At 41.1% G+C, this 548,012-nt stretch overlaps 5 protein-coding genes across 14 annotated transcripts; 3 read left to right on the top strand and 2 right to left on the bottom strand.

Annotated features, from left to right (window-relative positions):
• The first annotated feature begins 39,103 nt into the window (after positions 1–39,103).
• Positions 39,104–48,255, top strand: NRN1 (neuritin 1). 2 transcript variants are annotated; one of them, XM_065831508.2, is made up of 3 exons: positions 39,104–39,459; positions 43,536–43,680; positions 46,924–48,255. In XM_065831508.2, exons 1-3 carry the CDS (start codon positions 39,405–39,407, stop codon positions 47,153–47,155), a joined length of 432 nt encoding a protein of 143 aa, XP_065687580.1. In that variant the 5' UTR covers positions 39,104–39,404; the 3' UTR covers positions 47,156–48,255. The 2 variants fall into 2 exon arrangements, with proteins under 2 accessions (XP_065687580.1, XP_071660648.1); XM_071804547.1 differs by lacking the exon at positions 39,104–39,459 and adding an exon at positions 39,481–43,432.
• Positions 48,256–137,647: 89,392 nt separating this feature from the next.
• FARS2 (phenylalanyl-tRNA synthetase 2, mitochondrial) lies at positions 137,648–400,304 on the bottom strand. 6 transcript variants are annotated; one of them, XM_071804545.1, is made up of 12 exons: positions 400,205–400,304; positions 390,489–390,553; positions 389,848–389,933; positions 381,661–381,718; positions 373,790–373,900; positions 367,584–367,619; positions 334,753–335,388; positions 325,488–325,647; positions 317,253–317,384; positions 243,222–243,382; positions 222,277–222,428; positions 220,105–221,282 (listed from the first exon to the last, which is right to left on the bottom strand). In XM_071804545.1, the coding sequence occupies exons 6-12, from the start codon at positions 367,593–367,595 to the stop codon at positions 221,267–221,269; spliced, it is 1,269 nt and encodes a 422-aa protein (XP_071660646.1). In that variant the 5' UTR covers positions 367,596–367,619; positions 373,790–373,900; positions 381,661–381,718; positions 389,848–389,933; positions 390,489–390,553; positions 400,205–400,304; the 3' UTR covers positions 220,105–221,266. The 6 variants fall into 6 exon arrangements, with proteins under 6 accessions (XP_071660647.1, XP_065686139.1, XP_065686138.1 ...); XM_071804546.1 differs by lacking the exons at positions 220,105–221,282; positions 317,253–317,384 and adding an exon at positions 137,648–137,988 and having other exon boundaries at positions 400,205–400,302; XM_065830067.2 differs by lacking the exons at positions 220,105–221,282; positions 367,584–367,619 and adding an exon at positions 137,648–137,988 and having other exon boundaries at positions 400,205–400,301.
• Positions 400,305–400,320: 16 nt separating this feature from the next.
• Positions 400,321–493,245, top strand: LYRM4 (LYR motif containing 4). 2 transcript variants are annotated; one of them, XR_010650845.2, is made up of 4 exons: positions 400,321–400,445; positions 423,247–423,367; positions 446,711–446,823; positions 491,680–493,245. XR_010650845.2 is itself a non-coding variant. In XM_065830068.2 (3 exons), the coding sequence occupies exons 1-3, from the start codon at positions 400,360–400,362 to the stop codon at positions 491,740–491,742; spliced, it is 270 nt and encodes an 89-aa protein (XP_065686140.1). In that variant the 5' UTR covers positions 400,321–400,359; the 3' UTR covers positions 491,743–493,245. The 2 variants fall into 2 exon arrangements, 1 of the variants encoding a protein (XP_065686140.1); XM_065830068.2 differs by lacking the exon at positions 446,711–446,823.
• Positions 493,246–498,985: 5,740 nt separating this feature from the next.
• Positions 498,986–501,858, bottom strand: PPP1R3G (protein phosphatase 1 regulatory subunit 3G). The gene has a single exon (XM_065830070.2). It carries the CDS (start codon positions 501,162–501,164, stop codon positions 500,280–500,282), a length of 885 nt encoding a protein of 294 aa, XP_065686142.1. The 5' UTR covers positions 501,165–501,858; the 3' UTR covers positions 498,986–500,279.
• Positions 501,859–520,991: 19,133 nt separating this feature from the next.
• RPP40 (ribonuclease P/MRP subunit p40) lies at positions 520,992–545,263 on the top strand. Of its 3 annotated transcripts, none has more exons than XM_065829891.2 (8): positions 520,992–521,251; positions 523,679–523,823; positions 525,091–525,159; positions 526,519–526,614; positions 527,759–527,884; positions 532,911–533,109; positions 534,474–534,608; positions 535,883–545,263. In XM_065829891.2, exons 1-8 carry the CDS (start codon positions 521,123–521,125, stop codon positions 536,079–536,081), a joined length of 1,098 nt encoding a protein of 365 aa, XP_065685963.1. In that variant the 5' UTR covers positions 520,992–521,122; the 3' UTR covers positions 536,082–545,263. The 3 variants fall into 3 exon arrangements, with proteins under 3 accessions (XP_065685963.1, XP_071660644.1, XP_065685964.1); XM_065829892.2 differs by lacking the exon at positions 520,992–521,251 and adding an exon at positions 521,375–521,942 and having other exon boundaries at positions 535,883–540,703; XM_071804543.1 differs by lacking the exon at positions 525,091–525,159 and having other exon boundaries at positions 535,883–540,703.
• The last annotated feature ends 2,749 nt before the right edge of the window (positions 545,264–548,012 follow it).

The following is a 548,012-nucleotide window of genomic DNA, read 5'->3' as shown; positions in this document are numbered from 1 at the left end:
TGTATGCAATGCATTTTATATGTGTTGGGTACTTCTTGTTTGTTCTCCCTTGTTACATGTAAAATTTGTCTCATCCATCTGCTAAGGTTGCACTCTTTGATGACAAGGAGTTAACCCCTGGTGGACTATTTGCAGCCTTGGGCCTCCCATGTCATCCTACACCTGTACTGTCAGGGCCCCTGTTATCATCCCATACTGGTGAACCTTTATGCTGAATTTTGAGGTCATAAATAGTTCATTCTACACAGAATAACTACATGCAATTACTGTCTACCAGTTACAGAAAGTACATGTAACAGTAAACATTTCAACATGCAGTTGGATGAAGCAAAGCAACAGCTAAAACAAAGTCAGTAATAAACATCAGGTCATTAGATAATTGCTCTTATAGCTGCACAAAGCACAAAAAGTCCTGACAAGTCCTGATGCCTGTGCTGCCAGCTTGTCACCAAACTGTGACCTTCCACAAGCAATGGCAGCATCTTATTTGTAAAGCAGAATCAGAGAATGTGTCTGAGCATTGGCTTTTCTAATGACTGGTGCTGCCAGTGATAATTGGTTTGAACTGAAACTAATCAATAAATGCTCTGCCAAATGGGTGACACCCTAGTGCCCACCTTTTTCTCTGGCTGTAGACTTATATACTGACCTTTCTTCAGCATATTGCTTTCATATTTCCAAGCTGGAAGGTATAAATACATCAGCTTACCCAACAATCTTTTGAAGCAGGTCCAACAACAGACAGACTGCTGAGGATTTTGTGTTTCCAGGTGTGATACAGGGGACACCCACAGGTGATGGAGGAGGAAGAATGAGCACTCTCACTGTTGACTAGGTAACCATTTTGCTCATAGCTGCATGAGTTGTGCATCATGAATTAGAGAACTTGTGAATTAGAAACATCATGGATTAAGTGAGGAATCAGTGAAGTCACATGCTAGACTAGTCTGTACAATGGGGATTTAGCCCTTGCTTGTCTTGTTTTGTTTTTTTCTTTCCTAGTGTGTTCATAAAATAGAGTTTAATTTACAGAGTAATTTGTCCTGTAAATTTGGGACATCCAAACAGATCATGACACCCTGATCATGAGAAGCAGGAGATGCCTGGTCTAGTGAAAACTGTAGTAGCAGTGAGTGGCATTGCAAATGCAGGTATTTTATTCATGCTATAGTAGCCTCCTTGTTAGGCACAAACGCAGCCTGGCCGCTCTGGTAGTTTTGTTCGCTTTTAGCATCTACCACATGCTTGGGAAAGGCATTCCCCAGGTGTACTACCAACAGATGTAAAGAATCATCTCATATTTGCTTTGAACCTCATTATCCTATTGACCTCCTTTGACACCATGTATATCCGGCATGGGAAGAATCAGGGAAAATTTCTTCCCTCTTCAACATGCTGTCTATATATAATTTCTTAGGCCTCTGTACTCTATTTCCCCAAAATCACTTCTTTTTCAGACTTTGGTGTCCTACCTTCATCACTTTGGACATAGAAACTGTTCCTTACCTATGATCATTCTTGTGTCCCTCCTCTAGACCTTTCAAATATTATGTCATTTTAAGTAACATTTAAAAACAACACAGCTGTTTTAAGTATCTGCATTTTGGAAGGACGGTGATAATGAGTGAATGGCCTTCCTGTGCAAGGAGAATGTGGGTCTGTTGGGATCCATGTTTACCAGGTTAACCTGGACCCAACTGTGACTGGAATAAATAAATTCAAAACCTGTCCTAGTTACAAGCTCTGTATGGTCAAGGTTGAACACATTTTATTCTTTTGCATGCAGTGTTTCATGAAATCCTCCACTGTCTCATAGAACCACCAGTGTGACTGCCCTTGAAAAGACCATGGATCAGCTTTCTACAACAATTAATTGATAAGGAATAGGGCATTAGCGTTTGAAAACCGGTTGATTTTTCATCACTATGTGGATTCATAGGGTTCTGAGATACTCTTAAATGTTATCTGCGTTGTATTCTTCTTCAAAGTACATATATCTCCGTATCACAGTGGTTATGTGGTGCCATTTAGGTTGTTTTATCAGATTACAAAATTCTCTGTTTGGAAATAGCCTACAGAATAATAGTGAAATGCTGCTGTGAATTTCAGACAACTGAACAGAGAAGACCTCATGGAGTAAGGGGTAAATCCAGTGAGCTGTAACTCAGTGTTAATATTCTGAAGCTATATTTGCATTAGTATCTTTAACAGGAGTAGATTTGTAGAGTGAAATGGCTAACATTGAGTACCCAGTAGTTACAATGTATTTTGGAGGGTTCATATTGGACTTGCCCCTCTGGTCTGAATGGATATGAGCACTTGGAGAACATTTGGTGCACTTTTCGGTCCCTTCATTCAGACAGAACTGAGCTGAAAAACTATGTGCCTCAAGGCCACTCTGATGAAAGCAAAAACACTGTGAATTGTTGTTTCAAAAATATGTTCCTGGTAAGAAGTGAGGGATGGTCAAGAGCTCAGCACCAAGAAGTGAGGGATGGTCAAGAGCTCAGTATCTAGAACAGCTGCATGGCAAAGTCCTGCCTGGGCAGTGCAATCCAAGAACATTGAAGCATTTGATGTTTCGCTGTGTAGATGTACTGGTACAAAAGTTCTCACACTGATAGTGCACACTACTCCAGGAGGCACAAATAGTCTCTACACTGTAAGCACCTTCAGAAGTAATAGTATGAACTCTTACTAGCCATACTTTAAGGGAAAATATCTCTAGTCTCCCAGAAGTCTAGTTTCTTATCAGCACACTCTTATCCCATTTGATTATTGGGAGTATCTTTACACTGATCTAACTCTTTCTGTGCTTGTGATTGGACCAAGATGGATGTTTTGGGAACTTGTCTCATTTCAACCAAGTGCGATGTACATCATCAGTGATGTACAGTGGCTCAAAAACCTATTTGCAGCTCTAAGTTTACCCTGTTGTTTGCTTAAAACTTTGTTGGGTTTGTTGTCATTTATAAAGCAAACAACTTGAGCTAATTTAGGGACTGTTACAAAGATCATGTGCCAAAGCCTCTGCTGTTCACTGCTGTTAGTTTAGTTTATAGGAAAACATTTTCATATACTAAGATAGGCTTTGCACAGGGTCATTATAAACCCCACTGCAACATACTACTGAATGATTTTCTGCCTTTCAACTGTTTAAGTAAGGTAGCCACAGTTTTTGCATTTTATAATACTTTGTGCTCCAATCAGCTATCTCTGGAAGAGCTTTTAACTAATAAAACCTATTCCCAAAGCTCTATTGGCCTCATCAGTGCTACTAGTGCCCAAGAAAAAAAATGTGTTTGCGTTTAGAGACATTCAGCACTGGGGAAGTGTCATCATCAACTGCAAATTAACTTGCATCCAACTGCGGTTACAACTGAAGGTGTGAGGTCAGGCAAATGGGAAAAGCCATCCTTTTGAGGAAAAGGGAAAAAAAAAAGAAACAACAACAAAAAAAGCAGACTTCAGACTGTGGGGGGTCAGGAATGTAAGAAAGTAAAATGAATATTGTCTTATTGTTGTCTTTCTAGTGAAGCTGTGTAACATCAGGATGTCCTTGTAAGAAATCAGTTTTTCTGAAAAATGGCATTTAGTTTGTTCAGGCTTTTGTTAGCTGGACTTCTAAAACTCCACTGAGCTAATGGACCAGGTGAAGACATTGCATTCATCTTTGCAGTACTTGTAACTCCTTACTAGTGCAGACAAAGGCACCAGCTGCTTCTCTCTCCGTGATCACATTTTCAAGAGCTCCCTGCATCCCTCATCTGCCTCTTTGGTGTGGCCCCAAGGCTGCTCCACTATTATGCACCCCTTAGCACGATGGGTTCTGTGTCCTGGGTGGCAGTGCACCTCCCCACACTGCCTCACACCAGTTGGAATTTCTAAAGCATAATCTCAGTGCTTTGTAGAAGGAGGAGATCTCTCTCATTGCATTTTTGTCACTAATAAATTTCTGGCTGTCATCATATGCTAGCCTATAGTGCCAACCACATCTCTCCATGGCTGGTCAGATTTTTAAAACCCAAGAACATAGCTTGCATTGCAGAGTAGTTGTTGATGTGAAGTTCCTTACACTCAGCAATTCGTCTGTTATATCCTATAGGGCACAGAATGCTGAAAATCCACATCTGATTTTTAAGTATTAGATGTTGATTGGAAGAGAAAAAGTGCAACAACTGTGGCCAACAATGAAGAAAAGAGACAGATGGGGCTGTATCTAGAACAACATAGATATGGTAGCAGGCAAACTGATCATGCCGTTTTCTTTCTGACATCTGTAATTTCTGTCACCAAGTGAATCTTGGTTCCTTTATGTCACTGGTCAAACAAACAGTGGTCAAATACCTCTCTCCCTGGAGCAGGATAGCAACTTCATGGCTTACACTGCTTCTTGTGTAACAAGAACATCTCTATTGCCTTCTGCCAATTCAGTCCATCCTTTCTTCAAAATGCTGTAATAAGTGCTTTTTACAGATTACATTATAGGTTTGGACTGGGTATTATGAGAAACTCTCTCTTTCCCTCCAGTCTTCTGGAAATATTTGGGAAGCTATACATTCTGGCACTATTGTTCTCCTCCTTTGTCAGAACTGGAGTTACCCTCTAAGGAAGAGGCACTAGGCAGGTGCCAGGATAAAAGCTTTGCTATTGGGAATTTATTGGATTCGTGTTTCTGGAGATCGGTGTGGGGATTAGCTTCAATGGCTCTGCAGTCATTGGAGCTGCCAGGCTTCTCTACAGAGATATTTTCCTCTTCTGGGAAGGGCTAGTTTAAGTTCATTGCAGCCAGAAGTGAGCTATGCTTTAGGAAGTCCCAAATTTGGCATCCAAGTTACCAGCTGTGCAGTATTTGGGACAGATGCAGAAATCTGCAGAGTAGCAGAGTAGCAAAACCCATGGAATGGGCTTGCTTTGCTTTCAAGATCAGCTGCATGCTCTTGGCCAGATACCATTACCAATAGCTTGAGTGTTTTAGAGCATTAGAGCAGTGTGAAATTGTTCTATCACATCTTCTGTATTGAACATGGAATGGATATTACGCAGCCTCTAAGCAAGCACTGCCAAGATAGGCCACTCTGGCTTTTAGAGCAAGTGCAGCACTATATGATTAATGAGAAACACACGCAGCAGTACCCATGGTATCAGATCCCAGGAGGCTGATCTGGATTGAAAAGAAACTGTGGTTTATTTTTCTTCTTTTGTCTATACGAATGTCTTTCCTTTACAACAATAATTTTACATAGCCTTTCTTCAGCTACTTTGTATGATTCCAAACAGGCCTGTGTTTGGGAACTTCTAAAACAGATTGTAGAATTTCTGCTTCTGATTTCTTTCTGGGTTTTCTGGTTCTGATGTGATTATGCCACTGTGTCAAAGAAACTGATGAGAACCCAACTTGTATCTGCCAATCGGGACGTGACTGTCCAATTTTTTCAGTGGGAAGATTTGTTAAATAGGGTGATGCTTGATCAGATCTTGAAAAATCATGAAATTATGGAGAGTGGCATCTAATGGTATTTGAAGAAAGAGCTAAGGATGAGCTTAGGCCTTATAGAAAAAAAAAAAAGTGTGGGGAGGAAAAGTGTTGCACTTCACTTATCTGGTTGGATGACACTGCTGTCTGCAATGTTGCCCACATCTGTGTCTCCTGCTGTTTCAAAGAGTCTGATGCTACGGACATTCGACAGAAACACAGTTAACAGTATTTTTCAAAGGTGGACTGCAAACCTTAGGAAAATTGTTCTCCCTGAACATGTTCATAGCACCTTAAAGCAGTGGTGGCCAAGCTGGGAAGGTGACAGGTCTCCCTGCAGTGCCAGAGGAGAGCTGGTACCAGTTGGCCCCTCTCCTTCTCACATCACCTTCCAGCTTTCTGTCCTCCCCACTGCCTCAGAAGTACATCACATGAGCTCAGTAACAGAACTGAAAGGCCTTGAAAAGGTGATATTTAAGGAGGCTTTCAGCCACTACAATTTGTTCAGCCTGTAGGTCTCTTGCACAAGACTTGTCCCTAGAAAAGGACACTTAGGGACAAACCATGGGCTAAAATAATGGGCTGCATGCATGCATGCTGGCCATTCAGCTGCAGCCTAAAGCTGCAATCTTTCCAAGATTTTAAGATTTTAGAAGCTGTGTTCCCCCTGATTCTGTCTGTTTCGTGCATGCTTGGCAGCTCTGACCTAACATGTCTAAGCATGTAAAGAGAGTCCAGGGAATGTCCTAGGTACTCACCTTCTGCTGCTCTTCCTGGGTCTGTGTAGAAGACATTAACCGATCACAAAGTTACATGCTCAGTTACATGCTCATGGCTTATCCCTAAGTGAGCCCATTTGCAGGGCAGTCATCACCACTGTATACACCAATTACACACTTAATTTTTCTGCAGGGGTAGTCCCTCCTTTGGCCAGGATGGGTGGGCAATGTGGCAGGCAGGAGGACTGTGAAGTGAGTGCAGCCTCTGCCTACTGGACGGCAGCCTCGTCTCGTGCAGGAGTGGGGGAAAATGTAGTGGACAAGGGAAGGGATTAGCAGAACAAGGTGAGGGTCATGGCTGTTTAGGCACTGCACTCACTGGTGGTGAGCGGGTAGGTCCATCTGGGGTGAGTGATTTAGGTGTTTGCAGCTCTGGATGACTGATTGCAGGCACAAGGCTTCTGTGTGCAGAGACAGCGTACTCGTTGCTACAGGAGAAGGTAATGACGGTCACACGCTGAATCCGTAAAATGTGGCAGGAAGTCTAACTCCTGTTAGGATTCAGCTGTTAATTGAGCATACCAACTTCCCAGGTAGCTTTTGGCTTCTTGTCTCTCTGTTCATTATGGGGCTTACTGGGAAAATACAGTCATGGTATGCAACAGAAAGTTTGTGAAGAAAGAGTAACTCTGCTTTCTGAGCAGCACTTGAATAGCCGGTGGGGAGGAAAAGTGGGGCAAGCTGGGGCTTGTGGTATTCCTTGACCCCTTCCCCCAGCCCTTGCTGAGGTTCCTTCTCTTCTTCCTTGGCCTTACTGATTTTAGGGCAGAAACTTCAGACATGATGCAGTGCCAATAAAAACCAAAAGGAAGGGGGTGTCATAGAGCTGAGAGGATGAAGGCAAAATTCTCGACCAAGGTGTGGGTTGCCTGTGGACATCATACCAGTGGTGGGATCACCACTTTCACCCCTGAGCCTCTGCAGTGACACACACTTGGGGTAAGATGTCTGCAATAGCAGCTTGAATGTGGGAGTATCCTACCTTGTATTCAGTGGGACAATACAGTGTCTGAAACAATTGGCCATTGCAATAACTAACTTCACAAAGACTTCACTGTTCAGTTCTTGTAATTATTTTAATGATTTATTATGTTAATTGATGTATGTATCTGGACAGTTGAACATTTTTGTCTTCCAATAAGATCAGGGCTTTCAGGCAAATGCCATCCTGGTGAGCTTTCCTAGGGAAAGTCACTGTCAGCAAGGCTGCTGTACTTGCACAATCTGGATGCGCATGTGTGACACAGGCAGGAGGCTGTTAGTTCTTCAGCCCCATAAGGAGCCTACCAGTTTGGAGCTGTGGTGCAACACAAACACAGGGTGATGGAGCTAAAGCCTGATTAGAAGGTTGACATAGCTGAGATTAGTTTGGCAAGTGCCTGTAGCAACAGAGATCAGAAAATCCTTTCTCTTCCACTTGGCCATGAAGACTCATCACAATAATCAGTGAGAGGAGAGAGAGATTTGACTGTGCACTTCCCTCTCTGTCTCTTGAAAATAAAAAATCAAATAAGTAAAAGACAGCAGTCCTTTTCCTCTTCCTTGTTTATTTCTTCTGTTTCGTGAATTTTGAGGCATACTGTTGATGTCTGACTGGGTTACAGTAGATCCATTCACTCTTGCAAGCTGCCATACTAGGCTACTAGTAAAGGATACGAGGCAATGAAGTCAGCTCCAGGAGCAGCGCTAGTCTTCCTAGTGCACACCAGAGAACATGAATAATAACACAAAGAAGAGCTGGTAAATCTTCTTTAAAATTCTGGCTCTTGCTTCTCTTGTCACATATACTGACTTTTGGGGACTTCCAGAATTTACAAGAAAATCAAGGGAACTAATGGGAATAAAATCAGAGAAACTGAACAGGGGCCACAGATCTGTAGTCTAGGAAAAAACTGAACCCACTGCTGAAACCAGAGGAAGGGGGAAACATTTCTTCTGATAAGTCATTTACCAAGGTAGGCAAGGAAATCAACCAGACAGAACCAGGAGGTGATCCTGCAGCTGATTTTTGGGCATCCTTGTGCAAGCCAGTTCTCCATTTTGTGTCCTGGTTTTACAGCTGGGAAGGGATGACACTGCTCACAAACACTGCCTGGAGCCAAGGACTAATGCTGAGCCACAGACTCCAGAAAGTGATCCCTAGAACAACCACTACTGTTTTGGTTTGGTTGTGGTTTGTTTGTTGGTTTGTTTGTTTGTTTGTTTTGTTGTTGTTTTTTGTTTGTGTTTTTGTGTTTTTGTTGTGGTTTTTTTTTTTTTTTTTTACAAAAACTTCACACTTGCAGGGAAACCAAAAACCAGGAGAAATAACAAGAATAAAAAAACCTTTAAAGCATGGGCTAATTCTTACTTGGCTTTAAATGAAAAACTGTGTGATGGTCAGAGAGTTGGGGTTTGTTGGTTTGGGTTTTTTTGGTGGTGTTTTTTGGGGTGGGGGTGTTTTTTTGTTGTTGTTGTTGGTTGTTTTTTCCAAAGACTTGCATGAGTTGTGGATTTTAAAAGGTTTCAGAAACATGGTTATATTACACTAGATTATTATAAATTCTTCATGTAATGTAGAATAAAGCAGAGGAGTTAAAGTTATCATGCGTGTAACATCTCCAGCAACAAATGCCCCAGATGGTTGCTTTTGGTTTGGTCTGATTTGCAGCAAGGTACATGGTACAGGGCTGTTTTTTAAAGGTACTGAGTGAGAAGTACTTGGCTCCCACTGACTTCAGTGAAAGCACATGGCCCCTCTCAGGAAGAGATGTGTCCTATCAGAACACGTACAAGAGCATTGATAATGTGCCAGCTTTTAAAATAATCAATATTAACTATGTTTTGTTGCATTCTAAAGACAAGTAAAAGTAATTCCAAAAGTAGCTTTTGTGTCAGAGTTGGACTAGCTTACATGAGGTCTTGCTTTGGCTTTGACTAAGAGTTAGCGTTGGACTGCAACAGGGAGATCTGCTTTTAATTGGCCTAGTTTGGATGTGTGTATCCTATGTCTTTGATAAATTTAATTTGGTACTAGTGCAAACACTGAACTTGACATTGTGTCATCTTTGAGTCAGAAAATTGTCTTGAGAAGTACATCAGTTGAGCATTGCTGTATGACAAGCACAGTGAAACAACATCTCCATACTCCAACCAGGTTTTCATTTTTCATCAAATTTTTCACCTGTTTCCTCTCTCAATACATTTCTAAGTTGTCTTAAGTGTCTCACTACACTGAAAGCTGGTCCAGAGTGGCTCAGTGTGATATAGAGCAACACAGTAATACAATTTTTTTGGCACCCTAGAAGAACATCCAGTCATATTTTGATGCATTTCATTCAAGATTAGCCACAGATATATCTCCGTAAGAGCTTGTTTCATTCTATTGCCACAGCCCTGATGGTTTTCTGCTGTGTTCGAGTCAGTCACTTCAGTCAATATTGATTCTAAAGCATCACCAATAGTTTTGCCTTTAAACTGACCTCCTGATTTTTGAAATATTAACACATATACAGACTGTTGATGTGAAAATGAATCAACTTTGTGGTAAAGTACATTATATGTCCTGTAGCTTGAATGTTAGCCTGGTCTCCTGATGGTTTGACAAGAAGATTTATAATACCTTTGAACTTTGAGTCTGGCTCTGTTTGACTCAGTAGCCTTGAGTATGTTATTGAGTTCCCAAACAACTCAGAAATCAGGCACTGAGGTGTGAGGACAAGAGCACAAGAAGCCCAACAGTCGGTGTTTCTTGCTTGTTGTCTGTCCACTGCCAAAACTGCATTCGTTTTATCTTGGGCATTTCAAGTCTTTCTGTTTAAATATTTGGACACCACCTATCAAAATGCCCTCAAGGTCTCCACACAAATGCATTACACGCACATACATGAACGGGCATCTCCGAAGGACTCAGATGTCTGACGGTGTTGAGCCCTGGCCCTTTAGGATGTCCCAGGTTGGTAAGAAAGCAGCTTGCATTTTTTTAATGTCTCTTCATGAACGTGTAAAGGGCTATTCAAGATCTACTGCAAAGATTTGCTGATCATTCCTCGTCTTTCTCTGCAGAGCAATTGTTGTAAAGGTACCTGCCCAAACTCTCCATGTGACCCCAGGGGTACACTTATATGAGAATCATCATCTGGGATGGAGCCCTTTGGGTTTGGTGTTTATTTGCTGAATTCCCTGTGCTACTGAATGTAAGATGCAGAATGCTTGCCTGTTTTTTAAAGACTGTGCTTACATCCTAAAAATAACATTTTAGAAAACAATTCTCCTTTACCTTCTCCCCTAAGCCAGACAATTCACCCATGTCCTGAGTTATATATATCACTTTTCCACATGCTTTCCTGATAATGGCAATGGTATTTTTCTGGGAAAAGCTCCTTGCTTATTAACCATTACTCTTCTCCTGCAGCTTATTTCCTCTTCGGGATCATAATTCTCTGCAATATCTTCATTGATTTCTTATGGAAATGTTAATAACACTTAGTTCTTTATACATAGTTATCTGTAAATGTAAGCTGCCAGTACTTTTGAAAATGACTAGTGATTTTTGCAAGTTCAAACTGAGATACTGCAAGAAAGCTTTTTTTCCCCAGACAATATTCCTCAATCTTTTGAAAATTAGTTTTGCCCCTCTAAAATAGTTTAGGTTGAATGCTCAAAATGAAGTGACCAAGAAAATGGATGCCCGCTGACAAGCAACTACCACGCACTGGCCTATGGCCTGAGCATGGAGTCTGATGTCCAACTCAGCACGTTGGAAATACCTGCAACAGCCTGTACCAAGGCTGTACACCCAGTCCCCTCTGCTGCTGGTGCGATCACTGCATGAGTCCTTGCAAAGCTACCAACCCAACCTGCCTACTACAACACACACAAACACCTTCTCATCCTCCCATACAAAGCCTGTAACACTTAACTTTCAGCCAGTAAACCTGCCAGCAAGGTTCCCAAACAGATGGCAAGTCTCACGCATGAGAAAAACTTCTATTTCTAGCCTCATTTTGCAGAACACAAGAACTCTGGAAGAGGCTTGCTTATGGCCTCACAATGAAATCAGAGCTGCGATGAGCAGCCGGATGCTCAGACCTCCTAAGCTGGCCACTCCAGAAGCACAGGGTTTCAGGCAAACCAGTGGTTCTGGCTTAAAAAGTGTAGTGGCCACAGGCCATGAGAGATGATTTTTCAGGCTGACCTTTAGCCCTGGGTTTCATACTCCTGCATTAGACCACAAACATGTAGCATAAAGTAATAAAGAGTGACCAGACCGTACAACTGAGTACACGTTGTCTGAAGAGCTGGGTTCTCCTCAGATTTTAAGGCTTCTGTTTTAATTTGGCTCTCTGACACATTGAGAGGGTCTTGCTCTTAGGAGCAGTGGTCTCCTTCCCTCTCAGAAAGGGAAAGGTTGTGTCCACTGCACAGCAGAGCTACAGCTTCATGCTGTCTTCATCGTTCATAAAGCTGTTTTGTGTGTGGAGCTGGGCAGATGATGGTCAACTTTGACAGCCAGACTGGAAACCAGTGAGAAGACGTCTGCAGTCCAAGGTAGCATTGAGACCCTCAAGAGAAAGCTAGATGCCCTTAGCCTCTCTGTACAGCCTGAGTGGGGTGAGAGAAGGGGCAATGCCACACCAGAGCTGGGAGAAACTATCTTACATACCACTTGACACATACCCGATTTCTTCAAGCAGAGAGCACAGCAATGCAGATCTGGAAAGAAGAGTGGATTTAGATTTACAGGTGCAAGAAGCAGCTGCAAGCTGCTGGGAGAGACTAGAACTGACCTGTTAAAGAACTCCTGAATAGGCAAGACATACACACGGATTGCTTTGGTGACCACAGGTGAGTGGGTCTACTGGTTGGACAGTCTTAGTGTAGGAACTGTTCCCATGCATTCAAAGCAACATACCTGTACCACTGTGGTTTTGAAGCAGGTGTCTTGTGGGAGTGGATCCTTCACAAATGAGTTTTTCCTAGGCTGTTTTAATAAATCAAGAAATAAAGCATATTCTGACCAGCAATTCCTTGTTATTATTTCAGCTGAGAACTCTGCTACTATTTTGGCTGAGCCACCTGCTCACTAAAGCTTAGTTTGTTGCTAAGTGTCAAAATACCCTAAATCAGAACGGGTGTCTCAGCTAGCAACCAAGCAGCAGTAACACTAATGAGTCTGCAACATGATTTACATACAGGATCTCAGTGCCTGATACTATAAGAAGAGCAACTATAGAGACTAGTAGGTCTACATAAAAATCTGTCACGATTCTGGTCACCTTTTTTTTTTCTTTAATATATATTCAGGGGATATAGAACCTTTTAGCATCACATATCCCTTCCTGAATTACTGCAACTTTATATTCTTGCTGTGTAGCAAGTCCTAACTCAGGACAGTATTTTTCAGACGTATTACAGAGGTAATTCTTGGACTTTATATGGCCTTCTGATTTTCTGTTTTTGACTATAAAGTAGTGTTTTGATGCAGGATAAAGCAAAAGTATGGGTAATTTTTGAGGTATTTGACTCTAGAAGTCTTATGGTCAGCAGGTCAGAATTTGGCAGTCAGGATGTTTGGATTATGACAGGGTCCTACTTTGCTCCTGCATGGTTTGTGCTGCTTGGCTCTGCATTGCTCTTTGCAACAATTGATTGTGTAGCTCACTAACATTGCTGGAAAATGTTCATGTGTGCAAGGGAATGAGGCTCCAAACATCAGAATACTCACCAGCAATGACTCAGAGACCAGAAGACATAACAACCAGAAGACTCATAACAACACAAACTGTGAGTCTGATGTTCCCAAATGCAATTTGAAACCTGAAGCGGTTGGAGGTATTCATTGCATAAACCAGCCGTGGTGGGCCAGCACCACTGGGTGTTGAGCAGTGGGATCAGCAGGGTGCCTGGGACATGTGCAGACTCTCACCTGGGGTCTGTTTCCCTGGTGACACATGATGGCATTCACAGGATACCCTGGCATTCAGTTTTGACCTCTGCTATTTGAAAGTGCAGAGGGAGAGCTCATAAGGGATTATTATCCTTTTTTTTTTTTTTTTTTTCCTAATCCTTTTCTCTTTCTTTTCCTCTTCAAACCAACAGGCTTGACTCAGCAGGCTGCCAAACAGTACAGGCCTGCTTTTCCTCTTTTTCTCTGCCCCAGTGGGAGCCATCAATGCCTCAAACTGAGCCGTGGTGGGAGCCCTGTCTGGCAAGTCATCTGCTCAGCAGCAGGGAGCTTTTGGACATTTGCAACCAATGGGTCTGATTCAGAGGCTGGCAGAGCTGACAGCAACTGGCATGATCAGGGCAGAAGGGGTGGAGGGTCTCAGTCTAGGAAGGAGGGATGACAGATCAGAGCAGGGGAGAGTTATTTGCAGCACCCAGAATGGGCTTGCTGGTACTCTAGCAGAGGAAAAACTACATCTCATAGGAACACTTGAGATTTCAGTTGTAAAACTACATCTGGTTCTGTTTCAGCATGTGATGATGTCTACCTATGAAGTAACCATATGCCTGTAAGCAGGGTGAAGCATGTTCATTATACCAGGTGGGTATTGAAGAAACAAGGCATCCTAGGAGGAAAACTTGACATCTCCAATAATGACTCTGCTGTTTGCCTGATGAATGGGGAAAGGAACAAAGGCAAAAAAAGGAGTGTAGAGACAGAAAGAAAAGAGAGAGAGGGAAAGGGGAAAGGAAAAGGGAAAGGAAAGGGGAAAGGAAATTTAGAAGTACTCTCCTAGGAAAGTTGCTCACCTGCATAGGAAGCCCAGAAGGTTTCACTCCTCTAAGCAGTACTGATCAACATAAGCAGACATTCAAAGAGAAATCCTGTTCCTGCTGAAGTCAACTCCACTGCTGCTTTGGACTTCAGTGATGCCACAATTTCAAGTATTCTGTTGCAAATGAAGTGCATGGAAAAAATCAGTATATAAATCCTACCACGAAAGAATGGGTCAAGAGTATGGAGGGCCTATTCCTCATCCTTTTTTAAAATTTGACACTCTGCACAGCAAGAGCACAGATAAGTATCTTATTGGCATGGTGCTCAGAAAGATAGCTTCAGATATAGCCATCAGTGAAATGAAGAATATTAATAATGCCAGCTCATCCATAAAAAGCCTTACTGTAAGAAGAGGAAGCTAAATAAAATACATCTATTACCTCCTTTCTCCAGCACCACACAGTGTACAGTACAAAGGTATTTAAAACAGCTATAATTGGATATAGTGTAACTTGAAAAAGTCCTGAAAGGGCATAATTGCAATAATCAGCGTAATAATGTGAGATGAGGCCTTGCATTATAACTAGACCCGCACTTTGATTAGAAGGATTTTCTCTCTAAATCAAAGCCCTGAAATCCAGGTTGTTTTGCTTTCTGAGGCTATGGCTGATAAACATGTGAACCAGCAGTTCCTCCCTTACTGCTCCATTTCAGAATTTGAGGTTTGGCCCCTTGTCAGACCCACACACAGCCTCACATGTTCTGATGAGGAGCTGGTGAAAGTGTGTGGACTTCCTCAACAGAGCATTGTTCATTCATAACGAAGTCACCTGTACTACCCACATCCATTAGACAGAGTTTGTAACACCAGGCAAAAAAGCAACTGCCTGAATTTTTCATGAACTGAGATACTGGTCCTTGCAACATGAATGGAAAAAGAATCAGAAATGCACTTGTGCTGATGAGTAATGGGTTTAAAGGGATCCTGCCTGGTAAATATTTATTTTCAGCCTTCCTCATTCTATTATCAGCACAACAGCTTGTCTTGCTACACCTATGAAAATCTACAGGGCTAGATCCTTGCCTGGCAAATGCCAGCTGGGCACCACAAGCCACCATTTCCTATTCCACCATTTTAAACAGTCAGGAAAGCCTCCCTGTGTCTCTTGCCCAGGTCCCAGTCTGGCCATGTTGGTCAGCCATAGCAAGTGACCAGTCACCTACACAGGACAGTGTTCTGGGTGAGTGGGGGAGGTGAGGTATTTGCTGGCACAAAGCCTAAATGGTCACACCAGGATCAAGACCACAGCATTGCCTTTAATGAAAAGAATACTCCACTACCAGTCAAGCGTTGCACAGCTATTCTGGCTGAGCAGACCATGCACCTTGCTCCAGTGGTGGCAGAAGGGCACCCATCCACCAGCTACCCAAAGATGGGAGAACATGTAGGTGTCATTGCCCGTGCAGGGTCCAATTTATGCAGGGACTTCTGCACCAAAGCATGGGTTGGCCCTGCAAGCATTTCTCTTATGGCATGAGCTTGTAGCAAAGCAAAGAATACTTCAACAAAGGTCCAAGAGAGGAAATTATATGTAAAGTTACCTCACTTTCCGAACATATCTGTGTAAGACATATACAGAAATTCATGCAATTGCCTGATCAGCTGCTCACCAGTGAGGAGGGCTATATTAAGGAACCAAACTGCCCAGTTTCCTGCTCATCTTTATGCTGAAGTATCTACGTGAAGAGGACCAAGTCTACATTTGGCAGTGCTGGCTGGAGAAAGACATGTTTGGATGTCCCACTCAGACAACAGTAAGGACTTTCTAAGGGTGAGGTCATATGTGATCCCCTAACCTCGGTGCAATCAGAGTATCAACAAGAAAGCTGCAGCTAGCATTTCCTTTGTGACCTGCACCTGCTAGACAGACCTTCCTCCCACAACAAGCGCAGAGATCTTTAGAAAGGTCTCACCCCAGCCTTCACTGTGGCATCCATGCAGGCCTTGATAACAAATAAGTTTCATCATTTTGGACTTCTCTGGTAATTCAAAGGAAAATATTTTGTAATACCCTTTGCATGAGTCCCAGTACCACTGTGTTCTCCAAAACATTGTGCATAGCTGTGTGAATGTCCAGCTAGACCCAGTTCAACAAATGATCCATTGAACAACAATGTTGTGTAGCATAAAGTCCTATTCTCTGAATGTCCCTGAACTATGGCACGATCAAGGGACCCTGAGGGCGCTATGCAGCATTCAAGCTGTGACTCACAGGGGCACACAAGATTTACAAGGCTGCTGCATGAATTCAGCTGTGAAGACTCTGATACAATTCACATCTGTGTCCAGATGATGCACAGAAGACAGTAGAAAGTAGAGAAGCACATCAAGTAGGGCTGATGAGCAGGTCTTTGAATCTGGGAGGTATGTGAGGCAAGAATTTATATTCTGTTGTACTGGTGCTGGGCTAATCCCTCCCCTCAACACATTCAACTTTGAGTCAAAAGCTCAGTAGTGACCTGATTATATTAGCTTGAGGTAGAAAGTCAGATCACAGCATAGGATAGTGTGCCCCACTGGTCATCCCAGCACAATGAAGTATATTGTACCTGCTACTGGCATCTCCCCAGGATTCAACTGTTTTTTGCTCATGGCCTTTTGATCTGAAGGTTTCTATGTACGCTTAGTAACTTCCACCAGTTATTAAATGGTTAGCTCAATCGTCCACGAACTCGTGCAAATCATTAGAAGCTTCAGCCTCCTTTGGCAAGGAATCACAGAGTCATAGAATGTTAGGGATTGGAAGGGACCTCAAAAGATCATCCAGTCCAACCCCCTGCTGGAGCAGGAACACCTAGATGAGTCTACACAGGAACATGTCCAGGTGGTTTTTGAATGTCTCCAGAGTAGGAGACTCCACAAACTCCCTTGGCAGCCTCTTACCGAGAAGAAGTTTCTTCTCAAATTTAAGTGGAACCTCTTGTGTTCCAGTTTGAACCCATTACCCCTTGTCCTATCATTGGCTGTCACCAAGAAGAGCCTGGCTCCATCCTCGTGACACTCACCCTCTATATATTTGTAAACATTAATAAGGTCACCCCTCAGTGTCCTCCGAACTAAAGACCCCCAGCTCCCTCAGCCTTTCCTCATAAGGGAGATGTTCCACTCCCTTAATCATCTTTGTTGCCCTGCACTGGACTCTCTCCAACAGTTCCCTGTCCTAATCCCCTAATCCCCCAGGTCTAGTTGCTGCTGAATGAAGAATTGTCCCTGCTCCTTTGTTTGACTCTGATTCTCACCTCTTTCATTTATGCCCCCTCACATCTCTCAGGTGGAGACTGCATGGCATGCGCACAAACCTCTCAAGGTGTGGTGGGTGTCAGTCACCTAATGCCAAGCAGTCTCCATCCAGATGCCACATGCTAGTGCAGTTGTTGCAGTGAGGGGAGGCCCAGGCCGAGTACTACAGGGAGCTTTTGAGAGGTGTAGCACAGGGCAGGGGCAGCCTCAGCAGGTGTATCTGGTGTTGTGCAGTGTGGCTGTGCTTGGGGCAGGTGGCTCATGAGGGGAGAGGACACAGGCAGGGTGATGTCATTGGGCAGCCCTGTGTAGAGCTGTGCCAGGATGGTTACATTGACCCCTGCAGTTATTTAGTTCACTGTTCCCTGCCTGCCAACAGCCATGCATTACCTCTCATGCTCTACTGAGACAGCAGGTTCCTGGGGTTGGGACCCCCTTCGTGAACTGTGTTTTGTTCAGTATCCAGAACTGCCATGTTGTGGTCCTTGACTTTTTTGCTGAGGGACGAGTGGACTTGCAAGACTCCATCACTCCATCAGCATAGATTAAGGGACAAGGAGGAGGGAGAAGTATTTGAAAACACTGATGTCACAGCCCTCCCCTCTTCCTCAGGTGCTGTTTTCACTCTGGCTCCCTAAATAAAAACATTAAACTAAAAATAATATAATAAAGAAGACTTCCACATTGGCATGCAAAACAGTCTTTGCTCAAAAGCTGCAAGATGTCATCAGCTTGTGGAGCCTGTCAGCAGGTCAGCACTGTGACTGAAGTTTATTAGCAGGGCTGACAAGGTTGTGCCAGTCTGTCTGTGCCAGCAGCAAATCACAAGGTTTCAAATTCAGAGCCTCTTATTAACAACAGTCCTTGTTCCTTGTTTTTATTTGTAAGACTGATTGAGGGCACTGTAAATCTGTGAGTGAGCAGTCCAAGGACTTGAGTTAGAGTCCGAAGGTCAGTTTCAGAGGAGAAAAGCTTTATAAGAATGTGCACTGCCCATGATTCCCCTGGTTTACTGAGATAGAAGCTCTGCTAAAAAGAGTGTGGGAGCTAATACACAAGAGAAGTAGGTTGCCCCTGAGTTACCAGTATTCTTATGCTCTCTTGCCTCTAGAGAGTGACACTCTTGGAAATACACAGCTGTCATGGAGACCTTATCAGATAAAAGCAGTTTGCCTGAAAAAAAAAAAAAATTGCTTTATTTATTGAATTCTGGTGCTTTGTACCAGATGACTCATTGTCACACTTCTTTTCCCTCTTCTCACCGAACTAGAATTGTGTAGCATGCTACTTTCATCAATTGTGGCTTGTTGATAAGGTGAAAGGACAAATTTTAAACTTTAAGATTTTTCTTATGCCATCACAGGTCTTTGCATTGGTTCTAGGACCCTTAAGGTAGAGGATGAAGGCTGTTTGAAGTCACCAGCTGTGCTTGCTGGATTTTAGCCAAGCACATTTGCATATATATCTTCCTTGGGTATGATATTAAAAAAATCACAGAAATTAGTTTTGCCTTTATTTCCCAGAGTCTGATCTAACTCTCTAGGAAAGTCACAAGAGTATTCTCTGATTTTAATGAGAATTCGATAAAGAGTCAGAGTACAATGGACCAACTATTCATTTAGTGTGAAGCCAACAGAGCACAACTGGCTTCAATAAAGGTGTGTCAATTTATAGTATGCGAGGAACTAGCAACGTGTTACATCTCAACAGCTAAAAAAGACACTAACTCCACAGTTGCAGGTTGATATCAGGATTTTGGTGTCAAAACATTTGGATTTGAGCTCTTTGAAGCAGCAGGTGGGGTGAATATCAAAAAACAAGTGAATATTGTTCCTTAATAAGAAGTTCCACCTCTGTTATTCTTTCATGTTAAGTGTCAAAATCCCAAATATTTGCATATGAGACATTTCAGTGTGTGCTAATCTAAAAGGAACACAATCTAGCACAGACCTTCTGCTAGAGCATATCCCCCAGCTTTTAGACTAGAAGCAGTAATATAAGTGTATTTGGCAAATTATGAAAGCTAGGCGGACAAATAGACCAAGCCCTTAATTACCTGTCCTGGAGAATTTCTAGATCCTGTTAAATTATTTTATTCTATTTTTACTAAATGAGAAAAAGGTCTATGTGCCGGAGGTTGGATTTGTACAGAAATAAGATGGAAGATTAAGACATGATCACTGCTTTATTATGTATAGCTGTTTTCCTTATTAAAAAAAAGTAATTAGTTAAATTAATTACTCTAATTACATAGACCCATTATAATAGCTTTTGATCATATTAAATAATGACACAACGCTTGGGAGGTAAAGTTCTCCTAAGAAAAGTCAACACGGGTAGCCATTTGGGCTCAAGGGAGTGGCTGCAGTTAGCACACAGCAGGATTTTATGTAGATAGAATTAGGATAAAGAAAATTGATTTTTAAGCATCCATGAGGACCACAGAAAGAAATTACCATACTCCTTGAGGGAACAGAAGTGCAGTCACCCCCATGGGAAGAGAACTAGACTTCATTTCTCAATGAAGCTGAATTTCACCAAGATTCAATAATTAAACTGCCTTCTTTAACAGTCAAGATATTTGCAGCCAAATGAATGTTTCTTCCTGCTTAATTGATAGGAAGTCACATTTGCATTCAATGCTCACCAGGGCTAAATTACAGCCGCATTATGCCGCTGTCTACTTAGAGGCCAAAGACTGTGGAGATGAATCCGAGCACTCGATAGAAACTGCAGGTCAAATCCCACTGCTTCCACTCGTGTTGAACGCTAGTGCCTGTTCCTCAAACAATGCTGTTTATTGCAGCGGGCCCTGCCTGACACTGCCTCTTCTCATCAACCAAAGAGAAATTTTGAGTTAAAAATACCAGTTCCTCCAAGGTTACGCGTTTCACAGTCAGCTTGTCTGTATTAAGTTGCACCCATGTTATGTTAAACAAACCATTTGCCTTCGTCTCTGAGCCACTTTGATTTCAGTTATTAGGACCTGGACAAGCTGTCACAGGGAATAGACCACTATCACACGATAGCTGTGTGTCACAGGGTATTGCAAAGGGCTACAAGGAGTGAGGGGTCAGAGACATTCGAGATTTCTTGGAATTCACCAAAAATCTAAAGCACTCACTAGAAGATCAAAAGGCAACCTCTGCGATGCTCCTTTCCTCCCGGTTTTAGGAACTAAAAATAGAGCAGGTGACTTGCACTGAGCTCTGCTCTGCCATCACCACCACTAAGCCTCTGAGCTGTTGCCACTTGGCTTCTTCTGTGGCACTAAGAAGTTGGTCACCAAGGGGACATCAGCTGTGAGGCTGGTCAGTGCCTGGGGTTGGCTGGCATCTCAGGCTGTGGCACCCCAAGCTCCAGGTGCAGAACAAAGCCCCAGTTCAAGCCCTGCTTGTACCACACAACAGGGCTGATCATCCCACCACTGACCACAAAGCAGGTAAGACAAGCCTTAAGGAGAGGAGAAACATAAAAGGCTGGGAAAAGGAGTGAATCTAAGGAGAGAAAAAGAGAAGGGGAAGGAAAGGAATAAGGAAACACATGAGCCAATTATTATGGCATTTCAGTGAATCGATAAGGAGGAGAATAACCGTGTCTAGGAAGAATTACATTTTCTCTCTCCTTTCTAAATTAAGACTTGCAAACTAAAGTGAAGAAAATAACTGGGGGAAACAAGGTGCAGGTGCAAAGCAGGAGGCAAAGTGTGGCTGGTAATGAGAAAGAGGATTCTCCTTTGTCACACAGAGGAAACGACAGGGGAACCAGGGAAGCAGATGCTGTTTTCTGGCAGCTTGAGTGAAAGGTAATGTCAGGAAAGTCAGGAGGGGACAAGACTTGCCACTTTTTATGTTTTTTCAGTCTCCATAATGGCCTTTTTCATCAAATTACAAGATCATTTGGATTGGATAAGAGAGTGAAAATGTATGTCTTGCTGCTTGTGTGCAGAGGACGGTGGGGTAGCAGCCAAGCAAAGGGACTCCGATGGGTCCCAGCTGGAGACAGAAGCACACTGGTGTGAAGAGAAATGTCAAATATTCTCCCACAGCTTGTGTACAAGCAAAGTTGCTCCTCACCTTCTCAAGACCCCTTGAAAATTTGAAACACTGGAAAATTATTTTCTGTAGGATAAACAAGGAGGCTAATTCCCAAATGGGAATCTTTGTGGAAACAGACTTTAAACAGCTACTTAAGAGAATGTTTTCTTCAAAACTTTAATTTGTTATATAAATATATGAAGGAATTATAAGTGTTGTTATTCCTTTCGAAAAGCCCTGGGCTGTGTAAGGGGACTTTAGGACTCCCCTATGTCTTTCTGCCCTGTGTTCACACCTGATAAAACAGTGATCAAAAGATGTTAAGTAGGCTGTTTTGTAGCCCCCAAGGGAACTGAGGACTAGATATTAGCCAAGCTGCAGTTGCAAAGCACCACCATGATACCTACTGGACCCATGGTTGGAATAGCCACCAATTGCTCTTGTCATCGAGAGGTGAAGCAGCTCACTTGTAGCTGCAAATTCAGACTCTGATGATGTCCTGTTGATCCAGCTGCATGACCTTCCACATAGACTCAAGGCAGCAACACATACAAAGGTGGAAATTATTTTTACATGGAAGATGTCCAAAGGTTTTTTCATGGCAAAGCTCATATTGAAAAACTTGTCATGGAGCTACCTATGATCTCTCTCTGGGTTACTCATCATATTGCTGTGTTCAAGGGCAAATTCACTAACTCTCCCTATCTCTACAAACCACAATGGAGATAGCTGAGACCCCAGTTTGGGGAAGGAGCAACACTGACAGGTTGGACACAAATTCAATGATTCCTCAGATCATGAAGGACTGACATTACCTGCAGACATCAACGTTACCTGCAAAAAAGAACTGTACAGAATGGAGACTGTGAAGGTATAACTCAACCTAAAATGCTGTGTCTTTGGTTTTAGTCTGTACTTTAACACTGTCCTCAGTGGAGCTCTCTGTGCCTGGGTACATGCTTATGAAGATGCCAGTTCTAAAAGAACTGAAAGTTAAATTGAGTCTGATACATGACAGTGTTTAAAAAAAATCAGTGGAAACAAAACGCACCAGTGTAAAGTGGACTTTCAAGGACATCACAGATCAGACAGGACCCTCCTGGGCTTACCAGCATCAGTGGTTGACATGAGTCAGAGACTCTGAATGTATGGATTTGTTACATTAATGAGATGAAGTTGCAACTCTTCTTGGAGGAGAATTATTTATTTCAAGGTCACTGAAAGATACAGTATGGTCTTCTCCAAGAAGCAAACATCACCACCCTGGCTGCATCTTTCAGCAGTCATCAAGACATGACTACATCAAGGTTGGCAGCATCACCTGTAGCAGCAGCTAGGATATGGCTCAATGGCTCCTGCAACCACTCTCTCTCTCCTACGTCATTTTCATTCATTACCTTATTCCTCTTCTTTTATATATTGCTCTTTGTGCTTGTTAGCTAATAACCAGCTGTGACAAAGTCATATTTTATCACGTGTGAGACAAAAAACATTCTAAAAGAAATACCCAGAGCAGTGAAACATAGTTAGCAGCTTGCCAGATCCTGAAACAGCTGTTATGAATCTGTGTTTCTCCAGACAGGTTGTTAGAAAAAAATCAGTGCTGAAGACAGTATCCTCAGTGATAGGATTTACTCTGTGGGTTTGTTTTTTGCTGTTTTTTTTTTTTTCCTTTCCACTTTGTATGTAGTTTGCATCTCATCTCTTTGAAGGAGTAATCAGAATGAGCCACTTCCATAGGACAGGAAAGATTCCCAACTTGTCCTCTCCTGCAAAGCAAGACAGCACAAGATTACCCCCAAAATCATCAACAGTATAATAAAACTATTTTTTTCCTCTAATTGATAAGGGAGTAGGGAAAAAGATGATACAATAAATTTTACTGCCTTTATTTCAAGTGTTTTAATCACTTGTCCCTCCCTTTTAGTGTCTTTGATAAGAAGCTGAAAAGTTATTTAATGGTGGCTGTTACTACAAAAGCAAGCCAACACTCACCATAAAACCCTGAATTGAAGTAGATTTTTTAATCTTGTAGCAGTAAACCCAAGCCTTTACATAAGACATAAAACTGATTCCTTCTTTAGCCCAAGACACTCCTTTATCATCAATGCATATGCATCAAAAGGTAAAATTTAGCCTGGAGTAGCTCTTCTTTTATGATCTTCCCAGCAAATATGACTTTTCTGTCCCCTAAGGCCATCCAGATATCCTGAAGAAATTAGAGACAAAGTTAGAGCAATCCTCAGCTCAAGGTAATAAACCAACTTGTTGGAAACCTAGGATCAAGGAACAGCATTTCCTTCCTAACTCTCCAAGCTCTTGGTGGGATCAGCTCTGAGGCAGGAATGAGCCACTACCCAAGTCCTTAATCACAACTCCTGAGAGCTGGTGTATGTGTTGTCTGCTGCATCACATCATGGTACAGCTCCCAGTTACAAAAGGACTAGTTTCCTCCAAGATTTATCAATCTAATTACAATAATTTAGACCTCAAAAAAAAAAAAAAAAAAAGCACCCCCTGTGTGCCATGTCTTTACACAACTTTCTTCCCTTCAAGAAGAAACAGTATGTTCACAATTTAGCTGGTATAAATTTTACTTAGTGTCTGAAATATCCAGAACATCTTTAAAAATAAATTCTTTACTTCTACCTAATTTTGCCCAGACCTGAAGAATAATGAGCAGTTTCATGTCCCACACCAGCTCTGTGGCTCCTCAGTGAAATTCTTATCTCCAGCTTTCCAAGTTCAGTCACTTTGTTCGCACACAATTTCAAGCTAACAATACCAATGGTTCTATGCCTAGCAGTCCTCTGCAGCCAAAGACCTGGAATAGGATACATGGGAGACGTGTTCATTTGGGGTTTCTTAGGCATTTTTTTTGCTTCTTGTGGCTAGTGTCATCACAGTCTCAGAACTTTATCAAGTTTGTGAAACTGTCTGTGGAGTATATTACACTGTTGCCTTCTAAATCTGTGCATCTATGGAGTCTTTACCCCTATACACTTTGCAGAGTTCATTATGTTAATTGACCTTTCCTATAATGAATGTTCTGCTGCTCACAATACTGACCTTTCTGTGTGATGCTTCTACATCTGTGGTGGGAAAACAGATCCTCTTGGAAGATCTGTCAGGAGAGCGTTTAATCAAATGAAGTCCAGGATAGAAAGAGATCGACATGGATTCCTGTGAATGGCAGCAGATGCCGCATTCTGCTCCAGTCAACCTACATGTGAAAGGACTTGAAGGACCCCTGATAGGCAGCGGTTGCTGTTGGAAGGTAGCGTGATACAAAGAGTGAAGCTGAAGATGTTTCTTCAAAAGCCTGTAAGTGTAAAAACCAATTAATAAATCATAAACACGGACACAATTTTTAACCCCACTAATTTAAAAGTTATTGCTATGATTGATATGAGATTGGAGTCTCTTGGCCTGCAAGTCACATTGGGTTTAGCAGAGCAGAGTTTAAGGTCCATCTTGGAGATGAATGAAACAACATGAACTGTCACCAAAAATACAGACTGCACACTGTGACCAGTGAAAAACTACATGGTATGGCTGGCAATGCTTTATAAAGTGCATTTTGATGAAGTGCATGGCTGTGAACAGAAGCAGAACGAAAACAGGAAGAGGAAAGGAAGAAAATATCCTAAGCGTTGGGACAGAAGCGCAGTAAAGAAAGGGGCATAGGTAAGCAATACCCACTATTTTGAATTAAATTTGGGGGCATGGAGGGAGAGGAAACACGGAAGAAAACCAGAAACATTATTTACTGTTGGTGGGTTCTTACTGTTCAAAGAAAACAAAGTTGTATTTCCACAGTGGATATCTGTTAGATCACATGAGAAACAACCAGCTCCATCAACCATTCCTCCAACGGGCTGAAATCAGGGATAAAGCAGATAACAGAAAGAACCAGAGAGATATCCAGGGAGATCTGTTTTTTAAAGCCCAGGAGCTGAAAGGGCAAGAAATATAAGGTTAAATGTAGGCCAGCTGCAGAGCCAGAGGAGTCCCCAGTAAGCAGAGTATGGGCTAGGATTTGAAAAAAACTTCAGATTTATCTTCCACTTCACTGTGCTGTGTTTCAGTTCCATCAATGTGAAATAGAGTTCTTTCCAATCTACCAGCATAAAAAATGAGAAATAAAGTAATTTAGCACTCTGGTGATACTGGTGTGGTTTGCTGTATATCAGTTGGGTGATGAGTTAGCACATAAGCGACAAACCTAAAAAACCCTCTCTTTTTCCAAGATAAAAAAAAAAAATCCAACCCCAAAAAATAGTCTGAAATAATCTGTTTAGTAGCCTTTGGAAGCTGCCAGTTAGACAATTGCTGAATACCAGGAAAGAAAGGCCAGCTAAGTTTTCATTTTATCTGGGACTTCTCCTACCACTTACAGCTCTTGAGCATGAACATATTTGTGATGCCAAACCTGAATCACACCAGAGCTGTTAGGAGTGTGGTCACCTGGGAAGGCACTGGAGATGAAACAAGCCATAAGGTGATGTGTTAATAATGCCAAGCCAACTCCAGCCTCTCACAGTGCCTGCATCAAAGGCTTCTAGTGACAGGTATGGCAACCAATTAACTTAATAACTGAAGTAGTTAGATAATATGTCATGGATAAATTTTTGTTATATCAAGTATATAAAGTATATATTTGTTATATAAAGTATATAATTAAATCTTATTTGTGATCAAGGAATTCCAGCATGCACATGAATTTGACTGTCCAAAAGAACAGGGAAGATCAACTCCCCTTCTCAGTCATGTCCCAGAAGCACCAACACACATAGAATCATAGAATCATAGAATCATAGAATCATAGAATCATAGAATCATAGAATCATAGAATCATAGAATCATAGAATCATAGAATTGTTTTGGTTGGAAGAAACCCTCAGGATCATCGAGTGGATGAGGGGACTGAGTGCACCCTTAGTGAGTTTGCAGATGACACCAAATCATGTGGGAGTGTTGATCTGTTGGAGGGTAGGAAGGCCATACGGAGGGATCTGGACCAGCTGGATCATTGGTTTGAGGCCAATTTATCTGAGGTTCAACAAAGCCAAGTGCCAGGTCCTGCAGTTGGGTCACAACAACCCCAGGCAGTGCTACAGGCTTGGGGAACAGTGGCTGGAAAGCTGCCTGCTGGAAAAGGACCCAAGGCTGTTGGTTGACAGCCGGCTGAATATGAGCCAGCAGTGTGCCCAGTTGGCCAAAAAGGCCAACAGCATCCTGGCTTGTATCAAAAACAGTGTGGCCAGCAGGACTAGAGAAGTGATCATGCCACTGTACTCAGCAAATGGTGAGGCCACACCTTGAATTCTGTGTTCAGTTTTGGGTCCCTCATCATAAGAAAGACATTGAGGTGCTAGAGAGAGTGCAGAGGAGGGCAACAAAGCTGGTGAGGGGTCTGAACCACAGGTCTTATGAGGAGCAGTTAAGGGAACTCATGTTCCTCAGGTGTTTGAGGGGAGGGAGAGTTTCCTCAGTCGTCCACAGAGAGGAGACAGTGACATTTCCCCTGTGGTCTCTTCCTGTGAGGGCTGGCTGCATCTGACACAGGACCTCATGACAATCTGATGATAACAGCCCTAGCAGCCCTTGCTGGCTGGCATAATTCCATCATCAGCAACACTGAAAACACCAACATCTGCTCCGCTCATCCGACACAATCCTGGCATGGTGGTCAATGGTGCAGAGTCTAGTTGGAGGCCAGTATCTAGTGGCGTGCCTCAGGGGTCAGTACTGGGGTCAATATTATTCAATATATTCATTAATGATTTAGATGAGGGAATTGAGTGTACTATCAGCAAGTTTGCTGATGACACCAAGCTGGGAGGAGTGGCTGACACGCCAGAAGGCTGTGCTGCCATCCAGCGGGACCTGGACAGGCTGGAGAGTTGGGCCGGGAATAACCTGATGAAATTTAACAAGGGAAAGTGTAGAGTCCTGCATCTGGGCAGGAACAACCCCAGGTTCCAGTATAGGTTGGAAAATTACATATTAGAGAGCAGTGTAGGGGAAAGGGACCTGGGGGTCCTGGTGGACAACAGGATGACCATGAGCCAGCACTGTGCCCTTGTGGCCAGGAAGACCAATGGCATCCTGGGGTGTATTACAAGGGGGGTGGTCAGTAGATCGAGAGAGGTCCTCCTTCCCCTCTACTCCGCCTTGGTGAGACCCCATCTGGAATATTGTGTCCAGTTCTGGGCCCCTCAGTTCCAGAAAGACAGGGAACTGCTGGAGAGAGTTCAGCGCAGGGCAACAAAGATGATTAAGGGAGTGGAGCATCTCCCTTATGAAGAAGGGTTGAGGGAGCTGGGTCTCTTTAGTTTGGAGAAGAGGAGACTGAGGGGTGACCTTATTAATGTTTAGAAATATATAAAGGGTGAGTGCCACGAGGATGGAGCCAGGCTCTTCTCAGTGGCAAACAATGATAGGACAAGGAGTAATGGGACCAAGCTGGAACACAAGAGGTTCCACTTAAATTTGAGAAAAAACTTCTTCTCAGTGAGGGTGACAGAGCACTGGAACAGGCTGCCCAGGGAGGTTGTGGAGTCTCCTTCCCTGGAGACATTCAAAGCCCGCCTGGACATGTTCCTGTGCGACCTCACCTAGGCGTTCCTGCTCCAGCAGGGGGATTGGACTAGATGATCTTTTGAGGTCCCTTCCAATCCCAAACATACTGTGATACTGTGACACCCCCTAACTGGGCACATACTACCAAGGCTCCCAGTCATTGGTGGCTCCCTGTACCACCACATCTAGCAACAGCAGCCGTACAAGTACATCTAGCAATCTGTTTGACTAACAGTAAACTACAGAAAGTAGTAAGAAAAAGAAAAAAATATGGACCATCTAGGAGGTTTAAAGGTGCTTGCCCATCTTTCCCTAATTTGTCTAAGGTTTTCTTTTCACTCATAAAATTCTAGTATAGACAGAAGAGGGTTTCCCAGCCTGCTGCGCTTGTAAAGTCACAGCACTTTAGCAGTTAGGTAGACTTTTTGTGTAAATGAGAGCATAGCTTGTTGCTGACATGCAGTGGATTAAAAGCAGAAGGATGTGTTAAAACGATTATACTGCAGAATTCTTTGAATTAAACAATGCCCTTGTTAAAATATTTATAGGACAATAATTTTTCAGGGAAGAAAGCTAAATAATCACATTAAAGGCTTCCTTCCATACCTTGAGTTTTGAGATAGGCTGCTTTAAAACAAAAATTTTTTAAAAGTAAATAAACTAAAAATCCTCTACCAACGGGAAACCCTAGTTTTCATTTTCAGGTTTGTAACTCCAAGATTCCTTGCCAGTTTAACCTCAGGCTTTACACACACCAAAATCCTCCTCTTGGTAGAGAAAATAATTGAAAAATGGCAAGGAGAAAGCAGCTTTTCTGCAGCCAGTCAGAAAATGAGGCCTAGCATGTAAATCTAGGCATAATCGGCACAATTGTCTCACTGGAGGCTTCTTGATATATGGAATATTTTTTGTTTCAGACCTATACCTCATAGTTTCACTGTATTGTATTTATAGACTATCAGGCTGCTAGGCTTCTTATTGTTCTCTCTGACAATTTTTGGTTTTTTTCCTGTTTTGAGACCTTATTTTGATAAAGGGCAGAATCCAAAGCCATTAGGTGAACTGTTGTCTCACTTTTGAGATGCACAGGGCGGCTCTATCCTATAACACACTTAGTGCTGTCTGATGCAAGGTGTTCTTCAGGTGTTCACATCCAGCCTCCAGGCTCTCAGTGGCTTCGTCATTAGGGGACAAATGTATTAGTTGTAGGACTGTGCTGGAGAGCCTGTAGATAACCTTCACCTACTGGCCTGAAGGTCTTGCTGGCAGCAGATACACTGAGACACAACCACTGCTATGCACTGTGGCAAATGGCTCTGCTTTTGTTTCTACAGAGAGAAGCACCATCCCACCCTGTTCTTCCCAGCAGTTAGTGAGCATTGCCCTGGTGCTTCTGGTCTTGGCTGGCTTCTTCAACCTACTTGGCTGCTTAGAGGTTTCCCTTTATCAGAAGTGCAGAAATATTATGTGTTCCCTTCCAATCTCAAAATTAGCTTCTTGTTATTCGAGTGCAGTGTTAGCAGATGTGACACCCACAGCCTTCCCTGCAAAACTCAAAGGTGAGTTTGCAAAGTGTGGACAATTAGCAGGAGGGGTGAGTCAAAGGTTTACACAAGCAGATCACAGGCACACTAACCCAACATATTGCCATTTGCTTGAGTTTTGTTTCTTAGGCAATCCAGCTCAGCCCCTGCTTTCGGTAACAGCAATTCTTGGACGCATTTTTCCCCATTTCACGGAGTGCCTGGATGCCAGTAACTTCGTTATATGTATTGTATTGCAACCCAACACACTGCTTTAGCTTTTGTACAACGTTCAGCGCTTTCATGAATTATATTGATTCTAGAAGAGTCTGATCCTGCTCTTATTGAAGTCAATGACAGGACTTCCATGAAACGTGATACATGCTCACTATCCATTTAATTGCTCCTCAGAAAGCAATGAAAATATCAAGTGGCAGGAGGCAGGTGAGAGAAATGTGCTCCATTGACTCTGCAGCTGGCCAGTTCTTAAGATCAGCCCCAGCATTAAAGCTGATCACAGACCCACAATGCTGTTTTGGGAGCCAGGATCACCAGCATGGTGGGGGCATGGTGGTTGTGCTCCTTTGGCCTGGGGACCCCTGGCACCTCCCTGCGAGGGGTCACTCCACACCACCCAGGATTTCAGCTGGGAGGTCAGCTTTGCCGTCCCCTCACCCCAATGCACAGCTCACAACACACATGCTCAGCTGACATAACATGTACAGGGTGTTTTAAAAAGATGGACCCAATTTCAAATTGGATTGGATTTCAAATTGGGTCTATCTTTTTGAAACACCTTGTAGTAGGAAGTCACTGCCAGTTAGCTGAGCTACACAAGCTAGCTCCATTTGTCCTCCCCTCCTGTTTCCAAAATAAGATCAAATTGACCAGGTGTCCACTACTGCAGATAGATGTTTGGTAAGGATAGAAGCTGATATCACCATGATATATGGCACACACTGCTCTACCATGCACCTAAATTTCCCTTAACCATCCTTTCCTCCCCTGTTCACCTGGCATTCTCAGCTGAAGAATTTCCCTCAAGAACAAAATAAACTGTGCATTGCAGAGAACCAAATTATGATACCGAAGCTGGGATCTGGGCACTGACTAAGACTGCTAGCATGAATTTGCTAGAGAATGTCCCAGATACCTTCATAGTTCATTCTTTCGACATTTTGGGTGAAGAAGGGGGAGAGACACTGGAAAATACACACACCTCTCATCATTTCAGAGTAAACACCCAGGTGTATTCACTAATATATTTAACAGGTTGTATAGGAAATCGCTAGCTGTTCAAACACATAATTATGTGTTAACATGCTTGCCTAACAGGGCACAAACCAGCAATGATTCAATAACTGGAGTATGGAATGCTTTTCTTCCTTGTTTCCCTACAGACTGGAGGCAGCTTGTACAACTTTATCTGTCCAAGTTAAAAAAAATAGAATAAAATAAAATGACCTTTTAGGAGCCCTTGAGCAGCCTGGCAATTGTGTCATACTGGTTCTTTCAACAGATAAACTCAAGAATAATGCTATTTCCTGGCCAGGGGAGTATAATATAAGCTATGGTTTCTCACATAATCTGCTTCCTTGTATTCCTGAAACTCCTACTGCACAGACAATGCTTTTCTCTGATGACAATTCAAAGCCCAGAGAGCTTTGTTTTTTACCCTATTTGAAAATAAATGCAAGGACAAAACTAAATAAATCTCTATTCTCCTGTGCAGTGCAGTTCTGCTACTTGGCATGGGCAGAGAGTTCAGTGCACTGCTGCTGTGAGAAATGGGGAGGGCTGAAAAGGAAAAATCAATGCCATTTCTTGTTCAATTAAGTTCATTGTGATTCAGAACCACCTCCTCACACTGCAGAGCCTGCAAGAGATCAGTGCTGCAATCACTACCTTTTAGCAGCTTGCTTTCTTCGTCTAGACCTGCACAAGCCATTCACTGGCAGGGCATCACACTTTGCTCTGAGAAAAAGAGAGAATGGGGGGGAAAATGTCCTTATGGGACCTTCTGAAATACATTGTCATAAATCATGGTTATTTGGGTGTGCATGTCACCAAGGGGGAGAGAGGACAGTTTCCTCAATGACTCATTTTATTTAGATGGCTGAACTACCACTATCTTTTCACCCTTCATTAAAAAGCTTGCTCTCCTTGCTGCCTTGATGAGAAATACTTGCAATACATACCTTGCTTCTTGGTCTCACTCAGGCTAAACAGTGTGATGGTCTGACACAAAGACTTTTGGAAATCAGTAGAAAGATGCTGACAGACTTCACTGGACCAGATGAGACATATTATGTCCAGGCACGAGGAGTCAGTAGTCACAGCTGTCAAGAGGTCATGACATGAATTTTTAGAGTCTCTCCCACGCACTTGTCCACTTTAGCTATTCTATGACAACTGCAAAACAAACAAACAGACAAAAGTGTTTGCAGCAGAATATGGTAACCTGGAGAATTTCTGATAGTGAATCTCAGCCTGCTGAGGATGCCAAGCTCTACCACGGTGCACAGCCCCCTCTCAGTGCCAGCATCAACACCAGCACCCCACAGACCTGCTCAGCACCTCCCAAAAGAGGAGACCAGGATGCTTGTGAGCATGTCTCACTCTAGTGACAGGACAAATAAACTACAACAGCCTGCCACTTTCCAGTCTGCCTTTAATGGCAACTGCCTGCTCACCAGGTGAAGGGGGCTTGTCCAAGGCCCTTGGGGTTCAGTCCCAAATTGCTAGTGCCTAGCAGAGCAAACAGTTCATTACAAAACCCAGAAGCAAGAACGATGAGGGTTGGTGCAGGCAAAGAGCAATATGAGAAAGAGACTTAACTCCTTAATGTTACTAGGCAAAGACTGTTTGATGATTACAAAGGTGGGTTTAGATCCTGGATGTGTGCTAGCTAAAGGGAATGGATAAGTGATGCATGAAACATCTTAGTCCAAGGCTATTCATATCACTTTCCAGCTTCTTTATTGCATTGCTAGATCATGCTGAGGAGGCTGGCAACTGCCTGGCTGCTCCAGGCACCTGTGAACAGGGGCCATGGAACTGCTCTTGGCTTCTTCAACTGCAATCACCTGCATGACAGCTGACATGTGACAATGATATTTGCATTAATTGTGTCAATTATGGCACACATGAGACATACATGGTCCAAATGCAGTTTCTGAAGAAAGATGTTTTTTAATGAAGTTATACTTCTGCTCAAATCATACCTTTGTGAAACTAATTCCCGCTTCACATCAAGAAGTAGCTTTCTACCCAGATTCATGGGACTTTCTCTGACCTTTCCCAGTTTCCCGGGATATATCATAAATTTCATTAAAAACATATCATATGTCATAAACATGTCATAAATATGTTCCTAAAGCTAATAGTAGAGGAGGAGGGGGATGAAGAAGTTTCATGTCCTCAGCATCTCCGCAAATCAGACTGCTGACGCATCTGCAGATCCATTCCGCTTTCCCTTGTCACAAAGCCCTTTTCACCTTTTTATACATTCTTCTTCCCAGATTTCATCCTTCCTAGCAAAGTGAGATCTCACTTGAAGTTCTTGTAATGCACGTGTGACTGGCAGAACATCTGTCCTGGCAATGTTCTCATCGGCCCACAATTAATTAACACATCTTTTTCCTGCTCCCTGACTCCCCAAGTTCCCCTTAAACTTCGGTTTTCATGACTAAGTATTGATGAAGAAAAATCTGAAATGTAGAAGTAGTATCTTTCCATGATAGCTGAAAATCTGATATAGCTGGCTCTTTAAATACATATCTATGGGTTGGGTTTTTTCCTAGAATGAACCATATTGACCATTCAAAAGTAAACTCAGAGTGGTATTTCAGTTATTGAAGTCCTACTGTAATTGAAGGTTAATAGCTGCTGTGTCAATAGATACTCTATAAATCAATGGAAAAAAACATGTGAATCAGATTATCACCCCACTGAGGAATGCTCTATCTCACTGTGGTCAATAGAATTTGTGGTGCTGACATCCATGAAAGGAGGAAACACATGTCAGCAACTTTTAGGACTTTTAGGACTAGTTATTGATAAATATTGAGGATAAAGGGTTTGTGCAGCCAGTTTGTCTTCTGGCAATGGCATTGTCATTCCAAACTTGGAGCTTGGTTCTCAAACAGGATCCAAAACTTGGCTACTGGCATTTGCAACCAGAGAAACTGAAATCATCTTAATACTGTGGCAGTGCATTCAAGGTTATTCTTAAACACTCAGGATGCCTGGTATCTGGACAAAGGTGTCTATTAAGGATGTCAGAGATTGATCAACAGCCCTGGCATGATACATGCAGATCATCACAAACCTTCCAATCCCTTACATGGTGTGGATTTCACCATAATGAAGTAATCACTGGAACAACCTCCCTGGGATGTGGTGGAGTCCCCATCACTGGAAGTTTTCAAGACATGACTGGACAGTGTGCTAGATTGTCTCATCTAGGCTCCCTTTTCCATGAAAGAGTGAACCAGATGATCTCTGGAAGTCCCTTCCAATCTGGGTTGTTCTATGTTGCATGTCCTGTGTTCCATGTTCTATGTTCATGTTCTATGTTCTATCATAATAGTAAGACTGGATGCCAGAAAATCCACAGATATCAGGCTTTTCACAGTCGTTTTCCATCTGTATATACTTCCCTGCAGCCTATGATGAACAGTTCACAGACTGGCCTTAGGATTATGTTTCCTGAAGGAAAATTTCGACAGTAAAGATGTTAAAGATTGATACTGCTTCCTTCTGAGACTACTTTACTGAAAGCATCCTACTCTCTGAAACACCCACAGGCACCTTAAGCAAATCACGTGTTGCAAACATAATTGTAGTGGGTGTGAACTCCATCTGGCAAGAGCAGTGCAGGCTCACATCCCTCCCCTTCGCATGCCTGGGCGCAGCAGCAATGCCAGGGCCACAATCCCATATAAAGGGGTCATGTTAATAAGATGCAGAATTTTGAGTGCACACACAGACACCTCCCTAAAAATATATCTCTGAGGAGTGCAGTTAAATGCAAACACTACCATTTGTGTAATAGGTAGTGCTTTCCTTACTGGATTGGCTGACAGGAGCTGATCATGGTCAAGTGACATCTTGGGGTTTTTTTAAGACTGCATTTTAAAAGGGAAAAATACTGAAGAACAACAGAGGCTGAGTTTTTCAGACGAACCTAGTGAAGTCTGGCATTCTGGTTTTTCCCTTGGAAAATCCCAGAAGCTGAGACTGAAGACTGCAGTATTCTAATCACTTTCTAAGTTTATAACAGATAACTATTTTCTGTGTCAGATAGTTTGCAAATACCTTACCCAGCATTTTCTGTTTTTAAAGATGCGGTATTGAACAGTCACATCCCTTTTACATCCACTCAGTCATTTTTTTTCTTTCCCAGTTTTATATTTTGAACCATAGCAACAGTTTATATTTTCAAAAATATATTTTCACAGGCATTGAATGACAGTTATTTTTACAGTGAACAACAAACACTATTTAAGTATTAATTTTGGGGCAGATGTGGGACAAATTCAGGTCTCAGGTCTATAAATTCAATTTTTTTCTGCTTAGTTGAAGTCAGACACATCCAGCTAGTAATGAAGCCAGATATCTAATGAACAAGACCACCCAAAAAAAAGCTTCGGAAGTCCAGCTGCTATCAGAAGGTATTTCTTTAATCCTACTTGACACATTTTCAGTGTGTTCTCATCATTTTTCTACTTAATATCTTGGAGTAGCATAATGTGAACCCTATTCATTTATCAGCTGGGTTTGATATTTGCATGTATTTTTCTGGCTGGCCACCGTCCCCTAGGGAAAGTATCAGGTGAGGGCTTGGAGACACAGCACAGACAAGGACAACCACCTTTGCAGGATCATAAAGCTGTCGGTCTGTCCCGTTTTCTCAGAGGAGCTGTTTGAGACAGGAGGGTACAGGGACACAAGTCCTGCTCCATCTGAGTTTTGCAAGGACTGGATCTCAGGCTGATCATGAGGGACAGTAAAAGCAGTCATCTGGTAGAGGCGATGTTACTGCAGGATGAGCTAAGAGCGAATATGTTTCTCACACACCCATAGGAGGGACTTTTAAATATCATCGTGATCACTGGACCCACCCCTCCAACCTAAACTAATGCTTAGAATAAATCAGTCTCTGATTGACAGTAGCAAAGATTCAGTTTTTATCCCTATTACTAGCCTGCAACTGTGAACTGAGGAGCCCACAGTGTGAGCTGTTTGAAGAGATATTTTGCGGTTTGTTTTTCTAAAAAAAAAAAAAAGGGAAAAAAGAAATGCAGAGATGCAGCCAGCTTTGCTCTCCCTGCTGCTTCTTTGGAGGTTCAGCCATGACAGTCAGCCGTAAGCTAAAACGAGAAACGCATCTGCTAAACGCAATGTGTCCCCTTGTGGTGTGTGGTTTAGATGGAGCTGGTGTCGCTTTGAATCAGCTGCCCAGCACCCTGCTCTCCACTTGGCAGAGACAGTGCAGGGCTGCCCACCCAAATGCTTACCCAGGTACCCCGGCATCCGGTGCAGCCCACGCTGTCCTCACTGCCGCCACTATCTCTGTCAGGGCTATATCTGGCCAGCAGCCGTGGGCTCTGTCCGTCTGCCTCTGCCACGGCAGCAGCGAGCGCAGGCGGCTGTGGGATGACTCTGCTGCCAACCCTAACAAGCAGAGCGTGAGGCTGCCGCCAGGACAGAGCCTTTTTTCTTAAAAACAAGGGCAAAATCGTGTTGATGAGCAAATTGTCCTAACAAGGACTGAACAAGACACTGTCAGAAGCGCCTCTTCTAAAATATACACGGTTGTCTCTTAGAGATGAGCTGATATTCAAGCACCTTCTAATATCATGTTGGGGAAAAAAAAAAAAAGATAGTTTGACAATCAACTGTCCCCACTTCATCCTGCTCCCCGTCTCCCAGCAGAGCTGAGTGTTGCTATTTGAGATGGGCTGAAACCGCTGGCTTTTGTTCAGAATCTATAGCAAGACAGGCCCCTTCCTGGGGCAGGGAAGGTGGTACAGATGGAGCCAGGCTTGAATTTCAGACAGAGCTGGACTGCCCCAACTGTCAAGAACATTTAGAGGAATTTGTCCAGGCCCTTTTTGCTTCTGTAATTGATGCCTTTGGCTGTTAGATATTTTTTGTTGTTAGTGGCTGGCCAGAAATCCTCCAGAAATGCCTGTTCTTGTGAGATTCGTGGCCAGCTTGCTAGAGGCTCCAGTCACTTCAGCAGTGATGGATGTACCAAAAGCCATATATTAAACTCTTCCTGATTGTGCATTGGCAACTGCCCTTAAGTTCATTCCAGAGCAGATTTACATAGTGTAATGTCAAAATCATGTTCAACACAAGCCTCTTGGAGTCAGCCCAACCTTTAACCTGAAGCTACAGCTTGTCTGCCTTCAGGAAAAAAAAAAAAAAGGAGCAGATAAAACCATAGCAGATTTTAATGTATAAGTAACCCAATACAGTGACCAATAGAGCAGAGAAGTGAAATGAGAAATTCCTCTTGCTGCAGCCTCTACAACTTGGTGTTCCTGCAAGGGTGCCTTGTCCAGCAAACACAGCCATAAGTGACCAATGGCCAAGAGGTGGTAGGTTCAATGTTTATATCCATGTACCTCAATCCACGCTCCTTCCATCCTCTTTCCTTTTCACGTTGATAATGCACTGACTGTGAAACACAAAAGATCTTTCGGGCTATCTAACCTGCCTCTCCTGGGAAAAGGACAGGGCTCCACATTTTGATATCCACTTCAGTCTCTCTGTTGCATTACAAAAGCATCCATTACCACAGCAGCAAAGAGCTGGGTAAAAGTATTTCACCTTAGCTCCAGCTTAAACTCAAACCTTTCATTCCTTTGAAAAAGAACATGATGTAGAGTCCAAAGTTTTTCCTCAGCCCCCTTGCTGACACCAGTCTCTTCAGGAGTGTGTAAAAGACAACTTCAGTCTGGGCTGCAGCTTCATGGCTGGGTGAATGGAAGAGCAGGCTACCAGGGGACACAGCACTCACTGCCCGTGCTTTGCACTTGCATGCACTACCATGTGTCCACATGCTGAGCTAGCACTGGGAGCTGGCTGAAAATGAATACTTTTTTTCTTTTTAATTCCCCAGGCTAGTTTTCAGCTAGCTCTGTCCTCTAATCTGGCTCATGATTCATAGTGGAAATCTATAAATAGGAAGAGAAGGTGGACCAAAAAGAAATAGTGGGAAAGTGCAGAGGAGACAAGCCAGCATTTTTCATCTTCAGGCCCCAGCTGACTAGTAGTGTTGTTATCCAACATTATTCCTGCTTTCCGGTTGAAAAAGCAGAGGTTGGGATTTCATGATGGCTTTAGGAGGACACACATGTAGGCTGCCCCTGCACACATTAAGTAGAGCTAAAGAGACAATAGCATTTACCAACACTGTTTTGTGAATAGTAGTAAGGAAGCTTTTCGTCTTAGCCTCCAGTTTCCTTACTTCCAGTTGCACTGATTCATTTAATCCTGTGCAATCGTTGTTCTTGTCTGGTGGCCTTTTTGGCATTTGCAACTCACAGGCATCATAGTGACACAGCTGACAGGTGTCATCTCTCTGTCATTGAGGTCTGAAGACTGTCACAGGTGGTTTGTAAAAGAGAGGGACCAACCAGGACCCCAGTTAGTCCAGGGCAACACAGCCCTGCCAACACGGTGGGATTGCGAAGAGTATGGGACCTGAGTCCAGGAGGAGCAAAGGTCAACAGTAGTTCTTCCTCCAACCAGCCCCCCTTTGGCTCCTGGAGATGCTACAGATGGCTGGTAGAAGTCAGGGTTGAGTTGGGGAGGAATAACTTTGCAGTGAAAGAGCCCAGGGGGAAGGGTGTCGGATGGGGTTTTTGGCTGGTTACTTTGCACCAGAAGGAGCCCATGCTGCCACCTTTAGATTCCTCTCACAGTGCTCTCCATGCAGGGATGGCCTCGAGGAGAGTCCTGGAAGAGTGTCAGGCTGCAGAACCACCTCAGATCCAGCCCCGACCCAAGCAGGGCTACGTGTAGCCTCGACTGGTGCCATCTCCACCACCTGGCCCTGTCACACCTGTGGCCCACGCCCAGAGGACGGGTGAGGTGGCCCCCAGCCTCAGGCCGGCCCCACGGCAGCTCCCCAAGCCCATCCGTGACCCCTTTCCCCACACTCCCCTATGCAATCCCACAGCGGGATTGAGCACAAGCAGCAGAGCTGGGAGAGATCAGCTTCCCCCCCTGCTTCCCCCGACCTCAGCTTTGGGGTGACGTCATGGTGGGGGAGGGACGGGCAGGGGGGAGGGGACCCCCTCGTCTCCCTTTCCTCCTCCCCGCTCCGCAGCGCGGGGGCCGGGCTGGACAACCCCGACGGGGCGGCCCGGGGACGGTTCTACCGTGCTATCCCCACCCCCGGGGGGCGGCTCTTCCGTCTGCGTGTGTGTGTATATGTGTGTGTATATGTGCGTGTGTGTGTGTGTTTGTGTCGCCGCCCCCGCCCCCGCATCCCTCCCTCCCTGGGAGGACGGTCCCGGCTGCCCCCCCCGCCCCGCCGCCACACCGAGCAGGAGGAGCACGGGGTGGGGGGAGTTTCTCGGTGATTAATGGGGCGGGGGGACACGGGGAGAGCGGGTAAATCCACCCTGTGATGCCTATAAACGGCGTTTCTCTTCCAAGGTGCACATTAAAAAAAAAAAAAGGGGGGGGGGGGAAAAATCCCGGTCCGTGTCATCCCCCCGCGTCAGGGCCGGTGGTGGGCGTGAGGCTGTACTTCCTCCGCCCCCTCCTAATGGAGCGAACCATTCCCAGCTAGTCCTCCTCGCCCTCTCCCTCTGCCTCCCTCTTTCTCTCCTTCTCCTCTTGTCTCCCCCCGCTTGTCTGCAAAGTCCTCCGCTGCTCGGAACTTGTTGGCAATGCCTATTTTTCAGCTTTCCCCCACGTTCTCCAAAGTAACTATTTAAAGATCTGCAGCCGCAAATGGTTTTACTAAATGTAGGATGGGACTTAAGTTGAACGGCAGATACATTTCTCTGATCCTTGCTGTACAGATAGGTAAGTGGACTGCCAAATTCTCTATCAAGTTGATGTGCACCAAAGCCCGGCTGATGCATGCAGAAGCGGGATGTTGGAATAACCGGCCGCGGTTTGGGTCGGCGGCGGGGAACCCCGCTCCCTCTGCCTCCCTCCCGGTGGCACCTTCGCGGTTCTTCACGCCGACAAGGCAGGGAGGTCCGCAGGAAAGGGAGTCGATTTCTTACTCCTCTTAAATCACTTTTGTTGTTCGTTTTTCCTAAATCAGTGCATGCTCATTCATAGTTCGCTTTCCCCCTCTCTTATTCGTCCTCCTTTCCCTCTCTGTTCTCTCTGTCCCCACGAACGACTGCATTTGTATTTGCTTTTTGAATATCCCGTGCATTCCTTTCCACCGGTAATTTGGGGACTCCAGTGAAATTCACCCCCTTCCCGAGGGACAGAGAAATAAGAACCGGCACAAAATGGCTTGCGAGAGATCTAGCTGGAAAGTTGTGGGGTTTTTTTAACGGATAATCAGGGAGACAAGCAAAGGGCTCTTTTTAGGATCTTTGAGGCTTTCCCATTTGCAGAGCAACCTAAAATCAAAACACAAGACTAACTTAAAAAAAAAAAAAAAAGTCTACTCGAATGCGGGTATTAAACAAGTACAAATTATTTTAAAATCGTGAAGTCCTACTGCCCGGACGTTATTTTTGTGCTCGGAGAACAGCTGTCATAAAACGAGCGGCTCCAAAAAAAATTCTATATATGTTAAGTTACTTAAAATAGAACAGGTTTCCCTCCACTCCAGTATGTGGTTTTGTGTGCTCATTTCTAGTTTTGTTTAATATCTTGGGGTTTTTTCGCTGATTCTTTTTGTTGGTTTGCTCTCAGGTTCATTTTATTGAACATTTTTTTGCTGAAAAAAATTTTAGTTATAGACGTTAAACAGTCTCCAAGTTAATAACCACTTGGGTCTGTACGAGCAAATTTTGAAAATTATATATTGAATACGTATATTCTTGACCATAATCCAAAACTAGACTTCAAGGAAAGGGCGATTAAAGCGCGTATTTTATTGTCCAGATTGACAGGTGTGAAGAGACCTTTGAAAATAATTGCCTGCAAAGGAATTCTACTACAATACAAAAAAATGCTCGGCGTTGCTGTTTAGAGATCCTTTTTCTCGGTCACCCTCCCCTCCAGACGATCTCTGCAGCATCTTGTGGGTACCAAAAGAAAGACGAGGGAAAGAAAAGGGAAAGGAAAAAAAAAAAAAAAGGGGGGGCGGGGGGAAGCACAAGAAAAGGAAGAAAGAAAGAAAAGAAGGAGGAAGAATGCCTTGAACATTTTCTCATCGAGAAAAGAAAAAATAAGAAATACTGCGATGAAATGTTGACCTCTGGAGAATATGGATATACGATGCAAATCCCTCCATTCGTATTACTATTCCATTTTAAATGAGGCTGAACTCTTCAGAAGGCCATTTTCTGTATTGTCAGAGAAAGAAGGGGGAAGGCATTATTTGAATGTTACCCTTAATTTCAGTCTTTGCATTTTTTGTTTGTTTGTTCGTTTGGAGGAGGATTATTTTCTCTCATTTGCGTTTATTTGATTCAACCGAGGGAGGATTTTATTCACGGTGAAATTTCAAAAGGTAGCTCGAGTCGCTGGGAACTGCCGTCCCCGGGCTGGCGTGAGCATGAGCAGTCATTTGGAAAGTTACCTCCAAATATTGCTGCACACGGCGGGGATGGTGGCGGTGCGGTCTCTTTGCTGCTTTGGGAAAAGACGGTTTTGAAGCTCGTGGAGGGCTTTTCTTCCCTCTGCTCCTCCTTCGGTATTTCGGGTAACCTTGCCCCCTCCCTCCCCCCCCGCTTCCCCGAAATCAGTTTCTGGTTGTCGGTGCGGGGGCTGCAAAGGGGCGTTTGGCCTTTACCCCGTCCCCGTTAGCGGCTCGTGTGAAACGGCTATTCGGATCGATCCCAAAATGTCTATGCTTCCCGCAGCAGCACCAGGGCTTAAAATATATATATATATATTTATTTATTTTTTGTTTATTTGAGTAGCCGAGATTGGGAGCTATCCGAAATCCCTGTCATTTTGGGAGGTGACGAGGGGCAGGCGAGGGGACTGAGTCTCCGCGGGAAGACGCCCAGGGACAGGAGAGGCGGACCAGGCTCAGCTAAAGGGCAGGCGGACGGAGAGGACGGGGAGCAGGTTTCGGGAGGGGGCACGGTCCGTTACGGGTGGCTCCTGCTGCATTGCAAATTGCTGCGCACCCTTGTCTTTGAAGGACGGGGAGCGGTGGAAAGGTCGGGACCACGGCAAAGCACAAGCGACCCAGTTCAAGAGAAATCCCGCCGTCGGTTAACCAGGCAGGACGCTCGTCTATCTGTTTTTGCTTTTTTTTTTTTTAATTATTTTTATTTTTGGGATTTGGGAAAGCTTTGGACCGGGGGTACCCTGTGCGAAGGGAGAACACAGAACAGGCCGCCCCTCTGAGGGCAGAGATATTCTGAACCCCGCTAGTCCCAAACCTGACCCTCTACTACTCTCCCTCCCAGGGCCCGTGTCAGGGCTCTGCTTTGGACCCCCATTTTTTCACAGCAGTCCGTTGCGTTTTTGGAGAAATTAATGGCAACTCCCCTCTTCCCCTGTAGCTGTCTGAGTGGGATGGCGCGAGTTTTATAGGACATGGTTTTACCCTCGGGATGGTCCTCAGTTCTTCTCCGTGTGTTTGCCTGGCTTTTTTTTTTTTTTTTTTTTCCCCACCGTAACCAATGTCTGTAGCCTGCTGGGGTTTTGATGCGAAGGCTGGTGCTGGTGTGTGTGTAGAGGGGAGTGGCCACCAAGTCATGTTAGCGATAAATCAAATGGCAAGAGGAGGATTTGGGTTGAAACAGTTTCTTTTGGAGTCAGCCATTTAGCTTCTAACCGATGCCTGGCAAGGAAACACACACACACCGCCGCAGCCATATCCTGGGGAGACGAATTGGGAGGCGATCCACGTTTCAGCAACCCCCGTGGCGGTGTGGGCGGACGGGGGCTCTTCCGAAAAGGAGGAGGGGGGGAACCCCTCCCGCCCCCGCTGGCCACAGCGATATCTCAGCTACGCTGCCCGGGATCAAGCCCGGGCCCAGGGACACCACGGCATCCCCAGTCCCCGTCACTGGCAGGAGAGCACTTAGGGATGAGCATGCCCTCGCCTGGTGCCCGGGTATCCCCTCCCGTCCCCGCGGTGGGGGCTGCTACGGGTGTGTGCGCGGTGCTGCGCGGCAGCAGGCCGCGCCGTGCAGCTGCAATGTCCCTGCGTTCCGTCCCCAAACGCGGCCTGGCCTGGCAGCCACGAACACCCGGGAGAAGCCATCTCACCAACGCCGTATTTTCGTTTTCTTTCGCCCTTCGCAGGCGGTTGTTCTTGGGTTTGTTACCGTTGTATTCAACCGGGTGCCGTTTCCTAGCGCAATCTCGGAAGATGCCCGAGGCTGCAGGTTTGAGGGAATCGAATTCATCCCTGCCCCTTCCCGCCCCGCTGTCCGGAGCCCAAGCACCCGCGGGGCCGGGGCCCTCCCAGTTGCGCGAGTGGGTTTGGGGTCGCTTTTTTTCATGTCTGTATCTCGGCTCTCTCTGGTGCTTTTTGTTATTATTTTCCCGGACGATATTTGCCGAGCAATCTGGGCAATAAGGAGCCGTGCGTGTGCGTGTGTGTGCTCCACCGTTTGTACGGAGAAACACGCTTGCTGCTTCGAGGCGGAATTTTCTAACAAAGGAGTAAGTCCGGGGAGAAGCAGGCAGCGCATCTTCACCTGGCCTCCCCTCCTCCTCGGTCCTCAAAGGAAAAAGAAAAAAAAGACTAAAATCAACATCGTTAATTCACTGGCACTAAAAACGCCGATGCCAAAAAAGCAAAGGGGAAAAGCCCCTGACTCATGTCCCCGAGTGCCCGATGGCGACCGTGCCTCGGTCCCACAGCCCTCCTCCTGCCCCCAAATCACCGCTCCTCAGCGGGGTGAGCCTTTAGCAATGGGGGGTGCGAGGGGAGGGAGGGAAGGGGCGGCGGGCCGGGGCGGGGGGAGCAGGCAGAGCTGACCTGTGCCCCTGCCCCCCCCCAGCGTACCTGGTGCAGGCGGTGAGAGCAGCGGGGAGGTGCGATGCGGTCTTTAGGGGCTTCTCGGACTGTTTGCTGCGGTTGGGCGATAACATGGCCAAGTACCCGCAGGACCTGGACGACAAGAGAAATCTCCAAACGATTTGCACGTAGGTCTTTCCTCTCTCCTTTGGGGCTACCGGGGGGGTGGGACTGGGGGTAACGCGGGGTTGGGGAAGGGGGGAGAGGTTGGATAGCGGCGGTGGGAAGAGAAGAAACAGAAGTAATGCGGGGTTTGGTGTTTTGGGGTTCATTCCTTTACTGCAGGGTCCCTTCAAGCACAGTGCCATGGGGATAGGCGGGACTTGGGGAACACTGAAGTCTGGAGGGAGTTTTTGCAATATATTTCTTAGTTTTTTTCCTCCGTGAATATGGATATTGTTTTGTTTGGGGGGTTTTGGTTTGGTTTGGTTTTTTCTCCCCTTCCTCCACCCTTAGCTCCTCGCTTGCATTCTTTCCCTTCTGCTTTGCACTGAGATGTTAACATTAGCTGCACGGGGGTCGTCATCCCTTTCCTTATTGCTGTCTCTGGGACCCATGTTCACTAGCAAGCTCCGGGGGTCCCCCCAGGCACTCAAGGCAGAGGCAGGTCTGAGGGAGACAGCTCACCCCAGCCGGGGCTGGGGAGGCGATTCCTCGGAAAAGAAAATTTAGTTAAAAATGAAAATACCCACAACATGAATTTCCCAGCGGCAGCTCTCCTTTACCTCCCTGTGCAACTTGCCCCCTCCCGGCCCCTCGAGAAAGCCCATTTCCCCCCAGTTTCGGCGGACTCCTGGCACAGAAGGGAGGAGGAAGAGGCAACAACAAAGAGGAAAAAAAATACTAATAAAAAGGAAAACAAAACAACAAAACAAAAAAAAAAAGAGAGAGAGAGAAAAAAAAAAAAAAGAGAGAAAAAGAGCTCTCCTTGCAAAATTGTCCCTTGCTCCTCTCCTCCCCAATTCCTTTGCGAAGCTGCAGGAACCTGGACAGCTGGAGGAGCCTTAAATTTGGGGTAGTTTTTCCCGGAGCTCAGGGCAGCGGATCTTACTGGGGGAGATAAACCTGGGGTGGCTGCTGGGGCCGGGGAGCCGCCAGCTCTGTCCTTTCCCACCCCACTTCGGGGCCTCGCAGAAACGGGCATTTTCGTTTAGTCGGGGAAAAAGAAAAAAAAATAAATAAATAAAACGGCTGCAACAAGGTATTCTCCTGTCCCCTGGTTGCTGTTTTTCGGCACAAACTCTGTCCACCAAAAAAAAAAAAAAAAAAAAAAAAGGTAATATTTAGAAACGAGGTAAGATCCTAAGATCCTTAGACATAAAATTGTTTGGAATAGGGTTTTTCTTACTTTGCTCCCCGAAAAACAGAAAATGAAGGACGTGAAATGGGAAAGAGGAAAAGAAAAGAAAGAAGGGAAGGAAAGGGAAAGGAGAAGGAGGAGGAGGAGGAGGAGAAGGAGAAGGAGAAGGAAAAGGAGAAGGAAAAGGAGAAGGAGAAGGAGAAGGAGAAGGAGAAGGAGAAGGAGAAGGAGAAGGAGAAGGAGAAGGAGAAGGAGAAGGAAAAGGAGAAGGAGAAGGAGAAGGAAAAGGAAAAGGGGAGAGGAGAGGAGAGAAGAGGAGAGGAGAGGAGAGGAGAGGAGAGGAGAGGAGAGGAGAGGAGAGGAGAGGAGAGGAGAGGAGAGGAGAGGAGAGGAGAGGAGAGGAGAGGAGAGGAGAGGAGAGGAGAGGAGAGGAAGAGGAGAGAAGAAGAGAAGAGAAGAGAAGAGAAGAGAAGAGAAGAGAAGAGAAGAGAAGAGAAGAGAAGAGAAGAGAAGAAGAAAAAAATCAAAAAGAAAGAAAACAAGAGACTGTGCAACCCTCCTCTGTTCTCTTTCTACCTAGACGTTTCTGAGTCAAGCATGACTTTGCTACACCTACTACGGCTGACACCTTGCTCTAAATGCTGGGTTGCAGTTATCTTGTGTCCTGCATGAGAAATTAATACCCAGAGGCGGCAGCGTCTTAGTATAATGTCCTTTGGCCCTGGAGTGCTGGACCAGAGGTGGTCCTGACCTATAAAAAGCATCCTTTGTTGTTTGGGTTTTTTTTCTTCCCAGCAAAGCCATTTCTCGACCACCTCCCACCACCCGTTTGCCTTTGTCCTGTGCCGGGATGTGTGTTGAAAGAAGACGGGGAAAGATTTAATTTTCCTTTGGGAGATGCAATTACAGCACAAATACTGCAGGAGAGGCACACTCTCAGACTCAGGCTTCTCAGTATCTCATTATTTATTACAAATGTAGCAAACATTGGGAGTCTACAACCAGCTTAGAGTGCTCATAAATTAGAGGCTGTAGGACTACTTAAAAAAAAAAAAAAAAATCCAAGATCCAAATATTCAGGCGCCTGCCTTGAGAGGCGGGAGAAAATAGGAGAGAGAAAGGCAGATTCGGGGTGATTTTCGATAACCCAGATGCGGAGAGGAAAGGTCCGTCCGTCTCCCCTATGTGGGGCGCTGGGACGAGTCCTGGCCCGATGGCAAACCCCAGTGTAGACCCCTTGAAAAAGGGAATTAGAAAAAGAAAAAGGAAAAAACTGTGGGAACAGTTGACAATTATTCCATGCAAGGAGAAACCCTGCGCTGCGCATAGACCCCACGGGGCGGTGCGGGGTGCCCAGGAAGGGCCGGGAAGAGAAGATGCTCCTTCCTCCTCCCCATTTCTTCTCTCTTCCTCCTCCTTGTCCTTCTCCTCTGTTCCTTCCCCCTAAGTCAGGGCCCACTCCCGTCCCGGGGAATCCCCCCAGAGGGTTTTTTTAACGCCGCACCAGGACCCTCTAGGATACTGCCTGCGCCCCATTTGCCATCTGCCACCGGTGACAAAAAACACTCGGGGCGAGCCCATGGACTCCAAGGCTAGCGTTTGTCAGCCGAGGGTCCCATGTCCTCTCCTTCCCGTCGGACAAAGACCCACCAAAATTATTTTTGTCCCATCCCGCCAAGCTCAGGCTGGTGCCGGAGGTGCGGCTGGGGACAGGGGACCCTCGAAACCACAGCCTGTGGCAGCCCCTCCGGGAGCTCACAGGGGAACCACTGCCCAACAGTAAGCGTGCTCACGGGGCGCACTGTGGGGCAGCCCGGGGAAGTCGAGGGATAGAGGATCCCTACCAGAAACAGCTGTCTCGGGTGGGATGGGAGGTGGGGGACAGGCGCCGGGTTTTAAGGCGGGGGAGGCGGCGGCTCCTCCCCACCGGGAGCCAGCCCCCTTTAAGGCATGTCCCCGCACAGCTCCGCCGTCGAGGGGTCGGGGGGTCCTAGGGGGCGGTTCCTCCCCGACCCCCCAGGGAAAGTGGGTGCGTGCCTGTTTTGACGCCGGCTGCTCTCCCCTCCTGCAGGTACTGGGATGATTTCCACGCCTGCACCCTCACAGCGCTCACCGATTGCCAGGAAGGAGCGAGAGACCTCTGGGAGAAATTGAGACGGGAATCCAAAAACCTCGATTTCCAAGGCAGCTTATTTGAACTGTGCGGAGGAGGCAGCGGCGCGGCACCGTCCCTCCTCCCGCCGGCTTTGCCCCTGCTCCTGGCGGCTCTGTGGGCCGCGCTAGTGACCTGGCTGCCTTTCTAGGGGGGCGAGCACACTCACACCCACACCCTCTCCATATGCTGGATCTATAGAGGAAGTGTCCATCCGTTGCTTTGGGGACGTTGTGCTTTTCTGTGGTTGATGATGATGATGGTGGTGGTGGTGGCTGATGATGGTGAAACACCCATGTAGGACTGTGGAAGCGTTCTCCCTTTTTTTTTTTTTTTTTTTTTGTGTTTTATTTGCCAAATGTTACCAAACAGGCAGCGGCGCGCAGCCCAAATCGGACCTCAGCTTTACTATCGCTTCGAATCAAAAATAGAAAAGATAAAAATACAAACTCGAGCCCTCATTGTGCAACAGCAATCTCAGGAACGGCTCTGGGCCACCTAATGCTAAAGTTGTAATCGGCCGGGATACCTCCCGGCGGGCCACGGGCTCCTCTGAAAATGTGGCAGTGTGCGAGGCGAGAACAAAAACGCAGACAAAAAAAAAAAGGCACAAACGACGAATCCAAGGTAGATGGCCACTTGTGAAGCATATGGTGAATAATTCACAATCTCTCATCTTTCCTCCACAGTCGCTTGTTTTTTGGTCATTCCACTGCAAAAAAAAAAAAAAATTAATAAAATAAAATAAAAAAGAGCATCTTTCCTCGAGGGGAAAAGAGAGAGAGTGAGAGAGAGAGAGAGAGAGAGAGAGAGAGAGAAACGAACAGTTAAGGAAGGAAAGAAGAAAGGGAAAAGCGAAAGAAAGAGATGTGTCTACCTGCCCGCAGGAGTGAAGGAACGCTGCTAACAGCTCTCTGAGAGTTTACCTTTACTTGCTGTTCGAAGGCATCTTTCCGAATTCACTGCCTTTAATTTATTCCTCCTCTTTGTTTTAGATGTTACACATACCAGTAAAATACCTGAATATCCAATCGTAGAGATCACAAAAAGGGGGCTTAAATGTAAACCTAAAGAAAAAAAAAATCACACAACAACAGCGAAATGATTTTGAAAAAAAGAGCCTTGATTTTAAGAGAAGAAAAATGTAATTTAAACAAAAGTTTATTATAAAGTCAATTCAGCAAAAAATAACAAAAAAAGATTTGCTACAAAGTATAGACAGAAGTATAAAATAAAAATTATTGTTTGAAATGAGGGTGTTGTCCTTTTTATAAAATATACCTACAGTATCTTGAAAAGGACAGGGCTTTTAAAGGAAGGAAGGCTAAATCCCGAACCGATCCCCCGGTGAACATGACAAATTCAGTTCAAACAAGGACAAGGCGGCTGAATCGGTTAGTCTTAGCCTCCCTTTTTCTTTCTTTTTTTTTTTTTTTTCCAATTTCTTTCTTAAAAAAAAAAATATATATATATATAGAAATCCTCCTACCCTCCTCCTCGTCCACCTCCCGAAACCCGAAACAGCATCAGCCCCCATTTCCCAGCTGCCCGGAGCCGGCGAAGCAGCCTCGGCGGAGCGGCGGGGGCGGGCGGCGCGGCGGTCCCGCGAGTGCGGGCATGGGGCGGCGCGGAGCCCCGGCGGAGGGAGGACAGCAACCACCATTAAGGAGGAGGCTGCGGAGCTGCAGCCCGGGCGCAGAGCAGCCCTTTCATAATTAATAAGGTGCTCAGCTGAAGGAGCAAAGGAAGGGGGGGACGGGGTATTGATTTCGCAGCTCTAACCTCGGCTATTTATAGGCGTCTGATGCCTTTATAAAGAAATACACATCAAAGAGTAAACACGTCCTTTTTTACATGTAAGGCCAGAGCCCAGTTGGCGACCAGGAGTGGGTGGGTGAGTGGGTGATGGGGAGGTAGGGGCCGCGAACTGGTTTGGGGTGATTTATTCCTGTGAGGAGCCTTTGCCTGTGCAATAGCTCTCATTTGCCAATGTGCAGGGTGGCAGGGTCTTTCCTTTGCCTACCCCCTTCCTTCTCAAGGTCTGCAATGTAATGTGTAAGCAATAGCAAATGTAACAGTTCATAAATCAAACAGTGGGTCGCAAGCCAATCTGCATTTCCCAAACGGATTGAATCCCAGCAACGAATGCTCTCAGGAACTGGAGCCAGGCGCCTTTACCACTGGAAGCAATGTTGATTTTTTAATGATAAAATACATTATGTGTGTGTTGTGGGGGGAAGTGATTTGCAGGGCTCAGCCTGTCTTCGGCAGACACGGGTCTGCTTGCATTTCCTTTGCCCTCCCTTTAGACTCAATCCCCATCACCACCAAGGAGAAAGGAAAATCCTGGAGAGCAGATCTTTGTTTAAACGGTTTGGGTTATTTTCCATCCCCACAGAGGATATAGACCTAAATTGATTTTTTTTTTTTTTTTTCCTGCACACGTCTCTGTATTCATGAGGTCAGGCACTGCTGTTATGACTTCCTGTAGCACGAAATGTCAGCTGCCGAGGAGAGAGAGCCCTTGCGGGGGTGCGAGGGGCACCGCAGCCTGCTGTCTCCGCCGGCTGGGCCCCGGAGACCTTTCACAGGCGGCAGGCAACTCCCTCCGCTCCGGGTGTCCGGCCGTCGGTCCCGCCCGCTGCCTTCATCCCCCGACTCAGGGCCGGGAGGCAACCGGGCGTGCTCCAGCCGCGGGCCCCGTCTCCCCGGCAGCTGGACGGTGCCGGTCCGTCGGAGGACGGTGGGAGAGCAGCCTCCCAGCTAGTCCTCAGCCCTCGGAAGAACGCTGCAACTCCGTAATAAGGGGGCTATTTCCAGCTCATTAGCGGACTCATGTTATATTGGCGTGAGGATGAATTACTGAGAGATAATCTCTCCGTAATTAGCGCATCCCCCAATTAGCCCTTCGTTTAGGTGAATGATAAAATGGTGGCAAACGGGGAAAAAACAGTCGAGCGGGTCTGAAGGGGGCCGACGGCAGCGAGAGGGAGCCCGGTGGTGCCGGTGGCCGTACAAGGCACCTTCTCTTCCTTTTCCTCCTGCTGCCCCCCGTAAACGTCCTTGTTCGGTCTGGCTCCCATCCCCGGGGCGCCGCCCGGCCAACGGGAGAGCCGGGGTGCAAGGAGGTGTTTGCTGCTCAAAAACCTGCATTGCACCCTCGAGATTTTCCGCACAGGCGGCAGGGACGGCAGCAAACCCCAATCCCGCCGGCTCAGCTGCCCCCGGGCAACCGGGTGAGTCTCTCCCCGCCGACAGCTCGCGATTTTTTTTTTTCGGGGAACACAACCAACGAACGAACACCCTCTGCCTTCCCTCTGTTGATTTTGTAAGAGCTCCTCAGTGCGCAAGGCATTGGTTGTTTCCCTTTGAGGTGTTATTTCTGAAGCCTGGGTGCAACGGTCGATTTTTTATTTTTTTTTTTAACCGAGGGATGGTTGTCCTGTCTTGCCTTGTTTTGCGGCCAAGGAAACATGCGCTCTCCCCCAAGTCCCAGACAGGGACTGAGCGTACTCGGTTTGCCTTCTGTCGCCTTCCACCTGGAGGGTTTTGTAAGGGCTGGCAGGAGAGGACTGCGGGAGGAGGCTGGGCTGTCGCTTGCCGGGCTGGTCCCACTGCCCCAGGCAGCGGCTGCTCTAGCAAAAGCTGGAGAGGTTCCAGGCTCTGAGCACTCCTTAACTGGGCAAATGTGGGGTGGTGAGCCGAGGAGAGAAAAAAAATTCAACAGAAAAACATTTAAACGCTGACACTAACCACAGTAAAATTATCACTTACATAAACGAAAAATACACACACACGGCGAAGAAAAAAAAAATAATAATCAACAGGGATAAAATCCCACAGCTGAAACAAAAGGCAAGCCAGTGCCTTTCTAGCTGGCTGGTTAATCGTGAAGGGTTACAGCCACTGTGACTCTGCCCTAATTCCTGTCCTCAGCTCTGACTGAGCAATCTCAGCCCCGCAGTCCCGGAGGGCCGCAGAAAGCTGGCTCCTTCCTTCCCCGTCAGTGCTGGATGAACCTGTGCTTGGCTGTTGACTGCTCCCTGCCAGCCTCCGCCTTTCAGCAGCCTGGCTCAGCTCTGGATGGAGGGCTGCACCTTGCTCCCTGCTCGGGCTGCCCTCTGACAAGTTGAGACTGCATCAGCGCTGGGCTGAGTTGGTGGCGGTCAATTTTTTTTGCTTTAAAGGAGAAAAAAAAAACAAAAAACAAAAAAAACAAAAAAACAAACCAAAAAACAAAGGTCCCTTTTGCATCTGCTCCTGTTCAAAGGCTGTAACAGGGAAATGGAGAGGGCCTGTGCTGGAAGCAAAAGCTTGAACCAGAACACACAAAACTGAGGAAAAGCCATCTGAATAGTAGCAAGGGCAAACAAGTTGGTTCTTACGGAGGGAACAGGGAGGAATGGTATAAAAGTAATGTGCAGTACCTATTTCTTGCAGGACTTCCAGTGGCTACATCTATGCCTCAGAAGCAGCAAGATGCTGGTGGTCCCTGGCTGGTTTTCACAGTCTAGGGACAAATGTACTGGTGACTCTCCCAGTCTTCTTCCTTACCAGGGACCTGTTTAAATCTGTGCAGTTGCTTTCCTGCCCAGTGAAATCCAGCAGGCTCTGTGAAGGCCTGGCAACCCAAGGAGACAGAAGACAGTTCAGCTTTCCTGTTCAACAGGGCTGATCCATTAATAATTAGTGCCATTAGGTGCACTACAGCAGTTCCTGAGAGCCCCAATTAAAGGAAAGTGAGCTTGTTAAATCCAGAGAGCCAGACTCCCCCTCTCTTTCTCCTGCCTGATGCAAAGGTGGTGCCTCCAGGGTGGGCATCAGGAGTAGCCCAGAATTTCTAGGTATACGATCTCTCTGCCTTCCCCCTACTTCCTCCTCTCCTCTGCCTTAGATGGAGATCACGCTTATGGGCTGCTGCAGATGGAGTTTGGTGCAGGAGGTTGCTAGCAGGGCTCATGGAAGGAGATGGGAAATCAGATTGTTTTTCAGAGTCATTTCACTCTTCATCAAAAGGCAAGTGAGTGGTTTTGTTTTGGTTTTTCATTTTTGTTTGTTTGTTCTGGGGGCAGGAGGGGAGTGATGGAGACTGCAGAGGAGTCTTTGTTACAAAACCACATATGATTTTAGCTGTCCAAAAGAGTTGCTTTAGGATACAGACAGCTGATGAACTGTGGTGCTGTTGGCAAATATGCTTCCAGCTGGCTGCCACCTCTCCTGAGAGAGTTTCAACCCAAGGCCTCTTGCAGGGGTGGTACAGCAAGGGGCTTTTGCTTGCTTAGGGCTAAGGAACTTGTGCTGCCCAGTTCCACCAGTGAGACGAAAAGCTGGAAGAGACATGAGAGAGAGAGATGGCACTGTCATTGGTTAGTTATTTGCTGTTCTTTTATCCTCAAATCCCCATGGTGGGTCTGTGTTAGATCTTAACTCAAAGCCTCACACTCCTGAGCTAAGGGTTTGCTAATGGATGGGCAGGCTGTGCTGGTACAGGCTTTGCCTTTCAGGAGATACTGCAGAAATAGGTTTAAATTATTCAAATTGTCATAAACCCAGCCTGAGGCCTCTGCCCTAGCTTTTTGGTTTTTATTCTTTGTTTTATTTTGTTTGTCTGTTTATCTCCTAAGCTGAAATGAAGGAAAGATGGAAATAGCCTGCTGAAAGTCAAGGTGAGACTGACCATCAGTTTGCCTGAGTGCCGGTTTTACCAGCAGAAATCCATATCCACAGGTGCTGAAAGTCTCCTCAGCAAGAGAAGCAGCATTGCTGCAGGGCACAAAACCTAATCCTGAACTTCTTTACCCAGACCTTTTCTGGGAAAAAGTATCCCCTGAAGTCAATATACATTCTGCCTAGGTAAGGATTTTGAATGCTCAGTTTTGGCTCTGGCAGGGGTGCTATCCACATATAAACTTGAGTTTCATGCCACCAAAATATGAAGTACTTGTGTATGCATCATACTTTGTTCCTCCAGGTTTCTTGCCTATGATATCAATTTATTAAGGACTGTGAAAGACTTACTAAATCTCTCAGACATCAAAGATCAAATCTGCAGGGCACATTTTTTGCTGTGAAGCAGCAGACTCAAGAGTGGATGGACAGTGCATCCTTTAATACAACTTTATAACAACAACTTTCATAACACTTTGGATACAACTGGATATTCAAACTGTTTCTCCCTAAGGCAAGGAATAAGAAAACCAAACCCCAGCCAAACAAAATGAAAAAAAAAAAATAGGAGGAGGAAGAAAGGAAGAAAACATAAGAAAATAAATAATCACTGACATTGATATGAATAATTTAATCAGATTTACCCATCCTTGAACCACATATTTTTGCTGCAGAAACTAACAGTAAGTTTACTTCAGGCCCGGCTAGCTACATTGTCTAATTCTGCCAAACGCATCTCTTCAAGAGTTAAATCATGTGTCCAGTATAGTATCTCTCTTTGTCAGAACTTCTAATAGTAGTATCTTAAGAATGGCAAGTTCTGCAGTAACTTGATAGTTTGGTATTTATGCTCCTTTTAAAGCATTTTATTTTGTCTGAGTGTTCCTTTGAGGCACTTTCAATTTCCCTGTCCTCTGGCACAAGTTGTCTCTGCAAAGGAACAATTCCTCTAAAGCCACTGCCCCATTTCATTTCCTATATTCCAATAAATACCTAAATTATGTTGTCAAATGAAAAATACAGAACAGATTTTGTTAGCATGGAGCATTATTCACATTAGTTTTGCAATGCCTCATTTAAGGGTCCAATCGGTCAGAAAATTGTCCTAAGCTTTGCTTTTTATTGAGGCTTAATAGGCACCCTTGTCCCTTTTACTAGACCTGTGATGCAAGACTTGATTTTGTTCTGTTCCAAGACATTTCATTTGATCTTCCTCACCCTTACTTCTACTATCTGTTAAAAGGGAGTAGCACTTTGAGATCTTTGGTAGGTGAAAAATGCTACATGAGGAGGCAGGCATTATTAATTAGAGCAATCTTATTTTATGCTTTAGCTTTCATCAGAAGAAAAACGTCCAGATTGAAATGACAACAACTAATAATAGCTAAAGTGGCTTCATAGGTTTGCTGTGTAATAGAAAACATTGAGCCCTGGGCACACGAAAATTGTGGTTCACATCTGCCTCCAAAGAAGCCTCATTTTAAAGAATGTTGTAGCCTATCTACCTAGTGCAGATGCTGTGTTGCAGGTATTTTAGTCTCTGAATTTCAGCTTTCACCCTTGGCTAGGTTGTTGAGGACAAGTTCCAACATTTGTTCTCTTGCAGAGACCCTAGTCCATCTTCAGCCACGTCACTCACATCTGACGAACTCTCTTTTTTGCTGTGCATCAGAGGTTCATTTCATCCCTTTCTCTCCCTTTTCTCTGGGTGTTAGTGATTTGCGTTCTCTCCACCTAAATCAGAGATCTGGCACATCAATACTTAGAAAGCTTAGGAGAAGAAGAAAACATCAATATTTCACTGAACACACAAAGTTGCACAACTGCCCAGCCTCGGTTTTAACGCCAGCTGTAGTGAGTTTGGTTTTTTTTGTTGTTTTTTGTTTTTTGTTTTTTGTTTTTTGTTTTTTGTTTTTTGTTTTTTGTTTTTTGTTTTTTGTTTTTTGTTTTTTGTTTTTTTTTTTTTCCGTAAGCTGAGTGGTTTCAGCTTCTCTTTGAATCCCACCTGTGTGAATAACTTGGTTTTCTCCATTGCTGGTGCTAACAAGGCACTGTGAGAGGTTTGTTCGGGCTCACTAGTCAGGCAGTTCTGAGAGGTGGCTGACTTTCTAGGAAAAGCCACAGCAGGAATAAGGGAGAGACAGCCTACGCAACAGGCACAGCTTTTGCTGGTCTTTAGCTTATGCTCCGACTCATGCTTGTGTTAAACAAATTGCCATTAGACAAATGCAGAGAAAAATGAGCGGGACGCTTAGTCATGAAGCTGTGCTTAGAAATAATGGCCCATTATAAAGCAGCATCACCAACTACAGCAGAGCTGTGCCAGCTCATGGCAATTTAGGACTTGCTCCACTCCCATTAGTCCATGGTTTGAAGTTCCAATCTTATCCTTCGTGTGAACTAGATAGTGCAAACAGGGATTGGGGACGTTGAGCAGGTTTCTGCATGGGTACTGGCATGAGAAGGAGCAGCCATTAGCTCTGAATTCACCCTGCCCGCCTGTCATTTCTGAGCTGCCCCCCTGCTGCTCTGTAACTGGAAGCCTTGTGCTCTAGAAGAAAGGGGAAAGAACATTTTGCTCATGCTCACATTAATCAAATAATCTTGTGAGCTGCTGAATCTGTGGAATTGTATCTCCCATGGTGTTCAATGGTAATGACCATCTCCTGTGTGGACTCTCTGGTGTCTAGCAGTACAGTTGTGTTTCTGCAATGCATGCGCTCCTAGGGTTTTTCTCCTCTGCCTATCTACTTCCACAACACTTGTAGGCAGTTCAAAACTTTAAGACTTCCATCCCCTCTCAAGTTTGATCAAACTCAGCTCACAGGCTCAAAAATTATTTAGGAGGGACTGACTGGAACTTGCACAGACAGTGTGATCTCATAAGCTTCCTTTCCTTGGGAAACTAGGCTACCAACATAGCAACGGGGGAAAAAAGGTGCCATCCTGCTAATGAAAAGGACCTAAACACTGTGAGGAAAGGGAGAAGATGGGAGAGGAAAGTGAAGCTGCTTTGAAAGGAAAAAAAAATACTGTTTTATGGCTGCAGAGCTCATGCATGCTTAAAGGACCAACCTCAGAGAGGCACGCTGCAGAAAATAATCTTCAGGACATGGCAAGATCTCTTGTGAAAATTAGTATGGGAGAGAAATCACCTGGATTCATCTTACCACCAGGCATCCTAAATGGATATTTACATGACGAAGATTGTCTCCGGTTTACCCATTTGTCTCTACTGACTAAAGGAAGACAGAGATACAACTAGGGTGCAACCCGTGCACCTGCAAAGTGAGATGGACCCTATTTCAGAGGGAATGATTCTTTTACTGCTCTCTTCTTCAGACCAAAGTTTACCATGGTGCTGTTCCAGGGTTTGTTATTCAGTGTACCACATCTGTGTTTTAGAAAAACTGCTGTGTGTCTTAATAGCCGCAGATGTATGCATGGTTTTACTGGGCATTTATAAGCACTTATCCTCTGTGCACTAAAAACTTTCCTGTCTTCGTATCTTATGAAGTAAAATCCTTTAAGTAAGATTTAATAATTCTAGCATTAACTAGTTCTTTACAAAATAGAGAACTGTCATCATGTTTTTATTTGACATCACATGATGTTTGAGTCTGCCAAAAGTATTATAGTGCACACTCACACAAACTAATGTTTAATCTCAGTAATTATAATGTCACCGCTTGTATTTTTGCACCTGATGCAATTACTGGCGTTCAGCTCTCAAGCTCTGCTTTTTTCTTTCTAGATTTAAGTGTTCCTTACTCTTTAGTCTTCCCCACCTACAGCGGATCATATACACAATTAAACTAGGAAATAAAAGCTCAGACCTTCGCATTAACCGTTGTGTGTTGAATGCATGGGCTAGTTTGAAACTCTGGGTGTACCTAGAATGCATGATATGCTCAAACCCCAACTTCCTATTACTATGTCATTTTTAATGAGATTTAGGGGGTGTTGTGTTATCCAAATATTTTGCAGTGCCTAAGTGCTTGTATGTGCCTGTTGCTAAAGGCCTTCCATTTGCAGTGTTTAGAGGGCTTTTCTTGCTTGTAGCCTTTCACTTACATCCCCTGGGGCTGCAGTTACAGCCCCTCGGCCTGGTGTATCAGTGCTCTTCTCCTTAAGACCTTGCACGGATTCATTCACTAGGTCATATTCCCTGAGAAAGGGCTTGCTTTCCTATGCCTCTGTCCTCCTCTCCTCTACCTTCTCATCATGTTGCTCTCTAGTCATAGTTTGTAGTCTGCACTGAGGTTTCCCCACCACATCCATTTGGTGTCTTCTAGACTGATGACTTCATGTTAGAACAAATACGACAGATAATGGCTAAATAATAGTAATTTCAATGTATGACGAGTAAAAGCTAATTATGGACGTATGCAAGGTTTAGCAGACAATTAGCATGCAACATTTGTACCTAATTAAGCATAATCCAGTCAGTGCCAGTGTTGGCACGAGGCAAAGATCACTGAAAGGCAACTTGAGCAGACTCTAATGAAAGACATAATTTTATTGGGGGAAAATTATAGGAGGTGAGTGTTGATATGACTGTGATCCCTTGCTGCTGAGAGTATGTTCACCTGAGGACACCTGACTGCATCTCTTCTTGGTTGGCCATTGAGTCCAATTTTCATTTTAACCTTGAACTTGATGTATGCCATCAGCTATAAAACCAGTGAATAAAGCATGTGCTTTGTGCCTGACAACCTGCCTAAACTTTCTTTCTGTTAAAGGACAAATTAAAAAAAACCTCTGGGCCATGGAATTCCTGCTCTGTTCCAGCAGAACTTGAGGTCAGTGATGCTTCTTCTCAAATGTACCTAAGATGCATTGGCCTCTGGGTTAAAGTCCACATAGATTCTTGTTTTAATTCAATTCCATTAATAGAAACCTTTCCTGGACAGTACCTCTTCATAATTATTGCCATATGTCAATATTATTGCCTATTATTTCAGTATTTAACATCTATTATTTCACTTGAGGAGTGGCATTTATTATTTTAGCTTGAAAACTGTTGCCAGCTTTCTTAAATTAAACCAACATAAATTTAATTTAATTTGAAGGGAATGATTACCTCCCAGACAATCACTGTGCTTCTCTCTGCTGCTAGCAGTTCCTGATGCAGCAAGGTTTTGTGTCCTGTGACAGAACCATGGCTGCATCCAGGCTGGAGCCTCCACATGGCAACAAGCACTGAGTTCACTCAATCTTGCTGGTTTAGCTTATCTGCAAAAACAAGCCCTTTGACTGAGCGACTGAAGTCACTGCTTGGTACACGTGTACATACTCTATAGACCAGATCATAACAGCAGTGCCTGAGCTGGGTGCCCAGTGAGGCATGAGATACCATGACAGTGGGCAGCTACTATGCAAACTGTTGCTTGTACAGTTTTGCATAAACCCTTATGTTCCAGTTTCTTTGGGGAAAAGACCAAGAGGTTTGCAGAGATGCTGTCTTGGAAGAAAAAATACCTCAGAAAGCCATAAAAGATAATTTGTACTGAAGTGTCTGGAGAGCTCAACCTTAACAACAAGGTGAGTAACCTAGAAGAGAACCTTCCACCCTTAAAACAAACACACCTGAACAAGAAAACTTGACTTCCCTACATCAAGACACCCACTACCCCAACATACCAAGCAGTCTTTCTGCAGCAGGCATCCAGGCAGCCATCAGAAACATGTCTCATGTCTAATGACTTAAAAATCCACAGTGAGGATGATTTCATACCTCCTCGGCCTCTGTCAGTGCTGCACTTTCTTCACTTGCAGAGATATCTTTCTCCTAAGCCTAACCTGAATTTTCTGGTTTTAGAGGCAACTATGAATAGGTTGGCCAAGCACATATCAGGAGTGACATGAACTAGACATAGACCTCAAGAGCTCTTCAGGGCGTCTCCAACCCTCTTTCATGGCTTTCTAGAATTCCAGTGTGATAAATGAACAGCTACAGGAAATACTTTGCTCTCCGCAGAACATGTGCTTTTAATTAAGTAAATAATATTAGTTGATCATCAGACATCACCACCACTGAATTTATGCAAATGTTTGCTGACCAACATAAAACCAGGAGCAGTCAGCTTTTCTGAAGTCTTACTGTGGGCAAAGAGTTCCAAACAAATACATGAGGTTGCTCTTACACTGGAAAGCGGGCACATGTTACTTTGGGATTAGAGAGATGGAAGAAGTCCCAAGACATGAAGTTGTACTGGGCACCTGCACACAGCCTGCTATGTATGTAAAACAATCAGCACTGAAACAGCAGTATTGTTATTTAAAGTTACCATCATTATGCTTCAGAGTTATCCCAACCTTAGATACAGCTATGCAGAGAGAAGGGGCTTACAAGGAAGCCAATGACTGATCTTGCTGACATTCAAGCTAAAACCTGACTAAACTTGTTCCTTGGGACACCTTATGCTAGTTAGGGACAACAAGGAAAAACTATTTTCCACTCTTGGGGCTGACATCCCCAGGCTGATGTCCAGCCAGCAGAAGCAGGGAGCTGGCATGCTCAGATATGTGCAACACGGGTGCCTCCTCCAGAGACGTTCCAGCTGCTGGCTGCTGCTGGTTATGGTAGTAGAGACAGTGGCAGAGATACTCACCCCGCTGGGCAGTGTGACCTGTGCCAGGACTGACTGTGAAACATTTCGCTGCTGATCAGTGCTGAGAACTTCCCCATGTTCATGCAATGTTAGCAAACACTCCAATCTCCATATGCCAAGCAGGGCAGTGGAATAAAGCTGTTATGGTATCACTTCATGCACCAGCCACACAAGAACAGCCTCCCACAGGCTCCAGCTTCCTTCTTGTCTGCTGACATCAAAATACCACCTACAGGGTCAGAGAAACCTTTTTAATCCATGTGGACAGGTGGGTGGTCTTTCTGAGCTCCTGGCTTGAGCAAAAGAAAAGTCCTCTCAGTCACATCCACCATGTCCTCAACTGGTCACCCTCATCTTCCATGGCTCCTCTTCCTTTACAGCACACATTTTCCCAGCAGCTTTACGAACTATATTGCCCTCGCCAACCAAGACCTCCAAATGTCAAACTCTATACTAGGGATAGTGTCTCCTGGTAGCATGTCCTGGAGAGCTGACAGACTCCCAGCAAAGGGAGTAGATTATAAGTAGATTATAAAGTGGAGTTTTTGTATTTTTACACTGTGGCAGGAAAACTTTGTGTCTCAGGTTACTTACAGAAGCTGCTTCAGAAGAGCAAGATGTAGGAAGCCACACAGTCAAGAGGGAAAGGCTTACCCTGAATATTTCACATTCAGTGAAGAGGAAAGCTGCTTGGCTATATGTAGAGGTTTGCTGCAATTTTGTCTGTATACAACACTTGGCCTTAGCATGTGGACTCAGCACCTTGCTCAGAGGAGCCAGGATCAAAATCAACATGCATGCACTCTGCATTTGGCACTGAGAAAAGAAAGTCCTTGGGCCTGTGGAGCCCTGTGAGGGAGCTTTAAGTACGTATTTAAAGGTCAGACAGTAGCTTTGGCAACTGATTTTAGCTCTGTTCCTCTGACACGTTCTTAAAATGGGCTTAGTGTCTGGATGCGCCTGTTAAAGAGTATAGGGTGAACCAAAACTTTTATGATCGTAAAAGCAGAGTTCCAAGTCGCATTACATCTTTGAAGAAATATAGCTCTGGAAGACAAATTTAGAGAAAAAACCACACAGACTGCAGCTGGAAGTATTGCATTTGGTAATGGAGATAACCATGTGGAAGCTGTCTGAGGAATAATTGGAATATATATTCCATGTATTATTTTCCAGGTCAGTGAAACTCCAAATGCAAAATGGAACTATCATGAAGTTTCCTTGGGTTTGTTGCACTCACGGAAGTCCACTGAGTTCCACTGGGCTTGACTTTCAAAGGTACCAGATCCTCTCAGTTACCAGTGTTATCAACTGGAGCTGTGGTTGCTGATCTTCAAGCTTAAGCAAAGGTTGAATTATGGACTTCAAGACGCTAATGAAGTATTTTGTTCTTAACTGGTTGTGCATATATGGGTCAGCTGTAGCTTTTAGTCCCATGTCTTATCTGCTTCAGGGCTGGATTGATGGAAAGTTTATTTTTGAAAGAAAAAGTAATAATGATCATGTAGTAAAGAAAACTGTACAGATAGTCCATTTGAGTTTTTGTTTGTTTTTGTTTGTTTTTGTTTGTTTGTTTTTGGTTTGTCTTTGGTTTTTTGTGCTGTATCCCAACACATTTACGTATCCTGCCTGAAGTGTAGGCTTTGGGGTTTTTTTTGTCCACAGACTTAGCCAGACTCCATTAGGTAATGTTTTTTCACTTCCATCAAGAGGCAAATTCTGACGCAACTCTTCAGCAGGCAGAGAGCTGTTGACACTCTTGAGGGTAGAGAGGCCCTGCAGAGGGATCTGGACATATTGGAGAACTGGGCAATCACCAACTGCATGAAGGTCAACAAGGGCAAGTGCCGGATTTTGCACCTGGGATACAACAACCCTGGATGCACATACAGTGGGGGGAATGAGATGCTGGAAAGCAGCTCTGCAGAGAGGGATCTGAGGGTTCTGATTGACAGCAAGTTGAACACGAGCCAACAGTGTGCCCCGGCGGCCAAGAGGGCCACCCGTGTCCTGGGTGCTTCGGGCAAGGGAGGTGATTGTCCCACTCTGCTCTGCACTGGTGTGGCCTCAACTGGAGCAATGTGTGCAGTTCGGGGCAACACAGGATAAAAAGACATAAAGGTAATGGAGAGTGTCCAGAAGAGGGCTACTAAGTTGGTGAAGGGTTTGGAGGGGAAGCCGTATGAGGAGCAGCTAAAGTCACTTGGTTTGTTCAGCTTGGAGAAGACGAGACTGAGGGGAGACCTCATGGGGCTACAGCTTCCTCACCAGGGGAGGAGGAAGGGCAGGCACTGGTCTCTTCTCTCTGGTGACCAACGACAGAACCCGAGGGAATGGCAGGAAGATGTGCCAGGGGAGATTTAGGTTGGACATGACGAAAAGGTTATTTCCATAGAGGGTGGTGGAGCACTGGAACAGGCTCCCCAGGGAGGTGTCACGGCCCCAAGCCTGACAGTGTTCAAGAAGAGACTGGACAACACCCTCAGACACATGGTGTGAACTGTGGGGTTGTCCTATGCAGGGACAGGAGTTGGACTCAATGATCATTTTGTGTCCCTTCCAACTTAGAACATTCTACGATTCTATGATTCCATGACTCTATGATTCTATGAGAGGCTGGTTCTCAATCTGTCATGAAATCACCCAACAGGGCAGTGCTAGATAATGCAGTTCACCAAGCAGGTTTCAGACACAGGACTGCAAATTATTCCCCAAGAAGTTTCTCTTCCTGTTTGCCCTTCACTTGTCCCCTTGCATCCCAAAACTGTTCCACCAGCCTCTGAAGCCCCCTTTCTGTGTCCTTTCCTGGATACTCAGTCCCCAGGACAAGTTGAGCCCAGGTGACAGATGCAGTGGAGCATTGTGTGAGCCACAGGGCAGGAGCGACCCTCACACAGTTATCTCTGGTCAGCTGTCCCCAGTAGCAGTCCACATCCATGTTGGTTTCCACCCTGCAGCACTCGGGAAAGGGTGACTTGCCATCCTTCACCTCTCAGGTGCTGAAGGTGGGAGCCAACACATGGGCAGCCAGAGACCCATGTCCAGCTGATGCAGCTCTGTGTGGGGCAGGTCTGAGAAGGACAAGCCCATGTGTCCCCCACAAGCACAGAGCCCAGCCTGGCATTGCCTTCCAGAAGCACCTGCTTTTCTTTGAACATTGACCAGGAAGGCTCTATAGTCATCTCTGTTAATACCTGTGGTGGTCTAAAAGGAATGAAGCGGCCAGAGATGGCCTGAAAGCATGAATAGTTCCCACAGGCACTTTAATCATGTCAAGGGTATGGTGTTTTTCCACTCTTGCATGTAAGTCAGAGACCAGAGACCTAATTCCCTCATGTTTTTCCTTAACAGGCTAGTAATTATTATTTTTTTTTAAGTGTTTTAGGTTAGGCTAAGAGCATGAAAGATATAGAGAAAAGCCAAATTCTGAGCTTTTTGTTTTTCCTTTTTCTCAAGGGGTATTTTGCTGAAGGATGCCTGAGGGATGCCTGGTGTCCTTGCCTGCATGAAGCGGGCAGGTGCAAGTCAAAAGCTGTGAACTTCTTTGCCAGTCAAGTATGAGGTTATGCAATGATAGATCCTCCCAGACGGCTTGTCAAGTACCTCTACTGAGCAGGGACAATTACAGAATAAGGACAGCATCACTCAATAAAATTTGCAAAGGTGAAAGACAAGAAGAGAGCATTTGCAACCCACTAAATGTTGCTCTATAGCTTTGTTGCCTAACAACAACTTGGTCGAGCAGCAATACTGTCACTGGTCACAGGCTCTTGGGGACAAGTCTCATCTAGCTCTGGGCTTTCATTTGCAGCTGGAACACTGTCAAATGGCTTTTAATTTACTTGACTGCTCAACAGGCAAACACATCAGCCTTTATTTTTAGCCATCTTTTAGCAAAGCAGATAGCTCAACTAATATTAATGGTTTAAGGTAACTACTACCTAGCTATTGCAAAGCAGGGTACAGATTTCAACATGTACAGTATTAAATGAAATCACCCATAAGAGCTTCAGCAGCGTTTGCCTGAAACACTCTCCTCCTGCTGGCAGGGGCAGCTGGAGCTCTCTGGGAGAGGTTTAAGCAAGTGCGGCTGATTCGCCTACTCCACGTCTCTGTGTTGAGCTGTTTCCAATCATCAGTTAAGCAGAAACAATGCACTCTGAATTTGCATTAACAGCACCCAGTGTGGATGCTGTTAATGCAAATTCAGAGTGCATTGTTTCTGCTTAACTCAACCCTTCAGCTGCTCTTAGGAAACAGCAATGGCACTTTATATTTGTGCCTTACCTTAATCAGTGCTAACTTTCAAGTGCAGGCAAGTCCTGGGATACATGATTCATTATCTTAGAGGAGTGAAAACAATGTAATGAATATGTTGAGCACTCCTAAGGGAGGATCTTCTCTCTAGCCAGCTCATGGAAGGGTTCTGAAATGAATTTTACCTTGGAGGTTTTGGGAAAGAGAAACATGGTTGTTCTTTTGCTTTATCAGTAAAAACAAAGGAAAGAAACCAAAGGAAACCAAACCAGCATTTTGAAGGCATGCACTGTTTGCATTGTCCTTGCAGAACAAGTTGGGAAAAACACCTTTTCAGTCTCATATAAATTGTCCCCTGTGGATGTTGCTCACTGCAGAGTGCTGCTTGTTTTGATGGCATCCATGTCTATGGCAGCAATACTCATGGAGAGCAGCCATGCATCAGACCTACAAATGAAGAAGGAAGATTGTCAAGTTACACAGGCTCTCATCAGTCAGACTGAAGATGGGCAGCTAGACAGTCACTCACATATGAGAAATAAATAGTTCTGAACCAAGTCTCTCATATGTCCAGTGAGGGACAAGCCCCCAAAGGAAACTTTGTCACTCCTGGGAAAAGAAACCTGATGCCCCTTACCGAGCGTGTAGATGTGTGACTTGGCTCCTTGAGGAGGGCTCCAAGCACCAGGCTTCCACAGCCCTCTCCACCCTAAATAAGCCACATTGCTAACATCCTTATAGATATCAGACAGCAATATCATGTGTTTCTCTCCCACTTTCTTCTCCACAGTGACAGCACATAGAAGCCAGTGCTATTCCTGTGAGGGCTGCAGACTGTTTGAGAGGTGAGATATTTTGTGCAGATGGACAAAAGGCATGGGTTTTGTGGGACAGCGAAGGTCTGCTGCTCTTCAGTGCACCAGAGTGCAGTGAACAGTACAAAATCACTGGCATTTTGCAGGGGTTATTCCCTCTCTTGTTTTGTTCATAAAACGAGCCAGGGGACCTCGTGGCAGCCCAGTTGAATTGTTTGTCTCTCTTGCTTTTTTGAACTTAGTGTCCATTTTTAGGTCTTGACTGGTTTCTGAGAGCTGACTCACATCTGGACTATTTTCTGATCCATGTGGGTCTCTCCATGGCAAACTCCACACTCCTAAGCAGTTAATGTCCTTATGCCCTTCCACTGGTGTTACTGAGGGCTTCTGCCTACTACCTCAAAGTGGTCTTGAGCTGCAGCAGATGTTTCTTCTCTGAATATCACTGTACTGCTGATGTAGCCTGAAAACTTGAATGGAGAGCTCTAGTCCTCATGCTCAGAATGAGACTCAGTGCCCTAACTCATTCATCAGTCCACTAAAAATCAACCAGCCAGTCTGCAAGGTGCACCTGGAAGGTCCTGTGATGGAAAGGCTCTTGACCTGTGCTCAATCAGCAAAACCCAAGCACTAGTGTATGAAAGGGCTCTTGCCACAAGAGCTCAGGAGAAAAGTGTAGGTTCAGTAAGATAGGTCAAACTGTAATAAATGAGTTGATCATTGACCTTGCTGTTTGCAAAGGGTAGGTCAACCAGCTGTAAATAAAATCTGTGCCTCTTAGCTTTGCGGGTTTTAATGCCTAGAAAGAAAAAACAGGGAAGTGGAAATAATAAAGCAGCATGGTCATAGACACCATATAAAGCTTTAGTGAGGAATCATGGCAAAAGACACAACAAAGGTCGAAGGCGCTTTTTTAATCTAAACCAGGATTTTTTTGTGTGTTTTTTAAACTACCTTTGTTTTTGCAGTGATCTCTTCCAAAAAAAAAATACTGAGTGCACATGAGCCCAAAAGCTCTGCTACTGTTCACTCTTGTATGCCAGAAAGTCAGTGGAAGTGGCCTCTGCAAAATAGGACATGGTGGGCTGTGGGTTGGTGGTGGGCAGACAAGGCTGAAAACACCAATGTCATGCATTACTAGATCCTGCCATCCATTCCCATTCCCCTTCATTTGTGCTGAGGTAAGAGTGCAGGACTTTTGGTCTGATGATGTCCAACTTCTGAGGCGCAATGTCACTACTTTGATTTACATCACAGCACTGTCAAATAGTATTTCGGTACAATCAAGGAGGTGGACATGGGTAGCAAAGGATAGAAATGCGTTCGGTACTGTCACTTGGGACAACCTCTCTTCACGTATAGCTTTAGGTACAGGGACTTTGCTCACAAACAAACCCACATCCCCATTTCTTAGATACTCTTTGACAGGACATGCAATCTTGTTCCTTTTCCAGTATGCCATCTCACACAGGCATACACACCATGGAAATGTAGGCAGGACTTCTAGGTCATCTATGACCACCAGCTTTAGGCTGCACTGGTAGGGTCAACAGTTCAGAGAGGACAACACAAACTCAAAATGTTTCCCTAGCAGAACAACAAGGTAATTTGTGATGTCAGAAACAACTCACTAATCTTTTTCATAAAATATCCTGGATCCACAAATGGTACCTTTAATCTACCAGATGTCAGCTCTCCACCACAGGTCAAAATTTAGTTTGGGTATGTTTAGCTAGTTGGTATAAAGTAAGTTAATTCTTGCTATTTAGTAGTATGATGATGAAATACGGGTTATTCCATACTTGACTCTGTGTCCTAGATAGTAACACATGAATTTTTTAATAGGATCCACTTTCCTTCTATTCAAAATGAGTCATGAGAGAGATAAATGAGGCTAATAACAAACAAACCTTGCAAAGGCCCTTGGGATCTCACAGAAATGAGGTTCAGGTGGCTGCACAGTGATGAAGATTCCCCACAGTTCACATAGAGAAACGACTGCCAAGCATTAGCAGTCACACAGCAGCAGCTCCCAGAGGGCGTTCCTCCACAACAACAAAACAACCTCAACTGAGGGAAAGGTATGCATCATCCAGGTTAGGAAGTCCCAGAGCTTCTCATTGTTTGATATTAAGATTTCTTTCATATGAAAAATTACTCTACACATGCCTGATTTTCATGTTGTCTCTCCCTGTGACACTGCAATTGGCCATAGTTGAAGACAGACTATGGGGATTATTAGCCAGATCAGCTACTGCTGCTGCAACTATCAGATGAAATGAAGGAGGCAGAACAGCAGTTTCCTTGTTTTTAAGGTAATTAGTGATGGAGAAGATTTATGGCCACTGCATTTATCAACTGTTTAATTTATTGGGCAAATAGCCTTGTCACAGAAAAAAAAGGAATCTGGGTAGGAGGATTCCAGTGAAAGATCAGGCTCAAATTTTTTTTTCAAACAGTGACGGGGAAGTCTTACATGGAGATGAAAGACTTTATCTTGGAAACACCTTTTTCACCATTTACTTCTGTAGTAGCTAATGCCATACTGTATGTCATATAACCCTGAATCTGACCAGGCAGCCATGGATTACAGGGGACTCTGGATCAGGTTTTAAGGTTTTAGTATATACAAAAGGCTACATTTCCTCCTCGGAAGTGATCATGCAGCTCAGAGGGCAAAACTATAGATCCCCAGTCATTACAGATGTAGAGAAGATATGGTTCTAGAATTATTAGGGACCATTAATAATTATTATCAAAACCCCTTAAAAATATAGGTGCAAAGAGTTCTCCTTCCCAATCTACAGTGTGCAATGCAGCATCTCTCCATCTCAGGCCTAGGGAAGGCTGAGGGAAGGACAAGCCACTGGCTCTGGCCACTTCAGGAGGAGGCCTGGCATGGTGTGATGAATGGAAACAGAGAGTAGGTATCTTCTAGCCTGGCATTTTACAAGTTCCTTTCCACCAGCTCCTATGGCTAAGATGGAGGGAGTATCACAGGAAGTGTGCTCAGCAGCCGGTGCATACTTGTGAAGAAGAAATGACATTTTGGAGCCAGGTGTTTGGCAGCCTGGGATTTAAAAACATGAAGGGGTTATTGCAGTAAGTTCACAGGCACATGTCATATACAATGTGGAAAAGATGTCACAAGATCATTGATGAGGCTAGGTCATTAGCCAAAGGTGACACGTACTTTGGTGGATGATTGCCAGCTGAAATGACCATATGTGTCAAATCAAATGAAACCAGCCATCAGTAGACTTGTTGACTAAAAAATAAATCAAGGAAGAAACACCATATTTTCTGAACTGTCAGTTCAGTTCTACAACCCTGAAGACCTGAGCTCGCCTCCAAGTAGCTGGTGAGCACACATTTAACTTGCAGCATTCAGACCACCTCTACAAGAGACCTATTGGTGTGCTACAAGTCAGAACAAAGCTAAAATACCTTTGTTGGCAGTATGCTTGACAGCTGGAAGGATCAAAATCTCTCTGATTATTTTTAATACCTACTTCACATCTACAGATGGACCTAGTTTAAAACTGGTTTTGCAAGCAAGATAATTTTTTTCTTCCAAATTTTCTCACAAAAAAAACCCACCAAACATGAGTCTCAATGCAAGATATCCCACCCCATTTAAAAAAATCAATGAAAACAAACAAACAAACATACATGACAACCTAGATGTTATTTTAACAAAAGAAAAATCTGTTTAGTGGAGGTTTCTAATTTTCTTTGACGAAGACAGAGGACATAGTTCTATGATTGTTCTTAATGGAAAAAAAACACCTTCAAACTGTTCCTTTTTTGACTGAAGTTATTTCAGCCACCTCTACCTGAAAATGCCTTTTTCTTTGAGGGATGAAACTGGAGGAGAAGGTGTGCCAGCCTAGTCCCTGTGCCCTGTGCCAGCCTAGTCCCTCAAGTGTCATGCTGTTATTCATTGCTTTAGCTAAGCAGAGGTGGTATGGAAAAGGAAAGATTGCATACTTCATTTTTTCACCTGAAAGACAAGAATTCCCTATTGTTTCTTGGCCTGAGGAGCTGAACATTGTGCTGTCTCTTTCATCTCATACAGAGAGGACTTCCCATGCTATTTCAGCCTGCTGAAATCATCACCTTTTCCTAGAGTGCTGGGATTAAAGTAGCTTAATGAGTTTGCATATGTCAGCCAAACTTTCTTCAGTGGCATTTGAACTAGTGTAATTTATCTCACAGTTGCTGTGGACGAATGCATAGGATCAACTCCCATTGCTCATCTTATGCCTGGTAATTGGCCTTAAGTTGCTGCCGTTGGATGCTGTGTCTGTGCCTTCAAACCCTGGGGAAGCAGCCCCAGATGCTGCACTGAAGCCAGTGTGTGCCCATCTTGCCCAATATTAGTTTTGCCAAGAGTGGTGAGGTTGAATACCAGCTTAGGCATGACACAGACTTCCTCTCCTATTGATCTCATCCTGTTCTACTGACAATTATATCCTGAAACTTACGATTGTCAGTTTTTCAATCTTTTTTTGTTTTTCAGCATTAAATTTTCTCAGTCTAGATATCCTTTTCCATCCTGGAAATAGATTCTGCACCAATATCTCCAACCAAAGGAGAATATTTATGTGCTATGTCTGAGAAATGTGGGCTACCAGTTAAGCTACTGTCTGGGCATTGCTGGCTTTCCAGGGGTTTACTGATGTCTCAAAGCTTAGCCTCAAATTGTTTGAAAGTGAACACCAACAGGTATGAATGGAAACTCTGCCAACCTAGGTCACTCTGAAATCCTGATGTTCTCCTGTCTATCTTGGGTGAGTACTTTTACTGACTCCTTTGATTCTCTTGACTTTGGAGGTCTGTCATTTTGGTGGCCTGTGTGGGAAACTAATGTCCTGGTAACACAGATCACATCCATTGAAATTTCACTGGGGTTGCAATCTCCATATCGGGTTGAATCCTAAATAACAACCAGCTTTCCACATCTGTAAGTATTTGCTTTGGGTCTAAACTATTTCACACTTGGTGTAAAGCCACATACAGTTAGAAAAGTGTAGGCAGCATTCCAACAAATACCCAATGACAGCATTCATTTTGTCCCAGTTCTGAGGACAAAACACACTTCTGCAGAGGAGTAGCGCAAGAGTAGCATGCCTCTTAACCCAGGATGATTTAGGGAGTGCGAGAATTACAAGATTAATTCTCTGAAAATACTAAGAAGTATACTTCTGGGGGAATACAGTGAAATATGTGCCCACATAATGTCCACAAATGTTGGCTGAATTAGGATTTTGAGTTAACTATGACAGAGTCAGACAAGACAGCTAGCCCTCGTTGCCAATTCCATCCAGTCAGACAACATGAATGTAGCATTCAATTAGTGTTGGTCCATGCAGTTTGAAGTACAAATATACTTAAATGCTTGCAATGCTATTGAAATAAAAATACTTCTGGGCTAGATGGGAGAAATTAATTTTCAATAAACTACTTGTATGATAAATGATTCACTAAAAATTAGTCTACACCATCCAATCATAAAGTTTTTTTTTTTAGGGAGTCAAGAAAAGAAGAAGGGGAACAATTTTCATTGTAATTATGGCAAGAGGACTTCACATGATAGTGTGCTGAAAAACTTTACATGTTTCTGTACAGTAAAAATTAGTCTCACCTTTTCCCCTGCTCTTTCATAATATAAAACTCACTTGCTTTTAAAAGTTCAAGCCTGTCATGTAGTTAATCCTCCCTGAGAGCTAGTGTAGATGACGTGTTTGAAAATAATTGGGTTTAGGAATAAGAACGTTATCAGTGTCGAAATTCCATCTTCTTTTAGTGTTATCCAACTCTTGCAAGTGGATTTAGTAAAACACAGCTCAAAACACTCCAGATATAATTTGACTAGAAAATAAACTCCTTTTTCTTTATTGTTAGATTTTATTACCTACCACTATACAAACTTCCTATTATCTTTGTGGCACAGCACCACTGATGAAAATCTGTTTCAATTGACCATTCTTGCAGCCACCTCAGCATTACTACATTCAAACATGCCTCTATGTTAAAAGAATGACAAGACTGAACACTCAAGCACTCAGAAGTTAGAAAAGTTGTAAAAAAGTTAGAAACGATATTATATGTTAACTACAGGCTTCAATTATGTGGTGACACACTGTATTTTCAAAATAAAGTGTTGTCCAAATACCCTATTATTCATTATTTCTTAGAAGGAAAATAAAATATGCAGCACACATGGCAGAACACCAAACAGAAGATTGTTTTATTTTGTCCTGAGTATTTCTAACACACTGTCATCTTAATACTTGAGCAGGGCTAAAGCAGTGACACATTTTTTTCCACAGCACTGATAGGGAAAAGTGGTAGAGGCAGTACAGCCTTGCTTGTGAATTAAGTGATTTTGAACACCCAAGATGAGATATCTACAACTTTGGTATTAACATATTGCATCTAAACTGTAGTTTTCATCTTAGAAATACAGCCATGGAAGGGACCTCATAGATCATGCAATCCGGGGTCCTGTACTTGCAGGCAATGGCTTTGTAGGCTTCCTTTCATCAATTGCTCAAGCTTCACCTTTAATCTAATTGGGTTATTTTGACTTTGCGGCACCTGGTGAAAGCCCGTGTGAGGACCTCGTCACTGTGATAGTAGAAAAAGCTTCTCATTTCTAGTCTAGACTAACTCCCAGACATTTTAAAACCATGTGCTGTCATGCTAAACTGACTTTTTAAAGAAGCTCTTTCCCTCTCTGAGGTATTTGCAGACAAATTCTAGCTGTTGTCAGCTTTTTCTTCACTAGGATGAACAAGAAAAAATTCGTCTTCTCTCAGAAGACAGCAAGTCTGCTCCATCTGTTTCCACTGGTGTCCCTGCCCTGCTTCTGTTCCACTTGAAGTCCATTGTTCTTAAAATGGAGAAAACAGGTCTGAACCTGTGAGCCCATCCTATGTTCAGTAGCTCAAGGAGCCAAGCTCTGATCCCAGCTGAGGGGAAGGGATGAAATCTCCACTTTTTTTTTAATGCTCTTGATTCTTCTAAGTAAAGCCAATGGGTCTGTGTATCTAGGATGGGGGAGCTGCTGCAGTTTGGGGCCTTCTTCTGTTTCCATCATAGGTTTCCTGACAGAGGACATGTACAGGGTGATATATTGTATGGCACAGGACATGAAAAATATCAGCTGGAGAGAAAAAAGCATTTCTAGATGTTGCAGTCCTCTGGCCAGTCTTTTTGACTCTGTCTTTTTGGCATCATCCATACTTTGAGTCAGTTCTACAAGTAAGTAAATGCTGTGCTGTCTCTAACTGTGTTTCTTTCCCTTTCTACATTGCTTTTGTAATGTTGTCAAAAAAAGCAGTCAAGCTTTGGGGATGTTGGGAAAGCAGGGTAACACAGGCACAGATGCATCTGCTGCCACTATCTCTGTGAGGCCTCAGCAGCTTTTACAGCTCAGACAATTATCACAAGTTTGGCTCTTGCCAAAGCTTCTCTACTCATAATTTCCAGTATTTTGAATGAGAAACGCACGCAAGCAAACATAATATTTTCCAGGATACAGGTACACAACAATCAAAGATCAGTGACACATAGATAACCAGAAAAGCAAACCTTTCTGGAGATTCTGCTATGCAGAATGACACATAAACTCAGTTGAAATGTGTGAGACATGTATAAGTTTCCCGGGAAGAGTCCCAGGCACTGATATAATTGCTATAGCCAAATCCCTTCTCTGAACATCTATTCATAAAAGTAGGTCCCCAGCTGCATGAATCATTGCCCCAGGAACTGAAAGCAGCATTGCAGAGGTTTTGATTTGGATAGACTGTTGCTCACTCCCTCAGCATCATTCAGCACTGTTAAAAGCGTCCTGCTTCAACCTGGAGACGGCGGATGAAAGAAAACCCATGTCTATCATTTCCACATTAGCTGTTTATGAGTCTGAAACATATATAGAGGCTCTCCTGAGTGTACATATATAGGTATAAATATATATAGAGAGATCTTTTTATGTATTTGTGTATGTATACACACATAAACATACATAGAATGCATGATAGACATAGGTCAAGTTTGTTATAAAAATTAGATGCAACAATTAAGGGGGGCACTACAAAGAACTACAGGACTCCATATTAAACTGAGAAATGTCAAATAAATGCCGGTAATGCCAGTGGCTGACAGGTTGATGAAAATAAAGTTTTCTCGGCCGCTGAACTGGACTTTAAAGTCTGGCTCTCTGTCTAGCTGTCTATCTAGATATGTAGCAACTAAATAGGTCAGCAAGCCACTTGTGAACCCTAAGGGCTCCAACATGGCAAGCATGTACTTGACAAATGCCTAATCAGGATACTTGCTGCCATTTGGGTATATAGAAAGCATACATTTTGTAGTCAGTCAGAAATGCAAAGGGAAGCCTGTTGACGTGATCTTTTTGGATTTCAGTAATGCCTTTGATACTGTCTCTCACAGTATTCTCCTGGACAAGATGTCCAGCATACAGCTGGGTAAACACACAGTGCAGTGGGTGAGGAACTGGCTGATGGGCTGAGCTCAAAGGGTTCTAGTAAATGGGGCTATGTTGGGCTGGCAACTGGTCACTAGTGGGGTTCCACAGGGATCAATATTAGGGCCAGCGCTCTTCAATGTCTTTATAAATGACTTAGACTCAGGACTTTGATTGCTTAGCAAGTTTGCTGATGACACAAAACTGGGGGGAGCTGTTGACACTCTCAAGGGCAGACAGGCCTTGCAGAGGGATCTAGACAAATTGAAAAACTGGGCAATCACCAACTGCATGAAGTTCAACACGGGGAAGTGCTGGATTTTGCACCTGGGACATGGCAACCCTGCCTTGTACATACAGAATGGGGGACGAGATGCTGGAAAACAGCTCTGCAGAGAGTGATCTGTGAGTTCTGGTGGATGGCAAGTTGAACATGAGCCAACAGTGTGCCCTGGTAGCCAAGAGGGCAACCGTATCCTGGGTGCATCAAGCACAGCATTGCCAACCAGGCAAGAGAGGTGATTGTCCTGCTCTGCTCTGCACTGGTGCAGCCTCACCTGGAGCACTGTGTGCCGTTCTCGGCAATACAGGATAAAAGAGATATTAAGTTTCTGGAGAGTGTCCAGAAGAGGCATACACAGTTGGTGAAGGGTTTGGAGGGGAAGCCATATGAGGAGCAGCTGAAGTCACTTGGTTTGTTCAGCCTGAAGATGAGGAGACTGAGGGGAAATCTCATGGGGCTACAGCTTCCTCACCAGGGGAGGAGGAGGGGCAGGCACTGATCTCTTCTCTCTGGTGACCAACGATAGAATCCGAGGGAATGGCAGGAAGATGTGCCAGGGGAGGTTTGGGTTGGACATGAGGAAAAGGTTCTTCCCCTAGAGGGTGGTGGAGCACTGGAACAGGCTCCCCAGGGAGGTGTCACGGCCCCAAGCCTGACAGTGTTCAAGAAGAGACTGGACAACGCTCTCAGACACATGGTGTGAACTGTGGGGTTGTCCTGTGCAGGGATAGGAGTTGGACTCCATGATCCTTGTGGGTCTTTTCCAACTCAGGACATTCTATGATTATATGGATATATTAGAAATGTACTACATACATTCTGTACATATGTATTATATGTACATATTCTACAAGGCACATCTCAGTGTTTGGGTTCTAGCTGCTGGACAGTTAGAACTCACTTTTGACATGGTTCAACAGTTTTTATGCTTGCTACACTGTCTCTGTAAAAGAGATTTTACTAGCATCTCTGATGGTGATATGAGTCTCTAGCCAGACAGATCAGAAGGAGAGGTAGATCTTGGAGGAAGAGCCAGACATAACCCTGAATACATTTCTCTTTTGTTGTCCGGCAGACACGAGCCAGACTCCTGGGCAATATCAGCACCCTTGAAAATGTTCTGGAGTTTCGTGGCACTAGCTCCCCTTCAATGTATGGGGTAGATGCAGAACAGTACTGTGTTTGGGGAGACAAGATACCCACAGCAAGTGCAGGTGAAAATTAGGACAGGTGAAGGAGTGGGAACTATGATCATCTTCCCCAGAGGACTGTAGTTCTATCTTTCCAATCCGTGATTCTGCTTAATTTTGATAGGGAGTCTTGTAGCAAAGTGTATCATGGATAATAGTTGGATAACCAGCACAAATTTAGTTGCTTATCAGTTTTGCAGTGCTATCACTCTGGTGTGCATTTTGAACAAATGTAGCTGCCCTAAGAGTGACTTGCTGCCTGGTAACTGTTGCATACAACTCATAGCCCTGGTATGAATACTGCCTACTCTTGTCTGTACTGACAGACATGAGCAGATCCAAGCATCTTGTGGAGCAGGCTTTTCACAGCGAAAATGCACAACTTCTTGCCTTTGCACAACTCTTAAGCTCCTGATCAGAATATTTAGGCATATGCTTAAGTGTTATCACAAACAGAAGATGTTCCCCAGACTGGGGCCTAACTCTGCCCTCAAAAGTAGAAGAAATTCAAACCACATTTTTAAACCTGAAGCTACCTAGGAAATGGATCTACTGAAAGATGAACTCTGACATGTAGCCTTTCCCTTCCCTTCCCTTCCCTTCCCTTCCCTTCCCTTCCCTTCCCTTCCCTTCCCTTCCCTTCCCTTCCCTTCCCTTCCCTTCCCTTCCCTTCCCTTCCCTTCCCTTCCCTTCCCTTCCCTTCCCTTCCCTTCCCTTCCCTTCCCTTCCCTTCCTCATTAGGTCACTCGTCTCATGTGTGTCAGTGTGTGTGCACCGCAAGTCCAACACGCACCTGCAGCCACACACTCTCCATCCAGCAGTTCAGAGCTGCACCTAGCACCCAGCTTACCCTAAATTCAAGTGGAAAAGCAGCTGTTCATCTGGTACACCATGGGACAGGCCTGGAAAGCTGCATGGATGGGAAGGGATGCCTCCAACTTTCACCAAATGCAAGCCATCCCATGGAGGCAGCAGAGCCTGTAGATGACCTTTGTAGTATCATGCCCAGAGCTTTGCAGGCTGCTAGGTCATTGATTCAGGACGATCATGTTTCAGTGACTCCCTTCTGATGAATCATCAAAGTTTCAGGGTCTGGTGAGACAAATGTTGGCACTTTTGGGTACCTGGCAAGGCAGTAGCTGTGGAGCAGTCAGTGCCAGAAGTCACCTGCAGGAATATGCTACCAAAGAGGATAGTGATGGATACAGGTCAGCCAAAACAGCTATGCTTAGGCAGCTAGAACAGCCCTGCTCCCTGTGGGTAGGTGTTTGTAGGTCACTGCACTAGCCTGTATACTGAAGTTATTCTGCTGCTTCTTACCCCAAAGATGCAGGTTATGGAGATGAGGGAGAGGGGCAGAAGGATTTTACTTCCTGTTCTTCTTTGTGGATTTGTTATCCTTGTTACTCACTGGGTTCCCATACAGGATAGCAAAAGGAACAGGTACTGGTGATCTTCTACAAATAATGTAAGATGAGTGTTGTGCTTCAAAATCCATCAGGATAGACTTTGTGCCTCAGATGATGGATCTCCTACTATAGCACTGCAGGGCAGTCTCTCAGACCATTTCCACCTCCTCAAGACATTTTTCCTTTCTGCCAGAGCAGCCACAATATTTGTAGTTGGTGAAAGACAGGTTAAAGGACTGCCAATACATTCAGATGGCTACATAAGTTATGGCACAGAGCAAAGTAACCAGAGAGATATGCACAGCAGATTTTATTTTTCCATTTGAGAGACGCACATTGAGATCCACATTCCTGTAAAAGAAAACATTAAAACCATTCGCTATCTCTGAAAAACTGCTGAATGACAGCATGGGGAAAGGGAGGTTTCTTTTTGACAGGGCTGCCTACCAAAAAAGAACCGCTCCAGTCAATGTTACCTATGCTAAACAAGAGCAGATGAGTTGACCATGTATGTCTTTGCATCTCCATGGTGAGGTGTAGCTCCTGGGTGCAAGGAAGGAAACAGGATTCCCTTACCCAGCTGTTCATACCTCCCACCTTCAGCCCAGCACCTGAGCTTCCCGTGTCCCTAGTCCACTGTGCAGCTGAATATCTCACACATGAGACACACACCACTGCTGTTGACACACTACAGTAATCTGGTAAAATCAAGCACTTCAGAAAATAACTGTGGGGCTTGGGCTTTTTGCCATTCAACCATTTTGCAAGAACGACTGTGATGTGCTAAAGCTGTTCTTCAAAGGCCTAATTTTTCAGAAAATGCAGAGCAGAGAGTGCAAAGGTCTTGTTGTCCCAAAGTAGATAAATTCACCTTCCACAAATTAGTCCTCCAAAAAAAATTCAAACCAAACCAAACCAAACCAAACCAAACCAAACCAAACATGTTACCTCAGATCCTAAGATAAAATTACCATTTTGTGAAAGCCCTGATAACTTTAGTCATTTCATAAGAAGCACCTACGTGTACGAGCACGCACGTGCACACCAGCTACTCTGCGTAGGCATATGTGTACATGTGCCTAGTGTGTACATATATATATTCATATGCTATAGATAGGTACAACATCTACATGTAGTCCTGTAGTTAAATGAGCGATTTTTAATACACAGACGTAGATGTGGATAGTGTGTGTGTCTCCCTCCCACGGGCATTTGTAAATGTGTGTCTCTTTTTGCATGCCTGCACAGCCTGTATCTGCATAAAAAGGCGAGACAACAGCATCAGCAGCCTTCTGCTCTTCCTGAAGGAAGAGCTGATGTGTGTAATATCTCCAACCAGAGCAGGAGCAGGCAGCTCGTCCCAGCAGTACACTGTGGTTTCCTAGGTAACTGAACTTGAAATAAGGTGATGTCTGGAACCGGATTTTATCAAATCAATTTGATGAAGGTGCATACATGGGAAAAAAATAAACCATGGAGGATCCTACTTACTGTAAGAGCCAACAATATACCCCTTATTTATTTTGGTAATTGAAGACTTTGTTGTCTTTTAATGATCAGCAATGACATTTTCCCATTGAAGCCATCTGTGCAGGCAGGGATTTGTAGAAAATATAACTGTGCATGTTATGCATTATTTACACAAGGCCAAGGCTATGTGCTTTGCAGACAAATTAAGAAAAAACAGACCACTGCCCTGAGGAGACTGCACTATGAGTGTAGGTCCCACCTTGCTGGTTTCTGGTACCTCACTTTACTCATATGAGCAGCATGAGTACAGCAGCCAGGCTGACACAGGCTAAGCTGCTTCTTTTCTCACAGAGTTCCCATTCAATGGTGGGCCACATGGTTGGGGCAAGGTCTACAAAAATATTTGTGTACTTACCTAGTGTGTCTGGATGAATCTGAGATCAGTGGGAGAGAGCAATATCTGCAGGAAAATGAGACATAACTTTTCTTGGTATACCTCTACCCAAGGAACCTAAATGAGGTGAGGGCATGTGCCTAGGATCTGGAACACATTTTCCTCTACGGTTGAATTACATCCATCATGCTCTTGGTTTGTGCCAGGTAGCACTCAATCAAGCAATTCCTGAGCACTGTCTGACTGTCTCATGGTCCAGGTAATGTAGGAAGTGATACAGAGTGTGACACTTTGATATGCCCTCCTGCACTGCCCTCCAGCAGAATTTCTCCTTATGCAACACTCTTGCTCTCACACTAGTCCTTGAATCACTCTGAACTCAGCATCATTCTGTTAAAAAAAACCTCACTCGTAGGAGCTGCTTTTTGCCATTTTTTTTTAATTAGATGGGACAACTGTACTTGATCATCACAGGATCATGGGAGCAATCAACATGGCTATTCTTATTACAACCTAAGAGCGACTGAGTTGAGCAAGAGTGGTGGAGTCTGTCACCACCTGCTTTTTAGATTGAGGGAAACGGAGGTGAGGCTTCTGCTACGGCACAGTGTAAGGACAAAATAACCCAGCTAAACATGTTGTCGAGGGTTAAGATTGTGGGGTGACAATCAAACCCTGGCAGATGTATTGTTAACCTCCTCCCCCCCCACTTCTCCCTTTTGCCCCTCCCTCTCCCCCCTTCCCACTCAGGACCGGCGATCAGGAGGGAAAGAAGGACAGAGAGAAGAGAGCTGGAAAAGTTAAAGATGTTTTACTAATGCTACTAATAAGAATAGAGAAAATAATACAAAATATACAAAACCAATCTTGTAAGTCTCAGCAACTGCAGAGCCAGCACCCAAAGTCCTGGATTAGACTCTGTAGCCAACCGGAGCTGGATTCAGTCTCTCACTAGGCCTCAGTTCGCAGGAACGACCAGCAAGGTCCTCTCCTAATGTTGGCCATAAGCAGAAGGGAAGGAAAAAGGGAAAAAAAAGGGACGAGATCCTCGTGATCTCCCACTTTTATATGAAGTATTCACGTGAATGGAATGTTATACACCGTTGGTCAGTCTCTCGATCACCAGTTTCTCGTTGCCCCTCTCGCGAGATGTCCAACCGTGCTTATCAATAAGTTTGCATTCCATTGCTAGGTTTAACCAAACATGTGTCGAGTTCTCCAAGAAAATGCAGCTAATATGAAGGCTTTAGCTGACAGGCAAATTCACTAAAAGAGAAACTTGTTTTTAACAAAACCAGGACACATGTCTTTCATGTAAATGTCCAACTAGACCCACCTATTCACTAGGAATCTGATGCTAAACTGTTCTGGTTCTGCAAGAGAGGGCCTGCCACCATGCCCCCTGGCAAACCTGGACCAAGACCAGAGATCCTGCCCATCCAGGTTCAAGTACCCCTTGTAAGGAATGAGAATCCTCTATATCATGGGTGTGGATGCAGAGGACACTGGACAAAGCCCACCATTTCCTCAACTGATGGTCTTCCACACCAATGCATTAAACAAAACAGCAGTAGCCTAGGACCACATCTGCCCAACAAATCAGTGTCATCAGTTTGGGAACAACCTCCCATCCGTGCTGAGCATGTACATTAAGTAAATGGGATCTCTTTTCCTGACTAGACATCAGAGAGAGTTTACCATTCCCCTTTCCCTTTCCCTTTCCCTTTCCCTTTCCCTTTCCCTTTCCCTTTCCCTTTCCCTTTCCCTTTCCCTCTCCCTCTCCCTCTCCCTCTCCCTCTCCCTCTCCCTCTCCCTCTCCCTTTCCCTCTCCCTCTCCCTCTCCCTCTCCCTCTCCCTCTCCCTCTCCCTTTCCCTTTCCCTTTCCCTTTCCCTTTCCCTTTCCCTTTCCCTTTCCCTTTCCCTTTCCCCTCTCTTTATTTTCCCCAAAAAGTAACTTTCACAATGAGAACTGATGTATCCCATTGGCTGTGGACCCTGCTAGTACATGTTTCTGCATGTGAATGTGTCAGGTTTCTTTGTTGCAACACCTGGGACATCAGGCTTCTACTAATGCATGATGTTTAAAGCCATCCAAAGAAGATATACTTTATGCTTTGAGCGATAACCTACCGACATGCGTAGCCAGTAAAGAGAAGAGCAGCTCAGTACTCTTCAGTGTGGTCAGGCAGGAGCCTTTCACAGAGCAACATGTGCTCCTCTGAAAGTGTCCTCTGCTTGCTGGGTGGGTGCTGATAGCAGCAGCAAGCACTATGTAACCTGTCTGTACAGTACGGGCTGCAAAAAAGCAAGAGCACAGCGACCTGCTCCAGGAAAGACAGCCTGACTCCATTCCAACCTCATCCTGAGACTAGTTAAGTGGTGCTGGGGAAAAAGGTAGAAAACCCAGGGCCTTGTAGAAGGTGTGCTGTGTGAGGATGCACCACAGTTGTGAGAGGGCAGTTTGTCCAACAGCCTACAACTGCCCCACCTCACTCAACCCAACCTACCTGCTGATCCCACACTACTTGTACCTGACCAGAATGAGTAAGAGAATGCTAGTCTACAGAGGTGACATCTTTCTTCTCTGCTGGGAGGGGATGGATCTATGTGGCCAGCTGTGCCTCTGCTGGGTCCAACCCAAAGGAGGTGGCTGCCCGCTTTGCCCTGGGCCTGGAGAGATAGCAAAGGCAGATGGAGAATCTACTTAACCAGAAACTGCTAATCTGGGAGTGAAGCCTGCAGAACCTAGTTTCAGAGCCCGATCACGTCATGGTGCCTCACGGATGGGACAGGGGAGAGGGGATTGGGGCTATGCAAGAGGCAAGTGGCCTGCCCCATGGAACACGGTTCATGCCCAGTCTGTGCCTGCTAACTTGTGGTCCCATTCAGGGTTGACCTTCTTAGTCATCACAGCTCACTTGGTGCTTCTGGCCTTGGGGGCACCAGACAGCTTTGAAAATGTTTGTTGCTATTATTAATACAAACATGCTGTCTGTGCCCATCTGCAGCATTTCCCTTACCTCAACCAGGGTGTTGTGAGGACAAATACCTTAAAAGACGGAGTCAAATGGGGCATCAGAGTAATGGAGATCATAAGAGTACTGGTTATAACAGCAGAAGATGATGACACATCAGTGCCTATCTTTCCATCATGTTTTATTTAGTCTGATATTTCTAATAACCGTGACAGACCCGTGTCTAGGACAAAGGCCCCCAAGGAGGCTGGTACAGAAGCACCAAGAATGCTTTGTACTGTTACCACTGCATTCAAAGGGACACATGCAGGCTTTCAGTAATCTGAATATCCTGCTTTGGTCTGAACATGCTCTGCATTTAGTCTCTCCCTTTTCTAAGTGTGCCTGACAGTGGTTTGGGGTTCAGAGCAGTGCTGTGGTTTTGGCAGCTGCCAGGCAGAGGATCCTCCAGAGCTCACCAAAGCACAGCCTGCTCTGCACCTCACACACCATGTGCCCCATAACTGCCTGATGAAGCAGTTCCCATGTGCTGGCAGGCAAATTACTGACATGTTCTGATGTGGGATTCGTGGGTGCTCTGGGGGCCTTGCCCATCGTGACAGCAGGTTCAGTGTCTCTACAGCCCTTGAGTCTGGTATTAAGAACACATGGTCTCAGGGTTTTCCTTAGCTTGCAGCATCCTCCAAAGCTACTCAACACTCCAGGGTGTAAGAAGCCTTTAAAAGACAGGACACTATCCGAATTTATCCTGTAGCAGAACAGGCTGGTGCAGCTCAGCAATCTGCAGTGCCCATTAACGGAGATGCTATGTGATTTCTAAGGATGTATCCATGTTCCAACATCTTCTTCGAAGCTAAATTAGCTTCGGGATATATGATTGCAAAACCGCAGCAATTAGCAGATGGCTCAGGATCAAGTCTGGGACCTGATGTGACCACAGTCAAATGTGGAGGACAACTTCACCATCCAGTTTGGTACTGTGTCATCTTAATGCAAGAAGAGTTTTGGTTTTGCTTTTAACTGATGTCTAAACCAAAAAAGGAGGGTTCTATTTTTATTTAGCAAGATATGCAGAAACATTATCAGCAAAAATATTGCCTGCAGTGTAGAGATGTTACATTTCATTTCAGGCAAATGCTGCTAGGGCTGCCTGGGATGTGACAAAACATCTGACTGATTGTTCTCCAAGTGCTGCTCTGTAGTCCTTGGAAAATCAACACATTAAGTTTTCACTATAGGCAAGCAATTAGGCACAAAACCATTCAAATGAAATAAAAATCAAATCTGGAGAGAAAGCTGCAGAACATTTGCCTGTCATTTTACCTCAGGAAGTTTCATTACCACTATTCAGCACCAGCAGGACCAGCCCTAGAACTGTGCATCTGGAGATGGAGGCTGGAATCCTAGAGAGGGCTCAGTGATGAGCCTGAAAAAAACATTCACATGTTAATGACTGTGGGTCAGGGTGAAATATTCTGTGCATCCACCTAGCACACTTCAGGCATACACCCTGCAGTATATCATAGGGTCCTCAGTCCCTTCCCACCCCCTTGGGGAGACAGATGAAAGGGCTTTCTGTCCAGTCAGTTCACCTGCGATTTTCTGGTACAGGAGCAGAGAACGGTGGCAGGGGAAAGATGTGTGCATCTCTATGTGAAATCAGGTCACAGCCCAGGCATTCACCCAGAATCGAGAGTTAGAGAATGCTCCTGGGTCTCCTGGTTCGCCCATGGCTTTAGGGCTCAGTGGAGTTAGCTTAATAAATGAAAAATCTATGCAGTGCCTTTAGTGATGCTCAAAGTCCCATGCCCACAGAATAGAGTTAAGATAACAGAGTGTCTCTCTAGCTAGCATACTAGCATGAAATAAGTCAGATGTCAGAAGCCAAACCAAAAGAAATAAGAACAAGAAATGTATATTTAATAGAGAAGGAAGAACTTACCAAGGGCAGTGGCAGTTTCTCCCATTACATTCTCCAAGATCAAGTTGGGCAGTTTCTCTTGAAACATGTGCTCTCGTTTGATTAGATTTCTTGCTGTGAAGCAGGAACTAGTTTAGTGAAGTCCTGAGGTCTGTGCTATGGAAGAAGTGTGACTGAATTGCCATAATGGTCTCTTTTGGCCTTAAAAATGGGTGGATCACTACATTGTCCTTTCCCTTTCATCCAGACTCATATTTCACTTTTATTTCTTTTCAAGTCATTTTATGGCACTCATGAAGTATCTGAGTACCTCACAAGCTATGAATCACTTCTGATTCAGACTCCGTTAATGGAGACTGCCATCCTTTTCTCTCACATGCATAACCAAAGCCCTGAACATGCAAGTCCCAGCTTGCACCAAAACTCTGAGTTGCAGCTAAGGAGAAAATCTCAGCCTGTGCCATTTGCTCCTGCACCACCACCTTACCACTGTGCCTCCAAACCAGCACACCTAACTCTGTGTTTTCACTTCTAAGAAGAAATTGCAGGATAAACTGAATGCTGTTTCTGTCTATGTTGTTTGGTTTGTTTTTTTTTTTTTTTTTGTAATTGGGCAGTGTTTCTTCCTGCCTCTTTTCACAACCTATTTGCCTGATCAGAGACTACCTAGATACCCATTTACCTCAGAGAGGAATCAGAGACAGAAGGCAGTTCTGCACTTCCTTTGCTTATCTCATTCCTGAACCTGAACAAAGGCTTAAAGGAAGAAGAGGGTGAGCTCAGGTGAGTTGTGCAAAACATGCATCATTTCTCCTACAAGCTCAAGGGAATCTATTGCAAAATAAGCAACTGTGTGAAGCCATCTTCCAGTAGGCTGGTGCAGAAACCACACCGTATTCACAGTCTGGGAAGTGCATTAAGAAGGGACCCCTGTCTTGAAAGCATGCGAAGAAAGTACATAACGGGCATAAAGGTGTAGACTGAAGCCAGCTGGACTTCCACTTGAGTAAAGACGTTTGTCTTCCTCACTGCACCCCTGTGGTCTGGGTTTGTTTATATCCACCTTATCAACTGCAGCAGTGGTCCTAGAGAGAGAGATTTTCTCTTTATAGGCACCAGCAGTACATCCCTCACCTGCAGGACTGCACGGCAATCTGCACCCTCCAGCTTCTCCTGGTGCTGACAGCTCCATCTGGGTCAGAAACACAAGCACTTCCACTTCCATGTGAGGAAAAAAGAAAGGGGTTTTGCTCCCAAGACCCAGCCTCTATCCCTCTCTGCAGGAGGACAAGACATAATGGCTATTTCTGTCTTCATCTTTCTTAAATTCATGTTGATTATACTTAATCTAGCAAATAAACAACTATGGTTGATATGCTGAAATGCACTTCTAGCTAATCAACATGCTTAAAGCATACGGGAATATTTCATGTCCGCATAAAAAAAAATTCTCCTGTAGAGCAAGTGATCTCAGCCTGAGCTCCAGACACTTGAGTGATGTTAGGGTGGGCTGAGGTAGTTCCCAGCTCAGGGTGTGCATCAGCACTAAACAGGAAATGTCTTTCCACTTTTACTCCTCACCCCTTTCCTGAGCAGTCACTGGGAGCATTCACTTAATCAAGTCCCACTTTAGCTCATTCTGAGGGATAAATACACAAAATTGATGTTTCTGAAAATATCATTAAGGATCAAAGTCTGAAGATGACCTTAATGGATCATCTATTCCATCTACTGCCTCGTCACAGAACATGTCCCAGTACTTCACCATCATTGACATTGGAAAGTTTTTTTTCTTTTGTCTGATATTAATCTCCCCTGTTGCAATTTATGGCTATGACTTTTCATTCCATCCACTACAGAGCTGACGAATAGATTACATGATGAAGAAGTGATAAAGTACAGGCTAGAGAAGTGGACAGTGAACAGAAAACTGGCTGAACTGCAAGGCTCAAAGAATTGCAATAAGCAGCATGAAGTACAACTGGAGGCCAGTCACCAGTGGTGAGCCCCAGACTGCTTAACATCTTCATTAATCACCTCAGTACTGGGATGGAGTGTGCCCTCAGCAAGCCTGCAGATGACACAAAACTCCAAGAAGTGGCTGGTACACCAGAAAGTCTTGCTGTCATCCAGAGTGATTTCAACAGGCTGGAGAAATTGGTTGACAGGAATCACATGAAGTTCAACAAAAGGAGGAGTAAAATCCTGCCCCTAGGAAGTAATAACCCCATGCCCCAGTTGAGGCTGGGGGCCAACTGGATGGAAAACAACTCTGTAGAAAAAGACATAGGGGTCCTGGTGGGCACCAAGTTGACTTTCAGCCAGAAATGTGGTAGAAAAGAAAGTCAAAAGCTATGTGTTCTGCATTAGGAAAAGCATTGCCAGTAGGTTGCGGGAGGCAATCCTTTACCTCTCCTCAGCCCTGGTGAGATATATTTGCAGTCCTCCATCCAGGGATGGGCTTTTCAGTAAAAGAGAAATGTGAGCATCCAGGAGCAAGTCCAGTGATGGGCCACAGAGATGATTAAGGAATGGGAGCATCTGACAAATGAGGACAGGCTGAGAGAGATGGGTCCATTCAACCCGGAGAAGGGAAAGCTCAGAGGAATCTTCTCCATGTGTATAAATACCTGATGGGAAGGTGTGAAGAAGACAGAGCCAGACTCTTCTCAGTCACACCCAGTGACAGGACAAAAAGAAATGAGAACAAACTGAAATACAGACAATTCCATTTAAACATAAGAACAAAAACTTTCTAAGGGAGATTGAACACTGGCATAGGTTTCCCAGAGAGGTTGTGGTGTCTCCATCCTTTGAGATATTCAAAACCCAACAGGACATGGCCCTGAGCAACCTGTTTTAGCTGACTGTACTCATTACAAGGGTTTGGATCAGGTGATCTCCATAGTTCCCCATGCATCTCAACAATTTTGTGGTTCTGTGATTGTATTTCCTTCCCCTCATAGCACCCTTTTACATTCCTGAAGGTATTTATCGTATGTCCCCTCCATTGCAGTTAGTTCAACGTTTTTTCAGAACACATATCTCATTGCAGGCTCCTGGACCTTCTTCAGTCAGTCTTTGCTCTTCTCAAAGTGCAGGGTCCCACACAGGACACAGCATCTAGTTGGATCTGAAATGACAACAGTAAGTTTCAGAGTTAACAGGCCACAGAGAGAATCAGGTGAGCAGACAGATCTGAAAGAGAGAGAAGAAAAGGCCAACAAGCTGGAAACAGCCACTATTTGCACAATGAGCTCCAGCAGACAATTAAAAATATCTAGGTATTATAGCTGAGATATCTTCAGAAAATGTCCAGAACTTTATATTATATTTGTTTGGGAAATAATGTGTTTGGACCCTCCCCTCCCCTCCCCTCCCCTCCCCTCCCCTCCCCTCCCCTCCCCTCCCCTCCCCTCCCCTCCCCTCCCCTCCCCTCCCCTCCCCTCCCCTCCCCTCCCCTCCCCTCCCCTCCCCTCCCCTCCCCTCCCCTCCCCTCCCCTCCCCTCCCCTCCCCTCCCCTCCCCTCCCCTCCTCTCCTCTCCTCTCCTCTCCTCTCCTCTCCTCTCCTCTCCTCTCCTCTCCTCTCCTCTCCTCTCCTCTCCTCTCCTCTCCTCTCCTCTCCTCTCCTCTCCTCTCCTCTCCTCTCCTCTCCTCTCCTCTCCTCTCCTCTCCTCTCCTCTCCTCTCCTCTCCTTTCCCTTTTATATTAAAGTTCTTTAATTGTGGTTTGGGGTTGTTTTGTTTGTTCATTTGTTTGTTGTTTTGGTTTGGTTTGTTTGTTTTGTTTTGTTCAAATAAGAGATTAAGCATCAGCTTTGTCTTTCCATATCCATTTTGTGCCCTTGAAACCCCCAGCAGGAGCTGCCAGGCCTGCCGCCTCACCTGAGACCCAATTCCCTCCCAGTGCCTGGCAGAGGAGTAGCTTTTTGGAGGGCAGATGATGCTGGTGAGCTTCCCTGCACTGTGCCTCTGAGACTGGCAGGGGGTGGACTCTTCCCTTGTGCTCCGGAAGCCAGGACAGGAGCCAAGAACCAGGAGCAGGAACAGCCAAAACAATCAACTTCAATGTGTTGTACTCTAAAAAATATGAGCGTGTGTCGAAGTAGGAAAGCTCACAACAAGGGGCTGTCTTGGACTGGCTTGTTTATGGTTTCATTCCTCACCCCTGCCTCCTCCTTCCTCATCTGTCTTGCCAAAGGCAGGTACATAGCCGATTTCAGAATACAGTAGAAACTAAAGGAAGAAAAAATTCTTGAAGTCATACAAATGTGAATTCCTCCCTCATAACAAAGGCCACCTTCTCAGTACCTTGTCAACCTATTATGAACTGACAGTTTTCACCCCTGCAGAGCAGGCACCAGATGGGTAAGAGAGGGAAGAACTTGTGGTTTTCCTTGGTTAATAGCTTTATTCTGAAAACCTGAGGAAGTTGTTTTGAGCTGCTTGATGGTTTCTGCCTGCTGTAGTACTAAAGGAAAGGTGGTGAACAGCACAAAAAGTATCAGACCTCAAAATGGAGTCATAAACTGGGAGGAAGTAAGAGAGGATGCTACCAGTGGGAGATGGCAGTAACCAGTGACTCCCAAGCACCCCGAGGTATTTACCTGTGAATAAACCTGTGCTGTTTTGATATAGTCCAAAGTCCTGCCATTTTATTTAACCCAGAGAAGGTTTTCAAACCTTCTAGCCTGCATGGACAATATTCCCCTTAAACCAAAGAGGCCATTCCCACAGCAGAGGCAAAATCAGGTATTTCATTGCTTGGAAACATTTAGCAATATATTTGCAAAATTAGGAAGAGGGAAAACCTTAAGCAAAGTCTGATATGCATACTCTGATATTGCATGTATCTTTGTTTCATGGTTGCAGCCTTTCTCTGTGTATTTATTCTGAATTATTCTAAATGTAAAGATCTGAGTGTAGTACCAATGTGTACTTGTATAATATGAAAACATAAGATCTAAACACAATGTGGATATTGGAATCAAGAAAAATCTGTCATCATCTTGAGTGAAGCACAATAACAAAATTGGAATTTAAAGCCTGTCTTCTTGTCTCAAGTATGAAATGAAGGATTCAATTTTAAAAGCTCTTTTTCCCCTCCTTGTTTTGGCAGGCCTGTTAGTTATCAAGAAGACATGTGCTGATCTTTCATTAGAAGAGCTTTTAGCTCTTTACCTGCTTGGCTGGTGGCACTGACAGCACTCCAAGGGGGTGCAAGGTTGGCAGCAGTCACTGCTGGGGATCTGAGGTACTGGTAGAGACCTCTTGAGGTTTGTTCTGCAGAGCAGACCATCAGTGATATCAACTCTGTTCTTTGATATAGTAACAGGCCGACGGACGTTTACTTCTGGTTCAAGCTTTAGTGGAAATTTTTGGACATTTACTTTCTGGTTCAAGCTTCCATCATACTCCAAAAAGCAAAAGATCACAAGGACCAACTCTGGTGTCCTGGATGGATCCAGGGCCCCACTTTACGAGGATTATCACTCTGCTCTGCCTGCAGCAGAGAACAGGACCACCTCCTTGGCTTCTTCTCTAGGTGAGGTGATCTCTGTAGAGGTATAGGTGAAGCCCTGAGTCTTCAGCTTTCCTAAGAGCACTGATGATTCTACAGCTATTTTTCTTCCTACTAAACTTTCCCAGCTCTATTGAGATCTGAACTCAGAGGCAGTGATAAATGCAATTCCGTCTTCTTCACTTTTCTTCCATTTTTACAGATTGCAGGTTGGGTACTCCTGAATTAGGATAGCTATTTCCAGAATAGGAACAATGGATTTCAATCTCTGATGTATTTAATGAGAAATTATAAATTAATAGTCCTTCTTCACAGAAGATCTATGCTAAATCCATGTGGGATCCTTAAGAACTGCATAGTGAAAATAATTGACTGACTGTACAACTGTAATAAACACAATTTAATCCAGGAATATCAGGACAGTTTAAAATTTTTAAAAAGCATTAAAATCACATGGCAAAGGGGTTTAATGTGTCCTCAGTGGACCTGGCTATGCCAAATTTAATTAAGAAGTTCTATTTGTGTCAATAAATTATCATCCGAGGTAAAATAAAAGTCATTCAATTTGTTAAAATTCAATTTTATTTAGGCACACAATTAGTGGGTTTATCCTATTGCAAAATAACTCAGCCAAGAAATCAATTTTAGCATCAACAAAGTACAACTGAGTCTATAAACAGTCTTCCAATACTAACTGGATACAGCCATGGACAGGATGTTTTATATAAAAGGCATGTTTCTTTTTCACATACACAGGCAAATAGATATCTCTGTAGCCATTTCATAAAAATCATTAGCTGAATGCTACTGTAATACTACTAAAATAAATAACAGTGTTTTCTTACAGAAAATACTGAAGAGAGCTTCAAGAATAAGACACAATAAAAAAAACCCATACAGCATTCATAATCTTGTCTGTACGAATCTCTGTTGGTTTTGGGTTTTTCTGGTGTTTTGTTTTGTTTTTCCAAAGGCTATGCCTTAGTCCTCTGTTGTTCGGTCCCAAGAACAAGTCTAAAGGACTCTTGCAAGTGAGTTCTCCACCATCGCATTGCTGCAGCAAGGATGAAAAACATTTCCAATGCTGCCAATTACACCAGGATGTCTACTGACCTGTTGATAGGAGAAGCTTGGTTGTGGAAGATAGACAAGATGTGCCGGTGCATATTTTATCTAGGAGGCCTTGATAAACCCACTAAAAGTGAATTGCAATCCTGAGAGATAATTGCTATCACTGGGAAACTGTCACATCGCCTAAACTGAGCAACCCAGTGGGTAATTAGGGCAGTGGCTGCCTAATGTGTCGACTTTGGCAAATCTGGTCACTCCTTGTTTTGCCTGGCTCCACTGATTACATATCCTGTATGCATGTTGGCTCCCTTTGGGAGTGAGCATCCAAGAGGAAACTCAGGCACCATGAGAGAACAGTGTCTTTCCCGGTCTGCAAAGAGAGGGTACTTGGAAGGCCAGAAACCTGGCTGCCTCCAAAGGCGACACAGCTTCAACTCCATCTCAGAAGACCTTGCTCTCTAAACATTTCTTCTTAAGAACAGGGAATGACATACCCTTCCTGTTACAAAAAGTCCTTCTCTGAAGGCTGGAAGAAAAGCCATGTCAATAGTGTATGTATTTTGAACAGAGAAAATACCATGCATATGCATGTGAATGTAAACATGTGTGAGCAGGTGTGTTTTTAATGTTTCATCCGCTATGCAGGGAGGTTGTGGTCAGTTCAGAGCTCACCAGGCTTGAGTGGTCAGGAATTAGCCACTCCAAACCTCTTTGCCTCAGGTTCTCTGCCTGATGCCATCCACAAAGACAATATATCTAGCAACAGCTTTAAGAGGTTAGTTCACTGCGGAGCGTATCAGGACCCACAACTTTAGCAAGGATGATGGTTGTAGGTGTCACATTCTCTTTACTGTGGTTATTAGCTCCTAGGGTCTAAGAAGGGCTGGTGGGAGGATTTGGGTTTATTGTACAGATATGTCCTAATGCTCAGTTTCCTTCTGGATTCTACAGAGCCCCCAGAATCAGCCAGAAAGTTGGTATCAGGGACAAATTCCTTCTTTTATTTTTTTATTGTGGTCCTTTAGATGCAGCTAGGGATACAGTTGCAATTGGACTTGGAGTAAGGGCAGCAACACTTTCTAGAGGGCAGTCTATTCTTGAGGGTGTAAAACACTAGGAAAAGGACTGATGATGCTGTGACCAGGTTCTCTTTTCCAGTAGGGAATGAACCCTTGACTATCAGCAGGTGCAGAGGATGGGGTGTACTTGGCTTTTGTAGTTCACTTTAATGAGACATACATCACTGTAGGGTGGAGGTGTCAAACTCAGTTTTGCCAGGAGCACATCAGCCTCATGGTTGCCTTTAAAGGGCCAAATGTAATTTTAAGCCTATATAAATGTAACTACTCCTACATTCATACAGCCCTAAAATTACATTTGGCCCTTTGAAGGCAACCACAAGGCTGATGTGGCCTCTGGTGAAAATGAGTTCAACACCCCTGCCATAGGGTCTTCAACGATATGAAGACAGATGGTGTTAGCATAGGTAAAATTACATGCTTCTTCAGGGAGGAGGGTCAACTTGTGCCTGTGAATAACATTAGGGTTTGTGTTGGGATTATAGTTATAGCTTGCAGAATATAAAATGTCAGAAGCAGAACTGCTTCTTGTAATATGCAAGGCCTGCAGACATAGTGAGAGGATTTGTGTTGAGAAGGGGAAATTCTCTTCAAGCCCTTTTACAACACAGATTGGTTCCCTGACTTATAACTGTGTTTAGGGCTTGAAGAGTTTGGAACCTGCATGAGCACAGCATATTGCTGAATGCTACAGCATTTATACAGCTACAAAGAAGATAAAGATTGGTAAAGCTTCTTTCTGTTGTACATGCTCTTTTACAGCAGGGATCGGTCCCTTGACATCAGAGTTAGGGGTGGGGATAGGATCTGCAAATGTCAGCCACAACTGCACCATATTATCACACTATCCATTGCCCAGAGGCAGAAAGTAGCTGGTTTCAGCAATGATCCCTTTCTGCGTAGGAAAAAGTGTAAAGCCCAAAGCATCAATGAACAAGTCCGTTCCTACTTGTGGCAAGATGAGCTGAGGGAAAGGTACACTTTGGCATTGTCATGACTGGGCAATGGTAGGGACCATCAGACCTCTCTTCTGCAGGGATCGGTCACTTGAAGTAGCAATCATGTGAGACAATTTATATTTTTAAGAGCCATTTTTGTGCTGTGTGGCCCACAGTCACAGTAAGAGTAGAGACCAATGCTCTTTTATGGTGGGAATTGCTGCCCAGGGTACAATTAAGGTAAAGATTTGAGCTGGGACTATCTTTTCTCCCTCTCCAGCTCATTTCCGCTACCTTCTGCAGTGCCTGTGTGGCAGTTCATTCCTTCTGGAGTAAATCAATCATCTCTGTCCCAGAGGAAATTTGAGCACAAGTGATGGAGGAAGAGTGCAGACAGACGTGGTCACTCATGCCATTGTGCTCTTGCCTCTCAGGACAAGCCCCAGCAGTGTCCTAGTAAGCCTTGCAGCTTTCGCCCTTGTCCCAGTGGACAGATCACATGCCCGTCACTCAGGAACCAGCCAAGGAGTCTGTGACACAGCCATCCCTGGCACTTAAAGCACTTCAGATTAAAACACCACATGAATATGTAATAGTGATCTCCATGTCTCAGAGTCACAAGGGTTGCACAGTGGATCAGAGAAGACTTTGTTCAAAGAGCATCCTGGCCTCTCCATGCCAGGGCTTGCAGCCCTGAGCACCATGGACAGGAGTCATGTCACACCAAGCAGCAAAACTTGCCCCATCACTTCATGTAGAGATAGCACCTGAGAAGGGAACTTGAACTGCTCGGGGAAAAGAAGTTCCAGAGGACTTCCTTCCTCCATCGACCACTGAGCCTACATTAGATGCTCGGTTAGGTGTTAGAGATGTCTGTCTTCCCACAACATTTCATTCCTTCACACAGTTCCCAATTTTATTTTTTTGGTCCACAGTTAGTTTTGCTGTAAGATGACACAAAACCACAGGACACTCCATGTAATGGCAGTTTAACTTGACCCAATAGAAAAGGGGGAAACAGTATTACTACCTCCCAACAAAAAAAAAAAAAAAAAAAAAAAAAGAAGAAAAATAAAGTGATTAAAATTGTGGCCTTATATTTACAATAATTTTCAAGTTAAGACAACTCAAAACATTCCTGTGCACTGAAAAAAAGAAATCTTCATTTTTACTGTAATTTCTATCTCAAGTCTTCTGCATACTTATTGCACATGAAACTAATCTCAACCTTTCACATCACCTCTTTTGTAACACTGCAGGACCCAGAACTACCAATATCAAGCATTTGTATAATTTTCCTCAGGTGAGCAGTACCTTTTAACTTATTAGGAACATACACCCATGAACAAAATGATAAAGATGACTTGGGGTGAAGTTCCAGCTGTAGGTCAGAATCTCCTACTAACTGCAGTGGCTTCAAAATTTCACCCCATATCACAGACAAAAAACCAAGATGCAATAAACAATCCTGAGTCCAACAGACACAAAAGAGTTTAAGATCTGGTAAGACCAAGATATGGGGTTATTTACCAAAGTTCATGAAGGAAGCTTCTGGCACGACCTGAACACTGGTGATATATCTCTGGAATTTACATTTTGTGCTTCATGCTCCCATGGCATCCTTCTAATTGCTCTTTGACAGCTGTCTTCATCCACATGGCAAAGAATGGAAGAGTTAAGTTTATTCTGGTTATAAACCAGTTCAGTCTTCTGTGGTGTTGGTGACACTGATGAAGAGAAGCTGTCTTTGAACACTAAGGTAGCTTTGTGTATGCAAATAGTCTTGATTGTGAGCATTGGGGATGGAAGTGGGGACAAAATTAAAACCTTAACAGTTAATTCTTATTTAAACCAGCTATCTTGCCACACTACAACATAAATTAACATAATCAGCAAAAGATACAACATTTATTAAGCTTTACATCCAATCAACCTTAATGTAATAGGTAGCTCCAGTCCTTCAGACCTCACACAGCTTTTTTGGATGCTGCTGAGCAGGAGAGGTCATTGCATCAATCCAGCAATTGGTGCAGCCAAAGTAAAAATCTTTTGTCATCTCCATGGGCAAATGTTGCTTGCTGTGCAGAGAAGTTACGTGCCTCACACAGTCAGTTGCATTCAAAATCCTTTAAAAAGGACATTGGCATCTACAACCAGAGCCAGTCTGGAGGAAGCTTTCTAGTCACAAATGCAAAGAGCATAGATGTATTTTTATTTCTCTTTTAAACACTAATTACCAGGAAGTGGAAGTGTTTCTAAATACCTTGGTTCCAGTGTCTTGAGGTTTTTAACGGAAAGTGAAAATGTTGAAGGTCATGAATTAATTTGGCTGGCGAATGTTTTATGCCTTCTCACCTGCACAGAATTGCCATTGCCCTCCATTACGGACCTGATTCCCCTTAGCTTCTTCCGATTGACGGGGGGTAGGGGAACATATTTTGTGTGCAATCCTGGAATAGAGAACAAGATTTTTGCAACCTTTCATTTATAAAAGAAACCCTTGGGGGTCCATGAATGACAGGTTGTACTGGTGATCTCTCCGAGTCGCTCAGACCTAATGGCACAGTGACACCAAAGCTAACCTTTCTTCACTAACCTCCTCTGTATCAAGGATTGACATTGCTGATTTCAGAAAGCATTGATTGCTTCTCCCTTGGATTCCTCTGTTGAGGAAAAGGCTGGTTGGAAATCACTGTTTACTATTTTGATTGAAGGCATCAGGACTCTGGATATTTCTTCTGTCTTTAAAGGTATACATTAGGATGTTGCCTATCTGGAGCTCACTATTGAAAATATTCTAGTTGGGGTGGACTGCCTGCCAGGAAAGACTGATGGTTTGCTTCAGTGAAGGAAATTAAACTAAAATAAGATCTGAATCTGAAGCTCTGGCCACAGTTTGAGGTGAGATGTGTTTGTGTTTCTAAAGGACTCCTGAAGAAACTTAATTTAATCCTAAACCCAAAAGAAAACATTTTGTATTTGTGCTTATTTTTTTCTGATTCTGATTGAGATCAGAAAAAGTGACATTCACAAAATGACAGTGGGAGATTCTTGCCTCAAAGGAAAGCTGGAAAAAATACCAGTTCTCTCCAAAACAATTGTGCTTATGAGGCTGTTGGGCTAATTTCACAGGCGTAAGAGCTGCAACTAGTCACAGTAAAATCAGACTGCCTGATGTGAATCCATTGCTACATCAGACACATGTTGAAGCCTTGAAACCACAAGGGCAGGCACTTATCCAACCAGCAATGTTTTCAAGAATAGTCAGGCGTCTATGTAAAAATCACACATCTTTCTGGGCCAAAGTCTATGTTCTTGCAACCCTTTGGTAAATCTCTAGCCCTTTCCAGGAGTTCATCAGTTTGCTTTCTTCCCTCTTCCCAGCTTGCTCATGTGCACCACCAGACAGCTTTTCCTCCTACAAATATCCCTGGTGAGAAATCAACACGGAAAAAATCTGCTTTCTGCAACATTACCTTCTAGGGTTCATCCATACCATAAAGGGATGTATGATGGCAAGGGGCAGATAGGAAGCTACCTTTTTGTGGCTCCAGATAAAACTGCGCCACAGAGAAAAGATTCATTACAAAGGGCTAGATTTTCATAAGGAGGCCCCCAAAATTACCATGCTTTGTGTTATGAATCTTCACAAGTAGGTAGTCCCTACCACTTCCACAGATTAAACAGTGCTTGAAATGAGCAGTGCAGGCAGAGGATATTTTGCCTTAACATTGTCCCATAGGTTTTTGACAAAATACATATAAGCAATAACACTTGCACAACATTGCACAGGAGTATTAGCACAAGGTTTTGGACAAGAAATGGAAAATGTCTCTCACTTGAAACTCAAAATGTCTCTCTCAATTCAAACTCAAAAGAGTATGCAGATCAGAAACAGAAGTCAGAAAAGTATATTTATTTGCCCTGGTAAGCATTAACATCAGAACTGATTTTATTATTATTATTAAAAGTAGATTAATAATTGGGCAGAAGAAAGAAAAACGGAACAGCTTCTCAAACGTCTTTAATGCTAGAAAATGAGGGAGATAGCAAGGAATTAGTCCATCTAACTGCTAGGGAAACAGAAATGATGAAAAAAAACCTATAAAAGCTCTGTTTTTATTGTTTTCTAGCCTCATTTCCAGTAGTCTTTCTATTACCTGCTCTGTTCAGAGAATCATTCTGCTGTTTCTTAAGGTGTTTTTCTCCACATTAGTTTGTATCATATATTTTTATTAAATCAATTATAATGTAATTTATATTATACTGCTTAATTAAGGGGAAATTGTTTTGTTGAGGAGCTTGTTGGAGAATGAATGGACTCAATCAACTTTAATATAAGACTAGCCTCTTCATAAAGCTATTCATTTCCAAGTTTAGTTCTTGGGAAACAATAAATGGAATGCTGTTATGCTGCCTAGAAAATATGACACTATGGTACATCTTAAATGTTTATGACAAGTCCACTGTACTAGGCTGGAATGATTTTTTTTTTATAACTCAGGTAAAAGAAAAATAAAAAGGTCTACTTTAACAAGGGCTGGGATGCTAATAGGTGGCAATTCATTGTCTGCAGATGATTAAGGGAAAAATGAGGCAGAAGAAAAAGTTTCCAGGCCATCTCTTCTGCTGGGAGCATCAGAATTTCAGACACTAGTAGGAGTTAGGAGAGTGTATTGGCAAAATAATAATAATAATAATAATAATAATAATAATAATAATAATAATAGTACTCATTTTCCTTCACTAATATGTCAGCTTTGCCATACTTAACTTCAGTACAGCACTTGGACTGGAAAATTGGTAATTATACTCCTACCAGTCCTCAGCATTTTTGAAGTACCAGGCATAATGGACTCAATATTAAAGGTCTTTTCCAACCTAAATGATTCTATGATTCTAAGATTCTGCGATTCTATAATTTGTTTCTGTGGTATCATACAATGCTAGGCACTTGTAGATATATGCGTAGAGTGCTGCAGTCCTAACGTGCTTATTATCTGCACTCTGGGGTACCCCAGTGATAATTGCTTCCAGAAAAGGCATCATGCCTTATATTGGTAATTTACAAAGAGATGGAATAGCAGTTCTAAACCTGTTTTGAACAGAGAGTTCCTAAAATCTTTGCATATTCATCCCTTGCCTCCTCCAAAAGTTCTGTCTCCTCCTCCCTTCCCTTCTCTACCATATACTCTATAATAAAAAAACTTGACAAGACCATTCTTTCTTACATTTAGAATAATGGGGGAAAATGGGTGTTCCTCTGTCATCTGATTCCACCTCCACTCTGAAAGCTTAAAACCAATCAGTTTGGGTGACTGGTTTGTCTCCACACTCTTGTGTGTGAACTTTTTTGGTGCTGCTGGAAATGAAACTCATGATAAATAGCACAGTGCTGTGACCCTCTATTGTTCTCCAGGCAAAGGAGAGTGAAACCACACACAGGTGAAAGTAGCCATGGTGCAAATGGTGTGGGCAGGTGTTCAGGCCCATGCAAGCCATAGCAGCAGCACTGGTGTTAAACTTGGGGCTGGGACACTGCCTTGGGGGCAGCCTTTCTCAGCATCCTTCACATCACAGTTTTGTCTGAGTGGTTTCACCTACCTTGTGAAACTTTTTCCATTGGTTGCTTTTCTTTTTCTTTTCCACCCACTCTCACCTTCAAGGCATTTATTTGCTGGGTTAGTGACAGTGTTTGCTTAATGTCATAGAAAACAAGGTTTGGTTTTTTTGGCCTAATGACAAATAGCAATTGGACTTCATTTTGAAGGCGATAAAAAGAGAAAAGGGAAAGTTGAGTGAAGCCTCAATACCTGCTAATGCCTTGTAACCGTTTTTTTACTTTGATAAATTAGCCTCAACGGGCACTTGACTAAAACAGCCTGCAATTTGATTTTGTAGCTTCTGCCTGGTACCTTAACTAAGCATGAACAGCAGAACAAAGTACAGGCTATACTGAAAATGGACACTGCTGAATTACACTCAGCTCCTTATTAATAGAAACAGCACATCGTAAGTAATCTGGGGTTTGGTTTTACTTTGATTGGTTTCCTTTTACTTGGTTTCTTTGATGGAGTTAACTCTCTCAGGCTTTATTGCTGAAAAGGAGATATTCCTGATTTTGTATCATTTGTATTTCAGCACACCGGGTTTTGATTTTGCAAATTAAAAATGGGAGTACTCAAGAATTTTCCCTACCATAACTAAACATCTCGATTCCTGTATCTTGATCAGTTCTGGACACATTTTTCTATGTTTATTAATAATAAAGGAGAAGTTACATTTATCACAGTTCCCTATAGCGAGCATATGAAACCCATGCTAATTGTATTTGCCTGCATCCCTTAAGCAGGAAAATAAACAAGTAAATTAGCTTCCTGGAGTATCTGCCTCTCTCCTTGCCTGGGACTCCACTCACCGGTACACAACGGACAAAGTAAAACTTCAGGACAGACTATAGTGGTAGCTTGTCTATTGCTTTTTTGAGGCAGCCTGTGAGTGCTGCCACACACGCTTTGTGCTCTGACGGGGATGAAAATAAAAATGATGGCACATCTAATACCCAGCAAGGGGTTGCCTTTTAAAAGCCTGCAGTTTCCCTACCAGCTAGCTGGGGGATGCTGGAGCAAACAATAATTTGACATGACTATGTCATGACCCAAAGTGGGAGAAATGGTATTTCTCACCACCAGGGAATTTAGGCACAGTCAGTGAAAAGGCCAGACTGTGTGTTTTAGAAAACTAAGATAAGAAAATAACCTTTCACATGGGCTAAGATTCATCTATGTATCCCATTGCCACAGACGCCATCAGGGTAAGTGGGGCTCAGACAGGGACTAGGCATACTCACATGAAAATGGGTCTGTAAGTGGCTCCAGGCACAAGAAGCAGGGCAGAAGACCATTGTCTTCTAGTCAATGGAGTCAGCCTTGGGCATTCCTGGATGAGGCATTGCCTATGCAGTGTTTCATGACTGCAATTGCTCACCTTTCTGTCATGAGAGAGACACATACACAGAATGCAGAAAGTCAGGTAGATGCTGCAAAAATTACGTTGGCTCTGAGTTGCTGGGCTTCCCAGCTTGAGGGCAACTAGTTTGACCTGCCCTGTGCCTGTAGAAGATGTTCCTCAAGCCAGTGCTTCAGCTGGGAAGGGTATTCATTTCCCTGGCTGACCTGCCAGGTATTGGCTGACAAGATATATAAGGTGGTGAAATGTTCTCTTTTAAATCCCCATAATGATGCTGCAGTGAAGCCAGATTCCGCATTTTTGATGAGTGTGCTCTGCCAGGTGATGGATGACTTCAGAGGGAAAGCAAAGGCTTTCCCCTCTGGGGAAATATTCAAGTGAGCTGAGTATATCATGGATCATGCCACGATATAGTGAACCCAGGACCAGTCTGCCCTATCCTCATGCTGCATTAAGTCAGGGGCAGCGGTTCCACCTTTTCCCACAGCAGGTACATATGTTTTTAATGCCTTCTTTTCTTTTCAACAGGTGTTTAGGCAGGGAAGCGCAGTAAAGGAGAGGAAAAAGCCCAACTCAGTGCTGGGAGCCTCTGGAATCACTTGTGTGAAATGGAAAAATGTTGGGATGTCAGATCACTGGCAGGCAGCAGAACAGCGTGAGGAAGCATCTATGCAATGCCTTTAGTCAAAACAGGCAATGTTGAGGAGGTTTCAGGTTTTTTACGGGTGAGAGAAGAGGAGATGAAGACAAGAAGGGATCTTGCATCACTCAAGGAAAGTGGCAGCAGCAACTGAGTTATTTGAGACTCTGCCAGCTTCCACCTCCAGGTATTCCTTCCCCTTGCCATTACCATGCCAGTGATTTTCTGAAGGGTTTGAGTCATCCTCCCCATTTCCTTAAAACTGCACAAGATAGACAAGGTATGAAGTTGGACACCCGTACTAAGTTTGAAAAACTGTATGAGGAAAAATTTGAAGGGTTAGATTTTGGGTCAGCTACAATAATTTCCTATTGTCAAGAGGTGGTGGAAAGCTGTGTATTAGTGGGCCAGCATTTGTTTAGGTATTGTTCCTCTGATACTGTTGCTCAAAATGGAGCAGGTTTTGCAAAGGCTACATGTGCTACTAAAGACACAACTTATTCTCATCTAGGTAATATGACTAGGCTCCAAATATACAAAGGCTGAAGTACATAATAGCATATTCATACAGTAACTGAGGCAGAAAGGGATCTCCAGTTGTTATCCAACTATATGTCCCTGCTCACAGCACAGCCAGCTATAAAGTCAGGTCAGGCTACCCTGGGCTTCAGAAAGCTGAGATTTGAATATCTCTGAGGGTGGAAATCCTGCAGTGTCTGTGGGTACTTGTTCCAGTGTTTGACCAGCCTTGTTGTGAAGTTTTTTTCTTTAAGCTCTATCTGGAATTTCTCAAGTCCCAGCTTGTGTCTTGTGGTCTCTTTTCCTGTCACTGTGTACCTCTGGGAAGAGGCTGGCTCCATCTTCTCTACACCTTTGCACCAAGTAACTGCAAACAATAAAGTTCCTTTTCTGCCTTTTATTCTTAAGGCTGAAGAAATCCCATCCCCCCACCAGGTACAGCTGGAATAGGGCTGGAAAGGGTCTGTCGAAGGAAAGACAGGACCTTCAGCTAACAGTATGCTGGGCTGCATCAGGAGGAGTGTTGCCAGCACATTGAGGGAGGTGATCCTTCCCCTCTGCTCAGCACTGGTGAGGCCACACCTGGAGTGCTGTGTCCAATTCTGTACTGCCCAATACAGGAGAGACATGGAGCTACTAGAGAGAATCCATGAAAAGGCCACAAAGAGGACTGGAGCATCTTTTATATGAGGAGAGACTGGGAGAGGTGGGACTCTAGCTTAGGGGAGTCTCATTGGTGTGTACAAATACCCAAACAAAGGTCACTGGGCACTACTGGCTCTTTCCAGTGGTGTCCAGTGACAGGCCCAGAGGCAATGGGCACAAACTGAAACACAGGAGCATCAGAAAACACTTCTTCACTGTGAGGGTGACCAAGCACTGGCACAGTTTGCCTGGAGGGGTTGATGGAGTCTCCCTCCTCGAAGATACTAAAAAGCTGTCTGGACATGGTCCTAGGCAACCTGCTCTAGTTTGTCCTGCATGAGCAGGAGGTTGCACCAGATGGCCTGCAGGCATCCCTTTCCACCTCAAGAATCTTGTGATTTTATGAACTCTCCTCTGAGGTAAACTGAGGCTCTCGGTGGAGCAGAGTTTGCAGCCCATGTCAGGGAGCAGCAAGAGCAGGGCTGCTCCCTAAAGGACAGAGGAAGTGAAAGGCCAGAGTTATGGTTACTTGGGGGCTGGCAGGAGGTCATAAGAGGAGAATGAAAGCCATACAAAGCACCCTTTGCAGAGGAATGCTTAGTCTGTGGGAGGACTGGGGTGTTTTTAGGGTTCAAACTATGATGAAGGTCAACATAAAAGAAAAGTGAACGCCTCCAGCCCATACTGGACATGTGCCAGTGAGGCTGAAAGAAGCTGTCAAAGGAAATTGAGGGCTGATACCAAAATCCATCTCTGAGGAATACTGACAGTGGGGACCCTGTCTTATGGATAACTCAGTGGTTAGGATTGAGAAAGAAGAGAAAGCTCAGAGATACATTTGGTGTGGGGCTGGGCAGAGGCTGCCACAGGAACATGGGGGTAGCAAAAACAATCACCCCTGAGGAGATTGTATTTATTAAGAGGATGGGGTGCCTATTTGGAGGTCCAGAATAAGGTTAGCATTAGTGTTAAGATTGAGAGAAGAGAAAGATTTACTTTGCATGGGACTGGAAAATTATGCCCCAGATGACACAGGTAGCTGATGTTAGATGCCTATTCTCATTTAATTTGCTTTGTGATACACCACTGATGTTTTTGCTGTATGCACGAGGCTCTAGTCAATGCAATCTTGCTTGAGATTTCTGGCTGAAAATCTAGAAAACTCCTGCTTCTACTCTCTGGGCAAAATGTACCTTCTCAGCCACCAGCTGCTGCAGGAAGAGTTGAGTCCTGGTGATGCTGGGACCTTCCCCTCTTCCTGGTCTCTACATTAGGCTCCCAGCTGTGCTGTTTGACATACAGAATAAAAAGAAAACATAACAGAATCAAAACACTTTAAAACATCCCCTTAGGGTAGCAGTAGAGCATCTATGCAATAATGTCTCAAGTCAGAACAAAACATTAAAGTAAATATTAGGGGTGGGAACTGGAGGCTCAAATAATATTTTTCTCCTGGTATGTACAGTAGCTGCTGCTGTCACCAGCCCTGTGCCTGCGGGAACAGAGGTCCTGGATGGGCTGAAACAGAGAGGCCTCAGCAACAACGGACTGAAGCATCAGTGCCCTGGAGGTGAAAGATAATTTTAAGAGGTTTTATAAACTCATAAGCCATCATTTTACAGCGTGAAAACCTCTATTGAGCACCTGAATTCAAATGGGGTGCTGGATCCTGCAAGCACTAGCACACAGGCGTAGTTTTGTGCAGATGAGCAGGCTCACCAAACAGCGGGAATGCCCTCAGGGGGCCTGGGACCAGATGACTGGTGCAGCAGGGTTGTAGTGACACCAGATGTTAGTGGCCTTCAGCTGTTTGTTAGCACTCCAAGGGCTGTCACTGCACAGCAGTGGCTGCAGTGTGGGAGGCTGGAGGTTTGGGTGTATTCTTGTAAACTGGGTCGTTTCAGTGACCAGGTTTCAAGCCTGGCCAGAGAGAAGTGCCGGGGCACTGGCAACTGCAGCACAGGCACCAGCAGGCAGGAAATATGAACTGCTTTTCCCTCCAAGGGAAAACTATCATGCAACCACAACTTGAGACCCCATCCCTTCTTGTGGGGGGCTTTTTTTCCTTATCTCACCCTCTTCTGCCTCCTGTTCAAGCTGTTTGGATGCCATCCAGTGACCAAGAACATTATGGTGACTTACTCTGGCATTTAATCCTAACGACTCCTAAGGCACCAGGATGGGGCAAATCCACATGTAATATTAATAATCAGTATAGATTAGCTCAATAGCTGTCACACTGACCGTGAGCTATAACATATTTTCAGGTAGGTGTACCTCACTAACTAGCCTGTTGCCCTCAGGAAGGAAACAGGAGTGATGGCTAAGCAGAGAACTACATTCCTATGTGACATTCTATAGCTTTCAGTGCTCCTGTACTGCAGAGAGGCTTCATTTCACTGTCCCTTCTCCCAGCCACCACAGTGGTGTGCACCTCCTAGCTCAGCTAACAAAACTCAGCCAGGAAGCTCCTTCCTATCTGAGAAGGCTTTGGGGAAAAATGTCTCTGGATCAGGATTTTTGTAAGTGTGTAAATCTCAGGAGAACAAATGTCCAACTGATGTTCAATAGGACTGACAGGACTTTATGGTCTGTTTCAGAGTCCCACCCTCTTCCCCCACATTTCTTCCAGATCTTTTGCATTGGATTCAGAGACTTTGCAATTGCATGGGGATGACACAACTGGAAAATTAATCTTGGCAGGGGTGTGGGTTTTCAATCACTTCATCTTGTTAGCAGTTGCATCATGGTTTGATTAATGCAAGAGAGCTGGCAGAAAAGCAGCAGTGGACGAAGCGGGAAGGACAACAACATGGTTGTCATTTTCACAGCAGTTAGCAACTTGGTCAGATTACGTATGCCAGCAAACAGGAGATCCTAATTCACTTAAAAGTTTCTGAGAATTCTAACCACTATTTTCAAAATTTGTTTGACTGATCACTCATATTTTTTAGGTCAAACTCCTATTCACAACAGTTAAAAGCCGATTCAGAGAAGGGTAAGTAAAAAGTTTCCTTAAAAACCCACAGCAGGTTTTTATAGATCTGGACTAGAAGCCCAGCAGTCACTAACATAATTTAATCTTTTCAAGGTCACCATTTACATCACTTTAAATAACTTCTAGGGAGTGCTGATGTTCATCTGCCAAACAGAAACATGGTCCTTAGCACACATATTAAATACCTCTGCTACACTGTCCCTGGGGGCTGTTAAACAGGGAGGACCCTGAGCCCGAGCTCTGCGTGGGGCTGGCAGAGAGGCTGGCAGCTGGGTGCCTACTTGACCTCTCCAAACCTTTGCCCAGGCTAATGGCACAGGAATGCATCTCCAAGGAGAAATGTTTTCAAGTGGAGTTATGAAACCTGCAGAGAAGGAGAACTTATTTTTTAAAAAAAAGTGTGCAGTTTTGTTGTTGTTTTTTTTTTCTTAACAGTGGGTTCATACTGCGCTAGGCAGAATGTGATTTAAAATTAAGCTTTGTTATTAGAACAGCACCAATTGTTAAAACAAATAGTATGAACTTACTTGGTCTCTTACCACAATGAGCTGTCACTGAACAGGGTGGAAGGGTCAGACTGGTGGGAAGAAGCTGATTTCAGTGCAGCACCTCCCTAGGCTTGCGTCTTCCAACCCTCTCCATGACCCGTGTGACAGTGGACCACGACAATGCAGCCTCTCACTGAGAAGTCTCAGAGATGTCAAAGGAATATTCAGTTTGGGAGGTGACATAAAGATGCGGAAGTTGCCCATGACCATATCAGCCCCAGGCTGGCAAGCTGCGTTCTCACAGGCATTTAAAATCATCCATCTCCTAAATTTCAGAGAAGTGGTGGGCACTTTTTGCTGCAGAGGTCACAGAAAACAGTTTGGGCATGAGCACCAGGCAAAAGGATGTTCATGGAACTTCTCTCCAAAGCTCTCTGCAGGGTGGTCCAGGTACTTGGGTTAGATTTCAACATTCAGGGTGCCTGCTAGTGCCATCCACTACTAATTGCTCTCTCAGATTCCTCCACAGCTACTGAAATTTCATGCACCTGGTCATCAAAGGAGAAAGGACAGCTGGCCTGGGGCAGCAGGAGAACCAGGGCTGTGAAGACCTCCTGGGCACTCAGATGTTAAGGAAGGACATGGCTGAGATTTCCTCCAGTAGGTTGCAGGTTGAATGTGCTGGGCTGGGACTAGGGGCTCCAGCAGCCTGGAGCTGCTGTTTGAGCTGCACTTGTGAAGGGTGATAGGAAGTTCAGGGACACAGCGGGCTTCTCCAGACTTGCACTAGGGATACGGCATAGCCCTGGGCCACCGCTCTTCTTGAGGGTGCCTGGTACAATTTAGCTGGGACCAAGCACCGGCACGAGAATACAGATAAGTTGGATCACCTGAAATGGTAAAGTCATGCCACGCAGAAGATGCTGTCAAAAGTGGCTTCAGGAGAATATAAGGCAATTTCATTTTCCATTGCACTACTAGAGAGTATTAACATCTAAGTTTGCCATGTACGTCTGAGGTGACAAAATAGGAAGTTTCTTGAGAGACAGAAGTTCCTCAGAGCCCAAAGACTGAACCAAAATGACTGACATTTTCTCATAGTCTCTCTCATGCATTTGACAAAAGCAGCATAATGCAATCACCTTTACTGGCTATCAGGAGAGAAGGAATAGCCTGTATAATAAGAAGATAATAAGAAAAATTGAAGGATTTACAAAGGACATTGGTGAATCCTGAAAGCTAGACAGTGTTCATTATCAGTGCATGAAGATGCTCTTGAGACACATCTCCTCGAAGGGGGCACATTAAGAACACTGTTGAGAATGACAAAATTCAGAGCCCTAACTCACCCTAATTTAAAAATACCTTGCAAGAATTTGGAGAGGTTGTATCACAGAATCACAGGATGTTAGGGATTGGAAGGGACCTCAAAAGATCATCTAATCCAATCCCCCTGCCGGAGCAGGAACACCCAGACTAGGCTACACAGGAATGTGTCCAGACGGGCTTTGAATGTCTCCAGAGAAGGAGACTCCACAACCTCCCTGGGCAGCCTGCTCCAGTGCTCTGTCACCCTCACTGTGAAGAAGTTTCTTTTCGTTTTGATTTGCAGGAAGAGACTGATGAAGTTATGAATCAAGAGTTGTAGGGCTTACCTTGATCAAATAATACTGAGTTGTTGTGTGACCTGATATTCTTAGGTGATGTTTTCAGTTCTCTCAGCAATGACAGCTCCAAAGTTCCAGAAAATTCACATCTCCTCTGCTTGTCTGTGTGAATTCATCTCAAGGAACATTGAAATGACTGACAAAGTCCCATTCAGGCGTGAATAAAAAAAGATGCTGAACTCTCTGTGCCTTTGTGTATTGAATGTGGATCACATTACCTAAAGATACTTCTTGCAAACTAATTTTGCCATCCAGGCCCTACTTTTGTCCATTGTATGATAATGCCTGAACGAAACTGAGAATCCCACGTTCCAACATGAATTAGCCACCTGCTTGCGTTCCAAGGAAAACTACAGCATACCTTATTACTAACTGATTCATACTATCCTTAATTGAATGAAAATTATTCTTCCAGGTTGCACACTTGTAAAGAATAACCAGAAAGATCAGATTTGGAAATTTTACCTAAATGAACAAAGTTATTTTTATTTTATGTCTGAGAAAATCCTACTGCTCTCAATTTTGAAACCTGCCCTGACTGAAGTCTGTGGGAGTTTTTCTGTATCTTTTCAAGAGCCTTTAATTACTCTTCCATTCCATAGGACTTTCCTGTAAGCATAAGGAGTTTAATTACTTCCTGAGTACTATCTGCTTCAAATTATTATTAATTATTTAGCAATTAATTATGAGGCATTGCCTCTCAGGGATGTGTGTGAGCTATAATTTGCATCAATAAAGACAGCCTCTGCCCCAAGGAATTTCCAATCCTTTCTTTTTATTTGTATGACCAACAATGTGTAGCTTCATTTACACAGTATCTTGACCAAAACAAATGGAAAAAATAGAAATTTGTCTAAGACTTAAGGACCAGAAGTTTACAGGATGGGTAACGTATGAGCTTTTTACATCTAGGTGACATGTCTGCATCCCAGATCAGGGGAGCAACCACAAATGCTCAACCTCAGATGACTCTTCTCTGAGAAATACACACCTAGCATTTGTTCAGTAAATCTGCCTCCCCAGGTGGCTGCCCTAAAGTGAATGCCCAACAGGCACAACTGGAATTGAACATAGGGACCAAAACCAAGACTTCTCCAGAATGAGACTGAAAGATGCTAGCAGGGAAAATTGCTGTCCATCCTACATCCCCGCTACAGCGCTGGATGTGAGCTCTGACTGCTGAAAGACTGTTAAAAATATATCTCATTCTGAGGAGATATAACAGAAATAGCTTCCAACTATTCTTCAGCTCCTGCCAGTCTGTGCTGCAGTCACAGGTGGAGCTTCCGAGCAGGGGGGCTCAACTCCACCACATACTAACTTTGCACCCTGATAAATAACAGTGGGCAAGTTCCTACTATCAGGTTGCACCCTAAATTAAAAGAAGCGGCATCCCAAGGACCGTTCTTCTGCCTCTGAAACTGGTAGTGAGGAGAGGGGAGCTCAGATGTATCAGAGCAAGACAGCATGCAGCAGATTGTCAGACTTGACACAAGCTAGGGCTTTCACTATTTAAACCCTAACTTCAGATTCAATCTGTGCAGCAATAGGATGAAAATGAAGCAGCAGGCAGCTTTTTTCCAATGCTTCCAAAGTCCAGGTACCCAGCTGTTACACCCACTTGCTGGTCTTCCCTATTTTTTCTTCTGTGCAGCAGACAAGCAACTGAAAACAGCATCACAGCTTAAAAGCTTCTGTGTAAAAACAAATCTGCTCTTCTGCATAATTAGGAATTCACTAAATCAAAGTCACAGCATCATAAGTCTGGTGTCCTTTCAGAGGGTCTAGCGATGCTACTCCCAGGTTCAGCGTCCCTGTGAAGCGGAGGCTTTTCCTTGGCATCACGGCGTATGCAAAGCAGCGAGCAGCCTCCTGTGCAAATGCGAGGCTGCCCTACTTTCTGCAAACGACTGCCCCTCAACCATCCTCACCAGACAGTCTGATTATATTTCTGATATTGCAACACACCTGTTCATAACTTGTCATCTGCATCAAGAACACTGGCCAAGTACTCCAGCTGTATAATAGCTTTTTTATTGTTGATTGAAGGGCCTTGATACAAATTGCTTTCCCTCCTACCCCTGGAAAACACACAAACATTGCATAAGGCAGAGTGTGACACATTTAGAACCACCTCTGCAAAGTGCCAGAGCAATGTTTTAACAAGGGTTGTCTTCCTCCAGATTTGCCAGAGCTCATTTTACTGAGAAGATACATGAGAAATGCTATCGACACATCATTTCTGGGCACACTTTTGGATCTGGAGGATCCTGCTCTTCTGGTTGTGAATCCATAGCAAAAGGGAAGTTATTTTCTGATTATTGGTGGGAACACAACTGAACCTGGAAAAACAGCAATATCTTTGTAAGGGCTAGGGATTGGTTAGTCATTGTCCCTTCCAGGATAAGAAGCAGGGGACATTAAACAAAGATGACAGGTTCAAAACAAACATGAGCAAATAGTTTTCATCCAGTGCCTAAGGAGACCATAGAATTCCTTGACATGGGATGCTGTGGATGTTAATTTTTACATGGTTCAAAAAGGACTGGGTGGCTTCTTGGAAGAAAAATCTAGTGAGGACTGTTAAATATAAAGACAACACATCTGACTTAGGAAACATCAGACCTGCAATTTGTTGGATCCTGGGGTTGCATCCCTGTGTGTTTTCTTTGTCCACTGTTTCCACAGTATCCTCTGTTGACCACTGTCAGGAATGGGACACCAGAATAGATGCACCTTTCTTTTAAACTTGCGTGGCAATAGTTTTTGTTCTTTATGTGGATAAAAGCTGGCAATATTAAAAAAAAAAAAAAAAAAAAAAGAAAGAAAGAAGTAAAATTAGCGTAACTCCTAGCTAAATCTATGGTGCTTACAATGGTGATAGAAATCAATGTGCATTTCTTCTTACAATGTATGACCACCAAGAAATAAAACACAGTTGCTGGGGCTGGTTCTGATGTCATTTGCTGAAATCCTGGTAGATCACACTGGCAGCAATGTGATATGTCCATCACCAGGGACTGATTTCCTCAGCTCCAAGAAGAGATTGCTTTGCAATTCTGCTCTGTGAAAGCAATACCTGTGGAAATAGAGGAGCTCTCCCAGAAACATCTACAATGCATCTGGCCTGAACCTTTCCCAGAAATCCCCCTGGAATTGAAACACTGCCTAGCAACATGCCAGAGAGCTGCTTTGGCACAGTGATTTCAGCCAGCAAATATACTTTGATAGTGATGTTTTATATAGTTCACAAGGATTCTGCAAAATGTGTTGCTGCACAATTTTTGTTGGCAGGGCAAGCTGGGATGGAGGAAACCAAGATCTGTTCCACTTCATTTTCGTGAGTAGCTTTACCATCCCTGAAAGCTGAAGGCTTCTTTCTCTAGCCAGGATGAAACAAGAGTATATATTGTTTTCCAGTGCACTAATAATTAAGACATTGTGTATCCTACCACCTACCCTGTTTGAGCAAGCCAACAGGCATGTTCTTACTGCAAATTTTTAAACTTATTTCCTAATGAAACAAGGTCTCCTACTAAGCTCACTGATCACACCTGTGTTTCTATTACAGACAGTCCATTCCACAAACACTTCTGGAGCTCTTGTCCAGTTGACAAAGTGTAGAAGATTTCAAAAAGCTGAGTTTCCTATATAGTAGACAAATAAAAGTCATTGAGTAGTGAAACAAACATTATTAAGCACCTCACTGATGGGAAAACAGCAGTGTCAATACAGCCCTTATTAGATAGCCGAGTTCAATCTCTAGTCAGGTCCTTGGGAAACTAAATCTCACTGTTTCTGCTGCTTATGGACATACTTTTTATGACTTAAAAATAATGTATTTCACTGCTGCAATCCAAATGAAAAAGATGCCACCAGACCCTGATTAATATTCCCCACTGACTGTATGATGAAATGAGAAAGTATCAGCAAGGCTAGAATATGGGAATATAGGAATATAAGAATATGCAGGGAGAGGGGTTCTCACTGCTGTACAGAAGGTAGAAAATTATTTTTCCCTGAAAAGCATAATAATGTCTGAAGCAAAACAGAGGAGAACACCTAATAAGGGAGAAATCTGACAGAGCAGGAGTGATTGGAAAAGTTAATTTAATCAGGGCAGAGTAGCATTATTTGGGTAAGATAATTAACGATAACTCTACCAATTGAATTGAAAGCCTAGAGTAACCTGTGCTAAACAGAGTGTTGCTGAGACACGTACATGTTGTATATGACCCGGTCTGCTTTTTGACAGTTTATCTGGGGCACAACATGCACCAGAGACTCTGATGCTTTGGCTCTGATATGGATCATGACATAAGACCTCCTCTCTAGCTCTCCGTCACCACTTACCTCTGCAAGTCCTGCACATTTGCCTCTCCAACGCTGTTCAGATGCAACCTGGCACATGTAGGTGCTTGGCCACTGGCGGATGACAGAAGAAATGGGGCTTTCACCATGAACAGTGGTATTTCTTACCCCTCACTCTGTGGAGCAGATGTCTAGCAGAATAAAGAGGCCATCAGTCATGCGAAGCGTGTCAAAAGAAAATGGCTTGAAAATGCTGACATTTTGCTCCTGGGGTTGCATCTTCTTAGGCAGGAGGACTCACTGTAACCACACCGCTGGGGCAAGAACAGGCTTGGGTAGGACTTCTCCCTTGTAGCACACATTGTCCCAGCAACACTGTCCTCCCCCAGCTGCAAATAAGACGTATCTCCCTTCTGTTCCTACCACATGCCTGGTACAAGTATGATGGTAAGGTCTTTATCCCTCACTTCTGTGGCTTTGGTGTCAATTTTTCAGATTTTCCAAAGCCTGTGCCTTAAAATGTGCTCTGTCTTATCTGCACTTTTCAAAAAAAGGTAATTCAACCAATGGATTTTAGGTTTTATTCCACGCCCCTCCTGTGAGACTCAGATTATTTTTTTTTTTCCAACAAAATTTCTTCTTCTGCAGGCCAGTAGTGCTGAGATAAGGACTCAACAAACCTGACCAGTGACCACTCACTGAATGTAACATCCTTGCCACTTAAAGGGAAGAGTCTTCCCCTTGTTTTAACTCCTCCATGGATATAAAAGATAAACTTCCCCACAATGAAGGTAGACAAATGTTCACAGCACTGTGGCTAGTTTTACACTGGATTAACCTCTTGAACAGGGATGATAGAATTCTGATTACACTGATGGAAGGCCTGAACCCAAGTCTTTTACTCTGTATACTTCAATGCAGCAAATTTGAGCACCTTCCCCTCCTCACTGATAAGAGTATGGTACAGTCCAGAGACTTCTCCACTAGTGTCCTTTGGAGTCAGTCACAGCCCCAAGCCTTGATGCAGATTTGTCTCTCAGATGAGCTAGTTCAGTCTTGGCTGCCACAAGAACACCATTTTAAGTTCCTGAGGTAGCTTAAGGGGCTTTTCCACTCATGCTGCTGTCTCAAAGGGGTTTTGTTAGCTGTGCAAGGCATCCATGGCAATTCTAGGGATGCCATGTATTTATGGCTGGATGTTTCAGTGACTAAGTCATCCAGGTGTGAGAGAGGAAAATGAAGCTGAAACTTGAAAGAATTCCTGAACAGATACAACAGAAGAGAAAAGGGTACAACCAGGGCCATTTACCCCAGGGAACAGAATTGAGAATCAGGGCTGAAATAATGGAAAAAAACATTTTGCAAGCCAGCCAGTGGGTCTTTCAAAAAGGTGGTGCTGTCAGAAGAAAATAGAAGACTTCAGGTGCAGGTGAACGTATTTGCAAAGAATACATGAGTCCTAAAGCTCGGTCAAGCTTAGAAGGAGTGTCATGAAGCCATCAGGGAGTCTTCTCAAACCAAAATGCATCTCTCTGTTTTCCCCAGTTTCTGTGTTTCTAGACACACATTTATTACCTCTCACTGACAAACATTTTCTCCTAACCTCCTGTCACATATGTATTTGCAGTCCTCTCCCAACATCAGTGTTGAGTCCATATCCCCTATTTGCTTCATGAAAAACTTCATTTCCATGGTCCCTGGAAGCACCTCATTTATGATGAAAACAGACCCTTTGCACAGAAGATGGTGTGCAGCTACCTCTTTGTAGCTGTACTTGTAGTCTCAAGCTTTGACTGGTTGGCATAAAGTCATTTGTAAAAGGACAATAACAAGCATGATGAATTCTAATGCTCTGCATGTCATGGTGCTTAGCTAGCTCATAGATAACTACATCACCTATATTTCACAAAGCTGCAGCAACTCAACTCTATTTAAAAAAAAAAAATACCCTCACAAAAACAACACTCTATCATAATATTTGTGGACAGGTACCAAAATAATCAATGGTTGAGGATCTACATCTATCACAACTTGCAGAAAACCCCCTGCTAATATCAGGTCAAGGGAAGCTGCTCTAATTGTCTGGCTTCCTATGTCAGCTCATATTCACCTGACACCACTCACTGGCATTAAAATAGATTTTCAGCCCGCTGCTTCATGCATCATATGCAGCACAGAAAATAAATCAGCCCTTTTGGAGAGAGTGTTCATGACTATGAAGCTGATGCCACAGAGAGGTTCCCTCATTAGTTGTCTCTCTTTCATCAACTGCATTTCAAGGCCTTCAGGGAAGTTGATGGTGCCAGAAGGACCAAGGCATTCTGGGAGGCTGGGCAGGCCCAATATCAAAAATACCCTGATATTAATTGCTTCTCTTTCAGTCCAGGAAGGTACTATTTCCCATAAGGTTTTGAAGTGTTGAACTGGACTTAAGAGACTGCCAATGGACGAAAGTCAGCCTCAGCACAAGGAAGTCATCAAGCTTCACAGAAAATGAAGGATTGTATAAGAACTTATATGTGAAATATAAACATTATTATAACTAAAGCTTAGTAGCAATTACATAATAATAATCAAGTAATCATGATAAATACATATAACAAACAATGACAATAGTATAATAGAGGCTACTCAGTGGTCCTCTGTCTGCAGTGAGCAGTGCCTGCTGAGTACAACCTCCAGTGAAAAGGGAAGGCCTCCCGTACTCCAGAATGGGCACATAAAGCACCCAATATTTAGTAGATGCTGCAAATAATTTCTGTCAGTAAAATGCAGACCATACCTCCAAATGGAAACGGACAGACCTTGGTAGAGGAGCAGATTTGTAGCTAGCAACAGCAGCTTTACTCTTGCTGTGATGATATATTCACTAGCATAGTTCCTGCTGAAGGTCATTAGATACCCTGGTCTCAGTGTTTTCACACTAAAGAGGACTACACTGTGGTAATGACAGGGTGAACACAAGAGGAGCCACCTTGTTAGGTCAGACATCCATCTACCCAAGTCTCCCCCAGTGACTGAAACCAAACGTCTGGGAAGGAGCACAAAAATGAGTCAAGCATAGGGTGATACTACCTCAAATATTTTTGAAGCCTTCAATCACCTGCAGCACAGCCTTGGTATGTAATGACTCTCAATGGATTTCTCTTCTGTGACCATCTTTCACAATCTCCTGAGTGCACGTAAACTTCTAGCACCTGCACCCTCCTATGGCAAAGAGTAAGCACAGCCTAAGTCTGTGGTGTGAAGAACTACCTCCTTTTGTGGGCTTTGAGCCTGGCACATGTTAACTTATGTGTATGGCTTGTAGGATGAAGTGAAAGAGTGAGGAATTGTCTGAAACAGTTGCAACTCTTTCCTCCACACCATTCAGGCTCCAGCAAGCCTCCGCTCTACCTTCTTTCAGTCTCGGAGGCTGAAGACCCCCGATCTATTTATTTGCTCCTGTGGAGGAAGCTGGTCCATATCTCTGATCATCCTTGTCCCTGCTGTGGTGGCCAGTCCTCTGTGTTTAGAGTCAGGACACATCCTCTGGGACGGAAAATGGAGAGGGAAATGAGCTAGAACACACTCTGGCAAAGGGCTGGTGCACAGACAGTCAAGGATCAGCTCATGTCAAAGGCAAAAGGCAGAACAAAGACCGTAGCAAACGCAGCTTTCATCCTCTGGGATAGACATGGTGGAAAAATCTGCATCTGAATTTGAAAGAAAGTGCAGGAGACTGATGGAGAAGAATTAAAAAGTGCATTAGGACTCTCAAACATGTCACCACAAGTGGTCCATTGAGAAGTGCTGTCATGCTCAGCTCAAACAATGCTTCAGGGAAGCCAGGGCACACTTCTGAGGAAGTGCATGAGAGCCCTGTGAGATCTTTCCCTTTAATACATTACAATGAATAGTTAATGACAAGGCACTTAGAATAAATGGCAATACCCACTTCACTGCAAAGCATCCTGTGGCACAGAGGGAATCCATTGTCTCCCCAGCAATCTCACCTGGCTCCCAGCTTTGTTCTGCCCGTGGAGAGACACCTCATGCTGCAAAAGGTGCTGCTGGAAGACGACACTCATTCAGTTGTCACGTAAAGGTAATTCCTCATGAAATATCTCATTTGCCTATTAAAAAACAGCAAGGCTCTAACCTCAGGTGGTTTCACCCCTGCAATCTGAAAGCTAATTTTAACCTACAAAGACTTTTATTTTTCCTCCCAGAAAACCTAGACACTTGTATCTCGAGGCACACTCTGCTTAATAAATAGCTCTTTACAGAAAATGCTTAACATCTCAGCACATACTCTGGGTAAAGACTGTTTTAGCAGTGGAATGAAGTGATAATGTTCTTGAAGCACCAAAATCTGCTGCCCCCCAAATACAGTTCATCTGGCTAATCTTTCCCTGATATACATGCCATTAAGCAGGAGGGACTTTTACTAAGGCATAGAAAATGGAGAAAGGATTGAAATTCCAAAACTTTCTCATCCGATACATGCCCACAAATCAAGGTGTGCAGAGATAAATGTATCTAAACCCACTGAAGTCCCTACCGTTTTTAAATCTTCCTGGTGGTGCAGCTCACTGCACCTGCAGCCCAGCTGTCTGTGAATCACCAGATCATTTCTTGCCCAATTTAATGCCAAGTCTTTTCAGTTATTTAAGTCACCATCAGACATGTCTTACCTGTCTTTGTGCTGGTGTTTTAAGAGTGCTCACACAGTCTGCTAATGGACTGTGGCTGTTGGGAGCGGTGCGGTCTAGCTGGCTGCAAGCAGCTGCTGGTATGGGCGGCTACAGCCCCCAGTCACCATCGCTGGTACACCCATGCCTGCAACACAACAGCCAGAAGGTCTGGGCTTTTCCAGTTGATTTGCCAGTAACTGCAGGTGTCTCATCTGATACTCCTCTAGCCACAGGACACTGAATAGGCCAGCCTCACTGATTTTCCCTTTTGCATCTGAGTGTCAAGAGCACCAGGCAGGTAAGAGTTTTGCTCTCTCTGCAGACCCATAGGCAGAGGAAAAAACAGCTGCAGCAGTAGAAAGCTATAAGCAGCTTTAGGGGCAATGCCATCAACCACAGTGATCTGCTTTTTCTTCTCTCTCTCTGTTGTTCAGCTTTGATTACACTCTGTCACCATGAATTTTCCCAGGAAAACTCCTCTGTGGCTTCTGTCTTGTAGCAGTAAGTGCGTTAACTAATTATAAGCATGAAGAACTGAGCTGAGCTCCTGTTCAGCCGGGCACAGACTTATAGAGTTGCCTGGAGTCAATCCTGAAGTTGCTGTAGCGAAATTTTGAAGGATGGCACCACAGGGCTTTGTAAGTGTCCCTGAGTTATGTGATGCTCCTTGCCCATGAATCAGAGGATCATAAAGGACATTGCTCCTAAGTACCCAGATGATGACTTGTAGCCTCTCTCACTTAGCAGGCTACACTCCAGGTATCGGGGGCTCCCATCACTCACCCAGGCAGCCTTCTCCCAGCACACACAAATTGCCTCAGCCTGGCTGCTGAGTCTTAAATTAAGCTCATACTCTTTAAGAAAAGTCTGATATTCCTCATCTAAATGTTTGCTTAGCAACGAAGAGTTCTCCCGCCTTACTGAGTACTCTCTATAACACACTTTCAAACACACTTGCACACACTCCGCCTGGCAGCTGTGGGGAGCAGCAGAAGTGCAAGAGGAACAAGGATGAGCTGAGGCAAGAACAAACTGGCTTTCCTTCCCTGATGGTCACAGTGACCTCACAAGTAGCAGCTTTCCAGTATTTTTCAGTGGAGGGGTACTGCATGCTCTGATATCTCATCTCTGGTTGTCACTTGCAGAGCCAAACTAAATCCCGTGCCTTGGCTCCAATCTCACTCTGCATTCAAAGGTCAGGGCTTACCTGCTTCTGGAAGAAGGAAAAAAGTGAGCTTTCAGAGGCAGAACTGCAGTCTTAGCTTTATATCTCCTCCCACAGGAGCTGATATAAAATTATTCCAGGTTTGCCAAAAGCAGGGCACAGAGTGGCTGGTTGAGTCAGGGCCGTGGAGGGAACGTGTCACAGCTGCACTGCTTGTTTGGAAGCAGGGGAGACACTGGCATCACCAGCACCTCTGCCTTCCTCCCCTGCATATTGATCAGAAAGGATTTGCAGTGAAGTGGATGAAACCTGCTGGTGTAAATCCCCCTACAGCCTGGTGAGAATAAATCCCTCCCTCCTCCCTTCCACTTTCACAGCCAGGAATGATATTAAGACTGTGGGACCAAGGATTTCCAGATTTCAAACATTAAAATATTCTAATTGCACTTCAGGGTAATTCAGCATGGAGCATACGAAACATTGCAGGCAGAGAAAATAGCTACTCTGGAAAACGGCTGTAATTTTCAGGGATTCCTTTTATTGTTGACTGCATCCAAATATTTCCGCCTTGACTAAGTGCTCCCCATTCCCCTGCATCACTCCCCTGCAGTGGTCAAACAGAATAGCACCAGAAAGAACGAACAGGCAGAGCACGAACATAAAATCCCTCAATTAATGAAGGGGACTTCTCTGCTCCCTGATTTAGTACAAACAGGGCTCCTGCCGCCCATTCAGGCAGGGCTGGCCGCCTGCATGTGCTGAATTGCAAAAAGGACAGGGAGTTTGGGGGAGAAATGCTGCTAATGCAACGTATGGCATCCCGCTCCAGATTTCCTCCCTTATGACTTTCATGCCTCTGAGGGAAGCCCCTGCTCAGTCTGACTGTTGTTATTCATTATTTATGGAGTGATGCAAACATGCCTAATGCAAGGATACTTTTTTTTCCCCTAGCACCTTAAGGGCTGTCAGAAGCATAAGCAATCAGAAACTAACACCCCTTCTGATTTCCCTCCCTCCTCCTGCAAGCTGGGCAGGCGCAGATGCAGCCCTTCACTGGCCAAAGCTCACATACTGCTTTTCCTACTGCCATTCAGAGGTTGCCTTCTCGAGCTTAGTGATGGGGGTCTCACTTCAACAGGTTAAAATGTCCGTAAATACTGGTCTGGGCTCTTTCTAAATGTTTGTGTTATAGACACTTGACATTTATTTTAGACTGACCCCAAGGTTTGGCGCAAATCCTTGTAGCATGGTAGCTTTCAGCTCTGTCCTCCTTGAGACAACAAGGGTGACTTTTGACACGGGTTGACTCATGGGTTAATCCTTGTGTCGATGGGGTAATTTATAATGTAGCTGGCAGCGGCTGGATAAAGCAAACCCAGAGGGTCAGGCAAGGCTTACCTCAGCTGGCTGATGCACCTTAGGGACAAGGTTTATCTTTTCCACACAAAGAGGTACAAATCTGTTAACAACTCCTTCCACTCCACAGAAGACAACATTTATGTGGCTGTCAGATTACTCTTGCAATCACCCTGATGACCCTCAGTATATGACAATTAATGAACTAAAGTTTACACACACGTGCACAGACACAGACATGCATGTGCACCCTCCCAAGATTTATCCTGAGGCCACTGCCAACCAGAAAGCATTTAGAAGAGGAAAACGGGACATCCTCAGCTCAGTCACTTTCCGGTAGGGGCCTGCAGACCACCAAATACACAGAACTGTGTGCAGTGCCCTCTAGGTAGCAAAGGGAACTATTTGTGGCATGATTTCTTTTACCCTAAAATTAGCTCTGGGATTAATGACTTTTCTGCAGCACACAAGGCTCTCTCCATCCTCTGTCCCAGATGACATGGCTCTGAATGCTGGAGCTGGGTTTCTCTGATGCCCAACCATGCCCCTTACTGACAGATCCTCCTGCAACCAGATACAGAACACTCTCCCAACACAGGGAGAGCTCCGAGGAATGTCCTGCCATCCCTGCATGCCAGGGCAGAATTAATATATCTGACCTGTCTCTGGCAGACCTTCATACACTGCTTTTGAGGAATATTATTACATTTATCCTGTCTACAGTGACTTCTTACCTTTTCCACACTAAACAAACCTTTGCCAGAAAATTTTCTTCTCTGTCAAGTTTCTGAAACTGTTAAACCAATATAACCTGCTCTTCTTTCCCATACCTACCAGGTTTGTTCTTCCCCCCGTTGTTTGTAAGTAAGTGAATTGTGAGCTATTTATTGGATGCCTTGAGCCTTGGAGCCAAGGAGAGGAAAGCTCACATCCATATTGGTCCTTTGAGGCAGCTCTCATCACAGTGAAGACTGAGCCCTTGCTTTCCCCACTGGCTTCCTGTAGCCAGCCATTCATCAGGTGAGAGGAGGCTGGATTGCATTACTCAGTTGTTTATTGCTCACAGGGTTCACATCATTCTCACAGTTCTCTGTTTTGGTTTGTAGCCTTTTTTTTTTTTTTAAAAAAAAAAAAGGAAGTACAGACTACTAAAGGGTGTGGAAGGCTCCTAGCTCTGGTCTTGACCCATGTCAAGGCAGGTGATTTCTTCATAATGGCAATAAAGCATCTGACCAGAGGAGCTGAGGGCTTTGATGGGGAAGGTTACAGTAATAAAAAAATAATAAATGGATTTATCCTCCATATCCATTCAGTAAGCTTGCCATGAACAAAATCAAGCAAAATCTTTCTTCTCTAAGCAAATATATATCATGGTGTGCAGTCCATGGTATGCTATGCATATAAAACATATGTATATATATGTATATGTGCATGTATATGCATGTTCATTCACCCATGCATAAGAAATTATGTCCTCCATGGCATTTCCTATTAAGTGGCGATACAGAAATCTTATTGCTATCACCATGTTTGACTTGCTCTTCATCCAGTCAGGTTTGTACCCTGTCAGATGCACAGGGCTAAGATGCCTACTTGTGTCTTGTTTCATCATGTAAGATTAGGAAACATTTAGGAGAAATTATTGCACCTAGCTACTTGGAAAAGAGCACTCATATTGCAAGTTCCCAAACATTTTCCCTTCTTACCTTTGCGAGGCTTTTCCTCCAAGAAGACCTGAGTACCAGGAGTTGCATGCCATGGAAGGAGGTCCTGAAGCTGGAAATGGGAGATATGGTTTGTGTTCTTCCCTCTATTACTGATTTCCTATATCACCTCAGGTGAGCCATTTAATGGACCTGTAGCACACTTGGTCCATTTGGAAAGGAGCTACAGTAAGAACATCTGCACAGCCCTTTGATAAAGATTGATGAAATGCACTATTAAGCCTAAAAATAAGAAGATAAAAAGATAGGAAATGTCTCACTGGCAAGGAGAATGCAGAGGAGTGCTCTGCCTCCTACAGTAGCGATAGAAAATGCTACCTGGTCAGCCTGGTCACCATCTGTGGTCCATTATCCCCATCCATCTCCAGCATCTACAGTCATTGGACCAGTGGGTTGAAGGGCCCATCTCTGCCTATTTAATTTAGTAACTATTTATAGATACATTGTCCACAAATGTGTGTCATGCAGAGAGCTGGCAGAGCCGCTTTAATGGAACAAATGCCACAGACCTGACACCTGTTTCAGCTGACATCCTCCTTCCTCACCGTGGCCTATACCTTGCTTTCTTCACATGCACTGCGCCAGGTAGAGTTGTGGGCAGGAAAAACCCTTGGCTGTGCTGAGGATAAATGGAAATCTCAAAGAGGGTCATGGGTTTAAGAAACCAAATAAGTAGCAATTAAAAATAAGTGGGCAGGAGTTGTACACTCCCTTGCCCCATCTGGAAATGTAGTGGTGGATTTAGTATGCCAATATTGACATTTTAATTAATCGCTGATTCTGAAATGCTTTGTGAGTGAAAGTCTAACACAGTCATAATTATTATTAATAATAATACATCTAGTAGCATTTCACTTTTATTATTACATTATCATGCATTAATATTATATAAGATTATTAATTATGACAATAGTCTGTCCCTTAATATAGGAAAAGGCATCTTTAGCTCTTTCCAGAATAACACCAGTACTACTTATTAAAGGCTTTCCCTATATTTTAGCCAACAGTCACTTTATAATTTTGTCACTGAAATTCACCACATAGTCACAGACTGGGACAATCATAATAAACAATAACAACAGAAAAAAAAAAATACAATGCTCTACAGTAAATAGAAGCAGCCCTCTCCACCCCCCCAAGTGGTGCAAAATACATAGGGGACCCTGTTGTCATAGTAACTGGCATTACAGCTTGCTTTCGATAATTAATGGAGGGCTTTGCTATTACAGTATTCTTGAAATTTCACTTTCCCCTGTGCTGCACTGCAGAATGCAGTATCATTTCCCCATTCATAAATATTTCATTACCACAGTCTGCTGTGTTTCGTCATCACTGATAACACTCAGCCTAATTCACCCACTGCTGAATTCATGTAGCCCTGTCGGTTGAAAGCAACTTTTGCTTCCTCCTTCCACTTCTGCAGTCTTCATTTTTCTTGTTCATTGTTCTTCTGCAAAACTCTCATCGTGGGCTAAGTACAGAGACCTTAATTTTTGCTACTCTGAAAAATAAACATGAGTGGTGAAAGCTCTGCCCAAGTAAATAGCATACAGATGCACGTGAAATGTTTGTAGCACAAATATAATTTGTATGTATCACTAAATGGAGATATTTAGATCAGTGATGGAGAGGAGAATTGCAACATGTTCCTGTAGAAGGAAACTCAGAATGTGACTCAGCAAAATGTAGAGGTACCTTTAGACACATGCATTGTCCCCCTGATGACAGCTGTAAGCAACAGAAGCGATACTTTCATCCAGAGAACTGGTTGGAACATAATACGTTTTATAAATATTAGCAGAGAATACCCTAAGCCAGTGGGACAAACTTCTGTGGTAATACAGATGGCAAGGAGAGAAGAAATAGAGAAATAGTTAAATTTTTGTCCTCAGTATCAAAACTCTCAATGAAATTAACTCCGACGCACTTACATACATAGTTTCTACTGATATTCATGCACAGAGCACTTCAGTTTCCTTGCTGAGCCTCACTTGACTTGTTTTTCTTCTTTTTTTTTAAAAAAAACCTACTTATATCTTTTATGCTGCTATCCCTTTGAAACAAGCAGATAGCTAAAGACCGAGTGATCTTAAAGAGGTCTAATGCCATCTGCAAGGTCTTTCTCCTGTAACTCTGACAGACTTGCCTTAGTCTGCCTTCACAGAGAGAGCGACCAGGGAGGCCAAAGGGAAGGAAAATGCCTTGTGTAACCTGCTAGACAGATCGTTGCACAAACTCTGGCCTGTTTTGCAATAGGTATCACCAATGTGATGTAGTTTTACTCTGTGAGGGGTTAAATCCTGGATAAGGAATCATGGTGCACATGAGCATCAGTGGAGACCACTGCATGCATCACTTGACGGGCACTATATACATTTACAAGGAAAATTTGTTTCATCTATTCTGCATGTAGCAGAAATAGCTAGGTAAAAAAAACTGCAGAGCCCATGCAATAAATAGCAGTTATTTGCCTATGCCATGTAATCTGCAAGACCTGCTAGGGTGTCATTTATGTTGACACATTTAAGGAGAGAAGCTCTGCAAATCCATTTTCTTCCAAGCGTCATAAAAAAAAAAAAATCCTTCATATTTTTTTCACAGATTTTCAATTCAGACTCAGTAGTTCTATTTTGCAAGAAGGGAACACTGAAAGTGGACTGAGGGAATCTTTGGTGTTATTTAGCCTCTTGTAAAATAAAATGAAATAAAACAAATCTGCTAATACAAATTACATTCCTTGCCAGGAACTGTAACAATCTTATCTTGCATACTGTAAGTTCCTGACCATCAGCCAGGCCTGAGTATACAGAACGGAGGAATCCACAACAGTCCAGGGATTTATTTTTTTTCCACTCTGAATGGGACATGAATCTGATGAACAAATTTCATGCTTAAATGAGCTGGTGGAGTGCCTCACCCAGTTGTGTTGAGATGGAGAGTCTCATGGAGCCAAACATCAGCCAAAGCCAAGAGGGCCCATGCCAATATCCAGCAGGGAAGTTTACAGTATCAGTTAAATACAGGACAAAGACCCAAATTGCCTGTAGTGCACTGTGTGAATCTTCAAGCATATATGAAGAGATCATCCCTGGAAAGGCAGAGTCCAAGCATGCTTAGCATGGACTCAAGCCTTTGCTCATGTCCAGGCAGACTACACCGACCTTACCTAAGCATCCAATGGCCCCGTTTCCCCAGACAGCCAAAGTTTGGCCCCTCTGAGCAGAGTATCAGTGCTATTGTCAACAGCATGGAGGGACTGCACAACTTTAAACCCAGATGGCAGCCACTTGTCTTCGTCCTGCTGCCTAAAACCGCTGTGCAACCCATACAACCAAAAGGCATCCATCTTATGGGATGTCCTACCCCCAAAAAGGAGCAGCCAGCAGGTTATTTTCAACAATGCTCCTTGCAGGCCGAACATGCGGGTGGGAAACACCCTAGGTTGCAAAGCATTTTGGGAGTGAAACACACAGCAGAGCTGCAGCCAGGTTCCCTGACATCCCCAAATGCAAAGGAGCATGGACTAGAAGCCAGTCCTGTGAAGAAAAGTGAACCCTGGTTCCCCACATAATCACCCTGCTGCCTCCCATTGCATTACTGGCATACAAATAGTTGTGTTCAGCCTTCATCCATCCAAGAGCTGCCAGCATGTAGCTCTTCAACTCCACCATTCACTAGGGGCTTTTTTTCTTTGTTTCGTTCAGGTTTGCAAAAGGAAAAAAGCAAGTGGATGAGTTTTGTGCAATATATCCACCTGCTCTGATAATTGGTTGGTAGTGACACGTGAAGAGAAATTACTCTTGACAATAAAGACTATGATGTCTTTTCCTTGCTATTTCAGATAGAAAGATGTGCATGAGTGCGTGGGTGTAAGAGAGAAAGCAAGAGAGTGAGCGCATGTGTGGCCTTATTTGCAATTGCCATTTTATCTTGTTTTTCTTTTAAGTTTCCCTATCCTTTCTGTAGTTTTTAAGGAGATTTCCTAGACTAGTCTTGTTCCTCCTATCTTCAGAAGCACAGTCATACTTTCACCAGCAAGTGTGGCCGACCAGGCATTTTTCGTCATTTCCTTTATAAAATCTATGTCCCCAACTCTGCAACTATGTCCATTTGTATGATGCTTTATCAGCAGGAAAGTTCTTGCCAGTTTCTCCTCCAAACTATACAATAAAATCAGTGAAGATCAAGGAAGTTTCTATCTCTTAACATGGCACCCTCCAACCCATCAACCAGTTGGCCCTCTCACCATCTCCAAAGTGACCTTTCTTGCACCTTCCAGCTTCCCTCTCACCGGCTCTGTCACTGCCAGCAGACCATTCAGTGCATTCTTCAAGCAAGATCCCAATCGCACAGCCTGCGGCCACCAAGGAAAAAGCTTCATGTGCCCATCAGGATGTGGCACTGAATGACCGCTGCATCCCTCCGAGCACTGCTGCTGCTTGGAAAACCCACTCCCAGAGACCGATTGCAGAAATCACCCTAGAATGGGGCCCACATGTAAGGTGTTAACACAGCATTGTGGGCCAGGGAAGTCACATCTGATGGCACGGCAGAGACACACAGCTGTGGTGAGCTGCTGGGATGTGGAGGCCTCTCAGAGCCCCTCCTGCAGTGAGCATGTGTTGTGCTGGGCACATGGCCTTCAGGCAATGGGTTTCCCATTTCACCACAATGGTAATGTTCATGCTAGGAATGATCAGCACAAAAGGGCAGTGACATAAAGTTAACCATGCAGCACCCACCCCAAGAGGAGCAGCTGAATTATCTGGACCCTTTAGCAGCCAGTTATTAGGCAGCAATTCATCATGTTGAGCTGGTTCTAGCATGAAGTTTCCTTGGTTACTGCTCATGTTTCAATGGGCCTTCGGCAGCCAAGGCACCGCTGCTCCCAGCCCTTCCTTGGTGCGGAGGCACGGGATTTCTGCTCTGAGGAGCCAGGAGCTCCATCCCTGCTTGTTTCTAAGGCCCTGGCTAAAGATGATGAAACCTTTAATGCACACCATGCTACAGATGTCAGGGTTCTGCACCGCTTCCCTTGCCAAGCTCACTCAGAGAAACACGGACAATGTGAATGGGCCCCTCTGGGGTGGCATCAGTTCTTGCTAGTCCTCTTCCAAAGGAATTCCTCCCATTGCACCAGGTGCTTCCTGCAAAACTTACCATGGGGGTTTGGGAACAAGTCCCCACAGAGCATGGCAATGCCAGATCCCACTGAAAGGTGGAGAGCAAAAGACTTTCTCCATACAAGGAGCTTGAGCATCGAAGGCATCTCTCCCTGCTCTCTGCTCAGGGCTCTTAGGGTGACTGGTGTGCATGGGGCTGGCTGGAGGAGAAGTCCTTGCACCAGAAATGTAGCTGACCCAGGGGCTAAAGAAGCACCTGGCAGCTGCATGCACGAAATTATGGGTAGGCCATCAGATGGTATTCGTCAGCTCTTGACACCAAGACCTTGCAGAAGGGCTTCAGAGATGCAGATTCCCGTCCCATGCACCCCATCAACAAAAAAGCCAAGTGAAAGCTACCCTGCAGTTCTCTCACCATCACAATTTTTCCGTTTTTTGGGCCCATATTTGTTCACTGTAGGTGAGTTGGAGAAGTGGATTCAGGGATAGGAAATCCCAGAGCTTAGCAATGTGTCCTGCAAGCCCAGATCCAGAAAACCAGAGATATTTCGAAGTGCAGCCTTGATGCTGTAAGTTATCCTTAACAGAATATATCGCTTTCCTCTTTCCTCGCTGTGCTAAGCTGTTTTGTCGCCATGGCAACCAGCTGAAGTTCAGGGACTGTTCCCGAGTAGCCCTTCTCACTGTACCACACCAGATACTGTAGATGGTCCCTGTGCGACTGGGATGCGCCAAGATGTAAATGCAAACATTGTCTCGTTAAATACATATGCTAATAAAGCAGGCTTATGCCATGTGTTACCTCTGGAGGCCTCAAAACATGTGGCAAAGGGAAACCGGCATCATCATTCCCATTTTACAGACTGGCAAACTGAGGGGATGGCATTTCTTCATGGTCTGACTGGTCAGTGCCACTGCAGGAACTGTAAAGCAGAGCCCCCTCCACTCCCTTTTCAGTCAATTGCACCATTTATTATGGTACTTAGACCTCCTTGGCCACTCAGGACCTGCCCTGTTCCTGAAATTTGGAATCATATTCCTCCTTTTACCTAATATGAATCTAGTGCTCAAGTAGGAAACACACAGAATCCCAACGATCTGTGACTCACTCGTGCTGTGGTTTTGCTTTTAGATCCCAGATGAGGTCCCTTCCCATCCTTTTCCAACTTCCTCACAACAGCAGCCACCCAGCAAACAGATGGAAAGGATCTACAGCCTCTTGCAGAGGCCATCCTTCTCCCAAAACAAGGCAGGATACCCAGACTGAACATTATACCAGGTAACAGCATCTGATGAACACCTCCCAGTTTGAAAGATTTTCTATCATGTTTTTAAGAAAGGTAGGTTTGCCAAAATGAAAAAGAAATATAAATCCCATTCACAGAAAAAAGAAGTCCAGAAACATGTGTTCTACTGAAAGTCAAATGCTAATCTACAATCTAAGCCCTGGGCCTATTTGAAAGCTTTTAGACAGAAAAATTTTCTATAAGATGGTCTAGAAAAAAAAAATTGAACCATTTTAGAGGAATCTTGCCATTTTGGCAGATCACATGGTGGAAGCTGTTGGTGCAACCATTTTGTCAGCTGACATAACACTAAGACCCTGCAAGCCTTGAGAATCCCAGATCATGAAGGTTTACAGTGGCTTTCAGGCTGACTTTTCATCAGTACATAAGGAAGCAGTGATTCCTCTAATATCTTGGAAAGCCTCATCAATCTGATCAATCTGGGAAAAAAAGAAATCAAACCAAACCAAGCAGGAGTATCGCATCAGTTGTTTTTAAATAAATATTTTTTGGACTCTAATATTTTGGAAGCATGAAAGTGGTAGGAATTTGTTTCAGGCTTGAATAGTTATTTTGTTCTGTTGGAATGCTAAAATTTCTGGTGGGTAGAGTGAGAACTCTAACTCCAACAAACCCCTATGAATAATTAAAAAAATCAAAGGAAAAATCTGTTTGATTTATGCATGGCTAGATAACAGCCAAAAGAACTAAATCTGTAGTGACTATTGAACAAAAACTTGAATATTGCATAAATTCATCTAGTGATGTGTAAAATAAAGGTAGTCAAACTATACAGTACCTCAGCTATCTAGTAGTCAACGGCACTTTAAACACAAATGTTTACCACCTTCATTAACAAATGGAGAGTGTTTGATTTATTGTGAAGCTAATAAATATTCCATTAAACATAGCATTGCAGATAGCGTAAATGAGAACAAATAATTTTTAATGTCATGTGAGTCAGTTCCGTGGCAAGCATGTGGCTCCAGGATGACATGTTCAACACGTAAGTTCTCACCTAGATCACTTCCTTCCTCTTTCAATTGAAATGACTCCTCATGGCTGTCATCTAAGAAAGTCTAATTTTATGTGGGATAAACAATGCAGAACATCTGTACTCTACCCACTTTCCAACTATTTTTCTTTGATTTGTGACTACTTGTTTAAAAAAAAAGAAAGGAAAAAAAAAAGAGTTGTTCTCCACATGAATGAAAACCAACACAGCTCACTTTAAAATGACAGTATTAAAACCAGTTAATAATATATTTCAGCTTTTCCAAATTGCCTTTTCTGGTTCCACACACAGACCTTACTATTTCAGATTTTCAGACTTTTCTCTTCCAATAGGGTTTGCCTGTTGTCTTTGCTAAACTATATGAGAGACCCCGCCTTGTCCTCCAGGCATTCAGAACCTGGATGTCAGGAGTCACAAGAAGAAGATAAAAACTACACAAAGAGGCAGCCTTTGCCTGCAGCAGCCACGTTCAAGCATCAGGGCCAGAGCAAGATATTATGACAGGAACCAAACATCTAGGGCCAACAGCTTGGAAAATACAGGATCTGCTAGAAACCCTTCTTGAAAAGCCTCCAAGACATAAGAGCGTGAGGGTGACAAGAGCCAAAAGAACCAGTGATGTCATGACCAGCAGTGGTGACCTCATGTCCACCCTTGATGCCAGTCCAATGTGGCTCAGCTCAGGGTCATGCTAGTTCAGTAGTTTTCTCCCTGCCCACCCAAAATCCACCAAGGAAACCACATCAATATTGTCAGACCCTCCTACCTTAAAAGCAAAGACATGGGGAAAAGCAGTTGCAAAGGAAACTCATGCCTAGAGAATTCATCAACTAATGAAATTCTGCCAAACCAAAATAATTATTTTTTAGTTTCAATTACAGAAGTTATCCTTTATATCCCATCTCAAACTGCTTCCCTGAGTTGCTGTTTGCCATTCAAACAGGTTGTTTCAGTCTACTGGTTGCTACATTTCAATGTCAGCTGCAGCAATTTTCCCATTACATGGATGTACATGTGCACACCCCCAATCTGAAACGTGCTCTTGGATCCTTCTGGACTACTGGGCTCTATGAAAATAAGTCATTACCGTAATTATTACCGATGTAACAATTTTCACTTTCCCATTTGTGATGCTGTTTTCAAATAGCACCATTGGCCTAAGGAACTCTCAATCTGGCACTTTCTCTGACTATTAAATAAACCTACAGTTTTCTCTTAGTTCTTATTGTTAATCTTTTTGTTCAGCATTATCTTCCTGCTACCCTCTGTGTTTAAAACCAGTCAAAACTCGTTACAGAGAATATCACATCATAGGATCTAGAAATGGAAATGACTTATTAGATCACCAGTTCGTCCTTCTGCCAATTAACGCCTGCTCTCTGGAGTACCTTTCCTAATGCTTTGTCCAATCTGGCTTTAGAAAGGACCAAGCAGTTGGGCTCCTGCTCTTTCCCTTAGGAGTCTGTTCCACAGCAAAATATATCTCACTGTCAGGAAATTTTACCTTACATTCAGCCTGACTGTCACACTATTAGCCCTTGTTATATCCCTGTGTGTCATGCTAAAAATTCCTCTCTTGCATTCAGGAGAGTGGGAGGGTGTTCATACTCATCAGAGCGCTACATGTCTCACAAACCACACATTTGTTAGTCATTCCTGAGCTAAGCTCTGCACAGTTTTTAATTTGAACTCATCTACCTGCACTTCTACATCTCTTGATCGGTTTTGTCACTCTACTCCAAAAAACTTTCCAGATTTGTCAGTACCTCTCCAGTTATCGAGGGCCTGGTGTTGACTGTACCAGTTATTTTGGGATTTGGGACACCAGGCAAAGCTGGATGACAGGTCCGAACCAACCCAAAGCACGGTTTCTTTTTAACATAGTTAAACAGAGCTACTTGCCACAGGGCATGTGTGACAGAAGTTTGCATGGGTACAAAGGAAAATAGAATAAGTTAATGGAAGAAAAAGAATGCACTGAGAGCTCCTTCATATATGATCTTGTATTTAAGTGCCTGGACTGCCAGGCTATGGTCATCATATTGAGACACAAAGAACAAAATGCTATTCGATAACTTGATGAAATGGTTTCAAGTTTGCTTACTGGCCTTTCACAAGAGGAGATGTGTTTCAGTCATCCCCATGTTAGTCTTAGCTCTCATGGCACCCCATAAAGATACATCTGAATTAAGTTGCCCTGATGCAAGCATTGGTGGTGCGTGCTGGCCTCAGTGCAGGGAAGGACAGAAGGGAGGAGAAGCCCTGTGGTTCTCTGCACCATCATGTCTAGAGTGATGGCCCTGCAGGGCTAAGTCTTACCACTAAGAATTTTATCTCCCTCCTTACAGCAGATCCAAGGTACCCAAGAATTCCTCCTGACTGGGAATGTGAAGTCTTCTGGCAGACCAGGTACACTAAAGCCCCAGGCAGCAACTGTGTAGCTCCTGACATAGTTTCAGTACACACACCAGAGGTCCTTGCAGAAGACACATCCACAATGGACGAAGGTCCTGTGAATGTGCTGTCAGTTGCCCCCTTATCCTCACCCAACACGCACTTTGAAAATCAGAGAGGGGTAGGGAGGAGTGGGGAAAATGAAATACCTGATGGCCCTCCAAGCTCCCTTTCTTCACTCTTTGCCTCTCAGTCACTGTTGCAGTTCTGGTTTGATTTTGCAGATTCAAGTGGAGAAAGCATGCAGTGTAATTTATTAAATGGCGCTGCAATGCAGAGAAGCAGAGTAGTGAAGTGGGATCTGATCCTTCCCAGTGCTGCAAGGATCAGGTAAAGCACTAAGGTCTCTTCCTTCACAGCTGAAGGCAGACACCACCTACAGAATGGGACTCTGGTACTGGATCAGAGGGGACACTGGGACACCTGGATTCAGGACCTAATCTGTGGCATCAGACAAAACCCTAAGCCTGTCCAGCCTTCAGTTTGCGTATCTGATAAATGTGCATCATTTAATCTTCATTTGAAAAATATTTCAAGATCCTTAAGATCTTGTGGGAAAGCTTACGGTTATTGTCACTATTAAGAAAAAATTCTCACATTCATGGTCACATTTGCCCCTCCTTTTTAGGTCTCTCACTAAGTGAAGCAGTTTCATAATAAGCCTACCCTACCCAATTCACAAGGTGTGCTTTTCCAGAGGCCTTTCTCGATGGTACCCCACACACAGTGCCCTCGTGTTCCTTACAAAATAATACGATGGCCATATAGGAAAGGCCACTGGGATCACTATGGCCTTCTGTGGACCTCATGATCCACGAAGATTGCACAGAACCCTTTAACTCGAGGTTTTCCAAATCAGGAAGACTACAAGGAGGTTTGTGGTTTGGCTCAACATCAGCCTGGACTGTATAGGTGGTTTCCAGGTGGAGAAGGCCATGTATGATGCCATCTGCATCTACATTAGACATATCGTCCCTTCCCTAGCGGTATGTAATAATTGCTATTTGAATGCAGGGCCAACTGTCTCATGTGGATCATCTCATTTCTCACCACTGGGAAATTTCAGTATTTTTCTTTCTTTTCATCAAGTCTCCATTGAAACACCAATGCTAGGAGAGGCACCACTGTGCCTGGACAACCTCTCCTCCCGCTGATCTCCTTCATAGCCTAGAGAATATAGCCCTAGAGACATCATCCCTGGAGGTGTTTAAAAGATGCGTAGGTGAGGTCCTTAGGGACATGGTTTAGAGGTGGACTTGGCAGCATTAGGTTAAAGGTTGGACCCAGTGATCTCAAGGTCTTTTCCAATCAAAATGATTCTATGAAAATGGTAGCAATCAACAGGCCCTATGAGTTAAGAGACACTTCCCCATCTGTTGCCCTGTCCTCTGCAGAACCTTTTCCTCTTGGCAGGTAACAAGGTTCCTTTCAAGGATGTAACTGATACATCTTGCAGTAGTTCTCCTGAAACACACTGAGTTTCTACTCCGTGTCCCAACCACAGATCTCCTTCCAGGTGTCACCGGCAGCCTACCCAACTGTCTGGGCAGAAATGTGCTCACAGATGCATTGGTTCCTGCTCAGCTTGGCAAACCCATGATCATGCACAAGAGCCCTCCAGAAGTCTGTGTTGCTCCTGCAAAAGCTCTGAGCTGCAGGCTGGGCTGTCTGGGCAACGTGGCTGTGCTGGCGGCTGTCACAGCTGCACAGGAGCAAGCAAGTGATGTGGAGGGCACCCCAGGAGCTGGGTGCCTTTGAAGTCCTGACACCCCCTAGTGATATATTTCACAGTATCCCTAGCGATGCTTAACAAATCCAGCATTGTGCACAGTCAAGGAATTCGATCTTTGAAGCACCACAGAAGGTACTAGGGAATAGGCAGAGAATGTGCAGCCAACAACTCCAGAGGTGAGACCAAATAGAAAGGAAGCCAGAAAATTACCAAGCAATTTTCCAAACATGAACGAAACAGCCTTCAGTGGCAAAGCTGTCCTCTGTTGGAGCTTCGTGGGCTGCACTGATGTGGAAATGTTACCACTGCACAAGCCTGCCCTCTAGTAAATATCAAAATGGACCTTTATTAATACCTTTTAAGAGGGTAGGATATTTTTTTTAATTAGGGCAGGACATTTAAGTAGTTCAAACTTCTTTTATAAAGCTGGCCTTTCTATTAAGTCACCTTTCTTCCCACAAGGTGGAAAAAGGCCCGCATTGTTACCAGCAGCAGGTGTTACACAGGAGCCTAAAACAGATGCTAGAAAGTCTTTCAGGCTGAAAGGAAAATGTCTCAAGTGGGAAAGGGAGTTCTCTGCCCAAAATTCGATTGCTCTTTGAAGGGAGAGTGCTTAGAAGCCCGTTGGCTCTCTGACAGCAGGAGACATCAGAAAGTATTGAATTTTTCTTGGAAAAAGGTGATTTTCTGTGTATCGGAGCAAAGCAGCAGGAGAGAAAAGTCTCCAATCACACGAAGTATGGGGAACAACAACTCTGCTTTTGTATCCAGAGCACAGAAATAAGGCTCGCATCACCCGCTCTGATTTTGCATGTATGTGTGTGTGCAGCACATGAATAACACAATTTGGAAAGGTGCTGAAGATCTCCTGGGCTACCCAACTTGTTCAAAAATAAGAGGTAATGCTGCAATACCAGGAACAACAGGAAATAATTTCATTCTTAACCAAATTCAAATTTCTCAGTTTCTATCAAGTGGAAAGGAATGAAAAGTGATTCAGACTATATAGCACAATAACACAGCAGCTTGTAAACACACACAGAAGGCTGCTGTTATTATTTACCAAAAATACATTTGTAATCATTTTCTGGAAGTATGTACAAGCAACCATGCTGGGCATCAGGTTCTTACTAATACGCTGTCTCCCCTGTCTGAACTTTCAGTCAGGATACATTTATTTTTGCTGACAACCTTCATTAGAATTCTGCTATTTCTCTGCCTCATCTTCCTAAAGAAGCAAGGGTGTGTGCAATAGCAATGAGTATCCATCCTTCCACTGTCAGCGACCTTTGCTGACTTCTGAACCCCCTGGAATAAACCCATCCACGTTGGACTCAAAGGTGAGGGTCTCTGAGGCATGATGTTCTGACAAAATTTGTGAAAAACAGCAGCTGTGTTTAGAGGGGAGACATGAACATTAATGCATGTGCACAGGGGTCGTCAATTTGGCTTCCTTAGCCCCTTGGCCAGCCAGCGTGAAAGCCATCCAAGGCAGCTTCTGGCAAGGCACCAGGCACTGAGCAGGGCACTGTGGTAGAAAGGGCTAAAGAGCTGAGGTTTGGGATCATGGGCGGGAGTTTAAATAACATTTAAGAGGCTGTAGAAGCAAAGAAGTGTTTCAGGGGAGGGCCCAAGGAGTTAGACTGCCATGTACGGTGGGCATAGGACAGAAATATGAAGGCAATCAAGCTCCACTGGTGTTGCTGTGCAAGGCACAGTGTGTGCTCAGAGCCACCAGTGCCCAGGCAAGAGCTTCCTGATGGACATCAGGCAGACATCTGGAGAGATGTTTGGTGATCTCACATGACTCCATTTCTCCCAAAAGCACTCACCAAGCTTCTGAACACCCAACAAAAATGGCCATGGAGTGGGTACATGAGGTTAGACCTTTGGCTGAGCTAAACCTCTGTCAACCCCCTCATGACTGGGAAGACACAAACCAACCTGCAGACCTACACTTCCATTCCCACACCGATTGATTGAATTCCTATACTGAGACCTGTCAATAAAGACCCTGTGAATGACTATTAGTTTCTCTGTCACCAGTGAGTAAAGATTTGGCATGGGAATCAATAACCCCTTAAACTAATCATCAGTTACAACAATAACTGATGACCAAAAAGCCAGGCTGTGCATGCTAATTATTTACTATGGGCCCATGCAAAGGCAGGCAGCCAAACTTACATCCGTGCTTCCCAGTCATGACGTGGGAGGGTAATTCAGCATTTTGAGCCCAGGACATCAGAAGACAACTACTCCTGCCTCGCTGCTCAGTTACCCTGTGATCTCTCACTAAACCTGCTCCCCTCTCCCAAAATGACATCAGTGGCACCACAGCCACCAAATGCCAGGTTTCAAAACGTCTCAGTGACTAAACATTTGGACAGACGCCCAGTGGGAGTTTCAAACCTGCACAGACATCGCCAAAATCCCACAAGCAGTTATCTGTATTTGTCAGGGTCTAATAATTTTTTAATCCTGTCCCTTAGTCTCAATGTGCCTCACATCTGTGGACTGAGATGGTTACAGCCACTCACGAGGACACAGCGATTCCGCTGAAAAATGGCTGCACAGGCACCATATCACGAGATGCATCTAATTGATGCTTAGTTGCAGCAGATACCAACACAGCGCTTCTGGCTGTATCATACTGTGATAGAAGTGAAGCTGCAGACACTAAAATAAAAAGAGAACAATCTACTGCCCATTTAAGTGGCAGCTGCTCTGCATGACTGCAGTGCTGCCCAGCAAATTACCGAGCAGGCAGAGGCACAATTCCCTGGACTGTGTGTTAATCACCTGCATCCAGAGGGTGAGCACAGAGAGACCCTGCAGTAATGCGGCGTGGGAGCACAGGCTTTAGGCTGTGGTATAATAAATCTCCCTGCCTACAGTCTGACACCATTTCTTCACCAAAGTTATACTCAACTTGAATAGCAAGAACTGTAAGAGGAGGTAAGTAAAAGTGAAATGAGAAAGCTAGGTCATGGCAGAAGCGATTTTAGGCGCGGTTTTCCAATTATAAAAGGCAGACTGAAACAGACTCTACTTAGTTAACGGTGGGCATAAATAGAATAACAGAGACCATCTGACAAAAGCATGAAAACTGCCAAACATGCGAGTGCATCAGATGTTAATGATGATCAAACCTTATACAACAGATTCTGGAGAAGTGAGTGCCTTCACCCAGCATATGCCTGTGCTCTGTGCAATCTCTGCAATCATCTCCTGTGAGATACTCAGCTTAAAATTCAGATGGAGTTGCAATAGCGTTTAAAAGCAGGCAGTAAATGCCAATGGCTGGTCGCTTGTGTCCCCTACAAATTAGTTCAAGGTCCTCACAAGATTGCTTCAGTTCTGGTGGCCCTTCAGACACAACTTTCACGTATCTTAAAATTTGATCAGGATGTGTGTAATTCATCAATATGGCCTGTCCTACACAGAAAGCAAACCTATTTTACAGAAACAGTCTTCTCTTAGCAAAGACACACAGCGGACCATATCTGAAGAGAACTCTGAGCTTGAAAAATATGGGTACTTATTTCAGAGCTGAAGTAGAAACCCATTTTCTCTCCCAGATGGTAACAATTCTGATGGAGATAGTTCAGCAATATCAACTAGCAGGCCTCAAATACCCAGCACAACCATTTTATATGCTCACACCGAATTTGAAAGAACTTCTTTCTGCATAAAACTACTGCGTGCATTTGGGGTGGTGGTGGCAAGACACAGAGAGCTTCCTGACCTTGGCTTAACTAAAGTGCACCAGCCAACCTTCAGTCAAGCCACAGTGAAGACAAGGTTCTTTAGTTTTACTCAAATATGAACTCAATGAGACAGACATAATTCTGCTTTTTGGGGCAAGACTCCCTGTGTTTACTTCAACAGAACACCAATGATCCTGTCTTGGCCACGAGTTTTACCTGGGACAGTGGTAACAGAGCACTGGAACAGGCTGCCCAGGGAGGTTGTGGAGTCTCCTTCCCTGGAAACATTCAAAGCCCGCCTGGACACATTCCTGTGCGACCTCACCTAGGCGTTCCTGCTCCAGCAGGGGGATTGGACTAGATGGTCTTTTGAGGTCCCTTCCAATCCCAAACATACTGTGATACTGTGATACTGTGAAATGCATTAGTCACTGCAGATAAAAACTCCCAAAGAAACAAAAAGCCCACAACTTCCCTTTTTCCATAAAAAAAAAAAAAAACAAACTAACCCTTACATGAAATTATTCAAGGGCTGAGACTAATCTATCAATACTTGAGAAACTCAGAAACTCAGTACAGCTCCACAGACTAAGAAGATGGTAAACTCAGCACTGAAGTATGGCCACCAACCTGCAGAAGGGACAGGAGTTACAATCTCAATGGAAGGCAAACAACCACCACCAGTGGTTTACTAATCTGGTTTGGATTCTCAGTGCAAAAACTGCTTTCAGATCTGTGCAAGTGTTTGATCATACCTGGCAATACTACTGCAGAGCTCACTGAATTCTCAAGGGTAAAAACACAGAGCAATTTATTGCTTCTCTAGCTCACAACTCTTTTCCACTACAGCACCTTTAACGAGAACATCAAAACCAGGTAAGTCTTAGTGCACTGTAAATTTGCTGCCAGTTTACTGGGAAGATCCCAAACTGTGTGTTAAAGCTAAATCTTTAGTCTTGCAGGAATCACAGCTAGCTTGAAAACCAATGGCAACTAGGCACAAAACCAGCACCGAGAACATTAAAACATACTGTTCAGGCATAGAAATCTCCAGCCAGTTCCCCTGGGGATGTGTAGCTTCTTTTGCTACAATTGATTTTTTTCTCTTTTATTGAAGGACACTGATATAAAGCCCAGCAGCAAACAAATAAGCACAGGCAGTTGATAAAAACAAAAAGCAAGGCCTTGTGCCTGTCACTACACTAGTCAGCATGCACATTAATTACTCAAACGCTGTTCTCCTTAATATTTCCACATAGCATGGTATCACTTCGATATTAGGAACTCATTCACCTTTACTAGATTTGTAGCCCATCCAAGATTGAGGGATGTTTATGAAACAGACTGTAGGGTAGCAGAGACAAGCAAGTGAACCAGCCTTGGCAGCTACATTGCTCTTGGTAGTTCACCTACCTTTGTACTAAATATGCCTGAAGAAAAGCCAAATGACAGCTGAGGGTGGCCTTTCTTTGACAGTTGGTCAGTGGCTGTATCAAGGGTCCTCCTCAGCCAAGTTTTCTATGCTCTCACCAAGGATCAGCCCTGCCCCTAGGATACTTTCAGCATCATGTGTCTCTGATCAGTGGTAAAACGAATCATGGCTATTACACCCTTAGATTTTCATGGGCTCTCTGTTGGTATTCACAAGAGACCATACAGTTTGAGAGTCTACCAGTGGTCATAGCAAATTTCCCCAGGAAAATTAAGCTCAGACTTTGAAGGGAAAGGCATATTTTCCAAAGGATAGCAGCATAAAAATGCAACTCTGATGTCTTTTGACCGTCTTTGCTAGTAGTGGCAAATTTTTGTCAGAACTTTGCCAGGTCTTTAGAGTACATTAATCCTAGAATTTATATGACAAAGGCTTACCTAATGTAAACATGCCAAAGTATTCATATTATGCTCACAGCCAGCCCATCAGATTTTACGGGCCTTAAATTCCTTCATTTATTTAAATCATGCTTGCTCCTGAATAAGCTATTTGTTTTTTTAATCTTAATAGTTCACATTTTTGTCTGAAAGTTGCTGCCATGAACACCTGCTCCAGAAGATGATCCCATGGTGTCAATGGGTCAACTTCAGGGACAGCTTAGCATTGCCTCCTTATCCTAGTAGCCCATGAGGTTAATCTTTTAGGTTTCAAAAAATAATGTTACTCTCTCAAGACCTGGTGGTTGCAGGGAGCCCCTCCTCACCAGAGTGCAGTTCACAGCCAGACACATCAAACACAACTGATGTTAGTGGCTGGAGACCGTCCGGTTAAACAACACCCAAGTTTCCTTGCAAAGCCAGACATGACAGTCTGTGGCTGCACTGACGAAGACTCATTGTGCAATTTTCTCCTCCTTGTTTTCCCCAGATTTCTAGGCACCCAAAACTGGCTTCTCAGAATGAGAGAAGAACTGAAGGATATAGGGAGAAGAATAGGGAAACTTCGATAATCAGTAGTTTAAATGGGGAATCTTGCAATCTACTCCACTGCAGATAGTCTCCTGCTTTACCAAGAGAATTAGTTCTTTCATACAGCAGGTAGGTTTTATTAGCCTCTCCATAGGCAATCCCATCAATTAACATCCACATAATTTGCTGCTCCATGTGGCAGCATCGATCAGGCCCTGTCTTGGAACAATTACTGCTCAGTGCAGTTCAGGTGAGTGCTCCTCCTCTTCAGTGGTCCTCACTGAGAATCCTGAAAAGGCAAAGGATGAAGGAGACAGAGAAACAGCAAATGGGCTGGGCTGTATTTATGGATCTTAGTAATCATGGTTTAAAAATAACCAAGTAGGTTCTTCTAGTGCCTAAATGGCACCCATCCTTTTTGCCTTGTAGAAAGCGTAGCATATTGTTTTCATAATCAAGTTATTTAGATAACACAACAGTGATTTAGATTAGGATTTGTTTACACAGCTAAATATGTTGAGTAATGAAATTAAAATGAGCTCTCTGCTTCTCTCACATCTGCAATAGTAACTGGCTTCTTATGGTTGAGCACAAGCCTGCTGTACAGATGTTTCTTGATAAGGTATAAATCAGTGTTAGATATTGTTTATTGCAATGCTTTTACTGCCTTCTTCCCCAAAGGAGGGAATGTTGCCTGCACAGCAACCAGATGCGACCTGCAAGACTATGAAACACCATTACAAGCAAAAACAGGTCCCATATTCCATATCAGCATCTGCAATGGTTCATCAAGTATTTATCAGACCCTTTGAACACTTCCATAGGTCCTAGCATCATACCACTTCCAGAATTTACTTGTTATAACCTGCAATGAAAAAGCCAAGCATCCTGTTAAGCGACAGATGCCTGAAATAGTAGGAGATCCCATTTTAGTTTGGTTTCCTGCCTTAAAGGTCAAATCCCTGAGCAGACACTGCTGCTAGTAAGATACTGTGAGAGATCAAGGCAGCTGCCTTTCAGGGCATGGTAGGGAAGCTTTTCTCTTCTGCCAATCTGCCTCATGTGATATCAATCTTTTGGTGGTGACAGGGGAACAGACTTATCTTGCACTAGTGCCTGCGCGAGGAGAACTGAGACAAGGGAGCTCCTCACCTGGGGAAGGTGGCACAGCTCAGGGCACCTTGCTAAGCAGCTCTGCTCAGCTCTGTGTGAGCAGGGGGATCCAACAGGAAAGACTCACCAACCACCCAGCATTTGAAGACAGCCAAGCCTGGCCCCAGAACCACGCAGGTTCCTTCTCTGTAGCAGATGAAAGCAATACCCATGGGCGTTGAAGGTAAGACAGACAGACTTCGTAAGATGTACCATTTGGAAGGTTTCTTGCAGCAAAACATGCCATTTCTTATTTTAAAAAGAGGGGGGGAAAGGAAGGATAAAATAGTTTTTCTTCCCTAAGTTAATCTGTGTCTCTGATTTGCTTCATTCGTTACGTGGACAGAAGATCCTGTCAACACAGAAATAATGCCAAGTATTTACAGTTTAATGGAACCTAGGGACCAATTAACAACACAGAAAACCACCACGCATTGTATTTCTTATTGTAACAAGAGGAAAATCTTATATTACTGCTGTTCCCGCATTTCTTAAAATAAAGCGCCAGCGCTTTGTCAATGATTTCTCAGTAGTAATGTTTATTATCTGGTAGTTTCACCATTGCATATTTATCAATTGTTTTCTACGTGCTAGGTTCAGTAACAAACCTCTCTCTTTACTTGTACGTCCCATCTCAAAAAGGCAAAAATTTTAAAAAAGAGGAAAAAGAAAAAAAAAAAAAAGAAAAAGCAACTGTCATTAGAGCTTTGGACCAGTACTGTTAGAATCTGCCCTCAACCCCAAGTTCTCGAACTGCTGATTCTTCAATAGCTTGATGGATGCGATGCACCTCGTCCTGTGTTAAAGTCCTCTCCGGGTGGCGGTAAATGATACGGTAGCAATGGCTGACCTTCTTTGTCCTATAAAATATAAACCAAAAGAGGACTCATAAATACACGTGCCTACATATGCAAATACATGAGGCCAAACACTTACCCTCTGGACCATTTTTTATTTGCAGTCTAATTTTTTTTCCTGTTGCTTGAAAATCACCTTAATGCTAAAATACACAGTCTGGAGAGGTGGGACTGAGTAGAATTTTAATTCTGGCAGAGGACTTTGCTGAAGTCCACCGAAGACCTCAGCTTGTATTGCAGTGTGGTAGCTTCTCACCAGAGCAAACAAGTCAAGGAAGAAGATGATGCTAACACCACTGAGCTGCTGACACCACAGCTCTCTCATTTTGGTGTTAATGGGGCTGCCTTGAGGGAGCACTGCATACACATAGCCCCCTGAGACCAGCAGGGCTGGTGGTGACAGGCAGAAGGAAAACACCGTACAACCTCTGGAGAGCAATGCTGCTTGCTAATACAGCGCATCTTAGAAAACTCACCATCCAGGCTCCAGCCTGGGTGAGGAGACCAAACACACAGCTGCAAACACAGAGTAAAACATTTCTTTCCCAATTCAGGTAACTATTTTGCCTTTGCTGAAAGTGAGAAACAAGGACAAAACACATCTGAAGCCTTCGTTTGTGGGAGAAGGTCGTAGAATGAGGGTGGCCATCACTCCTGTCTGGCATGGGGAAGAAATCATAGAGCATCATAGAATCATTTTAGTTGGAAGAGACGCTCAGGATCATTGATCAAGTCCAACCACAACCTAACTCTAGCACTAAACTATGCCTCTAAATGGTTTGAGGCTTTAACCAGGGCAGTAAGTTTTTTATGCTTTTAACCTTGGCTCCAGTGAGGCAGCACTTCTCTCAGGGTGAGTCACACCAGTGTATCAAGCCTTCTGTTCCCTTTAGAAAGGCGTCTCTTGTGATCGCAACCCCCCTTTTTTGCAGGAGCTGTTTTTGATGGAGGATGCAGGGTGACCCGGTCACTACTTACCACCTGCCTCAAAGTTGTAGTTTGGTTCTGCTTGCAAGACTTTGTACCTATTCAGTAGGTTCTGTGTGGCTGGAATGGACTCTCCTCCTTCTAGGCTGGGCAGACACGTGCTGCCCTTGGCAGCCCCTGTTCCTCAAGTCACTGCATTCCCCATCCAGGGCCTTGTGCTTGTTGAACAGAAGCACCTGCTGGGAGGGTGGTGAGTCACCACAGCTGGGACTCAAACCCTGGTTTAGGAGGCCTTACCATTAGGCCACCAGCAGACACACTGAGTAAAATTCCTGACTCCCTGCTACTCTGGAAAGGAAAAGCCAAAAGAGAACATGGAAGAAGGAACGATGGGCAAAATACAATGTATTTAAGAGCTGCTGAGTTTGGCAAAGACAAGTTAATGTAAAACCAGGAGCAAAACAGTAAGTTGAATAAGAGAGCAAAAAAATCATCTTGCTCTCCATTAAAAACAGGCTGGAGTACATAGCTCTTGCAAGGGTTATCTCTACAGTTGCAGAGCTTGAATTACTGAATTTAAATGGCAGTTGTTGCATTCTTTTTATTTTTAGTCTCAAATGGAGCCCATACAACATCTTCTTTCAAAGGCAAGCACGCACTTCAGTGAAAGAAAGAAAATCTGAAGGGAAAAATAATGGGAAACTAGAGATCAAGTACTAGACAGAAGGATCTCCCAAGCCAGCACTTAACCGCACACAAAGGCATTCAGAAAGCTTCGGGTCATCTCTCTCCTGAAAATTGTTTCATGTTAGAAACCATGTTTATTATGACTATTTGATTAAAACTAAGGTTGTATGTGCTCATACACAAAGACCACTCTCTCAACATACTAATTTCAACCTTAAATCTTATTAGAAACTGGCACAGGTAGTTTTTATCTCAGAATAGCTATCCGATACCAGCTTTGACCCATCATACGTGGGTGGGAAGCTTGCCCTGCTCCCACTGGCAGTTTACAACAAAAAGGTTATTTCAAATTAAAGCATTCAGCCTTTTTTGTGTGCTCTGAAGATAAAGCAAGTTAAATCTGCCTAGCATAGGCAAGGGCAAACTGCATTTCATAAAGTGTTAAGCTGACTGCGGTTAACTGCTAAAAAGCAGTCAAGAGCTTTCCCTGGGTACAGGTTAAATGCTGTAGAAAAGTGATCTTCCAGAAAAGAGGGGGAGGTGTAACTGTGGAGAAGGTGTTGCTCTGCTCTGCTTCCACCTCTGCAAGGCAGGAGAGAGGACAGGCCTGGGAGAAGGAAGAAAATAGAATAAGAAGGGTTTGGCTACATGCTGCGTTGTCAGAGAGAAATTTGAATAAGGGAGAGGGATAATGAATTTGGGCTCAACAGAAACCAGGCTGGCAAATACATGAAACGCTTTTAATGGTGCCAAAGCAACCCCACCCGAACAAAAAACATCTGCAAATCGCATTGGCTGAAAATCTATTTAGAAGATGTACAATCGTAGCCCTGATCCTGAAGTCTTGTATATACTGGGAATATATCACATGATGGAAAACTCATTGACACCATTCAATGTGATGTAAACACAAGTTTATTTAATGTATTTAAGCTGTGGTAGGGATAGATACAGCACTGTTTCTTCACTGGTCATGGTTAACTGAAGGTAACGTTTCCTCTTGACCGACATGTTTGGTTATCTCCCTTCATCCTAGTGAGCAGCTCATTCATGAGGCAAATTAAATAGATCAGAACAGGATGCAATAGTTTCTTGTGAGTGTTGTGGCAAACCAGCATCTTTAGGAGGCATTTGAATTAGGAAAGAGTAGAGGTCTTACAGAGCAACACTGCAATAGAGTTCTCTAAACTGCAGCTGAAGTTAAGCATTGGTGCATGAGAAATAAAACGGGGGTTGCATTAAATGTAATTATGTTAATTTTAATTATAGTAAAAAAACCTATGTAACTACTAATACACATGGTTGGCTACAAATCACTCATGTGACATTTTTCTCCCACCTTTTAGCTAGGTTTATTTGCATCTTGGTTACTAATTAGAAAGACAGAGTATAACGGTTCAGTGCTATTTCAAGAAAAGACACACTGCAAGTTTCAAAACCTTAAGCACTGTTTTCAAAGTAGTATTAGTAATTTTTCAAGGGAGACAGGGAAGAGTACTTCCTGGCTCTTCCCACCCATAATACGTACCCCCTCCCTCAAACAAAATACTAAGACAATGTGATCAATCACTGCTGTCAGCTGCAACTGGAAACAATTATTGTCAGCAAATAATACATGTTTGCTGATTGCCTCTCTTGCTTTCCTTTTGTTCTGCAGAGTCATAGAGTGTTTGCCTACCTTAAGGATGGCTCTGCTAATGCATAATGAACTCTCCCCTGCATGTCATGCTGCAGCCTGATGATATAGAAGCAGTAGCTCTTTATCCTGAGCAACAGAAAATTTGAGGCCAAAACCTAGAACAACAGCTTCTCTGGGTTTAAAAAAAAAGAAAAAAAAGAAGCTTAACAGTGAGCACATTGGGCTTTATTTACCTAAACTGCACCGCCAGTCACACAGACTCCTCTCCCGTTAGGCTTCAGCTGATCTTAGTGTCACAAGTCTCCTCTGCACCACCCTGCGGCTTTCAGGTAATGAAACACAGTGACTAGAGTGAAGCATTGCTCAAAGGGAAAGGGAAGACAGGGATTTATTCTGATGCTGTAGGAGAAAACAAGAACACTGTTTGTGAGCAAACACTGGAGTGAAACAATGCTTAATGCTCTTTCACGTGCTTTTTTGGAGGAAACAGCTTTGCCTCGTGATTTTCAGGAACTGGCATGCAGCCGGCTCCACGTGCATGGGAGCTGCTCACTGCCAAGTCAGATTTGCTGCACGGGGCACACCTGAAGGTCAGTGTATACATTTCGATATTTCAGCCTGATATCTGAGCACATCAAGAAATCAAGGGGCCCTAGTCAGCCACTAGTTGAATAAAACAAACACGAAAGCAACCTGACACTTGGGACCATGGCTAGAATGAAAGGGTATGTTACACAATAAAAACTAATACCTGTGTGTTAATAGCTTTCCCTGCTTGGAAGTCCACTGAAGGATGTTTTAAACACAACTTGGCTAGAAAGCTGATCCTAGAAGCTACCAATAGCAAACCACCTAAACATACTGGGGAAACTGTGTCAGTGGTTAGATCAGACTAAGGACACAGGGTCATTTGGTAACCAAAAGGCTGCCTAAAGTATAAAGGCCTGGTATTGGCATTTGTCTCATCCACATGCAATACCTTAATAAGAATGAAAATTTCTCCATCCTGCACTTGAAGAACAAGACAAAAGGGACAGCAGTGAGTGGGGAAACCCCCACCTTTTAGCTGTGTTCTACTTTCCATCTGTCTTAAATGAAGCACGGAAGATTCTATAGGGAGGTTACCCTTACTCTTATGTGGTGAGGGCAACACAGAACCAGACTTTTTCTACTAAGCTGGATTTACTTTGAGGAACAGAAAAGTAGAGATCACATATCTCCTGCAGCATCAAGGAGCGGATAAGAGAACTATCTCTTTTGTACTCTGAGCAGTGCACTAAGCAACACTGCTCACCACCATATCTATATCGCACCTTTTCCTACAGAATATTATTTAAAATGAAAGATCTACACATATAGTAACTATGAGATTATTTCCTCTCTGTTAAGTGAGTCGTGTTAATGAAGTTCTTTAAGGGTCTCCCAATTCCTGCCATAGCAGTTTGTATGCTATATCCCCCCAAAAGATTCATCATGTAATTACCTTACATAAACCTTCACAGAGTACTCAATGACCACCACATGCTTCACAGAGATCATGTCATGCTCTCAGTATACTTGGAATGACCTCAGGGAAGAGAAACGCAATGATGTCCTAAAAGGGACAATGACAGGAAGAAAGGAAAATACAGTCTGATGTCACTAGCATCATAGTTGCCAAAGCCATGCAAAGAGCACAGCTTTGATTCTGCTTTGTGGCTCCAGCAGTTCCAGAATGGTTCATGTTCTAAGTGGAAATGGCGAGGAATATTAAACTGCGTGAAGAAGAAGATATAAATACCTTTTCCTTTTGTTTCATGCTTTCAAACCACATCCACCACTGTGATAGCAGGCACAATTGCTAAATGTCATACTATAAATTCTAAATTGACAAATAGCACTCTTTGCTAGGAACCACATCATGGAAAATGGCAAAAGGCTTGTGCTATATACCTTACTGTCAATGGCAAATAATTCAATTACCATGGTGATATGCTCATAGAATATAGCAGTAATTCTCTGAACAAAGGCCTTTCCCAAAGATGCATTCTCATCAGTCCTTTCAAATGCTAATACTCAATTTCTCTGGAAGAGCGTGTTGTATACAACAGCATATTTTTTAAAAATGGACATGTTTTTGTTTAAGGTGATTCTGATGCTAGTGAAAGGCACTAGCTCACCTCCAGAAAAAAGAATTGTTTTAAACCCGCAGAAAGCAGGGAATGGTCATTTCTGTTGAACACCTTTTCCAGCTGACACCTAGCAGAAGGATGGTTCAGCTTCAAAGACAGTTCTGGTCAACGCGACCATGCTGAGACGGTCAGCTTTATATGACCACTGTGGATTTTTCTGGTGGTCACTTTAAAACAGATGCAGTTCAGTGATAGACAATAGGACTGAAATATTGTTCTTCTGTTTCACAAAACTGAGACACTAATGGACTTTTTGCTCTTTTCTAATTGGACTCGTAGAAATCTTTATCTGAATACCAAACCCTGAACCTGCTTGGCCTTTTCATTCTTTCTTTTTTTAATATTAATTCCATTTTAAGCTTTTGTCTTAGTGTAGGAAAAAAAAAGTGAAAATTCTGTTAATAGCCAACTTATTGAGACAGATAAAGAGCATGGTATGGGATGCAGTAGCAAAGGACATAAATAACACTTGCAAGTTAAGATAATGAAAGGCAGATGAAAAATGAAAGCACTCGGAAACTTTTCAGCTTCTCAGTCACTGAAACACTGTTGAAGAGCCATAAATAGGATCTAAGCCACTGTCAAGTATCTGAAAACACTGGACCTGTTAGACAGTTTTGATCATGATTTTCCTTTTCTACCTGAATCAATCACCTCATTTCTTACATGCAGGAAGAGATAAAAACAGATATACACTGAAAAAAACACAAAAATCGTAAGCATCACCTGAAAGAGAAAGTCTCCTGGCTGTTAGATGTACCCACTAAATGTTTAGTGAAACAATTCAAGCAATTACTTGTGCTTTGGCCCAGCACTGTGGCCCTAAGTGACTTTTTCTCATGTCACCAGACCACCTCGGTTTGTTGATCTATGCCAGCAAAAGAAGAACTAATGTGAATGGTGCAGGGCCCTTTTCCACCAGTTCCCAATCCCAAGCAGGGGAAATTCCTGTAAACCAACTGAGTTACACAAGAAACGGAGAGAGTATTTCCCTTGTGCACAGTTACAGTTGTCTCAGTAACCGGTCAACAACTCAGTCAACCCATCTCAGATCCAAGCACTTCCTATTAAAAAGCTCTTAAGCCTCACAGCATCAAAAGTAATGGAATCCATTACAGGCAGACAACGACGAAATATCACTAGGGTGAAGAATAAGGAGAAAAATATCATTCTCTGTTATACCCAAAGAAAATCCAAAGTCCCCACAGGATCATAAGCTAACTGTGACACAGACTTTTGCTGCCATAGAAAGCCAGAAAAAAACCTGCAAAGCCTTGGAGTTTGGGATTGTGTCTTTTGTTGTTTTTGGTTTTAATACTCATTGATTCCTTGAAGAAAGCAATGATCAAGGGTCATAAAGCAGGTATAAACCCCATTCTCAGGGGGATGGATTCAAGCATCAGTGATGACTGCTTGTTCTCCAGTCTCCCTCTCTTTGGGAAAATCATCTATCAAGCACAGGAAACAGAATTCCCATAATATCTGACTTACACCAGTACTGAGGAATCCATTCCACATGGATTTAAACTTGAATGTAACTGGGAGTTGTCCCTCTTGTAAGATGAACTTTGTGTTCTCAGTTCACACGGGGCCTTCTCAATTTTTAGGGGCTCACCACTCCATCTAGTGAGCCAGTTCAAAATCCTGCTCTAAATCCAGGAAGATTCAAGAGTAAGCTAGAGGCTGAATATCTTCAAGACTTTGCTTGCTGTCAGCATAGTAAGCCCGGAGCATTCATCATATGCCAGATAGATGCAACGTTATGCACTTTTAATGGAATGAGTCTCTCAACTTATGGAGGCTAAGGCTTTCAGGAATAAAAGAAAGCCGTGGAGCAGCCACGCACACAAAGATCAGAAGGTGTGCAAGCCTGTGAGGCTCAGAATAGGGTAAAAAAACGTATTTTTTCTTCAGGGTTATCACTATGACAGATACAAGGACTGCACAGGTGGAATAAAGATAGGAAAAAGTAAACTTTCCAATACAAACACAGAAATACAAAATCTAGTGAAATAACTTCTACTGATTGCAGCAACAAACAAGAGATGGTTGTTTCGTAAAATACTTGAGACACCTAATTTTACGATAGAAAAATAATTGCATGCTGAAAGTAAGTGGGAAAAAGCGACAGTCTCAGCATCAGACAGGACAGAATAGCTGTTCTGTGTACAGCACAGGGTTTTATTTTGCTTCACTTTCCCTAGGTTTGACTCAAAAGGTTTCACGTCAAATGCTTTCAAAGTTTAATCAAGTTTTCACCAAAACAAAATGCAAGGGCTAATACTTTGTGTTACTTGTTGTTTAAAAATTAACCACTAGAGACTTACACATTTGTCAGTCCAGCAAACAAAGAACAAAATAATTCTATTTGATATTGTGTCTCATGGGGACTGTCATATAAGATCCTTGACTTTCTCCTTCCCTATGTAGTTCAGAACCCAAGGCAGGACTACATTTCCCATGAGAGGCCAAGGCCAGAAATTCCTATGATGGATCACCTCCCCTCTCTGGACAAGAAACTTGGGTGACACAGCTGATGAGGAATCAGAGCATATTGAGAAGAACAGAAGTATGTGATACCTGGAAGTCCTGGCAGCTGAAGCATTTTGGCTGCTAGCCAGAAATTCTGACAGAAAAATGTTCATTTTCAGCAAGTAAAACAACAACAAATCCACATATTTTCTATCATTGCTGGCTCTCCCACTTCTTCCAGATTTCTCTTGACCTCCTAAATCCCTAGGAATTTAATGGTCAAAAGAAGTACCTCCAGCAGCAACAGGCTCTGGGGGTCTGGTAGAACTTCATGACTTAGATATCTCATTCACAATGCCCTGTGCCCTTCCAGGGCAACTGGCTGGTACTGGAGCAGGTCAGGGACACAACCTGCTTGCAAAGAGTAACTCTGGAAGCCACACTGTGTTTGCTAAGTTGCTGTGCTTCTTGTTTGAAGACATTGTATTTGCCTCCTCTGACTGACAGCCTACGAGGAAGAGGATGGCAGAGGCGTTGGTCCTTCTTCTGTCGAACAGCAATACCGATGATTCCATCATGGGTCATTAGCCAGAACAGTATCACTTAAAAGTTTCCAATCATTGGCAACTGAAATGCCATCTTGAAGCACTTAAGAGCAACAACCTATCTCAATACTACGAACAAATCCAACATGAGAGGTGAATTTGGACTCTTTCAAATGCTATCTAAAATATTTATAGTAAAAATGTTAAGTGTGATACCTTTTCAGTTCCTCTGAGTGAAAGATCAAAGAAAAGAAGCATAAATATTTAGCAGTTTTTTCCCCCAACTAGATGTTAATACTAAAGGCTACAAAAAGTATTACTAAAAATAACATCGCTGTCAAATTAAAACATATTTCATAATCGAGTAAAAAGAGAATTTATATGAGAATTTAAAACAATTCGTTCTAAGAAATGAAGATAGATGGGAGTGACAGACAGTTCAAAAGTACCTCCATTGAGCACTGGCAGAAATCAGGATCTACAAAGTCAGGTGGCAGACAAGTGGCATGGGAAAGACTGGATGCTGTTTCAGGTACTTGCATAGATTTCATCCTCGAGATTCGTGGGTTTTGTCAAGGAGATAGGTGTTTAAGTTCCCTTTATGTTTGCTGAGAGTTGAGGTAAAGAGGGACATGGCTGCAGACTCAGGTCAAGAACCTAAGGGATTATTCCAAGGTCACATGGTGAATGGATGACAGAGGGGTGACTTGGCTAAGTGTAGACTCTTTGAGTTATTCTTCTTTCGAGTTACTCTTCTCCCCTGACACACACTTCTAGATCCCCTTCTTTTCTTCAAATTGTACAGCAGCCCTGAAAACAAAACAGGCTGCAGCATGAAAAAGCAACTCATCCCATATGCAATGGACAGGACATGGAAAAGTGCAGAGCCAACATCAGGATAAGCAAATGTACTGTTTGTTAAATGACAAACTAATCCCAAATCAGGAGAAAATAGGAGGCAGGGAAGAAGGGAGCAAGAAGAGATGAGTTAACCAGAAACCAGCTGACAGGAGGGCTCTAAAAACTGAAAGCAGAGGTTAAACAAATCACTTGTCTTTTTTGTGTAAAAGCAACAAATTGAAAGCACCTGCCCCCCTGAGCAGCCTGCAGCACTAGAATGCAACTTGAAAACATTTGTTCTTCTGTGTATGCAAATATAGGGGGGTTCTCAATGGGACTGCTTCCAGTATCTGTTAAACCTTGTGGAAATTCTGCAGCTGCTTGCACAATTAAGTGGTGTTTACTGTCTCCTTCCAGGCCATACCTTACTTTTCCTCTCAGAATTGTCAGGTTTTATAAGTGTTAATCTGGCTAACTGGATTTGTTTTGGAGATGCAGAAATTCCCCACTTTCCCTCCCCTAGGGTAGTGTGGTTCCACACAGACAGTCACAAGAAGCCTGTTCTCATCACTCCTCTGACAGTTGCTGCCTTGGTAAGACAACTCAGAAAAAGTCCTCAAAGTAAGGATAACTACTGGCCAGCAGATTTAACTACTATTAACACTCAGGAAAACTGTCTGGCTGTTAAATGTTTCTCTTGTTGGTTCCTATTTGTTCAAGTAATGCATTTAGACCACGATGACAGACAAACAGCTCATATCTTGTAGGTGAGACTAGCCTAGTTATTTTGAATATAATGATGGGGGAAATGTCCCAGCACCATTGAAACTAGCCAGATGATGACAACATATACCTATCAGGTACACTGGCCAGAACTTTTACAGCTGTCAAAATGAGCATTAATTTGGAAAATTCTAGCTGCCATGTTTGGCATGTTGCCCCATTAGTATTATAAGTACTTATGAAAAAAACAAATGAAAAGACAAATGTGAATGTGATAGGACGTATGCATAGTGAACGCCTCCTATGGTAAGAGGATATGAGTATCACACAATAAAACAACATTCGGGCATGAAGACTAAAAGGTCAGGGCACAAAATGAGAAGCATTATTCTGTAAGTACAATGAAATTATTGGTCTGCTGCTCAAGAAAGGAAAGAAAGCCATTGAGATATTATACTAGGAAGATCAAAATACCATTTTTACTAAGACTTTACTAAAAAAGGTCAAATGTTCCTCTCACTAGCAGGAATTAATACCAGCAAAGAAGGGTAAGATTTCAGCCCAGAATGGGGAATAACAGGGAACACCAGAATAAATCAAATGTTCTCAAATTGTCTGAGAGATGAACTTTGTCCTAAAACACTTTAGGAATGACCAGAGGAAATCTCAGAGCTGTCTTTGAGAGTTCATGGAAGACAAGGTACCAAATGTTTGCAAAGGGTCAAACAGAGTGCCTAATTTTGAAAACAAATGAACAAACAAAAATAACAAAACAAAAACCACAAATGAACACACATCCCCAACAACCAAATAAACGAAAAAGAAAATTAAAAATAACCACCACTCCTCAGAAAAACACCCCAACAACAAAAAAAAAAGTGTGTGTCCCTCCCAAGACTAGGAAGCCATAGAAGCTATATATCATTTGCTTTTACTTTAAATTCCAAGAAAGACTCAGGTGCAGACAATCAAACCACTTTTAAGCACACAATGGAAATTAAAAAAGACAAAAAATAGAGAACATGGAGCAAATCTAGTCAAAACAATCTATTTCCCACTATAAGGGGGTAACAGGCTAATAAATCAATAATCAATAAATGAAACAATAAATTGCAGGAAGTAGCAAATACTATAGGGGGCAGGTGCCTGTGCAGGGGTGTGTATGTGCATATGGCACATACATTCATAGCCAGCTAAACCAGAGAAGAAAAAACGGACTAAGATCAATATGCCACAAAACCTGGATCTATTGGCAGTTGCAAGCAGTTTCAGGCAAAGTTGAAAAAGCTTAGGAAAAAAAATTCAAAGTTAGAACAAAATGCGGAAAAAAAAAGAAGAAAAAAAAAGAAATCCAGTTTGTAAAATTAGGTAGTAAAGAATCTGCCTCCCTAAACGTTTTGCCTTTGAGGCAGCTGCATGAAGATAGATGAGAAAACTGGTGATCAATATCATTATTACTAGAAAGTGATACTCCAAATGTCTGCTAATAATTCATAATTTTTGGAAGCAGTTATCCACAGCTCATAGCCAAATCCAAAGGATCTTTCTTGTAGGGTTCATCATCCTGGTTCCCATGTGATGAAATATTTTCATCTAATAATGGGTTAGATGATGCAGCAGAAAGGTTTGTTAGCCGGGAAATGACATTAGGCTGGGTAAAATAGTAAATATAACTGAGGACAAGACTAAAATAATCTTGACTGAAAAATCTGAAGGATACATTTCAACCAGGACCAGTGTAAGCTTCTGTATTTTGCCAAAACCAACTAGCTGCATGCACAGAGGATGAAGAACAACTGGGCGTAAAGCAGTGCTGCACAAAGCATCAGAGGACTGCACGGATTCACGAGCCAAAGGTGAATCCACGATGTTGCTGTGCTGCTTTAAGCTTAGCAAGCCCCAGCCTGGGACAAACAGCTGGAATGCAGCTGAAGTGACATACCCCTGCCCCCCTCAACACTGCTACTGCTTCAGCTGAAGTACCCTTTCCACACCTTGAGAAGGATGTGACGCAACGGGAGGCAGATGACTAAGGCAGCAATGACAACATGCAGATGTCTGGATAACACAAATGCTAAGGAGCGACTGAGAGAACACAGGTTGCTCAGCCTAAAGAAGAGAGAGCAGGAAAACATCCTTCAAACACATGAAATGCTGCAGCACAGAGTTAGGTAATAATCTGTTCATCAACATTCACAAGCGGCAGGAGACCAAAGTAATGAGCTCATATTGCAGAAATGTTCAGCTTGAAAATTCACTTGGAAAAGTGGTGAGGTCCCCAATGCTGGAAATCTTTAAGGACTGGTTATACAAGTGTCTGTCAGGAATGCTATAAGTAGAACTGATCCTGTTTTGGAGTAGGAGGATGAACTAGGTGGCAGTACTCTTCAACTCTTTAGCATAAAATAATGTAACAGCAGAAAGTTACTTGAGTAGCAAAGATAGCTCCTTGTAGCTCCACCTGAATACACGTGTATTTGTTTATCCCATTGCATTAAAAGAAGATGGGGAAAAAAGCCCAGTTCAGGATGCCAAGGAGGTAGGAAATACGAATAATTGCTGCTACACCTGGCAAAAGAGCTCTGTGTTACCACACTAGATTCCCAGGAAATAAAGCAAACAGTGAAAAACTTTTGAAAGGTAACAGCAGAGAGCAACAGATTGAGAGGGGAAAGAAATCCCCTGAAAATGACATCATCTCTTTAGGCTATCAACCCTGCATTATAGACTGATGTTGAAATACAGCAGACAGGAAAGCAAAATGCTGCTGAGATACCTTTCACTGCCTAAAGCCAATAAAAAAACAACCAAAAACTCCAGAAAAAGTTCACTCTAAGACAGCATCCCACAGGGAGAATGTCACTCAGCTGCTTGTCCCCTTTGCTTCAGTGTTGAGAGATGCCTTAGGAAAGCTCTAAGGAACAGCCACAGAAGATGCTGCAAATCCTTGACAGGCCGAACTGTATCTTTCTCTTTTAGGCCTTTCTGAGTTTATATCAAGAGATTAACTCTTTGCTTTCAGCTTTCCAAGTTCACGTTCAAACCCCAGGCAATCTTAAAAAAAAAAACGGATTAAGTCTTTCTTCTACCTTAACAATGTTGCAAACAAGCCTGTTGGAAATCTGCACCCCAAGGCAATTTGGGGAAGTCCAGCGACCAGCAGACACCTGAGACACCAGTCCTTGAATGAAGGCTGGTTGGGTCTGAGAAGGACAATAGCTCTGGCGGCTATGGCCTTTTGACATAAGTTTATTAACTTTATGCCCCGTTGCAGGTAGAGAGAGTGAAAGATCGAGAGGAAATGACGTGTCAAAGGACATACTGCAGATCAGCTAATCTCCTAACAGAAATACACAGAAACGTAATAGAATTCTTATCTTATGGGGCTCCAATATAACGCTCTGAATAACCAGACATGTTTCCCCTGTATTTGTATATGTTATCCTGGCCTCCTCAGTCTCACTTGGTGTTCTGTATTCACTTATTGTACCTCTTCCTTACGTATAGAATAGCTGTGAGGAAGGACCTGCCTTTCATTTTATCTATGTACACTGCCTTTTGCAGCAGAGAATGAGAGGCCACAACTCCGCTACAAGGAAAAATAACCTGTATAAGAATAAGTGTATGTAAGCGTATATATACACTCATAGCTATTGCTGCAAAGGCTACATTTTTATTAACGTTTGCAAGTTTGTTTGGATGGATAAGATCACCAGTTTTGGGCAAATCTTGATGTTTACTAAATCTTTTTCAGAGATTAAATGTTGATCTCATAAAAGTTCCATTGCATACGTGTTCTTTCATTCTTACATGAAATATGAACTTGCCAAGGAACAAATAAACTATTTATGACTTATGCCTGTACAGTAACGAAAAATGGCTTAATGGGGGCATGTACTACTTTGAAAGTACTGCAGTCTGTTTTTCTCTAAACTGGAGACTCCCTTAAACAGGTTTAAGACATATATTCTCCTTTCTCCTCAAATAAAAGATCAAATTCTTGACACGATTGTCCAAGTCATAGCAGAAAGACTCACTTATCGCAGGCTCCTGCACCACACTCCCACATATCTGCCTTACTTGTAGGTAAATTGGCATAGGTTGCACACAGCTGCACCCAGACAGCAACTATAAATCTAGATAGCTGACTGAAATGAACTCAAGTTATTCTTACATTACTGACTTTAGAAGAGGAGACTGATATTTATTATACATAAGATGCAGCAATTTGGTGGCATGACCTTAAACACCACCATCTCTGCTAGCAGATCTTCTCCATCTGGACTACAGTAGCAAACAAGGCAGGAGATGTTTCTTCTGAGACTACAGGTGGCTACAGCTAAATAGTCACCTCACCAGGTATCACCTGGAGGTCTCACCGTTATGATCACCAGAGTTTGTTCACTACTTTGCCTAATTCTTGTCACACCTCGCCAGGATGGCTGGTGTTCTAACATTGGTGTTTTGAAACAGACACAGTACCAAAGAACATGAAAAATTATTAGGCACCACTGCTGAGAGGGTTGCAATGCTACTCATCCTCCTTTCTGAATCATCTGTACCCACTGTGTCGCTCCACTTCACTCACATGCACAAACTCTTCTCCTCAGACAGTGACGCTATCTCTTTGTAGAGATGGCTGAGCAGACACCGATGCTGGGTGTGTGGATTCAGTGAGGCAATGTAACTCCTTAAAATGAAAGAGATGTCAGAGGAAAATCCCTTAAAGAGGAAGAGGAGGAAGACTGCAATATCCCTGCGACATTTTGCACTGTAGTCTCTACTAAAATGTGAAGACACAGAGACACAGTTTGGACAACCCAGTAAGACTGGATTGCTGAGCAGCATGAAGTAGACAAAGGGTGACAGACACTTGTAGATCTCACTTCTGAAACCCATATGCTTTTCATCCACAGGATTCAATCAGTATCATACCTGATGCTATTGTGATTTTACTACAGCTTCCATAAGAGGAAAGGTTAAAACAATCTGATCCTTCACTAGGATTAACCCACCACTGAACCTGAAGCATCAGACTGAAGCATAGGTTGCATGGGACTTGGACAGTTATAGGAAAGTCAAAACATTAATAAGCACTTCCAAGCTGGATGAGAACTTTCTTATATTTCTAGCACATCTTAACTGGCAAGGGCAAGCTTAGTCTCTTGTGTCCCAACAAATCACAGTTCTGATTCTCTATATCCCACAAAAACATCACAGAAACTCCACAGGAAAGCAATGAAAGAATGTGGATCAGGCTCAGCATTTACCTGCAAAGCTCATGCTTAAATCCATACCGTGTTGGATCAATCTTTGAGTCTATTTTTTTTTTTTTTAAAGTTTGAGCCTGTATCTACTTTCTTTTCCTCAAATACTGTGTGAGTATTTCAGGTGCACATGGGTGAGTCAATAAAACTGAGCAGCCATGCTGCATGCACAAATCCTTCTCCAATCCTGTCTCCAGGTGCTTCTCCCTGCTTCTCAGATTTATTTTGCTGTACTAAACCAGAGAAACTGCCTGAGTGGCTTCATGTGTGATGAACAATACTATCGAGCTGATGTGGTTGAAAGATGATCAGGTAGAAAAAGATCCCAAGAGTCCCAATCTGATTCACTGAATGGCCACACCAGTCACTGTGCCAGCACAGTATGGGGACGAGAAAAGCACAAACCAAGACTTGACACTACCAGGAGAAATGCACGTGGAAACAAGGGCTAAAATCACAAGCTGGTATTTCACTGAATCCACGTAAGCACTAAAGCATATGCTCCTTTTTTTTCCCCCTAAGTTCATGTAAAAACATGTTATGTATTATGTTCAAAATGAGACTCAGATATAAGGGAAAGGAAAAAAAAAACTGTCTGGCTGTACCCAAATGCTGCTGAGTCCAATCTCCTGACCTATTCGCACTGAAGGCAATGGGATGACATCTTCTTCTGCCAAATGAGGATTCAGCTGACGTTTTACAAAACAAGAGGGACAGGTCCCTGGGTAGCAATGTTTTTAAAACTGATCAGCAGAAGCAGCCAGTCAGATCCTCTTCTTAAAAACAATGATACACCAGGTTAGTTAGAAAATGAATGAATGTGTTCAGGCCAGCATGAGAAGGGGTAAGCAACAAATGGCTATTACAGCCGAACTTTGCAACACTGTAAACTCTGTTGTCACCAGTTAAGCCTGAGGTCAGCGGTCTGAGCAGACCTTATGTGTGTAGGGTCCTTCGTAGGTCCTCTGGTCTAGGATAGATTTCATTCTATGCAAGCGAAGTTCCCCCTTCTGGTAAATGTAATACAGATCCTGGAAAGAGAGACGTGAGCTTGTAAGCTCACTCTTTCAGTATTTCGTCAAACATGGCAGCAATGCTTAAGAGGTTACGACCATTAAAGATTAATCTGTTCAATAACATTGCCTTTAACTACTCCTTTCTATTACAGGACATCAGCCCAAGGTGACTGTTTGGTTTTCGGATATTAAGAAGAAAGGTTGGCCAGAAGTAGGGTGTCGGGATCAAGAGAGATAAATACTAACGATGAATCACTCCTTTGCTGATAGAAGGCATGGCTGCTTTAATGAATAGTTACATGGAGGATGTGAGATAATCTAAGTGGGACTGTTATGAAACTTAACTATGAGATACTTTGAGTAACGACCTATAAAGCTGCTAACTGGATTCAGTGAGTTGTTGAGTCATTACCATATAAGACTGGGTTGCTCTGAATGGCATATGAAATCCATATGGCTAGAGACGTTGACTGGTTTGCTTTTGGTGAGAGAAGAACATGGAAATGAGTATACACATACATGGATTTTCAAGAATAAAAAAATAATAATAAAATTAATTGGCTGCAATTACATACCATCCACACCAACATTATTTTGTCATTCATCTTTTAATTAAAGATGCCCTGTGACTGAGAATTAGCAGGCATGAAATAAGCATGGATTTTTAATGTTTTGGGAAAAAATACAGTACGTTCTCTGCACTGATTTATCTGTTATGACACAAACTCCAAGTAAAATGAGCACTGGGCAGAAGGATGCTGGGTACTACATATAAATCACTGATCTTTCACCTTTCAGAATATTTTCACATTCAAACTGAGACGCTAAATGCAAGCTGAGTGTTTAACACAAAAAAAGAAAAGAACTTATGAAACAACCACTATGGATATAATTCATTCTGGAGTAACTATTCAGGCAAAGACCCAGGGCTGAGCTAGTCAGACAACTGTGTACCTTCCACCTGAAGAAAGTGTGATTAGTGGAGGAAATGTCACGTTTACACTTAAAAACTGTTTTAAAGACAACTTGTATCTTTAGCACAACTCAGCCATTTAAAAAATATTGTAAGAGAGAGATGCAGATACAGCAAAGAGCACTCCTTTTTATGATTTCTCACCCTTGTATTAAGCTGCTGTGCCTAGCTTGAATATTCAGCATCTCAGCAGTTGGCACGTCCCAGGCAGCAGCGCTGAATTGCTCTCTGCTGATGCTCAGGGATGCAGGGCCGGGGCTCTTACAGACGAAGGCTCCCACACAGCTCCTACCAGCCCATGCAGCCTGAACCTGCAGCTGTGCAGCATGGAGCAGCTGGACGAGGAGCAAGGGGGAACACCATCTTCTTCACCCCATCTGCTGTGAACGGGGAGAGGTGGTCTCTGCAGCTACTCAATATCATGTGGGAAGGGGACAAGAGCAGTCAAGCTGGATGGGAGAGGAACATTTACTGAACAAATTAGCTTTTCCAGTGATTTTCCTCATTGACAGCATTGCATGTAAAATGAGTGTCTCTTCTGAAGAAGTCCCATGTCCTTGCACACTCACCACAAGAAGAATCAGAGCATACTGCTGTCTTGAGCAGTGCAGCAATGATGACCATTACACATAGAAACATAAAATGGTTTGAATTGGAAGGGTCCTTAAAGATCATCTAGTTCAACTCTCGTTATGGGCAGGGACACCTTCCACTAGATCAAGTTGCTCAGAGTCCCATTCAATGTGGCCTTGAACACTTCCAGGGATGGGAATCCACAGCTTCTCTGGGCAACCTGTTCCAGTGCCTCTCTCACTCCACTTACTCTACTGCCTTTACAGGTTTTGTGGTAGAGTTGGGTTTTGTTTGTTCATTTGTTTTTAATGGCAACTACTCTAATTTTCAGTCTTCTTTTTTCTGGCCTTTCATTCTTTTTGTTCCTTCTACTTTCTTTTTGGCTTGGCATTTGCTGGCATTGAGCTGTGAATCCTGTGCATGGAACCAACTGAATTTACTTGGGAAAATAAAAGGAAAAAAGCTGTATAAACTGTTCAAAAACTACTTTGAGCACAGAGGCACCAACTTCATGGTTGTCCTCCCTTGTAGCCCCCTGGAAACACCATGAAAACCATAGAAGCACAGGACAGACTTGGTCAGGATTTGCGGTTCCATCTCTCTGCTGTGTTTGCACTTGGCACCTCTCTTTCAGTTTCATATCAATAGCACCTTTGATGCGGATTTTTAATGTTTTTTTTTTTTTTCTAACCCTTTTAAGGACCCTTGAAAAAGGGCACATTTTTCATTATATATCTCAAACAGAATACCACAAAAGATCAACCTGATGATCAACAAAAAATGAACTTGATCCATCTATACTGAAATTTTGATGGGAAATGATCACAACAGCTAAATTTGGTTTATGGCATAAACCCTCCCTGCATCACTGGGCTACAGACATCCCAGATGAAGTGTTGTGTGGCTTGCAAAGATTATCAATGAAAGAATGAGTGGACCAGGCTGAAATCATAGAGTTTTGTTTTAATTGAGAAATGAACCTGTTGTGGTTTCACCTGGCAGGCAGCTAAACAGCACATGGCCATTTGCTCACTCTCCCCAGTCAGATGGATGGGGCAGAGAATAGGACAAAAAAGGTAAACCTTGTAGGTTAAGAGAAAGATAGTTTAACAGGATAGAAATGGAAAAGAATTATTACTGTTAGTAGTAGTATAATATAAAACAAGTGACACACAATCCAATTGCTCACCACCCACTGACTGATATCCAACCAGTTCCCAAGTAGAGCAGCACTGAAAACAGACTCAAGGAAGCAAAGAACCAACAGAAAGAGCTAGTTGGCCTTTTGCTAGAAAGCAAGAAGAGTATGTCAATAACTACAGCCAATGCCAAAATGTAATTTAACTGTACTCACCTACTGCGGTGCTTGAGCTACAGAGAATTACTGAGTTACCATTCATCAGCTAAACTGCTGAAGGCAGCCATGTCCATGTTTCTATCCATATCAGCAATACAATAAAATACATTAGCCTAAATTGCTCCAGTAAAAAATATTTAAGAATGTGAAAACTTCGAGCCTATGCAGATGAGCAGAGAGGTGGCAATTCTTCCAGCTACAAAAATAGGATCAATTCCAATTACAAGTTCATGCCTTATTTATAGCAGCCTGGCCTGCCTAAACTAACATGTTCATCTCTGACAAACATCAGACATCTCTGACCATGGCAGGATTTCAGAAGCGGAAGCAGGCTTGAGAAGGACAGTGAGTGACAAGGACTTACTGAATGTCATTCCATGAATCATTTAACTTCTTTGCGTGTGAAGAGAAATGCAGGGACCTCACACAGCCTTCCTAAGAAGCTCAATGCAGTAGAAGCTCCTGTCCAAACAAAGGGCCCTGAAATCCTTTGAGAATGCAATCTATGCATTTAACATACTTGAATTTCATATGTGGGACCACTCCATGCTTACATGAGACAACATGGCTTCTTAGAGGTAATCTGGCAATGTGGAGTGGTGGTGTGGTTTAACCCAAGCTAGCAATACAACCATGATAGTTGCTTGCTCACCCCCTCAACAGGGGAAAGGATCAAAAGGGAAGGGAGAAACTTGGACTGAGATAAACATAGTTTAATAAAATAACAAAATACTAATACACTACTAGTAAATAGATATATATATATATATATCAAATAGGAATAAAAGATACTCAAGGTCATTCCTCATGAACTGTGTCCACAACTGTGCTGCCAGTCCCAGCAAGCCATATCTGGTCATAAAGCCGATCCCAGAGAGACAGAAGAGAGGGAAAAAACAAAAAAAACAAAAACAAAAACAAAAACAAAACAAAACAAACAAAAACAAACAAACAAAAAAAACCCCCAACAACAAACAGAAAGGCTCAGAGGTCTCTGCAAAATGACAAAAGCTGGACTAAACATCCTGCACCAAAAATTCCCCCGAATGTGCCCAAGAGAAAGAGCAGAAGAGAAGAAAGAGCAGAAGAGGAGAGTGAGAAACCGGAAGGCCCCACTCTTAAATCTGGAGCATGACGCTATGGGATGGAATACTCTCATTGATCTGTCTGGATGTCAGTCAAGCTCTGCCGCATCCATGCCCCTCTTCCTCACTACCTCACACCTGTGGGCAGAGCGCTCAGAGTGTCCTTGGCTTTCAGACCAGAGCAAATAAAAACTTCAACTCTGTGCTGAGGTGTTATCTGCTTGTTCTCAAACTATCCAAACTTCTCCAAATAATGAGCGAGTTAGCTATGAAAAAGAAAGGTTTCTAACTGCACAAAGAAAATTAACCCATTTTCGGTCAAGTCAGCACAAGTGGCAACACATGCTAAGGCCAAACTCCTACTATGAACCTTGGAAACTAAGAAGGCTAAAACTTTGTGCATAAATGCTTTACGATATATTTATTGAAGTAGTATCTTATTCGTTTAAATCTCCTCTTCATCAGATATTTCAATACGGAATAAACCAGTCTATTATGAAATATCTGAGCAGACTAAATAGGCAGTTTATTAGACTTGAGAGCAATGACGAGCAGTTCATCTATCACCCTCAAGCTTAAAAGGTAAATAAAGTCTGTTTCCCCTCATCCATCATAGTTAGGAGAGCAGTAGGTCCAAACACAAACAGGATTAGTCTAAACTGTAATCTTCTACGTGGCAATGGCTGCAAAGGTTACCTGCAGAATTGAAACGCAGCAGCCAACTATATTTGCATGAAAACGACAGTCTCCAAGAGAAGGTAAAGGGCATCCGCGTGACTTCTCTGCTAGACAACCTCCAAAGCCACGGATTATTCTGCTCCCACAGCAAATACCACAGTTTCTTCCTCTGGAAAGAGCAGGCAGCCAGGTCTTCAACAGCAACAGCAGCTGACACTGCCCTTGCCCTGCTCACTCCTGTGGCAGCACCAGCCCTGCCCTGTGGCCACACAGCCGTTTGTGCAGAAAAATGATACCCACAAAGCTGAAGCACAACCACCCTCCCTGCTTTAATTTTGGAGGATAGGTATTCAGCTAGATCAGTCCCCTGATTTAGCTCACTGATTTGGATGCTTTAACGCAGAGGATGGCACGAGGGCAGGAGTGAAAACTGGGAATGGTTAATCAAAACAAAAGGTTTTTCCACAGCCTAAGATCCACGTTCCAGGATCCTTGGTTCCAGGACCAAACCCAGAGAACCTAACAGCTCAGCTCCTACCTGCTTCAGTCTCTCATACGTAATTGCTAGTGCAAGATGTGGTATCTTCACTGAGTACTGCCTAGGACCAACGCTTGGAAGTCTCAACCTGGCCTTTCTTAAGTTTGACTGAAAACATCCTTCATATCTCTCTCAGTAACTTCAGCATGACTTATTGCAATGTAAATGATACTGTTTGTGTAATCCGTACCAGAATCCAGAGAACATTGAAGTGGGTTCACCTTGCAATACATTCATTTCATAAGCAAATTCTTTTCTGCTTCTCATAATTGCAGAGATTCATAGGAGAGCGAGTAGAGGCTTGTAGGACTTGAGATGCTTGTCTGGCTGGAGGCATAAGAGAAATCTGATTCGTTGATGTTTCTTTTCAGAAATGTGACAGACATCAAACAATCACAAAATCGAGCCATGATTAAACAACTGATGGCAGGCGAGCATGGGGATGGCCCCACACACTGAACCTGCCCATGCTGCTGTGTTAGGCTGCTCCCTGTCCTCACACTCGCTCCTGCACAGGCTTTCTAAAAGCAAGGAAAGCCTTTTATTTATATCTTCCATTTGCATTTTTAAAGAGATAACTGTGATTTTGCAAATAATTAATTAAAAGACCACAAAGAACGCATATCAACACTGGAACTGAATTTGGGGGAAACGGCGATGCATCTTTGATTAAATTTCATACTGGTAGACCTTCATACTGTAAAGCAAAGTAAGTGTAATTGGGAAGATGGAAATATGGTCCTGACATGTGCTTTTTAGTACATATATTCAATAATACAACTATGTATCATTATATTTAACAGAACAGTGCTTAAGCAGAGTTCAGAAAGAAAAAAAAAATGAGTACTTCCAATACTTTTGTGTTAGCTGAAATTTGCCAATAATTTTTGTTGCAAAAACATTTTCCTTGCACTTTCAACATTCCTCTGAGACAAGAGCAAAAATACTTTAGCTGTGAAAATGATCCATTTTACAGGCGTCAAACTATTTTTAAAACCCACTCTTCAGTCTGCTCATCTATGCCTATATCATCAGTAATTTATTTGTGAAATTCCCCGAGCAAAGGAATTTGGAAAGGAAAGGTAGGTGGGAGGCAAAAAAAGCCCTACATATATACACACATATATATACATATATATATATATTTAAATTATTATTTTTTTCCCTAGAGGGAAAGTTACTAGGTGACAAATTCTGACACCTGACACAAATATCCCCTTACTATTAACAGGGTTCTGTTGAAGTCAATGAGATGTCTAGTACTACTGCGACAAACAGAACCAAAATCTGATGCTGAACATTGAGAATATGAAGGGAGCAGCAGACCTAGCAAAGTGTCACATCCATCTTTCCCATGATGTGAATCACTGTAAGATCACAGAGGAAAATCAGAGAAGGTGCAAGTAGAAGGGCATGTTCACTGACCTCACTTGAAAGGAAAAGGAGTAACCCCAGAAAATTTGAAGGTGGAGGTAGGTAAAGTGATCAGGGAGATGTGAGATGGCATGAAAGGGATAGCTTGAAGCACTCCCTAAAGCTGGTAACCAATATGGGCGTAAGTCTGATTTTGGAAGCCAATCCAAGCCAATCCAATGCTCGGAGTCCTGGGCTGGGTGCCTCCTGTATCCAACAGTGCAGCAGGAGGTGACACTGCAAGCCTTCCCTTGCTGTCAGTGGAGGGATGACTGACAGATTTCAAAAGCTGCAACCCCACCAGACTTCACGCTTTCCATGAATCTATCTTCCTTTTTGATGTACTGAGAGAGTGGGCAGCCTTACAGCTTTCCTCCTGCTCCTTTACAGTGGGACAGTGCTGCAGGCAGTATCCTTCGTGATGAGGAATTAAACATGTACTCCTTCAAAAGGGAAAAACTGCTATAGCATCAATAGCTTAAAGACAGCTAATAGATCTCCTTTCCATCATCCTAAATAACTTTTTTTTTTTTAACGGGTGACTTCGGAAGCTGTGAGACTATATCCAGATGCAAACTGCACTTCTGAACACCTATACCTCTTACACACACACCAAATGTGGGTGTGACAGGACTTAAGAATTCCTGCCTGCGTAAAGTGTTTCCTGAAACCCAGAACGAAAATGTTCTTTTAGTGCAATACAAGTCCAAGCTCATGTTTAAAGCAGGAATTGTTGATCCCAGTTCAATGAAGCAGCAGATTTTCATTACATGGAGCACAGAAAAAGGAACTGCTTGTCAGATACGTCTCTGGAAAATTTGCTTACAGGAACATGTCTTTGTGCATATAGAAGAAGAGCCTATATTTGGCAAAAGGGTGTCCCCTGAAGGTTTCATACATCTGTTTTGATGAACTGCCCTGGAGATCTTCTGTATTTGTTTTCCAGAAGAGGCAGTTATACAAAGCACTGCAAAGCTTGCCTTTCTGCAAAGGTTGCTACCTCTACTGGAAAAAGACTAGCACTGAAGGCACATTTTAACATTACGCAAGACACAGTTTAGATTACGGCAGCAAGGAAAGCAGAGAGACAAACATTTCAGAGCCCATACTCTCCTTTACAAAGGCAAAAAATACCCCAAACAAACAAACAAAACCCAAACAAAAATGAAGAGCCACCCCTGCTGAGTTCTCCTGCTGGTGCTTAAAAGGACAAGGCATGAAAACATACAAGACATGGACCTGTTGGAAAGGGTCCAGAGGAGGCCACAAAAATGATAAGAGGGCTGGAACATCTCTCCTGTGAGGACAGGCTGAGAGAGTTGGGGTTGTTCAGCCTGGAGAAGAGAAGGCTCTAGGGAGACCTTATTGTGGCCTTTCAGTACTCAAAAGTAGCCTATAAGAAAGATCGGGACACTTTGGCAGGGCCTGTTGTGATAGGACAAGGGGTAATGGTTTTAAACTGAAGGATGGGAGATTCAGGTTAGATGTGAGGAAGAAATTTTTTACAATGAGGGTGGTGAAACACTGGCCCAGGTTGCCCAAAGAGGTGGTAGATGCTCTATTCTGGGAAACATTCAAGGCCAGGCTGGACAGGGCTCTGAGCAACCTGATCTAGTTGAAGATGTCCCTGCTCATGGCAGGGGTGTTGGGGTAGATGAGCTTTGAAGGTCCCTTTCAACTCAAACTATTCTATGATTCCATGATAAAATCAAAGCAAACAGACCTGTTGAGAAAAGTGCTTGCCTGGTGACTTGGCCAGCTCTTCACTTTCAGAGACTTAATAAGTCTTCCTTGCACTCATGAAACTGTCAAATCTCAATCCAGGGTTTAAGCTCTGACCCTTGGGGAATGTGAAGCCCAGAGCCTGGTACCCACATGGTGCTGCGGGGATATCTAGAAGAGCCTGGTCTCAAAATGTAAGAGCAACTTCCAGTCATGCCCCATTCACATGAAATTCAATCAGGCAAATAGTCACCAGCCTCCCATCCACCACAGGCAGTGGGTTACAATGCTGGTGCCATTTCACTTTTTTCTGCTTCCCTCCATGCCACTATAGCTCTCTAACAGGCTGCTGGTTTACAGTGATCGCTTCATGGAGACCATATCTTTTTCTTTTAGAAGATCACAAGGAAGACTTTTCCACAGTTTGTTGCGGACACAGAGGACAGTGGGAAAATGGATAGTTCATGCTGTTTGGATGGGCTTGGTGCACATCAGGATATAAAGTTTGGGCACAAACTTGTGGCGGTTGGTTCCCACACTTCAGCTCATCCACTCAAGAACATATCTGCATGGATGCACAACACTTGTACACTTTTCTCTCTGCCTGCCATCCATCTCAAAGCTGTTTTATTGGCTCTAATGACATAGCCTTCCTACTTAGCCATGCAAGGAAGCACACGGGCTATGAAACTGACTTTCATCGCTGGTTAGGGTTCTTCTGCTAATTCATATGGTTTTTAATTCCATGCCCTTAAGGTCTATAATAAATATCACCCTTGATATGTTGGAGCAAGAATTAAGCTAATATTGAAAGAATCTGTCAGACTACTGACAGATTTTATGACTGTCTCGATCCAAAGCCTATCAGACATCGGCTAGGTCTAAACAGAAATCACTAAATCACCCAATGTACTAATTCAATGGAAAAGCAGAAAAAATAGTACATTGAGTATGTTACAAATGAAGTTGTTAAATCATTCATTACTCACTGGTTTTGAAATGCTTTTTGTTGAGTAACTAATAAACCAAAAACTCTATCCAATGATGTAATATATATTTTTCAGGACATTTACTATGCCCTAAGTTGGACTTACCTTCCACACAATGGAAATATTCATTTACCAGCACTTGGATCAAGCTTATCTAACATTTTCCTCGCTGCAATGTCTTTGCTAAACTCTTAGCTGAAGAAATAGAATTGTATTTGCATTCAGGAAGAACTTGTTTTGTTTGAATGTATAATTTACTTTCATTGTGGACACTCTGCATAAGAATCTGATGGACAGCTTCCAATCATCTTTATCTCCCTCTAGGCTCACCAAGAGCTGAACGCATGTATCAGTTCACAGGATCAGGTCCAGAGCTTGATTTGCAAAATTGTTACAAATTTTCATTTCTTTATGATTTAATGCAGTAACCCTTTTGCTGTAAAGCAAAATACCACTCACCTAGGGGAAAAATTTCTTTGCAAAGATGCAGTTGTGCCAATTCAGGTGGATTTATTGAATTCAATTACAGATGATATTTCCTATTAGTCAGTTCACCATCTTATGAACCCAACAAGGAGCAAAGGGATAAGAAAGGAAAATAAATAAAGCTGCAGGTTGTATTTTAAGTGCCTGGCTGTTATAGCTATTGGTATTGAGAATGTCCTGTTGATGAGGTCAGCAATTATGAAAACTCTTTAGTCACATTTATATGCTAGCCAAAGCTGAACTGCATTAGTACCATTTAATCTCTAGGGGAAAAGTCTTTGGTCTTGAACACTTTCATGATACTGAAAAAACACCATGTTAATACACAAGAAAGAAAGAAAAGAAAGAAAAGAATGAAAAGAAGAAATAGTAGGAAGAGGAGGAAAAGATGTAGAGAAGGAAAGAAGGAAAGAAGGGAGGAAGAGAGAAAGGAAGAGAAAGGGAGAAAGGTTGAGAAAGAAGGAAAGGAAGAAAGGAAGAAAGAAAGAGAGAAAAGAAACCCTTTCAAAATGCCAGAACTTTCTTCCATAAATCTTTTTGTCATCTAACACAGAAAGAGTGGACAATTCCTGTTTCCGCTGGACCAAGGGGAACACCCGAACAGGAGACTCAATTTTCATCTCCAAATTAAAAAAAAAAGAATAAAAAAAAAAGGGGAAAAAGGCACCTAGAAACTTTATCTTTGTAATCAAATGAGGAAAACTATTTTCTGATCTATTAATACCTCTGTTCTCCTGGAGAGAGGATAAAAGAGTTATTGAAGATGTTTCAAAACTTCTCTTTTACTGTTGTACTGGGTATCATGTGCTCCAACTTCACTGGGACTCCCTTCAGGGAAAAAAGGAAAGCTCATCCTATCATGTCCTTGATGGCGTGCTGTTATCAAAAGGAAGGGACAGCACACGATGCCAGTCTAAAAATACAGACCCAGATTTTCTCCTTTCCAGATAATACCAGGCCACACGTTTTCAAAAACGGACTTAATTGCGGGAGAATCCTTTCACTGGGAAGCCCCCGGTAGTGAAGATACTTTTTAGGGTTCTGAGACAGAACACGATGGAGTTAAAAGGCACAGGTAATATCTGCTGTATTAATGGCCTTGACAGAGGCCAGTGGTGGAATAAGTGACAGCATCACTTAGGGCAGTCACCCCTATCGGCCTCACTAACCCCACGGCAACATCAGAGGAGAGAAGGTAACGCTGAAGACGAGACAGCTGCAGCAGTGAGGCAGGGAACTCCCAACTTAAAACACCCTTGAGGTCGCTCTAGTTTACGCTAGTTCCTTTCCTCAGTCTGAACAACTCCTGCTGCTCACATGTTCAAGACCCCTGATCATCTTGGTGGCCCTTTCTGGGATTCGGTTTGTCAATGTCTTTCTTCTTTGTCAATGTCTTTCTTCTTCAAAGTATTTGATTTAGCCTGCTTTCCTGGGAAGAGGTATTTAAGTTTGGAAAAAACACACAAACAAAAAACAACAAACAAGTTCTGCTTTTCATTTCCATACAGCAGGTGCTTCTGTATTTGAAAACCCTATTTGGCCTTTATGAGGGATTCCATTCTTTTCTGCTGCAGTGGGGTGCCTTTAGGCTCTGACTAGTATAGGAGCTGTGGCTGTGTTTCCTTCAATTTGAATCCTTGCATTGTCCACTATTTTGACATCACATTAATGTTTGGTTCCATGTCACCTTAACTATGCAACAGAATGCCAGCACTGTAATTTGCTACATCTGCAACTGTTATTCATCCAAACAGCTTTTAATTCAGTATAAAAATAGCTTCTTCCTGAACAACCTCAATTGAACTAGTGTTTCTGGTAATTTTACTGACTACTGCAAAGTTACCCAAAGATAAATCCATTTCTCTGAGTTAAATTTTGAACAAGAATTGTGTGCTTCTTTGATCTGGAGGTAGTCATCTGCAAGTGAGTTAAAAATTGGTGTTTTATTGTACCACAGAAAAAAAACCCCAAACGGCAAGAGATGAAATATGGGGACTGAGCCTTAAATAATTTGCAGTAACAGAGGGATTAATGCTGGATCAAGAGTCCTCTGGTCCTTTCAAGCATCCAGTACCAGCTGATGGAGAAAACAGTCCCATACCTAATAAAGAGCAGTTCTTTTATAACAAGCCAATGGAGGAATTTTTTTCTCATCCATTAATGACTGGGCTTACGTACCAAAGAAGAAAAATTTCATTCATATGTTATTCTAATCTTACAAACCCACTGGAGCTCTTCTGCTCACGAGATTCTTGTGTCAGTGATTATTTATGCACTTTTGTCTTAAAAGATTTCCCTTTAACTGTTTTGAATGTAGTGCCTTCTAATTGTTTTGGATGTCTAGTTACATCTGCAAATCAGCAAGTATGAGCATGGCAGCCAGCCTTCTCTGCACTATTCATTATTTTTAGATTCCTCTATCATGTCATCTGTCACCTATTTCCTCCCCAACCTAAGCAGTTCTAATACATTTAATTCATCCTCACATCTTGTGCATTTTCACATCTCAGACAACTTTTGCTGCCTGGATAATTTTTTTCCTGATGTCTGTCAAGATGCAAGGACCAGTTATGAACACACTTTCTCATAAGGCAGACAGTCCCACAATTTATATAATAGCATTGTAATATTTACAGCTGCATGCAAACATACTTTACTTCATTTACTTGAATGGGAAGAAGGAACAATCAAATGGATAGGAAATTATTCAAGGTGCAGGATATATGACTTCCTCTTTAGCTGAGAAATAGTTCTGCTTAAGGTCTGTCAGCAAGTAGGAAAGACTACTCCCTCCTGCATCAGCAGAACTACCTACATATATAAGTACTAACAGTATTATGTAGCACACTTCTTTATGTTAAAGACATAAACGACAGAAATCCTAATTCCTAGACCATCAACAACAATTCGTTCCAAAAGTTACTTTGTATATTTTAAAATCGTCAACATCTGCAAGAACTACAAAATATTCCTTTCTGATAGGCACATAGCCCCCTTTAGCCATGTTCCCCAATAGATTTTATTATTGTCATTGCTCTTTTGCCCTGCAATGAGTTTAGCTCATTCTAAACTAAGGCTTAAGGGCTTGTAGGTTGCACAGGAGCTGAATTTCACAAGGGATTATATATTTTCGTTATCAGCACAGTCACTTTATTCATTCTGAGATTCCTTCAAAAACCCTGGCAACTTGCTGCAGTTTATAGGTTCATATTGCTCCAGCTTCCTTCCTTCTCAAACACGTTCAAGCTTTATTACCCCTCCCAGAGCTACTGTTTGCACTATCTTTCTGATAGATGACACATCCACACTACAGACAGTAGAGCAGTGCAGAGGTGTCTGAGCTGGTGTTATTAGACCAAGGTCTGGAGCAGAAGCAATACAGCTGCAACAGCACACTGCCTGGCACAGGACAATGTACCCTACTTCTTCACAGGTAGATCAACCTACGTATCACAGAATCACATACTCTTCGGTGGCTAGGCTATTTGCAGAACAAGGCGACTCATTTAAACCTGGCTGAGGTGCCCAAGGGACTCAGAAAATGATTGAATTGGATCTCCCATGAGAAAATCAGTTAGTTGTTTAGAAATATCCAAGGCATCCTCATTGCCTCCCCACTTTGATGGCTTAAAAAATTTCAGCGGCTTTTTGCATTTTCATCCCTTACTGCATGCATGTATTCAGACACTCATTCTTCAAAGTCCCTGCCACACCCTCCCTGCTGTCAGCAGACATCACAGGTGAAACGTGAATCTTGTTGAAGTCAATAGCAAACTGCTGCTGACTTTTTCGGGACCCACATTTCATCCCATAATGTCAGAGCTCTCCCCCCAGAGACTAATGGGGAATAAGATGAAGGCACGTGTAGGAAGCAGGTTGGAAGATAGAGCACCCGAGACACCTCCAAACCCTTGCGACTGCCTGATCCTGGAGGTGAAACTGGAAACAAGCAGTGATGCTCCTGCAGCCCAGTGCCCTCAGCAGCAGGGCTACCTGGAGTTGGGGTGCCTTGGAGGAACAAACCAGCTCTGCAGACTCTTGCCCAGCATCCTCAGAGCCCGTAACCAGCAAGACAAAGTCACGGGGAGGGCTGACACTCATTAATGCAGAGGCTATGATTTGCATTGGTCCCATGGAAATTTTACCTAGGAAATTTTGATTACTATTTGTAGTAGCCAACATATCTCAGCTTCTTCTGTAAGAGCAAGACAGACGGTGCTTTTGAAGACAGCACATGCTGCCTCTTCTTAAGCGCCCTTTTCAGGCATATTTTAAAAATGGACCAAGCTGGCACCCGCAGGTCAAACTCTGCAGTTCCTTTGAAATCAGGAAAACTAAAGCATGCCACACACACAGCCACTATAATACCCCAGGCTAGCACTTAGTCATCAGTCAAAGCTACTCTCACAGCACAGGAGTAGATTTTTCCTTGTCTAAGTACTAAACTTTGGCTTCTTTTAGGAGATGTGTCTTCTATAAAAATACACTACATCTGTGCTGCAGCTTTCTTCATAATTCGAGCAAAAGTTAGCAGCTGTTACAGCCTGGTACACACACACTGACTTACTTCATGCCATCTACCAGAATGAAAGGTTCATTCACACCCTGTATTTGCTTTATCAAACATCTTCAAGTTCTTTTGCCAACAGCAACAATCATTTTGAACAAGTAATTCTCTCTAGCACAGTCGTACACTTTAGTTTTAAGAAAGGACCCATGTTTCAAAACTTCTACCATGCAGGGGACACCACAGGGGACACAAGCAGTTGCAAAGCTCAAGAACCTCTCTGATCCTTCTAGCATTACCTGTTCTGCAAGGTATTCAAGTTTCATTATGTGCAACACAGAACATGACAGTTTTGCTGTGAAATATATATATAATGAGGCATGATTCTGGAGTTGCTGAAAATGGGTGCAGGTTTCAGAAGGCCATTTGAGAGCTTAGGAACACCAGGTTTGCTTTCAGGGAGCCTGAGCCCAGATACACAGGAACATGCAAATGCCTACATCCAGCTGAATTCAGACGCACAAATACGATTGCTGACTTAAGCTGATGGTAAAGTCACTTCAAAAAATTTTACTCAATATCTCAAATTTAATTATTCCTTCATGACATCATTTGCTTCCAAGCCAGTAAAGTACACAATTCAGTTACTTATGTTGAAGTTGCTTAAAACCAGTACATCAAATAGAAAAATCACTTAGCTTAGATGCTATTACTGATGCAAGTTTGACAAACTCTGCAATGGAAAAAAAAAAAAGCTTTGGCAATGTATTCATAAGTTTAAATAACTTTTGGAGAAAGTGTGGTGTTTCTGATCACATCGGAATCACATAAAAGTAAATAAATAAATAAATCTTTGGCTTATAAATAACTTAATTTTAAATCAACAAATAATATTTAGGGATCATCAATAAATAAATAAAACACCAATACTTAGGTTTCAGTTGAAATTTGCTCTAAGCTGTTTTGGGTTTCCTTCTTTGCACACGACCCAGGAGATGTGGACCCATGTGAATGGGAACAAGCTTTACACGACTCCCCCTGATCCAAAATCACCATGTTTTATTCAGCGTAATAAATACTGGCAATATTAATGTTTTGCCTGGTAGACACATTTACAATACTACAAGGACTTCATGAAATCATCTCACTTTTGTCTAACTGGTGATGCTTAACATTCTGTCTCAAAACCGCATTATTTTATATTCCTTGAATTTCCCTCATAACCGATGATTTTTCCTCTTCGCTGTTGCCAGTTCAATCTGTGAATTTAATTTGTACTAGCTACTATACTGACACACTTAATTTTAATTTTACAGGTACATGTAAAGAGTTATTGGTTGGAGGAAGTCTGTTGTACAAGCATATGAAAGCATTCAGGGAAATGACAGAGGCATTCAGGAGAGAAACACAGCCAGATACAGTGGTTTTTCCTCTGTATGAGCCAAGGGATCACAATTCGACCAGCATATACTAGAAGGACATTCTGAAAGATCATGTTGAAAACTGACACACTGACGTTCTGACACAGCACCTCCCATGGTAAGATAAAGCAGCACCTGTCTATGTTGTAGAAAACCAAATCACTCTTGCCTTTTACGTGGTTCATTTTGTTTATTAATTTTAACATCTGCTGCCCATCCGTTCTCCTTTTTCTCAGGGATACATCATCCTTGTCTTGCTTGGTTTTCGTGAAGCCCAAATCATGACCTCCTCTTAATTAGGTTCTTGACTCTCATACTGTAGATCTCTTTATACCTCAGTTTCTATCTGAACTGGCTGCTTACAGCTGCACATGTGATGTCTATATCAGGAGGCTGCCATGGCTGACACTTGTACAGGTGGCAATACTCTGGCTTGCCAAATAAAATATCACCCTAAGTTGCTTCAAGTGCACCTCTTCGGCTCAACTTTTTGCTCATTTGCTCATCGACATGAGCATTTTAATTAAGAAGTGATAAAAAAAGAGCAAGGCCAAAGCTGTGTGCATTGAAAACATCAACTGCAGTTTCCAGGCTGGGAAATCTGGCAGTTCCAAGGCTCCTGATACCATATGTTGTACATACTAAAGAAACAAAGATCATTAATTATGTTGAGCCCCGGTATCCAGGCCCTTAATATTCCACTGCAGTGTTCCAGTTTCATATTTTTCCATCACCAATAGGACTGTATAAAGTCCAGTCTGTTTCCCTTGTCGTTTTATTATTTAAAGCTAGAGTCTCCCCATCTTTCCTCCTCTCTAACACCCCTTTATGCCCATGTGCCATCCGTCCATTTTGACATTTTTGCCATTTATAGCACAATGAAGACTTGCTCTTGAACACTATTTTTGGATGTTATCACAAACCTGTTTATCCCCACAGCCTGGACAAGAGAACCAAACTCTGCCTCTGTGGAGTTCTTGGTGGAGGGGGGAATCCCCATTCAACTGAACTGCCATCCTAAGGCCCACCAAAGACTTCCCCACATGCAAGCAGACATTCAGTGAAAGCTGTGCAGAATTAATACGTGATGGCGGATGGCATGATATCAAGTCTTCGTCCATGTGGGGTTGGTACACAGAGCCTGAGCCTGGTGTGTTCCCACAGGAACACAGGGAGAACACTCAACTCCCTGAGAATGAATAGCTCAACAGATGAATTATTAGGAATTTAACTATGCAAGTCCCAAGAGAAAACTATTGAAGCCTATTAAAAATAAATTTGAAATTGCTCCTTTACATGGAAAAGATACTAAGTGTCAGTGCTGTGGGATCTCCCTGGATTAGAAGAACATGTTTATGGGCCACTGGGAAGCTTCTATTCCAGGAAGCGTGAGACAGCACTACTGAAAGAAGAATCCACTCTGCCTTCAGGGGAAAGTGCCAGACTCGGAGCAACACTCTGTGAAGTAATTTCAGCCATATCACTAATATCTGCCAAGCTCTTTTCGGTTTAAGCTGATCTAACATCAAGACCTGATCCATAATAAGCCACAGTTTAAGCAGCTCAGGAATCAGATCAACTTCTCTGATTCCAGTGGTAATGCTTGCTGGCCAGGTCAGTCCACTTGGGGATACTGCTGAGTGTCAGCCTTGGGAGATGCCAGACATTTCGGGGCTGAAAAGTCGGGGATGCTAAGTGCATGGTGTCCCATCTGGTGCCTGGTACACTGCTGGGTATGTAGGCATCTTCAGAGGTACACAAAAACCTAGCCCACGCCTTCAAAGACAGTTTTTCTGTAGAAATAGAATGAAAACCCCTACACGATACACGGTGCTTCTCTCCAGCTAGCGTTTTCTGTGAGAATGCATCATTCACATACAGGTACTGTACTTACTCTCCCAACCTCTACTTTTTCTTTCACCTCAAAACAGTTCTGCTTGAAAATGGTCTGATTACAGGAACGCCTAATTACATTCTACAACTCTGCTGAAGACCAAGACAGGCACTCTCTGTGTAGTGGACTTCATGCCTTCTTTGTCTTTGTTAATGCCTTTCTCTCTTGAACAACCCACTTCTGGGATTCAAGCATCATCTGGGGGTTTGCTTTGCTTTTGGAGTGGCTCAGGCTGTGACGGACATTGTATCTTACAATAGCTTCCCGAAAAAGACACCTACATCCCCTGACAAAGTTCTTTGTCAATTTTAAAGAATGCAAATTGACGAGTGCAGCGTCCCGTAGTGCATTTTTCAGGAACAATGTGCAGACATTTCCAGCAAGTGATCTTAATGGAAGATTCTTTGCCAAGTATCGCCTCGTTCCCCAGCTGTGGTTTTGAGAAAGCACATTTGTTTGCAACAGGGAACAGCAGAGTAGAACTTTCAGTTCTGTGCACTTGATCGTTATATCCCCTGATAAATGAACTAGAAGGCCTTTTTTCCTCACAGGTTCTACACATGTAAACATTTAGGACTGAGCTTATACCTTGCAGTCAGGATGGTAACATACAGTGAAATGCAAATCAAAATCATCGAAAGCTATAGCACTAGATGCAGCAGGTTAAAATGAAGGGCCAAAGAGATTTCAGTGCTGCAGAATCGCTTAAAAAACACAGGAAGAACACAGATGGAGCAACAGACAGAGGGGTTAAAATTATGAGATAAGCAGTATACAGGAAGCAGAAAAAAGTGACTGTTCCAGTCAGATTCTAGAGCAGACTTTAAAATGGTCTGTGCTGCTAAACAAAAGATCATTTATTTATTTATCCAACTCATATTGATTTGGAAAACTAGCAAGAGTATTGCAAAATAAGAACAGCATTAGAAAAGCCTACATTTTGATTAGCTTGTGCTGCCATAATTTGCAGAAGCGCATTGACATTATGCGTGATGGGACTCCATAAACAAAATTAATTTAACATGGCTACCACTCAACATTTCCATAACGTTTTATGCCTTCACACCACTTTGCAATATAAACTTAATAAATTAATCTCCATAAAGTAGGCAAATCTGATTAGCGTTATTTTACAGATGAGTTAACTGAGCCTTGACAGAAGTGACGTCACCCAAAGTAGCACAGAGAGTTGAGGAGAAAGAGTCGCAATTAGCAGAGCAGTTTTGGGCTACAGAGACATCCCCACTCCTTTTGGCCAATTATTGTGCAGGATTCCCTCATTCCTATCACAGTGTGAAATTTAGAGATCTGCCCATCCGTCTGTTAGCATTTCCATGTTCCCTGAAAGCATTATTAATAAAAAACCACACACACACACAATCTGACCGGGGGACGTGGTTTCTGCTGCACAAACCCACATCAGACCCTTCAACCCTCTGGCTTAGTCTGCCAAATTAACCTGGACAGAGGAAGAGGTCTCCTGACCTGTTCTGGCCACTAGAAACCTAGGCAGTCCCAAAGACACATAAAAAGGAATAATCCCCAGAGAAGTCAAATGGTATCGGCAGAAAACCATCTCCTGCAGGTCTTCCTCTCATCAGACATCACGGTGGGCCATGCCCTCCTTCACTGGAGGTACTGACACGTCTTCCCCTCTCACTGCCTCACTCTCCCACTGAAGTGCACGTTTGAAATTATGACAGCTGCTTTGCCAATCCATGTGGAGCCACCGCTTTCTGGATTCATGAAGGTGTCTCAGTTTTCCCTGAAAGATTTATCTTGCCATTGGCATTTATTTTGACTGAATATCATGTCACATCAGTTCAGCGGAAAGGAGAGGATTCCTCTTAGCAATGGCATTTTCTATTATGCTAGAACACCTCTTGAGGGGAAGCTACATCCAAAGGGAAAAAGGGGGTCTTTCTATCAGGCATTCAAAACACCTAAATCAGTAGTGATGTAGAATGACTTACCCTCATCCACATATACATTTTCAGAGTTGCACCTTTTTCTACAGATACTAAAAATCCCTACGAGCCTTGAGGATACAAAAATGTCAACCACTACTACATTAGTCCAAAAATGTGACAGAAGTGTCACTCAGGAAGTAGAAGTAAGAAATCTGTAAAGAGCAGGGTTTGTGAAAAAGCACAGTACAGGCAAATAAAATCTGAGCGAACCTCGCAAAACTGGCTTGTCTGCTGGCTGTACGACAGAAACCACAGCAGGTGGGTAGTCAAGCAAGTACATAACTATCTGCAGTATCGTCATTCGGAAAAGTAAACAAGAAATAATAACGTAGTCCTGAATTTTGTTTTTCTGCCCCTTTCCCCCCTCCTAAAATTTACTGCATTCTGTTATAGCAACACCTCTTTCAACTGCTGCATTGGACGCAGGGAAAATGGTGTTGCACACTAGTGCAGTAAAGGTGACTTCTTAGAGCACAAGAACACTAAAACATTTGTTTTTTCCTGGATGTTCCTCTACTCGTGTAGGAAGTCATCTGGTTTTGTGACGTTTTAACAGTAGTCACATAAGACTGGGGCTTTACCTACGAGAAAGTGGAAAGATATAGATCAAAAATCTTCCTTCATTTGTAAGACTCCTGCTTTATGTAGAGCAGGTGATTTACTGGAGAGCTGACAGAACTTGTGAACCGAGGAATGGAGTATTTGCACATGCAGCAGCGATAAAATACCACCATAAAACCTAAGCTTACTTCCACCTGATCTCCTCTCTCCTCAGATTTGACTGCTGACATTGGTACAAAACAGTAACTCTGACAAAGACCATGTATTTGACCATGAAGTCTCACTGGAATGACCCTAAATGGAGAAAAATGTTACTGGAGAAATGCCAGTGGAATGTTACAATTGCTGATAACACTTCATACATACACTCAGACAAATGTATGTTAAGTTAGAGTAGACAATCACCACTGTCGCTTTTGAACATGTTAAAGTAGGAGCTTAGAGGTAGTCTGAAATCATGGTATACAATATGTATTATGAAATTCTCTTCTAGTATCTTCAACAGAAAAAAAGTCAGAACTGAAAAGTTGTCTCACAGGTAGAGTGGAATACAGACAGACTGGGCCATTTACTACACACTTGAAGCAAAGGTCACTCCAAAAGAGAATTTACTTCATCATACCCCAAAGTGAACAAGTATAAACGTCTGGGGCTAGCAAAGTGATGGAAAAAAGAACAGATCGGATCAACTACCCCCATGGGAAAGCGCTTACCTTGAAATATCTCATTTGCTGGAAGCACTCTGATCGGGAAAGAAACTGCTCCACTCAGACCTAGGAGACCAGAATACTGCTCATACGACAGACTGCTGAAACGAACTTATCCACTGACCTTAGGTCAATCATCTCAATAAAGAAGCAAAGGCAGTCTCTAAGTCTAGAGCTGGTATTCTGCTACATGAGTTATTGTCAAAGAGTTTTAGGGAGACATTTTGCTTGTCCACTACGTTTTATTTTTAATTTCACAAAGAGATTGGTCCAATTCAGAGGACCAGGAACTTCTCATTAGCTGTCAGGTCAGTCTACTTATTATTTTATCTTTCCACAAACTTTGGAATCTGCACTCCTTTTTTTTTTTTTTTTTTTTTCCAGAATATGGTAGAGTTTGATTCAAGCTAATCTTTAGAATATCCCTTTTGCTCCCCTATAGTCCTCTATAACATTCAGGGGGCATGTTTATTTATTTACTTTGATTTTCCTCTGTCCCTGGAAACCAATAGCAGTTCCAGTTGATTGGGTGAGAGACATTACTGCCCTTCAGAACGTTGGGAGAAGGACTGTTTTGGTTTTTTCTACATGATGAAACACACACACACAAAAAAAAAAGGTTTGAAACTTGCCTTTTAGGATAATCTTTCTTAAAGAGCTTATTAAGGACACACTCAAACAGCATTTCAAATTCTTGAATCTTTTGATGCAGACCTTACCTGACAGGAGATGTGCTTTATGTCTTCAAAGCGACAGTGCAAACTAAGTAATTAATCCTCACAACGTGGGACAGGTCAGTAGTATCATACTGAGATAGAGGTTAACATTAAAACTGAGAACTACTTCAGTGCTTCACGTCGCACCCTGGGCATTTCTGTCCATGTCTTAAAGGTTTCAAAATCAAATAGTTTTGCTTTGCATGTAATAAAATAATTTTATTTTGTCTTTTAAAAGCATCTCTAAAAATCTCTGAGTGAGCTTTGAAAGAGAGGACTGTTTTCTTTTTGTTTGTACATCCATCCTGCTAATCAAAGGTATGGAAGTCATAACATTTGTATTGCTACTTTACTTTCAGATTATGTTCTCAGCATAGCTTTTGGTACTTAGCAGACTTGAACACCAGGCCATTCATTTCTGAAGGCCGAAAATTGCAACTGACAAACTATTGTAAACAAGAAATTTGCACCAGGTAATTATGGGATGAACATTTCTCCTTTTAACTCATGACAGGTTTTTTTTTTTTCTCGCTCCCTTCAGGCAAAGTGTTAAAGTGCTGCTCTGCTCCTACCACCAACTCTGAAGTGACACTGCAGGATTCCAGTTTTGATTCCATCACTTATTAATTTGTCATTTTGCAAAGAAAGACATTTCGCTAAATGCCAGGCTCTTCCTGGAGCCTCTTCAACATTTGTGTTATCGTTTTATATATCTTTACCAACAATCCTGCCACTAGAGGATGGTACTGCTGACAGTGCACAACAAACAGGCTCCAGCTCATCTTCCCACAGCTGTGCCACATCTGCAGCACTTGCCACATTCAAACTAAATTCACTGCAACATCAAGCCTGGGGCAATCCACTGGGGAGGAAAGTGCTGTTTTCAGACAGCTCAATAACAAGCCAGGTCAGGGGAAAGAGCTGCAGAAGTGGCTGAGTGCGTACTGCACTGGAAGAGAAAGCATAAAATTCTAAAGCACTGAATTCTGCAGAAAACTAAGACTAACATGGTACCTCTAGACTGACTGCAGGGAAGGGAGAACAAAGTCAAGGACTTGATCCAAGAGAAATTTCTGCAGAAGCTGCTAGAACAGGGCCTTCGGAGAAATGAGAAAATTTCGTCCAGTTCTGCCTGCACCATCTTTCCCTGGACTCGTTGTCTCCTGGCTCTTCACTCAGTGCTCTCTGCACCTCAGCTTCACTCTGCCTCAGAGTGTTTTCAGTCATGTTAGTGTTTGCCTTCTTCTCGTGTGTTTGGTTTTTAGAAAGTTTTTCCAAGCATACTTTCTTTTGGCAACAAATATTATCATAATGGGTCCCTGCTCCTGGCTGCTCTTCAGGCATTTTTGTGTTATGTGTACTCACTCATCAACATGGATACTGATATCATAATTTTTATAAATGGATTTGTAAGTGTTAAAAAAATGAAGAACAGCATACATTAAAAGATAGTGCCAAATGCTATGATGGTCTCATGTCAGTCAGGGTGTTGGCTAAGATGTTCCTGGACTATATCTCTTTGGGTATTGCTTGCACAATCATGAATATGCTGCAACAAAAGGGAGCGTCCTGGGATGAGACTCCTTGGAAAGGCAGTGGTGTGGTCACCATCTGTCTGTCTGCTGGGGAGAACTGCACATCCAGTCGGTAGGCCCGTTCAGTATGGGGGACAGCATCATTCAAAAGAGACTTTTTCGTTCCTTCTGTTTCTTGTTTTAGGTTAAAGACTGTTAGCTGGTGTACCAGATACCTGCCCAGATTCCCTCAGCCTACTGCAGAGTGAGAGAAAGGGTCATGCCAAATACCACAAATTCACTTTTTCAAGCATTGACCATACTCTAGAAATTTGAAAGAATGGCTTGGTCAGGACACTGACAACGGGACTATGATCTTCTTGGTTCATTTACTTACTGACATAGTATGCCCTTGGTTACTCATGGTCACAGAATCACAGAATGGTTGGGGCTGGAAGGGACCTCTGGAGATCACCTAGTCCAACCCACCTGCTAAAGCAGCTTCACACAGGATCACACAGGAAAGTGTCCAGGCGGGTTTTGAATGTGTCCAGAGAAGGAGACTCCACAACCTCTCTGGCATCCTCAAAGTAAAGAAGATTTTCCTCATGTTTAGGCAGAACCTTCTATGCTTCAGTCTGTGCTCGTTGCCCCTCATCCTGTTGTTGGGCACCACTGAAAGGAGTCTGGTCCCATCCTCTTGACATCCACCCTTGAGATATTTATGAACATTGATGAGTTCCCCTCTCGGTCTTCTCTTCTCCAAGCTGAACAGAACCAGCTCTCTCGGCCCTCCCTCGTAAGTAAGACGCTCCAGAACCCTCACCATCTTCGTAGCAGCTGCTGAACTACCTCCAGTAATTTCTTGTCCTTCTTAAACTGAGGAACACAGAACTGAACGCAGTACTTCACGTGCAGCCTCACCAGGGCAGAGTAGAGGTCCTTCAGCCCAGCAGAACTGATTCAAAATTGAGTCCTGGAGGCAACTTCTGAGGAAGAGGAAACTGGGGTTGGCTGTGCAGAATACAGCCTTTTGAGTGCCTCCTGAATTCTCTTGCCTGACAGAGGCAGAAAATCCTTCACACTCCCACTTTACTGGCCCACTGCTGATCTCCAGCGTGTCACGCAGCCTCCTTCAGAGCTATTACTACCCATCTGTTTTGATGTGGTTGATCAAATCTTTGAGTCTGTTGATTCAGACCTACTGATGAGCACAGTTTACTTATTTTCTGTTCAGTCCATTTGTTGGTCTGAAAGGACATATCTTTAAAAAAAATACAAATGCAAACATTATTATTGATCTTTCACATTACAAAGCCTAAATTTCCAGCTGAGTTCCAGGTGGTCATTCTATTTCTGGAGGAATTTTCCACTTGGTACAAACCTGAGCTGAATGGTTCAACACAGTGATCATTAAAGAAAAAAAGAAAAAAAAAAAAAGGCAAAAAGCAACCACATTAATTCTAATTTAGACCTGGCAAACATAGAACAACCAGAAAGATTAATGTGGATCCACATATGTAGACTAATGCACATTATCCTCTTTGGCCTCCATCATCTCACACGCACTATTTGCTCCGGGATTTACTGAATCTGTCTTCCACATCTTGGTGAAAGCAGAGCTATCATTTTTAACCCCTGACACAACACTTAGTGAAGCTATTTCCAAGGTTACATTCACCACTTTTACACTATGCCCATGCAACTATTTTCATTAACTGATTAGACAAACATGGTCATTTGCTTAGTCCTTGTCATTTCCATCCATTTAAGTATCGGTTCTTCTATGGATATATCACCTTATAAACAGTGCTACCATCTGACCTAGTAGATTGACTCAGTTCTATTTTAAATTCCTGTTATGAGAATACCTTTTTGCAAACTGTCTGTTATCAGTAACTACTAACTAACTCTGATATAACCAGTCTCTTCGCACCACCTGCCTCTCTGACACCATACAGTGCATCAAGCAATGTAAAATCCTGATGAGAATGAAGCAACAGGTGAGAGGAAAGTAAAGATACCGACAGCTCTCTGTGGGGACGCTCCTACATATTGGTACAACATTACACTGGGAATATTAATGCCATATATGTGTTTTTATATATAAATGCTAAAAGATAAAAAACGGGGTTGAAAAACCACAAAACATCAGAGAATTCATTCTGAATGAGAATAATTTTATGCTCCATAGAAATCTGAATCTCTCTACATTGGCTGAAACTGTGACTTCAAAGAATTGGTACAAATTCTGTGTCTGACAGCACACTTGGTTTCCAAATCTGGGTAATGCCAGCGTGCAGTTCATTCTTCAATAGATAATGAAAAGACTGGGTTTTTATCAGCAAAAGCAACATCATGCTACAGTGCTGGAGCAAGGCACATGCTGTTAACTCAAGACAGGGTATTGATAGGAAACTGCTGTGACAGATTTGTTTCCCCAAGCAAATATGACAACAAGGTGATGATATCAAGCACAGTCTGATACAGGGGAGTAAGGAAAAGAAGGCAAAGAAAAAAAAACAAACCAACCAAACCAAACACAAACAACAAACAACCCAAGAAGAAGTCCAAAGAATTGGGAAGTTTTCACAGGCTTCACTAGCTTTTCTATTTTAGGCTTTAAAAAAAAAATTGTTTTTATTCCTCAAAAGGCTTTGGTTACAGCTAAGATTGCTTTACTCAGCACTCATTATATTCATCTTCTTTCATCTGGAAGATGAAAAATTCTGCAGCAAATGCACTGAAGGATTTAACTCTAATGCAGCTTCTCCCATTACTGCTTCAAACTCTGCTGAAATGCGGCTTGTAGGTTTTCCTGATGATCCTCACAACCGTAAAGCAGGGCAATTGTCCCTACCACTTTCCAGTTTCTGTTACTGGGGTTCACCCTTCCACTCAATCAGGATGCTCCTCCTCAGCCTTACCCTACTTAACAAATTGCAGCCTGAGGTCCCAGAGCTGGAGGGATGGTCCTTTCCCACAAGGAATCAAAAACAGCTCCACTAAATATGCAAAATATATCAGAACCATAAGGCACAGACAAGGATAGGCCTTCTCTGCATCAAACAAGATTAAACAGCAACCTATAGAGAAGTATTTAATCTCTCTTCTCCTGTTCAGTTCTCAGCAACGCAATAAAAGGAATATATGCTACAATTCATGATTTACATATTTTTTAACCCAATCCTCTTGACCTTTGTTAGCCAAAACACCTAAGTAAACCAAGCTGCATGCTTAGATTTCTTGTAACCCCTGGGAATGTGGCAGAGGAGGTTAAGATTGGATATCAGGAAAAAATTCTTCATGGAAAGGGCTGTCAGGCATTGGAACAGGCTGCCCAGGGAAGTGGTGGACTCACCATCCCTGGAGGTGTTTAAAAGGCTTTTAGACAAAGTTCTTAGGGACATCGTTCAGTGCTAGAGTTAGGTTATGGTTGGACTCAATGATCCTGAAGGTCTCTTCCAACTGAAATGATTCTATGTTCCATGAGGTCAACTAATCTGGGCTGCAGAAATGCCTAGAGTGGGCCATACAAGCACACACAGTAATTAGCAACCTGCACAGTCCAAGAGCTGAGGAGGCAGATGGTAAGGCTGAAGTCGGGGGATCCCAAGAAGAAGTGGAGCTGCAAGTTAACAGTGCCACAGATGGAGAAACATCAGAGGTGGCCCCGCATCAGCAGCTCAGGCCTAGATGGATTTACTCGTTCAGAAACAAGATTGCTGAAAGCAATTCCACTGGCTCCAGGGTCAGCTCGGCTGTCTTGGGCAGTGCTGGGTGCTAACACGCCCTTGCAGACCTGCTCAGCAGTCTCTGGAAAGTCCTGGCATCAGCCCCTACCACCTGTAGGGTGATCAGGAATTGTCTGCTGTTGGAGCTGCTTCTATCTCCAGAGTCACAAATAACACAGAGCAGGTTACACACTTAGTTCACTGCATTGCTCCTGCCCCTAAACAGCTCGAGCAGGGAACAGAAATGCTCCTGACCACCGCGGAGGTTACTATTCCCTCTTATAACCCTTTCTTCAAGGTTCTTTAAATATTTTTCAAAATGCCATTTTAAAATAAAGTGTATATACAACAATATCGCTTTGAAAATGGTCAAAACGTGACTACAAGCACTCCTACCCTGCTCTGTGCTGTGAAAGCACCAGAGAGCTAAACACACTTGTATGGTCTCTTCAGCAAACTACAACTGGGAGGAGTTTACATATGAAACAGCAGAGCCCAAACCCTACTGCTCTTAACCCTTTTAGAAGGCCTCCTGTAGGACAGGTCCAAGGGTGAAATTAACCCACCTGTCTGGGCAGATGAAATGCCATCTGTGCCATGAAATGAAGCCTTTCATGCCTGGGGCTGATACCTTGAGTAGTAAGTCGTGAGTTTCCTGCCCAGAAATTTTGGGTTTATCATAATGTGGAGCCTGCCTGCCCTCCTTGCCCACATGATTTATGTGACACCTTGGAGAAGGGAGGTCTTGTTCCTACCTGAGAAATAACTACACCTTTCTACACCTCTGATGGACTCACATTAATCGCACAGCTTAGGGTTTTCTGACAGTAACAGGCGAAAAATAATTTCATGCCCGCAGGCCAGGTGAAAATAAAGGGAATTAATGGGTATTATCTGCCCGCTGGGCTGTGTATTTACTTTCTTTGCTCTGCCTAAACAAAACACTGAATTGCTCGGATTCATGTACGTGGAAGAGTGAGATTACAGCTAAATAAACTAGTTTTTCATAATCACAAAAAGGTGACAGTACTGTCCATAAAGGTAAGTAAATGCAGAAAATGTAAAAGATAAATATATATATCACACACCAAAAGCTTATTTGCTCTAATCTGACAATTACAGGTTTCTTACTGGTTGACTTCCAAGTTCAACTTCAGTATGATTCAGCCACAAAGATTTCAAGTGCAGAAGCACCAACAGGCCTCATATTGCAAATGCTTGGGTTAACTGAAAACAAAACTTACCATTCTCTGGAGAAAACAGATCACTCTTTTTTGTGCCTTCAGACCTAGGGGCTTAAAGTCTGTCTTTCCTTGCTCAAAATACTAAACTACATGGTACTACACTAACAGAAAAACATTTTGAAAATGAAAGTAAATAAAATCTGCCAAGGGACAGATCTATTTTGCACTCTGGCAATTTTCCTGAGGTTTTACTCTTAATGTTTATTGTTTAACTTCATAAAATTGAGTAACTAGCATAACAGCACCTCAATTGCCTGACACAACCCATTAAAATATGAAGCATCTTGTTAATAAAATACACTCATCAGAACGTAACACAATTCCCTATAAGCCTGTGCAGTTTTTAAGGCTAGTAAACATTTGTAACGATCATCAACAAACCCGAATCTTCTTCAAGGGTTTGTTAAATCACTTCTCTCAAGAAAGGTCTTGATGTCACTGCCGAGCAAAAAAAAGCAAAAGAGAGAACTTCAAATATGGTCAAATTGTTTCATAACCTTCTAGGGGTTTGTAGAGTGAAGATGCAAGAAAATCCCGACTGTAACACCACGGCTTTCCTCCTCTCATTGACAGCAGCTTCTGCTACACCAGCATGGAAGCCACCAGCAGAAGGGTTCCATCAAGCACATGGCAGAATGGGAGAAATGCACAGTTCAAAAGATGAAACAAGCATCTCAGTTTTAGATAATGTTGTGCTTCAGCTACTGGTGAACTTTTTGAGGAAAATACACTAAATGCCAAATACACTAAAAAGCATATATTTTTTTCTCTGCTTGCTTATCTCCAAATCTGATGTGCAGCACCACTGAGATGAGAAAAATTCTCACCTGTACTAAGTCTATGATGGATCAAGAAGACCCAGGTAGATGCTGTTAGTTTCTTTCAGGTTAGCAGCTTCATCAGTTCGCCATCACAGATTAATCCAGCAGGCTGAAAGCTTTGTCTACAATGAAAACACACTACCAAACACTTCAATTTTTTTTGCTACACAGCAAATGTCTGCTGAAGAAGAGGAATTGACCGCAATTCCTATTTTCGAGACACCACATCTTCACAGATATCTTTTCTTCCTCACAGGTTTCCAAGGAACAATATTGTGCAGAGCACAGAAAAATAAATCATATGTACTCACTGCAAGTCTGAAATACTAGACCCAGAGAAGGAGAAATCTATCCTCTTCAGTTGACTGAAGGCATAGGCAAGACTGTCAAGAACAAATAACAGATTCCCTGCGCATCTTTGGTTTGGATGTCAAAACTGACATTTTTTTTAAAGGTCTTAATTGTCGGAGGTCTGCTGCTCTTCAGCCTTCTGGGGAAAAAAGAAATCAGTCTTCCTAGTGTCAGCAGTATTTAACAAGTGAGGCTATGAGCTGGTTCCTGAGGTCTTCAGAAAACATGAGTCCTACTCATTATTGATCTCTCTGTAGAAAGTGATTTCTTTTTCTTCTTTCTGGTTTATTTTATATAGAGATTGCTACAACTGCTTTTATCATTCCTCCTGGAGTCATTTCAGGTTAACTCACTTTACTGCATACACTTACTTAAGTACGGCTCACATTTGAAGGCCTTCTTTGAACATTGGCCGGACAGAGAAATTCAGGATGAAAAGAGGAAAACTTAAGAAAGTTTTGGATTAAGGGTAGGTTGTCTTAGCAACAGGGTAATTGTTTTTGCTGAAAATTACAAACTTGCATTGTGGAATCTACAGTTAATTGCAAAAGCAACCTTAGCTAAGCCTTGCCTGTTTTATGCGTCACTCTCTAATTTTTTCTAAAATATGCTATTTTCCCATCTAAAAGTCACTTTTCAGCAAAATTACCTTGACTTGAAATCTGATCTTCAAATTCAGAAAACTTTTATTTAAAAAACTCACAACAGTGGAAATGGACAGTAAGTCTCTCACAGAAAGCTAGGTAACTTCCAAAGAATAATCTCTAACTCAGTATAGTTTTTCTACAATCCATTGGGTTAAGATTCTTTTTGTAATGCACAAAATTTGTTTGAGCATTCACGATAATGTTTTGGCTCCATTACTGAACAAGTAGTAAATGTGAAAATGAATGATACATTTCAGGGACATATCATCTCCCATCCAGAATTCACCCTGAAATTAGCCGGGGACTTTATATTTGAAGTTTGCAAGTGAATGTAAATCAGGTTCAGTGTGAGTATGATATTAAAACGATGATTTAAAGACACTTCAAAGGATACTTGAAAGCTGATTAATCTAAATTTTGTTTCATGTCTTTTTCCTTTGTGTGCTGAAAACCATCACAGCTTCCCATAGTTGCTGCTACATAAGTGTTTTTCAAGAAGATATTTCTCTTAGCTAAATTTTGCAGTTAAAAAGAACATACTTATACAAACAGTACGAAGCAGTATAGGCTGCTCTAAGTTTTCTACTCCAGATATACTTGTAGTTTACAACTAGTGCATTTTAAGACAGACTTACCAGCAATATCTTCTTCTGAATCCATCTCTGCAGCACTCTCACCAACTATCACCTGTTGGAGCCATATGCATGCACTGGCCATTTGAGACACAAGTTCAATACAATACAGCCCCATCCTCCACATTGCCTACATCGTCAGCTATGCCTCCTCATTAGGAAAGCTTTTCTGATTAGGTTGGAAGGCTTCAGAGCACTATCCATTCTACACACAGTGGTTCATAAGGGTGTATTTCATAAGTGTTAAGTCCCAAACCACCACCATTGTCTGATTTCTGTCCGCAGCACAAGCAACAGAATTTCACTCACTGTAAATTGCTTTGAAATCACTGACTTAATGATACCAAAACATTAACTTCCAGGTAACATCCAAATTTGGGTGACAGATTTTTCTTTTTCCACTAAGTGTATTTTTAAATACATGGTTGCCCTTTTTCTTTATTCTTGTCCAGTTTCCTGATGCAGGAACTTTACCCATTTGCCACTGCTTATTAACAGCTTTTAAGAAAAACTGGCCACTCCAGATCTGTTTTTCTGATCTAATTAACAAAGGAAAAAACCTGTAGGCTTGTGTTGGCTTTGGATTCTCTTTTCTTAGAGGGAAGCGTGGGTGTGCTATCCAGTACTTCATGAACTCTCTACAACAAAATGCACCGAACTTGAGAGGAGGTTTTTTCCTCCTCTGCTATATTTTCAGAAGCCTGTGCAGCTGCAGGTGCCATCCAGAGTCCTGTGCTGTACAGCTAAGAGTGCAAAGGGTAATTTTAGCATATGTCTTCTATTTACTGACTGATCGCATAACAAGTGGCATGTTTCAGAGAGGCCACGAGAGCTCCCTGAGCTGCAGGGCTGAGTGTTCACACGCAGCTACACCATACATGACACCAGCAAACATCATGTCATTTGTCCAGTTTTTACAGATAACTGCAGCTGAATACTAAAAAGGGAGTGAAGAAATCACCTGCTTTTGTTTGTAATTTAAACAAACACGCGTACACACAAAGAGAGCATAGAGACCAACAGTCAATAAAATAAATACATCATAGAGCAATGAAAAAGTGCAGACCTGGCCACATGAGTCAAATTATTATTATTTAAAATGTTTCCATCTTCAAATGGATCTGACAGAAACAGAATGCAGTAAGATTTTACTAATAAGTTCCCTCAATACAAAAGGCTTTTTTCTGCCCCGGCTTCTTTCTTTATTAGTGCTGATGCATCCAAACACTTGGTCGGCTGTACCACATTTTTGACTGCGTGTGTGTTTTTCCAATGTATTTCACCTCCAACTACCAATAAGCCGCCTGACCAGAGGTGCACTGTCAGTCCATCTTTATTCCCTCGTTCCCTGCCCCAATTCTTCTGCAAAGGTTACCTCAGCAGCAGAAAACATATAAGCAGGACACTGTCTGCAGTTGAAAATAATCACTGTCTAGTTCCTGCAATACCGAGACAGTAGAGTAACATAATATTCATTTGTAAATTAAAATTGCACTCTATACTGCCCTCTTAGTACAGGATAATGGCAATCTTGATGCTTTTACCGTCAAGACTGTATGACAGAAGCAGAGGCAGGAGCAGACCAAAGCACTGATTGCCTAGAAGAGAATTTAGACGGGATAGGGCAGAACCAGCAAACAACTGCTATTGAAAAGATCAGTACAAATTGAGATGTCACCTGTATTTATGCATCTCACTATCTACTGCAGATCAACAAAACCCACAGTTAAAATGCATACACAGTGCTTACTGAATATATAGCATATGGAATTTAGGACTCTAGCCCATTTTGTAAGATGACTGTGGAAAAAAATTAAGATTTATTTAAAAATCAAATTATTATTTCAACAGAAGTAATCAGTATGGAGCCTCAAAAATTTTTTTTCTTGACAAACTACTGTATTCCTCCACAGCAAATTACTTCAGCGTTTTTTCAGTAGAGGCTATTTTGCAAATGCAAAGAATAAATGAATCCCAAAAGCATTACAAAACTTCCGCTGTAAAAATGTAAACGGATTATCCCTCCATTAATATCCCACTGTCGTGAGAACAGCAACACTTTAGAAGTAATCATTCTTCTGTTGCTCACAACATAAAAGCCAAATGATATTTTCTCCATAAATCATCTGGTTATTACAAGATTAGTGTAAAAAGGGGTTGGGTCTAAGACCAATAAAGTCTTTAGATCATCTTGCAAGCAGGTTTATAAATGTTACCCTGGTGTTTTCATCTCTTCTATGTTGGAAGTAACGCCCAACATTTGTTCATATGACTGTTTTAGAGCAGAGCAGATTTCTGCACTAGATTTTAAGTGCTACTACCAGCTTGCATCTACTTGATTTTCATATAATAGTGACTGAAAATACAAAATTACTGTTAGTATTTTATTATTACAGCTGTCCTGTAGCACATTTTTATGGAGGTGTTGGGTCTCCTGCAAGAGTTCCAACCAAACTTCAAGGCCAGTAAAGAGAGAATTAAGAATAACAATGTTTTAAAACATATTTGTGACTCAGGCCAGCACCAAGACAAGTTTCTTTACAGAAGCATCAGTTCCAGCAAAAAATGAGAGTTGTTTCCTTTAACACGAAAACTTCACAGTGGGCAGGCAGATGTTAATTTCTAGGACTAGACCAAACTATACACCCCTCCAATGTTATTCCCCCTCCAGTGAAATGAAACAGGCAATCTCTCTCTTCCTACATAATTGAGATATTTAATTTCTGATTACGCACTTTCCACTTCAGTAGCATTTTTTCATGCCCAAAATGAAGACTCACATTTTGTGCTTACTTTGAATTATGTTAACCATCTGATTTGTACATACTGTGTCCTCTTTTCCCTTTATTCTGGGGTAATGCATTGGACTTCATATCCATCTTGTACTGCTAGGCTCAAAATTCACCTCACTCATAACAAAGGCATTACTTGCCATCAAACTGTGGCTGACAGGAGGATGTTTAAACACGCATCACTTCACTCACGTTTGCGTATGTACAAGCAGACAATTAATACACATGGATACAAGTGTGCAAAAACCTCTGCCACTACTGGGAACTGTTGCCTTTCTTCACTTTTCTAGATTTTCACAATCCTCAGCTCTACCTTCCCATGCAGCAATTAAAAGAGGGAAAGTATTTGAGGATCTAACTACTTGGAGAGAAGCCATAATGCTTATTAATCACATCAGCATCCAGCTGAGGTCTGTGCATGCTCAGTTTTACAGAAGTATCAACACGATCACCCGGACTCAGTTCCACAGCTATAGGTCCTCTGCTGTAATTACTGCCAAGTGGCTCAGAGTCACTCTGTTGAGGGACGATGGACCAATGCTGGCTCTCGGCCACCTGGGCACCCATCCAGTCATGGCCTAACTGTGCCTGGATCCAGTCTCCTAACATATGTCAGAGTGCCACAGATACTGCTCTGACTTGCGCCAGCCAGCAGGAATCACCAGAACCGGGGAAACCTAAGCTTTGTTCTTTAAAAAAACCCCTTGTGTCTGATGTATCTAGCAGTTGGACTCAAAGATCTTGAGGGTCTCTTCCAACCAAAATCATTCTATGATTCTTCTTATTCATTCTGTTAACACAGGCCACGGAAAGAGAAAAGTGTCCCAGACACGATGACAGAGGCTCTGCACAGTCAGGGAAGTTGCATACGGGTAACATAATGGAGCAACCTCCTAGGAGCTGACAATGCCATAACATATTTGTTATTTGATTCTTGTAGATCCCTGGTGGCACACTTAAAATACTAAACAGTTTAAGCTTCCAATCTCTCTTGTTTATAATTTCTTTACTGTCAGGAAAGTATGGCCTTGCCCAATACGAAGCAGTATCTTGCCATGTAATATAAAACTGCTGACAATATCTATTTACTAGGTCAAGAAAGCTAAGTTACTTCTGCTACAAATGCAGCACTAAATCAGCCACATAACATTACAGTTGTGTTTTCATCTGCTTTTATGCATCAGTCAAAAAGCTGTTTGCAAAGTTCTGAGTAAAAAAATTTGCTGACAGTGATGCTTAAAAAGAAGAAGAAAGCACACATGTCCATTTTAGATCACAGGTTGACTGTGCAGCATAGGGAGTTAGAAATTGTCTCTCCCTTTAAAGTATAAACTGTGCAAATTTGACATGCAAGTCATTAATGGAGAACCTTACAATATCATTTCTACAGCCACTATTTCCTGACTCACTTTCATTGGACAACAACCGCAATTCTCTTTATACTGTATGATCTTTCAGATCAAGTGCGTGTATTTGGAATTCTCTTCTCCTTGGAAACTTATGTATCAGATCCTTGAAGCACTGCAAACTTTTTCTAGATTACCCATTTTACTAATATTTCTGGACTATCTGAACCTATTCTCAAAACCAGGCCATTCTAGAGATGCGTTCTGATGCCCTTACTCATGCCGAATAACTCTTTAGCCATCAGTATCCTAGTGTATTCATTCAGTAAGGAAAGTTAAGGCATCAGTGTCTGACCTTCAGATGCCCCTAATACTTCAATTGATCATCACATCATTGCATTCCAAGGTCCATGTGATGAAGCAACAAAAATTTCCATTTTAAGTACTAACTTTTTAATGGTGCAGGTTCAAAACAGGTAAATGCTTTAAAAATTTGACTGCTTCCGTACTGATAAAGAAAATTACACCTCCCCATCCCCATGGCACTCTCAGCCATCACTGGAGCTGAACTGGTAATCTCAAAATGAACACTTTTGTGCCAGTTCACCAGCTGATTGGTGTAATTCCCTGCAGCACTTATCAGCTGCTCCCCTCACTCCCACTTAATGACAAACTTTGAAAAATATCAGGTATAGAGAGACTCCCAAAATTTTAAGAGAATTGCTATTCAAACACCTCAAAAGAGTCTGAGTGGTATAAAGACAGGCTTACTTGATGTTTAGAAAACTGGTGTTATGCAGGGGTAGTAGGCTGATAAGAAGGAATGTAATCTAGTCTGATCCTGTCTGGAAAGAGAGGCATGGACACAGAAGTGCTAATCTGAAATGTATCAATGTATAACCTCTCTTGAGACTAGGACAGACCTATAATTTCACAATCATGCACAGTCTACCCCTGCTTAAACATATCTCAGTGCCCTCCCTGAATTTTCAGTTCTAATCCTAAGATACAACCCTTTCCGTATTTTAGTATCACACTAGGTACCTGTCGAGGGTTAAGATTGCGGGGTGACAATCAAACCCTGGCAGATGTATTGTTAACCTCCTCTCCCCCCCCCACTTCCCCCTTTTGCCCCTCCCTCTCCCCCCTTCCCACTCAGGACAGGCGATCAGGAGGGAAAGAAGGACAGAGAGAAGAGAGTTGGCAAAGTTAAAGATGTTTTACTAATGCTACTAATAAGAATAGAGAAAATAATACAAAATATACAAAACCAATCTTGTAAGTCTCAGCAACTGCAGAGCCAGCACCCAAAGTCCTGGATTAGACTCTGTAGCCAACCGGAGCTGGATTCAGTCTCTCACTAGGCCTCAGTTCGCAGGGACGACCAGCAAGGTCCTCTCCTAATGTCAGCCATGAGGAAAAAGGGAAAAAAAAAGGGAAAAAGGGCCGAGATCCTCGTGATCTCCCACTTTTATATGAAGTATTCACGTGAATGGAATGTTATACACCATTGGTCAGTCTCTCGGTCATCAGTTTTCTCGTTGCCCCTCTCGCGAGATGTCCATCCGTGCTTATCAATAAGTTTGCATTCCATTGCTGGGTTTAACCAAAACATGTGTTGGGTTCTCCAGGAAAATGCAGCTAATATGAAGGCTTTAGCTGACAGGCAAAAATTCACTAAAAGAGAAACTTGTTTTTAACAAAACTAGGACAGTACCCTAGTTTCTCTTCTAGAAAAAAAAGAGGGATTTTTCTCTTAGACAACAGATACCTAAGGCTGTATCAGTTAAAGATGTACCCAGCTGCACAGCAGGTCAACCATTTTGCAATACTCTGTGCACTGTATACAGCATGTCAACAAAGTGCAAACTACCCTGCTTAACTTCTCGGAGACTCTTCCCTTCCAACGTGCCTCCTCAAGCTACCAGACTTCTGCAGCCTGGTTGGCAATTCTGCCATTCACAATGACATGTCCATGAAATCACAGTTGGAGTGGCTTATTTTCTACAGACTCCTGCTGGTTCTCTTGCAAAGGATGAGGATGGCGGGAAAGAAGATGATTTTTCCCAGATCTGCTCTAGCAAAGATGGCTGGCCATTAGCTCAGTATGGTGACTTCATGTGCCACCAATGGATTATTTAAATTCTTCTGAGGGCTGCTGTAAGACAGGCAGTTATAAAACAACATCATCTCCCTTCTTCATTACCCTCAGTGGACCTTCTAGTGCACATTACCTTGATTCATCCTAGTCAGGCACCCAGCCTCGTATCACCACACAAGCTCCATTATACACATTGTCACTTTAGTCCTTGCTCTACTTTAGAAGCAACATCGATCCAACACCCAAAATAGGTTGGCCACAGATTGGATCTCAAGGGACCAGCAACCAGAAGCACACTACACAACTCTAGCAGCTGGCATAAATTAAGGAGCGGACCTGATCTCCATGCCTCAAAGGAACCATTCCCTTCCCTCTATTCTCTCTAGAGACGGGAAAGGTCACTTTAGACGTATGATGCGATATAGTTGCAGGCAATGCCCATTACACAGCAGACGGGTACAATTTAGCTTTGTATTCTTCTGAATGTGTCCACATGCATCTACATGTATCCTCTGTTTATTTTTCATGTTACAGAATTTAACATCAGAAGCCTGTAACACATGTTCAAGACAGAAAATTTAGCTCTTTAGTACAGACCACTTGGGTTTCACGTGAACAAGTAATATGATTTGGGATTCCAGACAAGCAAATGTCTACCTAAGGTGAATGATCAGCATTAACATCTAGACTGTATTTGGCTACCTGCAAACCAGAATACAGGATATACCAATGTCAGTATCCGAAGACTCAATCACCCAGGTCAGCTGGAATATGGAATTTTAATGGGATCTTTGGGTTAATAAGAGCTTCCCTTGTTACTGAAGACTAAATGTACAGACTAAATCAGATAAAGTGCTTCTAAAGAATTCAACAGACAATTTAGCAAAATCAGATTTTCATATTCAGAAGTGAAGTTTCAGCCAGAATATTTCTGTATGTCCTAAAATGTCTCCTGTAAAACTATGCAATAAATCACCTCATGCATGGTAATAAGGCTTATAACATACAGGTCATTCTGCCACACAGGCCTATGCAGGCATCCCAGTATTACTAGCTACATACCTTTGAGCTGCTTAATTTATCAATTTCTGAAATCAGTCAAACTTAAGAATGTTGGACTCTGTGAAACTACACATGAAATGCCACCTCATATGCATGACTTTTGTATTATAAGTGGACACAAAAGTGACAACTGTGCATAGACACTTAGATGTGCTTAACAGAAGGCCTGTGAGTACCCCCAAGGATCACTAAAGGCACCATGTGCAGAAGCCTGCAGGTTGGAGCCACAGTGTGTATTTGTACTGGGTGAGCCTGATGCTTTCTGCATATATCAAGTTTTATACTAGCAGAGCACCACTTCACTTGGACATCGCTCCTCACTCTCCTGGGACCCAGACTTGGCAGCTAAGAAGGAGGCTCAGCAGCCCCAGGCAAAGGCATCACTGCAGCTCCCTTCAGAGTCCTTCAGACACCACCTGCCACGTAAGTGCTGCATGTATAAATCTCAGCTAGCTCAGGAGTAAGAAAGTCAGTCTAGGCAAGACTGAAACATAACAGTTATTGAAAAATTTTAATAGGCGATTCAGTAAACAGATTGCAATTATCTGAGAAGGCATTTCCAAATCAGAAGCAGATATAAACTGAAAAGTATATTGTATACTGTTTATCAAATGAAGGTGCACATAATTCCTACTAGATCGTCTACTGCAATTTTTATTAAGAAACTCCTGAAAATAATTGGGATAATTTCTAAATGGAAGTTTAAATTTGCCATAATGAAAGAGTTGTGAGGTTTAAGATAACAAAGAAAAGAGTACATTTAACACACACTGAAGGAACTTAAGCAGCTGCAGAACAATGATCTTTGCTTTTACAGAATTGTTAAGAGTGTGACAGGATGCGACAAATTTTGATTATATCTTTCTTGACAAAGATTCTCCCTAAATCCTGATGAAAATGTTTGCAGTCTAACACCTCAAGGGAAAAAAAAATAATCCTAGCTTAGAAACTTCATATTCAGTTATTTTTATGGAACACAAGTTGGACAAACAGTGAGCCAAGATTCTAGAAAATTGATTCTGTATTTTCACACTTGGAATTCTAAAGTTGGCAAGACTCTCAAAAAACACATGCTAAGTTTGAATGGCCATAGTAAGAGAGCTCTGGGGAAAAAAAAAAATCTGCTGATAAAACTGGCTGGCAAATTATACCATGTAGGAAATCTACTATAAAAATGGAAATTAAACCTCCAGAATAAAGAAACAATCTTCTCTGAACACAACTTGTTTTAGTCTAAGACCTACCATTGTCTACAGAACAAAGGAAAGCAAAATGGTGAGGTTAAAAATTCTCCAGTGCCTCGCGGATGCACAGCTGGGAGCAAAAGCTTGTTTTAGCACATAGTCGTACAAGTGGAAAGAACAGCAAGTGGCACCAAGCCTTCTGACTTCTGCTCTTCTTTTTTATTTTTTTTAGTTAACTGTATATAAAATCTGCAACTGAGGCAAAGCAAGACAGTTTTAAAACCACAGTACTGTATGATTTTCAAATGGGTTGTCAGGACTGAGTCTTTCTGTCTGAGTAACTATGGTCTCTCTTAGGCCAAGAACTGGGAAATAGCTGTCCAAAAAAATATGGGAAACAGACACTGACACCAGCCACACTATCAAAAGAAGTCCTAGGGGCAATAACTACTGCAGAAGACTGTGAGGTGTACAGACCTTTTTGTTTTCCTTGTAACAAGGAGATTAACTTAACAGGAAACATGGGAAATAAAGCTACTGCCACCTTGGCCATCTCCCTGAAAAAGGGAGGTTTTGCAGGTAAAACACAGAAGTAGCAGCCCCATCCTGGAAGTCTGCACTACAGATTGTCACCAGAAGTGCATGTAAAATGGCTTCCAAATTTGTAATCTGATTTGGACAGAGCTGTAATGGATTAAAACTAAAATCACTCATTGTGGTACTGTTCAATTACTAAAGGTATCTAAGTGAGGAGAAGGTTTCTTAAAAAAATTAAAGGCAGAACCAAAGTCCCACTAAAAGTAATAACAGTAATCACAGAAACACACCTGGGAGTATAATTTGCCCCAAATTCATAAATAAAATTGTTATTTTTTTTAATTTAGCAGTAATCTTTATAAAATACCACCATTTACAATTAAAAGCACCTTTAGAACTGAAGAGAAAAAGAGCTTTAAAGTAAGATCTGGAGATAAAGTGTTATTCAAAGGCTGTGAGGGGAAAAAAAGCCGTAAGTCAGAATTTTTGATAGTTGAAGAGCCTGAGTAAACAAATCCACTGTCGGAGTGAGGAAGGGGAAGCCAACAGGAGAAACAAAAGTGTGAACTGGTAGTTGAGTAGGAACATACTGTGTCAGCAAGACAGTAGGAAAAATGCATAAGGTATATTGAAGAGCATTTTATTCAACCTTTCCAAGTTATGTGTATTTGTTAGAAACTGATTTAAATAGGTCAATATATAAAGGAAAAGATTGTATTTTAATAGTCCAACAGTTTGTTGCATGGACAATACATCAATTATTTGAGTACTTTCAAAGATTTTATGCATGAAATACTGGCGTTTACATGGTTCACAGAAAGGAACATATAACTAGGCAAATACACCAGAGAAACCTCAGTATTGTGAATGAGCCATCAATTAATATGCTGTTACTTTTAAGGTGCTTAAAGCCTCCTCCTTCCACATGCCACTAAAAGATTTTGCACAGTACTTCTGCAGTAGTTCAGCTGAATTTCTTGCAAGATCAAGGCCTTTGCCAACAAAGTATATCTATATCAGTATGAACTTAATAATCATTCTTCTTCATAGAACAGTACGTATATTTTCATTTTCCACTACCTACACTGCCTACGTAACCAAACCCCCATTCAATCATGTGGCTGGGTGCTAAATAAAGTTGAGAACTTGACAAAAATACAACAGCTGCTCCTAGGTTTGAGATTGGGTGAGTACAAGGGGTGGGTATGGTCAGGAGCCTGAAAGGAGAGAACTCAACCAAAATCCAAACTGCAACCCAGTCTGGAGACTTCTGGTCTAGAGAGCACGACGGCTTCTTCCTCCCTTCCTCACATGGGAAGACAGATGGATTCAAACACACACACACGTTTCTTTTAAGTAGCAATCTACTCTATAACCATTTAAGGGTTGTTCTGAAGTACACTTTGATCTTACATCAAGATTATTCATCTTGCTATAAGGAAGATTTTTTTTTTTTACATTGAGAACAACAATTTACTGGAATGACTTTCCCAGGGATGTTGTAGAGTCCCCATCACTGTAGGTTTTCAAGATGCGATCAGACAGGGTGCTAGATAGCCTCACCTAGGCTTCCTTTCCCACAGAAAGTAGGATAAGATGATCTTTCAAAGTCCTTTCCAATCTGGGCTGCTCCATGATTTTCAGCAAAATAGAAAATTTGCAAAATTAGAATGGCAAGAGAAGTTTTTGCAAAGGTAAAGTGTAATAATTGGTCTGAGAAAGATGTATGGGATGATCAATGCAACTTACTACAGGACTTTGAGTTAGAAACATGCTATTTCTATCTCTTGTTGAGCTCTCCATTTGAAACAGTCATTATTCTAATTTAATACACTGAGAGGATCAGAATAATGTTGATACTTATCTCTCACAGGATGTTGTTAAGACTGATTTTTACACATATATTATTTCAAAAATGCAAGACAGAAGAATAATGTTATGCAGTATTAGCGCTGGTAGAATAGTAATACAGTTTTACATTAACTCAGCATTCCACATACAGCTATTCAAAAGGTCTCCTTCCTTCGAATGTTCCTCTAAGATTTCTTCCAACTCCCAAGCTGGTTATTGAGCAAGTTGTAATGTCATTTTAAAAGACTAACAGGCTTCCCTAGAGGAAGAAAAATTTGACAACAAAACATCACAAGCAAGTTCTCCCATTAAAACACTTCTATTCAGAGATACTTAGAAAAGCTAAAATCAAATGACAGTAGAGACAATGGCATTTCTGACACATTCTCAACTATGCTTAAAACGACCAAGAAATGTAACCCTATATAATAAAAAGAAGCCATTTTTACAAGACTGTCTCCCAACTGAATTAAAAAACACATTTGCCTGCTAACAAAAATGTACAAAATTGCAAAAATTACTTTTTTCTTTACACATAACATTTTTGGAGTAGAAAACACAAGAAACTACATGCCATTAAAACTGTCACTGTGATAGGTAATTACCTGAGTATCATAACCGATAGACTCTTCGCTGTCATCAAAAGAAATAGAAGACAAAATTAAACCTACCATCTAGCCATAATTTAGTGTTTCATGATTAAATTTATTCAGCCCTTTTTCACACTTGATTGATATACTTTGATTTCACAATTAAAGAAAATTCAATTATTTGAAATGCTAAGCCATTTTCTCCACAGGAGTAAACTGATGTTGTCACCCTGTTCAGTCTGGTAGACAATTTGTGCAATGGATTTCCTGATCCACCTGCATCCTTCTAGCCCTGGAATAAAACTGCAGCCTTACAGAGAAGCAATTATGCACATGTTTTCGTGTATGTGAAGGCACTTCATGAATGCCTTCAGCTCTCAAACAATGGTTCAGTCCCTCAGTTTTAAGCCAGTTGAGCTCCTGTTCCATTTTAATCATGATCCTCTCCTCTGTCTAAGACGAAACCAGGACACGGATGACCCCGTTCCCAAACAAACCAAACTCTTCTGAAATCAGGACTGTCTTCTGGTCAAGTATGTTATTTGCATTTCATTAAACTAATAGGTATTTTGGTTCCCATTAAGTTCTCCACAGTTTTTAAGGTGCTGTATTGTGCTTGTAATGCCAATGGTCCATTTTAGCTTGCCGATTTGGCCAGCAGTGTCAAGGCTGTCCCACACCTGGTGCCACAGGTTTGAAACACTACAGAAATGTTGTCTTTAGCCATAAAAGTTCCAGATCACGCTCTCTGTAATAATGTATGGATCTAACTGATCAAAAACACTGACTGTAGAGAAAAATCCTCAGATTGTTGGACACACCAAATGCAAAAACTATACAGAACTGAAGATAAACTGGGTAGTGATGGAGAACACAAGGAAGATGGAGGCTGGAGCATGAGCTGTGGAGCCTTGCTGGAGGGGTCCAATAGCTACCTTCCAGTACCTACAAGGAGGTTATGGAAAAGACAGAGTCAGCCTCTTTACAGAAGTGGACAGCAGGAGGGTGAGTGACAACAGTAAATCAAGATTAAGTGAGGTTCAGATCAGATATTTGGAAAGACACTTTCACCATGAGGACAGCCAAGCAGTGGAGCAGACTGCCCATTGAAGCTGTGTGGTCTCCATCCTTGGAGGTTTCCATGAGCAGACTGGATAAAACCCTGAGCAACCCCGCTGGAAGACAACATTGACCGTGGCTTTTAGCAGAATGTTGGATGACAGAACCAAAATCAGGAATAGATTTGTAGCTTCAGGGCATGGGAAAGGCTGGAAAATGAGGTAGGCAAGGGCACGAGCACATGCCTCCTGTAGCAATATACCTTGTGGAAACAGGGATTTTATCTAGGTTTGAAGGAGTACAAAGAGAGGCAACCTGCATAAACAGTTTGAATAGTTTAAACAACTTATTTTAAAGGCAATACTAAGCAATGAAATTCTAAGCACTAAGAAACAATCTAAATTTCTTTAGAATGTTTTTAGGTACAAAACTAATGAAGTTATAGAAATATATCGGTGTTCAACGATAATCACTTTAAAGAGCCCACGATTTAATATAAAAATGTAATACAAAAGTTTACTATACAATTTAAAGTTATCATATTTAAGCCTGGTTTTTTGCTGTGTAAGTTCTACCTGGAAAGGCTGTTTTCTCTGCATAATTTCTTAAGAATCGTACAAAAAAAATCTCCTTCAGCCATGTTTTCTCTGAAGTCCATGACTGGCTAATTTGTACTCAAACAACAGTGTCCATATCAAAAACATACCCACCAAATTTTCCAGGCACAGAGGTGGCTTTTTGGTTTTCTGTGCAACAGTGCTACACTGGAAGTTATTAATAAGCATCGTGATACACAGACTGCAGTTAAGGTGATAGCATCATAAACAGATCTATTTCAGATTAAAAGCATCAAGCAGTAGAACTCTTATCTGTGAAGTGGTGGTTAATACAGTAAGAGGATACTGCCTAAAGTGAGGCACAAAGTGAAGTCAAGCCATAGACTAAGGGGCTTCCTTAGTTTGGTTCTAGTGAGATGAAGTGGTTGCAGCTCTTTGAATCCTGCATAAGAAAAAAAAATCAGAAAAACAGTAGCTTCTGAGAAACCATAGTGAACATGGAGTTGACAGACCACATGGACGCCAGTCAGGGGAACACGGCTCCCACTGGGAAGACAGATCCAGAAAGAAAAGCAAAGAAACTGCTTCTCTTTGTCCCTACTGCTTTCGCAGAAACAGACTGCCACAGGAAGAAAGGTCTGGCACAGATCCTGGAGCATCTTTCTAGCAGAAGTCACTCAGCTAGGTCCCCAAAGTACTCCTCTTCTAGTCCAAAAAGAGGCAATACAAAAAAAAGTGACACAGTTCTAAAAAGTTTATCTTATAAATTCTGACAGCTGTAGGTTAACTCAGTGCTTGAAGAAGCCTGTAAGGTCTTCCTGGAACTCACTTTTCTCCAGTGCCAGTACCAATATCCCCAGTTCCTCAGAATAATAGGATATGAATCATTAATAATTTAATTGAGAAAAAGGAATTTTGTTAGATAAATCAGAACAAAAAAAAACCCACCGGTTCACTCATTATATTATGTTCAAGAAAAGCACATGCCCATTTGGATGTTTAGAAGAAAACTGCAATGGAAATTGAGCCTTTAAAAAAACCCAAATATGGATTTCCAGTCATGTTTAAAATACAATCTATGCCATTTCATCTTTTTTTCATAGGTGCTACTGCATCACTGAGCAACAGAAGTGCAACGGGGAGTTAAGTGGCAAGGAGGAAAAGGGGACAGCGTAGGGACAACTTCTTACTGTTACGACAGCTATTGATCTTGAGAACACAGGCATGACAGCTGTGTACAGTATTTTTTGGGCTATGCAGTTCATCCATCATTTACTCCTCAATCTAATCTCCAAACATACTGCCATTACCCAATTCCCATCAAGTTGTGCTAAATGACTCTTTCCGCAGAAGCTTGCAGGGCATGACCTGCTCCTCCTCTTCCAGCACCGCAGACGTGCCTCTGTCTCTTTGCAGCCCTGACATCTTTCTACATCCATCCTTAGCATCCTTTCAAACCAAATTCTTTCTATCTCCTTTGGAATTAGAGACAGGCAGACAACAGGGTAGTGGGAAGGATGTTAATTGCAAATCAGCTGTGCTGCAGGTCTTCCCTACCTCACTTTTATCAATACCTTCTCGCCCCTTGCTTTCCTGGCTGCACTAGTCTGTATCTTGACTGAATTCACAAAAATGCCTGGAACCATTACTGGTGTGACAGACAAACAGCAACCATGTTCTTGGCTTGAAAAAGCAATTTCAAGTCTCTGTGTCCCAGGCGTTTCTGAATTAAAGGAGAAAAAAGTAGATTGAAACACTCCCTTTAGAGCACCAGATTTTAATGCTATCAGGTTTCAGGAGATCTGTTTGTTGTTTTTAAAAATAAAGCAACTGATTGCAAATATGGGGATACAGGGGAAAAAGGGCAACAGCCTGCGGCAAAAATGCCCAGATTTCAAAAGCTGGAAAAAAATATCTCAAGTTACTGAATGACACCATACAAGAACACATGAACAGCTGTTTTGGGCCAGACCAAAGGTCTATACATCCCTGTCCTGTCTGCAACAAAAAATATCCCCCCACCCCACCCCCATCTCAAAACAAATTCAGACACAGTCTTGATAAGTGAATATCTTAAGTTAAAAACCAACCCAATGTGCATGTGTATTAGCAGAAGTCTCTAATACTCTCCTGGGCTCCAACCTGTTTTCAACACTAAGCGTTCCTGAGATGCATGTTGCTTCTACATATTGTGTCTCAGTATATTCCTTTGCACTTACTCATCCAATCTCCCCACGTGAACTTTTGGCATCTATGTCACCCTCCTACAATGAGTTACAGCAGGGCTTGGATCTCATCCTGCTTGCTGCAAAGCTGGTTCCTTGTTTCATTTGAAACATGCTGCCCTCTGTACTAGAAGATGGCATGAAGCCATCTTTCTCTACCCATCCTCTCCAATCCACCCACAGTTTTCTAGATCTTGATGATATTCATCCACCAAACAATCTCTACCAGAAATGGTTTTCTTGATCATTTCTGTGCTCCAATTACCCTTGTCAATTTTCCCTGAACATCTTGCATATCCTTGTTGAAATGGAACTCCTAGACTGTGCACAGCATTCATCCTCCACATGAAAAGGAGTCTGAAAGCCCACAGGGTCATCTCCCTTCCCACATGCCACTCAAGGACTGCTGAGGTGGCAGTAGCATGGTGGAGCCCCAGATTCCCAATCTTGCCACTGGGTATAAGCTTTCCAAAGATGAGAGTGGAAATAACACAAGGCTTATGGCACATTCATGTCAAGAGCAGCACAGAGTAAACAATTCCTTTGACAGGTGTCAAGGTGGCCCAGCAGGGATCTGTTCCAGGTACGCATCAGTCTCTCACTGACTATGCATCCAGATCTGTCTATAGATAAGAAATCAAGTTTATTTATTTCAAATGAGAATCCAATTATAGCACCAAATTATTCTGAGGGGGTAACAACAAAGATGCTGCTTTCGGTCCAATATGGATTTATTTCAAAGCAATTTCCAACATGCTGCTAAGCGGCAGAAGTTGTAGACTGGCACAACACAAGGCGGGCTGCCAACGCTGAGCTCTGCTGCAGCTGAGCAGGCAGAAGTTCAACATAAACAAAAATGACTGAAAATGAAAACTGGGGGGCAGAGGGAGGGAAAGGGTCTAGACAGACAAACAGTAGAATGCCAACACTGAGGAATAAAACCCTAAAAAACACAAAAATATTCTCAGCAAGGAGGGAGTATAACCCCTGTTGAAAACACAGCACAAAGAAGCATCCCAAAATGGGCTTGTTCCGGCACTGTTAGGAACTGTGAGAGCCAGCAGAAGATTCTAGATTCAGCTGCAGCTCACATGGGCTACTTCACAGGATTAGAAAGTGGCCACATATTTTCAGAAGGCAGGAGCTCAACCATCAGTGTGGCTGAAACAGAGGCCCTCTAGAAAACAGGAGCTGAATTAATAGCATACTGTCTGATTCTTATTAAAAGAACAGCTTTTAGCTGACAGAGCTAATTGCTTAAAAATTGGATCTATTTAGTCACCTTTGCGACTTTGGCCTCTCAGGTGTCTCTGTCCCTCATTGGGAAAGGCCACAGAGCTGTAATTTCAGAGAGACTTCGGAATTATGAACTTACGTGATCCACACCCATAAAGCAGTAAACGAAACTGGAACAGGTCAGGCTTTGCAGACAATTTACTGTGTTTATTTACTTTGAAAACAGCTGCTCTGTGGATACTGCAGTCAAAGCTAACGGAACGAATGTTTGCTGGAGACTGGTCCTTGATCGGTTCTGTAGCCACAGCCCAGTGAGCAGCGCTGGAGAATCCACTACTGGAAAAGATGGACAGACAGACTCCTCAGGCTAACACTGGGGCCAAGGGCTGATCTGAGGTGGTCACAACGAATCAAGCTCTCTTCAGTACTCCCAGACCAGTAGAATAACTGCTTTGGTAACTTAAGGGCATTTTTATACTGAGCTGTTACCATTAGTTGCTCTTCTGTGGCGTTAAAACATTGTGCCTCCACAAAAGTTCAATAGAATTTCAGGGAATGGGCACCTGTAAAGGCAACACTGCAACTGAAGAGCCAGGCTGAGCTTGGGGAGCACTGCAATGAAAGGTTTTAGGTTGCCTTAAGGAGGTGGTAGGAATTTCTCTTTAAAAGTGTCAGGTAAATATATTTTATTATGGCTTTGCTACCAGTTACATATATGATTTAGACAGTGCTTCTCAGCATGTTGCCCACAGACCAGTGAAATGACCAGAGGACAAAAACATGTGCTCGTTTCTTTGTACACAGAAACAAAGCATGAAAAGAAAAAAAATATCCACAACTGAGTACTCAAAGTACAGTCCAAACTTTTTGCTGACAATAAATGAGAACAAAACAAAAAACACTTGAGGCAACACTACCCAAGATGAATGGTGGCTTTATCTTCCCATGTCTTAATCCTAATATCTAGTCCAGCCTTTGGTTAAGTGTATGCAAGATGTGTACACAGTAAGAAAGATAGGGTGAATAACCAGATTACAAAATTTACTGCTGAGAAAACAGGTAGAAATAAATTCTAGCAACATAATAGTTTATTGCAGGAAACCCCATCACGTCATCCTCCAAAAGATCAAGAAATTTGCACAGCACAAACATGGTAAACAAAAGCTAGAATCTTCCCAAAGGACCAAGAAAAACAAAACACTTAAAATATTATAATGCCAGCATAAAAGTCAATGTCATGTGCTCACCTTGGATACAAGCTCACTCTGATCTCCACATCTAAAAAATATATGGAGGTAATAAAGGGTCCTGGAGTCAGGCAGTGCAAACTACTAGTCAAAGAAAGACAACTGAATTAGGAATGACTGACAAGATCGGGCCTGCATATCTGAAAGATAACATCAGGACTGGATTTTTAAATTTTTAAATTTTTAAATTGCCTTCCTAATATGAAGTAAAACAGAATTGATACTTTGTTTTAAAAGCAACAGATGGATAACCTGTGGAACTCATTGCTGCAAAACACTAGCAATGCCAAGAATCAAGAGTATTAAACCGCAACTGGATACACATACAAGTCATCCCTGCAGTTCCGCTATAACAGACAGAGACTGGGGAGACATTCTGTAATGGAGATACCATTTCCTAACAGTTTAGGGAAGGATTTTGTACCTTGCCTTCTGTAGTATCCTAGACCTGCTACTGCTGGCTGCAAGACACCCAGCTAGAGGGATATTCCTGAGACTGCTCCAGCACTCCCTGTGTTTCCAGGGCTGTTCTGCTTTCAGAACTGTTCGGAGGCAATAGGTACTGGATTTTACATCTGAAAGGATGTGCATATCATTTGAGGTATGTTTGGGCTGTATTCAAGCGGCCTTGATTAGAAAAGTCAAACTTCTGCAGTTAAGATAAACTTTTTGCAATCTCATGGCCCCTTCCTAATGCTTAAGCAAACTAGTCCTCACTCTTTAGACTTTTGAAAGTTTATTTTCCATTCCGTCATCACGTCTTTTAATTTCATGTAAAAGTTATCAATCTTGTTATTTTTTTGAGGACCAGGAACAGACTGTAATAAGAACAAAATAAAGAACAGTACATCTTGATCACACCTTTGTGACACCACTTCGGCAAACTCATGGAGTCTATTCCAAAGCAAATATATTCTTTTTTAAGACAGGCTCTCCTAAAGGTAAGTAAGATTCTTTATAAAGAGGGTATCCTTTCATAATGGAAATACTGATAGCCCTGTCAGCACCTCTAAATGCCTGTCAATGGCAAACAATAAACTAAACAGCATGATGAAGGAATGTTTTTCCCAGCCAGAAAAAGCAGGCATGATTGCAATACGAAGTCGAAGTTCAGCTTGGCAAAGTCTAAGTCAGCAACGGGTAGTTACCTCCTCCCTTCCTTCCCAGCTGCATGCTTGCAAGAGTGGACACTGTCATATCTAGGAAAAAAAACCAACAACTTAGTTACAGCCTTAGTTGCTCTTTCATGTTCTATATGTGGTTGGTCTGGTGCTACAATATGAGAAAATTTGATAATAACCCTGTATTTTTATTTGTCCTTGATAAAGTTGGGGATGATTAATTTTTCAGAGGCAAGCAGTTTTCACAACACATAAAAACATGGTTAAGCATAGTGCAAGTGTATTGCTACAACATCTAGCTGCCATCTCTAGTTCAAAAATACCAGAAAACTGGAAGGACTTCTGAATGCAACTGTAATGCAAATCTCACTAACTACCACTTTACACTACTGAGCAAATATCAGCATGTCCCTCCTGAATAACATGAATATTTCTAAGAGCAGTCATCGTATTTCTTAATGGAGAACTGAATTCTCTGGCAATAAAGTCCAGTTTCCCAGAAGAGAAATGACTCTGTGCTCTCTGTAGACAGATTGGGTTTTAATAAGCAAGAGAAACATAAAGGGCCTGATCCTAACTGCCCTTTACTCAATGGGATGGTTTCTACTGACTTCAGTGGGCTTTGGATGGAGCTCTGAGATCCTGATTGTGTATTTCCACACTCCCAGCTTCACTGAAAACAGCAGGGAGTTTCAGCGTCTCTCAAAGAAGAACGGTTCTTCAACAACTAATACTACCATTTTCTCCAACACAGAAAATGCCCCATTATAAGTAGGAAAAAATAAAATTGATTGCTGAGGATTTCAGATTGCATTTTCAAAAAAAATAACCCATTGGGATGACACTCAGTGGGCTCATCTTGTGCCAGCCCTGATTGTGAAGACAGTGCATTTAAGTGCTCCAAATGAATTATAATCTTTTCCACTCTCACAGGTGCATACTTTATTTTCAAGTCTACTTATTTTAGTAACCATATTTTCCAGCACCAGAATGACCGGTTCATATGGACCTGGTGGAACGTGTTCACAGAATCACAGAATGTCAGGGATTGAAAGGATGTCAAAAGATCATCTAGTCCAATCTCCCTGCTGGAGCAGGAACATCTAGATAAGGTTACACAGTGTTGGAACAAACTAATGCAGTGGGAGAGTAACCATAGATGACACATTACATGAGACTTTTAAATTTACAATCTATAATATGCACTTTAAAAGACACAGCTTTTCCTTGACTCTATGGTATTTTTCTTTCTCCTGTTGTGCTGTGCAAGCCATTACTTCAGTGTACGCCCGACCTACTCATCAAGTAAGTTCCCTAATGATCTTAATAAATTAGGTGTAAGCTTTGAGTTAAGGACACCATTCTTCAATTAAAACCAATAGTCATGACTGCAGCATCCCTCTATGGTGCTGCTGCACTCTGTTGGCAGTACACTATGCAAACACAGCTGTGGTCAACAAACAAGTGCTCTTCAAAACTGTGTCACAGCATTTCCTCCATTTGATAGTCTGACCAGTGACAGATTTAGCTGTTGTCCATCAAACTTGCAACAGCTTTGGCTACTTGGTTATCACAGAATATGTGCATATATATTATTTTCCTGTGGATGCTTCTTTTTATTCTTAATCCCAATGAAAATGACAAGCAAACAGCAGATATTCTCCATAATGGGATTATAGAATAAGTCCAATTAGTTTGAATTTACAAGCCACAGCAGATCTATTTTATCAGTAGGATTCCTGGCAAAAAATAATGAATAAATAAAAGAATCAGAGAGTCAGAGACTAACACGTTAACTTCAATACGCTATAGTCTCCAGCCCCAGCAACTTCCAGGTTTCTGCAGCATTGTCAGACTGCAATCCATAGCAGAATTCCTGATTTAAGGACCAAGATTAATCTCCTCTGAGCTAGAGCACATTCCTGGTGTGTAGCACGCCATCTCACAACACTGCTCACCCACGGCAAGTTGCTCCACTGAAGAGAGGAATGAAGCACAGAACAGGGAACACCCGGGTGGGCAGCAGCTCTGCGGGGATGGAGGTTGCACCTGAACACATTCTGAAGTTTAGTTATCTAGCAAAAATAATGTGCATGAATTGTGGTTGCAGTCATTTGTCACATGCACATTTTTTTTTAAACTCTCAGCCAAGATTTCAAAAACACATAGGTGTCTGGTGAATTCTTCTTTGGTTTCTTTTTCAGAAGTATTAAACAGCAAATTCTGAGAATCACAGACCTTTAAAGCTGCTTAATTAAGTTATCCAGAAAAGCCATCAGTCATGTTTGAAGATATTGGTCTTTTTTAGTTACAGTACTTTCTCCCAGTTTATTTTTCTGTTTTTTTGTTTTCCACTTCTGTTTTCCTTCAGCTTTCATTCTTGTCTTGCCCAATGGTTCAAGTAGAACTCAATAGTGGCAGAAATACTGCCTCTAAGGCAAGAAATTTCACCCTGTGAACACACTGCCATACTCAGAAACAACATTGCAAGTTGAAAGGCAGTGAAGAACCACTCTGAATCCCTGAATCATCCCGAGGCTTCAGCTACCTTGTGTTACTGGATAGGATCATTTGGGTTTTTTTACTTTAAAAAAATAAATACCATTAGTAATAGGAGAACCTCTTTATTTTAACGTTGTTGCAATCAACCATCTTACTCCCCATGCTGCTACAAGGATTGCAAATGAGGAAAGCAACAGAAAGAAAATAGATCTTGAAATTGGATGTAAAAAGAAAAAAAAGGGGGGGGGGCAAGAAATATTAATTTATATTAACTATTAGATAATGCTATTAATTGAATAATTAATTACTAATTCTGTTAATTAAAAAATAACTTTCAAGCAGGTACTGAATCCATGTTATGCATAGATTTTCCATTCTGTATTTGCCCAGGTTGATAGGTCTCGCCCTCTAGTACCTCGAAATGTTCTTTTCTCCAGAGAGACAATACATTGTATATGGAGGAATTGACCTCATGTGATAGAGGGAAGACTACAGAGATAATAAGCCTGGGTTCCAAGCAGATTTCAAATCCAGCTGGCACAATTATAGACTAGTGAAGCATGTCAATTTACTTGTACCAAAGCAGCTTAGAAACTTATCCCTAAAATATTCTCCTATGAGCTGAAAGTGGATTTACTTCAAAGTCAACACAAGGAACTGGGTTAGTAACCAGGAGAGCAGATCTTGAATTTGTAATGTTAAACATCTACCACTTTAGAATTGCAAAAACACACATTCAGCTTGGTGGCCCATAATGGCTATTATGATGATCTACTAGGTTAATATTCAGTTTCACAAGTGGTATATAACTGTAATTCCTATTTAGGAAATGGACTGTAAAAGCCCAAAAGGACCCACTGAAGTTTACTGAGGAAACTACTGTATAAAAAGGGAAGTTTGAGATCCTATAGATATTCTATGTATTTAAACATATAGGAAATAGATATTGCCATACTAAGGTCTAAGAAGATAGCATTTAATCTAGGATCTTGCTGATAGAATTATCTAGTAACAGATGTTTCAGAGCTGTATAAAATACAACAGTGATTTTATAAATACTGCAGGTCCATAATTCATACTGGGATTTCGACATGATCCCAGGCAGATGTCACTCATGTTTTGAGGCACAAGAAACTACAACCTTTGCGATTTTTGTGTAAGCATCAAGGTTTATCTGCCTGAAAGATAACCAGTGCTGCAGACTTATTACACACCATGCTGCAGATTTGGGCTTTTTGAATGTTTCCTCTTGTGCTAATACAATGGAGAAAGATGGTCCTACTGGTTTCTTTCATCACCTTCATTTTTTTTAAACACTTCTGTATTCTCTTCCCTTTTTTCAAATGACATTATATTGTGTTCAATGACCTTTCTTCTCCTCACATCAGAGTATCATCTTCCTCCAAAAGCTGTGTATTAAAATACTCACATATCTTCACTCTTAAAACACTTTGAACAGAAGAACTAACATTATGATCAAAAATAGCTAATAAAGCACAAAGGATGTGAAGGTTGATTTCCCAGTGCCCCACTAAATTGTGGGCATTTTGGGTTTTTTTGGATACCCTATGAATGACAGCAAGGGTGTGGTTTTGATAGGCTGGGAGTTCTCAGAGCACCCAGTGATTTCAGTGGGAGTTGCTACCGCTCAAAAACTTTAAAAATAAGGACTTGTTTTACAAAGCCAAACCCAGGAATATCTGCATTAGCATACACTAACAAAAATGTCTGCCTAAGTGACACAATGCACAGTTCAACACTTGACTTTGCGTAATTGAGCCTAGCTACTTACTTCAAGAAAAACTTGAATCCACTGCACCATCCTAGTTCATTTTCACTTGCTCATTACACATCACATCTAACAAACACAACTGAAGGTAATGTTCTGACCTAAACTGTTGAATTTCCATTGTAGCTTGTCAGACATGTCAATTAATACTTCAGCCTCTTCTGTTTCACTGGTCCACAGAATGGGGGAGGCAATATCGCAGCTGAGAACCAAGAGGCCTTCATATATAAAGGTATTAAGAACTCCCACAAAAACTACATTAAATCAGTCTTCATCTGCCTCCTTTCTGATGTTCATTCACAAAGTATGAACACAAACTATTTAAATATTACAAATACGAACAGTCATTTATTAACCTACTATACATCTGGCCCACACATGTACTAATAGGCATGGAGATACTAAACCTAAATATTTTCTTCATCCTCAGAATAATTTTTAAAAGGCACCCTTCCCTTGCATTTCTAGTGTGATGCCTGATAAATTATAGATCAGTTGCATGGTGTTAGTGTTAATATTTATGTTACCAGACAGTGTTTGATAGAAGCAGGACAGAAACCTAAATTCCAGAGGAATTTGGAACCACAGCATTCACCACCCAGATGTATGTTTTGCAGCTCAGGTTCATCTCTAGAGTATACAGATTTTATGGGGTGCACAGTCCCATGAATTTCTGTTCAATCTACCCAGAGACACAACCCTGGCTGTACATACAGACGGGGGGACGAGATGCTGGAGAGCAGCTCTGCAGAGAAGGATCTGAGGGTTCTGGTCAACAGCAAGTTGAACACGAGCCAACAGTGTCCCTGGCAGCCAAGAGGCCACCCGTGTCCTGGGTGCATCCAGCACAGCATTGCCAGCTGGGTGAGGGAGGTGATTGTCCCGCTCTGCTCTGCACTGGTGCAGCCTCACCTGGAGCACTGTGTACAGTTCTGGGTGCCACAGGATAAAAAGGATATAAAGCTACTGGAGAGTGTCCAGAAGAGGCTATGAAGCTGGTAAAGGGTTTGGAGGGGAAGCTGTAGGAGGAGCAGCTAAAGTCACTTGGTTTGTTCAGCCTGGAGCAGACTGAGGGGACACCTTATGGGGCTACAGCTTCCTCACAAGGAGGAGGAGGGGCAGGCGCCGAACTCTTCTGTTTAGTGACCAATGACAGAACCCGAGGGAATGTCAGGAAGCTGTGCCAGGGGAGGTTTAGGTTGGACATGAGGAAAAGGTTCTTCCCCCAGAGGGTGGTGGAGCACTGGAACAGGCTCCCCAGGGAGGTGTCACGGCCCCAAGCCTGACAGTGTTCAAGAAGAGACTGGACAATGCCCTAGACACATGGTGTGAACTGTGGGGTTGGCCTGTGCAGGGACAGGAGTTGGACTCCATGATCCTTGTGGGTCACTTCCAACTCAGGATATTCTATGATTCTGTGAATCATTTAAAGTTAACTGGCAGGTTAAAATAAAATATCCATCAAGCACAAAACAAACAATGAAAGATACTGTGATGTGTTTCCGGAATGCTGACATTTGTTTGTTCTGAAATTAAAGAAAATCTTGTTTCTGCAGCCTAAATGTTGACATTTTCCAGCACAGAGATAAATAACTTTTGAGTTGCTTAATGCTTTGTCTCAGCTTGAAGAAATCCTTCCAAGCTATAGGGTTTTTCCCCTACGAAAATGTGTTCTGAAACCATAAAATAAAAAGAGCAGGATTAATTATTTAGTGCTAAATCCATCTCTCTTCCGTGCAGCAACACTAGGAGGTGAAAAGGGGTCTATAAAGACTTTTTCCTCTCCCATCTTCGCAGCTTTACAGGATGTAGGTTTGGTTCAATCTAGCCTAAGAATTGGGAGCCTATTCACCGTTATCACCAGCCTCAACACAGTCCTGTGAAGGTCTTGCCAAGAGATGAGCGCAAAGATGTGCAGACACTGCACACATGGAATTGTCTACACACAAGAGGACAGCAATGTCCTTCATCATCCTAAGAAATGCTTGGTATGGCTCTGTCATTCATGTGGCTGCTTTCTGTGGCTCAAAAGATTCTTGTTAGAGGTAAGCAAATGACACCATTTCTATCTTCCCATGCAGACATCCATTCAGGAACACAAGAGAATTTGAGAGAAACTCAGGATCAGCTACAGATATGGTGCTTCTTAACACTTTCTAGGACACTACAGAAAACAAACATACCATACTTTCACACTACAGTTCATTTAAAAGCTGATTAACAAGGAGTCGCACAAAAGTTATGCAAAAGATGTGTCTATTGTTTGACCCAGCCAAAACACATTTCCCTCCCTCACCCATATTCTCTTGCAGGGATTCTCAGCCTGCAGCATGGGTGTTCATCACTGGTGGCTTTGACGGGACTGGTTCACCTTGACTCCCTAGCCTGCTGGGGGTAGGATGGTCAACTACGGTGTTACTGAAGGAGAATGGATAGGGCAGGGATAGAGACCAGGAAAAGAGGGGAGGGCTACTGCATCCCACCCTCATACAGAGAGCAGAGTGATGAGTGTCCCAGGCAGAGACAACCATTTCCATGTGAAGTGGAAAGAGACGTACAGGGCACCAGGTGAAAGAAGGACTCTTTGTGTCTTACATGTAGTGAATGCTTCCCCCATCCTAGCTGCTGAGTAGAGCACTTTCAAAAGGCACTGCAAGATTACACTGATTTCAAGCTCTTCAGAGAACTCTGTATTTAATATCTAACAAATGCGATTATAAAAGTTTTCACTATCTCTGACATACTCAGAGCCATTGCGATGCTTCTCAAACTCTAATATGCTTAACAATCACATATCTACAAAAAAACAGTTTTGCACAGACGCAGTCTCAACCTCTGGTTGAGACAGCGATTCACTAGGATTTCTCTGAATTCAGATGCAGTCACAAGCCCATTGCTATCCCCTGTGCCTCCTGTGGCAGCTGACTCTTTTAGCCATTTTTCAACGGCCCACTGCTTGTCAATAAATCACTGTGCTAATTCCTGTGATGCCTCCTGTGAAGTGCTCTGGGAATTGTGGCAAAGATTTCTGGGCTGCCTCTGAGAACTGGTTGTGAACGGCTGACTCCAGGTTGACATGATGAAGAAAGGTTAAGCTCTTCAGCCGAGAAGCCTCTTAGAAAGATTCATTGTGACTCCAGCTATCCCTTCTCTATACAGCAAGGCTACCCCTACGTCTGCCTGAATACATAAGAGAGTTGACATTTGTCTTCTGTGTGGCTCATGTACTTAAGTTTTCCCCTCTTCTCATTACCCATGAAGGGTGATTACATTTCCTACAGAATATCACTGGTGATACATCATGTTTCAGAGCTGTGTTCCCCCTCCCCCTCTAATGGGAACCTGTGGTTACTTCATCTTCTTCCTTTCTTGAATACCAATCTTCCCACAAGCCTCCATGTTAGCCACCAGCCTCCCACCAAAGAAGAATAATGGGACTCCTACTGAAGCTCATTAACAGTAAATTATTTTCAGTTCGTGAAGACGATTTTCTTGGTGAAGTCTCTGAAGAGCCAGGGATGGTACAGCAGAACACTGTCTGCCCCACAATTGATTTGAATACAGTGGTTTGAACGAAACCTCAGACTTCAATAGTGAGCTGTTAAGAATAGCTATTTGTATGGTGCCTGTCTGAACACAGAGGAGAGGTGGCAAGGTAGAGTCTGTCTTTCCTGATCAGCTGATTTTTTTAAATTATTTTTCTCCCCCCACCAGATGGTTTCAAGTAGACACTGGCATCACAGGTCTGAACTGGCAGTCACAAGCCACACAAAAAGCTAAGTCACCAAACTCTCACTTTATTGTATAAAGCAAGGAATCTTTTTTTTTTTTTTTTTTTTTTTTTAACAGAGTCAAGGCATTTACTACTGTTTTTCAAGTTCATCTTTCTGGCAGATGAAGCAAGAAGTGCCCAGCATAAGCAGACACCAAACAGTTCAAGGGCATACTTCTATAGGATACACTTCTCTGGCCCTCTCAGAGTTCTTTAAGACATTCACAGATTTGAGGAGCCAAGGGAATTAGGTATCTGAATCCATACTGGACTTCAAAAACTCTAGACCAAGCATTTAAAAACTTTTGAAGAGGATGCTTAACAAAAATATGCAGACAGATTCCAAGTCTACACATGTATGCATAATATAGCACTGAAAAGGTCTACTTCCACATCAAACAATACTTTCTCACTTGTGCTATAAAAGTGCATGCTCTTTTTTGCTATTTCTGACTTCACCCAGTAGGTACTATAAAGAAGCAGGAATAGAGCTGCTTGAAATGCAGAGTTTCTAAAATAACTGAAAAAGTCTTTCTTGAACAAAAATATGTGCATGTTTACTCAACTAATTGTCTACACTCATTTCAATCTGGAATGTTTCTGCTGAGGAGGAAAAGGAGGAATTAAAAGCTTTTCAGTTCAATTTCCTCAAAAATAAAAGCTGGCAGACAGTTGCCCTGTGCTCTGTGCAAGCCCCTGCTACTACACAGGGTATCTGGGAAAGCTAAACTCTGGCAGTCTCAGTCCTGGTGGGAGAGAGCAGCGCATCAAGATTGCTAGAAAGCGAGAAGTGCAAGACACCCTGGAGCCATGCAGCAATCTGCATGGCAGTGTTACCTTGTAGCTACAGGCATGGAGCCCAAATTCAGGCCCTTTTAAACCTCTAAGCAGCTGAAATGAAAACCTCACTGTCTCAGTCCTCAGGTGGCAGACTGTCCAGGGTCTGGCAGCACATGACCAGAACCCACATGTCTTCATAAAGCATCTCCCTCTGGGCAGCCCACTCTACACTCCAAATGAATTTAGTCAGAAAGTCTCTGACTGCCTGTAAGCAGCGGCTGCTGTGAGAACAGAGCTTCTATTTCTACACATCTGTTTTTCAAAGGAGAAAAGGCAGGAAAGAGGAAGAAGCTGAAGAGTAGTTGAGGCCACTTGGATTGTGAATCAGGGTTTTCTGGGGCACAAGAGAACGCCTGACACACACAAACATCCCCCAAAAATGAAATGCACTCAAAAGCACACAACCTCCATTAGAGGTATGTTTTCTAAACTGAAGCCCAAAAGGCAAAAGAAACAACAGAAGAGGTTCTTGTTCATAAGAGAAAACAGGTGGCACCACTCTTTGTTGAGACGAGAGGAAAAAGGGAAGAGGGATGGGGGTACTACTGCTGTGTTTTAACCAGCCACCACGCAGTCACGCTCTACTGCGGCAACTGAAGAAGGGCTCAGAACTCAACCAGTACCCACTGACAGAGCCTCCCACAAACAGGTAACCTATTGCAAAAAATATTAGTCTTACACTTATTTGACCAAATGAGAGGCAAAAAAAATACAGAGCTGGAAAACGCAGTTCATTCATAGGAAACTGATCGTCTGCCAGCTACTGTCAAAAGCAGCTTCTGGGTTGTTTTATCTGCAGAGAAGCTGCTGCTGGGACTTTGGCAGTTCACAGTTAAAGGTAATCTCAAAGAATCCCTCAGCAAATTGTAAAGTGCTCAGGCTGGAGAACAACAAGGTGTTCAGGGACTGAACTGATTGTTTTAATTTGCGTAATGCTAGCAGCAAGAAGCCTTTCAGAATTATTCTGCTTAATTCACCTGTTCCAGAAGTAAGATAAAACTAAGCCAGTTTCAGTAAATAACCAGACCTAGAAATATTTTATTTGATCTCCATCTCAATAAGAAAAAGTGCAACAGATCTGGCAACAAAAAGGAAAAGTATGTTACTACATTTTTTTCTCTATATGCTAACAAGAAGCTGAGGGTGTGCATTGACACAACACTGCAATCAATAGGATCTGACTCTTCACTGTCAGATCTGTTCCTTTTACAATTTGAAAATAAGGGACACGGGTCATCTGAGTACTCCCAGAGCCTCTAAAAATGGTGTCACAGTGCACCTACTTTCCTCCTTCACAGCAGCCAATACATTTCCTCTCTATTTAAGAGGCAGCTATCACTTGAGGAGCATGCAAGTAATTCACTCAAAGGCAAGAATAAATCCTTTCTTACACATTCCCCACTTATATTTTTAACAGCATAGCCGTCAAAATGCAGCAAATCAATTCCCCCCCTCCACCCTTACTGTCTCCACACTGCCTTTTCAGGGTATTTTTGGTTGTTCTGATTAAAAATTTACCTCTTAAGTATCACTGAGGACACAGTGCATTTCTTGATTACAGTTCTGTATACTTTTTTCAGCCTACCTATGTATCTTCCTTACGAAGGAGGATGTGGAGGCATATCCTTCTTTCCCTTCTCTTTCTAACAGAATTTTAGTATCAAACTTCAAAAAATGAGGTCCCAGACTAGTAGGAAAACAACTTGTCTGCAAAACACAGAAAACAACTTTTTCAGAGAGAGGATGTGAGGCCATCACACCTGACAGGATTATGCAAGGTACCTAGGAGAAGAGACACGGCATGCTAAGCTTAAAAAAAAAAAACATTTGCAGGGCTCACCCAAAGCAAAGATAAGCAGCCTCAGGACTTCTGGATTCTCTTTATGGTGCTGCATTGTAGGGGACAGGTACTCACACTTTTCTCTCTGGCCTTCCTCTTCACTGAGGACAACTTGGGTCAAAAAGGTATTCTGCCACTTCTAGCATGTGTTCTGCCATGTGTGAATAGCCAGTATTTCTTCTATTTGGAAAGGAATGCTTTCATTACCGTTCCTGGAATCCCATGCATGTGCAGTTGCAATACTTACCTGAATACCTCAGAAATGCAAAGCACTGGTTTTACTGGTCTTTGATTTGCTTATTTGTAGTGGGCAGAGACCTTTTTACCTTTTGACTGCCATTCAACCAGCCTTTCTTTTTCCCTATGAAAACTGTTTCCTTTCTGAAACTGGAGTGGTTTTCACCACTGAGGAGGAGATTACTTTATGATTTAACTCCTGAAAATCTTTAATATTGATTAGACAGCTAAGTTGAGTAGTAGAAGGCCTGAACTTAAAAGATATGAAGGCTACAATGTTCACTGCAAAAAGGAAAAAAACACCCTGACTTTCTTTTCTACTTTCAGTATCAATATAGCCCAAATTATTCCTTGTTTTTGCAAATGTTTGTTCACTAGAATGTTCCAAAGCTAAAAATGTCAGCCACAAATCCTCACTCATCATGTATTTGCACAATAATTCTTAAAGGTCCTTAAAGATCTCAAAGGATTTGAAATAAATAATCCAGTCAGGTAGCAGAAACAGTGTCACTGCTTTCCAGTGGCTGGTTGCATGGCTCACGCAGCATGTGACAGCTCAAGGCAGGTCATTGTGAACTAGTTTTACAGACCATGCACAGAAAATATGTGTTCCACAAACCAAATGTACGAAAATCTATATATTTGCAGCTAATGCATCAAGCAAAGAGATCTTAAATCCACAAGATGGGCTGTGAAAAACATTTCACGCACTGCAAAGGGATGTTTCTTCTCTATTCTGCTTGCCTTACAGATGCCCTGCTCTTGTTCCTGCCATAACTGCAGAAGTTTCACAGAATCACAGAATGTTAGGGATTGGAAGGGACCTCAAAAGATCATCCAGTCCAATCCCCCTGCCAGAGTAGGAACACTTAGATGAGGTTACACAGGAAGGTGTTCAGGCGGGTTTTGAATGTCTCCAGAGATGGAGACTCCACAGCCTCACTGGGCAGCCCGTTCCAGTGTTCTGTCACCCTCACTGAGAAGAACTTTCTTCTCAAATTTAAGTGGAACCTCTTGTGTTCCAGTTTGAACCCATTACCCCTTGTCCTACCGCTGGTTGTCACCGAGAAGAGCCTGGCTCCATCCTCGTGACACTCACCCTTTATCTATTTGTAAACATTAATGAGGTCACCCCTCAGTCTCCTCTTCTCCAAGCTAAAGAGACCCAGCTCCCTCAGCCTTTCCTCATAAGGGAGATGCTCCACTCCCTTAATCATCTTTGTTGCCCTGCGCTGGACTCTCTCCAGCAGTTCCCTGTCCTTCTGGAACTGAGGGGCCCAGAACTGGACACAATACTCCAGATGGGGTCTCACCAGGGCAGAGTAGAGGCGAAGGAGAACCTCTCTCAACCTACTAACCATCCCCCTTCTAATACAGCCCAGTATCCCACTGGCCTTCCTGGCCACAAGGGCACAGTGCTGGCTCATGGTCATCCTGGTGTTCACCAGGAGCCCCAGGTCCCTTTCCCCCATGCTGCTCTCTAATCAGTCATTCCCCAATTTATAATGGAAGCTGGGGTTGTTCCTACCCAGATGCAAGACTCTACACTTTCCCTTGTTATATTTCATTAAATTTTTCCCCGCCCAACTCTCCAGCCTGTCCAGGTCTCACTGGATGGCAGCACAGCCTTCTGGCGTGTCAGCCACTCCTCCCAGCTTGGTGTCATCAGCAAACTTGCTGATAGTACACCCTCTTCCCTCGTTCAAATTGCTGATGAATATATTGTGATGAATAGACTGGTCCCAGTACTGACCCTTGAGGCACTCCACTAGGTACAGGCCTCCAACTTGACTCCATCCCATTGACCACGACTCTCTGGCTTCTTCCCTTCAGCCAGTTTGCAGTCCACCTGACTACCCGATCATCCAGACCACGCTCTCTCAGTTTGGCTGTAAGGATGCTGTGGGAGACTGTGTCAAATGCCTTACTGAAGTCAAGGTAGACCACATCTACCGCCCTGCCATCACCCATCCAACTTGTTATGTCCTCATAAAAGTCAATGAGGTTGGTCAAGCATGACTTCCCCTTGGTGAAGCCATGTTGACTGCTCCTAAATGACCCTCTTATCCCTGATATGCCTTGAGATGGCACCAAGGATAAGTTGTTCCATCAGCTTCCCAGGGATGGAGGTGAGGCTGACCGGTCTATAGCTACCTGGGTCCTCCTTCTTGCCCTTTTTGAAGACTGGAGTGACATTTGCTTTCCTCCAGTCCTCAGGCACCTCTCCCATTTCCCAAGACTTGGCAAAGACGATGGAGAGCAGTCCAGCAATGACCTCAGCCAGCTCCCTCAGCACCCGCAGGTGCATCCCATCCAAACCCATGGATTTATGGATGTCCAGATTGCCTAACTGCTCCCTAACCCAGTTCTCATCAACCAAGACAAACTCCTCCATTGTCCTGACTTCCTGTGGGGCCTCAGGGGTATGGGGCTTCTCAGGACAGCCTCCAGCAGAGTAGACAGAGACAAAGAAGGCATTCAATAACTCTGCCTTCTCTGTATCTTCTGTCACCAGGGCACCCACCTCGTTCATCAGTGGGCCTACATTGCCTCTGGTGTTAGTTTTATCTGCTATGTATTTCAAGAAGCTCTTCCTGTTGTCTTTGACCCCTCTCGCCAGGTTTAATTCTAAGGAGGCCTTAGCTTTCCTAGTTGCCTCCCTACACCAGCTTTATATTCTCCCCAAGTGGCCAACCTGTCCTTCCATGATCTGTAAACTCTCCTCTTCCACTTGAGCATACCCAGCAGTTCCCTGTTTGACCATGCAGGTCTCCTGGCTCCCTTCCTTGACTTCCTATGTGCTGGGATGCTCTGATCTTGTGCCCTGTAGAAGCAGTCCCTGAACACTAACCAACTATCTTGGGCCCCTTTACCTTCAACTACCCTTGCCCATGGGTTTCCCCTAGCAATTGTTTGAAAAGGCCAAAGTTTGCCTTCCTGAAATCCAGAGTTGCAATTCTGCTCGCTACTCTGTTCCTGACGCACAAGATCCTGAACTCCACCATTTCATGGTTGCTGCAACCAAGGTAGCCCTCAATCTTTACTGCTTCAACCAGACCCCCCTTGTTAGTGAGGATGAGGTCCAGCAATGCACCTCTCCTAGTCGACTCCTCCACCCTTTGCATCAGAAAGTTATCGTCAAGGTACTGGAGGAACCTCCTAGACTGCGGCTCAGTTTCCTTGGCATTTCAGTAAAGCCACGACTTATTCTTCCTATCTGCCGATTCATTCTTTATATGCTCAATAACAGGTGTGTTACAGCCACGTTTTGTGTTATTCGTCTTGAAGTTCCACCCTGACTGTGTTACAGGACAAGTCTGATGCAACGTTTAGATTCCAAGAACATCCTAAAAATCAGGTGACATTGGGCCTTACCTTCTCATCCACATTTGTTTGTACAAGTCTGTGATAGCATTTTACGCTATGGGTGATGGGAAGGTATCAACAGCTGAGAGGATTATCCTCTGACCTGTTCAGTCTTATGTGCTATTTGCTCCCTCCCTGAGATGCAGGTTCTGCAAGAGACATTTCTCACAAGGCCGATGCTTTTTTCTTGTTCAAGGATGCCCTGTTCCCAGATTTCCCAGTCTGACTGAGGATCTAAAGCCCCTGAGCAGCTGCTTGGGGTCCCACGTGCTGTTTGGTAGCTGTGATCCACAGACTGTCTCCTCTGACGTGATCCCTTGTGCAGACACACATCTGTAATGTGGAGGGGTATGTGGGGATAGCAGACACTTGAAAAATCCATGTTCTCATTTTAGTTTGACACTTTTGACTCAAAAAGGAGCATTTGGGGCAGGTGGACGTCTCTGAAATTGCTGGAATGAAAGCAAAGTGAGGAAGTTCTTCTGGATCAGAGGATTCTTGCTGAGCATCCCTACAGGTAACCTGGCTTCCAGAATCACTTTACACAAAAGCCACCTACCTTGACTTAGTTTCTAAGACTCAGTTTTCTGCTTGGAACAGAGCACATGGATTTCTCTGCTTTGTGAGGTCTACCTGTTGCACTTGTGAACACGAATTTAGAGGAACAACAAAATTCAAGAGAGCTAACTAACTACTGATAATACATTATTTTCTAGTAAGGAATGCTTACCTTTCCACCTCAAAGCAACATGCACCTGCAGTGTGAAATAACTTTCTGCTTGAAACATTTTACAATTAATCTAGCCCCACTAGGCTGGCATCCATTACAAGCAGTTTCAGCTGTAAGGAAAATATAATTTTTGCAGACTAAACTGAACCAAAAAGTTTATTTTCTGGAAAGCCTTCTTCACACATCACACATTACTCAGTTTACCTCAGTGCTGTGTCTTGTTTAATTAAGTGTACTTAAGATGCATTTAGTCTGGAACAGTTCTTGATTACCCGAGCACAGTAACTTGGCATTCTCCTGAATTCGGGCTTTTCAGCAATTAGACTCCTTCCTGCTGTATCTTGCAGTTTCCTATGCTTTCCTGGAAGATGTCTCAACATTATTACCTTGCAAAGCAGATAATCAAGATTTCCATTTTTTCCAGACATCTCTTCTTTGTTTAAACAATTGCTTGTGTCATGCTTTTTTTTTCTTCACCCCTTTTCCCTGCACAGGAATACATTTTCACTGCTAATACACACCGTAATTGCAATGTACTGGAGCGTGGTTATCAGTCTAAAGCCCAGTGGAACCTTGAAAGGTTTCTGAACCACGGAAAAGTCTGTAAGGTAACTACACAGTATGACACAGACAGCTTCTATAAAGGATCTTAATTGAAAGACCTCTTTCTGTGTTTTAAATTAGGTTTACCAGTATAGCATTTCTGTTTGCAATCTTTATAGTCCTATAACTAAGAAAGGTAGTTTAAGAAGGAAAATAAGACTGCCAAATGTCCTAATTCCTCACAAAAATGGTATCTTTAAAGGACTAAAAAGTCTGAATTTTAAATTCTAGAAGTGATTAATTACAAGCATGAACTTATTAAGCTGCTTCTAAGTAACTAACATTCAAGACAGCAGCACTGCAGGCTTCCCTATCTTATATACTGTCCTCCCATCCTCCACACCAGAATCACTATCAGTTCGAGATAATGATTACAAGCATCTAGATCTGTAACACACAGATCCATAGCAACACTGAGGATCTCTTATGTTAATTTCTGTGCCCAGAGGCTTTTCTGCAACACTGAATTAAAGAAGCCACTGTATCATTCCTGTAACGAGACAATTATCTTGGAATTAAGACTAAGCAGAACACTCCTTTCAAATAGTCTTCCAAAGGCTTTGGAGAACAAACAAAATTACTTCTATGGCTTACATCATTGGTCTGCAAAAGTCTGCACCTACCCTTTTCTAAGAAGAAAGGGCAAAGTAACAATTCTTAGTATTTTATAGTCTTTACATATAATTTTTTTTTAATGACATAGATAATCTCCTTGGAATTACTAGTTTTAATGAAGCATTTTAAAATATTTCTTTTATTGTTGCTGCAGTTGAACAAACTAAGAGAACTATAACAATCTACTAGAGTTACCACCTAAATCCTTCAGACATGAAGGTGAGAAATGTTTCTTCTTTGTAGTCCCAAAACATATTTGGATGTCTTCTGAGTGAGGGTTTAATGGCTTTAGAGGACAATACTAGGAAAGTCCTAAATCTGTGTGACAATTCTCAGCGAGCAGTCGTCCCACCTATTTGCAGAAGTCACACAGGGAGCCGGAGACATGCTCCTTACAGAGGGAGAAAAGATCTTGTACCAAACAACTGTGACCCCTGGTGTATATTCAGGATGTGTCAAAAAATACCGATGGAGAAAACACATACAGCAGAAATCTGGAGTAGTGAATCCTGTTCCTACCTTGGCACTTCACTAACATTTAAGACAACATTCTCGGTAAAGAAGAGAAGCACGACTCTTGAGTTGAGCTGTGACTGATGCAGTTGAGCTGCAAGAGTAGTCGCAGAATAATACTGCCTCTGTTTGAGGGAGCAGGGAACAACATTTCTCCAAACCTGCAGCCTTGGCAGAGCTCCTTACACTACACACAGGTTTTTCTCCCAAGAGAAGATATACAAAAAGAGATGATCATGTTTGCTATCACCAGGAAGAATGTAGACAGAAAGTGGCAATGAACACAGAGGTGTTATACATACAATAAACATTCAGCATGAATGAAGTGAAAGGACCAGTTCCAAAAATGAGTCAAACGTCCCCATTTTTACAAAAAATGTTGATTGTACTGTATCAGAATCATCATGATAGGAGAAAATGAAATATGTTTTCAGCAGGATCTGTGTGAGCAGCCTTCAATGTTCATGCAGTTGTGCCGATACTGTGGTGCAGTCCAAGTAAGAATAAGAAGTTATTCATGCAAGCAACAAACTTGCTTTTGAATTTCTCCATAAGATACACTCTTTTTGTTCTTTACAATGAATAGTACTCATTATCTTATCCTAGCCTATATTCCTCTCCTGGACACGCCATTTTGAGTATAGGGTTAAGATCGTTTCGCTTTACTTGCATGTGAGGACCACTCAGCAATTAATGACTCAAAGCTTTCAGATGCCCACATGAATTCCATCAGCATTTCTGTTTCTTCACACAGCAGAAAGTCTCATATAACACCACACAAAAAGAGTAAAAAGAAAAACAAACAAACAACAAAACAAACAGATAAATATTAATCCAGTGAACCACCATGAAAACTTGGCCATAGAATAATACATTCATCCAGTCTGCAACGCACATTAAATTCAAAAGAACAACAGGGTTGAATATCTGAATATAGAAAGGAAAAAAAACTTCCATAGGTTTTGGAGCACAACATGAAACATCTTCCTATTGTCTCCAAAAAACTGTACAGGTATGTTTATTACCTGCCTTTCTATAGCACCAAAAAAAGTCTCAAAGAAGAGAAATTATTTTAAAACCCAGTTGTACAAAGTTGGGTTGCCAGCAGCATATTTACTTTTTGATTTGGAAACAGCAAATGGAAAAACAGAGCATATGTAACAGCTGACACTTCTCAGGTTTTAAGACAACCGATAGTATCAGCTGGACAAGCAACGTGTGTGCCCAGTGGTCGTGTCAGTGCTGTTATATCCATAAGAAGGTATTCAGAAGCATGAGAGATTGTTCAACGGTGTAAATAAACGTCAGAAAGAAAGGAACAAAGTCTAGTTTTTCTTCATGCGTGTTGAACATTAATAATAGTACTCTGCAAAAAATCATTATTCCTGATCTTTATAGTCAAGGTCTACTAGTGAATCAGGACTAGAAAAAAAAAAGGAAGAGAACAAAGAGACAAACACCAGTCACTCAGCGAAAAGCAGGGGTAGAATATCATACATGTTATGGATAGAATGTCACACACTGGCAGATGTGTTGTGGAAGGCAGTTGTTCACTGCTGCTGTGATTAACTGAGCACAACACACTGGGGTTGCAGTCTGCATACCAGAAGCTCAGTACTAGTACAAAACTGAAATAAAAGAGACTGGTTTTAAGTAAAAATATTTATTCCTGAAAGTGTTGCAAAAATGTTTTGGAGCTAAAATATGAAATGTGCAAACACTGTAAGAATCAATAATTTCTAAAAGTTTTACTTACTTCGGATGGGTAAATTCATCCACTAGGACAACCTTTTCTATCAGGTCTCCACCAATGGTTCGAGCCAAGTCATAGAAATCATTCTTAGAGTATGTCTCAGAAGGCAGCCAAAAGGAGATGTCATTGATCAAAGGTGGATATCTGCTGAGTGGCTAAAAAACAAAAAAACATACCTTTGTAAGTGGCTGGTCTTGGCAGATATGCCTACAACTATTTTGAACTTGGGCAACACACACAGCACACACTTTAGATGCTTTCTGAAATGCTTTTTGAAGTGCAAACTGACCTCGTAAACAACAGAGATGCAAGATTTTAGGCTAGAAAATGTCTTTGAAAGATCTCCTCATAACCGCTTTGATTCATTTATTCAGAAGAAAAAACATATTTTGTGTGCTAAAATCAGTATTTATGAGCCTGAATACACTTTTGGATCAGAGCTCTTTAAAAGGAAGAGATTATTTTAACATTATTATTCACCAGGCAGAATTGCATTTTTCAGACTTTCTACAGATTCAAAACTTCTCATCACATTCATGCATAAAATCTATATGTATTTTCTATCATTCTTATATAACACAATATATTTATTATTTGTACTGTCCAATTCCACAATTAAAAGGTCTTATTAATAGACACATTCTTATTAAAATGTTACAAGAAGAAACACACTTTGGCTTAACAGGTTCACTTCCCAGTGGTTTTTATAGATATCCAAACATCTAAAACAACAACAACAACAAAATATTGCTGTTACATAATTATTAATTTCACAAGTACTACAACATAAACATAAACTTAAACACAAAGGGGCAAATGTGCTGTAGACACAGAGACCTCTTCTTGTGTTCAGAACAAGTGTTACTTGTTATTTGCAAAAACATGGAGAGAAAGAAAACAAAAAATTTTTTATTTTTCAGTTTTGATGAAATTTCTATGGAGTCATTGGGTTTCAGACCTTGCCTTTGCTGAGATATTTAGCCCTTTTAAGAAAAGAAAATGCTCTTCTTCATGCCCTCTGGGTCATGCAATATCTTACTTCTGCCTTCCATTAATGCACTGTGGTTGAAATAAGTACTTTTGCACAAGATTACGGGGGTCTGCAGGAGAAAACATCTTTTTTTATTTTGCTTATATGTATATGACAGCTGATGTGTACACCTTGGTCTCTACAGTATATTATCTCACTCAAAAATGTATTCCATGCCTGGGAATGTTTTATGATGGAGCAGTGAAATCCTAAGTGAATACCTGCTAAAGCAATAAACCTGTTAAAAAGGCAAATTTACAGCATGTTGATTTACTCAAATCCTGTTCTGTACAGCGCAAACCAGTCAATAAATATCTGATAAGGAATACAGCATACGTTTTAAATTAATAACCCCCCAGTGAATAAAACTGTGACTCACAAATGATTATCCAACTTGTTAGAGGAATAAACTTGACAAACAAATTAATATCCCATACATCAAATAAAAAATAAATTAAAAAAAAATCAAACTTGCACAATAAATCCATCACAGAAGAGCTTTTGATAAAACACTAATGAATGAAATGTAAACGTCTCCTCTGTTACACAAAAGTCACAGCTGCAAATGCTGGAGATACTCCTCAGCCAACAACCTGATATGTGTTAGTGTAAAGAAAGATATAATCCTGCAGCAGACCTCTATATTCTCATCTTATCCCTGTCTACCTCTATATTTACCACTGCTATATTTCATCAGCCTACTTAACACAAAAGCTTGCAGGGACTAATCCAAAACTCACTGAATTCCCAGCTTCAGGATATTGAATTATTCAACCAGAAGATGTGGCTCATGAGCCTAAGCAAGACTGCTCCATTTGGGCAAGTGTCTGCTTTCATATTCACAGGTACAAAGACACTGAAGAAAAATAATGACACCTTCAAGTAACTCAGTAATATCCTAAACCCCAAAAGGAGCAGAGTACCAACAATTCATAGTGAGCGAATATTTGCTATCAATTTCAAAAGTAGCAGGATTGTGTCAGGCACATGAAAACAGCACTCTTTTTCCCACTTAAAATGAGATGTACACAAGGACCCAACGTGGTCGGATCTTGTAAATGTACCTAGAACAGTCTGACTTACATTATCAGTGTCACCAAATTCCATGTGAACAAAGTTACTCAAAGATGTAATAAACTGGAGGGTTTGGCCCTCCTGGATTATCAAGTCTCTAAGAAAACCGCTTGTTTGACTCCATGGTGTTACTAGCCGAAATACAAAATTGTCATAATTTTGTATGTGCAGCCATGTGTGTATGCTTGTGTGTGTTACAAAGACTGGAAGGACAAATGCTTAAAACAGTAAGCATAACTTTTTATTATTAGGTATTAACCTTTTCTCAGAGCCCTATAATGCAGAAAAATCTTTTACAGTAAAAGGCAAGGCAATAATCCTGTATTATACTGTCCTTTCACCACCTGGCTGCAGTCAATATCACTGCAGTAAGTATTATATCAACACTAAAGTTAGTATAAGGATAAAATTCCTAGTTCTCAAATGTATTGATCTGTTTGTTGTAGAACTACATGAGCTACACAATTGTTTACTGGCTGCACCTAAAATGTGAAGAGGATAGGACAAGAGTCTCCAGCCGGCAGGTGAAAAGTTACTAAGTCTGTATTCGGGCATCCCAGAAAATAAATACTGTGGTCCAACAGGTCCTGTTGCCTTCATTGTCCTCCTTTCTAAACAGAGTGGTCTAAAACCCATTGACTTTGATCCCTTTTCAGGTTTAAGGCAAACAGCAGCCCCAAAGACTCTTTCCTTATGAACTTACAGACATTTTAGAGGCTGCCCTTGAAGTCAGTGTGCTCTTCTCACTACATTTTCTGCTCTGCTCTTACCTCCAGCCACCGCTTCCAGCTACATCCTCTTCATGACTTAGCTCCAGCACAATGCTCTGGGAAGCTAACGGGACACTGCCTGGCTCCGCTGACTCTGTGTTGTCCAACTCCTAGCACGTTGCCCAAGCCTGGAGGCCCAGCCATCCCTCCTTCCACTGCCTGATCACTAACCTTAGGTTTTTGAGGAATGGCAAAGATCTTTAGGAAAAGGTACAACTGACCCCACCTGCAGAGCGCTGCCAAGGGACGCTGGCTAGGCCTGGTGGACAGCACTGCTGACGCACAGATGACTTTGCACCACTTCTGTGGTTCCATCGGAGCTTTGTCACCACAGCGCTCCTTTAAATGTTCTGTTTACTTTCCATTTCAAACAGTTCAGTGCACTATTTTTGACACTTTTCAACAGCTTCAGAAAACAAGAAAGAGTGCTTTCCCAGTAATTACACTATCCATGGGATTCCACTGAGCCCACATTGTAGGGAATATCACAAATCACGACATCGCATTTTTAAATCACCTAAGGCATTTAGGAGTAATGAATCACTATCATTATTTTTCATGATAAAATGGAAATTTATGATGATCCACCCTCAACGATACATTTTTACTAGTCATTAGTCACACTTCCTTCTCTGGTTAATAAATAAGCCACGTACTTACTAAAACTGCAAGCTTCTCTCTCTTAGGACGCTCATTTTAGTACAGAAATGAGCAGCTGGACAACAGTGCTGTACTCTGCTCTGCCAGCCCACCTCACCCATGCCTAGATGTACCTAAGGAGTGCATCACTAAAAACTCTGGACTCTGACTCTGCTACATGGGTTTGAGATAGTTTAGGACATTCCCCATCTGCAGCCCTCTGCTCTATCTTTCTGTCTGAGATCACTGCCTCTGCAGCAGCTGATAAAAAAATGTGTGCCTGTTCCTCTACCACTGAAGTTCACAGCCCACTATACCCAGATGAAAATTGCCTCTCTCAGTGGTTTATGCTAGTATATGTCAGATGAAGTAGTGCAGCAGCTTGAGGCATTGGGGTACAGCTGTCTTAAGCAGCAAAATGATCCATTACAGAATCTCAGAACAGTTGGGGTTGGAAGGGACCTCTGGAGACCATCTAGTCCAACTCACCTGCTAAAGCAGGTTCACCCAGAGCAGATCACACAGGAATGTGTCCATGCGGGTTTTGAATGTGTCCAGAGAAGGAGACTCCACAACCCCTCTGGGCAGCCTGTTCCAGTGCTCTGGCACCCTCAAAGTAAAGAAGTTTGTCTTCATGTTTAGATGGAACCTCCTGTGCCTCAGTCTGTGCCTGTTGCCCCTCATCCTATCGCTGAGCACCACTGAAAAGGTTATGGTCCCATCCTCTTGACACCCACCCTTGAGATATTTATAAACATTGATGAGATCCCCTCTCAGCCTTCTCTTCTCCAGGTTGAACAGACCCAGCTCTCTCAGCCTTCCCTCATAAGAAAGATGCTCCAGACCCCTTACCATCTTTGTAGCCCACTGCTAGACTCTGTCCAGTAATTCCTTGTCCTTCTTACACTGGGGAGCCCAGAACTGGACACAGTACTCCAGATGTGGCCTCACCAGGGAAGAGTAGAGGGGGAGGACAACCTCCCTTAACCTGTTGGTCACACTCTTCCTAATACACCCCAGGATACTGCTGGCCTTCTTGGCCACAAGGGCACATTGTTAACTCACGCTCAACTTGTTGTCAGCCAGAACTGCCAGGTCCTTCTCTGCAGTGCAGCTTTCCAGCAGGTCTGCCCCTAACCCGTACTGGTGCCTGGGGTTATCCCTCCCCAGGTGCAGGACCCTACACTTGCCCTTGTTGAACTTCATCAGGTTCTTCTCTGCCCAGTCCTCCAGCCTGTCCAGGTCTCCTTGAATGTCAGCACAGCCTTCTGCTTTATCAACCCTTCCTCTGAGTTTGGTATTGTTCGCAAACTTGCTGAGGGTACAGTCGGTCTCTTTATCCAGGTCATTGATAAATAGGTTGAACAGGACTCATTTGCCAGCATAAAATAGCAAATCCTTGGGTTCTACATACATTGCCACACCAGGACACTACTCTGGACACCTTGGGAGCAAGAATCAAGTGATCATGGTAAGAATAGCATCTGTTCATGGCAAGCAGATCTCCAGAGGTCCCTTCCAACCCCAACTGTTCTGAGATTCTGTAATGGATCATTTTGCTGCTTAAGACAGCTGTACCCCAATGCCTCAAGCTGCTGCACTACTTCATCCATGTTCATGGCAAAGAATCATCAGCTAGCTTGAATCCAGATAAATCACAGCTGCACAGGGGAGAAAATAAAACACATGACAGAAGCCCTCACCTCTGGAGGAAAGCAGCTGGGGATAATGCATGGCCAGTGCCATCGAATAAGCAAGCAAAAGGCCACAGAGTGTCTTTAGCCCAGAGTCAAGAAAAACAGGATAATCCTCAGCACTTTCCACAAATACTTGACACTAGGAAAAACAAAACAAAACCAAAACCCACCACCAACAGAAAAACACACACACACACAAAAAACCAAACTGAAACACATTTTCCTAGATGCAGTACCCATGAGTGCAACATGCCAACGGGACTGGAGAAGTGTTGTGCTGTGGTTGTTCACCCGATTCCCTCCCCGCTGCTGGCTAGTGATGCGGGAACACAACAAATGAATGACAAACGGTGGAAGAAAAAGCTGTACTTGTGTTTCAACAGCAGCAACACAAATACAAGGTTAACAATGACAAGCACCAAAAACTGGGTTAGCAACTCTAGAGCAGCCAAAGTATTAAGAAGACAGTCATGCTTTACTGCCATCAGCAGTCTAAGTCAGAAAAATAAGACTTAGTAGTATCATGGCTGCCAAGCTCTAAAAGTCCTGCATTGCCCATGTTTCAGGGAAATATGTACATAAACTATACAGTTTTAATGCAACGTCATTTTCTCATTTAAATGAAAGCTTTATTCCTGTAATAGCCAAGCCTTTCTTAATATATTCCATAGTGAAACTACATTAATTCAGTGTTATCATAGGAAATTTAAACACGTAACAGGCATGAAATTCAAATTTGCAAATTTACAACTGTAACTTAGCCCTCTTGCACCTAATGAAGTTTTCTGTATTAGTGTGTATGCTTCCAGATTTACACTTTCATATTTATGACCAGCATAGACAAATTACGGTTGCTGCAGGAAACATAATTTTGAACTTGTTGGCTGTCATGGCTTAAAATTCGCAGTCACAATGTTCCATTATGACAACTTTTCTGCCCTTCCCTGCATCGATTTTTTTCTTAGTTATATATGGTAAATTCTACGCATTCACACGTATACAAACACACACACACATACACATACGTATAAACACACCTGTACACGTATCTCCATAAGAGGAATGTAGAAATTTCAACATAGAACTTGTATAAAATCTCATACGCAGATATACAGTTATGTTCTGGGACTGAACTCTTAAAACTAAAGCAAATTGACCAGTTTGGGACTGATGCACTGCTCTGTCCTCTTGGGGGAATGGTAGAAGTGCATTAACCTCCAGTGCTGCTCTGAGTTTCTCTGTGCACAGGGCAATGAACACATAGTGCAATCAGCCCTTTTTGGATGGCAGTCTGCTCCCCTCAGCAGAGCTCTTCAACTCTGCAAGCTCACATACAGGTATGGGGATCACCATACATCTAATAGGATTTCAAGTACTCTGCTTGTACATGGACCATTTTGAATGGAAGAGGTTTTCTTCCTACATGGGTGAGAAGCATCACTCTGTTTCTAATACTTGCTCTGCTGTTATGCTGTTCTCCAAGCACTTGCTGTTTGCCATCATGGGAAACAGTGTACTTGAGCTGGACAGTTTGGTAATAGCATAACAGGTCTTTTGTCTATATGAAAATTTCTTCTTTCGTGGCATTCTGGTAATGACAATATTACCGAACAAAATCTTTCTTTTTCTAGTTTAGTGATTTCTCATCTTGAACAAACATGAAGGCCAGCAAAAAGATGCTGAGCTACTCTAAAGAACTGGGTATACATCACCTTAGATGCATCTCCTCTTAGGCACAGCAACAATACCACACACTCAAGACTTCTGCAGACTTCTAGAGCCAGGAGGAAAGGGGAAGGATTGCCAAACATTCCTACAGCCATCCCCTTTCCATCCCCTTTTTCACTTCAAACCAGACTGGTTCCTTTCCATTCCCAAATGGTTTGATTTGTGGGGTTGAATGAGATGTTTGATTTCTAAGCTGTATTTCAGAGCCATGGTTCCAACTCTGTTCTTTTTTTTTTTTTTTTTTTTCAGACAAGAACCCAAGCAAAAGTTGCCACTTGCTACAAGGAGCATTTGCCTCCAAACAGTGCAGCTGTCTGGACTTGCCAACACACACCCGCAGGTCAAATCAGTCAAATAACATCTCAATTTCCACTCCAACTAGTGCAGTTCACAGCCCCTCATGGGGATGAAAAAGGGGGAGGGATGTCGAGAGATCGATACCTTGGAAAAAACAAACAAAACAAAACACATATTTGGCAGAAAGACCATCTTGTTTGTCAGCAGCAGCCCATACAGTTAAAACAGCACTGTGTTACCAGTCACTGCTGTTCCTCATCTTGGGAAAGCACTCTCTTTAGCTTTACCTCCCTCATCCCTGGGGAAAAAACAATCATGGAATTATGGAAATACATTGAGGAAAACATAAGAAAGAAAACATTATCAAGAAACACAGTAAATTAAAATGTTCTCAAAGGTGAAACACCCATTCTGGATCCAGGTTGAGTGGGGAGGTGCCATGGGGCACAGACTGTCTTTCTAGATAAGTCTCAGCCTTCAACGTGCGACAATGTGGCTGCAGCTCCTTGAGAGCAGCTGGAGCTGTGTGCCTGCCCAAATCTGTGGACGAGATCCCTCTCTGCTGTGTGGTGAAGGCCACCATCCAAGCTCTGTCCGCATCTCACCTAAGCTAAGCCTTGTGGTGTCTTGCTGAAGATAAGACCTTCTCTCTTGAGCCATATTACAGGTTCCCTGAAGGTACAAAGCAAGAGTTTAATTGCTTATATTCTGCTTAAGCAGCCACTGGGTGTCTCTTCATATCATCTCATTTAGTCACCTTTTCCAATGCCTGTGAAGCACCTCTGAATAGAAAAAAAACACCCCAAAGACTACATCATGCATGCAGAGGTGCGCAGGTACAAGAACAAATACGGCCTTTCTTGCAAGCTAAAAGTTACAGCTTATTATTGAGGAGCCTGCCTGACAAAGTACAGTTGATACCTAATATGACACTGAAAAATTTAGATGGGTAACAGCCAATGAAAAGATTAAGCTTCTTAGATAAGCTACTCCACCTTTTCCAAGCACAGGGAAGAATGCACAAGAGGGCTGGTGCTGTGGCAGAATGAGTGAGTAGAAAGCTTGCTGTTAAACATGGTCATCCAAAAGTAATGCATCTGTGGTCTCACCAGAAATGGACACTGTGTTCTTACACAAATTATTTTAAATTGCAAACATTTTATTTTAAAGCCAAGCTTATTTAAATTTGTCATACACAATGCTTCCAGATTAATGCCACAATACACTTTTGAGTGCAAATACGTATTTTAAACAGACCTGTGGCCAAAAAAATGAGAAATGACGCATGGCTTTTGAGCTGCTTTCCTGACACAAAAGAAGCACTATTATTGCCACTGAAAAGATCTTTTTTGTATGATTAGTAAGGAATTGAAAAAGTGTAGGAAATCCATAGAAAAATTAAAGGATTGACCCAATCCTATTAAAAACAGGATTGTTGCAGTATACACAGAAGAGAGATACTTCCAGATACCTATGCACTTGGACAATGATTCCTCAATACTGGTGATGGACTCTCTGCTCTGTGCTTGACTAGTCAAAAATAATTTCTCATCCCCATAGAACAGAAAGGACTCGCAGGGAGAACCACCAAAAGGGATGTCTCTCTACCACTCGCTTCCGCATCTCAACTTCTTACAACTCCCTTTTGAAAGCACCAGGGTGAAAAAGAGATTAGCCTGACATTTTCCTACAGCAGTTCTAGGTCTACTGTAGAAAAACGTGCATCCTCCTCATGCCTATTCCCCAGCCCCCCAGCTGACAGCCTGCTGAGCTAGCTGGGTTCACGCTGCTAATCTCCTCCCATTTCAAACACGGCAAAACAAGTAAAAGCCAGAACACGCTTTTTCTGGTGTCACTTTTCCATTTGAGCAGTTGTGACACAAAGGGGAACAGATGGGACAATTTATTTATTACGTTGTGGTGCTGTCTATAGAAAATGAGCAAGCTTGTGTCCTGGGGAAGGAATCCAGCAATTTGGAATCACTGAAATAGTAAAGTGGATTCTCACACCAAACCTAATAATCAACACTTAGGACTGCCTTTTGCACAGGTTGTCTGTATTCCATCTGTTCTTCCTACTCAAATCTTCTACCCCACAGGCAGAATAACTCTATCAGGGTTTTATAGCAAGGGTAAAAAGGCCAGAGAAGATACAGACCTCAGAAAATAAACCATCAACGAATAAAGACTGTATGTACCAATCCTGCACTTCTCTAAAAAAACCTACCATGCCTGCAAGGAACAGGTGATAAACTGGTACAAGTGAGTAGAAACTCAACTTCTCAGTAGATACTAAGAATTTCTTCTTCAGCAGTGCTGAGTACCTGCAATTTCTGCAGAAGGCATAAGTTGCTGCAGGCATTCAGTGTTTGCTATGCTCAGAAGTCAAGTTTCCTCCTTTCTGATGGTTTGGTTTGCATGTTTTTTTTTTTTCTCATTATGCTTAATAATAATAATGCCGAGATAAATAGCTCAGCAGGGTAAAATACTGCACACATCAACAATTCATATAAAAGATTTATATCTAAATAAAGAATGTAAGTATTTGGAAAGAGACTGAAGCAATATGAAGATATATTTCCTCAAAATACATAGCATAACAATGGAAACAAATTGCACCCAACATTTTATTTCAGCTTAGACAAAAATTCTCATATAAAGCACTGCTGATTATATTTCTTTTTTTGCTCATTAAATCCACCATTCCAGAGAGTTATTGTTTAAATAGCAGAATCTCCAGAGCACCTAAATACGAATTACACCAAAATAAGCTGGCATCACAAGTCTTACAGGCACACGCAACACCTGAAAAAGTCCTTCCTGTCTAACTAGCTGTATTTTTTTTCTCTCTCCCTCCTGAAAGTTATAGAGATTTCCAAGACAAAGGCAATGATGTTTCATCTTTCTTGGCCAGGTACAACTTCAAATGGGACACTACTGTGCTACAAAGGAACACCTTCATCCTTCTGCACTTCTCAGCTAATCTGCATCGTCTGGGAAATGCTACTGTAAATACTGCATCATAAGAATCTATACACCCTAGGAAATTAAAAGATCCCAACTGCCACACACCTCCATTTACCTGAGCAGATTACTGGTGATTTTGAAATATTCTTCATGATTTTCAGTGCCACAAAAATAGCTGGGTTTCCTTCTTCAATTAGGGAAACTTCCTGAGTTGCAATGAGTTTCGGGGAAATCCAGTACTTTAGTTTCCAGAGTAGTCAACTTCACTCTTCCCCTATTTAAGTACTAAATTCATATAAATCACAACCTCCAAAGTACAAAACCAAGGAAAAAACACTAGGTAGTGTAGCAAGCTAAAACCAGTATCTAACTTTAAATAAGAGTAGGTAAGCTAGAGAGAAATATAAATGAAAGGCTCTACTTACTTGTCAAATACTCAGAAGAGGGAGAAAAGTCTTTAATTTTTCCTTTCAGGCAGACCCTGAACATTCCTAAAGCTACACTCTTGTTAAAGAATAACAATGCTTAGAATGCTACAGAGAAGCCAAAAGCTGAAAACAGACCAAGGAGAAAAAGTATACTAAGCATTTAGGCATGCAATGACAAAATGTAAAGAACATTAAATCTCTACGAGCAGAATTCTTATGTGGAACAGGTATTTCTTTAACGCCTTTCCTTATTTTACAAGAGTCAGGAAATGGATTCACTATTACCGATTTAGGAGAACAGGTTACATACGGGAATAACTATGCAAAGTAGATTTAACACATGTGCAGGAGCAGGAGGATACAAGCAATCCTCAAAAGAGGCAATTTCATCCCTTTCTTACTTTTTAGAAAAATCAAGAAAACAAATCCTCTGCAGCATGCGCACCCCAAAGCATTACTTACTTGTCACAGTTTTAGGCTGTCACTACTATGGTTCATGTGGCTCTCACACTAGCAAGATGAAGGAACTTGAGGGCAGGTATGAAAAGAATAATATGGTTCTTCCCAACTGTGCCTTCTGTTGTTTGACTATTCTCTGTAGCCTAATTCATATTCTGATCAGAGAAGTGGCAGCTGAAAATCAGGGCTTTTTATTAACAGAGTGTACTTCAGAAGGTGCTCCTGGTCACGCATACGCACACATGCACCCAGACTATTCTCCCCAGCCCTCATTTTCTAGGGATGTTCTACAGCTGAGCTGCAATGGCTAATCATGTTGCAGATGATGACTGTAGGGGTTTAGGCATGATTTTAGAGACCACTTTATCATAAGCTCTTTGCAAGATTTATCTTTTGCCTGTAAAACATTGGCACAAATGTTAAAATGGTTATTAAGTAACCTTATCTATGACAAAACCCATCCTTTAATCCAAAACTAGTAAAAAGAATTACGCTGTATTTCCTACTGGTTTCAAGATCTCTCTCTTTTTTTATTTCTTTTTTCCTCATCCCTTTATATTTCTGTGGTTGTGTATGCATGCCAATACCTATCTGTATGTCTGAAGACACACACCTCACATAAGTGCTTAGGCCCATTCTACACAGGAGTTTATTCTTACATCAAATGCATAATGTACACTCACAAAGACATATTTAACCCTGCTGCAGGCATGCGGATATTCAGATTGTGATAATTACCTAGGACTGCCAGTCAGGAACCACAGTCCCACTAGGTAGATGAAGCACAACAAGACAGCCCCTGTACTGAAGAACTTTCCACCCTAGGACAGTATTGGAGAGCACATACTGAGGCAGGAGGTACAAGACAACTACCGTTGTAAATAGCACAGAAAACAGAATTATTGAACTAGGGAAATTCAGTCACTTCTTGGGTCAGAGCCAAAGACTAAAGTCAAGATAGTTACTGTGCCATCCTCCTAGCCAGAATTCTATTCACTACAGTCTAAATAAACCCATATTGGAAAAATATTGGCAAAAGTCTAAGGGTAACCCTCCTTACTAACTACATTCTTTTGTAGACTGTAAGACTGAAAACTCTGAACACCTGTGGATTCCTGCAGAAACCACTGACACCTTGTTCTCATAGCTTCACATAACCAATATGAAATCTATTGTTATTTTAGATTTCCAGGTTTACTCCTTCACCTAGTATTAATTTAATGTAGGTTTCAGCATATATATCACTGCTGGAAATTGCTCCATGGTTTATTTAAGCATTTTGTATAACCATTATACTTCATCATTTGGGATGCAATAAAGACTGGCTGATATATTCAGCAGCAGAATTATTCATTTGTGAGCTATTTGTTTTAAAGAGCCTCAACCAGTCAAACTGCAAATATATGAGGTTTAGAGATCAGAGCAAGCCACAGTAACACATGCTTTTTGAAGCTTACTGCACTTTTTGCTAAGTAATCATTTAAACAGCATCAGGTGTATTTTGACTGTGTTGCATTGGCTTTTGCCTAAAAGAAAAAAAAAGAGTAAAATTATTCTACTGACAGTAACCATACATTGCAGCATAACTGGAAATTCATTTTTTATTTTTATATTTACATCACGTTGGGATGAGCTCAAAATTCAGTCAAGGCTACAGTTGCTTCTTTTGGTCTAAAAACAAATTGGAAGGAAGTCCCTGGTGGTCTGTTCCCAGTTGCTGGGAATCTCTTTTGCTTGTAATGATCACACACCTGCTGGGGATACCACATTCTCTACATAATCACCCATCATCCACAAAAGGAATAACAAGAAAACATGCAAAAAGAACTGAACTCTGCTGAGAAGGACCTGAGGGCTCCTGGTGGACAGTGACTGGGCATGAGTGTGCCCTCACAGTAAAGAAGTCCAAGAGCATTCTGGGCTGTATCAGCAGGACCACAGCCAGCAGACTGAGGGGACTGATCATCCCTCTTTACTCAGTGCTTTTTAGACAATGTTTACAGTACTGCATCCAGTTTTGGCCTACCCAATACAAGAGAGACATTGACAAACTGGAGCAATGGGCCACCAAGATGATCAGGGGGCTGAAACACTTGCCCTGTAAGAAAAGGCTGAGGGAGCTGGATTTGTTGACTCTGGAGAAGAGACAGCTTCAGGGGGACCTAACAGCAACCTGCAAGTACATATAAAGAAGTCATCAACAAGACAGATCCAGGCTTTTCAATCCCATGCACGGTGGGTGGATGAGAGGCAATGGATGTAAGTCAAAACAAGAGAATTTCAGAACAGATATATGAAAAACATTTTCACCATGAGGACAGTCAAGCAGTAGAATAGGTTAATCAAAAAGTTTGTGTAGTTTCCATCTTCAAAGGTTTTCAAGACCAAACTGGATAATGTCCTGGAGCAACATGGCCTGACCTCAGAGCTGACCCTACTTTGAGGAGGAGGTGGGCCTAGAGATCTCCTGAGGCCCCTTCCAACCTGAATTAGCCTTGGATTCTAAGACTATGAAGATGAATAGGTAAAAAAAAGCCAAGGTAAAGATGTGGTGAGAAGACAAGATGGGCTACTCCTTTGCTTCCCATATTGCTGTTCCTAGCTCACTGAACTAATACTCATAACCCTCCTAAATGTCTTCCCATATCTGCACTTCTGTATAGCATCAGACAGAACCTCTCTTTTAAACAAGAGAGTCTATAGAACCAGTAGCTGTGCTAAGTATCCTCACTCATGTTCTACTTGGGGAAATAAAAAGCTAAGAATAGACAGATAAAGCAAGCACTGAATGTGTCTGGAAAACTCATTACTTTGAAAGGCTGAGCACACAGGTTCTGTTGTGCTTCAGTGAAATTGTATGTGTGCGTCTGAGCATCTGTTTACTATATCATATGATGGAAAGGCCACTATATTACTCATTTGTGGTCACTAGTATGTAAATGTTACTTATTTTTTAGACCTGTACTTAGAAGTCCACAAAATTAAGTTAGGATAGGATAGCATGGGATATACCAATTTTCATCGCTGGTCTTCTGTTTTTGAGATATGCCTGAGTTTTGGAGAGCTGCTATGAATGTTTCAGTCATTACTCTCAGACAACATGTTCCTTGCTTTTAACACCAACCCCCAGCCTCACCCTGAAACTGATGATAATACCTTAAACTACAGAATCGCACTGGTGGCTTGTGGCCATAAATTTTGTGGTCACTGATACTTCTTGATTTTTCAAAATGAGATCAAGAGTAGATGCATAGAGTATGAAGTCTGGAAAGACTTTCTGATTGTTTTAGAAGAAGACTTTTGCAACATGCTCAACAGTTTTTTGCCTTAAACCTACTCTCCTTTTCTGTGTCTTTCTCCTCTTCCCACTCCATTTCCCCATCTTGTTTAAACTTTCTTTGTTTGCCCCCAGACTTTTTCATATTGCCCTCAATGCTCCACGTACAGCTCTTTTCTACCTTCCTGTTACTCTGTTTTATCTCAGTGGTTCATTTTTTCTTGTGTCCAGGCACATGTGACTGACCACCCACTTATTCTCCTAATTTCTGAGCCCCTAATTTCTTCTGTCTTTCTTGTGTTTCCAGTCAATTGCCTTTAGTTGAGAATGGGAATTCAAGCCTTGTTTACTCTCCAGATGCTTGTTGACTTTCTCTACGCAAGAGCTCATCAGCAAAACTGGCTTGGATCTAAGATTTTGCAGATGAACTTTGTGCCTTGTCAGATTAAACTCTTATTGTTCATAACAGCCATTTTAAAAGTTTCCTCTGCTTTGGCCCTGCAAGGTGCTGATGACTCTCAGTTGGATCCCAGAAAGCATGGAGATCTCTGAACTGAAACTATTTAGGCATTTAGGTTACATTTGACTGAGCACAGGAACCTTCCCACTGATTTAAATGGTACTACTCGCAAGCTTAAAGCTCAGCATGTGCTTCAGTACTTTGCCTGACTGGGGCCAAAGGGCTCAGGTTCCTAGAGCTTCAGTACCAGTACTGGCTACAAACAAAACGAGATATAACATCCTGATGAGAGAAGACTTGATGATCATGTGATTTCTAATTCAGTCATTCAGCATCTCCACAATGAAGAAGATATTTTTGCCTTCCTTCCATGGCTGTCCAACAATAAAAAAAGGAGTTTCACAACGTTCTGCAGAGTATGCAGACAAACCTGAGATAATATACAGCACTGTAAAGGTTTTATTGATGTTCATTGAAAATGTTTTACATAAGCCACTCCTAAGAAATTCAACTTTCCCAAAGTCATGCCAATAAAATATTTATGCTACACCATCATCTATGCTCTATTGTACCTCCACGTGCATAGACACACATTATATATCTTCAATTACAGTAAAACTAATTAGACAATAAATCACAGTTGAGCCTGTACCTCATTTGTTCAGACATCCCAGTTAAATTTACATACTAATGGTTGCGTATTTGCTTTTAATAGATGCACTATTAGAAAGTAAACATAATAAATGAATAACCATTTAAGCATGTAGTTACCTAATCTTGATGAAAAATATCTGAAAATGTAGCAGCCAGTGAATCTATTTACTTTTTTATTGGAAAATAAAGCTAATCACAGACCAAGAAGATAAATACAAATTATATGGAGCAGCATACTAATGACCGATCAGACAGACCCATCCTGTGTGGTGAATGCAATAAGATCAAACAGGTTGAAAAATCTGGCTTATACACTAGATGGTCTTCTTCCTCGAGCATGGCATAAAGGACATACACTAAGATGGTTTAATTAGCAAAAGCTTCCCCCTGGCCCTGCCAGCGCATTTTATTTTCAGCATCTTCTAAAGCTTCAGGGCAAGCTATATGTCTCCCAGCAACATTCAGGATATGTGTATAGAAAAGATGCACAGGGATGATGACTGTCTTGAAAACTGAAAAGTGCACAGTAAGGTAAAAAAATTGTATTGTGTAACTGTGAACAAGAGGGCTCACATAGGTAACAAACAGTGCCAACTGGGCTATGGGATAAATCCTTTGCCATTAGAATAGGGGTTTAATTCCTGTGGGACACTAAGCAAAGGCAAATGGGAGTGAGTGCAGCCTAGACTTTGCTAGGCTAAGATGAGCCCACCTTGATTTCCTTTCTCTTATAAATAATCACTTCTTTCCGCACAACCACATCTTTCTGAAGATACACTTTTTCTCATCTCTACTAACCTTGACTGTTCACTTTTCACAGCAGAGACAGTGTCCTAGGTTAGGGCCACATACACCATTCTGGGCACAGCTGTGCGAGAGGTGAACGGGGTGTCACTTCAAGCTCCTTCTCAACTCTCTTCACTCCACTGCCAAAGGTTACCAGCCCCTCAGGTCTCCCAGCAGAGCTGCTTCTGGAGCTTTGTCTATCCTGGTGCCATCAGAATAATCCTGGTTAGAAAGTCTATTATTCTGAATACTGAAGCTGATAGGTTATTATGAAGGAACTTAGTTTGGAGAGACTGCATGTGCCAGCAGATACAAAGAAGGAGCAGCCCCTGGAGATGATGGAAAGGGGTGGTAAAAAGTAGGTGGTGCTAGGCTTATTGCAGATATTGCAGAATACTGCAGATATTGCAGAATTCTACAGATATTACAGATATTGAAGAAATGAGGAAAAGAACAAGAAAGCAATTCCCATAATCTGACACTGGGAGTCTGCAGTTTACCAAGGAATCTGATTCAGATTCCCTATTTGTCAGTGTGTAACAGCATAGAATATGTAGCTTAGAATAGCATAAACATGTAACTGCTTGACATCAGTCCAGGCCACAAGGCTCACGTGCAATCAAAATAAATAATTATTTAAAACAAAAGCAACCACAGCCACCAGCAGCATCAAATGAAAGTGACTTTGTGAGGAGAGAATGCATCAGCAGTCAATTGACACAACATGCCGCTTGCTTGCCGTGGCAGCGGAATGATGGAGGTTCCAGGAGCAGTCCCTCCACCAGAGCCCATTCGTCTTAATCAACACCTCTGGGCATGCCGCACTTCATCTGAGCTGCGAGTGGTTTCCTTCCCTAAATGTCAGTTCATTTTTGTACCTTTTCTTGTGTCATCAGCCCATGGACACATCTTTTTCATTTTTTTTTTTTTGGTAAGAATGCTGGCTCAGAGTGAACCGGAAAGTGATTATGTGCAGCTATGCTCACAGCCCTGACAAACACAGGTGCAACACAGTGTAGTAGATTGGGTCCAAGCTATTTGTTCTATTACATTACAACTTGCAGGTGCTTCCTCTTTTCTGCCCTGTCCGCTCTCAGCTTTTCATTACAAAGAAGCCCTACACAAGTCACTGAAGGCAAGACAGCAACTTCTGATCCCCCACAATGCTATGACTTGTGTCAAATTACAGCTAGAACGATTTGGTAATCCCAGTCAATGAAATGATCTGATCTGAGGGGAGCAGCACTCTAACACTGCTGTGCTGAGTGACCACAACAGTCCAAGTGCTGTCAGCTTTTCCCAGCAGCTTTTTGACCTGCTGAAGCCTGCACGTGTATATTGAACAGCTGATGACACGGGAGAAAGTCTGACACACTCAGGCTGTTAAAAGGCACAAAAAGTATACTTTAAGCCCAAGAAAAAAACTCCAATTTAATTTGACTTTTGAACAAGAGTATATTTAGCCCAGCTATTATTAAAGGTTACTGCTATCTAGTGTGGACTTCATGTATTTGAGCAACATTTTAATGAACAGAAAGAAAAATATTTATGTTGGTGTATAATATTCAGACCATAAGAAAGTATGAGGGGAGTATACAAAGGTTGAGAGCTCTATCTCAGTTAAGCACATAAAGGATGGACATTTATCCAGGTTTTCTGAGGCTGCAGGATTCAATTTGTATAATGAAAGGCTCTCAAGACACTCATAAGTCTTGGTTCAGTTCATTCAGGCTGAAAAATTTTGCATGGCCTTGCATGCATAAAATCTGACACTTTTTAATATCCATCAAGATCTCTTACAACATCAAAATTGGAAGACAGGCTAAATGTTTTATTTCAAATATGATATGAATAAACCATGTAATTCATTAATTATAACTCTTTAGAAAGTAGACAGGTGCAGAAAGTCTGCTAACTTGGTTTTACAGCACAGCTGAAAAATAACACAGAACAAAAAGAATGAAAAACTGGCTTATTAACTACCATCATCTGAGATCTTATATAGCACCAAAGATTACTTCACAGTATTCTCATTCAAAGGGTCACTAACCCTTTAAAAAGCAATGCCAGTATGTACTATCAGTATGTAGGGTACTGAGTTCGAAAAAGCTCCAAGTAAGATACCAGATGAAAACTGGATACAGGCTTCCTTTTAAACAAAAAAACAAGCTCACCTCTTATCTCCTATATTCAGAGACAGAGTTGAAAAATAAAAACTAAGGGTTAGGGAGAATTATTGTACCAAAACTGAAGACGGGACATTCATGTGGGGTGTGTGTACCTATGTGTTAAAAGGGAAAGGCAAAGAAGAAAAGGAGTTAAAAAAAAAAAAAAATCGAAAGAAAAAAAAAGAAAAGAAAAAAGAAAAAAAAAGAAATGAAAAAAGAGAAAAGAAAAAAAAGAAAAAAAAAGAGAAAAGAAAAAAAAGAAAAAAGTTCTCTAAGAAGTGCTTGATACCAGAGTACCAGAGCAAAAATCTGTTTCTAAAATATTGGCCATATCCTTTCTCTAGAAAAGAGAAAAAATTAGTTTCAAAGTAATCCATCTTTCCACCTCTGCTGCCCTTCTCCCAGTCTGTATTATTTTCATTGGCCTGTTTGGTGGGATACAACAATTGCCAACAAATTAATGTGATAAAGCAGTAGTTAATTGCTCAGTATTATTACTCCAGTGTTGCCCTTTGGTCCAAGTTAGAGCACAGTGACAGCTGACAACTGTCTCTTCCTTGAAGTCCCCTACCTATTGCATAAGACCTCCTGATTCTTGTTATTACTTCAAAATGTATTTCAGCCAGCAAGGGTCAATATCATGACTCTCTACGACATCAGTTCTGGGCTGTAGAACTTTTCTCCTTGTTCCAAGCTGAACCAATGCCAGCTGAAAACAATGCTGTTGAGCTTGAAGTAATGTCACCACTCTTCTATTGATGACCTAGATAGTTACCCAGCAAAACAGTGCAAAACCATGTGCTCCCAGGGACTCCTACTCAGCTGTTACCAAACAGCACTAATTAAAAAAAAAAAAAAAAAAAAAATCACTTTTAGCTTCCTAGAAACTGTGTCCTTTTGTCTGAGTCTATCCACAGTAAGCTATGCCTCTGTCATCTTCAGATCAGTTCACTTACACCTGACTTCATCTGCAGCTGACCGTGAAAATGATATGCAACTTAGAGAAGCCAGACACCCAGCCCTCTCTTTGGCTCACCTTCAACATCAGACCGTATCATTCTGACAATCTGGGCCTTCCAATATCAGTTTGAGGCTTGGATCCTCAATTTTAAAGTAAGAAAGACATCTCAACTTATTTGCATCAGAGATCAGATTACAATCTACAAACCAAGCCACAATTTGTGCTCCTTAGGAGCAATGCCAATCAGAAAGATACGGACTGAAAAGAAGGAGACTTGAGCACTTTTTATGGAAAAGCAAAGCAAACATTCTGTGGTAGATCAGCGAAACCTACAGGCAGACCCACCTTCAGGAAGAGTGGCAAAAACCTGTCTTCTTTCTGCAATTGATAACTACAGAATACCCCAATGCCAGTATCTCAAAACAAACACACAAAAACCTAAACAACAAACAAACAGACAAACAAACAAACAAACCCAACTCCAAATTAAAATAAACAAAACCCCCCACATAACAACAAAGAGAACCCAACTAAAAATACCCAACCCCCTCCCCAAACCTGTCCAAACACTGCTTTGACTTTTTGAGTCTACCAGAGATGTTCCAGGATTTCCACGAATTTAAAAATTTATATTGCTCCTGATTTGATGTAGACTGCTCAAATATCATCTGAGCATTATCCCTGTTGATTTTCCCTTTTATATTTTCAATTCTTAAAAAACATAATCAAGCTGTTCACAAACAAGCAAGCAAAATGGTAAAAAGCAGCAGCAAAAAGTGTTTTGTCGCTTTAGTACTTCGTACTTTGTCAAGCACAGCTATGTCAGTTCAACTGCCCCGAAGACCAGTGATACCAGCTCACTTGAATCTTCACATGTTCATACTGAAGAATATTATGGAAGTAGCATTTCCACTCAATCCAGTTATGCTTGATTACTTTGCAACGACATAAAGCAACATAAGGCTGCCAACTACAAAATGACCTCTGTAGAGTAGTTACAAAAGCAATAGGAGCTGAGCCTGCAATCTGCCCCCAGTGTCACCTGGAGGAAAAGAGCTGACATACCGAAGGTGGCAAGGCACATTCACAGAGCTATTTGCCAAGGTTTAACTCACATTGACTTCAATGAATGTAGAGTGAAAACAATGGGAAAAACTGGGAGTGTATTACAATATTTGAACATTCAGCATCAAACACATTTTTATAATGAAACACAATTACAGACACAATTCAAGAATATACTCAAACCAGACACAGGCCTAAATCAATCCCTATTCTGGATAAATTTAAAAGTTAAATACATGCTTAAGTATCACTCAGAAAAGAGATATTCACTGGGTATCAGCAGCAATTCACAACATTATCTGGCTGAAAAAAAAATATCACCAAAAGCTGGATTTTATTGCTGTATATCAGACAATCATGATAGGTGGAAAACTGTTGCTTTAAAACATAATCTGTTAATAACACATAATTTTAATTATGTGATATTCTCTAGGGCTACACACACTTCTTACTGACATAAATTTATTATCACATATATATTATTTTACCTGGAATTTTATTTTTTGCCAAATGTGAGGCACAATAAACTGCTTCAAGAAGCGTTCATCTTCACTCCAGAACAGTCGGATGTCAGGGATATCGTACAGGATCATGGCCAGCCTCTCCAAACCCAAGCCAAATGCCCAGCCAATTTTATCCTGAGCACCAGCTGCAATAAAGAAACAAACAAACAAGTTAAAAACTCAGGAGCTCAAGTTCACAACGTGAAAAATTGCTGATAAAATGCTCACCTATTTACCAAGAACAAAACAAAACAAAACAAACAAAAAAAGTGCAGTGGCAAGACAGAAAAACCTACAAGTAACTGTCAAATGAAAGATCGAAAGGCTACAGGACAGATCCTACTTCCATCAAAAACTGCAGCAAGACTGAGGGTATCACTGAGTCCAGGAACCAAAACTAGTAATAAAATAAAGGGTCACCATTGGCAATTTGTGTCCAAAGTTTCAGGCGGACTTTGAGAAATGGCGCGTAACACTACAAACCACTTCCCTTTACTATCACTAAAGCTGAGCACTTCACACCTGACTCAGGCATGTTTTATAGACATGTTAACACGAATTTCCTGTTCAGAATATTTCGCATGGGCTGTCAGACCAGGCCAAACCTATGCAGCATTAACAACATTACCAACACTTGAGCGGATCAAAATTGCCTCTTTCAAGGCACCTTGAAGAAGCAGAGCAATGGGATGTGAGGCGCTGTTGCATTAAGCATCACACCTCCAACCAGGGAACTCCTGGGCTGCTGCCCCTGGGACAAGCCCTTGCTCCCACATACACAAGTCTCTTTAATGCAGCACTAAATAGAAAAATACAAGAATATTTAATATAGTAGAGCTGTATAGATATTAATGATGCAACATTTATGTCAGGAAAGTAAATATTCATACCTTCCTTCATTTACAGGGTAGGAGCACTGAGTCATTAAACAGAGATTTTTTTTCACCACCAAGAACCAACTCCATGTTTAACCACCATCCTACTGATTTACAAATAAGCTGAGAGCCCAGCAGCTCTGTCAAAGGCTCAGAGCTTTTTAAAACTTAAACAAAGGCCTAAATAAACACACTTATGCTGAAAGCATGAGTGCACGTGTGACAGACTTTTCACCACCAGCACTGGCAGTGAGCTCCTGAGTTGTATAATATCACAGCTATCCACCTAGACCAAGGCCACACCTGTCTCTCCCAGTTAAGCCCCAATTTTTGGTAAGCTTTGAATTTGGCAGTTTCCCCACCCTCATGCAGGAGGCGGGAGGCAGAAATCTTCTTTCTGACCCGTCTCTGCTATCGGAAAGGAGACAGTTCCCATTATTTGGGCATTGGTGCCATCCTGAGTTATGCTGTCATGTTCAATGCTGAGTTGAAACAGTCCAGAGTCCTGTTTAAGCAGAAGCAGGCATAACAGGTTTGGGAAAAGAGACACAGCCATCACTTTGATTCTTTACATTAATTTGAACCTGCCTATTTACCTGGAATACTAAGTCCCCAGCAGAACTCATCCACACCTTATCTGCTATCTCAGAAGTATTGCGCTGCCACAGGAATTTGGTCAACTTAATAACAGCATTCCCCAGAGGAGCATGGATATTTTGCCTTGTCACTTCTCATGTGACCATAGGCAAGATTTTGCACTTTCTGACCTTTGAAAGCAGACAATTTATCAACTGAATTGTGGAAGTCCTACGAAATAGAGGACTGAGTGTGAACTCAAAAGGTACCCCATGGCAGAGCTGCTCAAACTAGGACGTTTAGACCGAACACCAGACTCTGAGCTAACCTGACCTTGGGAACCTATAATCCATGCTACACTACATGAAGAACTGTAATATTTGCTGGTGTTGATTGAGTTACTTTGAAGTAAAGGATGGTGACTACACAGAATATATTAAAATTTGTGTTTGGGAAAAATTTTGAGCTTTGACTTTAAGTGTGAACTATAAACTGTTTCTTTTCCAAACTGAAAGCACTATTTATCTCCATACTCCAGTATATAAAAGTAATTATATTTTTATTGCTATGAAAAATGGAATATAATTCATTGCAATGGTGTTGCTTCCCCGAACTTCTAGCTTGTCTTTCTTAGATCATCAACTTCTGCCTTAGTAGAAAAATGCCTGTTTCTTTCAAAAGTGCCAGACTTTCATACACGTATGGACATTTTTGTAGACTGATTAACACAATCCACCCCTTCCTCCAAAGGTGAAGTCAAGCACCTGGAGCAATATTCATGAGGGTTCTGAATGGCCACTCTTTAATCTCAACAGAGGCATTAAATCTGAAACCTAAAGATGCCAGGTTAAGCATCGGTGTTAACTCACTGATGCTAATTTAAATATACATGATAGGGGATGATGATCCTACTTCCCCACATTACTGATGATTACTGGTACATCAAACAGGAAAAAAACAATGGATATGACAGATCAGCAGAATGGGTGTATATTCTGATAGGCAGAGCTTTACATTTAAGATTTGTGCTTTTTTATTATTTTGATAAATGAATGGTTTTTGTTGTGACTCTTTGCTCACACTTTGAGGTTAATGTACAATATTTATACTTAGTTGATTTGCTATGCATTTTAATTTTGCAATGAATGCTTCATTCGTATTCACCCAGCTATCTGCCTAGCAGTTCAGAGCATTGTAATCTGAGCTATAAATAAACACATAGTCGTAGAACTGGACTCTTGGATGATCCTTGTACAATTATCGGCCTTTAGAACACAAACTTCTCAAGTGTCTGCAGGCAAAGTCATATCACTGGGGAATTCCTAACTCACAGGAAAAAAAAAAAAAAAAAGAAAAAGGACAATGTAGATAACCTTAATTCCTCCTCAAATCAGCACTGACAAATCTCTATGTCACTCTACATCTTCATTTATTTTGTCCCTGGTCTCTCCTCCAACTTCCTTTTTGGGAAGCTGCAAGTAAATTCAGCATTTAAAAATATGACTGACTTGAAGCATCTGAACAATTAGCTTGGGGAACTCAACAAGACTAAAGCACATTCCTAAACTTATTCCTGACTGGAAATCAGCAGATGGCTTAAAAGTTAGATGTGTAGCTAACCACTTGGTTGAGTGAGGGCAACCCAGAGTTTTTCACAGCATATACGTATGTTTAAATACACAGAACTTTGGCAAGTAGTATGTAAAGAATGCAAGTCAACACGACAGAAAGAATGAACACAGAATAACTTTAAATGTGGCAAAAATCACAATGAGGTTCTGATGAGGAGACCTGGCCAAAGCAGCAGATTCCAGGGACCTGGCGGGGCAATCATAGCATCACTGCTTGAAACAACACAGCCCAGTGGATAAAGCTTTCCTGACACACAAGCTTTTCCCAACTGGCCCTCAAACGTTTGTGTGCTGCCAGGCTCCTGCTGTCTCACGTGAAAAACTCAACTACCCACCAGGAGAAAATTGCTGGAAGCTTTGTGTGTCACGTAGCCAAAGATGGAAAAAGAAAGGATGGTACAGTTTGACTGGCTTCCCACACTGAGACAGTCCACTCTGACTTCAGAAGGTTGCAGGACCACAGACATGTCTTACAGGGGAGCTCATGAGTCCTCATCTTCCTCGAGAAGTCATAGCTGTTTGTCCTGGTCTTAAGCTTCAAGCCCAGATGGATCAGTTTACACTTAACTATAGACCAAACAAGACATTGTCCAAAGAAACTTGTTAAATGAAAGCTAAATTTGATCAGCCAGGATGGAAAGCCAGAACTCACGGATTATATCCCACTGAATCCTCAGAAATACCCACGGAAATGTTTACCCTCTCAAGGAGCGTGAGGCACGACATTTTGCACCTTACAAGATTTTTAAGGCATATTTTGCAACACAGTGTTAGGAACAGGCTGACAGAACTTTTTTGTTGTATGTTTCAGTCACCCTGATTTTTATATCTATGCTGGCTTTTATTTAACAATTTTCACTACTCCTGTAAAACTGCCAATAAAAGAAATCTTTCTTTCAATACAGCCTAAATTGGGTCTTCAAATTGTTATACTCAGCAGCTACTGAGAAGTGCATGAAATTAAATTTTGATCTTGGATTGCGGCAAAGTCAGGAGCATCAAACAGGCTACATACAAGGTGTTCTTCACAAAATGCCCCAAAATTAATATACCTGAAGTGTATGTAGCTGAAAGCTGGGATGAGTTCCAAAAGCAAAGACCTGTATTTGATCTCCTGCTTTCAGACCAAACCAGTGCTATTAATGGAGCAAATTCAGAAACTAAAGTGGTGGGAAGAGGGATGAGAAGGTTCTCAAGGACACACAGACTACACAACATATTTTATAAAATATATCAGTGCTTTAAACTGCGTAGAAAGTAAGTTATAGACATAATGAACATGTGACTTGACACAAAACATCAGAAATTCCTGAAACAAAGACTTATGCCCATATTCGAGCTCTTTGTAATTAATGGACAGCTTATGATCAAGGTTTTGAAAAACAGCTTCTGCAAAATAAATATTTACTTATCACTAGAGACTAGGAATGCATATTCTACATGAGGGCCACAGCAATGATGTAAACCATGTTTACCCATGTTAAAAATAGGCCATTTTACGTTATTTCCTATTTCAGATAAAACTCCCACATGTTGGGAGTCAAAAGTTTTCACAGGGAAAAAAATATGCAAGTGGTTCAGTCTGATACAGAAGAGTTTCTGAAAGTGAAAGGTCAGGTGGCTGGGTTGTTAAGCAACTGAGGCCCAAGAGCTTACTGAAGTTTCTTTCTGAACTGCTCTCTTCAGCGAAAGCAAAAATCAAAACTGTCATATTATTCTCTAACTCTGTTAAATTGATGCATTCAGGCTCCCGTGTGCAATTCAGTTTAAATTAACTCCTAAAATAAGGACTTGGCTTTCAGACTATGTATGCTAAGCAAGCCACTCCTCAAGAGCTCAAGAAAAGAAGCAAACATTCAATTATGCTATTCTGTGGAAAAAGAATTTATCTTTCTAAATCTCATATGTGGAATAATTTTCTAACAACAATAGTCACTTTGAGACCACAGCTTTGTCTCCTGGGTCAGACTGATCTGTTCTGTTTGCTCCACTTGAAAACTAAGCAAAAGAACTTTAAAGGCTTTGATTGAGTTTTTAATATGTATGTTTATTTTTGTTCCATAATCAAAATAGCTGGGTACATACTAAAGGAACAGCCTATATTAAAAAATTCTGCCCAGGGAAGCAACCTACCAGATTCAACTTTCTTCTAGCATGTAATTAACATACATTCTGCCACTTTACCAATATTTCACCAGGCAAAATAACTCAGAGACTAAAGTTTCTGACAGGGAGAAATGGATGACCAGAGCAGAAGACGACAGGAAAACTAGATCAATAAGAAGAGGAAAGAGTGAACCAAAGCTACAGCAACAAGGAACTTCCATATTTTTTTCCCACCTCAGACCGACATTTTTAGTTTCCAATTATTTTAGCTTTCTGCTCCTGAAGTTATGAATTCCTCAGTCCTCCTCCCCTGCAACTTTCCATCTTCCTATTTTTGCCCAAGTCCACCTCTCCCATTCCCACAAGTCTTGCTAAGCATCCACAACAAATTCAATGACAAAACCACCATTAAACAGAATCTTACTTCAGGTATTTTTTCAAATTCATAACCATACACAGCAATAACATTCCACTTTTCAAATTTCATAAAATAAAGTATCCACTTAACTCCTAAGCACAATACAAGATATTAGGTATTAACTACCAACACTTTCATGGTCTATGGTCTTCCTTTTTCTCTATACTTCAACTTACATATCTGAATAAATGGCTTATTCAGTTTTTGAGGTTTTTTTCCTTTACCTCTGGGTATCTCAAGACTGGACATTCTCCATGGAGGACAGTGCAATTTGCTGTCCTAATTTATGTCACAGAGCAAAAAACAAATTGACTCCTTGGGCCTATTTCCCCTGGCTCTCCCTGCAGGCTCCAGCACTGCTCTTTTTGTTCTTTGTATGTAAAAGCAAATTCTGATTCCTTCCATAACATTTAGTTCACTCAGGGAAAGTTGAATTTCGAGGTTTTGGGTCATTTAATATTTTTTAATACTGTTAAATCTCCCTAGACACTGAGGCCATGTAGATTTGAAAAAATAAAAGCTATAAAGAAATACATGAGGTGCTGCTACTTGGCAGAATGACCAAGTCTACAGTGTAGTTCAAAAATTCAATTACAAATCTCATTTTTCAGAGGTATAAGTACAGCTGGACAAATTCACTCCTTATATATTCATTGCCCCCAGATGCAACTTTCTTGGCAAAATTTCACCAATACCGAAATTGAATGTTTAGTGTCTTACAAAATGGTCTTTTCTTCGAGAACAATAGGCAGACAAGACGACATGGACACAAAGACCATCACAATGTGATACAATCTTCAAGAGATTAAGACATCCTCAAAAGATGCAGAAGCAGCAGTTTGCGTATCATACCACAGGATGCTATCAGCATCTGTTTGAAAAGTAGAACAGCCAGAAGACCTGTACATATTCAAAGGTTAAAAACTGTGTTCAGCTGAAAGCCTGACATTGCACAGTAAATTCAACTTTTACAGGCCGGGACTGACACCACATTTTGTGTTTCTACAGTACCTACCATGAAAAAGCCTTGGGCTCATGACTGGGGTTCCTTGGCTCTACAATATGGAAAAATAATAGACAGAGAAGGTTTACGCTTTAACTACATTCTTCTGCTACAAACTTATTCTTTGGAAGAAACCGATTAAAAGCCTCATGATCATGAAGGCATCACTTTCCTCATGATTGGGGTTAGAATAATATTGCTTCATGTCCTCGAATGATTTAGGTAAGACACATAATAAATGTAAAACATTAAATTTTACAATCTTTCTGTCAACAGTAGTAGTAGCATTTTGATGGTAAAGCTACAAAAATATTTCATTTTGAAGTGCAGCATATATACTGCAACACAATGATCTTCCATATAATCCAATGACAGTGTTTCACAGTGGTTCTGATAGGGTTCCATGCATAGACGATTTGCTTCAAATCATCAGGACATGAAAGTTCCAGGTGTCCCTAAAGGTATTGTCATACAGCAGTGGCTGGAAAAATCTTTCTTCAGAAGCACCACCCCAGTTTGCCTCTCTTCTTACAAGGGAACTACTCCACCAGTCCTGCACTAAAACAGTTTGAAGGGTGTTTCTCACTGTTACTCACAAAAGGCTCTTCAAAGTGTGACTGGCTTCCCAAGCCATGCCTGCTTATTGATCTCCCACCTGAAAAAAAATTGACCATTGCGTGTTCCTGGGCAAATCATTTCTGCCAACAGACCTCATGCTATTCAAAGACATGGGTAGGTTTTAAATATATAACTACAGGAAGTAAGTACTATATGAGATCAGACACTACCAAATGAGGTTTGCAGACAATGTCACAAAAGGATGCTCTTGCCTTTCTCTCTACATTGCTCCTGAGTATAGTGTTTCCAGCTGGCATTTTTCAACCTGACCACGTGCAAATATTTTTATCTGTACCTATAATATACCTATAGGTGCTCAACCAGTCTCCTGGTACATTTCATACACAAAGCATGCGTAAAAGGGGAAGTACACAGCTGTAGCATTAATGGAAGCCTCAGGAAAAGGTGTAATAAGACATGATCTCTTCAGTCTGGGCTTATCTAACATCTCCTCCATTTCCTCTCTCATGCCCATGTTCCCAGGAACATTGAGACAGAGCAACACCTGAACTTACAAATGGTTTCTTTAGCTTGTATTACACTGCTTGACTTCTATGCAGTCATGACCCTTTGAACTGTATCACCTGGTAAAGGACTTGAGCTGTGCCTCACCCCATACCTGACTGGTGACACTGTGGAATGGCACTGCCATGTCCAGTGCTCTTCTGGGGCAGGGACTGAAAGGTCCCACTCAAGACACAAGAGTTCTCTCTCCTGCTCAGTTCCTCTTTTGAAATTGCATCTGGTCATTATCAACTTGATGGCTGTTAATGTATTCTCTTTGGACCTAGGGAGGCTTCCAGGCAGAAGCAGAGATATCTGCAAGAAGATGCTGAGCAGAAGCACAGTTCTGGGGGATGCCCTTGGCTACTTCACCACTACACATTGCTTGGTATCTGGTCTAAGCCAGTATCTTAAGCTCTACCGTAAATGGGGAGAAAAAATAATGCATAATTATTGACTCTGTCATAAGACATGTACAGAAAAAACACTTAACTTTCAGACAGTTAAATCAGATTAGATGAATTTGACCCTATGTGTCCATTTCAGCTTCAATTTTTCTTACGATATAAGCATTCCTGTATAATTACAAGGAAGAGAACAAAAATCTTTCGTCTCAGAGTATTCACCACACATTTATTTCTCTTTTGGATTTCTTTCTCAGATTTCTTTTAATTAGTTTCATAATTTCTAGTAACTTCTTTCATGATTTAAGAACTCATATGACACAAATACAATGGAAATTACATTCTGAGTACTCTCCTATCGTTATTTCCCTCTTCCTGCACTGCACAAAGTGCCTATAGCCACTTTCTAAAATTTATAATTGCTTTCACTTATTTCAACTCATCTTGTTCATAAGTAATACTACAGGATCATAGCCAGACCTCCACGTTCTTCTTGCTTACGAGCAGAACATCTAAGTTAGTGACTATTTTTTAAGTTAACACACCATGTCCATATGAAGCAGGTGACATAAAATACTGAAGAGGAAGTAATTGTTCCTTAAAGTTCAAATTGTCTTTTTCTTCCGCTTTCTAATTTGCATGAAATTCCTGAGTTCTGGTAGCAGCATGTTTATTTCTAAAAAACAATGATTTCTTAAAAAGTGACATAAATTGTATTACAACTGGCCATAAAGTGGTTGAGGGAGTTTCACATAGCACAGTATTACCAATTTCTGTACTGCTGCAGTTGGAAGAAATGTAACATCGTCAAGTCTGGTATAAACTATAAAAGAAAAGCTTCGGAAAAGACACAAGGAGAGGTTTTGCTTGAAGCCCTTCAAATAATTTGTGAAAGCACCTTAGCTATACATTTTAGAGAGGCTTCTTGCCCACTCTTGCCATGCAGCTGACAAGGCACGTAAAAGATGATGGAAGTAGATGCAGAAGCAATAAAATACACAAGTGAAGAAGATTATGCTCTGCATTTCTTTCTAGCAAAATGTCATGACTACAACAAGCCTACAGTAAATGAAATCAATAGAAAAGGAAAAGAATCCTACACGAACTCGCTTCTCCCTCAGAGACTAATATCTTGGCAAGATAACACCGCTATTCAATACAGTCAAAATTAAGATTACATGCGGCCTTTCAATATACAGTTCTAAACCCCCCCTTTTATGCTATCTATCTTGACATTTCCTTGTCCCATTTTACATGCAAAGCCAGGTGTGATGGGCATCCAGGGAAGTATATGCTTTGTTAAAATGAAAACCAAAATATTACCTTATTAGACAACAGCAACGTGTCCCCAACAGAATGAACTGGAAAAACTGTTTTTCCTTTGGCAAGCTTGAAGAGAGTCTTCTTAACGATGTACCTTTTCATCAGCAAAAGCTCTGTGTCAGCACAACTCCAGCAGCAAGAATTTGATTCTGCTGGTGTGAGGTACATCTACAGCACACCTACACTGGCCAACCTCTCCTATACTGGGCTGGGCAGCAAGACTCACACGCAGGGTGTGTGTTATACCACATTATGTGTTACACTGATTTACTGATACACTGATGATATCCAGCTGGTGCTGTACTCATGTGCTTATGTAAACAGGTCCGCATCACACAAATGATCTCTTGATGTATTACTGGAGTTACAGCTGATAAGGAGAGTCTTACCGCTAACACCCAGAAATGAAGGGAAAATGCTCTTTGAAAAAGATGGGCTGCAGGATAACCCCACAACCACACTCTCCCTAGGTACATGTATAGAATTGTTTACTCCCTTAAACAGAGTCCAACAAAGCACAAATCAGAACAGCTCTAATTACCTCTGAAGGAGGAGGGTATTTCCTGAGAAAATATTCAAAGGTGGCAAAGACTGCCACATAAAGCACCCCTACTTCCACAGCTCCTTGAAAAAAATCATGATACTCCCACTATGTTCATATAAACTCTCAATTATATCTAATATTTTGTATGTGTAATAATTAGAGGTATACACACATAGAATTATTCTATAAATCTTGTAAATATATTACACGGATGACTCATAAAAACATGATTATATAGAACAGAATATCTCAATTTTTCAGTTTTCAATTTAAAACGACCATGAAATGGTCCACAAAAGTGAGCCTTAATACAACACTTGGTGTTTCAATGAAACATTCAGATACTCTGAAATGCTAGAATTAAGGTTGCCTGAGGAACAATAAGATGCTTTCATCTTAGAAATACATTACAATGAGACAATCAAGTATTCATCTTTCCACAAGACCTTGTTCTGTTGAGCACAGAGCAGAGGCAATGGTTAATGATCACTGCTTGTGTTCCTCACATTGCTGAACATGTACCCCAAGTGCCTTACACACTGAGTAGTAATCAAGCAGAGCTCTGAAGACACATTCTTTTTTTTATGACCTTCCCAATGAAGCATTCAGTTTCACAATATTTAAAGGCTTGAAAATTATTAGGGATTTTTTTTTTTCTTCTTTCACAGTCTCAGTGAAGTGAGGAAGTATTGCCATCTCCTGTATTGCAGGCTGGCAACTTGGGCACAGAGACTTTAAGATCAAAAGCATCTATTAATTTGCTCCTTGAGATACCTGGGATCTGATGTTTCTGAGCAGCAAGCATTACATGGTGTTTAATATGTTCAAAGTACAGCTCCCTATTACTACAGTTGCAGCTGTGAGAACTCAACACTTCTGCAAATCGGACCCCAGGGTCTCAAGTCAGGCACTGAGACAACAAAAAGCACACAGTTAGCAGCCATGTGAAAAGTTTAGAGTTAGGAGTACTACACTCAACTACGAACCTTTTTGCTCAAGAAGGAAGAGAAGGCAGAGCAGCATTCAGATGCACAGACTGTCCTTTTCCGCTGTCATTAAAAGCACCCACTTCATGCTTTCCAACTACTGCCTCAGTGAGGCAGAGGCTTCCAAGAGCAGCATCCTCCACCCAGTAGTCCCGATTCATCTACAGAGGAATGATCATCCTGGAAACTGAACCAGATAGTGGTCCTTCACAGCAGAATTAAACTTAGCAATGCTCTTTGACTCCTAAACTGCCCCTCACGTTGCTCCGCCCAGGACTCTGGTTTTCAAACCAAGAAGGTTTCTTTCTCTGTTGCTGGAAAGCAGCAGAGAAGTTTCAAAGGAGCAATCCTCCTGCATCCTGGGAAGGTGCTGGTGGACACCTACAGCCCCACACCAAACTGCAGAGCCAGCACAGGGTGAACACGGGACGAATTCAGCTGACAGCACATCGTGGTACCACTGCGCCCACACTAACCGCAAGTGTCCAGAGGAAGCCAGAGCTAAACAAACTCCTGTGGATGAACGTGTTTGAACTCTTCGCTCAAGTGGTGTTCTTACCTTACTCACAGACATAGCCTCTGTGAAAGAGGGTACTGTTTACTAAACACAGGTATCTACCTCTTGTATGCCTTTTTTCCTCACACTCCCGAAACAACGGCCTCCTTCAATGAGCAGTCAAAAGTGAAATAAGGTGGGTGAAAGATGTAGCTGGACTTGACTAGGAGTTGGGTAAAGACTACAAAAGTACATAGTCTGAAGCCCACTGAAGACGACAGAGAAAAACAAACAAACAAACAAACAACCCACACAGACTCCAGTAAGGTCTAGAAAAACTCCTTCCTCACCAAACACCACCTTGTTCCACGCACAGGGCAGGAGCATGGATGACAGGCCACTGTCTTGAGAGGGAAAGAGAGGTGTGCTCAGGTGTGTGATCACTGCATGTGTGTAAGCATCACAGCACCTCAGTGGGAAAGGTCCAAGCTTCTTTCAGTGAGCTTTCTATCTTCCTCATGGAGCATATGAATGGAAATACTCTGATGTACATACAACATAAATGAAAGGTGATCACTTTGGTTACTTGGTATTTTAATTAGCTGCTAAAATATTTAAATAAATTGTCAGAGAAGACAATTTATTTGCTTTTCTTTCTGGAGGAATGAATATATTAATAAAAATAATTTCTATTGCTTAGTTGAAAAACTGCAATTTAAATCCCCTTATTAAAGAGACTGCTTTATTTTTAAAAAGTCTCTAGTATTCTAACTGATCTTCCTTTTTCACAGAAGGTAATTAATTTTTTTGTTATGTACCGAACTTAATTTTGGAAAGATAATGCCACCGACACTTAAAGAAGTGAATGATAAAAGAAATGTTAGACACTCTAATTCTATAATTCCTATGTAATGACAATGAATGAAATAGTTTTCTCCTGTTTGTTTTTGGGGTTTTTTTTGTTTTTTTTTTTTTTTAAGATTTACTCCTATGATCAAATTGTGTCTTTTATAGGTATCAGAAATATAATTTTAAAAATACTCTTCCTACAAAACAGACCTACAGACAGGTTTTAATTACATCTTGTTTCCTTTACAGTTTGAAAGTTGACAGCAATTTCTATAGAAATTCCTAACGGTGTCTGGAAATTTTTGCCCTGCACTCACTTCGAGAAGCCTATGTTAAATATCAGTCCCACTTGCCAATAGAGGAGAACCTGAAATATATTAACATTTAGTTTTACAAGACAGATACTAATTGGGTTGTTATTTTGTCACTGTGTAAATTTTCAGTGACCTTTCCAAAAAAGAAATAACAAGTCGATCGAAAGTTTTTCTTCTTTATTTTCTCCACCCTCTCTTTAATATTTTTTTTAAACAACCATCTTAAGTTTCTTAATCCTTTTCTGGTTACAGACAGGGTTGGTTGGTTGTTTTCGTTTTGTTTTGTTAATTTGTTTTGTTTTGGAGTTTGTTTGTAAGGTACAAAGGATAAGTAAGGGGGGTGGGGTTTTTTTTTCACTTTACATTTTACTTTAATTGAGGTTTTCTACGTTGTTATCTCAACTAACATATTCTGTCTTTACAGAGAATAACACCATTTTTCAGCACAAAGCATCCTAAGAACTCACTCTCCTCCTCACCCTCTCCCAGGAAATGGCAAAAGAAAACACAACAAAATAAAAACACAGAAGGGGCATCTTCCAGCAGATGATGCACATTTGTGCATCTTGTAAAGAAATATCTGAACTCATATAATCACTTTATGTACATATAGCCACTGACTTACTGAATAACAGCATGTGTAAATATCAGCTATATCAGCATAGTTGCGGATAAAGAATAAATCAGCACAAATCCTGTTACTTTCTCTGCACTCTGCCACCACATGCTTGACATCTTTCCCTCTGATGGCCAAGGGGTCTTGCTAATATTAGAGACAATGTAAACCCATATTCATTTTAAAAGTTGGCATGGCCAGCTTTAGGAATACTCTGCCTCTCTCCTGAAAGCAAAACAAGATCGCACAGAAATGCGCACAGCATGGGAAGCAAATGGGAGAAATTAAGAGTCCAAGCGGAGCTGCAGAGCCATGACCTCACTGAGATTACAGAGGTAGTGGGACAGCTCGCTTTACTTGTGTGATAGATGAGTACAGGCTTTTTTTAGGAGAGATTTTAAACCTGATTGAACAAAGCTCTGGGCAACCTGTTCTGCCTGGAATTGCTTTATCAGGGGGCTGGACCACAGACCTGGCACCTACATGTTTCTTTGATTGTGGCTCTGTGCGTCTGCATGTAATTATTTGTAGGAAAATCATGCTCAGTCTTTGCTAAGCAGAAATTTTCAGCTAGGAAAAAGCCTAAAATACTCATCTCAACAGAAAACTTCATATTTAGCTATTGCACAGGATTTCACTGGGCTTAAAAAAATAAAAGGAGCCTGGAAGACTGTATCATAACATTGCCCAAAAAATGGAGGTAAAACATGAAAGTGTGATATTCTCTCTCAATAGATTACGTTTTAAACTAACACACTCTGAAGTCATTTACATGCAAACTCCCTGTAAATTCCTTCTGCAATGAATGGTTAAATGCGCTATTTTGTGTAAATATACTGCATGCTTTTTACATGGCAACAATTTAAGTACCATCCTTGGCTTCCTTTCCTCATGCAACCACAATTAGAACTTCTATAAATGTCACTTATCATTTATGAAGCACTTAATCATTTCAAGGCATGGTGGACAAACTAGTTAATATTTAACACAGCTCTTGGGATTATGGCACCATTTCACAGATGAGAAAGAGAGGGGCTTTGACATCTCCTTTAAGAACTGCCTGATTTCTGGGTGCCCGTCCCTGTGCTTTGGGTGATTATGAGACCTAACAAGCTCCTGTTGCAAAGATTACACAAACTGGCCATTAATTTATGATATAGTCAAACAACTTTTAGTCTTGCAACCCATCACTCCATACGGTCTTTTTTTTAAAATGAAAATAAAACTCCACCCATGCACTCACATGCCTCTTTAAGAATATTGCAGTGGGATGCTTACAGTCAAACAAACAAACGTGAGATTTTAGGGGTTCCTACAAGTTACTAAAGATGTAAGGTGTCCAATCACATATGACACTAAATTCTGAACAGGAGTAGCTAACATGGTGAACTGCTGCGCTTCATATCCTAGAAAATCTATGTGATTCCAGCAAATGATGTTAAATAGTATTTTTTGCCTTCTTTCCTTAGATTTTTACAAATAATTATTTGGATTTTACTTTAATATTTAGGAAAGCAGAAACCTCTGCCAGGAATACAATACTTCACATCATAATCTTGATATAAATCGTCATTCACTCAAATCGAATAGCTCCTTATGCAATCAAACAAAAACTCCAGGCCCTCTCAGTTGTTCAGCAACCGCTGCCCTGATTTTGATGCTAAAATTTCATTAACGTCCTAGTTCTGAAACTTTCACATATCTGACGGGAGATAGTTTTCTGCTACCAAAAAATAAGCATAAAAGGATATATCCTAACATACACTCAAAAAGGGAATTTGAGATCTTTGGAAGATGCCTTACCAAAAACCAGACAAAGCAATGCATGCTTTTGTTGGTTAAATTCCCTTGAAATTTCTATAAACTTGTTATTAGTCTGTAAGAAAAAAAAATCCTGTAAAGGTACCCAAATACTAATTAGCAATGCCATGTTTAAGTATCTATTTGTTACCTGGAAGCCGGCCATTTCTGTATCGTGCAGTGAGTTTGGATTGAAGTTACATATAAGAAATAGTAGGAATTATCAAATGAACACACAGGTACGTAAAACCATCTAGACTGAAGGAGATTACATGCTGCAACTCCTCCATTACTAATAAGGGACTGGAAAATTGATAATGCCAAGCAGAAAACTCCCCTACAAGGAAACCTCACCATCTGGCTTATCTCAAGCCCAAAGGGAATTAAACAATAAAAGATAATAATTTTCCAACAGAGATGCAGTAGTGCAGATTGGAGAACAAGAACCAGTCACAGCCTAGAGACTAATATCTATGAAGCATTTTTATAGCACAGTACTTTATATTTTCTTGCAAACATCAAGCCTTGGGGAAGTACTACAATTAAGCTTGTCTGAGAAAATATTAAATTGGAAGCATACTAGTCATTTCCACAACAAAACCAAATAATTAACTAAGTGAACAATACAGTTCAGAATTACTGATTTATAGAATTTATGTCTGAATCATCAAAATACACTTCAACAGAAGTTTCTGTACTCTTCTCCAATTTTGTGAAGCTTTTGAACTTCCAGACATATTAAATTCTACACAACAATGCTGCCTTAACAGAATCGTAATTACACAGTTTGAAATTACTTCATTTAATCAATTACCTACTCATACTGTTTGTGTGGAATTTGTTATGACGAACTCAAAACAAGTAAGAATGCAGGGCGTGCATCTGAACTTCTTGAATAGTCCATTTTGTCAGAAGACACTGAGACTATAAACTTTACACACTCTATACCTCAAGATTAGCCATATATTAAAAAGCTACTTTTAATTAAATATATGATTGCGAGTGTACAGTATACTGTATACATGGGAAAATAAGCCTTGTCAGCTAACTGTTAAGCATTCCTGGCTAGCAAGAAATATATGCAATTTTAGGTTATCACACTTGTCTACTAAATGTTTTTCCCACATGTTTGTCTAATACAAATATTACTGGTCATGAGACAGAACAGCGAGATGGACCATTACTCAGTTGGAGCATAGTACTTGCTAACTTTCCTTTCAAAATTTCCTTTTCATGAACATACTTTAAAATATGCATACTTCTAAGAATGCAAACCATGAAATACTACAAAATCATTATAGTTGCACAGGCACGACTTGGTATTAAAATATTATAAACTCAACAGAATCATCACAAATTCATTTTACTTGTCAATTCATAGGATGTATTGTGTACCAGTTGCACATAATTATAAGAGGTTTTTAGCTTCTGAGCGCTGTTTTCATCATGCTTGTCTGCTTTCCTGAACAATTTAAAATGTCATCAGCCATTAAAATACAACCAGATTAACCAAGGTGTCCTTGGATAATTATCATGTGAAGTTTGCACATATGTTAGCATCAGCTTTCTTTCTACAAAACGTATGTAATTCCCCCAAGTCAGATAAGAAAGTATATGGTCTAAGGCATAGCGATTATTGAATGAATGTAAATCCTTCTACTTTTTGTTGTCGCAATAGAAACCTCTTGTGCTGAACTCTAAAAAAGAATCACCGTCAGCAGCAGATTTCAGTATGTATTCACTTTGAGTCCCCAAAAATCAAATGAAATCAATAGGGCTTGCCTACCAATAAATGTATTCTGCCATTAAAACTGTGGTTTTCATAGAGAAAAAAAGCTATAGGAAAGTACAAATCCTTGTTTTGGATTTAAAATAAATCCTCTATACATTTGTGTAACCTAGAATCAGAATTAACAGGCTTCTACATTCACGTAAAGAAACTCTGCCCTGAAACAGGCTTGTAGTTTATGCATTGTCAATTGGCCAGAGCTGGAACTTGCACATGAGAGGCGGAACAAAAGATTACCAAGCACACAAGCACAAGATGGAAAACAGAATGAGAGGTAAAAAGGAGAAAAAAAACCCAGCACCCTACATTTGCACAGACTGGACTGCATAACAAGCTCAGCTGGTGTGAATTACTATTAAAGCTCCTCCAACATCAGTGAAGCTGTGCCAGTTCAGACCAGATGAGATCTTAGTTGTCATTAGCCAAATGGCAAAAGAAAAAAAAAAAAAGGCACAGTTCTTATTTATTCAAATTTCTACGCATGTGCACACAAAAATATATCATTGGCTTCATCGATGTTATTCCTTGTTTTCCACAGCATAAGTGGGAGAAGATCATAAGTATTGTGTTTTCACAGGTTCGTTCATAAACATCTATTGATTGCACAACTGCTTGAGCTACCCAACACCATCCTGCAACACCATTTCAGATCAGATTAAATTCACCTTATTTTAGATTTCATGAAAAAACCCAGAAAGTCAGGTGAGACAAAGCAGGAGGATTCATGCCAAGCTGTAATTTTTATTAGACGCCCTATGACTGGCTTTGGAAAACTTCACCTTCAGTCAAAAAAACATTCAAGGGCTGTAAGCACATAGAGCAAACCAAGAAGAGCAGAAACAGGCCAGTGTCGACCCCTTCCACAACACAGGGAGATGGAAGAAAGTTTGGACCACCCTCTGCACTTTTTCACTCTCCAACTTCTCAACAGACGAGTGTCCACCCATTACACAGATCTGCTACTCACATTGTTCATTCCTTGTTTTAACTTCAGTCAATATTTGCAATATGTTTAGACAATACTTTCAAAGCAACAAAATAGCCCTTTCCTCTCCCTGCTTTGCTACCAGAAAAGCTGCAAGGATGTCTATGTGGTGCACAGAGGCTAAAGGTACACAGGGCACTTTTTGAGCGAGCTAATTCAGCTGCCAATTCTGGTTTAGTCAGGTCAATAGGAAGCTCCAGGAAGAACAATTTATCCCACTTCTCTCTTGCTGTGGTAAACCAGCCAGCTCTGCTACAGCTAGTCTGTTTGCAGCAGACATATCTTGAGGATTTACTCATCTGCCAAGACTGCAGAACACACCTGCCTCTTCCAGTCACCCAAAACCTGGTGGCTATTCCTCAGTCTTTTCCTACCACTGATCTCAAGATAAACTCATCACTATGTCGGCTTTATTAGTCCACCTTAAACTGGCAAATCTGCCAGCTATTATCACTGAATCACAACTGTGTACTGATCCTCGCAAATTTTGGACCTCAAAATTCACAGTCTCACAGACATGCTATGATAGGAAAACTGCAGTTTACCTCTATCAAGCTTTCCTCAATTGGAACCCACAAAGTTCAAGAAAGGAAGGCAAATTTGCACAATGGCACTTCAAGCGACACACACATATAACTATGAAGATGTACTGTTCTCTGCCCTTAAACTGCTCTGTATTCTATGACCATGAAGACCGCCAGAAAAACCCAAAGGTTACCAGAGTAAAATCTGAACAACAAACTTCCAAGAGACTACATCCAAATATCTCTCATTCCTCCCAGCTACCACTGCAAAGAGAAGGTACAAATTCTGTGTTTCATATACCTCGTGAAGTTACTCTGCTTGCCCGTATGTACCAAAAAGGAATGCAGTAGTAGGAGATGATTATAGCAAAAATACTATGTTGCAGGAAGAGCGTTGTGATATAAAGTTTAATGCTGTTTGATTGAGCCAAGCAACACACACTTGCGTCCCCAATATCACTAGAGAGCTCTTCTGTGCATTTGCCATGGTTGATACATTTGCTTTAACACTTCTACAAATTTGGTCTAAAAGATTAATAAAAAGTAACACAAGTGAAAATGATGGATAAAGATTTAAAAGCATCCCAAAAGCTTACGTTGGTAAGCATACACACAGGTTTCACTGGTGAAGTAAAGGCACAAGGCTATCACTCAGGTTGTTAAATGGTGCCTGTCAAAAAAAAGCCAGGTCTGATTATTTCAACAGTAGCAGCCAAATCCATCTGGTGCTCAGTGACCAGAAGGCATTTGCAAGCTTCAAAGGACTGAGTTACTGTGGCACATCCTCAAGATATATACACGAAGTCATTATTAATCAATTTTGATTTCATAAGAAGTTTCCTTTGGCCTTCTACCTTAAAGCTCAGCTGAGTAACAACAATGGTTACTTGATGAATTCAGAGCCAAACGGTACTGGGGGATTCTTCTGAAACCAACAGTAAAGATTCTGCAGCCAGAGCCACCCTGGTTCTAATTTTGTGAGATCTGATTTTACTAAAGTGTCTTCTAACCACTGTGCTTTGGGGGAGCACAGACACAACAAAAAGCAGCTGCAACACTGCAGCAGCTCTGGTTTCACATGCCTGATGGTTTCAAAATTCAGCAAATGTTTACCTTTGGGGATCAGCTACACTGCAGTCCTGCAATTAGAATTCGCCAGCAACTGGGCATCACTGAAACTGATGCTCTGAGAAGAGGAACTGCAGAGACTTGCAGAAGTAGGACCATAATGATTTAATTATCACACACAATAGCAGAACTGATACAGTGGAATATACAAACATCAAAGCACCAAGAAAAAATGCTCTGAAGAACCTCTGCAACACACAAAATTAGAGAATGGTTGAGGTGGGAAGGGACCTCTTGAGATCATCTAGTCCAATCCCCCCAGCTCCAGCAGGGCCAGCTAGAGCTGGTTGCTCAGGACTGGGTCAAACTAAGGTTTTAGTATCTCCACAGATGGAGTGACATAGGTCAATAATCTCCAGTTGAATGGACTAGGACACATTGTCTTCCATTGTTTTGTTTTGTTTTTCTTCTTTTTTTAAGTCAATACAGCAAAGAAGTCAAAACATTGAAATAAGATTGTTTAATATGCTTGTTGAAAACCATAAACCTTACAAAGAAATTTCTGCCTTCTGAAAATGAGCTGGGAAAATAAATCCCCTCAAGCCACTACTCTGGATTGTAACAAACACAATGGACAAGCAATTTGAAAATAATGAATGGTAGCATAAAAAGCAAGGAAGTTGAGTTCCATGAGTAAGACACAAACACTGCTGGAGAAAGCCTCAAATCCTTTCCACAGATCTCCAGCTGTTTGGGATTCCAGATGGACAAAGAGATCGGTCCTCTCCATGGATCCTGTCTGGCATCTTAAGATTTTAACCTTTAAGAAAAGATCCTTTAAGCTATAAAAAGGCCCATAACACCTTTGTTATTTAGGAACTTTGAAAAGCATTCCAAAAGGAGGGCAATACAAAAATTTTTGTCTTTATGAGAGACCCCAATAGCAGCCAAAAGGAAAGTATTACTCTACATGACTCCCAGCTGCTCTTCCATATCAGCACAAAAGAAGAGAAGAGAATATTTTTAATCTGTCCTTCCTGGCATAAAACATACAAGCTAATGTTTCACAAGAATAAACAACATCTGTTTTGGATGAGGTAGATTGAGAAAAAAAATCACAAGCCAACCTGCAGATAACCTAAGCGCATGGATTTATAAGAGACCATGATAAATGTGTGTTGATTATTTGCTTAATACATCTGGAATATATTTCCTCATTTATACAAGAGGATGGTGTTTTTTTTCCTCACAAAGAAAGATCCTCCAGTGGGACTCATAAAGGCAGTAATATTTTAGGAAGTTACTATTACACTAAGAATAGCAGAGATTGTCTTGCATTTTCTTGTTCACAGCTTTATAATTAACAAAGTAAAAATGTAGGCTGTTACATTTGATGAAAGTTTCCCCAGAGAGATCAAATAACCTAAAGCAGCAACAGCTTTCTATAATTCTGAATATAATTATATGAGTGAATTTCCTTCTATGGTATAAACAGTCATAGTTAAGTAGATGCATCTTAGTCATTGCCTCTTGCATTCCCAAGGGTACCTGCAAGAAAGTCAGGTTGCTGTCTGCCACATCTTAGGACAGTTACTACAGTACTGATGTTAATTCATTCCTTGTTAACAAATACAGCTTTTTAGGTAGGTGCACTTTATCACTGACATTACAATGCTGAATCTGGAATTAGTATTGCATATTTAACAGCAAATCATCAGAATAACAAGGACTGAAAAAACCCCTCTGCAGAAACAGTTTTTCCAAAATTTGGCCCTTTCTACTGACAAAAAAACAACACAAAACCCAACAAAAACAACAAAAAACCCACCACATAATAAAATCTCTGCTACGCTTAGTGGAGCTGACTATGTGATTTCATAAACAATGCACATTTATATATTTACATAGAGATAGATAGATAACGATGGACAGACAGACAGATACAGACCACACAAATAAACACCATCTTTCAGAACTTTTATTTTTGGAGTTATAAAGAAAAAGCTTTTTCAGCCCAAACAGTAGATAAAACTAAGCACGTTGATGAAACACACAAGTTCCACTTGAGGGCAAGGCTTAGTAGAGGTACCCTAGAAAATAACAGTACAGTACGATAGCTGGCAGGAATAGCCCGAAGTGTAATTCCAAGAAGGGAGAGACAACACGCACCTCCTCTCTTCTCCTGGTGGCCTAAAAGAATGCTAAACCAGACCATGCCACAGGCTTTCAAGGTATGAACTGTGGCTGCTACAAAGCAGGAAAGATGTGCCAGCATTTCTCCCTCAGTGCTGCAGGGGCATATGCTTCTATAACACACAGGACCAACATCAAAGACACCCAACATCTGCTGTGGCTGTGGATACCACAGAAGCTCCCCTCAGCCTGTGGCTCCTCAACAAGATTAAAATTTCTATCTTAGCCACACACAGCTGAAAAGCTCTTTTTTTCCACCACTACAACTCCCTCTTGAAGAGATAAATCTTCCTATACAAGTAATTTCTACAGTCTGAACACTCTTCGACCTTGAGATTTCATCACCTGCCCTTCTGCTGACTCCTGCACTTTCTCTCTCAGGATCCACCTTGCCTGAAACCAAACTGCTGTCTGGAGAGAGGTGGTGGCTGTTAGCAGCACATGTTGGAGGCACGAGCATTACATAGCTATACATCAATATCTCTAATTTTACTTGGTTCAGCTCCTCTTTGGCAACTATGTGCAATGACAACATTGGGGACGGACAGTTAACTTACTTATTTTTGATTAAGACTTCCAGGATTTTCAAACATATACAAACCTTTCTTCACCTACGCCATGATACATCATTCCCACAAACATGCAGTACACTCTTTAAAATGTATCACAACACCTGGATACACAAGTAGATTTCAAAAAAAGAAGATAAAACACCTCCTGTTCACATTGTTTTCAAAGGAAGTTTTGGTATTTGGCTCCTTAGAAAGAAAGTGCCCTTTTCATTATGGGCACCAGCACTAGGAAGAGTTGACAAGTATGGCTTTCTGATCTCTACCTCTTTTAAGTACCAATACCTATGAAATCAAGAGCACATAAGAACGAGATGGTACTGCAAGGTTCCAGTTATGTGTGTCCAATAACAGCCAATGCAGTTGCACTGCCATTACCACCAAGACAGTTGTTCACTACTCAAGATAATCACCACACAACAGACACAAAATGCAAGTTATTCCATGAGTTTCTTCTGTTGGAAATGAAATAAACATGTATGGTTCTTTTCATTTTTCCTTCTGTGATCCTTGTTTGTGAAGTAGTTGTAAAACCATGACTGCCTCAACGCTCCCTCATGATTTAATCAGTTTTCAGCAAACTTCGACAACGTGCCTAAATATAAACATTTCCAATACAGTCAGACATGATATAATCCAGACCAGAAGACAGGCGGGGGAAATCTGGAAAACAGAAATTATATTGTGCAGAAAAATCAGAGAACATGGTAAAGCAAGGCAGTTGGATTCTACCTTGATCTTACTCTTGGGACCAAATGCCATGGGTAAGGAGAAGATAGGGCTACACTCTCATAAACATCACCACACTTGCTCCCTTTTTGTGTAACTTAAACCCGCTGTTGTTCCCAGAATTCATTCAGGACAGTGGCCACAGAGAACAGTGCAGCTGTATCAGGCAAGGAAGCGCTGAGTTTGCAAACAGTCTTTTGTGGATTGCATAGATCACACATTCAAGGGTCTCTGCTCCCCAAGTACTCTGGAAGAAACACACTGAAGTTTCAGACATTGTTTTGTGCTGCTTAAGAATATAATTAGAGGAGGAAAAAAAAAAGTAATTAAGGTGAATGATTATCAGGTTTGCCTTCTTTTATTTAATAGGGAATATCTGTGAGCAAAAATTTTGATTATAATACAGCATTCTTGCATCACATGTGAACTTGTCAGTGCATGCAATTATGCTTCTGCTACAGCATGAATAAGTAACGCAGGAGAAGAACAGAGTATTCCACAAACACCTAAGGAGACCATCACATTAAATTCTGACTTACCTGGGAAGGAACTGTACTACACTGAAAAGCGTAATTATGCATTTTCTCTTAATTAAATATGCTCTTAATAGTAGAAGAAAAAGTGTCTAGGCTCTTTTGTTGGCAGTGGCTTTGCACATAATACAGAGCTTAGAGCTAATGTGCCCTACCTGCCAACTATAAAGTTCAGTACATTTTGATCTTTTTGTTAACCTGTTGTTGACGATTATGCTGGTTTTGAAGCATTTACCATGTAGTAAATGCAGCAGCTGAAAAGTATCCAGAATCAGTGGTCATTTGTATATTCAGTCATCCAACAATTTGAGTATGTTCAGTAGAATGCATGAATGCACATACATCTTTAATAAGAATGCGCAGTTTTATTTAAGAAGAATTGCTAAGAGGAAGATTGAAATCTTTCTGAAACCTTCAGGCCTTTTTTCTCCCTGAGACTATAACGTAGCTTAACTTATTATACACATTTCAGTCAATATTTACGTGAAAAACTGACAAATGCTATCTTTGTACGATTCAATAAATGATTTTGCCATTCCAGCACCCTATAAAACTGTCATATGATACCAATTCTGTCAATCAGTAGTGTCAAATGTTGAAAGCACCTCTCTGCTTTGACTAGTTAGTACTACTGCATCGTACAGAAAAAGGTTAGCCAGGTCAGATTTCAAAGATGACCAGCTCTTAAGATAATCTGAAACTTCAAGCAGCAGAGAACAAAGCCTGTTAAAGAGTGTAGCCCGCAAAATAAAATCCTTTGTTGAGAATACAAAGCCTTTTTTTCAGTAGGAAAAAATATAAAAGCATACATTCTTTAAATATACATTTAGCCTCTTGGCCTTACTCCACAAAGCTGCTCTAGAGCACCAAGAGCACAGCCAATAATTCATTGTTATAGCCTGACTTTCCTGATACCATTTTGCTTTTGAACTTCTAAAAGGGTTTTAGACTCCCAAATAGTCTAGTCCCACTTCACGTGATCTGTTCTTTTTTGAAACACAATTATTATAAAATCGCCTTAATTAGCACTACATAACAACAGGTGGAATAAAAAACAAGAAAAAACTCAAAAGAAAGAGCTTTGTAAATTTTGGGCATTGGCTGAGAAACAGTACAGCTGATCCATCAGTGATGTTTGAAGCAAACTGCCTGAAGAGAAATATCAGCTTCAGAATCAACTGGAAACCGTTTTTGTAATTACGCATAATCATAAACATGTAACTAATGACACCCTGAATACAGAGGTATGGCCAACCAGGGAACAGAAAACAAACAAACAAACAAAAATGCCCCACTCAAAAAAAAAACAAAACAAAAAAAAACCAAAAACAAACAAAAAAACCCCACAACCAAACAATTAAGCAATAATTAGCATAAATATAGAACATGTCATTTTCGCTTATCCACCAAATATCCACACTGTGTTGCCTTCTCTGAAGGTAGAGAACAATGTATTCAAGGCATTTTCATGCTTTCTCAATTAACATTGCCTAAACACTTGATCTCTAGCCCTGAAAAAGTGCTGTTTAAATCACGTGTCAACAGAACAGAAACGGTGAAACCTATCACACTGGAAGGTCCATAAGCTGCTTGCACTCTCTCTGCCAGCTGTGTACACCACAGCAGGTCTGCCCAAGTATTCCTCAGTACACAATGAAGAAACATCTTCCCAATGTCAGGCACTATCATCCAGGAGGAAAAGAACTGCTAGCCCTCAGAAATTACCCTATTTGTTGTAAATTATGACCACCATTTTTATTTATACAGATAGATGAAATAAAACTGCCAAAGTGATAGGTGATACTTTGAACAACTATCCTTATCTGGCCCTCTACTAAAATCTTAACCCTTAATAGGTGCTATAAGTTAATTGCCACAGTGTGTGCCAGCAATCCACTAAGCTTCTTATTTCAAGGCTGATAGAGAAATGGCCCTGCCTTTCCCTTTCCTTCCCTTTCCCTTTCCCTTTCCCTTTTCTTCCCCATCCCCCCCTCCTACTACCAGCTTTTTATCCTGCTTGTATCACCCACTTTTCTCTCCAGAAATACATCTGGCAAAATTGAGGATGGTGGTTAACATCTTCCAGTCAACCCACTTCCAAGCCTGAAACTAAGACTGAATGCAACTTGACTGATTAAAATCAGAACTCTATGAGTGCTGAAAAAGTTTGGAGTTCAAATTAGTCCTAAAGAGCACCTCTGTGAGCACTCTGAGAGTACTTGGGGGTCCCTTCCTATTTCAGATATTACGGAGTGAAAAGTATTACATGGATGTTTTCTGTTCCTCAATACTGTCTCCTGGCGATAGCCTAGGCCAACCCTTCCTGCTCAAACTGGGGTCAGTTATAGCAGGTTACTCAGGATCATGTCATACAGCTGGGTTATTAATATCTGCAAGGATGGAGACATCACAACCCCAGCAGGCAAGCTGTTCTAGCATTCAACCACCCTCACAGAATAAAAAAAGCTTTTTCTTATGTTTAAATGGAATTTCCTGTATTTCAGTTTGCACTCATTGCACTTCCTCCTGTCACTGGGCAACACTGAGAAGACTCAGGCTCTGTCTTCTTTACTCCTCCCCATCAGATATTTACATACACTGAGAAGATCTCTCTGAACATTCTTTCCTCTCAAGGTTCTCCCTCCACATGACAGATGTTCCAAGTCCTTAATCACCTCTATGGCCCTTTGCTGGACTCCCTCCAACATGTCCATCTCTCTCTTGTACTAAGGAGCCCAGGACTGGACACAAATCTCCAGATGTGTCTCAGTAGTGCTGAGCAGAGGACAAGGATCATCTCCCCTGACCTGCTGGCAACACCCTTTTTAATGCAGCCCAGGGAGCTGATGGCCTTCTTGGCAGCAAGGGTGCACTGCTGGCTAACAGACACTATGCTGTCCATCCAGCTTTTTTGATAATAAACAGATACCCTGACATACAAACTGTTTCTTTCCCTGTCCCTCCTGCAACCCATATCATCCCTTCTCTCAAAGATCTTGTGTGCATTTCAAACAAAATGAAGTGCTGTACTTCTCCAAGCAGATTTTGTTGCATGTGGAGCCGGATGGCACTCTCTATTCCTTCCTAAATTCATCTAACCTGAAATATTCCCAGTCTTTGGCCTGCAATATCTAATCTCATCAGTTGGGACTGCTCTTGGCATAGCATTCATCGTATAATGAGACTGAGCTAGCAATCATGCAAACCCAAAAGATGGTCCTAGACAGATTTGTGATGGTTCTTCAGTTAAAGTATGTTTCACGTATTTCCTAAACTCAACATCTATCAGGAACATAACATAAGTCTCACTTTGCCAAGGTTACTTATTTTTTCCTAACACATTCTATAGTCAACACAGAAAATGCAAGACGGGATACAAAGAAGAAAGTCAGAATTTGACACTGGCTGTGACAAGCATGCAGTATTCAAAACCAGAAGCTGTCTTCTTCCAGTGTAAAACTTGAGAAAGAAGTCTTGATTACTGCTTACTGGTGGAGTTTATTCTCCACAAACGTGGTATCATGTATTAGCATCCCAAATTGCCTCTGGCAGTTTGGCAGAAGGAATGCCTACCAATCCATTAAATCACAATTGGGCTGGATCAAGGAGACGCCCCAAAAGTATGCTAGCCCACTGTGAAGAACAGGCTGCTTGGAACGGCTACTTCGCAACTCATCTAAAAATCAGAAGAGATAAAAATACAAGGGTTAATAAAGAGAATGATATATACTCTCTAGGTAAACATATTATAGAAACACTGGAATAGGAAGAAGCAGAATTGCAAATAAGTGAAACAATAAATAGACTTAATCCTGTCTGATAACTCGACTTCATTTTTTGGAGTCAGAACAAAATTTTTCCTGTACTCCTAAAGCTGAGGGTTTATTCTGGCAAGCATTGTTACTGATGGAACACTGCTTCAGAAAACCATGTCTTGTTCTGGTTATAGTCGAAGATTTATGCCTTTATTGAAGGCTATGGAAAACAAATAGAAGATCAAAGGAAATCTTTCACATCTTTATGATTGTCTTTGGAGTTGCAGAGCATGCATCCCTTAATTCCCTACTAACTTTGGAAACCTCTTAATGTAATGATTTTGCTGATGGCAGCATGTGTGAAACTATATTAAGTTTGAAAATGCATCTCTTTGATGAATGAAAGGAGACCCTGAAGTGCTAATTCCTCCAGCACTTTATTCTCATTTGCCATTCTTCAAGAAGCTGACCAAACAGGAGGCAGGAAGAACTGAGTTGTATCACCCTGTGATCCACATTCAGGAAGAGGCTGCAAGAAAACGGTTTGCTTTACATGTTCTGCTTGTTCTATTAACACAAACTTTTACAAAATTAAGTATTGCCATTAGAACTCAGTTTCCCTTTTCACCATTTCCTGAATTTAGTTGCAAAGTATGAATACTGTACACGGGGTCTTTTCAGGCTGGGGGTTCCTTTGCAACCGCAGTCCTTTGCCAGTACAAAGGTAACTTCTTTTTCTTGCTTTATAAAGCACGTCATCTGGAAAACTGAAAGTTGCACCTACCACTTTGTATCATTATTACACTCGGGAGTTCTGGGATACAAAAAGACCAAGACTTGTTCACAAGAATTAGAACAATGGGAGTGAAGAGCACAGTGTCAGTCCCAAACTCGGTTTCACTCATCACCGAGACAAAGCCCAAGTGAGCACAGCAAGATTCACACAAACAGCAGCTACTATGCCTTATTTCTTTGAGATATAAAAAGACTATTCCAGCCTCTTCTGCTCAACAACTACAAAAATCTAAGTCACTAAGGGGATAAGAAGGTCCCTATTTGTAGCAGTTTGTAGTATTGGTTCTCTTCAGTAAAGAAAAAAGCAAACATCAGAACAGGCAGATCCAAACCAGGAAACATTAATGACTGCATTTCTAAGGGGAGTAAACAAGAATGGGAAGAAACAATTCAAAATAATCCTCTGAAAAGACTCTCGTCATCATTTCAAATGAAACAGCTGCTCCATGTCCAGCTAAGTCATCACAACTCACCTGCTCAAACTCTCCACCTAGAGCTGGCAACCTGCTTTTTAGTGGGATGCTAAAAGAAGCCTGCCTTTTAGGCTCTCCTAACAACATATTCCTTATCATTTTTTACTGTAACCACAGGCCAGAATGACTATTTCGGATGCAGGGCTCATGTTAAAACACATCTTGCAGCATGTACACACAGTTTCATGAGTATGGCTCCTCCATAGCTTTATTCTAGGTACCGAGCTTTGCTTCTCAGAAGCAAAGGATCTAGGATGAATAGATCCTAGACCTAGAAACACTTCAGCAGGGTAAGGACCAAGCTGTTTCAAATCTCTGACCCAAATAAAGAACAAAAACAACAACAAAAAAACCCCACCAAAAAAGGCTTTCCATGCTGCCAGCTCACTTAGTTTCACCAAGTCTTTCCATATTTAGGAGACTTCCCCACCCCCAGATTCCAACATGAGAATATACAGCTTTCAGAGGTTTAAAAAGTAATGTCTAACTCTTGTGGCAGTGTAAAAATATGGCTTAGAAGCAGAACCAAAGAAAACCAAACCCACTCCTAGCATTTTTAAGCATCTTTTTTAAAATGGCTTGGCATCATCTGTGTTGTCTTCAACTACAACTAGCATTGCTTCCAGTGAGAGTGATATCACAGCAAGGAGCTGGTAGCAGCTGAATGACCCAGGGATCAAATTTCAACTGACAATTTTCCTCCAAATACTAAAAATTTGAAAGAAAACATTTTGGTACCACCTTGCGGTAGTGAGCAAATTGAGAAACATTTGACAGAGATGAAAAATGAACAGTGTGGAAGCTGTATGAAATTTAGTATTAAATACAGACTCAGCTTTTCAGGCTTTGAAATAAGGCCCTAACAGTGCCACAGAGCTCTCTGCACTGAACTGAGGTTTTGAAAACATAAGAGCTGGCTAAATTGCACACTTGGCAAATGGAGAGGGAAGCGAAGAGCAACACACAGAAGCACACAGAGCTGTGAAGCTACTCCAGATCATGCAGTATCCATTACTGAAGTGGCTGAAATAAGAGCTTCTTCCAAAGGCCTGTCACAGGAATATTTTCCCATGAAAAGGGACTGTAAGCACAACATATGTGACAGTCCAACATAGTTGCTTGAGGCAGCTCTCAAGAAAATGCTAAATGGCTCCCAAGTGAGCCCAGACATGACCTTCCTTGTTGCTTCAGCACTCAGAGCATATAAAGTAAATATCGCATATGCTTTGCTAAAAACTGTTAAAGAAAACCCAGATACTGCAGGTGGTTCTGACTGTCTTCATTCCTGCGATGAGCTGGTTGAAAGAGATGTCCCGTATGGGACTGCAGACCCATCTTCCTGAGCACTCCATAAACAAACACTAGGCACTCCAAGGAGGTTACAGCCTAAACAGGCAAGAGGAAAGAAGCATTCCTAATCCCAATTTTCAGATGAAGAACTGAGTCATAAAGTGATATAACACATGCTCCATAAAGACAGTCAGGCCCCTTCTACGTGCCTGTGTGCTACTGGGCAGTCCACAAAGGTTCATTTATCTCTTGGTTCTCTATCATTCTCAGCTTTCTAAAGGAACTAGGAACCAAATTTCCCTCCCTCTACAGAAGCAAAATGGCTCCCACAGCTCTAGGGAGCCAACTCCATTAGGCACAGAACATCACCGCACTCAATTACCTCAGGACAACTTGCCTTAAATGACCCAGACATGTTGACATGAGAAGGTAACAGCAGATCCAAGACTTCCTGACTCTCTACCCACAACACTGCTCTGGTTTTTGTACTATTTCACGGGTCATGTTTTTCACTCTTGCTATATATGTTAAAAAGTATCTATTAAGCTGAGATGGGACAGACAATATTGAAGATGCCACCACTTAGAAGAGCTCCAAATCAAAGTACTGTTTGTGTGCTTTAAAGACAGTGTATTATAAAAAAAGGCCAGGATAATATAAAGAAAATGTCACTTTTTCAGCACTACCTTCTGCTTTATTCTGCTGTCATTCTGCATTTGTCCCACACCATTGACATATCCCGCTAAACCATTCCAACACTGCCAAAACACAGCCACAGTCAGCAACCCAAGAAAAAAACTCTTCTACTTAGCATTTTAAGGTCTGAAATTATTACAAAAGCAACCTCTTTGCTTATTTCTGTAGCTTTGTTGATTTCTCTGCATGGAAAGGTAGAAAAAATTCTAAAAAAAATATTTCAAAACCAAGTCAAATTAAAAAGTTAAGCATTCAGCAGTTTACATTTCAGTTTGTTGCTTTGGAGCTGCCTCTACTGAGGGTTAAAATCCATAAACGTCTGTAGAATTATTAGTGATCTCCACACATGCAAACTGAATAGGTATATTCAATATTAACTTTGACCCTATTATTACTAAACAGGACTATCACCTTCATCAAGAACACAAAAACTCCTGGATGTCATTTTGCTAGTAGTTTTAACTGCTTACAACCACAGGAAAAGAAAAAAAATTCAGAAAAATCACTAATTTGCTTTTTGAAAATCAAGCTGCAGTAATGAGGCATATTGTTTCTAACTTGCAGTGAACCTCAGCAGTGTATGGGGAAAGAGAAGGAAAAAAAAGTAATTTCACAGAATCATTTGGGTTGGAAGGGACCTTAAAGATCATCTAGTTCCAACCCCCGTGCCATGGGCAGGGACACCTTCCACTAGACCAGGTTGCTCAAAGCTCCGTCCTACCTGGCCTTGAACACTTCCAGGGATGGGGCACTCACAGCTTCTCTGGGCAACCTGTTCTGGTGCCTCACCACCCTCCTGGTGAATAATTTCTTTCTTATGTAATATCTAATCTAAGTCTACCCTCTTTCAGTTAAAAGCCATTACCCCTGTCCTGTCACTACATGTCTTTGCAAAAAGTTCAGCTCCAGCTTTCTTGTAGGTCCCCTTCAGGTACTGGAAGGCTGCTATAAAGCCTCCCTGATGCCTTCTGTTCTCCAGGCTGAACAACCCCTACTCTCTCAGCCTGTCCTCATAGGAGAGGTGCTCCAGCCCACTGATCATCTTGGTGGCCTCCTCCAGTCCCTCTCCAACAGGTCCATGTCTTCCCTATGTTGAGGGCTCCAGAGCTGGACACAGGACTCAGAGGTGGGGTTCCACCAGAGCACAGTAGAGGGGCAGAATCACCTCCCTGGACCTGCTGGTCATGCTTCTCCTGATGCAGCCCACGATCCAGTTGACATTCTGGGCTGCAAGAGCACATCGCTGGCTCATACTGAGATTCTCCTCAACCAACACTTCCAAGTCCTTCTCCTCAGGGCTGTTCTCAATCCATTCTCTGCCCGTGATTCCACATGCAGCAACATGAAATAAATTATTGTGTGGACAGATCTCTAAATAACTGCAATAAAATGTCTATTAATTCTCTGTTCTTGGGAAATACACAATGTTGTGACAAAAAAAAGTTTTCTGATTTTTTTTTTTAAGAACATATAATTCCTCAGATCCAAAACTTAGATTGGTACATGATACTGAGCATTTAAGAGTTATTAAGGGAATTGAAAGAATTTCCAATGATGCTAGTGACATTAATTTTCAATGTTAATAACCTATTTAGCAAGATAGCACCTTAATAAGCTTTTAACTAGTAGGAATGAAATTACACTGCAATATGGCTTTATTATTAAAATTATGAAGAAAAAACCCCACAGATCTTTGCCCTCATCATTCAGATATTTTTATTCTATATTTTAGTGAGATCATTAGGAGATATTTTCTCTCCTTTTTCCACCTCTGCAGGAAAATTCCCATTTCATTTGTCAGGACCTAAAAACCTACTTGAGCATTGCAACATGTCTGACACCTTTGCAAACCTAGGTTCCAGAGCAGCCTTTTCTGTCTGTCTTCCACTCTGCAGAAAACTATAAATACTAAATATCATTAGCAGAGTTTACTGACCATATACTGACCAGCTCAAGACATACGAAATAACAAGCCTAAACCTTTCCACTGGAATTAAATGCTTCAATTCCTACTAAGTAAGAAGTCCACCTACCTTTAAAACCCTGATCTATGTAATACGGCTGGGTGCAGTCTCCACTTTTCTTGTGTGACTCACTCTTACTGTCTTAGAAATCTTGTTGCAAAATGTGAAACCACAAGTAGCATCTCTATAAGACACTATCACCATGTAGTTCATCAATGTGCACAGAATGATCCATTTTACTGTGGGCAACCTTTCATCTCTGTCAACTGCCTAAAACATCTCTGCCATAAAGAAAAACCACTACACAAATTGCTTCCTTGCTTCATGTGATCAAAAAAACCATTTTCCCTACTTGTTTCATAGGTGCAACTCAGTACACATACCATGCAGTGAATGCTTGAGGTGGTGTATGCCAAATGCTTCCTTACATTGAAAAATAAACATCTTTCCTTGTCCTGTAAGTGAAATCACTTGATTTCACAAAGATTTTTGGCAAGTACTTCAGGAGAGAACTAACATGTTCATTCAAACTGAAATTTCAGTAGCCATATCTTAAAATGAAAAACATATATCCAACTGTGCATTACACTAATATAATACTAGCTTAGAGTATTTATATTTTTTTCCTTGAAGTTTTAGACCATGTTACCTGTCAGGGAATATTACCTTAATAATTAAGGATGTGAGGAAATTTTCCTACTCAGTGAAACGTGATGTGGAACACTTCCTAGTTGTTCTGCATTAGAGGTTATTTCTGAACATATTTTAAAGGTACCAATATTATTAATAAGAGGTACTCAGCCAACAAACTCCCTTCACCAAGATCACCTGCATATTGCAGAGGGCCCATACATCTGAGACAGGCATGACAAGAGCTTCTGGCATCACTCTGTTCTTGGGGTGGTTCTTCCACAAGAAAGTGGTTGATTTGTTTTTGGCCTCCCTGAGAAAACCATCACAGATCACTGGCAATTGTTCCGAGGGGCTGGTGACATACCCCGCCTGGAAATACAAATGCATTTCACACAGGTCATTGAGCAGCAGCCAGACAGTGATTTTTGGTCACTACCAACCCGGGCCAGATGCAGACTGGCAACCTGAAGGTGAAAGGTTCTGAACCCAATGACTAATCCCTCGAGCCACTGACTCCCCTGGTTCCTTATTTGTCGCAGCCCTGATATTTATCAGAAAATTGAGAGGCATCAGTACAACAAACAGAAAAGGTGTTGATATTTCCAATTCCATTTTTAATTACAGAAAAATCTCTGGCAAGGTTTCAAGCCCTTTTTGCACCATAATAAACTCTCACTAGTGTTTCAATTCACACTGAAGAAAGAAAACAAATACAATCAAGTCTATGACTTCTGATTACATGGAAAATGAAAGAGACAAATGCCACAGCACAGACAACTGGATGCTATAACTTTGTACCTCACATGAGTACATCATGTTTGATCCAAAGTAGTAACAGAAACTCTCTGGGCCATCAGAAAATGCTTGACAGTCCTTTGCTTCTACTACCATTGCTACTCCTTGTCCAAGCAGATGTCAGGTTTTCTCAGTTTCCTGATGCAAAAGCTCTACGGCATTATTCTGCTAAGTCAGAGCTCTATAAAACTCTGCAAGCTATCATCAAGGATATCAAAATAAGCGCTCAGCTAAGCTGAGATTGAAATCCTTCCTAACTGCAATACAACTGTGCCAATGATCTATGAAAAGGTATGTTATATATAATACCTAAAATAAGACAGTTAAACTACCATAAAACCACTGCTAGAGATTCAGGAACAAGTAAGGACAGGCTTAGGAAAGTGAACCATTACATTTTTAGGACTAAATCTACAGCAAGACTTTGCTCAAGGTTTGAAAGGACTCCTCAGTTGCTTCGTGGTGAGCCAGCAACAGTTTCAGGCCTTTCAACCCAGGAGGGTCCTGATCCCTTGGGGCTCACAGGTTCTGGCAAGACCCCTGGACCTCCTTGGGGAGGTGCTCACCAACCCAATCTCAGTTTCATTTCCCTCCTGTTCACAAAAAGTAGAAGTCAAAGCCACCTTCCTGAGAAGCCATGAGCACTGCCTGCACATTGCCAGCATCCCAAAGGAGGTAAGCGGTGCATTAATCCTCTTGCTTCCCCATCTGTTCAGTGAGTGTGTATGAATCTGTTTAGGCAGAAGAAAAGGATCGTGCCATACTTCTCAGACTCACCTCAGTGCAAACAAGCTGACCAAGGAATCAAAATGACCTGCCCAGGAAAAGCATCAGAAGTGCAGATTATTATTTTTTTTTGTGGGGAGGTGGGTTCTTTCCAGAAGAGAAAGACAGAAAGAGAACGAGAGAGAGAGAATGAGAAAGAAAGAAAAGGAGATGGAGAAGGGGACAAGGAGAAGGGGAGAAGGAGAAGGGGAGAAGGAGAAGGGGAGAAGGAGAAGGGGAGAGAAAGAGAAAGAGAAAGAGAAAGAGAAAGAGAAAGAGAAAGAGAAAGAGAAAGAGAAAGAGAAAGAGAAAGAGAAAGAGAAAGAGAAAGAGAAAGAGAAAGAAAGAGAAAGAGAGAGGGGAAGGGAGGAAGGGAGGGAGGCAGGGAAGGAAGGGAGGCAGGGAGGGAGGCAGGGAGGGAGGCAGGGAGGGAGGGAGGCAGGGAGGGAGGCAGGGAGGGAGGGAGGCAGGGAGGAAGGGAGGGAGGAAGGGAGGGAGGGAGGAAGGGAGGGAGGAAGGGAGGAAGGGAGGAAGGGAGGAAGGGAGGAAGGGAGGAAGGGAGGAAGGGAGGAAGGGAGGAAGGGAGGAAGGGAGGAAGGAAGGAAGGAAGGAAGGAAGGAAGGAAGGAAGGAAGGAAGGAAGGAAGGAAGGAAGGAAGGAAGGAAGGAAGGAAGGAAGGAGAAAATGAAAGGCTATGAATGTTGTGGCACAGACAGGGAATGAGGAAAGCATCATAGCACCTGAGCCGAAATGAACTAGCAATAATGTGAAAGGGCAGACATTAAAAGGTTTCATAAAAGAAGCTAGCACAGCAGGAGGCAACGATGCAAATGAATGGATGGGGACAATCAATGTATGTCTAATTGAATTGTCAGCCTCCTATTACGGAGATGGGATATGTTATATAATGCACTAAACATAAAATGTTTAAAACTTTCAGACAGAAAGAGACCTAGTAAAGATATATGCCACAGTTTCAGGCACTCTGGGTAAAAAAAAAAAAAAACAACACCACTAAGCAAATTACATAAGCACAAGGTTGCAAAAAAAGCAAAAAGTATTAACATAAATTGGTTTAGCTGTACAAGATTTATCAAGTTAGAATAAAGTATGTTTTCAGGCTACATTCATTCGGGCTTCAATTATATCGAGAATGGCACTGAAATAATCAAATTATGAAGCCCCAAAAGCATTTAATAATAACAAAAATGAAGCAGATGCACTAATAAAATTAACACTAATAAACTAGGTCAACACTGAGAAGCGAAAAGAGTGATGGAGGAGGAAGAGAGCTCCACCCAGAGATGCTCCTCCAGGGTGCCAGCTCTGGCGCTGCACTCCCCGCACAGCGCTGTGCAGTAATGACTACAGATGATGCAGCTCTTTGACCTCTTTAACACAGACATAGCTCACACTGTCTCTGTAGAATCTCTGCTTGCTGCAGCTAGCATCCAAATGGTTCCTTAATATAGAAACCTGTGAGGAAATGCTCCCTCTACCAGTTTATCAACCCTCAGATTAGGAAAAAGGGCCTTTAAGCCTCCCAAGCTTATCTGCAGTGCAGCAGGAGTCTGGAGAGGTGAGCAGAGGACAGCCAGGAACTCACCAGCTCTCGAGTCACCCCACAATCTGTGGCTCAGGAAGGCAATTTCAGCACTAGGTCTCAGCTTTCCCTCCTCCAAGTATAAACACCACCTGCTCACCTTGCCAAAAACGATGAGAGAGAGAACAAACCTGAACCCAGCTGTGTCACCCCTACTCTGCTGCCCCGTCCCAAAGCTGGGCTACCTCCTGTGCTGATTCCACATTTTGTGCTGCCTCCACAAAAATCCAAGGTAGTCCTCAAATCTGCAAGACTTTGGCTCCTGGTGTTTTGACACATAAAACACTACATACAATAAATGCCAAAGAATGATGGCAAGCGATAGCCGAACAAGCAAATGTGGTGGAGAGCCAGAACTGCTCCACTCAACCTTTGAATCTGACCCTCTCCTGTTACAAAACAGATGCATAAATGATTGCAGTGATTATGCAGGGGAGCAAGATTATGCAAGTGCTAAGCACTGCTGTTATAATACGGATACACAAACGAGTATAAAGGGGCCTAGGGATGTGACATTTCTCTTCAGCTTTCTTAGGAAGGCAAAGAAAGAATGAGAAAGAAGGGGCTGGATAAACACAGTCAGAGAGAATTATTTAGGCAGGAAAGACAGAAATCCAGTCTTTCTGCCAGGCACTTCTTTGCTCACACAGGGAAAGCTTCAGCATAGCAGTAAAACAGCAGAGGCAGAAGCACAAAGGCAAAGAACTAAACTGTTCATTAAAACTCAGGATTGGAAAGAGCTGACAAGCGTTATATTGCCGCAGAAGATCATTCTTCTAAACTTTCTGGCACAGAAAAATCAGGAACAACTGCTGTTAGAAGAAAGGAAAAAAAAAGGAAAAAAAAATCAAGGACAAAGGAACAAAGTCACAGGATAATTCTGAAGAGCAGGGAGTGGTAGCAGAGATGCAAAAAAGTTGTACATTTAAGTGCGGTGAATTTGGAAGCTTTCTTAAAAGAAAGTCCTACTATTACTACAAATGCTGACACTAAACCAGATACTTTTAAATCCCCCTCCTCAAAAGAAGGTTAACACAAGATTGCGAAGACTCTAAGACATTTTCAGATGCAAAAGCAGAGCATTTAGTGATGTGCACAGAGGATAAAGCACTAGCAGAAGCTCTGGCAAGTAATCCAGAAAGCAGGCTGGCTGCCGGCAGGTCTGTCATTTTGTAATAGTGTGCACCAGCACAGAGAGGAAAGGTAAGGACAATCATAAAATAACTTGGGGGAAAAGAAAAAAAAAAAAAAGCCCCCACAAAAAAAACCTCACCAAAAACAAACAAAATCCCCCTTAGTTCCAAGGTCATTTATCAGAAAGCTCACAAAGGCAAACCTTCAGCCTCAGGAATGAGAGCAAGCTCAGCAGTAGCCCTCTGTAAGAAACACAGGGGCCATTCCTGCTCCATCCTCCTCACCCTGTGCCCAGACCCTCCTCAAACACCCCCTTGGCCCCTAGGGAGCACAAATGAAGCTGGTACGCACTCAAGCACCCACCTTCACCTCCTGACTGTCAGCTTCTGGTCAGGGCGTTGCACTGGAAGGATCAGGAGGCTCAAGTTACCTCAGGCTTCTGGACTCAGGTATCCTCACTGCTCCATGGCGGCGGCAGAAGAGCTGGTCGCTGCCCCTCAGTTGCTTGTCACAGCCTTCCCCTTGCAAGTGCCTGGAGCACAGGGTACCTCCTGCTCTCCCCCTGCGTCTGCCAGCACAGATATGTGGGTGACTGGACCTTAACCAAGCTTCACCAGCCAGATCCAGCTGATAAAATATACACCTATTGCCTCATGCGTTCCAGCCAAGTGAGGGACCGGCCATGTACAGGAAAGACATGGACCTGTTGGAGAGGGACCAGAGGAGGCCACAAAAATGGTTAGAGGGCTGGAACACCTCTCCTGTGAGGACAGGCTGAGAAAGTCGGGGTTGAGAAGAGAAGGCTTCAGGGAGACCTTATTGCGGCCTTTCAGTACTTAAAAGGGGCCTATAGAAAGATAGAGGAAAGATGGGAACAGACTTTTTACCAGGGCCTGTTGCAATAGGACAAGGGGTAATGGTTTTAAAGTAAAGGAGGGCATATTCAGGCTAGACATGAGGAAGAAGCTTTTTACAATAAAGATGGTAAAACACTGGCCCAGGTAGATGCCCTGTCCCTGGAGACATCCCAGGCCAGGCTGGACAGGGCTCTGAGCAACCTGATCTAGTTGAAGATGTCCCTGCTCATGGCAGGGAAGTTGGACTAGATGACCTTTGAAGGTCCCTTTCAATCCAAGCTATTCTATGATTCTATGAAGGAAAAGAAAAGCCTGGCAAGGCAAGAAAACAAACTCCTCGGGTCAGGGACCATTTTGGCTAGAACAACTCAGCCTTGTAGAAGGACATATCACCGGAGTCTTCAGCTGGAACGTCCTTGAAACCCTCAGGGCAGGAATCACCTCGGTCCTGTGCCAAGGCAGCATGTGGGACCCAGCTCTCACACGGGTCTTTTAGCAATTGAAGAAGATCCCTCTCCCTTCTTTCTTTTCATTACAAGTTATCAACAGGTTTTAGGAGAAAGAAATCACTAAGACACTACCCAAAGATTACACAGTCTTTATTGGAACTACAGCACATTACCTCAAAGTGATATGAGCCTATTCAGGCAACATAACAGAAGATCAGGAAGATATATTTTAATCCTCACCCAATATTTTCAGTGCTGCTGCTCTTGAAAGCATGTACTCCTTCCATCTTACAGACTGCACAGTCTTGGTCCAATATGCCACTATTATAAATCCACATTTTCAGCTCATTTTTTTTCCCCACTTTGATGAATGGTTTTAAGTTATGCTTAAAAAGGCACATGTTTAATATTATACTGCCTGCAAAGTCAAATTAAGACATTGGCACACAGCTTTGGTAAATTAGAAAAAATAGCTTTCCTGTTCTATGAGAATTGCCAAAATCTGCCAGTGCTTCCTATCCTGAATCCCCCAAATCCCCTGTAGTCTGAGCCTCATGCCTAACTGACTATTGCTGTGATAGAAACCCTCCTCTGTAGACATGAGCAAAAGCTCATGGAGAAATTAAGAATCAAAGGCAACATGTTTAACACCAACTCCTATAGTACTGCTTTTACCCAAGCTTTTGAAGATTTCCTTCCCATCCTCAACTTGCTCAACCAACTACAAGGTTTGAAAAATTAATGTGACCAAAGACTTTGCCTAAGTGATGCTGAGTGCCAGAAGCAAAGCCTAAGGTGAAATACAGATATAAGGAAAGACTAGTTTGGACAGACTATATTATGGCCAGTTTGGTATATCTCAATTTACTGCTCATATCTTTCTGGCTTTTTTCTTCATAATGAAGGCTTCCATGCCTTGGCTCCAAAAACTATCAAAGATGCACTCTCAACATGTATAAACAGACCTGTAAGCCACTAAGGGCTAGTTTTCTGGCATCCCATTAGTAGATCATTCATACATCTATTTTTACACTGCAAAGTCTTCAGAGAATCTGATTGTCATTTGAGACTGTGCAGTAAGTGCTTAACAAGGAGTGGGTGCCACCATAAATTTACTAACATGTCATTATGCATCATTGTCATTTATTGTCCTTGCTTCTACAAGTTTAAATAACATCTTGTGTGTAGGACAATGCATTTAGTTCAATTAAAAATCACTACATCTTTTTTTATTAAGTTTTCAGCTGCTGGAAGTATCAATGGATTTCAGCACATATGCTCTTCATAAAAGGACATCTCAAGGATGAACCTAGAAAGGATACACCAGTTTTCTTCCATGTGAAAACTCTGGAGATAAACTTCACACATTCCATTGCCAGGGAAAAAAGAACATTTTCCCCACCTCCTCCCTGTTAAATTCAACTTTTACAAATATTTTTTGTCTATGAAGAAGAAAACAGACTGACAATGCAGTAACCTTGGCAAATCACCCAACTGAATGGCTGATCAAAAAAACCAAACACAACAAACAAAAACCAACACAAAGCAAAAAGAAAAAGAAAAAAATCAAACCAAACACAACAACAAATAGAGATCATTTAACCCAAAGGAAGGAAGAGTTGTAAGTGGCTTAAGTGGAAGTGTACATGTCAGAGATTGACCGCTCTCTGGGTGTTTTTCACTAATACTATCATATCAATACAAAAGTGCTGGTTTTCATTCTCCTTGAAGAGACTCAAACTCCCATCGGTTTGGAATCTGGGGGATTTTAAATTACGTAGGTCATCAGCGAAAACAAAAGCCTCAAACGGACTTTGCAAAACTGAGGTAAAAAAGCAAAACTAAACATTCAATGTGCCCATGCAGCAAGCAGGGGAAGACCCTTGCACAACTCCTGTGTATACAATCCTATGGCGTCATCCAATGGAAAGCCTGTCAGAATGTGGAACAGCACTGGTGTATTTTGTAAGTAACGACAGTTTAGTCAACCAAAAAAGTATGTTCTTGATGGAAAAAAATGGATGTCATACTTATATATCAATTAACTGATCTATAAACAGTAATTCATATTCTCTACTTTTTAATTAAAGCTACCATTCTTTTCCATCTTTAAAGACAGTGATTCATTCACATCTCACGTAGGGCTCAGCTGCAGAGATACATCTCCTCTTAATACCTGCACCTCATCTCTTTTGTCTAGCAAATTCAGCCCCCAAGCAGATGGATGAGAATCTTCCCAAAGTCATTAATACATTGTCCTGATTTCTGCTGGGATAGAGTTAATTTTCTTACCAGTAGCTGGTATAGCACTGTGGTTTGGATTTAGAATGAGAATCATGTTGGTAACACACGGATGTTTCAGTTGTTACTAAGCAGTCAATGACCTTTCAGCTTCTCACATCATGTCAGATGCATAAGAAGCTGGGAGGGGGGACAGCCAGGACAGCTGACCCCAAAGGGATATTCCATACCATATGACATCGTGCTCAGTATAAAAGCTGACGGAAGAAGAAGAAAGGAAAAATATTCCGAGTGACGATGTTTGTCTTCCCAAACAACCATTACATGTGATGGAGTCTCGCTTTCCTGAGGATGGCTCAACATTTGCCTGCTCATGGAAAATAGTGAATGAAATCCTTATTTTGCTTTGCTTGTGCATATGGCTTTTACCTGTTAAACTGTCTTTATCTCAACATATGAGTTTTCTCACTTTTCCAATTCTCTCCCCCATCCCACCCGGGGGAAGTGAGGTGTGTGGTGTGTTGTTGCCATCTGGGGTTAATGCACAACATACATGATATACCGGAGGTCTCAAAGCATCCCCTCCCTTTCTTGTTCGAGTTTGACAGAATTCTCCCTTCTGCTGCCCAGTCCTTTTGTTTGCTCTTTCACATTGAAGCATCCGATGCTTTGGTATGATGCTACAGTACTCTGGGTCAGATCACAGTGTTTTACAGCAGCTCCTTGAGACTGTCTCCATAAGAGTCAAGAACACACAGAAGCAGAAAAGAAGCATTGTCCTCATGTACTGTCATCTGGGATGATAAAATCATTCAGGATGGATGTGACCTCAAAAGGTCATCTAGTCTAACCATATGAGCACTTATATACTACCGTTTCTCTTGGGCTGCTCCTCCAAACAGTGGTATAAAATCAGTCAATTAATAATAAAGCTAATCTTTAAAAGCTTTTTTTCAGCATATTTTAGAAACAACATTCAGAAAAGGTGATATTGTACCCCTCAGTATGGTTTGCAATGAAAAAAATCAAAACATTTCATCTCAAAAAGTGTCAAAATTGATAAAACTTTTTTTTTTGAACAATCCAACACGAATATTCCCTCAGAAATCAATCAGGTTCTTTCTACAGGTTTCAATTTTGAATAAAAATAACTTTTTCAGCTCAAAAACCCAACATTTTAATGAGAAGAAAAAAAAAAATCTTAGCAGTCCTAAACCTTGTCCTGTCAACTAGTGTCTTCACCTCATGGAAGCTGTGCATGCTTGGATGCATAGCTGTTTCTGCTGATGTTTAGTAGCAGCAAAGCCCTTTGGGGGCCACTTATTCTCCTGCACTTGGGTCTTCTGGCATCATTACTTCTGCCAATCCAAAAATCGAAGCGGAGTCTGGCTGCCAAGCAATCAAGAGCACGTGCACGTAGACACACACTAATCGATATAGCTCCGACTGTAATTCCTTTATGAACAAAAGTAAAATACTAATTTACTCAAAAACTCAGGCCACAGAATATTCTCCCTCATGATCTGACCTTTTTTCTCTTATGCTTGCCTGGCCTCCTTAGGTTGAACAAATATTTATAGCTGATAGCTCAATGAATTATCTCAGGGCAAGTAATGTTGTAACAGCTACCTGAATATGATGTTAAAAAAGGATGAGAGGCGTAACAGACAGACCCGTAATCTTCAAAGCAGTTTTACATGGGAGCAAACTAAAGCATCCAGGCCACTCAAGACTTGTCAGCTAATAATGCAATCACTTCTTGCTCTAATACTGTGCTGTAGTACAAGCCAATCATTTATTCTGCAAGTCTTCTAGCAAAACTGCATAAACAACAATAACCCTCCTCCAAACATGACATTTTTATTTCATGCTGTACGTGAATTAATTGAAATTCAAATTCAAGTGCTTTCTGCATGCATAGTTGGAAGCTTGTCCTGTCTCTTAGCGAAGTGTGCATTTTAGCAAGCAAACACTACCATGGTAAGTTGTCAGATAAGCTAGGAAGGAAATTCCAAGTAATTTATTGTCAAGCCACTGTCTTTATTTTAAGCAAGCAAGAAGTATTTATGCATTGAGTCCTTAGCTACAGACAAGGTTTCTTATGAAGGAAGAACTCATTCCAACATACAGCTTCATTTGTTTCTAGATATGAAAAAAAAGAAAAAAAAAGGCATAATGGAAATAATGTTTTCCACCTGAAGCTTCTATAAGGCCATATAATACATGGGGTTTAGTATGACTTTACCATTCAACCGAGCCAAAAGTTTATTTTAATATGTTCTACCCACCTCTGCCCTAAATGCCAACAAGGCTGGAAGGGAAGCCAAAGTTACAGCTGGTGTGGGAGGTAAATCTGCTCCACCAGCGGGTGGAAAGCTGAGCTGGGGCTGGTGAAGCAGGTCCTTGTGCCTGCTGGGGGAACATGAAGGGCAGGGATAGATGGGGTAAAAGCAAATGTGTGGGCTACATTTGTCTTTTCCATATTGCAAGCACAAGTTGGGGCTGGTGGAAACAATCACGATGAGGAGGGAGGGCTGCAAACCTACTCCTGTTTCATGTGATGAGATTACTGCACTTAATGGTACCAATGGGAATGAGATAGTCATCCCCTTTTACCTGCCCCCCTGCCCTCCCCAATCTGTTCATCAGCATCAGGGAATCTAGTTTTAGAAGAAGGGTTTACTAACCCATTACAGTCAACCTGCAGCAAGCAGACAGGCCTGAAAAACTACTTCTCATTTAAAGTAAGAGTGAAATCTTTACCTAGACAATACTTGGCAAAATATTGTGTTTAACTGTCAGATAGCAGAAATATCAACCATTCTCTTTCTTACTATTGTGAATTGATTTATTTGAGAGGTCATCTCCCAAGAATAAGGAGCCAATTAGAACAGCTGGCAATTTTATCTCCTGTTCAATGTTGCATTTGTTTTTGTCCTTAGCCTGCAAAGCATGGAGTAAACAGAAGCACGGCTGAGAATGTGTGGCTGGACAAAGTATCTAGAGTTTGCACAAGCTGGATACTCAGAGAGGACCAAACTGCAAGGCCATAATGGTGAAATGTAAGCTCTCAGAGGAAAAAGAAGTAACTTATTCCTACAGGAAGATTAAGATTTTTAAAGTCAATTAACAGTCAACTGAAAATTACACATCCTCAATAAAAATCACACACAAAAAAATTAACTAATCACCTTGTGTATTTCCAGCACATGACTTTAAACAACTTCTTTTTGGAATCATTTTTAAAACACTATCATATTACACATACAGAATGTGTGTTCCCTGCAAAACATTTGAAAAATGTCATTTATACTTCTACCACGAGAGATACAAACAGGACTAGTATTGTTGCATGCTCTGCGTTCCACCAGTTAACTAGGGATAGTGTTGGATAGGGTGTGTTTGTATATCCTTAGACACCGCAAGACACTGAGAGGAGAGCAACTAAAAAGGCAGATGTTCAGTTTGTGCTCGGTTCACAACAATCTGCACCAACCAAAGATCTCTCCCCACACCTTTATACATCCTTTAAACATTTGCCTTGCGCAAGACAGGATAATGGAAGAGATGAATGACACATGCATGTTCTTGTGACGGGTTGTGACATTTCAGTCTGGAAAGCTTTCAGAGACTGGAGATGAAGTATTAGATCTCTGAGTAACACAACCTTGAGGGGAAAAATCTACCAGGGACAGCAAAAAAACCCAGATGTTTCTTATGCAGCAGCTTTACACAGAGATTAAAAAAAAAAAAAAGCTGCCAGCCCTGGGATAAGTGATATAAATAAAGCTTCAGCAGAGATGGAACTAAAGGGCAAAATACAAGTTATACATTTCCAGATGCAGCATATATAATGTAATATTTATTACATCTTATCATGTAATACAAAATATCACAACTTCACTCATGGCTCTGCCCTTCATGTCTCTTATGTATGGTTCTGTCTGTTGGTCTCACCAACACATCTGCACAGTGTGCAAACCTACAAAATGTCTGTACACAGAGATATAACTCTCAATTTATCATGAAAAGCAGAACTACAGACTACTGAAATGACCTCCCTCATTCTCCTAGAGACAAATGCATGCCCCGCAACCTAGTTCAAAGCACACAGAAAATCCCTGGTTTCTACCCCACCACCTACATAGGATGATCATTAAGGTGTCAAAATCAGGTGAGAACTCCTTGTAGGTCACCAGTCTGACAGAAAAATATTTTTCTATCTTAAATAAAAAAAATAACAGAAACATTTAAAACATAATGTGATTTTTAGCAGATGAAACCTGTCTCCGCTTTGGTCCCTGATGGGATATTTTTTTCCTTTGTAGAGAAGAAAGTGAGCTAGTAATTACAACATGCAGCTCTAAGACCAATTAACAATCTACAACATGCTCCACTTCTTTTATCCTCCACTGGTAACGTTACAGGCAGCATTAAGTGTCTAATAAATAGGTGAACACTGCTTAACACTTTGCAAGGTTTCAGCATTTCTCTTCACCCCTGGCATCAATTCTCTCTTTCCCTTGGCTGTTAGCCGACCAGTCTGGCAGTGTGCAGATGCTATTCTGCCGTGTGCTCTGAGACAGTCGCTGCCTTTAGGCTCCCATGGGCTATGGAAGGCAGGTGGCATATTCACGTTCTGAAAAGCAAGCTTCACTAATGACCTCGCAAAGGTCTCCAAGAGATTTTTTTTATTATTTTTTTCTTCCCTAGCTAATCAGCCGGACAAATCTGCTTAAGAAGGGTGGATGTCTTTAAGCCAGCTAGGAGTGGTAAACAGCAAATGTTAAAAGTATTTTTAATATACTTCCATTTCCTGAGAGCCAAATAGTTCCATGCACAGCACAACATGCTGTGAGAAAACATCATAAGTGCACACACTCCTTGTATCAGGCTGTTCAAGCATTGGTCCTATACAAATGCCTAACTGCACTAGCAACTGTAATTTTCCATGCCTCAAAGATACACACCCAGTACTTTTTCAAGGCTGTAGTACTTGGGCTCTTTTGAAACCAAGGTGGGGAGTAATCATGGAGGTGCGCAGCTAGTACAGAAGCAGGCAGGTGAATTACCCAGTGCTCACTGGTACCACACGATGCTGCTGCTGCTGCTACCAGGAAAAGCTTTAAAGGCAGATCTGTTTCTTCTAAGACTCCTACTTGGCAATATATAAACACATAGAACACATATACTTTCTTTGCCTGTAATAAACAATTCATACAACGCAAAATTGACTAGCTCATCATCAGTGTGACAGAAAGCACAAAAACAATATGTCTATCAAACAAATGGATTTCATATTAGTATCACCTATCCTATTTATCAGTGTCTTCAGAAAGCTGTAGCATATGCAAATTAAGAAACAAAAGTATATACAGGATATTTTCTCCTGAAAACCTGCATCCTATTTATCAATGATTTCAGAAAGGTTGGTGCAAAAGTACTTGCGTTTTTTGCTTTGTTGAAATTTGCTGTTTGATATTGGAATATATTCTGAAATAAATGTGCTTATGTTATACATAATTTTCATGTGCTTTTCTCGCTTTATGGGTTTTTCTTGCTACTGACTTATTACTTGCTTTCTATTTTATATTTATTTTAGCCTATGGAAATGATGTTGGACAAAAAGCAAATATGAGCGATTTTCTTATTTGAGTTCAAAACTGCAGTGGAGACAACTCGCAACATCAACAATGCATTTGGCCCAGGTACTGCTAATGAACATACAGTGCAGTGGTGGTTCAAGAAGTTTCACAAAGGAGATGAGAGCCTTGAAGATGAGGCGCATAGTCACTGGCCATCGGAAGTTGACAACAACCAATTCAGAGCAATCATCAAAGCCGATCCTCTTACAACCACGTAAGAAGTTGCTGAAGAACCCAACACTGATCATTCTACAGTTGTTTGGCATTTGAAGCAAATTGGAAACATGAAAAAAATCGATAAGAGCCTCATGAGCTGACCAAAAATGAAAAAAATTGTATTTTGAAGTGTTGTCTTCTCTTATTCTATGCAACCATAACAAACCATTTCTCGATTGGGTTGTGACGTGTGACAAAAAGCAGATTTTATAGAACAACCGGCTCAGTGGTTGGATCGAGAAGAACCTCCAAAGTACTTCCCAAAACCAAACTTGCACCAAAAAAAGGTCACAGTCACTGTTTGGTGGTCTGCTGCCAGTCTGATGCACTACAGTTTTCTGAATCCCAGCAAAACCATTGTATCTGAGAAGTATGCTCAGCAAATCAATGAGATGCACCAAAAACTGCAACGCCTACAGAAAGGGCCCAATTCTTCTCCATGACAATGCCTGACCGCATGTCACACAACCAATGCTTCAAAAGTTTAATGCATTGGACTACAAAGTTTTGCCTCATGCACCATATTCACCTGACCTCTCACCAACCAAATGCCACTTTTTCAAGCATCTCAACAACTTCTTGCAGCAAAAATGCTTCCACAACCAGCAGGGTGCACAAAATGCTTTCCAAGAGTTCATTGAATCCCAAAACATGGATTTTTATGCTACAGGAATTAAAAAACTTATTTCTCATTGGCAAAAATGTGTTGATTGTAATGGTTCCTATTTTGATTAATAAAGATAGGCTTGAGCCCAGGTATAAAGATTTAAAATTCACGGTCCAAAACCACAATTACTTTTGCACCAACTTCATAGCATATACAAATTAAGTATCAAAAGTATATACTAACTCTTATATTACATGCTTTCAGAAAATTTAATAGTAGCAGTGTGTATGTAATTAAACCACACATGAATAAGCAAGGCTTTTCAATCAAATACATTACCTGGTCAGGTATATTAAGTAAAAACAAATGACATAGCTTTCAGAAAATCATTTCTATTTCCTCTCTACTTGTTTAGTCATCTGATCCCACATATGAGTTTTAAGAAAGTCTAGTACTAACACCCACAGTCTTTACTCCAATTTCATCTGTAGAAAACATTTCTAGTACTTCAAAAATTGGAAGAGTTTGTGTATGTGTTCAAATATATAAACACATATAGATGCACATAAATAAACATACAGTTACATATTTTTATATATTGTCTGCTTTTTTTTTTTTTACAACTGTTTCAGAGGAATATAGAACTATAACTTGGCTCTGATATTCCTAAGTAGCATCAGTATTGAAAGAAAGACCAGCTTTTGTCTGTTTTGTCTAGAATCTGCTCTCTTTCTTTGTTGGCTAAAGAACACATGAAAGCACCTAGCTGAGAACCTAATCTTGTACCTCTTTGTTGGCTTACTACATCCTTGCTTACACCCTTACTATCACAAGTGCATCATGAAACCATGGGGTAAAATACGATACTCTCCCTTTTCATTCACCCCATCTCCCCACTTGTAGATCCTATTCTGCACTTGTAGATACAGTTGTGTCCACAAATCATGAAACTTTTTCAAGTAATGGTCTAAACTCTTACAAATGAAACTTAAATAAAATAAAGACCACAGGAAATTGTTTTGCACTGCCCCAAGGAACAGCAATATCATCCTTTAGGCTTTGTTTCACAGGGCCAAAAATTGCTTTAATTACCACCAACTTGTTGCCCAAAAGGAGATAAAAAAGAAACACCCTCCAAAAAGAGAAATGTTCTATGTCTCCTACCTCTTCCCCTGCTCAAATTTTCCTCAAATTAGAGACAATATTCCAGCAACACAAAATCCAGAAAGACAGAACTTATTGGCAGAGGCAGTGCCAAATGCTAATGTGTCTTACTGGCTTCCAGACTGGAGCTGGCTTGCAACTACCAGTGAGTGCACAGCCAAAGCTAACACACCACTGTCAAACAGGGGCAGCGATATTTGTGTCAATATATACAATCCTCTTCATTACTCTCCATAGGATGGCCAAGCTAGAGGTACATTAATAATGCAAAAGGGTCTTTTGAATTCTTAAGCATACATTGTATAAAAGAACTATTAACGCTGAACCAACAGAAGCATGGCATTTTCTCCACACATTCAATCCCGTGCTTATTCTTGTCACTTCACTTTCATTTGACCCTCCGAGAAGAATATTTAACATTCAGGTGGGGACCCAGGTAGTGTTTTGCTGCCAAACACAAAGAGAAAAAATGAAAAAGGAAAATTTTGCTTCAGTTAGGAGAGGAGGTGGCGGCAGGGAAGAGAAGCAGAATGTGAATGCTCTGTCAGCAGTTTTAATTCCAAAGTTTTGGGGCCTTTTACTTCGTGTTCTGCTTCTTCTTGTGCTTATTCAGAGAGACCCTTGGATTAATATACTCTCTTTGACACTAAAGTACCTTAAGTAATTCTATCCTCACAGCTACACTGAGATATTTTTGGCACGTGAGCTGCTGCGTCGTTCCCATCCAGTTACATGTATGCAAAAGAACATGAAAAACACATACTGAGGCAGGAGAAAATGGAAAAAAATAATTGTTTTTCTTTGCAGACCATGGCTTGAACGTTGTCTAGGGAGGAAACATCCTCACTGGAAAGATCAGAAGAATCACCTCAGTGGTTCAGGTCTGAGTACCAGAGAGTTCACCGTATCACCCTCAAGCACCGCGCACTCAAAACATTTACTGTCCTGTTTGCAGCCCTCTTACCTCGCCTCCATTTCAAGCTCGTCTCTTCTGCCAGTGAGCAAACATGAGTTCGATCTGCACATTGATCCAAGCATTCAACATCTACACACACTCCACCTCGCTCCTTGACCCCAACACCCACATGCACAAAATGCTTAGTGATGCTCTTGTTCACAGGTTTGACATGGGCTGTAAGCACTGTCACATGCAAAGCATCCACTTGTAGTTTTAAGTGCACCAGTAGTACTTACTGATGATGTAATTGCACAACGAGGCTCAATTCTTGTTAACCAAACAAGCCAAGTCACTCTCGCTGTATTTTGAACACAGGCAGAGCAAATCAGTCTGATGAACCCCAATCAAGTTTAAATAAACTTTTGATTGGTGTAAAATATAATGTGCACTTAGTCAAAGGGCCATCCAGTGTAAGAAGCCCCAAGCAGTGTTTTAATGCACCATACCCCTGAGACTGAAAATCTCAGAGGAAATAAAACAAAGTTTGCTTAAAAAATATATCTTATATTTTCTTCTTACTAATGTGCTCAACTATTGCTGTTATGTTAATAGAGTCTACATAAACGGTCTCCTAATCATTTGATAAATTGCTTAATAAAGAAGTAACTTCCATAGTTGTCAATTAGTTATGTAATCTGCAAGTATTTGTTATCCATCAAACAGCAGCAGCAAATAAAACTGCAAAACACCAGACTATTATCAGGGGAATGGGGGAACACGAAGAAGATAAGAGAAGAAATTAATTTCATATTTTTAGCATTTCATGTCACTGTACAGACAGTATTTTGATATTGATGTAAAGTCAATTTTATCCCTGTTGCCCAGTGAAGCTAGCAATCCTCTGCTACAAGTTTATAATATGTTCAACACCTCTTCTGAGCTGCCAGAAGATACATAAGAGGATCAGAAACTACAACTGATGTCACTACATGACAAAAGAAATTTAAAAACCCTCAAAGCACCACCACCACTACACCTCAAAGAAACTCTTTTCCTATTGCTTTGGACATTTGAGAATCAAGCTTTTGCCAGATCAGCCCTAATATCCATTACTCACTCCGCACCTATCAGCCAGCACCAGGATTTGGGGAGACACAGCTTATAACCCTCCCTGCTCGAAATACTTTTTGTTGTTATTTTGCTGGACATTTTCAATAAAGGGGAAAAAAAAAAGGTAATCACAACCAAATCCAGATGAACCCCAGATGAAGAACAATATAAAGTAGGAGAAATGACTGGAAGACATATGAAAGAAGCACATCTGACTCAAATTTGGCTTTATTTGGGCTATGATGTCCAATACTACTACTGAATGTAAGACTTAGATTCTGACTAGAACCTACTGCAAACTTTCTGGTGTGCTAGAGGTACCTGGGCCAGTTTTATCTGACCTTGACTTCAGATGTACTATTCTATCAGTGAATAGGATAGTAACTCTATCCACGTTGCAGTGTGCTTATCTTTGCATGCAAACAGACATAAGAAGCAAAATTCACATCCTCTAGCTTCATGCACCTACCCCAAAAACACCTTTTGAATGCTACATCGTCAACAGAAAGACAAGGTTTCTTTGGGCATTGAATTGCATATCAAGGTCATTGATATCTTTATTATCCACTGACTTCACAGGACTTGTGCATTTCTTTGTGGTTAAACCCACAAGTGAGAGCAGGAGCACAGATTGTGCTCTCCGGCAACATGAGGACAAGAACCATCACTCTAAAAGAACACGGTTCAGCTATGCTTCATTTTGTGTTTTCAAGTTACTGGCACATAGAGGGCTCATGACTGAGTCTGGATAAAAACCTTCAAATTTTAAACCAGCAGGGATTTTCCTAGTCTTTTCAAAGGTAACACAATTGTCTTTAATTCACCTTGTTGAAGAACACGGTTAAATATCTCCAGTGTTTTCACTGGGATTTTAAAAGCCAGGAGAGGTATGACACTTAGACCAGCAATCTGAACACTTAAAGTAACGATAAGCATTGCTGACTGCAGTAGTAATATCTCGCAGTAAAACTGAATCTTTACAGCATGCCTAGATGCATCTCCTAGGTCAAACTGAATTCAAAGTTAAGACATCTTCTTTAGCGATTACAAAATACAACCAAGAAAGAGAGGATGGGAAGAAAAGAAAGAAGAGAGAGATCTGCAGTAGTTACAGGTTAAAACAAGCTGTGGCTAGTCCCATCCATTAAGCTGCGCTTCCCACTTGGTGAACGAGAGACTTGTCACGGAACAGGCACAGCAACGGTGTGGTAGGCAAATTATCTTTACTGTGCTAGAAAGGGCACACAGTTGGCTAATTTGGAGCAGGGTCTACTGATAGACCCTGTTTCTCTTTCAAGACTTCGGCAGTGTCTAGTGACCATTAGTGCTTCTTTTCCTTTAAAGATCTTAATCTTTTAAAAATTTTATGTCAGATCATCTATACCTGCTCTCTCCAGTTCCTGCACCAGACCTTTTTACATTTCCAGTCTGAATCTTCTTAGTAACGTGACATTTAAACATCACAAAAGGGTTGCTTTTGGTCCCTCAAAATAAAATCATGAACACAAGAATCACCAATGGACACCCACCTGATTTTACCTAATGGCAACATAAATGCATTACTTGTGTGTCTGCACGTCTGTCCGGTTGGACAAACAGGCGGTACTAGATCTACCCAGTGAGAATACTGGATGAACAAATATTTATTGAGAATTACTCAGCTGTGATACAGAAGGGGATTCATGGCACGGTGCATCTGGACTCTGCTCATTTTTTATGAGATAATTGCACCACAGACTACCTCAAACATGGCATGACTGAAGGATTTGCCTTTTAAATTTAAAAACATGGAACGGACAGGAATTAAATCCGTCATGCCTCCATGTAGCACACAAAGGAAGAAGAATATAAATAAACAGGCAACCAGAATGGTGCAATAAGAACAGGATTAATCCAAGTGTGATTAATTCAGTGTCAGATTAAAATTGATAGTGCCAGCTGTATCGGGTCCATTCTGCCGCATTATTCTCGCCTGTCATTTTTTTTCTGTCCACCTTCTTCCCATCTCCTTGGTGGATAAACCTGCAGGAGAGTTAATTGTCACATACATGGATTTAATCATATTGTCCACAGTGTTTGGGGGCTTTGCCTTCCAGCGATCCATGACTAATTGTTGTGGTAATTTTTCAATCATTAACAGCATCGCATATGCTGCAAACAAATCCCATGACACCCACTAAAACCCCAGTGGCAAGTGGTGCACACTCCTTCATTAAAGCCTTGTGCCCTGTCCCCCTCCCCTCTTCCCCATTTACACAGCCATCAATATGCTGTCCCTGGCCTTTGGGAGACGTGGAGAGAGGCAGAGCTGGCTGTGTGCCGTCAACTCAGACCCTTGATGTGGCTGCCTGTAAGGAAGGAGCGCTGTCAAAGGGCTGGGGGGACAGCAAGGAAATTAAAACTCCATCTGGGACTGCTGACAGGGGTCCTGTCCTCCGGGTGGGCGGCTTGTTCTCCATTCAGTCTCCATCGAGCGGGTGTGCTGCACTGAGCGCCCTCTCTCCACATTTCAGATGTATTTGCCATCTCCTTGGCAACGGCGGGTCCTCATCTGCTGTGTCAGGCAGGCCAGGGGTGCGCTGGTGGGACCGGACCTGCCCGGGGGGAATCCTCCGGCTGATGGAGGCATCGCTCTAATCACCTTGTCAATGCCAGCAAACCAGGTCATAGAAATCCATTTGCTTTTCCAGGCTCGGATAATTACATGCATTTAATGAGAAATAAAAAAGGCAGACCAAAAGCTTCTCTTGCTTCAAAGCCAAATGAAAAAAAAACCCAAACAAACAAATTGCTGCAGCAGCAGCTCTGCAGCAGCAGCAAGGATCAGTGACACAGTGGCCTGGAGGGAGCAGTGAGGATTATAAAGAAGTGCCATTGCCTGTCCATGCTAAATGAACTAACTGACCCCCAGGCTCATCTAGCAAAAACTTTGCCTGGGGAATGAGGAGGCCAGCGTTTCCAGTCACCTTTCTGACATCTTGTTCCCAGATTTATTTATTCACCAGCATGCAAGCCAGCCTGCACTGGCTGAGGTGTCCAACACCCTCCAACGGTGTATGCCTGGGTGCCTGGAGAAACAGCATTCAGATTGCAGCCTTAAATGAACTGACTGGATAATGTCAAACTCTCACCCTCCCTCACCACCTCGTTTCCTAACATCTTAACATATTAAGCTGGTTTATGCACCTTTTTATAGATGATGCATGCCAGCATTCTCAAAACATGGGTTGGGTAGGGGGGCGCGGAATAAACAGATAAGATTCTGCAGCATCTCTGCTTTGAAGAGACTGCTTTAAATCAAGGTGGTATTTCAGCAGTCATCCAGGTACTTTAGAAAACGCTGATAAAATATTTAATTATTGACAGCCGTGGTAGCAGCAATAGCGAATATCGAAATGTAAACGCAGACAAAGGAGAAAAAATAAAGAAAAAAATATAAATAGGAACTAAGAGCAAAATGAGGCATGATTAAACAAAAGCACAAGCCCCCCTGCTCCCTTGCAGTCAAGGAACTGAGAATCTTCAGCTACACAGAGGAGTAAACAATGGCATCTCAGACTTAGTTTCTGATTCAAGCCATAGGAAGCAGAGGAAGGGAAAAATCCCATCCTTTCCACATGTTTCTGACAGTCGCAGCATCAGCACTCTTATGCAACCATCATATAAGGTGCAGCAAGACCAGCCTCTTAACCTCTCCCTGCCCAGGCTCCCAGCAAGCAAGTGTGGGCTCCTGTTGCCTCCCTGGCCACTGCACAAGGAGGTCACAGTCTCCTCTGCTCATCCCTGGGTTGCAGATGAGCTGTGATGCACATATACATAATAATTCTTTTCACTTTTATTGTATGTGACAGCTCTCTCCCACCATCCATGAGATGCTTTCTGGGAGAGTGGGGGAACGCTCAGTGGTACACAACCGAAACAATACTTCTTGCTTTTTTCCCCCCTCCCTATCCCAAAGAACACTGTCCTCTCAAAGCCAAAAGAAAGGGTGACAACACGTAAATAGTTTCTTAATTAATTTCTGCATGTAGCAGCGTGGCTCTTATTACCACGAGTTGGTGTCACTGACAAAAGAACCACATGAAGTTTATGGAACTGCCTGGAGCCTACCATAGACGACAAAAGATCCCAGCAATGGCAGATGGCATGTGAATTACTGTAAAGGCAATTAGCAGCTAGCTGCCAGATTTTGACGTGCTGGGGAGGACAGAGGGGGTTTTCTCTGCTCCGAGCACTTCTCACCAGAGGGGCTAGAAATAGGCATTAGTCTCACTTTGCCCCCACAGAGTCTTTGCAACCAGTGTTGCTGGCTTTGAGGTTGCTGTATTGCTAGGTACCCAGTGCAGAACGATTTGCAGCAGCAATAAAAACGTTATCTTTTTACCTTGATGGGCACAATTCACAGCTGCTGCAAGCAAGGAATGTTTTAAGCAGAATTTAGAAAAAAAGACCAAACAACTATGCAGCAAAGGACCGCAGCCACCAAGCCAAGTGCCGTGAAAATATTACAGAGTGCTGTAAGCGGTGATTGAAAATGCATAAAAAACATCAAATGCTTCTAAGCAACAATGACAAATGGATTCTGGAACTGTTCAAGTTGGATACCTCTCAAAATGAGTTTGTATGGTAGACAACAGTCCTAAATTTTGATAAGAGAGCTAAAGCAGAACTCTTCAGCATAAGCTTTGTCAGCATATATCTGTATTTTTACCTTCAAGTCAGTAGAAAGAATAATGTAAAAATGTGCTAGTAAAATAATGTCCTGCAAAGGGCTCATTTGTGTGGCTGAGGTGCAACCCTTAGATAACACTGCAGCAGGGACATTATTCTGGTCAGCCTGACTGACAGCACTGCGACCAGTAACACTCAGAAGGCCACTACCTTAGTTAGAAAGCCCAAGGTGACAACTTACATCAGTTTTTCCTACACTTGCTAGTTTGTTTGCTCATTACTTGCCAGGTCAGTGATAGTTTTTGCCAGCTCTGCAGTGGGGATTCTTTTATACCTTTTATTTGCTCAGTGGATGCTCAAGAGCAGTAATCCCTTTTTGGGAGCTCCTTGCACTGATGCAATTAACAGCATTAACTACAAAATCCCGCAGCCTCACAGCACAGGTGCTCTGCCTCTGGAAGCACAGCCATCTACTGACCTTTCTGCTGGAGGAGCAGCTCTACCACCTATCACCGAGACCTGGGCAAAGCAAGGCTGTCCACTTCAGAAGGGCAGCGTAACAGATTTGTATTTTTCCATCCCAAACTAAGCATGCTGGTAGGTAATCAGCAGAGGCCAGATGACACTACCTTTCAAAAAGACAAGATGCTGTCAGTAACCTTTCCATTAACACCTTGCTTCCACATCAGACAGCAATTTCTGTGGCCTGCTTGGTTTTGCACTTCCCAGGAGTCAGAGGCTGAGCCTCTCTCAGAAGCTATGCCCTTCTCCCAGTGTTGTGCCAGCCCTCCTGCACACCGTTCGGCACCTGCTTACGAGCCACTGCTGGCATCCATGCCATGGGTTGCTTACTCCTCACTAAAATCCAAGGCTGGGCAACTCTGGTCCTACCAACTACCGCACTTACTGACTCTCGGGCTATTTTCACTCACTGACTGACTTGCATTGGTATGACAACATTTTGCAACTACTAATCAAACCTGAAACAATAGTGAAAATTCAGTAGGTTATTATCTCAATTTTGTACACAAGTAAATTGAAGAAGACTGTGAACTCAACAGAGATGTTAAGTTCAAGCAAATCCTATTGAATAGTTTTAACACAGACATCAGTCCTTCCATGCAGTTAACTATGCAACTTTTGTGAAGAAAGCAAATGCCATAGAATCATAGAATCGTTTGGGTTGGAATGGACCTTAAAGATCATCTAGTTCCAACCCCCCTGCCATGGGCAGGGACACCTTCCACTAGACCAGGTTGCTCAAAGCCCTATCCAGCCTGGCCTTGAACAATTCCAGGGATGGGGCACCCACAGCTTCTCCGGGCAACCTGTTCTGGTGCCTCACCACCCTCCTGGTGAATAATTTCTTTCTTATGTAATATCTAATCTAAGTCTACCCTCTTTCAGTTAAAAGCCATTACCCCTGTCCTGTCACTACATGCCCTTGTAAAAAGTCCCTCTCCAGCTTTCTTATAGGCCCCCTTCAGGTACTGGAAGGCTGCTATAAAGTCTCCCTGATGCTTTCTGTTCTCCAGGCTGAACAACCCCAGCTCCCTCAGGCTGTCCTCATAGGAAAGGTGCTCCAACCCTCACCAAATCAAATTAAACAATTTTTAGCAGTAAGCATGCCTGCACTCTAACCTTGTTCAATGCAGAAAAAGTGCTAAATACTGTATGTACATGATGACTAATCATCAGGACAGAGATAAATGACATGTTACCATACGGAATTGCATAACAATCTGCAGACAGAATCAAGACTACAAATATATTCAGAAAAAATCCAAATGTTTGAGAACCACTTTGAAAAGCTAGCAATTTTACAATATATAGGCATCCTCTATATTAGGATCAGCCCTAAGGTTCTGAGTGCTTTGCTATTTTGCCAGCGACAGAAACCAGAAGCTGTAATTATGCAATAACATGGCTACAGGTGATGTTTCAGCAGCTATAACTCATGTAGTCAGTGAACATCTTGACATGAGGACTGATACCACATGTACATTTTAATCATGCCTAGTCTGATAACATATAATCATATTCAATAACAATTCAATTCAATAATTTAAATATTCAATAATTCCAGGCCAGGCTGGACAGTGTTCTGAGCAACCCGATCTAGCTGAAGATGTCCCTGCTCATTGCAGGGGGGTTGGACTAGGTGACCTGTGAAGGTCCCTTTCAACCCAAACTATTCTATGATTCTGTGATTCTGTATTAACTATAGTGGAATTTGAGTGCTACTGAATTCCAGAGAAACTGTTAACATGCAATTTTGGAGTGTTTTTCAAATCTTTCCTAATGCATCAGTTCAAGCGCACCAAGCTAATCACATGTTACAGGAAAGCAGAACAACCCTTGCAAAAACAATATATGTGGCTATTAAAAAAAAAAAAAGCCTTGTTAATCTCAGGGAATTCTCACCAAAAATTGGAATCTACTTCACTCAATGTTTGTTTTGCTTTCTCCAGCTGAGAGCTTCTCAGGTAAAAAGAAAAACAGAAGAAAAGTCCAGTGCTAGCAAACTTCTGAGCCAGAGAACAATGTTCAGAATAAATTACAATGTTCAAAAAAGGATGTCGTGATGAAAAGGCATATAAAAAGAAACATGTGAAGGAAAGAGTTACCTTCCAAGTTGAAGGTGCCACGGTAGCAGTAATGCTGCCTTTACTAAGGTCAAACAATCAAAGAGGGCCAGTCTCCTTCTGAGTGGATGGAAAGATGACAAGTCACTACACTGAGTTGTGTCACAGTTTCCCCATCTGTAAAACACATCTAATAATCTGGCTTTTATAAAAACGACTACAGCATGCTGTTGAAAAGCACTAGATAGCAGCACCATTTTTACTATCACCCAACAGAGGGCAGCTAGGCAGAACAACAAAGACCAACTGTGTTTCTTTCACTGAGGAGAGCCACAGGGAGCACTCCTCTCAACTTTGTTATCTCCACATGCCTTCAAAGGCAAACAAAAAACCAAAACAATCAACCACCACGAAAAAAAACTCGATGGGTTCATCAGAGGTTTCAGATGGATGGACAGCTGAAGAGGACACAGTGCCAGCATATTCTATACATTCATACTTACTCAAAGCTATGACACCTACAAGCAGTGATCCAAGCCTAGACTGGTGCCAAAGCATCATGTCTTAAGGGTATTTGCATGATGGCCAACAGTGAGTGAGTTTTTCAGTAAGGTAGGACTCCACTGCAGGAAGCTGGAAGTCTAGTAAGGTTAAGGAACAGTGGGAGACGAATGCAAGCTCTTGGCAAAACATACCCCTTTCAAGCCATCAGAATTTCCAGCTTAACTTGAAGTAAGACAGACCTTTTACCTGTTCCAGTTACAGACGCTACTGTCTTCAGCTGTCAAGAAACAACTACTCCATCTGTTTTATTCCCCATTTTCACCAGTGCCCAACTTCTCATACTTATTCCTAATACAGCATTTTACTCCAGTCTCACTCTTCGCCTCACCATGACTCCTCATTGTGCTTTTCGGTTCTCCCAGAGGAAGACTTCAGCTTGCATTTCACACCTCTGCAGAAATGGCAAGCAAGTCCATACACCTGGTTATCCAAACTAAAACTGTCATTCTACAAGAACGGGTTGGGAGTCAATAAAGAAAATCAATGGACAAGGTTGCAGACTCCCAACAGAGGCCTTCAATCATCTGTCAAACATCTTTCCCATTCAGGACATGTGTCCAGAACCAGGAGTAAAGCAACACCTGGGACAAATCCTAGCCCTCCAAATTCAATGTCTTGCACAAGACTTCTACAGGTAGTGGAGAACAGAGCTGATAAGCTCATGAAGGCCTCTCCCTTACTGTCACACTTCTTTGACACAGTTTCCTCAGCCGTGGTTTGCAAATCATCTTGGGGCTGGTTGTCCTTCAGCTGCCAGCAGACTTGCTCCAATTACTCTCTTACACTACAAAGCCTTTTGGGTGCCTGCAGTGAGCCCAGGAAGGCCCTGCCAGCTCTGTATTGCACGAACGCACATAACACACAAAAGAAATTACAGATTCAGTGCCCCTTAGTTCACCTTCCTTAAACTCCACCTGTGAATTGTATAGTCACAGAGCTTTTCCGTAACTTAAAGTGTACACATTTTGCTTCAAGGCCCATGAGAAGACAGATAATGAAAGGGAGATGGAAGCAAAGCAGCAAAAAAGTCACTGTAGGAACTCTAGCTTTACAAACTTGACCCTTTCAAGGTAAGAGCTGCTGATTTTCTCTTCCTGCAGAGTATCATAAGGCATCAAGAAGGTCATTTTAGGGGAACATTGGCTTTTTTGAAGTAGAGTCTTTCCAGGAAAAAATTAATGATTTTTTTCTTACTGCCGGGTATCACAACTGCAGATGTGGTAGAAAGCCCAGAAAACAAGAGGCTCTCTACTGAAAATAAGTGAAGTAAAGGATCCGGATTTCTTTGGATTATTGTGACTGTGTTTCCACCTCTAAGAAAGATCATGTTAATTTAGCCTACAAAAACAATGCCTACTTGATTTCACACTCTGGGCACACCTGTTGCCAGTGGCTGCTATTCCTTCCCTTCCCCTGAAAACTGTTAAATCTGATGGCCAATGTAATGAAGAACACCAGCGGGGGGGGGGGCTGGAGGTCTCTGACAGCTGTTGAAAAAGTTTGATATAATTACTGAGCCATGAAGAAGAGGCAAGAATGTGAGATCATTCTCTGTTCGATATCAGAGAGCCCACAGAGGTCTATACGAAGTGACTGGCTGCACTATTGCAACTGCTTCCAAACAGTTTAGGATGACTCAAGTTTTCATCTATCTCATCTTCCGATTGCAGCGTCTCTTGTTTTTAAATACCATTTTCTCAAAAGTATCTGATAGACAACTCCAGGGCAACACCAGTGTTTATGAATGGTCTGTAACGTAACAATAAAAAAAACCCAGTTACAAGTCGTGTATGTAAAAATTACACCCTCTCATGATCTTTCATACTCCCTTACTCTCTCTCCCCTGTTTTTAAGACTTAGTGCTTCTGTGACAGCCACAAAGATGACAAATATAGAACTACTGATGAGGTATCTCAAAAATCACTTTATTTGCTTTTCACTGAATTATAGTCATACAATATTGAGTGCTTCTTTCTCTCCATCCCAGGATGTACAGGTTTGCTTCTCCTGTGATTATTTCGTAGTGATTAACAGTAAAGAAGTAGAAACAGCAGTAATTATACTTTTTGAAGCTAGAAGCAACTCTGCTCAGCATCACACACTACCAAAACAAAGCAGTAGTTTGTTCCTTGTCCCACTAGGAGAGCAGCCCATAGGTTCACATTTAAAGAAACCCAGATACTCACCAGTGCATCACTCTCATCACCTGGTTACTATTAGAAAACCAAAAAAATCACATACATGTCACAAAACAATTTAGGAAATCTACAGAGTGTGCTGCAACATTTGTCTACTGTTTGCTTACAGCTCCTCCCATCTGTCACGTGCAGAACATGACAAATACTTATGCATGGCCTGCTCCACTTCACTATTGACATGTGAAAGCTGGTAGAAACATAAAAAAGTAACTTTTGCTTAAAAGTACTGTATGATTAAGTGCATCTTCAGATGGCTTAAGTGAACGCCAGTTTCCTGTTCTGGAGTGGCTCCAGTAAATTCCTGGTTTCTTCGTTCCTGTTGCTCATGTGCCTATGATGCACAAGAGCTGCAATCCAGCTGAGTTATTAAACCTCCTCCGAACATGGCCAGAACCTCAGATGGCAAGGAACCATACAAAGAAATACCCAACCACAAGAGGACAGACACAGGACAATCTGCCCCTCGTGAGCAGAGAACCCTAGAGAAAATATCTTTTCCTTTATGAGCTGAACTGCCCACTCTTATTCAACAAAGAAAAATAGCAGTAAGTGCCAATACAGATAGAGTACGGTTTTCCTTCCTAAGACTGCCAGCTTTTATTCAGTAAGAATAGAAGGCAATTTAGCACTTGCAAAAGTGAGTAATTCTGCCTGTGTTGATTGTGATATGATGGGTTCTAATACAGCAGCAGGGATATCTTGGCAATTATAGTTTCTGCTCTGAGCCATGCAATAGTATTAAGAATCTATATCAATGAGATGAAAAAAGGAGTCCAAGTCAGGAGTTTACCTTTGACTGTCACTTGTGAAACATGGCTGAGCAAGTCTAAACTAATACAAGGATTTTCCTCACTGTACTACTTCTTTTGGAATAATTCATTGGCTAAATAGTTTTCAACTCATACAATCAAAGATTAAGTCCTAACTGCAGTCTCTTGACTTATTTAAATGGATCCTGCTAACTTTTCTTCCATCATAATCCCTGCTGCTATTTTGCATTAATCACTGTTCCAAAAGAAAACTCAGTAAATCCACTTTAATTATTTTCTTAAAAACAAAAAAAGCTCTGAATTACAATGTCAGTGACAATCTCTGTCATTAGCGTAGAGAAGACTGGTACTTTTGAATGAGCGACTCAAACTTGAGGGCTGGAAGAAACATTCTTCTGCTACTTTTTCCTTTCTTCTCACAATTTTAAGATACAGAGGAGATAAGAGTTTTTGCTCATTGCAGGGTGAGGAGCTGAAGACCTCTAAAACTGTAGGAACCAGCTTATAGGCTTTTCGTTGGGGAATTTTTTTCTTCTTTTTTCTTGATAAAGCCAACATTTTGATCCAGAGAATACAGAACTTGCCAATATTTCCAAATATTCAGCTAAAGTTTTTAAAAAATCCAAATGCCCTCAAAGCAAGAAAACAAACAAGCCCTTTCCCCTTCCACTCTCCATTTGGCCAAAAAGAAAATGGGTACAAGACGACTTCCATGGTTACCTCTTAAATTCCATTTGTTGTTACATATTAAAGTTTTCTGGGTCTCTGCCAGAATATTTAGGATCAAAGTTATTACTGATGCTGACCACACAGTCATTAGACTACATAATTTATGGCATCCGTTCTATTCAGGAAACAGGAAACGCTTTAATAGCTATTAGTAATCTGTCACTGTTATTTACATGGGTGAAAAGTGTTAATAAAGGCTGGCATTTTTCCCTGGTTCCTTTCAGGTGCAGCAGCAGATCCCACTCAACAGTGGCTGGTACGCTGCCTGGAACGGGCTGTCTCCTCTCTGTAGCTGCGCTGCGGATGCTTCCAGCAGCACGGATGTGCCAAACATGTTCTAGACTCTTTCCTTCCTTCTGGAAACATGATTGTTCTCCACACCATAATCACCTCCTTCTGAACAACCTTTCATTCACGTGTTGTATAGGTTTTAACCCTTCTACTACTTGCAGACATGAATGCTGAACAGGAACACAAATCTGGGTATCTGTAGGTGAAGCCCAAGCAAAAGTGAAGCTAAGTTATCCTTTGTAATACAAGCCAAATAAAAGCAGAGCTGACTTATATACTTTTACAAAGCTAGAGTTTATAATAACATGAAAGGTTATTCTCTTGACAGGCAGTAACAACAGAGAAGCTCTCGAGCTGTTCTGTGTTTGCTCACATGCAATTCAAACAAAGGTGCCCAGCCAAGGCTCGGCATGTGGTCAGTGGTGAATAAGTATGAACTGGCACACAGACAGACGGGCAATCCGATCTTCTCAGCCTCCAGCCGAAATGAGCTATGAGAGGCTGGTGCCACTGGTTCAGCCTGGACCGCTGCCACAACTGGGCCATTGTCACTGGAAAGCTGCTGCTCTCCTTTAACTACACCACATGCTCAGGCTGCCCTTCCCAGCTCTCTGCCCTCTGAAGACGTGTGTCTCACCACTCAACTGGAGACTCTGATAAATGATATGGAGTTGGGAAGGCTGATCACCCGTATACTACCACTGGTTTGTTATTTCCTTAATCCAATAGCAGAGCAGAGACAAGGAGAGGCACATGTTCAGCCTCCAGCAGTCACACAGGAGAACTGTGTTCACCCATTTCTCTCACCAACTAGACAAGAATTAGGACTGAGCGCACCCTCAGCAAGTTTGTGGATGACACAAAGCTGAGTGGTGCAGCTGACACACCTGAGGGACAGGTTGCCATCCAGAGGGACCTGGACAAGCTTGAGAAGTGGGCCCATCCAAACCTCCTGAGGTTCAACAAGGCCAATAGCAAGGTCCTGTTCCTGGATCAGGGCAATCCCTGGTATATAGGGTGGGGGATGAAGGGATTGAGAGCAGCCGGGCAGAGAGGGAATTCGGGGTACTGGTGGAGGAGAGATTTGACATGAGCCAGCAACGAGTGCTTGTAGCCCAGAAGGCCAACCGTATCTTGGGCTGCATCAAAAGAAGCACGGCCAGCAGGTCCACGGAGGTGATTCTGCCCTTCTACTGTGCTCTGGTGGGATCCCACCTGGAGTCCTGTGTCCAGCTCTGGAGCCCTCAGCACAGGAAAGACATGGACCTGTTGGAGAGGGGCCAGAGAAGGCCACCAAGATGGCCAGAGGGCTGGAACACCTCTCCTATAAGGACAGGCTGAGAGAGTTGGGGTTGTTCAGCCTGCAGAAGAGAAGGCCTCAGAGAGACCTTATTGCAGCCTTTCAGTACTTAAAAGGGGCCTATAAGAAAGATGAGGACAGAATTTTTAGCAGGGCTTGTTGTCATAGGACAAGGGGTAACGGTTTTAAACTGAAGGAGGGGAAATTCAGGTTAGACCTGAGGAAGAAGCTTTTTACAATGAAGGTGATAAAACACTGGCCCAGGTTGCCCAGAGGGGTGGTAGATGCCTCATCCCTGGCGACATCCCAGGCCAGGCTGGACAGGGCTCTGAGCAACCTGATCTAGTTGAAGATGCCCCTGCTCATGGCACGGGGGTTGGACTAGATGACCTCTGAAGGTCCCTTCCAACCCAAACTATTCCATGATTCACAACTGAAAAATCCCAACCAAATCCTCCCCCTCCAGAAATAAGAAATCAGGTTTGTATTTGCGATCTAATGAAAAGAGAAATACTTCCAAAAATGCTTGATCTAACCTCAGCTGAGCTGAAACTATCTCAACTGAGCTTCATGTAGCAAAGCCAGGAACAGTTAGAGACATGCCTGTAAAATCCCTTCTCCGCCCTCAGCTGTGTAGTCCTGATAAATGTCCTGGGAACCACAAAAATGAATATTGCAATGCAACAAAATACCCGCAGGGTATCCTAGCCCGATGAGGAATTATGTTAGGCTCACTGGAGCAACTCCTTGCTGATTAAAAATATTCAGCATTCATCACATAACAGTGTAGTAATTCAATAGTATTATTTAGCTGTATTTTCATTTGCATAAATAAGGTCAAGGAAAACACCTTCTCTGTGCTATAAATCGTTGCTTTTTAAGGTTTTTGAGAGTAGCACTTTCTTTTACTTGGGAGCTGCTTAATAAACTACATCCATCATTATTCAGCCTTCTCTTGTGTGTGGTATTCTAGTCCTCCTGCTGGATCCCAAGGAGACAAATCATAGTGAATTACTAAACCTTTAATTTACTTTTGATTAAAAAAAACCCTAAAGGTAAGGAGAGGCAATATACACGCAAGGGCAAACTGCTTCAAAAGCAACAGAAACGTATGCTAGGAGAAGCTTTCATTTGCTGCATGGAAAGACATACCACACACCAGTCAGTCAAATAACCACTTTTGCTGGTTTCAAGGTTAGTGTTAGCCTGACTTAACCCTTTTTCACAGACATTTTTGTGCAGGAGAAAATGAAGCATGAAGACAAAGTAGTTTCCTAAATAATGAAGATAAGGAATATAAATTCCAACTAAACATGTAGTCTTGCACCATGAAAGGGAAATTATCCTCTAAATGTATTGACAGTACTACTCAGACGGCAAAATCATATGCAGCCACAAACTCAAACGGCCATCCAAGTTCCATAATAACCATTTACTTCAAGATTCAATCCTATACTTAGTCTCCCACAAAAAACCACAAACAACCCTGTAAATGCATAACGCATTTCCCAGAAACAGGCGTAATAGAATTGTCATAAAATGGAATATTGTATTTGTTCATTCTACACAAACACATACAGATTGGGGGTAAGCTTCTATTAATTCTGTTGAAGAACACTAACATACATAATGAATCTGTCAAAGGTAATAAAATCACAGAAAGCAGCATTTCAAAAATTTTATGGGCTCCTTCTGGATGCAAAACTTGATGAAAAAACAGTTTAAAAAATAGAGCTGTAAATTAAGTCGGAGATAACTGGCAAATTTTCTCAACAAGGAAAAGTACAACTTTATAACACAGATCAAACTTGGTGGTGTAGCCAGCAGTAACAGAACAAATAACAAATAAGACAATGCTCCCTTTGACTGACTGGACCATCACTTCTGTGCAACTAACTTGTGTGTTTTAGTTTACTTATCAAGGCAAGGCCAAGATTTACTTCCAGTCAATTCAAAAGAAACTAAAACAAAATCAAACTCAAAAGGCAATCTTCATCCAAAATCAGGAAATAAACTCCCTCCAATTTCTTCTGTGAGTCAGATGAAAGGAGATAGAAGGAATAGCTTTCTTATGTAAGAGTCACCCTAATTTAAAAATACATGCTCTTTAGAAACTTGAAACTCTAAAGTTCTACAAGTCCAGACCTAATCCTGCCAAAACTTAAAGCACAAGCTATGGCCCAGATCATGTGTAAATACATAGCAGTGCTGTATTTATTCCCTCTCCTAGACTGTGACATCGAGCAAACCATCACTTAGGTTTGCAATCATGATGGAGGCTCGCAGTAATTGTTAGTTTGAAGATGATGAGAAAGCAGCTGACATTTCTGCTGTCACTGGCTATGGGAGATACCTTTACAGCCAAGTGACGTGGTAGTCAACTAAAGGAAGTTAAATGCCCCACACATCCCTCAACTTACATGTCTGGGCCTTTGTATGAATTATTCAACGGCTAAAAGCCAAGCACATGCTTAACTGTTTTGCTGGTAGCCACTCAGGTGACTACAAACACAACTCCTTTCCTTGTATGGATCACCATGGAATTTTAGGGAAAATCACGTCCTCTGACCTATCACTTACTCCCTTTTAAACAGGTCAGCATTATCTTAGGTACACACTTCTCTGGATGTGCCATGTACACACGCTTGTGGGTGTCTATATGAAATGCTGCAGAATACTGATAAAAATTCAATCATATCTTTCTCTAAAAGCCCATAACTTCACACTAGATCAACATTTGACTGGCCAAAGCAAAATTTCAGTTGCTGCCAGCTCAACATTGTCTCTCAAATTAGCCAGCTGTGACAATCAGTTTTTCTGTTTACACTGGGGGACGGTGTGTAGAGAAAACCACACACACACAAAAATCAAAATAGGCCAAATTTGTCTTGCTCAATATTTATTTGGTCACTGATTTATCTTATTGATCTCACTCTGTGTTTATTTTTACACAGATACACACACATAAATTTTTATGTATGTATGTGCAAATGTAGCTCACTAGGATGAACTGAGAAAAAGGTGGCCCAGGGGCTAAGATATAAAGCTTGGATTCAACTCCAGTTTCTGCCACAGGCACTTTCTGTGACACTCGGGGAGTCACTCAAATTCAGATGCTTCCTAATTTTCCATTAATTTCATTTAATCTGAGACATTGTCTCTTCGTGGGATATCCACTTCAGGTGCCTGCCTAAATTAGGAGACCAGGCTCCCCCGGCAGCCAGCCATAGAAAGAGGCTGCCTGGCAGACTGACCCAGAAGAGAAGCTCCATACATCCAAAATACACTCTGCCAAGTATATAAGGACTGTAGGAGAGCTGACTTTAACAGAGGCAGCTGAAGTCTTTGCGGTGTGCGTGTGTGTGTCAGTCTCCTGTGCACTTCAGTTCCAGTCCCTAAAAGAGGACTGACAACTCTTCTCTCTCGTAACACTCTCAGGGGAATAAGCACAGGAAAGGCTGGAAGACATCAAGGTGCTGAGGTAACGTGGTCATACAGGAGACAGACAGTGACTTAAAACGAACAGACTCTAAGCCCTGAGAGGTTTGCGAAAGGGAGCTGTGGAGCCTATGCAGTGGACTTGAATAGCGTGGGATGTACCAGCCCATCCAACAGCTTTACCACGTGTTCTCAGGAGGCCCCAGGTGCTCAGAACACCAATACCTCTGTAACTTCAATTTCACCTTCAAGAGTCACAGGGATGTATTTTAAATGCATTATATTTACCCTTATACACTATATCCATATAGACACATACAGCGTTAACTATTTCAAGGTCCCCACAGAGAGCTGTTAACGTAGACAGAACATGGGTCTGCATACTATTTAAGCCACATGCACCATCTGCTCCAACATTTTAATGTAATTTACCAGACAAGAGCTGAGCAGGAAAAAAACCTGCTAGATGAAAGATATTAAGTTTCTCCTTCCCCCATAAAAACCCCTACTGCTTGATATACGAACCTAGCTCACCCATAACTAAAATTTAATTTAAGAACATATTCATAAATTAAAAAAGAAAAAAAAGTCCTGTGTCTGAAAGGTAACATTGACATAATTTTTCTATTAACTACTAATCTGGTGCCCATGGAGAATTGTCCTAACTGATCATCCTTTTGCCAAAAACAAAACAAAAAGGAGTGGACAGATTAAGAATTTAAAATAGTTACTTCCCCTCAGGCAGCAATTTTGACGATCTTCAATAAATGAGTAAAGAAAGATTTATTTACTGAAGCACTGAAGCCAAACAAGTTCTGTGTGTTAAGACTTGTAGTTGGCTGAAGGTGGCAGCTCTGGGCCAAGTACTATTTAAATTTTGGAAATAGGTCCTGCAACTGAACTGTAAAAGGGTTTCCAGTCTTACACTGCAAGAATCAAGTTTCAACAAGAAGCATACACTCATGACAAATAAGCTTCCACCTTCTAAAACAAAAGCAATGATTTGCAGAAGTTATGACAAAATGCTTTGATTGTGTTTAACAGTATTCATGAAGACACTTAGACAAGGTTAGCAGGTTTTTTCTTTATTAGAAGTACATAAAAAATTAACAGGAAATACAGTACTAGGAATACCACCTTTGCTATAAATTCAGGATATCACACACAAGACTGCCCAGCAACTTTTAAAACTATAATTGTATGCAAACTGTTGACAAGATTTCCTTCTATAGCTTTACTGAAAGCCCAGTGCCTGCTCCTTTCCGCTAATGCCATGACAATCCCCTACTATTCATGCTGGAAAGCTGACATTTCCCCTTCAAACTCCTACACCACCAACTACTGCATTCAAGCTGACAATTAAAAAAAAACCTCTTAAGACTGCAAATATCAATGCTGCCTTCTGATGAGGAAGGTAGAAAAGTCTCTATATAGGTCTATATATAGTAGGAAAGTCTTACTAACTCCTCTAACTGGTGGCCTAAATACAGCTGCCTTCACAACCCATGATCTTAGGAAACGAGACCTCAACCTGAGCTCCTACCCCGAGCGGAATGGCCACCTGTGAGCCAGGACATTTCAAACCACCGGCCAGTGATCAAAAGCAATCATCTCCAGCAGGCGGCAAAATGAATATTAATAATTATCAGAAAAGAGCAGGCAAAGTCTTTATGACAGCGTACAAAATCACCATATGCCCATGGACTGAACATTACCTACTGATCTACAGCAGAAAACTGGAGAAGATGCAAGAAGGAGTGATCACGACTATCAGAACAAGGAAAAAGAAACAGCTACCTGCTGTCTCTTCTCACATGAGAGAAAAGGAGCTCCAGTTGTAACTGTGACTTGTTCGTCAAAAAAAAAAGGAAGCAATTCTCCATGCAGGTTATGCAATTTCCTGCTACAAGACACTGCAGATAGTAACGGGTACTGGGAATCAAATAAACAATTAAACAACTGAATGGCAGAAAATTCCACAATGTCTACTGAAAACAAAACACACCGTTTTCAGCTCAGGCAATGCTTAGTTGCAGGAGCATATCAGGGAAGGATCAGCATACCCAGGCCCGTTCTACTCTTCTCTAGGCATCTGCTTGGGATTGCCATCACGATCCAGGGATGTCCCAGACTTCGGTTTGATCTAGTGTGCCACCCTTAGGTTATTTTCTTGCATGCCTCAGGAGTTCAAAAACTGTCGAGAAGTCTTAAGAAAAAAATTATGGAATTGTCTTTCATAGGTTTTTGTTGTTGTTGTTGGGTCGTTTTGTTTGTTTGTTGTTTAATTTTGTTTCTGTTTGCTGGGGTTTTTTAGGGGGAGGAGGGGTTGTTTCTTTGAGGGTTTGGTTTGTTTTTAAATGATTGGGGTTTACAGCCTCTTGGTTTTGGGGTAAACTTTAGTCCAATTTTCTCACTTCCGTCCTCAGCCAACATATTCCGCAACACTGAGCACTGAGAACATTGCCATTGATTTCAGTCAGGAAAGGATCACAACCTAACTGCTTCCAATTTCACAGGTACTAAGCGACACTACATGACCACAGCCCTTGAGTAAGCAATGTCCTGTATTCAAAGGTTTGAATCATATAACTCACACAGACCAGGGAACTTCGGCACCTACCAATGAACACCACCTTTGCAAATCTTGGATAACAAACTCTCAAAGCACCAAAACAAATACCTTACATGCTGCTAATTGATACTGGCTCTACCAAATCATAAAATTTCCTTGTATCCTCATCATGGACCTAAAAGTGAGAGCACTTGCCTCTATATTGTAGAGTATCTATATTTTTCCAGTGTTAGCCAGAATAAAAATATCTTTTCTTTATATCAAAATTCATATATAACATTCTGATTAAAGTAATTCATTCAGATACAGTTTGAGATTAAAAACAAGCACACAAAACCAGAAAGTTAAAAAGTACAATAAGTTAGATTTTATACTTCTTATTGAACATGGATTATAATAGTGATCTTCCTTGTTCAGATTATAACAAATAATTGCTCTAGTTTAGCACCATCAGCCTTAGGGGGATATGTAACATAATTCCTTACAGTATAGTGCATCTTTGCAGTAGTGCATTTTATTTCAACAATTATATAAAAACACTGTCATAGGGTTTGTTTTTCTTTCAAAAACAGCAACTATCACTGGTAGTAAATAACACCTCTCTGCATTATTAGTAGTAGGAGACGACCTTCTTGAATGCAAACAACTCTTAAAAAATACTCAATAGCTGGACTGGTTTTAATGGAAGTGGTATTTACAGCCTTTATCAATTTTTATTTGCTCATCCACACATGAAGAGAACAGAAACCTTGTTTGGTGCTAATGCGGAAAATCTGAATGGTTCAGAAGACTGGATCATCTCCACTACCAAGTGAATGACTAAAAATGGGGCTATCTGTCCCTCCTTGGGCAAATCCTCATCTGGTTTAACATTTTCAGAATGTGACATTTCAAGGGTGAGATAAAGTCCACGCACAATAAAGCTGCAACAGAAAGTGCTGCTTTGTTCTACTGCCTCTCCTATCTGAGTTCTTTATGAAAAAAAAACTGTGCTAAAGCATCCTGGCTGTTCAAATGATACCCATCATAGATAACCAGGCACATCCAATTTCTGCTTTGAGTGATCGTTTCCGATTGCCTCACAAACCAGTCTTTTGTATTCAACCCATAACACACAAAACAAAGGGACTTCAGCATTTTGAAGGTAAAAGCTCTCCTCTTTTCCCTCAGGAAAATATTGTCTTACGGAAGGAAAAGCAATGCCTGCCAGAAAACATTACGTTTCAGAAATACATATTTTTAATAGTCAATATCAAGCAAAAAATCCCTATAAAACAAAAAATACTAGAAATGTTATAGACCGTATTAAAAAAAAAAAAAACAACACAACCATTTCTACAAACTCATCAATTTCTTCTCTGGATTTTAATAGGTAAGCTGTGCACTAAACCCTGAAAAGATCTTTCTGTATTTGTCTGGTGAACTGGCACACCACGAGTGAAATATTTCTTCAGTACCAGCTTAGCCAGCGAAAAAATTCATAAGATTTCTCCTTTTCATTCAGTCCTACCGAGCTGTTTTCTGGTAGAGCCCTTGAAGAGATTGAGACGGGAATGGGAAGCCTGTAGTGCATAATCTAGACATCTGGTAAAGAAGACAGACTAGAGCATCTGGGTTTAGGTGCCACCACTTACTGCCTTACAGAGGGCACAGGTCTGTGGTGGGAAGCGGTGTACTGGGGTTAGATGGTTTCATGTTGGGCAATGGGATACTTATCAGTACTTAAGGAATTTCATTATCAGTAAACAAATGGTAGGGATTAAAACCAAAACAAAACAAAAAACCAAACCAAACCAAACCAAACCAAACAAAACAAACCTTAGTATTTTTTCTGAGTACTTCACCTCAATTACTTTTGCCTGGAAATATCCATTGACCGAAAATAACACTGCCTCCTATGAAGATGAACAAGCAGTATTTGGAACAAAAGGAACAAAGACACAAGCCTCCCTCCCAGGGTTGAATTAAGTTCCTATTCCTTGCTGATCTGCACTGGTTTAAAATGGAAGGCTTTAAAACTGAAACTTTGGTGTTTCAAATAAATTTAGGGGCATGGGACCAGGGTAAGTAATGTCCATTGATCGTGGATACTGGAGGTATTACGGATATTCTAAAAGTAAAAAACAAACAAACAAACAAACAAAACCTGTTAAAAAACTATTGCTGTTTGAATGTGGGATGGCTTTGGAAGGCACGGCAGTTCTGCTAGCAAAAAAAAAGATGGAGCTAGAAAAGAAAATTTTCAACCCTCATGCTTCGCCATGGAGAATCTCCTTTCTAGACGTGTGGATTTTCAATTTTGGGTAAAAGCAGCTTGCTGCCATGACACACTCTATGGGTTAGTAATAGCAAATTTGGCTTCAGCATAAACAGATGCAAGTTGGCATGCCAGGATCCTACTGGGGTTTTAAATCGTTACAAAAGATGACTAACGAAGAGAACACTCAGAGCAACAGTAGCCTGGGAAGACTGATGTTTGACTCCATACCTGGATTAAAACGTGAACTACCTTGTCCTCATCGTTACTTTAAACCAAACAAGCTAATCCTTAGCTATCATAATTATTAGCCACACTTTTTTCTTCACTAGTGGTGAACAGATTCCATGTAGAGATACATTAGCCTCAGCTTTTATAGCCAAGTGTTTTTGCACAGCTACTGAAGGGAGCAGAAAAACAAAACTGTGGCTAAATAAAGTGCAATTCTCTGTAAACAAAGTGAAAAATTATTGGCACTTCCACAACTCAGTTAGCACCCTTTAAAAATATCTTGCTAATAAAATGAAATAACACCTATTTTTGTTTGTTTTAATTATACAAGTCTAAAAGTGATTCAAAAGCTAGACTTGAGTTACTAAATCCATGAGTTCTTGCAAGATTAGAATTACAATGAATAGTTGGGAGTGTTTCGGTATAGAAGGGATATAATTTTGAAGACTATAATTCAGGAAGGTGAAAAAGACCTGAAGCAGAGTAAATTGAAAACACTGACCGTTGTAGAAAACATTGGTGTTTCACACACATACATTCTCATACATAAACAAATATATACAGTAATTGTTTTGAGGCCATAGTTCAAGTTTTGTCACACACCTTAAAGGAACGTAAACATTTAGAACTGAGCAACATAAATTTTTCAGGACCACTTGGTGACTAGGTGTGTTACATCTGACAGAAATAAGAGTGCACAGTAGTCTTTCACTTCTGAGACTGATCAGAAGCTGTATCTTTACCACACCACAAACATAACAACCAGAGAAAGGACACTAGCATAAACCATTAACCTATTGGGGAGAAACTCTGGAAGAGGATTTATCTTTTTAAGAGGAAAACAATCACATTAAAATACATGCAAACTTAGAGGAAAACAATCAGTGCCAAGTAACTGGGGCCAAAATTAAGCCATTCATAGTTACCACACTTGGACTTCAATAGAAAGAATTTTGAGTACATGAAAATACAACAACAGTTTAGGAAAACAACTGCAAAAAAGATCAGCGGATTATAACTGGTTTATCTGAAAGTACACTTGTGAGAATTAAACAGATCAATTCCAAAAGGCTCCCAGACCTAATAAATAGTACTGGAAAACACTGAACGACAGAGGTCTGAGCACTCGCAGTCTGCCCTGCACTTACAAAGAATTGTCTGTTCTCAGCTAATAAAAAACAAACATGTAAAATTCTCTCTATAAAAATAATGAGAAAAAATCCCCATCAATTTATCTTCACCTTCCTTTGTATTTATGTGTAAGTTTTAGAAAGCAAAACCATCAGGTGACATTGTTCTGTAATAATTTCAATTAAAACAAATAATGTTGCTTTTAATGCAGTTTAACACCTCATAAAGAATTGACCTGAGGAGAAAAGAAACAAACTCAACTAAAAAGCAACCTACCATGCACTCAGCAACCAAATAGCAATATGAAAGACATCACATTCCTCTTTATACACTTTAGAAATACAGGGGCACTCTGATATTCCAAATATTACGGGATGCCATTTGCTTACGATACTTTTTAATCATAACTACGAACGCACTTGACATCTCTTGGAAGAGAAAAATAACCGCACACGCTAATCCGTCAGCTTCTCTTTTAAAGCTGACATCCGTCTGTCTCCTTACCGCACAAAATAAAAGGCAAGCTTTCTGTTTACACGCTCCAGATCGCTCAATTCCTACACTCAAATCACAGCATGCAAGGGCTGCTTTCCACCAGAGGACTATTTGTGGTGGCAGCCAGGAACAGAGTTGTCTTCGTGCACCAGGGGAGAAGGGGCCACTTCAGACTGTGAAGTTGATTGCGCTGGAAGTGTTTGCTAATAGAGAAGTCAATGAAGTAAAGGAGTTTCAGTACCTGAGTTAACTAGCTGTTGCTCCATGACCCCACAGCCCAGGACCTCCAGCCATTCTCCTTGGAAGTTGATCTCCATCTCAAAGGAAGGGTGAGTAAATGGGAAGTAGCAGTCTACCCATCTGACTTGCAGTCCTGTAGCAGCGTTTAACAAGACAAAAACAAACAAACAATGCTCTATGCTTAAAAGGCCATCCCTCCAATCATCTCTAAAACTTGCCCTTCAACTAATGACATCAATTACAGCAATCCACAGAAAATAAATAGCAAACGAACTAATTTACAACACTTGGGTAAGGTGATAAATCTTAAAACTTGTGGGAAAAAATGATCGTGTCTTTTCTAATATGAAAAACACTTTGTGCAATTCAAGCACACTTTAAAACCAAATCAATCATTTGTCTAACTGTAGCAACCACCTGACATCGCACAAAAGTGGCCAAGATCATGGGAAAGTCAGTAATTTCGTTATTCTTTGTACCATGAAAAAGGGGTTTTTTTCCTCACAGGAAAAACTAAGTCTTTAATTTTTCTTCGTATCATGCAGATCAGCGAGCTACCTTTTTTTTCATCAGAACCTACTTAAAAAACAGAGCTATTCTTTCTGTATATGTTTAAATATGAAAGTTACAAATCTATATTGAGGCAAACAAATATAAATATATATAGAACCTGCTTTAGCGGGTGGGTTGGACTAGATGATCTCCAGAACTCCCTTACAACCCCAACCATTCTGTGATTCTGTGATATACAGAGTTATTCATACATTATTAAGGTTTGCTATAGACCAACACACATGGAGTACTCCAGATCCAGGAGACAAGAGTTTAATTTTTGTGTGGATGTGAAGGGTAAGAGGAAGGTGTCCCTGGGTAACTCTCCCTCCTCCCCAGCCCAGCTCCTCTGCGGGTGCCCCTGAGCAGAGCAAGAGACCCCTGGCACCTCAGAGCAGTGGAGCCATAAGAGGACAAGGTCTACAGAGCTGTGGATAGAGAGGGTGTTGTCAAAGCCCTTGTTATTTTCATAGAATCATTTTGGTTGGAAAAGACCCTCAGGATCATTGAGTCTGAACATAACCTAACTCTGGCACTAAACCATATCCCTAAGAACATAATCTGTATGTCTTTTAAACATCTCCAGGAATGGTGACTCAACCACTTCCCTGGGCAGCCTGTTCCAGTGCCTGACAGCCCCTTCTGTGAAGAATTTTTTCCTAATATCCGATCTAAACCTCCCCTGGGACAATCTGAGGCCATTTCCTCTTGTCCTGTCACTTGCTACTTGGAAGGAGGGACCAACCCCCTCCATGCTACAGCCTCCTTTCAGGGAGTTGTAGACAGCAATCAGGTCTCCCCTCAGCCTCCTTTTCTCCAGGCTAAACAGTCCCAGTTCCCTCATCAGACTTGTGCTCCAGACCCCTCACCAGCTTCTTCACCCTCCTCTGCACTCTCTCCAGCACCTCAATGTCTTTCTTGAGGGGCCCTAAACTGAACTCAGGATTCAAGGTGGGGCCTCACCACTGCCAAGTACAGGGGGACAATCGCTTCCCTAGTCCTGCTGACCACACTATTCCTGATACAAGTCAGGATTATATTTGATGAGTTTTAGTTCTTGTTATCATCTACACAAAATAATATTTTTTTTCTGTTAGGGAAAAAAAAAAGTCTCAGAAAAATGAACTATAAAATCTTGGAGGAAAACTGAACTGTGAATCCTGTGGGCTAATGCTTTAACCCCAAGCCCATTTTCACTTCAGTTGAGCCAAATGTTAATGAGCATTAGGATCATTAACAACCAGGCAGGTCCAGTTTTGAAAATAAGGGGCAGAGCAAAGGTTGTTTGGATGATGGCAACTGGTTTGATTTTCAGGTTTTTTGGTTTTGTTTCATAAAAGGAACTTAAAACATGAAATGGCACGATTTATATTGAGAGTTTTTTCAAATTAAAATGTTTTCTGTAGCCTCAAGGATTAGAGTTTCTTTGATTACTTCTGAATTATTGAATGTGGCTACAGAAACAGAAATAATAAGTTACAACAAAAGCATATATACATAGCCAAAACATAAAACATCTAATAGAGAAAGATAACTTCTGATCTTTCAAAAGGAGAGGCAGGTTTCAAAACAAACACGTTGGTAACTCTAGATTTTCTTTTTCCTCTTGAAAATCAATCTCAGAAAGTAATATTAATGATAAAAAAAGTACTTTGACAATTTTACACACAGAACCCAGAGTAATGGAAGTATTAGCAATTATCACTCATAACAGTACTATGACTTATAGCAATCACTTGTTTTTTTTGTCTACATAACATTTTAAAAAATTACATAGATGAAAAGAATAACACGCGTACAACAGTATTGTGTGCAGAAAACATTTTTTTATTTCCCAATCTTGGTACGAATGCATTTTTAATCCCAGAGCTGTACAGTTCTGCATTCACTGTAAAGCCATGCACATATAAAATATCTTCATTTAGCTTGCAAAATTTGCAACTGCAGCAAGAATGACATTGAATATTCATGTAGTTTCATGTTCAGTAACAACATTCAGTTAATGGTATCTTTTTAATCCTCTGATTACTTCAAAATGAAGCTTGGGGAGGAGGGGGAAAGGGTTTCTTTGCTTTTTGTTCTTAATTAAAATAACTTTTAAAGGGTAAAAAAAAAAATTTAAAGCTTTTTTAGATTTTGAATTTTAATGCACATTAGTACTTAAGAGGCATTTGTTTTAAATGCAAATAAGACAACAGACAAAAATCTGAATTAAAAATAAATCACAATGAAGAAACAACTCTCCCCTTCATTCTGTTCTCTAAATTAATAGTTAATCCCGTATACCACAATCATTTTATTCATACAGTAGCCAGGACAACTGGGAATACCTCTGTGGTTTACATCCAACTGTTCTTTCAGACTTTCGGCTCTGGAAGACTTTATGAAAAAGTAGAGGATGCTCAGCCTTTGGCAAGATTAAGCCTTCTAACTTCATTTCTACAGATTGTCACAGAATAAATGGGTACATTTACTATTCAGATACAAAATATTGTCTTGGTGCTCAATATATTCCCAAGGAATAAAGGGCATTGCTTACACTCAGCAAATTAAACCACAAAAGGATTACAAAGATTAGGGTTTCTGTAATACTATAGAATTCACCTGATTACTCCCAATTTATTTCTTCACACACAGCTTATGAAATGCTGGCAAAAATGAACTTTTCTAGAAATTTCAGGAGGCCAATGTCTTAAAACGCAGAGGCACTTAAGAGAGCACAATGCTGAATCTGACCAAGGACTGATCACTAGATACAAACTCAGTAATTCCCCTTGTTCAAAGAGATGATTTATATTAGCGAAGGACACCTGCTCATTTCACAGGGTTCACAGGAGTCCTTCCAGTGGGTACATGTCTATTAGTAACTTACATGTCACATCTCCAATGAGTAAGGAAAAAGTGAATAGCTATTGTTATTTCTGAGTACTGAATCCAGGTAAGGAATTGATCGTAGCCTCCATTTAAAAGTAACGGTGTTATCAGATATTAAGCTAAACAAGTATCTGCCAGAGCTAGCCTAATTGAGTCTCATAATGAAAAAGGCTGGACCAAGGGTACTAAAAAAGAAAGAAAGAAAAGAAAAAACACATTAAAGCAGCCTATTGCTCTGCTACAACACAGAAGCAACAAAGACAGAGACCCAGATGGTCCTCACTGACCAGAAATTCTCTTTGTTACTGTGAGGATTATTTTTAGAGAAGGAGTCTATGGAAGAAAAAGGAGAGGGACTCAGGGGGTGCTGGGGAGCACAGAAGGTATCAAGCCGTGGCCACTTGAGGGGTGTGTTGATTTTTAAGTGCTCTGCACCTCATTGCTTCAGCTAATTCATCTTGCAGCAGACAGGAGCTGCTGTCCATAGACCTGTGTTAGCTCACATTGTTATTAGCCAGACCATTATGTCCTCAATAAATTATTACTTTTTTTTAACTCCTTACACTCATAGATGGCCATGCACTCAAAAGAGGTATCAGTACAACAGAGTTAAGAAGAAGAAAGACAGACCAACGTGTTTAATTAAAAAGACATACAGTGTCTGCTCAGTGAGAACCAGCAGAGGCAGTAGCATTGGTCAAAGCACAGCATTACTCACCCTCCTGCCTTCTCTTACCAGTGGCTACAAATTGGGTAGATAAACATGGGACAGCAGTGAATTTTGGACCGTTAATGTAAAAGCAACAGACTGCAGAACCAGCACACTTTTTTTCTATTTGCTATAGTAAAATTACTTCTGAATCTCTCAGGGTGCAGAAAGCTTCTGGCAAACTACAGAAGGGCTAAGAGAGAGAAGTGGAGTCGGACTGACCATCTTTCTCAGGAACCCTAGGCTAGCTAGCCTTGGAAAGCCTGGTTGCAAGGTAACTAAACAAGCCAGAACAGACATCCTACACTGACACATCTGCATGTGATGGAGGGTAATTGATTAGGGGCTTTTAAAGAGTATGCACCACATCTGGCAGTAATACAGGAAAATTAAGAGAGGCAATCTCTAGGCGTAGTATCAGAAATAGCTTCTTGACAGCAAGACCTCTTGAAAGGAACAGAAAGACCATCACTTGTAGGATGCAAAATCAGACATGGCATACCACTAGAAAATGTCATTGAAAGAACTATCTTGCTCTGTCAAGTATTTAAGACAATGTATTGCATGCTCCAGATCTTTTTCCCACTTCTAATATTCATTTTTCCTTTACCCATTGGCAAATCCAGAAGGAAATAAAAAGACAAACCTTAGGAATAAATGTAGGTGCATATTTTTACAAAGTCTTTGACCTTCCTTGTGACAACCTAGCGATCTCCAGGTAATTTTTGTTATGTTGTTTACTGGCATGTACAGTCAACATTTAAAGTATCCAGATAGTGTGAGGATAAGTCAGGTAAAGCAAAACTGGCTCATTAAATATTATGTAAACTTAATCTTGTGCAATACATACCTGAATTACAAAAAAAAAAAAAAATCAAAAATCAAAAAACCAATCTGTCATCACCCTGATCTGGTCAATTCACAGAGAAGCACTGCGGAAGCAGGGCTAGCCAAGTCCAGGACTTCAGGCCTAAGCTACTTCATGCAAAACTAAATGGCATGTCTGTGCATTCATGGTGGACTTAACCTGCAATCCAAACAATCTGCCTGTGAATAACAGATGACTATATAGCAATGCAACATTTCAGTAGCTTACTGCAGCTATGATCACTCTCTCCTGCTAGAAAAGATGTGCAACTTCACTGCAATATTCTGCTGACAGCAGAGGCTGTAAAGAATACAACTGATGTGAAGTATAAAAGGAATGAAATTTTTGCTTTTAACAGAACATGAGGCCTTATGAAATATCCACAAGAAGGAAAATATAGATTTTTTTTTCCAAGAGCAATAAACGCAGTAAAATACATTTTAAAGTTTAAGCTACAAGAGTTGAGACAAAAAAAAAAAAACAGAAGTATTGTGTAAAATAGAGAGTAAAATGAAAGTTAAAAGATGATAGCTGTCAAAAGACAAATTTAATGTAATTATGTGTGCCCCAGGTCACTTGCACTGCAACCACCTCATATGTCTAGTGCCTAGCATGAAGTTTGCTTCTTTGAATATTACCTTCCTGTTTGTATTGACAGCTTACAAGAAGATCAAGAAGGTGAAGGGGAAAGACTGTCACATTTCCATGAATGGAAGGGAAAAAGAAAAAGAGAGATAATTGAATTTAAATCCCTATATGTATCTTGTCTTTGTATTTCAGTGCAAATATTGGGGGCATAGAAATAGAAAATCCCTCCGGTAAGAAGACAGCACCTACTTTCACTCTGTAGGTTTACAATCATTTAAGAAGATATTTTTAATGTCTTTCTAGCTACTGTGTGGACTGCAGGAGAACTAGCAATAGCTAAGGTACTGAAGCTTAAAGTGCAGCATCTGTCAACAGTTAGAGAAGGATGTCACTGCAGTCTCAGATATCACTAATAACTCCTAGAAATTGCCCACTTTGAACAACATCCTCAGCATCTGAGGTTAATCTAAAAATATCTTTCTTACTATTACTCACTTTGTTCCTAATTTTGTATGTTTCAAAAGGCTGCTGTTAACTGAAATACAACCACAAGAAAAACTGAACTCAGGAACTTAAAAAAAATTTCTCCAGGACTAATAGAACAAAAAACAGGAAAAGTTTTGCTTGCTGTAAATTCAACTTTAGAATTCCAGGCAGTCATATATAGGACTTGCTACCATTATCAATCCACTCTTGGAACTCCTGTTTTAAATTCAGGAGCCATCTTAAAAGATCTTTGAAAGCAGCCAGCATACCCTATGCATTCTGATAACATCCAGTGCTTCCTAAACAGAGAAATGAATCAGTTGAGTGGAGCAGCCTCCTTGCCAGGAAACAGCATTAATGGAGCAATTTTGACACAGGCCATTTGTAAATTCAGGTCCTGAAACTGAAAGGAGGTATGTCCAAGGAGAGGATATTTCATTTGTATACACAGACATTCATTACTGTCCTGGTTTTGGCTGGGAGAGATAATTTTCTTTCTAGTAGCACCGTGTTCTGGATTTAGTAGGAGAAGAATGTTCACAACACACTGATGGTTTCGTTGTTGCCAGATAGTCAAGGACTTCTCAGTTTCCCATGTGCCAGGTGTACAAGAAGCTGGGAGGGAGCAAAGCCAGGAGAGCTGATCCACGCTGGCTAAAGGGGTATTCCATACCATATGACATCATGCTCAGAATATAATCTGCATTTAGCCGGGGTGTGATTACTGCTGCTCAGGAACGAATGGGGCTACTGGGTCACAGTGGTGAGCAATCACGTACGTCACTCATTTTGTATATCTTGTTATTACTATTTTCACTTATTTTTCTCTCACATTAAACTGTTCTTATCTCAACCCACGAGTTTTTTTTCTTTTCCAATTTTCTCCCCCAACCCACCTGGGGGGGATGGGATGCATAAGCAGCTACACGGTTCTAGTTGCCAGCTGGGGTTAAACCACAACAATTACCTTTCCTCATTCCACTCCAAGTAACAAACAAAAATTATTTTTCAGCTTGGTGTGAACTTAGCACACACCATCTCCCCTCAGCTGCAAGGCTTAATTTATTTGCACAAGGGAAATGCCCAAAGCACTTTGTGTGTGTACGTAGCAAAGTAGCATAGGCACATACATACCCCTTCCCTTCGCCTGTCCATCTCCATGCTGCCAGTATGACGAGTGATCATTCCCTGCACCCTGCCCAGACAATTCGACATAGTGTTGAATCACCATGCACCAGTATTTAGGAAAACAAAGAGAGGGGCATGTGTGGCCTCTTAGGCTGTGCTCAATAAATTTATAAGGTGTGGATATATAACAGCATTAAAGAACAATAACATATACATACAGGTTACAGCTGAAAGGTCAATCAATAGACAGTTACTCTGACATTAAAAGACGCTGGGGTGGAACTCTGACCAAACTTAAGACAAAAATGGAGAGTAAAGAATGTGAACCTGGTGAGACCACATCTGGAATATTGTGTCCAGTTCTGGGCCCCTCAGTTCAAGAAGGACAGGGAACTGCTGGAGAGAGTCCAGTGCAGGAAAGATGATGAAGGGAGTGGAGCATCTCCCTTATGAGGAAAGGCTGAGGGAGCTGGGTCTCTTTAGCTTGGAGGAGACTGAGGAGTGACCTCATTAATGTTTACAAATACATAAAGGGTGAGTGTCACGAGGATGGAGCCAGGCTCTTCTCGGTGATAACGAACAGTAGGACAAAGGGTAATGGGTTCAAACTGGAACACAAGAAGTTCCACTTAAATTTGAGAAGAAACTTCTTCTCAGTGAGGGTGACAGGGCACTGGAACAGGCTGCCCAGGGGGGCTGTGGAGTCTCCTACTCCAGAGACATTCAAAACCAGCCTGGACACATTCCTGTGTAACCTCATCTAGGTGTTCCTGTTCCAGCAGGTGGATTGGACTGGATGATCTTTCGAGATCCCTTCCAATCCCTAACATTCTGTGATTCTGTGATTCTGTGAATGAAAACTCCTAAAATCACTGTAAGTCTCACTAGAAAAAACCCATGTGGCTCTTTCAGCATACCAGCTGTCAACATCATACCTAAGCCTCCTGTTTTTATTATACAGCAAGATGTTTCCCAAAAGTCTGGATGCCTACAAACATCAGCAGTCTAGGAAAGAAGGTGCAAGAACCTACCATCACCAAAGATGTGAGTCATGAGCTTTGTGAGCACTTGCTTCAGGTTGAACTCCACCAGCCTCACTGCCTCCATGGTGTGGCACTCTTGTTTGTGTGCAGTGCGATGGCCTTGCTCAAACAGCTGTAAGCCTTCACCATCTTTAATGTTGGAGAACAACTAGGACAAAACCACAAAAAACATCAGTGTTTTGCATCAATGACTCTCTGAATGAAAACAGAGAATGAAGTTCTACCGATTTTAGTATGAATCTTACCTGCTAAATCTGCACCATGAAAAATAAATGTAAAGACTGATTTTATACAATTTATGTTCACTAAACACGGAGATAAATCATTACAAGAACAGAAATATTTTTTTAAAAAATTTGGTTTATTTCTGTACCGTATTTTCAAATAGTATGATTAGCTACAGGAAAATATTAATTTATAAAGGAAACAAATCTTTTTTTTCTGATCCTGTTCCTTTGGAAGTTACCATGCAGAACAAAGTACCCTATACCATATATGTAAATTCTATCCTAAAAACCACAACACACAGTGGCATTTACCAAATCTTCAACTTCCTTTGCTAAATGAATTTTAAAAAGCTGTAATCAAATTAACTTTAAAAAACAAACACAAAACCACCACAAAACCCACCACAACAACAAACCAACCAAAAAAACTTAGCAGTTCAATGAGATCTTAAGCTGCCTATATTTGATTAATCTTAGGTACAGTTTGTTCATTTAAGGACTACCATTTTCCTGCAGTTTCCCACACACAGCACCTTTCTGTGTACAGGAATTTAGTCTACGGGGAATTTAGGGATGCATGGTCTTGGTTTGGGGTTTCCAGACAAATTACCAAGTGCACGGGCAGGCTGTATGTGGGATGTGACAAAACTCACTCTTCATGCAGAGGCTGCTCCCCACCACACCTGCTGCACGTTGAAGATTTCTGTTTCCTGTACAATCCCATATGTCTCTGGCCAGGTGATCCTGGACAGTTATATTAGCAAATCTACATACCCTCAGAGAGACCAATAAAACATTCTCACTAAGCCATGTCATCGGAGGCTCTGTGTCTTGGGGAGAAAGAAGGCAGTTTTACACTCTAAAGGGTAATTTTTATTGGAAATCCTTAAAGCTGTACAAACCCCAACTCTTTTAAGTCTGGAGGGCAGGGAAAACTAATTGTGAAAGTGTTTCTAGTGCCCCTTCTTACCCCTCCTCCTCTGCTTTCCCATAGTCAAGTAAGCGCACACGAAGAGAGAAAAGACGCATTGAGATTTTCTTCACATTAAGCCTCCCAGCGTAACTAGCTCTTGCTCAGGAGATGCCACGAACAGTGTGTAGCCTTAACAACTCACAGACGCCCACAGAAGTTGTTTTAATTGCTGCAGTTGGATGCCTTCAGTGCACTAAATGCTCTAAAGAAAGTTCAAGTGCATCTCTGGTAGCCGACAAATGCTGGGCACAATTCAGACTAGCTTCTAGCATGTTTCAGACAGACATAATGCATGTGGAAGGAGTCTGAGTTTAGAAAGCACACAAACTAGCAGCATAATGGATTGAGAGAATAAAAAATATCTCATCAGTAGCATTTAACTTTGCATTGCTAGTCAGAAGGAGATTTGGTTGACAGATTGAGAAAACACCTCTGAAGTTAATCTCTTTAGTGCGCTGCAGAAAAAATACCAAATAAAAAAGGGGATAGAGAAATGCTGAATAAAACGATTATCCATCATTTCAACAAAAATGCCTTTACTAATCAAAAGGCAGCAGCTTGACAAAACTAGGTATTACACTTTTAAATAACAGATTCTTTATTCAAGGGCTCACTTGAAAGATTAAACCCGCTTCTTCCTACTGGCATTGTTTCTGCCCTGGCTGGAAGAACCAGATGATACCCACTCCATCAGCGGGGCAGACCAGCCATCCAACTTGTGGTTTTGAAAGTCAGGGGGTATTCACAGAAGCCAGTGTCAGCCTAGGGAGGGTAATTGCCTTAGATTCACTGGGTGGTCAATGGACAGACACAGGCTTCCTCACACAGGAACCTGGAGTGGCTAAATTAGGTTCCTGCTCTGAACTACTCTCTACAGGTAGGTATTTTTCCTTTCTGTTGACTGAAAAGACTACCATCAGTAAGCCAAAAACACCCCTCAGGCCACAGAGATTTTCCCCCTTTGGACTAGAATACACTGTATTTACACGTTAGAAGATGTATTTGTTATTTTGCCCATCAGCAGTATTTGAGGACATGAAACTCTGTTCTTCCTTTCCCCCCTCATTCTTCCCCTCACCACCCAGCTTAAAACTGGTTCCTCAGGCTATTGCAAGGAACAGATAGTCAGACACTGCCTTTAAAATACAGCATTTGTATCAACAAGTACACAGAGGTACTTTTTTTTACCACTGTATTATTTCTGAAATGTTGATATTGAAATTACTGCCTAAAGCAAAATTCTGTTTTAGTGGATTAGATCAGATGTGGCATTAAAATACATGCAAGCACCGTTAGAGTAAATACATTTAGTCATAGTGCAGCCGTCTAACCTGTCTGTCTCTTCATCCTGCCAAACCTACCATATGCAACATCTCCCTTCCCGTGCCAGGACACGTGTCCGTGCAGTGGTGCACTGAGCCAGGCTGGGACATGGACCTGGGTCAGAAGTGACCCAGGGGAACGGAAGAAACTGAAGGGAGTGAAAACAGCTCAGTTCAGCTCGGTAATCAATTATCAGCATACTGGTGGCACAAGAGACGTGCTGGCACATGGGACTTTTGGTACAGGCGTGAATTTATGCCAGTTTGCACAGGCTGTGAAAGCGCAGCCTGATAGGCGAGTCCCCAAAAGAACAGTAGTGGAAAGCACAGCCCCTCCTTACACTGAGGCATTGAGAGGCACTTTGGTATTCTCCACAAAGGCTCCATCAGTTCATGTCAACTCCAGCACAGCTGTGGATGGGTTATACTGAGAAAAAAGATGCCTTACAGTTATATTAATATTTATTCCCTTCTTTCCATTCACTGACATTGCTATGTCAATATGAACAGCTTTAAACTGATATACCAGTTTCACTATTACAATGATTGAACTGTGCTAAGTACACGTCTTGGATTAGAAACACTTTAACGTTTCTATATACATAAAGCCAGGAAAGTCAAAGCTTGAATAAAATGAAGAACCACCTACAGTCGCTCCTTTTTCACATCAATTCTTCTCAAGCACATATCTGAACAAATGGTGAAAAAAAAAATCTAAGAGTCTTGCATAAAACACTGACACATTGAAGATATCACAATTTCATGTAGACTTATTCCTTCAGTGCAGGCTAAAATAAAATGCACTGTCTTATTGTATTGAATATGATCAGTCATTACTACTACTAGAAAAGAAATTCCCTGTAGCCAGATATTGAGCACCCATGTATCTGCCTAGTGTAAGAACAAGATTTTTTTTTCTTTAAGTGAAGGTGTGCAAAACACTGAATATTGTGCCGTCATGCGTAAGTCCCAAAAAATAATAATTACCAGGAGTTATTAACATATCTGATTGATGCTGTATTACAAAGGAGAAGGCAGAAAGGAATCAAAGTGACCTTACCATGTGGCATGAAATTTACTCACGAGTCAGCTCATAATAAGAATAAAGTCAAATTCGGTAACGCGTAGTGGCCAGAAGGTACTGGGCTTTAACTGGACAAATACAAACAGTGCTATGCCCCTTTAAAAGCATTTCCCAGTATTTCTCAACCTGGCATGGAAGGCAGAACTCACATGAGAGATTTCCACACAGACCTCAACATTTCTTCAGTCCCTTGACAGCCTTTTTTTAATCTCACACCAATTCATTATCCATATACTTAGGATCCTGTCCAAGATTAAGTGTCTCTTTACAGGACCGCATTCATAGTAGGTTTCAGATCAGAAAGATCTGTTACTAAATCCTGTCTTTCCACAATGCACTCACGTATGCCTCCTGCCAGTCACGCATATGCCAGCACTTAAGATAATGAATACCTAACGTTTGTGTACTTTACTCACAGACAAACCAGCACTTAAGACAGTTCTACGTGAGGATCTGCATGTGGCAGCACTCGACCTCGACACACCAAATACATTCTGACTCTCTGGCCCTGATGAATATCCCTATAAATAAACAAAGAGTTGAACTCTAAATGCACTCACAAATAGCAAACCATTTCCACAGCCTTTTTAGCGTGCTGTAACACTCAACACTGGATCAGGAATGATGAAGATGATGCTGCTTGAAGATGGCTCATCATAAAGAAAACCTAATGCCAGACCTAATCAGCTGCCAAGAGGATGAAACTTGTGAACCTGCAACCCCATCCAGGCAGCTTCATGTGCCAAAGAGATACACAGCCCATCATCCACATGACAGAATGCTCTTTGCTGCATATCGATAAGCATTGGTTTTGGGAGAAATGGCAAAAATCACTACAAGCAACAAGGCTAGCAGAGTGGTCATCTTAATTTCTGGATCCTTCAGCTTTCAGTCCTCCAGTTACAGCAAGAAAAGTTATTTCTGTTTGTATTTTTTTAACCTAATCAAAGCATTTCCTAAAAACAAACAGTAAATCATCACCATGTTTAAGGGAAAACTATACATATGATTTGAAACTGCAAAGAAAAAGCAATGTTGCTACACAGATATAATGATAGGACTCAGACTTCTCTTTCTGTGGTAATAGGAATTTCTTTATTTTTAAGCCCTCTAGACTCCCCAAATATCCTTGTAGATATTTGCTCTTTTATCTTCCCCCGCACATTTTACATACTGACTTGAATAGATTTAACTACTTTATTCTGAAAAGCATTGTTAGATTTATTTTTTTTTCTAGCTGGATGAGACACAAGCTATAACAAAGTTTGAAAAAATATTTTCTAGAAACTCTTTGAAATAAAAGATGCACTAGTGGCTTCCAAACTTTCCAGACCATAGACAACTGTGAAAATCTCATAAACCTTCTGATACCCTTTCCTGTCAAATTTTCAACTTAAAAATAACACAATACAATGTGGATCCTCAGACCAGTGAAGCTCTACTTATTATGGCATGATTTATGCACCACAACTTGGAAAACAGTGAATAATACAATGTTCACAACTCAGGCAGTCATCCATGAGAGTGAAGTCAGTTCCACCTGAACTAGCCAGGCCCTTTATTCATAATGCTCATTCAAACTCGAGGAATAAATTCACATCAGAATACTCTAGCAAAGTAGAACACAGAGTCATTTTGGTTGGAAAAGACCCTCAGGATCATCCAGTCCAACCACAACCTAACTCAAACTAAACCATGTTCCTAAATGGTTTGGGGCTTTAACCAGGGCAGCAAGTTTTTCACACCTTTAACAAGCTGGTCTCAGTGAGGCAGCATTTCCACCTCAGGCTCCTTTGGACTGATGAATTGTTCACAACCAGCATCTCGACCACCATCCCAGAGGCAGCAGCACCTGAAACCCGATGTGATGCACGCTGCTTATTGAGCTGTGTGTCTCACCAAATGCACGCAACCTGCACCACTTCCCATGCCCCCATGTGCTTAAAATGCAGCTACAGCAACTGCTGGCACACAGTGGTATTATCAAGAGATGGCATAAGCATTGATCCAGGTAGGGAGATATGTGGTAGATGTCCATCCTAAGTACAAGAAAAATCAAACAAACAAAACAAAACAAAACCTATTTTGTTATTTGCCACCTATAGAAGAAAGCTGCATGGATCTCCACTTCAATACTATTATCTCAAAGCACCCAGGCAACCTCAAATTCCCTGACTCACATGTGTTCTTGCATGGCAGGAGATCAATGCCCTCAGTTAGAGGAACTGACACACCGACCCATGACTCTCCACATCCATCTCATCTGGCTGCCAAGTCAGTGACTCCTTCTCACACAAGCCTTAATCCTCACCAGCTGGGGCACGGAAGAGCATCATCCGAATCGGAAGAAACACACAGTAAAGGGGATTTCCAGAGGCTTATTTCAGGGGTTTGTATTACCCCTGGACAAGCTGCTCCCTACCCTCAAGTCGCAGAGGACTAAGAAGAGAACCTTTCCTAGGCCACTTAAGACTTCTTAAATATTTGTTCCTCGATGCTCAGCTAAACATTGCTGTAATGACTCCCAGTTCTACACACATATAATCTCACACATACTGTAAATGCTTCAAACCACTCTATCTAATAGGCTGCTCCCTGGAAGACCATGCATTTATTTAATTTCCTTTACATTTGAGGAGAAAAACATGTGACTGTAGACAGGAAGGCGCTTTCCTTTGATACAACATCAGAACAGAAACACAGTGTCCAAAGCAAACCTAATGACAATAGTCTTGCAAGTGAAAACCTTGGATGACACTTACTGATTTAAAAAAAAAAAAAAAAAGTATATAAAAACAAAAACAAAACCATTTAAATGTAGGACATAGATATATTCCTACTACATCTTCACAGTCTCCTTATATATAGTTTTCAGATGTTAGCACAAACAGGCCTGGTGAGAGCATCAGTTTTCCATTTGAATAATCTGGTATTGGCCTCAGTTGGAACAAGGTTACTAAATTAGAGGAGAAATTCCTGTGTTTTCACATCTGTTCCCCTTAAAATTTATGTGTAATTCATTACAGACTATAAAATACCTTATGAACTCTCCTTCCAATGTGTAAACATCGTTGTCAACTGGAAAATGTTCTGCGATACCGTTGGGTTTGTATTGGCTCCCTCTGCTGGCTAAAAAGCACAGTGTTCCCTCCCTGAGATTTTGTTGTTGTTGTTATAAACTGTGGTAAGTAAAGAACTAGAGAGACCACTGAATAGCACAGAAATCATTCCTTTATAATCCATCCAGGACAGCTTGCCAGTTCAAACCTGACTACAGCAGTATCAATATTGCCAACCCAAAGGATCAAAGAAAGAAAAAAAGCCATACACAATAGGAAGAAAAAAATCCATATGGCCTTTAGAATGAAAAAAAAGCATGCTGGAGGGAGAAAATACAAAAGAAATACCAGTTGAGGGTAATATTTAAGAAAAAGAGTTTATTTTATCTCCAGAATTTTGAAGTAGATTGGGTAAGCTACTTTTGGCACTGGTTTTATCTATTTATATTAATCAGTTTCTAACTCTTCCTCATATTACATTCAGGTAATAATTATGTGAAATATTTTAAAATATACTGAGAATATGTCTAAACAGACTTCCATGTCTTCTTCAATAGCAGCCCAAGGACATTTTTTAAAAGTTTATGGGAAATTTCAGCATGAATTATTTTAGCAATGAGTTAGTTTGGAAGATGGAAATTTCTTTAGTACTTTAACATCTGCATTTACACAAAGCTGCAGAAAAGCATCAGTTGCCTGCCCATCTTCAAATTATGAACAGTCACCAGTGGAATTTCAGAATTACACATTGTTTTTTTTCACAAGGCTCTTATAATGATGACTGTAAGAAGTTTTACACATTGCAAGAATCTATCAGTATTTAATCTGCAACTGAAGCAAAAAAAAAGATGTTTTAGATCATGTTCGCATTTAGCACTTATGCACATTGCCCAACAAACAAAATTTTACACATTGTGCACTATATCGCTATTCTTTCTTCATCAGTCTAGAAAGCTGAGTGGACTTTGATTCCTCAGAGAGATAGATACATTTTCCGGCACATAACTAGCTTCAAATTAATCAGCTATTAACATTCTCCAATAACATCTCAACCATTTTCTTAGGGGAAAAGAGAGAAGAAGAAACAAGAAATCTACAATGCCATGAATCAGATTGTTATACCTTGTGTATTTCTAGCTAGAATATATGAGTGAACAATGTCTTAAGGGGTATACTCATTAAAAATCATTTCAATAATTAGATCAATCACACCTAAGTTTGCAGAAATTCCATTCTGCAAGAGTGTAGATGTTATAATTTTGTAGCAGATAAAATCTTTCCATCTGAATGCCTGAACTCCTCCTCAAGTATAAAATTTGAACATTAAACACTAGGAAGTGGCATTTTCATAATGTAGTATTGTACCCTTTTCTCTTGCACATACCCTGACTGTATACATGAACAGGCCTATGGGAAAAGAACAGCAAACAAACAAGACTGGATAAATCTGCAAGATTTCCATTTCCTGGTTTCCAAAGAAGTGGTCGCAGGCTGTATCCGACACCACACAACTCCCAGGACATCTGCAGAGGCCGGTATGTTTTCCAAGTGGAAGAAGCGGTGGCCCCGTGGGGTGGGAAACAGCAGTGTAGACAGCATGAACCCTTCCCACCAGTGAGAAAAGCAGTGCTCTACAATCATCCTAGTTCTCCCTCAGGCATCCAAAACCCATCAGGCTTCTCTGCCAAGCTCCTGTCACCCATTGGCAACCACAATAAGAATGGTCTACATCCCAGTATTATTAGAATAAGCTAGTTGCAGTTATAGAAATGTGAATTTGGCAGTATTGCTACAAGCATACACAAATACAAATCAATTACTATTTGGAAAACAAACTGGCTTACATTTACCACTGATCAATGATACAGCAGAATACTTAATGACACCCAAGCATTTGTAGAACATGCAAGCTGTGCCAACAAAATATAGAAACTCAAGAGCCCTGGACATCTACCTAGAGCTCTTCAGCTGATGCCTCTGGACTCTGACAAGGTTACTGTGTGCGTATCACACACCCATAGCTGTCAGCTGCAACAGATGAATCCTGTAATGCAGCTTTAGGATGGGATGAAGAATGGAACAATTAATTTAAAAAGACATTCATTTACAGAAGGTTGGAGCTATTAAAAGAAAAAAGATGACAGAATATAAACTGTACTCTGGATGTAGCTGCAGCAACTCACGTCCATGAGTCCTTCAAGTATTAATACGATAAAGTTTTTGGTAAAGTGACCTCACTAGAAGAGACTTGTGATAGACATAGAATTGAATTGTGCAGGTCATCAGCTGAACAAGCTGTTTCCTTTCAGAAAATGTTTTATTTTGCTAGTTTTCAAGAATATTGTCGTTCCATATTTTCCACCTTTTTCTGGGGAAGTTTATAGTTGTGTTCAAATTCAACATTTTCCACCTATGCTTTTCCCAAATTAGAAGTATTACTACATGATCAATCACTTGAACTTTATCAATGTAAAATACACGTTTTATGCTGCTGTAACATGTTTATATGCATGCACTTTTGCTTACAGCAAATACAAGATCATGCAACTTGCCCAAAATCTCTTTCACCCCAACTAGAGAATTCCTACCTCATGACAGGAGAAGAGCCGAACTCCTTCCATCTGATGGAAGACTGGGTAGTGGGTGTTATCAATGGTATCACGGCGGTAGACATCTCCCACTGCCAGAAAGGCATCTAGGCCGGAGTGTATCAAGTCCCACTGATGAGCTGATGTATGTGCTCTTAGCATGTGATCACGATTCAAGTAATAGTTATCCTCTTTTCTTCTGCTGGCGTGGTTTTGAGGAATAAGCAAGCTATCAAAATTCTGCTGTACTGTAACCACTGGAGAAAGACCATCATAGACAGAAAAGAGCGGAGTCCCACGGCGTCCTGTATATTGTTTGTAAAAGTGGTCCTTCACTTGCTCCTTGATTAGCCACAAAGGGTGATGCTTTTTGTTGTGCAAGTTCTTCCCTACCTTGGAAAGAATCTTCTCTGTGACATTGCTGTAGTCATCCTGAGGATAAGCTTTACCAAGCAGTTCCACAGTATTTGAGCATGGTGTGTTGACAGCAAAATCTGAAGGTACAGACTTGGATGAAGAATGCCTTGAATGGGTGGGAATTCCTCTTACCTTTACTTTTGGTGAGAAAGCTGTTTTAGAATACTTAGCTACTCTCATGAATTTCCAGAGCATTGCCATTGCAAACTCTTGGATGATCTAGGAAAAGGAAAAGAAAAAAAAATGTTTAAATTTTAAAAAGTTAGGAACTGCAATCTTGCTGCAGGAATTGATAGTATCTCAGGGATAAGTGAAAACCAAATGTCTACTTGATTGGTATGACAAATATCCCATTGTCAACCACTATTTTGATTTCAGAGGAGGCAAAATATCCTTGTGATCAAACTTCAGCTAGGATATTTTATTCAATTATCAATTTCCCGCATGACTGCGTCAGTATTAATGACTCCAGACCCAGCCTTAACCCCATTCCAGATACTGCTTCTATTTGCAGCTGAATAAACATCAGGTGTTCTTTGAAACTATCTTTCATCTGGTTAAAATATGAGGCAATAACTGAATACTACTTATGAGAAATTCAGAAATTTAACAACGCCCCTTGGCAGTCAGGGACTTGCTTATAGTAAAATCTCAAGCATTAATTTATTGCTGTATCATCTCCCCACATTAGCAGAAGCTATGGAACACATTCCACATCAACAAGATGCATGTGGCACCCACTATGCAATCGCCACTAATTCTTACTTAATGTCAAACAAAAACAGTTTAACCTTTTAAACCACTGAACCACTGAGGAAAAACAGATGGCCAGACCACAAGGCATATATTTATACATAAACAGCTTATTAAGTTCACATATGAATATTGCACAAGATTCACAGCAAAGGCTCCACATAGTCAGAACCAACGTTAGCATTTTGGGATGAGCATAAAACCCCTTTTCCGTATCTTCTCAGAATGGCCATTTTCATGGCTTCCACCACTGTACCAGGCAGGGAGGCTCCCCAAATATCAGGAAGGTGAAGAAGTGATGAGATTCTGAAAGATGTCTGAACTGAACAACTTGTTTCCTACCATCTTTACACATCTGTCTTGTTTGCAAACAGGCTTTGTGCTTCATGTGTACACAGCTGCATTATTTCCCAGTGTTCAAAGGAATAAATTCCAAAACCAAAGTGTTTTGAGGATCATGAGCCCACTGCAGTCACTCCAAATGCATAAGGCGAATCTGAGATGCAAAATCACTTGAAAATCTATAGTTGAGCTTCACAAATATTACTATAGGTTCCAGTAAAATAACTAAATATTACAATTTGTTTATTACGGAATGAGAAAACAGAGGCATTAGAAGATAAGTGACTGGGGAAAGGCATCTGCTCCAAATAACAAACTGGTTTGTATTTCTCTATGAACCAAGAAATCCAGAGCCACAGGTTTCCTGGGTGAAAGAAATTCCCGTGAAAGGGAAGACAGGACATAAGTAATTAATAGACCACAGTCTTCAAGGGATAGCTTTCCATCTTTACACTAGGCTAGCTTTCCACAGAAACATAAGAGAAGCAAGTGTGAAAAAAGAACAAACAAGCTAAAATTATTTTTCATACTCCAAAGCTCAAAAAATACATATACAAATGGAACAGACACATTCTAGAATGCAGAGTTCCCAAAAAACAGATCTGTAAAAGGTAACTGGTACATTCATATTTGGCCTCCTTTCATCTGGCTTACACCTGCATGTTCTCCATAGGTCTATTTCCTGAAGTAACTGTATCTCAATAAATCAAAATAAAGGCAAGTTGAGTAATCAGAAATTAAATTTGGCAGGGCAGTATAAGTTTACTAAATATAAGTTTTAATCATTTTCCTGGTCGATTATCGTAAGAAAAAAGAGTAGCTACAACTTTTACCTGGTTTTGAAACTTTTCAGAAGGACTACTTTTTATTTTTAAGAGCTTGCCAAACTATTTAACCAAATTAGTTCTTGGCCATTATTGATAAGTCTTCCACAAATGAATTCACACGCGCCCAGCAAAAACCCCTCTGACATAGACTAAATGAGGGATAGCCTTACATTTTGAAAAGAGGCTCAATTTTCCCCAAACATAAGTTCTCCTTCATAGAAAGTGAGTTCTCATTTTCAAACAGCTGTTGAAATACCCAGTTCTAGTCAGATAATGAATTCAGCTTCCCTTAAGTAAATATCACCATCTGCCCATACATTTATTTTTCTAAAAAATTTGATTCAAAACTTATACATAACTGTAATGTATGAAGAACTCTCATGACAATCGCAAGTCTCGTGATGTTTGCTGCTTTCTTAAATGCCATTCCTCTGAGGACAACCATATAAGTTTAACTTTCACATAAATGATTCTTGTCATGATTTTAACTTTACAGAAAAAGTAATTAGAACATGAACCATAAGCGTTTGGGGGGGGAAACACACTCCTGTTTGTTTGTTTTAAAACTCATGATTTTTAAGGGAGACTCGAACGTATACATCTCTAAGGTCTTACCTGATGATATTTCAGTATTTGTAATGAGGAACACTGCTATTAGTTTCTGACAGTTCAGAAATGCTAATTTTTCTGAGCAAGTGCTATATATTCTTCACGAACTTGTACAGGAGAAAAACCTACAGACGAACTTGTATCAGAGTTTTCATCCTAACATTATGCTTGTGCCTTAAATAGTTAAATTGCATTTCTATTTGCACTATTATTCTAAACTAAAGCAAAATCTACTGTGAGAAGAAAAAAAGTCACAGTTAACCAACGCTATTTGATGAGTTAGCCAATGTCCGAGTACTCCAAACAACAGCAAATGAGCAGTAAAGGTGCCACCGACATGGTATCACACAAGTGCCAGAAACACTGAAGTCCTTCACCAAAACTCTTCCACTCCCATGTCCTACCACAGACTCCTGTATGCTACTTTCAGGACCATTACAGAAAAATAGGATTGGAATTAGTTCAGCTCAACTGGTGATAAATTACATTTGGGGAGAGAAGCCATGGAGAAGGAAGGAAAAAGCCAGATTTTCACTCTTTACACTGTACAAGAAAACATAAAATCAAATAAATGTTTACCAGGGCAGAGAGCAACACTGGAAAATAAGGAAACCTCTTTACTTTTCTGCTAGCAATAAATAACTAATGTTAATGATACACTAATTACTGATGCTTACTTGTAGTAAATAGAAATTATTTATAGTAGACATCTATCTAAAGGTTTGAAGAAGCAGACCTTCCTTTGTTTCCACCATGCTTATTATTTGGCAGTAAAACGAAGCTGGTTTCTGTGTGCAATGACAAAACCCGAATTCCACAGCAAAGACCACCAGTCAGCTAACAACCACAGCAAGCCAAACAGTCACTGTAGGTCATGGAGCCTAAAACAAATACATAAATAGGAAATAAACATTGAACAACCACCACTGGCACCTATGATCTGAAGATGGCAAAGAGCTCCACTAGCATTACCAGTGGTGAATCAGGTGCTCTGAGCTTGACAGTGGCTCTGACTTGCCATGGAGAGCCAATATAGGCTTTTGGAAGCAGGTTGCCCTGTCAGCAGTTCCCATTGGGGCTTCTCAAAGCGCTGCAGGTGGATATGCAAGCACCAGGCCCACCGCCTCCTCTTACACAGGTCCTTACGTTGATGGTGTCACTGCCACCTTCCTGGGTGCCTCAGCAGCTCCTCTGAAGCTCCATGGGCTTGTCCCTGTACCTCAGTCTCCATATTAGAAAAGTCTAATACAACTGTACGAACTCAGATCTTTGATAAGGATAATATTGTACATTATGTTTTGGCAATACATTTGGAACCATGCCTGCACATAGGTATGAGGTTTTGAGCAGCTTCGAGGTAAAACAGAGGGCAGGAGGTGGCACCCAGAGGTGGAGGTATAAGAACAACCCTGTCTGCACTGTGGACAGACCAGGCACAGATGTGACCGCATTTGTCAAAGTGAGGCCTCTACCGCAGGCCTGCTGCCAGTTCCACAGCAGCTTCAGTTGATGGGCAAGGCTCCTCCATCCCCCACAGAAAACCAAACATCCCCCTGCAGCATTAGAAACATTGCACGAGCAGAACTACACTACAGTGTAGTGAACATGAGGGAAACAGCAGGCAAAACACCAAAAAATAACGTGATTTTGGAGCACATGCTAAAGGTAGTTTGATTTGATACGGGATCACATTGCTGTACTGCTAAGGCATGTCCTTCCACTTCTAAATCCATGTTGCCATGTCACAGTGCAGCAAGAATTAAGACAAAATTATCACAGCTGCAGTGGTATTTGTCACAAGTCCCCTCTACTCCACTGAGGGTCAGGAAAGAATCAGAGACTCAGTGAAATTCCTCCTTACACCTGCCTTGAAAACAGAGGAGAAACGAAGGGTAGTTTAGCAGCTCACAACTAAGAGAAAAACGCTTGTGCACCAGCGCTATTTTACTCAGAAAAGTGTAAGAGGGAAGGCACTTGTTTGAGCAAACCAGAGGCCAGCAGTGACCGAACAGATCTGCTTTTGGGGCCACGTGCTGGGTATTCCTACCTGGGAAGCAAGGGCACCCTCGCTCTTCCTGACCGCTTTTCTATATGCCCTGTGCTTTGTACTGTTTATGGCTGCAGAAACACAGATGGGCTACTGTGTACATAAACCAAAGTACATGATGGGTTTGAAACCAGAATTCTGCAAAGATGAGAGTCTGTCTCCTATCCAAGAATAGCTAATTAATGCAGGACTCTGAAGTGCCATGGAAAACGTTAGAAAAGTTGGGCTGCCACCATTTTGTGATGTGACAGCTTTTATCTACCGTATGTGTGGGGAGGGGAGTTCAACCAACATAGCATATGTTAAAACAAAAATTATAAGCATATGCTAGGCTGCTAAAATTGGACATTTACCAGTCTGCTCAGCAATTTAGCTAAGCATTGAATTTTAGTTTTGAAAACTATGTAGGCATACAGCAGCAAATATCCTTGTATTGCCATGAACATATCTACATATGAAGAAATTATTTTGCATGCCATACTAATAATGAGCTCAGATTTTTTTTTCAAGCTGTCCTGATTTCAGCTGGGATAGAGTTATTTTTTTTTTCCTAGCAGCTGGTATTAGTGTTGTGTTCTGGATTTAGGATGAGAAGACTGCTGATAACACACTGGTGGTTTGGTTGTTGCTAAACAATGCTTATACCAAGTCAAGGACTTTTCAGCCAGGGCGCTGGAGATGCACAAGAAGCTGGGAGGGGGCACAGCCAGGACAGCTGTCCCAAACTGGCCAAAAGGATATTCCATACCATATGACATCATGCTCAGTATTTAAGCTAAGAAAAAAAGACAGCCAGGAGATTACTGCTCAGGGACAGCCTGGGCATCGATTAGCGGGTCGTGAGTAATTACACTGTGCATCATTTGTTTTGTATATTCTGTTATTACTATTTTTGTTATTTTCTCTTCCTTTGCCATCCTGCTGAACTGTCTTTATCTCAATTCATGAGTTTTAGTGTTTTTTTTCAATTCTCCTCCCCATCACACTTGGGGGAAGGGGAGGAGTGAGCAAGTAGCTGCATGGTGTTTAGTTACCAGCTGGGGTTAGACCACTACACAGGCTCACTTTAAAATGTGGATATATTGTTGCACACCAGAATGGACTTTCCTTTTTATGGAGCATGCTGAATTTCTGTTATATACACAGACCTCTGAAATTGCCTTACAGACAACTTAGAATGAATCCATTTTAGAACCTGACCTCCCAAGGGCAGAACATTTTCAGATGTCCCTGGTGATGGCTAAACACCCAATGGAACAAAATATTGCACGCGCTGCAGAGCACCAAGGAAGATTACACAGCCTTCAAGTATTTGCTTCTTGATTTCATCATGTACTTGGAGTTCTTCTAGTTAATAATCCATCAGCAAATTCCAAGAAACATGCAGAATAACTTTATTTTTTTGTTATTTTTCTTAACTGAAGCAAAAATGTGTCACAAGCTGGCTTACTGTCTGCTCTCTAATAGCGACACATTAATCATGATGTTGCCTTCGGCAACATTTTGAGGCTTGCAATATTGAGAGAGAAAATTAAAAAACAAACAAACATTTCTGGGATAAGGCATGAGCATGTTTTCTCTCAGCGTGACATGAAAGAGCTTCTTAAATATGAAATAAAAGGTATTAACAACCACGCACCTTTTTCACTGATCCAGAAGATGCCTGTTGTCTCAAGGAAGGTCAGTATCTCATGCCCAGTCTTAAACACATGAGTTGCTGAAGGCGAGCACAGACAGCAGCACACCTTCAACCACCTTTAACATTCTTTAGGACTGCAGGATGGGCTAAGATCGTCACAGTGGGCAGCAAATTTTTGGAGAGGAAAACACACTTCTGCAAGCGCTTCTGGGCAAGCACCAGTTTTGAAGTGTTTTGAGTCATCACTTGAGTACGCTCACCATTCAGTTGGATATTGCAAATTATGACAAATGTCGTATTGACATCACACTGCAACAAGTTCCAGTTCCCCGTGCAGTCCTCCAAAGGCTGCAACAGGCACTAGTTTCCCCTGATAAACAGTGTCACTCCAACATTGTTCAGGATTATCTATAAGTTTCCTACTTATTAAAAGGATAATACTTCTCAAGACATACGATTCAAGACAGGTAAAATGCGTTTCAGTAGTCAAAATACTTGTAAACTGCGCAGCTGTGCTGCATAGCTGGTATAAGATTGTTTCAAAGATTGACACAATTGGGTTTCAGGACAACCTGTAGTAGGTTTAAACACCTCAAAAGTACAGTATCCGCACAGTGGAATTTGTGATCAGCAAGCTAATTTCAGAAAGTACAAATTTTTTTAAAAGAGAAAAGTATACAGCACTGTTAGCATTAGAAGTCAAAGACCGAAGGCAAACAAATTCCGACTTCTGATTTTAGAAGGTGGAAAGACACCAAACTCTGTAACATGCAAAATTCAGAAGTTTACGGCAAGCAGTCCAACCATAGTGTTTTTAGTTGAACAGAAAAACATTGATTAAAAATCAAACAAACAAACAAAAAACCCCACACAAAACACCAAAAACAAACAAATAAATAAAAACAAAACCAAACACCACCTCTCCCCGCGCCCCAACCCACCCACAAATACAAAGGAAAGAAGCTATCAATGAAACTATATATATACATGACAGTATCTTAATGTAAATCACCCCTGCTTAGAAACATTATCTAATTTTCTTTTGCTTATACCTTAATTATTTCTTTATTTTCTTTTTCACAAACTAAAGCAGAATTTGTCAGTTAATCCCTTTAATGGAAACTTTCAATAGTGTGTGATGACTAAGGGACAGAAAACTCTACTGAAAACTAAGCAGCTGTGACCTGAGCTCCTACTGACATACCTGTGCTCTTTCTTCCCTCCACAATGAGATGAAACAGCTAAAAGTCAATTCTGTATATTAAGGGAAAATCCTCATTACATGAATTTTTTTGAATGCATTACATTCCAAATTACAGACTACGAAAAGACAATGCTGAAAACATTCTTAAGTATTCCCAAACGTGTCCCCTGCTTTTAAATACATCCATATTTCAAAGGATGCAACCTGAAAAAAACATTGCCATTGTCTGCTGAGGGAATACTCTTTTTCCAGTTCCTTGAAAATGTTGCCAACTAGCTTTCTTCCTTAGAAGATATATTATAAATAATTGTCAGATGAAAGGGACAGAGACTTTTAAATACCTATAAAATCCTCACTGCCGTCAAGATTACCACTATCTCTTCTGCCTTCTCTTTTCCACTAATATCTAGAACTCGATTATCTGTATTTTTCTATAGAGGCATATGCCATCAAGAATTTTACTCATACGGAGTTTTATCTGAGTAAAAAGTAATTTGTTTAGAAAACAGATATTAGCTGTATATATGTGTAGTGTTATACCTTCTTAGTTCTCAGTGATTAACTACACCATTTGAACATAACAAAACCACAGAGACCTCATCCTGCCTTAACAGGAGGAGGGACTAATAATTTTTTCGCAGTCAGTTATTAAATGTCAAGAATGGGACACACACAGACTCACTAACAGCGCAAAGGACAGCAGAGGAAATATAAGTGATTACTTTTAAGCATTAGTAATTTCCATGATAGTAATCCAAATCACTACACCGTAAAACAACTCCACAGCATGTGGTGGGCAATAAACTTGGTACATGATGCACTCCTGAAACAGCAAAACCTCCTGAACTTCAGCACTGCTGCTCACATAGAGAAAGTCATCTACAGGTGCACTACCATGTGTCAGTGGCCTCTGGGATGAAGACACACACTGCAATACACTGCAGAAAAGCATAAAGCTAGCTATATATACCTATGTACACCTCTCTCTCTCTCTCTCTCTCTACATATATATATGTATATATACACTACATATACATAGATACATAGATATAGATATAGGTGATATAGATATAGATGATATAGATATATATAGATATAGATATATATAGAGAGATAGATATAGATATAGATATAGATATAGATATAGATATAGATATAGATATACATATAGATATAGATATAGATATAGATATAGATATACATATACATATACATATACATATACATATACATATACATATACATATACATATACATATACATATACATATACATCCCCTTTATTTTTATAATTTAAGGTAGGATGACTCCAGAAGTGCTGGATCCTACTGGTGGGCCAAGCAGGAAGCTGCAGCATCCCTTCTGGAGAAGCGCAGCACCTCCCTGGCAGGAATAGCCCAGCCCTCCAGAGATGCCCATGTTAGACAAAGAAGATATCCTTCATCTCGGAAGGCATCGTTCATTGATCAAATAATGACTGACTGCCTACTCCAGTGAAAAGGCAGAAAGAAACACAGCAACATCTTACATACCAGATTCAACACACATACTACCTAATGTGCTACTCTTGACCTTCAACAGCAAAATATTCAAACCTTTCCAAATACACAAGTTTCAGACACCTCATTTCTCACAGTGAAAAATGAAACTTGAGAAACAAACCCAGCCCACCCAATACAAAAAGCAAATTACTTAGATGGGTCATGCCAGAGGAGGCAGCTAACGTGAATCACTCACCTCATCCCCAAAGTAGAAGTATTCAGCTTTACCTGCTATCTCCTGGTAGTGCTCCAGTTCCCCCCATCTCCTTTCGTTCTTGAGGAGAACTGGGGAAATCCATGACTCACCATAGATGTCCAGATTCCTTCTTTAGTAATACCCCAGAAACCATGATGTAGCTTAAATGAATATTCAAAATATTACTATGAAATAATATAACGAATTTTTAAACCAGGGATTTATTTCATGTTTTTAATAGGTATATAATCAACATTTAAATCAAACTAGCCTTTCTTAACATGTTTCAACACTAAGTGGAGGGGGCGCGCGGTATTATAAGTTTTGTGTCATATCAATTTTCTTTCACACCAAGTTCTGAAGAGATCAGCTTCACATATTTTCTATTATCTTGAGCCAAAATATCATCAGAGATCCACATCTTAGACCTAGCTGTGATTTGAACTTGGTTTCAACTCAAACTCTAACCCATCTGCAGTATCGTGCATTGGTCTGTCTCTGTTATAGAAACAACGAAAGTCTGTGAACTGACAGAGCCTTTACCAGGACTACGTATATTTCAATGGCCAATCAAAAAAAAAAAAAAAAAGAGACAAATTAATCTATGGATTTTACTTCAGAATCAATGTCTCACAGACTTCTGTAAAGATAAAGAAGAGAAAACGTAGGCGTTTGCAGCTGATTCTCCACTGCAGTCCAGCACCGCCCAGTCAGAAAATATATGATCACACATGTACAAAGAAGTCATCTCTAGTTTGAACTGCACCATCTTCATTTATCTGTCACGGGCTCTGACAAAGCGTTTAAGAAAAAGATTAGAAGGCTCCTGAGGAAGGAACTACATTTCCCTGCCTGGGGCATACCACTTCTCTGAGGTTGGTAGGAACAGGGCTGAAATATTAATGAGTAAGCCATTTGTCAAGAAAATTATGCAAGAAGCCTAGGCAACCACACAAAGAGGCCAGCAGTAAGATATCAAGCTAGAGCAGTATGAACCAAGCCATTAAAAGAGAAAAGGAGAAGGGAAAAAACCCAAACATTTTCATTTACTTCTCCATGCTCACAAGCTTTGGAAGAAAACAACGAATGAATGAATGGGAATACTTAAAGATAAAAATTCATCACACTCAGAATTTGTAATAACAGGTATTAACTTCTAAAAGAGACTATGAACCACTCTGAGTTCTAGAATTCAAGTTTTCAAGTCTTGATTCCTCCCAGAAATTACTTCTAGTGATATTCTTTGCAAATAAACTAGCTTACCATGTGGTATGTGAGCTAAAAGGTGGTCATTACAGAAGGTAATTATTGAAAACTCACATAAACAAATGTAAAAATAAAAAATAAAATCCCACAAGGGACAGATACACAAAACTTCAGAACCCCACACTCTTTTTGAGGTTTCCTCACAAATGACAATGAAGAAAGACAAAGACAAAATTGTAGCCACTGTGTCGAATCAGATGCTAAAATTTATACTCCCTAAAAAACCTAAGAACTAAATAAGTTCCAGGGGTTTCCAAGTATTACTTCTCAATAAGGGGAACTTGCAAAAGAAAAAGATTAAGAAAAGATTAATTTATTACTACATTTTACATTTATTCATAAATTTTGATATAATTTTAATATAAATATGCTTTTAGGGCTAGGTATGCTCTAATTTTATATAGTACTTTTATATAATAAATTTGAAGGCTGAGTTGTTAAAGGCACATTGCTAATTTTTAGTGTAAACAAATTTGAAAAGCATGGAAAGCATCATCATATATTAAATGTAATCTAAAACTTTCTTTTTTTAAAAAAAAAAAAAAAGGTGATCCTATTGGCAAATAAAGCAAATTATTAATATATGTTGATTTACCAGAACATAACCGTAGTCACCTTGCTAAATGTTAAACATGTCCAACCAATTGATCCATGGGTTCAATCACTATTGTCAACAGTTGGACACACTGACTCATCTACAGAACAGTGTTACACAGCAGCATTTAGACTTTCATTAAGCAGCACTCTGCTCTTAGATAGCATATCTCTACATAGGATCTCAAAGTGCTTTTCAACCATTAACCAATTAAGCTCTACAATAACCCCATGGGAAAAATATTGCATTATTTATATCCATTAGTGCGGCAGCTCCCAATTCAAAAGTGCTGTACTTCAACATCTTGGCTTTCACTTATTTATTCTTTCCAAACTGTTTTGATTATATTGCCATTTTTTCTCCATATTCAGAATCCTTTTGTTGTTCACAATATCATTTTATCAACAATTTAACAAGTATAAGGGCTACTGTGAATAGAATCAAAATGCTTTGAAAGCAGCTTGCCAAAAATTGACTATTAGGAATCATGCCAAACAGTTCACATATACTGAGCTATTACCATTGAAACAACCTTCTCACTGAATGTGCAGATTTTCAAGGCTCAAACCTACATTCCTTGAGCAAGAAGTACAGACTCATCAATCTGTTTGTACTGTGACTTGAACTTCATAGGCCTTAATGTTCTTGTAATTATAGTTATGTGCTTATTATGATAAGGAGAGATCAAATGGAGAGGCAGAAGACAATTAGGGAAGATGGGAAGGTAAATACATGAAGCGGTGTTGAGGCAAACAGGGATATGAAAGAAGAAAGTACCAAACTGGGTGATGTAGCACAGGACGGATCGTTGCCGCTGTATCTGCTCCACTGCAGGGCTGGCCTGCAAACCAGCATGGTGTTCACAAATCACCTTCTCTTAACTAGGATTTCACCTCCGATCACCACATTTACCAGAACCAAAGACAGCATTTACTTTTATGAGGAAATTGTATGTTTTGTTAGAGGCTTTTCTGGGAGAAGTTTCACGTCATACATAACCCCACTGCTGCTCTTGCCTGAGATGATGCTGAGTGAATCATGTCAGCATGCCAGTTCAGCCAAGAAAAGGAGTATTATACACGGCAGGTTGTCTCTCCAGTATCAGTCGTCAGAACTGACAGAGTAATCTGAGATTCAAGTAAACACAAAACATACTGAGAGCTAAGGCAGGCAATAAAGATAAGAACCTTTAAATCCCATTTATCAGTGAAAACCTAGCCCAAAGCAACAGCACACCTACAGCCTTAGGACTTGGTTTTGCTTGGGCTAAAGCCCAGGTGCTGGCCTGGCACAGCAACCAGCATTTGCTAAAGAGTCGTGCAGAACTGAGGCCCAAGAGCTCAGCAGAGCCCACACAAAGCCCACAACAACTTCAGGGTAAAGGGAAAAGAAAGTAAATACAACCAATGTCAGAAAACAGCAATAGAGGGTGCCCTCCTACACCACGTCTTACTACCATGGTAGTATCCCCTCAAGCCAGGCAGACTATGTACAAAATATGGAGATACAACACCTAGAAAGGAAAATTGATATGCCTGGTCCTGCCAGTGTAGGCAATCAGAAGGAAGTACGAGGTCAGTAGTGACAGATACCACATATTAGTGCTAAATAATTCTAATGTATAATCTTTACCATGACCAGAGGACAGCGTAGAAGCAAATCCACAGAGGGATTTAAAATCATTCTAGGATGCCTTGAAACCAAATCCTAATTGAATGGAGGGGCAACAAATACAGGTCTCATGGTGTGCATGAAGGTCGGAAAAAGTGACTTGCTGAGGTCAGAATCAACTACATGGGATCCAAGAAGCTCACAAAGAGTTAACTTCTAGGTAAAAAGTATGGTCACAATCCCCCTCCCTTACACGCATAAAAAACAGTGGACTATTGCTACAATGAATGGCTATGAAAGGTAAAGGCAATCAGGTCTCACTCAGCAAAGGAAAACATAACCAGCCTCTACACAACATCAAACCAGGACAGCTACAGATTTTAATATGTACTAATATTTTTTCAGTATGCGCTTCTCATAGTAAAGTCCTGAAGTTCCAGGGACTGCCACTCAGAGCTCTTAAACAAAATTATGGTTTAGACTTGTTTTATTCTCTATACCTGCTAGCTAATTTCAAAGTTACAATTTCCCAAGTACAGATTATCACGTAACCAATATAGGGATTGATTTAGATTTTTTTTTTCTCTGTAATTAATTAATTTTATTTTCAGGCTGCTACTCAATGTATACTCAAAGAACCAAAGGTATTACAGGAAATTTGTCCAGCTTACTATTTGATATAACAAAATCTGGCCTAGCATGGCACATCACCTCATTATCTAGAGAACATTAAAATATGCATTTTGAACTTTACTTTCAAGGCTGAGTAGACAAAATCATATTCATCATGTCTGATGAACCTGATTTATCTACAAATCTACTGAATGCCCAAATGTGAACCGGCAATTTATTCAAAAACATGTAAGCAAAACTGCAAAGATTTATATGCATAATCGTAAACATTCAACTTCTGTAGGTACAAAACAAACCTATATGTGGTAATTGCGCATTTGTAAATTACAACTAAACATTTCTAGTTGTTTATGTGTGCGTATCCCCACCTCCCTCCAGCCACACCAAGACGTTCAGCTGGAGGATGAGCATTTGAAGGGTTCTGCTCTGTTCTTCCCTCATGCCATGGAAAAGTCAAAACATTTCTAAGACTGTTTTGGGGTCTGTTCTCAGCTAAGTGAGACTGAACACCACACACTGCTTTAAAAAAATTACTCACATGAAGCTAATAACATTATTTCAGTGAATAACATAAGATCTGAAAATCATTCCCTAAATTACAAGATTCTTTATCATTCAGTCTGAATTATTTGGCTTTTTTTTGTTGTTGTTTGGTTGTTGTTTAGGGTTTGGGGCAGGGAGTTTTGGTGCTTATTGTTTGTTTTAAATAAAAAATATTTTATGTCATCCCACCACAAAAAGCTGCATGCCCAATTGCTGCCCTTAACATGTATTTAGACATGGTAAAACAATTGATCTTTGCTGGGAAACAATTCCATAAAATCCATCAGGTAACTAAGCCAAGGACAAAAACTCCCAGGACAAAATTTTTGAATACTTAAAAGTGGCTATCTGGGACCTTTACAGCATTTAATTTTCTGCCATTCCAACACACACATTGGCATCTGGGCTGAAAACTCTTCTTTTCCATTTCTTCTTTCTGTCATCTGCTAAGAGGCAGAGTAGAATAATTAGATTGACTCAAGCAGTTGCTGAATGCTTTCAGTGTGTAGTCCATTCCTTAATACCACAGAGAGAAGTCTTGCTAAACAAGGATCTATAGACTGGATAGGAATGTTTTAATTTCCTTCAAAGCTGAAGAGCAATGCTGCAAAACATGATTTTTTTTTTTTTTAAGGCAAATTATTTGAAAAATATGTTGAGTGAGTTTGCTGCATAGCAAAGCTTACAAAAGAGATGGGAAAAACAGATTTTAACCAGAATGAAATTGAAGTCTGTCTTTTCAATTCTCATTTGCTTCTTACTACAGAGCTACCAAGAAACACATCTCAAAGGTAAAAAGAGCAATCAAGGCACTATGTTAACATTTCAACTTCAGTTGAAGAACTGCATCCAGTAAAGGGGCCTTCAATCACAGAGTATTGCAAAATCACATATAAAATACACCATCACAATTGGCACCTCTGTTCATAATTACAGGAAAAGATCAAATACTGTATACAGGTAGACAGAAAGAATAAAAAATAATTAAAAATTACCATCTCTTCCTTCCAGGCTGATGATATTTAAGACAGAAGCAGATGCAAGATAGTTACCTATATTATCGTTGCTAGTGTCGACCTGTTATGGGCATTCAGGCTTCTTTAGCACTACATGAACTTAAAATAACGAAAAAGCACTCAGTAAGACATATTTTTTTCCTTGAAGTCTTAAAGCCAGCTTCTTCTCACAATCAAGTAGCAAACTAGGGAAAGCTCTTTTACTGTCTTTTCTCTTTTATACTTTCAAATGACTTCTCTTCACCAATGTTTATGTTGATACCATGTGGAATGGGTAAAGCAAAATGTTTAATCAGTAAAATTTCAGTGGTCTTTTAACCTGCTATACTTCTTGTTGCACTTTTGCTAAGTTTTCTGTAAATTGAGAAATAAATAATAAAAAAAGGTATTTCCTGGTGTACTTGAAGATGACACATCCTCATGCTTAAGACTGAAATTCACCACTTTTCAGAGGGGTAGCACCAGACTCATTGCCAGGTGAGCTTTATAAAGATATCTATAAAATCACGTACAGTTCTGATGCTTAAATCCTGCACTAGATGTGTCTCACACAGTGGGAATTTGCAGTTTAAGGCCTGAACTCAAATCTGTTTATTGAGAAACAGTAGGAATTTTCAGCTAAAGGGCTGAACTCATATCTGTTTATTGAGAACTTTAGAACATGGCCTTGTGATATACCAAGTATGCTCAAAAATACTTCTCGTAAGTAAATTTACGTATCTGTATGTGTTTCTTACATTCAACTGTTCAAATAATTACCACATTAATCTCCATCCTAATGGTACACATGCATTATTCAGTTTAAGTTCCATGAGCATCAACTTTAGTGCAGTCGCTACATCTGTCACATTAACTTCTACAATCTCTCAAAAAGCACAAGTTTATTATTAGCAGCTTGTGGGCAATTACTGTAATTATCAGCAGATTTGGATTCATCTTAATCACTGTTTGCTTCAATCCCACGGGCAAAAAACGACATCACCAGTAAAACACTACAGTGAGAATATTGATGACTTTGCATCTCGCTGTAGTCATGCTGCTGTGTTCGGCCTCCTCCCTCTAACAAACATAGAAAAAATGTATCAAAATCTATTTTTCAATATGTCACATAATTTCTTCATGACATACACTTTAGCTCATGACATATCTCCTTCTATAGATACAAATGTTGAATAAATTATAACAGTATATTCCATAATGACACAAACTATACACCAGTAAAGAAGGTGAAATGTTAAGTTCTGAACAGAGAAGACTATTCTTTGATATTTGAAAGGATACTTTAATATTTGTCTCTTCGCTAGCAACTGTGATCTGCATTGTTACAAGCACCCAGTAATTACACAAGTCCAACCTGAGAAAACATAGGCCTGACTATCAAAGCTACTAAACCAGCCACAAAATTCCCTGATCTGACCATCCAATATTGACAAACATACAGTAACTAATGTGCAAACAAGCACCTCCACCATTTTCTTGCTTTTTGTGCTATCAGATCATTTCTCAATGGTAAAGTCCTCCTTTGCTCATAGGAATAACTAGCCCTATTTTTATGCATCATCAGATCGTTAAAAATTCCAACTTTTATTCTATTCCACAGAGAAACAGCATGGAAAAGATACAGACCAGAAACCAGGAGATTCCTGATTTCCCTTTTATGCTTTCCAACTTCTGTTACCACAGAAAAGGCAGATGGCTCCCTCACATATCCTTTCTTATGAGCAGTTATTTTCTACAGGAGATTATCAGTGAACAAAGGCAAAATTTGTTGATTATATGACCCCCCTCAAAAAATTGTTGTTTGCTATCAAAAGCGAAAAGGTGTACTGAGTGGGGCTTTTGCAAGTTTCTGAACTTGATCTAGTTTCAGGGACTATTTTCATCAGCAGCCTACATTAACTGAAGAGAGGACATGCTTAAATGTGCCAAACACCAAGAGCCAATACTGCAGGTATGCTGGATAACAGGGCTAGAAGTCAAAATTACTCTGTCAAAGTGGTCAGAAAAATAACAGAACAATTCAGGAAGGGCAAGTGAAAGGTTCTGTATTTGGGCAGATAGTCAGCTGCATACCCACAGCACAGCAAGTAAGCAGCCAGACAGTAGCTTCTTCAGAAGAGGATCACAGGTTATAATAGACCATGAGTTGAATGTGAGTTCAAAATGTGATTAGAAAAAATAAATAACAAAAAAAATCCCACAATCAAACACCACATCCTACAGCAATATAAACCTGAGTATATACTCCACAAAATAGGAAGCACTTCTGTCTTTCTGTTCAGCAGGAAGGAATAAAAGACCCAAATTTTTGGCATAACGTTTACAAAAAAAAGTGAAGCAACTGGGAAGAGTCCGAAGATAGTAACAGAAACTACCACAACTCTCAAAGGAGGAGTTATGCAGAAATAATGGATGTACTAGGATTATTTAGACTTGAAATAAAAAAAAGAAAATTAAAGGCATTTTTGTCACAATCATATCTGAAAATGTTGCATACCCTATGGAATAACCTTGTCTGCAGTCCACCCTGGGCTAAGACAAGCAGCAATGCACCTACCAAAAACAAGTTGGAAAAAATTGTATCAGTTATTAGGAGAAGTCTTTCTACAAATAGAGTGACATATTTTAAGAAGGGGTTTGCACAGATCCCACTGTAGTTTTGTTATTTCATGCAGATTTCTGAACAGCTGTGCTAAAAAAACAGGTATGAAAGTCAGCCTGCTTCGGGGGCCAAAGAGCAGACTAGTCAGTATCTCAAGGTCTTTCCAATCTTCTTTTGGTTTGTTATAATTTCTATTATGATTATTACAAATTTTTCAATGAAACACATAATAGGGGATTATCCCTTAGAGGTCCAGCCAAGTCTTTCTTTCAGTAGCAGTTTTAACGGTGCTTATGGCTGTATGCCAGTTACATTGCTGAAAGCTTCGCAGGTGATATATTTGCTTATAGGCACTGTCATATTTTATCCATCTCAGCATCTATTTAGTAACTGCTTTAGCATTCTAGAGTATGGCAGGTGCTATATAAAACACAGCATTATTTTCCATATTTTATTCCCCTCCTTGGAATTCCTTCTCTCAGATTAATTGGCAAGAGTACAAATATTCACAGAAATTTTAAAAAAGAAAGTTCGAGTGCTCTGTGACAGCCACACTTAGCTGTGCACCATCAGTAAATAAAACACAAGAACGTTCCTTTCCTATCACAACAAAATTTTTCAGCCATTATTTGTATAGAAGGAAATACAACGGTAGACAAACTGCAGCGGTCATTCAAGCAGACACCACCTGCTGATTATATGTTGGAAGAATGGTACTCAGTTTACTTAAAATGTATTAGGGTTGTGTTTCGATTAGTCCCTTCATCTTGTTCTATGGCACAGAACAGACAGAAAAATCCATTTAGAATATGCTTTTCCATTCATAATTTCGTTCTAGTCATGTTTAAGATTTCTAGGTGGTTAGATACAAACTCCCACTGAAATGAATGGAAAGACACCGGAAATATCTATGGAAATAATTTTGAGCTGACAAGATAATTTTTTTATTCCACTCTTCACACTACAGTTGTACATATTGTAACTTTTTTTATTAGTATTCCTTCATAAAAGAGTCATCATTTCCATCAATTAGGTTCTTCAGTAACTTCTACTGCTTTCTCTTTGATCTCCCTCTTCGGAGAATAAGGGGACTGAAATGAAATACAATTTTCAAGATTCAATATTTCAACTGCTATCACTGAAACATACGACACCTTTGCAACTTTGAGAAGGTCATCTCTTCCTCATATCTCAAATTTTTTCTTTACTTACATTCCATCTTGGCTACACTCTTGAATACAGTAAGACTGAACATTAAGCACAATAAGGACCTTTATGATGCCTGTGACTTTAAAGCAGTGGAAGCAAAGTAACTGGCAGCGCAGAGGCAAGCCTATTTGGGCTGCCTCAATGTGGCAGGATATTGCTGCTCAACTAAAGAACCTGACTGTAAAAGTATGTCACGTAGATGCCCATGTGCCAAAAAGTCAAGCCACTGAGGAACATCAAAACAACCAGCAAGCGGATCAGGCTGCTAAGATTAAAGTAGCTGAGGTGGATTTGGACTGGCAACATAAAGGTGAACTTTTCCTAGCTCAGTGGGCCCATGATGCTTCAGGACATCAAGGAACGGATGCAACATATAAATGGGCTCATGACCAAGGGGTGGACTTAACCATGGACATTATTTCACAGGTTATCCACGACTGTGAAACATGTGCTGCAATCAAGCAGGCCAAAAGATTAAAAGCCTGTATGGTATGGGGGGTGGTGGCTGAAATATAAATATGGGGAGGCCTGGCAGATTGACTCTATTATACTCCCTTGAACCCGCCAAGGCAAGCGCTATGTGCTTACAATGGTGGAAGCAACCACTGGAGGGATAGAAACATATCCTCTGTTTCATGCCACTGCCTTGAACACTATTCTGGGCCTTGAAAAGCAAGTCCTGTGGTGACATGGCACTCCAGAAAGAATTGAGTTAGACAGTAGGACTCATTTTAAAAACAGTTTCATAAACAACCGGGCCAAAGAATATGGCATTGATTGGATATATCATATCCCCCTATCATGCAACAGCTTCTGAGAAGATTGAGCGATACAATGGGTTGCTAAAAACTATCCTGAAGGCAATGGGAGGTGGAAACTTTAAAAACTGGGATAAGCATTTGGCACAAGCCAGCTGGTTAGTTAATACCAGGGAATCAATAAATCAAGCTGGCCCTGCTCAGCCAGACCTTTTACATACAGTGGAAGCGGCTAAAGTCCCTGTGGTGCATGGAAGGAATATGTTAAGAAAAGCTGTCTGGGTTATTCCTGCTTTGGGCAAAGGCAAACCCACCCATGGGATTGCTTTTGCTCAAGGACCTGGATGTACTTGGTGGGTGATGCTGAAGGATGGTGAAGTCTGATGTGCACCTCAAGGAAATTTGATTCTGAGTGAGAATATGCAATTTCAAACTGTATGAGGGTAACTGCTGCATGATACTAGCAGTGTTCCACAAGTGTTTTTCAGGTTAATGCAGTGGTGGTGATGAACCCTGAACTAATCTCATCGAGTGGTGTCCAGTAACTTCCCTGAGACTGACATCTCTGACCTGCAATTCGGGGGCACAAACTGTGCCAAATTACACATCATCTCTCCTGCCTAGAGAGGGAGATTGTTGTGATAAACAGAGACCCACACTCACGAACTAGTGATATACATATTTGTGTGTGTGTGCATATACATTTGAAGACAGGTAGAAAGCAGTAGTGATTTGGGTATGACTTAAATAGTATGAAAGAACGGGTGGAATGTCCTGGTTTTGTTAAAAACAAGACCAGTTCTCTTTTAGTGAATTTTCCTTTCAGCTACGTTCTTCTAAGTAACTGCACTTTTCTGAATCTAGTTGCATGTTTTTTGAGACACTGCACTACAGAATTGATAAGATGACCAATGGAATGCAGAAGAAGCCCCATGTTTAGATTTATTACTATAGTAACCAAGAATTCTGATAACATCCCACAAGTGAGAGGGGCGTATTTGCAAGGAGGAGTGGACAGGTGACTAAAACTGACCAACTGAGTATTCCATCCCATCTACATCATACACCCTATAAAAGTGGGAGATCACAAGGGCCTCACCATGGTCGGCATCTGAAGAGGACCCTGCCTGTCGTGCCTGCGATCCTAGGTCTGGTTCCAGACCCTGCATCTGCATGCCTGAATCCAGTTCCAGTTTGCTGCGCTGTCCAGCCCAGGACTTCTAGGTGCCTGTCCTGCAGCCACTGGAGTTACGCCAGCTCCATTCACAGTGGGAGAGAGGAACCCTGGGCTACCCTGAGATATTCAAGATTGGTTTTGTATATTTTGTATTATTTTCTCTATTTACTAGTAGCATTAGTGAAGCAGTTAAAAACTTTTTTTTTCTAACTGGCAAGTCTCTCTCCCTTTTCCTTATCACCTTTCCTTAGCAGGGAGGGTGGAGGGTTAACAGAGAGCATCTGCCATGGTTTATTGTCGCTTTGTAATACACTTTGACACTGTGAGTCTACTGCTTGAAGGACTTGAAAATAAAACATTTCTCTTTTCTTAAAGCAACAAGTTTTCAATCTGTGGTTTATTACTCCAACACCCCTAAGCAAATTCCAACAGAAGTACAAGGAACACATTTGAGTTTTATTTGCAAAACTTTCATTTTTGTACATCACTATCAAATATGAACAGTAGCTCCTAACTAGCTACATCTGACGTGCACACCCCAGTGACTCAGAAATTATGCTTCACTGTCAAACTGCTTCATTTCATGGCAAAAGAGGGTGGTAAAACAGGTGAACACTAGCAAAAGCAGAGGGAATAAAAATAGTTGTTTTTCCTCTATCTATCCTGTAGTATTTAGCAAAAACTTTTTTTTTAATGATTTATCACTTGAGTAACAGCTGCCTCCTATTCAAAAATGTTCATAACCATAGAAAAGCCATGTAAGTTGTCAGATATGTAGTATGCACCAATGCATTTAATGTTTTTGTGTGTTTCAAACACATACAAAGTAATCTGAAGACAAATTTTAAGCAGGACAACTGAAAAACACAAAAATGCAATTCTGAAAGTGGAATTCTTGTGCCTGCATTGCAAATCATAGAGTGCTCCTTCCAGTGAAGAGGATGTTTCAGGGTGCACTTCAATATCATCATTAGGAGTAAAATTACTAATGTAACGTCTCAGCAATAAGGGTGCAGATGGTCAAAGCAAGACAAAGAACACGATATCATATGTGTTTCTCTGAAAAAAGGCTTGTTTCAAGTCGACCCATGCTGTCACAGAAAAAAAAGGTGGAGGGCAGTAACATTTAGAGGCTATTTAAATGAGTTGACATAACTATCAGCTGTTAACGAAGGACATCTTACAGCATTATATTACTCAGTAATTATAGAAAGAACATGACAGTGTGAAAACTAAGCTTAATTGTGAAAAGAAACAGTCTGGCCCCTCTTATAAAACAGGTTGAAATCACCTTTCTTTTTTCCCCAATAAAAAAACCAAATACAGAAGACATTTTAAAATTCCCATCATGCAAAAATCCCACATGACTATTTAATGCATTTTGCAGAACAGAGAGCTCCAAGACAGGCTTGATGATGAAATGCATAGATGCATTCCTTGAATGAAGCCAGGTGAGTGGAAACTAAAAATCCAATCAACACCCCATCAAAAGCATTTCCAATATGACTTCCAACATGTTTTTGTCCCTTTTCCTGTTAGACTTTCCACTGATCTTCCCATCAGAAAAAAAAAAATATAAGATAAAGTGTATCCATCACAAACACTAAGAATAGAAGACAACCCCTTTCTCTTCTCCCTTCTATCAGTTCTATTAAGTAGAATAGCGTCTTTTTAAATTGCAGACACAAAAGACAGAAAAGCAGTCTCTTGGCAAAAAGATTGCTTCTTGACTGCTAAACCAAATTCCTCAGGTCATATTCTTGTTTCTTATCACATCATTCTGAGGTTGTAACACATCCATCTTCATCAGGTAGGTTCTCAATATGCTTAGGCAAGAAGCGCAGTAAAACAAGCACATAAACAAAAAATCCCCCTCTCTTTTTCATTTGAAGTCATTGTTCGCCGTGGCAAGTCTACTCCAGCCAGAATAAAAGCATCCTGTGTTGCTCTGCTTCTAGTAAGTGTACGACTCAAGCACAGGTCTCCAGAGGGATGCTTTTTGAGTAGCCCTGAACACAAACTGCATGAATGTAATGCTTTTTCAGGACAGACCCTTCACTTGGGACCAAAAAAAAAGAAAAAAAAAGAAAAAAAATAAGGGAATGTAAAAATCACTGATGGCCAATTCAAGCACATTAGCAGCAAACTGTCACACCAGAAAGGACTGTGAATACCCTGTGTGTAAAAAAAATGGATAAAATTTTCTTGTAAAGAAAGGACAGGACATTGTGCACAGCATGCTAACCACAGCCTTAGCACAATGGAGATGTACCATCTCTAGAGGTCTGACAAGTCCAATGAAGCTCTCCGCCTAATGCAACAACTAAAAATCTGATCTGTGTTTCTGGCTGCCGTTAGAGATCTAATGTCAGCTCTGTAGTCCTGAGGTGCTGTCTCATCAGGCCTCTCTTCCACCCCTCTCCCTGGGCAAAGTGGTTGCTCACAGGTATGCAATGTCTAGTCCATCAAAAAGAAACACTGACAGGAACGAGGGGGTATTTAGGTTGGAGGAATATGTTCTGGACCGTGCTTCATACTGCTCTGAGTAAGCCCTATAATAGGTTTTTAATTTTTAAACTTCACTAATGCTCAGCTCACTTAAATTACACCAAGTAAGTAATCCAATAAACCTATTTTAAAGCTGAGTGGCAGAGAAAATATAGGAACTGACAATGCTCTTGATATTTTTAAACCAATTTCCCACCTAAATACATACCTGAAGCAAATGTGTGACTTCTCCATTCAGAAAATTCAGGTAAGACCTCCAAGATGCTTTGTGTCACCTGAGTTTCTCAAAGTCCTATTCATTCACCTTTCTGGAGCATCTTTATTTTACAGCGTATGTAGGCTATGATTCTTGGAATCCAATTAAACCTATGGTATTTCCAAATCCTTTTATATGTTCTAACTACTTCAAATAAAGTTAATCCCACACAGGTATAAATAAATTAATTACATTGTGTAAATATCCTGTCCAGACAGTCACTCATTTGCTTTTATTTTGTTTTGTTGGTTGGTTGAAACAAACAAACAATCCACCAAAACAAAAACAAACAAACAAAACTAAAACTAAAAACCTAAGCCTTTCCTCTTCCAGAATTATTGTGACTTTTGAAGCAGAATAGGCAACGTTACATTACAAATCATGAACCTGGTTTAACAACCTCATGTTTTTGATATGAGAAAAGGTGGATTATCACCTTGCATCTGCTACAGAGCACATGCTTTTATTTCGTATAAAGTTTCCAGGTATTAAATCTTAGGAACACTTTGTTTGGATACTTAATTTTACTACAAGTAATTCTTACAGGCTTCTTATATGTGTATTAAAATATCTTCCCTTCTCAACTACATACAGCAATGAAATAACTAAAGAGTAGATATGCAGATGCGTGAAATTAAAACTACCTACAATAAAAATGTAAAACCCTCTGAACTGTTACTAAATAAACTTCTTTTCTGTAAAACATTTTTGGTGTACTGTATATCAAACACAATGGTGAGTGTATAGCATAAAAATTTTACTGACATGATCTTAAGATTACCACTTGTGACTCATAAGCAACAACAGCTGTCATATTAATACAAACTACGGTACAGAAGTGATGGTAAAACTTTTATACCTTACAACATAAGCCATCATTATTCTGCTAACTAAAACCTCAAATGTCTTATTTCCACTGATTATACAATTAATAAGAGCACACAGACGCTTGTGGATATTTGCATTAAAATTTAACAATGTACTGCCACACATATGGGACATTTGTTCACAGGTCATACAGGGTGTCAGATCTCCCTAAATTTCCATCATATAAACAATCATTCCCTTCCTCCCCTGCCAAGTCTATCTTGGCATCAGCTTAGAACCTGCTTGATTTTTCACTCTTTTTACTAAAATAATAAACTTGTTCGGCTCTTCTCAGCATCTCGGTGCACAAGGCTCTTATCTGGGCTTCCAGAAGGTACCAACACTGGGTAAAAGTTAAGCTAATTATGTACTTGAGAAAACTGAGGCTTTATCAGTACAATTTCCAAACTTACTGAAACCCAAATGAACTAAAGACTTGACCCAAAGTCTTGTCATCTCACAGTCTTTCAACTGTATTTTAATTACTGGACTTTGGATTAGGCTCATGCTCCATTCCACTGGAATTCAAGCACAAGCACAAACACGAAATGAGCCAAGTGCTGTCTGATCCATCACGCTTCATTGAATCCTCTTCTGGAGCTATAAGTCATTCACATCCTCCAATGCCATGTTGCACAACAACTTCAACTACATGATTTTGCTGCAAAGCAAGAGTGTCATGTCAATAGCAAAGAGTGATGCGGGAAATAATCCACTGATTTTAACCTAAAATAGATTTTCTCACAATTTTATGTATATCTGAAACCCTTAATTTGCTCTGCACATTAGGATGATAAAAACTTGCAAAATAATGGTCCATACTTGAAGTACATAAAATAGGGTTTGTGGAAAATGGGGAAAGCTGTCTTGATCTGCGAATACGAAGCCGTGGTTAAAGCAATCAAAAGTGAAAGAAATGTTTAGCAGATCCAAGGCATTTCCCCTTTCAAAGGTGGACTCTATAGAGAAATGGATACTCCCAGATGAAATTCGTACTTTGTGGAATGAATCTCAGGTCACACAGGGATCTTCTCTTTTGAAACAAAAAATCATTGACTTTAGCAGCACTACTGAGTCTGAAAAGATCTGGCCCCCGAAAGATCTGCTGACAGATGACGAAGCAGCAGTAGTATTGCAGAATGATATCAATTTACATTAAAAGCTGAATATCTAGTTGTTCAATAAAAATGTTCATTTCCTTTTTCAAGCACTTGTTGAAAACTGCCAGAGCAGACTTAAGAACAGTCTTTCACCATCTGAATGGCATCTGTTCATTTAATCTGCTCAGTTCATCTTGCATGTCAGGTTTGGCTACACTGGTATTATCAGTATTGAACACGTCAGTACAAGACTTACCCATTTTAAAGCCTCTCTGTTAATGGCTTAAAGAAACTACTCAGCAAAGCAAAAGGCTTTCTGCTTGTAGAGGAAGCAAAATAAACACAGCTCGTACATAATGTTGTAAGCCAAGTGCCCAGAAATTTTTAAGAATCACTTCCCAAAGCAAGTCCTTGTTCTCCTCAGGATGTCCATCATTCAAACACACAGACATGAATGCCAAATGGTGTCTCCACACACACATGCACACAGCCATTCTGAAGTAATCTTGAAAGGACATGATTTTTCTGGTTTGGGGAACGAAAAAATGATTTTTTGATGACAAAAACCCCATCACTGACAAAAATATTCAATTCAAAAAAATTCACAAGTTTGGATAAAGGAGGTGACTTCAGACAGAAGTAGAAAGCTTAGTAACTTCAGAATTATCTTCCCCTTTCTAGCAACTAACAGCTGTCTGGCTGCTTCATTCCATTATGAGTAAAAGCACTAAGTATTATAACAATAGTGCAATGTTATTTATTTTTAACACTGAAGTTCAGATTACAGAACACTAGAGAAATGTATTTTCAAGCCACGGTAAGCTCCTTCAAAGCAAAAGAAAAACACTGCTAAGGCAACACCTAACTTCTACCCGCACTTATGTAACAGCTTTGCTCAGAGCTGGAAGATGCTGCAGCGATTGCCACCATTGCAAAGAAAGGCTGGGAAACCCGATAATTGAAGTTATCATTGATGAACCAGATTTCCTAAACATAAGGATGGAATATACATGCTGTTTTAGCAAATGCTATCACATACTGCTATTAAACTGACATACACGTTACAGGGCTCCCACAGCACAACCCAAATACTGCAAATTTTGCCTCTTCAAATACCTTATTTTTACTTGCTTGTCAAATTCACCAAAGTAGATAAATCAGGTTTTTTTCACTTAGCAACATAAGTAAATTCGCAGCTACCTCTTAGAAGCCACTTCAGTATGTGAGCTGTCAGCACTTACATTAACTATTACATACTATATTAACCTTCCAGACACTGCACATTCTGCAGTGGATTTATAGAGTCATACATTTATACTTTATTCCATTATTCTTTGTTTGCCCCTGTGCATCCTAAGCCTAATTCATCATCAGAATAAAGCAGTAAAACAGCACTGAAGGCAGTCACGTTGTCAACAGCCATAACACCCATTTCCTTCAGTCATTACCAATTCCTCCAGACAGCCAGATCATCTTGGGGTTTGACCACATGCAGTGCAACCCAGGAAACAGATCTACTACTGCAGTGGTCTGAATTTCAGATGGCATGAAGTCTGAGGTAGCCTGAGTTTTCTCCTGATGTAATGGGAAGAGACGATCCTGCAGCCTTTTCCTGCTGTGTCTCCAGGCAGGCTGGGGGATGACCCCTCAGACCTGAAAGGAATAGACCTGTTGGCTCAGACATCACAGACCCAAATAATACAAAGCTGTCTCCTTACTTGAGAACAGTAGAACCATAGATTGTCCTGAGCTGGAAGAGACCCACAAGGATCATGGAGTCCAACTCCTGTCCCTGCACAGGACAACCCCACAGTTCACACCATGTGTCTGAGGGCGTTGTCCAGTCTCTTCTTGAACACTGTCAGGCTTGGGGCCGTGACACCTCCCTGGGGAGCCTGTTCCAGTGCTCCACCACCCTCTGGGGGAAGAACCTTTTCCTCACGTCCAACCTAAACCTCCCCTGGCACATCTTCCTGCCATTCCCTCAGGTTCTGTTGTTGAGAGAAGAGACCAGCGCCTGCCCCTCCTCCTCCCCTTGTGAGGAAGCTATAGCTGCCATGAGGTCTCCCCTCAGTCTCCTCCAGGCTGAACAAACCAAGTGTAATTTATGTTCCTTCCTTCACTTAGAACAGATTTTTATAATTATTGGAACATAGGAAGCCTGGATTGAAGCCTGGGTTGAAGCTTGAACCATATTCTAAACTCTGCATGTACCTTCACAATCCTCATCTCATACAACCCACAACCAAACTGAAACGAGCAAAACCAAGAAACAGATATTTCATGGAAAATTTCTTCACATTTTTTCTTCTGTCAAAATGAGTAAGATCTAATAAAATTTTATGCACTCAATTCTTAAATACATCAGCAAAGTTGTATGAAGAACAAAGCTGGGGGACACTAACTTTCTGCATAGTAAAACAAGCATCTGCTAACATCTGGGAACACTTAATTATTGTAATAAACCATAGATCAGAATAACTCTCCAAAAAAAACACAGAAGATAACATAAATACCTTTTTGCCACTTCAAAAATCATGTCACCATATTCCATGCGTAACCTTTACAGAAGAAAATCATAACAGGCTTGTCAGACCAAAACTACCTGCACCTTTACTTCTCAATATGATATCCATTAATTATAAAAGCTAGAAGACCATGATATCCACAAAGAATCTGCTTCATTCAATAAAGATATTTCCGTTGTTTAGTCTACTCTACTCTTTTTAAATGTGAATTATGTTTTGGGGGAAAAGCAAGTTAGGTTTCTGTATCTTTAACTGAATTCAAATTTCCATCCAAATGCAACTGTACGCATCCCAAATCAATACTAATCACGAGCAGGTAAGTAGGAAATGTAGCATTCATTATTTTATAAAATAAAAATATGTAAATATGAAGAAACTAACTACATTTGTGTTAGGTTGTGTAATTGCTTAAAAGTGCGAAGTCAATGCTTGCTTTGCCATAAAGACGACCACTACTATTTACCAAACAACTTAGTTCACTTTTTGTCAGCTGGTGAGAACCAAGCATTTTCAAGGAAAACAACATAAAAGCACAAAAGCTTCCCTGCTCCTTTAAATAATCCATTTTTAATTATGATTTAAATCAATTCAGCTTGACTGATGCCCTGGTTTGCTCCCGGCAATCTGCAAGCTTCCACTTCCATGACCAGAAAGCTGCTTGTTCACATAAATGATTTCTCATCTGCATCAAAGGAAGGCCTTTACGAGTGTCTTCCCTAACAATCTCCTCGTGATGCTCTCAGGAAAACTGATTATTCTGTAAAGATGATAGTCTGGAATAGAGTTCCCACTCTCCATTAACCTGGTCTGGTTCCAGATAATGAAGTCGAAGGGAGGAAAAATATTCAGTACAAATTTTAACCCTGTTCCAACTGTAAGCTGAAGATTTGATCAACATACAGTAAACTCAGTGATCAGTTATTATTTTATTTGCAGTGTCTAAATTAAAAGTGTCCTTACAAAAATAACAAGCAAGTTTCATCAAGAAAAGGCAATTGTAATCTAAAGGTCTTCTCTAGATAAGCTTAGTTTAAAACAGAGGTGTGAGAAAATTTGTCAGTCCTATCTTCAAGGTCAAGAAACCCACAGGCCAATCAGCCTCACCACAATCACTGGGAAGGTGGCAAAGCAACTAATCTTGGAAATAACTTCCAGAACACATGATGGTGATTAGGAGCATGGAATTATGAAGCAGAAAACACATCTGATCAACCTGTTAGCCTTCTACAAAAGGATAACTAGCTTGGTGGATGAGAGGAGAGCAATGGATGTGTCGTCTTGACTTTAGTAAGGCTTCTGACACTGTCTCCCATAACATTGTCATAAACAAACCGATGAAGTACAAACTAGGTAAGTCAGGTGTGTCAAACTCATTTTCACCGTGGGCCACATCAGCCTCATGGTTGCCTTCAAAGGGCCAAATGTAATTTTAGGACTGTGTAAATGTAGGAGTAGTCTGACACCCCTGAGATAAGTGGACAGTGATGTGGGTTGAAAACTGGCTGAACTGTCAGGTTCAAGAGATGGTTATCAGCTGCAAGAAGCCCACCTGGAGGCTGGTCACCAGAAGCATGCCCAGGGGTCAATAAAGGATTCAGTACTGTTTAACATCTCCATTCATGACCTAGACGGTCGGATAGAGTGCATCCTCAGCAGATACACAGATGATACAAAACTGGAGTGATTGATAGATCAGATGAACATGCTGCCATTCAGAGGGACCGCAGCAGACTGGATAAATGGGCTGACAGGAACATCATCAAATTGAACAAAGAGCAAACCCTGTTCCTGAGGAAGAAAACCTCCATGTACCAGTATATGCTGGGGCCTGACTGGCAGGAAAGCAGTCTTGCAGTAAAGGACCTGATGGTCCAAATGGATAACAAGTTGACCATGAGCCAGTCTCATGTGACCAAAAAGGCCAACAACATTCTGGGCTGCATTAGGAAGGCCACTGCCAGCAGGTCATGGGGGGTGATCCTTCCCCTCTGCTCAGTACAGTGAGGACACACCTGGAGTACGGTGTCCAGCTCTGGACTTCCCAGTGAAGGGTCACAAAGATGATAAAGGGATTGGAGCATCACTGCACTGTCCTATGAAAATATGGGAATAATGATGCAATAATCAAATTTCAATCTCTTTTGGTTGCCAGTATTTCCTCTGATGCACTGTTAATAGCAAGCCTGTACAACAACAGCATATTTAATATACTCCACAGAAAGCAAAGCAACATTTCACCACCACACAAAAATTATAAAAGAGATAACACTGTATGTTTTGTGTCCTGCACAATGTTTTAAAATATTTTGGGATTTTCAGTAGTTTTTAAAATAATCTAAGATTTCTGTTTTCAAAGAAAACACAAAGGAAAAGAAAAAAAAACCAACACAATAACAAAACACCACCACCACATTAACAACATTAACACACTGACTTCTATTCTTACATGTGACAAACAAAACATACTCTTCCAATGGCACTCCACATCGGCTAGCAGGCATGTAGGGGGTGATGTGTTGTCTAGTTTTTCCAAACAACACAACAGCTGCGACTACTCACAGATCACACAAGAGAATGTTGCAATTTCTTTAAGAACTGTGTCCGTTCCACTTGACCTGAGAGCAGAGGTGCTGCTCTTAGCTGTGCTAAGAAAAGGAAACTGCGGAGCTCTGAAACAGTGTCCTGCCAGTGAGAAACGCAGGCATGCGACCCAAAGAAAACTTATGTAATCCCCACCAGAGATGGGTTCCCTAGAAACACTTCACTGTATGCTCCTAATGGAAAAACAGGCTACAGTATCCATGCAATGCTTTAAATAAAAGATAACAGACCCTTTTCTCATGACTGTATTTGATTTCCCCATCTAAGTGTTTAAATCTACACTGGCTCAAACACCACCTACAATTATGCCAACACTTTGTTAAAAATAACTTTATACATATTAAAAAAAAAAAAAAAACCCACAACCAGTACATATCTATCCAAACTTGCAGAGTTAGGAGAAACTCAACATGCCCATATCCCCCAACACCATCTAGAGGGTGTCAGCAGACAGTGCAGTCAGGTGTGAATAGGGAGGGATGAAGACAACAGTACTTGAAAAGGAAAGTCTTCGCTTACTCCTTTCAGAATTCCTGCAGCATATAAAACACTTCTTGTTTTACCTTCTTTTTAACCCACTCTATCTCCCTACATATTTATTACACGTTTTGAGTGTCCTATTTAACTCTTGCTTTTGCATTCATTTTCCCTACAGTATGTTGCAAACATTTAAAAAACTGTATTAAATTTGACACTTTTCTCTTGTGCCATTATTTCTTCTTGATCTTTTAATCTGATTGAGGTATGCTCCATATTCTATTAGCTTCCCTCTCAATGCAATAAGCTCACACACAGCCATAGGCATATGGGAGCACACTCTCCTCCTTCACAACTTCCTTCTACTCTTTGTAAACATCTTACCTCTCTGGCCACAGCCTTTCATTATTTATTTACAATAAAGGTTCTTTCCAACTCCTCTAATTTTCCTTTAGTCTCTAGTTTCCCATCTGTAAGTCACTATGTGACGTGACATCAACCCAGCAAAGCATCTGTACTTTTCAATGGCTTCATAATTCATTAAACTAAGCACCTCTAACTGCTTCAGCAGATCAGAGCAGAATGCTCAGCATCCTGAAGAACCAAAGTGCATGTCTGTGCCTGGGAAGATCATGGAACAGATTGTTATAAAAGCTATGCTGAGGCACATGGAGGACAGCGAGGGGATGTGAGACAGCCAGCATGGCTTCACCAAGGGCAAGTCCTGCCTGACCAAGCTAGTGGCCTTCTACAATGAAGTAATTACATCAGTGGACAAAAAGGAAGGGCTACAGATGTCATCTACCTGGACTTCTGTAAAGCATTCGACACAGTCCCCCACAACATCCTTCTCTCTAAAGGGGAGAGATATGGGTTTGATGGGTGGACTGTTGGGCGGATGAAGAACTGGCCAGATGGTTGCACCCAGAGAGTAGTGGTCAAAGATACAATGTCCAGATAGAAATCGGTAACAAGAGGTGTCCATCAGGAGTGTGTACTGCTTAATTATTGTTCTTCCCTTTATTTAGGAGCCTATCAAAAACCCACAAGTAACTAGTAATTTCATTCCCAAAGTATTAAGAAAACAGAATAATTTTCCTGCTTAAGTACTACCCATATCTAATGAGCAGGTTACCATTTCTTCACCTTTCACAAGGCAGGAACAATAGCTGTAATGCTTTAATCCTTCAAGTTAATTGAAAATCTAACAAGCCTTTATCTACATACCATAAACTTTAATAGAGGTGTCTTCCATCATAATTCACAGGTTTAAATAGCTATGCACGTGACCCCATAACTCGTACTGTAGACTTCAAAGAGTCTGTAAACTTTTAGAGGGAAAAAATAGTGATAACACACTGGCATAGAACGGAATAATTGTAGAGATTAAAAAAAAAATAAAAAAGAAGAGAGAAAATCAGCTTAATTTGTGTTGTTGATTTGTTTATGCTTGGGGAGGGAAGAGTACTACTTTGTGATATTTGGAGGGAGGAAAAAAAAACAACTCACATTTTCTTCCATTGGAGGTATTTTTTCTTCTCATCCCTAAGAAAATCAAAAAGTTAGAAGACAGGCATGTAAAAGTGAGTTCGTCTCTTCCTGATTTTTGAGACTATTTTAGTGATGTATAGATAGGAAAACTACTCAGCTCTAAAGGCCCGCTTCCCAATTCAGAAAACAAAGTCAAAAAGTGAATGAGAGGTTTCCATCCATATCTGTCCATTCATTGTCACATTTTTATAGACCATCTCATATCACTTGGCATTCAATTAATGTCTCCAGTTTCTGGAATAGGAGGATGAGAACAGAAACCAAGCTTTGATTTATTAAGCATGCTTTCCTTATGAAAGAAGCTTAGAAATGTGAATTTGTAATTTCCAAACCCAGAACAACAAAAGTGGTTGGCAACTGCAACCAGCAGCATAAAGACTTTGCTTCAAATATATAGAAAAATAAATCCTGGTCTGAAACTGTAAGTGTATAATATAATTAGCTTTACCACACATGAATTCAAGAGCACACTCTGACAATAAGAGGCACAATTAAACTCTGTTTACATTTCTTTAAAATGAAACATGTACTGCTTATAATCTTGTTTGGAATACACAGGATCACTCTGATCCCTTTTGACATCTGTAAGGAAAGAAGAAAAGGTGAGAAAAGACCAAGCCACACATACTGTGGAAAGGGGCAGACTTAAAAAGGAAAAAGACTAGTTTGGGTAAAGTTGTGGTAGGGAGCAGTGTAGAGATAAAATTGTTCCCCAGTCTATCAATGGGTCATGATTTGGGACATACTGCATCCAGGAGCTGGTAACAAATTTGCTGAACTTTGCTATTTTATATTAAAAACAAGAACAAGAAGAAGAAAAACATATAAAGTCTTAGAGAACTGAAGGTTCATGTGAATTTCGCTCTACTTAGCTTTTCTCCAGATGATCTTCCTTAAGGTGAATTTCCAAGCAGGGTGAAGTTCTAAAGCATTTAGCAGTGTACTGGTCTTTGCTGAGATTGAGGTAATTTTCTTCATACAGTTAGAATATTTTCTTTTTGGTACCTAGCACAGTCTTTTTGGTTTGGATTTAGTGCAAGAGTAATGTAGTAACCCACTTGTTCCCTGGGACAGAGTTACTGTTTTATTATTATTAATAGCAGCTGGACTGTGTTTTTGATTTGGTATGAAAAGAATTTAAGAACTTACTGAAGTTTTGGCTGTTGCCAAGGTCCTGTTGGAATTCAACCTTCTGCCATTTTGGCCTTTTCGCTTTCTTGGTGGAATTATCTGTTTTGGACCACGGGCAGCCTCCTTTCCAGGACTGACTGTTTGGCATGAGATGGACTAGATATCAGTCACCAGTTGGTGAGAGCAATTGCAATAGAGTATCACTTTTTTATATTTATATGTACACTATTAGTAGTAATATATTATTATTTTTTAGCCTATTAAACTGTTCTTATGTCAGCCCACGAGTTTCTCCCTTACCTTTCAATTCTCCCTCCCATCCCACTTGGGGAGGGGGGAGGGCAAGCGAGCAGCTACCATGATCCTTGTTGTGGGCTGGGGTTAAACCACAACAAGTAGTTGTCCTATTATTACCATTATTTTCACCTCTCCTTTTCAAAAAGACATGAGTTTGTCAAAAATACCTGAGTTTTATTCAAACAGCTCCCACATTAGCATGTCATCCCCTCCCCATCAACGCTGCAATTCTTCTGTACATAATAATATCAGTATCTCAGTCATTTATGAGAGCAAAAGACAGAACACTGACCTATGGGTCAGATGCTTCATGCAGCTGTACTGGCTTAACTGACAGTAGGATTGAGCTCAGTTGCTTAAAAAAAGGCAGCAAGTAGAAGATCAGCAGTAAAAGAGAATACTTTAAACATAAATAAAGATGTGCAACAGCAGTGAAGGAAATTCAGAACTGGCAGATACTCTCTTTCAAATTTGTCTCAATTTGAAGGGCTCATAATGAGGCAAATGAGCAAGTTTGACCACAAAAACTGTTAGAAATGCTCACAAACTATTTTGGTTAATACCTACAGTTTGACCATACTGTTTTATTACTCTCTTAAAATACTTTTATTTCTACATTATTAAATAAACAAATGTAGAAATGCCTCATATTAGCTACACATGTGAGCCTTGATTCAAGGAAATAATTTTTTATATATTCCTTCTATTAGATGCCCGGGCCATGTGTACTGTGATTTAAAATGGAAGGGACACACCCGTTTTGAACCACTACTTTGGGGCCTACATTTCTATCTTCTTCCAAAAGTGGCATATTTTATATCCACTAGGCAGGTTTCTCTACAGGCTCAAGCTGGAATACAAAATAAATTGCAAGAAATGAAGCAGGATGAGAAACACACATGGTTCTCAGCTGTCACATTCATTTAGGGTTTTTTGCATTAAAATCTAATTGTTCTTTACCAATCCATTCTGTGACTTGAGTGCTGCATCATTTTCAGAGGTTAGTGGAAAGCCACTGGAAGTGACTCCAAACCTTTACACCTCATCAGTATGTCTTGAACTTGAGATGGGGGACTTAAAGCACTGAAATAAAAACATTACAGACTCCAGTGATGAAAACATACATAGTTTCTCTCTCAAGCAGTTCTGACTGATGCAGATAGAATACACATCACTGCTCACTGGTTCAGATCATCAATGTTAAAAGCCAGATACCTAGGTTGACTCGGTTCACAGAATCACAGAATGTTAGGGATCAGAAGGGACCTGGAAAGATCATCTAGTCCAATCCCCCTGCTGGAGCAGGAACACCTAGATGATGTTAAACAGGAATGTGTCCAGGTGGGTTTTGAATGTCTCCAGAGTAGGAGACTCCACAACCTCCCTGGGCAGCCTGTTCCAGTGCTCTGTCACCCTCACTGCGAAGAAGTTTCTTCTCATATTTAAGTGGAACGTCCTATGCTCCAGTTTGCATCCATTGCCCCTTGTCTTGTTGACACCCTTTTGAACAGAAATCCCTCCTGAAAACATCAATTTTTTTTTTCCTTGTACTGACATTTAGAGAGGGAAAAAAATCCTTGAGTTGGAAATAAATTCAACTATGTTCATATAGTTCTCCATCACAAATGACAAACTTACTGATATCATCAATTCAGTCTGTTTATTGTAGTTTAAAGCTCAATATTACAGAAATGCAAAGTCATCAAACAATAATTGCACAGAGAAAAATACAGTTACTAAGAGTTCAAATACATGGATAAACATATCATTTACCAGAAGCAAAGTGGCATGCAGAAAAGTTGCAAGAACACAGTAAGAACTCTGTAAAAATGTAAATATATGTAAATACCTATACATTTCACAGTTGATTACCCAAGTAGCTCTAGAACTATGGATTACATCAGTTCTTAGTGGTCTCAAGCCATTGCTGATTGAAGTGATTACAATAATTTATTACACCACCACTCAGAAAAATAAACTATATATGCCACATCAACAAAATAAACCCTAATCTGTAGAATTTCAGTCTTCACCTCCTCAAATCTATCATCTGTCATTTATCTCCATCCTTTCTGTATCACTGACAATGGCTATTTATGAAAACAGTAGAGCAAGAATAGACATCAGGATAGCTAATGAGACAATAATGCCACAACCATAGTGATGATAATGGGGTGCTCAGACATTTCCTTAAATAGATGAGTGGTGGCAAGAGAAACTCTTTCAACAGCTACATATAACAAAATACACTACAAGGTATGAGGAATCATACAGCTAAGAAGGGGGTGGGGGGAAGCAGGGCAGGCGCAAGCCAAGGAATGAGAAAGATGTGGTAATATTCATTGTCCCAATAGAAACAGCTAGGAGCAAGAGCTACAAAAGGATGTGCTGACAGTACAATGTCTGGAGGGGAAAGGAGGAAAAGACATCCCATATGTCTGCAAGAAAAAAAAAATATTTCTATTGTTTTCTAGTAAACATATTCAAGAAAGGGGAATTTGAACTGAAACTCAAACTGCATACTCTCTATGGTACTACTACCGGGCAGTCAGGTCAGGTATATCAGTGCTCTCAAACCTTAAGAGCAACATGACACAATAATCTTAATAATTAGCAAGTAACAAACAAGTAATTCTGAGTTCAATATGACCAAATTTCTCAGTTTTTTCTATACCTGTGGCCACATATAATAGGTAACTCAAACATTTAAGTTAAGCTGAATGTTCATCTATATTGACTTTTCTTCTAGTGTTGCCTATATCAGTTTTACTAACATATTACAGAATAAAATTTGCAACCACAAATGGAAACCTGGGAACAAGATCCAATACCTTAGTACTGGCTCTCCAAAGAGATAGTAAAGCTGAGCTCTCTCGGAAGCTGTTTGCGAGTCCTGCTTATGAGTTCATCTCTATGGTTTCCACCAGAGCAATTTTACACACATCAAACTACAGCTCCTCACTCCACAAGAAGGTTCACTGATTTCAATGGGATCTGCCAAGGAATAAGACTGGACTCAGCAGAAAGATGGGTGGAAGAGAGTGGCTCTGTGCCAAGTACAGAATATACATTCAACAAGAGACAGTAGACAAGTCATGGTCTGCATGTGCCACATTACCCTCCAGGGTGTCTCCAGGGAGGAATGTAGTCCCTTCCCACTCCCCACCCGCACCCAAGCACCTTTTCCCTCCAAGGCAAGGGAAGGAGGATGAGTTTGCAAGGAAGAACGAAAGAACAGCAGCAAAACACAGGGAAACAGAGCTGTGAAACAGTGGCCTGACCCTTCAGATAGAAGCTGTTTGGTCTGGTATCAAGCATATGCCTTTTGTTGATCCTATTCTCAAATCCATGGAGGTGATACATTTTAAACTAACAGGCAGGAAAACTGCATATATTCAAAAGACTTGCTCAGAAAACTGAGCACATTTATCAAAATGAAAATATCCAAGTGAGGAGTTAGGTTAGGTTATGGTTGGACTCAATGATCCTGAGGGTCTCTTCCAACTGAAATGATTCTGTGATTCTGTGCCTTCAACTTGAATAGTGAGCAAGCAGGGAAAAGCAGCTACTGGCCTACTTCAGAGATGCACACTCATAAGTGTGGGTTAGTCCTACAAAGTTAGCTCTAAACACAGTCTAGACAGTCTCACACACTCACAATAAAAGGTTTTCCATTTTAGAAGCATGGTCCCTATCTCTTCAGAGAAGAAACAAACTCTTAATTTAACTTCTAAAAATACATTTTTATATAGATAAAGCTTGTGTTTTAATCATTTCTGTGTGACAAATCTCTGCTCTTCTGTTCTCTTGTGATGAAAGAAAACATGAGGGTGCGTTCTCAATTGCCTCATACTTTTAATATTTCAACATAAAAAAGTAAGAGAACCACTACATTAACGATGAAAAGTGGTAGAACAGTCCACTAAGGACAAGCATAATCCAGCATTGCATGGATTACTTCATAAGGACAGGCTGGGGAAAATAAAACTCACAAGCTGGCTATATAGAAGATGACAAAAAAGATGACATCCTTGGGCCCAATACTCAGCAAAAACACAAAGACTCTGCAACAGCCCCTATTGGGGATCCCTTGGTGATTTCAGAATAGAAAACTGAAAAACAGAAGCAAAAAAGTCTAGCAGATGGCTCTGAATGAGGAGAACAGAGACAGGTGACTAACTAGTCTGAAAGAAACAAAAATAAAATGGGAGCAGTTCCACAGTGTTATCATTTTTGTTGGGCCACCTGGAGAGGTAGCAGGCTTATCAATGAATGCCAAAAATGAGTAGTGCCCATCTGTTCACACTAATAAATATCCCTTACTAGAAAAAAATATAAAAGGATACAATTCCCTGAGTACTCCTCACATGTTTTCAGCAGACCTGTTTGTTTAAAATATTTATTTGGGTCTTAAATGGCTTAACAACTGCCGTGAACAGAATAGTGTTTAAAGATGACCCTTGGAAGTAACGTAGTAAGTCAGTAGCTAGAAGAATTCACAACAACAGAAAGCTCCAACAACTTCATTTTAAACAAGCAGAAGCTCTGTAATTATCACTGCCTTCAAAATGCCATTAGAAGGGTATCTCTGGCCAACTGAATGGACTGATGGCAAAACCCTAAATGAGAGGCCCAGTTCAAAATTTGAAAAGTTAGTACTCATTTGCAGATAACAGCAGTGGAAAGTATCTTCACTCATAAAGAACTGTAAGAAACACAGTAGAAGCTCAGTTTACCTCCTCTGCTGGTGAGTACCATCCTTCTGCTGATTCTAAATGTGGACTGAGAAAGGAGGTCAGAGCTGGCAGAAGGTGAAATGAAGAACGCTCAGTTCTCTTTAAGTACTGCTACAAAAAGAAATGGGATGGAAGAGAAAACAAAAGCATATAGGTTGGTTTGCTCTCATAAGTTTGGAAGCAAAATGTCTCTTTAGCATTAAGCTTTCTCTGCTCTGAACACTGTTTTTGCAATGAATGAAGCCATAAGAGTTTAGAGCAGAAATTCAAACTTGCTAGACTGAGGTGTTTCCAAGCTGGCCTTTTGATTGAGAAGTATGTTTGGTCTTCATATATGACATACGGAAAAAACAACAACAACCAAAACAAAAAAGCACCACCACACACCCTGTTCTGTTTAACATCATCATTAAACCACATCAATTAAAGCAATTTAATCAAATAAAACTGCCTGGATCCACGAAGTTATCCAGAACAGGACAGATCTTTCTATGTTCACCACCATCTTTTCAAATACAAAGTTATCATACTACTTGTGCATAACTGTTTTGTGCTAAATTTTGCTTTTCATATGGGAAAACTGTGACAGAATTAGCTTCAAACATGCTTATATAAACATGTATGAATAGAAAGAAGAACACAATAAAAATCACTTCTGAGGAGATAAAAATCGCAAAATGTGTGCAAACATGTATCTACACAGAGTTCTGCAAATGTCTGTTCCTTCACAGTTATTACAACAGATTTTTTAAAACTTCCAAACAGCAGTTTCGAAAACTGCCCACACTATAACAAAGCAAACAGATGCTGCACTGGGTGCAACACAGAAAAGCTGTGCACCACTGAAAGTTTCTTTCTCTGTTCCGCTCAATACACAGGAAAACTCATTTCTTCAAAATTAAAGTTATTTTGACTGTGTAAATTCCTTTAAACTTGGTTGTCTTCAAAATTTTGTACCTCACCAAAAGCTACAAAAAGTCTGACCAGCTGCTCCTGGGACTGAAGCATGACACCTCGTTCCTAAAGTCTCGAGCACCTTTACCAAGTACTAGTTGAAAAACGCAGCTCTTCCAGCTGAAGTACAAAGGACAACACTGTAGCCATGCACGTAACTTCCACTGTTTTGTACTCCCTGCATTAGCATGAACCCACAGTCAAGTAATGAAAAGTGTCTAACATGATTTGGTTTGTCTGTGAACTGGCCCACACTTTTGGAAATAATGTGGGTTGAGTGGGAACTATCAGAGACAATGCCAAACAGAAGACTGTTCAAATCCAAATGAACAAAGCCTTCCACCAAAGCAAATAAACTCTTGAGGCTGAGTTACAGGATTTTAGCTATGGTGTTATTCACATGACATCCCCTTCCTAGTCCAATAAAAACAGCAGCTTGCTTTGTGGTTGTTGTTTTGGTTTTTTTTTTTAAATAAATATTTTTATGAAACAGTTGGAGAACAGCCTGCATCACTGAAAACTTTCATGCAAAACAGACATCCCTGTTTTCTATTATAAAAATGCATCAGGAAAAAATTTAAAGTCACTATAATGTTAATCATCCAATGTCCTTTAGTTTACTGAATCTTATTTTTAAAACATCTGTGTTTCAATATGGTATGAGTAAGGCACATTGCTGTGGCAGACAGATCTTGCCTATGCTACATGAACAGGGGCAGCTATTGCCCACAGCCAGGTAACTTTCAAGAAGCCCAAGATAGGCTTTGCACACACCGTTGAAAGCTTCTCCTCATGCCTCTGAGAACAGTACAAACCAAGAATTATTTAAGGATACAACACATTTTCTCATTTTATCAAGCATTAAATTGTTCTCATTATGAAAGGAAAAAAGCATGCCTGTTAGCAGGATCACTGATCTATAGTTACACGGCCCACTGAGACTATTCCATATCCTTTTATAATGGTCTTGTGGGGACAGGATTCAGCCCAGAGCAGGGCATCCTGACTCTAGTGTGCATAACACTCTTAGTCTATTTAAGAAAGAGACTGTAATCATCTAAGTGGATATATTCCTAAACTTTAACCTTCCAAAATATTTCACTTTGCTAAAAATCTTCTCCAAAAGAAAACCACAACAAAGTTTCAGCATTTTCTTTAAAAGCAGATGTGTGTGACAGCAGTAAAACTTGACTCAATTCTCCAGGTCTTAATTTTATGCTGCATTTTATTTTTCTAATCTGCCCTGCATTCACTTTTGATTAAATACAGCTAGCTAGTAAGAATTACTCTGCCTAGACCTGAAAATATTTCAGCATTTTAGAATCTGGGCTCAAAAGTCTTCCTAGGAAAAACCATTTCTATTTGCCTCAATGGAAACAGTTTCAGGTTTTGATCTCTTATGAATTCTCTTTGAGATTAAATTTTATTCTGCAGAGTGACTATAAATTGTTACAGCTTTGTGTGACACGTTTTTCTTGAAAGTATCCAGAATTATTCAGTATCTGTTCATCATAATGCAAAAGCAGGGGTTTTCTTCCCTTTCCTTTCCATACAGGTTACCCGACTTTATAACAGTCTGTGCCAGCCTCCCTGTGAAAATTAAGAACTTGGTAAGTAGCTCACCCGTAACAATTATACTTCTGGAAACCATCATTTATAGAAGCACAAACAGCAAAAAGATCCATTCCAATTTAAATATCTGAATCAGAGCCTGAAGGGCCAGTAATTTGAAAAAGGTATTACTTCCATTTAGACAGAGGAATCAATTGGGAATCAGTGACACAATTATTACAGAACCTCATTTTAGTCATGTACCACTGAATCATCTTCTATTCACAAACATGGATATTTGGTGAAAAATGGCTTTAAAAGTACACAATTTACCTGCTTTAAAAGATTCCTTCCTAAGAGAGTAGACATCTGAAATGGAATTATTTTAGCCACACTGAAAGAACAAATTAAATGCATCAAATCTTTCCTGATGCTGGCACCAGGTTATTCCAGGTCCCACTCTAATTCAGGAACATCAGAGTCTTTCTAGGACAACAGACATCGTGCTGGCAAAGTCCAACCAACCTACTATCACACAGGTGAACTCTCTTCTCTGTCCTCCTATAGCAGAAAACAACTTGTGTCAGCTGAATTGGGTGGGGGGTCCTTTTGGTTTTAAGCTGTTCTGTGCATCCACTCTAAGGGTATGAATCTAATTATTTGACCTTACCATAGTGTGCTACGGGGAGTTTTGTTTAAAAAATTCTGGTTTTCCTGGCTGGCCTGGAAAATGAGGAAACTTCTATGAGCAAAGCAAACCAGATGCTCTTTCTGGTACACAGTAGACAAAAATTTTTAGCTACCCAGACATCCTTAATTATTTTCAGCAAATAAGTCATCTGGGTAAATTTGCTTTTTGTGCAAAGATTTTGCATTTCTCTGTTGAATTAATATCATCTTGGAGCACTCAGCATTTTATTGAGAAAATAGTGCGTTTTTTTTCTTGTAACAATAAAAAAGAGAGTAAAAACATGAAGTAAATCTAACAATATCTTTTTTTTCTATAGCATGTAGAGAAGCCAAGAAAGGGAGGTTTTCAGTTTTTCATGCCACCTGTAAGACAACCTGCTGCTACTATGCAGCAGCAGAGAGCTGTCTTAGCTGCAGCAGTCAGCCCAGAGCCCGTTCCCCGAATGTTCAACAATGAGCTTTTAAAAATTATTTATATTATTTATTATCTTCTATAATAAGAGATGATGACGACTAGAAGACACAAAGATGACATGCATTACACAGCCGTTGTCAGTGCCCAGTGCACATTCATTCCCCAGGGTGTGGTTTATTTGTATCTAGGATTTTAGTTCAGGATCAACAGAGAACCCTGAATAAACAGCTCTCCACAGAAAGCGTGCTTCATGTCTCTGTTTTTTCTCTGGTTTCCTATGAGAGTAAAAGCTAGAGAGCCTAGTTCCAAATGCAAATCACCGGTTATAAATATCAAAAGGTGCTGGACAGGCCATCAGAAAGGAACCTCTATTAGCAACCATCAGTTGGAAATACTATCGTGGTTTTTGAAGAATTTTGTATTCACATCTGGTGATGAGATCTTCATATAATATCATCAGCAATGCTCTGAACGGATACAGTTTGACAGCTGCAAATCTTAGGTACTATGCGATATTACATTTTAAGAGTGATGTATAATAAGACACCATTTCATGATGTGAATATATTACCTAATATATGCTTGGCAGACCAGCATCTTGAAGTACAGCCTCTAAAAATACTACTAGCTTGTTGTCTTATTTTTTATACAGCACCTCATATTTCAAAAAATGGAAAGCAATTCCATTTTAAATCACTAGTGTTCTTTTTTTAAAATTAAATTATTCTGAATACTTCCAGTAACAGAATAAGGTCACCACAGTCCAAATTCTGGTATGATCTCCAAAAGGCAGGTGTTTGTGTGTGTATGCATGCGTGTGTTTCTGCATGTATGCACAGGGGGAACAGGAACTGGAAAAATACATCCTCCTTTGTCAAACCACTTCCAGTTGCACAGATGATTTTTTCCTTGTACTATGGTCCCTAAGCAATTGAACTGGCATCAGATGGCCCACTGTACAAGCATACATTGGGATATCGACACTGCTCAAAAACACTTCAATAGAAGCAACAGGAAAGGGATACAGAAAATATGGCAAGAGCTGCATTTCTTCACCACATTTTAGAATTTCAGTAATTTCCTCTGGAATGGTAAAAATGGATATGTCCAATTCTCAAAATGGGTAATTAACTACTGCTGTTACTGTGGCTTCCTTTCACTGGTGATGGGTACCACAAAGGAGCAGCTTTCTCAGTACAAGTATAAGATTAGAGAAATTGAGCTTTAACCACCGTTCCAAAACTGCAGGGCTAAGCACATGAGCAGTATAGGAAAAGAGTTTGTGTTGAACCTCACTCTCAGGACACACGAGCCCTCTCTTTGCGCTCAGTCATTCCAAATTAGTCCACTCCAGAAAGAAGTTCAAGCTCCAGGGCAACAACCCAGATACAAAGAACCAAATGGTTTAGCAACCGGAATTCTCCTCCACATCCCCGTTGCTCACAGCATGCACATCCTTGTTTAAAATCTCAGTTACAAGTCCTCCACAGAATCAATGCAGCAGTTATGGTGAAGGTCTGTCTTCCACTTTTTAACTTCTCATCACAGTTACAGTCAACTCTCCTTAGGAGCAAAACTGCCCACAAGGAAAGCAAAGCCTAATGACAGGAAGAGATGGCCAGTCACAGAGCTGGATTTAAGGATGACAGGACTTAACACCTGCTAGAGATGGCAATAAGCCCAGGAACAGCCTCCTTTAGAAGAGAATACAAACTTATAGAATTCATAGAATTACAGAACCACAGAAAATTTAGGTTCAAAGAGACCACTGCCAGTGGTCCAATACTCTGTTCAAAGCAGGTCACTGAGAAACTTGTCTGGTTGGATTTGAGTGTCTCCATGAAAAGAGTTTCCACAACCTCTCTGGTCCACCTAATTGTAACTAATTTGAATTTAATGCTTTCCTCCATGAGTTCCTCATACAGAGAGACACACAAAATACATTTGCTTGCTAACACACAGAACCAAACCTAGAGTTGAGCTAACTTGTATTTTCAAAAAGCGAGAATGGGCAGAGACCATATGTGCAAAACTTGGAAAAGATTCAAAGGTGCACCAGTAACGCAACAAGTCACACAAAGAGAAATCTCACATTTATACATCCACTTTAGGCTTTAGAAAAATTGTTTACTATCTACCTTGTCTATGCCTGACATGAAGCACACGATGTACTACAAACACCCTACCCTTTATTTTCTTTCTGCATCTAGCTATCAACACAGTATACTGATAGACTTTGCCACTCTCTAAGCAGAAGGCAACAAAATTCTCCTGCAAAGTTGCTTACCCACAGCACTGAGAAAAAAGCAAAATATGGTGGAAGATTTCTGTGACTTCTAGAGTGAAGCAAACAACCAGAATTTTTCAAAAGTCAAAGATTAATTAATTTCTTGGACTTCCGTTTGTAAAATGATTTTTCTTAGTTTTGGATTTATATTCCAAACATATCGAATAGTTCTACTTCAGAATTTAGTTGTTGCAAGGAGGAGCTAAAAACACAAAACAAGAACAGCTTTCATTTAAAGTAACTGATTTAAGATCTCGTACATCACCAACAGAGATGTTCATTTGAGCAGGAAAGCTGATGCATTTTATGACAAGCTATTGTGTACTTTTCCAGATGATGACAACAAGCTGACAGCTTTAAGGAAGTAGACATGTTATGGTAAGGTTTATTGTGTAGGCAGCATTCTTCTTCTGCAGCAATCTCACAGCTTACATTTACAGTTTATTATCATTTCTATGAAATTCCAGCATTTGCTAATAATCTCCAAGACTGGGAAAACTAATGTCTTCTGTCTCCAGCCCTCCTCTCCTGTAGACACACTATTTTTCTAAAATAGTCTGGAAGACAACACATGCAATTCTTTTTCACAAAGTATCCATTCTCAGTTCTTTTAAAATGCTTCAGACAGCACGGTTCTCGTTTCCACTTCTGTAAGATGTGCCAGCCAGCAGAACATAATTCATCCTCAGGGTAAGGAGTTTACAGTAAGTTATTTTTGCAAGCAGCCAAACCAGCAAAACTTTATTTCCTCTATGTCTGGAGGCAAAGCTTGTTTGCAGATTCAGTGGTAAGAGAGAAATCCATCCTGCCACCTCCACTTTAGCTGAGGCACTAATAGGGTCTCTCTCCTTTATTAAGCCCTTTATTCTCACACACCACCTGTAACTTGCTGTCTCTGGCAATCTGGACATCTCCTGTGAAATTCGACTGAAGTGAAAAAAACAAGGCTTACAGTGGATGTACAAATACCATCTTGTGGCCATCATTTCCTTAGTAATCCATGCTTGAAAACTGGAATTTTTAAGAATAAATATTAAACTCCATCCGACAGTACCTTCAAAAAGTGATGGCAAAACATAGCACCCAGCAACAGTTTACGTGAAAGCAGCACTCCAGTTCTCAAAAAAGATACAATTTTAGTTTATTCTCACGGATAAAGGCCATCACTAAAGAATACACAGGCAATCTGCCACTTACGTACATCCACTTCACTTCTTGCATATCATTCACCCAGGATACTCACTGCTTTCACCGAGCTGCAACACGTTTAAGTGTGAAAAGATTGATTCACATCCTGAAACGTGAAACAAGCTGCCACTGCATTTCACTGTAGATGGACAGGTATTACTGTAGAGGCTTTGTAGAATCAAACCATACACGCACAGAGAGGCTGTGAAACAAAAACATTTCTCTCTGGATGATCCTGGGCAGAAGACCAAGAGTCACTGCTTTTTAAAGGTCTACCTTTTTAAAGGTGTTAGAAGGTGTAACAACAACGATGATAATTTTTTGAAACAGTGGACTACATGGAACCAATCTGGCTCAATCAGAGCCAGAGAGGTTGATAAACTGACATATTCAAACATGAGAAAGTAACTCCCAATTCCTAATCAGCAAAGGTCAAATAACTATTCTCTACTTACACCCTTGAAAATCTTGTGGTAGTCAAACAGCAGGTTTGTGTTAAAACGAGAGACATTTTCCTGACTTGTACAATAACACCCTGATCAATTACCTATGATGTTTCAAGATATATAACAAGCAAGATATGCTATCTTGCTTCGCAATAGATTAAATCATACATTAAACAATATTTTTCTACCTTTATTCCTGTTTGACACCAAAATAGTAGACCCTGTGCACATTTTCATCCTCCTGTTTCTCAGATTTGTACCTTAAGATATAGTTCCCCTTCTAAAATTAGCTACTAATTTTTTGAGAAACAAACACAACTGAGGAAAACCACTTGCTTACCTGTGTCCCTTCTCAAACACAAATGCAGCAGTAGCGATATAGGCTCATCAATCAGCAGCTAGAGACAAAAAACAAGCAAACAAAAACACAAACAAACAAAGCAAATCAAACCAAACTAAACCAAACCAAACCAACCAACCAACCAACCAAAACCCCACAACCACTTAGATCACCTACTCCGTTCCTTTTTCTGAGTTCTGGATCACTCCCTAAAGCACACAGAGATATTCTTGTAATACATGTCCCCCAAAATCATTGTAGACAATACCCAATCAACACATCACCTTGGCCTGAGAATATATTGTGCTTATTTAAGCAGGTAAGGTCTGCCTCAAAAGTAGCACATGTTCTGTGTTATGCTGCAGATGCTATGGAAACTTTTTTCTTGGAAAATGGCAGAGAAAATACCACCTAAAACCTCAGCATCTTGTTGGTATAATATTTAAGGTTGCTTCAGTAACTCTTCAATGCCCTTGTAAAAAAAACGAAGGTCCTTTTAATATTTTTTTGACTGGCACTGACCTAATTTTTTTAGGTTAGTTTTCATTGACAGTTACGCAACATACACCTTAGAGAATTCCTATTTATTGTGCTAAAAATGGGTGCAAACTATCAGAAGTATAAGCAAAACCAAGTGATGGATTTATGGCTAGTTACACAACTGCTAAACTGAGAAAGGCTTATAAACCAACATCCCACTTTCTACCTTTGTATTTATACCTACTATTCCTATTTACGCAACTAATACATAAGAAGCCTGGTAGCTTCCATAAATTCTTAGACTGTAAATCACTCAGACTCAAAACAGTGTCTGCCAATATCTGCAAAGCAAACACGGGACACATCTGCATGGAATCTCTGCACCCAATATCAATAGCCACAGTCAGCTCCCACCACCCTTCCTCACTCTCCCCAAGCAGAATCTTGACTTCATGAACTGCCACATCTGGGTTGTTGGGGCAGCTCACCTAATAAGATACAACACAGCATGTATTAATGCAATAAAAATCTGGTTGAGAGTGAAAATGTTTGAAATGCTCATATGAGACATTTGGCTGTTCTGAGCTATGATTGTGCAACTGTCCCTCAAACTCACATAAAATATAAAGGCATCTCCCAACATGAAGCTACACCACTTTACACAGTTTAAAAAAAAAAAAAAAATTAAAAAGACAGCTTTACTAGGGACAACTTCCACATGATCTATGATGAAAACATACTTTATTGGGCAATGGGACATTAGAGAACCTCTTTTTGCTCTCAGGCAAAGACAACCTATCAACAGTTTGCATTTTTAACCCTTAATGTTAAATATTACTTAAGGATTTTTTTCAATATGGTTAAAAAGAAGATATACAATAAAGTTGCTATGTTTCCTTTTTCAGCAAAAAAATATTTTCAGTGACATAGAAAAAGATTGGTTTTATATGTAATATAAGATGATCAAATATGATGTTACAATTATCAGGAAAAAAAAAAAAACTGTTTAGCAGTAAAATGTCTAGCTTTTAAATTAAGGTCCATCACTAGGAAAGCCAACATGTGGGTACTTCTGCACTTGCCATATCATAGATATACAAATATATTGGTTTATGTAATTACCATCTCAGTAGGTAAGACACTAGAAAAGCCAACAACCCAGCATTTCCCAAGCTTGCTACTAATTAAATCATATGCATACAGGTTCAATCCAAGGATGATCAAAGTTAATGAAGAAAATTCCCATTTAATTCAATGAGCTGTGGATCAGTTCCAGACAGCTAGCTGCTACTCCATCCTCTTTCTTCTTGATCAAAAGCACTCCAACAGTGTGAAAGTGAAGAGGACTCCATATGAGCCTACAGATTTTGTATCTCCCCTCAGATCTGAATTTTAAATTAATTATTTGACAGTTGACTACATTACATACAATTAGTCAATCTTGTCCACAAAGCTATATTAGAGGTCACTTCAGGTTTTGAAGGAAAACAGACTACTACGATTATTGTTACATCAGCAGCTTTAAAAGATTTCAACTATTTATTTCATATACAGGTTTATTCTCATGATAAATTTTTTTATGTGCCACATTTTTCACCACTGCAGCAATATATTGCCATATCTGAGCCTGGAAAAACATCAGTCCGACGCACTGGAAATAGAGCACTAAATTTATAAGGCTTCCTAAGATTAACAGAAAGATAATCTAAAGTCATCAAAGTCAAAGAAATAAAGAATGAGTGTTCAGATCAAATTACTATCTAATTTTAATTATATTTGAAATGCAACCTTGGAATTGCCAAACAACTTCAGTAAACCGAACCTATCTGAATAACCTTTGATTCAGTTCTTGTTAACAATGCTTTTTCACATTCTATTTTTCACTAAATCCTTGTATTAAAAGTGATAGTTTAATTTCAGCACCTCAAAACTCAGCTCCCAGTGCTGCACACATGTTTAGTTCTGTCTCTGTAGTCACGGTTTCAGCGGATATCCATTCAGATCAGTCTGAAAGCTCTTATTTGTTTAAAGCAGAGCTGGAGGAGTTGCTGTAAAATCTTTATTGGGAATCCAATTTATGCATCGCTGTTATTAGCTGTCATGTAAGCAATGTCTTAAATCTACTTAGCATTGCATAGGAAATTAAATAACAAAAAATAATCTCTTCAGTTGAAGAATCAACAGTCAGTTAAATGAAAATTCAAGTTGTTGGTCCTCAACACGGGAAATGCTGTCTGTGCCCAAAACTTAACGTGCCATCTATACAGGGACACAGACTTAAATAAAAAATTATGTTTAGACACAGTTTCAGTAAAACTTGTGTATGCAATGATGCCTGGTTTGCCACCTAACATCCTTTCTACTCTAAGCCTGTGAGCATTTCTTGTTGGAAAAGGCATTTTATTCCTATGCAGTGCAAAAAAAATCCCTCATGAAGCCCTGAAATCCAGAAATGGAATGGGAAATGATCTCCCAGTCTGCTTGCCCCTTCTCATTCTACCCCTGTCCAAGACTTGAGAGAGAATAAGAGGTGTCAGAAAACTATGACAGATCTTCTACCATCTTTCTTCTGCTTCTCTTTGCCAGAGAAGATTTCTGCAGAGCTGCATTTAGACTTCCATTTAAAAATTGTGTTAGCAGTTTTTTCAACTGGGTCGAGATGTGTATGAAACGGTTCTAAATTCAGCGCTCGACTGAGTACAGACATCACTGCAGGATAACATTGGCTATTATATTTTGAGATACAAAGAGTAAAAACTGAATCCTATAAATTTGGCCAGGCGCTAATATTGCTCTTGAAAAACACTTGAGAGTTTCTTCTGCTTTAAAACACCCTCTTTAATAAGGGCCTCATTATCTCTGAAACATGCAAATGGAAGCTACAAGTTACAAAGAGAAGTAAATACTATTAACTCCGACACTTTTTTTTACGTAACGCAAAAGCCTTTACTGCTTTGGTATGATCCTCTATTACTAAAGCACTTTTCTGTTCACTGAGTGAAAGAGAAATCAATAACTAGCTTTTTTTAATTCTCCACTTATACGCTAGTGATCTAGGTTGTTGTGTCCCCTTACTGTTAACGGAGTTTAGAAGCAGAAGACCCCTTCATCTCTCAAGAACTGTTAATGCAAAATCTTTGGCTAGAACTGCAAATATGTACTATGTAACAGCGAACGAAAATCTGTTTAGAAACTCTGTGTCATCATTTACATTCAATCCCAAATTGCATGTGTTGCAAATAATGATAAAGCAGGAAAGAAAAAATAAAACAAAAGTATAGCAAAAAGCAGCTAGCCTACACAGAGTGTGGTATTGACTGGCATGTTGTGAAAGAGAAAAAAATAAAACAACTCACCACATAAGTTTCTAAATGACACAGTTCATTCCAACCCATTTAACCTACACAAAATGCCGGATGCACAGGAACAGCAGGATTTACAAACAATACAGAAAGCTCTGCCAGCAAGTCTCACACATTCACGGTATTTGTCTCAATACAGTTAGTCTCACAGCAATACAAATCTCAGATGCTAAACCAAAACTGAAGTAAAATTGCACGGCTAAACATTTTCAGTTTGGTTTCCTTTACCCTGGTCTTCTTAGCAAACTTATTTACTATAAATAAATATTTATTTTTTAACTACTCTGATGTTATTTTCTTGATTCCAGCACTAAAATTTATGACAGGTGGATAGATAATGTATTTCTTCAATAATCTCACATGACTTCATCAAGCCTCTGTGCTGCCTAAGCCTTCCAACACATTGCTAGGCTGCAAGATGAAAGACTGACTTTGCTCTTTTAAGAACAAGTGTATTCAAGAAGACTCACAAGAATTGCCTAGCCAACCTCCATTAACAAGCTTAAAAATTTACTCTGTATATTCCACAGTTAGGAACATATAAGGGTTACCAAATGACAGAAAACCCGATGTGCAAATTTACTTACACTACGAAACATTTTCTGTAACTCTAGCCAAACAAATGCATTAACTATGTTTAAAGCCTAAGGGTAAAAAAGTGTAGTCTTTTTCCTTAAAAAAAAAAATGTAACTGCAACAAGTGATACTGAATTATAGACAATTCTGCTGAGAAATATTCATGAGAAATTTTATAATAAAAACCCTCTATTTAAAGTTTTGCCTATTCAAATAAATATAAGTCAAATTTTAAAATGAATTTGCTTAATCCTGTTCTAATTTCCTGATACAATTGTGCTCTGGTTTTGTTAAACTTTACTGCTAGGATTAATTTAATCATTGACACTTCATATGTATTCAGGCACACCTACCTTCTGTATCACAGAATCACAGAATGGTTGGGGTAGGAAGGGACCTCTGGAGATCATCTAGTCCAACTCAGCTGCTAAAGCAGGTTCACCCAGAGCAGATCGCACAGGAATGTGTCCAGGCAGGTCTTGAATGTCTCCAGAGAAAGAGACTCCACACCCCTCTGGGCAGCCTGTTCCAATGCTCTGGCACCCTCAAAGTACAGAAGTTTCTCCTCATATTCAGATGGAACCCTCCTGTGCTTCAGTTTGTGCCCATTGCCCCTCATCCTATCATTGGGCACCACTGAAAGGAGTCTGGTCCCATCCTCTTGACACCCACCCTTGAGATATTTATGAACATTGATGAGATCCCCTCCCAGCTGAACAGACCCAGCTCTCTCAGTCTTTCCTCAAAAGGAAGATGCTCCAGATCCCTTACCGTCTTCACAGCCCACCACTGGACTCTGTCCAGTAACTCTTTGTCCTTCTTAAACTGGGGAGCCCAGAACTGGACACAATATTCCAGATGCAGCCTCACCAGGGCAGAGTAGGTGGGGAGGACAACCTCCTTCGACCTGCTGGTCACACGCTTCCTAATGCACCCCAGGAATTTGATTACGTCTGAACACTACTACCTCTACAGTGTTCAACAGGTGTTGACATCTCTTATGACTTGTTAAAGAAGAACTAGTTCCAAGATATTCTATAGCAAGCAAAGGAAGTATGACGTAAAATATAGGCTTAAATTATGTCTCCATTCAGTCGTGCTACCACAGGATAAAAAAATGTATGAGGGAGTTTCAGAAGAAACAAGACTAATATCACTAATTTCTTTCTTTGTCATTCATACTAGAAAACAGGATATATTTGGGTCCATAGCTCACAGCACCCTAGGATAAGGGCTTCCAAGCAGCTTCATGCCTTATTATCTTTTTTATCTTACCAAGTAACATCTCCTATAAGGTTTACTAATGTTGACATACTTACTCCAGATCAAGCACACCACAAAGCACGAAAGAAGACCCTTGTTTGAAAGGCCTTGAGAAAGCCACATATTTTTATTATGTCAGAGAACCCTTCTGTGGCATCAGATACTTGAAGGTCACACTTCCCTCCAAAGCAAACCTCAGTGAAAGAAAACGTAGACAGAGATGAAGATATGCATCTCAAAATATGGCACACAGAAGAATTTCTCCATCCAGTCTTTATATAACAAAAGCAACATCCCTTCATCTTTTATCTTGAGCCAATATATACAGATTATATCTTGACTATACAAGTTCAGGAAAAAAAAAGAAAACAGTAACATGAAAGAATCAAATCTTTATTATTAATGAAGAATAAGGTGTTATTACAGCTCAAGGTCACATATGACAAAACAATCTTCAGTTAATGCCAAGTCCATTATGTACTGAGAGAATCAAAATTAAAACATAGTAATTGTTCTTATTTTTTTCTTTAAAACCACTTGTAGAATTGCACTTTGCAACATGATGAAAGATCGAATTTCACACAGGCCCAGTAAGCTTTGTCGCTTAGCGTCTGGAATTAGAGCAACCAGGAGACACTGCAGTCAAGTGATCACTAACAGACACCAAGGTCAAATGAACTCCTAATATTAGGTGAGGAAACAGGTTTTGGTAGAACCTGCAATATTTTTTAAATGGTGTTTATAAAAAAAAATTCAAAAGCAACACAGGGAGTCTGATAAAAGAAACTAGAACAAGCATGGTGTTCCCACATACTTAGTCCAAGTCTGTATCTATCCAGCAAAGTTTCTGTTTGTATAATGATTATACTAAAAATATAACCTGCCACAAGAAAACAGTGAAAAAATTGCTGTACCAGAATAAGGTACATTGAGAGTAGAAGGGTGGGGGAATCAGAGGCACAGTCTGTGAAGGGAGGGAGAGGGACAGAAGGGAAAACAGAAAACAAAAAAGCTGAATTATCAAGTGACATCTCACTCTCAGTTTAGAACAACTTCCTTCCATAAAACTTGACAAAGCTAGTGTTCCAACACAAAATGCAAGTAGCTTTTCTAAGTTCAACACACCTATAGATATTTAATTATTTAATTGTCTCTTCAATATCTGATAATTTTACATGTGCAATACTGTATCTGTCCTTTTTAGGACTTCTTCATCCCAGGGGAAGAGCTGGTACAATGCACTATGCAATTTTTTACTGTGAAAGTAATTAGTATAATAAAATAAAAGTTTAAACAAATATTGCAAAAAAACCCCCTATATTTGCAGCCAGACTAAATAAGAAAACAATGAAAAGATTATGCTAATAGCCCCAAAAATAAGAACAATCTCAATTAAGGTCTTGAACACTGTCTTGAAAGTCAAACCAATTTTGAAATCACACACATAAAAATCTTAAAAGAAGCACGATTATATCTCTGTGAGGATCCTGATAATTTGCTCTGTTTATCTGTTATTCTCCATTTTATATGTAGCATATATGCTTCACCAGGAATCATTTCCAAGAGAGGCAAAAGTTAAACAGCTATGAAAATCACTAATCTAGCACAAAACTGATCCTAGGCTACAAAGAATACCTGAAAAAGCAAATCACAGAAATTCTAGAACAGGCAGATTCTTAATTCAGAACTCCAGACAGATGAATGTCAAACTATTTCTTCCCCTATTTCTCTTTTCTGCCTTTCTCTAGACTGTTAAACCCATCCCTCCAGGAAAGCTGGCAGCTCCATTTCATACGTCTGCATCCTAAATCCACCTAAATCCACCCTCATCCTCAGTTTCAGCTAAGGCACAAAACTTCCTGAAAAGGCAAAAACACACATTGCCTTTAGCTTATTCTGCCACAGGGACAGGAACAAAAAGAAACTGGAAGGTTAAAGGTGGGATTTGTAAGGCCGTAACTATTGCCTCTCTAAAGAGCTCACTGAGTTCACCCCCCATTCAGCAGAGCATCCTACACTGGATTGTAACTCACATCAATTATAAGTGGTTGGCAAAGTAAGCAGAACCCAATTCTGCCAACCTGTTCTCACAGTGAGAACTAAGTAACTTATTGCTTAGGTAGTTGGCTAGATTTCAAAAGGGATTATACTCAAAGATATGGACATACTCCAATATAAAGATGACAGAATTTGTCCTTTAGAAGATTATCATCTTCCATCTATCTACCTATTATTATTATTATCTACCTGTTTTTAGATCTCAAGTCTCATAATTTTCTTTGTATTAGGACTAAGGAAATGTATCAATTCTATACGGAAAGCAAAGACAGATAGTTATCATACCTAGTTAGCACACCTGTCTTTGATGGTTGGTAAAGATGAAGAAAGACTTTTTTACTATTAATTAAAACGTAGAAGGACTGAAAACTTTTTACTACCTAAAAAGGCTGGCAGTGCTGGTGTCAAAGATGGACTCAGAAAACTAAATTTATTTGTAATTACTTACCCACAAGCAGAGATATCTTTCCTCAGATCCGTTTCCTTTGCCCGTTAGCTTCCGTCAGTACTTTGTTTCTTCTCTTCAGGGACTGACTGAAAGACAAATTTTGGCACAGTCACCCTAGATAAAAAAAAAACTGAAACAAAAATAAAAAGAAAGTTCTGTCTAGAATTGTGAAGGCATGTAAGGAAATATTGACAATACATCTTATTTTACAAACGCATCAGAAGCAGGATATATTTAGAAACGTGTTCCTAATGCACTATCATGAATGCTGGCCACAGCTCTGGGGACATGAACCTGGTAGTGACATAAGATGAAAGGTCAAAAATGTCAAGGATCATTCAAAATTAAGTTATCTTAACTCTACCATTACTACAATTCATTAACATGGGTATATTGTTTTCCTCATTTAAATGAAAACATTGCTCCATCATTTCCTTTCCTCTCCAGAAGTATTCTCTTTAGATTTCTTTGCTTGAGCTTCATGTTTAAACTGTTAGGTTTTTTTCTGGACCAAAAGTCCGAGCTACCAGAACAAAAAGTCATCATATAAAGCATCATATAAAATGAAAATGCATTAAATGTGGGAAATCATATTTCCCCTCCCCCTATCACACAGTCAGAAAACTAAACAGTCTACTTACAATCCACTTACTCCTTGCTGCTTTACACATCCATTGCAAACCGCTTTTGTTTAACGCTTTTTTCCCTAAAAATAAAAAAAAATAAAATCAGTGTCTTACATATGTCCCATTCTCAGAGATCATACCTTTCCCCAATAACACCCTTTCAATAGATTATACAAGAACTTTCCACTTTTATTTTACCTTGGATAACGTTTCCTTACATTAGCTCCACTCAACCTTATAGCAATATGACAATTCTACCCTCACTAATACTTTGCTCAAGGAATTGCTTCCAGGAAATGATCGCACAAGAAGTATTTATAAGAAAATGCTTAGTCAAGTGGATTTTCAGGGAAGGACTTAAGCAATAGCCCCTGACTTTAGTGGAGCCAGCCTCTCATATTGTCTGACAAGGGGCCCCACGCTCACAATGCAGGGAGTAGAAGGACCAAGATGCACTCAAGCAGCAGGTTGTCTTTGATTTCCCACACCTGGGACATGGGAATAGGTAACCAGAAAAAAACCCCACAGCACTGTGTTGGCTGTGCACGAATCCCCAGCACCGCAGCACGGGATGAACAGTGTGACCTTGACCACCACAACACGACTGTATGCATGCCTTTATACATATTCACATACACATTCATATATAACAAAAATAGACTCAAGAAAGAACTTTGCTCTAGTAAGACATCTTGGATGCAATAACGATCTTCAACTAAAAAGGCTGGCAGCACCATTTGTAACCAACCTGGCAAACCGGAAATCACAAGTCAGAAAAGATACAGGGGTGGCTGCAAAGAGATTCTCAGTTGGTCTTAGACAAAATATCAATTCTTGTTTTACAGTTAGGTTTGCTTCCTAAGCTAAAAAATTCAATATTCACTAAAAAGAGAAGGCAAAAAAAATCAAAATAGCTAAATAGGTCTGTCTGGATTACAGCCACTGAGAAATACGATTATAGCATAAATCATGAAGGATGGAGAGGAATTACACAGCGTGACTCTAAGGTGCATAAATGAAAGAGTAGGATGAACTAGGGCATAGGCTGAGTATCAGAAAACATTTCTTAACAGCAAGATACAATATAAAGTACAGTATTTTTCCCACAGAAAGGGAAGCTATTGAAGATTAAATTAGTTAAAACACTGGAAAGCGCAGCAAAGATAGCATTTCCAAATTGATGTGGTCATGGTTGAGAACACTTAATAAAGCCTGTCCTTCCCACTTCTCATGATTATGTTTTTCAGTAACATTCAGCAAAAAACAGACAGCGAAAATACATTCATTTCTTGTTGGGTTCTTTTATTGAAAAATATCTTGGATTTCATCAGCATTAAGATCAAAAGTGTCATCCACATTTAATGCAACTACACCACACTGAACTATTTAAGCATTATTCATAATTTTAATGCCCTGTTACTTATTTTCTTGCCTGTTGCTGTGACACACAATTATCCTTCTAATTCAGGACTTTCATAGCACATTGATTTCTGATGTTTCAAAGTGCTTTACCAACATATATCCAGTATCAACATCTTTCAAAATCAATATGGTATATATCAACATTGCATGTCATTGATCCAGAAGTTATCCCACAATTGCTGACCTGTCCAGGTGCTTAACAGGATATATTATTAGCAGGCAACAAGATGCCCACGAAATCCTCTGGTGCTGCACATGGCCACAAGGAAATCAGAAAATTAAAACTGAGGCCAACAAGGAAAACAAAATTCAGTGTTTCTTTCAGTTTGATACCTGCAGCATGAGAGATCATGAACCAGCAAATATTTAGGGGCAGAGATAATCCCTTACATGACCGAGTATCACAACAAAAAACAAACTATTCTTTGGGGTTTTTTGTTTTCCCCCACCCATTATTACTATTCTTATAGTCTTACTTTAAACAATAAACATTCTGTAACTCAGTTCAGAAAGAGGTGGGGTAACTCACAGAAAGTGACTGAGAGGAAAGTTTTGTCCCAGTTTTTCCTTCCTTTTGAAGTCTTGGGTAAAATTTTCCAAAATGCACAAATAATTGAGGAGTATGGCTGAATTTGACACATGGAAGTTTCTCCTCCTGATATAAAATGTTCTTTTCTATAGGGCAAACAAAGAAATATATTTTATTTTTTAAGGAAGAGTTATTGAAGGCCTCCTTTTGATACTGTGGAAAACTTACTATAGGGAATGGCTAAATTATCATTTGCTACATTTGTGACAAATTCCAAAATTCTTGTGATTTATAGCCCCTACTTTAAAGGCCCTACTCTACACTGGCTACAGTCTCACTGTGTGACACTGTCCATCAAAAACTAAGAGCAGGGAAGAAGAGAGAGAAACTGCACCACAGCAGCAGGGAAAAGTCAGCATGTTTTCAAAAACTGAAAAACAATAATTAAAAGAGATTATAATATCATGACAATTAATTATCATTCTGACCCCCAAAGAAAAATAACAAACATGAACAGCAGTGTACCAGGAAAGCACATGCTCACTTAAGTGTTGAGTGCCATGTCATAAAGCTGAAATAGCATACCACAAGGAACAATTCCACAACAAACTACAAACATCCAGTATGTGCCAGAGAAGAAAACAGCTGTTTCCTTCCACAGCAGTCCACTGTCTCTGCAGGTATTTCATCCAAATTCCTCCTCTTTTTTTTTGAGCTGCTACATACTTAAAATGTTAGTAACTATTACAATAGCAATACTGTTATATCATTCTCAAAGTGCTTATTTATCCCAAAAGATGCAGAACAGCACAGGCCACCTTCCTTCCTCAGATCAAATACCAAAAGCAAAGACTTCTGTACAAACAAACACCCATTGACCCCAGTCAACAATGATTACATGTATCACTGCAAGTAAGAAAAACATTCTCATTGTCATAGTTTAGCCCCAGCCCCCTCCAGCCGGTGTGCTGTTCACTCACCCCTCCCTGCCCCTGGTGAGATGAGGAGGATGATGTTGTCAACGTACTGGAGGAGCTTAGCTCTGCTCCAGTGCAGTCTGGATCAGCCAATGGCAAATGGAGGAGCTGTGCTTCCACCCCTGGGGCAGTCGATTCCAGGTGTACTGGACACCCTTCCAGGTGAAAGCAAACTGTGGCCTGCACTCTGCTGCCAAAGGAATAGAGAAAAATGCATTGGCAATGTCAGTTGTGGCATCCCACTTCTCTGCTTTTGACTCCAGTTCATACTGCAGCTCTAGCATGTCCAGCACAGCAGCACTTTGTGACTTTGTTCAGGCCGCAATAGCATACTGTTGGTCTCCACTCTCCACTGGGCTTCCCCGCTGGCCGTAACGGACTGATAAAGCATGAGTGAGTCTTACTGACCACTCCTTGGCTCTCCAGTTGACAAATCAACTTAAGGACGGGAACCAGAGAGTCTCGGTTAGTGCAATATTGCTGCCAGTGCACCGTCGTGGCAGCAATTGGCACCTGCTGGTCTTTTACCCTCAGCAATCCTACAACAGAAGGGTCCTCCAAGAGTCCAGGCAATGCAGACAGCTGTTTAATGTCCTCTGTCTCCACAGGTGCTACACCAAAAGCCAACCAGTACCCTTTTGGGTCCTTAAACTACCCTTTTCTGAGGCAGTTTACACCAAGGATGCATGGAGCATCTGGGCCAGTCACAGTGGGGTGCTTTTGCCAGTCCTTTCCAGTCAGACTCAATTCACTGTCTAATAGAATCAACTGTTGGGATCCCACAATGACTCCAGAAATGCTGATGGGTTCTGCCCCTTCATAGCCTGATGGAATTAGAGTATATCGGGCCCCAATGTCCACTAGAGCCTTGCACTCTTGTGGGCCTGATGTTCCAGGCCATCAAATTCACTCAGTCCAATAAACCCAGTTACCCCTCTGCTTCAGCTGGCTGGAGGCAGGGCTCCTCTAGTCCTGGTCACAGTATTCATTGCTTCCTTTTTGTAAGAATGAATCAAAAGCCCCTTCAAGAGGATCAGAGGCAAGACCAGCTCTTCTATTCTGTCTGGGGAACTGCCCGCTGGAAACTGGAGCAGCATTTTTCCTGTCAGAATTCTCTCTTGTGGCTGTCTTTCCTCGCAACTCATGTACCCGTGCCTCTAGGACTGAGGCAAGTTTCCCATACCATCTCCTCATGTCTCCTCTATGGTCATGCAGGAAAAACCACAGGATGCTCCGTTTTGTATACCCTTTATCTTCTCTCTCTTGATCAGCCAGACACTCATTCTGAATAGCTGAGACCCTAGGCCATACAGGTGGGAAGGCGTGCTTGTCTTTGAAACGCTGGAACTCTCAGGATAATTTTTCAGCCAACACGTCTGGCAGTTTCTTCACAGACAAAACACAGGCCTGCAAGGAAAAGCATAGACTTTCCTTGTATCACCGGAGCAGGACATCCAATTCATCCACCTTTTGTTTCTTGTCTTCTTTCTAGGACATTACTGACAATGACCTGGCACAAGACAATGGTGCACTCCACAGGAACTTCCACCACATGGGTTGTGCGCATTGGATCTCATTGGGATCTGCGGGTAAATCCTCATTATTGGTGTCACTTTAAAGTACCTCCAGCACAGCTAACTCCCTCAAGTACTAGATACCTTTCTCCATGGTGGTCCACTTGCCTGGGTGACAGGTAACATCTTCCCTGAACGGGTACCTTTCCCTCACACCTGACAGAAGTCACCTCCAGAGGCTGAGGATTTGTGTCATTTTCCCAATTGCCTTGTCGATGTCCTTTTTCCTAGACAGGGATCCCAGTTGCTTGGTTTCCCTACCCTCTAATTCCAGGCTACCAGCCCAGCTATCCCAGCATCAGAGCAGCCAAGCAACAATGTGCTTGCTATCCCAGTTGCTGAAATCCTTTCCCATATCCCACAGTTCACCTGAGGACAGAGATCTGCTGATCATCTCTGCTTCTGCCTCTTCCTGTTCTCATGATGGGGCTGGGTCATCATCTTCCCTCACTATGCAAACTGATTTGTGTATTTCTTTTTCTGTGGAGGGGCAACTAATACAGACATGGGTTGGTTCTCTGTTTCAGATGCAGCACCTGCTGCCTGGGTCTGGGTGGCCACAGTGCTTGTTGCTAGGGTCTGAGCAGCTGCAGCATTTGGGACAAGGATGAGAAGAGCTGCAGCTCCTGTCGGTTTGTTTACCCCCTCTTCGTCCTGGGGGCACTACGTAATGTTGAGCAGCATTTGACAGATACTGGCCAGGGCCCAGCATGGTGCAGTAAGTTGTGTTTCCTTGGGGTGGCCAGAGCATTTTCCTCTTAAATATTCTATCACCTCGTTGGAGTCCCACAGTTGTTCATGAGTGAAACTCTAAACCACTGGAGGCAAGAAATTCTCTAGAAACCTGTCCATGTTTTCCCACATGCCATTCCACCCATGACCATCCAACCTCAGGGCAAATCCATGGGTGATATTCTTAACACATTCTTCTGTAACCCTGTATATGACCTGAGACGCATTCAGGAGACATACCAACAAGAGCTTGCTAGCTTGAATATTCTAAGGGTGCTCAAAAAGCTCAAAAACTGTTGTACCTAAACTGGAGGAGAAGAGGGAGGTGAAAAAGCAGGGGAAAATTCCCATCCCTTCATCTTCCCCATAGACTGGGTGTGATTACTAATCAATTCTGAGAGATGGTATCCAAGGTATGAAAAAAACTACAATATTGTATAAAAAATACCAGAGATGTGCGAGATATGAAATCACGATCTCATAAGTTCATATTATACAGGACAGCAATATGATAAACCTAATCCTTTTCCCAGATATAATAAACAGCACCACAGGGAGCACATAGGACATGTAGGAATTCATATAAAATAGCCACATGAACAAAGAAACATCGTAACCACTTAATTAATATAGTAAATACATATTTTAACACACTCTGGTCAGCTCTGTCATTACACCAACCTTTCGTTTCTCCTGGTTGGCTCACCAAAAAGGACTGTTGTAGTTTAGCCCCAGCCTCTCCCCAGCCAGCAGGTAAAGCCACATGCCACTCACTCATCCCTCCCTTGTCCCCAGTGGGATGGGGAGAAGAACCAGAAAAAAAAAGCAAAACTTGTGGGTTAGGGTAAGAACAGTTCAAGGGAACAGCAAAGAAAAACAAACAGTAAGAACAACAAATAATGAAAGAACCTACAAAGCAATGGACACACAGCGCAATCCCACCACCTGGCAGTCCCACCATAGCAGCCCACACCCCTCCGAAGCAGCACATGGCACAGCCCACGCCAAACTCTCCCACCACCCAGGTCGCAGCTCACACCAAAACCACCCCCCGACCCTGAACCACAGCTTGCACCCAAAATACAATAGTACCAAAATGCATGGTCCAGAGAAAACCCAGAGCATGCCCAAGGCCCCTGCTCACAGAGAGCAAGAGAAAGAGTGCTTGCCCTCTGCCCAGCCCCTTTGTAACTGAGCACGACCTTATCTGATATCACCCGCTCTGGCTGGTTCTGGGTCTGTTCTAACAGTGAAGAAATTAACCCTATCTTGGCTGACCCAGCACACCATTAAAATGTAATAATGAAACAGCACTGAATTTTAAACCAGAGAAGCTGGGGGTGGGGAGGGGATGGAAATCATCTGCCCGTGTCTTGATTGGTCCTGGCTTGGTGTCTGGATTAAATTCAGGTGTGGATTCCCCCTATGGAATGAGGAGGTAGTTAATGAAGTCATCATTACTGCTTCGTGCTACATAGTGTCCAGTGTCACGGGACACAAGAGTGGTCATTTGAGCTGTGCCTGTCCTTCAAATTCTCCGTAGGCTTACAGTGGTGCGCGTACACAGGCGGCCAGCAGAAACACAGGTACTGCAGTCACAGTAGAATGACAGGACTTCAGAGACCACAATCCATTGCTTCTAATAAAATGTAAAAATAAAATACATGAGAAAATAATTAACTTTTTCAGTCAACAGCACCAATCCAACTGCACAAATATTGGAAGTTTCTGCTAAAAACTGTTCTTTCGTTCTTGAGCGAAATAAAGGTTAAGCCAGGAAAGGGAGACAGGAGAAAAGACTTCTTTCCTTTGGTATGTTTAGTTCGCATTTGATAGTACATTGCACATTAATGTTTATTATAAACATATGAGGTTTTCATGTATCTTTAATAGAAAAACTTGTGTATCTAAAAGAAATAATTAGAAAAAAAAAATCACAAAAAATGTCAGGGAGATTCAGGAACAGGATTAGCACCTGAGGCTATTTCAAAATCATTTATAATTACTTTACAAATATTAAATCAACACTATTCTTGTAAACAAAATTTGCTATATGAGTTTTGCTTTCTTCCCAATTACTCTCTCAGTTTTTAGAGCTGAAGGCTGTAGCATCAAAACTTTGCTTCTCACAATAACAAAGAGGGTCATTGTAAAATTAGATGGAATAACTGCCATACGTCTACAGAACGATTTCCCGCAACTTTGCTGAACTCTCAAAGCTAGGTTTTGCTCTGTACATGATTGAACCGCATCTCTTAGGCTGTCTGAAGACCACCATCCAAAGGGCAGGGTTGCCACTGCTGCTTTGAAGGCAGATGATAAATCCTCAAACACAAAGCAAGAGCTCTGTTTAACATGCATTTAGCACTTCAGCTACCAACAGCTGCAAAGGTTGGGGACACCAGCACCTCAGACAGACTCCACTTCTGGCACAGCAATCTGTGTCAACAATGCATCTTGGGCTATAAGGAGAATATGGCTGGTCCCACAGGCAACTAAAAAGCACCCTTGCTTTTTATTTTCCTGTTCAGGTTTCCTGAATGCCAAAAGCTAACCCCAAACACATTGTTTTGCAACTTACAAGGGAAGGCCTCAAACACATGATGTTTATCACAGTGCCTCAGTTGGTTGCATTTTTCTACAAAAATGCAACAGTTCCTCTGTTGTATCTGTAGCTTTGGTTTTGATAAAGAGAATATCCAAGAAATTTACTATCTATGGAAAAACTCAGTTTCTAGAACCCTAAAAGAGCTGCTAAAATATAGCATACTTGCAAAGATAAATTTGAGATAACTCCATGCATGTCTATATAATTTAGACACAGAAGCAAAGAACTATTTTAGTTCCATGTAATAAACTGTGACTTGCATCAGATGTATAACTGACACAAATAATAATACTCAAACTGTATCTACAATAAAATAAGAGTTCAATTAGCAGCAGTAATTGAAGCACTTTTGCCAGAGACATGGAGAATGTTTATGAACATCTACTATATACAGAACATACTGTGGAGAAAGTAGGAATCATGTAATGATTATAAATAAACTATATTCTTGACACTATTTAAAAATCAGTATTAAATACAGGTAGGGCATCATACCCGTAAGTTACAAAGTCAAGTTTATCCTGGAGTAACAAAAATTTCAGCAGAAGAGAATGCTAGGTGCTGTTTCCAGCAACAAAATTATCAAGTATAAATGATAAAAGAAGTGCTAAAGCAGAAAAAGTGCCCCAGCCTCACAGCAGCAAAGAATAAAACCCAAGATTTAGCAAATCTTCAGGCAGAACCTACTTTTTAAATGGTTCTGGCAGCCTGCTGTTCTGTGGGCTGTACAATACATGGGCACTGTGTACATCAATTCCTGCCTGAGTACCACCCTCTTCAAGGCCAGTTTCAAGGCCAGTGTGTTAAATTGACCTAAAGTTCAACACAGTCATTCACTTTCTGAAAACTTGCACAAATGGGGAACCTTAGAACAGGGCAGTAATAAAACCAGTGCAGTCATTTCACAGGACTGTGGGAAAAGCAAGAAAAATGGTAAATTGAGATTTCCCACTGAAAATAAAGACAGGCAAGAAATCCTTGGTAACATCCTTCAGATTCTCTGACTGCTTAACTTAAACAGTACCTGAACTATAACTACACAGGTTCATAGAATAATAGAATGTCCTGTGTTGGAAAAGACCCACAAGGATCATGGAGTCCAACTCCTGTCCCTGCATAGTTCACACCATGTGTCTGAGGGCGTTGTCCAGTCTCTTCTTGAACACTGTCAGGCTTGGGGCCGTGACACCTCCCTGGGGAGCCTGTTCCAGTGCTCCACCACCCTCTGGGGGAAGAACCTTTTCCTCATGTCCAACCTAAACTTCCCCTGGCACAGCTTCCTGACATTCCCTCAGATTAAGTTAGTTTAAATCACAGAATTCAATTTTGGATCCTGAGAACACAACAACTCACACACCACTGTAGCACACCAGGCCCTGGTGTGTGAACACAGGTGAATATTCACTGCAAACTTACACAGCGATTTCCGTGCAATTCCCGAACACCCATCACCTGTTGCTCCGTTCCAGGCCCTGCATCAATCCCACCTTCCCCTATAACACACCAGCACAAGTACAAGCGCACACAACCGCACTGCTGTCACCGACCAGTTTATTCGAACACTGGTTTTCCCTTCCCCACCGCTTGGGCCTTCCCTACTCCCCCCGCTCAGCCAGCGCTCGGGCTGTTCGCTGCCGCATCGACCGAGGCCGGCAGGAGCCCTCGTGGGGAAGCGGCGGCAGCGCTTCAGGACAGGCCCGAGGCTTAAGCAGTAACACCGCAGCGGAGCCACCACACCTGTGGCGCCGGCCAGGGCCGACCCGGCCCGAGCCCTCCGCACGGAAAAGCTCCCACCGCCCTCGGGGCTGCCTGAGCTGGCGAAGAGCCCTCAGGCCGCGGCCTCGCCCTGTGCCCGGGCCGACCCGCCGCCTCACCGAGCCGCCACTCACCGCCAAGCCGTGTGCTCCCGCTACCGCCGCCGCGGCTGCCTCCGCCCCTGCCTGCCTGCCCGCCGCGGAGGCGGCTCCGGCGGCTGGCGCGGCCCCGGGAGCAGCGGGCGGGGAAAGGGGCCTTGCTGTGGGTGGACCCGCCTGGTGCCGGCAACATGGCAGCGTCCAGCCGAGCCCAGGTGCTCCGGCTGTACCGGGCCCTGCTGCGGGAGAGCCAGCGTTTCAGCAGCTACAACTACAGGTGCGAGCCCGGCCCGGGCGGGGACGCGCTCTGAGGCGGGCAGCGGCACCGGCCTCGCTTCTCCCCGCGAAGGCGTGGGGGTGACGGGGGCGGTGGGGATGGGGGAATGCCGGCGTTTTTTTGTGCTCGGCAGGGGCCGCCTGAGGAGCTCGTGTTTGGCAGGTACGGGGGAGCTGTGACCTGGGAGGAGCCCGGTGGGGAGCGGGCGGCTGCCCAGGCCGAGCCGTGCCCTGGGGGCGGGAGTGAGAGCGGCAGCGGGCCCGGCCTGGGGCGCAGGGGAGCGTCAGCCACCGGTCCCTGTGCTTGGCCTGGGCTGCCTCAAAAGCACGAGGTTACAGGCTCTCCGTGTGGTAGGAAGGGACAGGACAGAGACTGACCCAGCCTGAAGAAGCTCGTGTCTGGTCTGGGTACTGCCCTTCTGCTGGCGGGGAGAGCCGGGGCCAGCCGTGCTTGTGCCGCGGCAGGTTGGCTTCCCTGTCAAACCCTGGCACGGTGTGCTGTGCCCAAGGTTGGGGTGCTGTGTGCGATGAGGGAGCAGGGTTCACTTTTCCCGCCACACAGGATGTCACGCTGTGCGGCTGCCTGCCTTCTCTGGCTGTTGGCGAAAGACACGCACCACTTTTTTGGCAAAGGGTATGCCTGCAAACGTGCTACAGGCATAGGCCTGGTCTCCTTTAGCTATCTGCTGTGTTCACAGGGGGTGCTTCCCACCAGCTCTGGCAAAATTGTATTACCCACTGGTAGTTTATTCACTTTACCACTTAGTTGGATCCCAGGCAGAGACACGTGAGCTACTTTTGCTGTGAATCATCTCCAGCCCGGCAAGAATTGGGAACAGAAGCCTTTGAACTTGCATAACCATGGTGAGCTCTGCACTCTTCAAGGCATAAGTATTCTTTAAACCTCATGTGCGAGGGAGCGCCCTGAGAAGAAAGGCTATGAGGCTGAAACTGAGCTGGAGCTAATAAACCCTCATTGCTAACTCCATGCAGCAGTATGTCTGTGCTTCGTGTTCCCCTCCTCTCTCTTCAGTTCCCCTTCTATCGAGGCTTCCCTCTGCTCTTTGCTGTCCTGAGTATCCCAGCTTGCCATCATTCTAGCTAACAAAAAAAGGATTGTGTGTAATGGACACGGCTTAAGGCCTGTGAGATGTGCAGTTGGTGAACGGTTGCACCCATCTGGGCCACGGCATGTTTTCGGCAATGGTTTTGTGCTGGAAGGTGATCAGTGAGGAAGCTGAAGCTGTGGGAGGAAGCAAGCCAGCACCACCTCACAGTGGTAGCAACAGCCTCACAAACCACATGTGGACGTCTCTCTACCCAGCCCCTTGCTGATGTAGTACAGGGGACATGGGAAATGGTTGTCATCTCTATAAACCATACCTAGAGCCCATGCCCCCCAGAAATGAAGCATGGACCTGGCCATATGGAAGTTTTGGCATGCAGCTCAAAGGCAAGACTAACTATCACACAATAGTAGGTGCACCAATGAGTTTTCTGCTTAACAGAGTGTATAACACTTTTCATTCATTTTCTTTTAGTGTCTTTATACTGGCAAATTTCAAAGGATAGAAATCATAAGATATGTATTTACCTTGGATATCTGATTTTTTGACACCATACCTTAAAGGAAAGATCTCAGCTTTTGATGGGCCTGTCCTTAGATACCATAAAATCAGGAACTATATAAAATCTTGTGGAGTATAGACATTTGTGAGCGCTAAGAGCCATAGCAGTTTCTAGCAAAAAGCGATCAGCAGATATTATATATACAGATCCGCTGCCACCACAACAACAATTCTGCCTTGGTGTTTAGGCCGCACCCATAGCTAAAATGGACACCCCGCTGGCTTCTTCTGTGCCAAGATAAGCAGTCCTGCTGTGTCCTCAGGGCAGCTGTAATGCGATATGCTAATAGCCTGGATTAAACCCAGTGATTTTGTAAAGAACCAACTTGTAGCAAAGTAGAAAGTATTAAAGATTAATCTTATTGATTTGGATTTCAGAGAATTTCAGAATATTTTATTTTTGCAAACAATGCATATTTGTAAGTGTATGTCTGCAGTGTGATCGGTTTGTTATTGTCTCCTTAACTGCTTGCTGTGCTTTTTCTCTTAAATGTGTACATACAGATTGTGATGGAAAATTCAATATTTTTGTTTTGTGACTTACCTAGTAAATATATTCTATATGTCGTCTGGTAGTACCAAATTTTCTTTTATCATCCTAAAGAACTTTTAGTGCCCTGACTGTGAAGAATAATGTTCATGTCTTAAAGTAAGTTAGGTCACCACTGACAGTCTTCAGAATAACAACACACAGGAGCATCTCCAGAGTCTTGCAATAAACTTATGGCATATCTGGAGGCCCAGATGTGTAGACCAGCTTTTAACAGCAGGGAGGGAGAATTTAGTAGACTATAAGTAATTTAATGTCTGCCCTTCTGCCCTATTACCCGTGCAAACAGTCTGAGGAAGGAAGAGTGATTTGTACTGGAGGAAAATATGCAAAGAGGGAAGATGTTAGATTTCGAGTCCGAAAAGGTGGTTCTTAATAAGCATACTGTTTTCTTCTGTTTGGTTGACAAACGGTGGATCCTCTGACAGTTTATAATGTGCCAGATTACAGTCTCAACTAAATTGATTTAAGAGATAATTTCTAAATAGAGTTTCATTTGTGATCTAAGTAAAGGCCCGGTGTCTCTTTTTGATACAGAAAACAAAAGCATTTATAAACTTGTGAAAGCTGTTAAAACACATCTGGTTGCAAATTAGAGTAATCTGAACTTTAGAGTTTCTTGTTTGTTTAACATGATTGAAGCTCAGTGGTCAAAATGTAGAGGAATCTAGTGGAAGAAGGTTTTCTCTGGAAGGGAGGTGCAGAACTAGAGCAGATCTTCCTGAGAGATTTTTTTACATCTGCATTTTTGAAGGTTTTCATGACACATTTAACCGAACAGCAACATGACTGACTTGACCTTGATGAGGGTAGTCTTATTTCAAGTGGGAGGTCAGCTTGGATAAGCTCCAGAGATTCTAGCTAACCAACATTACTATGATTTTCTGATCCCCAGCCTCCCTTGGCCTATAAAGATACTAACACTGGCTAAAAGTTCAGCGAGACATCATCTGACATGCTTCCATCTGATGTCTTTCCTAATTCTTTGATTTCTTGTAGTTAAGAGCAATGTCATAAACTTTCAGTCTTTCTGTTGGAATCTTTCTGCAAATAATTTCCTTATTTTTTTTAAGGTATTTCTTGATTTATTGTATATTTATTTCAGTTATCCATTATGTTCTGTCTTAACTGGTGCATGTTGCATTTTTATTTATAGATATATTTTTCTTGTCTATGTAAATGGCATTTTAATGGAATTTGATTTTTCTATTAGAATGTGCAACATTATTTGATTAATTAATAAAACTGCCCAGAATATAGAAGAATCAAGGAAGCAAATTTGTCAAAAGAGGTTTTCCATTGGAAACACATTAATTGAATGCATGAAGTTTCATCTGAGGCATGTCCTTCAAGATTTTAGAACCAGTAAATCTGATTTTTGCAAATCTCTGCTAACCTAAGAACAAAACTCAGCAAAATAAGTTATACTATTTTTTTTCAGTGCCACCTGTTTTCCTGCTTTAAACAACATAGTTGTTGATCTGATTTCAGGGAGACATAGAACAACCCAGGTTGCAGAGGACCTCCAAAGATCATCTGGTCCAACCTTTCATGGGAAAGGGAGCCTAGATGAGATTATCAAGCACCCTCTCTAGTCGCATCTTGAAAACCTCCAGTGACTGGGAATCTACCATGTCTTGGGGAGGTTATTCCGGTGATTGATTGATCTCACTGTAAAATAAATGTATTTCATGTGTCCAGATGAAACTTCTCCCAGTGCAACTCGTACCCGTTGCCCCTTGTCCTCCTCATGTGGCTCCTTGTGAAGAGAGAGCCTCTGTCTTCTTTGTAGCTACCCTTTCAGTCCTGGAATGCTGTGATGAGGTCCCTCCTGAGACTCCTCCAGGTAGAAGAGACCCAACTCCTTTAGTCTTTCCTCATAGGGCACGTTCTCCAGCCCTTAGAATATCTTTGTTGCTCTCCTTTGAACCTCCCCAGTCTGTCCACATCTTTCTTGAATCATGGAGACCAGAACTGGTAACAGCACTTCAGGTGCAGCCTGACAAGCACTGAGCAGAGTGGGATGATCACATCTCTGTTCGTAATGCTCTTGCAGATGCAGCCCAGGATCCAACTTCGTTGCTGCATCAAGGCTCTTCTGACCTCTGCTCAGCTGGTTGCCCAGCAGGACCCCCAGGTCTCTTTTAGCAAGGTGGCTTCCCAAACATGTAGATCCCAGCCTGCGGTGGGCTCCTTGTTTATGTCCTCCCAGGTGCATGGCCCTGCACTTGTCTTTGTTAAACTTCATGCAGATTTTGATGTAGTCTTTCTCTGAAAGATTTTAGCAACATGTAGAAAAATCTTCACTTTAAAAATCTCAAGGGGCTTATGATAAATGTGGCTTGTTTTGAATGGAAGTTTAGGAAGTAAAAATTCAGGGATTCCACTATACAGGGCAAAGCATGTTCTTAAGGTATGTTTTAGCATTAAAGCTGTTCTTCTGAACAAAAAAAGTCTGTGATTCCTTTAGTTTTGCACTGAGCTTAATATGTGAATTTCATGTAAAAGTTTGGCGAGACGGAGTTTTAACATTTGAACTTACGTTTCTGCAGTTTGAGGTCTTTGGCATGCATGAAAACCGAGTAAAGAACAATGACACTCATTGAAATAAAATGCTTACTTATTTTTTTTCTTTGTGGCAGTGAGTCACTGCTCCCATAAGTCCAGATGGATCTGAAAAAAAAGAAAAGTCTCCTGTTCATAGTCAGTGTCATTAAATTTGGCATGGATGGCCAGGTATTCTGTATGTGTAGAGATGGTGACTCTTACAGGTACACATAAAAAATGAGCAGATCTGTGTTAAAGAAAATATTTCAGCTGATGGTCATTGTTCTGTATGCAAGATTTAGTCTGCTTTTTGCAAATTGGGAAATGGAAAAAGGAACTATGTCAGATACCAACTGCTGTTATGTAAAGATTGATCTTAACACAAAAATAAACAAAAAGCCATCCTTCACAGAATCACAGAATCAACTGTGTTGGAAAAGACCTCAGAGATCATCAAGTCCAACCCTTGGTCCAACTCCAGTCCATTTACTAGATCATGGCACTAAGTGCCATGTCCAATCTCAGTTTAAAAACCTCCAGGGATGGTGAGTCCACCACCTCCCTGGGCAGGCCCTTCCAATGCCTGACCACTCTCTCTGTAAAGAATTTCTTTCTAATATCCAGCCGCAATTTCCCCTGGCAGAGCTTAAGCCCATGCCCCCTTGTCCTATTGCTAACTGCCTGGGAGAAGAGACCAATCCCCACCTGGCTATAACTTCCCTTCAGGTAGTTACAGAGAGTGATGCGGTCACCGCTAAGCCTTCTCTTCTCCAGACTAAACAACCCCAGCTCCCTCCGCCTCTCCCCATAGGTCTTGTGTTCAAGTCCCTTCACCAGTCTTGTTGCTCTTCTCTGGACCTGCTCCAGCACTTCAGTATCTTTCCTGAACTGAGGGGCCCAGAACTGAACACAATACTCCAGGTGTGGCCTCACCAATGCAGAGTACAGGGGAAGGATCACTTCCCTTGTCCTGCTGACCATGTGATTTTTGATACAGGACAGGATACCATTGGCCTTCTTGGCCATGTGGGCACACTGTTGGCGCATGTTGAGCTTCCTGTCAATTAGTACCCCCAGGTCCCTTTCTGCCTGACTGCTCTCCAGCCACTCTGTGCCCAGCCTGTACTGCTGCAGGGGGTTGTTGTGGCCAAAGTGCAGGACCCAGCCATTGGAATCGGCCCATTTTTCCAGTCTATCCAGATCCCTCTGCAGAGCCCTCCTGCCTTCCAGCAGGTCGATGCTCCCGCCCAACTTGGTGTCATCAGCAAATTTGCTGATGATGATCTCAATCCGTTCATCTAAATCATCAATAAAGATGTTAAACAGGACTGGACCCAACACTGACCTCTGGGGGACACCACTAGTGACTGGCCGCCAGCTAGATGCAGCCCCATTCACCAGCACTCTAGGCCTGACCCTCCGGCTAGTTCTTAACCCAGCAGAGAGTGCATTTGTCCAAGCCATGGACTACCAGCCCAATATTTGGACAAGGAGTCTGGTTTGGGATTTTAGCATTTCTCCTTGTTTCTACTGCTGTTCCACTAATACCAGTCTTTTCCATTTTGAGACTTCTTCCTAACTGCTACCCAAATTAAAGCCTTACACAAATGTGCAATGATAAACTTTTTAGGCTAAGGTAAAGAACTGGGACATAGCAGAATATTGGCATACACTTTGTTATTTTAATGTTTCTGCATGCTTAATGGCAAGATTCTTAGATACTGCGCTCTGGAGAAAGATGTGAAACTGCTATAGGATACTCTTCAAACACAAATTTAACACTAGATATTAAACAAAAAAACCCCACACAACAATTGTTCATATTTTCATTTCCCACATGGACTTCCTTAGGAAGCAACATGAAGAATCATCTAATGTCTGCATTAAATCCTGCTTCAGCTTTCTGCCTTCTTAGTTTTTATCTGTTTTCCAGATGCTTATGTTTTTCTTACAAGCTGATTTTATTGCTGTCTGTAGTGTCAGAGTTGCTTGAGAACGAGTGCAACCTTTATTTTCTTCTTCTGTGGCAGCTGGGCACAGGTGCTGTCTCTAGCCCCTTAATACCTTGTGTCATTTGGAATGAAATGGACTTTGTGCATGCATGCACAATCCGTGTATTGTGGTTATTTCTTGACTCTGTTCTTACAAAAAGGACCTGGAATCTTTCCTACCTTTTGCAACTTAATTCAATATATAGGACTTTAGTGGGTTCTCTTCCAGCATACCTGATGTAGAAACTTGTATGAGAGATTATATGAGGTAAAATAATTGTCCCTAGAGTAAATTTTGTGTTTTCCACTTAATAGACTAACTTCTCATGTTGTTTTGCATGTCAGTCTAGCCTATAGGCCATTCCTTCGTGAAACAGGGCTACTGAGAGCTGATGACGTAGGTCCACTTGGCAGGCTGCAAGGGCTTTCTGCTCATGGGCTGTGCGATGAGGGGGTTGTGCTCCTAGATTTCAGGAAAGGCTTCTTCTGACCAGGACATATGAGCCCGTGCAGAGGATGGGAGCTGCTCAGAAGGTGGCTTCTCCTGCTGCTGCAACAGTGGGAATGAGGATATCCAGAAGTACGCTCTCAAGGGCAGAGAGGCCCTGCAGAGGGATCTGGACAAATTGGAGAACTGGGCAATTGCCAACTGCATGAAGTTCAACAAGGGCAAGTGCCGGATTTTGCACCTGGGACATGGCAACCCTGGCTGTACATACAGAATGGGGATGAGATGCTGGAAAGCAGCTCTGCAGAGAGGGATCTGGGGGTTCTGGTTGATAGCAAGTTGAACATGAGCCAACAGTGTGCCCTGGCAGACAAGAGGGCAACCATGTCCTGGGTGCATCAAGCACAGCATTGCCAGCCGAGCAGGGAGGTGATTGTCCCGCTCTGCTCTGCACTGGTGCGGCCTCACCTGGAGCACAGTGTGCTGTTCTGGGCAACACAGGATAAAAAAGACATATTAAGTTACTGGAGAGTGTCCAGAAGAGGGTACGAAGTTGGTGAAGAGTTTGGAGGGGAAGCCGTATGAGGAGTGGCTGAAGTCACTGGGTTTGTTCAGCTTGGAGAAGAGGAGACTGAGGGGAGACCTCATGGGGCTACAGCTTCCTCACAAGGGGAGCAGGAGGGGCTGGTGCTGATCTCTTTAGTGATCAACAGCAGAACTCGAGGGAATGGCAGGAAGCTGTGCCAGGGAAGGTTTAGACTGGACATGAGGAAAAGGTTCTTCCCCCAGAGGATGGTGGAACACCCTCTTATATTACGCAAAAGTGTAATTACGCACCCTTATATTATGCAAAAGCGTAATATAAGACCCTGCCTTGTTTTCAGGGAAACACAATACACAGTACATAGTACTGTGTTCTGTCCAACATAGTAGTTTATAGCTGAGATAAGAAACAGGAAAAAATAAAATTGTCATTCCTGTCCAGCAGAGCTGACTTCTTTGTAGGAGTAGTGTGACTGATCTGCAGCTTTACAATTTCCATTTTTCCCTTGGCTGTGTAAAGAAAGTGGATAACTTGTTTTTTCTTCTCTCTTTGTAATTGTTGGCTGTGTTCCTAGCAGTAGTAAACTTGAGGAGTTTTGGAGTTAATTTTCCACATGACGAGTACATGGCTAACTCTGTAGCCTACTCGAAAAGTATGAAGAAGTCTGGGCTAGAAGCAGTAGTGAAGTTCCTGAGCACAGGGTGCAGGGTGGTTTCCATGTGATGCTGTTGCAGACACTCGAAACCAAATGGAAATAATTTTGCCAAATGTTTTGATTCTTTTGATATTAACATTTCCCAACTGAAAATCATTCCATGAAAGTTCTATTGATCATGTTTATTAGGAGTTGCTTTCTTGGATTAAATGTACAATGGTGATTGTCATTTTCCAAATACATTCACTTTACCCTTATAATATTATACTGTTCCTAAACAGTAAAGGATATTTACACATAGATTTTGACGTAATTTTAATGACTTTTTTTTTTTTTTTTGACTGAGGAAAGTTTTCAATACTAAGAATTTTAGTGCTAGAGTTAGGTTATGGTTGGACTCGACGATGCTAAGGGTCTCTTCCAGCCAAAATGATTCTATGATTCTAAGTTGGAGGGAGCATTTGGAGTGTATGCGTGGCATACAGGGTTCTGGAAAAATTGAAATTTTTTAGTTGCAAGACAAATGAGTGGGGGCTTCATCAAAGGACTGATCAATGGACTTTGTTACTTTAATAAAGACACTCAAATTTAGTAAATCTGATGTGGTTGTTATCCAAGACATTATTCGAGTTCTTTGCATAGCACAGTAGAACACAGACATTTTTCTTTCTACATAAGGTTTAATTACCAGTAGAATTTGTTTGAGAACTAATGAGAGTAATAGAAAAATTACTGCCTCTGGCAGATTCCTGCCAATAGACATACGCATATGATTTGTGGTAAGTGAAGAACACTTTGTAATGTAACAGTAGTTTATAAGTATTTAGATGCTGTCCTTTCCTTCTCTTGGATGTGGTGTTAACGTTTAGTTCCTCACTATATCCATCCGTATGCTGCCCGTGATGAAAATATGCTGACCTCATAACATCAAGACTTATTCAAGACACTGTAGACACTGTAAACAAAGGCTGTTATTTCAAGTATTCTTTAGAAGGTCAGCATTGGATTTTTAAAAAAACAAAGTTATTTTGAAAACAAACAAACAAAAACTGCAGTGGATCAGGCAATGTTCAGAACTGCTCGCTACAGCAACAAATAGCAAGAATGCTGCTGGAACTACCTCTTTGATAGAGGTTTTTTGGTACTACTGACCAAGAAAGTACAGTCCTAGATTGTACATGTTTCTCTGCTCTTCCAAGAAAAATAGGCATGAAAAGAAAACTTTCTCGGTTATTTTCTTGCTTGTGTGAATACTTGGCCCAGCTGTTCTGTGGCTGCTTTGCACAGAACTTGGTACAGAGGGTGTCCTCAGGGAGGAATGTTTTCTGGGATTCTTCTTGATATTGTAGTTATTTCTCAAGAATTAAGATTCCACAAGTCATTCAGACAATATTCTGGCTGAGATGGCATTACGGAAAATGCCATTTTTTCCTTTACTTTTTTTATACTTTTTTTTCTATTCCTTTTCACCTGATCTCTGATTTCTTGGGATGCGACTCGCAACTGAACATTTAATACAGTAATAGTGAAATAATTCAGTTGTGTGCAGAATGTGTATGAAATAAAATCTTTAAGCTATTTTTCAGGAAAATTTGAAGGTCCTGTGCTGTGAATGGCTGAGTGCCAGGCTTGGCTGCTACTCAGGGACTAGACTTTTCTTCAGCATCATGTTTATTACAAAGTCTTGGGAAAAGATGCTGCTTAGATATGTTTTTCTAACTTTAAAAATGAATAGCAATTGGTTAAATCACATTGAAGTCTTCTAAAGAAAACAAGCCTATGCACAAAGTAAATACATGTGTGTGTGTGTGCGTGTATGAATGTATTTGTATATTAAGAGATTAGGAATTTACTTCTGCTCCATCCCAGTAATCCTTTTTCAAAAATCCCTATTCAAAGCAGCTGTGAAGGCATTTTGGAAGGTAGAGGAAGTATAATAGGTGTGTTAGTCTCATTACGAATGAATCTCTATTGAAGTGCAGTGCTTTTTTCTTTTTCCTTGAACTCAGTAACATTTAGATCAAAAGTTGTTTAACTTAAATTTAGAAAATACTGATATATCAGTTGGCATAGTTAACTGTATTTTTTATGTTCTTTGCAAGAAACTAGTATTTAAATAACTACAGCTTCATGAACATTTTACACCAAATCAGCATGAGATTCTGAATATGGCAGCAGTCAGATTTTCCACAAACTATGTTGCCAGGTCTTGTTGGTCTTTCTGAGTCTGCTTGTTTGGTGTATCCTGGTCTGGAACCATTAAAGACCTGTTTCAAAATCATTAGCTTATATAAAAACAAGATTGTCTTATTTTAGCTGCAGAGAAAATATATGTTAAAAATCTAAAAAAAAAAAAAAGTAAAAGCTTTCCCTGAAACTATAACCGTTTCTAATATATTGGCAATAATAACTAATCCATTATGGTATTGAAACTTATTTAATTGAACTTAGTTCTGTGACTTGAAGTGCCTATGAGAATAATTTATCATGGCCTGTGAGGTCAGGCTTTACAGAGTTGTCTCCATCTTTCTCTTGCACAGTGTGTGATTTTTGCAAACTAGTATTTGATTCCAGAATACATGGTATTTTTGTTTAGTAGTATTTATTTACTGGCATTATTTGTTTCTCCAACAAACATACAGATTATCACAATGCTCAGTTGCAGTCACAGGCAGATGTAAACATCTGTTCATCATTTGCATAAGCAGAAGAAACGTGGTTTCCTCAGGGCCTTTATCTTGTGGGTAGACACTGTTGATGGTTACATGTTCAGTGAATGTTGAACAGTTTTCTGCAGATGATGTTAGAACAGCAGTGAAAGAGTTAAATGTAGTGGGGTGGGCAGGGGAAGTTCAAAAGCCATAATCTGTTTGCATTGTTAATCACAGTTAAGAACAGGGGAATTGAGAGTGGAAGGGACAAGGCGCAAGCCATCACATTTCATCAAGTTTTGGATTGAATCACTAATGGAATTCTTTGTGAAACAGTAATTCACTCATTCCTCAAAATGTGCTTCCTCTTGTAATCGATGTTTTTATTTATTTAAATAACATCTGACTGCTTCCTTCTGGGGAAAATGTTTTAAAGTCAATTCAGCTCAAATAAAGTGCTTGGGACATTGTAGAAGCCGCAGTACATCCTAGAAGTTTATAGCTTGAATTATGTTCTGGATGTCAAATAAAACCATGTTGTGTTGCCATGAAACTAACCTGCTAGTAAGTCCCAGTTTTTCCAGTGCAGTAAATTTGCAAATAGGTTTTCAAATTAATGGTCTTTGTATGTAAACTAGTTTTGAAGTAAGGAACATTTATTGATTAAGGAGTTTTATCACTGTCCAAAGTAGGTTAGATGTCACACTCATAATGCTTATTCCCTGACCTGACTAATGTACAATGTGAAAATAAATGTTCAAGTGTTGTGTTTACACAACAATAATAACAAAGGTATTTTGGGTAGACCTCAAAGTAGGTTTCCTGATTTCCAGAGCTATTGAGCACATTTTTTACTAGCTTTTTTAATTTGATATTTTCAGTTTGTAATTTATACCAAAAATTGCTGTCTGTTCTTTGCAGATTTTGAATGTGAAGATGAATATTTATCAAACTGCTGGTGACACCTTCACAATTAACTCTAAAAGCAATGGGAACACGGGATGAACATAGTGCTACCAGCTACAGCGATGCAGTGTGTGGCAAATAAGTATACTATACTTGCATACTTATACAGAATTCCTTGTTCTGTGAACTAGTGGCAGTACTTACTAACCTATAAGGATTTTGAGGCTTGATTGTGAGGTTTTGTTTCCCAACAATTTGTTGGAATCCTTGAAGGAGAAATTCTCCATCCGTGCAAGTTATTGCTACCATTAGCTGGGGACGTGGCGCTTCTGCAACTTCTGTGGGTAATTTGTTCTGAGACTGCAAACCTTTTCTGCTACCCTAGAGAATGCAAGGTCATGTTGTGTGTCAAAGGGAAGGTAACCTCCCCGGTCATAAAATGTTATACTGAAAACACCATTATGATAAATAGACCACTCTTTGTACCTCTTTTCCTGTTCCAGTATCTCATGCAATAACTTCAGCCAGTTCTTGTCTGAGTTATTGAGTTTTAAGGCAGATGTTAAATCCACATTTAGAGTACTTGTGATCTGAGAAGAACTTCTTACAGCCGTGTGCTTATTTTTCTTACTTGCAGATAAAGGACAGTGTACTACTATCACTCTTATGAGTGAATATTGTCTTGTAACTTTTAATTATCTATTAAGCACTATCTGGGCTTTTTTGTAATGCATATTTGGCTTGAAATGCAGAACCTTTTGTGATAAATAAATATACAAGTCTGAACGTACTCTTGTTCAATGGAATATATATAGATATGTATTCTAGAAATAGGAAAAGGTGATTTTTTTTTTTCCTTCATAGTGTAAGTCTCTAAGAGAGGCTGCTAAGAGGTATACTGGAAAACTCTTTAAAAATTGCTGACCTTTCCCTTAGCTTTATCTTCACCTTTACATTTTGACATCTGAACTTAATGTACTTAGACTTGACTGGTAACATAATCACATTAGTCTACATCTGCGCTTCCTGAAACCCTATATTTACAATCACAGATGTGTAAAATAATTTCAGTACTCTGTTGTATGTGCAAAGTAGGATGGTGATTTTGCGTTACGCATTGATTTCTTTAGGCTCTAGATTTGACTAATGAGCTTTGCATGTTAGAATTTTCTGTCCTGCTAGGTATTACATTGTAATTTCAAATATCCATCATTGTTGTCAAAATTTGTTGCAAATTTGCTAAACTAAATAGGCAGTGCTTTGCTACAAATGAGGAAAGGTCATGGAGCCATATGGAGATGGGAGGTACAGTGGGGGTGTTTGTCTGTACTGACTGAAACAAATATTTTTGTAAAGTAGTAGAGCACTGCTACAGAAACAAAGATTTGTTGGATAAGCTGTAAAGCTGATAGAAATAGATGAGAGGATAAAGTTTGGAGAATAACTCCAATATTCCAAATCCTGTAACTTCTAGTGTATTGTCTATAAGCAGACAGCACAGGTGCTCTGTTACTTCATAAGGATTGTTTAATACATTATATATATGGTTTATTGTTGTCTTGACATGACTGTATCCTATTTAATTTCAATGTAATTTCTTTTACTATATTAATTTTTGGGCCTTTGATGCTTAAATTCTTTCTCAAAAAGCACAGGCTTACTCGAGCAAAAATCGAGAGGCAAAATTAATTGCTTTTATTACTAGAATCCAAGATCACTTTTGCAAAGCAAAACTTTGTTAGGAGTCTGTTCTGTACACTCAAAATCACTAGCCTGTCAAAATGACCAACAAAGCTTCACCTCAGATAACCTTCAGAGACCTACTTCTTAAAGTTTTTCTTAAGTCAAAATATTTTAGTTATTATTTTAAAACTGTATGCTGTCAACATACTTCTCATACTCGATCCCTTTTCTCTTCTAAGCAATTGACATTTTTATCATTTCCACATTAAAGTAATAATATGGGTACTACTAATATTTATTAAATCTAAATCTTTATTTTCAGAAATCATGCTGTGCTTCAGAAAAGTCCTATCAAAATCACATCATCATCCAGAATAACCACATGGCAGTCCAGGAAGTTAGAATATCCCAAGGCTTTGTGCCTTGTTCCTTAATTTTAAAAAATTAAGCGCTATATAACCCCTCTCTGCATGTTGGAACATAGTGACTTGAGGCATAGGGGGCAATGGCAGCACGTTCCTGCCCAGCACAGAAGTAGGGTCTCTGCTGTGACTCCCCACCTTCACGGATTCCCTTGCACAACTATTATTAGACCCTGCAAGTGGAACCAAACAACAATATTGAGGAAGGTGCTTCGACTAAGTGGGAGGTGCCACAGAGGATAAGTCATTCTGCTCCCTCCATCAAAACAGCTGCCATAGAGAAGAGGGGAAGAGTAGCTGGAAAGCTGCCTGGAGGAAAAGGACCTGGGGGTTTTGATCAGCAGCTGGCTGAACATGAGCCAGCAGTGTGCCCAGGTAGTCAAAAAGGCCAACAGCGTTCTGGCATGCATCAAGAATAGTGTGGCCAGCAGGACTAGAGAAGTGATTGTGCCACTGTATTCGATGAGGCCCCATCTCGAATCCTGTGACAAATTTTGGGCCCCTCACAACAAGAAAGACACTGAGGTGCTGGAGAGAGTGCAGGGGAAAGTGACAAAGCCAGTGAGGGGTCTGGAGCACAAGTCTGATGAGGAGCAGCTGAGGGAACTGGGGCTGTTTAGCCTGGAGAAAAGGAGGCTGAGGGGACACATGATCGCTGTCTACAGCTACCTGAAAGGAGATTGTAGCATGGAGGGCGTTGGTCTCTTCTCCCAAGTGGTGAGTGACAGGATGAGAGGAAATGGCCTCAAGTTGCGTGAGGGGTGGTTTAGATGGGATATTAGGAAAAATATCTTCACTGAAAGGGTTATTCAGGCATTAGAACAGGCTGCCCAGGGAAATGGTGGAGTCACCATCCCTGGAGGTGTTTTAAAGACATATAAATGAGGTTCTTAGGGACATGGTTTAGTGCCAGAGTTAAGTTAATGGTTGGACTCGATCTTCAGGGTCTCTTCCCACCAAAATTATTCTGATTCTATGATTCAAAGACAAATCATTTTCCACTGACAAGTGGGGAATACTTGCATCCAGCAAGACTGCTTAGCAGCCCATGGGTTTCGAAATGAACAGTGACAGTAACGAAGGGGCATATTATGGTGTTAGCCCTCTTCAGGGTACCCAAGTCACAAGCTAAACTAAATCTTTTCTTAGAATGGAAGATAACCCCTGGCCAATGCTGAAGGGAAAAATTCTGGCCACAGCATTGTACTAAAACTTTTTCCAGAAAAATGTAATGGAATTTGTAATACGATTTCATAGCAGGCCAGGCCTTTTTAAAGAATTTCTCAGTAATAGCAGCACAGCAAATGGAACAATATGTATCTACCTCAAAAGAAGGAAAAGAGAAATCAGCGTTGTCAGGATTTGAACTTGAGGTTTCAAGGCATTCCCCACCTGGTAATTGGACTGCTGAGCTACCCCAGCGTCCTGGTGAGCAGCTGGCGGGGTCTTGGTAGTGAAAGCTTCACAGAGAGCTATTTGTCATTTCAGGCCATCAGGACACTTTTCATCTGTGGCAAACTGTGTTTCTAGTGCCTGCAGCATATCCTTGCCCGGTGCCTCGGTAACTGAACAACTTGTTCAATTGGGTCCTTCCCTGGGAACCCTCTTTCTTAACATCTTCTGCAGTAACATTGCAGTTGCAACTTCAATTGAGATTAAAGAACACTTTCATTTGGACATCTTTCCTTTTTTCTTTTAAACCTGACCTTCTGAAAAGCGCTTCCTTCAGTGGAGATTCTTTACACTTAAAATTAAGCTGATAACTTTTTATTTTTTGAAGTATAGCAACAAAAATGTAGGTTTCAAAGAACTGCGAAAATAGTAATCGTTAACTATGAATAGCACTGATAATATTCTGGGACCACGACAAAGAAGGGGTGTGGAAACCGGGGACTGACTGGCCAGGGAGCAGCTCTGCCAAAAAGGCTTGGGGATCCCAGCAGACAGCCAGCTGTGTGCCCAGGCAGCAACAAAGGCCACGAGCCTCCTGAGATGCATCAACAGTTGCTCAACCTGCAGATGAAGGGGAGCGATTGTCCCCCTCTACCCAGTGCTTGTTAGACTGCATTTGGAGTACTGCACCCAGTCTTGCCCCCACTCCATCCCCCATACGTGAAAGACACGGAAAACATGAAGCGAGCTCAGCAAAAACCGCCAAGGTGGCTGGGGGCTGAAGCACTTGCCCCATGAGAAAAAGCTCAAGGAGCTGGAGAAGCAGCAGCATTTGATAAAACCTAGTAGCAGCCAGTATCTCAAAGTATCCAAAGGTGCCGGGGAGGAGAACAAGAGACAAGAGATGTAAATTGGAGGAAGTAAGGTTTTCAGACCGGCTTTAAGAAAAGGTCTTTTCCCCACAAGGACAGCCAAGCAATTGAGTATGTTTCCCAGAGAGGTGGTCTGGTCACCATCCTGGTTTTCAAGACCTGACTGGACAAAGCCTTAACTAGCCTGGTCTTATCCCATTGCTGACCCTCCTTCCAGCAGGAGGTGGGACTGGAGACCTCCTGAGCTGCTTTCCAACAAGAATGATTCTGTGATCCTGTTGATTGGGAGGTCATCCATGCTTTCGTCATTGAAATGGGTACAGGCAGAAACTCAGGAAAAGACACAGTGAAAAAAATAAAGTTCTTTCCTAAAAACATCCACAAGTCTATATATACATCTAAATGTAGGGAGGCATTTTCAGGCTCTAGACTGATTAAAGAAAATGAATGGATTAGAAGCTTTTTCTCACCTACTGCAACCTGCACAGAAAAGGCTGAAGTTTTTACTAGAAGTTTTGAGACATGAAACACAAAGTAGCAGAATTTGCTTTGGACATAAGTTACAAATCCTTAGGTCTGGTCATACACTATCTGTCATATGCACTGGGTCCCAGTCACCAGCTCTCAAGTGTGTTTTGTGATGTTCATCAGTTTTTGTCTCTCTCCTCTGTTCTTGTGGAGGGATCCTCTCTCATAAAGTATCTCTAGTGCTGTTCTCTTCCGGACATATTCCTGGCAATTTCATTGGAACTCATGTTTTGTATATTAGCAGAGAAACCAAGTAGTGGCTTGTAGGTTTCATTCTAAAAGCTCTTGGTGAAGACTGTCTTAGGGACTCTGATTAGAAAATTCAAGGAAATAATACTGAGTTAACCAGCAGGCTATTATTTTTGTTTCTTTACTCTTCTCCCCTCCCAGCTTCCAGCTACCGCCCCCAGTCCTCCAAGCAAATCCTGATTCCAGGAATAGGCTTTGCTTTTCATTTAGAAAACAGGCAGATGTTGTTGTTGTGCTGTAACTTGAGGTGGCAGTGCTGAAAATGTGTCTAGTGATGGAGTTTCAGAAACACCTTGCTGATAAAACATTGCATCCCCACCCTTCTGTTGTTCCTGTGTTTAATTAGACAAGTCATAACTACTTCCCTATGAAGTACTTACATCTCAGTCTCAAACACACATCTGTTGTCAAATGTTTCTTTTTTTTAGTATTTAATGGTAATTGCATGCAGCTTTTGCCTCACCTTTTTGCGTGTCTTTTGATGAGACCTTTATAGAGGAAAAAAAGAATGTAAGTACATACGTATATATGGAAATATGTGTCTGTACACACACACACATATATATATATAAATAAATAATCATTCCCTCTGAAGTAATTCTGTACATGGAGACATCCTTAATAATGCTTAATAATTTAAAGTAAGCTAAAATGATTTTATGCACATATTTTTTTATTGTAAAAACTTCCAATTTTAAGTTATATGTGATTCTGAAAATTCAGTTAGGCAAATCTCATCTTATGCACATTTTGCTAGTAATAATGTGAAATTCCAAAAACTCATACTGTTGCTACCTTAATAAATGTTAATTGGAAGGGAGAAGCGGTATATAAAATATAGTTAGTCAAAGGAAATAATGGCCTTTTATAAAAAGGATCCCACACTTGCTATAATATTACTATATTGTAAAGCAGTATCTCACTTTTGCACATTGTGTATTTAAATAAAAGCATTGTATACTTCATTTCAGAATTATTAACCACAGTGGGCTTCCTAGAGGTTAGCTACTAATCTCTTTCCTTTATTTATTAAATACAGCTTAATCTAATAAGGAAAAAGCAGTTTGCTTGATACCTTTTTTAAAAGTCTTGACTATTCTAACCTGCTGGCCTCTTGCCTTGTAATCTGTTTTGCTTGTACAGCTTGTGTATCACAGTCCTCCTTTTCTATCTTTGCATATGTGCTCAGTGACTTAAAATTTGTAATAGCTGTTACGTTCTGCAGTATGTTGCCTATAACTTTGATGAGATCTGTTAATACATTATATTTGTTCACAATCACAAAGACAACAATCTGTTTGTAAAGCTGTCTTGGGAAGATTAAACCTTTAGCATGTTGTGGTACTGATAAATGCAAAGTGGTGATGAAAAAAACATTGTTTGGCCAGATTTATTTTGAAGGCATAGTACTGTGTACTTGAAAGCAAGTATGTCTGCATGGTTTTGGGGGTCTTTTCTTACACTCTAGTTTAGCAGAGCACAAAGATACAAGAGAGAAGACTTGAAAAGGAAACTGTTGGGTTTTTTTTTTTTAATTTTCTCGTCAGGCATGATGTAAGTAAACGTTTTGGAATAAAAATATCTAAGTCCCCAAGCAGCTATTATCTTCTGAAGTGCCTCTGTTGCAATTTCATTTTTCCTTAATAGCTTTTGTTTCGGACTTTGCTTGTTGTAGGCTTCATTTTTATGAGGACACATGTTAGGTTTTCAATTGTGCTTCAGGGAAGAAAAAAGATGAACTCTTTCAAGGTAGAGGTGAATGACTATTTAGAAAAAGACTGCTTTCTAACTGTAACTCAGTGGTTTTTACTATTATTTGGGGGCATTCTTGTCTCTTAACATTAGCAGGTAATGCCCATTCCCCGTGAGTCTGTACTAATGTTTCAGCAATGGCGTTGTTCTCGCATTAACCCCCAACTACTCTTTCTGATTTCTACTGATGTGCATCTGTTACCTTGCATAGCCATCCATCTGCGGTGGCTGTGGTCTGAAGCCACCACACGGAGTCTGCTACCCATTGAGTACATACTTTTGGTTTAACTGGGAGTTAATTGTGTGACAGATGCGCATAAGTAGGGAGCACGAAAAGTGGTTCGAGTGTGCATATGTAAGAGAGCACTGAGTGAATATATTCAGCTGTACACTCTTGCTTGGGTCCTGCTGTCACTAGCTTGCTAGAAGGTCTTTGAAGAAAATAAAATCAAAGGTGCTCTCTATTAAAAATTCAGTGTGCTTGGAGGACAAAAAGAAAATGCCTTGTTGCATCTTTCAGCTGTTTTTCTGTATCTGTTTCCAAAGAATGGTGAGAAAAATAGTAGATTGTAAAATGCAGTTTGAGTTTTCATTTGCAGTGGTGTTTCTTAATGAACATTATTGCATTCCCAGGACCTTTCCCAAGGCTCTCTAGAAGCTGTCTGAATGTACTCTATGCTGAATTGCTTTCCACTGCTGTTTCTCAGGAGAGCTTGCTTGGTACCTTCTCACTGAAGAGTCTCCTTTGTTTATGCAACTTGTGCAGCCTTTCTGAGCAGAACCTGTCACCAGCTGTATTCATCTCAGTCAGTACTGCTATGTTCCCTCCTCCTCAGGACTAAGGTTCATCCAGTCCCATGCTGAGCCGATGGAGCTCACTAATCCAGCAAAAAATCACTAACAACAAAAAAAGCAGTTCATTCTTTTAGTAGGTTGGCTTTCTGTCAGGTTACCAAGTTGGACGAGCTCACCTCAGGACCAAGTACCAGACTGGCTGTGCTGGTCTGAAGGAGACAGAGGGAGGATTTGTGCCTACCAGGGCGGGTGGCAAAATTGCAGAAGCTCCTCTTCACTCACATCGACTTAAACTTGTCGCCCTGCCTGATGCCCTCAGTTCCTTTGTGCCAGCTTGGGTCAATAAAGATCCATAAGGTACAGCAACCATTTCACTTGCTGGTTTGCTTTTCATCTCCCACTCTGTCTTCAGATAGTGCTTCTATTAGATTAAAGTTGTCAAGTTTTATGACAATAGCCAGCTGTTCTCTGCCACTGGCATTTCAAGCTGTGCCTTCAAATGGTCCATGATTGGTTTTGGTGTTTGTGCTGACTGCGGTGCAGATACACACCATTAGAGTAGCTGATCAGCTGACTAGTCTATTCATCAGGGAGATCTTTGGTGTAGTGCTCTTAATAAAAACAACAGATATATTTCTGAATAAACAAGTTATTTTCCTAGCATGTGTATATTTACTACATATTGCTACACACATTAGTGTACTTTCAAAAGAGCTCAGTTGTTTGTAGACTTGCAGCAGTATCACAGCCCCAACATTAGTACTAGCTTTTAGTTCATACTCAGTTCAGAAACTCTTCAAGTGTAGAGAGTATTGAGGCTTGGAATTGACACAGCTCACAACTGTTGTTTCATATAAAAAGCTGTTAAAAAAAAAAAAACAAACTGCCAGTTTGTTTATATCTTAACACTTTTTACATAATTTTGAAAGAATTTGAGTGCTGGCAAAATGTTCCCCTGGCACCTCTCAATGGGGAAGAAAGGAAGTTTTATCGTCATTATAGTATTGGCTTTGAGCTTTAGGTTCAGCTTGCTTTTTTTTTAAGTGACATTGAATCTCAATGTAACCTTAGTAAAAAGTAGTACGAGGATATAGACCTAGTCTTTGAAGTATGTTTAGAGAATACTGGAGATGGATTGATTTAGCTATGGAATTAAGATTGTGTTAAAGCTTATGTAAAATAACTTCACTTGAGTGTTAACATTCATAAAGGTTTAAAGAAATTGTAAGAGGAGAAAAAACATGCAACTTTCTGACTATAGATAAAAGCTGGTCTGGTGGTATTTTCTAAGTACATTTCTTTCTCAACAACTGTTGGATGTAATCGGAGGAAGAGAGAGAAAATGGAATAATTAAAACACCATATGTACAAAAACCAATGGTCTGTAGGTGTTATACTGAACAAGAATTTGTTTTAGTCCCACCTATCCTTTTTATGTGGATAGCTTTTACTTATTTGTATTGCATTTTGAAAGACACGTACCCAGTAATGGATACTTGCTGTTTGTTATTGCTGTTTTTTCTTTTAAGCTAAAAACACACAAATATCTGTAAGGTCTTTGTATCTTTTGGAAACACTTCCTTTATTGCAGAAAATATTGTATGTTTCTGCACAGTTTAACCCTACAAATGCCTATGGGGTGATTTGAAATCCATCTATTATCAAGCAACAAAATTACACTACACTTAATGATTTAGGTTTGCTTCTTTTCTAGAAGAAGTAAGCAGCTTCCCCTTCAAATCTTGTTAGGACAGCAGCTGCAGATGAGAATGAGCTTCCATATTTAATACATTCTATTAAGTTCGCACATACAAACACACACTCGCTCCCTCACGCACCCCAGTGTCACATTATAGGTGAACAGGCCCTAATTAAAAGCGTGCACCATCTGCCGGTGTGTGGCAGCGGGGTGGCACTCCATAACCATCCTGGTGCTTGTGATTGAAATGTATTATTTATGAGCTCAAAGAGAAAATATGTCACTTGGCTGGTTGGAGGCTGCATTAGGAGCTGGATAGCACCATCTAATGGTACAGAGTGCCCCTGGCTCTTCATCTTCCCTCTTCTTCCTCTCCCGTCCTTAGTCTCCTCCCCCAATATTTTTATTTTACGACATCGTCTTTGGAGTATTTTTATGATTGTGTTTCAGACAATTTTGTGTCTCGTGTTTCACTTTTATAGAAGACTGAACACGATTATTAAAATATTATTCTAGTTGTGGTGTTTGCAGCAGCCTTTTTTTCTTTCTAGTGCCGCACAGTGTTTTACTTTCTACAGTAAAAAATGATACCGATGTGAAGTGGTGGTAGAGACATTATCAAGATAGCTGAGCAGGAACAGTTTACTGCCATTCCTCCTTCCCCTCTCAAGCACGCGTTTAATGAAACTATCTACTGCTCAGTCTGAAAAATTTATTTTAATATTGAAATTTGCCTTATTTTATATTGAGCAGTACACTACAGGCTGCATAAAGAATCTTTACTGGGTTTAAAAGAAAGGAGAGAGATTTGGAGATATGGCTGCAGCTTTGGACCTTCCTCTCTGAAAGCAGAGATCTTCCGACTTGCAGCGATGGTGTTCTGTTATTGCCTTTTAGTGGGAAAATGGATGAGGAGGTATTGAACGGAGGGATGATATCTAGGAGAGGTTAGTGGTGAGAGGGAAGGAGCCCTTTTTGTTATGTTTGGTCCACCAGCCTGCCTTTGTTAACTGCTAGATGACAACGTCAGAACTTGAATAACCTACAAGGTATTTAGTGGTTAGCTCAATGACCTGTAGAGCGTGCAGAGTAAGAGTAGTCACAATGATTCAAAATAATTTGGGGGTTGATTTTTTGGTTCTTAGGCTTTTTGTTATGTCCATGAGCTTTGTAATATCCATGCCGGGCGTCCAATATTGTGTTTACAGAAACAGCAAGCAATAAGGACTGGACCGATATGTGAAATATGAAATTTTTCTACAATAACTTCCAGTAAAACCACTTCTTTTTAATTAAAGAATCTGGTCACTGTTTCAACTCATGGAAGACAAGACTCTTAATAAAAAGAGATATGTATACAACTGGGCAAAATATATATGTGTGTTTATGTATATTTATTTGTTTTTAAATAAGCATGTTTTAAATTATGTTGAAGTGTCAAAAACTGTGACATATCTACAAATACATGTCTTCTTATTGTTTGTGTTTAGAACATATGCCATCAGAAGGATAAGAGATGCCTTCAGAGAAAACAAGAATATAGAGGATTCTGAAAAAATAGAAGAACTAGTGAATAAAGCCAAAGCAAACCTAGAGGTTATTCATCGGCAGGTATGTTTATTTCTCTCATTTTATCTAAGAGTTGTATACTCCTCAGATCACTACACTACAGATGGAAAAAATAGATCTGTGCTCAAAACATCTCTGGATAAACAGTAGTTTTTGTGTGTCTGAGTTTGAGAGGGTGGGAAACATCCATTTATCCATGATGGTTGCAACAGGGGATTAGGAATGTTTGTTCCATTAACTGGAACAGGCTTTGCTATTGAAAGTTTATATGCTCTTCTGTTACCCTTTCTCCTGTTTGTTTTATTACCTCTTCATTTTGCTTCTCTGTTCTGCCCTAATTTTCCCTTGACTTATTTCCATTTCTTTCCTCATGCTTTCCTCCTTCCATTGTAGGTTTAGAAGAGTGGTTGTGACGCTTGCTCCAAATCTTGCCTCTGCGTTTGTTTTTCCCCATCTCCAGATACAGTGTTAGAACAGCAGCAGAACAAGAAAATTCTAAAGTGAATTAAGTAAATGCTAGCTGAATGTGTCCAAGCACAAAGTGATAGATTTTTCCTTGGAAAAGTTGAGTCAGTGGCAATATTTTTTCTCTGACCTTGTCTGAGTAGCATTTATAGCATCTCCCTTCCACTGGATACCATACTATTTAGACATGAATTATACTTTGTTGAACTTCGGATACTTTATTACTTCTCACACATGCCCACTGTCTATCTACAGTGACCAGTAGAAATTTGAAGAAAGCAAGCTTCTACACCTGAACTCTCTAAGGGCACTTGCAGTGCAATGTTGCTCCTTGCAGAATCTGAATTAACTGACACCAGTCGGAGCTCAGTAGTACTTTTATTAAATATCAAATGAATGTGTGCACTTGTTCCTCTATGGTCTGTTTTAAGATTAATCTTTTAACAACCAGCAGGTCAGTTAGCTGTATTCTTATTTTGGTAGGAAGCTTGGCCCTTTGATATGTCAATTAAGTATGAATATTTTGGTGTGAATTAAATTATTTATTTGGAACTTCTCTCAGGAACAGGTGATGTTTTGTGCTGCCATAGCTATCTTTTTTTAAACCAAACACTGTTATTTTTGTATTTTAAAAGTATTTCTTGAAGAAGCAATTTGGGTTGGATTGATTCAGTGCAATTATATTTAAAAGTTGTGGTGTTTTATTTCATACGTGTAGGTGCTGAGTAGCATTTTCATTTGTTCTTTTTGAAGTTTTATCTTGAAAAGCCTTGATATCCAGTATTCTTCAGGGAAATATTAGAGCCTGGAGAAGACAATGAAAGAGAGGGTGTGACAAGAGAAGAGTCAGAGATCACTCAGACAGATCTAGGCTAGTAGTGAGTTTGTGGAGTTCTAATCAGTAAATTTAGACATGCAAAATATTTAATAAGTACAGATGTATTGGCAGTCAATACTATACTTAAAGCTATTTTGGGATACAAAGATTATCGCTTAAGCTTACTATACATATCTTAAATGTTGTGTGCATGCAAAAAAATGGCACTCACCAACCCACAGGTATGGGATTTCTCAGCCTTGTGGGGTGACCTTGAGAGACGTTCCCGTGCAAGAGGAGATCACCACCACACAGGCAGCTGCTATGGGGGGAGAGCTCAATAGACCCTGATGGCTGCAGGTGTTTATAATGTAAAGTGGTTGATTCGTCGTCAGATTTCCTGCTGTGTTAATGCAGTTTCAGCCGCTTATCAGCCCAGTGTCCAGCCAAACTGGGGGTTTTGGGGTTTGGTGCAGGGTTCTCACTGGTAGCCTCACACAATAGGATTAATTTCAGTTAGGTTGACTTGCTGTGTATTTGCCTGGACTAAAGTTCGTTTAATTCAAACGGGAGGAGGGCATCTGTCACAGAGGGTAGCAAAATGCATAGGTCACGTTCTGCCACTTACAGAAATTCTGCATCAAAAAAGAAACAGTTTGTGGGTGTCGGATCTCCCACAGTAAAATGCTACAGAAAATCTCTTCTAGATTGTGGCTAAGAAAAATTCCTGTCAGCATGTCAGAAAATACTCTGTGATGGTTGTAAGAAAGAATGTAAACATTATATCTTTAATAAATCAGGAAAATATTGGTGAGGCTACCACAGTAACTGTTTTGCTGTGAAATGGATAACTGAACTACACTAAATTTATTTTTGTTTTAAAATTTCTTAACCAGGACCTACTTGGCACATTTTTATAATAGCAAATACTTCCTTTTTCTAAAAAGAGTTCAATTTCAAGGTATCAAAGCATTTGAAATATGTGAGAAATATTGCTTCTGCTTTATAGATATTTACCTGGGATACTGAAATGAGGATACTGATTTGTAATACTTCAATATTCAGAGTACCGAGACTTGGTGTTGGTAGGATTTAGCTCTCACTGGATCTATGAGGCTAAATTATGAACTGCAATTCTAAGTCAGATGGTGATTTAATCTTGCTAAAATAAAAGCTTTCCAGCTTTTCTTTTGACAAAACATGGTTCTACTGACTCATCTGAGCTATAATAGATCTGGGACTAAAATAAAACTCTTCTCACCTGAGTCCTGTGGGTGTGCAGATTACCTTGTTACTGTAGACCCTGAAAAAAGATACCATTTCTCTCAAACAGATTCTTGACAGGGGTGAACTCTTTTCCTTCTGGGGTGTTGGTCTAGTCTTGCACCTTTTATGAAGTTTTCTTTTAGCCTGAAGATTTTCCCTCAACATCTGACAGGTCTTTCAGCTGCCTTGGAAAGAGTAGGAAGAGGAGCAGGCAAGCTTGGTTAATGTCTGACTGGTGTACTTGGGCTTAAGGACATTTTGTGTTCCTTGATTGCTAGTGAACATTTTGGTCATACATAAACACATACGTGTGCCTCTATCTACACAAGTATCTCTAACAATCCTGTATGTGAAGAATAGGTAACTGAAAAAAAAATAATAATATGTTTTTTTACATGAGTCTTTACAAGACTTAAAGTTTGGGTAATAACAATTTTTTTTTTTTTTATTTTTAAGTCATTCCCTGCCCTCCACTCTTCCCTCCCAGCCCCCAAAGAAGGTTTTCCGAAAAAAATCTGAGAACTGCTGTTCTTTGCAGAATTTCTATTATGTTTCAGTGTGACCTCACTTTCAGTAGTAAAGGAGGAGATAAATATTGGAAAAATAGCAACTCTGTCTTAGAAGTAAGCTTGTCATCAGGACTATTAAAAACCTTAGCATCCGAATTCATATTAATATTTACTTGCTGTCAAATTTAATCACAATCTGTGGAAAAAAAAATCATTCTTGCTCCCCATTTAATTGAAAATCTAAGTAATGAAGTCATCTGACATTATTAAGACTTCATATGTAAAACTAACCAAGCATAATATACAGTACTTTTCTTTTTAAATACAGGAGCACTGAAGCAAACATGGGACCTAGCATACAATTTTTGCTAAGTTTGGGGTTTATTATGATGTAGCCCATCTTGGTATTGCTGACTTTTTCATAGCGTGTCAATAGAAATTAAGTAATATCCCACTTTGCTGACAATTTTTTGTTACTCTAAAATCAAATTTATATTCACTTTACATTCTAATTTATGGTTTAGTCATCAAAGTGACCATTGAAGTGTAAGGTTCATAAATAACTATTTGAATCAACCTAGTGGGAAATGTGAAATAGTGACAGATTACTGTCATTTTGTTCATGTCAGTCACTGTACCATTTGCTTGAATGTTATAGAAGCAGCTTTATAAAGCTGAAAAGCATGGGGGAACATTAATCTCTGCCTTAGTCCTCTACTTGTTATTGGTTTCAATTTAAAAGCAGTCTGGCTATAGGAAGGAACAACTCTTGATTCTTTTCTCAACACTGTGAAGATTTTTTTGTGTGTGTTTACTGTGTAAGCTGCACAATTTCTGATGTCTTCCCTGTAAAGAACGGTGTTGTGATAAATACATTGTCATGGGTAAGTTTGAAATAGAAAGTTTTGAGGCTAAGTCCTGAGGTCCTTTGAGGATTATCGTAACAGCAGTTCCCCAGCTATACTACTACAAGTTCATTTGTGAGTTTCCATTGCTATTGGAATATGTTAGGAGAATTTGCCCTGAAATGTTACTGCTCAAGCCGAGATTCAAGATTTATAAAAGCCACTTTGAATATGGGATAATACTGAGTGTTTTGAAGTGTTTTCTAGGTTTTTTTTTGTCATGCAGTCTCTTAAGTTTTGAACTGAAAATACGAAAGTGAAATTCAGAAGCTATATTAGACCTGTTTGCTTTGATTAAATCCCTGTTTTAATTTATAGGACATCTCATTCTTACATATTCCTCCACAGTACTGTCCAGATCCTTAGTTTTAGATTGTCACTGGAAACCACCAGTCATCTTGTTGCTCAGCTAAGGATTATTTTGGTTTTTTTCTGGTGGCTCTGAAGGCTTTAATATCAATTGAGCTGGTTTTGACATCATACAACTGCAGTACTCTTCAGTCAAACAGTTTTGATATTTCACAGCTTTTGTTTGCCCCTTTAAATAGTCCAAACTGATGAGAATGATGGTTTGCACAAAGCTTTAGCAGGGAGACTAGAGATACCCCGTGAGCAGTGAGACAGTCAGGACGTGTGGATCTGCTTCCTTGACAGCACTTTCTAAGGGAACAGAGGAACTTTTCTTGTTCTTTTGAGTTTGAGTTGTTCTTCCTCAGGCTCAACCTCTCTTAGTCTTCCCTTCAGATGTGAAAAAGAATGAAGGAATGAGGTTTTGAAGTATGAGAACTCTATTAAAAAGGCTCCATTGATAATGATAAGTATTGAGTACTTGCAGCGTTTTTCATGTTTGCAGCATGTTGTGAGTACATTCTAATCCTTGCAATATTCATTGATTTTAACTCCATTTCTTTTAATGAAATATGTCATGACTACGCCTTGATTAAGGTGTGTGTCATCCTTAGCGTGAGATTTCGGTCTCCTATTTTTGTGTTTCTCCACATTTGCATTTCTGGTGAAAATTATCAGTATGGTCTTGTTTTGAAATTTGTGTAAAATAAGAACAGTCGGACAGTTCTTCTGGATCTACTTTTTTAGCAAGCCAAGTTGCCAGTGCAGCTGTATGTAATCAAGTATTGTACCTTCTTGAGGCATTCATTATCTGTATTTTAGCAATATCATAAATTCAAATAACAGTTGAATGGAAGTGGAAATGAGACTGAATGAATTAACTAATACAGCACTCATATTATGAACTGCTACTAATATATCCACAGCATAAGAAAACATATTTCTGTTTATCAAAATAGTATAAATATTTAGGCATGCTTAATAAATATTAGTAAGACAAGCATTTTCAATTATAGTTACTCTGAAAAACAAAAGGCAGAAGTACCTTAGTTTACTGTACTTGCTTTCAGTTTTATTGCTCATCCTTTGTGGCTTTATCAGCAAATACTCCCATTGTTTTTCATAGTTCAGCTCTAGTAATCTTGTGATTGATTTGTAGCAATAGCACGTAAATTAGTAAATACCAAGGTGTACGTATTTCTGGACTGAAAGCATATTCTTGAGCATTCAGGGGACTGATACCAATTTACACGGTTGTGAGCAACATTGAGAAGTTCCTTGAGATAGTAAATTCCAATCTTCAAGAAACATTCTGTGTATCTGAAGATACCTGTATTGATACTGCAAAGCAATGTAGGCTGGATGCTCTTAGCAGGAGAAGGTTCATTATGAAAATTGTTAGTAGTTTTAGTTTCAGGCTACAAGTCATACTTCTGTCTAATTTTTATGATTATGTAAGAAAGTTGCAAAATACTGTGAAATGCATTCAGTTATGTTAGCACCATTTTTGAAGCCAAGAGGAAAGAACAGCCGGACAAGCTCTTTAGGTGCTCTCAGTACTGGGTGCAGCACCCGCACTGCTCTTCAGGAATGCACATGATATTGGCAAGTCACGTTTTCCTGCTGGGAGCCAGTTACGTTGGAGCTACAATAGGATTTCCTTTAATCAAGTTTGTCACTGCAAGGAAGTTTTCAAATCACAAATTAATTTACTTCTTTTCTTGAGAGGCTCCTTGAATTATTTTTATTTATTTATTTATTTATCTATCTATTTATCTATCTATCTATTTATTTATTTATTTATTTATTTCAGCTTCACAATGGCAATACCTCTTTTTCTACAAAAGTTTGTAGAGTTATAGTTCTTATCTAAGAAGAATGTCATTAGAAGTTTGATGCTTTCTTACTAGTGTCATATATTTCTATTTATTATAGTTGCATCTACATGTTCCAACCAGGGTAGAGCCAAGATATGCACAGAGAGAAGTATTGCTACCTCTCAAGCCATTTAGATTTTTAAAGCAAGTGCAGACGCAGGAAAGAGCTTTCGAATGCCTCATGCACAGAAGAGCAGGCGGTGATCAAACAATAAAAAAAAATCATAATAAACCAGTTTTATCAACTGCACGATATCAGCTTTTGAAGGTAATCAAGCATCTATCACTAGTAAATACTTGCAATGGCATCTAGAATTTAATGAACCTCTTGACCTTCTCTTACCTATTGCAATACTGGTGGATGGTTTTTAATTGCTTTAGCAGATCCGGAGTTCTCACTTGATTGGTTCCCTACATGTATTTACCAAAATTATGTTGGAAGTCTGTAGCAAAGCCAAACACTGAATGTAAATCAGATTACTTTGGTTTTTTTGAAGGCATTGGGAGGATTTTTCTCTGGATTTTTTTTTTTAATTTTAAAGCTCTTTGGAGTGATATTTTTAGATAATTTTATTCCTCAAGGTCATTTAAATCCTATTTATTATGTTCAAGTTGCACTTTTACAGCGTTTTGTAAATATAACTCAGGAACTATGTATTTATATATTCTTTCATAACAGTAGCCTACAAGGAAGAATATGATTAAGGAAGAAACAGAAATCCTTAACATATCGTACGCTTCAGTGCTTTTTGACTTGGAAAGAGACAGAGATGCAGGAGGAGGAAGATATAGCATGAGATGGATAATACCTGTCTTTTAGTAAACAAGAGAAAGCTTAAAATTGAAGTTGAAATGGGGAGGCATTAAATTCAGAGCTATACTGGTTTTGTATTCCAGTATGTGAGTAAATGTATTTCATGTCCAGTAAATATCCATAAGGTTGGCGGCGAAGGGAGGAGGAACAAAGTAGAGAAAATGCAATAGAGTGACTTTGGAAAAGGTTTGGTAAATTTGAACAGAAACCCACATGAATCAGAACTTGGCCCTTCACTGGACTTGTTAGCACTGAGGTCCACTTTGGCCAGACTTTTCAAATAGATTTTTCATCTTGGCATGGAGATATGCAATGGAGATATGCAATATTGTAACAGATGCCAAAAGCCCAGAGCTGTCGTATCAGCTTAATTTCTAGCTTCAAAATACGCAGGACATAAAACAGACATTTTCCCCATGTGTAGCTGGCCTGGCGCTCCAGGTTACGCCTGTGTGAGTCTCCAGAGCAGTGTTACTCCTTAAGCTTTCATTTAACTCTCCTGGTGGAGAGCGAGATTGTATTTTCACAAGTGATCTGCTGCTGCTTGCCCTGCTGACTGAATTACAAGTGTCAGTTTCTGCCCACAATATTAAATACTGAAGTAGACCCTGCATTGAAAGTACCCTGTAGGCTACAAGCAAAGGCGATTCAGAGGTAGAATGAGGCTTTATCTTTCTGATCTAAGAGCCCTCATGTAAAACACAGCATTTGATGTATGCAGTAACCTTTCCTAAAAAAATAAAGGCTGTTGAGTGCTGGCAGCTGCTTTTAAAGTACTTTAATTATCTGTCATAAAGAGCTGTCATTATTTTTGTTACATGTTTTTAGTGGCTAGTCCAGTGAGGCTGGAGCCTTATCATAAATAATAAGTAGTTATATAATGCACCCAGAGCATCTGACGCCGTGCGCAGAGGAGAGCTGTCTGAAGGACGGGAGAAGGACTTACTTTCTAGCGAGCAATTTGGCATGGCAGTATGTCACATCCGATCAAGTAAATGCTAGGTGTAAACTTCCACGTAGAAAAGAGTAAGTTTATCAGCCTGGCTGGGCAGTAGCTCCTTGAAACAGTGGGTAGCACTGATTGAACCGGTCTGTGCTGAAGAAAGCTCCAGAAGCAAGGAAATCTCAAGTTTCAGGGAGATGTGTTCATCTACCACTCGACCATTCATGCTTTCTGCTTTCCTGTGGTTGGTAACTCAAGGACTTCTGGTCAGTGTGTAAATAAATATGGTTCATAGGGGTGACTGTTGCAACAGAACTTCAAGGTGGCCTCTTCCAAATGAGGTGAATAACAGCAAGTGCATGTGTGTCATGGTATAAATATAAAATATTGCCAGGAGATGGAAGGTAGAAATAAGTGCTGGTAATTTTGATCACAGCTCAGGCGACTTCCACCATGTTTCTAATCTGACTGTGATCTTGAGCTGATATCTGCCAATCCAGTTTGTTGTGGTGCCTGAGAATTTAGTATCTAGCTTTAACATATATTAACGTTTTAGTAACTTCCTGTCTTTCTTGCTGTGTGGTGTCTGCTGCAGAGTAGAACATTTGTGAAGGATCTCTTTTGCTGAATAGGAAAAAGAGAAGTATGGCAGTTTAGTGTGTTATTTAAGAAACATATAACTGTGTGAAAGCCTTTCACCTGTCTTGTGACTTACGTTCATGTCAGAACATAGATCTCTCCTGGCTGTCCCTTTTCAGTGGTGTTATCATGGGGTAAACCAGTTTTAAGTACAGCTAGATGATGAGGAAGTGAAAGGGATAGCTGTTTTGAGGACTTCTGAAAAAAAGTAAGAGACAACAGGGCTGTTATTACAGCAGTGATCTCTGTTTTGATTTCCCACAGTTTGTTGCTTGTTTTTTAATCTGTTGTTCTTTTATTTCGCTTTCCTTGCTGAGAAAACTTCCCTTCCTGGTTTTGTGCTGCTTGTTGAAAAGAGACGTGTCAGGTTCAATGGCACCGTGGCCGAGCAGGTACGCTTCCCCCCAGGAGGAGCTTTGGCACAGTTGTCTGGTGCCTCAGATTCCCAGGAATGTGTTCTGCTGCCCTTGAACTGCAGTCTGTAATTCAGGATGACGATGGTGGTGTTGATGCCATCACTGTCTGACAAGTCACCTAGTCCTGTAGCGGTGGTACAATGGGGTTTTTTAATGACGTTTTCTCCCCCCATGCTCAGTCATCAGTCTCTCAGCATATTACAGTTATCATTTTTCCCTTCTAACTATCAAAGGGAAGAGGGAGCGTTTTAGCACCTCTTTGAGGAACTTGCATCCTTTTCTGGCCTTTCAGATGGCCATGCTTCTCCCCTCAGCACATTGAAAATACAGTATGTAAAATCTTCCCCTGCCACTCTAAATCAGATGCCATTTTGTTTCTTCCACAGATAGTTTGTCAAGTCTAAAGAATTTATTCTCATCTTCATTTTCAGCATAAGGCCAGCCTTCAAAGAGCTCTATTTGTTCTATGTGCTTCATGAATCTGGCGTCACGAGTACTTTTTATTTCCCCATCTTCTTACCTTCATGCTGCTTCTGTTGGTTCAATCACTAAAACTTTTCCCTTGTCCCAATTGCAAAGGTGCCGGTTGTTTTCTTCTTTTAAAATTGCTTGTCAAAACAAAACTTAAGAACCCTACCAATGTTAACTGTCATTTCATAAAAATCTGTTTAAAAAAAAAAAAAGTTAGTTCAAAAAAAGAAATAAGAAACCCTCTCCATGGTCCCCTGTGTCTGGTGTATCTGCATGTACTGTAATCTTCCAGGTATCCACTGAATACCCCTGTGGTTTAGCATAGCACCAAACATGGTCTCTGCCACTAATACTATTGGACTGAATTTGCAGCCAGGTAAATTCACAGTGATCTAGTTTTATTTTGACAATAAACATGAACATATGTGCGGCCTTTATTTAAACTTCTTTCAAGCAAACAAGCTTTATCATTGACATGTTGTGTTTCAATTTTATCTTTTTTGCAGTAATTTGGATTCTGTCTGATGTCTCTGTAGTAAGCTGCTTTATTTGAGGGAAATGTGTTTGATCCATGAAGTTGTGAGGAAGGCCAAGCTTGAGGGAAGAAAGTTGCTAGACTCCAATGTCAGCATGTCTGATTCAGCCCTTGGAAGTTTAAGCAGGGAAAACTGTTTTCTAGACAAGAGTGTAGAGAGAAGTTTAATTAGTGTTTACGCAGTCTCCTTGGTATTGGTGCATTGCTGCTGTCTTTAGCTCTGTGTTTTCTGAGGTGAGCCTGGGTTTTTTTTGGCCATTAAAAGCTATAGCCGCAGTACCCTTCATCTTGGTGACAGGCATTATGCCAGTACATTAATTCTGAAGGCAACTAAAAAGAAGAAGGAAAAAAGGAGCCCAAACTCTCCCAGTCACATTTAAATACAAATTGACTGATTCCTGTTGTTATTCTCTCGGGCATGTCAGATGGTTTCTCCCCCACTTCAAGGTATGGGCTGCCTGAATGTCCTTCCTAGGCTGTTTGCTTTGCAGGAATTGAACCGTTACTAAACAGAGTTTCGAGTTCACCTTTATGATTTGGGCACCTGTAGAATGTACATAAATACATTCTCTGAAACAAAGATCTGCTGTGAACCTTGTAAACAAGGTCTTGTCCCTCACCTTGGAAGTTATGAATATTGCAGTGTAGTGGCTAAATAATATGTTCATGATCTTTCTCCTATGAGCATAATTCACTTGCTGAGTGGTTGCTTTGGTAATTTTTAATCGTATTTTCATCCAAGTGTATGGTTAATGAGAGCATTATGTGACCTAATCCCTTATCCTGACACATTAATACAGATCTTGTTTGTAATTCTCTTGGTTTTGTTGTTGACCCAGTGTTTTGGTTATGTGTTCAAATGATCTTAATTTTAATTGAAAGTACGTTTTGTCTCATAGCAGTCTAATTTGCAAATTTGTCAGTAGTGAATACTTATTGGGGGAGGGTGAGTACTCTCTAACTGCTTGTGCCAGTATACCTCTGGGAGGTTAATCAATCTCGTGCTTTTTAATTGACATCAATAATGTGTTTACATTTATCAATATTTCTTAATTGTCAGGTTATAACAGCAGAACTTCAATAATAAATCATGTCAATGGTTAACTTCATACATTAGATTTTTAAGAGTCTCCTTAAGCAGTTTGACGTGTTGTAAATTGCTTGTAAGAGATTTGTATGTATGCTTATGGGGGAAGTAAAAATTGCTATGCGAAGTCGTGCTGTAGAATAATACACTGACAGAAAAATACCTTTGCCACATGTATGGTATGCTTTAAGGGTAAAACCAAAAAATTTTTAAAAAGGAAGTAAATCTTTTCAAAGTGTGAGTTTTGTACCAAATAGTGTTGCATGACAGTACGCTCACATTTGTTGTGCCATCTCAAGGGACTTGTCAGAGCTGGGACTGTTTCACTTCTCTCAGCTGTACAAGCGAGGCAGAGGACAGAGAGAATCACTAGCACTGCTCCTTTACAGAAGTAGCAGTGACCTCTGGGTCACCCTGATTTTAACTGTGCGTTTTTCTCCACATGCCTGTCTTTGAGATATTGAGGTGGAAATGAAGGAGGCTACTTCTGTTTAAATGTAAGCACACGTTTAAAGACTTTTATGCTTAGGGAACTAATTTCTTTGCCCAGGTTCCCAAAATACGCTCACAGCAGGAATTAAAGCATGGTATTCCAAGCCTTACAACACTGTCTCAGTAGGTATCCCTTTATCATCTACCTTGTTCTCTTCTCTGTCCTCTTTAGATCCAAGTGAGGGTAGACTGGAGAAGAAAATCTGCTGAGACAAAAGGCTGGCAGATTGCTGACCGTAGTGTTTGTATCTGTCTTACCATGCTTTATGGGCCACACCAAAGGCAATATTCTTACATTAAAAACCATGCCTAGTAGCAGTGAAGAAAGACTTAATAGTTAATGCTGTTATTTTCTAGTTAAGTGTCAGCCAGCATGAACACCAGGATAGGAAAAGAGAGAAGTAGGGAAGCAGCTATTTGTGGGATTTGCAATTTTACTTGTCTTTTTAACTGAGGTCATAAAGGTGAGCTGCAGTTTTTCAGGTAAACATACATGTACATACAAAAAATGGGATAAGTCTTTAATGTTGTTAAACTCAAATACGATATAAAAATAATTATTTTAGTATCTTACTGGGTAGGACCTAACTTTACAATGCTAATTGTAGAAAGAACTGTTGATGAAATCAGTTATCTGAAATGCTGTAGAATTAAATGGTATTTTACATACAGTTAGAGGCACACCATTTGTTTTGGTTGAAAATGAGATAAGAAAAATAAATGCTTATTTTGGGAAAGAACAATAGGAAGAGCTGGAAGAATGAATATGACTAACCTCTAATCAGTTGAAACAGTAGGAAAAGAATATTTACATATCTGATGATAACAAAGCCCCTTTATCAAGGGGTGAATAAAAAATTCACCAGAGTCTCAGTCCTAGGTTTAAACATCCGAATCTTGATGAAGGTAACAAAGTTCCTTGTTCTTTGAACAATTCAAAATCAGACATGCTAGCATTTGCATTCCTCTTGCCTTTCTTGGTCTCCATCCTTGCTTCATCCTCACACAGTACTCTAGCATAGCACTCTAAAACGTTGTATTTATCTGTATGATAAATAAGATACTGTAAGTTGAAAATGATTTTTAATAGATCGATAGTTTTTATTTCACTTCTTTGAACTTGTATGAGAGAAAAATGGCTGGCAAACAGCTGAGTTAAACACTAGTATGAAGCCTGATGCCATCATACCCAGTGTCATGATTAGAATTTCTATTTCTGTAATTCCTGTCTTCTTCTTACTAACTGAAGCTCTCATGTGTTGCCTTAAAAAAAATCAGACCCAGAGATTTTGTTGGCAGCATACAAAACTAAGATCTCTGTACTCTAACATCAAGGCTAGCTTTTATATGAAAAGGCAAATTAAAATATTAAATGTTTCAGTTTTAGTCTAGCAGTCATTTTGTTGACTTGCAAATGTTAAAAGTAATAAATTAAGCCTCTCTTTTTTTGAAGGAGAAAAGACTGATAAGACACAGCTGTCTAATGGGCAGAATTACAGTGGTTACCAAATAAAATCACATTCAAGCAAAAGATGTGTAATCAGTTTCTTTGTGAAGGGTAAAGCAATTCAGAAGGCAAAACCGTCAACACTTTCTTTAGCATAGCAGATTAAGTACATTCATGTTACATGTAGAGGGCTTTGCAGTAGGGTGCTTGTGTGAATAAGCTGTGTTTATTTTCAAAAGCAGGCACCTGAGGTGCCACTGGTACGACATGTCAGACACTGCCGTGCAGGTTCTGAGCTAGAGATCGTTTGCCTCTATGTCTGGAAGGGGAAGTTGGGTCTGCGTATGAATGTATGAGCACGAGTCTTTAAGAAGTGGTGACCTTTCAGTGGCATTCAAATTGTATTTGCCCTTTTGACTTCAAAGCTGCCAAGATACCTGAGATGTAGATGAAACTAAATTTAGTTTGGCTGATAGCATGAAGAAGGTAAAATCTTGTGTGAATTAAGTTCAGAAAAGAGTATTTTCATGTGCTATCCTCAAAAAATGTATTTAATTCCAGCATAGCCTGAATGGCAGGTTAAACTATTAATAGTTCAATTGCCAGGTTTTCCAGTACTTTTGAGGAAGACTGAAATTGCTGCTAAGAGGTCATCAGGTAGGTTATGATTTAAAACCTAAGTGAGCCTGGTACAGGAAACTTGTCTTTTAACCTTTTTTTCCTCAGGCATCCTGCCTCAAGTGAATACTGAGGCTACTGAGAAAGTAAGGAGCGTAATGAATACCCGTAACGTATATCCTCATAGGCTGAACAGACAGGATGGCTCTTTTGTTCAGAGGGTACCTGGGCAGATTGATAGCAGGGGTCATACTTGTGTTCGCACATTTGTGCTGACTACTGTGGTCACTTAACAGTCCAAGGGACTCTGGAAGTCACCAGAATGTAAACTCCAAAATTACATAAGCATTCAAGAACATGATCTTTCTCCCTCTAATACAATTTCATATTTGAAATAAATCAATGTAGTATAAAAGTAGAACTTGTAGTGTTTTTCATCTTTTGGTACAGTACAGGCCATCTGTGTTTCTATTACTTTCCTAAATCTTCAGCTAAAAGAAAAGTAACTTCATGTAGCTATCCTGCTAATCTGTGGGCAATACTTCCTTCCGGGAGTAATGCACAAGCTCCACAGTGCACTTGATATTTTTCACGAGTGTTTAGCATGTATATCGCCTGTTGTAAAGCTGAAAGCTCTGGGTAGGGGCACGGTGGGGCTTGAAGAAGTACCCAGTAACCATGGCCATGCATGTGCTTGCCATCATACAAAGAGCTTTTGAAGCGCAGCTGAACAGATTTCAGTGATGGTACTTCCAGTTTCAAAGGTTTGCAATGATGTCGAGTTAAGAATTTGTTTTTTAGAAATACTACACAGTTTTTACCATTCTGTGCAAGTCAGTAGTGAGTTCATACCTGACTCTCCTGTCATGATGACAGCTAATCTGGAAGTAGGGCAGATAATTCAGTGAAGATCAGGTTATATGCTTTGTATATGCATGTAAGGTGGTAAAATCTGGCTGTGTAGCACATCGGTTTCCTCAGTGCTGCTTGATCTTGGTTTTCATTTTCAACTTTTCATTTAAGTAAGATTGGAGTTCTTTATTTGACTTGCTGGCTAAGGCTTTTTAAAATGTAAATAGCAGTCTTGTACCTCTAATACAGAGTTCTGCAAAGCTGAGAGAAGGAGAGTGTGACCTATTCTTACAAAAGAAAACAAAACTGAGAAAGGGTGGAACATAAGAACAGAGAGATCCAGGGTTTCCCACCGTATAGTAATGGATATGACCTTTAATATTGAGTCCTTTGGATCAAATTTAAGTTGGCATTAAAATTTTCTAATAAATTCCCTGCTGAATCTCAGAGGTTTTTTTCCTCAGATTTAATTCAATAAGGTCACAATAAAGCAAGTGCTGTCTGTGCTATTGTAATTGCTCTCAGCAGGCTGATAATGTTATTGCAGAGAAGTGCCAGCTACTGTGCTTTTATTTCTTTCTTCAAGCACTCTTCTTCCTACATGTTTGCTCCCCTTGCTCTCAGGTCTACCTTAAGTAGGAAGTGAAGCTGTTTTAAATGCCATTTGCTTCTCATTCTAACATGTTTTTATAGTAATGCTTTCCTGAGTCTCTTCAACAAAGGGAATTAAAGTGTAGCCTGTCTTATTGCCGAATAATTGGGGCCTTGTGTTTCCTTTCCTTAATTCTTATCCAACTTTTATGCATTAGGTTCATCCTCTAAGTTCTTAAAAGTTGATATCTCTAAACGTGCAATGCTTAGTTCACTTTGGCTTGGTACTTTCAGAGTTCTTGAATAGACGTACAGCTAAAGGAGCTCATCTTAGGCTTGTGGGGAGAGAGACACTGAATACCCACTGTCCTGTTTCATTAAAAAAATGACAAATTGCAGCTCATCACAGTGAGACGTATGTATTTGGGGTCCTGCACTTATAGATTAATACCACAGCTTCTTTTGCAATGTGACTTGCAGAGAGTATTGCTAATGTGATGTTTTTTGTATTAATGAAAAATTTGTGCCTAGCATGCTACTGATAGATCTGTTACTACTGTATTAGATCAGTGCAATAAATAAATGCCAATGCAGAGTTCTGTGATCATGGTTGTCTGTGTAATTCTGTGTGACTGTGAGAGATTCACTCAGTGCAGCTTCAGTATCAACTCTGTATGAGCTGCATTAGCTGTTCACTAAGTTTCTAGACGCAACTTTCTCCTTATCCCAATCAGACCTGCTATCTAAAATGTCAGATTTCTGTTTGTAGTGGTGGCATGTTAGGAGCTGTTGAGCTGTTGATCATGACTGGTCCTTTTTAACAAATGAAGAGGTACTTTAAAACATTGTGATTAGATCACACAGTTAGTATTTTGGAGTGACGATGAACCAGTCTTTTAGTTGTGAGGCTAGATATGTTTTTCTTGATTGTGGGCACGAAGTAATAATTCATGTTCCTCTGCCTCAGCATAACCGAGAGCTCAGGCCTTTGCAGTTTCAAAGCACCAGCCTGGCCATAACTGAATGCTCCTGCCTGGTATCAGTCTCTGGCTTCCCACACCCAAACCAGCTTCACACTTACTCATCTTCACCTTCCTGGTCCATCATCTTCCCCTTGCGCTCTGTCTTTCCCTGGGGCCCAGGATTTCTTGCCTAAAGTGTCATGCACAGAGTATTTTTTGTGTATCTCCAGCCATTTGCAGACATTTACAGTTCTCTGCCCATGGCATTCATCTCTGCCAAACAAGCCAGTCTCTGTACAGAAGAAAATTACTGGCGTGGATATTCAGCGGCTTATTTGCATACTCAGTTAACATATGTATAGTGGGATATGTCCTCTTGCACACATGCAATTGACTGGAAATGAGGAGCAACAAAAGATGTTTTATAAAGGCAATTCCAGTTCTGAAATGCACGCAGCTGTATTTTGCCCACCTTCAGCCTCCGCGGCAAACAGAACTGATCAGGGCTGCACCACAGCATGCGGGCAGTTTTGATATTGCATAATGTTGCTTGCATGCCTGTGCAAAGTCTGCTTCAGTAATTAAAAAACAACAGATTATGATCTTCAGTCATAACATTTCACTCACTTTCTTATTGCTCATCATTTCTTCCTTTTTTTTTTTAATTGCTTGATTGTTTGTGATGTCTTCTCTTAGCCATGTGTCATATGATACTGGCAGGATATATACTGCAGTGCCAACACACTTGATGAACTTCAGTGATAAAAACCATCACTTCTCCAGTGTGTGGAGTTTATCCCAGCAGACAGGCAGGCTTGTGGAGGGAGGTCACTTCTGATCAATAACAGCTCATTGCTTTTTACTTACAACATACAGATTTTAATTTATATGTCCTGCTGCTGCCAGAGGGAACTAATTTCCGGCAGCAGAGATGCAACATAGCTATTTTAAAGTAGAATGGTCCTGAGATGAAATGATGTTACTGACCTGAAACACTTCAAAAGAGCTTGATTCTGAAGCCTGCTGTGGTTTGAGCTCACAGTTTCTGAGCGAGGTTAATGTTGCTCTGAATCATTGTGAGACATAATCAGATTGTTGCTTTGTAAATTAAATAATGAAGCGTTTGTGTGTCAGAGTTCCTACTATAATTAGTACTTAGACTGTGCTTTGAAAAGATCAGAGTCTACATCACATGATGGTAGGATTTGCAATTTGTTTTCCAAACTTGACTTTCAGCCATAGAGACATGAAGTCTTCCAAAATCCGAATCTGATTTGTAGTACTTTGTGTATTAACTGTAGAAACATGTATGAATAATCAGATAGCCCTTTGGGTAGCATGATTTTTTTTTCAACTAAACCAATAATCTGGCTTGAGTTATTTAGAGAAAAGCTCCTGTGGTTGAGATGATCTTTCCCTTAGTTCTCCTGTAGATCTCAGCTGTGAAATAGTCACATGTTTCTTTGAAGAATCTGGTAAAGCAGAAAAAATAAAACCTAGCATTCTTGCCAATTCTTGGCAATTTATGTGTCTGAGTTGCTATTAACCTGAAGCTTCTGCACTGCTGTACAAATTGTAATAGCACTTGCGAATCAGTCTGCTTTCAGATATGTCAAATGGTATATATTTAACACTTATTAGCCTAGATACAACATTTTAAAACTCTGCCATTCTTGCAAAAAATTTCAACTCCACATAATGATTTTGCCCTAGCTATTATCATCACACATCAAACCGCACAATGTGGGATATGGGATATCCTGATGTGTGATATGCATGCCATAGTTAAGCAAACTCACTGAAGTTAACATCTGGGATTTTTTAAATATGGAGACAGAAATTTAGCGCTTTTTTAATTTCTAGACAGACTGTCATTGCGGTAATAGGAAGTTTTAACTCTTTTCATTGCACAGTAAGAGTTGAGTAGATTTGAATATGGTATTAGAAAGACTTGGTGTTTCAACCTGACATTTTAACCCGTGATGTTGTTACACTTATTTATAAATGTTCCTTTCTTCACTGCTCTCTCTCTTAAGAATGGTGTTGAACAGCTCATTACTGTGAACCCATCAGATTGGATGCAGTCCCATCTAAAATTTTTGGAAGAACTGAAACCTTGATCTCCTGATTTAACACAAAAGAATATTTTAGTGCCATTTCTTCAGAGTAATAATGGGGGTATTTCAGATTTCTAGTTGTTTTCTTTATTATAGCATTGTATGAGTGTGGCAGTTGGTAGAAATCACATCGAGGGAGACAATGTAAATTCCATGTCACTGAGATCCCTTTAAGCAATATCTGTTCTGGAAATAATCCTATGCTAAAAGAATCAGTTGCAGATTTGAAAATGCTAGGACTTTCAGCAAATCTGGGAAGACTACCAAGTCCTGCAACATATGATCAACTGGACTTTCACCTTTGATGTCATGGCACAATTGTTAATCTCAGGATCACCTGCAAGATAAAATGCAAACAAAGCTGTAAACATTTCATGTGCTTTTTGTGCACTCATTTTTCGTCATGAAGAAAACAGCACATAGAGGTTTTACCTCCACTGGAGCTGCTCTTGCAGTGCTGCTCTTGTCTTAAAAAGCTCTGGGTAGTCTGTCCTTACTTAGGTACTGTGCTGTGCTCTCCTTTCTTTTGGGTGCTCCATGTATGTGCTCATCCACCTCCAGATGATTTTAAACTTTAATCTTACACCTTATTATCCTTCAATTGAAGTTTTTAAAGATAAAAAAGTAGAAGAGAAGCCTGGGGTTGAACGGAGGTTTCTGTAAGAGGCAGGGAGGGCACTGAGTCCTGAAATATGAAGCCGCATTTGCCCTGATCCAACTGGCTGTTCTGCCAGTCTGTGTCTCTTGGTCATATTTGTATTTGGTTTGGATCAAGCGAGGTAACAACATGCTTCAAGTACCAAAAAAATCCTGGGGAGAAGGAGTTGATGACATTTCTTGCATTAATGTTCCTGTTCTCTATTATCACATTCAGGAGACTGTGACTGAAATGATACCGAAATGCTGTTTCAAATACCCCATTGAGAAAAACTCACAACCTTAGTAAAAGTATCTGATATAGTATGTTGACATGTTGGGCCATTTTTAGAAACATGGTTATTGCAAAAAGCTTTTCACTGGGTTTTAGCTGAGATTCAGGTTTTAGAGGTTTGAAAATTCACAATCATTGTGTTTATCAGTGGTTGTGAAAGCATCAGGAGATTTGGGGATGGTAAGAATGGAAAAATCACTTTTCAAATATTAGTTTGGATTGTGATACTATATATTTGAAATCAAACATTTCATTGCTATTGTAGTAAGTAAAAAATGCACTAAACTTGGGATTTCTAAGCACATTCAGTCTGTTCTTGTTAGCAGACTGTCCTCCTGTGCTGTAGGTTTGGCTTGTTTCTATTTGTTACTAACTGAACTGAAATGCAAGAAGGTCACAGTTACGTGGCAGAAAATGTTCGCTGAAAATGAGTTAATTTTCTTCATGCAGTTAGAAACCTTGGTTTTTCATAGCTAGCATGGTCATTATTTGGACTTAGTTTGAGAACAAGAGATAACACCCCAGCAGAGAGTTAATGTTTTCAATTGCTCTGGTCTCGGAGCCAAGGACACTCTGAGCGCTCTGCCCACAGGTGTGAGGTAGTGAGGAAGGGGGGCAGAGATGGGGCAGAGCTTGACTGACATCCAGATGGATCAAAAGAGTATTCCATCCCATTAGCATCATGCTTTATATTTAAGGAGATTCGGGATCTTCCGGGCTCTCTCTCAGGTGCTCTCACTCTCTTTTGTGGTGTTCTTTGCTCTTTTTGTGACAGCCAGGGCAGTTCTGTTCGGGACATTTAGTTTGGCCTTTTGCCGTTTTGCTGAGGCCTCTGGGTCCTTCTGCATTTTTCCTCTTTTGTCTCTTTGGGATCAGCTGTTCAGGACCAGGTGCTGCTACTAGTAGTGTATTAGTATTTTGTTATTTCATTAAACTGTGTTTATCTCAGTCCAAGTTTCTCCCTTCCCTTTTGATTCTCTCTCCTATTTGGGGGAGGGGGTGAGTGAGCAGCTATCGTGGTTGTATTGCCAGCTCGGGTTAAACCACGACAACTACCAAGATAGGCAGCAAAACAATTCCAACTTTATGTGACACCAAATGATGCCAAAGTGACAAGGCGGTGATTCTACACAATTCAGGGTGGTGCTCGGCCCAACTTGCCAATGCTGCTGCCTCTCTGCCCTGCAGGAGCCTGTACCCCTGTCCTGGTCCCACACCTGCCTTCTCCACCTCTTCTCAGGCAGGGAGGAGAAGCAAGGCATTACTCCACAGCTGAAGACAGTGAGGGTTTCTCTATCCCAGGGCTTGGGCATGGGATGCAGAAGTCCTATTCCACACATGGTGGGAAGGATGAAGATCGTGCCAGTACCACCTTGTATTTTGTGGGTGGACTGCTCTTTCTTGAGTCCCCGTGAGATGAACTTCTGGTTCCCACAGGAACCACATCACAAAGAGGAAGGAAATCCCCCCTTATGACAGCTTCACCTTGCAGCCTCCTTGATGCCTAGAACCATAAGTCCAAAATACTTAATACTCCTGTAGTGTTTAGTAATTTCATGCTAGATTTTTTTTTGAGTATTTAGGAAGATTCAGATAGTCTTTTCTATCTAAAATATGTGGTAAAGTTTTTTGTTGTTGTTGTTTTCAGTATTATGTGGGTTTGTTGTTTTTTGTTGTTTATTTGGTTGGGTTTTTTTTCATAAGATCTTTACAAATTATAAGTGCCAATATTTGGTTTTAACTATTAGCTAAACTCAGACTTTCTTTTCATCAGAAGTCTTTTGGAAAACATTGGCTGAGGCATGCAATGCATTCTTCTTCTCAGAAGTTTCAGAGGCATTGTAAGAGAGAGTTATGTGTTTGCTGCATAGCCCTTTCTCATGGGAACACATTTCTTTCAAAGCTGTCTTTAAGCACTTACTATAAGGCTACAAAAAGGTGCTGTTATAATGTGTCTCTTAATAAACAATTTGAGATTTTTTTTCCCTGTGACACAGTTGTTCGCATATTCTTTTCGTTTGAAAGGTTGAAACTCACATGTAAGGACCATGCTCCTGTAACACAACTTCAGATTGATTATAGATGTTTCTGCAGTAATCTATACTAAATGGTTGTTGCCAAAAAGAGGATGCATGGAGAGCAGTTCCGTGGCTAAGGAATGAGTGTGAAGAACATGACACTGGAAAAAGCGTCTCTCCTGAGATAAAATAAAACATTTAAGTGGTATTAATTAACCTTTCTGAGGGTAAAATAATGTAATCCCTTTGCCCTACTGCTGAGTGGGAAAGTGATGTATGTTTGTGCATGTTCTTTTTGGAATATGTAAGAAACTTGCAAGGGCTGTAAGATAATGAAGTGTTTAGTTTCAAGGAAGAGAAGCTTAGAAAAATCACCTTTTAATTCTGGTTCTGCCACAAACTTCAGTGGCGTAGAACATCATTTATCCTTTTTATCTTTACCTATTCTCTTGGATTCTCCTTTTTTGAAACAGGTAATTCTTCATTTGAATATATGACAAAGATAGTTTAGGGCTCGCTTAATATGAAGACGCTTTTTGGTGTTGAGTGCTGTGAGTGTATATTCCTTTTAGGAAATGTCCTCTAGATTTTTCTGCTTTTGCTTTAGAGAGTTTACAGTGGTTTGGATTTAAAGTTCATGTGAGTTTTGAATTAGTTCTCAAGGGTCCTAAGAGTTTGTTTTAGTTGTTATGTAATCTGTGAAGAAATTCAAGTTTACTTTGTCCTTCCTCAGGTTTAACTTCTGCTCCCATTAGGCTTCTGGCAATGGAAACCCTAATAAGCAATAAGCAATAGACTAATAAGCAAATCATTCTGAAACTTGTGAGCATTGGTAATGGATTTTCTGATTATCATTAAAATGCACCAAATACCGAAAGATTTTGGCCAGACATTGCAGAGGCACAATGGGTATTTTCTGGTTATTGAATACTGAGTAAACTTTTATTCTTAATTCTGTTGCGAATTTGTATAGAATGTATATAAACCTAAAGTTCAGCCTTTGCTATTTCAGTAGCACCTATCTTTGCAAAACTGTACCTCATATAGGAGGCAAGAAATGTTATTTGGAATACTGTGTAATGTCACAGGAAAACATATTGCCATAGTCTAACCCAAAAACCAACTAATGCAGTTTTACATGATAGAACTCTGTTTATGTGAGTTGGTAATACTGGGAATAAGAAGGAAATTAAAGCATTGTAAACTGTTCTGTTATTTTGGGAAGAATGAACAGTATCTTACATTCACCACTGTACAGATAGTGTCAGGCTAGAAATGTTACTAATTTTCTCATTGATCTCACATGGAAAGCTGGTTTTCAGTTGACCTCAGTCAGCAAGTGTCTGAATTTTGCCTCCATACAATGTTCTGCACCTGAAGTTTCTTTACACCTTGTCAAAGGATGCTGTACACTTGAGCATTAGCCATCTGTCTAGCCTGATTGCCGAGTACAGGTAAAGTACATTATACTTCTGTGGAAAATAGAACCTACTTTTTCCTACCAATTCAGCTTTCATTGCACTAAGAGGATCTTTGATTGTTCACTGATATTTTATATATCAGTATTTAGTAAATCTCTTTCTAATGTGTGTACGTAAAGGGTGATTTTTAATTTTTTTAGGCAAAATTTGATGTGTAAATTTTATTGATAGCACACTGCAAATCGGTCTTCTGGGATTTGGTAGGGGTCTCTTGGTTTTGTTTGCTTTTGTTAGGGTCCTGCCCTCTCTAAGTCATGTTTTCCTTATAATTTTACTTACTGTGCTGTGTCAAGACACGTGCAGGCCTGGTGCATTCTCTAAATCCAGGGGTTTATTATTTTAATTATATGAGCCTGACTGAACACTTAAACAGTGTTATAGTAAATTTTCTGTAGTTTTAGAAATAATTATTTTGGGTATTCACAGTAGCTTTCTGTGTTTGGCTCTGAAATTCCTCCAACCTTCTTACCCTTTTTCTTGCCCTGCCCCTGAATATGGTTTAAATAGATTTAGAAAGTGATATATCTGTTGGAGGTTTCTTTATTTATCAACAGAGAAATCATGTGTAGAAAAGCTTTTAGAAAACATGAGTGGATCTCTTTTGAAGGAATATAGAAATGGTATGTGGAGGGGCAGAAACATGTATGAAAGAGTGGAACAAGTGGCAGCAACACATTCAGTTTCATTTGAAAGAAAACTTAAATGATTGGCTTAACAGAAAAAAAAAATTACATAGTCTGCTTTTTCCTTTAGAGAAGCAAAAACCTTTGTAATTTTTTTTTAGGCTACATGGCATTCTTCGTTGTCAAAAGACTGACTCTTTGCTCTCCTATGACATCCCAATATTTAGCATACTAGTGAGACTGAATTCTTGTAGACCAAATTATGGAAAGTCAGGTAAGTGGCATTTTTATTATATTGCACAGTTTTTAAGTTATACATAGTGAGTATACAGATACATTGTAAAACTTCTGTAGGAGAAATGCGCAATATAATAATATTAAAGGCCACTTACCCACCTTACTGTTTATGCAGCCAACTCCATGGCCCAGTAGGCACAAAGTCCACTGTAGATTGTGTACTGGGGCAGGCAGCTGGTTAAGAATTAGGTCAATCTTTCTTTTTGTGTATCTGATGCACAGAAGGACAAACACAACCGACAGCTGCTGCTCAGCTTGTGTGCAATAAGAACAAAGTGAGATCCAGTGGTTGTTCTCTTGTGATGTTTGACCATTTGACCATTGCTGTTCAGATTTATTTTTTCTTAAGGTTGAAGGCCGGGAAGGACAGTTGACATAGGTTGGAAATCGCTGCAAACCTAACCTGAATTACTAGTGCTAATACTATTTTGCACTAATGTATTAATAAGCATGAACAGTGACTCATTTAGTTTGCAGAACTAAAAGCTACTCATAGCAGTAGTGCGTTAAGAACTTCATTTTTGGTTTTGTTCCTCTACCTGTGCACTCAATTCTTTTACACAGGAACAGATTACAAAGAAGCTTTACAACAACTACTGCAATGAACTAAGGGTAACATCATTGTATAGATACACAAAGAGCTGGGAAACTTGAGCAGGAGTTTCATATGTTTCATATTTTTATTGTTACATAAAGAAATTCCAAATGCCAAGATTGTTTTTAAAGGAATTATGTATGTGTAAATTATCCAAAGCAGAAAAACAGTATTTATTTTGCTCATGGTATATGCTTGACAAACCTGTAATTTCCATTGTTCCCTCTTAAAAGCAATCATGATGGCTGTATGGTATATGTGCTACAGATTATTTTTGCTGTAGAAAGTGACATTTAACTACTACTTAGCAGAGATTTCTATCCGTGTCATCTCTCAGATGTTAAGCACATTTAGTTTAGCCTTATTGGTTAATATCAACATCTTTTAAATCATTTTTAAATCAAAAGGGTGTTTTTATTTATGAGTCTTTATTGTGTTCCTTACTGGATCTAGGAAGGATCTTGCTCTTACTTTGTGGGAGAAAATACTGCTTTGGGAATAGATAAACACTGGAATTTCAATCAACATCATGAATTTTTCTGAAAACTTTTGCAGGGTGAAAATGGGAGTTTGAGTAAAAGAGCTCCTTGGTCTTAGCTATTGTAGAATCCAGCATTTGCCATAAGAAATCAAAAATGAAGTTGTGGGCATAAAACAGCAGTGGATCCATAAGGTTATACCTGTACCCAAAGTTGTAATTCCTAAGTCATTTCCACAAAAATCCCCTTGTTTTTTCTTTTTCCAGTGGAAGTAGAAGCTAAGATGTACTTTTGAACTTCAGTTTGTGGAAAGCTGTACATGTTTCATCCCAGTTGCAGGGGCACCTTTGACAAGGCAAGAAAAGTGTTTTAATATCACTGTCAATGCAACCCTTGCCTGTCATAATGAGAAAGATGCCTGTTTGGTGACTGCTTTTTTCCAGCCCAAGGCAACTGCCTCCAGCTAGACCTTTCTTTGGGAAGATCAATCACAAAATGCATATATATCTCTTGGGAAATTCAGTGTGTGTGAGCAGTAAGAACAAACACCAGTGGAAACTCCCTATTTCAAATTTTTCACTGACCTGGTGATCCTGGTAGTATTTGACAACCATAAATAAAGAGCACTCTTTACAGCTTAGATAAACAGCAAAGCATTTTTACCAATTATTAGGCATGAAAACAAATCTCTTTTCTCATGCCTAGGATTGGTCCTCCAGATAAGGTTATAAGTATGTCATCCTGACAAAGTTGATAATTTATGATACAGCCAGAGGTGTAATTGTTCTGTGAATAAAGAGACGCTTTTAGCTTCTAGGGATATAAAGTATTTTTCAGTAATATTAAGTAAATTTTAATGATTGAAGAAAAGACCAAAGTGGAGGACAGTCGTTTATATCCTGTCTGAACTGGCCTACAGCTACATTAATGTTTGTAATAGATTTAGAGTATAGCTAAAATAACAGTAAGGATTTCCTCCTCTTTTTCCATACCCTGTCGCCACTTTTTAAACATACATATGACTAAAAGAGTGAAGGCTATCTGTTTATTTGCTATAATTTACAGGAGACGTTAAAGAAAAATGGAAAGTAACTGTAATCACTGTTGTTTGAGAAGCAGTGATAGATTGCGATTAAATGGTTTGAGGCTATTAATTGCAATGAGATTATACTGGTTCAGATACTTCTGATGGCAGGTGCTTGAAATATTAGTTATTTCAAAGACATATTGGATTATAAATTATTAGCAAATCTGTATCAAGGTGATTAAACCCACTTGTAAACTGTCAGACATGGGTACTATTTCAAGTTGTAGTTTAGTCACTTGTGTACTGGAAAGGGAGTTAGGAATTAAGTTTAGGGGTTATGTGGGAATATGTGGAGTAACTGAGTTGCTTTCAAGACTGTGCATTTCCTGTGCTTTCTACCCTAATAATGAGTGTTTGATCAGCTTTCAAGTTTTCCTAGTCCACCATAAGCCTTTTCATCTGACTCTACAGATGCTCTAGAGAGGGAGGAAGCTGCTTCTCTAAGGTGGACTTACAAGCTCGTTTGACCACTTGGGGGAGATAAAAAACAGCAGATCTATGCAGCCCTCACATAGGTCACAAATATAGTAATGGCATCCTTGAATTTCCATTCTGAGAGTCTACTCTTGATAGACAGTACTGTTCTCAGTAAAACAATATTTTTTTCAGTAGGAAGGATAAAATACATTGCACTGCAAGCATCTTCTTGGTAGTAGCAGCCCACGTCATTCCTCTTGTCATTAATCAAATGCTGTTTATTGAAGCAGATACAGACTTGTTAGTGGTTTGGTATTGGATTTATTTAATTTTAAGGAATGAGAAACTGAAACAGTAGAAGCTGAGGAACAGTTCTGTAGTTTAAAAGTCCTATTAACTTGTGTAGCTACTAAATTTCACTGTGCATTCACACTCTCACATGCACACATAAACACTTAAAGGATTCCAGTACCCTGCACAAAATAAACAAAGCTTGAAGCCTGACAGTGTGTACATCCAAAACCAGGAAAGTGAGAAAAAGCAAGAGGACATATTTTTCTGTTTATTTTCTCCCATCAGTGTTGTTTCATTCCAAGTTTGATGTTTTCTGACTGATATGTTGTCTTTGATGTGTGGATATTTGCAAGAGGGTGTTAACAGAGTTACAGGAATTCTGGATGACTGGTTTTTTACTTTTCAATTTTTTACTTAAAATGTTTGCTGCGGTCATTACAAAACTTGGTATTCTAGATATTCCGTTACATGTACTATTAAAAGTACAATCATCCATGGGAAGTATTCCCCAGCAGTGTCCTTTTGGTAACTGTATTAATAAACAGATGTAGTTGATACACAGCATAACTTCTACCATGGACATCACAGTTCCTCTCAAGCGCCCTGGGCTGGAGCTGGGCTTTGAGGGCAGGGGGGCTCCTGTTTCATTCCACTTTGATTTTTCTCCTGTGATCTTTTGGTTTCTATTCGTTTTGAGCTATTTCTTGTAGTTGAGGAGCAATTCTCTCCTCCTCACTCCTGCTGTGTATCTGGTGTTATGTCTCTGCTCAAATGCTGTTGCCTTGCCAGAAGTACCTGCTGCAGGCTCGTTCTCAGACTTGGTCATGCTAGTTACCAAGATGACAGGGCTGGTGTTTTCTTAAGAGACCTTGCATCCTACTGTGCTGGAGTGAGTCTTGGTCAGCTGAAATGGATCCCAAGAATGGACTTTCCTTCCTGGCCTTGCCTTGAGACATCGTGGCCCTGCAGGCTGCCTTATGAGGCTCATTAGCCTTGAGGTAAATTGAGATCTTACCCAAGCTGAGTAAGTATTAATGAGGAAATTCAAGGGCCAGAGTTCTTGTCACTCTTCCAGCTTGATGAGCAGGACCATGAACACTGCAGGATCGTGTTCCTTTCTTCCATCTGTCAGCACTGTCTTCCCACTTTGTTCCTGCCACCTGGTACTGAATAACTCTGTCATGCTCAGAGGAGATGCAGCTAGAGCACTTCATACCTCTGTTAGTTAGTCGTTCTAGACTTAGGATTAGTGCAAACCCTTGCACCATTAGTGCACAAAATGTTGGTCCGCCCAATTAGAGCTGCAGCAGTTTGCTCCTTTTCTTTATCATTTCACAGATCGCTTGTCTGTCAGTGCTCAAAACATGGTCCTCTTCTGGCATGGCGACTTGTGGCCTACAGTGATTTCTTCCCTTCCTCCCTGGGGCCCATCATGAATCTTTCCTCTGCTGCTTGTAGCAGGCAAGATCACCTGGCTGCTTGCTGGGAATATCCGAATCATGTTGGTTCCTTGTCCACAGGGCACAGACATCAAACCTCTTCAGCATCACAGAGCTGTCTGTGGGTGCGGCATATTTACCAAACTTGTCCTACGGATGCCGTTTGCCTGGAAACTCCAAGATCCCCGTTCCACATAAACTACTTTCTCAGGACACCCACTGCAAATGCGTGTAGAGCAAGTTGTTGAAAAGAAAAAGATTGTTTATCAGTCTTCGGTGTTTGTAGCAATGTGATGTCCATTAAAAAAAAAAGTCATAGCCCACACTCATTCCACTTTTCATTAGAGAACCTGTAGCATACATTTCAGTCATATCGTGAAACTAGTCATGTCTTCAAAGGACTAAACTCTCCAGTTATTTTGGATAGTTCTTTCAGTTCAGAAAGTAAATGTTAGCTCTGTGAAGTGTTGTGTTATTTATACATGCTTTTAAAAACAAAGAAATGATTAATAAGTAAACACAACTGAAATAATTTTACATTTCTCATTCCAAAAAGCCAAGTATCACACATTTCACATAATGTGTGAATATTTTCAGACATTTTGAGAGGTGACTTGTTTCACAATATGACTGTAATGGAGTTAATAGAATACTGTGCCCATATGATTTGGTATGAGAATGTGTTTTAGTTTGTTTTTAAACTTTATAAATAGCCATGTAAATGTACTTGTCACATATTTTTACATTTTTTAAAAAAACTCCATTACCCCCAAACTCAGAGAAAGTAAAAACTTTACATCCTCAGTACAAACTTAGCATACTCAGCCTTGTTTTGGCTTCTAATTCATTGTGTGGCTTTGTTTTCTTCTTTGCTTATTTAGATCTTCAGTTTTCAACTCGAATATCTTCTGGCTTTTAGTATTGTCCAAGTCTAAGATAAAATGCCATATTCATAATTCTAATGGCAACAGGTAGTAGAGCTGGTAAGGTCACCCTTTGTCCTTCAATGTTGTTCTGTTCCAAGTTTCCAGTAAGCATTTAGCATCTGTGCAGTGCAGGAGTTCAACTGCTTTATACTGCATAGGGGAGATAATCCATTCAGTTGAAATAATTACAGAATATTAAATATAGACTGTTAAATATATAATATTTAATTTCCTGCATCCCCTGTAGCTCTAGATACCCGAGGCAGAGCAGAACATGGCTGCTTATGATGGGAAGAAAGAAAGGACAAAATAACATACTCTACATTCAGTACTCCCATGCCTGCCTTCAGAGGGTGCAGCAGCTGGCTCTTGCTTCTCTCTTTTGCCACAGGGACTTCAAGTATTTTCTGTCACTTTTACTTGTTCCATCACAGAAACCTCTGATTGCATCCTCACTCCAGAATCTTTTAAGCTGCTGAGGAAGCATCAATCATCGTTCATACCTTTACAGTCTGGTGTTTAGGTGGGAGAGCGATGTCCCTGGGAGTTGCAGTGTTTTGCCAGTGCTCAGCTCAGGAATGGGCATTGGAATTTTGCCACTTGCTTTATTATTATTTTGGTCACATTTTCCTTAACGCTGTACAAAAATTCATCTAAATGATTACGCTAGTCATGAAGTTTGCAGTATAGACGACGTTTCAGTTAGGGAAGGAAATGTTCGAACTTTATGGTTGATTCACGTGAGTAATCATACTACAAATTATTTGAATGTCTTGTGAGTGAGGGAAGAGATTCTGGCTTTCTAATGTCTCATTCTTTCAAAGAAAGAAAAAAAAAAAGTTAATTCCCAAAGCCATAAAAAGAATTTTAAGAGAGGTTTGCTGCTACCCTGCTGTATGTCTTGCATGGCCACCTACCCCTGTTTGAAGTGGGTGGTAACAGGCTGTCCCACTGTATGTGAAGAGTTCTGAATCAGCAGCATTTCTGCAGGCACTTTGTGCTTGCTCAAGATTCAGTAATGCAAGGTGTGGCTGTAAATACAGCCAGGCAGGGAAGGGCAAAGCTGGCTGAGGTTCTTAGCCTAACATAAAGATCCTTTCCCCGTAGCACATCATTTTTCACTTAGGAAACAGTTAAAGGCTGAAGGGGGAACAAAAGCTCTTATTCCAAAATAAATGCGTGGAGGAGAACATGAAGAAGTGCACGTCATTCTTGCCATGTGAGGGAAGTAATTACAGCCATGCTTTTTGTTTCCTAAAGCTGGGTTTGAAGGGTGCCTCCCTCACATTATGCAATTCCCTGAATGATCACTTTGAGACTATTTTTGCACTTCTGTGAAGAAGCAAAATATTGTTCCTTGTATATGTAGAAAGCATAACTGTTTGTTCCAGTACACAGGAAAGTCAGCTAGTTCTGAACACCTCTTCAGAGTGCTTTGATGTAGGATAAGGAACACAGAAAAAGAAAGAATAAGGAAGAAAATAGTCCAGGTTATGTTTTTTTCAGCAAATCGTGACAAATGCTTGCTGACCTTGTGATGTTGGATGTATAAGAAAAATTTGTTATATTTATTATCTCCTGTGGAGTGACTGCCACACAGGTCATGTCCACGCAGGGAGGTATTCCCAGTGATGCCCAGGCTGTTGCATCACCTCTTGGGTGGTAGATGCTTTGAAGAATGGGGAGAGCTGGGTGTTTCTTCAGCAGCCTCTTGTTTGTTGCTGTTAACCTGGCACTCATTGAAACCACTGACAACACTGAGCTATTAGCTGGTGATCACTCAAGTTTTTAACAGATGTACAAGCCATCTATAGTTATTATGCCACAGGTTGCAATATCTGCTGCCACGACCACATGTATCCCATTGACCCTTACAGAAGTAGGGTCGCTTTCTCCACACACGTATTTGTATCTTTTGCAGTTGGTTATTGCATGTGTGTGCTTTTGTTTTTTGTAGTACTGCAAGAACATTTGTGTTTCGCTTCGCAGATTGTTAGGCCTCCATCTACTGCTTTTAAATCTCAGTTTTGCTTACAGGATTTCCTGCATCCTCTACGTATAGTAGCAGTGGCTTTCAAATTTATAGAGTGTGCCTGGAAGTAAACAGCAGTTTTCAATGAAGCCTCCCAGTCTACCCCATTCTCTTTAACATTATCAACAACATTTGAATACATGATAGTCTAGTGAATACATACATGCTGATTTAAGGCAGCTTTATCTTCTGCAATGGAGCTATATTAATCTTTAATGATATCTGAGAAAACACCTGTTAATGGAGCTATAATGTGGCTCTTGACAACCAATGCTAGAAGGTTTCTGCTGGCTGAAACAAAATATGCTTCAAATGTGAATGGGAACAAGTTCAGAAATCTGGTGTGGCATTACACCTACAGTGAAACCTGAAATTCTTTCTGAATGTAAATTACTGGAGGAGAATTTTTCATGCTAATGGTCATCACATTGGCATAGCAGTGCTGCTGTGGCAGTGAATTGTGGTTTTTAAGAACTGTAATGTTATAGTAGATCAAGGGGATCATTACAGCTAAGCAATCCAACCAAAAACACCCTAAACAAATTAAACTACTTGTTTAACAGCACCCTGTCAATCACTGTGGTATAACTACTTCATGGTTTCAGTCCAGAAAGGCACCTCTGGGGACCGAGGAAGTAGGCAGGGAAAATACTGAACAATGTGTGTAATATAAAACCCAACCTGATGCAGTTTTGTTTTCCATATAACAACAAATTATTTTAACATCACTGTTACATAAAGCAAAAAACAGATAAAGTTTCATTTCATAGGATTGTACCCATACTAATAGGCACAGGTTTGACTAATTATCTGCACTTTTCTAAACAAGCCCCAAGCAGAGCAATCCCTTTTGTCAAAGACACACCACTGCATAAAGAGGTGTTTCTTCTTTTTTGAGATTGTTTACTGCTAAATATAAGTTCACACAAAGAACAATTGATTTATAAGAACTTGACTTATTCTTCATTAGTATGAAATTACATTTTATTAGCTGATGTTACTATGACACCAGCAAAAAATATTAGATTGAAAATCAGAATTTTCAAAGTACCACCTGTAATTTTGATGCTAGGCTTTGCTCATAGTGGTGATGTAATTCAGTTACTGCAAAACTCCTTAATAAAGTATAAGTTTGTAGCTGCCCTCTGTTTTGTATTCACTTTATATATTTTTGTAGGTGACTTCTGCTTTTATTTAAAGTAAGCAACCAAAAAAAGGCTGGGCAGGTTACTTTATTTTCCAAATACATAGGTAAACAATAGGAATAGCTAATATACCTGTTGCTGTGGGTTTATTTTTATTTATTCCACTGAAAGTATCTTGCTAAAGTCTGCCATTTGTGACTTGGTCTCTTTTGGTCCTTTGTTGTTGGAAGTTTACATCAGTGTCCGCAGGTCTGTGGGATCACACGCTGTTTAAACTTGGCGGGGAAACTGTGACATGTTCAAGCCACTGTTACGGCTGAGGGTACCCAGTCAGCATCTTCATACTGGGTTGTAAGATGATTAATTGAACATACAAAGGAAGGAAATTAGGGGAATCTTCAAAATCTTCCTTATGCAAATATTTTGACACTATCATGTTTCTGTCATTTTCTCCTGCAAACCACTTTGGAGGAGTTGGGGATGGGAAGTAGCCAGTCTATATAGTTACCAGGCAGTCTGAAAAGCATAAATCTTTACTCATATATTATTTTGCAGGCAAAGCATCCCTAGATGCTAGTAGGGAACCAGGGGACTCATGCAAAGACAGAACATGGCAGAAAATTCTGGGGAGAATGCAGAACAATTTTGGGGAAATATTCTGATGTATTTAATACTTGCTGTAATTAAATGATCTTTCAGAGCAATGATTAATGTGGAATCCAGTGGGAACTGTTTCTTTCATGTTTATACAGAAGTGATTGATTGAAACAAAATTAATTATATTCATATGACAGAAGATCTGAAAATACAAAATGTGCTCTAAGCCTTGTTTAATTCTGCAGATAAATGTCAAGTCATCTTTTGTGTCTTTGGTTACACATTTTAAACTTTTTATTTGCATGTTGGCATTATGTATTTTATTCTATGGAGAAAAAAAAAAAGGCCTTTCCGGGCTTGTGGACTTTATACTGCCGGAATCAGAAGTCTCTTCTGAATCTATATTTCCGTAACAGATTAAAATAGCAATCTCTCTGATCTCTTAGGGCTTCTAATTATGATTTTTTTTCAAGTCTTTACTGAGTTAGTATTTGAGGCAACACAGAATTTAAAAATGCAGCCCATCAGCAGTTTTCTGGATCCTAGTTTCTGCATGCAGAATATTAAAGAAGTATAAATTAAGTGTAATAAAAAGCATCAAAGCATCATGCAACTATATATTGCTGCTGCAAAAATTTTATAAGTATTTTGTAGAAAACTAAAGGGTATCATCATATTAACATGAAAAAAAATCTGTCTTAAAATTCATAAACAAAATCTAATTATGAATGCCAGTATATGGAATTAAAGGAAGGAGGTAGTAGCATGCAGTTTTTCAGTGCATTATTTTTAGTGGGTTTGCCATACAAAAAATACAAAGGGAAAGGCAGCATGAGAAGATACCAGGCGGTTTCCCCAAGATCTTCTTTATTCTCCAGCACCTCTCCAAGGCTCTTACATGTTCTGCTGAGATGGGCTGGTGGGTGCCCACTTCCTGGAGGAAATTCGTTTTGGAAATGAGATGTTAAAAGGAAGTAGTTCACAGCCGCTGCTTTTGGAGAGGAAGAGGCCCTGTTAATAGGAGAAATGATGAAAGCAAGAGAAGACTTAAGGGCACAAGGGTTAAAAGCGAATTAATGGATAGAATGAAGCAGTGTGGGAAAGGAAAAATAAGTATTAGTTGTTACTGCATTCCCTTAGCTGCTTAGAAGATTTTCAGCTCCCTGGTATTATTTATGTGGTTTTGAGCACCATTACGTATAAACAAAAAACAGAGAGATGCAAGCCTTTCCCAATTAGTGTCTGCTTAAGAAATAACCTACTTTTTAATTATATCTCTATTTCTTCTAGCTTGCTGTCCTGAATCTGTCAGCTTTTACCACCTCCTTTGTAAATGACACGGCCTGATGTCAGACAAAAAATGTTAACCTGTTTTATAGTTGATAATTTGATACAGCTACAGAATCACATCAATGTTAGAGACATTTTTCAACCTGTGTTAGTTGCACCTATTCTGCCCATCCTACTGTTGTACATGACACGTCAATCAGAACAGGTTCTTTAAGAAACACTTTCGTGTTTTCTGCTTGAAAATTTATGTTAATCTGGTACATAAATACAATGAAAAAGAAGGAACGCACCAGGGTTTTCCTGCACTTTCCCCGGTGTAATTAAGGTCTTGTGTTGATTTCATAGTTCAGCATATTGGTGTTGGTCACTGACACTAACACTGTCCTAAACCAAGGGAAACGGGAGTCTTTTTTTGTATTATTATTCAATTTTGAATTAAATTGTTTGGCTGAAGTGCCCAATTAGCACTGGTCCAATTACAAGATACCCTGGTGAAGGAGAGCAGGAAGCAATACATCTCGCTTCCTAAGTAGAAAGTTCATTTTATTTTTAATCAGTGCTATTAAGGAAGACTTCCTTGGGAGTAGGCTTCACTGAGGGCTTGTTCATTATCAGCTCAAGGTGAAGCCAAAGGAAACCTTTCTTATTTCATTCCAGAATTGATTAAAAAAAAAAAGTAACAAGTGCATGCACAGGAGGTTGGTGCATGTATTTAAAAGTAGAGTTGCTATTGGTAACAGCTGATTTCCTTGCTTGGAAAAGTCATTGCTCATTACTTACCTGAACTGAAAGGTTAATGGCCTGTAACGATCTGAAGAAACCCCCACAAAAATGCACAGCAAGGATCTAACATTGTTATACAATAGTGCTTTCTACAATACTTTTCCTCAGGTAAGACAGACATAGAAGATAGCTGTTGCTTTTCTAATAAATATATTCGATGTAAAGTAGTAGCCAATATACTGGAAAATGAAAAGGCTTCTGCTACTGCCAAACAGACAGTTGCCACCAAGGGCACAAATTTTGCTTTCTTAATTGATGTTTGCAAAACATGCTGGCTATACTCTAAAACTGCTGCACTTTTTTCTGTAAAAAGCATCTTTGTTGCATGTTTTGTAGCATGGCTGTTGCTTTAATTGCTTTCTTGATAGTTGAAAACTGTTACTTTTGGCACATTTTTTGTCTTCTGGCAGTTTGAACACAATTAAAAATGAGATCCTGTGTAGTACGTTTGATATTTAGGTATTCCGAAGAATTTTGTTGGTTCTCGAGCAGAAGCTTGGACGCTTCAGAGACATCAATTAGCCACCTCACTGAGATGCACCTGTGATGTAGGATTAAGCCACGTCACTCAGCAGCTCAGGGAAGAAAATGCAGGATATGTGTTTCAAACCATAGAAGGATTTCATGGGGATAGGCTGCAACCATCACTCTGTAGTTGAAGAAGAGCTCTAATTTGGCAATGCCTCTAGAAACTACAGTCCTGCGTGGTTCCTTGCGTTAGTGAAAGTAGTTGGTGTGGTACATGAGAAGAGGGGTCAGGCTGGCTAGGAAGCAGTTTTTTCCAGACAAGATACCAGAGTGGTGTTGGGGATTAACCTGGCTGCTTTCCCAGTCACTTCACCAAACAGCTGTACAGATGTTGCTGTCAGCAGGAGCAGAGTGGGGAGGAGAAATTGCAGGAAGGGGCTTGACTGCTTTTTGTGAGTGACAGTGATAGCCAGTAACAGGATAAAACATGCATCAAATGGCAGCCACTGATTTTTAAAAGCTGTGGAATAACATCCTTCATCTTCTGCAAGATGCAAGTGGAGCTCAATCAAAGGTATAAAAAGAGCATTTTTCAGCAGTAGTGCTGGTATAAGCAGTTCCACGTTTGAGAAACAGGAGGTTGGTTTCCTAGTGAAGGCATCTAGGCAGCCCCCAGACCAGAGGATCCATCACTTCCAAAGGGGCTCACGGCAGAGGGGGAGCCCAGGGCAGACTGTACTGCTACAGAGAGAAGTGGGGACAGGCTCAGGGCCATTGCTTCTCAGGGTTTAAAGATAGCAGGGAAGTGGTCCCCACTGCTTCCGAGTAATAATTCTGCCAGGACTAACTCAAAATAAGTGATATCACATATAAAATCATTAGAAGCCTTTCTTGCAGCACTCAGATTTTCCTCTGATGCTGACCATTCTCAGCTGGGCCAAGCTTGAGAGGAAGCAATATTGCATATTAAATAGGTATCAGCATCTTCAATATATTTAGCGTGCGGTGCTGCCAAAGTGTCTTTTTTGTCAATGGTATTGGCATAGGTATTGGAATACTGTGTGAAATTTCTTTTTATTCTCCCCCTATAAGCCTGTAGCTGAACGTTATGATAGCCCACAGTCTGCTGAACCTAGAATTATTGCTTTAGTCTAACTTTTCCACATTGAGTAAAAACTTCTAGAAGTCATAGATCTATACAATGATTTACTTGAGTGATAATTGATGAACTTGCAATTTTTGACCATGTCACTTAATAGAGATGTGTATTTTTCTGCCAAAACGGAAAATTTTTGAACCCAGTTGTCTTCCTACTTTTTTGCACTTGTCATCTCCCCAGCCTTCTTCCTTCCCCATCATCCTCACTTCACTTGCCATAAATTGTTCCTTTCTTCACTTGTGGTAGTTTTAACTTAAATAGTTATAGAAGGCACTCTACAAATATTTAAACTGAGTTAGAGGTGAGGTTGGATAAGAGCTTTGGATTGGTGGAGCAGATCCTTCTGCTGAAAGTTGCTGCTGCCTCACGTGAGGCACATAACCAGATGCAGGTACATCCCCAGCCTGCTGCAATGCAAATAAAAAATAGGGGTACCTAAGTAAGCTCACTTCATTTTGCATCAGGGTAGACTTGTTGCGCAGGTGTGGTCGGTTGCTTCACCTGAGCTGAAAGGTTGGAACTTCTTACACCTCTCTCATGTGTGCTGACAGTTGTCAGCCCATGTGTTGTCCTAGAAGTGCTTCTTGGGAATGGGTGTGTGAAAAACAGCTTATAAATTAGCTTTGGGAGAAGTCCTCAATGACAAAGCTTGTGTGGTGAAACTGATTGCCCTAAGGCAGGAGAGGTAAAAAAAAGAAAAAAGTACATGCCTTATCCAGGGAATTGTGAGGAAAACGGCAGGCTTGCTCAGCACCATTGCAGCTCACAAATACGTCTCTACCAAAGCAATGAAATACACATTTGTGTGTGACAACTGCATTGTACAGAAATCCCCTTCAGCTGTATGTATTAGTTCTGGTTTTAGCTGCCATTCTTTAGAGGAACAGCATTAAAGGGAAGAATAAAACACTTTTTTTTTTCCATATGTGTCTTTAAGCCTTTTCTTTCTAAATATTCCCTTTCTACTACAGTGAATAATTTGTCAGTCCCATTGCTACTGCCTGTGAGTTAGCCTTTTTTGACTCGTCCGTTTGTAGCAGCCTTTCTCTAATTGTGTGTGCAAATAATTTTGGGTGCACTACCTGAGATGATACTGGTTATCTGCATAAAGATATTTGCTTTCTAATTTTTCTTTTATTTAGCTTACATACTATTCATTTTTCTCAACTGGTGAGGAATGCAGGGAAGGGAGAGAAAATAATTGTATATCACTAAGTAGAACAACAGTTGACAGCAGGTTATATATTAGTAAGAGCATAATAATTTTCTACTGCAAGGGTCTGTTCCAAAGAGAAACTTCTACAAGGTTTTGTGAATCTTTCTGAAAGCATTGCTTGTTGAACTGTTGCTTTTCACTCTGAACTTGAAGGTTGTATATTGTGTCCCTGCTTTTTGTGCTAGTACTTAGAATAGTCTCTATTGTGAATAGATTAAATATTTTAATTATTGTAAAGGTAACTTTCTTGTCTGTTTTGGAAGGCTTTGTGGCACCTTTGTGAATGTGCTTCAGGGCATAGTTTGGTTAACGTGTTTTCATTGTCAAAGTAAGTGTGACCTGGATCAACAAAGCTGATGGAGCTGAAAAGTAACTGGTTTTATTGTTGGGGAAGAGGAGAGGTGTCATTTACTCACCAATTTATTTTTTAGTGTTTGTTAGAAAGTTATCTTCCTTACCTCATGGCCATCAAATTATGTATCGTAATAATTAAGGAATAACGGGTGATGATGGAAGGACCTGCTGAACTTGCTACAAGCAGCATAACCACCAAATAGGTGTGTGAACATACCAGTAAAGCAAAATACTTTGTGTCAAGAACCTGATGTGTACGCTTTGAGTTTACTGTGCACTAGTTCTTGTCTAGACCTGACAGCTTAATGCCGAGTTACTGCTGGAGCACATTTGGCGTGGTTCTGAAGATCTCCCAGGTGATTTCCTTTGAACCAAATCCACCCCGTGCACTCTGAGACGCTGGACCACAATGTGGAGCAAAGCATGGAGGATGAAGAAATTCACTTTACAAGTGCGCTCCATGTACAAAGTAAAACATCAATGTAGATGCACTCCAAAAGGCTTAACTTCTCCACAGTGACCAGAGCATGTGGTCACACAAGTAATTAGAGATGGCCTTCTGCATCCTCTCATCATGTTGTAACTTCTGTGCAAGCTTCCTTCTGAATTCCCTTTATTGCTGAGAGAAACCTTAAAGCAGGATAAGAGGATGGCTTAATAATTAGCAGGCTCTAGCTATATACACAACTGAACTGTGCTTCTGCCAGCATGAAGGTTCAGCAGCTCGTACCTGGGACACCAGTGACATGTTTAATTGGTGTATTGATACTAAGAAGCACGTGATAGTATAAAGCACAGGGACTTTCATTACAGTCTTGGCAAACCTGAGCTGAAAGAAAAAGCAGCACAGATGGCTGAAAATAGTATTAAAATATTCCATTTCATGTCTGCAGAAATCATTAGACAGCAGTTAAAGGGGTGTTAGTAATGCGTCAGATTCACTTGGGGAGTTACGTTTCTGTAATGTCCACTAAAACAATGATACTTTTATTTTTCTTTTTAAGTAGAGCCCTTGCCAAGTGCAGACGTGCTTTTCTGCAGCCATGAAATGAATTTATCAACAGTAAAGAAGATGCAGATTCTCTCAGCGGCTTGTTTTACTTCTGCCAGCTCAGCACAATAAGCAAGCAGTAGCGTGGCTATGTTTGTCTGTCCACCATTGCCAAAATTAGTCTTATCAGTTTTATGGAGTTATCACAAAAGTAACATGTTGATTTCATGCTGACAGTAAATGACGATGACAATTTCTTTATGGTAAATCTGAAGATCAAAATATGACCTACTTATAATGACATGTAACACACAACCGACTTAAATGCAGCATTTCGTAGTAAGTGAACCTTTGAAACTTTCTGCAGAACTTAGGAGGGCTCTGGGCTGTGCAGTGTTTTGATCAAGACTCTTTAGAGTACAGTACATACAATTCATTGTATGTGTTTCATCATCAGTGCTGAATGCTTCTTAAATTACTACAAAAAACAAGGGAGAATTTTTTGGCTGCAGAATTAAAAATGATGGCTTTATTGCAGTGTGTGACAGAGTAGCGCAGTACTGATCGGCCCTGTAATCACATCTTCTCTGGAATGCTAACAAAATCCTTTACAAGCATCACTGGAATAATACAGGGTCATTTATTGATCTTTAGTCTCCATGAAGAACCGCAGCCTTATTGATTCATCTACCATTTACAAGCCTCTGTCTTGCTCTTAAAACTCCTTTTTATTGGTACAGTTTGGTAGTTTCTGTTTGGTTTATAGGTGTAGTTCCTTGTTCTTCAGTGGCAGCAAGGTAAACAGATGTGAATAGGTGAGCTTATAAATCTGAAAATTCTAGTGTGATTTCAGTCTCTCCAATTATATTTATTTTCTGGATACATGGATACTTTTGAACTTGCTGAGGCAGATGGTTTGTCTTGAGCTGAAGCAGCCTCTGTGTTTCTAGATAGATAATCTAAGATAGAACAGGTTGAATTATCTCTATTTAAAATTCTTTTCTCTCTCAAATTTCATCAAAAAATCATACAACCAAGTTAAAACATTATCCCATAAGCAAAGTTTGATCCCACCTAAAGCCCATGGTAATTTTGCTAAAGGATTCAGAGAGGACAGGATTTAACTTACACCTTTTCCCCACTAAGTTTGTAGAAAAAGACTGTTCCTGCACATTACATCCTTTATAATAACAAAGATTCAGATTCATGAGTTTGGGTGTTAGTAAGGCTAAACCACCACTGCTAGCTGTTCTTATTTGTCCTATAAAATGTTGTCTCCCCACGTGCTTTTCCTGCTAAGCTGTACTGCTGTTATTTTTGCCCACGATGAACACACTGGAATCTTGGCCGTGCAGCCACAACTCCATTTATATATTTTCTCTGGCAGGTTTCAGCACCAGCGACTGTGTGATGAGACCTTGGTAACTAGGAATAAACTGAGCCTTGTGCCTCCTGGGACAGAGATGCTGTGGGTTTCCTCAGTTTGGATAAATGCATTGTGTGTTTCTTGTTTTATAAAGAGCATGTGAGGAGAAAAAACAGTAAGAGCTCCTGGAAAGATTTGTATGTGAGTGTCTCTATATAGGCCTTTTGTAAAATACTGCTGAGTTTCAGTCAAAGGCTTATTCATATTTGGTGTGAATTTCAGTGTGTTTCTAATGGATACATATATGAGTAGGCAGTTTTCTCCATCAGTCTTAGGAGCCTGAGAGTAGTGCTTGTGGCAGGAAAGGCAGACTGAAGTGAAACACAATTTTTGAATTTTTACATTGCTCCAAAGGACACTTACATGTTGATTCTTAGGAATTTTAAATAAGCAATGTGTTGAGAGATGAGCATCTGAATTTCAAAATGATTGTACCTGAAAAGCTCTGTCGTCTCTTTCACTTACTGTCATTTATCTCAGCAAGCGGCAAACTTCTAACATTGTTAGAAGTTTCAGAAAGCATCGTCATCGGTTTGGTCTGAATAACTTACACACACACTTTGGAAAGTGTCAGCATCACTGTTGAGGAATTCACTTTCTTATAGCAAGACTGTATTACAGTTACTTATTTTTCAGAAATGTGTATGTTCACGCTCTAGTATGAATTAATTTTTTACTACAGGTATGTTGCCCTTGCAAAAAATATATATATTTATTCAAATCATCCTGGGGGATTAGATTCCTATTCGCTAACTAGTACGAGTTTCAAGCAAGCCTTAGCTTTTTTCTCAGTAGTTACAACAACTGTGTTGCATTTGCAAATCAGTGGCTTTAAATCTTTTTGAAGAGCTTATCAATGGGAGATGCTTTGATGTTTTGTTTAAATTGCCACCTTTGTGCAGTGTTGAAGCTGATGCTGTACAGGTATGCACTGGCAATCAATAACTACAACGTTGCTGTTTTGGAGTGTTGCATTCTGGCAGATTCTGGGCATCGTTTTCCAGCAACTCTTTTTACTTTAATTTGGTTCTAGATAAGGGATTTACATTGTAAGTGAAGAGCTTAAAACTGTACTTGTAGTTTTTATATTGATTGACTTGTCATTTTGCCACATACCTTCCTCTCCGCTACCCTCTCCTCAGTGTCTGGGTTTCAGTATTAACAAGTGAAAGTTTTATACAGTGGTCCACTTGTAAATAAGTAGTTTATAATTTCATTTCACTAGCAGTGTCTGCGTTTTCTAGGTAGTCAAGAGAAAAACATGTTGTGCAGCCCATTGCCACTGTAAACGCTCCAGACTAAGCAATAAGCTTTTGGAGGGGCAGAGATGGAAAGCCCGTCTTTTTGAACTCCATGGCACTCACGAGTGATTAGGCATGAGTTGAGTCATGTCATGCAACCAGCCGCACGTTTTGTCAAAACCAGGGATGTTGGTGTCACAGTTTTGTTATTTAGGGTCCTGCATGTTGGCTGCCATGCCTCTACCAAATGCCCAGCTTTCTGAAGCTGCTTGGATTCTAGTGAACTGAGTAGGTTTGTCATAGCTGGAGAGATCTGTAAACAAAAATATGAGCAGTCAGTGATAGCTGGTTATATCCTACTTTCAGGTAATCTGTGATTCTCTGTATTTCTTCCAATAAAACTTATGTGATTTATACATTTTTTTCCATAGGTTCTCTTCTAACTTTTCACAGTTCACAAGTTGATATTCACATGATGAAGGGGGAAATTTCCAGTGGATATTTGCAAAATATCTCAAGTGGCATAGAAATGGTAAACAAAAAGCAACCAACCTGTTATTTCACCCCTCTACCCCAGAAAACTGCTTCTTGAAGATGAAGCAATTAGTGTTGTCAAGAATGGGTGAAATACACTGTCAACAAACTAAGCCAACAGCAATCATCATTAAATCAGTTCATTTCAGGAAGGTATTTCTTGCTTAAATAAATGCCATTGAACATTACGTTCAACCATGTTGTGAAACCAGATTATGATAATTCTTTTTTCAGTAATATAAAAACCTCCCCGTTCCCCCTACTTAACAGAACAGATTCAACCACAGAGTCAGAGAAGAAAAGAATGGGATCTTGATGGATCTTACAGAATCATAACTGTTATGCAAGAATAAGGGGTTGTTTTACTAATTGGACTAGGTATTCCAAAGTAGTGGGACCTGGAATGTAATGATATTATTATATAAGCTGTGCTGTATAAGACCACAACAGCAGATCCTCTTCACACTAACATTTCCATTATTCAGAGGCTGTAGTGGTAGGTAAACATATATCCTAATTTTTGGTGGTGCAGAAAGAAAGGTGTAGTCATTTAGGCCCACATGGTGTTAGGTATGTCAGAGAGAAAAGCACAGACAGAATCACAACTTAGGTCCTAATATGCCCTTTATTTTCTTGTAAGAAAATACCTCATAATGCTTCTAAATCCTGCTGCTAATTCTACTGTAGAGCAGTGGAACTTAATACAGCATGCACCCAAACAAGCTCGAAATGAAGCATGCTTAATTTTAGTCAGTGGTGGCTCAGAAGGTCAAATCTTAGCAATAATGTATAGAAAAGCACCCACACACCACCGTCTCTTCTTCTCCCATATGAAAACCGCTTTTAGATGAGATTCTGTTGTGCTATTTAATACATGAAGTGGAGTTCATAGTTCGAATATGTGCAGAATTAGTATTTGTTTTCATGGATTGCAAATGTTTTCAATAAATATTCCAGGCTTGATATTGCTGGAAAGTGTTTTTACCATACACTTTATGTTGGGGAGTTGCCTAGCAAGTTCAATGAAATGAAAATATTTGCTCTGGCATGCAAGCAAGTTCTAAAAAAGCTGAGGCAATATTTGTGCTGCAGGAAATGTCGATTCAGACCTGCTTAAGTTCTGCTCCTTCTGTGCTGAATTAGAATCCTTTTATCAGATGCACTGCATGGTTCTGTGTTTTATTGCTTGTTGGGGGTGTTTTATTTGTTTATTTCAAGGCTACTTTATGCTTACTGAGAAAATATAGCAAGAAAATAACCTAGGGAATTTGAGCTGTGTGTTAAAAATCACCTATTAAACATAACCTGATTTAGGTTAATTAATTAACATATGTAAGAAGTAGATTGGTGATTCTATTTTGCATCTTAATTTTTGTGGGCAAAGAAGAACCTTAGAGATATTTGTACTTTCTGCATCCACAATCTCATGGCTATTGAGGAAGGTCAGTAAGGTGAGTGGACCTAATGGAGTCAGAACCCTTGCATTTCCTTTACAAAGGTTAAGAAGATTAGTATATTAATCTTAATATATTTGGCATGAAATACTAGTATTTTACAGGGTTAATTTTGTTTAGTTTTACATAATAAAATGCTGCTGGATTTCAGGGTACCAACACTTCTTATGCATTTGACACACAATATAAAAGTTATAAGTTATATATTAAGTTATGCTTTGCTGAAGAGAAAGAGATTGGATATCATTCATTGTACAGAGTTGGTGTGAGTGGATGTGTTCCCAGACATGAACCAGTGGTAAAAACTGTGGTACTTTGTCAGGAAGGGGTGACATGGACAAAGGCTTGAAGCCTGTCTGCTGTCTTGTAAATAAAAGAAAGGGTGAGATGAAAAAGGAAGAAGAAGATCTCTTTGATGTAGCCTACCGCAGTGTACATAGGTTAATTGTGATGTCTCTTTTATTTCCACACCTGTGTCTTTAATAAATGTTTGCATGTTGTCAGTTTTGAATTTTATGAACGAATAACTGTATGTCCACTTCATTGTAATTTCGATTGATGCTGGATAGCAGCAAAGCATAAAGTGAATCTGTAGACCAGAAGCGTAGAACACACGTCCTTGTCCTCCAGTGTATTTTTCGTCATACCTGAAGATTAACAACTGGGTTCCCATTTTTGCCACTCAAGCCATGCGGTGAGTTGGCACCACAAGAACCAGTCGAAGCAGCAGAGGTTTCTCCTACCACCTGTTGGTGACGTTCCTGACACACTTGAACAGCAAAGATTATGGGGAATGTGACGCTGTAAAAGTGTATTCACTTTTTATTTTTTTGTCTCTCACAACCTGAGATACTGCTGGAAGGTTGTATCAGTACATTATAACTGAGAAAAATGGATTTTGTTTTTCATGACAAATAAGGAAAGCAGTTCCACTTGGCTCTAAGCTGTGTTTTTGAACCATCAGTCTGATGCCTAAGAACTTAGGCTTGTGAGAAAATATAGTCATTAGATACCTGCTTGCTTGCCTGGGATAATACCACACGGAACAATGCATGCTTCAAGAGGCCAGAGATTTCTAATAACAAATGCAGTCATTTCTCCGTTTCCTGTGCACAATATGTCATCCTTTTGTAGCTGCAATTTGAAGAAATCAGTGAGTTACGTAGCCTCCTCGTACATGCACGGCCTCTGGCATTGTTCACCCACAACCTCTCCTCTTCTACAGGAACTGGAAGTCTCAGCTGCCAGTGTAAGTGTGTAACTTAGCAGCCATGCTTGAAGTCTTCAGGCAAATACGAAGATGTTAGTTTTGTTTTGCATGTTTTAGCTTCTTTCATGGTTAGAAGAGGAGATATGACAGGACTGTGCACCTGGAAGGTCCACGTCTAAGCTGTTTCCGTCCTGCAGATGCCACCAGTCACTTTTATTTAGTGCTTGCTTTTGCAAGGCCTTTGTATTCATGTTATTGCAGTCATTTCTGAGTTGCTCTGCAGCTGCAGGAAAGTACTGTTTAGGAAGCTTCTTGCTGGCATTCTTAAAAGTCTCCTAAGTACAGCCATCTTCTTACAATGTTCAGTAACAGGACAGTGATAATGGAGTAGTGACCTGACCAGATCACTGGCTTCAGTTGTTCAGTTGTAAAACATCATCCAAATTAGAAATTCTCAGCCTCTGCCTTGTTCTCTTGCTCTCTTCAGATCAGGACTTATGTCAACAGAAAAATGTGTCAGGACAAAAGCTATAATGGATAATTAACATTTCAGGCAAAATAGTGACATTTCACCTTCGCTTGTGTGCTGCTTGGGTCCTCTGATACACTTTTGTCAGATTTTATCAGTTTGCCCTGTGTATCCTGACTCAGAGACAGCAGCATGAATCTGATCAGTAGGAACTAAAAGTAGTTTGTGAGTGCTGATGACATTCTTCTCAATGTCAAGTGGATCTGATGGCTGAAAAATCATTTTTTGTTTACGTCCAAATACTCAAGTTTTCTAACAAAGTTTAAGCAGGGGGAGGTTAAAAAAAGTTGGTGTTGTTGCATTACATTACAGCAAACTTGTGAAATTTAACTGATCCATTTGGCAAAATGTTTTGAATTACCTATGATGAAATGTGCTGTCACAGGACTGAACGTATTTTTTTCCAGATTACTGATTTAAGAAAAAAGTTTGCAGTGCTGAAAACACTACACAATGTTTAGTAGAAAACATTTAAAAAGTGAGAATTGGAAGCTGTAGTAACAGGTAGAAATCAGTACCCAGTCCATTTCAGTTCTTAAAATTGCACTGATTATGACCTTAAAACCACTTTCTCTATCGGTATCTATTTACCTAATTATTTTAAGTAGATAATATTTTATTTCTGTTTGCATTATTTGCTGCCCAATTAAGTCCATGCATCTACCTGTCCTGTGTATTAATTTCTCAGTAAATTCTAATAATTAAGGAATGTAAGTCAAAGTTTTTCTCATAAATAGCTAAAGATTGATATAAGCAGCATGCTGCACACTTTCAAATAAAACATATAGGAGTTTTATTAACAGCTTTAAGGACTCTATTGCCTGATCCTAGATGAACTTTGAAGGTACCATTCACATAAAGAAGCAAGTTTCGATAGATCTGTTTTTCATCATTAATCTTAATAAAGTCAATGAAAGGAAAACAAGAACATACGTAGAGCTAAAAAGAATCTGAAGGAAAACTTCTAAACAGCTTGTTGAGAGCCTGAGCTGCTAGAAGGTTCCTGGCTTGCCACCCAGCACTAGCCACCATCTGTAGGAAGCCCATGGGGTGACTGTCATTGTGTACCTGGTCTGGCCTACAACCGTCACCCAGAAACTCCCAGAATCAGCTGCCTTCTGGCTGCCATTCTCACAGTTGCCTATTGTTGACAACATGGAGAGACTCAGCATGTGTCAGCTCTTGACTGATGCTGTCAGTCCATACATTAAGCATCTTTTTGGGCAGGTCTGCTTGGGGTTGTGCTTATACTGGCTGTCCCCACAGTTTTCCTTTTGCATTGGGACTTAGAACAGCTATTCTGACACAGGTGGAACTGAAGGGTCGTAGAAGGGTTTTAATACCTTCCATAGCCTGCCCCACTAATTGGTTTTGACTGTGTTTGTGGTGCTTTCTTCTGGAGAAGCAGAGGAGTCAAGATCCGGAGTCTTGGTTCTTGCAAGTGGGAAGGAAATCTGTACGCTCTGCTTGACATACTGTTTCGGAGTCCTGTCTGTGTTGCGTTGCATATATGAATTTATAAACAGGCTACAGATTTGTCAACACATCTGCAGCACTATCTGATAACTCTCAGCACCATCTGATAACCCTCAGCATCGGGGAGCTCCACGCCAGCTCCCTCCCAACCACAGCACCCCAGGTGCTGGGGCTGCTGCCCTCCAGCAGTGGGGAGCAGGCCTGCACCAGCACCCAGCACTGTCTGCCAACACCCAAAAATCTCTTAAAAATGAAAAGAAAAACAAATGTTAATGTTTAGACAAACATAATTTGTTAAATGGGCTGGACCTTAGTATGTCCCTCAGCCTTCCGCACCTCAGGACACTTGGGAATTCAGGTACTCGCTTAGGCGCTGCAATGGGAGCTAACGCCTCTTTCACGTGACGTGTTTCTGGTAATGCTGATACCACCACTTGCTGTTGTCCTGTTGATCTTTTTTGTTGTTGCTGTTATACAGGCTGTCGGTTTTTAATCTCTTCAACGGCTGACATACTGTTTTACCATTTAATCATCCTGCCACTGTCCTTGCAGACCTCAGTGTTTCCGTAAGGCAGCAACTGTCAAATATTAGCCAAGATTTAGTTATTTACTTTAGTTCTTTACATAAGGACTGACTTACAGCTAAAACATGCTTTTTGCCACTCCTGAAAGATACATTTACTTTCAAGGAAGAATGGATTAAAATGTGTTCTTTTTACTTAAAAAGGCTTTGCTCCTTTCTTTTTTATGAGTGCTGACCTAGCCATGTAGGTTGGTCCTTCAAAGAAATCAGGAAAAGGAGGGGTAGTTGTGGGAATGTGTGTATTTTTCCTATGAAGTGACAAGAGTCTTCCCCTAAATGACCATTCTGGGCACTTAATTACAGTGTTTAATCTTTTATTATAGAAGGCTGCTGACATTTTATTTGAATAAAACACACTTGTAACAAAGTGCAAATGCAGAATTTGACAGAAGTGAAGGTTCTGTAGCTTAAATAGTTACAGCTTTATCTCTGGAATTACCAGCAATACTGTGGCTGCTTTAAAACAGAAGGTAACATTGACGTATTATGCTTGTCCCTTTAGACTTTAAAGTCTATCTGTTAGAGTTAATGTTATGAACAGTGAAGTTCTTTTTCCTATTTTAAACATATGTCCATTGACTGTAACCATGCTATGGTTTCGAAGACTGAAAAGATGCTCAGAATTTCCTATTCATATAAAAGAGGAAAAAGTTTATTTTTTATTACATAAACATCTGGGGAATATGCTGACAGCATTTTTCTGTACACTGAATGAAAAAGCACTGACTTTTGGTCATTCTTTTAAAAAACTGGATTTGGACCAGGTGGCTTTTCTCCTTGATAGGAAAAGCTTGTCAGCTTGACCTTTGGCACCATTTTCCTTGTGCTATGACTCTGTTTTACTTCAGGGGGAATATTTTGAACCAGGCAATACATTGTGGCCACAGTAGAGTCACATCCTCTCAAGGAGCACTTGGTGACTTGCTTGGCAAGGCAGCACTCCCTAAATGATTACCTCAGCAGGATTCAAACTAAATTTATTTAAAACGTTGTCTGCTGCAACTCAATTTAGATGCAGGAGGACATTTTCCCGTTGTTAGAATTTTATTACTATATCAGTTTAATTGTTTATTATTCAGGACTAGGTTTATCAGCTCATATTTCTTAAGAGTGTAGGACTGAACATTGTAAAATCAATATTTCTGCTAATGAAGGTGGTTTTGGGGTGTGGATAATCAAACAGTATAGCGAATCATTAAAAACTTACATGCTAATATTGACTAGCAACATGGGCACAAAGAGACCAAATCTCTGTGCCATGAACTTTTTTCCTTCTTATATTTTTACAGCAGAAGCAAAACACATTCAGTAAAAATTTATATTCTCAGCATTTAGCAGTGTAGAGATGGCCTTTTATGGATATAAAAGCAAATGCAGTCTGTTGAAATTCTGGGCACTCAGGCACTCCTATGTAGCATTTTCTTTCCCATCATTTAACGTAGCAGTAAGTGGTGTCTGACTTGAAGGAGTCTTACCGTACTTTCAAATAGACGGAAAGCTCCTGCCTCCCGTGAAAATAAAGGGCCATTTCTAATTTATTGCCAATCTTTGTCAGTATCTTTTTTTCCCTCCAAAAGATGGTTTCTTCTTATCTGGCATTGACGAATGTTTGGTTTTGTTATGTTTATATTAGCTGTGGCCTACTAGGACTTTCTTCTGGCCTTCTCAGTAGGTGTTGCAGAACAGACCTCTAAGTGATGATTTGCTGCTACCTCAGGAAATAGCTTCCTTTCCCCCAGTTCCTTTACCATGAAACCAGTGACTGCAGGTGGGACACTGGACACTGTTGGACAACATCATTTTATTCCATGTGTTTGACTGACTTTTGCCTTAGGAACCTGTAGTCAAGAACTTAACGTGACCTGACTTCGCTTTCTTCTTGGACCAGATTCTTGCATGAACAAACTGCTCAAGATTCTTTTATGTAAGAGTGATGCCTCTTTGGCAGGCTTACTTCAGGGCTGGATCATGTGCAGGGCCTGCACCATTTTTTTAACGAAAGTAGAGTAAAACAAAGACTGAAAATACATTCATTCACTTTCCAGGAGTAAAAACATAAAGTAACACGAGCCAAACCATCGCATCTGCTCAGACTATTTTGCTCAGTGCTTTTTTAACTAGAAGTTGTTCTGCAGTTCTTCACAGCCTTTGTAATGAAAGGAAACTTGGCATCGCTGTAGAACTAAGGCATTAGAATTTAGCTGGGTTCTGGGAAGGAGCAAACTAAGGAGAGTTAAGTCAGATACCATCTGAGTCACAGCAAATTATAAATGTGTTACCACTGTATTTCCTGAGAAAGTTTCTCCCTAAAATGGTAAGTACATTATTATCTTCTAATCAGAATTTCAAAGGAAAAACATTTTTTTATGAAGTGTAGTATTTATCATTCTTGTTTCTAAGATTAACTTTTTCAGTTTGCATGGGAAGTTTTGTAACACTTGCATGTTGACTCAGGCAGTCTGTAGTAACTGGGGCAAGTTTTAGTCCATCTCTTATACTATCCTTTAGCAATTCAACGTTTCCCTCTGAAAAAATTGAACTTACGTCCCTTAACATGAGCTGAGAAAAAGCAACACAGTGAGATAAAAGCTCTTGCGGTGAGTGCTTCCAATTTATACATGTTAGAGGGTTTGTATCTAAAATAGGGAGAGATGGGCAGCTATTTGTCACCCCATGGAAGAAGCTACAGTGTGCCTTGGCAGGAAAGGAGTGGCCTTAGATTGTGACTATTGCTTTTGTGTGGCTTTTGCCCTGCATTCAGCAGAATGTAAATGCTGGAAATGGGAGCCAGTAATGAAAGGCAGGTGATGAGAGATGGAGCCACTGCATGGGGAGGAACATTTTGGAATCGGTGGTGACTCTGAATACACTTTCCCTTATTTTGTGATGGCTTGTTGGTCTGTCCTGTCTGAAGTTTATAAAGACAGTTTATGGACATGTATATCTAAGAAATCTGCTTTTCTGTGGTGTTGTGTCTCACAACTCTGTTATCAGGTTCTCTCATCACTTAAAAGGTCTTGTGTAAGCTTACCCTGTAGCTGAAATGTTTACAACTTCCCTCTCCCGAATCGATACTCTGGTGGCTAACCAGAGAGAATTGCACTTAAGCTGTAGCCTCTCCTCCAGAGAGGCTATTAATTTGGGCATTTCCTGTAGGTGCTTGCTGGGTATCCATAGGAACCCGTGAGAACTTAATATCTCTGCTGTAAAAGTGGGTTGGCAGCTTCAGAAGTTACTGCCAGCAGAAATGCAGACAGTGTGACCATAGAAGCTTACTAGGCTTAGGAAAATTGATCCAATATCACTTGAAATCATTTTCCTGTAACTAATTATGCAGTTAAAGAATGAATTTCTGGGGTAATAACATAAATGCTCAAATCAAATCACAATTAGAAAATTTTAACTTATTAGTTAAATTTGATTTGCATGCTTGCAGTTTAAAGAAATTCCGAATTGGCTAACTCTCCTTCTTTGTATTTTTTCCTTTCTGCTATATTTTAATGTAACTATTGGTAGGATTATGAGCTTGCAACAAAGTGAGAAATATTAGTCTACAAATGCTGATTTGTACAGAGGATCTGTACACCAGTTTGTAAGATTTTTTTTGGTGGGGGTGTGTGTGTGTGAGTGTTAATAAACATAATTCTTGCTGAGTTGAGAGCTTTTTCTTTTACTTGCAAACAGTAGATATTATTGTACCTCACATAGATTTGCTGTAGGCAGTGTTGGAGTTCCTGGAAAAATTGGTCAAACTGCTTTCAGAAATGGCAAGAAGTTGTCAATTAACCCTGGAATTGTACAGCAAATTAGCAAATGTAGTATCTTGATAACGCATTTTCTGTTGGTCTGCTTTTTTAGCGAAAGTACATCCAGAGCCCCAGTGATTACGCCCAATGTTTAGGACTGAGAAGTATTGCCACATAATTAACTCTTTAATTTACACAGGGGATTTTTCAGCCTGTTTTAAATCTGCCCAAGTGACTGGTGTAAAGAACATCAGGTCAGGTGGGCAGAAAATTCTGGAGAAGTTGGCCATCTGTTTTTCCTCTGGTCAGATGCTGTCAGTGGGGAGCCTCCAACCTGAGGGATCTGTAAGACTGAGCTTCCCACGTGGTCCAGATGCTCCATGGTTGTAGGTCATTATGGTTTATAAAGTTGTTTTTTCACAAATAATTACCAGTCGTATAAGCAGTGGGCAAGGGGGAAAAACTTCAGAGACTATGTTAGCTTGAAGTCTACCATAAATCTTCCCTATGTCTGTGCAAGTAAGGGCAGGGGTTTTTTTCTGACTATAATTTTGGTCTGGAAGAGCAATGAAAGCCTGTGGCACAACCAGAGTTGTCACCATTTTTTTATTATCTCAGAAAATCTCCTTAATTTGATACTGGATTAAATAGTGGCCTCAGCTTTGGTAAATCAGCACCAAGCCCACTGAGAAAAATTTCAGAAGTAATTTATACCAATTGTTTACAACACAGATTTTGAAACAGTACTCATCTTCAAAAAATCTCGTCTTTGGGGATAGCTATAATTGCCATTCTCTAAAACAAAATAATACTAGATATAGCACGAGTTGTTTAGTAGTGGCTGGTCACTGCACCCATAGTCACTGAATGAGTTGAGAAAGTACCACCTGGCATGATCAGAGTGTGAATACTTTCACATATGCTCCAACTCTGATTCTGTTGAAGCACTGGCTATACAAGAAGAATTGAGATTTATGAGTATGCCAAAGGACAAAAAGTTCAAGCACTTGGATGTGTTTGCAAGGAAATCAAATTTCTGTGGATTCAGTTGCAAGGGCAAAATGGCCACATCTTGCTGGCAAAAAGTGTTTCTCTGTATGGGTCAGGCTGCCTTCCTCATCAAGCACTCCCACGATAGCAGAGGGTAACTGATGAACCTGAGAAAAGAACCAAATTTATTTTCTTACTGACACATAAGTGGTGTCCCCTGCAAATCACAGTTTGATGCAGGTCTGTAACAATATAAGTTGCATGTGAATTTCCTGGAAGGCAAAACCATCAGGTGACCCAGTATCATCTTCCTGCTGATTCTGTGGCAGTCCCCAGCACCAAACCTCACGGCATACAAGACCAAATTCACAGTATGAATAGGACAGTGAAGGATGCTTTCCTCTGCCTGTGAGCCACCACACTCTGGAGTTCAGCAAGCAAGGTCACACTGTGTTTATTCTAAGGGTCTGTTCTGATACAATAGACTTTTCAAAGCAGACTATGCGAAGGAGACACAGCTGGGTACTCTGAAAGCCTCTGCTTTAAAAATAGAATAATAGAATGTCCTGAGCTGGAAGAAACCCACAAGGATCATGGAGTCCAACTCCTGTACCTGCACAGGACAACCCCACAGTTCACACCATGTGTCTGAGGGCTTGTCCAGTCTCTTCTTGAACACTGTCAGGCTTGGGGCCGTGACACCTCCCTGGGGAGCCTGTTCCAGTGCTCCACCACCCTCTGGGGGAAGAACCTTTTCCTCATGTCCAACCTAAACCTCCCCTGGCACATCTTCCTGCCATTCCCTCGGGTTCTGTCATTGGTCACCAGAGAGAAGAGATCAGCGCCTGTCCCTCCTCCTCCCCTTGTGAGGAAGCTGTAGCGCCATGAGCTCTCCCCTCAGTCTCCTCTTCTCCAGGCTGAACAAACCAAGTGACTTTAGCCGCTCCTCATACGGCTTCCTCTCCAAACCCTTCACCAACTTTGTAGCCTCTTCTGGACACTCTCCAGTAGCTTTATGTCTTTTTTATCCTGTGGTGCCCAGAACAGCACCCAGTGCTACAGGTGAGGCCGCACCAGTGCAGAGCAGAGCGGGACAATTGCAGGTGTCAAGGTGCTCTCCCACCCTGTTCAGAAATAATGTCAGTCCTGCTTTTTCTGCTCCTGACCACATAGGTGTTAGTTGGGTGAGTACTTCTGATGTAGGCTGTTCTCCTCCTCTCTGGTATCTGGATATTTGTACATAAAAGAAGGAATCTTTCCATGGAGAATTTACCACCTGAAAGCTCTCCCAAGAGGAAAATTGTTCTGAAGAAAATAACAATGGACTGACTTTTTTTTACTGGTTTTACTGTTTTACAAGGTCTAAGCAACATGATCAGCCATCAAGCTTGAGAGTTCAACAAAACTACAGAGTACACATTTATAGAGTCGAACTCATTGCCACAGCATGCTGGAAGGCCTGCGGGTAGCCGGGTACAAACAGGGATCAGACAAATTAATCAACTCTGTTATACTGATGGTGTAGTTGTAGCTACATGGCCCTGAAGTTGCTAAAAAGTTGCCGTCACTGGAAGCAGAAGAGACATTCTAGCAGAAAGATGGATATATATGTGTATCATATTCATTCTCCCTCTTCCTGAAGATCTGCTGGTGGCCAGTGGTTGGGACAACATATTTGAAAAGATGGATCCTTGAATTGCTCCAGTACTGCAGGGCTTATGTTCTCTTCTCTCTTGTGCCATTCTTTTCTCTTTGAAATGCTTTGGGGTTTGTGACACGTCGTCTGCCTCTACAGATGGGGGATCACTTAGAAGGAGGCAGTGATAAGAGGAATGACTGTTTCCCCTATTCTCCTGAGTGCTCCAGTCCAACCTGACCATCACCTCTGTTCCAGAAAGGAGGCATTCCTTCTTAATACTTAAACATTCACAGTAGCACTCATAACTTCATAAGGGGATGGAAGAAACATTTTTCTTACGTCTTCTGTGTCTTTAAAAGGTACTTAAAATAAGGAAATTCCCACATTTTAAAAACTGCTTTATTTAAGTGAGCATGATATTTTTGCACATATTAAATTTGGAGAACTATTTGAACTATTTTAATTATTTCAACTCATGGGTTTTTTAATTTCATTCAAGTATTAGCCTATCAGCCAATGGAAACCTGAAGTTGAAATTCTCCATCAGGAACACTAGACTGCTTTAACTTGCTGTAGTACAACTGACATGGAAAAATACAAATTTATACAACTGTTCACTCACAGCACACTATTGAATTTAATTAAGTTTAACATATTCAAGTACACTATCTTGATTTTTTTTTTTGTTGTTATGATACAAGGATTTTTAGAAATTCCTGACAAAACATATACCACAGTGAAACTAGACCTTTTCTTAAAGAGTAATATCGCATGGAGCATCCAAATATAAACCTCTTAGAATACTTGAGACTGGAAGGGACCTCTGGAGGTTTCTGGTCCAGTTCCCTGCTCAGAGCTGATCAAGGTTATAAAGTAACGTGCAGATAAACTACTGATAATTGCAACTCTAAATTCAGTTTAAGTAAGTTTGTCTGTGTATGCAATAAAATCCTTAAATTCCTGAGTTTTTTGTACATTAAGTGCTGCAAAATGGTTCCAAGTTTTTGTGGGTTTAGCAATACAGAGAACTCCTGTGTTGTGCAAGAAACTACTGTGTTCCAACAGTCTCCTCATCCTTACCCATGTGGGCATATCAGCAGTTTAATTGAAAGAAAATGGGAATATTCATAAAATACTCCAGAAAACTATTTTTCAGGCATGATATCTATTCCACAGTAGGTTTTGTATGACAGGAAATGGTATCATCTGCACTGATTATAAGATCTACAGGATTACTTTTTAGAGACATTTTTCAACTAATGACATCCCTTCTGGGATTCCCTTGATGGCCATTGCTCATGGGACATTAGTCATCAAATAAGGATCATCTTTTCAAATCTGGGATTGTAAATCTTAGCATACAGAGCTAATTGGATTTGGGAACCAGAGCAGAGAAGATTTGTTTCAGGGCTAGTATGACAGTGCAGCCACATCCTGTGGTTTTGTTTATTCAGTTGTGCATGTGTAGCATTGAGCAGGAACAAAATATTACAGTGGTTAAGCAGTAAGTGGTTAAACACAGTACCTAGGCTTGCATTTTTTAAGTGAGGTTTTCTGGAATTTCTTTTTGAAGTGCCACAATGCCATCTACTGGCTCGCTTTCCTATGTGGTTTTTTTCTTTTCCCAAAGGGAGTTTTGTGCAGAGGCTTAGATGGAAGTTTTTAATGGTATTTTTAAATAGAATAAGCAAGCTGACATAAAATGAGCAAGATATTTTTTGGATGCATGTGTGTGTTGAAGAACATAATACGTTACATATAGTAAAGAATCACTTCTAATCTCTTGCCAGTTAATCTTGCTTTCCCTTTCCTTAAAAGTAACTCTGAGATGATTACTACTGAAAAATAATGGAGGAATCTCTGCTTTCCATTTATGTCCCTCTTAGTAGCTTTCATGCAAGTAGCTTCACTGCTTACTGTCTATAGTCAGTTTTTCTTTTTGTTTCAGTGTTTTTTAAGTACAATAAACGGAAAGAAAACTAATATGTATGTAACCTGTCAAGCCACAAAAACTAGGAAGTGTCTAATTAGAAATTATTTCTGACAGGATTCTTCACTGACAAAATCCTATATTCAATACATTCCCATTAACTGGCTTTTTTTTTCCTTCCCACCCCCACCCGCAAGTGTGTTTAAACAAACTTTTCAAGATTCATCAACAACCTCCAAGGACCAAAATTTCATAGGCTTTCTAATAACTGTTATGGAGAAGCATCTATTAGAAAACATTATTCTCAGTATCAGATTGCTCATGCTAGAAATGACTGGTGGGCAGTTATAAGAAGTTTTGATTTGATCTTGTTTTTAATCAGGCTGCCTAATATAACAATATCTACAGCAGTAAGCCTCTGTCTTCCACTTGCTGCCAAAAGAAATGAATGGGCAAGTATAAAAATAATTTCCTGAAAAAAACAGGAAGTGTAGATATGGGTAAATGCTGTTATTTGCAGTTTCACTGCCTGCTTTTCCTTGAAAGGATCTTGAGAGTTTCCTCATTAATTGGATATTTTGTTTGTCTTTGTAAAATATTCCTTCAGTTTTAATTTGTTTTTCCTCTCCATGTGCAGTTTTTCTAGCCAATTTTTCATAGTCCTAGCTTTCTTCAGTCTAGTTAGGAGAAAGAGAAACATTGGTAACGGCTTGTAAGACTTTGGATTGTTTTTTAGATTGTAACTCACTTCGGTACAGCCCCAGAGTCATTATTCAAAACAAAACAGCTAAGAAAAAATTTCCAGCTCTTTCCTAAATGGCCTGTAATGAAGGTAAATGCAAACATCTGTGCCCTTCCTGGCCTTTCCCCTCTATCTCACTGACATGCAGAAGGTCAAGTGGATCTTGCAAGCCCATTTTTTATCTGGTAGGAGCTGTGTCCTGCTGACAGCTACAGAGCGTTTGCATGTCCATATGTGTGCCGGTGGAAGAGCCTGAGTGCTTTTGGCCAGCAGGTATGGAGAGGAAGGTGTCTGTGTGTTAAAGTTAGTGCTTGTTTGTGGCACGGGGTTCTTGTGCTACAGCTGGCACGCTGTACGCTGTGAGCAGTGAAGCTGATGTGATGCGTGCTTGGCACCCGTGCTGCTTTTTGTCACATAAATGATCTGTGTCGGAGAGGTGGCACTGGGGAGCGGGTCTGGTTAGCGGCTCGGGCTTCCCAGCCCTTGCCAAACAAGCCACCCACAAACCGTATGGCAGCTCTGCTGAGGGGAAAGCCTTCTGCGGTGCTCCCCTCACTGTGCTCTTCGGTTTTGGCCGGGCTGTTTTGTTTGAGGAATGCTCTATCCTACCCAGTGCAGAGGAACAGAGGGTGCTCTCTGCCTATATTTGGAATAAGTGCTAACCACTCGCTCCTAATTGCTGTCTGTGCTGGGAAATACCAGGGCAGGCCTCCAATTAGTGTGACATTAAATAAGGGAGAATTGGCAAATCCAGAAGAGCAAACAGGATGATTTTATACCATGTCTTCTGTTACAATCTCTCTTTTTTCTCTTCTGTGAACTGTCCTGTGTTATTGCAAAGAAGGAAGAACTAATTAAGCCAGTTGCTGAAAGTGTTTTGCCACCCACACTACTGAAAAGAACTCTTTGTACAGAATTAGCTGTTACCAGCTGTGCTAAACCCAGTAATTTATCTTTCCAAAAAAAAAAAAAAGAAAAAAGTGCTGCTATAGTTTATTCCAATTAAACAAGTTTATGTAAGCTATACCCTATATATCCACACAAACACAGAGACCTCCTGCTCAAAAAGCTGGAGGGTTTGCAAATAATTATTTTCTCCCTCCTTATTCCTTCTTAGTGTTTGTAAAAATGGCTGGGCTGAGGAGTGCTGGGAAATTAACTCATTTGTGTATGGAACTGGCCAAGCGTGAGCTCAGTGGCTGGAGAAGAGCTTGGTGGCAGGACACTGGACTAAACTCGGGCAGGTTCGAGTGTGAGGGCTTGGATTTGGCTTGGTGCGGAGCTGCAAGCGGCAGTGGCCTCAGTGCCCAGAGGCAGGAGCAGCGATTCCTACCCCGGGGAGAGGCTGTGGGAAGGCAGAAGTCCACCCAGCTTCACCTGGTGGAGTATCCTCAAGAGTGACAGGTGGTTCACTGTGTTTGCAATTACACCCCTATGGAGACTGCTTAATAAAGTAGATCAGAGTCACGTTTTTGCGTGGGGTGTTGGTTTGGAAACCAAGCTGAACCAGAGAATTGACCTCAGGGTGTCCATGGTACAATGGATGGCAGATGACAACTCACAGCCACAAACCTTGGCTGAAATTCAACAAATTCATCCTCAGTCTAAAAACATCAATGTCCTTTCATCTCATTTGCTCTCTCCTCAGGTTTCTGAAGAGTTTAGTCAGTCCAGGCAATGCTTTTTCCAGCTGAAATTCCAAATGCTGAAGCCTTTGATTCCCAAGAGCTCAAGGGACTACCTCTGTTCCCCCCATGAGAACAGCAATGTTGTGTGTTTTGTATGGCTTTCACTAGAACTCTCCCAAAAGAGGAGCAGGAGGGAAGAAAAAAGTTCTTTGAAGTGAAGGCCTCTTTCAGGTGTGGAATTTGGAGATACTGAACAGGGAATGATGGCTAACTAAGCCAAAATAAATCTTTGGGTATCTTCTATCAGAGAAATTCAGATAAACAAGAAAATGGTGATTCTGTCAGGAACAGATGACTGTAGTTTAGTAATCTGCTAGAATTTTGCCAAAAAAATGAAGTCTTGTTAATGCAGAAAAATAAAAACTCTTACTCCTTTCCTTATATACTTCTGGATTATCTAAACACTGCAGTAGGGACTTGACACGTAAGTAGTTACATAGATGAGGTGCTCCTTTCTCAGTGAAGACACAGATTGGATCCAAAAAATCCCATACAAAATTTACCTTTTGAAATACAGATAATTTTCTAAAGATAAATTCAGTTAGTTATTTCTTCTCTTTCAGATTTAATTTTGTAGTTCGAATGTGCCCAAAAAAAGCTCAACCTCTAGTCATGACTGAGGTCTGTGTAACATAACACCAGTGTGGAGAAAGAGGCATGTTAGAACCTTAGAGTAAGTAGTTCTTCATAGTTTAATCCTTAGTTTTAGCCTTCTTGAAGGACAGGAAAGAAAAAACAAAGCGGGGGGGGAGGGTGTTCCTCTGTGTATGATACAGGATTGACTTTTTTTTTCCCCAAAAATGCTAGAAGGCCTTGTAACTGTAAAATGGTGTTAAAGCACCTGGCAGTTTTACAAAACACAGCATACCTGGTTCCATCCTGTAACCATCACTAGGTATCTCAGTAAGGACAGTTTGGATTCTTGAAACAGATGTATCACCACCAAATAATTAAACTGTGGGTAATATACACTTATGTAAAAATTCAGCAGCTCACTATGTCTTTCACCTCCCAATATCAGTAGCCCATTAAAATGCATTTCAAAAAATGGATCAAAGGCCACTAACAAACCAGAAAATTTAAATTGCTAGGCTAAACAGTATTACAGTTCTGAGTCATCTGAACTTTTCCCCTTTGCGTTTGGTGCACTGGATAAGATTTAAAATAAATAAAAGAACAAATCCAAGTTTATGTAGTTAAATACTGTATTGCCTTACCAGATGTACACACAAGTATATTCTGCTTGAAATAAGAAATATTTGCTTTAATTGGTGGATCTTTCTGTAGTAAGTGGTTGTGCCAACCTGTCTTAATTGCTGCAGTTTTCCGACTAGTTACAGTAAATTCTTTTGTTTAAACAGGTAATCTAAGATCTGAGCTCTGAAAGTAATTATACCTCTCTGCACTTCTGCTACCTGTATATACTTTCTGTAAAATATTGGGCAGGATCCTGCAAGGAGCCGTGTTCCCTCAGCTGCCACTGGAGAGTCCTCAAGCATAATGCATGTTGTGTGCTTGTTTACCATTTGTCTTACAGAGTTATGACTGCAGATGTACATCCAGTCTCATGCTTTGGTACTGCAGATACTGTGCAAATGTCCTGTTTATAAAAATCAAAGCGAAAGTGTAGTGAATGCGCATGGGTGACTGTTGTGCCGTGTAAGATACTACAGGGATGAACGTTGAATGGAAGGAGGCACGGGCCTTGCTGGGATTGGTGACCAAGGTTTCCCGTACTGCCAAGCCAAACACATTTGCTAGGGCAGGAGTACCAAACTCATTTTCACCAGGAGCCACATCAGCCTCATGGTTGCCTTCAAAGGACCGAAGGTAATTTTAGGACTGTGTAAATGTAACTCCTCCTACATTTATACAGTCCTAAAATTACACTCACCCCTTTGAAGGCAACCGCGAGGCTGATGCGGCCCCCAGTGAAAACAAGTTTGACACCCCTGTTCTAGAGCATTCTGCATTGCCTTGCGCCGCTGCACTGACAGCAGTTTCTTCATTGAAGAATCATTGATGCTGGCTGTTTTCGCCACGCTGGGCTTGCATGCTCCTCAGCTACTTTTGATTTGGGGGAGCTCAGACATCTTCTCTGGCATGTTTCTCCTACATAGACCCTCAGATGCATTTTCCCAGAACTACAGCCAACCAGTCTTCCTTTTCAGTCCTTATTGCCTTGGTACTTCCCATCTCAAGATGTCTTAGCTCCTGAAGTTCAGCCTTTCTCAATGCACATACTTCAATGCCTTGCACTTGCTGTATGTATCATTCACTTAAAAATATGGTGAAGATGAAGCATGCAAGCTTTTCAAGGCTTTAGACAATCATCGTTCAGACAGGCAAATCTTACTTAAAAGCACAGAAAGTCCATGTGCCAATCACTGTCTCTGGAACTTTCTGTAAGTTCCAGTGGTTTGGGACAAAATCAGAAATTGTGTAGAAATTTTCTGAAACTAGGAGGGCGGATAAATGTAGAAGGTGATGTGCTGTATTAAAAAAGGGGGCAGGCGCAGAGGGAAATAAGTAATTTTCTGAAAGATGTTAACCTACAAACATTCCATAAACATCCTTGTGTAACTGTTTTGTGGCTCTTCCCAGCGGCCACATTCCCCAGTTTACATAACAAGTGAGGCTAAAGTTGATTCAGTACATCACATTTCTAGCATCTGACTTCAGATACAAATGTTACAAAGGGTGATCTTTATAATTATAACTGTTGTCAAGCATTAAGTGGCAGTTCATTTTAGGTCTGCAGTAGTTCACAGTACGAAACCCTATTAGTGCTATGAAATTACTTTATTACAATTCTCAGTAAGCGTATCTATTATTTGTTTGTACTGATCTGTAAGGACTGAATTTTCTTTAGTGTTTTCAAAAGTCTCTCTCAATTAGCGATCCAAGAGGACATGGAGGAGTGAAATATTTTCCCTTTATAATGACAATTAAGTCTTTGTATGTATTGTGGAGTTAGTTTATCTGTGGTACACACACATTACAGTATTTTCCTGGACATGGTGCAGAATGTGTGTTTTGTGACAGTGGCTGTTGTATTATACTACTGACAAAAGTAAGGCAGGCACTCGCACTGGCTTTAATGAATTCTGCTTATGTAGTTGCTACAAAACATAGGGTCCTCTGTGAATGGTCTGGGCATTTACATACCAAATATCTCAGCATTACTAGAGTACCTGTTATACCACACTCAGCACAATGTTATCCAGATCTTTGTCTCTGTATTTTCAAGTACTAATGTGTTGTATTCCTCTTCTTGCCACACTCAGCATCTTAACTGAGTGATTTTTCTCTTCTGCATGCCATGATGAGAAGAGATCAGCCTATATTAAGTTTCTCCACTTTGTCCACAGGCGACTGACTCTTTAGAAGACCTGCTGCTTCTGTGTTTGGCTCTGTGGAGGTAGAGGTTTTATATGTAAACGATGGAGAAAAACCAAGATGCTGGAATATGTCAGCAGGTAACAAGTAGTAGGGAGAGAGGAGAGGTGTGAGCCTGAGATGGCCATGATGCTGAAATCATGCAAAGATCACACAGGGTCAGAGAGTTCTTTCTGCAGATCTGCTTCTTCCTTGGATGTGTGTCATGTCAAGCCTTCAGCTGGCTGTTTAAGCCCAGAATTAGTCGCCACTTGCTTTCCAGTGACCCGCCGTCTGTCACGGTTGTCAGACTCCCTTTGCAGCAGCAGGGGGATGCCTCTTCTCTGCAGCAGGCAGCTGCCCACACCATCTCCTGTATTAATAAGATGGTGTTTTCCTTGTCATGCTCTTTTTTTTCTTAGGATGAGAGCCTTGTGGGAAATGAGAGAAGTGAGCCATGTGTCTTTTCTAAAGGACCACATGAACTTGTCCACCTGGCTTTCCAATTTTTTTTCTTTCTCTGTTGAGGACGCTTAGTTGTTATTTCAAGCTATATCAAGTGTGTAGCTGTTCAGAGCAAAGGCCACGTCTGCCATGGCCATGTTGTCTGTGAGGATAGTTGCATGTTTGTGTAATTTTTGAGAAACAGAGACTGTCTTAACTGAGAAATAATCAGGACTTAAGAATGCCTTGCTATTGTAGGTCATCATATACAAATGCACGTCACTGCATATCCTTATGTGGTAATCATTGCCGGATTAGATACAATTTTCTGCTCTTTTCACTGAAAAGTATCTCTTCAGACAGACCTACAGAATAAGTTAATAAGAGCATAAATAACTATGCCATCCTGCATCTGATAGGCTGGATAAAGATGTACCAAGATACAGTGCATATGGTACTAACAAAAACAGATAATTTATCATAATTAAGAGAAGGAACTTACAGAGAAATTCTTGCCGATTAGCTAGCTTACTTTACTTTACAGCTTCCTACTTAGTGAGAGCCAAACAACTGGTAGCTGTAATTAGTTTTTCCTCCTTTCTCAAAAGCTTCATGTAGCAGACTCTGCAGAAGATGTTTTGGCACGAACAAACAAAGAAAACAGCTTTTGCAAAACACAGGCAGAAGTAAAATATACAATAGTTCTGGCTTCTCAGCTTCGTGCTTTCCTTCTTTTCCCATTCCTTTGTAGACAAATGGAATCACTGAAAATACGGGAAATGTCTCCAGAATCATACATTTTTTTCCGTATTGATTCCAGCTCTGAAGAACTGGAATAACCTATGTATTTAATGAGCATTTAATACCAGCACAAAGATTTGGCAGAGCAGTGAACAGTTATTGAAGAGTTTTTGGTTCTGTTTGAGTTTTTTTAATTACCATGTATGACACTGGCATGTTTGCAATACAAAATCATTTCAAAAATTGCTGTCCATGTTCATTTATAAAACATTAAACTGGCTTTGGTTGATACGAAAAATATTTATTATAAGGTGTGCTATGTATAGTATATCTGACTCTGGGAAAAAAAGATAATGCTTCTTAAAAACAATAACCACTTCACTTACATTTGCAGTAGGATTGCAAATAGTTTGGCATCATCCAACAGGAAAGATAGTAGGTAAACAACATATAACACTGTTGCCAGCTCTTAAGAGTAATAATTATTCTTGTACATTTCTGTTCTTGTCAACAATCACTTAATACACATTTTAGAATCATCATGCAAGAAAATAGGAATGGGCAACTTCTTCATATGGTGTTAGAGGCCAAGATTAGCAGCAGTACATGCGATATGACTGCACTGTCATTGGTGATTTTTCTTCCTAGTTAAGATTCAGCTGTGTGTCTGTGAGATACACCTGTCAGCTTTTCAGGTATAGCAGGACAAACCAATCTGCTTTAAAATACATATGTGTGTGTATGGTATAAATATATATTAACGAACAGGGATTTTCCTTTTCTCGATAGTGAAGAAGCATATATAGAACCACATATATTTATATGTGATCCCTGACTGTAATAAGCTAATCATTGCTTCCCTGCATGCAAATTTGCAACGGAAGAGAGAAGATGGCTGCGTTTACAAAGAGTTTGGGGTTTAAAATATATTTTATATATATACTTATGATTGTATATATATAGCAACCTCTATATTTTTATATGTAAGTAAATGTGTTTAATATGTAAAACCATCTGTAGTGCATCAACTTCAGTTATCGTCTGCACTTCTTTAAGAAAAACAAGAAACATATTTTACGTCTCCTGTGATGGCCCGCTCAGGAAATAAATTTTTAAATAATTGAGAGCTAAAGGAATTGCTGTCTTACAATGTTTTCATATTCCTGTGCTGTGGTGGCACTTCTATGCGTTTGGGCCTTGTCTTAACCAATAAGGTGATTCTACACAGAGTAAGAATGTTGCACCATCTCCTTTTAGGCTGCTCTTGCTTTTCTCTACCATCAAAAAATAAACAGTGGCATGAAAAATCCCTGAGGCTGGTTTGTCTTTGAGGGCATAAAATTGTTCCCTAGAGATCACTTCAGAAACTTTTTAAATGAGGGAAAAGTTACCAAATAAACACACACTGTTTGTTAATTTTGTTATTTGTGTTACAAATGGGGTGAGACGTAGGAGGCACAGAGAAAGGAAACTGATCTGGATAACTCTTAGATTGACTTAGCTTAGAAGGCGATGGTAGAAGTACCATCGTGAGGGTCTGTAGTCATATTGCATTGATTTACATAAGAACATACCCTGATTGCAATTAGGAAGTTGATATTTCTATGTGCTGGAGATCTTAATCAAGATATGTCACCAGCTGTTCAAGGTGATAAGATTCCTTCAAGGGCTGAGACCTAAACTGTTGTCTTTCCTTCTCATCTGTCCCTCCTGCTAACAGATATTACAAGCCTTGACATTTTGACTTTGCATTTGTTGGCTGAAGCTGTAGACACCCTTCTTCAGATCCAGCCGTGTGGCTGTACACTTTGGTTATACATTGCCACTTCCTTTTGGGACACTACCTCTCCTCAAGTCTGCCACCTCACTACATACCTGACTAATTTTAGGGCATTCACATTGAAATTTGTGAGCAAGACCTCACCCAAGCAGGTAGCTAGTCATTCACAGGTTTGGCAGGAATATAATGGTGAGTGTGAGGAAAAGTATCTTCATCAGGGTTGGGCAGGATTTGTTAGACCTCATAGGTTATTCGCCACACAATTATAATTCAGAAAAGTAGATGGTAAAAAGAGATGCCTGACCACCTTTGAACCGCAGAGCCAGCACAACTAAGGAGGAAAAAGTGTGGTGGTTATCAAAGTGGATGGATATTTTGAATATAAACACAGCTGTCAAGAAAAGATGCCAACATACTTTTCAGAGCAGAACCACACACTGTACAATGACTGAGGCAAATCAGTAAAATATTTAAAAGCTGGTCACCTTATTTTCAGCCCTGCAGAAATAGGAGCAGTCACTTCTCCCTCAGCTCTGACCTGCAAAGTAAAATCTTCTTATGGATAAGAACCACAGGACATGCCACACACCTTCAAAACATGAAGATGATCTTCTAGCAGTATTTTGTGATCAGTGGCAATGGGTCTGCAGGGTCTGCTCCACTGACTGTGTCAGGTAGGAAGGCAGTCCCTAGGGTTCAGGCCACCTCCCAGTTGACCACTGTCCCACTGACGCTGTGCCTGTTGCGTGGCTTGGTGTGGAAGCTGCATGTAACCTGCTCACCAGCCACAGGGGCCCCTGAGAGTCAGGCACTCGCCAGCCAGAGACCATTGGAAAAGTTCAGAGCTGGCAATCAAACTGGATTTGTTGAATTTTTTGAGTGATGGTATGTTCTTCTAATGTCTTCAGGACATTTTTTTTGGTGGGTTTTTTTCAATATTTGATTCTACTCATTTAATTCTTACTGCGCATCCCCGCAATGCACCTCTGAGATTGTTATGTAGGGAAAACCTCTCCTACTACCCTTTTTCCCAATAGCTGTGGAAGATTTCATGCAATAGTTACTCCCCATGATCACTGCTGCCTGCCACGAGCAAGGGAAAGTACTGTTTCCAAGTGAACACACAACCACCTAATAACCAGAGAATGAATGGGTTATAGGATGGACCGGTGCTTAATGTTCAATAATTTCTTTCTCCCCATGATTTTTGTTGTCAAACTTAGATCTGCTAATAAATCCTATTCTGAAACCCTAAGTCTTGTCCTGGATGCAGATGGAAGGCAACATAATTTTTGACAAGAAAAAGCTGACCACATTGACTTGCACTAAATCTTTGAACTAGGACAGATTGTTAGGTTTTGACAGTTGGACTTGTCAGACTTATTTTTGAAGTACATAATTTTGTAGGCAGAATTGAAACACTGATTAATTCAGTACAATATGAAAAGCAACCTTTATATTTCTAATGATTCTCTTCTCCTGATGACAGAGTGGGTTTTTATTGTGCATTCTTTCCTGCAGAATTTAATTGCAATGTGTTACCTCACAGAGGTAAATAAAATTAAGGGTTACAGAGCTGCTGAACAAATGGTCGAGCCTTTTTCCACAAAAGCTTCCTGTGATTAATGAAAATACCCTGACACTGACCTCTGCGCTGGCTTCGAGCCAGCTACCAGAAGAGTAAATTACATGCGGTGTATAAGCTGCAAACACACATGATGAAAAAAGAACACAAGAGACAGGCACTCAAGTCTTTAATTTGGGAGAATGATCCACAGCGATGCTTGCTGCTGAAGTGCTTTCTCTAGACGTAGCATTGGGGAGGACACTGTTAAGAACAGTGGTTTGATTCAGAGGGTTAATGAGTGTCAGTGTGCAAATACCAGTGCGGTCTTTCTGCTGAGCCAGGGGATGTTTATAGATGTGAGTTTTTCAGCAGCTATAAACGGAAGGTCTGTTTGTTTTGTCTGAAGTGCATGGGAAAGGCTTCATCATCATGTTAGAAATTCAAGGCTAATGGTTTTTTTTAAAAAAAACCCTTAAATTTCAAAGTTCAGCTGAAAATGTCACAGCGCAGCAGGGCAGGCAGAGCACAGCACTGGTGCCTGTGCGCTCGCTGACGTGCCTGCACGCCCCTGGTTTGCGAAGGAAGCGGCTCGACACACACATCTACGATTTTATTGCGTTCCAGTCAAGAGGTAAAGCAGTAGATCACATCACCTGTTGGCACAGGGACGGCAAACACCACCTCGTACCTTTCTCCTGCAAAGCCATCTGCCCCGGCTGGATATGACTGACTGAGAAGTCACGTACTCAGCCTCGTCTATCTCCCCAGTTGGTGGAGAAAAAAAAAATGCAATTCAGGTTTCAGCATTTTTGTAATCCCTCTGAGCCTCCCATTAAATTTGCTCTACTGTGTGGGAAAGGATTAAAGATTCTTTGGGCTCCAAAACGCGGTATACAAAAATTAAGTACTACAGCATGGTTTGTGGTAAGGCAGCGACTACAATGTATAGCCCGCCACACAACCCAGAGCAGTGAGTTCTTTGGATAAGTAACACTTGTTGACAGCTTAAAACTTCTACTGGTAACACGTGCCACAGTTGTGAACGGCCTTTGTTTTAAATATTCTGTATGCAACATACTTTGTAAGTAATTTCAAAAATAATCAGAGTTGTTCATATGCTGTTACTGGCTTAGTTCAGAGTGCCAAAAGAAGGGAGTATTTGCTGGCAAGGAGAACTTCTGTTCCTTTAAGAATGGCTCATAAATCCTCCCTTCTAATAAATATTTCAAGATTAAAATCAATGCATTACAAGTTTCAGACAAGGCTGTTTATCAAGATGAAATAGTTCATTTCCTAAAAGGCAATATTATTTACATTTTATGGGAGTGTGGGCATAGATGAGAAATTTTTATTTAAGAGCTGCCAGGATTTTTTTCCCCTCAAAAACGGTAAACAAAAAATGCCAAAAAATTTCTGTCCCTAATATTTTACCATTTTGAGAGCCTGACTTGCTGTCAGCCTTAGTTTTTGTGGTATTAAATTCTACTAAATACATTGTGCTTAGTGTAATTAAGAATATAGCCCTTTTTGTCCTAATTCCATAATTAAATACATTAACTTTTTTGTGTGAGCGTGTGCAAAGGACACAGAGCCACTCACTGTGTGCCCAGCCCTTGGGGAGAAAGTAGGGGCAAGAAAGGGCATAATAGATATTCAACATTAGACTCCAAAATTCATACTTTTAAAATAAATGTTGTCTTCTGCATTAGCATGCATTAGCCTGCTCGCATGAAACCTCTTTCCACATCTCAGCTGTGAAGCCAAGAGCTGTGTGTGCCTACCACCAACTGCACATCTGGCTACAATTCACCAGTGTTACAATGCAGACTAGAAAGTACCAAAGAACACCATGATTCAAAGCATCAATGTTGCATTTTTGTCATTGTTCATTTGCTCTTGAACTAGAAAGCAGAAATACTTGAGGTGTGAATACCCTCTCATGAGCAAGAGGTCACTTACAGTGTGTGTGAAATGTTACTGCTGAAGTAGCTGTGTAACTGTGTTCACCATTTGTAAGGCAAATTAAACTAGGGTTCCAAGTGAACTGGGAAACAATGCCACACCATGAAATTTACATCTAGGTTCTCCACCCAAAAAGCGTCTCTTTATCTTTCACTGCATTATTATTTTCCTTCTTCTAAACATACAGCCTGTTTCCTTTTCCTGTGTAGTGACTTTTAATGTTTGCTTTTAATATGATCTTTTGAATGGTATTCCTCAGTGTCATTATTTCAGGATTTTGTACATGCAGATATTTTATGTATCCGTTATTTTTCTTAAGGTCTAGGCTGGTAGTAGTACTGTTTACAAAAACAATGTGTATAGAAAGAAAAATGTAATTATGATAAGGCTTAATATATGGCCTACTCAGTTCTTGGTTTGCTTTTAATCTCTCTTGTGAAGCGGAAATTGTAACCTGTTTACTTTCCTGCTTCACTTTCTGATATTTTGGTTTGATTGCAGGTTACTATTGGGCAGCTGTATTCCACGCAGAAATTGGTTATTGAGGGTCCAGGAAACACATAGCTGTGAGAAGACTCTGATCCTGAAGCAACACTGGACCATCTTCAGCATCCTACAGTGCCACATACAGATGCATAAAGTCACTGCACGTCGGAGCTTTTCTGTTTAGCAGAAGAAATGTCTGAGAGACTCAGTTTTTGGCAACCAAAGTATTTTCTAATGGTTCACATGTTCTAAAATATATTGCTGTGATTTATAATAGCATATAAGGTAGTCTTGGTATCTGTTTGCTTGTATGTCCTATGTGATTAAATAGTTCCTACCCTACTTCGACAATAAAACTTCATTGAACTACCTGGAACCAGATACATTATTCTGCTGCTGCCCTTTTCTCTCACTGAGCATGAAAGATGTGTTAGATTTAAAATCCCTCACCTAGTCACTAAGTTCTTATTGATCCCGTTTCTTTTAAAAATACACAGCATCTGATTTGAATCACTAAAGACATAGTTCATTTTAAATATTAAAATCAGAGATGAACAGAGTTTTTGGCTCCCGGACCTTGATACTTACAAAAATATCACAAGCTGCACTGTGTGGTTTCTTTAAAGACATTTTGGGAGGTGACATAAAACTTTCACTAGTTCTTTCTTGAGTTTCCAAGAGTTAATAACCACTCTCATCCTCCTTTTACAATTAACAGATCAGAATAGCAGAATGTAAGACTTGCATCACCAAGGCTTGGGAGCTTTAAAGTATATTTTCACCACCAGGTCCTTTTCTAAATTTGTGGAGGTGAAGGTATTGGCAGAAAGTACCACATCACTTCATGCAAGGTTTCCCTTTTTCACAAAGCTCCTGAATTTTGCAGGAGAAAAAGAACCTAACTATGAAAATAGCTCATGTGCTATAAGTCCAGGAATTAGCAGCAAGTTTTACCCAGCAAAACTGGAATGCTCAGTGTGGTGTTTTATTGCTTTTTATTAAATCTGTAGAATAATCAACACTTTAAAGACAATTTGTTAAAAAAAAAAAAAGTAAATTTTTTTGTCAGGTTCTGTTCAAGTCATTGCCACGCTTGAATTTGTTTTCTATCAGAAATTTGCAAAAAAAAAAAAAAAGGCATTGCAAAGCTGTTTTAATGGCATACAAAAGAAAGCTTCATTTGTTTTTTTCCCCAGGGGATTGTTGTGTTTTTTGGTTTTTTTTAAGAAGAGAAACAGAAACTCAAAACTAATTACATGGCACTGTCTCCTTTAAAAACCTCCTCTTATTTTTCTTCGCAAAATTCATCATTGTTTAGAACTTCTATTGCTTTGCATTGTCCGTGCTGTGTGGTAACATTATTAAAGCAGACGATAGACAAAAGTGTCTAATGTAGAACAAACCCCCATTTCTTACTACCATTTAAAGTGTATTTTATAATTTTGTACAGTTAGATCGAAATGTATAGTAATGCGTTCCGTTAACAACAATGTAGTGTACAGAATAAGATACTGTGACTACTTGAGTCTACAAATGTAGCCTCCATTTTCACCTTCAAATAAAAGGCAAATACAGTAATAATTCTTCTCGTATTAGGTGTGTAAGTATTGCAATGAAAATTGCTTTTAGTGAACATTTATATGGAGTTTAATTATTCTAATAGGTAAAATACATTAGATTATGTATTTTAAATCTCCACATGCACAACTGCATAATGAAGTGCACTTAGTTAATGGTGAAAGTGTAGGGGAAGAAAGGTTTGATTACTATGTAAGCTTCCAGCAAATTCAAAGAAATGGAATAACATCTTACACTTTGAGAGGACAAAGGCTTGGAAGGGCTGCCAGTTTTATACTCTAAAGAACTTGGTCCCTTAAACATTACATGCAAAATCCTTGTTTAAAACAGCTTAATTACTAGAACAGGCACTGCATACCAATTCAGTATTTGAGAATGTATGCTAGGAAACAAAATAAACATCCTTATAAATAGTGTAGCCCTATTTTATGAACAGGGACAACTCCATCAGTAACATTTTTACTACTTAAAAATAACGGTTTGTTTTCAAACAGAAGCCTTTTAAATACATACTAACGTTTTCCAAGATACCAGTGCATTTCCAGTGAAGTTCCTTGTTGTTCAGTTTCCACCAAGAATACAACTGTAGATGGTACATGCTGCAATATAGGTGTGCAATCATGCAAATGTGAAATTTCATGTTAATTCCCTTAAAAGCATGAGGGAGATTACTTCTCCATTAATGCCTGAAGATTCTGTCATTGAGTTTTTGTGGTAGATGCAACAGTACTGCTCTCCTAATTCATGCCATCTGCTCCTACTTTGTGCCACAAAGTCACCACTCAGATTCTCTCTCAGCCATTTGTACCTGCAATGGAGCACTAGTAACCTTCAGGATGCATTCTACAGAGCGGACACATCAAGAAAAATATAAATAAAATTCAGGATCGTTGCCTCCCAGTCCGTAGTCCAGATGCTACGGCAGCTCACTTTTCCAGTCAGGGAAAAATTAGTTCACGTTCCAAATTAACCATCAGCTTACCATACAGTTTTATACATTACCTATTAGAAGTAACGTAAGAAAACTTCTGCTGCTAAGGACCAAAAAAGCCTCTGTAAGGTTAACTTGTTAACAAAACTGCAAAGCTAGCAAAGGTTATTGGCATTTACTACTCAAACCCCACACAGTCACTGCATGTTAGGTGTCTGTTCCCTCTAAGATACCTTTCCTCACCAACACGCGCTAAGTGCACCCTCCATTAGTGTTAGGTATTTATATCGGTTGTACACAATTGGAAGATACCTAGAAATATTTTTTTTTCCCTGCCCAATGTGCATTTTAAGTAAATTTTGTCGTAACATACCCACTTCTGTATAAAAGCATAGCTTCCCAAATGCTTTATCACTGAAATCCTACGAGCTACAGAAGGAAAACACTTAGAAACCACATCTGGCTTAGGAAGCTCAGCGCAGAAATAATATTTGTGGGCTGGGATGACGTTAGTGTTATGTTTGGATCCACTTGCCCTGTCCTTGCCCTTGGCTGGGCATGTGCTCATCATCACGGATGGAGACTGTGGAGCTGGCACCGCGGTCCAGCCTCGGAGCCGCCGCGCTCTTACGGCCGCACCTTCCCTGCTTCACCAATTCCGTTTACGTTGCAATACCCATTAAATCTCTCTCTCTGGGCACGCTGCCAGGAGCTTTGTTGGATTTTGTCAAAGCAGTGTAAACAACAGGAATAGTTAAAACACAAAGGAATGATCCCGTGACTTATGTGCCATGTCCGCTATTATTAAAAGTATAACCTTTCTCCTTAAAACAGAAGGGAGCTCAATAAATATCTTTTACTAAAGCGATGTCTTGCCAAAACAAGCTTGCTTTCCTATTATATTACAAATGTTTGTCTGTTCCTGATCCCAGCATTTTAGCAAACTGTTAACTTTAGCAGTGTGCACCAAAACTTGAATGTTTACATGTCCTGAAGTTTGTCATGAATTTTACAGTACAAACTTGGAAACAGCGCCCTGAAAGAAAAAAATAAAAAGAGAAAAAAAAGAGAACCATTTGTTTAATATTAGTAACTGTTTAAAGGGCAGGCATTTCTGTTAAGTGTTACAACTTCTCAAGAGATTTTACTGCAATTGAAAGCTCAATTTCAAGATGTCCAGCTATATCGGAGGTGGAGCTGTCCTGGAGGAAAGCAACACAAGAGAGAAACGTGTGAACGCTTTATTGAAATACACTAAGGAGGATTTTGACTTACTACTCACATTTCTAGAAAGGTATTTCTATATAAAACTTTACCAAGTTTCCAGGCATTAAAAGCATTCCTTTCACCCTTTAACGTCAGCAGGTAGAAGAACAATTTAATGGAGAAGCACCAGCCCCTGAGCTTACTTTCTGTAACGCACATAAATGCATCTCTCTGGATACTCAGCAAGGACCATACATACACATGAACAGAGCCATGAAAGAGCTGCGCACTGACTGTTTTCCTGAGTTTTCCATAATGATCTACAGTGAAATCCTGGCATTATTCACGTCAGGAGTATAGTGATGGCTTTGTTGCACAATTCTTAACACAGGCATAATTATTTCATACTTTTAGGAATGTTTTGCTTGATGAGCTTTATAAAAAAGAACGAAGGTGTGCAGCTCTTTTACTGAGAGTTTACATTCTTAGTTTTTTCAGTATTTTAAAGAGTGGAGAAGCCCTTAGTGTGGAAGCAGGAAAAATGAGAGAGAAGCCCGTAGTTTTTCCAATGCTGTGTATTTTCTACAACTGTAAGAGGAAAAAAAATGGGAACTCTCAAACCTGTTTCTCAAATATACGAACCCTCAAAGGATTCTGCCACTTACACAGGAAATTAAGTATCATCAGTGCGTTGCAAGAGATGCTTCCTTCTAAAGTTCTTACCTTTTCTACTGTTAAGCCCAGTATCTACTGAGGCTTTACAAGAGGGAGAAGTGATGGTAAGTAGTGCATTCAAATGACAACTATTCTGTACTCAGAGAACTATGGAGACCCGTGAAGAATGTACAGGCTTTCCACTGAAAGAGTGCACCACATAAATATTTATACCAGTCTTGGCAAATATGTTAATCCAAGGCAAGTAATTTTCCCTCTCTTAAAAAGAATAATGAAAAACAATTAAGGTGATTTAATTACTGCCATGCATAGACAGCAGATTTTGAACTCTTGACAGATGAACATCCATCACGGTGCCATGTTTTCCTAACCCTGTAACACAAGACTCTGAACAGCATAGACAATTAAACCTAGAGCATTTCCCCTACCTTCCCGCAGCACTTTGGGCTGGATCCAAATCCCAGAGAAGCCAATGGGAGCAGAAGCCAGGCTTTTCGAGTCCTGACTGAAAGCCCCAGCTTTAAATAAAACACGAGTAGTTTGCATGCAAGTTTGCAGTTCTTCGTGACACCAAAGTAAATTTAGCTTCACAGTCCTTTTCTGGATCATTTAAATCCGAATTTAAATGCAAGTGTAAGGTGCAAATAATTGCTTAAGGAAGTTTTAACTTTGTTGACCTTCACAGTCACCCACTATAGAGGTTAAACTATATTAAACTTTTTGGTTTATATACACCTATTAAACCATTTGGCAGCTATTCCTCTCTTGTGTCCTTAATCCATGGCGAGGGGGACCAGAAATCTGCATAAACTAAAGGTCTTTGGGGCTGGAGTTCTTTCCAAGAGTGCTAACAAATCTCTCATTGCACAAGTTGGGGGAGGGACAGCGTTTATGAACACATCCTCCAGAAGTTATGCTCTCCATCTCTGTAAAGTCTTACATTAACAGTAATGCAACCAAACGAGAAGAGTGATTCACTCCATGTTTTACTCTATCAGGCCTTTTGATTTTATAGAACTGCTTCATTTTGAATAAATTTCTTTGAGAATAAAGTTGCAATTATGCGATGTATCTCAACCTGTGACCGTGAGCACCAGCCCCCTGCTTTGCTGACACGAGCATGCTGGCATTTGGTACATGCGTGGTCCAGATCTGACTTTTACAGTGCTGCCTGATGTAATCTTTCATCAGGTCTTGCATTTCTATAGCCCCCTATAACCTCGACTATGAAAATACAGAGAACGGTGTGTAGGCAGTCTTGCAACCTGCCTTGGAAATCTATGCTTGTTTATCATTGTAAAAGTACAAAAATGCACTATTAAAGCATTTTGATTCTCATCTGAGGGTCCTACTTTTCTTTCACAAAAAACAATCCTTAATATTAAAAGCTGTTTACCTGTTATCGAAGCACAAAAATGTTGTGCTTTAATTATTACAGTTTGCAGGATTTTAGACTGGCACCAGTTTTCAGAAGCACTCAAAAGCTTTTTACTGTTTAGTCTCAACAGTCTTGCCCATAGTTTACAGCACACCAGAGAATATTTCTAGCCCTCTACCAACAAGCGCAGCGGGCTGGGATTCCTCAAGGTACCAGCTCTGCACCTCTGCCCAGACACCACCATCAGAATACGGCTACTCCTTTAAGTTTTGTTTAAGGAGAGACCCCTCCTTTCACTTCTTTTTTTTAAAAAAAAAAAGTTTCCTTCTTCTCTGAAGCTATGAATAAACAAAGCACAGAATAAGGAATGGGCTTCAGGAGCCCCAAATATTACATTGTACTTAAATGAAGAATCAATCTTAATGCTGTAACCATCACATACGATCTTAAGAGCACACTATTTCATTGACACAAGTATCTGAAGAAAGACTAATTCATACCAGATTATTCCACGTAATATCCTGTGATGCACGATAGTTTTACAGCAAACTTGTGTAGGGAAGTAGTTGAATTCGCTATTCTCCCTTAAACCTTCACGCTTTTAGCAAGAGTTTACATGTTACATGGAAAACAACAGTAAGAACTTCACCAGTTTGCATGCACAGAGCTTTCATACCCTGGATTTTTTAAGCGATTGGTGGTAGTCTAACAGCAAGATGGTTTCTGAAGGAATTAAACATCTCTTTACTTGGCCGTATTCTCACACTATGGCTTATGTACGCATGCTTTTAGGTGGCAAGGGGGGCCGGCTGTGCTTCAGAAGCAGTGTGTGTGTTAGCAAAACTGCGGCAACTTTAGTTTGAAGCTCCCTGTGCTTCACATTTTTTCCCCCAAAAAAACCCTTCTTCCAGCTCTGATTTTCTACCAGGTCTCTCAAGAGGCAGGTTATCTGAAGACTTACTTTCAAGTACATGGAATTGTATAGGGAAGCAAATTTTTCTAAGGTGCTCATTATGGGCTTTGAGATGTTTTACATCTTCACAGGAAATGAAGACCTGAGAAAACTCACAGTATGTTCTGTTTTCAAAAGGAAAAAAAAAATCTCCCAGGGTCTTGCTGAAGAACATAAATCCACATCAGCACATTTTCTGAATTCTGACAATGTCTTGTCTAATTATTTTTTCATCCAAAAATTAACTCAAATTTTTGAGTTATTGTATCAGAAGAAAACAAGCAGAGTCAAAGCCACAGAAGAGCCAGAACAAAATTCAACCTGTGTATTTTCTACCTGTGCTGGTAAAGCTTCCTGACATCATGGCTCTATGCCTGTCACACGAGTGTACTGGGCTGTCAGGTACTTACACGGTGACTTGCCTTTCAGCTACAGCCCCAAAAGCCACCAAGGATCGGGCAATGTCCCTAGTTATCATGAGGCGCATGCACAGCCTGAGCCCCTCTGCACCGCACACGTTAGGGCAGGGGGACAAGCAGGTTGCAAAACGAAGAAGTACCCAGTCACGTTTTGCTATACAGAAACAAGAGATTTGTAATGGTGAGCTTTTAAACTTTTTTAAAGCTTTTTTATTCTTACAAACCCATCTTAATTGGTACTTTTTGCATAATTTCAGGACTTGGGACACCAGTAGTAGCCAGCCTCTAGGCTTGCAATGCAAGAGTGAAGACTATTGAAATAATTTCAAGTGTCCAGCGCTGCGAAGTCCAACAGTGTGCACAATCAACCCCTTTTCCAGCAACATACAAATACTGAAAAATATGTAGCAAAATAAGCCAAATAAATTAGAAATACTTGAGAAATATGGTGCAAAATGTAACATAAGGAGAGCTGATCTAAGGCACTTGTTTTCATTCACTACCGAGGACACCCTCTCTATATCACACTGTCACTCCTAAGTGAGAAGGTCATCCAAATCAGTCACTGCGCCCCAGACCTCAAAGTACAGAACTATGTGTGAGACAGACACCATCTTTTACTTTACAGTGCATTACCCAAAGGTGTTACCAAAGTTCTCCTGATAAACCCAGCACTGGCATATATTTTAACTCCTTTGTCTCAGTTTTAGACTTGTCAGTTGTGTGAGAAGAAGTCAACAGTCTATTTTAAGCAAAACCATTTTTGCTGAAGTCCCTGTTGGCTGCTATTAGCCAGATGGGATCTACACAGAAGGCTGGGGAAGGTGGGGAGCGGTATCAAAGTGTGCTGAATGACAAAAACCAGAGCAGCCCAGTCCAGCCCCAGATCCAGCCCCAAAACAGACTGCCTGTTGTTCAGAGCCACCACAGGCAGAGCAAAGGTGGGACGGGCATGCAACCCTGTCATGAGTTTGACAGGTGCTCACAACAGTGAATTGTATTGTTATGGAGTCCATTGAACTAAAAAAATAATAAAAAAGGCAAAGCACACCATTGCTGTTGCAGTATTATGTCCTTGAAATGGATGTGAGAATGGGAAAACTGGGATGCTGAGTTAAACCTGTAGCGAAAGTGCCATTAAGTTTTCACACAAGTGTTCCATGCATCTCTCACTAACTGGGTAAGTGAAGTCAAGCCCAAATCAAGACCTCAAAAATTCACTTCAAGAGGGGAAACGCAAAGCCCACACTACTCAGTCACCTTGTTCTCTCCAAAAGAAAGAAAAAAAAAAAAAGGAAAAGGATTCCACAAGCCACAGCAATGAGAGGCTACGCACATCCGTGTTTCGGGTAGTCTCCGGGACGGGTGCCTCGCCGCGCTGGCTGTCGCCTTCCCAAAACGGCCCTCAGGGTGCGGGGCTGCGGCCGCCGCCCCCTGCCCGGCCGGGCCGCCCCGGTCCCCCTCGCCCGGCCGGGATCAGTAGCGGGGGGCGGCGGGGGGCGGCGGGCTGCCGGCGGCGGGGGGAGCCGCAGGGCCGGCCCCAGGGGAGCCGCAGCACCGCAGCGTGTAATTGCGGCCGCCGTTGTTGTCCCAGTACTCGCCCTGAGGGCTGCGGTAGCGGATGGCGAAGTGAAGGGACGAGCCCTCCCGCAGGCTCGGCGGGACGCACAGGCTGAAGTTGTAGCGCTCGGCGGGAGGGTCGCCGGCGGCCACCGGGGCCGGGGGCAGGGGGGTGGCCGGGACGTCCACGAAGGAGAGCCATTCGTTGAAGGTGTAGCGCACCGTCACCTCCTTGGGGCCGGGGCAGCCCAGCACTTGCACCGTGCCCCGCACGTCGGTAGGTGCCGGGGGTCGCCCCAGCCGCTCCAGGCAGACGCGCTGCCGCCGCAGCCGCTCGGCGCTGGGCTCGCCGCCGTCGGGGAAGTCGGGCACCAGGCGCAGGGCCGGCGGCGGGGCTTCGTCGCCGGGAGGCTGCGGGACCCCCTCGTCGGCGGGCGGGTTCTGCAGGCGGGACAGCGCGGCGGTCGGCACTTGCGGCTCCTCGGCCTCGCTGAAGTGCTTGACGCTGGCAAGGCTCAGCCCCAGCGAGTCGGCGAACTGCACCCGCTTCTTGCACTTGCTGCAGCAGCCTTCGCCCGCCGCCGCTTCCTCCTCCTCCTCCTCTTCCTCCTCCTCCCCCTCCTCCCGCCGCTCGCCGGGGCCGGGGGACGGCGGCCGCCCGCAGCGGCGCAGCTCCAGCAGGAGCAGCCGCTGCTCCCCGGCCGCCTCTCGCTTGGCGTCGCGGGGCACCGTCGGGGCCGCGCCGCGGAATCTCCGTTCCTCCGCCGCCAGCTCCTGCCGCGGGCGTGCGGGGCTCGCCATGGCGGGGCGCCCCGCTGGGCCCCTCCCGGCCGCCCCTGTGGCGGCAGGCGGACGGGCCGGCACCGCTTTATCCGGAGCCCCCGCCGCAGGCCCCGGGGTGGGGGGCGCGCCCCCCCGCCAGGCCCGGAGCCTCCCCGCAGGGCTGGGGCGGCAGCGGCGCTTCGGGCGGGGGCGGGACCTCCCGGGACGGGCAATACGGAAACATCAGCGGCCGCGACGGGCGGCCCCGCACGTCCTCCCGCCCGCAGCCCGCCGCCGGGGCCGCCGTTACCACGGCGCGGAGGAGAGAGCTGTGAGCAACGCTGCCAGGCGTGTGGGCCGTGGAGGAGACAAGCGAAGAAGCGACAGCCGCACCCGCGGAGCCAGCCGTGCCGGCGGCTGCCCTCCTGCAACCAGGCCGGGGGGAAGCGCGGGGTCAGGGGCTGCTGGCGCCCATAATTCATTATTATAATCATAATTATTTAAGCTTCAACCCGTCGAGAGATACCCCGAGGAAAACGCCCGGAGGGTCAGGATTAAGCACGACGTCCCCCAGCACCACGCTGGCATCACGGCGGAGCGACAGCCCCGGCCCCGCGGCGAGGGCGGGAGGCGGCAGGGAGCCCAGGGCCCCTCGGCTGGTCCGCCGCCCTCCTCCCCTGCCCGGGCGTAAGTGGCGCCGGGTCCCGCCCGTCTGCCGTGCTCGTCGTCAGATGTCCCATCTCCTGCCGCTGAGAGTTTGTGAGACCCCAGAGATGTTATATTTAAACTGGTTTCCGCCCACCCTACCCGCAGAGAAAAGCTTTGAGACCTGAACTCGAGGACAAAACCACAAAGGTAAAAGGAACACCAAAGGCATTCACTTTTCAAAGTATAGTATATTTTGTAAGCAAATATCTTCAACCATTTTCGCCCACAGTTGGTACCAGCAGTACCAGCTTGTGGAGAACAAAGTGCTCGGGAGGTGCACACGTGCACCCTTTTTGAAGATCAGAATGTCTTCAGAGTTTCCACTTAACACCAAAACAATCAAGGAAAAAGAAAATAGAGACTTTATATTGTAAACAAATAAATAGAATACCCCCAGGTTATATCTTCTGAACATGATGTATGGTAAACAGCATCCTCAGAATCACAGAATCACAGAATCACAGAATTGGCTAGGTTGGAAAAGACCTCAGAGATCATCAAGTCCAACCCTTGGTCCAACTTCAGCCCATTTACTAGATCATGGCACTAAGAGCCATGTCCAATCTCAGTTTAAAAACCTCCAGGGACGGTGAGTCCACCACCTCCCTAGGCAGGCCATTCCAATGCCTGATCACTCTTTCCGTAAAGAACTTCTTCCTAATATCCAGCCTAAACTTCCCCTGGCAGAGTTTAAGCCCATGTCCCCTTGTCCTATTGCTAACTGCCTGGGAGAAGAGACCAGTTCCCACCTGACTATAACTTCCCTTCAGGTAGTTATAGAGAGCAATGAGGTCACCTCTAAGCCTCCTCCTCTCCAGGCTGAACAACCCCAGCTCCCTCAGCCTCTCACCATAGGTCATGTGCTCAAGTCCCTTCACCAGTCTTGTTGCTCTTCTCTGGACCCGCTCCAGCACCTCAATATCCCTCCTGAACTGAGGGGCCCAGAACTGAACACAATACTCCAGGTGTGGCCTCACCAATGCAGAGTACAGGGGAAGGATCACTTCCCTTGTCCTGCTGACCACACTATTTTTGATACAGGCCAGGATACCATTGGCCTTCTTGGCCACCTGGGCACACTGTTGGCTCATGTTGAGCTTGCTGTCAATCAGTACCCCCAGGTCCCTTTCTGTCTGGCTGCTCTCCAGCCACTCTGTGCCCAGCCTGTAGCGCTGAAGGGGGTTGTTGTGGCCAAAGTGCAGGACCCGGCACTTGGCCTTGTTGAACTTCATCCCATTGGAATCAGCCCATTTTTCCAGTCTATCCAGATCTCTTTGCAGAGCCCTCCTGCCTTCCAGCAGGTCAACACTGCCCCCCAACTTGGTGTCATCAGCAAATTTGCTGATGGTGGTCTCAATCCCCTCATCTAAATCATCAATAAAGATGTTAAACAGGACTGGACCCAACACTGACCCCTGGGGGACACCACTAGTGACTGGCCGCCAGCTAGATGCAGCCCCATTTACCAGCACTCTCTGGGCCCGGCCCTCCAGCCAGTTCTTAACCCAGCAGAGAGTGCACTTGTCCAAGCCATGGGCTATCAGCTTTTGAAGGAGTATATTATGGGAGACAGTGTCAAAGGCTTTGCTGAAGTCTAGATAGATCACATCTACAGCTTTCCCCTCATCCACTAGGTGGGTCACCTGATCATAAAAGGAAATCAGGTTGGTCAGACAGGACCTGCCCCTCCTAAACCCATGCTGGCTGGGTCTGATCCCTGGCAAGATACTTCTATTAGTATGGTGAGATCCATATCTGAGAATTTTCCAAACTTAGTTCTATACTTTGTGCATGTCACAGATATTGTCCGGGGGTGATTTTCACAGACTATTGCAAAAATACTACATCTTTAAACATCCCTCCATTCTTCTTCTCATGGAAGAGACACAGAAAGCACATGTAAATAACACAGTACTTTCTGAAGCAATACACTCCCACTACAGCTTTACCGGAGGGGTTTTTTGTTTGTTTGTTTTGCATAGTTTGATTTATTTTTAGTATAAGTCTGGTTGCCAGAAAGCAGCCTCCCAATGTGAGTTAATACAGTGCAGTTCAACTGAGTGGGCAGTCTGGATCTCACCGAGGAATGAATGTCAAAGCAGCAGAAACACCTCTAAACGGTTTTCTTAGCAGACACTGCAGTGAGGTGGTTCTTACTGCACCTTGAGTGAAGAGTTAAACAGCCAACAGTTACTTAGAAGTGCCAAATAATCTGAATCGCCTAGCTTCTGGCCACGCACTTGAAATTTGTTAGTAGTTTGGTTTAGAGCATTGTTAAGAACAGTAACAAAGGACAAACATTCTCCCTGGCACCAGCTGCGCTAATGGAAAACATGACGAATACCAGTTTGCCGTCAACTGCTCGTCACCAGCACTGTGGCGCAGGCTGTCGCGTTCAGCAGGCTGTCGGCTGTGGGAGGGCTCCTTTGCCTGCTGTGGCCCAAGCAAGCTGGTGTGCCATCCTTTGAGCTCTTTGACCTAAGCAGCCTCAACTTAATGGTACTAAAGCACAGAGGATGTTCCTGAGTTACTCAGCTGAGGGCTGTAATGCAGCACAAGAAGGAGGGAAATGACAGTCGTCTTCCCACACACGACTGTTGGCAGGGAAAGCACCAGTTCACCTGCTTTCGCTGTCACTCCCGACCTGCTGGTGGCTTTAACAGAGCAGTGGATGAGAATGTCGGGCCGCTCTCCTGTTTGCATTCACTTTGATTGAAACGGGTTGCAATGCATGTGCTTTCTTACCTGTGCTTGGAAGTGAGACCTCACAACCCATCTATTCAAGGCTTGTGGCACCTCAAATTACCAAGTCGGAAAGAAGAAAAATTAATAGATATGTGTGATTTTCACAGATGATTGCAAAAATACTACATCTCTAAACATCCCCCCATTCTTTTTCTCATGTGTACGTAGTGGTACTTAGTACTTACAATATTATCAAGATTCCCTAGACAAAACAAGACGCTACTACTATACTTTCTTCCAGTAATACCTATTTTATGGTGAGGAAAACAGAAATGAAGAAACTAGCCCTTACTTCCTCATGTGGTGTTTATTCCACTAACGCATGCTTCCTCAGCTTGCCAAATCATTAACAAATGTTTTAGGCAGCAAAAGCAAAAAAAAAAAAAAAAAAACAAAAACCATTTGCTGATAAGGCAAAACCATGTGGACTACTAGAAATTACAGAGGAATGTGAAAGGTTCAAGCAAAATAAGGGACAGCAGGAAGATAAACTTACTGTAAATATTGATAAAAGTTACATAATATTGTAGCAATTAATATACATTTCTCACATATTCTGTAACTCTGGGAGACAGGCCTGCAATAAGAACTACTGTTCACAGAAATTAAGCAGAAGCAGTTAAGGCAACAGGACTCAGTATTGCATGAAAAGAATTAAAATCAGGCAATTAACAGCATACAAAGGGAAGTCAGGTTTTTAGTGGTAATCAATTGCTACAATTCTGAAAGGGAGTAATTATAATCAGATAAACCTTTACAACAGATGTTCAACTGATGTGACAAACTAGGCCAGTGGACATTAGTTAAGGAGGCATTTAGTGTTGTCTCTTAAGTATTTCAAAAAGGATTCTCTTAAAGGAATGAGGAAACCAGGGTCTCGGGCTTCTAAGTAGTATTTACCTCACTTGTTACTAAAAAAATGTTGAGATATAAGCAATAAAAGAAATACAAATGTGCAAATCACTGCCAAGCGATCCATGGTGTTGCTTTCTCAATTCTGACTATGACAGGATGGTTATGTATTTCTCAGGACTTCTTAGGTCAGAGATTTTGGTTTGCTGCTTTGGTTCGGAGCTGTTTCATGTGCAACTTAATAAATTGGTCAAGCTGCTTGGATCAATAGTCATCATCATTTGGGCACAAAATGAACATCAAAACACTTGTTGGCAGACACTCAGAGTCAAGTAACTGGGGGATTCTGTTTATTCAGCTCAACTACACAATTTAATCCAGAAGTCCATTCAAACTGTTCACCATTTCTTATTCTGCACTTCTCATAGTAGCTTCAGCTTTCAAATCCTAAACTAACAGATTTCCCAGTTAGTCCAAGAGGAAAATATTCTACTTATGGATGTACTTAGTTCAAATATGCCAATTCCTCACTTAAGTCTCTATAAGAAAATATCCTGTGACTACAGCTTATCAAAAAACATGAATGACTAGTAGCTACTATGCAATATTACACAATTTACAGGGTTTTAAAAAGATGCAGGGATTATCTCAAATTTTAGCAGCATTCACTGTGAATGATCTTCTTGCTGCACTTTGAAAATCATATCGTTCTTCATTCCAGTTTTAACAGTTGTGCTGCTTGTACAAAAATGGCAGAGAGGATATTAATAGCCTCCTCAATTATTTAAAAAAATACTCCCTATCCCAGGGGAAATTCCAGCTTCCCTGTGTTTTTAATAAGGACAGGATTTCAGCTTACTATGTTTGTGAGGATGGCTAAACACTGAATGAAAGACTCCATGGCTCTGTGTAATCTGACTAGAAATTATTCAGAAGTTAGATTACTAGACCTGATTTTCTTATTTATACAGGAAAGACAAGCATGCAAAGCATCCAAACAGGCATGCATTACATCTGTAATGGAAAAAAAAATACTGAAATGGAAACAAATGTTAGGAAGTTATTATTTTAGTTTAGAAATCTTAAACCCAAATATTTAAACCTAATTTCTGCAGGATGCTGGGCAAGTAAAATCCCTTAGAGCTTTGAGTCTTTCAGACTTTGAGAGATGTTGGCTGTATATTTAACCTTGTCCCTCAGCAGAGTTGCATCTGACATTCCTTATCTGATGTAGAGATTCCTTTAAATATATGAAGAGGTATTTATTCTGTTTTCCTGAATTACAGCAACGGTTTGTTTCCCATAATGATTTGGAATATCCTTTTCAATGACCAATACCAAGTATTTGGCAATGAGGCAAGGAAGGTCCCTTTATTTGGGTGATGTACTTCAAAGATCAAGTTTTGTAATTGATTTCCATACGTCCAAGATTCCTCTGCATCTGTTATAAAATCAAACTCATTCTTTGTGACAAGCAAATATTCAGCAATGGCACAAAGTTGTTGTTTCGGTTCTTGTTTGTTTGGTGTTTGGTTTTGTTGTGCTTTTTTTACTTTCTGTTTTGCTGAAATTGTATGGAAAAGGTTCCAAGTGCTTGAACAAACACTAAATTCAGACTAGAGTTTGCACTAACTGTGATAAAACCATATTGCACAAAATCTTGCAATTCACTAAGATTTCCAAGTATTGCTCAGTTCTTGTGGCGCTTAAGAGGTGTCAAATTTTGGTTTCATACCTGTGATTTATGAGATATTTATCCAAACTTTCTATATTCATGTAGTGCACTGGAAATCTTAAGTCATTTGTCAAGCTTTTTATCGGTAAATCATATAATGATAAAGAACCCATATACAAACTGCTATCCTAATAGACAGAGTTATTGTTGCATTTCAATAGTTTAACCCAAATAGAGAGTGTTTGAATGGGGAAGCTCAGATTATCAGTTAGAAAAATTGTTTTGGCTTCCAAAATGTGTTCACAGGAGTAGAAAAGGGTTTGGTTTTATTTTTTTTGTTTGTTTTAATGTGGATCTCCAGAAAGCTGCCAAACCATCTCTCTTTCAAAGGTTTCTGATGAACACTAGGATCCAGGTTCTTGCATATAAAACCTCTATGTATATATTTAATTTAGCAAGCTAGAAAAATATTATTTGGATCAAATTCTTGCCCTACATTATGCTGTTATATTGCTTTGGACTTCAGCGAGAAAGCTACATCTTATCCAGAGTAGTCTGATATAAAGGGCTTGAAATGCTTGATTCTGTTCCTGCCCTGCCACCTAGCAGACTGCCTCTGGAAAACAAAACCCAATGTCTCTTTAAAACTCTGCAAGGAAACCTATGCAAACAGGAAATGTGTTTGTCTCTTGACTAAGGACACTGCAAAATTCCAAATGCTTGAAATACCCTCCAAAATGAACGCCTAGGCAGTATATAAAACATAAATGATCAAAGAACACATCTCTAAACCAGCTTTTTGAGTTGTTAGCACATGAAAATTCGACGTCTGAGGCATTAGATTTTTTTTTCATCTTCCCCATTTAAGGCATTAGATTTTTGCCTGTTCAAAATGAGACCTGAAAATGGAAAGTAACATGAACTTGTACTCACATTAATTCTGTTTGGTATTTTTGTGTTTGTCTTTTTCACAAGGAGCAAGGCATGTAGCTCATTCAAAATCAATAGTGGCATGAACTCATTTGGACTCTCCTGGGACAACAGGGTTGGCCGGCTGGTCAGAAGGACCTTCATGACGTCGGCTGGCGAAGCCTCTGCTCGTCTTTAGAGTCATGTTTGACGCGATAACATTGAATGGTCACCTGACCTCATCAGCTCAAATACCTGCCTGTCTTTTGGGAAAATAGAATTGTGCAATATACCCTGTTCCAACATCTCCTGGCAAATGCAGGACAACCTTTTCTGTCCAGCAGTCACAACCGGGTAAAGCTGTATGTCACTCTCCTTTCTTCCACTTGGGTCTTCCCCAACATATCAATAGGCTTTCCAAGCAATCTTGCTGTATAAACCCTACATTAAAAATTGTTTGGTTAAATGTGTACTTTTCCAAACCACTGAAAAAGGAATAAATGCAACCCTGTCTCTTTGCAACTCCCCAGAACTGCCTCAGTTATAGTTTGTTCTCAACTAAGCTACAATAGTAGATAAAAAGGTACCTGACAGAAGACCTTGTAGGAGAACGTTTATCACAGTAATTTATATTGATTCTCATGACCTATGACCTTCGTAACTTCAGCTGATGTACATATATACCAGCAACTAGGTATCCATAACACAATACACTACTGATAAAAGCACAAAAGACAACTTCAGAGTTGAATTTCAGTGAATTAAGTATATAATACAGTGGTTTGAATGAAAAGAGGTTTGCATTTCTAAAGAATGTTAATTGTTTTTACAGTAGGGAAAGAAAAAAACCCCACAGAAATACATGCTGCTTTAATATTACTGTACCATTCTAACAAGTAAGCCTATACGTGAAAACTTTCAAGTGCATGAACAAGAAACAGGACTGCATGATACAGCCTAACACTGCAAAAGCAAAGGACTGGCGCAATATCAGCATACAAATAAAAATCACCAAAATAGCCATATATGAATGCAGGGATGCTCAGTCTGGCATCGCCAGAAATTGGGAGAAAAAGAAAAAAAAAAGAAAAAAAAAATAGTTTTGCATTTCCTTGACAATACATACAGTTAAGTCCCACAGTCCCAGTGAATTCATTCCCATAGTTTCAGCACCTTCAGCAGGAAAGGCAGAAAAGAAGCTCCATCTGGTGGCGTGGTTGATTGTAGTTACTTTTACATTTCATTCAATTGCGAATACATTATTCTCCAACAATAAAATGAAAAATTGAAGTAACATGTAAAGGGTGTCCTGCAAATGGAACCTGCAGTGCCTAACACTTTAAAATCAGGACCTTTTTCTGTTTAAAGCAAACCACATTGGGAGCCTGGGTACCAATCTAGGACAGAAACAGATCATCAAACAAAAATGAAAGGGGCAACCTCCTGCATCCTGGGGTGGGGGAAGAGAAGGCAGGAATCATCGAGTAGAGGATGAAGGAAGAGGAGCGTGAATGTGAAGTCAAGGTTGCTGCTGAAAATGTCATATAAAAGTTTATGGAAGGTTTACAGAGGCATTAAAAAATATTGCTGTGAGTTTACAGAGGTATTAAAAAAATATTGCTGTGTCTCATAGTAAGGAAACAAACCGTTCTTCAGTTAGTTGCTTTTATAAGAAACTAACTTTCTTCAATGAACAAATGGCAATTTTTTTGGAAGACACTATTTCGAATCTTCAAAAATTCTTGAACTGTTCTGGCTGTGACAGATTTGCAACATCTTATTGTGAAGGATAACACAGATGCTTTAATCACTTTTTATGTTATAAAATGGCTACCATTTAGGAAGCCACTTTCTTCTTCCCTGCCTCCACTATGCTCTTATTTCCCAAACTATGAAAATGATAGACCTCTTGAATGCCTTGCCAAATGCAATAGAGGAACCTGGATGCACAGAATGGATTACAAAATGTAAAGAACAGGCTGACCAGTACCCGTACTGGATATTTGCGAAGAATTGCTGAACAAACTGCAGTGATGCTGATGGTCAGGTGAAATAATTTGACCTAAGACTACAAATAATTTTAGCAAGTATTCAATTGCACATATATGGGTAAATGCAATACCTGTGCAATTTCAGCAAAGTCACTCCTTTGCAGGACTGGAAGATATGTTCTCCCAAGCTGATGTTATAAAATGTCATAAGCATGATAAAATATAAAACTAAATAGAGAAATAATGCTAGATTTAGCTACTGAAGGTCTATGCCTAGTTTCATGTACAAACTCATGCCTACTCTGCTTATTGAAGAACTCATGGCAATTTCTTTAAAGACCAGTCCCAGTAGCCTAGCCAAAGTTTGTGCTAAACAACAGCAATCTTAAACATGGATAAAACTTGTCCTGCAAACTCAGGGGAATAAAATATGCTTTGTCTATTCTTTTGTAGTGCCCACATTTCTATGGGGATATATGCTGCATTTCCTCAAATCAATGCATCATTACTTTTTCTAAAGAGTAGAGCAGAGCTTAGTATTAATTATCCACTAAAAATCCGTGTTAAAAGAAAATCGAGAATACAGATTCAAGCACCATTATGCCAGAAATTGCCCAAAGTCACACCGCCTTCGTAACCTTAATGCAGCCTTTTTGAGTGTATCATTTAGGTTACAGCCTTTAATTAAGCATTGTTAGGCCATTTTTCCATCAGGGCTGTCTCATTAAGCACAGGAGACAGACAGCTACTCAATGGTGGTGTCATTGCTTTTCTTTGCATTGCTCAATGTAGAGCTGTGGGCCTTGTTTATTGAGCACTATTCCAGTCCTGCTCTGCAGGTGTGATCAGATTTCCTCACAGGATCATCTGTAGTGCTCAGCACCCACAGTGTCTTCCAAATGCTTCAGAAATAGTAGACTACTGCGAGAGTAAGCATTCCTGATTTTACTACTAGAGAGCTGAACTATGGAGAGGCGAAGGTAAAAGGTGCCCATTTGTTCTAAGTGTTCGTTGTGGATGTGTGCACCTTGACTTTCGTGGTTGCTTATAAGTATGTAAGATTTTACAAGTGTTCAGAGCATCACTCCTTTTGATTTCAGCTAGAGCTGTAAATGCTCAGTACCTCAGAAATCTGACTGCTTGGGTTGTTAGGGTAGAAAGTTAACAACATGCAATAGGTAACCAAGTTAGTTTAAGCAAATTGCTTAGCATTCCTAGGTTCTTGATGTCAGGAGCAGCAATAAAATTCAGTTCCGCCAGGCTAGAAATCTTTTGCCTCCATAGCAGCACCATACTTTCCCTTCTTGCCTTCTTTGCAGTTCAAAGCAAATAAAGTCCAAATCCTTCAGCCATATAAGTAGTATGTGATTGTGGCATTAAACTCTTATTAAGAAATTATGATTCATATCTACATGAATTGAGATTGCAACCTTAATGAAGTTCTTTTATATTCCTTGTTCCCAGTATTGGCTTGGCACAATTCAGAGCAGTTCCATTTATGAGCTATCTGCAGATAATACATAGTTCACATTATCACATAGTAAATATTTAAGAATAAGTTTAGCTAAATATGTTTCCATTGTTGGTATCTGGACTACTAATCTGCTGTAATTCTGCTTCTGTCTCCATTTTCCTGTCCAACTAAAACAAAAAGACAAATCCTGCATGTCTCCTATTTCTTTTCATTCCCAAACTGATGAGTCATTTAAAGGCTGCTACTTCTGTGATTCAGCACATCACTTCTAATGTCTCTATAATATGACAGACTATAGATGCAACCTAATGGTGCCAAAACTGAGTTGTTTATCTTTTTACTTGGTGAAGCAGAAGGACTCAACTCACTTCAGTTTGAAAATATTTCAGGAAGAAACCACACTGTAAGGAGTTCAAAAACAATTCAGTTGAAATAAGACACTTAGTTTTCAAAATAAAGATATTCCTGAATAAGAAGCAGTGCCATTCACACCCTGCTCTGTCTCCCATCCAAACAACAGAAGTGAATGAGCACAATTAAAGTGAGCAGAAAGTTTTTTGCTGCTCTACATTATCCTGTTCCCAACAGCAGTAAGTAGGTCATTGTCCACTCACCATGTTGGACTTGTTGCTTTATACCATGAATAACTTTACTGGTGTTAAGGGAGTAAGTCCAAACTTATGCTGCTGTAAATGAATGCAGGATATTACTCTGAACCTTTTAAGTAAATCATAGACTGTAGAGTCTCAATTACTAATTGATTTCTGGTAGCTAATGTCCTTCTCCCCTACATTCCACTATTACCTAATCATACAAGCAGTCCCACCCAGATCCTTTCCAACCGAGCATCTTACTTGCAGGCTTATGGGTAACTCAAGATCAGGAGTATCCAGGCCAGTCTTAGGGAACCATTAGTTATCTTGTGGAGTAATTTATTAATCAGGCTGAAGTCACAAGGAGGAGCAGCTTAACAAACAAGGTGGAAGAATGAACTAATGAACTGAGCAAGGATTTAAGAGCAATGGATTAATTTTCATTCTGAATATTGAATGGATTCAATGATTAAAGGAAGTTAAATTACCTCAAAGGCCTATTTCAAGAGTAATTTTCTCTCCTTGCAAGTTTTTCTTTATTATCCATTGTCCTGAAGACTGCACTTAATTGCACTTAATTTTAAATGCTGTTTTCTAGTTATTGCCCCAAGTGGAGAAAAGATGAAATTTCTTACTCCTCCCACAAGAAGGATGCATCCATTCTCTAACTGAAGTCGCTTCCTTCTCACTCCAAGAACAAAACGTTTATCTTGGCCACATGCAGAGCACTTTCATTTAACTGTGAAGCCTGTTCTTCTTCCAAATTTGAAGATTAATGACTCCATGTAAAATTCTGTGTCTTTTTCCTGGCATATGTTCAGGGTGTGTCTTATTATTATGGTTTACAACAAAATCCATGTAGTCACCATTTCTTGATTCATATTACAGAACAGGAAGACCTATAAAGTATTGGCACTGAACTGCAACAAGATGCAAGTCACTTTCTTTATTTTTCACATTGAATGCAGTGGATAATAACAGTGAGGTGGTGACCTTTCAGTATGTTCTGCAGAGAGCTCTAGTCCTCCCAGGCAACCAATGAGGTCTAAAAGCTTATATATTTGAGATGCTGCGCATTTGCACTGATTCAATTTTTTCTTAACTGAACGGATGGTGCAGTTTCTTGACTGGATTTTTCATCTAAACCAAAATCTCAGGCATGTACAAAGGCTTGCCTGTTCCCTAACACATTTGGCCAAAAGCAGTAGCAGCAATTTTGGCAAGAAGTTAATCTGAATGCAGACTGCCAGCAGGCAGAATACAAGGACACAAACTCCAAAGATAAAATTAAATTTCCTTCCCATCATGGCAATTAGCAACTGGTTTGCTATGAATGGGTTGTGTATCAAATGATGCAGAAGCTCCTTGGAATTCAGGTAAAAGGCTGACCTGTAGTGGCAGAGCTTTTATTCATTCTTTTTTCTCAAACATTTTGTGCATGAAAAAATAATGGAGGAAATTTCACATTTTCCCCAAGTGTTTGGATAAAATTGCATTTATAGGAAAGCCAATTTTTTTAATTGACCAAAAATTTAAGTTTAAACCAAAATTCACAGGCTGCTTGTCTTTCAAAGTGGCATTTTTCATATTCCATTCAAAATATGGACTTAAACCAAAAAAGTCATTAAAAAAAAAAAAAGGAAAAAACAAACAGCAAACTAAATTGTATGTAAGAACATCCCAGGGAAGGACATGAGAAAATTAGAGTAGAACAGTCTGCTCACATAACACCTTACTGTGCACTGCTTCTTGGAAAGGTGCTTGGGAGACTTCCAGCCCTAAAAATCATGGAGACCAGAGGGAAAAGATAATATCAGGTCTGTAGATACAGGCTTCAAGTCATATAAATACATATATATATGTATATATATATATATACATATATATATATATTCTTATAGATGCTCCTGTGCTCTCGTATATTCTCGTGTGTTTATAGTCATATATATGTGTGTATTTATACTAACTGGACGGTTACCCTTCACATAGTCTTTTTAATACTTCCTGTACAAAACTTGCTTCTGTTGATCCTGTGCTCCAGTTTAATATTAGGTGCTGTCAAGCACAGTTGAGGGATGGAGGCAGGGAGTTTGGGATCCTGCGTGGAAGAAGCAGGGCATTAAGTAGGACTAAAACCATGGACTTCAGCAGGGCAAACTTTGGCCTCTTCAAGGTTCTGCTTGGAAGAATCCCATGGGATAGGGCTCTAGAAGGTAGGGGGGGCCAAGAGAGCTGGCTGATATTCAAACAGCACTACCTCCAAGTTCAAGACCAATGCATCCCTATGAGGAAGAAATCAAGTAAAGGGAGTAAGAGGTCAGCATGGATGAGTAAGGAATTCCAGTCAAAACTCAGATGGAAGTAGGATGTTTATGTAATGTGGAAAAAGGGACAGACCACCTGGAAGGAATACAAAGTGGCTGTTAAGAGTATGCAGGGATGGGGTGAGGAAGGACAAGTTCCACTTGGAATAAAATCTGGCCAAAGATGTCAAGGACAACAAGAAGGGCTTCTTCAAGTATATCAGCAGCAAAAGGAAGGTTAGGGAAAATGTAGGTCCACTGCTGAATGAGGAGGGTGCCCTGGTGACAGATGATACAAAGAAGGCAGCGTTACTGAATGCCTTCTTCACTTCGGTCTTTACTGCTAAGACTCGCCTTCAGGAATCCCAGACCCTGGAGCTAAGAAAGTCCAGACAACGGAAGACTTTCCCTTAGTTGAGGAGGAACAGGTCAGAGACCGTTTAGGCAAACTGGACATGCAGTGGGCCCCAATGGGATGCACCCACGTGTGCTGAGAAAGCTGGCAGATGTTATTGCTAAGCTGCTCTCCATCATCTTTAAAAGGTTGTGGAAAACAGAAGAGGTGCCTGAGGACTGGGAGAAAGCCAACATCCCTCCAGGCTTTAAAAGGGTCAAGAATCACAGAATCACAACCCAGAAAACTACAGGCCAGTCAGCCTCACCTCCACCCCTTGAAAGGTGATGGAACAACTCATTCTGAACATCATCTCCAAGCACGTGGAGGAAAAGAAGGTTATGAGGAGTAGTCAGCATGGGTTCACCAAGGGGAAATCATCTTTGACAAACATGATGGCCTTCTATGATGGTATGACTGACCGGGTAGACAAGGGGAAAGCACTGGATGTTGCCTACCTTGACTTCAGCAAGGCTTTTGACACTGTCTCTCACAACATCCTCATAGGTAAACTCAGGAAGTGTGGGTTGGGTGAATGCACAGTGATATGGATTGAAAACTGGCTGGATGGCAGAGCTCAGAGGGATGTGAACAATAGTGCAGAATTTAGTTGGAGATCTGTGGTTAGTGGAGTTCCCTGAGGTCAGTGTTAGGTCCAGTCCTGTTCAACCTGTTCATCAGTGACCTGGATGAAGAGACTGAGGGCACCCTCAGCAAGTTTGCTGATGATGCCAAACTGGGAGGAAGGGCTGATGCACCAGAAGGCTGTGCTGCCATCCAGCGACACCTGGACAGGCTGGATGGCTGGACACAGGAGAACCTGGTGAAATTCAACAAGGGCAAGTGCAAGGTGTGACCAGCAGGTCGAGGGAGGCTGTCCTCCCCCTCTACTCTGCCATCTTTCTTATGAGGAAAGACTGAGAGAGCTGGGTCTGTTCAGCCTGGAGAAGGATGAGAGGGGATCTTATCAATGCTTACAAATATCTGAAGGGTGGGTGTCAAGAGGATGGGACCAGCCTCTTTTCAGTGGTGCCCAATGGTAGGATGAGGGGCAACAGGCACAGACAGAAGCATAGGAGGTTCCATCTGAATATGAGGAGAAACTTCCGTACTTTGAGGGTGCCAGAGCACTGGAACAGGCTGCCCAGAGAGGTTGTGGAGTCTCTTTCTCTGGAGACATTCAAGACCTGCCTGGACACATTCCTGTGCGATCTGTTCTGGGTGAACCTGCTTTAGCAGGTGGGTTGGACTAGATGATCTCCAGAGGTCCCTTCCAACCCCAACCATTCTGTGATTCTGTGACAAACAACCAAGCGAACGTGGCCACAGTTTGTTACCTTCCACAAGAAAGTGTGAGTAGAGGAACAGATTCTCAACTCTTCCTCAAACGCTGTGGAGGAGCTTGCCCCAACAGGCATCTTGTAAGAGTGCGTGTGTCTAGTATTAGCAATAATGTGAATGGCAATCAATCTGCTCAGAGGGAGAGAGAAGGTGCATGAAAATTCCCCACCACCATGCAGGGCCAAGCAAAATATGTATTAAATACACTCTTGCTCACCAGAACCTTGTCAGATGTATTACCCTTCTTATTTCTTCTCCCACTGTAGTATCACAACAGTGAGTGAGTGAGTGAGTGAGAGGTTTCACAGATTATCGGGGCTTTTAACTGTAAAACAAATAGATCAGGTAGTTGTTGTGTGTTTGGTTTTGTTTGTTTGATTTTTAAGTTGCATTTAAACCAAATCCAGCAACTCAATCCATGGTTAGCATTCACTATTCTCCCTGGCTTGAACAGCTGCTTTGGGGAGTAGCTGGGCAAAGCTTTGTTTGTAATCTCCTTGGAAAACAACTCTGAGGGGGATCTTTTCTACAATCCATCACTGCTCAGAATATTTGGACTGAAGTCTGTAGAAACAGGATATAAAGCTAACTGTTTGCATCTTCACCATCTTTCCATTTCTCTCCATGAAAAAAACAGTTGACACTGCTTAAGTAAATTGCTGTTTTTCAGAGTCTTACACACTTTATTGATTTCAGATGAATAAAGCACCAGAGGTATCTGTTTGTTTCTGTTTTGCAAAGTACTAATTACAACAGCCAAGGTTAAAAGATTTAGACAACTTCCTTCCTTCCTTCCTTCCTTCCTTCCTTCCTTCCTTCCTTCCTTCCTTCCTTCCTTCCTTCCTTCCTTCCTTCCTTCCTTCCTTCCTTCCTTCCTTCCTTCCTTCCTTCCTTCCTTCCTTCCTTCCTTCCTTCCTTCCTTCCTTCCTTCCTTCCTTCCTTCCTTCCTTCCTTCCTCCTGCAGTCAACAGTATTTAAGAAAGAAAAAAAATAGTGATTCATCTTAAAGACACAAACCAACTTCAAAATACCTGTGACAAATCCTTGTTTAGATTTTATTTAATGAAACTCTAGATATTTTAATTACATCATTTTTTAATTCAGAAAATCTAGCAGAAAGAATGAGTTAAGACTGCTCTTCAGTAGTGAAAAAAATATGTGACAGAAGCAGTTGGAATTTGCATCTAGATATTGTGCATAATATGAAGATCAGACTTTTCTTTCCAAACAGAATCAAATTTCCCCAGTCCCAGGAAATATTTTAGACATCCTTCCCTGCTCCAGACTATTACAACAGGTTGCCTCAAGGCTTTGCTTTCCTCTTGACTACAGCCCGTAACTCTCTTCCAGCATGCAGAAACTGAATTGCTGTAAAACCACATTACCCTGTCATGGGTTTGAAATCCTTGGGAGAATAATGATAGCTTTACAGGGCCTGTGTCATTTACATTATTTAAAGTTTAACATGTCCTTTTTTTTTTTAAATAATATACAGGAACCCCATACCCAGTTACAAAATATATATCCCATAATTTTATATATATATAGATATATATACACATATGTGTATATATATCTATATATATATCCCGTAATTCTGTATGTCACAGCACAGACTATTGGACTGCTAAGTCTTTGTTGGGTTTTTTTATGTAGTTCAGTATCTTCAGCGAGTTCTCTAAAACACACATACTCTATAACAGGACAGGCAATGTTTATGAGTAAGGGTGGGTTAAAATTAATTGCCTGATATATAAGCCAAATATCTGAACAGTGATGTGAATCCTTCAGTGCTCCACTGAGCTGTGGTTAACTATGCTCCTGCCAAAATCCCTAAAATACTGACTTAACTCTGAATATGCAACCATGAATCTTGACTCTCTGGACCCTTCCCCAACATATTTTATCTTCATTTCTTTATTTCTTTTCCTATCCATTTGTATCTCTAGCCAAAAAGCATAAATTGTATTAGCATAGAGAAGCTCACCAAGAAAAACAAAACAAAACAAAACCAACAACCCAACTTCACAGGCTGCTTTGAATGTAGATGAATTCTCTCTCTGGATCTCAGGGCTTATTGATCAGAGGCTTGAACTTTTCACGCCTTTAGCAGAACAGGCTTTCTGATCATCCCAGTGTGATGCTCATCTGCACACAGAGGTTTCTGCTTGTGGGTATGATAATAACTGACATTAATCATGTAGTGCTTTTCCCATAAATGTTTGCATACTTTAAATTAGGCAGGTACTGTGATTATGTAGCCTTTTTTTCTTCATAATAATCCACTTAATCCAATTTATGCAGGCCATTTTATAAGTGCAGAATTCAGCCCTTCTCCACAAACGTTAATGAGCCAGTGACCTTGTGACGTGTAGCTTCATCTCACTCTCACAAGTTGGAGGATACGAGCCACTGAGTTCAGAGCAGGAGCATCTGGATGTCACTTCAGTGAACAAGCACTGGGAAAAGACATGCCCTGAAACAAGTGGGTCTGAATTAGCATAACAAGGCTGAAGCACTGAACTAGTAACTCCTCAGTAACATCCTTCCTTCCATTGGACAAGCACGGTTCTGTAGCGCAGACCTTAAAACGACCAGCCTTTTCATGCTGCTAGCTATTTATATAGAAATATATATACATATATTTCTATATTTATATTTATGTCAGCAATATCAGGCAGACTCAAACACAGAGCACCAGAAAAGCTCAGTCCGTGCTAGAAGCAGATCCTGGATGTATCCACTGTTGAAATGGGAGCCATGACATAAATTCACCAGACTGGAAATACAGATCGAGAAAACCTAAGTGCTACCTGCTTACCTCAGCCAGTCAATAACTGACCAGGTAGTAAATAAAAGTGCTCGAGTTACAATATCAAATTACCAAGATATGTAGCTGTTGAACAAGTAAAATCATAGGAATTTTATGGTTCATATCTGTGTAACCCTGCAGCTGTTGAACAAAGGATGCATAACCTATACCTTTCTATACTAAATAAGCATCCTATACCAATCTATACTGAACAAACTTTTCATCTTTACCTAAGGGAGAGGGATAACCAAACTTGGGTACCCCTGAGTGTGATCATCAATGTCACGTACAGAAACAGCAGATCAAGATCTCCCTAGGGGAAACCTGAGGTCTCTGGAACTACTGCTGTCAAACTGGCGTCAAAACCAAGCATCAGCTTGGTGGACATCTGTGAACAGACTTGAGTGGCATTTTAAGTAAGGTTACATACAGATTTGCACAGTGTGCAGAAACAGCAAATACCAAGAAAATTGCCCAGTACCATTTTAAACTAAAACATGAGCCACTAAGTCAGGGGACCAGGAAGAGAAAAACTGCAGGAAGGCGGAAAGAGGCCATTTACACAATGTACGGAACAAGCAGTGAGAGGACACATCGGAGGCAGGGCCTAATCCCACAGTCTTCATGCATTGTGCTTGCTAACCTGAGCATTCCTATTTGGAGTGCGAGCAGATGCAAGATCTTCTTTGTGATCTTGTAAAAGTGCAGCTATTCCAAGTATGCTCAGAGGTCTAACAGACCACAAATTTTCCGTAGGCATTCACATACTCGGTGTATCTCTGTGGGGTCCTGACAAAATCAGACCATATTTTGGTAGTGGCCTGTCGCACAGAGTTCACACACACCCCTGCAGCTCGTGGGGTTTACATATTTCTCTCATTTGCTGCGGGGTAGAAGGAAGCTTATTATTTTGTCCCAAAACTGGATTCTTCACCTGGTGTGGAAAGAGCCAAATAATGCACAGAGTTGAGATATTTGTTTATTTCATGTCTGTGCAGAGATGGGTGCTAAGTGGTAACTCCACAAAGCCAACACACCTTGGTTATCACAGGGTTTACATTTATACATTCTGAGCAACAGTTATCAGTACTTTTACAATTTTGCTTAGACTTCCTCGTTCCCATTGGTTCTTGCGATGCCTCATCTCTACTTAAAATTACAGCATCCTCTCTTTTCACCATAAATGTTCTGTGAGGAAGGGCCTTTTTGTGATAGGGAGCTTTGCCTACCTGAGGGCAGGTTTTTCACTATGTTTATTAGGATAGTTCACCCACAGTTCAAGTGATTCTCACTCCAGCTTTATCAGCAGCCTTGTTCCCTTCATGCTTATCTTGGTATTTCCTTGCTTGGCTTATTTATGGTGTCATCCTCTTCCTCCTGTCAGGGCCATGTCTTGTTAACCATTTTACAGAGGTTGATTAATGTCCTTTGCCTTTGTCTCTCATACACCTCCAACAATTGCTTGACATCTTGAAGGGTGCTCAGTGCCATCAGCCACCCCAGAACACACTTTTACCCATCTGTTTTATCCCTCTAAGTGTCCATCTCTCCCCAAACCATCCCGTTGGGAAATGCACCCTGGGGGCCTACAGTACCCCCCCCTATACCTGCAGGACCCACTTCTTGCTTGCAGAGAATCCATTTGGTGGATTCCCCAACATTGGGCACTTCTAAGATTCAGCTAGACAGGGCGCTGGGCCATCTTGGCTAGATTGTGCTTCCGCCAAGAAGGGTTGGACCAGAGGATCCTTGTGATCCCTCCCAACTAGCTGTTCTATGACTCTGTGGCTCATGAAGCACACGCAGGCTTTCACTGCCGCGAAGGACAGCTGCTGCGCCAAAGCCTGTGCGGGTGTCGCTGTCGCGCTCATGCAGCGGTTGTTCGAGGCCCGTACAGACCAGGACCACCGAGCTCGCACATGCACTGTGAGAGCAGGCGGTTGAACCGGGTAACGGTCACAGCCCCACACCCGGCGCGCGCTCCGCGCATGCGCACACCTCCCACCGAGCCACGCCGGAAGCAGCTACCCCTGCCGAAGCGGGCGGAAGTGACCTAATCGCACAGCTTCTTTCTCGCCCCTCCTTCTTCTCTGTGGCGGTTCCGTTCAGCTGCTGCCTCAGGGGCGGCGGGTGTTGGGGTTAGGGGGCCGCTTCCCTCCCCGTTGGTGGCGCTCCCCGCGGAGCGCGGGGCCGGCGGAGGATGTCGGTGCCGTCGCTGCAGCGGCTCCGCCAGGTGCCGCGGCACCTCCTGGTCTGCGAGAAGGGCCACGCGCGGGACGCGCGCTCGCGGCACGCGGCGCACGTGCGGGACCACGCCTACAACTGCCGCGTGAGTGCGCCCGCTCGGCGCGAGCAGGACGGGACGTTAACAGGCGTTGCCGTTGGCGGGCGTGAGGAGGGGTCTGCTGTAGTGGGGGTCACTGCCGGGGGCTCAGCGGGGCGAGGGGCCTGGGAGTTCTGGTAGGCGGCAGGCTGACTGTGAGCCAGCAATGGGGAACTGTGGCCGAGAAGGCCAATGGTATCCTGGGGTACTTTAGGAAAAGTGTGACCAGCAGGTCAAGAGAGGTTCTCCTCCCCCTCTACTCTTCCCTGGTGAGGCTGCATCTGGAGTGCTGTGTCCAGTTCTGGGCTTCCCAGTTGGACAAAGAATTACTGGACAGAGTCCAGCTACAAAGTGGGCTACAAAGATGGCAAGGGGTCTGGAGCATTTTTCTTATGAGGAGAGACAGAGAGCTGTTCAGCATGGAGAAGAGAAGGCTTATTTGTGTTTAAAAATATCTCAAGAGGATGAGACCAGCCTTTTTTTAGTGGTGCCCAATGATAGGATGAGGGGCAGTGAGTACCAACTGAAGCACAGGAGGTTTTGTCTAAACATGAGGAGAAAATTCTTTACTTTGAGTGTGCCAGAGCACTGGAACAGGCTGCCCGAAGAGGCTGTGGAGTCTTCTTCTCTGGAGGCATTCAAGACCCGCCTGGACACGTTCTTGTGTGATCTGCGCTGGGTGAAGCCACTTTAGGAGGTGGGTTGGACTGGGTGATCTCCAGAGGTCCCTTCCAACCCCAACCATTCTGTGATTCTGTGGGAGGTGGGTGGTCAGGGGCATCTGCCCCTCCCCGATGAGATCAAAGCATCTCCTCACCGTGGACAGGAGGATGTTGGTCATTCTGCCTGTCATCTTTTAGAGGGACGCTTTGCTGGTGCTCCATCTTGTGCCAGGCTGTTTTCTGGAGGGTTCCTTCATTCTTGTCAATGGTGGCCTGCATGCCTCTTTTGGCGAGGGGGGGAAGAAAAAGAAAAATTAGCTCCCATTGACATGATGTTCCTGCACAGTGTGCAGCTCCTCAGAGAGTGGAAGACTGTGCGGACACAAACTAGAAGAGAAGAGGGATGAGCTAGTGGAAGAGGTGACAATGTCTTGTTGGTGCTACCTGGCAAGTAATACAGGGAACAGCACCTGAAAAATTCCTAGTCCAAGTAGTGAGGTGGTGAGGGAGGTTTCAGCCAAAGCCTGACTGCAGATATACCCTTAAAGTCCTCTTTTTCACGTTATCCCTCCTTCAGCCAGAGTGTTGTTATGGAAGTTTATAAGCTAAGGCAGTCAGTTCCCTAACAGTATCATGTTGTGCCATCATCAGCAACTGCTTCATTATTGTGAAGGCCAGTTTTTGCCAGCTCGCTCTCCTTTCTTTGCTTGTTGAAAGTGTCAATCAAACCCTCTTGCTGTTTCCTTCGTAATTTTTTTAGCAGCTAACTAGAAAGTTTTCCATAATACTTCTGTAGCAGGTAGCCCATCTGTCAGTTGTTACTTTTCTTGTGTGTGCAAAGGGAGGTAGGTACTTGTTCTCTGTGAGCTCCTCTGTTTCAGAAAAAGGGTTTTTTTGAGGGGTGGCGTGGGAAGGAGCAGGGAGATGAACCTTTATGCTGCTTCTACATGGATATTTGGGAACTTGGTACTTGCCCATGTAATAATCATATTTGCCCTGGTCTCCCAGACTTAAGAGTTCTTTTGATCTCTGAAACACTCACAGGAAAGGTTTCAAACAAAAGGGAAATTAAAGGTACACAATTGGATCAAAAGACTAAATACTGAGTTTAGTAAGAAAAGATAAGTGCTCTTCCCTTCTGAAAATTAGTTTCCTGCCTTAAATTAGAAACATGCTACAGAAGTTGTAGCCTTGTTGTAGCCTTAATGTATGCCTTATGACTTTTTTGAAAATCATAAACCCATCTTCAAGTTTTGTTCTGATCGTCAATTTACTCTCCTGATCTCCAGAAGTATTCTACAGAGGACAGTGCATTGATTCAAAAACTAGTTTATATTCTGCTTTGCTCTTCATATTTCCATTGAGATTACATAAATGCTTAGCCTACATTTTTAGTTATATCTGTTTCCTGCAGCAAGGGCTGAAGGCAATGTCCCAGTGTGATATCAAGCTAAATTTATGACATGAAACAAGATCTTTAGTTAACTTTTGCTGTGTAAAATCATGCCTTTATGTAACAGCTCAGATGCTATTGTGTAGCTTGTGAAATTAGAAGAAAACCCACGACCATGTAATGTATTTAGTTTACATAGAGACTTTTTGCAAATTCATACATTTTGAAGACAACAGCACAATATTGTTTTTTCTTAATCTCATTTATGGTATAGTATGCTAATGTCTTTGAAAAGTAGAGTTTTTCTTTTGTATTTCTTGTTTTTCTTCCAGAACAGATTTTAACATGTGATTTACATTACAAATATGTTCCTAATAGGTGTCTTTTTTGATCCCTGAATGTGGCATGCTACCTGAAGTACTGAAAAGTACTATTGCGGATGTTGGAGATTATTACTTGGTGAGGAATTTATCAGTTCATGAATTGGTCGCTCACGAATTCATCGATGCTTTTGTGAAGAAAGGTAAGGAGGAAATTGGAACATGACAGGTGCAGTAATAGTTTATTTATTTCATAACACAGCAAAATCCGTTTATTATTTATTCTGGGAAGTATTTTAAAGGAAGTGAAGGGAAGGAAAAGCATTAAGAAAATTCTGTATGAATGACTTCTTTCTGCTTTGTGGTGTGTCAACATTTGTTTATACCCACTGGATCCAAAACATCTGTGATTCTTCCATCTTCTTTTCTCCCTATTCCATCTTAATTCTGCAAGCCAGCTATCAAAAGGGCTTCCATTTATCCTCACATGTTTCTTCTACACCTCATCTTTATACAGATTTGCAAAAATCAGCTCACTTCCCCCTTTCTCATTCCTTTGTATTTCAGCACAGAGCTGTGTTCCACAGCAGGCAAGAGAAAAAGAGGAAAACATAGGCCTGTTTTTTTTTGTTGTGTTTTTTTTTTTTGTGTGTGTGGATTTTTTGTTGTTGTGTTGTTTTGTTTTGTTTTTTCTTTTTTTGCTAATGGAGCTGCAGCAGCTCATCCTTACACAGTACAAGCGAAGAGGATGTAAAGAAAGATGTAGCCTCTGCCCAGCCAGCCTGCTGTTGTGTACTCAGAGAATGCCCTTTTCATGTAGTAGGGCCCACTTGTTTGGCTTATAGTAACTACTGTACCCTTCAGAGGACTGTCAGGGAGAAAAAAAAAAGGCTTTAAAGGGAAAAGAGAAGAGCGAACACATAGATGAAACAGGAGAATAAGAAATCCATTACTTGCTAAATGTGGGGCTCTTACCTTATTTCTTTTGGTTTTATTAATGTTCTTTATGACAGTAGCTTTGTGGAAACAGTACGACATTTGTACACAGAGTTTACAGGATCTGACACTTATATTTTAAAAAATGAAATTGTTTGTGGCAGATAATGCTACAATATATATTTAGTAATGTGAGCATCTTCCACTTTATGTAAGCTGGTAATAGAATTGTGTCTGGAAAAAAATGGGGATTTCCATTTGCTGTGTGAGGAAGGTTGCAAGTAGAAAGTGTTTTGGAGCATGCTGTTAATGTTATATGTTTAAATTTAAAATAATGCCAGTCCAAGATTTACACAAATATTAAGGAAATGTTATTTTGCTTGAGAAGGTGGAAGAAAGTAAGTTCATGAAAACACAAGGGTTTAGAGTGAATCAAATGGTATTTGGCATGTTCGATTGTCTTGAAGTGAATCTCTCATCATTGTTGTGTCTGTAGAGACTGTAATCTCATGGTTTTCTGCTTTGCTATTAAAGGTTCATGCTATGCACTTACCTATAACACAAAAATTGATCAAGATAATACTGCAGCTCTGCTACCAACTGGTATGTTTTTTGTTTTTAGTAATACATACATATTAAGGTCTGGTTTGTTTTTTTTTTTTTTTTTCATTTGGAATGATGTAAACTGGAAAATTTAAGGGTTACTCTACTTGTCCACTTTATTAGAAATATGTTTGAATTAGAAAAATATTAATTCTAACTTCATTTTTTTCATTCATGCTGTTAAATTATTTATTTCATCTAAAGGAAATGTAAAAAAAAATCAGCTTAGCTTATGTGTTGTATCAGATTGTCAGCGCTTCAATTGTAATTGTGGTTGCTACAGAGCATTATTTTTGTGAAAACATCGCATTCCAACTTCTTGTTTCCTACTGGCGTTAAAGACAGAATTTGTACCAAAACAGGAAATTATCAGCACTGCTTAGGAACCCTTTTAAAATATTCCGCGTGTATTCTTTGAGAAATGTGTAACATGTTAAAATACTTCAAGTTTCATCACAGTTTTGTGGCAAAAGGTTGCATTTCAGGTGGGATTTTATAAGCAGACAAAATAATGAAGCTTTTTCAGGCTTCAAATATGTCGTCTTATTTCTGTTTAACAGTATATCAGCTGTAGTAGAAACACAAATTGGTCTATCAGCCCTCTAGCCTAATACACTGTAATATGACAGGTGCACATCAGGGCATAAGTAAGTTCAGATTATTCAGAGGAGCAATTCTTTTATGTGCGATGTTAGCACAGTTCTAGAAAAATGGGTACTTGACAGTGACTGAGTTTGTATGATACAGTTGTTACAAGCTATGCACAATTAATGCAGAGACAGCGTTATAGTTCCTGGTGATGACACCATCTGAAATCTTCAGCAACAGCCTTATTTGTTTGTATTCTATATTGTACTGTTACTTGTACAGTAGAACCAAAAACAATCAAATCTCCTCATTACTAATAAGCATAGTTTACTCAATGTGAGTAGTCCCACTGGCATTGGAGGGGCTGCTTTTGTATGTTTAGCTGAGCAGTCAATGCATAACTGTTTACTAAATCAGGCCCTAATGTAATACAGTGTTCAACCAATGGCGCAGCAAATGCTAGGGGACAAGTGGAGGAAAGATTGAGGCAATGAAGTGAAGCAGCACAGTAAAAAAGCTACGACTATCTCAGGAATAATATTACACTTTTCTCATTGTAGTTCATAAGACCTCTTTGATAAAAAAAGAGTAATTGAGTTATAACATTTTTTAAGGGTTAATCTGGTAATCTGTTTAACTGGAAATAAGGAGTCTGAATTACATTAGTAACACCATTGATCCAAAGCTAACGTTGTATAAGGTGTGTGGTTCTCAGAAGGCTTCAAAGGGAACTGAGTAGGTTATTTGTATTAAAGTTTGTTTTTTTTATAGGAAAACTAATACTATCAGTGGATAAGGATACTTATGAGGAGCTTGGACTGCAAGGTCGCCCTTCTCAGTATTCTGGCAAAAAAGCAATGAGATATAGTAAGTATTATTTATATTAACAGTACTTATTTCAGATCTGTCTGCAAAGCACCTTGCTAGGATGTTAAACCAGCAATGCTGAAACTTCCCTTTCCTTAAAATTAGTTATTGTCTAGGTCATGTTTTTCTAGATGCAGATACAAGAACTGCATGAAAAGAAAAAAAAAATTTCCCAAATAATAAAGCAGCTATAAGGAAACAAAAGTGTGATCTTTTGGATATTCTAGAAAATTTTTAATTTCTGCAGTTTTTATTGTGTTGTTTATACTCGAATGATGTAGGGCTCAAGAATTTTTGTATACAGTACACAATATCTGTACCTTCTGATTTAAATCGGAAAATACTACACTAAGGTAGAGCTTAAAATTTGCACACTGTACAAAAAAATCAGTGAAGAGCTTCACCCAAGACTGCTTGCTTGAAAGGGAGAATTGTATTACATTTAAAATGGTGACCTCCATTTACCAAGTACTTGGAAAATGCTGTAATTTTTATAAGCTGCACAGGAGGCATAGTGAGTGTGACTTCTGTTAATTTTTTTTTTGTAAACAATTAAACCCATGAAGACTATGCCATCTCAAAAATATTAGAACTTGTAGTAGTTGATAGGTAATTACATGAGAACTTTAGAAGGGGAAACTTGCTATCTATAATAAGAATTTTGGCACAATGGCATGTCATTTTACCCTTCAGTTTGTCATGTAAAATGTATCATGAAAATTCCATCTAAAAAATAAATGTAACTTTTACCCTGGGACCAATCTAGAAAAAAACAGTTGAAAAAGTGTCATTGCTGTATACATGGCCTTTTATGTTAGAAATTCTAGCTTTTTTAGTGCTAATAGCTTGCCTAATTACCAAGAGATTTTTAAGGTGCTGTTTTGGGACTTCTTGTCAGTGCCATTACAAAAGTAATCCCTCCAGTCAGTAGAAGGCAGTTCCAGATTATATCAAGAGAAGGACAGCAGGAGGTAAATATTTCTTTACATAATGGAGAGTCATATTTGCATAATCAAATACTTTGTAAAGATACTGTATATGTGAAAAGGAAGTTTAATGTTATTTGTTTTCTTTATGTTCTTTTAGATCTTAATAAATTTAGTATTAAAATTTGAGTAACAATTGCTTTTGTACATTTTTACAGTTGTAACTATTGACTTGACTGATTCCACCTTTCACCCCGATAGCAAGAAACGTAACAGAGTGCTTTGGGCCTTGAAAGAAAAGAAACCTTTAGAATTTGACTTTTTACTGGCTTGGTATAATACAGGTAATAAGAACTAAATATAAAACTAGAATGTAACTGACAGGATGTCCAAATATTTTTAGTTTACTTTTCTTTTCTAGTGATTGTCCAAATGCATTTTTAGTGGAGGGAAGAGTTAGATTAAAATATCTTTGAGTGGGATATTTGTTTGTTTTGTTTATTCATTTGGAGGGGGGGGGTGGTGTGTGTTATTTCCTACACAGCAGAACATTTCAGTTCAGGAACAGAACAGTGATTCATAGGAGATGTATTAGTTGCTTAATTTCCTTGTCTCTATGTTGGTTTTCTGGCATAACTTTTCCTATTTGATAATGCTGTCTCCTTCATAAATTTGTGACATACATAACCATTATTAATAATTTTTTTTGAGTTTTTAATTAATATATGTATTTTACATATTTGGTGTAATACTTGAGATGGACAACTTTCATCAGTAATAACAGGATGTGGACGGTCTCCCTATTTCCATCACTTGCTGTGTACATGGATACACACACAGTCTGCTATTTTATCATTTTATTCTCAAGCACCTGTTTGAGATTGGAGCGGAACAAGAGGTTATTGTTATAAGAAACTGTATTGTCTCAAATCACCTTTCTTTTACTATTTGTTTGTCTACTGTTTACTAAATATATTAGTGTTTCTGGGATTTAAGTATTGTTCTTCTTATGAGAGTAATTTTCCAAAGTTCTCAGTTGTTTGTATTACCTTGGTACAGGCTGTATCTAGGGACATGTAGCATTTGCATGGAGCTGACAAAAGCTGCAGGAAGTCTACTAAAAAGTATGTACACATAGCTGGGTAGCTTTTAGTGTGTTTTTTTTCCTGGCTCTTAGTCTGAGAGGGAGTTACTGATCTGACAAATCAACGCTGCTTACAAGCTCATTTAGCAGTGTCCCAGGTGTCATTTTAGTCCTTCATGTTTCCCCTCCCCCTTTTTAAATACTAATCATATGACAAAGATCCTTCCTTTTTTGTCATACAAAAGCTGTTTAAAGGCTTGCAATTCCCATCCTTGTAGTCTTCAGGATAGAGTTTCAGTGAAGACTGTTGCTACCATAAATGGTGACATAAATCCAGCTAAGGTCTTGGATCTTCAGACTCAGCTTGCTTGGATTTATTGACCCTGGACGAGGAGCAAAATGCCTCTAGGGTTGGTATATTTCTTGTGTTTGTTGCTGTCAGTGTAGCAGCATTCAGGAAGAATAGCATTCCTTTTCCTCACTTTCTTACATCGGAAAACCGGGTCAGGTCAATAATTTCCAGAATATGGAGTTAAATCTGAATGCCTTTCTGTCCAGGAATCTTGTGCTCATAACACACCAAAGACTTAATTCTTTAGTACTGACAAAAATAAAACTTTTATAGATTTTTATTAATAGACATGAGGCATCATGTAGGTTCTGCTGGAAGGGGAAAAGAGGGATGTATTTTGTTGAGAGAATCCGTGTCCTCTGTTAACATTCTGCTTTCAGCCTTCCTGCTGATAACTGGCATTTCTTGCTATGACCAGCACTGCTGTAAACCTGTAAACATTCATGACACTCTCCAAAAGCACCATTTTTTGTTTTGATACCCGTTTTTCTCACTTAGTGGTTCTGACACCAAGAGGAATAGAAAAAGGCAATATGGAGTGTCTCATGTCTTTAATGACAGTGGCAAAACAATATCTTCTCTTTTCTATTGCTGTAATTTCTATGGCAATTTTAAATGTTTATTGGCTGAAATTCACTGGCCTCCAAAAACCTTTGACAATATGCCTGGTTGCTGTTGACATGGAAAGCTATGCTGTAGCTAGTGGAATTGTTCTCTTGCAGTTCTCTATTGATTTTAGTCTTTGAGATTTCTTGAAGTTAGGACTATACCTGAGGCTCCCATATGGAATGGATATTTAAAATGTATAATTTTTTTATATTTGACCAGGGATTCTAGGGCAATATTGCCCATTCTTTGAACCCGTTAGTCTAACAAATGGCAATAGGAAGTATAGACTGAAGGAAGATCATCTGTTTGAGTATACTTCAGACTTAAGTATATCTATATAAAAATACTAAATTAACAAGAATTCGGTGACTGCCTGTCATTGTCCTTAAGTACTTGGACAGCCTTCTTTGAAGGATGACTAAAAAAGATCAGGTTAGCCCTCCTTTTTCTACTTCCCCATGTGATTTTTTATGACAAGGTAAATATGGCTGATGGCATTTAGGCAGGCCGTAATTTTTGATAACAAGTCTTGGATATTGTATTCTGCAGTGAACTCTATTTTGAATTTGTTCTGTTCATGCATGCCTTTCTTGTGGTATTTAAGTGCTATTCTGGACTTAAGGTTTCTCACAAATAAGGTATTATTTCTTGGTCACCATTGTTACTTCATGAAAATGGAATACATTATCTGGAATTTCAAATTTAGGAGAATTTATTCCATGTCAGTTGTCTTACTGCTTGGAAAGGGAGGTTGGTTAATATCTCTTAATTTACAATATATTTGCTTAGGTTAGGTTTTTAGAATTTTCGCTGCTTCTTTTGGATCACTTACTAGAGTTGAAGGAGCATGTCTTTTCCCGTGAGTCCATTAAGGTACATCTGACTGTTACAGCCATACTGCTTTGAAGACTTAGCACTGTTTTGGTTTTTATTCTGATCCCAGTAAAGTGAGATTTGTGATATAGTTTGATTTTTCTACACTCCCCCCTTCTTTCTGTCTTCCTTATGCCCCGGACTATCCTAGAATTCCTCTTGACATCATTGGTAAATCTGTTCTCAAACCTGTAGTCACCTGCTCACTTTTCCAGTATTCAAAGAAAATGGTGTTTTGGGGTGGTAGACACTTTAGCCAGATGCGTAGGAAGGTCTCTAGTCTTGATGAATGATACTGGGTTTTTTTTGAGCTAGTATCGCCTTCCAAATATACCTTATGTGAAGATGATTTCTCAGTTGTCACTGCTTACTGCAGGGCAACAATAAACCATGGCAGATGCTCTCTGTTAATCCCATGCCCTCCCCACTAAGGAAAGGGGATAGAAGGAAAAAGGAGAGAGACTTGCAAGTTGGAAAAAAGTTTAAAATGCTTTACTAATGCTACTAATTAATAAAGAAAATAATACAAAATATACAAAACCAATCTTGAATTTCCTGGGGCAGCACAGCTGTGGCTGCAGTGAGTTGGTGCTGCTCCAGTGGCTGCAGGGCAGGCACCCAGAAGTCCTGGCCTGGACTCTGCAGTAAACCAGAACTGGATTCAGGGATGCAGGGTCTGGAACCAGGCCTTGGATCGGAAGCACGACAGGCAGGGTCCTCCTCAGATGCCGGCCATGGTTGAAGAGAGCGAGACTCTCGTGATCTGCCACTTTTATAGGGTGTATGATGTGTATAGAATGGAGTACTTGGTCAGTTTTAGTCACCTGTTCTGTTCGCCCCTGCTTGCAAATACGCCCCTCTCACTTATGGCACATGCAAAATTTGTCAGTAATCTTGGCTACCATAGCAGTAAGTCTAAACTTGGGTCTCTTCTGCATATCATTGCTACTGTTACTAGTTCCAGAGTGAAGAGTGTCTGAAAAAACATACAGCCAAATTCAAAAAAGTGCAGTTACTTAGAAGAACTTAGCTGAAAGAAAAGTTCACTAAAAGAGAAACTGGTTGTTTTTAACAAAACATCAGTTTACTGTAAATCAAGATTTTTTTTCTCAAAAAACTTATGGCTCCTAAATTAAGTTTGCCATCACACCTAGTAAATCTAGTATGTGGTTTTTAGCGATGGGATCAGATCTCTCGGAAGAATTCTTGCACGTTCATATCTTCAGATGAGGGGACTAAGAGGTCCCCTAACCTGACATGCTGGATGGAAGACCGAGTGCTTTTTAGACCAATGATAAGGGAAACATTCTGCATTTGTGAAGGTGTGTTCTGGGAGAATTCAAATGACACTATAGCTTTTTGCAAAGTATTCCTGAGATCTGCAGGAATTTGAGTTCTTCATGATTCTAGAAGCCATGTTGTCTCTAGGGAGCAGTTCTTTGAACTAGGGATGCTGGGATCCCTGTAGACACTCAGTGATTTTGAAGAGAACATTGTCTGAATTTCTTTGAGCTTAGTTTCCTTTACCTGGTCTTGGAGATGTACATCTACCACATGTATTCTCCCTCTCACGGTGCAGTACCTAAGGAATTTCCAGAGATGACCTAACAGTATAAGGCCTACAGCAGTGAGTATCTGTGCATGAGCATAGAGGGAATGTACATATGTGCACTAGTAAGGCAAAATGTTCTCTGGCCTCATGAATATCACAGTATCACAGTATGTTTGGGATTGGAAGGGACCTCGAAAGATCATCTAGTCCAATCCCCCTGCTGGAGCAGGAACGCCTAGGTGAGGTCGCACAGAAACATGTCCAGGCGGGCTTTGAATGTCTCCAGGGAAGGAGACTCCACAACCTCCCTGGGCAGCCTGTTCCAGTGCTCTGTCACCCTCACTGAGAAGAAGTTTTTTCTCAAATTTAAGTGGAACCTCTTGTGTTCCAGCTTGATCCCATTACCCCTTGTCCTATCATTGTTTGCCACCGAGAAGAGCCTGGCTCCATCCTCATGGCACTCACCCTTTATATATTTATAAACATTAATAAGGTCACCCCTCAGTCTCCTCGTATACCTACACTGTGGGTGCATTTGCAGACCAGTTTGTCTTGGGAAAGAGTTAACATTCTTTACATTAATTACATTCTGAATTCCTCTTTCTAATGGGTTCATTTTATCACTTGCACAGTTAATTCTGCTTGAATTTTCAATTGACAAATTTATACTTGCTAGTTAAATGGTGATTTTACTGAGCCATACTGAGTTGCTTGATCTTAAATTGTTTTATTTCCAAGAAGATAAGGAAGCTGAAGATTCTATGAATTTGCCAAAGTAAACAGCATATAAGCAGTTTACATGCTGCATTTTCTTGTATATATGTACAAAGATTTCATGTATTCAGTACTCCTTTTGTTTGGTAGTTTTGTAACAGCTGTTTGTGGTGGTGTGTTGTTAAGGTGCAGAGGGATCAACATTGATGTCATACTTCTCAAAAAAACAAATACAGGCCCTGAAGCCAAAAATAACATTCAGCACATTAAGGGACTTGCAGTGTCCAGTATTACAAAGTAATGAACTACAAGGAAAGCCAGAAGAGTCCTGCAGTACAGAGGAACTGTTTGAATGGCTAGGTGCTGTCTGGAATCAAGTTAGCTTGTAAGTATTTTAATTTGTTTGATCTTTAAATACATTTTAAGAAAGGAAAGCCACAATTTATTTTAAGGAAGAGCTAAAAAAGATTAAGAAAGATGCATTACTGTAAGTGGGAAGTTTGTTACTCAAGTGTTAGTTGTAAGTCTTGAATAACTTGTCTGTATTTTTGCGGGTACCCATGTGTAGTGGTGCTGTGTTTTTTATTTATGACTAAAACAGTGTTGATAACAGAGGAGCGTTTTAGCTATTGCTGAACAGTGCTTACACAGCATCAAGGCGTTTCCTCTGCTACTGTGCCAGTCAGTAGGCTGGGAGGGCACACAGCCACAACAGCAGACCCCAACTGACCAGAGGGGTATCCCACACCACGTGGTAGCATGCTCAGCAATAAAACCGGGGGGGAAAAAGGAACAGAGGGAATGTTTGGAGTTGCAATGTTTGTCTTCCCGAGTCACAGCTACATATGATGAAGCCCTGCTTTCCAGGAGATAGCTAAACATCTTCCTGCTGATTGGAAGTAGTAAATGAATTCCTTAATTTGCTTTCCTTTCACATGCAACTTTTGCTTTACCTATTAAATCGTCTTTATCTCAATCCACATGTTTTCTCACTTTCACCCTTTCAATTCTCTCCCCCATCCCACTAGTGGGGAGTGAATGAGTGGCTGTGTGGTGTTCAGGTCCTTACCAGGATTAACCCACAGCACCATGACATCTTGTGTGTTAATTGGCCATTACAGAATCACAGAATGGTTGGGGTTGGAAGGGACCTCTGGAGATCATCTAGTCCAACCCACCTGCTAAAGCAGGTTTACGAAGAGCAGATTGCACAGGAATGCACCAAGGCTGGTTTTGAATGTCTCCAGGGAAGGAGACTCCACAACCCCTCTGGGCAGCCTGTTCCAGTGCTCTGGCACCCTTAAAGTACAGAAGTTTCTCTTCATATTCAGATGGAACCTCCTATGCTTCTGTCTGTGCCTGTTTCCCTTCAACCTATCACTGGGCACCACTGAAAGGAGTCTGGTCCCATCCTCTTGACACCCACCCTTCAGATATTCGTAAGCATAAGTAAGATCCTCTCTCAGCTGAACAGACCCAGCTCTCTCAGTCTTTCCTTATAAGAAACAAACTCCAAACCCCTCATCATCTTTGTAGCTTTCCACTTGACTCCTTCCAGTAATTCCTTGTCCTTATTAAACTGAGGGACGCAGAACTGGACACAGTACTCCAGATGCGGCCTCACGAGGGCAGAGTAGAAGGGGAGGACAACCTCCCTCGACCTGCTGGTCGGTTGGTTTGGTATTAATTTAGATGACATACATAGGTACTACTTGTTCGGTACGAGCTTTTATTTTGTTTTGTTTTCAGAGACAACAAATCATCTAGCTTCTTATCAACCTATTGCTGTCCTCAGCCCAACATGATGGTGGAAAAAGCTTTTTTGTGCACAATCACAGGCTTTATAATTCCTGAGAAGATAATTCAGTTATTGGAGCAGCTATGGTAAGGGTTGACAGGAGTACATTACTAAAACATTTGTACCCTTAACACTTCTTAATTTTCAGAATCACTTTAAAATACTTTTCGGTAGTGCTGTTGGAGGTAAGTAGTAAAACATACAGAATAAAGACTTTTTTTAATTAGGAAATTAACTGGAAGCTTAACATTGGTTTAAAAAAAAAGCAATAAACGGTTTTGGATACTCCAAGTTTCAGAATCCCTACCCTGTATTCTAGTAATGATTTTGCTTTTTATCTTAATTTCTAAGAAACAGTAGTTCTACTGAGCTCCACATTTTTCTAAATCTGTCTATGAAAATTGGATGCCCTCAAATATGTCTGATGTAGTATTTTTAAGTATTGATGGAAAATGTGATTGAAAACCCTTTACGATACCAAGAAGAGTATCACAAGGTACTTCAATGTTGTTATGCCATGACAAAAAATTAACTTATAGTGAGTTTTTTTCAATCAAGTGCTATGACATAGGACACTGGATAGTCATGACCAGGGTAGCTGTAGTACTGATGCAGAACCAAACTACGTGATACTACTGTGTCATGGGTCCGTGTGGTATCTGTCTGTATTATATATTAGTGCTACTGACAGCAGATTCTGGAAGGCCCTTACTCCGTGTGTGACACAATTCTTAAAGTGCCTTGTGGCTAAGAACTGTAGCACTGACTCATGACAATATTGTTGTTGCTTTATCTGGAATATGATTGTTCCTCTGAGTAATTTTCAAATCTCATGCAGAAGGCCTCCCTGGGCTAGGGCTGGAACACAAATTTCTTTGGCTTTTATTCTCTACTTTAAAGAGCAGTGGATAGTGTCTGGCTTTGATTATTTGTAGTATCACCATTCTGGTGATAAAAGTATTTGTGTCAAGCATAGCCTGACTATGTTTCTTCCTCCTATGTCTATTTTGCCCTGATAGCAACTGTTCTCAGTAAATGTTTTGTTTTCTGAAAGACAGGAAATTCAGAACAGGTACTTCAGAACTTGGAACTTTTTCTAATTGCTATAACTTGCACGTTTGCCATGTCTAGAAGTATGGTAAGAATAATCAAGAGTGAATCTTATTTCATTGCGTAATGTCTTCTGATAGAATATTTTCTTTTAAATTTATTTATGTACTAAAGCAGGTTTTTAACTGTTAATTGCAAATTTTCACTGAAGTGCCTGTCTTTGATTATTTTTTTTTAACTTTATGTTGTATACTTGAACATGCTGTCTATTCCATTATAATTACCAATTGCCTTGTCTTCTTCCTTGCAGTTGCTATTTTGGTGAACCAAAACTGGCATATTGGCTGACCTTAACTGTGCATGGCTTTGCAGACAGCCCTGTTTCCTGGAGAGAAAGTGAACATGGCTTCCACAAGGGAGGAGAGAATTTGTACAACTTTGTCATTTTTAGAAATCTGGACTACTGGCTTCAGCTGGCTGTAGGAACTTATGATGATTGTCCTCCATAAAGCTACAGAAGACTTTTTCTAATAATCCCATATCACTGTATAAAAACCTAAGAAGACAGTTTTTATAAAGTAATTAGGTAACAGGTTAAGTACTAAGAGGCTGTATATGTTTTTCCATTATTTATTAGCCCTTAAAGGTTGACATACAATGGAAGAATGGATTTTTGTTTCTTCACTGTCATACAGTGTGTACTGAAAGACTTCACAATACTGGCTTTAAGAAAAAGATATGTTTTTGAGAATGTAAGATCTCAGGAATTGGCTGTAGGTGGTTTCCTTTTATCCAGGAGTAATTTTGGAATTTGAAAGCTAGTTTTACAGGTTGCTAGCTAAAATATTTGGGAGGAAAACTTATTTTGGGATTTAGTGTTTTCTTTCTTTACATTAAAGAGCTGTAAAGCCTTCAATTCATTTTTAAGACATTTCAGCCTACAAGCTGGCAAATAAGAAAAAAAAGGGAAATGTGTTCTCCATAATTTGGTAGCAGGGAGAAGAAAAATGGTGAGGAGGAGGAGGCTGGTGACAGTGGGAGAAGCACCCATTGAACATGGAAAAAATAAAGGTTTACTGACTTGCTTTTTGGATTTTGCAAATGACAGTTATCAGAAATAAGTTAGTCTTTAACAGTAATGGAAAAGGCTGCTGCTTGCTTTCTTAACTGATTTCCACACACACTCTCATCCTCACCAACTATCTACTTTTACAAATAGCTGCTTGTTCTTGTTTACATGACAACTCACAGAGCTACAATTTCACTGTCACACTACTGCAGACACATTGCTGGGGAGAGTGCCCTAAAACAAAGCAGTTGAAGTGAAACAGGTTTTGTTAACAATAATCAGTAATGCTGAGGGTATGAGCAGCTATAGAGAATCCAGGCTAACTTCTCTTGAAGTCTGTGAAAGGTCATATGGTGATTTGGGGTGGAGGGGAAATGGGATTTATTTGATTTTTTGTTTTGTTTTATGCAGTGAGTATGTATCATTAAAGTACCAATATAGTGCTGAAATGGAAGGTGTTCCCTTGATGAAGTGAGAGATTGGTAGGGGAAGCTAGGGCACAGCTGTACTGGAAACATCAAGATCTCCTATCAGGCTGAGTGGCACAGAAAAGCAGAATGCCCATGGGAAGCAGTTGAGCTTTCTTTTTTTATCTGTTTATTGGCTCTCTTCAGTGAGGAGAATCATCCTGGATGTTTTACTGGATGGTATTTCTTTGTCATATACCTCCACTAAACCTCTTTTACTAAAGTCTGTTACATGTGTCACAAGCACAACTCTGACAAGTCAGCAAACAATTTTCTAAATCATTACAATGTATTTCAAAATTATCCTTCCATGACGTGTTTCTAGTAGGTTACCAGAGAAGAAGTGCTGCCCTGTCACATGTATGGATATAGACTCACATGATTACAAACTGAATGGACAAGAGTCTGGGAAGGTTCTTGGCTTGATACTTGCCTAGTAAATATTTAACATGACTGTCTCAAACATGTTTCATTACTAGGCATCAGTGCAAATGGTTTCACTTGTTGGCTAAAGTCAGCTTTTGAGAGTGTCTGTTGAGGGATTATACCATGTGTCAACTTTCACAAAAGAGACTAATAAGCGGAAGTGTCTTTCTTTTTTTCCCCTTGATCAGAAGCCCTCTTAAAAGCTTGGACTTCTCATGGAAGTTACACCTGCAGCAGAAGTTCTAATACAAAGTTAAAAATCTGGGCTCATTGGTCTAGGGCTATGATTCTCGCTTAGGGTGCGAGAGGTCCTGGGTTCAACTCCCAGACAAGCCCTCTTTGGTTCTTAGCAACATGGTTTAGTGCTAGAGTTAGGTTAGGTTATGGTTGGACTCTATGATCCTAAGGATCTCTTTCAACTGAAATGATTCTGTGATCTTAAATCTTTATGAACTTGAATGAAGTTTGCATCTACTGCAGCAAATATACTCATCTTTTTGTCAAGATTCTCATAAAACTATTTCTCACCACAATGTGTGTATACGCACACAAACAAGTTTAATGTATACTGCTTGGAAAAAAACACAACTGCCACTCAGAAGTAAAAATCTTGTATTGGTGGGTTTGTTTCTCTTAACCAAGAGATATGCTTCATAATACTTCCAGCAGGGCTGCAGTAGCTATTGATCTTGGCTCTGAAATGGCAGCAGTAGGACGAGGTGAAGTGATTTTCTTAATTGGCACCTGGTTGCAGAGCACCTTGAAGCAGCTGCTGCAGAAGTGCTGGTGGTTATGTGGTGATAGCCTCACTGAGACAATTCTGGAAGACAAGCTGAGAAATAGGGATTTCAGCTCTATTAGTTCTGCTCAGCATGTGAGTATTAAAATTAATCTTTTATGGATATCTAGGGAAATCTCATCAGATTGGTCAACAGTTCCCTTTGCCTTCTATCTACATAGGCAGGGGACTGTAATTATTTCTCAAAGCTCAATGCTACAGGCAGAGTCATTTGGCTGTGCTGCTTTCCCTAGTTTCTTCTGATGGTTGCTTCAAATGGCTTTTCCAGCTAAGGAAGGCATTAAAATCCTGTCTGTGGATCTTGCAAATTATGTGAGATTGTGAGTTGGTTTCTGGCTTTTTGCTGTTTTCTTTAAACCTGCACAAAGTATCATTGAAAACCTTGTGCTATTAGTAGTTAGTGCAGTTGGTCTACTCTTAGACCGTGCAAGAAGATATTGCATTAATCAGATCCGTGCTTTCCTAGCAAGGTCTGATGGTGTGCCTGCCTCCTAAGAGGCTCCTCTGCTTGCTGCACTTTGTAGTTGCACAGAAGAGAAATTGGATGGTGGAACTGATTCCTTTCTTGCTACCTTCGAACAACTCTGCCCTAAGGGAAGATTTTCCTAGGATAAGGGACAGCAGCTGATTCCCTATTGTCTGTAAGGACAGATGGAATACTCTCTCTCCAGGAGGCTCCTAAGCATGGGGGAGACTTGCTGAGAAAAGAGACAGTGAGGCATTGCTGGCATGCTTGGGGAACAAGTTAGGAGGGAAGAGCTGGGACTGAGCCAAGTGGGAAGTAATTCAAGGAAGAACTGGGCAGGGCACATGAGATGGAGATAAAAGTTTCTGCATGAGAATGAAAGATAGCTGCTGGTGGTATTCTTGCCCTTTGTGCCTGTGAGGGAGGACAGGAGAATGCAAAAGGTTCCTGAGAGCTGCAAATGTAATAGGGAGCAGCTGTGCACCAGCTGCTTCTGAGATTAAAGGGCTGAGTGCTTACTAAGAAGTTTTGCCTCTGGGGAGTGTTTTATCTACCATAGGGAAGGAGAGCCAAATATCTGAATGCAGAGACAAGCCTGGGGCAAGCTGGTTTCCTGAGTAGAGGTTTTTGTTCTGGTATGTGAATAGACAGTGATAACACAGGCCTTGAGAGCTAGGGAACTGCTCTGCTTCAACCTCAGCCATCTACAGAGCATTCCTGCCTTGCAGCTGGTGGAAGGAAAGGGAATTTTGTTGAGAGGTTACTGGAGGGTAGCAGAACTGGCTGGGAATGGGCTGTAGAGATCGTGTATATTCCAGCCACATGTTTGAGTAAGTGGTTGTGTGTATTCAGGAATTGGTGGGTGTGGAACCAATATTCATGTTGACAAAGGGGAGGAAAAGCTGAGGCACTTGGATAGTGTGTGTTATGCAAAATCACTCTAAACAGAATATATTTGCCTTTTGGTTTGCAAATGCTGAGTCAGGAACCTTTCTGGACAAATAAAGGTATGTGTCCCATAATTGCAAGAATGGGAGACCAACAGTGGTGGTAGTAAAATGTCTACTAGTGTCTGTTAGCATGGGGGACTCTGAGAAAGTTAAAGATAAGGATGAGAAAAAAAACTTTCACTATCAGAATAGATTCTGGAGATGCTGTGGTTGCAGAGGGAAAGCAGCAAGATTTGGTACAGTTTAGACCTGGGGAATGCAGACGAGAAAAGAATGAGTGCTAATCTAAGGCTACTTGGAAAGCTAGTGACAGGGCTTAATGGAAGGACAAGCATAAGCTTTGTTGTGGCTGCATCATGCTGTTGTTTACTGGGGAATAATATGCATTTTGGAGAGGCTAGCCAAGACACGAAGTTGGATGTTTTGTTGGGGTGGGGGAAAAAAGGTCTCATATGTCATCAGCCTGGGGATTACATAGCAATCATGGGAGTGAGGGAGATTGCTCAAAGATGGGCTATAATGTTTTTGTTGGAAACAATTTGTGTGCTTTATTATCCCTTGCCACAGGCTGCCTCTTCTTGCTTTATCTCTAAGGTTTCTGAGAGTGTTACAGAAAAAAGATTTAAAACTGTCTTGAGGTAAATTGGATGTTGATATTGCTGTTAATTGCAATTAGCAGTTGGGCTGCTCAGCCAGTGCTGCAGAACCAGTGTGGGATTTTGCGCATGCAGAGACCACCCCTGCTGCAACTACAGGTAAAATAAATAGGTAAGGCAGACAAAAAGTAGAAAAGGAAAACAAGAGAGGGGTATTTCTTTTCCTCTTGTGGGAGGTGCATAGTAAATCAGTGGCTGATCTGGAATTAGAATGAAGGCTTTTTGTAGCCAGTCGAGTACTTTAACTACTAGACTATAGTTCCTCTGCTGTTAATTAAAGATTAATACATGCAATTGACTCTGTTTTTAGTATTTTTAATGTGGTAGCTATACTGGAACTTGCTTGAACTCTTAACCATTTTTATTCACAGAACAGAGCTGAAAGAGCAAAACCGGACACTAATTCCATTAGTGGCTATTAAATAACCACCTTCTGGATATTAACAAGAATTTCAGAAATATCTACTAGAAACTAACTCTTCATAAATGAGTGGCCTCCATTTCATACTTGGAAGTAGCTTTCAGCACTGCTTAAAAATATTTGGTTGAATGCAGCCATATACAAGAGTAAAAAGGGGGAGCTGAAGTGGCTTGAGCAGTTTTCAGCTTTCCAGAGGGCAAGGTGCAGGATGCTTTGGCTGCACCAAGTTTCTTTTAGCTGGCTTTATTAGAACAGTTTAGTGGGCCTTGGTTATTAGAATATGGATATGTTTTACTTGGGTAAATGAAGAATATCCTAAGCAGTGGTATATGCTGCTCTGTCCACTGTCAAATATAGATAAACATTGATATTAATATAATTGTTGTTAATGTCTAAGCCAGATGTCTGGCTTCACTAGATACTAACAATCTTTCTGCATTGTATGCCAGTAGGGGTGCAGAGAATGCAAAGGGACTACATCTTATTATGTGATTGCAGGTGAAAAAGAGCATATTTATTGATTTATCATGATGACAAGTATTTCTAGTCTTCATCACTGTTGAAGTTTGTACCTTTCTTGAGTGCTACCAAATCAAGTACACATTTTTAAAAGAGCATAGCTTAAGGCTTTGTGAGAATCTACTGCTATTACACTGCAATTTTCAAAAGTTCCTGTTGTTTAGCTCTGGGATAGAAGCCTTACTGAATCAGGCATCACACTGCCACTGGGACAACACTGATTACTATTTTCGCAGAGAGGTTTCTTCTTTGTTACTGAAGCAAATTAAGATTTTAAATGGTCAGCTTTTGCAGAGCAGGCACAAAACCAGGCAGTGATACATTAGTTCTTGAGCCTGTTGTTTGGTTAGATACTAAATCCAGTTTTAGAGCTTCTGGTGCCAGAATAAGATGTTGTAGCCTCATAAACTCACTGAAGTGTTGCTCAAATATTTTTGTAAGCTTATGACAGTTGAGTATCACTTGTTTTGCCATAGTTGGCATAAATACCATGTCATGTACTTGTGACTGATTTGACAAAAAGGTGGTTGTGTATGCCAGATGTCACTGAAATTCATACTACTCTACAGGATGTTATGACTCGCATCTCACGTTAAATACTCCAGAATCACAGTCTGAGGCATGTGGAACCTCAGTACCTGCGCTGATCTTAAAGGTCAGTAGGAATAGTGGCCATTTAGCAATTGAGAGTAATGGATGCCTTTGCCAGATAATTGAAGGTATTCCTGTGACCAACATGGGTTTGCAAGGTCTATGAACTAAGTCTTTAAAATTATATAGGCGCTCTTAGGTTAGATCTGTAAAAGCAGTGGTGCCTACTTACTTTTGAAGATTTATAAAAGACTTCTGAAGATCTGTAGAAGTGGAGCATTGTGGTGCCTACTTGTAGGCAGGTAATTCCTCAATGGCATTAACAACCTTCATGTTGGATACCAAGTCCTGCAAAGCGCATTTACTCTTGTACTCAGAACAGAGGTCCAGGAAAGTCAGCATGCTGAGTAGTGAGTTATCTACACTAGCTGGTAGATAATGTGAAGGATTACAGTGTACCTTCATATTCTAGCTCAGCCTGTTCTGATGGAAATGGTGGCTTGGGGTTGTTCGTTTTGGGAGGGGGCAGTTTGAGATACAAAGGCAAGGTTGTCTGAAGAACTGTGATAGAGGCATCTGGGTTTTATTTGTAGCTCTGATAGCAAATTTCTGGGTGACCTTCTACAAATAACTCTGCAGTTCTGTGCTGCTCTGATACTTTCCCATTTAATGCAACAGACTTAGAGATGCTACTTGCTTTGTAAAACACTCTGGGAGAGTCATAAGTTGTCATTTAGTGTTTACAGAATTTACTTCAGAACCTAGATTCAGCTCTTGCCACATCCATTTTCTTCTGAAGGCAGCTGGTCAGAGGGGAGTGGTTTTGACCAGGCCTCCAGGGCACAAGTCCTGTCTTTCCTCTACCTGCCTGGAGGATAAGTGAGAGAAATGGTATGGGGTTTACTCTGCTTAAGGCAAGACTGTAATGTGCTGGAAAACATGACTCCATTTAGCTGGCCACATTGCAGAGAACTGAGGGATGAAGGGTAACTAAGGGTAACGTGAAGCGTTTGGGGTATTCATAAAAATGTGAAATGCCTTTTCTTATTAAAAGAATGGTCGTGTATCATTAAAGGCTACAAAAGCAAAGTGGGAACATGCTTTCCAAATCAGGAGGAAAGCAATCCTTAGCAGTCGTTAATCTATTTATGTTCCAGTCATGCTCAGTGTGGCTTTGAGGTCTGAAGCTCTTGTAATTGCCTGGAATATGTCACTCTGCAGCAAGATTCATTGTTCTGTTTTCCCCAAGAGCAAGGCTGAGCATTTTAGCTGTAGGACTTCCCTTTCAATTGAGCAGAGAGACATAGCTAAATTCCCATGTATTGTTTTGTTGAAACACTATTAATTATGGCTTTCATTATAAGCATGTCAGTTCTATGAGATCTAGGCAGAAAATTATGCATTTGGTGGGAAGCAGCCAGAGCTTTATTTAGAGATTATACTTGAGTTTTAGGAGCCAGGTTTTGATCCCTGTTGATAGAAGTACCTTAAACTTTGCAGGATCAGTAGGATGCTTGTTTGGTTCCCTGATTTCTCAAACGGTCAGAGACTTAATTTTTTTCTTTCCTTTTTCTCAACTTCTTGCTGCCAGGTTTCATTTGCTATTCCCCAAACAATGCTCAGAACATTTAGACATTAAAACCAATTAAATGAGAGTGAACTCAAAGCTCTGTGCCTTGCAGGAAGATTGAGAGGGGCAAGATTCAGCCGGGATTGAACTCGGTTTCAGGAAGCTGTGCAAGATGTGGCTTCAGAAAGGCTAACAGCCCAATCTCACCAATGTTACTTTGCATGGGAACCTCTCTCATTTGTGCCTTCCCTTGAAGAGACGTGAGCGCATTTTTAAATAGTGAAGAATTCCTTTAGCTTCCTTTCAAGTCCCCAAGGTACTGTTGGCCGTGGGAACCTCTCTATACAGATCCTATGGAACCAGCAGCTTGGAGCATAGCCATGACACTTCTGTGTAAGAAAGCACACATGCTCTATGCAAAACTCTTCATTCGTGTTGATAGATTGGGTGGAAAAGGCATTTTTTTATTCTCTAGAGTAGTTTATTTTGTGAATGACAAATCTGCACTGGCTTGTCCTCACTGGGGACTGAAAGCAGGCTTGCTGCTAAGATTCACATAAATATGAAATTTCTTTAGATCCAGGTGCTGTTCTCCCTGCTCCTTATTTAATGCATGTTTGATCAGGTCAATTATACACTGAAGACCTCTAGGGAGGAGAGCTGTGAAGAAAATATCTTTCTTCATACCTGTCAGAAGGTAGGTCTGCCCCATCCAGGACTGCTTTGGTACTTTGTACTGTGGAGCAGCCTGCTTTTTCTTACTCCAGATGGTGGGTTGGTTCAGAAAGTTCAAGTGCTCCTGGATTTACTGACATCTGTTTCTAAAATTGTTTGCTGTGCTGAACATGAGAAACCAGCCAGGGAGGTGGGCTTTGCTGCAGGCAAGAGGGCCTGTTCAGTTATCCTGCTTGCCCAGCCTGACCCTGCCCTTGGCCAGCTGTTGCCTAGAGCCTGTGTAGATGAGCAAGCAGGATTTGCTTCCAGGAAATATACACCGTGGAGTTCTTGGCCTCTCTTCTGGAAGAGTAGGCTGACAATTGTCATGCAGACTGACAGCCTTCAGCAATGAGAACTCTCTCTCCTCTTTAACTCACAAATGGGTTACCTCCAAGATGGTGCTGATTTTCTTTTTCTTTCAGAGACGAGTCATTTCAGGAATACCTCTGTTTTCTAAAAGACCCCAAAAATGTGATTTGGAAACAAAGTTAAGGGGTCAAAAACAGCAATGGTAACATAGGGCAGATGTTTGACTGAGGTTTTTTTCAATAGCACAGAAATTGAACCAGATGAACCAGATTTTCTTCAAAATGTCATGGGTGCTTGTCTCTGTAAATTGTGTGGACATGGTAGAAGCACCTTGGGTTCTTAAGATTAAGTGTGCCAGCTCATACAATTACTACTCTAAAGTGCCTGTGATGCCCCACTTCTTTCCTCTGAATTAGATTTCAACAAGAAGTCCAAACTGGATAAAGATGAAAACTAGAATTTAGAAATTTGTCTTGGACTGAAACTAAACATGAGAAATTTTACCTTGAATCTTTAAGATAGTAATATTGAAAAAGATACAGTATGTTAAGACTAAGTTGTTTTTCTCCAAACTCGGTAAGAGTCTTGTGGGCAGAAGGGGACAGAATGTGTTAAGATAGTTGATTTTTAGTGCAAATAGAGAACTCTCAGGTTCTTCCATCGTGTCCTGCATTTGGTAAAAACATGGACTTTTTTCCTCATAATAAATAAACATATTACTGTGCCAAATACCTCTAAGCATGTCTAGATTTATTACATTCCTACTAGAGATACTGTCCTGTTCTAAGGGAACATGTACAAATAACAGAATCTGCAAAAATCAAGAAGCTGGTCAGCACTGTAAGAAACCCCTGTGGTTTCTAGCCCTTGCGCAACTATAGCAAGAAAAAAACCCCTTGATAAATGCCTATGAAAGGCATTTAAACTTTTTTGTTAAGCTATCTTCAAGTATGCTGGATTATAAGTTAGTACCATTGTGGATGGCATGTGATTGATTAAATCATCTGGTGATGGTGGCCACTAGAGCTGTATCCTCTCATTTGCTCTGAGCTGTTCTATGTGGCCCTGAGTGGAGATGTATTGAGTCAGATTTTTCAAAGAATCCTGTTTCCATTTAGAAATAGAAATATGTAGCAGCCTTCTTGTGGACATAAGTTTCTCTTTCACAGAATCACAGAATGTTAGGGATTTGAAGGGACCTCAAAAGATCATCTAGTCCTATCCCCCTGTGGAGCAGGAACACCCAGATGAGGTTAAACAGGAATGTGTCCAGGTGAGTTTTGAATGTCTCCAGAGAAGGAGACTCCACAACCTCCCTGGGCAGCCTGTTCCAGTGCTTTGTTAAATATGAGAAGAAACTTCGCAGTGAGGGTAAGTGGAACCTCTTGTGTCCCAGTTTGCACCCATTACCCCTTGTCTTACCATTGGTTGTCACTGAGAAGAGCCTGGCTCCATCCTCATGACACTCACCCTTTATATATTTATAAACATTAACAAGGTCACCCCTCAGTCTCCTCCAAGCTAAAGAGACCCAGCTCCCTCAGCCTTTGCTCGTAAGGGAGATGCTCCACTCCCTTCATCATCTTTGTTGCCCTGTGCTGGACTCTCTCCAGCAGTTCCCTGTCCTTCTTGAACTGAGGGGCCCAGAACTGGACACACCTGCTATTCCAGGTGTGGTCTCACCAGGGCAGAGTAGAGGGGGAGGAGAACCTCTCTTGACCTACTAACCACTCCCTTTCTTATACACCCCAGGGTGCCCATTGGCCTTCTTGGCCACAAGGGCACAGTGCTGCCTCATGGTCATCCTGCTGTCCACTACTCTTTACTTCGTGAGTACTTTTAAAATTATCATTATTTTTGTTTAACCCCTGCAGATATTTTACTGTGACTGCAGTTTGAGAATTGTTAGTCAGTTTTATTATGGAGGAGATAAATTTGATTCCTGCTGTTTAAAGCCTTCCTGCATGAACTTCCTGTTCCTGGATGTTCACAATAAAGGATTTGCTATCACTAGTAGCACATTTAGAGGGAAACAGTGTAACTTTTGAGTACTTCACTGAAAATCTAACCAACTCTCACAAGGAACACAAAATGCAATAGCCTGCTTAGCAGCGTTGTGTCAAGTGCTGTACTAATGTGTAAAAAGAGCGGGGAGAAAAGTGGTGAAGTTGCAGAAAAGAGTTTGCTGTCACTGGAAAAGGGAGACTAGAGAAGAGAGAAGTGGGCTGCAGTGTTTCACCCAAGTCAATGCTTTCAAACTTGACTGATTGTTATAAAATAAGGTTCAGAAAGTTTGTTCTTGTCCCATGGTACTGTGGTTAGACATATAGCCTGTTGAATTGTGTCCTTGTAGCTGTTCTGAGGGTGTTATTGCCAGCAGAATAATGTCCTGTTTACCAGATTTTGGAGGTATTGGGGAATTACCGAAGGGATCTGTCACTCCTTATTTTTGTCTTCTTCTTTCTGGCTTGCCTTGGTGATGGAAAAGGTTGGTATGTGGAAAATCCTGAGACAGACTGTCAAGAACAGCAACAGTTTGAAATAGTGAAACCCACTTCAAGATATTGTAAAGAGCTAGAGGAAGCTTTCTGGGAAGGGAATTGAAGCCAACCACATAGAAGTCTGGACTATTTAATTAGCCTGTCATGAGGTTTTTGAAAGCAAAGATGGAGCTCTATTAGCATGTTGGCTTCATGGCAAGTGAGAGCTGGCTGGAGCCTGTTCATCTGCTTGTAGTTTTGGGATGTCTTAAAGCCCTAAAGCCTGTGGGTTTTGTTGAAAAATGACATTTTCAAAGAGGCGAGTTGGCTGCTAGGAGTCAGAATCACAACAGAGCCAAAATAAGCGTCATGTTTCTTAACCCCCATGTCACTGTGAGGTTCAGATATCCCAGATGATGTGCAAATGCACAAGGACTGTGCGTTGTGAACTGCCAGGTTTTAGTGAGAGGGGGAAAAGGAAAATAAACTACAGTTGTCCATTTTGTAAATACATGCCAGATATGAAAAAGGCTTAGTTATTCAAAGCTAATAATGTTTATGAGGAAGGGGAGGAGGTGACTGTAGAATAAGAAAAAGAGCTAGGGATGTGAGTAAACTGAAAACTCAGACTGTGACTTCAGTTTTTGGCACAAGTCAGCAGAATAAATAAAGCACTGGGATGGTAGGCAGCAGGGAAAAGAGAAGTGTCAGGAGTAGCATAAAGAGTGAGTCTCAAGCCAACGTACTGTGCATTGTGTTAGTAGGCATCAAGCTGGATTCGTGGGAAAGATGGGTAACAGCAAAACAGACTAAAGGATTTGAATGAAGGCAACCAACAGATTGCTGTGTTCCAGTCATTTTTATACTCTGTTATGAATCAGATGCAGCTCCATGGGACTTCAAAGAGGAATACTGATGTAATGCTAGGAGAGAGATGGGCTTCCTTTTTATTACAAAAGATGCAGATTAGATAAAATTGTGATTGACATGCTTCTGGGTA

The sequence above is a fragment of the Patagioenas fasciata genome, chromosome 2 (genome assembly GCF_037038585.1).
Source record: "Patagioenas fasciata isolate bPatFas1 chromosome 2, bPatFas1.hap1, whole genome shotgun sequence".
Taxonomy (NCBI): domain Eukaryota; kingdom Metazoa; phylum Chordata; class Aves; order Columbiformes; family Columbidae; genus Patagioenas; species Patagioenas fasciata.
The sequence above is the reverse complement of the archived record's forward strand: the minus strand, read 5'-3'. Positions and strand labels throughout refer to the sequence as shown.

Coding starts and splice junctions, on each gene's coding strand:
- NRN1 (XM_071804547.1), top strand. CDS start 42,361: ATGCCTGGCAAGGAAACACACACACACCGCCGCAGCCATATCCTGGGG. Junction 43,433..43,535: donor AATCACCGCTCCTCAGCGGG/GTGAGCCTTTAG, acceptor GCCCCCCCCCAG/CGTACCTGGTGCAGGCGGTG. Junction 43,681..46,923: donor AATCTCCAAACGATTTGCAC/GTAGGTCTTTCC, acceptor CCCCTCCTGCAG/GTACTGGGATGATTTCCACG.
- FARS2 (XM_071804544.1), bottom strand. Junction 325,648..334,752: donor GGCTCTTCTCCTGTCATGAG/GTAGGAATTCTC, acceptor GTTTTGTCCTAG/TTGTTCTCCAACATTAAAGA. Junction 222,429..243,221: donor GGCAAAAAATAAAATTCCAG/GTAAAATAATAT, acceptor TTTGTTTTTTAG/CCACTCAGCAGATATCCACC.
- LYRM4 (XM_065830068.2), top strand. CDS start 400,360: ATGGCAGCGTCCAGCCGAGCCCAGGTGCTCCGGCTGTACCGGGCCCTG. Junction 400,446..423,246: donor TTCAGCAGCTACAACTACAG/GTGCGAGCCCGG, acceptor GTTTGTGTTTAG/AACATATGCCATCAGAAGGA. Junction 423,368..491,679: donor TAGAGGTTATTCATCGGCAG/GTATGTTTATTT, acceptor GTTTGATTGCAG/GTTACTATTGGGCAGCTGTA.
- PPP1R3G (XM_065830070.2), bottom strand. CDS start 501,164: ATGGCGAGCCCCGCACGCCCGCGGCAGGAGCTGGCGGCGGAGGAACGG.
- RPP40 (XM_065829891.2), top strand. CDS start 521,123: ATGTCGGTGCCGTCGCTGCAGCGGCTCCGCCAGGTGCCGCGGCACCTC. Junction 523,824..525,090: donor CGATGCTTTTGTGAAGAAAG/GTAAGGAGGAAA, acceptor TTGCTATTAAAG/GTTCATGCTATGCACTTACC. Junction 533,110..534,473: donor GTCTGGAATCAAGTTAGCTT/GTAAGTATTTTA, acceptor TTTTGTTTTCAG/AGACAACAAATCATCTAGCT.